The sequence below is a fragment of the Pezoporus occidentalis genome, unplaced genomic scaffold (assembly GCF_034315485.1).
Source record: "Pezoporus occidentalis ecotype Australia unplaced genomic scaffold, CSIRO_AGI_Poc_V1 ctg169, whole genome shotgun sequence".
NCBI lineage: Eukaryota > Metazoa > Chordata > Aves > Psittaciformes > Psittacidae > Pezoporus > Pezoporus occidentalis.
Window position 1 is genome coordinate 1493592 of NW_026913521.1, and position 574777 is coordinate 2068368.

At 45.1% G+C, this 574777-nt stretch overlaps 6 protein-coding genes and 3 long non-coding RNA genes across 21 annotated transcripts; 4 read left to right on the top strand and 5 right to left on the bottom strand.

Moving 5' to 3' along the window:
* Nucleotides 1-12217: 12217 nt before the first annotated feature.
* On the bottom strand, nucleotides 12218-30961 carry EIF3B (eukaryotic translation initiation factor 3 subunit B). Its single transcript, XM_062613586.1, has 19 exons — nucleotides 30374-30961; nucleotides 24971-25163; nucleotides 23635-23754; nucleotides 23487-23544; nucleotides 22997-23125; nucleotides 21868-22025; nucleotides 20842-20973; nucleotides 20676-20742; nucleotides 20042-20088; nucleotides 19041-19251; nucleotides 18416-18488; nucleotides 17844-17966; nucleotides 17267-17345; nucleotides 16316-16454; nucleotides 15558-15683; nucleotides 15010-15087; nucleotides 14456-14564; nucleotides 13855-13972; nucleotides 12218-12789 (listed from the first exon to the last, which is right to left on the bottom strand). The coding sequence occupies exons 1-18, from the start codon at nucleotides 30888-30890 to the stop codon at nucleotides 13869-13871; spliced, it is 2463 nt and encodes an 820-aa protein (XP_062469570.1). The 5' UTR covers nucleotides 30891-30961; the 3' UTR covers nucleotides 12218-12789; nucleotides 13855-13868.
* Nucleotides 30962-36011: 5050 nt separating this feature from the next.
* On the top strand, nucleotides 36012-60453 carry SNX8 (sorting nexin 8). Of its 3 annotated transcripts, XM_062613601.1 has the most exons (12): nucleotides 36116-36134; nucleotides 36933-37006; nucleotides 43666-43856; nucleotides 46887-47004; nucleotides 49747-49868; nucleotides 50235-50315; nucleotides 51267-51427; nucleotides 52067-52199; nucleotides 53269-53337; nucleotides 54109-54258; nucleotides 54988-55137; nucleotides 56013-60453. In XM_062613601.1, exons 2-12 carry the CDS (start codon nucleotides 36973-36975, stop codon nucleotides 56124-56126), a joined length of 1323 nt encoding a protein of 440 aa, XP_062469585.1. In that variant the 5' UTR covers nucleotides 36116-36134; nucleotides 36933-36972; the 3' UTR covers nucleotides 56127-60453. The 3 variants fall into 3 exon arrangements, with proteins under 3 accessions (XP_062469583.1, XP_062469585.1, XP_062469584.1); XM_062613599.1 differs by lacking the exon at nucleotides 36933-37006 and having other exon boundaries at nucleotides 36012-36134; XM_062613600.1 differs by lacking the exons at nucleotides 36116-36134; nucleotides 36933-37006 and adding an exon at nucleotides 36566-36617.
* On the bottom strand, nucleotides 59522-64982 carry NUDT1 (nudix hydrolase 1). Of its 5 annotated transcripts, none has more exons than XM_062613603.1 (4): nucleotides 64705-64946; nucleotides 63795-63923; nucleotides 61738-61883; nucleotides 59522-59734 (listed from the first exon to the last, which is right to left on the bottom strand). In XM_062613603.1, the coding sequence occupies exons 1-4, from the start codon at nucleotides 64854-64856 to the stop codon at nucleotides 59562-59564; spliced, it is 600 nt and encodes a 199-aa protein (XP_062469587.1). In that variant the 5' UTR covers nucleotides 64857-64946; the 3' UTR covers nucleotides 59522-59561. The 5 variants fall into 5 exon arrangements, with proteins under 5 accessions (XP_062469587.1, XP_062469588.1, XP_062469586.1 ...); XM_062613604.1 differs by lacking the exon at nucleotides 59522-59734 and adding an exon at nucleotides 60947-61475 and having other exon boundaries at nucleotides 61738-61902; nucleotides 63832-63923; nucleotides 64705-64982; XM_062613602.1 differs by lacking the exon at nucleotides 59522-59734 and adding an exon at nucleotides 60947-61475 and having other exon boundaries at nucleotides 64705-64982.
* Nucleotides 64983-65512: 530 nt separating this feature from the next.
* On the top strand, nucleotides 65513-67947 carry MRM2 (mitochondrial rRNA methyltransferase 2). Its single transcript, XM_062613583.1, has 3 exons — nucleotides 65513-65567; nucleotides 66259-66530; nucleotides 67215-67947. Exons 1-3 carry the CDS (start codon nucleotides 65518-65520, stop codon nucleotides 67637-67639), a joined length of 747 nt encoding a protein of 248 aa, XP_062469567.1. The 5' UTR covers nucleotides 65513-65517; the 3' UTR covers nucleotides 67640-67947.
* Nucleotides 67948-68619: 672 nt separating this feature from the next.
* On the top strand, nucleotides 68620-437576 carry MAD1L1 (mitotic arrest deficient 1 like 1). Of its 4 annotated transcripts, XR_009963812.1 has the most exons (19): nucleotides 68620-68759; nucleotides 70248-70395; nucleotides 71685-71825; nucleotides 73524-73703; nucleotides 75132-75256; nucleotides 75966-76047; nucleotides 76673-76803; nucleotides 78088-78202; nucleotides 79131-79192; nucleotides 104634-104720; nucleotides 182726-182870; nucleotides 224944-225084; nucleotides 250241-250297; nucleotides 270279-270367; nucleotides 278760-278850; nucleotides 314267-314474; nucleotides 346733-346923; nucleotides 354251-354441; nucleotides 436488-436616. XR_009963812.1 is itself a non-coding variant. In XM_062613593.1 (18 exons), exons 2-18 carry the CDS (start codon nucleotides 70252-70254, stop codon nucleotides 436644-436646), a joined length of 2148 nt encoding a protein of 715 aa, XP_062469577.1. In that variant the 5' UTR covers nucleotides 68620-68759; nucleotides 70248-70251; the 3' UTR covers nucleotides 436647-437576. The 4 variants fall into 4 exon arrangements, 3 of the variants coding, with proteins under 3 accessions (XP_062469577.1, XP_062469575.1, XP_062469576.1); XM_062613593.1 differs by lacking the exon at nucleotides 354251-354441 and having other exon boundaries at nucleotides 436488-437576; XM_062613591.1 differs by lacking the exons at nucleotides 354251-354441; nucleotides 436488-436616 and adding an exon at nucleotides 386265-386465.
* LOC134161071 (uncharacterized) lies at nucleotides 306620-315385 on the bottom strand. 2 transcript variants are annotated; one of them, XR_009963818.1, is made up of 3 exons: nucleotides 315288-315385; nucleotides 315041-315093; nucleotides 306620-306751 (listed from the first exon to the last, which is right to left on the bottom strand). It is a non-coding gene; the product is annotated as an uncharacterized LOC134161071 (long non-coding RNA). The 2 variants fall into 2 exon arrangements; XR_009963817.1 differs by lacking the exon at nucleotides 306620-306751 and adding an exon at nucleotides 314398-314536.
* Nucleotides 437577-455319: 17743 nt separating the features above from the next.
* ELFN1 (extracellular leucine rich repeat and fibronectin type III domain containing 1) lies at nucleotides 455320-561408 on the bottom strand. Of its 3 annotated transcripts, none has more exons than XM_062613589.1 (4): nucleotides 561273-561408; nucleotides 539180-539292; nucleotides 503638-503772; nucleotides 455320-458991 (listed from the first exon to the last, which is right to left on the bottom strand). In XM_062613589.1, the coding sequence occupies exon 4, from the start codon at nucleotides 458550-458552 to the stop codon at nucleotides 456162-456164; it is 2391 nt and encodes a 796-aa protein (XP_062469573.1). In that variant the 5' UTR covers nucleotides 458553-458991; nucleotides 503638-503772; nucleotides 539180-539292; nucleotides 561273-561408; the 3' UTR covers nucleotides 455320-456161. The 3 variants fall into 3 exon arrangements, with proteins under 3 accessions (XP_062469573.1, XP_062469572.1, XP_062469574.1); XM_062613588.1 differs by lacking the exon at nucleotides 561273-561408 and adding an exon at nucleotides 556003-556140; XM_062613590.1 differs by lacking the exon at nucleotides 561273-561408 and adding an exon at nucleotides 540650-540767.
* On the top strand, nucleotides 464749-469651 carry LOC134161017 (uncharacterized). Its single transcript, XR_009963796.1, has 4 exons — nucleotides 464749-465002; nucleotides 466568-466740; nucleotides 467796-467878; nucleotides 469241-469651. It is a non-coding gene; the product is annotated as an uncharacterized LOC134161017 (long non-coding RNA).
* Nucleotides 561409-571244: 9836 nt separating the features above from the next.
* On the bottom strand, nucleotides 571245-574068 carry LOC134161019 (uncharacterized). The gene is made up of 3 exons (XR_009963797.1): nucleotides 573445-574068; nucleotides 572898-573110; nucleotides 571245-571779 (listed from the first exon to the last, which is right to left on the bottom strand). It is a non-coding gene; the product is annotated as an uncharacterized LOC134161019 (long non-coding RNA).
* Between the last annotated feature and the right edge of the window lie 709 nt (nucleotides 574069-574777).

Here is a 574777-nt window from a genome sequence, read left to right on the forward strand (position 1 = left end):
TTAGGAGTCCAGCTGCAATGCAGGTGCCACACTGCTTTTGTGGTGCTAGCCCAAAACCACAACAGCTTCTCTGAGTTAATGCTGCTGCCCTCAACACCCACTGGGCAGAGATCAGACTTGCCACCATAAGGGCACCTTTACCTCCACACCTTCAGGGCCAGTCTTGCGCTGTTCTTCCAGCAGCAGGTTCATCTCTTCTCTTGCTACTCTAACTTCATAAGGTTCAGATGAACCTAGGATATCCATTTCCCTTGTCATCTTCCTCTGTGTTTTCATCTTCCTCCTCTTTGGCTGCCTTATCATGCTTGCATGCACCCTGAGCCTTCACCTGCTCCCAGCTGCCAGCTAAAAAAGAAAGGAACTCCTGGGACATGGTGACATAACTAATGATGCATGCATAGCCCTTCCATTGTATCTGTCCAACTTCTTCTTGTGTGACAGTGGCAGAACTGATTAGTCCAGGCTGCTCTGGAGCTGGACAAACCATACAGAAGAACGCAATTACCCTTCCTCTGTTTGGAAGTCAATAAAACAGGCCTTGTGTGTGACATTTCCATGGCTAGAACAATGCTTTTCCCCACCTTATCACAAGTTGTTGCCTATTCACATGTGCTTGTCGAATATCTTGATGTTCTGAAGACTGTTTTAACTACAAATGACCCAAATCCTAAGGGACTATAAAATTTACAGAGGCATTAGGTGGGTGATTAGTGATAATGAGAAGGAGCTGAAACCTGCTTCTAGTTTAACCAGAAGAAAGGGTAGTGGTGCATGCTGACATGAAGCCATGCATCTGGATGGAAACTACTTCATAAACACAGAGTGACTAGACCAGAGAAGGACCAACAATCCCAATCTGCTGCCATCCAGTTTTTCCATTAAATCCAACACAAATCCAGAATAAGGGCCAAATAGGACAAATCTACCATTTATACTTTTGATCTTGATGCTAGAGGTAGCTGGCTGCCTTGTGGAGCTACATCAGGCAATAGCAATAAAGCAATGTGTGCAGGCTACAGTCTCCTCCCAAGCACCAGGAGGGATTAGGGGTGTGTTTCTCAATAGCAGAAGTTACCTGTTGCAAATATAGCACCTTAATCTAAAGATCAGAGCAGCATGGACTTAATCTACCTTAAATCCCTGGGTGCCTTTTGCAGACCACCACCCTCCCAAGTTTTTCCTCGCCATAGAGGTAAATCTCAAACCTACTCTTGATCTCATTTAAGCTGGGTGGACCATGGGATGTCAGCATTTCTTACAGTGATTTTGGAGGTCCATGTAAAGTGTACTGAAAGCTCAGGGGATCCTCACTCTGTGACTGTTAGGAGGTATCAACAGGTATCAGCGTGCAGCAACATGGTGTTCACCAGCTCCATCAGGCTGTGCCTCATCGCCACTTGCTCTGTGAAAGCCCTGATGAGCTGCTCCTACAAGGTGCTCATTGCTTGGCCATGGTGAGCCTCACAGCCTTGCTGCCTCTCTGCTGCAGGAGAAGACATTTCTGACCTGACATTAGCCTACATAAACTTCTGCCAAGTCCCCACAAACCTACTCCTGGACCAAACCACTCAATCTGTGTGTTACAAGACATTAGTTTGTAGGACTGCTTCATTCTGCAGCCTCTTGAAGTTAATCCCATGCTTAGGAAATCTGATATATCTTTATGATTGTATTATTAGCAATAATAGGCTACTGCTTTTGTGAGTGTTAAGAGGATACCACATTGCAGGCCCATCTCTTCCACCTTTCCACCCACCAAAAAGGTACTAGTTTTCTGTGCTTGTTATAGAAACAACCTTGGGTATAGCAGAGGCCTGTTACGCCTCGTGTCTTGTCTCTGGGAGAACTTGCCTATGCTTATTTCATTCCTTGCCAGATTCACTGACAAAAGGAACAATCCCCGGGGCAGAACAATTGGTGTTTTAAAAGCTTCACCACGCTCCCTCCCTATTTATTGCCTTAATTAAGTGCAATGAACCATCCAGCAGAGCTCCTGGACCTGACACAGCCTCAGAGCCTGCAGTGATGCAGGCTACAAACTCAGTCGCCTCTCCGAGTCAGGACTGCTCACAGCAAATGCCACCACTCGATGTCAAAGCTCTTTTCAAGGGCAGGTTTGTGGGATTTTAACACCATTTTGATGTTGGGGAAGATGCTGACAAGGTTGAATGTGTTGTCCAGTCAAACAATACATCAGAGAGAGGGTCACACAGGAAAACAGCTTCAGCTCCCCTGTCTGCTTCCACTGCCCATCAGGCTCTGCACTGCTGAAATGGCTTCTCCAGCTACATCTGCATGGAGGCCCACCAAGCACCACCACAGCCTGGCCACACAGCTCCTTTCCCCACTCTCTTCCCTCCAGATTCTCCACAACAAATCCTACTCCTGACTCTACCTTGCAGATCCCGGAAGTTGGAGCTGAATTCACTCTTCTCCTGTTTTCCAACCCTCACTTTTAGATGCTTGATCTCCCTGTGGAGGCCTGTGACGGTGCTGGTGTACTGGTTGATGTTCAGCAGGTTACATTTTACCTGGTGAGCCAGAACACATGAGCATGTGTCCCATGGTCTGTTATTGGTACAATAGCTGCAAGAAGAGCTATGCCTTCATTTGGAGTGGTGCTGAATCCTATGACAGGGAAGAGTTTTCCCTCGTGAGTGGGGAAACTGTCAATTAGGGGTTTTCCCCTAATTACTGGAAATTTCCAAAAGGTAACAGAGAAAAGCCAGTGCTCCTGTGCCCACAGGGAAAGGAGAGATCCACAAAGAGTGAAAACCCAGTTGTAGGTCATTGTTCATCTTTGTTCACCCCACAAGTCTCTCTATCTTATTCCTCCTTTCTGCAGCCCCTTTGTCTCTCTTCCATGCCCAGCATCCCCACTGGGACATTCCCCTTACATTGTCTTCCCAATAGTCATCCTTATGTTCTGCACCCAGATCCATTTCAGGCACCTCGCCTTCTGCCTTTCCATTATTCAGCTCCCTTGTTTTAAACCTCACATTCCTCTTCTCATCCATGACCCATACAATTTGCTTTCCACAGTCCCCCACACTGAGCCCCTACATCCTGCACTGCCCCCTTCTGAAGTCTGCTCTCCCTTCATCCACTACTTCTGTTTCTGCTTTAAAAGCTTTGAATCTCTAACCCCTCCTCCTTGTGAGTTGTTTGCTCATTTACCTGTGTCTGGACGTTCTTTGTTCGACAGGCATAGATCAAGGTCATTCCAGATTCTTCAAAGGAGATACTGGCCAGGTTGATGTGTGCAATGGTAGCAGTCCTGCTGTTGCCCCCTAATGAGTCCTAGAGGGATGCGAGTTGATGTGGCAAGTACAGACACAACAGGGACTTGCTGCTCGGTGGCTGTGTATCCCTGTGATTCATCGAGATTCTGGTGGAGAATCCCAATTAGGAGTGAAGGAAGTGCTGGTAAAAGGCCATTCATTAGAGTCCTCTCTCCATCAACAGCACAATCAATAAGTAATTAACTGTCTACAAAAGAAGAAGTTTTGTAATTGCCACAAACGTGCTGGCAGCTTCTCAGCCCTGCTCACAACAGAAGCCGGCCTTGTTCTCCATCCCTTCTCCTCCTCTAGCAAACACATCCGTCATGCAGTGGTAGCTCAGCTTCGAGGCTTGAGGCAAGGTTCATAAGTGAGGTTGTAAACTATCCATACTAGAACCAGTGTTACAAAGAGCGTGTCTGCAGCCTAAGGAAGAGACAACTGATGACAGCACATAGTCATGCTCAGTCTTTCTTCCTCCTGCCCCAACAGCATCCAAATTTATTGCCCAATTTCAGCTAAATCTGATCGAAAGGATGAAACGTTCAGAGACAGTAAATTGATTCAAATAGGAAAATAATCACTGGTCACCTGTGAGCTTAGAGACTTACAACCCAAATCTATAGGATGTCCTTAACCCTTACCTATAGGATGTTCTACCTGGAGATCTGGTCTGAGATGCCTTGTATCCAGCCTCTATGGAGGAGGCATAATGGGAAATGGGGAGCCTGAGTCTGCCCACTAAAATGCAGGATCAACTCAACCCTCTGTAGATCAAAGGACCCAGTGCAATTCTCACACTAACCCCTCATTTCTTGCCCTACAGACCCTTATCAAAAGCCCCTCTCCAGGTTTCTTGTCAGCCCTTTTAGACACTGGGAGCTGCTCTAACATCTCCTTGGAGCCTTCTCTCTCCAGGCTGAAGAAGCCCAGCTCTCTCAGCCTGTCTCCATAGTCTGCCAGTCCTCTCACTTTCAGCACTGTCACCGTCCAAGTGGGTGATGTGTGGCCTCTGGGACGGGCAGTTCTAGTGACTTGCCAAAAGCATTCATCTAAGCAGGGGAAAGCAATTCTATTGCTAAGCCTTTTGGTTAAAAAAAGGGAAGGATGTTACCTGGGTTGTTCCATGATCAAAAACCGTGTTAAATACCAATGATTTTTTTCTCAGGATCTGTTAGTTTGCAAGGTGTCATCTGCATCTTCACTTGGATCCACCAGGACCACCCTCTGTTTTGAGATACAGTCAGAAGAAGAACTGTTACGTCTGGGTTTGGTTAACAGCCTGGCACTACCACCATCACATCTCTTGGCCAGAGGAACGTTGCGTTAGAGCTGTGTGTAGAACACACACATACACACACAATTCTGAGGCCAACAGGGTTATTTTGCAACCAATGTCACAACTTCTGTAATTTGGAGAACCAGTTGCTGCTGCAAAATGCTTTGAAGGTCTGTTGTGCAGCGAAACAGTCACTGGCATTGGGTAATAGCGGTGGTTGCAGAGATGTGACACCCAACCAACCCCTATACCAACAGTAGGGGACAGGACCTCTTACCTCAATTTCCAATCAATATTCAGACAGAGGAGGCATTCAAGAAAATATTTAAGTCCCTCAGGATCAAAAGTGTCTGAAGTCATCTTCCAAAGCCTTTCCTGCACAAGGACTGACAGAAATATCTGCATTGCTCATGGGCAGATTCCATTTCTGGCTTTTATTAAGGAAAAAACTAAGGTGGGAGAGGCATTGCAGCAGGTTACAGAACTGGTTCCGATTCTTTGCAGTCCCTTAGGATCTATTTTAGTACATAATTGTCACAGTATGTAATTACTGTGGAGAATGGTATTCTTTCTCTATTGAAATGGCTCAGAAGGAGATGCTCAAGCCTCAAGGGAAGGGACAGAGAACCCTGTACCTCCTACTCCCAGAGCAGATTTCACTCTCTCAGGTACACAGCTCATTAGATAAGCAATTAGAGCATGGCTCAACCACCACTTGACCTACAGAATAACTGCACTGGTGTGCCAGGGATGGCAGAGAGGCGAGTACCTAGGAACTAGGAACAGCCACGGGTGTTCAGGAAATGTTAAGACTTGGGTTTCTCTTTTGCCTTTCTTCCTAAACTCCAAGTCTCTTAAATGAGTATCTCCTTAAAACCTGAAGCAACACAAGAACAAACTCCAAAGGGAATTCTTGGCTTTATCTTCAGCAGAGGCATTTGCTTGCAAAAGATGGGCTGACATGTAATCATGTGCACATGCGAGTATGACAGCCAAGTGCAGGGCTTGGAGAATGAGGTCAGCATGTTTCCTTTAGAGATTTGCTCTAAAAGACTTTCAGGCTCCTTTGCCTGAGTTCTTATAATGTCCAAATTTAGCTTGCAGTGTATCCATGGATCCAAAAGAGCCCTTCTTTTCCAGTCTGGGGCTAATGCCTTGTCTAAGGCGCAGCGGTCTACAAGCACCCATCTGCTATTGCATGGAAGCATTAAAATGCAACAAGACACTAACAGAGTCAGTTTTGAGTTAGGATTAATAAGCAGATAGAAGCTGTTCGAAATGAGTTTGTCTGGGAGCAAAAATAGCAGGAAACATGGATATAAATCATAATATGCCAAGAAATCCAAGTACTTCAACTGCCCAGTCAATTAATCTGCTTTCGTAATTACACTTATTTGCATTATTAAGAGAAACACATTCTCATAGATAGAAGTTACTCAGACTAACGTAATGCATGTTCTCTTCCCAGCTTTCCATTAGAGAAAATAGATCCCAGGGCAGATGATGCAAGTCTGAGTAAGTGGCATAAAAATAAAGCTGATATCCTTGTGAGGTTAATGGCTGCCTCAAAACAAAGGAAAGGGGGGGGAGAAGGGGGGAGTGTTTCACCAGTAAGGTGCTGAACACAAATTGCATTTGTGAGATAATCCATAAAGAGAAGAGATTCATGCTCTCTTTGCTTCTGAGGGCTGCGATCATTTGACTGTTGTGTGGAGACAAGATGTATTACAGAATTAGCGTTCATTCAGATAGGGTTCAGGGGAAGAGCAGCTGAAGCATGATAGAAAATAATAGGATGGAAAAGAAGGTAAATAACAAAGGCACAATAAGAATGTGTAAATAGATGTAGCAACATGGGAAGCTGAGTAGGGACCTTCCTGCAATCCCTGCCTCTTAAAAAGAGGAGCAAGAGGTGAAAGATACAGAACTGAAGGAAAGAAGTACCATTTGCACAGGAAGCTGCATCCAGCTGCGTCCCAGTCAGCACAGGAGTTCTGCAGGGTCTGAAAGCAAGTGTTTGCATGTGAATGAGAAGAGCCAGAGTCTCATTGCCCTGGTTGGTACCAGGCAGAGTCCCCTGTCCCCATCGTGGGGATTCTCCAGCCCAGTGCTCAGCACAACCCACAGCTCACCTGGCAACAAGGGCAGCTCCCTCCTCGTCTTCTGCTTCGTTGATGGGATGGATGCAAAGGGCCACCCACGCACACAGCACATACACACACGTGGTTTATGTGTGCTGAGGCTGCCCAGATTTATCTGCAACAGGTCTCAGCACCAGCAATAGCTACAGCTTCTCACTGCATCTCTTCCACATCTTAAACTCATGGAATCAACTAGGCTGGAAAAGACCTTTAAGCTCATCAAATCCAACCATTACTCCAGGACTGCCAAGTCCACCACTAAACCATGTCACTAAGGGCCTCATCTACATGATTTATCAACACATCCAGGGACAGTGACTCCAGCACTGCCCTGGGCAGCCTGTTCCGATGCCTGAGCACCCTTTGGGTGAAGAAATGTTTCCCAAGATCCAGCCTAAACTGCCCCTGGTGCAGCTTGAAGCCATTAGTTACTTGGGAAAAGAGACCGACGCTCATCACACTACAACCTCCTGTCAGGCAGTTATAGAGACCTATAAGGTCCCCCCTGAGCCTTCTCTTCTCCAGACTAAACAACCCCAGCTCCCTCAGCTGTTCCTCATCAGGTTTGTGCTCCAGGCTTAGGGCTTAGAGAGTTCAAGGAAGTTTATGAAGTCCAAACCAGTTAATTCTCCCAGGATTTGCACTTTTATCTGGACAAATCTTTCCTCCCTCTTCCCATTTTCATCTCTAACGCAGCAAGACTCCAACTCATTGACAGAGAGCAGCAGAATGAACTCAACCGTATCATTGCTGCTGCCAGCAGGAACCTTCAGGGGTCTGGGACTGTGCTACCAACAGCCATAGAGCTGAGCATGCTTATAGATTCCCCCAGTGTTCCCAAAGCACTGATTAAAGTTACCCGTGACAAAGAAAGGGAATTGCATTTCACTAAGTACCCATTTTGTTTAAGCCCAGGTAGCGCTATTATGAGCCTGTTCAACCAGATCAGAGCAAGTTGGCCCTGATCTGTGCAGGTCCTGCGGGGTTCCTTGGAAACTGGAATTCATCTAAGGACCAGAGTGATTATAAAGCAGCAATTAAGTGCCAGTGCCTTGTGCCACAACTCAATCAGTCAGAAACACCGTGCCCTGCTTTGAAACACAGTCAATTTGACACGAAGAATTAAAACACTGTGTCTATTTGTCAGTATTACCAAGAACAGATGTATTTCTGTCCAGTCTACTTAGTCTATAAGTAAAACAACAGAGAAAATGCAGCATCAGGGATCAGCTATGGGGTTAATTGTGTCCCTGAAGCTGGGGTCTTGACTCACTTTGCAGCTGTGGATGAGCTGCATAATCCCGAAGCTGCGTGCCTGGTGAAGGGTCTGTTCAAAATCCCACCTAAAAGCTGTCCTTGGGGTCTAAGCTAATAACAGAGGTTGGAAAAATTCTATTTTCACCTTTCCATGGCTGTTTTTCCCCTTCATAAAATACAGCAGCATCCCCTTAGCAGCTCCTGACAGGAGAGTTGATGCTGATGGAACAGTGCATAATGCACAGAAATGATGCCCCATCAGGAGGGTGTGCAATTATTGAAAGAGACTTGTTCTACAGCCCCACCAGGCGCAAGCAACTGGTTTCTATAGAAACCAGATTTATTTTCACAATAACAAGCTCCGTGCCAATTTAACGAGGGTTTCACAAACAGCTCCCAGTCCCAAGCACTGCAAGCAGAGCTTTTGCAGCAGTTCCATCAACAGTGAAGGAACATTTCCTCACTGTGAACATCTCCGAGTACATGGAGAGCTCCTTGGCTTTGGGTAGCTTTTAATAGACCCAGGAATGTAACAAAGAGCTTCGCTTCATCATCTCCCTAAACACAGCTAAGTGACACTCTTATGAGCATCTCATTCCCATGGGCTGAACTCATCTCTTAGAAGCATTTAAAGACACTATCTTGCACAGCATAATCCCAAATCCTGCAGGAGCAGGGATAGTGCAAGTCTCCCTTAGACAGCCTTACCTTCCAGAATAAACCAGTTCATCACTGTATCGGGAACCCCAGCCACTGAGGGTATGAAAACAAACCCAAATAAGCAGCATGTGGAGACAGGTCACATCAGGTACTAAGGCTTTTCCTTGCATTAGAGAGGAATGCAAGGCATTCTAGGTATTATTGACCTTATTTTAAAGCAATTCCACTTCGAGCAGAGGTTTCTGAATCTGCTCCAGTCATGTTTCAGAACATTATGAGTTTAATGGAGAACCACAGGGTTGAAAGGTTGAAACTTGGGAAAGGATTACATTTTCAAAGCACTCCTCTGATCAACACAGAGATGCAGAGGTCCTGCAGCAATGGCAAGGACTAATCCCAGCTGCTTATGAGCACATCCCTCAGATCCCCCAGATGCACACACTGAAAATCACTGTCTGAAGAGAACTGATCACCCCAACTGCAGGGTTACCCTGTTTACCTGCACCACTATACATGTTTCCCCTCTGCAGGATACTTACACCCAGCTTCTGCTTTAAATCATGCAGTTTTGCACAGAGAAAGCAAATCTGGGCTTTTCCCCCCCACCTGACTGGGCTGCAGGAAGCAGCATGCTACCACTATGTGGTGAGAAAGGTCAGGATAAGCTAAATGACCCACTTGCAAGCCCAAATCCTTTACGTGCAAGTCCATCTTCATGCTACAGCCTTCACTCTGTGCCCTCTAGGATGCCAGATTCATAGACTCACAGACTGGTTTGGGTTGGAAGGGACCTTAAAGCTCATCCAGTTCCAACCCCTTCCATCCACGGGCAGAGACACCTTCCACTAGAGCAGGTTGCTCCAAGCCCTGTCCAACCTGGCTTTGAACACTGCCAGAGATGGGGCATCCACAGCTTCTCGGGGCACCCTGTGCCAGCACCTCAGCACCCTCACAGGGAAGGATTTCTTCCTCATCTCTCATCTCAATCTCCCCTCTGTCAGTTTAAAACCATTGCCCTTTGTCCTGTCCCTACAGGCCCTTGTTAAACGCCCCTCTCCAGGTATTTTTGTCTGCCCTTTCAGGTATTAGAAGACTGTTACCTGAAGCCTTCTCTTCTCTGGACTGAACAAGCCCAGCTCTCTCAGCCTGTCTCCATAGCACAGGTGCTTCAGCCCTTGGAGCATCTTTGTGGCTGTTCCACATCCCTTAGGATCAAACACACAACACAACCAGGTACAGGGGCCCACAGCTCCACCAAAAGCTGAGCAACAAGCACCCTGGCCCCTCCAGTCCTGCATAACAAGTGACAACCACCACTAAGAGCACAGGAAACAGTTTGCTCCCTCCCTGAGCCAAGTGTAAGCTTCCACTGTTTTGTCACCTTACACAGAGCGGCATTTCATGGCTCCTACATTCAGGAAGGCAATCGTTTGTCCTGTCAGTCCTATTTGTACTGTCAGACCTATTAAAACAAAACACAACAAGATCACTTTTTATCTTCATTATTTATTGACAGTAAACGAGTCAAAGCTCATAAAAGTGACAGTAAGGCTTTATTAAAAAACATTAGAATTTAAGGAGTTAAAACTTAGTATGGCAAGCGAACAGAACTTGCTCTGTGAAGTCTGCATGAAGGACTGGAGGTGGTTATAAAAGGTCATGAGAATGTTTATTACAAATTCAAATAGATTGTGAAAGTGAAGACTAGCCCAGGATTATAGGAACTGTTCCAGTTAATCTTGCTATTTAAGAATAATCATTTAAAATACTTCAGACAATACTTTAACACACACAGTGACATCCTATCCCACTTAATGCTTGTTTCCCTCCCTCCCCTTGCCCGAATTCTTGACCCTTAAAGGCATTCAATGGAAGTAAACTGCTGCTGGAAGCCTTTCCCCCCCTTATACATCTCTCTATAGAGTACCTACAAACCCACATCTGTTCTCACCATCCTTCAGAGCCCTTGTAGGGGCCACAAACTGAAATCCAGAGGCACTGAGTACTCAAAGCCACACACAGCAACACAGATTCAATCCAGTGAGACCCCTCCTCCTCCGCTCTACAAGTGCTGGTGTTATTCTGAGCTATACCAAATAAGACTGCTTTACCAAATATATACCCATAAAGCACTTTCAGTAGCACATGATTTCCAAAAAGCATTTGAAGTAGGGAACATTACAGAAAACACACAGTAATTGAAGGGAGCAGAGTCAGAAATACCAGCGTTACAGATGAGAAGAGACATTTACCCCTGGTCAGGACAACACCTGTCAACTTCCAAAGCTCCTGCAGCAGCTTCAGAGAAGCACCTTGGAACTCAATTCACTTAACATTGGCGTTACATTGCTTTACTTTCAAAATGGCCAGGAATAAATCACAGCAGCCCATTAAAACTTCATTGCATGGAGACAGGAGAAAAAACACAACAACTTTTAACTCAATTTGTAGCTTAGAAAATGGTGAGAAATCAGCTCTTTACAGCTAAAGGGTAATTAAAATGATTCCTGCTCTAGAAGTTCAAGCCCTTACTGGAGAACTTTGAAGTGCCCAGAGTTCTTCTGCACTGTTTTACAAGGAAGGACGTATTCTTCTCCAGTCCAGTTGAGAGATGAGCTTAATAAATACTGTACAAAAAGCTTTAATCATCTATATTATCTGTATATATGGATTATGAATGAACACATTTCAACAAATGAGAATGGAAGTTAATACAGACTTCTGGAAACAAAACCACCCACTGGTTTAAGAGTGAACCACTGAAATTAAGCCAATACCATCATTATGGAACAATCATTTTGAAGAGTCTTCCTGCTGAGGACAACATGGGAGTTAATTGAGGGGTTTGCGGATCTGCTGTCACAGCATGTTCACCTAAGGACAAAGAAGAGTGAGTACTCAATACATTACTGTCCCTTGGCTGCCTCCAGCTGAATAGGGGGGACCCTTTGCCCAAGGGGTGCTTTCTGCTTCCGATCTGTCAGACATTGCTGTGTCAGTGAGCTCAGGGTTTAAAACCAGACAGTACAGAGTGCTCACACTGGGCAATTTCACTGGCCAGCGCAGGAGAGGAGGCAGGAACATCCTCATCTCCTCTGCCCCTCAAAGGGCAAGCAGCACACCAACCTCTCAGTGCTCCGACAATATCCAGTAAAGAAATTCTACTCATAAACAGAGAAGTTGCTATAAGTACACTTTTCCCCTCTGAGCACAGAGGGCTTTAGAAATGAGACTAGGTACTGTAACATGAAGAATAAGGCATGTGCATACAGAGCACTTCTCATATTTTGCACTATCCATTAATAAGACAGACTAATCCAGTCATTCCTGAGGCTAGGATCATTTTGCAAATGGTTTAAGAAATCCACTCATTTCCTTGTCGCTCCACTAATGAATAGGCCAGCTTGTCAGATGAATGAGCTGTACCATCACTGTAAAAACCAAACCACAACAAATCCAGAGGAGCCATGAGGAATTAAGATTAAAAAGTTCCAAATGAACCATACTGACAAGATAAAAACCACTCTTGTTACTGCAGGCGTTTTTGACTGTCATCACTCAGGGAAAGATTCCCTACAAACAACACGTAGCCAGCCTGGTTTTAGTATAGGTCTGCTTTTATTTCCATATTCAGCTCTTTGAGGGGGACATCCTTTCACAATCTGAAAGGAGGAGGATATAGCCCACTGTAGTGCTGCTTCAGCACACTAAGACACATCATACGAAAACTGGTTCTGTTGACTTTTCCCCAAACGAAAGGAACACTTGTCCATGCACTCGGGACATAGAAAGAGTCCTGAAACAGAAACATCGTGCGTTTAAGAGGTGTGCTGGTGAATCTCACCTCACTGGCAATAGCCAAAATGCTACCAGTCGGCAAGTACTGCACAGGGAGTCAGGAAGTAAATACTGGTAGTAGTGGAGTTAAAAAAAGAAAAAAAAACAAAACAAAAATAACCCCCCTAAAAAAATAATAGAATTTAAAGCAGCGCCTTCCCAGTGTCTCACTGCAGCAGGCAGCAAGACTTAAAGGCACTACAATGTGTCAGAATGGAGAAGATCTGGTGCATCCACCCTTCCAGAGTGCAAGAATATGGATTACAAATTCCACAGTTGATGTAGGCTTTCTGAAAAATGAACAAACTTCTTCTCAGCACAAGATCTGGTGGTGCTGCAGGAAGGGAAAAGAGAGGCAAGTTAGTTACTGTGCTTCTATACAAACAGCTCAACCTCATCAGAGAGGCTACTTGGTGAAAGGCTGTGTGTGTTTCACTTGCTCTTAAACTGATATTTTCACTCTCTTCCTTCCATAAAAGGATCTCCCATGTATGAGACACAGATAAGCCTGATCAAAATATATTCACAGGTACCAAGGCTACATATTTGTCCATAAACCCAAGAGATAAACTGTTTATGTTTTACTTGAACTCCTTAGATATCTGGAGATTAAAGAGCTATATAGGCTGACTTGCAGCTGTATAAGGTATACTTCCAGTCTCCCCTTCCTTAAATGAAGTACTAAACATGACAGAGCAGGAACACTTTCCAGGTTTTAAGGCTTATGCGAGTGCCTTCACTATCAAATATCTTTTATCTTCTCAATCCAACAAACTCAAGCTCCCTAAGGGACATTTCCTGTAACAGGGGCTGAAAGTAGCCTCTATTTTCAACATAGAAATACATTAATATGAACTGACAAAAAGGCTCTGGGGAAAAACACTGGATTAAATAAGATTTCAGAAACATGCAGCTGCACACAATCTGCTACTTCCCAAGTTCTACCCACATTCCTATAAAACAACAGCAGAGTTCGTGTGGATGTTTAAATATCTCCAGATTCTATCAGCCCAGTCAACTTGTTGTACCCTCTTCAGTAGAGTACTTAAACTCTGTCCATTTTGGACTAACATGCAATTCATCCAAAAGGCACAATTTCTCTCTCATGATACTCATTCCCCCTACTGACAGAACCTGGAGTCTGCAACACACTGAGCCTCGAAGTTAACCCCGACTCCACTGTGGTTTGATCACTGGCAAGACAGGATATACACAGAATTCAGCTCAGCACAACTCATAAATCTGCCATTACTTCTTCAGACACTTCTGTCCTCTCTACAGAGAACACACAAATCAACTCAAAGAGCAACACATTCACTCATGCAACGGACAGACCTAACTTTCTGAAGCAAATGATTGCACCTATAGCAATAGCAGACAGAGGGGTTTGTCACCTTACCACAATTTAATTAATTACTCTGGTTCTGCAAGGGTAATAATTTCTTCATTGATAAAAAATTCAACAGTCTCCTCCTCCCAGTCATCGACATTGCTGTCCAGCTCATCTGTGTCTACCCCTGCAACGCAGAAAACAGGAACACTGAACACACCAGACAAGGCAGCAATCAAAGATTTGATGCTCGTGGCAGAAGCAGTCCTTAACACAGCAGTGAAAAGAGAGATTTGGGGCTTTAAATCGTACATGGTAAATTCATTAAATGACAACCAAGGTGCTACTGCCTGCCTGCCAGCACAGGGCTTCTGCAGGTTTTCTGGTTAACTGCAACACCAAAGTCTCTTTGCTTGCCTTGAAGCATGAAGATGTGAGGTAAACCACAGATACCATATCTGGCAGCCAACAGCATTTGAACTTTCTCCTGTGGAGGGGGGGTGTGTGTGGTGGAATAAATCCTGTTGTGACTTAGGATAAAAAGTATAAATAACCTTTAGAGAACAGGGGATTAGCTTTGGCAGGAAATGGAGAAGTGGATGAATCCCCAGGACAGGGTAGTTACTTGGTAAGAAGCAGCATGACTTCACAAGTACTATGTGTGGCTTACCTCCTCGAAGCTCTAAACGCTCATTCCTCTGCTCCATGTACAATTTCTGTGCCATCTTGCGGTACTTTCTGAACTCTTCCATCATTGTTCGTCTCCTTTCCACTAGCTCCTACAGAGGCAGGAAGAGGTCATTAAACCTCTCCAATAAATCAAATCCACATACAAGGCATTTGTTATCAAGTCAAGATTTCTCATGAACACACTTTCCACTAACTTAAAAGGAAAAAGATCTTTCACTTATGTAATCAAAGAGCATCTTTGGTTTTAAAGAGCTTTTCTTAAAGACTGCCAAATGCAGCAACTCACTAAGAACCCCCAGATTTTACCACCTTTGCTTAATGAGGCAACAGCAGTGCCTCACCAGATTCATTACTGTTTAACCTGACAGCTTAAGTGGCATCTTCCCTATTGGAACTAACTCTAACCATCTGGATTCAAATGAACACAAGTGTTTTGTTATAGAAGAAATTTAACTTGCATGTAACCATTACAAAATAACTAAGGACAGGTTACATGAGTTGCATCTACATCACTATATTCCAAAAGTGTCTTGCCTTTGAAGCTTTGGACTGGCTCAGGCGATCCTTCTGCTCAAATATCTTGGAGTATTTCTTCAGGTCCTTCTTTATTTGCTGTAAAACAGGGAATTTTATTTCAACCAGGATATCACGGCAGCAATCATACTCTGTAAGAGCTCCTTCAATAGGCCTAAGCTGGCGATGCGCTTTTTAAAAGCATCATCTTCTAGGCAATTTTCCTTCACTATCATTTTGTTTGTTCTGACTTAGAGATCTTGCAAATGCTTCTGTAGACATGCAGTCAGTGAAGTCTAAATTCAGTTTTGTTCTTTATGCCCTTTGACTGTACCCTAACTGTAAGAACAAGTTGTAGCCATTTCCATTCTGATCTTAAAGACCAGTTAATATTTACCATCATTCTTAGAAGTGAGGTCCCCTACAGCAATGGTTTTTCACAAATTCAAGGCAAAAAGACAGTTGCTTAACTTTGTAACAGCTCAAGCCCCATCCTCAACAAGAGACAGTACAACAGGTCTATTCATACACCAAATCAGTGTCAGCAGAAGTCACTGGAAGGACACTACCTTTATCTGATCCTCACTGAGCAAGGTAGCTGGTCGTGGTCTCCACAGCAGCTGACAGAACCTGTCTTTGTTGTTTTTCTGGAGCAGACGGCCTTGGAACGTCCATAACCAATATGCATTGTCCACCTGGAAGAACAGTGCACCATCTCAGGTAAGATAAGCTATAACTTCACAATGTAGTCCTCACTCCATGTCTTAAGGGTCTTTCTTATAAAATAAGCACCATTAGTGAAGAGAAACAGGGTGCTCTTTTTGTAAGTGCCTTCCTTGCACAAGTCAAATCCCTCTGCAAAATAGTTGTTCCATTAAAGCTTTGCAAGAAGCTCCTCTCAGGAGGATCCCAGCAGTTTGAAACTAAGCCAGCCCTTCTACCACATTCTTAAGTCTCAAAGTCTATACTTGTACAGGAGAGGATTACAGTGCAGTGCCTGAAACCATGCAAAAGTAATACAGGTGCAATAAATCCTGCTGCTCTGTGTGGACCACAAGGAGATCAAGGTTTAAACCACTAAAGACGTAATGAAAAAGGACATCAGTTTAGACTCATGAACTGCCCTTCCAGAACTTATTCTGGACAACTGGTGAAGCCAAAGGCCTAAATACTGATGTTTAGAAGTTCATGTATAAAACCGTGGTGCAGGCTTTAAGTCACAGGATGACTGAGAGTTGCCCATTTTCTTTTCCTAACCAATAGCCCTTTCCAATAACTCTGGAAGAGAAAGGAAACACAAATACACCCCACAGGAAAGCATTAGTACCTTATGGCTCCACCAAGACACAGAAGTCACAATGTATCTGCCTGTAGGATCCCATTCCACATCTGAAGCTGTGTAGTGTTCAGCTATATTCATCATGGTGCAGTCAGATGTATCAACAAATGCTAAGGCACCATTCATGCTGCAAAGGCAAAATAAGGCAGATGGTTTTACATACTAGTATAGCCTGGTTTTTAAAAGCATTTCACAAGCTGCTTCTTTACACCTCCTCACTACAAAGAGGAGTTCTCAGAGCAACCAAGAGACAGGCTCATACCAGTCTCTGTGGCTAGAAAGCATGTGATGAATAAAAACAAAACCCCAAGAATGACACTTTTGTGTCTGTGTTCAGTGACCCTGAACCCATTTTACTTCTGCTGCTAAAGCGACAGTGAAAACATACCATAGGCAAATTACAGCCAAAGTTTAACGATCATATACTTAGACATGCTTAAGTAGTGAAGACAAGATGACGAGCAGCACTTGTCTGAAAGCAAATATTACTCAAATGCTTAATAAAATTAATTTTCACTTGCTCTGATGTGAAACTTTCTTAATAGCTCTTTTACAAAACAGCTTTGTCATTAAGAGGTACTGCCCATGAGGAGCCACGAGGCTGTGACAACAAATGCATTGTAAGAACCACCTGCGTGGTGCAAACTGGATTAGTTGAGTCAGTATTTAACTTAAACAGCTGAGCAGTGTTTCTAAATATCCACTTTTTGTTGAAAAAAGCATTCTGCATTTGGTGTGGCAAAAATAGCATGTAAAAGATAAGAGACTAAACTACATCACGACATTGCATTTCTTCTTTTCCTCTGCTTCTGCAAAGCTCTATCAGGATTACACAGGAATGCAACATTCCTGGAGATACCAAACATTCCTAGATGAATTACTCTAGTCTTTTCCCTCATTTGAATGAATGTGGTGTTCAGTAACTTGTGCAGTACTCACCTTCTGAGGCCAGCCAACACTACAAATTGCCCTTGAGGACTCCAGAATATCGTGTTTGCCTGCTGTTTGTCAAACGTTTCTGGAAAGAAACAAATTCAGACATCTCAACCTGACACCATCACTTTGCTTACAAGCAGTCAGCTCCATCCAGTCCTCAAAAGACACTTCTGAACTCCGCAAGCAAGTCCTAACAACAGCCCTTAGCTCTACACTTCTAAAGGCAAAACCCAGTAACACCAAGATGCCCAAAGGCAGCAAGAGAGATCAGAAGATCCCAACATACAACCTGGGAATAAATTTTATCTAAAGTGAGCCAAGTCTGTGCTATCACCTCACATCCATTTCCCAAAGCCACAGAATTATTCTGCCTTGTAGGCCTTTTATTCCCAGACACTGGACTGATTCAGATCCAAAACAGTTTAGCTGTCACCAAGAAGTTAGATCTCTACAATACAATGCCAGGCAGAGCACATATCGCTATTCTATCCAAAACCAGGCACAGTTTTGACTTTACTGTATCTACTGTCATGCAAAATGCCTAGTAACTGTATTTTTCACTTGTTTTTCAGTCACTTACTTATGAGTTCTATTTTCCCATTGTTTTTAACATGGTAAAAGGAAACTGAAATTCGTGGAGTTTCTCCATGCAACACAGCAAACTTGCTTCCATTTGGTTCCCAAGCAAATGCTATGATGCTTTCTGTAACAAAAAAATCCACAACACAATCCAAAACTCTGTCAAAAGACTATGCAAAGCTTTGATTTCAAGCAGTTATCAAAGAAAATCAACAATGCTGAAAACAGGAAACCCATCAGTTAAAAGACAGTCTATATGGCAAAGCCTGTTAAAGCATAGGTTGATAAGGTAAAGTAGGGAGTTATGGGAAGTGTTTCAGATAAACAATAGCTCCCCAAAGTCTCCCATCTTCTAGAAAATACATCCATAGTATCAGCCCTTTAATAGATTTTCAGTTACAAGCATGAATAGCAACAAACATTTTGATTTCTCATCTCGACATGAGATGGAGATGCCCTCCAACATTAATACTACACTAAGAAAAGAGTTATCTTCTCAGTTCTGTCACGTGTTGACAGCTATTTCTAAGAAACAAACAAGTGTCTATAAAGTAAAGAAACACTTGGCATTACCTTTCATTTCCACCACATCCACTGGCACCTGCTTCTCTCTCATTCTGAATATTTCAAAGTTGGTCACTACTCCCTGTAAAGACCAAGATCAGCTCATTATCCAGCACAGAAGCAGTAGAGCAAATAGTTGTACTGGAAGGCACAGAAGGACAACTACACAATTAGCCTGTCAGGACACAGGATGAAAGACAAGATTTGTTTCTTTAATGGGAGCAGATAAATATAGTATGCCTCATTACCGAACACATTCTATCTTTCCCTCCCTGATAAAAAGTAACGGTACAAAAGCATTTGTTTCTTTCCAGACTGTTAGGAAATTTAGTTAAGACAGATAAACATATGGTGCACCGTGCAGCACAAACTAAGGGCTGTTCAGCATCTGCTTGACATTGAGTAGAACAAGAGGTGAAGCCTGCAACTCTCACCCAAGTCCACAAAGTCACTGAAGTCAAAGCAAGCCTTGGATGTAAACATGACAGACTTTGCTCTCCACACGCCTCAAATGCACGTGGAAAAATGAAAAATAACTTTGACATCATAGAATTTACACTGTCTATATTGAAAGACAGTAGGTGTCAGCATGAGAGAGAACTAAATGTCATTAATATAATCAGAATCCACGTACCTGGGTACCTTTGGGAGTCCTGTCTACCTTCACACACAGGTAATCCCCGTTCTTCTGCCAGTGTAGTTTACAATCTACGACATTGAAGAGATTTCGCACACGAATTTCTTGTCTAGAAGGCAGCTGCATCAAAGTCACTCTTGCTGGGATGTCTTTGTCCTCAGGCACCCAGAAAGCAATTATGTTACCACCTGGAGACCATGAGAAGTCTCTACAGGAAGAAAGTAAAAAATGCAGTGGATTAATTTTTAATTAGAGATGCTACAAGCAGAAACCATTTTCATCACTGTATCTGAACCGCAGGCAAATGTAAAATCTTAATAATAAAGACAGATACAGACAAGCAACTGAAGCCAATTTAACCACCTTACACACATCACACCAAAACAGATGTTTAAACTTGCTCTATAATGGGTGTTATCAAATCCAGTACATTTCAATTAGAGCAGGAGTTACACCCAGTGTTAACAGACAGATCTAAGAAACAGACTGATCAAACCAATGAGCAATAAGAAACCCTCCTATTAAATTACACAGGAGACAATCTCCTTGCACCTGGGTACACTCAGTTTTCTTGCCGCTTTACAGAGGTACCTCAAAAGCTCTCGAAGAAGTCCCTGTCCATCATGAAGACATGCACAAAGTCAAACCCACTCCTTGCCAACAGGTAGGATGCAGCACATTGTTTCAAGCCAGCATACAAATCTTGTTAAGGAGATATTCCCTAACAAACTGCATTCCAGTTTGGTTCTACAGACAAGGAACAGGACTTCCCAGATAGACCCTGGATTAAGCAAAACCACAAAGAAAATTTCAAAGCACACAAGCTGTCAACTACAGACAAGAATAAATGGAGCATTTTCCATTTCTTTTTGCTGGTTTGTCTGATTTGACCACTTTAGTGTATGAGACCAGAGTTCTACATTCCTCTCACTATAAAGCCCCAGACACAACTGCTCTCTTCAGTTAGAATTGTTATCTTTACAAAGGAATAGACCTACCTTATCCCATTGATTTTCAAGCTTTTTTTGTCCAACAAACCCATAGACTAAAAGAGAAAGGTGTGAATTCTGAAGTCAGTAATATTCTTCTAATTACAGATGCACTTTCTATCCATATTAGGGCACATAAACTAGGAAATTGTGTACAGCTTTCAGAGATCCTGTATCACTTTTATTATGATCATACGCATTCCACAATTACAAATCAATAAAATCTGCTGTACAGATTAATGACTGCAGAAGCCTGAATCGTAATGAAAACGTAAACCAGACTAGATTAGGCTGCAATTTACAGTGCATTTTTGGCACTCGCCTTCTACTTAGAGCTCTGAGGCATCACAAACTTGATCCTACCGACTCTTATAAATAGTATATTGATCTGTCTCGTCATTCTAGATGTGTGAAATTTACTGTCAGACTCAGCTCAAGTTTTCCACCCAGGAAAGAACACGAGCAAATGAATTTCTCCCCTTTTAAGCCCAGCTCTAGAGTATATTATTTTACAATGTAAAACCCCCATGGTAAGGGGGTTGGAACTAGATGATCTTAAGGCGCTTTCCAACCCTAATTATTCTATGATTATACGTGTCCATGAGAAAGACTGACACAGCAGAAAAAACAAGCAAGAACTTACAGGTGTTTCATAGATGCTGAGGATATCTGAAGTCATTCGAGCAAAGAATTTACCATCATGACTCCACCTAAGCAAATAAAAAGGGAAAAGAATATTAAATAGGAACTACTGCCTTTTTATGAGATGAAATCTGGGATTAGTCCTCTCATTCTGTTTCTCAACCTACTTAAAAATAGGCCAGTGAGCTGAGTTTTCACAGTGGAATCCTCGCTTCTTCTGCCCAGTCAGAATGTCCCAGATGATAATAGCCTGAGGGTCATCCTGTGTGTCCATCAAAGGGCTGAAGGTCACTAAATACCTACAAAAGAAATAATTTCACTGTCAAAACTTCATCTAAGATACCAATACAAGCAAGCTTTTATTCAAATAATACTTATATACAATGTACTTTCAAACAGCAGTTTCTCTAATGGGATTTTCTGCAGTAAGAACAGTGTGATAAAGGGGAATAATGCTTCCAAGATACAGTATTTCCCTGGCATTCCTCTGGCTGAGAAGACTCTAGATTTATGTGCAAATCTTCCTGTATTGATGTTACAAGAAGAGGAACTCACTAAATACTGTTACCTACTATATAGCTTTGCCACAAGAACATGATTGGTTTCAGAAAGAATGTAAATCCATTGACCTTATCCAACCTGAACTGTAAGTACGTTAAGACTTCTCCACTGAAAGATAAATACTCTCTGATGTATTAAGACATAAAACCTAACGGCTTCTAAATGCTGCTTGAAAACTAGCAAAACAAGACACATCTCAGTCCTGAAATTATTTCAGCCTTCTATACGCAGCTCTTTAACATTAAAGAAAACATATGGAATTCATGTCAGTACCAAAGATACAGAGGATACTACTCAACTGAATCTTCTCAGAGAACAAGAAATCGAACATTACAGACATCCCATCTAAAGAGGGAAAACATGGCCTTCTCCCTTGGGATAATGATATCTCTGAGGAAACCTGCCAGCTCAGTTTTATAGACCAATTATTCTAGATTAAGTATCTTTCCTGAAGTCAAAAGTCAGGCAGATCTTCATTCATTCCAAGAAGGACTTGTGTATGGAAAGCTGTACTTCCAAAGACAAAGGACAACAGAAAACCCCAACCACATGAGATTTGAAGGCACAGCAGAAACAACATGCATACTTCATGCTTTTGATCCTTTAGCCCAAACCAATGTCATACTCCATACCTTTCACAAGGTGAGAAGTCAATGAGCTGCACTCCCTGATGACTAAACCTTTGAATCTGCTTGAACTTCTCTCCGCCCCAAAGTGCGATGCCTCTCTGGTGGAAGGTAGCTAAGTAGGTGCCCTTCGGGGACCAACGTACGTAGGTTTCCGTCCACCTCTGGATTTAAAAACAAAGGGTACACAAAGGTTTAATTTCATGCTGCATTCCTAAAGGAGAAAGAATGAATGTGTGGCTTGTAGCTTCACACTTTGCTAATCTGTTTACTAAGTGAAGATCTCCTGATCAGTGACATCCCAGACTAGTTGTGGAGTTTCATTTCATGCACGTAATTCACAGTACTCAACTTTTCAGGTTGAAAAGTGTCAATTGAGACCTTTTCAACTTACTGATCACCAAAAACATTGTCCAGGTAGAGCGAAAACCTTTGTATAGTAACAATTAAAGCCACCTAAACAGGCTTGGGTTTGCTTGCTGTGTTTCAGCCCTGGTAAGAGCATACTCGGAAGTAAGGTCAGTATTTCCAATTTCTTAAGAATAGACTTGACCTCCAGCTAAGTTGAGAGGTTTCAGCTACATAGACCATGACCAGTGACCATGGTGATGAGTGAATTACTCATCATCCCAGAGTCAACATCTTTCTACTGTAACACATACTAGTTACTACAGAAAATGCTTCTGGGTCACTGTCTGCAGTAGACAGGCACACTGACTCTCTCTTTTATATGCTACTACCAAACCAGCTATTCCTCTTTAGCATCTCTGTGGTCAGCAAAAAAGGATCAGAAGCAGCATACGTAAGCACATGCTTGGCTCTAATGAATAATACTCCTCAGACTCTGACTTTGCATTTTCAGGTCTTTCTGAATCACCGACAACATAGAGATGAAGGAAACTAATAGGCATCATGGACCAGTTAAGAAAAAACAAACACCACCACAAACAAGTTAACTCTACATTTGTTTTACCTAAGCAGCTAATTCTAATTTTAAAGGATGTATTTTCACCATTCCTCACCGAAAGGAAGGAAAAAGGATTTCAGCAATAGGGGAAAGAAATATTTTGAAATGTCATGAAACGAATGAGACCGACAGAATATCTGCAATGTACAGCACTTCCAGGACACTCACTGCTCTGTCCTCAATTTGCACAGGTTCTTTGATATCATTCCAAAAAATGGAGGTCCGGTCTCCTGACTCAAAGATCACACTGTACTGATCCCTGCAATCAGGATCTTCCAACCAGTACCGGAGATTGCCCTAAGACAAACAGAAACAAGAAGATTATTAGTGGTAGTGGTAACAAACACAGAGGTCTGCCTCCAACATTTAGAAACATAAGATGCTTTCAAAACTCTATTTTTAAGCAACTTGTGCAAAAAATCGTTGTTTCCTCTTACGTTTTACCATATGTGGAACTTCTAAACAGAACCACTAAATTCTTCCTTGTCCCTTCATGACAGTGAGAAGAAAGGAACAGGAGCATATGACCACAGTATACTGTTACTTATAACAACACTACTGATGCATCATTTCTATTTTCATATGAATGCTCCAGTGATGAAGTCATTATTTCATATTGTGCTGAATATTCTTCCCACTTCCCCAAAGAAATCCTTACCAGGTCTTTAAATGGTTGTTTCTCAGGGATTTCCCACTCATCACTGATTGTCATGTACCTGAAAGAACAATTTCATTGGTTACCCTCCATGCAGGCACTTCTGGTTAGAATCCCCAAATCTACAGATACACATGACAGCTGCACTCACTTATCAAAGTCTGTGAACAGGTTGACTCTGAAAGTGTGTTGTTTATCCAGTTTGTAGGAATCTGCATTCTTCACAGCATCCACTGCATGAGAAGGAGACATGTACTCCAGGAAGATGTATCTGCAATGAAGGAAGACGATAGCAGAAAGTCATCACTGGCTGTGTAACAGGCTCTTATAAAAAAAAGACATTAAATAAAACACAGAACAAACAATGAGGATGAACCAAGAACTCAGTATGGAGCATCTATAAAATTATTTTGTCTTGTCCCTAACAAGTTAGGGCTCAAAAGCAATTGATCTCCACTCTGGCCAAAAGCACATGTACACTTCTAGGCCGTATACAGGGCTTGTCTGGAATCAAACTGATATTCTTTTGGTAATGAATGCAAGTTCAATGCAACACAGATCAACAATGTGAGCTAGTAACAGGCAGGTTTGGTGTACAGCTCTTTCCAGCTGAGTGACAAATCATGTTTAGGAAATGTAAATCTTGCTATCATAGACACCTCAAAGCACCACTCGTCTTTCAACTACACTGAATATAATTCAGCTTCCTTCTCACCATAATTTTCTCATGCTCCTCAAGCTGAATTTACAGAACCAACCAGACATCTGCTCCAGAAAACCCACTTTCTTATGCTTTCTAAAATTCCTCCCAAACTCAGGAATATACAGTACTCCAACCAGAGGAGCAAGACTCTGTAAAACCTCATATTGATCAGGTTGATTTTGGCCTGCTTTCTCTCTCTAAAACTTTCTTTCCCTTTTGGTTTGATTACTTCTTGTTAGCTTTCTTCTCAATTTCAGATGCTGCAATTAACCATAAACAGGGATCAGAAGTTGGCAAAGGGGAAAAGGATCTTCATAAGGGCTCACTGACCTTAAGGAAGTCAGAGTGACTAACATAAGCATAAGCACTGGCAACCGGAGACAGAATACTGACAGCCCATTTTGAAATTAACAGTACATCCACTGCTACTAAGTTTTTAGCCAGAATCTATTATTAGCCATAGCTAAAATTAACAGAAAAATACCATTTAGTATTGCACAGAAATGTGCCTTCCAAACCCAGCTAAACTGTTTCCATAATTAGTCTCCACACACACACACACACACTGTAGCTTAATGAGCTATTAAGCTTCTCAGCTCCTTCTGGAACTTCTGTTGCTTACTGAGACTAGATGTCAGGATTGTACAGGCTAAGGTAGAAGAAACTGATAAGCAGGACTATGAAGTCACCATAAAAACTGGCCATAAAGTATTGACACTAACAATCAAGGGTAAGTCACAGCAGTGTTTCAATCCCATTTCCAGTAGGAGTTATCTTGACTTACCCTTTTGTCTTCCCATCTGCTTCTGGATAAAATTCATTGATAATTTTACCAAACTTGGAAAATATTTTGTGGATGACATTCTTCAGTTTCTCAAGTCGGTCTGGTCCAACCTGGGGAACGTTATCCACGACAATTACAGAGTCAATCCCATCTGCTTCCTGTGGCTGATCTTTCAGTACATCACCAAGTAATTCTGCAAAGAAAAAGCATAAAAGAAACTAAGGCACCAGTCTTCATCATGAAGTAGGAAGACAGAAGGGTAAAAAGAATAGTGATAGTAAGAGAATAGGAAGACTTCAAATTTCAGGAAATTTCAAGAAACTTGGTAGTGAATGAATGTTCCATCAGAGAAACAACTGGAGCGAACACCCATCCAACTCCAACACTTCCCTGCTAAGAGGCATGATTACGCAGTTTCTAAAACTTCAAGCAGCTAACTCCTTACAGCAATACCTTACACAGAGGATGTCAACACCTGCATCACCAGCTTGTTTCTGGAGCTGTAACTGGCTCACAAAGTCCTCAAACCTGACAACAGAGCAGACACCTGTAAGATTTACTACCCAAGCTCTGACCAGTAGCCTTGCTCAGATTGTAACTGGATGACTGAAAGAAATGCAACATACACCACCCTCCCAAATGCCATGAGTTTTAGCATAATTCAGAACTATCTGCTATGCTGGAAGCTCGGCATGTCTTGGCATCACTGTAATTATGTTCAAGAACTCACACTCTGTCTAAACCTTTAATTAAACACAAAAATGAAGGTCCACGGCATGACACTTAAAACCACCCTTAAGCATGCAGCAAGTGAAGACAAGTGCATACTTCTTCACACTCTGGACAGTCTTCAAACGTACTAACTCACATTTCCTATAACATCTTACACATTTGGGAGTGGGATGGTTCAGTCCCTACACTGCCCCTTCACTACTAGGAAGAAATTGCTTAAAACATCATTGAAGTTTCACACACACAATAGGAAGAACATTCTGAAGGACTGTAACTGCAGTTATAACTTATGTGCCATACCACGATAAAAACACTTAAAAGGTCCAAAGTACACCTATATGTTGTACACAGAGTTAGAGGCTTCAACAACACCACTGCATAAGTTTTACCTAGTAGTTTCTAGACATACGTTCTGTAGAATTCTAGACAGACATATCTAGCTTTAATCTCTTCCTCAAGTCAATTCTATTCAATTATTCTGTATCCACTACCTAAACCCCATTGGTAATACGCAAATTTTAACACACTTCTCAAATTAACATTACCCAAACTACAAACTGACCTGTAGATCCAAGAAGACACAGAAAAATTATATCCATGATTCAATTCTCAATGGCTCGAACTAGAAGCACTGAAGACAAGGCTATCCAAACAAACCCTCACATAATGTTAGCCTAAGGTTATTTTTAAACCTTTCCAGGAATAAAATCCCACATTATCCCTAGATATCCTGTTCAAACATACACTTTAATACTTGTCTAGATAACCGATTGTTTCACAGTGTAATTGGTCATGTCCCTGCAACTTATTAACATGATTGCATGTCTGGATTCTAAAGAAACATCAGTTACAAGTGGCAGATTTTCTCTGGTTTATGGACATTTTTAGCATTGTTTACTTAAGGGACCAGAATAGACATCCTGCTAACAAATAAGCCAAATGTGCTGAAATGAATGGCAGTTTCACACATGCCATATGAACAGGACAAATATACATGCTTATCTGCAGTAAGCCTTTAACTTATGTGAAAACCACTATAAACTGCAAGACCAGACAGAAAATAAGTGTACACCATTACGCTTTGAATTAGGATACAAGGATAAAATTTGGTGTCAGGCTATGTCCAGCATTCACAAGCCAGAGAAAAAAAATCCATGCACATGTATGTATCCATACACACAGAGAAGCATTTAAAACATGAGAACAAATGAAAAAGAGTGCTGGATGTGTTGATATTTTGAAGACATTTTAATGGAATTTTGCTGGTTTAGAATTCTAGAAGTTATGCTTCCCAGAAAGACCGCTGCAAAGATCTCAAGCAGTGAATAAACATGTTTGCTTTGAATTTCAAATGACCAAAACTCTTGGCTTTCTATAAATTGAAGCTTCAACAGGTGGAGATTTCCATTGATTTGTGGCAATATGCTTCTTAAAAGCTTATGCAGAAACAGATGCCATCACCACTAAGATTACGTAGTACTCACGGAATATTGAGTTTGTAGTATTTATTACTCAAAAAAGATGCTCTCCATGTGCATATGGGAACTACAAATAAAAAGTTAAAAGATGCTAACTTGTATAATAAAAACAAAGACCTAGAAATAGTGAAAACCTACTATTACTGGTAGTAACTAAAAGTTGAAGGGGTTAGAGGAATGATCCTCCATATGATGTCATTTTACTTACTCCACACATTCAGATTATACCCATAAACTTCCCCAATTATAGCAACTATTGACTAATTTATAGCAACTATTACAAAATGGCTCAGATCATGTTCTTCAGAGCAAGTCAAATACTCAGTGAAGGTGTACAACACAGCAAAGAGCAGGAGGACTTGACAGAAGTTAATGTTTAAGAAGCAAGTCTGAAGAGATTCCTTAGTGAGGAGCAGCAGACTGAAAACTGGGACAAGAAGTCAAATGCAGGACAAGTGAATTAAACCCCCCAGAGTTAACAACAGGTATCCTAATGGCACAAAACCATATAGATCACCAAGGATAAGCAAAAACCTTGACATGAAGGTAGAGGCATCAGTCCCAGTAACAATCACAGGTGATGACAACTTTAAGAGCACTATTTCAAACAAATAGGTAGGCAAAGAAGTAGAAGAAAAATGGGACATATAGGAAAATCCCAACTTCTTTTAAAAGTACAGCAATGTGTATCAGGGATCACTCCAGGCAGGTTTTTCTACCACACAAAGAGGTTTAAGTTAAGGTATTTCGGACCAACTTTCCCTCCTCCTTTCACTTTTTACTTACTGCAACACGGAAAACTGACCCAAACTTACAGATCCAGAAAAGAATACCACTTCTTTTGTGGTAAGGGGTTAATTTATACTATTTATTTACATACTATTTATCTACATACTATTTATCTACAGATTTCACTCTGGATGTGTAGAAAACACAGAATGATGAAATCTAGTAAGATAAGATAAGGGCTGCAAGTTAATTTCCTAGAATATACTGGATCTCAAGATACTCTTTCAAGGAATAAGCCATCCTTCAGGTAGCTGATAACGCACTAAAGCTGTGGGTAAGGAACCGCTTCCCTAGGATTTAGGACACACGCAGCAAAGTGTCTTCTATGACTACAAACATTGGAAGGATTGAAAGGAGTAGTTTAAAAATCCTGTATTACAGTAAAATAACATGCAGATTTCTTATTTACCCTATCATCCCCTTAGATTTTCCTTGCATGTAAAATGAAAGCATGTACTTTCACACAAGTCTACAAGAAAAAAGATGGAAACAAGGAAACACAAAAGGGTGATTTTTTAGGCTCTATTAGTCATTTGTCATAACTACTTCCCATAAAAAGACTTTGTAGGCCTGCAGACAAACCAAGGAATGCATATTCAGATTCATGTGCAAGAATACAGTGTTTAATCAAAAGTGTAGCAGATTAAAGGCAAATGCCTACATTGTACCCTTCCTCGACCTTAAATCCAAAATTGTGAACAAAGGGATCTTCAAAAGGGAAGAAGCTGGTTTAGCCAGCTCTTATTCCACCCACAAGAGAAGCAGGGTGTGGTGGGTATACAGCTATCTTCAGCTGGCAGAATTGTAAGGACCACTATCATTATCTGAACTAAAGCTTCATTGCACCTAAGTGCATCTGACACATCCCTTCTCCTGCGTGAACTTGGATGAGCTGCTCCTCCACGCCACCATCATGCTGGTGGAAAGAAATCTGATGGTCCAATCCTAAAGCTGGTCCAGCTCAAAGATGGAATGTTATCATAAACACTGAAATAACCTTGGCTCAGTGACAGTGATGGACTCCTTTTCTCCTTCAAGAGTCATCAGGATACAGGGAAAGGAATAAGGAAGCTCAAGAAGTTGCGCACTGAAAGCCAGACCAACAAGAGTGACTAAACTTAAACACTGTAATTCAGTCACTAACACTGTATTATTCACACAGCTGAGAAATTAACCAAAGTAATCCTTCACAATAAAATACATGAAATGGAAAATACGTTCAGTTTCTGAAGACGATCAGAACTGACCATAATAATCCCAGGCACAGACCAAGTGTATCAAGCAAACATTTAACCAGGCAAAAGCAATCCAACTACATACTCGCAGACGATTTTGCCAACATCTCTTTAAGAAACACGTGCACAAGTTCAAAGAGCCATACAGACGACTAAATTGGGAACAGCAAACACTCTCCTAACCTAAGGTATTCTGCTGCAGTTTTGTTAAGGTAAGCACAGGGCTCAACACTAGAAGGCACATGGATCACCTGTGTTCCACGGCCAACTGAAGAACTGACTTACAATCACATGCTTTAAGACACTTTTCTCCAGTTTTCGTATATGTAACATAGGAGCCTACAACACATAAGATACACGTAAATCAGACCCTACAACAACGTATACCTAGACCAAGTACTTTTGCTATTCAAGAATGGAGATGATTTATCTAGAAAGATTTAACTGAAAGATATTAAAAGAGAGTTCTAACTCCTGTATGACAGAATCACATATTCCCTCGACTGTCTCTGCAGTTACACAATGGCTTTATGACATTTTATGACAGTCAACATTCAATACTTTTCACGAAGAGCCTCAGTTCGAATTTAACTGCCAGAAGTAATGTTTCCATCCTTTCCCGTCACAAAGTGCCTATGTCATGTCTTTCTGAGCACTAACTCTTCTCAAAGCCATACTATTATCTACACATTTCACTCTGGATGCGTAGAACACACAGAATGATGAAATCTAATTTGCATCAGGTCAAAACTGAAGACTGCTGGTTTTACAGCCGAGTTTAACCAACGGAGGCAAACGGCAAACACACGAGGTGGTGATCCCGCAGCCCGGTACTAGAAGTTTACCGGCACGTTTAGGACCAACAGTACGGTGCATAGATAAACCAGAAGGAGCTTCATTCAGGACGCACTGCTGCGACCAACACGCGTACCCAGCACCACGAGCAGCTGCCAGGCAGCCCAGGGGGGGTGAAGGGAGCAGAGCGATGGCACGGCCAGGCACCGCTCGTACACCGGGCTCCCGTCTCGCAGCCCCACGGGCCCGGGGGCCTTCGCCGCGGTCATGGCCGGGCCCCACGGCCGGAGCTTTCCCTCCTCCTCGCGGCCCCTCCCACCCATCCCGCTCCCGGCCGCCCTCCCGCCCGCGCCCGCCGCCGGCCCGGCTCGCACCTTCATCGCTGATGTCGTCCACGAAGTCCTCGGGGTCGCTGAAGGAAATCTCGTCCTCGGGCTCGGCCGGGACGCCAGGCTCGGCTTCTCCGTTCTCCTGCTCCTCGCCGGGGTCAGCCTCGGTCTTGGCTTCAGCCGGCGGCTCGGTCTTGGCCTCCACCGCCGGCTCGGCCTCAGGCTCGTCCCCGGCCGGCGGCTCGGCCTCGGGCTCAGCCTCCGCCTTCTCGGGGCTTTCGCGGCCGGACGGCGGCTGAGGCGGCGGCTGCTCGGGCTCGGCGGAGGGCTCCTCGGCGGCGGGAGGCGGCGGCTCAGGGGGCCCCGGCGGCGCCTCAGACTCGCCACCTTCTTCTTCCCGTCCCTCTCCTTCCTTCTCCTCCTCCTCCTCCTGCTGCGGCGGCGGCGGCGGCGGCGGCTCTGCCAGCGGCGGCGGGGGCCCGTCCGTGTGCTCGGTGTCGCCGCCGGGCCCCTGCGCGGCGGTGGGCGCGGCAGCCGCCGGGCTCTCCTCGGTGTCCTGCATGGGGCTGGCTGCGGGGCCCGGCCGGCCGCGCGCTCCCTGCTACGGCGCGACGGGGAAAGGAGCGGGGGAGGGGCGGGGCGGCTCCTACCGCCCGGCCATGTGCGCCAGGACCAGCGGGCCCCGCGCGGGGGCGCCTACCAACAGGCATGGAGCGGGAGGGGGGATGTCGGAATTAAGTCCTGGACCCGCCTCAGCGGCTGCTCACCGCTGTTGTATCCTCCCCGTTCTGCTCCGAGGCGGCCGGTGTCCTCTTCTCAGCCCGCTCCTCTCTCATCTAGAGGCGGCTTCTACTCCTACTCGACGTACAACAGTCGTGGCTCCCCCTATTTCGTGCGTCGCTGTGGTCGAGCCCAAGATGGCGCCTCTTCCCATCCTTCTGAGGTGGGGTTCGGCCGAACCATTTATCTGGAAGCAGAAAGCGGGAGGCGCTGTGGCATTTAACTGCGCTGAGGTGGACCGAAACCTTGCTGCGATTTCGGCACCTCAGCGTGTTTTCTTTTCCAGCTTTAGGCGGAAGGTGACAAGGCAGCATCCTGATCCAAAACCTGCACACTCTTTCCCCTCCAAACCTTCAGCCATGGGCTCGCCCGAAAGCTTGCCATGGACACATGGGAGCTACCAAATTCGTGTAGAGGGGGAAATACCGACACCAACGCGTTTGTTTTAAGGGGCCGCGCAGACGGAACCAGCGGTGCTCCCCTCCCCATGGTATGGCCCGGCGATAGGCGCCACATCAGGGCCGGAGCGGGCGCACGGCGGGGCAGAGCGGCTCGGGTAATGGATGGAGTTGTTAACAAGCGGCTGAGCCGCGGGTTGGATGTGCCGGCCGGGCTCTAAGCGCTGTGTTAGTCCCTGCAGGACCTTTGTAGGTTTTAGATACCTTTTTATGTGAGGTAAAAAAAATGGCACTCGCCATCCCGGAGCACCGGTTCGCGGGAGGAGCCCTCCACAGGGGCAGGGAACCCGCTGGTCTCCCGGTGCGGTGGTACAGAGGAGAAGGTGTATCCCTCTCTAGTGTCTTCCAGTGGCCTGAGGCGTTCCCTTGCACAATCCTACCTTAGTATGAGTTTTAAACTTGTAAAAGTTCTCTCGTGCTGACTGCTAATGGGAGCAACCTGAGCTCTCTTTATCAATTAAACTCTTGCCTCCTGTTTTGGGCTCCTCAGGTTGATACAAAAATATGTAAAGTATCCATTTTTTTCAGTATGCATGCTAATATAACGTATGCAAAGTGAAAACGTGAACTTGGAATTTGGCTTGGATGCCATCTTGAGGTGTTGGTGATGTTTTGGAGGAAAAAAGGTCAGTTCTTAAGGACCAGTTCATGAGGGTTTACTTCAGGATGAACGTTTTGTGAATCCAGTTAACATTATGTGTAGGTTTTTCTTTTAGCTCAGTGCTTTCAAACAAATCATCAAAACCATAAAATGCCAGCACAAAATGTCCATGAGAAGAGCAGAACAGGTATTGCACTCAGCATTTAGACCCTATTTTATATTGGAGTATTGTTCATGTTCTGATAATGCTTTCGGTTGTCCCAGTGTGTAGTTCCTTTGTGGTATCTGTAGAAGTTTGTGTTTTTCTCCCTAGAGTGCTACAGCAGGAGCTTTTGCTTAAGATAAGGATGCTGGGGAGGGACTCTTCATTAGGGACTGTAGTGACAGGACAAGGGGTAATGGGTTCAAACTTAAACGGGAAGTTTAGATTGGATATAAGGAAGAAGTTCTTTTACTGTGAGGGTGGTGAAGCACTGGAATGGGTTGGCCAAGGAAGTGGTGAATGCTCCATCCCTGGCGGTGTTCAAGGCCAGGTTGGACAGAGCCTTGGGTGAGATGGTTTAGTGTGAGGTGTCCCTGCCCGTGGCAGGGGGAGTGGAACTGAATGATCTTAAGGTGCTTTCCAACCCTAACTATTCCATGATTCTATAAATTGGAACACGGAAGTTGTAGAGTCACTATCACTTCAGGGATTTAAAAAGACATCTAGATGTGGTGTACGGGGACACGGTTTAAAGTGGACTCTGCAATGCTGGGTTAATGCTTGGACTTAACGATCCTAAAGGTCTTTTCCTCGGTAACTGATTCTATGCTTAAAAACTTAAACTAAGAAACCCCCGTTCTGTAATTTATCATCTGGTCAAGAGATGGCAGACTAACTCCACTCAAACTTACTGGGTAAGGGTGTCAATCCCCTGTGTTGGGCAGTGTTCATGAATGGAAACGATGACTGGAACTTTGTGCAGTTATTTTTTAGCCCTCGCTACATCATGGTAGTTGACCAGGCTTTGACTTCCTGGTTTGTAACAGAAGTGTATGAACAGTGAAGTGCTGTTCCCTCTCCCGTTGTCACAACAGTGTGTTTATCCAAACGTGAGGGAGGACACACTGCAGTTTGATCCATAGTCCCTCAAGCTGTGCCCTCAAGATTACATGGCTCTTTCCAGGAGCGTATAGGTGCTCTCTCTCTTCCCTATATTTCATCATTGTCTTGGTTGCCTATATTGGAATGTGGAATTTCTGCCTATTACCTTTGTTAGCAAGCTAACTACTACTTTTAAGGTAAACACTGAATCTAAATGTTGGATTCTCATTTCCTGTCTTTGCGTGGGCTGCCATTTCCACTTTCCTTGACTTCTCTTCCTTCCTTCCCCTTCCATTAAAATTTCCCTTCAGTCCCTGTGCTACTGTCTCATTGCTATTCTTCCAGTCCTTACTCAGCAATCTGAGGGTGAGTCGATTAGCTATTAAACCCAGAGATTTTGGCACTGGCAGCTGAAGCCTCTTCTTGTCAGTATTCCCCACGCAAACCTCCTAATCAATGGGAAATTTTGTGGAAGAAATCTCCCAGGAATGGCTTTTTGTAACACAACTGTCAAACTAGTAATGCCTCATGAATTTTACTGGGTGCAAGGGATTTGAGAATGATGGAGCTGACAGCCCTGCTTCCTAAACTGAGTTTGGAAAGAGTAAGTGAGCTCTTGTGGGCTGCATGAAATATCTCATGCTGATAGGACGTGCACTGAGTGACGCACTGAGAGGCGTACTTCTTCATGTACTTCTGCATTGCATTTGTTGCTTGGAACCTGCTGACATGTCCCTTCCTCTCCTTTTCCCCTTCCCTCCCTTTCCCAGTGATTGTAGTTTCTCTATGCTGTCGGTTTTGCAGAGGCTTTTGCTGTATTCACAGCAATAACTCATGTCAAGCACGATCTTTCCGGCCCTGTTCAGAAATACTTTCTGCAATTGAATTATTTTTCATAGTATTTTTCGTCAAGGCTCCTCCCATGGCTGGCAAAAACAATCTTCAACTGAGAATGTCTTATTTATACCAAATAAATAGTTAAGCTATTAGCTTAAGTACAGACCAATCAGAAATCTATAGCTAAATGAGAACATGTTGATTCTTCCATTCATTTGCTCCAAAAGTGCTATATCGGCGAAAAATCCTGGAGTGCTCAGTGTTTGGAAGTGCTGAGCATGCAGAACTCTCCACTTGCTGCTGTAGACACGAGCTGAAGGGCCTCTCAGCTTCAATAATGCCACACTTTCTTGAATTCTATACACAGCTTTAGTCTGCGATCTCGGCTCAAATAGCACCAGGCAGAAGGAAAAGGAGAATCACTCACATCAGTCCCATCTTTGTTGCTGCAGGGGAAGTTTCTAGAGGGAGCGTTAGGACTGTAATCACACCTGAAATGGTTCTCACTTTCTAATTTTCTGGCTTAGTTCCACTGAAGATAACTATTTATCTTCCCATGGTTAAGTATCAGGAGCATTAATTACTGAATGCATCTGATACTTTGGATGTTAAAACCAGAAAGTGTTATTATGGGCTGGTAAACATCTTAATGTGGTCCAGAGTCTTTATGGATTTTTGTTTCTTGCTTGTTTGATGGTGTTTTCAGGACAACCACTATACAGAACGTTTGCCTTATCTTTCACAGGGTCAACCATATCATTCCTGACGAGGAAGTGGAAAATTACTAATAAAATAAGAGGTGTTCATACCTGAAATTCTTGTTTTTTTTGTAGTTCTAGATGGTGTTTGTGCATCCAAATGCTTGTATTTCTGTACTTGCCTGGACAGATTGTTTGTTTCTACCATATTTGCCTTTGTCATGCATTCCTTGTGGTGTATGGCATAAAGTCATAGAATCCTGGAATGGTTTGGGTTGAAAAGGACCTTAAAGCTCATCCAATTCCAACTTCCTGCCATGGGCAGGGACACCTTCCACTAGACCAGGTTGCTCCAAGCCGCATCCAACCTGGCCCTGGACACTGCCAGGGATGGGGCAGCCACAGCTTCTCTGGGCACCCTGTGCCAGCGCCTCAGCACCATCACGGGGAAGAGCTTCTGTGTAAGAGCTCATCTCAATCTCCCTTCTGTCAGTTTAAAGCCATTCCCCCTTCTCCTGTCCCTACAGGCCCTTGTAAAAAATGCTGCAATGTTTTTTCCTTTGGAGAAACATTTAACATTTACTTCTAATTTATCATCAAGAATGTTTCATATATCCAAATGAAATCCAAAATGTCAAGCATCCTATGTATAGCAAACACCCTGATTGATTGATTGATGAGATAGCAGCAGAAATTCAAGGTGGGAAAAGTTTACTCAATGAAGGAAAATACACCAAAAATTGTCTTGGATTCTCTCATCTGGCTTGGCATACAAAGTATGCCCTCCCATCCATCACCAGGTACTGAAAGGACTGTCTTACCACCACTTCCAACGCTTTATCCACTTTTCGTAGTGCACAACGAAACACGCCTGCAGTTCACCTTCCCAACAACCGCCTTTCGCAGTTTTAGGGGGGGAAAAGTCAATTTGATTTCACTATGACTTCTGTCCTCAGCCCATGAGCGGATCACGCCTTTCCCCATGCTTTACAATGCTCGGAACGTTTATCATTAACCCCGAGTGTCTCAGTGGCGCTCCGAGCAGCCCGCTCCACCGCAGGGACGGCCCGTTGCCTCTCCTTGCGCCCGCACAGCCGCGGCGAGCTGCGGTGCCGCCGCCCGCCCCCCCCCCCCCCGGGGACGTTACCGTGAGGCGCTGTCACCGACCGAAGCCCACCGCGGCACCGTGACCACAGGAGCAGCCCCGTCCGCGCCGTTCCCCGCCCTCTCCGCCCGCGCTGACAGGCGGGCGCTGCGGAGGAAGGGGAGGGCGGCGGCGGCGGGCCGCGGCCTCACATGACTGCTGCCGCGATGGACGGCGAGCCACCGGCGGGCACGGAGGGCGCAGGTACGGGGCGGAGGCGGGCGGGGGTGGGGGTGTTGCAACCCGCTCACAGCTTCGGCACCGCCGCGGTGCCTCCGGCCGGGACGCGGGCAGGGTGAGGGGGCTCCCCGCCAAAACCTGAGGTAAAAAGGCGCCGCTTTGCCCCGCTCCCCACTGGGGCGGTGGGGGCCGGGCCCGGACTCGCAGCGAAATTACCCCGCAGCCAGGCCGTTGCGGTGGCCGGGTCGCGGTGGGTTCCCCTCCCCTTGTGAGGGTGAATAAGGGGGAGCCCTCCCCCCCCAGGGAGTGAGGACTTGCTGGCTTTGGGTCTGCTTCCCGGGAGCCTGACGGCTGGGACGGGGATGGGCGCGGAGCGGGACCGGACCGTCCCTCTGGAGGGGCATGCGGCTGAGGCGTCCGCGAGCGCTGACATGGCCTCGTAGAAGAAAGTTGGTGCCAGCGCTTGTGAAATGAGCAATGGAGGGAGGTCCTGGGTGAATGAAGAAGGTAACGCGCTCGGCTTGTAACAGTTAAACCGAGGAAAGCTTTTAGTGGGGAACGGGGTGTTAACAGCTCTCTAAAGTTCTTTTAACGTGGCTGAAGTTTCATACCGGCAATTCCTGCTCTGCGCACAGCAGTTTTTCCCCTCTATTTGGAAAGAAGAACCAGTAGAGGTTACAAGTGGTTAAGCTTTATGCAAGGAAGGATAGTTTGGTTGGGTTATACTCAGAGCCCAGTGTGTGTGTGTTTTTGATAGGCCTGTGATGCTCCTGATGCAGATAATGCTTTATAAATAAATTATTTTGGAATATTTCTGTCCAGGACTGATATAAGATATTGAGCAGCAGCCTTTGTGGAAAAAATGTCCTACTGTACCAAAGAGAGAGCTTGTTCAGGTATGTCTATTATGGATTTACTGTCTGCTTCAGGAGCCTGATAGAGATAAACCAGCTGACTCTGAGTATTCTTGATCTGATTAACTTCTGCACTGGTGATGGTGCTTCTGTCTGATCTACTCACCTTATCTAGAAAACTCAGCTTTCTTTGACCAAGATGCTATCGTGAACACTGAGAGAAGGTATCTGATGATCTTAGCGAAAGAAAAATAACTCTGTTAAAGCCAGAACCTTTTTATTTCTGTCATCATGGTGAGGGTTCAGCCGTGTTGGAAGTTTCACACCCGTAGGTAACTGGTTTTGCTCCCATTTGAGCCTGGTTTGCAGTGATTGCAGAGAGCTAATCCAGGTGTGTTGGCTGGGAAGAGAGGTTTCCCATTTTCTTCTAATGTTAACTCTTTAACTGTGTGTGCAGCATGTAGGAGGACTTGGTAGGGAGGGCTGTACCCATTACAGACAGTAGAAATCGCACATAACCACTCCAGGTTCCTTCGCAGTCTTCAAGTTTTAGTGCAGGTTGATGGAGAGAAATTTATTAGTTACGCATGTGGAGCTGGTACAGAAACAGAGAAGCTTTGATTGCTTTTCAACACTATTTGAGATGTGAATGATCTTGTTCTAACTATAAAATGTGTGAAAAGACTATTGGGAGACTGTCATGTGTGGGGTGGCACATAGTTATTTTAATGCTTAGATGCCAAGATCAAGTTTTCCCCCAGTGTAATTAAGAGGGTGAGAAACGTGCCTGGAAGATGAGAAGCAAACCAAGGAGATAAACAGTTTCTTCCGATGGGATTTTTCTTGACGAGTTTAAGGAAGGATGGTGGTGGAAACTTGGCGGTTTTGTAGTTAAGCCAAAATGCCCTTGTAAAAGTTTCCTGGAGTACAGTTCTGTGTGTCATTGCTTGTTGGGTTCCTGTTTTGGATGTGAATTTTTACACTTCCAGCCTTTTTGTTAGAGCTGGGTGGGAAAAATGATAGTTTAGGAATCTTCTTGTGTGAGCTGGGAAACTGCCCCAGCAAGCGGTTGATGTTTTGTCTCTGTAGCCTTTGGGAACATTCCTTGATGGATTTTTTTCCTCCCCTAATCCTGTTATTCTTCAATGTGTGCAGCTCCATCTCACTTTATTGTAAGTTTGGGACTGTGGCTCCATGCTGTCTTGTGAATGGTCTGTGTTCCATGTATTCCCACACTTGGGAAATCGATCACTTAAGGATGTAATGGCATAGTTAAAACAACAGGCTACTAGGCTTAAAGCTAGTTCTTGTTCTGTCACACAGATTTACTGTGTGGTGTTGGAAGGAGATAACTTCTTGTTGGAGGGTTTTTTTTTTCCTGCTGTAGTAGTGATTGTGGTACTTTGAGAACCAGTTAAAGGCCTACAGCTGTAGGGGAATGCAGAAATGCAAGTGCTTTTAAATCATTATTAAACAAAGCTTAGATAACCTCATCTACTTTTGAGTTGTGCTGTTACTTCTTTGCTTCATCATGAAATGCACCAAGTGCAAGTGCTCAACAGCAGTCTTAAACTGAGTTGGAAAAAAACCCAAACAACAAAACAAAATCAAAACCTCAAACAGGCACCAGAAAACCCCAGCACCTGAAAAACAAAGGGAAGAAAGCTCAACCAAAAGAAAAAAAACCCAACCCAAAACCTCCAGCGCAGCAAGCACAGGATGCATATTTGACATGCGCACTGAGAGAGCTGTGGTAGTGTTGGCTTCTTGTGTTGTTTTTGAAGGAGAAACCCCAAACGTTAGAGCCTGTTTTCCATCATCTAATTTTATGATAGTGTATGTATCTTAGGAACTTGTTTTGGCATTGGATAGCTTGTGTTTGCAAGTGAATTGTTGGGAAGGGAGAAGGGAGGGCACTATTGCACCATCTTATAGTTAGAATGCAGCTAAATACGATTGCTTGTACCTAGTGATAAACATGGACTTTTTTGCCACGTTGGACATAGATCTGTGTGTCAGTTAACTTTGTTAGATAAAATAGACTGATTCCTTTGCATTGCTTCTCTCAAAATAAGAGTTGCATGGGTTTAAGTTCCTTAAAACACCAAACAAATCACATACAGTTGTCTCAAAAGATATATAAAGCTCTTAAAGGGAAGAAAGTTTTGTTTGCCCTTTTTGGGGGGGGGGGGAACTTCTCTTTTTCTTTGCTTGTCTTTAGGGGATTTCAAATCATGTAAGAATTAAAAGGAAAAGAGTCTATTTGAAGTTGCTGAAATCCGCATCAGCCTTCAGAGAAGTTGGTGTGGACACTGAATTCTGGAATTATGGAAGAGTATGTTTGGCATGATAAGGGGGAAGGGCATTTCCATTATTCCCGAGGCTTTTCATGAGAAGACAGAAAGGAAGGGGAAATGCTGATGAATGATATATTTACATTGCTGCTTTAGTATTCCTGGCTTAGGAGTCTGTACTGGAGCCCTCATTTTTTGCTAGGGAGAAATCTGAGGTATCTGTGTACGAAGCCAGACAGTTCTCACATTGCCCTCTGTTTCCTGTGAGCTGGATCACCTCTGCTCCACATGGCCGTGGCCTGTGAGGATGGAGAATAAACCTTGGCTATTTTTCTTTAAGGCTTTGCTTCCGTTCAGACTCTTTTCTCCTTCTAGCATATCTGCTATTAATGTAATAAGTAATTCTATGGTACCCTCTACTTAAGTGTCTAATAAATTTAGCTGATTAGCACCCTGGTGTGATAAAGAGTTGTTAGTACCATCCATCTGTAAATGGAGATAAGGCTTCCAAGTTCAGTTGACAGAACTTAAATAGGGAAGGGAGGTCTGTGTTGTGATTTACCACCTATGCTTTTAGCCCTCACGTTGCCCTTCTCTGCTCTGTGCTTGCTCACATGTAAAACCTCTGTGCAGCTCACCAGGCACTTGAAATTCTACTTTGGGTTTCATAAATGCATGATCTTAGAAATGTTGATGGAGGAAACTGATCACTGTGGAGGGTGGTTTGGTGTCTGATCCTATGAATGGCAATCACAAACATTGAACACCAACTAAAGTGCGAAATGTGTGGTATAAAGTAGCAAAGCTTTGTTTTGCTGTAGTACCCTGTGTAAGTTTCTCAACGCCTTTCAGTCCAAAGGCTGCCTAACTTTTTCCCAGGGAAAAAAGCCTTAAAATAAGGAAGTACTATGCAGTAGCTTCATATTTGTTTTGTTTTACAACCAAACAGAACTAAGTCTGTGCTTTGAATTGCTTCTTTAAACTTTTATTTCTTACCTTCTTATCCTCTTGTTTGCATATGAATGCAGACATATATTCTTTTTAACTTTTATATCAAATTGTTTTCAGTTATCCCAGACCACTTTGTGGTGTTTTATTGACAACAGATTGAGAAACTGCTGTAGGGAAAGCCTAGCTTGCGCAAAACGAGCTGATTTTGATTTTGCCTGCTTCCCTGAGTTCCAGGGGGCCATTCCATACCTCATTTCTGTATTCACTTGCTACTCCATGTACATAAACTTTGCAGCAGATAATGATCTGCTGAAACCAAAGGGAATGCTTTCCAAACTCACTGTTCTCCAGCAGAGAGAGCGTGATGGGAAGCATTAAGTGTTTTGTTACAATGCATGTAAACCTTTTTACTGGTTGAAAATGGGCTTTCATACCAATGAGTTCCCACTATTATCCACCATTCCTGGCCAGGGCTCCTGAGGCTGTTCCTGAATTGACTCTTTAGTAAGTAGGATGAAAATGGGCTGAAGAATAGCTTCAGTATATATTGCTCTGCAGGGTTAGTGTTAATGCTGTGATTAAGTGTTTTCTAAAACAGGTTAACAGCTGTTCCAAAGTCATCTTCTTGTGTTCTCAGACCAGTGTTTGAGGCTCTAAATTCACTCCAAGTAGCTCTCTTGGTGATATGGAACATGCTGAGATTATTAATTAAACAGTAATTATTCACCCTTGTTTGTATGGTTGTCTGATTTATATGATTTCACACATTTAGACAAGGGTGAGATCTAAAGAAGCTACAGAATGTTTCAGGAAGAGCCCAGTGTGTGAACTGCTGATAAAAACAAAGGCATTTCCTGTAGGTGAGCTTTTAGAAAGCAAATTTAGAGAATAACTTGATGAAAACTGGCAAAGTATTACGAGTGAAAAGAGCCACGTGAGTGAATTGTCAAAGGAATGCCTGGGTCTCTCTATGGGGCTTCATTTCAGTTTCTTACAGGGTAATGTGGGTTCAGACCATTGTAAAGAATCAGAGAGGCCTCGCCATGGGTTTGGCTGATCATGCAGCAGGCTCCAGGACTTACAGATGAGATCCTGAAGGATTCATGGTTCATCCTATAAATCTTTTCTCCAATGATTACCTTTTGCCACTGGGAGTTTCAGTAGTTCACCAGACAGTGCTGAGCCACGCATTAGGGAACAGTTTGTGCCATGGAAACCTGGCTTTGTTGGTTGGCGGGCAGAAAGATAGAAACAGGGAGAGTGAATCAATAGGCAGGAGTGCTGTGTTAGTACAGGTTGGCCCTGCTCTCAGGGAAATAGGTGTGCTGCAGTTTTGGCTAGTCCCTCTCTGGGAGCTAGCTTGCACTGGCTGCGAGTGCTTTAGCATCCCATTGGACTGTGGAATTCTGTGTGAGTGTGCGTGCATTGGAGCAGCAGATCTCTCATGTCATGTTGCATTTTGCTGATGTGTCTTGAGCAATTAAACCCATGAATTACAAGGGTGTGCACCCAGAGAACCGCTGCTCTGGAAAACTGAGGCTGTCTCCTGCTTCCCATAGTTCTTTGTGGGTGTATTTTTGACACTTCCTTTTGACAGTGTGGTTCATCATACCTCGCTGCCCTGTGAAAGGTCAAATATTTTGCCTTGATATCTGTATTCTGTATGTGCTTTCCTCGTTTCCTTTGCAGTTCAGCACCTATCTGAAAAGCGGCTGTACAGATGTATTATGGCTTTAGCCAGCAGTATTCCATGTCAACACTGAATTAACTTGCATTATCTTGCTACAAATTTCTGGCAGGTAGCTTGAACTTTTCAGAAGCTGCTGTGTAACCCCTGTGTAGGTGCGGTTGGTAGGTGATAGGTGAGTCTATTAAAGCAGAGGTGTTAAGACTTGCTTCTCTGAGTCACGTTAACAGGAATCTGAAACCTGATGGGACACGTGGGATAAGGTCACTTGTCCTGGATTTGGTTTGGTTTCCTTAAGCTGTTTTATGGAACAAAGAATGAAGTGTCTGTTCTGAAGCTGTGTATCTAAGGAATTGGAGATTACTTGTTTTCCCCCATTTATCAGGACCTAGAGCACATGAAGAAACAGGTGGGAAAGCCTTATCAGGAGGAGGCCAGGGCTTTCAAGTTGTGGATATGTGTTCTTATCTTCCCTGAGTTAATCTCTTACAGTTGTCAACTTTTTGAACTATGTATCAAAGCTTAAAGAAATGGTTCTTGCTTCTGTTGTGTTCCTTTCTTTTTGTGTCTCAGAATTGTAGATATGTTTAAGAAGGGGCATATCTCTTGTACAATGGCAGGAGATTAATGCTGCCCAGCTTGTCTAGGTAACTATCATCAGTGGATTTAACTTGCTTTGTCAGAGAGCTTGCTCGCAGTGTCCCTCTTCAATAGACATATACAGAGAGGGAGCAACCCACATGTTCCAGGCTGGAGAACAGAACTTGGGTGTGGGTTGAGTAGATTCTTTTCACTCTCTTATGTATGAAGTGGGTAGGGGAAAAGGAGTGCTTTGGAAAACAATGTAAGCTTAGTATATGGTTGCATATGTGTAGTTATGAAGTCAAGTTGAGCTAATGGGCTGCAGTCAGTCATTCAATAAGGGAGGACTCTGCATCACCATCTTTGCTGCTGCTTTGATGTAGTTTGTCCTCCAGGGCCATATTCCTAAGAGCATCTTTGTCATTTTTGCATGTGTCTGGGGATCAGAATCTCTTTGTCTAAACCCATCCAGCAATGGTTGAATTCACTGTCAAATGCTGTTTGACTTTTAGCTGCGAGCAGTTGAATAAGTATGTTTGAAAGATTTTGGCAGAGATGGCTGTGGCAGAGGAGCTGTGGGTTGGTAGCTCTTAATTGGGAACCTTTTTCCCCTGCTCTTGAACTTCAGTGTATTGACATAGCAAATTATTGTAGTTCAAACCCACTGTAGCCTACTGTCACAGGGTTTAATAAGAACTCTGTCAAATGAAGTGTCTCCTTCCTTTGGAATGACATAAAATTAATGTATTACATTTCTGCAGCGCAGTAAAATCACACATTTTCTTTCCTTCCATCAGTTGTTCTAGGCAGGATCCAAAAGTGCTGAGCTAGGCTTTCATTCATTTTGCCAGATCCTGCTGTGGTGGGAGCTGGACAGACAGGAAATGCAGGCCTCTTAGCTGATTCACAGAACAAATTTGGCCTGTGCTGCTTCTTTTGCTTAGTAAAGATGTCTTTCTGGCTCTGTGTAATTCGTGGTGCTCCTGGGTGTTGTGAAGAGGGAGGTACCAGTGTCTTGAACGTGTGTGAAGTGGCATAGCCTCCTCTGGGAGTGGCTTGCCTGTTGCTCTGGTGGTGTTGCACCACTGTTGGGAGCAGCCAACAAGGGCACAGAATATTTTGAGGCTACTTCTTTTCACGTTATCTTATCAGGTCTACTGGATTGTTTTTTCCTTTTTGTCTTTTAGATTTGGCAAAGCCTCCAGTAAATGAACCGAGGGAACCGGAGCAGTTCCTAATGCAGGCGCCGCAGGGAAATCCACTGCTGCTTTCCCACACCCTACAAGAGCTATTGAGCAAGGATAGTGTTCAGGTGGAGCTTATACCTGAGAAGAAGGGCCTTTTTCTGAAACATGTGGAATACGAGGTTTCCAGCAAGGTAATGTGAACAAGCATTGGTCTTAGTGAGTGTGTTCTCTTAATGTCTCTGCAGTTGCTGTTGGCAAAGTCTTGATAGATGTGTTGGGTGATGATGCTTTTGAGTAGGCCAGTTGTATAAGCTTGCTTTTAATGCAGTAGTATTATGCTTTCTTGACCTGGGCTTCTGCAGTATGAAACCTCTTCTATCTGAGGTCTGGTGGATGCTGTTTGCTCACTCGAAACCTTGAGTTTGAAACCTCTGTGCAAAAGCAGATGTAGAACACTGAAAACTGGATGTTTTTGTAATGGATTGGTGTAGGCAACTAGGAAGGTCAAACTGTTTTCAGCTAGTGAAGAAATCATTTTGGCAGTGCTAAACTGAAATCCTTTATAGGCAGAAAAGGTACTGCAAATCCTGCAGAGGCCAGGCTGCTTCCAGTTTACTTGCCCCGACGCTGACCTGTGGGTTTCTCTCCTGGTGTAAGAGAAGATTGAAAATGATATATTTTTCCTATTTATAGAGCAGGCAGTGGAATAGCTCCTGTGTGTTTCTTCCAAGAAGGAAATCTGTCCTTTTCAAAGCAGACCATGGGCAATTCACATCTCCCAGGCCACCAAAATGTCAGTTGTTGAGTGGTGCTCAAACTGCTTTAGTCACTTGTACATATTTCAGTGGCACATTTGGGTCACTTGTCTGTAGTGATGTTGGGGCTGTTGGTGTTTTAGAGTGACATCTCTAAGTATGTCAGAGACTTGCGTGAGGGGAAGGGGGCAGATTCATTCACAGTGGCTGCTTCTGTGGCTTTCTGGGGCTCAGTGTCTGTTTTTGCCTTGATTTCAGGGCACAGGACTCAGTGATTCTGGTGGTCTCTCTACTATTAAAGTTTAGGAACCCATTATCAATTCTTTTCAGTTGCTGTCAGCTTTCCTGCAGTTGTCTCTGTAGAATGATACCTTCTCAGAAAGCAGCATAGCTTGGCCCTGAGCTTCAGCTGAGATCTGTAATGCAAATCAACATCAGATTCAAAAGCGGAGAGAGGCCCTGGAGCTGTGTCTGTTGGGCTCCAGTTATATGCCTCATTGCCTTATTTTTTGGTAATGCACAGTGCCACAGTGAGTGGTGGATGATGTGCAATGCAAATGGAGTGAGAATAAGTATGGTGTTGTGTAGTGTTTTTTATTAGCTGCTATAATAGTTGAATCTGTAGTAATAATGTGTGGGAGTTGTGGGGTTTTCATTGTTTTTACAAGGATTCCTGCCTCGTAAATGTCTTGTTCTAGCTGCTGCTTCACTGCTTTTGGAATGAAAACCCAGTTTCTTTGGCATCTTCTACCTATCGATGTAAGAAATGCAGAGTGAAGGACTAAGCTTTTAAAGGAACTTTCAATCTTGTTTATAGATCTGACATCAGTGAGAGGCCTCCTGTGAGGTTCATTTAAAACATCAGTCATTTGGGCTGATACTTAATGTGATCTAGGACTGTTCTGCCACCTTTGGATTTGAAACTGATTTAGAGACGGTTCCTAAGAGTTGGAACTCGAGGACTTGCAGTACTTCAAGAACTCTCTAGAGCACTTTAAAAATGTCAGCATTGTTTCTAAATGTTCTGTGTAATTTGGAAGACCAGGCAGTTTGAGGGAGCAATGGCATGGAATCACAGCAGATTTAGGGATATTTGTGATTTCTGGGTGAACTTCTTCCTCTCCGTTTCATGGTCTCTTTCATCTTGTGCGTGAATGAAATCTGAGTTGTGTTTTTTAACTGAAAATCTTACTCTCAAAAGGACTTCATGTGGGGGATCAGGCTGGACACCAGGTGCCCACCAAAGCTGCTGTACCTCTTCCCTCCTCAGCTAGACAGGGGAATGAAAACAGAATGAAAGGCTCATGGGTTGAGAGGAGGACAGGGAGAGATCACCCACCAGTTACTGTTACAGGCAAAACAGACTCGACTTAAGGAGATTAGTGTCATTTATTAGCAATCAAATGAGAGTAGGATAATGGGAAATAAAACTAAATCTGAAAACACCTTCCCTCCACCCTTTCCTTCTTCCCAGGCTTACCTTCACTCCAGATTTTTTCTGTCTACTCCCCCTGTGTTCATGACATTGTCTCTGCTGCTCCTTCCTCCCCAGGGGAGGGCTCCTCACACTCTTGCCCTGCTCCAGCGTGATCTCCCTCCATGGGAGACAGTTCTCCATAAACTCCTCCAACCTGAGTCCTTCCCATGGGCTGCAGTTCTCACTGCTCCAGAGTGGGCCCCTGTGGGGTCACAGCTCTTGCAGCAAACCTGGTCCAGCGTGGGCTTCTCTCTCCATGAAGCCGTGGGTCCTGCCAGGAGCCTGCTGTAGTGTGGGCTTCCCATGGAGTCATAGCCTCCTTTGGGTATCCCCCTGATCCACTGTGGGGTCCTCCATGGGCTGCAGGGGGATACCTGCTCCACTGTGGAGCTCCATGGGCTGCAGGGGCACAGCCTGCCTCTCCATGGTCTGCACCACAGGCTGCAGGGAATGAATCTCTGCTCCAGTTCCTGGAGCACCTCCTCCCCTCCTTCCTTACTGACCTTGGTGTCTGCAGAGCTGTTCCTCTGACATATTTTCACTCATCTTTCAATTGTTCAGCATCTTTTTTCCCCCCTTAAATGCGTTATCCCAGAAGCACTTCTGCTGTTGGCGATGGTCTCAGCCTTGGTAGGTCTGTTTTGGAACTGGCTGTGTTGGTGCTGTTGGACACAGGGGGAGCTTCTGGGGGCTTCTCACAGAAGCCACCCCTGTGACCCCTACTACCAAAATCTTGCCATGCAAACCCTATACACTGCAGTTAGAAGAATGCCATCTCTGTTCATAACTGAAAGGTGGCTGCTTTTGGAGTCTTCTCCCTCTTTCCCACCACAATGCCTCTAAAGAGAAGAAATGTGTCGTTGCTGGAGTGTCTGGGTGTGATTTCCTTCTTCCTTTTGTTTTCAGTGCAGCTGATAGCAAAAAAACCCGCATGGAAATGATTGTCCTGTCTGTTTATTGATTTATTCTCCCTGTTTTCTTACTTGCAGAGATTCAAATGCTCAGTCTACAGGCGATACAATGACTTTGTGGTGTTCCATGAGATGCTGCTGCAGAAGTTCCCGTATCGGATGGTGCCGGCACTTCCACCAAAGAGGATGCTGGGAGGTAAATCTAGGTCTCTCTTTTGACTGGAGGGGTCATGGTGCCAGTGTGAGCAAGGTGATACTGTAGAAAATATAGGTTTAAAAGTCTTTGCTTCTGCTTGGCTCAGAAAACAGCTCTGAGTTTGTAATACACAACTTTGAGGTGTGAATTATTGCTGTCCTAGAAATCCCCTAATTCTTTCTTGTGAAGGCGGTAAGACTCTGGCACAGGGTGCCCAGAGAAGCTGTGGCTGCCCCATCCGTGGCAGTGTTCAAGGCCAGGTTGGATGGGGCTTGGAGCAACCTGCTCTAGTGAAAGGTGTTTCTACCTGGTTGGAACTGGATGAGTTTTAAGGTCCCTTCCAACCCGAACCAGTCTGGGATTCTAAGAGCTGCTTAGGATAACCAGAGGCTAAAAGCTGAGACTGGAATCAGCTTGTCAGTTAACTCAAGTATATTTTAGCTGTTAGAATAGAAACCACCAAAGCATTCAAAGACTGAAAGTGTATCAAAGCTCCTTCAGGCCCTTTTTTCACTAATCTGGAATATTGGCACTGGTTTTAAACTTTATGATTTCAGATGTTGCATAACTATATAAAATCTATCTTTTTTTATACTTTGTCTGTGAAAGAACAAGCTTTTCACTGCCTTGTTTTCTGCCCATGCTGCTAAGCTTACTGTGTTTCACTCTATCATTTATTTCAGTCAAGGAGTCAGTGTATTGCTATAGGAAAGAGGAATTGATAAACAGTGAGCAGAGCAGGTGGATAGTGAACTGGAACAAAGCAAAATAATAGTGCTGGAAAGCTTCAGTGGTCATAGATTCTCATGATGGGATGTAAATTGTGAAGCCCTTTCTTTTGGGGTTGCAAAAACCCCTCTGTTGAATTTGACCTGATTCAGTGTTCTCAGGCAGAATTTCCACTTCATGCGGCACCTGTAAGTGAAGTGACCTTCTCTGATTAATCTCAGTATGCTTGAAAGAAACCTCCAATATATATCATTTGTCAGTCACTGTTATTTCCTTGTGTTCCTGGGGTGTTGATATCTCTGTGCACTCACCAGTGAATTGCCTCTCACAGATATATGTTCAAGAAAAAACTGATAGGATTAGTTCCCAATCTATGCTAGGAATAGAGTCCAAAACTGTGATGATTGCCTTTAGCCCAGTGCCTCTGCGCATATAGAAAAGCTGTGTAAGTGGTCTTAGCAGAAACTACAAACAGGAAAAAGGAAATGGAATGGGTCATGCCTGTTTCTGAGTAGGTTAATGGCCTGACAGATGGAATTGCAGGACACAGGATTTGATGGATTAGCATTGATGTGTGACTCCTGCAACCTCCTTCGTCCCAGGGTGTGTGGGCAAAGCTGTGTTCTTTTTATAGTTAGTCTGCTACTCTACCAAGTTATGCTCTTATTTTCATGAAGGTCTATTTTCATCCATGTGTCAGATGAATAAGATTGTTCCTCTGCTCATTTTGGAGGACTGCAGCAAACTGAGGCAGGTCATGTAGGAAGTGTGTCAATGACTCCAGAAATCTCCACGTAGGCTGAAACATGAACGAAGCAAAATCAAGATCTGCATCTCTAATGACAGAAAAAAAAACATTTGATGGGTGACACTGTACAAAGGATCATTCTAGAGAGTCCATGCAGCCAGCAAACCCTCAACTTAAAACCGAGGCAAGAGAGTAATACCCTTTAGTGTTACGAGTGTTGTTATGGATAAAAGCATTCCTTTAATTTCATTCTGTGCTGCTTTACCTTCCTTCAATTTTATTTTAGCTTAAATTTTCAGCTTCCTGAGAAACTCCAGGAGCTCTGATTTACTGCCTCACTGCAGTATTGCCAGAGTGAAATTCTTCCTGTTTCAGGAAGGCAAGTGGAACTTCTTTAGCTTGACAAGTAAGGACTTTGGGTGGATGTACTGCAGATTGCTGTGCAGGTCTTCCAGAGTAGTCTTTCACATCTTTAAGATCTTTACTGATATTGAACAGTCATCTCTGAATGAAAAGATGGGTACTGATCTTGAACAAGCAACTTCAACCAACCAACCAGCCCTTTCCTTTCTCCCCCAAACCTTTCTTCTCCCTCTAGCCCCCAAAATGCTTAACAGTGTGGAGGTGGGACAGGTGAGGGAACAGCACACTGAAGCTAGTTCTTCAGAACAGTGAGCAAACACCCCACAGTTATTTATGGGATGATCACTTTGCAAATGGCAGTGATCTTGGCAGTACTTTGTGCTGTGTTTCCCTGGAGCCCCAGACACACTGAGATCCCCTCTGGGGACTGCCTGTAGAACTGATTCAGAGGAAGAAGAATCTTTGTATGCCCAGGCTTCTGGCCTTAGACTTGATTGTTTATCCTGCTTACCTGTCCCTCCCAGGGGAAATAAGCACATGTAGATACATGCTGGGTTTCAGTGAGATGTAAAGAACCACTTGAAGGACTATTTGTTGTGATGGTGAATCCAAAAGATCTGTTGTAGGGAGCTGACAGGTAAGTAGCTAAGTAGGTCCAGAGCCTTGGGTGACATGGTCTAATCTGAGGTGTCCCTGCCCATGGCAGGGGATTGGAACCAGATGATCTTAAGGTCCTTTCCAGCCCTAAATATTCTATGATTCTAAGTGACCATTCTTTGGGTCTCTTGCAGTGCTATTTAGCAAGGGTTATAAGTACAAGGAAATTACTGGCCTGTTTTCCTTTTTTCCTGAGCAGCTGTACCCTGTGGTGCATTAATTGAAATGTAATGTTCTTCCTGTAGCTGATCGTGAGTTCATAGAGTCGAGGAGGAGAGCGCTGAAGCGGTTCATAAACCTGGTGGCTCGACATCCCCCTTTCTCAGAAGATGTGCTCTTGAAGCTCTTTCTGTCCTTCAGTGGCTCAGTGAGTACTTGTTAGCAGTGGTCTTGAGTTTGCATATCTTCCTGTAACTGCTTCGCTGGGCAGAGCTCAGAATTGCTTTTGACCTACACATTGTTGCTCCCTGTGATGAGAAGAATTTTCTCTCAATAGATATTTCTGCAGTTGCAAGTAGGAGGTAATTTCCCTCCTTCCCTTCCCAGGCATACAGCTTTCTGAAAATAACTGTTCTTAGGGGAACACATATTATGTGTGTCCTTAAACCTAACCTGGGTAAAGCTGTATCTGCTAAGTTGTGCTTTTTACTATTGCAGTATATCTGAGACTTGTGTGAACTTCCTGTGCATTACTTAGTTCTTTCATACTCATTATTTTCTGTACCTTCTGCAGGATGTACAGAATAAGCTAAGAGAGTTGGTCCAGGGAGTAGGAGATGAATTTATGACCTGCAGATTAGCTACCCAGGCCAAGGTATGTATAGGAATTTCTTGCAATGTATTATTCTGGCTTAAATGACTCTCTTCTCCAGGTGGATCAGATACGGTATTTATTGAGTGATGGAGACCTAAGGTGGGAGAGAGTTGTTTCCAAATTCTGAAGGACTTCTAAGCTTGTAATTTATCAAAAAGATCAAATAAATACTTGACTCTTAAGGACCTGATATTTGTAGCAAAGTGCTGGTTCATGAATATGATAAAGATTAAACAATGAGTCCTGCTCAGAACATGTTTCTCTGTAATTGTACTTGCATAACAAACTAATACACATACTGCACAATTTAAAAGCTAATGTGTAGTTTGACATCCTCTCCATGTATTCTTGCCCTCATTCTGTCTGTTACCCTCTCCCTTTGCATAATTTGGAGTGCTACAGAGAAGTTAGAGCTAAGTTTTCCTTATATCTGTTTAGTGCAGTGATTAGTGCTATAGCAAGTTTTAACTATACATTCCCTGTGTTGATTGAGCAATTTTAAAGCAAGTTGTTGTTCAGGTTCCTGCAATGCTAGCAGAAGGTTTTGCAACTGGAGCTTAATTCAGTGATACACAGGTCAAAAAGAGCTGAACTTTCAGCGTGCTGGACTTTGCCAGACTGGCATTACCAGCAGTGTCAGCACAGAACTTGTGAGCTTGAAATCTCACAAAACCCATTTTGTCTGTGTAGCAGAACTACAGGTTTTGGCCAACTCCATCTACACCCAGTATTTGAACCTCTTTGTGCCTCTGAAAATGGGGTTTTGGGTGACATCTGATTTGGACACCTAAATTGTGAAGCTAATCTCTTCGGGGCTATTACAGCACGCGGTACAAGAGCGCAAGCACAAGAGGGAAACCTGTCTCTGTCTGTTGTGTGGTATGCCCAGAATTAATGTATGTGAATGTGCCTCCCATTTGTCCTGCAGTAATCTCTCTTGCACTTTTCCAGGACTTCCTTCCCGCTGACATCCAGGCCCAGTTTGCTGCCAGCAGGGAGCTCATCAGAAATATTTATAATAGCTTCTATAAGCTGCGGGACCGGGCGGAGAGGATAGCTTCTCGAGCCATTGATAATGCCTCAGATCTTCTCATCTTTGGAAAGGAGCTAAGGTAGGCTGGGAGGAAGAGGATTTCCTTATGTGAACTTTTCTACTGTTGTTTCAGAGCTCAACTTTTCTAAGGCTTACCTGCAAATGGTCTGGTAAGAATGGGTATTTCAGTGCTGTCGGTATTATTAAATTTTTTCCTACTATAAAAGAGGAAAATAGATGCTTTTCACTAAGAATCAGCTAGGTGAGAAAAGACCTTTAAGATCATCAAGTCCAGCCATTACCCCAGGACTGCCAAAACCACCATTAAAGCATATCACCGAGGGCCTTTTCTGCATGGTGGTGGTGGTTCCATCACTGCCCTGGGCAGCCTGTTCCAATGCCTGAGAACCCTCTCTGTGAAGAAATTGTTCCTAATATCCAATCTAAACCTCTCCTGGCACACCTTGAGGCCGTTTGTCCTAAGGTTGCATTCCACAGAGCAAGAGGAAAGAAAATACAAATGCTTTGACATATAGGTACTGGTTTTATTGCCTCTTCCCCCAGTATATACACAGCTTTGCATTTGTGATTGTGCAGTAGTAGCTCAGCACTGCAAACTGTCTATAAACAGATTAGAACCTCTGAACTCTCTGCAAATATGTGTATCTGCTTAGTGGAATTTGTTTCCTAGAGTTGAACACTACTTATCTCCTCTTAGTGCTTTGGGCTCAGACACTACGCCGCTTCCTTCCTGGGCTGCTTTGAATAATAGCACATGGGGGACTCTGAAACAAGCCTTGAAGGGTCTGTCTGTTGAGTTTGCACTTCTGGCAGATAAGGCTGTGCAGCAGGTGAGTTCTTTACTTTTATCTTTCCTTTTCTATGAAGGAGGTGTGTTGGTGCCTGTAGTTTCAACTTGAATCATGAGTTCTGTGGACACAGGCACTTACAGAGTTAAGAGGGAGACTGTAGTCCAAACTCCATTTTCAGCCACCAGGCAGCTTGTTCAAGCTTGAATGAAAAAGCTGGACTGTGTTTAAATGGGAAAAAATACAATGGGCAAGAGAAGGGATGGAAAAGTGGCTTTCTTTTGTAATTTCAAATGCTTACTGGAGAATTGAAGTTGTACTATTACACTGAGCTGTCCAAAAGTCCTGCATTCTGTCATATTAATCCGATACAGAGAATCCAGGAGAATTTAGCTCTGAATCCCATTTTGACATTCAAGTACTTAAACATCACATGAGAGTCATTCAGACAAAAGCATCATATTGCTGTAAGTGTGCAGTGTGGTAATGACTGTCAGAATAACATGAGAACATGACAGTCTGGGAACGATAAGTGATAGTTTTATCTTCCCTTCTCTTCATTTCATTGTGTTAAGATACTCAGCATGCTTTTATAGAGCAGTTAGCCCAGGTGTTTTTCTCCAGAGAGCTCTATTGATACAGGAAGAAAAGACAGTGTTTGGTAAAGTAAAAAAAACAAGTAGTGAAATTTGGCTTGGTGTCTCATCTCTGCCTTCTGATGCATGGACTAGCATGGGGAGCATGCGGGTATTTATAGTTTTAATGGATCAGTTATCTTGTGGGAAGGGAAGATGAAAGATTGGAGGAATCTGCAAGAGCAAGAAATTCCAGGCAGAGAGCTGAAAGGAGTGACACAGGACTGTGAAACTAGCTCCTCCTGTTACAATGATCAGTCAATTGGAAAAGCTGTGCCTGCTCCAGTCAGATCTTTGTTCTGCATAGCAGAGACGAAACACTGAAGTGCCATCTGAAAGGGTTTTGATGTGGTTGTGTAAGCATTGATGTGCCCTCGAGAATGCAGTGGAGGGCCTGCGTGCTGTAAGGATGTGAAGAGCTGTGATGTTGCTCCTTACCAGGCTCACGTAAAATGTGCTTTTTCCTTGTTTTCTAGGGTAAACAGGAAGAGAATGATGTGGTGGAGAAGCTGAACCTTTTCCTGGACTTACTCCAGTCCTACAAAGTGAGCTCTGCTGTTCTTGTGCCAGTGAGAAAGTTGTTTAGAGCAAGCCTGTGCTCTTTAGAGGGTGTAACGCCAACTGGATGGAAAACTGTTTGGGAGGCCAGTTCAGAGGCAAACTGGGCATCTGGCAGAGGGAGTGGCTGTTGGCCGTAGCTGGCTCTGTAGCCTTACGGATCAGCTCATCTAGTGATGAGAACTTGCCAAACAGCAAACCCTGCAAGGAATTGAAAACTACAACTGCTTGAAACTATGCAGATCAGTGACCTTCTCTCCAGATTTGGCTGCTTTTGGGTCAGAGCAGTGAATTGAACTACTACTGGTTTGGTCATGGAGACATAGATTCAGTTACAGATAAGTTTTTGTTAATACTCATCTTTCAGTCAGACACTTTTTTCTTAGAAGCATCTCCTGACATGGGATGTGGCAGCCTCTCCTGACATTCCCAGGCCTGAACTGGAATAGAGGGACACTGGCAAGCTCTCACCAGTTAGTTGCCAGCACTTAATATTGAGAAGGGCATGAAAGATAAGAGGACTGATAAGAGGCAATCTGGAGTATTTTGGATCTTAAGCTCACTGCTCTGGCTCCGGGCAGTTTTGGTTTTTGGATTCTTAGCTGCCAACATCTTTTTGACCCTCTTGAAAAACAAAGAAACACAAATCTGCATAGGAATCACATAAAGCATCAGTGTGTGTTTGTGTTCCGCTTGGCTTGCCTGCTTGCTGTCTCTTAGCTTCCACTAAGTACCTGTTTTTTCTTTTTCTCATACAGGACCTGTGTGAAAGACATGAGAAGGGGGTATTGCACAAGCACCAGCGAGCACTGCATAAGTACAGCATGATGAAGAAGCAGATGATGAGTGCCACTGTGCAGAACAAAGAACCCGAATCGGTAGAGCAGTTGGAGTCTCGGATTGTGGAGGTAGGGCAGAAACCTGGGAGAGCAAAGGGTTGTACTGGGCTCCTGTAATGGCGCTGCTCTGTGCCCAGTCACATTTGCAGAAAGCCATTAGACTTGAAAGGGTAACCTGTACTTTGGGTAATTTGAGCTACCTGCTGTGCTACATGGAAACACCTTTGTTTTCCTCAATGCTTATGACTGGCTTTTGGTAACATGTTATTTGCAGGAGCTCTGGAAAGTCTGCATGATGGAAAATGCTGTTTGTATCCTGGAATCACAGAATGGTTTGGGCTGGAAAGGACCTTAAGATCAACTGCTTCCAACCCCCTGCCATAGGCAGGGGCACCTCGCACTAAACCATGTCACCCAGGGCTCTGTCCAACCTGGCCTTGAACACTGCCAGGGCTGGAGCATTTACCACTTCTTTGAACAGCTTGTGCCAGTGCCTCACCACCCTCACAGTAAAGAACTTCTTCCTTGTATCCAACCTGAACTTCCCCTGTTTAAGTTTAAACTCATCACCCCTTGTCCTATCATTACAATCCCTTCCAGCATCCCCGTAGGCCCCGTTCAGATATTGGAAGGCTGCTATGAGGTCTTATCAAATGGGTCCAGGAACTCCTTTTTTAGGTTTTTGGTATGTGTTTGAATTGCCAGTATGATGAGGAATGCTGTGCTCTCCTGCTGCATGTGAACTTCCTTGGCACCCTCTTGCTAGCAATTTGTTTCACTGAGTTCCTTTTCTTTCAGCAAGAAAATGCTATCCTAACCATGGAGCTGCGGAATTACTTCTCTCTGTATTGCTTGCATCAGGAGACACAGCTCATCCACATCTATCTGCCTCTCACATCTCACATTTTGGGGGCTTTTGTCAACTCCCAGATCCAGGGTCACAAAGAGGTGAGCTCTTCTGGACTGTGTTTGTCTTCCCAAAATATGAATGAGGATTGGAATGTGTTTGTTTTCACCTGTGGGCCTTCCTCCTCTCATCATCTGCCCAGCTGGGCTCTTTTGTAACTCCTTAAGAAGTCACCTAAGGTCTTTCCAGTTTAGGATGAGGGTCCAGGCTGGCCTCTAACCCCTCTAAAGACTTCATCTTCTTGCAGCAAGCCTCTGTGGGTTTCTTCCCTTCTTTCACTTGCACATGGCCTTACTCTACAGGTAGTTGAGGAAGACCTGACCAAGTGGCTATTCTGTAATGAATGATGTGTCTTTGCTAGATGAATCTTCTTTCTGTTGTGTTACAAAAGAAATTACATGACAAGGAGCAACTTCCTTGGTTTTGCTCTGAATCCAGGAGCTCCCTTTTGTTAACCCCTAAATGTGACCTTCAGCATTGCCCGCATAGAGACTTCCTTGCATTCATTATATTAAAGTCTCTTCCCCTTCAGCTTCCCCCCTTCCTTCAGTGAAGGAATTTGACCAAGGTATGGAAACTCCATTCCATGCATACTCAGAGAGCTGCATTATCACACTAGTCAAAAAGGGGCAGTCTGGGTCCACTGAACTTCCACAAAGTACTTCAGCAAGTTTGACTTGTGCTTTGGAGCACTCTGAAAGTGCAGCTGAAATAGAACACAGTGAGATGATGGTCATGGGTGTTTTCTCTCCTTGTGCTTTGGAGTACTCTGAAAGCGCAGCTGAAATAGAACACAGTGAGATGATGGTCATGGGTGTTTTCTCTCCTTGTGCTTTGGAGTACTCTGAAAGTGCAGCTGAAATAGAACTCAGTGAGATGATGGTCATGGGTGTTTTCTCTCCTTTTCCACTCCCAGATGAGTAAAGTTTGGAACGAACTGAAGCCGAAGTTGAGCTGCCTCTTCGTGGGATCCAGCAATATGCCAACTCCACCACTGTCACCTCCAGAGGGAAACTTCTTCTCCAATTAATGTGCTGAGCATCCCGCCTGGAGCAAGAAATGCGATCAGCGAAGGGGTGGGACCTCTACCTCCAGATGTTAGAATGAATCCTCCAAACAGCTATTTTTATTCTGTAATACTGCTGCTTTGAGCTGCTCTCTGATTAAGATGGACTGGATGTGGGGCAGAACATACAGATAGAGAGACAATCTCTTCATTTTGAAATGCTCTGGGGCAGAGCTGATGTTCGTTATCTTGCAGATGCTCTTCATGGGGTCAGGATGTGACCCAGTGCAGTGAGTGCTGCAGTGTCGTTGCTGATGCCTCTGCATCTTGTACTAACAGTCCTCCAGTAATGAGTATCTACACACGTGCTGACACATCTCTGAAGTGCTGAGATGAACAAGATATCTGAAGCACTTGCTTGTAGTAGAGATGGATTGCCTTTTAAGCTGGGGAGGGCCTGTGTTAGGGACATATGTGCATAAGGAAAGCTGAAAGCCATCCCCCATCCCATTGGAATTGATTTCTCACTGTTAGACCTTAGCACAAGATACATGAACAGAGTGGCTGGGGTGAGGGTCTGTGCTGCTGGGTGAGCAGGATTGTCCCTGTGAGGCTGGGCAGGCTGTTGTGTTCACCACTGCAGGGCAGCCTGGAGACTTGCTCATCTCTTTCAGTTTGGGGCCAAAGACAACTGGGTTCAAGAACTCAGAGGAGTTTGCCTGGTGTAAACGAGAAAGTAATAGAATAGAACACTCATTCATTGTAAACCACTCCTACTACCTGAGCAGCAGTGACCAAAGTAACTTGGTTATTATTGTCTTCTGGAGGTTCTGACATCCATCTCTTCAGTAGCTGTTTAGGACTACTGGAGAGCTGCTGAACTGAAGGCTGGTGTTCTCTTTGGTCTGATATCAGATGCAGTATCCTGTTGCACCAGCATGTTGGGATATGATGCTGATAAAGTTCATTAGCAAAAAAGATCAGTATTTATCAGGATGTTACTGTCACTCATTTCTGGCTGTGGGTAGCACTGGAGTGTGTTTGTGAAGGAGAGAAGACAATTAAGTGACAGTTCTCTCTCAGAATAGGACAGTCCTTAGTAATAGAATGATTTGTGATAGAGGGACCAAACATTCTCCATGTTTTGCTTTGTTTCTTGGGTGGTTTACCCTCATGAGGCCAAGGGTAGGGGCAAGAGACCTTGCGTGCCATAGAATCATCTGTTTCCTCAAGGGAAATGGTGCATATCCTCCAGAGAAACTGATAACTGAGGAAACTGCAAACGTGCGCAGCAAAACTTGATGTGAACAGGACTCCCCTGAATCTGGCTCCTGTGGGGTCAAAATAGCTGCCAAAGGGGAATTTGAGACTTGGCTTCTTAGTGTTTTCTTTGAGTGGGTAAAAAGGAAGCACATTACCAAGGGTGGGTGCTCGCTCTCAAACTGGAACCGTTGCAGTATTTCCCACTGGGGAGTGTCCCCATTAGCAGGAAGTAGATTTAAGTCCTCCAATCACAAAAGCTTTTTTCATTATTAATTTAGGAAACTCAATGCAACATGAAGTTCTTCCTAGCCCAGGCGGAAATTACGGGTTAGTTTCTTCAGCTAGAAGTGAGATAGTTACTTGCCCAGTTCCATGGGACAGGCATAACTATTACACACACCCCTCAAAATGTAAAGTGCACTTAAGTGGGTGAGTTTCTTAAGCGCTGGGCCTTAAGGAGTGTGTAGGGTGTCCTGTTTAACAACTGCTCGGAGTTAAGAGCTTTGTAGAGCAATTCAAATGTTAACTCTCCCCTGAGTATCTCCTCCCATATATTAGCCATGTCCAGCCAGACAGGGTTGATACTTGCTCCTGAAGATTTCCACAGTGGTGCAGCAGAGATTCTGCTCAGCAAGCCAGAACAAACTGGTTCGGAAGGGAAACATCTGTGCAGCACGGTAATAAAGAAGACAGTATCTCAAGAATGGCACAGAAGGTTTTTCTGCTTGACCTTATCAGGAAGGTAGTTTGAGGTTGGAGTGTGGAGAGCATGTTGCTGTAATTTTATATGCTCTTTGCTCCCAGCATCTTTAGAAGGTGCTGACTGGTTACAGCCTGTCGTTTGCTTAGTCTTTGAACCGTGTTCAGCCTCGTTTGCCTGATGTGCTGAACAGGCAGACTGAGAAAATACCATGTTTTGGGGCAAGATCTGCTATCTGTATGGTGCATCTTCTATGTAACGTGTCTGGCTGGGGTAGATGACTGGGCTGTGTCCTGCAGGAGCACTTGCTAAGTATTAGCGTGAATGGAACTTGGCATTTCTCACTTTTATCTGAAGTTACAAGTTTGGACTTTATTTACAAACAAAACAAAAAAAACCCAAACATCAAACCCACATTTGGGCTTTAGATTAACTCCTCTCTTCCTGTTCTCCTTCAAAGCAGGAATTCTGCAGTCCAAAAGCAGCGACTGTAATGGTGATAAATACAGACCACATGACCTGTAAAGAAACTGGAATTACATTGCTTGGAGAAAATCCCCTTTCCAGCCCTCGCCTCTCTGAGGGGGAGCAGTTTTGGGGGTGGATTTCCTTGGTTGGGTTTTACTCTGTTCACCTATTTTGAGAACAGAGGCCTGGTATTCTCAAAGCTGATACAACTAATGGCACTTTCAGAGTTCCTCTCATACTGGACTGTCAAGCTTCTGTCTCATTCCTAAATACCTGCCTACACTATTTCATACAACCCCTAGTTTGCTAATCTTATTTTTGGGAGACTGGTCAGTGTGCAAATAGCACTGTTACATTTACCTCAATATGTGAGGGGTTTCCTTACTGTATTTGTTCTGTTTAGTTTATGGATCTGCCAGGCTTGGGGAGCAGCACCAAGCTTCCTTCCTCTTGAGGGATACAGCAGGGAGTCAACCCAGTTGACTTCAATTGTTTTATCTCCCCTCATCAGTGTAGGAGAATCGGTTCTAGTTACCTCCGTGCTATTGCCTTCTGCAGCAAACAGCCCAGCTATACACAAGGGTAGGAACAAGATTTAATGGAGTTGGTTCCGTTGCTGGTAGCTGGGTAGATTGCGCTAAACACTAATCAAACCAGGAGACTAACTGATGCCTGTCCAAGAACTGATGCTCCTGTAAGATGTAGTGCCCAAGAGTTAATGTGCCTTCTTGAGTGGAAGCTTTCTGTGTGTTGCTGGAGGTCACAGGGCTTTTCATATGTTCAACAGTGATGGTAGAAAAGGCCTCCAATGTTCCTGTCAGTATCTGTCCAACCTGTTGCGGAGGTATCAGGGTAGTAAACAGCTGAGAACCTGAAACCGTGCCTGAATACTGTTTTATCAAAAGGGCTATATATGTGTTTGTCACTCTTGAGGTCTCCTCTGCTCCGAGCTGTGAAGTGGCAATATAGAGGCTTTTTGACCAGTGTCGTGTTGAAAGGCTTTCAAAACTGTATTTACAATAGAACCTTCATCTTTGATCCTGCTTTCCCCCTCCTGCCATCTTTGCAAGTTGTTGTTCCTCAATGTTCAGCAGTGCCTTGCTGCATTCCAGTGCTTTTACTCTTCTACTTTGATCGTGCAAGGGTGTAATTCCTGGAATTTCTACCAGGCTAATTTCCAATCTTAAGTTTGTGCTCTTTCCTAAAAGACAAGATCACCAGCTGGGGACACAACTTGTTTAAAACATGTCAGTCTCCACAGCTGGGTAGGAGTAATACTGTCACTGCTTTTTGACAGGAGCTAAAGAGGAGATAGCAAATAGAAGTGCAAGCATGAGCCACACTTGTTCTTTTCCTTCCTAAAGTGTTCCTGGAGTTACTTGCTGTTCCTGGAGGAATAGAAAGTAACTTGCTCTCTCTCAGCTTGCCATTTAGTTTCCACCAGGAAATAACCCAAACTAACATCACAGGTATCAGCTGCCAGTCACCCCCTTTCCTATGACACAGTCAGGTCTTGCACCCCGCTACAAACTACCTATCTCCTTGTGCGTATTTTCTCTTCTCTGCTTACCTCGAGCCCTTCTCTCCACCAGAACAGCCAGAACCTCTTAATGCTGTGTCAGGAACAGAGGGGAGTATCAAGAACTCTGTAAATAACCGTGCAGCACAAAAGCAAAAGCAAGATCCTAAGGTGTTAACTCTTATCTTCTGTCTGAGCTGTAACTTCCTGAGCACATGAAGAAGGGCATTTTTGACTGCTATAAATCATTCAGAACTGCTGGAGGGAGACAAGAACAAACAATCTTGTTCAGAGGGTGTGAATTTTGCCTGCCTGGAATATCCTGTATCTTTGCTTTGCTCAAATAGCCTTATGTATGAAGCACTTTATCCAAATGCAGGAATTAAAGAACTATTACTACAGCTGTTAGACTGGAAATGTTTACAGAGCCTGTATTACATTCCAAGAGTCTATCTGTGTTATATGTGTTTGTAAAAGTTTAAACCAAAAACCAAACAAAACTTGTGTAAGAAGTTACATATGTGATGTGTTATTTCTAGCATGGTTTCATTCAGCCTTTGCTGCCCAGTGTGCTGAGTTGGGCTGAGCAGGTCACTTGCAGCCAACACACGGCAAAGCTTGCAGCCATAGGTGATGGCACTTTGCAATGTGGTTTTGCTCAAAGTTGATTTTGTTCAACATATTTTACAAAGGGCTTTCACAGTGCTGGTCAAGCTTTGCCTTACCCCAGGAGTTAATGCTGAATAAGGAACTGGATAGATGCTGGCAGAGAGAAGATAATCAATTCTGCTGCATCACTGTCCACTTAATGCTTCTGTGAAAGGAAGCCAACTCCTGAAAGGCCCTTAACCCATAGAGAAGGCAGCCAACATTTAACAACAGAGCAACGCGTGCTTTTACTAAAAAATAGCTTTAATCTTAAAAAAAACCCAAACATTTCCAGCCATGAGGGGAAAGCCTAAAACATCATTCACCTGTGCAGGAAAGAGTTAACACTATGTTTTTAATAGCTGTGATCACATAACCCTGGCTGAAGTGTATGTAACACCGCCAGGGACTTCACAGCATGGACAACCTCGTTACTTTTATTTCTGCTCTAGGAAGCCCCCTTATTTTCCTGGTTACTTCCCAGTGACCTGACATATCAGCCTTCTTGCTGGAGAGCTGAGAAAGAAGACCCTTGGAAGTAGTACTCGTGGTGTTCTAGCCCAGTGTGGGCAGCAGCACGTGGGTTGACTGCTTCTGTTTTCTTAAACTTCCTCCACTTCTTTCAGGTTGTGCTCCAGGATTGTGTCTTGTCCCTGGAACTTAAAATAGCCCCGAAACAACTTCTTCTGAAGCACAAGGGGAAACCAGTAGATATCGTCTGCCCACATGCGACTGAACGGCACCTCATCCAGCTGAAACCACTGGGGACGCATTTCTGGTGGCAGAAAAAACAAAACAACTTGGTGTGAGACTTTCTCCTGGGGGTGTTTTCCTCATAGACTCTTAGAATAGTTAGAGTTGGAAAAGACCTTAAGATCATCTAGTTCCAACCCCCCCTTTGAGTATGTGTCAGTAAGTTCCACTCTACAGCTCAGCTCCATCCCTTCGCAAAGGGATTTTGGCATGAATAGTTCTGCATTTCCAAAGAGCAGTACTGTCTCAGAAGAGAATGCGCATCCTTCCTTCCCCTCACTTACCATCGCTTTCTGTTGGCTCTCCATGAAAATCATCTGCCCGGAAAACGTGAACCTCCATGAGTTCAGAGTTGCCCACAAATTCAAATGTGATCTGACCCATCTTCTGCAAGGTGTTCACAGTCAGTCCGCTCTCCTCCAGGAGCTCCCTGCACAAGAAATAGACTTCTTCACATGAAAGCAAGCAGTGGGAGAACCAAAAAGCAGTTGTTAGCTTTACTTGCACGTTCAAAACTCTTCTAGTAAACTAAAGATGAACGCCGCACCTGCAAAACGGAGCAGGGCACAGCCCCTACTGACTGACACCACGGAACAGCCAAGTCAGACTAGCTCCTGTGTTACTCTAAGCTCCTAAAGGCTGGTAGGAAAACAGTCTATGTTGGAAATGGAAGATTCAGGAAAAATTGTTTAGCATGATTTACATCCCTTACAACATGAAGATCTTTTCTGAGATGAGTTAGAAGTGGGCTAACGCTTGTATGACTGTAGCTGGATGTGGTTTAAGAACTCCAAGATATGCTTTGTTGGCTTTGCCAACTTCAAGCTGAAGCTTTTAGAAGTGTGGAGAAGCAGGTAAGGAATACTGAAGCAGCTGTACTGCAACAAACTCAGCTACTTCTGAGGTTAACTGAACCTAATTTAAAGAACACTACACGCTACTAACATCATTTGCATGCAGAGTTAGGAATACCATTTCCCATTCAAATGCCACATAAAAACACAAAGCAGTTGTGTAAACTTTCTATTTCTGCTGCTTGGAAGTACATTTAGCATAAGGAGAAGCTACAAGGGAAGACTTAAAGAGCACTTTGAAGGACTTGCCAGACAGCTCTTTCCCATTTGTCAGCATGCACAGCTACTCGAAGCACATTCAGTTACTTGCTCTCTTTGTGCTATGTGCTTAGGGCTTATTTTATTTTAGCCTACCCCTAACAGAGTCAGCATAACTTGAAGTTAGAAATGTTTTTTCTAATGGACAAAAGTAAGGAATGCTTGGAAACAATGCATCTTCAGTTAAGGTTAATAATTGATGTAGTTGAATATTTGGCAGCCACTTAATTTCAAAATGTAATGGAAATGCTCTTTAAGGCTCCAGCTTTCTTTGGCATCGATTTCATGGGTCCCATCCTTCAAAATCATGTTCCAACTAAATAGCTTAGCTAATTTTAGTTTCCTTGAGCAACTGTGTTTAAAACAGAGGCAGTTTTCCAGCAGCAAATCTAAAAGCCTCATTTGACAGGCTGTGATAATTGAATAACAAAGTACAACACTGCTATGGTTCTCCAAGCAATTTATCTGTTGGCTGTTTGGCTCCGTATATAGGAAGTAGAAACATTACAGGGAGCAAACTGAAAATAATGAACTAAGTATTCCCCTTACAAGATGTGCCAGGGAGGAGCCATGAGTGCCCAGGTGCTCATAGGAATGTGATGTACCCAATGGAAGATAGGGATCTTAACAGACAGAGGAAACTTGCTCATGTTTCAGCTTAATGTTTAACTATCAGTGCTGTGAGGACACTTCACACCTTACACCAGTGCAAAGCCAACTGAGACAGTGCAACACAGAACCATGGCCTAATACCCCAGCCCTGAATACAGAGCAGCCAAGGTAAGTTTGCTTTGGACTGTGTGATGCTTCTTGGAGGAGAGTTGCACCTAAAGTAGCTGTGTCTACCTGGCTCTGGGGACTGCTTCCTGCTCAGCTGGTATCAGTGGTGTCGCTGCAGTGAGCTCCTACCAGCTGCATGGAAAGGGATGAGGACTGGGCTGTTCTGCACTCCACAGCAGCAGGCACTGGCTGTTCCTGCGGCACACACTGCACTGGGATGGGTGACACCTTCCGCACTTGACAACTCATATAGACTAAAGCTCCAGTTTCTCACTCTAGGCAAACACACACCTAGGAAACCAAATGCTAAATTCAATCATTTCACACCACAGTGGCAGTGCAAGCCTAGCAAATGGAGGCCTGAATTAAGTAACAAAACAAGTCTCCCTCCTCTTAGAGATGACAAATTACATGAAAAGCCACAATGTAAGCATGAGGTACATTAACACCTGCAGAGAGGACTCCTGTATCCCTGGAAGAGCTCACCACAGAACACAGGCGGTTGTACTGGCACAGATGGTTCAGGGAAAAAGCTGTTGGGTAGCTGTTGAGCTACACCAACACTCATCTTCCTGCAGCTGCAAGGGCAAATTGGGGCATTTATCAGAAACGGAGGAAGTGGCAAAGTGTGGCTTTGTATCAGCAATGTTTGTATAAAGAATGAGGTACCTAAATTTTAGAGGAGTTTAGCAATTCAGCTGCCATCTGCTATTTCATTTTACTGACTAAACAGAAGAACTCTGAGGAATGAGTACTAAAAGCTTCAGAAATGCTATTGTACCTCTGTGCTGATGGAGTTCAATTCCCCAACTCAGCATTAAGGCTTCAAATGCCGCCATGAAGTCAAATCATAAATTTCACCAGCGCCTTTCATAAGGGACCCCTAAAAATCTCTGTTTTGCTACTATGTTTTCACTACTGGAAGGCAGCATCTGTTCAACATTAAACACTAAGCAGTTTGCTGGCATAAGCTGTAATTCTGCTATGCAGCCATGATTAAACTTTGCACCTTTCTGAACAGTGCAAGAACTTCTGCCCACTGCTAGCAGACAAAGGCTCAGTTTAGACCAGTCTTTGGGAGGGAGGATGCTCACTTCCAGTTACTCATAGACTGGACAACAGTTAAAGATTTGCAGGTGACAGCAATGGGGAGCCATCCCCTTTCCCTGTTCATATGGCTGATCCCTCATCGCCTGTGGAGCAGGCCATTTTCTGTTCAGAGATGGCTCAGGACAGCACTGGTGGGTAACACCCTGGTTCCAAGGGCGTTACTGATCGGCTGAGCTGCAGTAACCCCACCACAAACGATCCAACACCTCCTGTGCCCTGAACCCACCTCTCCCCATGGCACCAGCTCACCTCCGAGCAGCCTCTTTGATGCTCTCCCCTGGCTGCACCTTCCCACCGAAGCCATTCCACAGCCCCGCTCCGAACCCGCGTTTCTTCAGGCCCAGGAGGACGCGCTGCGGCTGCACCACCAGGACCAGGGTGAAGAGCTTGGTGGTGTACATGGCTCCTGGGCAGGAGATGAGGGCACGCTGCGCCAAGGGCTTCCGGCACCCCTCGGAGGGGAGGGCAAGCTGCTCCTCCAGCACACGGGGCGCAGGCAGCTCCTCTACCCCAAACACCCATCAAGCCATCCCCAAATGCCTGGTCCCTGCCATCCCCAGCCCAAACCCTCGGTTCCCAGTGCCTGCTTCTCTAGCATTCCTCACCAACCCTCCTGTTCTCCCAGCACCCTCTCCCTGAATCCGCCATAGAATCAACCAGATGGCAAAAGACCTTTACGATGGTAAAGCCCAACTGAACTGCCAAGTCCACTAAGGGCAAACTGACGTCCCCTCAGGACCTCCACTCACAGCCACCCCTCATTTCCCCCCACAACAGCGGCCCACACTATATAGCTGCTGCCCCTTCCCCTCATGGCCACCCCTCACGTTCCATGGCCACCCCTGCGCACCCCTCATGATCTTCCCTTATGGCTGCCCCTACTTTCTCGTCGTCACCCCCCCCTCCCGGCCCTGTCCCCCTCCCGCCCCGCTTTCCCGCCCACCGCTGAGCCACCACCTCAGAGCAGGCCCGGCCCGGTGCGGCCCTTCCCGCGCCGCCGCTCCAGCCCCGCCTGCGGCAGCCGTGAGGGAAGGGAAGGCGGGGCGGGCTGAGGCGGCCGCCATGGCGGGGAGGCGGGTCGGTGCTGCTGCCGCCGCTGCCGCCGGGGGTAGGTGCGTGGTGGGGCCGCTGAGGCAGCCGTCGGGTGGTGGGGTGTGCCGGGAAGGGTTGGTGTTACCCGCGGCGCCGTAAGCTTCCCTCAGAAACGGGTACCGTGCGTTTTGGGTTTGTCACTGCTGGGAACGCCGGAGAGGGGGTTAGTGACCTGGGAAGCTGTGGTGGCAGAGGTTGGTGGTGTGCTCTGCCCAGAGACATGGCGTAGCTGAGGCAACCCTCCTTCCTCCGAGGGGTGAGGTACCCCCAGCCGCCCCTCTGAGGCGGCCTGTGGTGTGCTGGGGTCGGGCTGCCATGGCGTGGCCCTGTGGGCCTTGGAACACAAACAGCGGAGCAGAAGGGAAGAGCTGTCTATGAGGGGGCCCCTGTCTCGCCTCAGGGTAACCTGTGAGGTTCACCCCAAACACAGCCGTTTGGTTGGGGCTGGACCGGGTAACGAAAGGCATCATGAATCTCAATTTTGAAGGCTTTTTTGTGAGCCTGGGAGGAGATGGAGGTGCAGCTAGAATTAATTAGCTATATAGAGACCTTTGAGACACATGGTGATGCTGCTTGGAGCAACCTGGTCCAGTGGAAGGTGCCCCTGCCCATAGCAGGGGGTTGGAACTGGATGAGCTTTAAGGCCCTTTCCAACCCTATCCCTTCTGTGATTATGTACTGATTGAATAACTTGCCTTCCTTACCGGGCAGCTGTTGGCATTTGGTGAGCAAATGTCTCCACACCACAGTGAGGTTTCTGAAGAAAACTGGCACTGAGCACTGGTGGCTGGAGCGGCACGTGAGGGATCCCTTTGTCAAGGCAGCGAAGCAGCAGCATTACCGTTGCCGAAGTGCCTTCAAGTTACTGGAAATGGATGACAAGCTTCATGTTCTTCGTCCCGGGCTTTCCGTTCTTGACTGTGGAGCGGCGCCCGGTGCTTGGAGTCAGGTTGCTGTAGAGAGAGTCAATGCCTTAGGTACTGGTAAGTGCGTGTTGTTGGCAGGCAAGATGGGGATGCTGCTCATCTTGAGGTGTGTGGGAAAACTTGGTTGTGATGGTGGTGGTGTAGCGAATGGATTATGGATACTGGTAAATACCAGGACTCACTGACAGAGGTGTGAAGATATGTGGCAGTGAGGAACAGGAACTCTTTCTTATAGTCTGGAGACATCATATTTGTGAAATTAAAACTTAACGTGGTGCTAATGTTCTGTTTAAATGATATGGGGAAGATCCCTTCATCCCGTTCTGCCATGGATGTGGCCTCAGGAGGTACCTTGGCTTTCCTGATATTTTATTTCCTTTCTTGAAAAATGATAGTACCCACTATATCCAGTTTGTGTGTTTTAAGCTATTAATATTTCCAAGATAAGGTGTTAACCGTCTCTACTAGCATCCAGCATTTCTGGACTGTCAGCCTTGAAAGAGCAGAAGAAAACCAAGAAAAATACCCCTTGCTTATCCAAAGTATTTGAGTTTTCACATCCTGAATGGATTAGTTTACAGCAAACCATCCATCCAGACACATGTAGCAAATTGTCTAAGGATAAGAAGACCAGATCTGGCAGGTGATGCGTTTTTTGTTTAATGACTAGCACAGAGCTCGTACTATGGAGTTTGTTTGCAACCATTATGAGTGTTCAGTGTGTCATTCGTTCTTATCTAGATCCTGCTGTCCCCACTGGCTTCGTCCTTGGTGTTGACCTCCTTCGGATTGCTCCTCTGGAAGGAGCAGTCTTCCTGTCAGAGGCTGACATTGCAGACCCAAACACGCTGAGGAGGATTCAGAGTCTGCTTCCTGCAGAGAAGGTGGATGTTATCTTGAGCGACATGGCACCTAATGCAACAGGCATCAAAGAACTGGATCACCAGAAGCTGATCAATCTATGTTTAGGGCTTCTGAAGGTATCCCAAAGTATTTTAAAGCCAAAAGGAGCGCTGCTCTGTAAATTCTGGGATGGGCATGAGTCCCGTCTTTTGCAGAACAGACTGAAGGAGCAGTTCCAAGATGTGAGAACTATAAAGCCTCACGCCAGCAGGAAGGACTCTGCTGAATCTTACTATTTGGCGAGACTGTATAAAGGGAAATGAAGGCTAAGAACTGCAGATTATCAAACAGGTGATCAGACACTCACTGGAAACCCAAATCTGCTGTGTGTTTAATGGAAAATCCCACCATTCAGACCCTGGGGAAATCTGCCATGACTGTTACAAAGTACATCACATACAAAAATAACCAGGGTGGTCCCCTGCTGCCTGTATCTGCTAATTATCCCAGCAGAAGCATCCAATCTAACTTCTCACCTGTGGAGAAAACAGTTGGGAATGGAGAGGAGTAATCTGAAAGGTGACCTGTGGGGCTTGGAGTAATGGAAATGGAAATAAAACAGTGATTTTACAAGGTTTTAATGCGTGCTTGAAAATCAGTGCACTGTTAATGTTGCCCCGTGTGAGGTTAACCATAAAAGGTGGCTGTCGGAATGAGAGGGAACAGCAAGGGCATTCTAAACCAATTTGGTGGCTTAGAATTCTTTAAAGCCGGTGCAATTTATCAGTGTGTGTAAAAATAGATAACGTTTTTGTGCCTGTCAGGGTCGGTATCATCACCCAGAAGGTAGCTTCCCTTCTGTTTTCAGTAATACTTTATATTTGACCAATGCTGTCTCTTAGGTGAAATGATGAAGTATTCCTTGGATCCCAGACAGGGAAGGTTACTGATTGAGTTGCTGGAATTCCTTTTGCACAAAGAAATTTAGCTACTGCTAAGATAAGATCAGTTTATTGGGAAGTGACACCTTTCACATTAAACAGCGCTTTTATCCGGCTGACTGTGGCAGAGTTGCAAGAGGAGCTCCTGACAGCGTCTGGTTGAAGGCTTCCAGATCTTTCTCATTGCAGACAGCTCATTTGGGATTGCTTACAGGGTTATCGAATTCCACCTGCTTTGAAAACTCCCGATTCCCTAAACTAAGAAGCGGGGTGTTGCTTTGTATGAGTTTGGTAAGGAAAGCCCCGCAGAAGCCCGTTACCCTCACCCTTAATGGCGCTGCCTCGGGTCATTACGGTACAGCGCGGAGGCCGGGGCGGAGTGCGCTCCTAGTACCGTCCTTACGGCGGCCCGCGGCGCTGTTCTCGCGAGAGCTGGGCGCGAGTTCTCGTGCGATTTCGGCGCCGGGGCGAGGAGGGAGATCCAAGCGGGGCGCGCGCGGCGGTGAGTGAGGGTGGGAGCGCCTGAGGGCGGGCGGGAGGCCGCTGGCTCCGCTCGGACCGGACCGGCCCGGCACAGCCCGGCTCGCCGCTCCCCTCCTGCCCTTCTCCCGCTGCTCGGCTGTCGCTCCCGGCCGAGTCCGCTGTCGTAGGAGCGGGAAAGGGAGGCTGTGCCCTGTCCCTGTTCCTCCTACCCCTGGGCGGCCGAGGTTGGGCAGGGCTGTGGGCACTGCTGAGGCCCCGCTCCCCCTGTGTGCCCTCGGGGGGTCCGTGAGGGAAACCCCCCCCTGCGGTGCCCGGGGCACCTTTGAGAGCGGGTTTTCTGCAGCGGGGACACGCTTGTCCTTTTAATTTTTAGCGTTGTTCGTGATTTCAAATCAGGCTTTCTGTGCAGGATTACCTGTTGGCAGTGGTGTCTCCTGAGTTGATTTACATGAGGTACTGAGGTACTTATTGCGAATAAACGTTTTCATTTGGGTTTTAGCTGATCCGTTGCCTATGTTAGTATTACATCTCCCCTTCGCAGTGGTATAAATCTAGAGTAACAGCTGTGTTGCTCTGAAAGTTAGACCCTAGTCTGTGCCTGGTACAGGGCTGTGTGGATGCGGTTGCCTTTCATGGTCCTGATGCTTTGTGTGGCTCATTAGACTTCTTGAAGTCTCCTGGGAATCTTTGCAGGTTTTTCTGGGATCCAGGCTTGTTTTGGCTTTGGCCTTTTAGTTAATATTCTTCTAGATTTGAAGGAAGAATTGTGAGAGCTTTTATGTGAATGAGGAGACAGTTTTACTTACAGAAGTGACCTTGGGAAGTTTTGTTGCTGGAAGTTCAGTTGCAAAGTGCTTTTTGGAAACCAGAGGCAAGTTGTGTAAAAGGTAGGATTGGCTGCTACTATGGAATTCTTCCTCCATCAGCCTCAGGTGTTTGGATGAAGAGTAGTAAGTTCTGTTTACTAGTGTTAGGTGCTGCAGATCTTCATGTCCTACAATGTTAACTTGTATCCCAGACTGTTACCTTGATTGTATAGGAAAGGAAAATTCAGTTTTGTATGATTTATGATAGCTTTTATTTACACACTTATGGGCTGAGATTTGGGAGAGAATCGTAGAATCATAGAATAGCTAGGGTTGGAAAGGACCTTAAGATCATCTAGTTCCAACCCCTCTGCCGTGGGCAGGGACACCTGCCACTAAACCATGTCACCCAAGGCTCTGTCCAAAATAAATAATTTCAGGTAGACAGCTCAAGGAAAAACAGGCTGTTTTGCATAGTTTTCTCGTTTAGGAGGCCTGCAACTTCAGCCTTGCTTGAATAGTGGTTTCTGATTCACGTTGATCTCAGCAGTGACCAGCAGATTGAGTTTTGTACCTTGTGAACTGGAAGACCTTCCATTTAGTGTTACGTTTAGGCAACAACGTGTCTCTTTTTAACAAAGCAGGCAGTATTTCGCAGCTTGCTCTGGATGTTTTGCTGATGACTTCCTGTGTACTTCCAGAGCCATGGATGACTTCGAAAATAACACCACCGTCTTCTCGGCCCTGAGATCTCTCAACAACTTCATTTCACTGGAGGGGGCGTCTGGGCCGGCGACGCCAGGCTCGTCTCGGAGCGCCTTGCAGATTCAGTACCAGCAGAGGGTGCAGGTGAGGTGTCCTCATCCCGGTGATGCTCGCAGGGTCGCTTTAGGGTGGTTGTACATTTCTTTCGATTCCAGGGACTGGGATTGATTTAATGAAGATCTCACCATTCTTTTTACGATTGATACTCATGCAAGCTCAATGAAAGCTTGCTTTTTCAACATTTGGGAGTCTTTAAATTGTTTTAAAGTGTCAGACATTTATTTCTGTCATGTACAAATTTCACGAAGGTCTTTTGACTATTTTCCCTGCTGGTTATAGGTGCATCTAGCTCAGGGAATTAAATTCTAAGTTGTTTTCATATTGCTGAACAAAGGAGCTTTTATCAATTAGTACTTTCTAGCAAGTCATTTTGTTACTTTTTTTACAATCTTCCTTAAAGTTCCTTTGTCTGGACACATGCAGAAGACTTGCCTTGTGTGTGGCTTTGATCTGCTGACCAATTGTGCTTCCTTGTTTACTGCTGTTCGTTTCCACATGTTTGTTCTGAGCTTTTTCCTGTAAGCTGCCTGATGCTCGTGAAGCATGAAGTTAACATTTTGGATCCTAAGGACTGTTTATTAGGCTGGAATGAAGTTTCTGTGTTGTGTGTCTTAATATAATTTCTATTTAGGTCTCTATAAAATAATCTTGATTTTTTTTTAATATAAATCTGCTTTGCATTTAGAATGAAAAAACCTATACATTTTCTGTCTGTGGTACATCTCGGATTGCAAAAGATGCAAAGATGCATTGCAAAGATGGTTAGAGGAGACTCTTCCTGGTTTATAGAGTCTTCTTTAGTCTTGAATGTACAGGGCTTAGACATGAGGTGTTCTAGTAATGTTGCCTGTGTTATGGGGTAATTGGAATGAAAAAATGAAGTGTAATGTGGCAGTTAGAAAACCATGTTATTTTGCCAGCAGTTAAACTTCCTGGGGAACATGATCTCTGTTTCTTGGGTAGCTGCTGTTACTTTTATGAGGCTTGGGAAGTTCATCATTAACGTTTTTTTTTCTAGATAAGGAAGTACATTTTGTTAGAGTATCTTTAGAGATTGAATGAGAAATTCTGAATGAAGAACTTGACATTTGCTTCTTTCCAGCTAACGATTTGATGTGGGTTTCTGAGTGTGTTGTTGAACTCTTGGTTTCCCCATCCGCAGTTGGTGCGAGAGTACCATAAATATGGCGATAGATTCCTTGTAACTTGTGAAGTGGCATTCAGGTGTGAGCTGAACAGCACAAGGTGGGAGCTAGCAATGTTATATGCTGTTAATGGTGTGTAATGTCTGTTTTCACACATGGTCTGGTGAGATGGAAGAACAAGCTGGCCAGATCCACTCCAAATCCCAGCTCCTGCAGGTGGAACGAGAGAAGATGCAAATGGAGCTTAGCCACAAACGAGCTCGCATTGAGCTGGAGAAGGCAGCTAATACCAACGCCAGGAACTATGAGGTAGGTACATCAATTGCAGATGGTTTGATGTCATAGACCTAAATCAGAACATACGTAGTACGTCTATGTTGGTGTTTTAGTTTGGATCAGGTGTATACTCTTGACTTCTCGTGCTGTGCTTTGGTTTGCAGTGAAATGTCTCAGAATGTGTATAGCCAGCTTTTTTTGGGATGAAACTAAACTGAAAGATGGAGGCCAGGAGCAAGCCTAGTGCTCTCCAACTGCTAACAGACACTGTCTTCAGAGCAAGACTTCAGCAAACCTGTAGTAAATGGTCCTGGAATACGTTTACTGTTTTTGCATTCACTCCAGATGTTGTGGTGGTGTGGGTGTCAAGTTCCCAGCACAAACTTTTGCCCTGCAGATCCCCTCACAGTGCATTGCACTAACTTGCTGATGTACATGAGAATGTGAAACCTCAGAGCCTGGTTTGGTTTATAAACCAATGATCTGATTACAAGATTCCATTAGTTTAGCACTGAAGTCATCATGGGTAGCAGTAACAAAAGGATTTAGTATTTGTTTCTCCCAGAAGTGTTTAAGTGTTTTTCTCCCAGATGAATTTAAACTTCTGCTGGCACAATTGCCAACATGTACTTTGTGTGACTGTAATTAATTGGAGTGGCAGCAGTGCCAACTGTGCTCTGTCACACAAGAGAGCTTGCACCGATAAAACAGTGAGCCTCACTCGGGGACGAAGAGCTTTTATTGCTTTCTGGTCTGATGCCCACATATATTTGCTTAGCTACGTTACTGGAATAAGTAGTAGATGTGTGGGTTTTGTAGCATAACAAAGATCTTATATGAGGCTGATTATTAAAAAAGAAACCTTTAAAAAACTCGTAAGCATGTTTTGTTGAATTTCACAAGGGTGCTGGGTGATAGATTTGGTGTGTGGTTCTGAAATAGCAAGTCAGTGTTCCTCTGAAGTCAAGTGTGGGATTAAGCTGAGTTCAAACTGGAATGTAGTTGAGTCAGTCACAGCAACTCTTGAAATACTGGTACAGAAAAAGGGAGCAGCACTCATCTCCAGCACTGTGGTAATTACCCTGCTCAGATTCTGTGTTTTTCCAAGTCATGTGGATAAAGGTTTTGGGAACCTCACATTGCTTTGCATAATCCTTGCTTACTATGTAAATCCATGTCTCGATTTGCTTTGATTAGCAAAGCAATTTACTACACATTTTTTCAATAATCAATTTGTGGTAGGAATAAACTGAAATGGTATATGAGAGGTTTTCAGAGGGCAAAAATATTTATTGTATTGATAATACTGTGTGTTTAAACCCTGTTTCTTTTATGTTAAATATCCTCATACAACTTCCAGAAGTTGCAGAGGGAAGTTTGTCTTATTAACCCAACTGTTGAGATCTGAGTTTCTGGAAGTCAATTTGCTATGCATGGGTCAGGTTCAAATTCGGCATCAAATGGTTTCATCTTTGAGTGTGCAATGGAGTCACGTCTGTGTTCTCATCTTCATGTCTTAGTCTTCCAGATCGCTTTGACTGCCTCTTAATTTTCTAGCTCCTTTGCCCTGTGTAGGTCCTTGACACTGAATTGCTGTTGGTAAGATTTTTGCCCCTGATAGTGCTCTGACCACTGCGATGAGGAATGGGGACGGGAGGAACCAAAACAGCTTCAGTTTTGTGCTACTTTCCTCTTATATCTCTTTGTGTTTTGTTTTTTTACTATTACAAGCGAGAGGCTGACCGTAACCGGGAGCTGCTCACGCGCATAAAGCAATATCAGGAAAGGGAAACAGAAGCTGAAAATAAACTGAAAGAACAAATGGAGATGAGCAAATGCTATAAGAAGAGCATGGAGACAATGAGTAAGAAGCTGCAAGAGAAGGAGAGCAAATTAGCTGAAGCCAATGAAGTAAGAACAGAGTAAATTTTTAATCCCTTTGTAGCTTCTGGTGACTGACTTTGAAGGTCTTGCGAATAGAAAATCCCCTTTTTGATTAAAAAAAAAAAGACAAACCCCAAACCAAACAAAACCAACAACCCAGACAAAACAATTGGAAGCACTGTATTTAGGAATAAACCCTGGTGGTATGTGTCTGTTTGCTGTCAAAGGTTAGAGCTTAACCAATCCAGAGACAAGCGAGCAGGTCAGAAGCTGTCACTGTGTTAATTAACAATGAGAAGGGATTTCTTAGATGGATACAGAAAAGGAGAAAAAAGTGGAAGGCAGTATAAATCACCTAGGTTTTTAAGTCTGGTTACATGACATTGGATAAAGAAAGGGGAAATAATGGAGGAGGTAAAATGGGAAGGTGTTGAGGGAAGTAGGGAAAATTGTAGACTGAAGGAGACCAAAGTTACGTACAAAGTAGTTCTTCCTGAAATGTCTTAGGTGCCTTTGTGTTCCACTGTAGAATGAATGCTTGGATAATTCTGATTTCAGCTCTCTGTGATGAGAAGACCATCCTTTCAGCCTCTTCAGATACCTTTCTAGTTAAGTTCAGCTAGTGCATTTGTAACTTTTCTGTTAACTGCATCAGCTGGGTACCTCTAGAGTCCTTAAGCCTTTCAGCTGCCTAGCTATCACTGGAAATATTTGTGTGATAAAGCAGGTAAACACATGTAATGTGCCACTTACTGGTGCTTAAAAACAGGGAGACAGTGATGGCATATGACAGAAACTAAACCCATGTATGAAATGTGTGCAACCTTTCTGTTTTTGTGTTCTTTTTATTATAGCCATCAGTATCAAGAGGGGCACCCTACATGACTCTCAGTTTAGAAAACACCTTACATATGGAATGTTTTGAGATTTTTCTGTTAAAGGGAGATGAATGTTGGCTATTGAAACAAACCTGTGAGGTTTTCTTTAGAATGAAGATATTTAGAACATTTTAAAATCCACTCGACCCCTACCTTTAAGGAAAGCAAAATGCAGCTGGTATTTAGTTGAGGCAAACGCAGATGCTTTCATTTTGGCTGTGTTTCAAGATTTAATTTGGAATGGTTGTGGGATAATGTTTTTACTTTAATATATATAGCTGTGTTTTATCATCATCTAGCTTTGAAGCTTGATAGTTTTCATGCCAGTTTGAGGTCACCCACTTAATAGGTAATGGAAATGACAATTTGGGTGACAGATGAAAGCAACTAAATTACTTTCTCTCGCCTTTGTTTTTGAGGTGAGTTTGCAGGTCTGAAGGTTTGCAAGAGTAGGATTGTTTCTAGATTCACTGTTTGTACTTTTAATTTGGATATGATTTCTGTCTATCACCATCCATAATATTTGGCTTGGAGAGTCATAGCCTTCTGTGTTTATTCTTTCTTTCCATTACTTCAGACAATCACTGTATTAAAAGGGAAAATCTCAGAACTGCAATGGAGTAAAATGAATCAAGAGATGCAGATGACAAGCCAAGACTCTCAGAAGCAGGAACTGATGGAACAGCTGGATGTTCAACATAAGTAAGCAGGGGATCAGTGACTAGGGAGAAAAAGGCAAACAAAACTTCAGTCTTCTGTAGCTGTTGTCACTCAGAAAACTTTCCACAGCGTTTGATTTCCGATCTTCAAAGGGGTTCTTTGATCTGGATGTGCAGGTTATAACCGTTGTTTGGAACTAGCTCTGAGGTGCGATTTAATTGTACCTTGAGGAAAAAAAAAACAACAAAAACCCAAACTTGAACTTAAAATCTCAGTGATGTCTCATGTTCATGGTAGAGAGTTAGCAGAAGGCATGTGGGTGGGAAAGGCTAATCTGAACTTTATAGGCTGAACAGAACAAAAATACCAAGCTTTAACTCCTAGTTGAGGGGTAGCTGAAAGGTATGAGTGTGTTGGTTTTTTTTTTAACTTGTTTACTAAGTTCAACTCCTCAGTTTCAAAGGTGCTCTTTATTTACTTTGGGTGTGTATTTGCTGGTTTCAAAGTTAAGGTGGCTTTAATTTTTGATTGTTTCTTAAGATGCATGTTTTTATTAAAATTAGTATTTTTCTGTCTAAATTAGAGGGAGACGGTATGCGTGTGAAACTCTGAGAGAGTCAATCTGCTGTAACAGTACCATATACCTCGTTAATAGCGTTTGAAAATGTTTGTCAAAGATACTTCTGCATGTAGATGGTTTCTGGTATGTGATTCCTGGGTGCTAAATGCCTCTTGTATGTACATCTAATAGAAAATGGCAAGAAGCTTGTCAGCAAATTCAGATGTTGCAAGCAAACCAATCCCATCTAGCAGAATATGAACAGAAGATTAAGGTAAGAAATTCTGTGGGCTATATAAAGCTTTAGTTTTTAATCTCTCCCATGGAAGAACAGAACAGTGTTTTTCTAAATATAAATACTATTGCAGAAATAAGACATTAGTTTGTCGTGTATGAATCTGATCAGGTGGCCAGCAAGAGCTGAATTTGGCTAAATTGACTTAGGTGGTCCAGACTACTTGTGATTAACTGTAACATGAAACACTTCATCTTTGTTGTATCAATTGATTGAGAAAAAGCATCTACCTATGCTTTCTCAATAGAAAGGTGATTTATATCCTTCTGCAGTGCTCGACAGGAACACTGTTTGATCTTGTGGCAGAGCACAAGATTGCCCTGCAAAATGTTCACTAGAAGTGGGTCCTTTTTAATGATTAGTGGAGATCTTGTTTTGTTAGGAACTTAAGGTACATAGGTGTAGGGAAGAGGCCAGCCCAGGTGTTACAGGTGGAACGAGAGTTATCCCTGCTTTGAGTGATGGATTGGGCCAGATGACCCACTGACTTCCCTTCCAATGTCATGCAAGTCATTGATTTGAGTTTAAAAATTGCAGTGGAGGAATAGCTCTTATGAGTTCCAAGTTAATCGTTGCTGTCCTCTTGCCATCCCATATTTTCTAGGATCTGGAACAGAAGCTCTCCCAGCAGGAACATGATGCTTTAATTGTCAAGAACATGAAGACAGAACTGGCTCGTCTGCCAAAAATGGAGCGGGAATTGCGCCAACTCAAGGAGGAAAATGCCTACTTCAGGTGAAAGAAGGGTTCAATTGTTGGGAGTGTTAGCCTGTGTGAGGTGTCCCTGCCCATGGCAGGGGGGTTGGAACTAGATGATCTTAAGGTCCTTTCCAACCCTAACTATTCTATGATTCTGTACCTGCTACATTTGCACTATGTGTACTTTCAAATCCCTCTGTCCCTTCCATATGGGAAACTTTAGAAGGAAGCTTAAATGTTACCTATAACTACTGGGTCTGAATTGAGCAGGTTGTGATGGCTACCAGAGGATTTGACAGGATGTGAGTGATCTCCCTAAACACAGTGAGAGCCTCACAGAATGTGTATTGATTGTTCTGAATGTTTGTTAGATATATTCTGTCATCTGTTTGTTAGAACAAAACTCAGTGTTTAAAGATAGCGATGAGCTCTGTACAGCTTTGGGAAAGGAATCCCTGTAGAGCATAGAGTGATCACTTTAATAACTCTTTTTGCTTAGTTATTGTTGCCACTGCTTTAGAGGCCTGGTGTTCCAGCATCATGTTTGGAAAGTTTTGTTTAAGTGTCTAAAGCATTCTGATACAGACCTGGGTCTCTGAAGTGGCAATTAGTTTGAAATATTAAATTCCTGTGAACTATGAAATAAGTTGCCTTAGAGATTTTTATTTTCTTTTGTTAAAGTAAACTTAATTCCCATCTTTTGGTGTATCTTAGATAAAAACCCTTGAGTTACATGCCTGACCTTACCAGCATTTTCTTATCCTAAAATTAAATCTCTTGGCTTTGTTTTTGTTCTTGTTTCATTATAATTTTAAATCGGTTATCTTGGAATCTTTTCTCATGCTTGGGTGTTTTGTGCGCAGAAATGTGCTATCAACAAATTAAAGGTCATTTTTTACAAACAGTTTTATCTTCTCAGCCTTGCACACCTTAAGCAGTGTCAAACATACTCAGCCATCACAGAGCACTCAGAAAGCCCCAGTGTCTGCCACTTGCTGTGTTACAGCTTGTGTTCAGCCTGCCTGAAGATTGGAGTAGGGAGTCTTTTGCTACCCTTCATGCTGTTTTGCCAATCAGTGAAGCAGATACGAAACTTCAGGTTCTTTGGACGTAATGAGGGTGGCACTTAAGAGTAGGAAAAAGCCCAGTTTAATAGCGCTGAATTTCTGTTGTAGCAGTGGCTTTGCAGTGAGGGTTATAGAAGCGAGTCAGTTGAATGCCATGAAGTCTGTTCAGTGTCATTCCAGGTGTATCCAGAAGTTCGTGTGGGTGAGTTGAGTTGCTTGGCTCTTTAATTATTGTTTCTCTTTTTCACCACAGGGAAATGAAAGAAAACAATGGGTTGCTCAAAGAGGAGGTAGAAGGTCTCCAGAGAAAACTGGAACGCTATGAGAAAGTCCAAGCGCAGCTCGCGACCGTTGAATTGGAAAATGAGGTGAGCAGCTGGGAATGTTTGGTGGGTGAGCAGGTAGAGGTTTCCTTTGTTGCCTGTCCTGTCTTTTAGGCTCTTCCTGTATTTTTTACTTGAGATGAGATACTTGTTTTAATTAATGTGTTCCAACCAGGCATTCCCAGACTTGAATGTCAGCATGAGAGGAGCTATGGCAATAAAGGTGACAAATGCAAAAGGTTAATCTGCTGTTCAGCTGGAGATTTCATGTAAAGAACTATCTCCTCAATAGTGTCTTTTTTGGCCTTGCTGTTTGTTTCTTGCCTCTCTTCCGCTAGAAATGTCATTTTTGGTGTTAAACTCTGCTCAGATACGGTGTTGCTGAAAAGACGTGTGGTAAGAACCTTGCTAGGCACTTAGATTACTGCCAGTGCCCGCGGGGCCAGAGTGTGGTCTCAGATGAATAAAATGACTTTGCTTCCATCCCACCCTGTATTAGTCAGACAGCAAGCTGTCAAGAGATTAACCTTGCTGTGAACCTATTGATCTGCGTAACTATACTGGTGTCTGATCAGGTTTAGATTATACAATTTGGCATAGACTAAAAGTAAAAAGCTAGAGGAGAAACTGGAGGAGGAGAAGTAGGCACTTCAGCTACTACAGGATTGGTGTTGAGAATACAGCTTGTTTACTTCTCCACTGCCAGGAGTCTACCAAAGTCTAGTACACTGATGGTAACTCACAGGGTTATTTGAAGTGTAACATAGATTCTGTGTGTCATAGAGCTGTGGTGACAGGGAAAATGTTTGTGAGGAATGGGGAATGACAACTAGAAATGCTAGATAAGAAGATAATGAAATCCACAGGAGGAAAAGACATTGACTTTGAATGGAGGATTATGGGAAAACTGTGGAAAATGAGCTGTTAGAACATTTTTCTGTGTCTCTAACTCTTCTTTTGATCTCTACTTCAGAAACTTCTGGGAAAATTAAAAAGCTGGGAGAGAGTGGACCAGAGCACCGGCTTGAACATCAGGTATGTGCTCACAGCTCTGCAGAGAAGTACAGTTTCAGGTGGTTTTCCTTTCCTCTGAATCATCTGATCCTTGCAGTGTGCTGGTCATGTTTCTTGCTAACTCTTCTTCATGTGGAGATTTTTCCAGTACTTTATTATATATAAGAAAAATCATAGGATACACACTGTTATAGAGTACCTTTGGGAGCTAGCAATTGTTTTTCACCAAGTCAGCCTGACAATGTCTCTAAGGCTCAGTTTTGAGTTCTCTGAACTCCTTGTGTATAAGCATTCATGTTTAGTTAGAGACTCTGCTAGTTTAGTAAGCAAACTCTTAAGAATATTAGGATGTGTTCAGAGAAAAGAATCTGTGTTGACAAGATCTTTGTGACAAATTGCTGTAAATATGATTTCTTTGAAATCTGGATGTCAAAATAAACTGCCAGATCATGTTGTGGTGACTTTTCTTCCCTAAAGCAGCTGAAGAACTGTTTTGACTAATGAGAAATGGAATAAACTCAGCTTCTTATAAAATGGGGAAAACTCTTCACCCCTCCAATGATGTTTTGTAACAGAAGCTTGTCAGTTTGGGTACTGTTACTTAACAGCTTTCTGACATGTGGAGCACTGAACCAGATTTTTTAAGATCTCTGGTATGTATGTGGTATAGGGAGGGGCTGGAAATGGTGCATTTTCTGATCATTTTCTTCCACTGCAGGAGGTTTTCTGTGTAACCATGCCTTCATGTGTCCTGCTTCAACACTGCTTTATCTTCTCTAAATGCTTACATTCTTGTTACACTAGGAGAACTGCTTCTTTGTAAATAACTGTGTTGATAGCAGCATTCTAGTACAGATCACTTTTCATACTGGATCAAGGCCTGAGCTGCAACATGAACCGCAGAACCTAACTTTACTAGTTGTTTCATTATTCCATTCGTTACATGTGTCCAAAACCAGAGTTATATTTGCAGACTGTTGGGATTGTTTGGAAGCAGGAGCATTTGAATATGCACCTATAGTTTGGGCACATTATTGCTTCATGTAGAAAATACTTGTGTTTAACTTGGGAAAGCTCCCTTAGTTTTCTCACTGTTTTCTGTTTAATGAAGACAATGAATCTTTCTGTGGCGCCATGCTATTATGACTGAGATCCTCTCCTGCCTCTACTGAGGATACATACATTTAGATGGAGTTAGAATTGTGCTGCCTCTCCTATGGCAAGGAAAGGCCAGAAATAGTATGAATCCTTTTCACAAAACGTGTGCTATCAGACAGCAGAGTAAAAGCTTTTTACTTACCTCAAGCTGTTAAAGGTTTAATGAGGTAATTTCACACTGGGAGAGAAATGGAACCAAGTGATTCTGCCTGTGGAAGTCTAATAACTCCTTCATTTAAAATCAGAATATTCACTGGAAAGTGCTAGGCTTTGATTGGGCCATATTGTTTAGTGCTATTAATGGCGTCTTCTCTTACAGAGGAGGGAATTGCTCCTGAGAAGAACCATCTTTTGCATGAAATTGTAGCAAGTGGAGCTGGATGATTTCCTTCTCCCTCTTTTTTTCCCCCCTCTTTCTTGTTGTTGCTTAGATTTCTTACATCATGAATTACATTGCTTCTGAGTCAGGATTGATGAAGATGATGAGAGATCATTGTCCTAGTCAAGTTCCTGGAGTATACTGTTGGCGAAGCATAGAATCAGCTAGGTTGGAAAAGACCCTTAAAATTATCAAGAGAAGAGTTAGTTGCCCATCTCATAGTAGAAGAAAACAGGAGCAAGTTGGATAGTTGTCCCAAAGACGCAGAGCAATATGCTGTTTGTTAATAACTCGATGAGCAAGGAAGAAGGGAAATGCATCTTAATCATACTCTTTATTGATACAGAGAATGTAAGTTAAGCATGTACAGCGTGTGGTGTTTTAGGAGAGGATGGTTTTTAATTTCCTCCAGCACTTCCACAGGGCTTGCTCTGTGTCTGCTCTCAGTGGTTTCTGTTCACTGATTGCCTGGTCCCAGCAGGCTTTTTGTCAGATTGGCTTATGATCAGACGTCGGAGCGTAAGTTTGTGTGATAATACTTGGAAAGGAGGTGCAGCTTTTAGGAGCGTAGTGGTAATCCTACTGGCTTTAGTACTGGTCTGTTTTTGATAACAATAAAAGAGCAAAGTGTTTATAATGCTTCCCTTTTCGTAGGCGGAAACAAGTTCATTAACAGTTTACTCAAAGGCTAATCTTAGGTTTTTCTGGTTCTGGATTCCACTTGTAAGCTCCTGGGTTTTCTTCTTGTGCTCATAAACCATAGCAGCAAAGACAGCTTTAGCTCTAGAGCATGTTGGTGTGTTGTGTTCTGTTGTGCAATCTTCTGTCCAGAATTTGCCTTTAGAATTATACCTGCCTTATACAATTGTTATAATATCCTCGTAAGCTCCACAATACTCAGATGATAAATTAATACACATTGTAGTTATGTTTGGTTTGTGTATGCACATTATGCATGTCCTAATCTTTTTTTGTGGTCAGTTATAAGTCCTTTTAGGATCTTGATCTTCTTACTGCCTACTTCCCTGCTATAGTTCGCTGTCTCTTATAGTGGATGGGATTTTTGTCTTGTAGGTCTTTTTTTGTGAGTTACTGTTACGCTGCCAGGGGTTTTCATACATTTGTCCTGTGTTGCTCTGACTTCATATTCCTGCTGTAGGATTTGGTTTCAACTGTAAAAGGAGAAAAAAAAAATGCTGAATTTTGAAATTCTTGCTTTGCAAGTAGAAAGTCTTCCTTGTTTTGGGGTTGACTCCCCTGGAGGAGGACATTCATGTATGGATATTGTAGGACTTTGTTATTAAGAAAGAGTTGCATTGGGAAAATAAGCTTATACTCTTGTTCCTCTGGAATGTGCTGATGTAGTTTGTATTTCTTCAAGGTCTAGTATTTGTGTAATAGAGTTGTTGACCATCTTCACTGAAGAACATGACAGGAGTGGTTGTTTTTTTTAGAGTTCTACTATTAGCTTGGAGGTATTTCCCAGGTAGTTTATTAAGTGTCATTAAACAACATGTATTTTAACCAAAAAATCCCTGGGGAAGGCTGTGTGTGAGAGGAGGCAGGTGCTTTATGTGGATGATGGCACGTAAAATCATCGATGAGGTGGTGTCCTTTCTCCTGCTGCTGGAGAAAACTGGATTTCCGCTCCAGTCTGGCAGGCTCAGCCTGATGTAAAATCATCAGCTGGGCTCTCAGGAAGGGTCAGTGAGTGTAAGGAATGTTGCTATCAATGCTGCATATATGCAATCGCTGTCTCCTTGTCCAGTACGTTGGGTAGTAACTTGGTGTGAAAAAGATTTGTGCACATTTCTCTAATGGCATACAGAGTAGAGTGTTTTTCAGACCAGCTCTGTAAACTTCATATTTACACCACACACTTAGCCTTGTTTAGTAAGAGTTCTTCAAAGCCTGGTTCTTCTCCACCCACCCCAAACCTTAAAATTGCATCCTCCAGAGCAGCACTGTTACTGTTTGACTTTCCCTTCTGCAGCATATAGAAGATACCCCAAAAAAGGAGGTTTCTTATTCTGTGAGCTTTACATCTAAATAAGATTTTTTTGCTGCTGCTTGTTGTTTTGACTGGTATTGCCTTTGTCCTCTAATAAATTAGACAGGTGACTTTGCTATCCATAAACAGGTACACATCATTTTGCATCATTCTGCACTCCAGGATGTATCTGCTATGTTTTAAAGATGAGATAGTAAGTTGGACACTGAAGATATTGATAGTCAGTGATAGTAGCTGACAAGGTTTAATGCTGAATTTGTCTTTGTATTCATGCGTAATTGGCAGAATATTTCAAGTCTTAAAAGACTGGAGTTTTGCTGAAAGGTTACACATATTTATGGAAGATAAAGCAAAAGATTTTGTTCATATCTTCAGAATCGTATTCCTGTTTTCCGTGCCCATCACAGGGAAGCATTAGACAGATCAGCTCTCTTTTTGTGAAGGGCCATGGAATACAGTATGGAAGTTAAATGCAAGCCTGACATATCAGAAAGAAAAGCAGTGTGCTTGAACAACGCTGTGTTGCTCAGGGGCTCCAGGGATGGTCTTGGACATTCTTGAGTCACGTCTAGTTGCAGTTATTTATATTGGAAGGGAGATCTTGGCGCCTTGGTGTAAGGCTGACCTGGAGGAACTCTTGGTTTAATGAAGCATGAGTTTGGAGAGTACCTATAGTCGTCCTTCAGTTTGCAAGGGTAGATTCAGTTGGCTTCACTGATGATAGTACATTAAGCTGCTCTAGCTGTTTGTGTATTTGCTGCCTGGGTCTGGAAAGAGAAGTGCATATTTAACAGGAATTCAGGCCAATGCTTAAGGACCATTTTCACTCAGTGGAGCCTGGGTGACCTGGGTTTCTTGTGGAAACATCTGTGGGCTGGCTGGCTGACAAATCTTGGGGCCTAACTTCCTGCAGTGTCTGAGACCAGATAAGAAGAGGAGATAGTGTGAATGTGCATGCATTTCCTCTCCAAGAAAGGGTTTAATTAAGTGGGAAGTATCTCTGTTTAGTACAGTGGATAGCATAGTTGTAATTTGTAATTACACAGGTGCTACACTCAGTACGGGAAGTCCTCCTATGCACATTCTGCTTTTGGAGCTGGGGGAAGGGAGGAGAGAGGGAGGGAAAAGGGAATCATTTCTTGATTCTGCATTTAGTGGTAGATTAGTGCTCTTTTTTCCCCAGTGAATAGGAGAGAAGGGAGAATATTGGAGTTCTCTACTTTGCTTTTTGAATCTTGATTAACTATGCTTAGCTACTCTGTGCTCTCTTCCATACCAGGCATTGAATGTCTTTGCAGTAGTGAATGAAGCTCATAATCTTCTCCTTTCTCACAAGGTGGTAATTTACCTTCCTCTGAATGTCCATTATGAATAAGTGGTTACTGGTTTAAAAAACCTCAAAAATCTGTTGACAGATACCCAAAGCAGTGCATGTTGAAATGATGTGAGTTGCTTCTATCTGTTTCTGGATACTTCATTAACTGTAACCAAGCAAGATAAGGTTTGGGGGTTACTGTTGCTAGTTCCAGTAGTGCCATAATTCTGGCATGATTGCTCCATAGTTGAGCAGGTATTGTTATTGGAGTAGCCTATTGTATCCCTCTGGTCTTTTGTCACCAAGCAAGAAATGGATCTAATGAAAAGTGCTTGCTGGCTGCTGTCGGTAACTGCACCACTGAGCTGAAGTGCTAATTTCCATGTCTGGGGGGGATAAGGGGAATGGATTTCTCTGGGTTGACTAATGGTGCCCCCTACTTTAGAGCTAAGTCTCTAATTGGGAAAGAAAATCATCAGTAGCATAATATGAGGATCTTGAAACTTCATTTTGTACATCTAAGTTTTAAGTAAATAATTGTGATTTATGATCTGTGAACACATTGAGAATTGCATGACTGCTGCTTAGGAGATCCCAGTGCAAAACAAGCTGTCTCCTCACAGTGGGAATTCCCAAGGCACCAAAACCGAAGATAAACACCATGTAACGGGAAACACTAATTAAAGCTCCCCACAAACAAACAGTGAAAACCAAAACAAAAGGAGAAGCTGTGCTGCTTAGGGGAAGCTTTTCTAGTTGTGAGGTCTCAGCTTACCTCATGGGACAGTGTCTTCTGATGTCCTGAATAGACACAGTACTGCATTTTACAGTTACTTTTAAGAGCTTAATTTTGTCATAAAAATTGCTTTCTGTTGAAGGTTTGATAAATGTTAAAGAATTCACTCTCCAAAGAGGTTAAATGTACTTTGACTTCTGACATGAGTATGTGTGCAGATGTTCTGTTCTTATGTGGTACTTTGTGGGTCTGTGAGCACTGCAGCTGGAAGAGGTCCTGCAGAGCAAGAAGTAATCTAGACTGGAAACCAGCTTTCAGGTGGATTGCTTCCCTCATCAGCTTACTGTGTGGGTGCAGGAATGCCTGTGTTGTTCCAGAGCAGGGCAGAGGGAAGTGGCAATGAGCAGCCAGGATGAAAACGGAGGATGAGGATCATTTATATATAAAGGTTATGTATTCAGTATACGTATAAAAGATTAAAGCATTGCTTTTGAAGCATTTAAAATCTTGAGGGAGATGTGCCTGAATTGTTCCAGAGGGGATCTTTGTCTTTAGAGAGTGAGGTGGAGGTTTCAAGAGAAAACAAATCACAATGTCTTACAATAATTTACATGGAGAAGTCTTGGAGGCAGCTGTCACCTATTGAATGTGACACACAGCATATGCTGGAGTATTGCTCTAAGCTCTTCTGTGCTTTGTTCTCTTGTTATGTTTAAAATATACATTATTCTTCAATTTCTGCAGTGCCTTAGGTTTCAGCTTTCTGTGACAATGCTTTTTGTGTGTGGTGGAGAGAAAATGTTCCTTTGTCATCTCAATATGTGAAGCTGCAGTTTGTTCAGAGGAGTCAGAATGCAGTTTTAGGAGACTTCAGGCCATGTCTGGGTTTTGTAAAGGAGTGAAGTATTTAAATGTGATGTTTGATGTCAAATCTGTGCTTCAGCCAGAGTTTAGGCTTCTTCCATTCTTATGCTGTTGATCCACTTAATGCTAATGTCGTGACAATCTGCATGTCTTTGTATAGATCTTCTATAATACTGTAGGTCTGTTCCTGTCAGTACTTCACTGAAGTGCTGGACAAAGCTTCCTGCCAGATTTTCCTATCTGATATTAATTTTCTCCCCAAAAGCTGTACTTATCTCTGATGTTCAAAAATATTACTGTTCTTTCTCTTTGCCATTAGTGCTTTTGTTTCCATTTGAATATATCAGAGTAATAAGCCTTTGAGACTAAAGGAAAGATAAGGAAAAGTTTAAAACATAATGGATGAACACCTTGATATCCAGGCAGACCAAGGCTGTAATGTATAATCAGAGACAGAAGTAAGCAAGCTCACATCAAAAAGATGTCTGTCCTTGCTTTGCATTTCAAAGCTCTGGGACTAGTTAAAGAAACTGTCTTTCCAGGATCACAGATCTGGTATTCTGGAGGCAGAGAAAACTATTGAACAAGAACTTAGCATGTTACCCATCTTTGTTGCATAATTTGAGGAACTTTGGTAGTTTGCCTACAGGAACTGTGTGGAGAATAATGATATCAAAGAAAAGATGGATGGTTCTTACCAGGGGAGTAAGAACTTTACTTTGGAAGGTGCCAGTAGACCCTTTGAACTGGAAAATATCACTTCTTTTTCCATCTCACTTCCATTTTCATTGTTTTTATCAGAATATAGAACGTTGTCCCAACTTGAATAGAGTCACTTCCCAAATCAATAAGTTTAAGGTGCTTTTTCCAGTAGGAGCAAAAGTGAGTTTAGAAATGTGTGCTGGTGGTATCTTCCGATTTGTTTGCTACAGGGGACCCACCAGTCAGATGCTTCTAAATCAGTGTTTGAATGCTGTTGAAAAACAATTGGCTGAAAGTAGCTTGCTTTCTTCCAGCATGTAGTGACCCATGTTATATGTAAATGGCTTGAACTTAGGTGCTCACTCTGCTGTGAAGGAGAAGCTTTCAGAAATACAGAGGCTTTTATAAAGAGCCACTTTTCCTGCATTAAGCAGTCCTGTTTGCCTTAAAGTGAAATTATCATTTAAATAGCAGAGACTAATGAGCAAGGGGATGGTTTGCTGCTGTCAGAGAACTCAAAAAGCTCATCCTTGATTCTTATTCAGCCTCTCATTTGGCCATTTGCACAAACCCAATATCACTGTAATCTCTAGTTCATTTTTAATTTCACCTTTGCATTTCCATTTCAGCATCTGTCAGTGTTTCAGTTCTAAATTTTCTTTTGACATGCTGTGTCTTCCCTCTCCCTTAGACGTGCAAGGAATCTACCTCCTTCGGTGGATCAAGGAGTACCGAGGTGGATTGTGCCAGACTAAGGTTTTTTTTGTCTGGAAACTTGATTAACTCTATCAAATAAAACACAATAGATCTTATTTATTTGAACTTCACTGAAATACTTGCTCAAGAGAGCCACTTGGGAAAGTCTAAACCATGCAGGAGAAGATGAAAATGAAAAGAATTATTCTAGGGTGTATACGGAATTATTTAGGCAGGGATAGATTTAATATTGTTGAAGGGTAAGTAGAATTCCTCAAAGATTAGCCTTAGGATCTACTTTATTATTTCCGTTAATGGTTTTGGTGCAAAAATTTGGTGTGTGCTGATAAAACTTGGCTAGTGATGCCAGGTTCAGAAGATTTGTAATTACCCAAAAGCTGGATGTGCAGATCTGAGTGCCCCCAAATTCAGTGAAACAAAGTATAAGGCTCCATGGAATTGGGAGCGGAATACAAACTTCTTTTTAAAATGCAGTATGTGCAGTGGAGAGGACTAGAAGAAGGGCTCTGTACTTGTTTACAACAGGATGCCTGTTAATTCACATGCATAGGATGCACCAGAAGAAAACTTCCAGGAAGGTGGAAGTCTTCAAGTGTCTCTGTAGATGGCCTGGGGGATGCTTCTTGGAGTTCTGGTCATACTGTGAAGGAAGATAGTGGGTGAGTGCAGAAAAGGGTTGCTGGTAGGAGCCCAAGAGCCTCCTGAGCCAGTGGTGAGTGGAAGGACTGGCCTCCTTTAGCAACGGCTGGCAGGAGATGGAGAAGAGTTTATTTCCAACGCTGATACGAATAGCTCAGGGATCCTGTTTTCAAATGGAGCTTTCTGTGGGGTTAGAATAGCTTGTGGAAGGTGGAGCCAGGCCTTTTCAGCAAGATAGAAGATAAAACGTGCCCAACTATTTCTTGTAGCCAAGGCAGTTAAGAGCTGGAGGTGTACAGAACCTTCTTTCCTTCCTTGCCGCTGATGCAAAATGCAGGGAGTGCCTTGGCAAGGCTTTTTCTTGTGTGGTGATTATTGTGTTTGTGTGTTTGGGCACTTAGTGTTTTTCTTTTCTCTCTAGTGGCTGCTGACGCACTAAGATGTGTTCTGCACCTATTTTGATCATTACCTGGCAGTGAAATGTTTGTTCTAATGAAGTCATGTCTGTTGCACAATGGCATTTTGTAAGAGGATGATACATTTTGGAATAGTGCGTTAGAAGCCTCTGCACACTGAAGCAGCTTTCAAGTTTTACTGCCTCTTGCTATGAACGGAAATGAGATCTGATAGAGAGCCTGACCTTTCAACAGCAATACTTTTGGCTTTTCTAGAAAGGTATTTACTTGATTTCAAGCATCTCTTCTTTCCCCTTTAGTACCACTTTGAGTCAGTCCTTAAAGATTCTCTATTCTCAACTCTTTTGTCAGTGAAGTTTAACAATTGCTATGCCTCTTTGTGGGAAGCAATTGGCAACTATTGCAAGTACTATGTTCTAACATGCATTGTTCTTGTTGGAATTGCTTTTGAGTTCTCATTACTTGTTTAAACTCTCTTCCAGAGATGCACTGATATGAACAGTGTAGTGAAAGGAAGGCAGTTTTTTGGGTAGGAAGAAGTAGGAAATTCTGGATTTTTCTGAGTTGCACCTTGATGACCAAGTTAACTTCTTTTCTGTTCTAATGACCCAAATCATCCCCTTTCTGTGGTACACATAATGCTGTTTAGCGAGGGCTTGAACTCATAGAATCACAGAATATTTAGGGTTGGGAAAGACCTTAAGATCATTCAGTTCCAACCCCCTGCTGTGTGGACAGGCATCTCACACTAGACCTTGAAACCCAAGGCTCTGTCCAGCCTGGCCTTGAACACTGCCAGGGATGGAGCATTCACCCTGTTCCAGGGCCTCACCACCCTCCTGTTGACTTTTCTAAGGAGGACAGAAATAGAATATCTGGCTTTAACTTGGAATGTGTTGAGTATCAGTACGCTCAGTTAGAGGAGTCAGCTCTTCATCAGTTTATTTAGACAATTTTCCTTGATAACCTCACAGCTCTGCTATTGATTTACTCCAGAAGATGATACTTTAACCTGGGTATGAATTTATCTTTTAGTCAGCTTTGTAAATACATTTACACATAAAATTTCTGCATCCTCTTTGTATTCCTAGGGCCAAAGCTTTGTGGCTTCAGGTGGGTTTCTGCAAATATAGCAGCCAAGGTTGGTGGCATCAGGCCTGTTTTGTGACAGGCCTTTCATTTAGGCCTGATGGTTTCCAGTGTGACTTTGGCAAAGACATCATCTGCCTTCTAGATAGCTGGCCACTTGTCAAGGTCACACAACACCTATTGGCTCACCTATCTCAAATAGCTGGCAAGGGAAATGCAATTGGCACTTCTTAATAACTGATCTATTTGGAAGGGTGGTAGAGAGGAAGAGTGAAAAGTGCTCTGAATTTTTCTTTCCAGTTGGGTGGGCAAAGATACTGGAAAATGCATGTGCTCCCATTTATGGCTTATGAGAACTGCTGAAATGTGCTGTTTCTCAGTGTCAGGTTTCTGACTGTAGTTACATATTGAGAACAGCTTCTTTCTAAAATGTTTTTGTGTTTCTTGAATCCTGTACACTTGTTTTCCATGATGGTGTGTCTAGATCAGTAGAGTTTCATGGAATGTCAGGTTGGAAAGGACCTCAAGGATCATCTGATCCAATCTTCCATGGCAAAAGCATGGTCTAGACAAGATGTCTCAGCATCCTGTCCAGCCAAATCTTTAAAGAGTACCATGCTGGGGAAGAGTCTGGAGGATACAAAGCAAATCCTGAACTTTGCTTTAGGGTCAGCCATTCTGCTTCGTGTTTCCATGATGACTGTTAAGTATTTGCCAGAAGTCACTTTCATGGACAATCTCTAGTACTGTATGATCTGGTACTGTACTACTGATCTCATAGTACACAGCGTTGAAAGAGCTGCAGTTTGTGTCTAAGATTTTAAGGGTTACAGAATAAATATTTGGCCCTTAAGCATTGAAACATCAGAAGGGCAGTTCCCAAGGTTTTAGCATTCATATCAGTCCATGGATTTGTGAGGGAGAACAAGATTCTTTGCTATTACTTTGGGATTCAGATGCCCAGAGAAGCTGTGGCTGTCCCATCCCTGGCAGTGTTGGACTGGGCTTGGAGCAACCTGCTCTAGTGGAAGGTGTCCCTGCCCATGGCAGGGGGTTGGAACTGGTTGAGCTTTAAGGTCCCTTCCGATCCAAACTGTTCTCTGATTCTATGATCTATGGTGGAGCTAAATCACTGCATGCAATTTGATGGAATTGTATCTGTTGGGAATCTTGCCAGCAGCCTCAAATTGCATGTGGGTTTTCATAGGTTTAAGGAGCTGTCTCTCACTAGGTTCGTTCTTGTCCTTTTCTGTGCTTCACTGGAATGATTCTGGTTGTGTGTAAGCTGTCCCCTGCATTTTCCACCCTTCCTGTGCTAGGGGACTTTAAAGGACTCAGCTGAAGTGAGAAGGAAGTAACTACCTTCTCCTCCACAAACTGCTGTGTCTGTCAGAGGCAGCTTGAGGGCTCAGGTTGTCTTGCTGTTTTGGAAGAGCTGCAGTTCCCTTCTGTGTGAACAATAAGCTTTGTATCTGTTTGTACAGTAATGAACTGCTTTTGTTTCTTTCAGAGCTATGCTCTGCTGTCTGGAGCCTTTCCATTGACAGACAGCCCTTGCCAAATTAATTTTATTTAATTATCTCCCAGGGCTAAGCTTGAATACATTTGGCATTAAATTCCCTGTTTCTCCCCTCTTCTGAACGAAATGGACTTAATATCCTTGTTAAAATCTGATTAAAACTAAAATTGAGTTTTTTGAAGTCTGATTATCCCATGAAATGGAATTTTTAAACCTAATAATGAATGGATTTGCATACATTTTGAGCATCATTGAAAAGAAAGTTGAAATAAATTTATTAATGAAATTTTCTTCTGCTGTCTCTTTGGGCCATGACGATTGCTGGCAAGTGAAGTAGGAGAAGGGAAAGAGAGAATAAAATCCCTCCCTCTTGAAATAAATCCTCTTCTCCTCCCAAATTAATTCCAGGGCTGTTTTGACCCTGTCTCATTTCTATTGCTCTCTGCCACACAGCCCAGTTTAGATAATTGATGGGTTTTCAGAGGGTAACTATACAGTTGAGCTGGTTTTGTGTATTTAAAGGCTTTGTGTTTTCTGAAGGGAGGATGTGGGGACAGCATTTGTTTCAACTATTATGTTCTTCCCCATCATTTCTGAGGTAGCCCTGATACAGAATCAATACGCAGGTCTCATTTCTCCTTTCTGAGAAGCTCTATGGTTGAGCTTTTATTCTAAGCCTGATAAAAAAATGGATAGTTTTACAGGCTGTGGTGAGTGTGCACATGGGATTTGTGATTGTTTATGTAGTTCCCTGGGTTTGAAGCAGAAAGTTTCTTTGTAGGATAGCTGTGAATCTTTCATTATTGTAATTGTGCCCATTCTCTCAGGGTTTTGAAAGTGAAAAAGGATGGATGTAGCTTGCCTGAGCTCAGTTTCAGAGGGCAGCCAGATGCCTGTGCAAGGAGGTATTGATTTCACATGCGAAACCTTTCTATATGTTTTTTGCACTGATTGAATAGTTCAGGAGATGTCCTGATATGAAAGGTAGCACTTAAAGATGTGACTGCTTGTATGTTTTGCTCAGTCATCCTCTTACTTGGAGGATCTCACAGAGGAGCTTACAAAAAGCACTTTGCACACATAAGCATTAGGTACAGGAATTTCAGAACATTTCTCTGTCATATGTATTTCTATGAAGACAGGCTGAGAAACCTGGGGCTGTTCAGCCTGGAGAAGAGAAGGCTGCGTGGAGACCTCATAGCAGCTTTCCAGTATCTGAAGGGGGCGTATAAGGATGCTGGGGAGGGACTCTTCTTTAGGGACTGTAGTGATAGGAAAAGGGATGATGGGTTAAAACTTAAACAGGGGAAGTTTAGATTGGATATAAGGAAGAAATTCTTTACTGTAAGGGTGGTGAGGCACTGGAATGGGTTGCCCAGGGAAGTTGGGAATGCTCCATCCCTGGCAGTGTTCAAGGCCAGGTTAGACAGAGCCTTGGGTAACACGGTTTAGCGTGAGGTGTCCCTGCCCATGGCAGGGGGTTGGAACTGGATGACCTCAAGGTCCTTTCCAACCCTATATCCTGTGGGCAGATTTTTGTTTTCCTTGCAAAGACATTACTGTAAGTGTGGTAGAAGAAAAATTTAACAGTTCAGAAATCCTGATCTTGGTGCATGACTGTGCAAAGAGTAAATGCTAAGCATGTGCCAAATGTTCTCTAAGCATCTGCATTTGCAAAGTTACTCTGAGCAGGGGGATTTGTTTTCCATATGCCTTTGTGATTTTGCTTTAATCCTGTATTTGCAGAGGTTAAGTATGGAACACAATGGATGGAGGTATTGAGTTCTACAAGAAGTGCATTATTGTGGCACTGTTTCTTTGAGATGCTTCTGAAGTGGAGGGTTTTATGAGGGAAGTGGCAGATCAGCAGAGGAAGGAGACTTGAGCTGAGTTTGGAGAAGGCTTTTAGCTGGCAAAGGCTCAGATTATTCAACAGAATGGTAGAAGTAAATAAAATATTTTCTTGGTAGCATAGCAGGAAAACTTGAGAATTCAGAATTAGGATGAAAGGAACTGAAGTAGCTCTGCACGAGTGACTTTGAATCATTTGTGATTTAATGGCTGTGGCTTTCATTTGTGCTTGCTCACGGAAACTGTTGTCCAAAGTAGATCTCTTTAGCATCAAAGTTATTGATACAATAAGTATTATATAGGACTGCCATTTACACTTAAGTTATAAGTGCTTGGCAGTATCTCCACAATCAAGCTCAAGTGGTATCTGAAGAGTTTGGAATGTCAGATGTATCTTTTTCTCAAGCGTGGAGCTGTTGTACTGCAGTCACAGCAGCAGTGAGCAGAATCAGGAAGCTTCAGGGAGATCTCCAGTGGGGTAGACATGGTGAAGAATTCTAGAAGGTTGTTTTTGATTCATTTATTGTTGTCTGGTTGATTTTGTACTGTCTGTTCAGCAAAGAAAAAGTAACTGGTGGCGGGTATGCCTGTATGCTGTATTGTGCAATGTGATGAAATAAGATCTTGAAAATGAATGTGCATGCAAGGAAGGATGCAAAAGTGGTGTGAAACAGGGATGTTTGTTTTAATGGAGAGAATCGAAGCTCCTTCTCTTCTGTGAATACATTTCAAACTTCCGGAACTTTGCTATCTCATTTCAGTAGTTCCTCCCCTGGCAGCTTCCAGCATTGAAAGTGACCCAAGCATGATGACAGCAGTAATCCAAGGTGGTGTCAAAGTGCTTGTGACACCAATCCAGTCCGTATCTTAATCCCAGTCACAGGAGCCTGTAGCAGTGACACAGGGAAGTCATAACTACTGTTGGCTGCTCTGACCCCTGTGGCTGATGCAGGCACCGAGCTTGTACCAGTTTTTGACAGCAGAAGGAGAACAGTAGTTGCTGAACTGCCACTGTTTGTATCTTTAATATGATCACGCTGTTGCAGTACCGCTTTCTATGAACAGGTCTCAAAGTTTGCTTCTGTTTCCTTCTGACATTGTTTGTGGATGATGTTGATTGGGGTTTGGCTTTCTCAGCAAGTTTATTAGATCTACTTACCTCTGACTGCTTTGGCATGCTCTAAGACTCAGTTATCTTCCCAGCCTTTGTTCTGAATGTTCATCGTTCTTGATGTCCAAACTTCTGGGCTATATAATCCAACTCTGGTTTTGGGAATGAGAGACTGAGGGGTTGGTTTCTTCTTTTTCTGTGTTCTGAAGGAAGAACTTATTATTTCAATCTGTGCTTATTGCCAAGGCTGAGGGCTACTGTTTTATTGTCACGGTATGTCAAGCGACTTGGGTATAGCAGCCTTCCAATATCTGAAAGAGGGCCTACAAGGATGCTGGAGGGGGACTCTTCATCAGGCAGTGTAGTGATAGGACAAGGGGTGATGGGTTTAAACCTAAACTGGGGAAGTTCAGGTTAACTGTAAGGAAGAAGCTCTCTACTGTGAGGATGGTGAGGCACTGGAACAGGTTGCCCAAAGAAGTGGTAAATGCTCCATCGCTGGTAGTGTTCAAGGCCAGGTTGGACAGAGCCTTGGGTGACATGGTTTAATGTGATGTGTCCCTGCCTATGGCAGGGGGTTTGGAACTGGGTGATTTTAAGGTGCTTTCCAACCCTAGCTATTCCATGATTCTGTGATGCGAGGTGCTTTATAAGTGCAGCTTGCGAGATTGGGATGTTAAGGGAAGAAAGCAGAACTTCAAAATGAAACGAGATTGATGCACTATGCCCTGGGGGGAGAGTGGTTCTGAGGGCTGGTGAGGTTGGGATTTTGAGCTGCCTGTCTGTGGTACTGAGGCACCAGCACCAACCACAGCAGCAATATGATGTTTTGGGCTCTTCTGTTCTGACTTGTGTCATCTGGTTTGTACTGGGACTGCAGTGTTGAAGTCATGCCACGTCTCATGTTTATTATTAGATGCCTGGAGCTGATGTGTTAATGGGCTTCCATAAAACTTTTAGTCTGAAATATTATTTGTCCTTCACTTTGAATAGTAAATTTTTAGAAACTTTAAAAAAGAAAGAAAAACTTTGAGAGAGAAGGACTGCATTTGTGCAAAGTTCCGAATGCTTTTTTCAACTAAACAGTTCAAAGAGCGCATCTCACTAATCAGAGGAATATTTCTGCGTCCCTGGGGTGGTCACAGTGTTTTAATTGGAACTCGGGCTTCTTTGAAGTCCTGTTTAAATCCTCCCTGAGCTGGGGGAGAGGAAGTTTGAAGGCAGCACTATAAATCTGAAATGTCTTTGGTTTATTCACATGTGTCTGGGGACGTGTGTAATTCGTTTTCCTGCAGCTAAGCTCGCTTGCCAGCTTGTGGACAGCTGAGTGAGAAATGTGCTTCATTAAGTGGGCAGGCCTGAGACAGGCAGTAGGGGTTAGAGATACTGAGCTCCTGTGCTGGTGGATTTGTTAAAACCAGTAACTGAGCAACAGGCTCTGAATGGGAAATGAACTCGGTGGGAAATGTTGTGATAGCCAAATGAGAGGCTAGACTAAGCAAAAACCTAGGATTTAAAGTCATGTTTTAGGATTAACTTATTAAGTATAGCACTCAAAAATAGTGTTGCATACTTACATTTGGGTTCTTTACAAGGTAAGAAGCAAAAGATTTAGGGCATAACTTGCATCTGATGGCTTCAGTCATCCTTTAAATCAATATAGCCTTAATTTTACTCACATGAGATTTGAATTAGATATTTTTGGGTGTTCCTGTTCAGATTGCTTAAACTCTGTACCTCAGATTCTAATCATAGAATCACAGAATGGTTTGGGTTGGAAAGGACCTTAAGATCATCCAGTTCCAACCCCTTGCCATGGGCATGGACACCTCACACTAGACCATGTGGCCCAAGGCTCTGTCCAGCTTGCCCTTGAACACTGCCAGGGATGGAGCATTCACAACTTCCTTGGCCAACCTGTTCCAGTGCCTCACCATCCTCATGGTAAAGAACTTCTTCCTTTATATCTAACCTGAACTTCCCCTGTTCAAGTCTTGCTTTGGTCTGGTTTCTGGTGAAACCTGGTCTTACCCTGAGTGTATTACATACATACTGCATCCACCACGAATGAAGCCTCAGTGGTAGCTGATGCCTGTGTGCCATTTTAATATAAATAACTTGGAGGAATATGCAGCTACTGACAAGACAAGTATGTCCCAGAGGCATTTTCTACTTTATTTGTTCCACTATAAATTTTCTTGATAAATACAATCATTTATCAGCCGTCTGTGTTCTGTACATCAGCAAGGTTTTTAACCTCCCCCATTTACTGAAACTAGGAGTTTTCTGCTCCTGTCAGAGGTGAGACGTGTGCTGTGAAAAGCTTTGAAATAATCTGTGCTTGAGTTTTATAGTTCTTAATTAAAGCAACAGGCTTAACTTCAATTTTCTGTCTGAAAGATATTGATATTCCAGCTGAACACAGAAGCAGTTCTTTCTAAAACTCTCATCATAAATTTACCTGTGACTGATGTTATTGGGTGATATTAAAAACCCAGTTAAAATAACTTCTACTGTAGATTACAGTTGCAGGTTAAAGTGGGCATTCCTGCCGTGGAATTGATGAGGTATGTGATTGTAATCAGAAGTAAATAAGAATAATATATGGGCTGTTAAATCTACCTTTATATAAAAGTACCTGACAATACGGTCTAGACTCTCAGAAGGACCTTTAGGCTGTCAGTAATAGTATTTCCTCTTGCTCAAGATTAGGGATTTTGTGTTACTGCTGGCTAATGCTTGCAGCTGATAAGAGCCTGGGAAAACAATGTGATCAATAAAGATGTTGAAACCAATACAGTAATTTAGGGACATTAATGTTCTGCAAGTTTATCTCAGGCAGGCTTCAAAAGAACAAGACTATCAATTTAATGAGATCTGTAAAACAGCCAAAAATACATATCCTGTCAGTATATCGTCTTGGTTACAGTGTTAGCTTCCTTTTTATCAGACAGAAGCCCTGCTTATCTATAAAAATGATGTCTCTGTGTTAGTGATTTCCATGTGAGTAGAAGTTATGCCAGAAGTTGTGGGTTGTGGGGGTTTTTTAAGAACAGGGCATGGTAGAGCGTGCTTTGGTTGTTTTGAATATGTCAAGCAGAAATAAGAGGTTTGGAGTCAGTACTTTTTGTATCTTATTCCTTATTTATGCTACAAATCATTGGCTTTTTTTTTTGCCAAAACCCCAGTGAGTAGCAGGTGAATGGAGAGCTGAGGATGTTTTGCTCTGTACCAAGTGGTCAGCTGTAATGTGAAACAGCAGAGCGATTACAGGCTGTTCCTGTGGGTTAGCAGCAGTACAAATTCAGCTTGTGTGGGGATGTATTTGTCATTAGTAAGAGCTCAAGATAGTTTACTCTGTTTTTCTAGTTAATTCTGTTTCCCTTGCTCCTTATGTACTTTCTCTGTGGCAGAACATCTTTTTTCTGTTTAAGGCATGGGTTTGTTTTGACTCTTGATGAACTCCAGTCTTGACAGTACTAAAACAAGTCTCTGAGAAATAGCAAACAATTACTCATCAACACCAAACCCCAAAATGCTGACATGCTGGTGGATCTCTTGCAATATAAGAAGCTTGACTTCTCACCAGCATTTGAGAGCCAGACTGACAGTTCATGCATGGATCTCACCCATGAGCCCGCTCATTGCCTTTTCCATATGCCTGATGTTACCTGTCTTGTTGAGTGTAGCACTGTGAGCTCAATGAGAGCTTGAGGATATGTTTTAATGAGAAGACAGCAGAGTCCCTTAACAGCCTCTTTTTGAAAGGGGAAAGCTGGTTCAGACCTTCAGTGACAGAAAATGAACTACTCAACCCCAGTGACTGCCACTTCAGTGGCCACATGCAATTAGATTTGCTCCCCTGCTCTCACTGAACTGCACCCAGAGACAAGAAGCCTAGAAGCCTACAATGATGACTTGGGTGAGCTGGATCCCTTTTGGTAAGGCTGTGTAACAAGCTCAGCCATGTGCTCTTAAAACTTTTCACATCAAACTATAGAAAATTACTTTTGCTTCATAATGAACTCTGAAAGCTCTAAATTGCATATCATGGGATTTGGTTTGCAGTGACCTGACTTCTAGGAGAAGATTAAAATAAGTAAATAAAGAAAGAAATCTGACTTTTTTTTAATCTTCCCTTCCAAATCAGCAGGTTTGACACTACTATGTATGCATTCCCTCTCCTTGGTCTATTAAAGCCTTTCACTTGTAAGGATACACTCAGCTACGCATTGTATGTGCTTATGGAGTTCCAGTGGTTTGTCCTATGCTTGCTGTTAGAGCAGCGGTAGGGGTGAGAAAGGAGTTTGACGGGTTGAAATGGCAGCCAAGTAATTAGTGTTTTTCAAAAGTAAGAATAATTTTCTCTTGCTGAGCTCTTAAATACATCTTTAAAGTAGAAATGAAACTTGAAAGATCAGTTCATATGATGCCATATTGTTAAATTTGGGAGGAAAATTACTTTCTTCTTTTCAAACCCCCAAAAGTCTATTGACTGGAGTCTGAGGTAGTTTTCTTCCTTTTTTTTTTCCTCCCCTCTTCAAATTCTGTCTTGATTGGATTAATTGCTAATTTTGCTTCAAGAGACATATCAATTGTCTTTAGAATTGTCAAGACACTTGTTTGTAAGAAAGCATTTTAAGTGTTTGTAAGTTGTTGTTCTCCTTCAAGTGCTTAATGGGGACTTTTGCTTTGGTAGAGAGCAATTGGATTTGTTGATTCTGTATACGCAAATATGAGGTTTCCCTCCTAAATGAATGGAACCTCAGAAGCTGAGATTGCTTATTGCTTTCAGTTTACTCTTCAGGTTTCCTCCCTTCACTGTACATAAAACACTAAGTGTGCCGTTATTGGAGAAGCAGTCTAAGGTATGCCTTAAGTTTGCTTTTCTGACAGCACTTAAAAACTTCCTTTGCATGAATAAAGGTAAGTGATTGCTCTTTAAAACCTTTTAAAGTGTTATGAAACACTAAATATGTCCTATTTGCATAGGAAATGTTGGCAATCTATTTTTGTGAACAACGCAGGTAGCAGGTTCCTTAGGATATGGTTTAGTTAATGTAGTCAGCAGTAGAAAAGGAAGATGTAGGCATGTAGGCATTAACAAATAGGTGTAAGTACCTGCACTGGAGGTTGGAGGGGCTTTTTCTTGCAAGAGAAGTCCTGTTGTGAGGCTTGATTCTCAGAACTTCCAAGGCTGGATTTTAGTGGCAATGTTTTCCTCTAGCCTGGCAAAGGGGAGCTAAGGTTTGCTCCCAGGGAGGTGATGCATATTTTGAGGGGAAAAGGATGTGCAGCAAGATGCATCTTCTGATACAAACTTTGAGTTAATATGACCAAATTAAACTGAAGAACTCCATGTTGCTGTATCTTGGGAAGTCTCTATGTGCTGTTGCGATGAGTGCTATTTGCTGTAGTTTCTTGAAGGGCACGTTGTCACTGGAACTGAGCTGCTTTTGGACTTGCTGGTGAAGTATGCGAAATAAGTGGGAGTCCTGTTAAACCAGAGATAGAGGAGTTAAAGCAGAGCTCAAATACACAAAAAGGGTGTTTGGGAGACTCACTTCAAAGGCACAGGAAGAGACTATTACAGACATCCCACAGCCTTTCTAATCACACAGAAATATTTAAAACAACTAAAATGCCTTTCCAGAAGTCTTCTGTTGTTGTCATGTTATCAGGCTGTGTTTGTTCTTCAGATGCTGTTGTTTTCCTGCCTAGGAAAAAATTTTCTGCTTTTAAAGAAGAACTTAATGTCCTTCTTGGAATGGAGAACTTAAAAATCTTCTTGTGTTTCTTGTACATAATACAAGTAAGGAACAAAATCTGGCTTTTGTACTTTTAGGAAACTGCCTTTGAAAACCAAATCAAACTAAAACACAACAAAACCCCCACCAAATGCAAAATAAGAGGTATTTTTCTTGGAGTGAAGAGAAAGATGTGCCCTCCCTTTCTCTGCCTGATTCTCTTAACAAACCCTTTACTAAAGATGTCTGTATGTGGTCTTTGTCAGTTAAATATACTTAAGTGTAAATGAGTTTCTGGATCCAGTTAAAATTCTGTGCCATGACTCGGAATGTTCAATTTCAATTTAATAGGACTTAGTTGAGACAACCAAATCTGTGTCATCGTGTATTCATACCGAGTTAAAACTATAGAGAGAAGTAGTAATCCAACAGGCTTCCAAAAACTTTGTACCATAAATGTGTTATTAGTTTGGCAGTTTCAAGCAAATTTAGCTTTTAAAAGAAGCACTGAAGAACTTAGTCCTCCAAAGTGTTGACCAAGTGCCTGGATTTCTGTGTAGTTTTGCTTTTATCTTGTACTTCCACGGTTTAATGTCAGATATGCAGCTACAATCAAACCTCTTGCTTTGCTGTGAATTTTGAAACACTTGATAGAAGCAGTAAGAAATTGCTTACTAATTCTAATAAATTATAAATTAAAAAATGTTCCAGTTTTTACTTTAACATCTTCATCTGCTTACTGAGTTTTGGCTTAATGGTACTTCAGCAGCTAATTCTCAGTGTGTAACTGTGCTAGTTTATATCGAAACGATAATGGAACCTGAACCAAGACAGTCCAACAGAACTTTCTGCAAATGCCTGTGAACTGTCAGCTGTGTGCATTAAAAAAATGAAGGCATAAAATACTGTGTAAACCATTTCCCCTCTTAAAAAAAGAGTACCAGGGCTGCCTGAAAGGCACTGAATGACTTGGATGGGCATCCCATTAAGTCAATTTTTCACTTCATTTTAACAATTTTAGGCTTCTATCATTCTCAAATCGCTTCTTTTCAAACTATCTGCACTTCAAAGGAAGGCAAAATGCTCTGGTTAACAGCAGTTTTGTCCCTCTCCTGCCTTGCTGTGCTGCTAAGCTATGCTGCCTAATTTGCTCCTTGAGGGAGCTTGCTTGTTTCCCTTGCTCCCTTGTTTCCCAATTAGGCTTAAATTTTCCTGGTTTGGTTGGTTTTAAGTGTTTCTTCAGTGTTATTGCAGAAGGAAGTGTGGTCTGTGAATGGGTTGGTGCACAGAGGAAGAGCATTTGGCTTTTGACTCCTTGTGCCTTACCCAGGAACTGAAGTCAGGGATTTAATCTCCACCTGCAGTTTAGAAGCCACTTTGTTCTGCATGTTATCTTTATAATGGCATAGCATGTAATTCAGTTTTAATAACGTGCTGCTCTTGAATCGTACTGGGAAGTGTTTCATTTACAGGATTTTGCATGGCTTATGCAAACTTAAGTGTGGGGTTTTTTTCATGGTTCATGATCTCCAGTGTTACATGGAATCATAGACTCATGCTGTAGTTTGGTTTGGAAGGGATGTTAAAGCTCATCTAATTCCATGAGCAGGGACACCTTCCACGAGATCAGGTTGCTCCAAGCCCTGTCCAGCCTGGCCTTGAGCACTGCCAGGGATGAGACATGGGGAAGGAAGACGTTTGCGGGTTTGCAGGGGAAGCATAGTACACAAAGCAGCAGCTTTTCAAACAGGTATGTTTAGGTAAGGATAGAGTTTCAAACTTCCTTTATGTAGCTGTGGCTATTCAAGTAGTACTGGTAAGATGTAATGTCATACAGATTCTCCTGAAGCAGACTGCTTCTCTTTTTCATGCTGGCTTTGATAGCAAGTCTTCCATGGGGAACGAACAGAGCTTTAGCAAAAATGGTATTCAGCTAGCCCATCAGACAGTGACTTTCAAGGCCAGAACATGTTACGTGTGCGTTGGGGTGCTGCCATTTCTCTCTTTATGCAGCATTGTTCTCAGAAACTTGAGAAACAGGAGTGTATTACAGTGATGAAGGGTGCTTGGTGCTTGCAGTGCTTTGGAGTTGATCAGTTCTCTTCAAACTGAAAGCTTGTCTGCTTTAATTTCATCATGCAAGCAGTGTCATTCCTTTACTTGAACTGTGTTAAACCGGCTTTTGCCGAATCGTCTGTGATCAGGATAGGATGTAGACCTCATAAATAGGCTTTGAAACCTCTCAGGTTTAACAGCAGGGTGCATGCAAGAGGTGTCTTTGATCATTTGGTATGATTTAGTTTTACAGAAAGTGAACTCTTCTGTAGAGGGGGTGAATAGCCTTTGACTTCATTTTCTGTTCTGTATCTGTGCTGCTCCACTTTTTTAAAGAGAATAGTTTCTAATGGCAATGACACATCCTCCAGAACTAAGTATAAACCTGAACCTGCCAATTGCTGGAACTGAGATTGGAAGCTGCTTATTGATTTGAATTGCTGAACAGATGAGCGCGAGTGGTTTTCATTGGAAATCTGTCAGTAGCTATCATTACTACAAATCTGTGGCTTTTAGAATCCTCTCTTTTTCCTATTGGGTTAATTTCAGTTCTCTATCTCATTCCTAGTACCTTATGGTAGGAATTTCTGAGAAAATGAGAAAAGAAAATCAAGGCAAATATACTTCTTTTCCCCGCCCCATTTAAAAAGTATCTGTGCAATTATTTCATTGACCAAACACTTCATTTTCATATTTCAGGGACCAAACACTGGGGTTGGGGACTGGCACTCCACATGGCCAGAGAGATGCCTGATACCAACTATCCTTGTGATAAATCTGCTGTATTTGGATGTATTATGAGAGGTTTGGAATGGCAGTTTTCAGAGCCTTATTGACTGGCATTAGATTTTACAGAGGTTGTCTCTACTGAAACTGGTGTGTCTGCTTACAGCTGCTTTTTGCCAAGCAGACTGAGCATACCCCATCCATTTCTGTCTAATGTTTTCTGGTTTTTAGCTTCTGATTACTCCAGTAAGTGAAGGAGGATAAAGAGGAAAGGTTAACATGGTGATTTTTTTGCCCCTCATCAAAACTAATACAAAGTTGCCTTTATCCTTGTGTTCTCCTTCCCTTATGTCTAGATATTTCTGGTTAGAAACTACTGTGAAAGAGAACATCTGTTTCTTTAATTTATGGAAAAAATCTTGAGTCAGAGGTCTTCTTCCTGCAGATAGAGCCAATGTTGAAATCCGATTTTAGCTTTATAGACTCCTCTTCTAGGTTTTTTGCTGTTCATTCCCCCCGCTGCAGACATCATAGAGCATGAGAAACCAACCATCTTCCATCATCTGGATTATTAAATTAGACCGGTGCTAGATTTGAGCTCTTCAGAGCTGAGATTCCAAGAATCCAGTGTTGTTTTTCCCTTGCTCTTGGGTTATATGGAGATGTGGCTTGCATCGGGCTGGGCTGAATTAGTTTTTCAGTGTTTGTTCTAATGCTCAGCCATGGAGTAACCCTCACTAAAAACATGGGGAACTGCTTACATTAAAAATCCCTTCAGGCTCAGCTTCAGGAGTTTGAAGTGTGTTATCTGGTACTGCAACATACTTGAAAACCCAGGTGTTGGTTTAAAATTGTCTTGTGTCTGTTACCAGAACGTGAAGTTTAGATGGTTTAGTCAAGCCATCTTCAGGTTGGTGTCTTGGTTTCTTCTCATGGTTTCCTTGGCCATCAAGTGTGATGTCTTTGAAGGGATAATGTTTCATGCTGTTCTGACAGGTCTCTGACTGCTGCAGTATGTGTCTCCATTGCCTGAGGGGAGACCACATCCATCTGTTTTATAATATATAAATGTTAAAACTTACATGTAACACAAATGGGTATTAGAGGCTTCACAATTTGCTGAGGAAGGCTATCAGTGTGCAGTTCTGAGAGCAAAACCAAGGAACCTTTGAACTTGGATTTCCAGAATTGAACCCTGACTGTCTGCATCAGGTCAGTGTTTAAGCGATTTTTCACCTGGCTGGAAGTGACAAAGAGGAAAAAGTGGTGGCTTTCTGTATGTGCATATTTGGCGGAAAAGTGGCATCATCACAGAAATACCATCTTTAGTCCTACGTTTACTCAGAGTCCTAATGGTCAAGCTGGAGGCACATCTATCTACGTGTTCAGTTTTTGGAGTGGCAGGAGCCTTGTTGCAGGGTTGCATTTGAATACTGTAAATCTGATCTGACTTAATTTCATCTGCCATCAACAGTGAAGCCTTGACTTGCATCTTGGGGGACATGACAGAATGAGTTTCTACAGATTTCACTCCTGCAAAACTTGCTTGATCCCACTCCACTAGCTTTCAGAATTTGTCACTGGATTTGATGGAAAAGCAAACTTATTCCTGACAACTGCAGAGCTGTTGCTAGCTGATCTGTAGCAATCTTTGATCTCTTTGACAGGAAAAGGTTATCAGAGTGGGATCTGAAATGTTACCAGCAGCTGATGGATTATTACTGATGTTTTCCCCCCATGGCTCTGGAGTCATGTCTTATATGAAGGCCGCTGAACTCAGCATGTTGGTAGTTGTGTGGGCACACTGCTTTGAGTCACCTGCGATATAGCTGAACCTCTGTGCTATCAGAGAGTGTTCAGCAGTAGCCAGAGTTGTTGAATTGTGCAGTCTATATATACATTTCCTCCTTTTCTTACCCTGTTGGTAATAATCCTGTGATCATGCTCCACTGAGACTCTGTAGTTGAACAGCAATTAGAGTAACTCTGGGTGTGCTCACCCCTGTGTGTTTGTGCTGAGCACTAGGATGGGGAGGAGGAGATGAACACCCCTTTGTATGTGTGTTAAAAACAAGTAGTATGTGTTCAAGCAATAAGCTGTCTGGTCATCTGCTATGAATGTTTGTGCAGGCTGCTTGCTTTGCAGATTTGGTCTTGCTGCCTCTGGCTTTAAGAGTTGGTTTATGGGTTGAAGTGCACAGTAGTGAGATGATGTGACTTGGATGGTGATTACAGCAATGGCTTTAAAATTTAAGCAGGCTTTTACTTAAGCAGGGTGCAACTCTGTTGCTTTGAGGGGCTGCAGCAACTTTGGGCTGATGAAATTGCCTTGTCTCCTTTTGGTGAAACTTTTTTGTGGTTATGTATGGAACACAGGTTTTTCAACCAATGATTTGTTAAAAGTTTCTGTTTTGTTTTAATTGCGTAGGACACCGGATGATCTCTCCAGGCAAATTGTGGCCCTGCAGCAAAGGGAACTTGTGCTGAAAGAGCAGAACTCTACCATCACGAGCAGGTGGGTGATACCAGTAATGGATGCTGCTAGCAAAACATTGCTATATTAAATAGGATAGAAAGAAAAGTAGGACTGCAAACTGAGAGAACTGCTCTTCAGATTTCCTTGCTGTTCTATGGAGCCCTCTATGCTATTCTTTCTCATGTTGATGAAGAGTTTATTGCTTACTTAAGTCCTTGCAGGAAGGAAAAGATGAAGGACTGTGGGTGGATGCAGTGAAGAGTTTATCCAGCTTGATTTTATGAGCTAAAGTGTTCACCATAAGGGGAAGTGAGCTTCTTTCCCAGACCACTTCATCCTGAAAGGGAATGTCAAAGCAAAATGTGCGAAGTAGCCATCTGTATGGATAGGGGAATAAGAGATCTGAGCACTGTGATTTGACTACCTAGAGGACTAGTTTGTGTAGATGGTAGTGGAAAAGCCTTGTTTGCAGTTTTGGTGGCAGAGTATACTAGGCTTTGGGAGGAGCAGTCTGTTTATAGGGGGAGATCTGTATTTGAAGCTAGAGGCTGTTTAAGCCTTTGCCCTGGTGGAGGAGTATTTGATAGGGGAAATGCCAGAGCTTAACTTTCCAGACTGCACTGGATGCTCGTAGCATTTCTTAACATAGTTCCGTAGAGTGCCAGAAAGTGCTTCTCATTCTTGGTGCACATACTCTTGCTTCCCTCACTGGTTTTATTTCCTTACATTAGGATCCCATTGTCCCTGTTAAAAACAATAACTCTTTTAAAAAGGCTCTTGGACTGTTTGCATTGCCAGGTTGTTCACTGAGTTGTCTGAGCAATAGAAGTGTGGATAATTTGGTGTAAATGTATTGAATGTAAATCAGTCAACTACTAAGTGAGCACTGGACAAGCACTCCTAGTTTGCCTTGGGCTGCATTTGCTAATGTCTCTTGAGGTATGTGGTAGATCTTGGTTCAAGAGGTGATCCTGGTATGGGCTCTGCCTTACTAGTGATGGGCAGGATTCAAGCTGGGTCTTAAAAAGCTTTGTGCGTGCTGCTGCTCTTAATGAAACTGTTCAGTTGCAAAATTGTTTGAGCCAAGTGTAAATTCCTGTGAGTGCAGCCAGCCAAATTGGTCTGTGGTTTCTGCTAAGAACTTTAAAAGGGTGAAAAATACCTCACCAGTATAAAAAAGACATTTCATATATTAAAAATAAACCAAGCAAACCCTCAAAGCCACAGTTGATGAAATGATCGAATGAAAGAATGATAGTTATGCTTGAGTTCCTGATTTATATTTGGTTTTAGGCTGCTTCTCACAGCCTGTCAGAGAAATGCTTTCTCTAAATGTATTAATGGCCAAAGGGAATCATCTGTTGCAGAAGCCGTGTTTTGGTAGTGCCTGTTTGTGCTTGCTGTAATTGTGCCAATTTAGTTGAAAAATAAAAACATGATTAAGATTACTTTTTGATTTGAAGTGAAACGGGCTGTAAAGTTGCTTCAATTAAAGTTCTCTTGATGCAGTGCTGTAATTTCTGAAACTGATAATTTTGGCTCTCTCCTGTCACATACCTTATTCTGTCTGAAAACGGAGGCAATAAGATACATTTTTAAAAGCCTTTCATTACAGATGATTTGAAAGTTCCCAAGAGAAGGTCTTTGGGAATAAAACCTTGTTAAGGAAACAAATCTAATTTTCTCTTTTCCCTGAATCTTTCCCAGATTTAGCTGATGGTCTTTTATTTGTTTCATAATTGTGGTCAGAATGGCCTGCATATTACAGTAACTTAATATGTGATCACAACTCCCTCTAGTGATGGAGCCCAGCTCTTATTCAGCTTTCTATTGTTATTTTCAGCCAGTTCTTTTGGCCTTAGTTGAAATGTGTCTTCAGTACTGACAGCACTATGTTTGATTTATGAAGTTGTTGGTTATGTGTGTATAGAGCAATGTACAGAACAAAGACAAAATACTTTTTGCCTACCCTAAGAAGCTTTGATTTCATTTTCTCCATTAAAATGAATGATTTGGTAGATGCTTAAGAAAACATCCTCAGAAGCTGTCATCTGAATTTAGTTTTATAGCAATGGAAAATCACACAGTCCTGGTTTACCTGTGCAAAATTCAGTGTAGCAGAAGAGGTTTGAGTGTTGTATTAAACATTCCCTAAATGGCTGGTATTGAGTCTTTGTACACTGCATGTGTGTCTGGTTGTCACTGAACTCTTAAACACAGGCAGAAGGGTACCTAGATAGGGTTTTTGTAAACTGATTGTTCTTTCAGTCCTTTCACTGTAGTTTTCTAGGTTTTTATTCCCACTGATGGTACCTTTCCCTCATTGCTTAGTGAGTGTGGTAGACACTTGCCAGCTCCTGTTTGTCTTGCAAGGTGACAAATAGTCACCAGTTTCTATTTGGTGAAAGGAGATGCTTGGTAGTGAAGCAGGAGCTAATTGCTATTGTAGCAGTCTATGAGCAGAACTTCAGAAAACAAACCAAGCATGGACAAAGTATCACAAGGGAGCAGTTTGCTTTGTAAGGTCTCTCCTGGAATAAAAACTGGAGACAAATCTAACCCAGCTGCTTTTCAGTGTCCTTTAGTTTACCGAGCATGGAAAGTTTTGCTGTTACGGTTTAACCCCAGTGGCAACTCAGACCCTCACAGTCACTTGCTCACTGCCTCCTCTGGATGGGGAGAGAATGGGAAGGATGAAAGTAAGAAAACACATGGGTTGAGATAAAGACAGTTCTGTAAGTAAAGCAAAAGCTGCACACACAAGCAAAGTAAAAAAGGAATTCATTCGCCACTTCCCATGGTCTGGCAAGTGTTCAGCCGTCTCCAGTACAGCAGGGATCCATCACAGGTAACAATCACCTGGGAGGACAAACACCATCACTCTGAATATTCTCCTTTCCTCCTCCTTCCCCCAGCTCTATATGCTGAGCATGATGCCGTATCGTATGGAATATCCCTTGACTTAGTTGGGGTCGGCTGTCCTGGCTGTGTCCCCTCCCAAATCCTTGTATATGCCCAGCCAACTCACCGATGGGGTGAGGAGAAGAAAAGTCCTTGTTTCTGTGTAAGCACTGCTCAGCAGTCACTAAACATCCCTGTTTCTAGCACAGATTTGAAACACAGCTCCATAGCAGCTACTGTGAAGAAAATTAACTCCACCCCAGCCTAAGCCAGCACATATGGTATACCAACACACTGGTAACAATGCTTTCCAAATGGCATATGGCTTAATTAAAGAGACTAAATTTATTTTGTCTCATTTTTCCATTCTTGAGCTGCTCTCCATTTTTTATTACTGTTTATATTTTAGAGCCAGTGTTTCTGTTATTAAAAAGGCAATAGTGTTCTTCATACCACAAAAAGGCTATACTGCTGCAAATGAGCCCCTGCATTGATATTCCATTCCTCCTGCCTCTGGCTTGGGGGATCTGAAGTGCAATCTGTGTTTTGTGTAACTCCTGCAATTGCTGGTGTCTCAAGGCTTCCTAGAGATCAAATGGTAATGCATATCATATTTGCTGTACAGCTCCGATGGGATGCTTTTAGACACAGAATGACAGGACTGAATTTCCTGAATGGGGGGTTTAAATCAGTTTCTTTTAGCAGTGATTGTTTACATGTTGGAGTTGTGTAGGCTCCCTTGGAGCTTGCTATTTTTGCTAGGAAGGAAAACCTTCCTGTGGTGCTAGAATGGGAAAGAGGAGAAGCTCACTCTTCTACTGAACACATAAGTAGCAACTCACTTCTCCGCTTTGCAACTTCAGGATTGCTGAATAAAGTAGCTGAAAGTGCCATTAATAGTGTGAGATGGAATCTTACTGCTGTTTTGGAGTGTGTTGCTACAAGTTGTGTAAATAGAGTAAATTATACTTGCAGCAATAACAGCAGGAAGTATCCTGGAGCTTTAACTGCAGAACAAAGATAAGAACCCCACGGTTTAAAAGCTCAAAAGAAGATTGCTTAGGGCCACCTTGATAACCTGCTGTACCTGCTCTGCTTTTCAGGACAAGGTAATGAAAAAAGAGTGTTTAATTGGTGGCTGAGTTGAACTAAGCAGCTGTCATTAGTGTTAAGCACATTTTTTTCCCCCAGCAAATGGGTGCTATAGAAGTGGTACTTGAAATCTACTTTTTCAGGAAGAGTTGATAGTCATAGCTTGTAATATGGAAAGTTGGCCAAGCAGTTTGTAAGCTTTTGTCTTATGGAAAAATGATGTAGTAGTTACATTATCTTTTAAGAAAGAAAAGAGACATTTATTTTTCCAGAATCCTGTCTGCATATTTGCAGTCTCTGCAGAGGTTTCCTACAACAATCCTGGCAAAGCATTCTAGAATTTGAAATGTAAGGGAAAAATTCCCCTCTGGTCAGTGTTGTTCTCTGAGATGGCTGAGCAGGAAGGAATGGTACTGCTTTTACAGTTTGATCTTTGCCTCAATTCTGAAAGGCTGGCTATGAAAATAGACTGTTTTGATTACTTGCAGTCTCTCCCAAAGTGATCATTTGTTTTCTACTTTTGCTTTTGTTATCTAAGGCTAATATTGACTTTGGACCATTGAGGTGTCTTCTAGGAAGTCAAATAAAAGGAAACAAGTAAAGTTAATACTGAGCAGGATGAAGCCACAAAGAAAAGAAAGACAAAAAGAAAAATGGAAGAGCAATAAATCTTTGGTTCTGGTGTTGGCATCCTGGAGCCGATGGTTTATTCCCGTCACCTAGTGTCAGAAACCCATCCACGTGTTCTGACATATAGTTTCATATGTGAAAAGTGATAGAATATGTTTGAGGAAATATTTTCCTTCTTCAAGTGCTCACAGAGCACTGTTAAGAGACATGGTTGTTTGCCACCTTTATTCATATAAATCATGTAAAACTGATTTACCCAGAGAACCTGCTGTGTGTGTTGTTGCTTAAAAATGAAATCAACTAAAGCATTGAAGGCTGGGGAATGTAGATTGCAAACTGAACACAAAATGCTTTTGAGTTGGGCAGCAGGGATTTGATTTAATAAAAACCCCAATGAATGAGTGATGATAAGCTCAGAACCATCCATCCCCATAAGTGCTGTTAGCTCAGAAGTGTTGTAAACCTATTGCCCATCTTCTCTTTTTCCTTGGACGTCCCAAGGAGTGCCAGTCATAAATTTAAATAGACCCTCTCAGACTTGCCTGTATCTTCTGGAAAGTTGGACAGAAGTTTAATTACAGTGAAGTGCCTTTTATCTGACAGAGAGAAGTGCTACCTTTTTAATAGGCTTTATGAGCTAGTTTGTGATCAAAAGCAGCACTTAATGTCTAATATAGGACAAGGTAGGGACTTTCTTTTTTCTTCTGTTCATCTTTGTGGCACATTGCGCCTTGATTTCTATTGGAGGTGTGCATGTACCTAATACCAGGCAAATGTTTATTCACAGTGCTTCAGGGCGATATTAACTGCTGACAGGTTCTGCATTCATTTATAGAGTAATATCGTGAAGCAATGACTAGGAGGTGCTGCTTTTTCTCTTCTCCAAAAGAAATCTTTCATGCATTTTTATACCAGGAGTAGCTGATAGTGACCAATCTACTACAAATAGACATATTCAAATAGTAAGCTTCCAGAGCAACATCTGGTTGTTTGTGACTCTAATTGGGTAGATACAAAGCTGTTCTAGTTCTTTTTTATATCGTGTACTTAGCCCTTAGCAGAAAATAGGAAGGCAAAAATAATTTAGTCAAGACATTGACTTATGCTTCCAATTCTAAAAACATGGGATTTTGCCCAGACCTTTACTTTTCGTGATTGTGCCATTTTTAGTGTGATTTCCTGAGGAAGTGAGGCTTATTACAGTGCTTTGTGTGTGTATGTAGATGAGATTTGCCTGTGCCTACCCCACACTGTTGAACTTGCTGGTTGTGTTCTGTCAAGTTTAGCAGATGGAAGAGGTCTCAGAAATAACACATTCCAGCGAGTTAAAGGAAAACAGGTCTCCATCTCCAGGAGAGACGTCCTGTTGCTGCAGAGGTCATGTCCTGTTAGGCACTAGAGCTCTGCAAGCAAAAAGCTCCTTTTAAATGTCACACTGACAGGGAATTGCAGATCATGCCTCCTTGGCCACTGCGCATTCAGCCTTGAGATTGGCAGTAAGGGAGCATTGCTCTGATTCCACAGAAGTTCTTGCTATACCGTGTTTCCTAAGGGCTTGTATTATTTGATAGTACTGTGGTAATGTTGGTATTGTTTTTGTGCTGTTGGTACAAGAAATGGAAGTCTACTTGAGTCAGTATTCATCTTCGGAGGGAGAAATTCATAGGTAATCAGGTTCTGGAGTTTATGAAACTGGTCTTTTTCTGTTAGAAAGAAAATATGTAGAGAAAGCCTAAAGAAAAGCCTACAGGGGACAGACATCGCTGTAATTGTACCATCTTTTCAGCCTGGAGCTCTGTACAAATTGTGTAGTGCAAAACCAGTAAAAATAATGATATTTGTTTTGTTACCTTGTATTTGACTGTGCTCCTTGAAAAACATTCAAGGCTAATCTGTGCAATGCCTCTGCTCGGTGCTGTAATCACTTCTAATGATGAACAAATTGTAGAAGCTATTTAACTCTGTTCTTAATACTATTTTTTCTTGCTCCATGATTGTGATTGACACTTGGTGTTCCTACTCCCATCCCTGATGTATGTGCATGTTGTTATAACCAGAATGAATGATAACTCTCATTTCTCAGCGTCCTCTGGGGACATTGATTCAGCATTCCCTTGGGTTATCCGGGTAGCAGTGTGTGTTATTGGCCAGAAAACTATGTAAAGATGATCAGTGAGTTTGCTAGGAAGCATAGGCTGTCCCTGCTGGTGTATTGTACAGCAGACATGGTGTTTCAGCACGGAGCTGCACTGTGACAGTTAGGGAAGGAGCAGTCTTCTTAACATTTCATCTGTGTGTGACTCACACCTGCACTATGAATCTTTCACTTGTGTGAGACTAGAATTCCTAAAAATCCAAGGTGAAACAGTTGTATGTTAATATCAGGCCAGAGTTCTTGGAAACTAGAATGAGCATTTAGAATGAAGTAATTTGAAGTCAAAACTCATCTGTTTTTATTATCCTTTTTAGCAGGAAGATGCTATGATCAAATTAATGACCTAAATGAGGCTGATCGGCCAGAGGAAATGTCCCACGTCCAGGGTATATTTGTGATGTGAATACAAATATACAAATTATAATCTTGGCTAAGCAGGAGGCAGCAGCACAAATAATATTCTACTTTGAAACCAGTAATATTTAAAACCATGAATTCAGCCTGTTGCCAAGCTTTGCATAGAGCTCCGGGAGTTGTAGAGCTTTTGGATTTCCAGTGCTTAGGCATTTCTCTTATTGCCTCTGCAGTGGAGCAGTAAGCCTTGAAATATTGTATATGAGCTGGAAAAAAGGAGGGCCCTTCAGTTTGGTGATACCTTTAGAATCAGTCTGGAAGTGATAAGGATGGTCCCATGGTTAAGGTAGAAGAATATGGCCTGAGAAGTCTGGAGTTAGCTTCTGGAGAGCTTTGTGTTTGTTTGGCTTCAGCTGTGTCACTGAATGCAGTGACCCAAGATTCTCATGTTCTCAGCCAGAAGACCACGTTAGTGAAAATGAACATTGCTACATATCCTGTCTACCCTGCACCTAATTTTTTAAAGCCAAATAAAAACCATTAATTCCTTTCTGTATGTACCTATTAAGATTGTTTCTTTTTTAGTTCCCTTCTCTCCCAAAAGCAATCATACACATTTCTTCACATATACTATCTTAAAATGATAGTACTGACTGTGGCTCTTGGACTGTCCCTTTGAAATGTTGTATTAGTTGTCAGCAGTCAAACAAGGTTGTGTATAACATTGTCTCTGAATTTGTAAAGCTGGCACTGCAGTACAGCTTTCCTGAGCAGGCACCAGGAGCCGGAGGTGGACTGGTGGCAGAATGCCACTCATTTACTTGAATACCTGCTGTAGGTGCCATAATAACAGGGGTCTCAAAGACTCTGGATTCTTTTTATGGTACTGTCTATATTGTTCATTTTAATCATATGGTTTCCCAGTGCTGAGAGGGGAGTGGGGACATCCGGCACACACTGAGACATTTTACCAAGGAAAGCACGTATTCTGTAGTGTCTTGTAACTGCTGTGAAGTGGTGTCAGTTCAAACACTGCACAGAATATGATCCTGTCTAAAAAGATAGATTGTCTTGGTGGGGATGTCTCCATCAGTTGATCATATCTACATGTAATCTGTGCTCAGCTCTCAAGCTAACTCCTTGTTTAACAGTTTCTCATCTGGATCACATCAACCTCAACTGTGTGGCCTCTTCAGCCTGCAGTTATTGGTATTTTCTTTGTGTGTTTTCATTTCAAGATTCTGTGTCTGTATGCACATATGAATGTATAGACCATGGTGCCATATCGTAAATGGAGGAAATACTGCACGTATATAGCTGTTGGTGGGAGGAGGGCATTTGTAGCTATAAATAGTTTCCTAATGTCAGTGTTTTATCATCTATACAAAAGACATATGGCTTGAAAAGTTGAATCAAAAAGTAAGCTGCCTTGTCTTTTTTAGCTGTGTAAAGCAGAAAAAAACTTGTCATAAATTATAGTCAACCCCCCCACTAAAAAGCAGCTTTCTTTTGCTGCTCTGAAAGTTAAATGACTAATGTGCATAATTTATTTGAGCATCTGTGCTAAAAACTTGCATACCAAGTTTTAGTTCAATGTGATCAACAATGGCGAAAATTAGGATTTATCATGGAAATGCTGACGGATATGAACATGTGTAGGCTAAACCGGTGCCTGACAAACCTTCTTATTGTGCAATGCTAATGGTGAACCACTTTTTTTTTCCTGCTGTAATTGCCTTTCCCCCCTCCTCGTCTGCTTAATTTTCTCCTTTTCAAACTCGGTGGGTTTAGCTGCACTTCATATTCGGATTCCTGCTTTTTCTGGAGTCTGCAGAAAACCTCCGAAGTTGTGCTCGTGATATTTCTAAGCACAAGATAACCCTGAGCTCTCTGGGTGAGTACTGGGAGGAGGAGGATCAGCATCCCGAGCTGTAGCTGGTCTCTGCAGTAGCGTGCTCCTGACAGAAGATGGTGCCGGCAGCATTGGCAGCTTCTCTGTCCTCCTTCCCCTCCTCCTCCACCTTCTCCGTCTCGCAGAGGCACGGTGCTGTTACCAGGATTATAAATTCTGGAGCCAATTAGCTAAAAACTCTTACAAGTGAAAGAAGCGAAAAGCTGCAGAACATCTTGACGTGAATATGCTTGTCTCAGAAACTCTTCTGTGGAGAGCTCAGATGTAGCCTTTTGCGATAGCTCTGGTGCAGCTTTGGGTGAAGCATCCGATACTTTTGAGGCATCTGGTTAAGGAAGGAGTAGTTGAAAGAGTCAAGCATGGGGAAACAAGGCAAGACCCTGAGGGTGTGTTTGTGCCTTGACAGTGTTTCCTCCTTTCTCCATCCTTGCCACAAGATTTCTTGTTGAAGGAAATGTATTGATTTTATTCTATTCTTTTCAGATTCCAAAGTCAAACTGCTCTTGGTTCTTGCATAGGCATCTGTCAAGACAGCAGTCATGTTTGTTAGCAGCAGTGGTGCAGCCGTGCTCTGTTGCTAAGAAGAAAACCTGACAATTTCTCAGTGCAGTCCTTTTGTAGGAATGTATGACTCCATAGGGAAGGAGATGGGGTAGACCTGGAGGTGGGTTAAGGAGGGGTTGTTGGCAACTGGTCCAGTTATTTTGTTGCTGGTGGCTTTTGTTTTTCTTTATCCATACAAGGAAAAGCTGCAGTAGGATCTGACATTCAGAGGGCCCTCTGGGGCTGGAAGCTTGGTCAGAAGGCTTAGGCATTGTACTCTGTTAGGGTTCAGAACAGTGTTCTAGCAACATGCAATTTCCTTTCTGTTATATTTCATATGGGCTGTTTTCACCTATTTTCAATATTTAAAGCAATGTTCACATATTTGTCAGTTTTAAAACACGTTCTTAGTGGTAAGAGATGGAAATTGGTAAAATAACCCACAAACACAGTCCCAATAAAAACCCACAACACAACCTCTCAGTTTTCCTCTTATTCAAGCAACAAAAATCAAATTATTATGAGTGGAATAACTCCTGAAGAGGCATTCTGCTCCTCAGCCAGAAATGGCTTTTGAAATATTCATGGAAATAAACTAAAATGTGTCCCTTTCTGGCTCTACAAATAAGGGATTATCAGACCCAGCCCATGGTAGTTGCAGCACATGGAATTCGAAGTATCTACAACTAATAAAAGAGGAGGGTGTGCTTTAAGAAAACACTGAGGTTCTTATACTGACAAACTAGCACATATCCATGGGTTATCCTAATGAAAACAGGCCTTCCTGCACCTTGCATTGGAGGTAACAGATGTCACCAAGGCAATGCATTAATTGACTCTTAGAAACCAAACGTGTCATTCACATTGATGCATCTACTTCAGCAGCAAGACTGAAGTAACTTCAGCTCTTTTTTTGGTAGCTTGGAGTGTGGAGCAGTGCTGCTCACATCCTCTTCAGCTGAAGCAGGCTCAATCCTGTGCCACCAAGGATGCAATTGCAGCACAGGTTGTCTGGCTGTGTCGCACTCCCAATTTTTAGAGTAAACTTGCTCCTCTGGGTCTTATGCCTTGGTTTTCATTCTACAAATCTTGCCCTGGTGTAAGGATTGGAGCTTGTTGAAGTCAGAGTGCATTTTGATGATTCACAGGAGAATCAGCAAAGCAAGGTTTGTAGGGAGAAGTAATACCTTTTATTAGACCAAATGATAGGATTAGCGGACAGACATGAGTTTGGGCACACAGCCAATGCTCAGATCTGATATAGAAGCAAAAGCCTTCAAGCTAAATGCAGGTTAAGAACAATTGGCCCGAGTTTAACTTCATTAATCAACTAGACAATTTGAGAGAGAAGATAGTGGGCACATTTGAAACGGGGGAGGTATCAGACCAAAGAGATGTAAGGGGTGTCAGCATCTATGAGAGAGACTTGACCTAAATCATTCTGATACGTAACCAGGGTTTTGATAAGACAACCAATTGGTAGCATGACCTTTCTCCATATCATAGAATCATAGAACAATTTGGGTTGGAAGGGACTTTAAAGACCATCTAGTTCCAAACCCCCTGCCATGAGCAGGGGCACCAGATAGACAGTGTACATCATGTTTTTGCTGGAACCATATACCAGTAACTGCTGTGTTTCCCTGACTCAGCACTGGTATGTCAGATTTACAATTAAGGGGCCAGAACTTCAATTTCATATTAACCAAAAATACTATTTTCTGTACTGTCAATGAAGTCACTTTATCATATTGTTTGACTTATCTCCTCTGGGCACTCAGCTGGAGCAGCAAGTACGAGCCTGCCGGTACAATGACTCCTGAATGAGTTTTGCTTCATTTGCCCAAACACGGTGTAGGATGATGCGTGTTTCCTGAGATGCAGTAATTCTGCCTCTTGCGCTGAGTGCTGTGAGCTGTGCTGATGCAGGGGAAGGCCCATGGGGTGGTGATGTTCATGGCAAAATCTTTTGTCAATTTTGAAGAGCCATTTGGACTTTATAAGGCAGCATAATGTGGTTTCTTTCTTTCTAATGCTTTTAAGCTGTATCCTCTTTAATAAAAGTGCACCTCTTTTGTTACCTGTATCATTATGTGCAGTGTAGCACAGAGCCATGAGGAATACGTCTCTAACTTGCCTGAGAGTAATATAATCTCTTTTTAACAGTGTATTTGTCAATGTTTTTCTTTCCTGATTACATCTAAAAGGAAAAAACCCCATACTGATAATAAGAACTGTGATTATAAAACCCAAGCAACAGTAAGATAACCTGGGGCAAAGTGCTGCCTAAAAATACTTGGTGTTTTTAAGCTAATTACATTTTATATTGCCAGTGACCTTTTGGAAACCTTTCATTTGCATGGATTGCGGATGCCTCCAAAGAAATGTCTTTATGCAAAGAGAAAATGCATTCCAGTCATCTCCTCAAACCCAGAGTGCAGGTCTGCTGTCTGTGGAATGTGCCCTTTGTCAGAAGAGCTTTATAATGTGCTTGTTCTCAACTGCAGGGAGAGCTTTGCCCGCTGGAGGACAAGCACACAGGCTGTGTCATCTTACAAGGCTGCTTCTTGAAGATGGGGGTTTGGGGTATCAACAGTGGCTCAGGGACACTTGAACTTACAGAGGAAATATTCATTAATACTTAGAGGAGCCTGGAAATTCATTCTGACTCCCTTGGGAGGTCTCTGGCTCAGTGGCAAACTTGTGAATGATGATAATAGAGACCTTGTTTCAGATGCACCTGAAGGCAGGAATTCTTCAGTTGTTGCAAGCTTTTAATTTGGATTCTTTAGGTTTTTTTCTTGAAGTAGTTACTTCACCTCTTCCCTGAATTAATGCTGAAGGTCTGGAACTGAATGAATATAGGAGTGAAGTTTCAAGCTGGGTGAAGTTTCAGTAGTTTCTCTTTTCCCATCCAGGCTGTTTCCTGAATGGGAGCTGAATGAGAGAGAGAAGGGTGGTTACAGCTCTCTGTCATTGAGGCTGACAGAAGTTACGGTGTCCTTCTCCCTGTAAGCCCAGCAGTCCCAGTCAGGCAGCCTCAGACTTCATTGGTTTTGATTTAAAACCAAAGTGAGTGGCATTTTGCGTTAATGTGTGCAGACTTCAGAGAAGCACCTCATGTCCTGAAAGAAGTGAATCAAGTCAAGGAGTCAGTGTAGTTGCTCCCGTGTTTGATCAGTCAGGTTAGTATTTAATTCATTTTTTTTCACAGCTCTTTAAAAGAGTAAGTTCTGTCTCTAGTTACCTTATTTCAGAGAAGTAGGAGACCATCGTTGCCTCTGCTGCAAGATATTAAGCCGTGTTCTAGAAACAAGCCCTGCTTAGAATAAATAGTGCTTTGGGACTCAGAGATCTGAATCCCAAAAGAAGATTAACTGTGTCTCCAAATACAAAACTTTATTGTAGCAGAGGTAATTACTAAAGTAAGGCTGGCTGTATCCAATGCCATTTCTTCTCTGCAGTTTACAAATAAATAACTCTTTTTAACTAACCATCTGAATCACCACCTTCCAGAACAAAGAAAAGGTGTTGCACTCTTGTGTTTCTGCTTAAAAGAGAGAAGAATTGGAGATGTCATAGAATCCATGACACTCAGTTGATTGTTACTGATACAGAAGCCATTTACATGTTCCCTTACTGGGATTTAATATGATCAACAGAAGTCCTGCAGCAGAGGACTTGTAAGAACAGGACTTACAAGAACATTCCTCTTAGAAGGAGGCTGGTGGTGGTATGAGTGATGTGTATCTGCTGTGTATTTACACCTGGCCTAGACTGGATCCTCTTTGCAGTACAGTCAATGTTATCTGTATTCTTTCTAAGTGTAGAAGGATATGTATTTCTGCTTCTGGTCTGTAACGTAGCTCTTCTGGAAAGCATTAAAGCTGCTTAAGGTCTACAGGATGGGGGAGAGGCTGGATGGATATTGAGACCTGTGCAGCACTGGACTGCAGAAATACTCAAAACTCAGCAGACCTTTGGAGGAAGTTTTGTTTCCAGCTCTCGTTCTGACCCAGGACTGGTGTGATGTTGAGCAAGTCAGTGATCTGTCCTCTGCCATGTGGGAGTGAGTAGTTAACAAGGCTATGGTAATATTTACTGAAGCATATCTTTGTCACTGCTTGTACAGGGCTTTCCCAAAGTGCAGTTCATGTATTTGCCATTCCTAAAGCTTTTGCTTGTGCCCCAAACACAGTTTTCAAATTCTGTGTAAAATCAGCATGTTAGAAAGCAGATAAAGCTTGTTTTGCTTCAAGCAGCTTTGTATCCCATTCATTAAAGAGCATTTAATGAATTAAATTCCTAGTAAGGAAACTGCGGGGATCCTAAGGAGAGGAAGCACCTGGCAGTATTTTGTGCTTCTGGAATATACTACTATGGAGAGTGACCCTACCTTAATCTGCTGTCCAGTTCATGTTTGTACTGTAGGAGGGACGGAGGGATAGGAGCAGTTGTGAGAGCAGCTTTGCTTTGGCACTACGACAGGTATTTGCTGTGACAAAGTTTTGCTTCAGTGTGAATTTGCTGCTTTGCCTTACATATTTTAATAGTATGCTTGAAGAAAATGAGAGAGTAGGTAAGGCAGGAAGAAATGGCAATCTAAGAATTCTCTATTCCTACTCCATCTTCTGCAGAAAAGGGGTGGAGTGTGAAATGGAGAAAGTATGTCATTCCTGCACAACCAGCTGCAGCTGAGCAAAACCACAGAGGAGAGATGTGTAAATCATCAGTATTTCACATCACCACTTCTAGAAACAAATATTAGGGAGCGAGAATGAAAACCTGAGGAAACAATGCAGAAGAGTGAGTCTGGGAGTGCCAATGTCCCTTGAGCCCCGTGCAGGCAGGAGAAAGGATTGTTGGAATTTCCAATTGATTTAAATTCCTTTTGATTTTTGCAGCCCATGCCTGGTCCGTGTATATTGTCCCTGGAAAGTGAGCTGAGGATGTTTGACTCCCTTGTTTTTATGCCTGGCTAATTTTATTGTCTGTATTTTCTAGCTGTAAATGTTGCAGACTTTATTACATTTTAACTGGTTTTAATATAGTAGATCATAAAAAATCTGTGAAACGAGAGGTGGTGGCCACTGCAGTGATGTGCAGGAAGGATGCTTGCAAGTCACTGAAAGGCTTAAACTGAAACTGTAGGATCATCTGCTTAGTGAAGGCAGTGCAGAACTAAAAAACCCTGTCACAGCTGAGAATGAATTTCATTGTTAAAAAATTCCTCCTTTTCCTTTCATCTGAGGAGTGGTTTATGCTTTGAGGCATCAATCCAAATGTGAGGAGAGGAGAGAGGCTCTGTTTCCTTCCTTTTCATAAAGAGGTTCAGCAAGTTATATAGCTATACAGTATCCATTTTACATCTATCTATATATATATGCACATAATTATTATGCAGTATAGCTGAGACCCTTCATAGCTGACTGCTCGTATTTAACTAAGAGCCATGAATGGACCCATCTTTGTAATAGATGAGCTATGAGCAACATATGCATATACTGGTGTTTTTCCTGCAAGCTCCAAGCCATCAGTAAGGATTTCTTGCTTTTGCAAACTATGCTGAATGATGAAAACCATTGGCTTATTGAAGACAGACCAAGCAAGCAAGCTCTGTAGCCCAGAGCTTCTCTCCCCAGCCCAGGGCTGGGTTACTAATGTAGAGATGAGGAACAACTCGTGTATCTTAAAGCATACAGTTTCATACATCTGCTTTCAGGAGGTCAGTTACGCTGCATTTTAAAGCTAAAGCAGCTTGGGATGACGGGCAGTTACTGGAGGATGAGTCCATGGGTATATTTGACATTTCTTAACTGTTAGGTATTTGGCTTGGAAACTTCCTTCAGAGAGTGGCAAAAACTTGGTTTGGGTGATCTCTGCGTGGGTCAGATCTTCAGTTAATACCTTTTGACAGGAAAACTGTTGGAGAGCTGGTGCCTGTGGTATTGTCTGTTAGTTCTGATTTCATCACAGCTTCACAGATAGTAATGTTCCTGTAAAACGCTTATGATGATGTCTGCAAGTGACAAGTTCCCACATCACAAACTTGTATCTTGTAGCAACCACTTTATACCAAGTTCCACATTCAGCATAAACTGGGAGCCACAGAGGAAACAGTCTCAGCCAGCTTCACTGGAGTCTTTACCTTCTTAGAACAGGGACTATTTGTTTTGCTGCTTCTGTTTAAAACAAAACAAAAATCAAGCCAAAAGCCCCTTAATCCATCAGAATTAATAAAACGGCGCCGGTTTGTCTAAAATCTCACAAATGGACAATGGCTTAAAACACAGTATCTATGTCTAGCTGAGGTACAGTTGGCCTCTTAGAATCCTTTGTCCACCAACCTGAAGCCTCAGTAGAAATATAATGACTTCACAAGCTGCTGGTAATGCCCATGATAAATAAGTCTGCATTTTGTTTGTAATGATTTAATGGTCATAGAATTGCATTAAACGAAATAATTGTTTTATTGCATCCATTTAATCATTCAAGGAGCCAATGTAGGTTTGTTCTGGAGTGTGCAAAACAGGTATCCCATCAATCGCTCAGCTTTGTCCCCATCTAAGCAGATAGCTGAATAGCTGATGTTTGTCTTCTTTTAAACCTGCATTATTTTCCCCACTTCTTCTTGATTTGTTACAGCAGAAAAAAATGAGATAAAAAAGAAAATTAGGAAGCCTTGACTGTGTGTGTTCCTATGTAAAATCTGCATCATGTTGCTGTTGAATTCTGGTACCTTTAACTGTAGTTTGGCAGAGGATGGGAAGGAAAAGGTGCCCAATTTGCTGCTCTTTAAAACCTCAATTTTTCTGTTCTAAAAGGTCATAACTTTCAGTTTCTTAAACACATTCAGATTGTACCTGCTATATTTATGAAAGATGCTGTTTGACTAGAAAAATCAATAGATTTATGATACAACCTAGAAATAGACAAAACCTCAACAATCTCGGGGGTTTTGCCTGGTTATATCTGTTCTCCAGTGTATGTTAGTGTGAATGGAGCTGGAAAGAAATCTGTCCTTATTACAGGGAGCCTTACATCTCTTCATGATTGACATTCTGCCCAACAGAACAGCTGAGGTTGCATCTCGGGACTGCAAAAATAATCACCCCCCACAGCATTTGAAGTCAAGACATCATCTGTCTATTTGCTTTGTTTTTGCCAGTGCTGCCATTTTATTAAGGTTCTTCTCCATAAGGACGAAGGTCAGGAACTCACTTTGAAGATTTGTTCTGAAGTGATGAAAATCCACATCTAGGAGCCGGTAGTTTAGAGAAGCCACCAAATATTAAGAGACTTGGGGTAACAGCGAACTCTGCGTGGCTTTTCTCCTTTAAACATGAATGATATGGATAGAAAAAACGTTTTTGCTAATATCTCAAGTGTTCTTACATGTGCGAGTGTCATTAAGGTTTCTAATCTTGAGGTACTTTTGTAACAGGATGGCTGGTTTATGTGGCTTTATAGATCTATCTCGAAATAGTTCTGTAACTTAGAACCTTTTGAAGAGTTTGTCCCCGCAAATGTGGAGACAAAGGAAAGCCAAGCCCTTCTTTTCCGGTACTGGTTGAGTTTTGAGTTTTAAGCTATGAGGTTTGGTGTGTTCCCACCTTGCACATTTGTGCCTGTGGCATGTCTGTGTGCAACAGTAGGCTCCGCTAAGCAGAAACTGGTGTGAATTGGAGAGGAGTCGCAATTCTCCTCATCTGTGAATCAATCCAGCACTCAGATTCTTGCCTCTACCTGGCATCCCAGCATTGTCCACTACAAAGGATAAATGAGGCTTGAGTTAAGGCCAGGTGTGTATAAAAGGTACCAAAACATCCTTTGCAGGATGTATTTGGCAGGAAAAGTTAAGGTGTTTCACTGGTCCGCAGTGGAAGTCACTTATTTCATTGAGACTCTTTTTGTTTGTCTTTAAATTGTGTTCACAATTTCATTTTCTTATTCCTTTCTTTTTGCCTTTTTGTTTTTTTTTAGCCCTTCATCAGTCCCATACAACTTAAAGGTCTGCAGTAGCTTATGCAGTCTCTTTGAAATAAACTGTCTTATGTAGAAATTGCCAGCAGGGAGACCACTGGATGCCATGGAACATTCATTTCTCTGCTGCACTGGGTAATGATTTCCTGGCTCCAGGAGCAAGAGATTAAAATTCTGGGGAGAGGATTTGCCCCTTTCCTCACTCAGCAAGGTCCCTGTGCCAGGGCTCAATCACTTCCTCTGCAGCAGCAGGAGCAGAGGTAATGTGATACTGTGGTCATTCAATCAGAGGCAGAAATGCTTTAATCTCTTTTATTCTGCCTGATAAATGCTTGCTTCTTTGTTCTGAATTCAGATCTCTAGTGTTCCTATTGTTGCAGGGATTGGAGGAGAAAAGAGATCATCCTGTCCAGTTAAGTGTTCAGTGATGATGCCTTCCTTTATCCCCAGAGGCACTTTGTGATTTGGTTTGGAAAATGCAGTTGTGGGAAGGGGAGAAAGAGGATAGGAAAGAAGGTGGGACTGGTAAATCCCACCACAGTCTGAAACTTCCCTAAAACAAAGACAGCTTCTATTGGGAGTGACTTAGGCACAGAAAGCGCAGTAGGGATCAGAGCAGCTTCTGCTTCAGCGTGTGGTCTTTGCTCTGAATACTTGGGGTGCTCCGTATTAATTTAGCAGGTGAACTTCTGACCTGTGCAGCCACTTCCTTTGTTGAGTGAGCCACAGGAAAGCAATGCTGTGTTCACATCTGGTACCAGGTAGAGCTGGGGCGTTGGGGTAGCTTGATTTTGACCTGTCTGTTCCTCTTCATTGCAGCGGTTGCACAAAAATGTGATGGATGGCTATCGACTTTGCTGCTTTATTTTGCTCCCTTTGCGGTATCGACATGAGTTAATAGGGCAGAAGCAGAAGACAGACTCGGTACAAAGTGGAAAGAGATTTTATGTCAATAGGGATTGTAAAATAAGAAATACAGCATTAAGGGTGAACACACAAGAGAGTTAATAGCCAGCCAAACCACTCGATATGCCTAGAGGAGAAAGGCAGTGACCAAGAGCCATAAACGTTTCTTTTGATGGAAATACGTTTTCTTGTTTTGTGTGATGTTGTTCTGTGACAGCGGTCATTGGGTTTTTCTCAGTGCTGTCAAATTGGTGAAAGATGGGTTGTTGTCTTTTCTAATGCTGTAATACTGTTTCATTGGCTATATGAGTTTTTGCTTGATTAGTTGATCACACTATTAAAGGAGAGTGCCTCCATTTTCAATGATTGTACTAGGTCCATGTTGGCCGTGTTAAAAGTGGACATGGGTGTGTTAAGTGAAATTTAAGCTTGAAGGTGATTGGAAGTGGAAGGCAGAACAAATTCAGATTTGAGTGATAATAGTTCACCAAGACGCAAAAAGATGTAGATCATTTAAGCTACTTAATAAGTAGAGTGTATATTCTAGAATTTTAAATGGGTTTTTAGTGAGTAAGGAGCCCACTGGAAAGATACTTTTGGCTCTATACCCAGATGAAGTAAAACCATTTTAGGTGTTCTTGTGTTCGGTGGTTCTAATAAAAATCATTCTCATCTGTGGCAGTAGTTTGAAAGGCTGAAGAGATACTCTCATTGGTATCAGGAAGTGATTTGAACATCTTAACATAAGTGATGTACTGCTGCTCTACAATGCATTGTTGGATCCTTAGAACGTTGCTGAATTACATAAAGGAGAATGCCAGGGGCAAGAAGCAGCCCTGGATAACAAATTGCAGCAGGTTTTTGGAAGCCAGCTAAGTATGTGTTCACTGGAAGATGAAAGGAGACTCTTAGTATCTTTTATAATTATGAAAGAGATGAGTTGTGCTTCTGGCAAAGTTATTTAGATTGTTTGACAATTGAAAAATGAGTCGTTTAGTTAAATATTGGAGAGGAATGAGAGTGCTTAGGCAGAGATTATGCATGGATGTCTGTGCTACAGGTATGGGGAGGAAAGTGATGGGTAAGGAAAGGCCTATTGGACAAGTTTTCATATAGCCTTTTGTTTGAGAGCTCTTTTCTAATGAGAAGGATGTTCTGTAGTTTTCAGCTGACCAGTGTTTGTGGCATTTTAATGTTTGTTGGAAACGGGTATCTGCGTTCCTTCTCCTCCTGTTTTTGCACTGGGCTTGGGTAGAACTCGAAGAAGGAAAAGCATAATTCAGTGTATTGCAGGCCAAAGCATTAAACCCATGCTACAGACTAATAATGACGTAAGCTGAAGATTTCCCTAGAGAGAAACTTTCCTTTGGGATCTTCTCAGAAGGGAAACAAAGGAAACTTCTTTCTCTTCTTGCTTCAAGTCTCTTTCTGTTTTTCCTTTGGGTTAAAATATTCACAACTTGCAATAAATGTATTGCTGCCTGCTTGTTCTGGAAATGTGAAATCTTTTAGTGGAGGACATAGTTACACAGGCGAGGATCTCGGTGAGGTTGCATCTGTCACTGAATTTCAAATGGGATCCAGGCAAGTTGAGCCAAAGGGATAGAGGATTTTTCCAGATGTTAAATGTTTTGACGAAAGCCCAGAAGTCCCCTTGGACAGTGCTGCTTTCATCTGTGACAGTTGCTTCTGTGCTCATTCATGTATCTGATTCTATTAGAAACAGCAATGATAAACAAATGTAAATGAAGACAATGGTGACTGCATTGTGCATTTGCTAATGAGGTTTTTGTCTAGAGCTCTGTGATCAGGATAACTGCAGATCAAAGCTTCAGTGCATCAGCCACAAGATGGCAAGCTGAATATCCCAGCTTTAAAACCCTATATGTGGGTGTTTTTCCCCTGTTGGTGTGTGAATTCTCTTTCATATTTTCTGGAGAAAGGTTAATAGGTTTTTGGTTTGTCTGACATATTTTGATATATCACTGTAGTTTGGGAAGCCTGTGAAGTCACAACCTATTCCTAAAATTCTGTTTGTCTTCAAATACTAATGGTACTTTTGTTTGCCTTGTTTTAACTCTTTGTCCAGATATTCATTATTGCTATCATAATATATAATCCTTTTCTAAATGCCTCTAAAATACATGTGATACTAATCATGGAAAGTTTCATATTGTATGTTCTTCCCAGTTCTTACATAGTTCGGCCATCTCAAATACAGGTCTTCATGTGTGTAATAATGAGAAATGAGCTTTTCTCATTATTATCCTTAGCTCTAAGTTGTGCCAAATAATAGAAACGTGATCAAGAATGCGTACTGCACTGTTAAAATCAAACCTAAGCTGCTTCAGTTACTCTGCTATTCAGCAAGGACCAAATGCCTTTTAGAATGCTGGATGGAAAAGGGTCACGGTAATTCAGTGATGGATTGCAGCAGGAAGCAATCTCACTGGTGTGTCTTCAATATGAGACTCAGATTTGGTGTAGTTTTTGCCTATTGCTTCGTTTTGCCTTCTGCTGCATTGGGTTGGAACACTGATGGGCTGCGCAGTGCTGGTGTATGGCTGGGGACCTCGAGGAGGTGCTGGCTTCCCTGTTGCAGTAGCAGTGTGCTGTGGCATGAGGTAGATGTTGCATGATTTTTGCTGTAGTGGTTTAAATTTATTTTTATGGTTTCTGGGAGTATTTCTGTTACTTTACGTGATGTGATTCACCATAATATGTCAGGACACTGAATATAGATCATATAAATGCAACTTACAGGACCATGTAAAATAAATGAAACAGACTGAAGTGGTTTATTGTAAAGCCTGGGTGTCCCCACAGACCGTCATCAGGTGATGCTCAGAAATATGGCATCTGTGTCTGTCTCTGTAAAACCTTCACATGTTGACAAGCTCAACCTCCTTAAATTTCTTTGAAAATACTGTATTTCTGGTTTTATCTATTTTTCCTTTTTTTTTTTTTTACTATTAGGCACTGCAAAAGAATGTCAGTCAATAGGCAGAATGTTTCCTTCCTATCCATTCTTGGCAAAAGTGTAAGTGCTGAATTTTCTTCTAAATGAAGAGGAGAATTCTTTAGAGTAGGCTTTTGTCATAGCCACAGTGTACTCCAACATTCTATCTGTTGTACTTGTAAGTTCCTTACAAGAGCAAGGCTTGCACTTGGGGTGGTATTTGTAAGATTAAGCACTGGTCTTGTTCCTCTTAGCCCAAGCCAACACTTGATTTCTTGGAGACACACTAGAGGTGTACAATACTCAGTCTGCTGAGGCTTCTTCATGGCAAACCTGGAACTAGATTGGATATAAGGAGGAAATTCTTTCCTGTTAGGGTGGTGAGGCACTGCAATAGGTTGCCCAGAGAGGTTGTGAATGCTCCATCGCTGGTGGTGTTCAAGGGCAGGTTGGACGAGGCCTAGGGTGATATGGTTTAGTGTGAGGTGTCCCTGCCCATGGCAGGGGGGTTGGAACTTGATGATCTTAAGGTCCTTTCCAACCCTAACTATTCTATGATTCTAATTCCAGGGGAAACATTGCCCTTTTCACACCACTTGCTTAGCTCAGTTAACATGATGCCAATCCTGCAATGCAGCCTCAGTGAGGTGTCAGCTCATACTGGGTTCGAACATCCAGAATTATCCCAACACCAGCGGCTACGTCTCAGAGCTGGATGTTACGGGAAGTGTGGGTAGCTGTGGCAGCTGCAATTTGGAGTGTCCATAGACAACTCAATAGCTTTTCAGACACGTTGAATGCGAGTGTTACGAGCATTGCCTTTGTTTCTAGTTTTGCGTCTTTACCAAATGTTATGTGACAAGGTACAGATTGGTTGATAATCACAGGGTCAGCAGAGCTGGAAGAAGCTGGCTCTCTTTTAAATAAATACAGAAATAGTGATTTCTATTGGAATCTCTGATCATGGCCAAACAGCTATTGTTCATTTCAAATGCCTTATCAAGGAAGAGTGTTGTGATCATATTTATGTTCAAGGCTGCTATCGGTTTTTGGGGTGTGAGTTCAGACGCTGCCTTGTGTGAGCTTCTCATAACTGCTAAATAATCATCTCTCAATGCATTGACGGGGACAACATAATCACTTGATTTGTAGGTCTCTTTGCCAAATAAATGCTGGAAGTGGCAGTCTGCTGTTAGGTACCCTGACAATGAATCTGTCAGTCATGATGGAGTTTGAATGGGGCATTTAACTGTGAAAAGCTTTTCTATCCTTTTTGTTAATTTACCTGGATTATTCATTTTATGAATACATGGTGCATGCTCATTCGCATGGACAGTCTCCATCTGCTTTTAAATGTCATGCTGAGATTAGCATCTTTGTTTCCAGATTTCATAGGACATCAGAGTTTTGTTACATCCCAGGCTTGGTTTGTAGATGACAGGGCTTTGAACCCTCCACTGTTTAAAATGGGGCACGGGGTTTTTTTCATGCCAGGCTCCAGTTTTAATGCCACTTCTGCAGACAGACACAGAGACACTGAGGTATTTGCACTGAATGAACTGCATTGTTGCAGGATTTTTTCTAGGCTGTCAGGCCAGCTTCTTTATTTAAAACCAGGAGGAAAAAAACCTGTTATTGTTATTATGAGTTTCATAAGGCCATGAAGTTTGTGGTATTTATTGGTCAGTGGCCCTCCCTTCTCAGCCTCTTGCCAAAGCTTAGGCAGACTGGAGAGAGATGCAGGTCTTTTAAAGCCAGGAAGGTATGTGCAAGCCAACAAAGGAGAGAGGAGGTCTATTGCTTTCACTCAGTCAAAATGCAAAGACAGTTGGCTTGCTCTATTTAGCTTGGCGAGGAGAAGGGTATGTATGTTCTTTAGCCCACACATTCATAACTAATAGAGAACTTGGAGAGAAAGTGTGGGGAGGTGAGGGAAGAGGAAGTGTGGGCAACGGAGGGCTGATGAGGGTGACGTGGGAGGATGTTTGATTTATTGCCTTATGGGAAGAATTAGTAGATGTACAACAAAAACCCAAAGGCAAGTGGGCTTTCCTAGTTAGGTGGTTTTGTGGACTACAGAAATACCTGGTATTGTGTGTGTGCATAAGATAATTTCACGTGGGTGGAGAAGGCTGCCTGAAAGGTGACTTGCTTAATAACAGCTGTTAAAAAGAGTTGTATTTTGCTCCTGACATGCATTTGTGACTGAGCAGGTTAAGACTGTAATTGATTTTCTTAAACCACCTTTTTCCTAATGACTGTGCAGCTAAAGAGAGGCATTTTGGTATGGAGAATTTCATTCTGTGTCTTCCAAAGTTGAATCCATTGATTTGTCTGAGGATTAACAGGCCTGGTGGTGTGCTAATTATAAAGAGCTTTATGGCAGAAAATTGCAGAAGAGAGACTATTGCAGTGGGTGGACTCACATGTACTCTGTATTTCTGAACTGAATTCCTTTGGCTTTAACTCATATCTTAAATGTGGAGTTCCTTTCCCTTTGGCTCGAAATTGCCAATTCAGCTGCGGATCAAAAAGTCTGTATAGCTTCCTTTACCACATCTAGATTGCGGGCTCAGTAGGAAGTTCAGACACTTGATTTCTGTTCCAAGCAAGAGCATTACAAATGTCAAGATGAGACTGATGCATGGGCAAAATGGAGAGGGGGAAAATTCAGGCACTGAAGGAAAAAACGTTTGATCCTTCAGCTGTGCCCATGATTGGGATCAGATGGGTTTCATTCCACATTAATAACTAAATTCTTGCATTGCTGCTTCCCTGAACCTAGCTGTTTGTAATTCTTGGTAAATATTCCCGCCCCTTTGGCATCCTTCCCTGCTCCTGTGTTGCATCCTTTGTGCTTGTGTCACTTCTCTGGGCAATTAAAGAGTTTCTGGTGGCCTCAGATCCTCTGCCATCAGGAGCCACCTGCTTCATGTGGTAGAAAGGGAAGTGACCAGAAATCAGAGCTAAGCTCAGTGCCAGCACCCAAAAATAACCTCCTGTGTTAACTGTTGACTTTTAAAGTCAGTCTCTCTCCTTAAAAATAAGTGCTGAATACTGCCAAGTCTCAGGGTAACACACATGGCTTTGTGAGATGTCAAATACAGTTCTGTTGTTTGAAGAAGAAAAAGGCAACAGAACTCTTGAAGTAACTCATAAATCCTGTGCTTACCTGTCAGAGATTGAAATGTTACTTCTGAAGAGAAGTTTTACTGTTTTACAGGGACACACACACATAGAGGAAGCCATGAAAATGCTGTTCTGTTGATTCTGATTAGTCTGTTGGAAAACTTCTGGAGGAAGATACATAGGATTGTGTCAATTAATCACTATCCACCCAGCATAGCAATTGATGGAATGTAATAAAATTAAATCATTCCTCAAAATAAGTTGTATTTCTTGAAATGCTGCCTAGGGCATCATCGGAGCCAGTAAGTAAAATGTCATCCTTGCACATGTCCTTCAGTTACCAGAAGATGCTGGGTCCATGCTCGCAGAGCTTCCTCACTTGGTTCTACCAAGAGAGGTTTTCCAATTAAATTGACTCATTTTGGAAGAGAAACTTAACGAAACCGTTTTTGATGTGCAAATGTTACACTGTTCAGTGACTGCAGTAGGTGTGCTGCAAGACTCCCACTAGTGAGTTGGATTTTCTTTGCCCTCATCTAAGCATTCACATCTAATTTGCTTCAGGAAAGTGGGAGTGGAATGAGTGTGTGTTTTGCTCAAGCTGTTTAATCAAAGTAGTTGAATACATATGTGTTCTCAAAGCTGCTGGTCTCTTGGTGTTGCAGTTGTACTTCGTGCCTCAGACTTGTGAAAGATGATGAAACTGAAACATTTTCCTTGATGCCACAAAATGAGGCAAGGCTCTGGATGCCTTGTAGCTGTCTGTCGGTTCTCTTCTGTACTCTACGTTTTGTCCTTAGTATCGTGTTGTACATTAAACTTCATCTCTGGCTAGCTGAGTTGCTCTTTGGCTCCTTATTGCCCTGAGTCCATCAGAGACAAGAGGGATCACATAGTTGCAGTTGCTTGACAAAAGCACAAAGTGGGCATTAGCTTAATTAGTTTGGAACGTAATTTAATTCAAGATGTAACAAGTAGGTATAAAACCAGGTGCTGGAGGAAAACAGGAAGGAATAAGTCTCGCTGAGTACACTATAATAAATACATCTAGATGGCTTTTAGTTATTAAACTGTTTGGAGTGTTGAAATCCCTTATCTGGCACAAGCTCTTTGGTAGATGAGGCAGCTGAGACAGAGTTCAAGTCGGGTTTAATAAGCTGGGCTCTGACCAAGCAGTGCTGGTTCGGTTTTCATTCTGCATCACAGAATGATACAGCTCTTAATAAAGCGCTCAGTAAACATGATGTATTTATTGCATTGGTATCCGTTTCCATCAGATTGAGAGGGTGATGGATAGAAGCAATGGCTGAATTCAGATACAGTCATTTCTCTCTGGAGAGTTATTGCTTTGTGACTTTTGCTTTGTAATAGACTTTTTCTTATGCTGGTGTTTTGAGCTGACTTTGGTTGCACCTCTTCTGAGCCTGAGGCTCAATTCTGAAGCGATTGTTGGATTTCACTAATCCTGTATAGTTAATTCAGGTTATTTCTATTTCTTTTAATCTCTCTTAAAGAATGGAAGTAGTACAGAACTGATTCCTTTCTAAAAGTGGTTTGTGATAAAAGGAACAATTTGGTATTTCACCGTTCTTTTCCCTTCAAAGGTTGTACCTTTCACTTGCTAGATATGAAGACCTTGTACAAAGTTAAACCTCTGTTTCCATTTTTGGGTAAATAACAATACAGGAGGTATGTACTTAACAGCTTTGTGTATTCCCTGGGTATTTGCAGTAGCTCAGCTGCATCAAAAGTTGGCATTTAGCAGACCAGTGTAGATTGAATCAATGCAGTGCAGGAGGGGATTGGTGTAAGGTTGGATATAAACATGGTTTTCTTTCCGTAACAATTAAAAGTGCATTCCCCCCCCCCCCCCCGAAGACCTGGACTGCAGCTATGCTTAAATCCTTTAGATTTGGTCTCCAGTTCATTGGGTGTCCAGTACTTGGAACAGATTGGTGCTGTTAATTTTTCTACAGTGATGAAGCAGTTTCAATCAAACCTTTCAGATGTAAGATGCACAAAATTGCTGTCTGTGTCCCTCATGCCTTTGAGTAATGTTTGTTGCTGTCAGGTGTTTTCTTGTTTGTGTGCATTGCCTGGCATATTATTGCTACACAAAGATGTCATTCATCCTCATTTTTTCTTTTCTTTTAATGGAGTGTGACTGCCACAATTGGCTGTTCAATCCTCTGCTGTTAATATCATGCACAGAGGAAAACTTCAGGAGTTGTCTGGTGTTGAGTTTCATTTATTTATTTATTCATTCCAGGGTTGTAAAGAGATTTGCTTCCTGTGTGGGAGTGAGACATTTGCTTGATTCCATACTTGCAGGGACACAGAACCAGGGGGATCTATCACTTCCCCACAGCCAGCTGATCCCAGTTTGTAGTACATTTAATTGCTCTTTAGCACACTTCACTTGACCCAATCTAACTATAGAAAGAATATCCTGAGGTTGCAACAGTATTTAAGATGTGTGTATTGTGGCAGATGTATTGATAGTTTTAACTCTTTCAAAGGTGCTAATGCTGTGCCAGGTCTCCATGTTGTCCATTTGTCCATCTGATATTCCTGTCTTTAGGTTCTAGATGGTTCCTTCACACTGGCCTTTCCAGCCTGAGCTTCACCATGTCTCCTGCTTTGACCTCTTCTGAAAAGGCTACTGTTTGTTCTCATTCTCTTGTTTTTCATAGGTTTTGGTGTGGTGTGTCTGTGTACACGTCTGCTACAGATTTGGCTATTTTTATCAAGTTAAATCTGGTAGACTCCCCTGTTTTCAGTCTCTGTTTTGTCCAGTGTTGTTGGTGATATTTGGGATTATCTCTTTCTTCCTGCCTTTATGGAGATTTAAGGTACCTCATATGGAAAGTCATTAGATCTAATTTGTGTAAGCACTTACTAAATTTACACTTTGATCTTAATTTTTCCAGAGCTAGGATTTGGCATAATGACTAGGAAAGACTGTAAATAAATGTGTTTGTGTACCTTGTGCACCACCTTGTAAAAGGTGTCGTGGTTTAAAACCAGTCAGACGGCTTGTTCACTCACTCCCCCCCTTCTTGCCCTCCCCCTACTCCCGGAGGGATGGAGAAGAGAATCAAAAAGAATGCAACTCCCACGGTTTGAGATAAGAACAGTTTAGTAACTAAGGTATAACACAGATCACTGCTGCTACCACCAATGATAACAATGGTAAAGGAAATAACAAGGGAAGAGAATACAGCACCTCACCACCAGCTGACTGATAACTTGCCCTCCCAACCCAACCAAGCACCGACCAATACCTCCTCGAACCCCGCAGTCCTACCCCTTCTGGGTAACTCCCAGTTACATCCTGGGCATGACGTGCTGTGGTATGGAATACCTCTTTGGTCAGTTTGGGTCAGGTGTCCTGTCTCTGCTTCTTCCTGGCTTCCCCTCCTCCCTGGCAGAGCATGAGGCTCACAAAGTCCTTGACCAAACCAAAATATCCTTGTTATCAGCTCTGTTCCCAGGCTGAAAGTCAAAACACAGCACTGCACCGGCTATCATGAAGGAGAAAAATGACTGCTACTGCTGAACCCAGGACAAAGGTGTGTGAATGGGGTCTAAAGAATGGTAACTTTTCTGGTATTGGACCACCAGCCCTCACCCCCCATTTACCCTGCAGTTAAAAAGAATGTTTCTGGTTTAGTGAAGAACTTCAGTGTAATAAATGATAGACTTTTTACAAAGGCCTGCAGTGACAAGACATGGGGAAATGGCTTTAAGCTTTAGATGGGAGATTGAGATGAGCTCTTAGGCAAAAGCTCTTCCCTGTGCGGGTGCTGAGGCGCTGGTACAGAGAAGTGCCCAGAGAAGCTGTGGCTGCCCCATCCCTGGCAGCCTTCAAGGCCAGGTTGGATGGGAGCAACCTTTCTAGAGGAAGGTGTCCCTGCCTGTGGCAGGGGGTTGGAACTGGAGGAGCTTTCAGGTTGCTTCCAACACAAACCATTCTGTGATTCTATGAAATGATATATAGTGGAAGGAGTACTGAATGTTTACCAAAAGCAAAGAACATTGCTTTGTGTGTCTGCTTTGTGGTAGGGAGAAATAATTAACACAATACCTGAAGTTTAAACTGTACGGTAATCTTTTGTAGTGACTCAACACAGTCACCTGGTAATTTAAAGTGTTATTAACAGATGACTGTTCAGAACTGCTGTAAAGCCGTGTTTAATTGCTTGTTCAGTGCCTTGTGGAGTCAGCTGAGTCGCTCTGCAGTCCCCTTCCTGTCTCACCTCTGACGTGGTGACATCCTAAACTATCCCTGTGGTGTCGGCAGTGACTTCATGACTATGGCCTCAGTTTCTCTCCTGTCATAACTTCACTCCTCACTTGTCCTCAAGCCCTTCATGGTAGCAAAGATCTGCTTCTAAAATATATTTAAATAATAATAATAAAAATATGATCCAAATTTACAATTTTTCCAGCAACTTTGACAAGTGCTTTTATCAGCTGTTTTTCCTTTTTTGCAGCATTCACCTGGCATTATTTTCCATTTTCAAGCCACCTTTAGCCACGTACAGAATGCACTGCTGTGAGTGATAGGCACCATGGGCTACCGCTCCTTTCTCCTACCCCCCAGGGGCGAAGTGAGCTACAGGTGTATTATCTTGTGCTTGATTGTATGCATCCTTTGTGCTGGTGCGAGTTGATGGGAAGAATAAAATAGTTTGTTAGATAAAATTCTAACTTCTTATCTGCCAAATGCAATCTGGCCTTGGGCATTATGGATAAAGTAGCTTGGAAAACAGGAAGATGTGTGCTTTTTTTCTCTCTCTCTCACTGAAAGGCCCTCCTGAAGTTGGTAGAAGGACATTCTAACAATAGTCCATTCTGTAGGAGGTGAATTTGTGTTATGCTATCTATATTTTAGTAGAGAAAGATAGGATTGAATAGTCATAAGACTAAAATGCATCTTAGAAAGATCCATTAGTTAGAAATAGCCCTTGAAGCATCTGCCATAGATGCGGTAATAGAAGCCAGTGAATAGCTGCAGCTTCTCACCCATTTATTTTCATGTGGAAAAGCAGTGATTTAGAAACATCTGATTCCTTTACCTGGAAAATGAACAGTCTCCACCAGCATCCTGACCCCCCTAGATGTGTTGTGCTCCCTTCCCGATGCTTCCCACGTGAGATAAAGTCCTCCAGGAGGAGAATTTTGTAGCGATAAATGAATTTGCTAATGAGCTTTCTTCCCAAAACAGCAAGGAGATGCCAAGTGACATGTTGGGAAATGCCAAGCAGGAGGGAAATGGCTCTTCTGTGCTGCCTCTCATAAACAGGATGCAGTTTGTTTGCAGCCCTTACTTGATCTCTATAGTCCCCCTGTCAGGGCTGCGCATGGATGAGACTCCACAATGGCCTGGAGAAACAGAGGTTTCTGAGCCAATATCAAATATTGTGTCAGAAGAGGAAGTGGCTTCGGGCGAAGGAGCAAACAAAATTAAGCAGTGTATCTTGGATTCTTCTGTGTTGTTCTGGGGTATTCATCATCCTGACTGCGCAGCTGTGTTGCAGTTGGCTGCAGAGCCGAGGGAGTTTAATAAACTGTGGGGATAACTGTTGGGTGACTAATTTTAAGAGGAGATGTGTTGAAAAGCCTTTGTAGTGGGATGGTTTTGGAAGAGTGACAGCAATTTATGAAGTACATTAGAAGCAAACAGTCTTGCCGGTTGGAGAAAGAATAGAACAGGTCAGTTGGAAGGGACCTGCAACAATCATTTAATCCCAACTGCCAAGAAAACAACTTTGGGTTTTTTTTTCCTATCACCCCCAAAAACCCAAATAAAATCCTTGGCATTGGTTGGATCAGCTGTTAGCACTATCCTGCGGGATTCTGCTGATCATCTCAAATCTCTGGTACTGTTGCTGCCCAAGTATGGTGTAGGGTTAGTGTTCTGGAGCGTTATCAGAGCTGTGGAAAGAAAAGCAAAGGACCTTTGGCTCTTGCCATTGGTACTCTTGACATTTATGACTGCTGAAGTCATGTGCCATAAAATACTCCATAAACAGTAACATGGTGATGATCTGTTGTTGTAAGTGAAACTTCCCCTGGGAGTACAGAGATAGAAAACGCCCGTGGTTCAGTGGCTGTCAGGATGGCACATCCTTCTGCTGTAGGCACTGTGAACGATCTCATTAGGCCAAGTTTTATTGTCTTAGGCTTTACTGCCAACAGAAATCCCTTGCTGGAAAAATCCAGCTGGGCTGTAGGCCACAGTAATGATTTGCATTAGAGCAGGTTGTGAACATAAGGTACATTTTTAAGTATCGAAGTAATTTAGAGACTGAATCATAGAATGATTTGGGTTGGAAGGGACCTTAAAGCTCATCCAGTTCCAGCCCCCTGCCCTGGGCAGGGACACCTTCCACTAGAGCAGGTTGCTCCCATCCAAGCTGGCCTTGAACACTGCCAGGGATGGGGCAGCCACAGCTTCTCTGGGCACCTGTGCCAGTGCCTTTAATTCAGTTGGTGTTGTAGGAGATGTGATGTGAGGCTATTTGTGTACTATTTCTCTTTTTGAAGTTAAAAACCATCCTGCTTCCAGAATAGGAATAAATCATTCATACAGAGTTTATCTAAACTTCCAGTGGCTGAGGAGGTGGTTTTAAGGCTTTGTGGAGGGATTTAGTGGTGTGGCCTGACTCGCTGTGCTCTGTCTGACTGAGGAAATGAGAGGTGATGACTATAAGCTACCATACATGAGCATGCTTTTTGTGGTTAACTCACTGCTCTTTATTGATGAAAAGAGGGTGAGTTGTCAGTGCTTATATAATTTGTAGAATTAAAAATCAAATGTCATTTACAAACCAAGGCTGCAATGCAGGGTTGATGAATATTTCAGGAAGCAAAGTCATGACTTAAATATTAACAGCCATTGAGGATTTCGAATATAAACTGAAAGGGTGACTGTGGCAAGGCAGCACTTCCTAATCTCAACAACAACAAATAGGTGTTGTATTTAATGTTTAAATCTGTAAGTCTGAAAGTATTTGTGTTTCCCACTTGCTATTGTGCTTTCCCTTCCTCATCTTGAGGGGAAAAAAAGGTGGTTTGGTAAAAGAAGAGTTACTACAAAATAAACCCCTGCGAAAGTGAAACCATCAGCCAGCATGAAGGAATCCTTTGCACAAACACCATTAAATAGAATTCACCTCTGACAGAAAATACGGGTTTGCAATCTGTGGAGAGAAATATGAATCCAGCTGTTTGTATTATGATTATCATTTCTTTTTGATTATAGGTTGCTCATGTCTAAGTTGAGCAGCCACGCTGAGGAGTGGGTGTGCATTGTGCTGGGAGATCCTGGTTGGTACTTTGTCGCAGGCAAAAGCATGGTGACAGAGATACTAATGGGAAAAACAGGAACAAAAAATACCCTGAAGGGAGCGAGGAATGTTTTCTAGCAGCATCCAGGATGCTGGAACTTGAATGGTGTGCTCTTGAAGTCTTCTTTTTCCTAGCACACTAAGCTTTTCAAAGGCTTCTCATTATTTAATGTTTAAGATGCTGTATTTATATCATGCAAATTATAAAAGACCCAACTGATCAGAGGGTGTTGGGAGCTCCAGAACTGTTGTGTCATCAAACTATTCTGTAAATAAGTTGCATTGACTTATTAATAAACCATATGTGGGAGAATGTGGGAGGTGTCTCTGTCTGAAATAAAGATGCTGTGTACTGCAGCTCCTTACAGCCTGGAATGGCAGCTCTCAAAACTGACATGCTGTGGTCCCATAAAGAAGCTGTGGCTGCACCATTCGTGAAAGTGTTCAAGGTCAGGTTGGTCTAGTGGAAGGTGTCCCTGCTTGTGGTAGTGGGTTGGAATTAGGTGACCTTAAGGTCCTTTCCAACGCAAATCATTCTGTATCTGTAGCCTGTACGTGGTCCTATTGGCATGTTGACATACCATGTCCAGTGTACTGCGTACACCAGGGATTTGACGTTTCTTAGAAGCATCAAAATTACCTACATGTGCTATACAACACATGCCTTGAGTCGTTTGCCCTTATCTCATGGGTCTCCAGGAGTGGATGCCATGGGTTGCAGCCTGATCCTGTCTGTGGCTTTGCCCTTTGGCTCAGGCCACGAGCTGGAGGAATTGTTGCGCATGTGGCATCTTGCTTTTCAGCCTTCCTTTTCTGGAGCTTGTGGTTTCTTCCCAATAGATGCTTTGATCCTGTTACACGAAGGTAGAGCAGCCAGTGTAGAAAATGGGCACTCTGGGAGCTGTCTGCTGCTGTCTGGAGGTGTCATTTAGCCTAAGCTCCATTGTGAGAGGTGTGGAATGATGTAGGATTTGTCTGGGCAGATTAACATCTCCCAAGGGGCTACTTACACAGGGATATATAAACTTGGCTTGTACCTCCCGAAATTACCCCAGTTGCTGCTCCTGTGGTCATCTGGTCTGCAAATGTGCATTTCAGACAAGTGTGCAAGTACATGATTTTATTTTCCATTAAATCAGTGGATCCTAGTGGATGCAGCTCTCCTCCACACTGTTTTGATCTTACCAATGGGATTTGTACCTTAAAGGATTAACCAGTGTCTTCCCTTAAATGACATTATTCTGGAGTCCTTAACATTGTAGCTCTGTCAGAGATGAAGCGTCATGACATTACACCCTGCAAGAACTGGACTTCTTGATCGCTAATGATAAATGAGCATTCTGGAAGTCCTCACAGAGGACACTGGAAAGGTTTTTGACACTGCTGAGGGCCTGAAAGCTTTCAATGAAGACCACAAGTGAAAAATAGCCTGCAGCAGTGCTTACTCCATCACCCACTTTAGACATAGGACTATGCTCAAGGTTGCTACAAGCGAGAAACATCTTTAACATGGACAGGGCAGAGAACGCTATGGTGGTAATCCGTGTGAGGAGAAGATGTAACCTGTAAACTGGCTCTCCCTGTACACCACAACCAGGACACCAAAAGTGCCTTTTGGAAATAGATGATTAAAGTAGTACAGAAGTGAGGCCATTCCTTTGTGGCACTCCAGCTGTTGAGTTACCTGGAAAAGGGCCAGGCAGAGAGTCAGTGTGGTGTAAAAGCTGGGCTAGATGTGTGCCGCGTTTCACATAATGAGTGTGTGTGTGCATTGAAGCTTGTCAAGTTTCCTGTTCCTACAGTATTTGCAGTTTGGATGTTTTTTGTTAATGCTCTGTTAGATTGTGGGTTTGCATGGGTTTACACTGATAGGTTGAGGGGTTTTTGTGTGTGTTGTATTTTCATTTTAGGGAAAATAAATACTAGTTTTGTGGAGCTGCCTTTGATACATTTTTCATGATGGCTTAATAACAGAGCTAGCCTGAAAGCTACCAGCAGTGTAGTGTGATTTCCATACAAGAGGAGGGGGGAAAACCCCAAACATTTTGATGCTTCATTAAAATTTAAAGGCATGCAATTCTCCCTGGCATTTCTAGAAAAGATTCCTTAATTCTTTTCTGGCATAGTGCACATGGCATTAGAAACCCCCAAAACCTCTATAAACCACCAGAGTGTTGCTGCTCCTTATGAAGACACCAGGAGGCATGGCTGACCAAGCACCCCAAGTGACCAAGACCACTGAATGCAGTTTTAATGTTGTTCTCCATAGAAAGTCTTTGCATCTCTGCTTTCCATTGCCTGCAATAATACTCTTCCTTTTTGCAGTTGGGGTTTTGCAGAGCACATGGTGTGCTTACATACAGGCACGTTTTGCTCAGCAGCTTGGTCATGGAAATGAAGGAATTGGCAAGACCCTCTTGGAATCTAGTGCAGGCCCCAGATTTATAGGGATCATGTCATATCCTTTTAATTGATTTACTGAGATTTTAAATGCTGCATTTCATCCTCTGATCTGTATTTGAGGGAATGACCAATATGGCTGTGTCATGATCCAATTTAATCTTTGCTATATCCCCAAATGCCTGTAAGTAGGTTTTCTCTGGAGTGGAACAGTTGGCCTGTTGTTGCTTCAATGTGATCACCTATAATGAAAAGTTATACATGCAGGTCTGTAGCCAAGGACTGACTTCCAGGGTAGCTTCTGCCAGATCCTTCCATTTTTATCCTAGGCTGTTTTATCATAAATTCTGTTTAGTCATAGAATTTTCTCTGAGTTTTGCTACTTCTGATTTACTTCACTGTCATCTTCTGCCAATCCCAGCTAAAAATAGCTGATGCCAAAATATTTTGCTTTATAATTTAATGATGTCTCCCCCCCCCCCCCCCTTTTATTTTTAATCCTCTCCTATTCTGTGATGCTGTATTTGAAATTGAGCTGAATTTTGGAGCTTTTAGGAAATAACTTGCTACAGCTCCTGTCCTCTGTAAGGGGCTGCAGTGGCATTACTTTTAATAGCAGTAGTTGAAAATTACCTAAACGTGGTTCTGTCTTTGCTTTCAGTACACCTGACTTTCCTCTCATCTTTCCTGTTGCCTATTCAATACCCAGCTGCACCTCCTGATGCTGCTGGGAGATTGATTGCTCACGTAGGTGGTATTCTAGTTTATCTCCCTCATATACAAGCAGAGCACTCTGTGCCTATATAAAACAGTGGTTTTTTTTCTCATCCTTGGTAAAATTACTGTTATATACACAACTGTTTCTTTTGTCCTGTCTCCTTATGCTGTGTGCTTTCAATGTTTCTGAAGATAACTGTTGATGTTATGTTTTCCTTCTCTGACTGCACTTACTAATGGTACCAGTCGTCTGCATTCTCATTTTCTTTGTGCAGCAAGCTTTTCTGTACTGTTCTTTACCTCCCTCCCTAGCATCATTGATATATCATGCTATTTTAGCAGGTTTGATTTGACAAGAAAGAAGACTGGTTTGTAGCTTCCCCAGCTGTATATTAAAAACTTTTCATGCACTTTCATTTACTTTATCATGAAGCTTAGACAAGTTGATGTTTAAGAGTTAGAGATTTAAAGAACAAGCTTAAAATCCGTGTTTTGAATTCCTTATTTGCGTGACTTTCCTGTGTACCTTCTGTGTATACCTGTGTCGTCTCTTCCTTACATCTTATTTATTGCAAGTTCATTAATTCTTCAGCAGCTAAACTGCTTTTGATGTTCATAGAAACCTGCTTATATTAAAATGGATGGTTCACTTGGCACTTGTGACCTGTACGTTGCAATTTAGGAACAGTTTAGCTGATGCTTTTTGCTTCTTGCTGAGCTTCAGGCAAGGGCAGGAGTGAGTTACAAGCCGTACGAATTATTTCAGTAGCCCACTCCCTGCAGCTTTTCTTCTGGGCTTCACAAAGGCTTGTGATTGTCAATGGGATGGACCCATATTGTCTGATCTGATGGATGTATGCGTGGGCTTCATATGTAATGGGGAATGCTGCGGAGCAGTGGCTACCTTATGGCTATGGCATGAGATGTATTCTCTGTAGGGATTTAGAGTTCTATCTGATAAGGTGTAGGTAGTTCCCATCTCCTCAGCAGAATTGACAGACATTTCCTACCCTCAGGCGCTTCGTAGCAGGTTACTGAGTCCTGTGCTCGCTGAGAGATTACGCAATGCAAAATAAGCACCATTTATAGAATCATCATAGCATGGTTTGGGTTAGAGGGGACCTTAAAGCTCATCTGGTTCCAACCCCCCTACTATGGGCAGGGACACCATCCACTAGACCACCATTGATGTTGATCAGGGAGCTACAAATGTAATCTGCTGGAAGAGGGGTATCCAGGGGCAAGGAATGTACAGTCTGATGTCCCAAGTAAGACAGCCCTTCACTAGTGTGTAATGAAGCATATGGGACTTTGCTGAGAAGACTTGATGTGGTTTAACAGGATAAATGCTAGACTCTGTCAAAAAGCAGACATAGAAGATACAAAAATATGCAGCTGGTGTTGAAGATAACTTAGTTTTATGGCATCTCTTATTAGAATGAAGACAGTGATGCAGGTTAAGGTCTTGCTTTTCTGAGGTTTGAGATTTGCAGTAATCATTGTAACAACATTATTTTGCTTGTGTTCTTATAGGTACAATTTTATTTCATCCCATATGCTGCTTTTGATTGTATATATGAAGGAAAAACAAATGTTTTTAGATCACCTGAATGACTTTGATTTGAAAATATTTAATTACAGAAAATAGCTTTTCCAAAAGCAGGTGGCTTTAGAGCTCTTTATATTCTAACTGCACTGTATGATCATAAATGCAATACTGAAGTAAAAACATAGATCAGATTTTGGACTTGTTTCCAAGCCCAGAGGGTCATATGTTGTTTATAAGCTTTGAATACTAAACATAATGGTATTGCTGGAGATAAGTTCTAGCTCCCGAATTACAGTAGCATGAAATAAACAGACTTTTATTACTGGCAATCAATGAATACATTTTATTTTGTATTAAATCTGACTTAGTTGAAGATAAACCTGAAATGAGGTTTTTCTTCATCAGCATCTGCTGCGTTTGTGCTTTTCCTGTGTATGTTAGCAGGGAGAGGAAGACAAGTGTAATACTGTTGCTGGTGTGGGTTTTAGTCCAGAGAAGAATTGGCCCACATATGTGTTTGGGTTTAAACTGGATAAGGTGACTGAGTATATGCTTAGGTGTCTCTGAACTCGGGGCCTGAGATTTCCCTCTTTTCTGGGAAAAGTACTTTGTAGTGTTAAACACGTCAAATACTGAAAAGACCTTTTAGCAGCTCTTATCAGAAAGACCAAACAAGCGGTTTCATGAGCAATGAAAAAGCTTACATATGGATTGCTTTGTCTTGGTTGGTTCAACTTCTTTAAACTGAACTGTGCTTAATTTTCCTGCTGATTCTTCATTAGCCTGGAAACCATGATCCTTTTCTCTCCATTGCTCTTTCCCTACAGAGCAGCATGTGAGCTGCTGTGTTGAACGCTAGTGATTCGATCAGGGACTAAAGACTTAGGGGTGAATTTGTGAATTCTGTATTGCCCCCCCCAGCTGCTTATTTTCTCATTGTAGGAAGAGAATTATCCCTGAGATGCCCACTGTCTGTTTTAGGCAGATGAAATTTGGAGGCAGGTATTACAGAGGACGAAAAAGATGCCCTGAATGATTGATGCCCTGTCTGACCTTGATTTTAAATAATAATGATTTAAAATGGATATGCACCTACAAATGCTTGTAGTGATGTTGTTTTTATGAGGATAATTTAGAGCTTACGTCCTTTGCATACAAAGTGATGCAGTAACATTCAATGTTCTCTTCCTTTCAGAAGACGGTAAAAGCAGCATTGTGTATGTATCTGCTAGGAGGAATGTGCATTGTGATTTCCAAATCCATGTCATTTTGATAAAGCATCATCAACTGCTTATTACTCTATCAAAAAGACACCAATATATTTTGTGAATAGTGGGTCTGTGCTTTTATTAAAGATTTGTTGTCACACTGACTTTGAGCAGAACCTTTTATGTGATCTTTTTAATCAGTTTGTGAATGAATTACTCAAGGTGCATTTGGATATTATACTCCAGTCATCTGTACTGAATGAAGAGCCACCATTGCCTTCTCAGTGATTTTATAGAGGTACTTCTGCTTGCTTTGATTGGATGCACCTTTTCATCTGTCATCATTACTGCACATTCTGAATAATAAATCCTAATTCCCTAATTACACATTTGCCTGCTACTCAAAATCGTCTCTTATTTACCTGTTGCCATGTAATTAGGAAATTACACAATTTATACAATGGACGTTGTATTTTTCATGCTTCCTAGTTGAGGAAATACAATAGGGAATGGCTTAATAGGTATATTTAAATTTCTGAAGTATTTTCTCTGCTAATCACTTAAAGCTTACCTCATTTTTAATAAAGGCATTTATGCTTATACATTGCCTTCCTCGCAGGAACCATGAAAGGGGGAGCACAGCACTACCAAAATGAATGTTAAAACTGAAACCCTGGGCAAATACTTGGGCCTTTTTCTCAATGCTCACTAATATTTGATAAAGAATCGTTATTAAAGGACCCTTTGCTGACATCTTTGTTTCTGTAGCTTTGTTGAACCTAAGTATTTATTAAAATAGCACCCTTTGTTCAGGAATCGTCAGTGTTAGAGAGGACCCATCCGACCACAGAATCCAAGAATGGTTGATGTGCTGACCATTAAAATACGACGGCAATTATTTGTGGCTTTCATTAATGCGGGCTTGTGCCTGTAACTGGGGAAAAGGAGGAAAAAAATGGTTTGCAAATGGCCATTTGGAAACCCCTCTTCTGTCTTCCCTTACTTACCTTGAATACAAGAAGCCCGTGCAATTAGTAAAACATTTGTTGCTTTTGTTGTTTGACATCTGAGAAGTGATGCAATTTTTCCCCCCTTTAAAAGAGAACCTAGAGCAAACCCACCCCTCGATTCCTTTGAAAGCCAGGCCTTTCCTGGTAATCAAGTGTTTACAGAAAGATGCTTTGTTCAAACCTTTTCTGGGGCTCTGTATGCTTAAACAAAGGCCTTTTTAGACTTAAACACAGCTGTTCATTTGAAAATGAAAAATCAAATTAAGCAGAACCAGCTTTTGGAAGTGAATGTTGTAAAGCAAGCGAGACAAAAGAAGAAAATACTGTGGTTTACGTTTCACTTAAAGAACTTTTTTTTTACCACCATAAAGTTTTCAAGGCAAAAGTGTGGTTTCAAAGCTGCTCATCTCTTGCTGGATCCCGCAATAGAACAGCTGCGTGCATTCTGACGCGGATGAATGACATGAATTAAACTAAACCCGTTGAAGTGCTCTTTTTAACATAATTACACCTTGTTCATTTTGGAGACACAATGCAGGGATGAAATGCCAATTAAGCCTGGTATGTTAATGAGATTGAGACTGAATAGGGGATTAGAGCGGACACAAATCCCAGTGGAATTGATTTGATATAATCCCTCAAGTTTGTTCTGTTTTGAAACGTACAATAACATTTCTATTAAAATCTCCAGGCATAGAATAAAAAACACACATACACACAAATCCCCAAACATGTAGAATTTGGGGGATGTGGGTAAAGAACCTGTACACTGGGTCTCAGTTTGGTAATCTTGGTTTTATTGTCTATGGTCATGTCAGATTGAAAGAAAGCATTGTAGGTGTTTGATGTGTGTGTCAGCTCAGATTTCTCTTCCGTGTTCATTCCGTGTGTGCCATGATGTTCCGCAATATAGAATCATAGAATGGTTGGGCTGGAAAGGACCTTAAGATCATCTAGTTCCAACCCCCCTGCCATGGGTAGGGACACCTCACCCTGCTTTACTACATATCCCTCAAGGCTTGTGAGATTAATCTGGGGGGAGTATCTGGAAATCATGGCGTAAATATATGTGTGTATATACATGTAAATATATTTCCATATCTAATAATATAGTTTATTTTTATAACCATTATTTCTAATGTTTTATAATATAGTGTGTGTGTGTAAAATCACAAAAACCTCAAGCAAACAAAACGCCCACCTCAAAATAAATGGATGCTTTCTCCTTATAAAGGTTGACTCTAACGTCTAATACCATCGTTTTTTAATGACATTATTTGGAATGATCATCCAGAGCAGTGCGTTGGCAGGAGGGTGAGTGATTGCAGGGCAGAGTGTTAACATTACAGCTAGTAATCAGGAAGAGGAGACAGGATGTAGATGCCAGTTGCATGTAGTAGCTAGGTTGGTAAGCTGTAACTATGAGTGAATAAATACAACTATACTTAGAGCTAGAAGATAGTAATCTTTTCATAACCAGAACAACAGAAATATTCCATCCCCCCCAACCCCAACCAAGCAAACAACCCCTGAAAAAAAAACCACAAACCCTCATGAAAGATGCATAATTGAGCCAACATTATTCATAGCTCTGAAGACATAATTCTGTTTCCTAGAAAACTCAGGAGTTTATCTACTTGAATACCTGAAGGCAAAAGGTTCAGCCTCTGATGGATCTTAGTGCAGATCAGGAGGGCTTTAGGAGCAAATCTAACCATCTCTTCAGGTTTGTATTTGATTTTACTATGAAATGGCGTACCAGTATCCATCACTGATTGCTGTGTTTCTGTTAAATGACTTCTGGTGCCAGACCAAGAACTCCTCTGCCATAGGTATGTGGAAGACAGCTGCCTTCTTAACCAGGTTGGGAACTGGAGAGTCTTTGTGTCAGAGCGCTTCGAATGGGCTTGGATCCTAAATAGGGAACTAGAGACGCTCCCTGTACAATGCTGCACAGAAGTCCCTGTTGCATGCTGAGGCTGGGTATGAGAAGGCATTGCCTGGTCTGTTCAGGTTGCCAGGGATGTATCCAGCTCAGTGTCAGATTTATTCCCTCTGTCACACAGTTATCAGTTTTTTGTCTGCATGACTGAGTATTTACCATACTGTCAGTCACCCAGGGTACTTTTGTAAAGGGAAGCTTCACAGACATGCTAGAAAAGAAAGGAAAAGATTCCTTTCTGTTCTTCTTGTACAGTTTAATTTGTTTTTCTATTACTCATAGGTGGAAGCCCTTGGGGCTTTTTTATTTGTTCTATATTATAAGGTGTATTAAACCCTGTGTTCTCTTCGTGGCAGGGAGTGCAGTTATTTAAACAAGTATAATTCTTGTCTTTTGAGGGTGTTTGTAGTTTTTTAAATTGCATTTTGGAAACATTAAATGCTATTACCCTGTCGTGACACCCCGTGGTTAGCTGACCTCTATAGATCAGAGAAGTTATGTGCAGAAAAGTAACTGCTTGAATTAATCGGAATGCTCTCTTGCGGTAGTGGATTGAATCTCTTAGAGAATGGGTTGTCTTCATGAACTGTGTTTTTCTACTTCTGTTAGCTTATGGCCATACTGTTTGTCTTCAGTCTGCCTCCATATTTGCCTCAAAGAAACTCTTGGGTTAACAGCTAGTATTAAAATGAATTATTATTATTGCTGGCTTTAGATTGAACTGGCATTAGATTGAACTATCTGGGAAGAGTGTGGAGCTATGGTACAGCCCCCTATGAGCATCAGGGCTGATTTATACCTACAGCAGTTTTCCTGGTCTGTTTTTTAAGCCAAAATTCTCCGTTTAAGTCTTGGTAAGGATTGTGTTTTGGCTGTACTGGGGCTAAGAGACCGTACTGTGCTCTCATTCATAGTTACCTCTGTAATCTCTTGACTGGACTAGAATATTCAGCAATTTACTGGAGCATGTTTCTGCCCTGGGGTTACAGAACACAGCAGTGTCAGGCTCGTCTGCATGGTACAGAGATCAGATCTACTGTTCAACTTTTGTACTTGCCTCCCAGGGAAACCTCGGGTCTCAGTGGTTTTGTTCACTACTCTAATTATCAGTGCATGGGATATATCTAAAAGACTTCTTGAAATGACATTTCGGCTGTTCATGTAGAACATAACTTTGCAAGGTTAAAGATCACTTTGAAGAGGTACGTTTTTTATTCAGTTGTTAAAGAAATTGAACTCATTATGGACCTAAACCCATCACCCAGCTCCTCCTTTCTAGCTGAAAATGTATTTTAATATTGCCCTCCATAATTAAAGTAACTTTATCAATTGTTTCAAATAGTCTATAAAACAGGTAATGAATTAAAACTGCATGCTGCTTAGCGGCTGGAAAGAAGGAAAGGAACCTATAGGATACATGGTGTATGTCAGAGGTGTAATGTTCCTACTGTGCTGGAACACGCTTGGTGCCATGGTGGTTGTGTCAGTGGGAGAACCCCTGTGGCAGATGTTCCAGAGGGAATAAATTGTATCTGTCACTCAGTGTTTTATGCACTGCTGCAAAATGCTGGCCACTGTGTCATGTTGCTGGCTCTAATTTAAAGCAGGATTAATCTTCTCACTTAAAAGATGCTTGTACTTTGACTAATTTCTTAACAGATTAGCCTAAATCTTTTTTTCTATTTGGGTTAGTAAAGCATCAAAGTGGTATAGCCTGTGGCTGGTGTCTGTGAGTGGGATAAGGGAGGAGTCCCAGTTCTGGGATATTAATTCCTGGTAATGCTGCAGAAACTGGGACCTTCCATCATACATATCACTTACGTTCAAAAAAACCAACCCAACAACCAAAACCAACCCCCCCCCCCCCAAGTCCCCAGCAAGATGCTGCTGGTTATTGTCAGGTTTTACTGATCATAAATAGGCAGCCAGGTTTGGATTAATCTGGTTTCTAAGATGTAGAACTTGTCTTTTATACTGATTGTATTGGGAATGCTGGAATTAGATGTATAAGAATAAAGCTCTGACATTTTTAAGTTGAGAACTTATCTAGGTCTGAAGTCATTTACTGAGACAGTTGGCTTAACGGAACTGCCTGATAATAAAATAAATAACTGGAGCTTTATTCCTGACATTCATTTAATTACTTTATATAAAGCTCTTTCAAGAGAGAAATTATGGCTGAAATGATTCTGAGCTCCAGGTCAGCTGCTTTGATTGTCCTGTCCTCCGGAATAACGTCTCTTAATAAGGACTATGTCTGAACGCCGTGCTTGTATTTGGCTGCTAACACCTTGCTCACATCTCTTCCTACTTTCTGCTCACTTTTTCCAGCAGTGCTTCCATGTAAATCTTGTTTGATAGATAAGGAAAATGAATGGTAATTTATTAACCCATAGAATCTTTCCAGGATTTGTCTTGTTGCTATTTTATATTGGAGGTACAGTTTCCACCCAGAGCTCGGATCTGTCATGGAGGAGCTGGGTTAGATCCTGTGCTGTTGAGTGCTCCCACACTGTTATCCTTTTTGCTGTTCTTCCCCCATTCACTTAAAATGGGGGGTAATCCATAGTTGTTCAATACAGCTTCCTTGTAATCAGACTTCAGTGACTGTAATAACAGGCAGTGCCTGTCATACAGCTGGGCAGTGAAACTCTGATCATTACTTATCTGAGCGGAGATGATTTGCCCCAGGCAGCTGGTTAGATAAATTCCTGTCTTTATCTTTCAGTTTTCTAGATGTTAGCAGCATGCTTCTTTCTCTGTGATACTTCTCTTGGAAGCTTTTGCTCTGAAGATTGTCTGTAGTGGTTCCTTAGTCTTGCGTAGTATCAGTCGAGGGATCTAAAAGACATGTACAATCTGAGTTTAGCTGGATAATGCTGCAGCTACTTTACAGTGTGTATGACTGAGATGTTGTCAGTGTTTTTGGTTTGCAAAGGCCAACAGGAGTGAGATTGAAATGAGCCATGCCCCTTGCCTCTTAGCATCTTTCCTGCTTGGGCACAGTGGAGTTTCTCACTGTCAGAGGCACTGCCTAGCAGCCCTTTTCTTTTACTAACAATTTGCCATCCTGACAGCTGCTTAAGGATCCTTTTGTATGTATTAACTCTACTAGAATGTGTAATTACAGCTGGTTTTACCCATGTAATGCCTCCCGTTTGTTCCATTCAGAGGATGGGTTAGCTGCCTTCAACTCAGCAGAGTAACTCGAGGAGGAGGTAAGGTGTGAAGCCATGTAAGTATGTAGGTTTGTAAGAACCAGATGCTGTGAAAGTACTTAGTAACTGCAGCAGGTCAACAAGTCCTCTGGGCTGGTGACTGGAATACTTGGTTGTGACTTCTACAAGAGGTTAGTTGGAGCAGTAGGTACTTGTGGCAGACACTCATCCACCAGTGGTACTGATCATGGTGTCTTCTGGCTGTGTAGCACCACAGCACTATGGCTGTAAATGTATAATTTAAGACTCTGAGATAGCTAACAAAAGCAATGCAGTTTTTAGCATCCCCTTGTATTATGTCATCAACATAAAAAGAATATGGAGCTGTTGGAACAAGTCCAGAGAAGGGCCACGAGGATGATCAGGGGCTGGAGCACCTCCCGTATGAAGATAGGCTGAGAAAATTGGGCTGTTCAGCCTGGAGAAGAGAAGGCTGCGTGGAGACCTCATAGCAGCCTTCCAGTATCTGAAGGGGGCCTATAGGGATGCTGGAGAGGGACTCTTCATTAGGGACTGTAGTGACAGGACAAGGGGTAACAGGTTAAAACTTAAACAGGGGAAGTTTATATTGGATATAAGGAGGAAGTTCTTTATTGTAAGGGTGGTGAGGCACTGGAATGGGTTGCCCAGGGAGGTTGTGAATGCTCCATCCCTGGCAGTGTTCAAGGCCAGGTTGGACAGAGCCTTGGGTGCCATGGTTTAGTGTGAGGTGTCTCTGCCCATGGCAGGGGGTTGGAAGTGAATGATCTTAAGGTCCTTTCCAACCCTAACTATTCTATGATCCTAAAACTATGTTTGGCAACATGAAAAGGTAAAGTTTCTATTTTGCTTGAAAAATAGTAAAGGCTTTCTCTAATAATTCCATTGATTGCCAGTAAGTTACAGAAATGGGGCTGTTGACTTGTTTGCTGTAGCCATGTTCTTTTGGTTTTGTTGTTAATAATGTATTCTGAACAGCAATTAAAAACCAAGCTGAAATGGAGACTTTCCTCAGAGCCAATTGAAAATGAAACTTTGTTTCAAAGGAATATTTTCCTAATTTAAGAGGAAAAAAAAGCCTGAAGATACAGAGTTGGTGTGTGAGAAATCTCGATAATTAGAAAATGATTCTACCAGCTCACAGCTGACAGGGAATGGTAAATCTGACACATATAAAAAGAAAGAAGAGAAAGGAGTGGAAAGCAAATGGGTAGCCCCCTGTTCTTTTACTGATGGGCAAAACAAGTAATCAGGTGATTTCTCTCATCTTCTGACATGTGTAAATGAGAGTCCATGAAAAACAGACCTGCAACAGAAATGCTAAAATGAAAACAACAACAAGAAAATCAACCTGTCAGGTATGGGCTGAGTGTGAAGGTAAATCTTTGGGCAATGTTGTAAGTTGAATACTCTTATTAGACAGTCCAGCTTGAGCGGTGAGGCCGTGTCAGTGCTGTCTTTCCAGAAACCAGTTCACCAAGATGTAGATGGCAGTGAAAAGCCTATCCTTTAGTGCAGATCTAGCTAATAGTTTCTGACTGGGGGATCACAGAATAGCTAGGGTTGGAAGGGACCTCTGGAGATCATCCAGTCTAACCCCCTGCCAAGGCAGGGCCACCTAGAGCAGGTTACATAGGAACGTGTCCAGGCAGGTTTTGAGTGTCGCCAGGGAGGGTGACTCCACAACTCCCTTGGGCAGCCTGTTCCAGTTGTTCTGCCACCCGCCGTGTACCAAGTTTTCCCTTGCATAGAGGTAAAACTTCTTGTGTTTTAGTTTATGGCCATTGCTCCTCCTGCTATTGCTGGACACCACTAAAAAGAGTCTGGCATAATCCTCCTGGCACCTGCCTTTGAGATATTTAGGTGCGTTAATGAGATCCCCTTTCAGTCTTCTCTAAACTAAACAGGCCCAGCTCCCGCAGTCTCATAAGAGAGATGCTCCAGACCCCTGATCATCCTTGTGACCCTCTACTGGACCCTTTCCGGCAGCTGTTTGTCTGTCTTGTACTGAGGGGGCCCCGAATTGGACACAGAACTCCAGATGTGGCCACACCAACATTGAGTAGAGGGGGAGGATCACCTCCCTCAACCAGCTGCCACACTTCTCTGATGTACCCCAGGATACTATTGGATGTGTGTATGTGGTTTTGAAGCAAAGGCAGTCCAAGGGATTGGCTGTTTGGTTCCTTGCTTTGTTATAGGAAGAAATCTTGCCATGGTGGGATTATTGCTGGCAGCAACTACAGATTGGGATTGGGACATCTGAAACCTGCCCCTGGCTGGGAAGAGTACTCCCAGACAGGCACTGGCAGGATGTGGGAGATGCCACTGAAGTCATCCTACTGAGATAGCCAGCTTCTCCTGGGTACGACACCTTCCTCCTTTTCTGGATAGTGGAGCTGAGCCCAAATTCTACTGCCTTTGGGTAGAAAAGGATGGACTGTGTCACTGCTGGACTTGGGAATGCTCAGAGCTGAAACCTCGTCCTCTTGGCTTTTCCCTATGGATTTGGCTTTTGTCAGTAGAAAGGATTCATGACTATGTGTCTTAAGCACTTGCTTCGTTTTCCTTAACAAGAAGGAAGACAAGCTGATGTATGATGACTGCCAACACCCCACTTCTCCATGGAAAATACTCTCCTTGGTACTTCTGCTTTGGTTTATGTCTGTCAGTGCTGGCAAGGGCCTGGAGATCGCTGCAGAGCTCCAGCTGCTCTGAACTCCGCGTGTGCTTTGTTTCTGTAGTGGGGTATCGTCAGCTCTAGGACTGGTGGGTTTTAATCAGGCCTTTCCTTTTCCTGTTCGCACTCTGCTCCATTTTCCTATTAAATGGTGATTGCACATTGTTGAAGAAGGCAGTCAAGTGTAAATTTCATTTTTTGCTTCAGCTAATGTTGCTGTTAGAGGTGGCTTTGCACATCTGTGAATATTCCCTGGAGGAGGAGGAGGAAAATCCATCGATGGAGCTAAAAAGTTCAAAAAATAAATAAAAAAATAAAAAGGCAGTGGAGGAGATTTTCAGGTAAAGAAAATGCTTCTGGTGCAGAAACTTTCTGGTTTTGTCTGCTCATACGGGCTTGCGGTCATTCTGCTCCGAGTTTCCGTAGGGTAGTCAGGGTCTATGCTTCTCCTTTGTGAATTCAGAGATGGAAGGCAGTAGAAGGCATTTTCTTTTGAATAATGGAATTAAGTTGGAATGAAATCTTCCTTTGTGTCTTTTGTTTGGGTTCTTACTAAGTAAATGAGGGCATTCTGCTTGAGGGGAAGGTTTCTTAAGCTGCTTCTTCTGGGATGTCATGTGGATTCACATTTTGTGCTGGCATTCAGTATAAGGTGTTAGCACATGCTGTCGATGCAAGATCAGTCCCATCGTATGGTCCTGTGTCTCCTCTCATAATGTTGCAGAAGCTTGTTCAGCTTGGACAGGGCTCAGGGGAGACCTTACAGCAGCTTTCAGTGCCTAAAGGGGCTGACAAGAAAGCTAGAGAGGGGATTTTACCAAGGGCCTATAGGGACAGGACAAGGGGAAATGGCTTTAAACAGATAGAGGGGAGATTTAGACAGTAGGCAGTTCTTCCCTGTGAGGGTGGTGAGGCCCTGGCACAGGGTGCCCAGAGAAGCTGTGGCTGCCCCATCCCTTGCAGTGTTCAAGGCCAGGTTGGACAGGGCTTGGAGTTATCTAGTGGAACCTGGTCTAGTGGAAGGTGTCCCTGCCTGTGGCAGGGGCATGGAACTGGATGCATTTATAGTCCTTTCCAACCCAAACCAATCCATGATTATATGAAGCTACGTACCCCTTCCTTCAGTATGCTGTTGCTTTGGGACAGTGTTTTCTATACAGGAAGAAGCACCAGGTATGCTTTGTCCTCTCTTTCTGGTCACCCTGAGAGCATGTCCCTCTAAACCTCATGAGTTCCGAGTGACTTTTTGTTATCCAGAAGGGTTATTTTGTTATCCAAAAGGACTTCTGTAACTTCTTGGCTGCAGCACTGCTTCTTGAGTGCACTCATATTCCAGTAGCAACTGGTGATTTATTGTTTTGCATGCATTTCACTGGTGGCTGGTTTTCTATTATCACCTTTTCATTTGCCCTGAAGACTTTGAGCTGCTTGTATGGCTGAGAGTCTTCTTCCCTTCCTGATCCTTTTGCACACAAACATTTTGTTCTTTTAATCCCTTTCACTTGCCACTGCTCTTCCTTGCCTAAAATCCAAGCACTGGTTAGGTTTCGGATGCGTTATAGCTGCAAACCCCAACCTGCCTTTTAAGCTGTAACCATGACTAAAGACAACAAGACAGTATTTATTTCCTTGTTCTTCCTTTGTGTTTATATTCATTTATTATCTTGTCTTTTAAATCAAAGGTGTTCTGTGCAGCTGCTGACTCTCCTCTGTCTCATAAAACTTCTCTGATACTTGGGGCTATAAAAAGCTGGTTGTAATCTGGTTTGGGATTTTCTTTAGAGATTTGTGATCTGTGTGCTACAGTAAAAAAATGTGTTGAAACAATTTAATTTGTAGGGAATTTTTGCTCATTTCTCTGCAGTAGTTCCTGCAGGCAGGTAGAATGTCTGCTGAGCAAGGAATGGTCTGTCTTCACAATGTGGATGTGTGCATCTTTGTCACCTCAGCTTCCTTTGCTTACTTCCTGGTTATTGTCATTTTGCTTTCAGGGTAACTCTCGATTTCATCTAATGTTGAGTATCTGCTCTACAGGAATTAGAGACCAGCAAGTAAAACCTGCAAGCTTAAAGCAACACAATCACGATGAGTTCAGGTTGGATATAAGGAAGAAGTTCTTTCCTGTGAGGGTGCTGAGGCACTGGAATGGGTTGCTCAAGGAAGTGGTAAATGCTCCATCCCTGGCAGTGTTCAAGGCCAGGTTGCACAGAACCTTGGGTGACATGGTCTGGGATGAGGCATCCCTGTCCATGGCAGGGGGTTGGACATAGATGATCTTCAGGTCCTTTCCAGCCCTAACCTTTCTATGATTCTATGAGTAGTCATTAGCTTTGGGATACCACGCTGTAGGATGTTGTGGAAGTTGAAAAAGGGAGTGATAACATTAAAGGAAGAAAAATACATCTGAGTTTATTATTACAAACCTACCACTTTTGATCCAGAACCAGTCTGAGTCCTTTATCCTGCTTTTGCTATTTTCCAAAGGCTGCTTTTGAAGGCAGTGCTGGGCTAGATTAAATTTGATCTGACCCATTGCGATGGCTGAGAGTCAGGTTTTGGGGGAATATGTGTGTACTCAGTGGAAACTGTGGCTGAATATAGATGTTAATAATAATGTAGGTGGGTGTTCAGGAAATCCATCTTCTGCATGACAAGACAGTTAAACAAGTTTCTGTACACCAGGAATATTCAAACCAATTGTAAATTATCAACGGAGCGAATTCCCTGTACTTCAGAACCTGCTGGGTTTAAATCGAAGTCACCTTTACCATTCACACCACGAACGTGGGTTTAATTCACTAACTATTTAAATGCAGCATTCTTCCTGCAGAAACCTTAGCACTCCCAAGCCTTTGCACATGTTAAATTTTCATGGAATAACTTTGATTTTAATGTAGCTTTTGGAGCTCACACTGTTTATATGCAAAAAATGCTTCTCGTCATAAACCTCCCAGGAGGGGAGCAGACAACTGCAATACAATTTCACACTGTTTAATGCTCGTCACCCTTGGGTATCTGGTAGATTTCCACTAACTAAAACGCGAATGTGAATTCCATTTGCTTTAGAAGCTGAATCTACTTTATCAGCCAGCTTGCTTGTGCTGCTGCCCATGGAGAGTGTGTTATGAGTATCTGCTTTGGAAATGCATTCGTATTTGTTCGCATTTCTCTCTTTAAAGAAGGGCATCTCAGTTAAGTAAAGTGGTTTATTTCCAGCGACATGCCTGAACATCTTCCGTTGGTTCATTTCATCAGTTCTTTGCCACCTTTCCTCCTTATCTCTGGGCAGAAGTTGCGTTGTGGAAGGTCTGTAAGGAAGCAGAAGTGCAGTTCTTTGCTTTGCATTCCCTCCTCATCCCTGGCAGGTTGCTAAATCACAGCCAGATATTGGGAAATCTAATAGATGGCTCAACCTCATAAGGTAAATCTGTTTTATTCAATAACACTGTGTGTTATTACCTGCTGTCTTTGACCGCAGGTTACTAAAAGTGGTAAGGTTATCGAAAGCTGCTGACTTCTATTTTTGGTTTTGTCACCATGATTCAAAATTCACCGCCTCCTCTGTGTCCTGAACTCCTTTGTCAGGACTGTGCCCATATTTCCCCTGGCAAAGAACTCAATGCATCAAGGCAGCTGGAAAACAAAAATGCTTCCCCTGGAGATGCTGACTGCTGACCGGCACCTCCTGCTTGCCACCTTGGCTTTCCCTTTGGAAACCACAGGCACTGTGTCTTGCCTCTAATATGGCTCCTTCTGCAATGTCAGGGAACGGCTGATTTCCCATCCTTAACACTGGAACGGAGCCAACTGGGTTTGTCTCCTCTCATTTCTCTTCTGTTACCTGAAATGAAGGTGATTTTTCTCGCTGAGCTGGTGTGCGCATCTCAGACGTCTCTCTCTTATTTCTTGTACTCTTGCACTGGGGCCTCTGATACTGAGAGAAAACTTTGCTGTGTCTTCTTTCTGACAGTTTTTATGACAATACCTGGCCTTTTGGGAGAGATGAGATTTTTACCCTCCTTTAGAGAGATATTTGTGCCCTGAAGGTTCTGTTGAGAAACATTTGGGGTTTGAGTCTTCAGTGTGGCTATAGATACCCGCATGGATCCCAGTGCCAGAATTTGTTGCATGTTTATCGTACAAACACTGTAGATAAGAAGCACCGTGACATTCTTATTAAATACAGTGTTGTACAGATGAGTAACAGAGGTGCAGGGGAGGTTAAATGAATTGCCTGAGGTTAAGCTGAAAGCCCGAGGCTCAGGGAGGCTTTGAACTTGGATCTGCTGAATCCTAGATAAGAGCCCTACCCTGTTAATTTTCCTTCTTAGACCTGTTGCTGCTGCAATTAATTTACAACTGTGTCCTGGGTTCAGCTGTAACAGTTATTTTTCTCCATCCTAATAGCTGGTGCAGTGCTGATTTTCAGCTTTAGTCTGAGAACAATGCTAATAACACACCAGTGTTTTAGCTGTTGCTAAGTAATGCTTACCCTGATCAAGGACTTTTCAGTCTCATGCGCTGCCAGTAAGGAGGAGCACGGGAAGCTGGGAGGAAGCAGAGACAGGACACCTGACCCAAACTACCAAAGGGGTATTCTGTACCACAGCACGTCATGCCCAGTATAGAAATTGGGGGGAGTTACCCGGAAGGGTGAACAAATGGCTGCATGGTTCTGAGTTACCGGCTGGGCTTAAACCATGCCAAACCATATGATCAAATGCAAACTATTTCAGTGGCTAAACACAAAAGAGTTCTTTTATCAATTTTAGATGGAATTTTCTCTTAAGAACTAGGCAACCACTAATAAATGTTTTCAAAGTATAATGGAAAGTGGAAAATAAATTGCTTTTAAGTCTAAAGTCTGTCTTCAGGCTAAAGATATCCCTGTTTGTAACTGTGTACATGCAGTTACCTGGGAGATCTTATATACTGTTTTGATTTCTTGAGACTGAAGTTAACCACTTTGCAGAGACCTCTCTCCTATGTTGACTGTTGTGAAAGCTTGTTGTATCCACCGAGTAACTGCTAGCACTGCTGTTTAGCACTTCAGTTTTGGAAGCTGATTTTTTCCTGCATGTTGTTTTGTTCCACTGTCTTTTTAAAATGAGTTTTGGTTTTTAGACAATAGATTTCTTTGCTTCCAAAGTGTAACTTTGGTATCAATTGCTTATCTCCTGATGCCCAGTGCCAACAGATAGTTAGAATCATAGAATCATGGAATAGTTAGGGTTGGAAAGGACCTTAAGATCATTCAGTTCCAACCCCCCTGCCATGGGCAGGGACACCTCACACTAAACCATGGCACCCAAGGCTCTGTCCAAGCTGGCCTTGAACACTGCCAGGGATGGAGCATTCACAACTTCCCTGGGCAGCCCATTCCAGTGCCTCACCACCCTTACAGTAAAGAACTTCTTCCTTATATCCAATCTAAACTTCCCCTGTTTAAGTTTTAACCCGTTACCCCTTGTCCTGTCACTACATTCCCTAATGAAGAGTCCCTCCCCAGCGTCCCTATAGGCCCCCTTCAGATACTGGCAGGCTGCTATGAGGTCTCCACGCAGCCTTCTCTTCTCCAGGCTGAACAGCCCCAACAACTTAGTTGGGTAAGTCTTGCCTCGAGAAGCCTATAGCTCAGTGTGTGGCTGTTAAGTGTCTTATCATGGGAAAAAAACCTGCAAGAAATGCATATAAATTTGCTCTCCAGTAACATTTTAAATTATTTGTCATGGTGTTTTCAGAGATTCACAGTGAGGGCACACATTGTCTTCTTCTCTGTTGCCCAGGGAAGCTGTGACTGCCCCATCCCTGGCAGTGTTCAAGGCCAGGTTGGACGGGGCTTGGAGCAACCTGGTCAAGTGGAAAGTGTCCCTGCCTGTGGCAGGGGGATTGGAACTGGATGTGCTTTAAGGTCTCTTCGAGCCAAACATTCTGTGATTCTATGACAGGAAGTTCTCACTGGTCTTGTGAAAACTAGCATCTGGGTAGAGGAGAGAGAGGACTTAGGGAATCTTTTGTCAGAGGGGAAGTAATGCAGTAAGAATGCAACCCTTGTACAGCTCCCGTGAAGGTACTGCAGGACCCTTTACAATGTGGAAACGCCCATGTCACTAATGGAGTTTCTGTTAGAGCTCACATTGTCTTGACAGCAAATTTGATCAAATTTTAAACACAAGTTTGTGGTAAACCCAGACTTGCCCAGCTCTGATGCTCACAGAGCTGTCCCACGCTGCAATCCCCTGCATGCCCCCTTCAAGCTCCTGGACTTTCAGCCTCTTGGAGGAGGAAGAGCAGCAACAGCTCTGAGACCTGTTTCATGTTTATTCAGTGCTGGAGAAGCCTTTCTAGAATGAAGTCACATCAAGGGGGATAACAACACATTGATTTTAGAAGAGTGAAATTACTGTAAAGTTGAGTATGTAGGAGAGGTTTGTGTGCAGTGTTAGTGTCTCTTACTAGAGCATTCCATAGTCTTGGTAAAACCAGACAAGGCCTCAGACGCTGTAAAAGGGCTGAGGAGTCTGAAAGTGTTTGTATGGAAGATGTAACAAGTTTTACTTTCTCTTCTGAGAAATGTTTCCTTTGTGGAAATGAAATCGCTTTGCAGGCGAGTTCGATAGCGTTATCCCGTTCTATAGCCAAGAATATTGAAAGGAAGGCTTGGGATCATAATAATGGATCTAGCACTGCATCTTGAGAATGGTGTTTCTTAGAACAAGTCACCTGTATGGAATTTGGGACATTTGGGTAAGAAATGGTGGATACGCTTCTTGTCTTTTTTAGGCAGATACACACAAGCTTTTGCCCATGCTCCAGGATGACCAGAACCCATCTCAGTGCTGTAGGGAGATTCCTTAACATACCTTGCTTCTCAGCAGGATTTAGTCTGTAACAGCCTCTACATAACTTTTTAGTTAGCTCAAAGTGTAGGTGCAATGCCTGTTTGTCTGCCTTCAAAACACTGTAGAAGTATTCACCATATTTTCTAGTGTTGGGAGTTTTGAGACCAAGTTTTCAATGTTCAGAATGAAATTATGGAACAGGGTGGTGCTGGAGGCTTAAAATACTTAATTGTTCCTATGCCTCAACAACTTCTTGTAAGTACCTCTCTGTGTCAAAAATACATCACTGGAAATACAATATCAAAGATACTTTTCCCCTAAGAATGTTATTTGCAGCTGTCATATATATAATATAAAAACTATGGAAGTAATTTAACTTGGTCCAGCATTTCAGTTCTCTCTATACCACTAGTCAGGCAATTTGGACGCATTTAAGGAAATTACAGTGGGATTATGTACTTTATTACTTATGTTTGGGGAGAGGATGAAATTCCTCAGCCTTTGTTCAGCCTGGGGAGCTTCAGAAGTATCACGGTCTGGAGCAAGAGATTTGCAGCTGAGTTTTGTTAGCAGTAACTGCTAGCTGGCCAGTCATTAGAATGACTCTGGATTTTAATGCCCTTGCACCTTGGCTCCCTGCATGGAAATAATGTGCTGTTTCACAAAGATGAAAGTGGAAGAAAATGGTTTTGTAATGTTTTTACAAGAGATTCTCCTTGAAAAATGAGACGAGCTGTTAGGCTTTCAGCATGGAATGGCTTTTTGTCTCATTTTAGTGGGGCTGCAGTGCCTGCTCACTTTGACCATGAGAAACATGAAGAGAATTCTGGAATCTCTATATTGTAAGGTTTTATTTCAAACCTGGTCCTATGTTCATTTGGCAAGTAACAGTACTGGGCTTGGACCTGTTTCTCACAGGTTAAATATGGCATGGCAGGAACTGACCAAAACTTTGGAGACTTTTTGCCTTCAGTATTAATCTCTTAATATTTTTTCCTGTACAGTAAAAAAAAAAAACAAAACCAAAACAATTTGAAGGAACAAGTTAAGGAACAAAGGGGATAAATGTTCCAAGTTCTGTGAATAAAGCAGCAGGACAGAGCTATTTGGGGGTCATGGATCTTGGTCTTACGGTCCTGGCACTTGTGTGCTACAACAGAAGTGTTTTCCCTGCAATTGGTGTGATAGCTGCATGGCTGGCTGACTGCTCATAGGAGAGCAGCAGTTTACACAGCACCTTTTTCTCCCCCAGAAACTCTCTCTTTAGTTCCCTGGATTGGTACAGAGATCCAGGGGATTAGCACTGTTCTTGCCAGCTCTGGTAAAGCCCTTAGTTGTGAACTGCAGAGCTTTGAAATGTGTCATGCTAAGAAGCACGCTTGGAATCATCTGATCCAAAGTCTGGTGGCTTTTCTGTTCAGGTAAGGCAGTGTCTGTTTTCAGAGAGAAGTTACCAAGCATGGAGGTGAAACACAGCCAAGATCAGAGAATCAACTAGGTTGGAAAAGACCTTTAAGATCATCAAGTCCAACCATTACCCCAGGACTGCCACGTCCATCACTGAACCATGTCACTACTGTGATGGTCTGAAGATATTCTGAATGTGTTGGTAAGAGCCTAAAGACTAGCCAGGCCAGAAAACCATGGTGGGCTGTAGATATAAGACATAGTACATTTTCCTTTTTCATGCTGATTTTTTCCATAGCCAAAGAACTGATCAGACTCAATGGGTCACCATCTAATTCTTTGAATTGCTGTGATTCAGAAGCAGTTTTGGAAACATCTTCCCTAGTTAGCATACTGTGATGCTATTCTTTGCTTTTCAGGCTTAATGTATCTTGAATGGAAGCAAAGCAAAGATGTTTATGTTGTTTTCTTTGGTGTTTGCACACAAATGTCAGAGGATGAATGCTGTCAGTGGGACTTTGTATGCAGAGTGGTGATGCTTAAGTGTTACTGGAGGCTTACAGATGATTTTAAACTCAAGTTTCCTCTTGCTTAAGCTGTGCTGTTACCTATAAATGTCAAACTTTATGTGTATGTGTACATAAATGACTATATGCACACACTTTGGATTAGAGAATAAAGAGCTTAAGTGCTGGTAAATTAAGAGTAATTAAGAGTAAGTAAATTAAGAGCAGGTCAGCTGCCCAACACAATTTGTAGTAGCTTGTCTCAAGCAGTTGGTTTTTCCACTGCCCATGGGTTAGGGAATGAAGTAATTTTGGGAATATTCACAACAGAGGGTGGAAGATGCCTGGTTCTAGTCTCAATTCCAGGCACAAACCAGTTTCAGGACAGCTGGATGTTTCCACTGAAATTATCCATTATGAAATTAATTTACATCCTTCTGGTTAATCATCACTACTATCCACAGCAAACACAGGGAATGAACAGGAAATTTTCACTCTTGTTTCTGAGCTGTATCTGCAGGCTGCGTAAGCCAGCACAGAGCACAGGGTTGTCAGGGGACCCTCTCAAGTATATGAGCTCTGAACTGAATGGATTTGAAATACTTTGAGATGTGACTGGATGAGAAATGTCAGCATCTCCTGCAAAACAGTTTGGGATGAACCTTTATGTGAACTGTTTGGGAGAAACCTACCCCAGAACATCTCCTGTGTACAACACAGAAAAGTGGAAGAAGCATACTTGAGATATAACCTTTACTTGAAGATTAGAATAGAAACTAAACTGCTCAGCTGTTCTTTAAGAGCAGACTAAGCTTTATATTAACACAGACACAGTTTTTGTGGCCCAGAGGAGAGTAAACAGGAGACTTAGAACCTACCTTTAAAAATAAATAAGGTGTTGCTAAAGGCAAGACATTTCCAGCTATTACAGCCTCATATTTATTTGTAGTCTCTCTTTCCTTGCGTTTATGTTTAGATCTACTACTACTCTATTCAGTGTAATTATTAGGTGTTTCTACCTTAGTTTTGGGAGGCATTGGATTTTCAGATTGATTTTTAAAGATACACAGCTCCCAGGCACAGCCTTGTAGTTGATTACACTCGATATTTCCTATTTTATTTTAAATCAATGCCCACTGAATCTTGTGCAAACCACCACTAATTTCTCCTAATGAAACTCTCAGTCTGGCACCTTGGCTCATCTCAGCAACCCACATTTTACCTCCTGAGCTCAGAACTCTGCTGCACGTGGTGTCGGTGACTTGTGCCATTAGGATTCCTGTCTCGCCCTTGTTCAGAACGATGGTGAGAATAACTACAATTAGTTACTGTCAAATTGATCTTGGTTTTCGGGATTCACTGGGGAGTCTCATGGAGGCAAGCGAAGACTGTTCAGGCGGCTGTATGGATTAGTTTATGTCTCTCTTCAGGGCTCTCTTCTGGTGAAAGACTTGTCATGGGATGTCAGTGAAAACAGGCATTGCAATTAGCTCTGTATAGATGGATTTGATGTTATTTAACACGATTGCTTATGACGTGTTTATAGAAGCTTGCAGAAGAAATGGAATAAATACTAGAAGTAGTTTGAATATTCAACACTGGTGCTCTGCCTTTTGGTGCTTTCATGGAGCAAACACCAGCGCGTTTGCTCTCATTGCTTCCTTGCTCTGGACCAGCACTTGGCAGAGCAGAAATGTGCAAAGTGCTAAAAGCATTATTTTCTTAACAACTTGTTTTAGAACCTAGTAGGAAGCTTCTTTCAGTTTTATTCAAACCAAATTGCAATCCTTTTCTTAGGGGATAAAAAAGCATTTTCAAAAAGACCCCTACCAGAAGCAAAAATAAAACCACAGAATCATGGAATGGTTTGGTTTGGAAAGGACCTTAATGCTCATCCAGTTCCAAACCCCTGCCATGGGCACAAACGCCTTCCACTAGGGCAGGTTGCTCCAAGCCCCATCCAACCTAGGCTTGAACACTGCCAGGGATGGGGCAGCCACAGCTTCTCTGGGCACCCTGTGCCAGCGCCTCAGCACCCTTACAGGGAAGAACTTCTTCCTAATGTCTTATCTCAATCTCCCCTCTGTCAGTTTAAAGCCATTCCCCCTTGTCCTGTCACTATCTGCCCTTCTTAAAAGCCCCTCTCCAGCTTTCTTGTCAACCCCTTTAGGCACTGGAAGCTGCTCTAAGGTCTCCCCTTAAGGAGCCTTCTCTTCTCCATGCTGGACAAGCCTAGCTCTCTCAGCCTGTCTCCAGAGTAGAGCTGCTCCACCCCTCAGAGCAGATTCGTGGCCTCCTCTGGACTTGCTCCAACAGGTCTTACCCAGTATTCTTTCCCAAGTTAACCACATGACACCCAGAAGGAAAACCTGGTACAGGTTTCTCATCTGCTTTGGAAATATCCATGTGTCCACGTAAGGTTTGCAAGAATTCACTGTGCTATAGTAAACGGTGGTTTGAACGTTCAGTGCAATGTAAATGTTGGGTTATACCTCAATTCTCTTTAATCCCAATGCAGTGATTTCATCCCATGTACTGTACCACAGGTGGGTGAAATGGACTATTTCACAAATCCAGTTTGAAAAAAAAATGGATGAACTTTTGGAAGCTGTGGTTTTCTTCTATAAACACTATTGGTAAACCACAAATAGTAAATCTAGCTGGGTTTCAGAAAGGAGCCTTTAATGACTTAGAATCGATAGAAATGTTTCCATACAATTTTATAAAGCCATGAAAACTGTTGTTTCATTAGAGTGTTCTGCCTTTAGAGAAACACTGATATTGGAACAGCAAGATCCTGAAAATGAGAACACAAACTGCCTTGGAATGAATTGATTATCATTGTCTAGATGGAGAGAAATATCAGAAAAGCACTAATGAAATCAGCTAGATTGGGCTTTTTAAATACTCCTGTATGAATTTTGTAACAAGTAATTACAGGCTTATGGATTTTTAAATCATTCTCAGGTTTTTAAATATGTATATATATATATAGATGCTATCAGTGAGTAATAGTTGGAGCTATGGAATCAATAGTCTCTAAATAGATTAATGAATTCAACTGAAATTGGGTGACTGTTAGACTGATGTAAGTGCTTGCAGGTAGACTACTCAATATAAGCTAATTTTGAGGTATTAAAAAGTCATAAAATTAGCCAGAGATGAGAAAATATTTACTCTTTTAGGCATATATACCAGGATAGCATGATATGGACAGTATAGTAGGTTTGGAAACGTTTATAGATCTGGGGCTTTGCTGTTTACTGCTTTTATTCCGTTTAAGAATAACTTTGAACAGCTCTAACATCAAAGAGAAGTCGCTTCCCAGGGTAACAGTGTGTCAGCTCAGGCAGTGTCCATGCACAGGATAACCTCCTTAAAATCCTTTGTCTTACGTGTGCCTTTAGCATTGCGTCCTGTTATTTGTGTTTTGTTTTCTTGCTTGCTTGCTTGCTTTTAATTATTTCATGTTTTTTAGTCTTCTAACAAGAATGATGGCCGTATACAGTCGTTCTGCGAGTTATCTTTCATATATAACCTCATCTTTATGTAGCGATTTAGAAAGGCTCTGAAGCACTTCCTAGCTGTTCCTACCTGACACTTGCACATAATGGAGTACTTCCAAACATTCTTTGGTTTGGAACATCACTTACAGCTGATACATCTGCTGTCTTAAAAGCATCACCAAGCAGTAGTCAATCCACAACTGGCAGTCAAGGGTGACATTGTTTATTGCTGTTCTTGGAATTAGATCTTCTGTGTATTCTTGCAAGCTTCTTCTGAATTTACAAAGGTGTATTGCAGTAAAATGACCAGATTCCTGCTTGAATTCCCTTAGAAACAGACCAGTTATTAATGTTTTCCCTCCCTCTGATGCTGAATTTGGGAAGAGGGTTTGCTGAAGGTTTCTGTGCAAAATTGACAGCGATCTCAGTCATGACAATTTAGTTTTGCATTACTTCCTATGAACAAGTCTACCCAGACTAATTCTGCACAGACGTTAGTGGAAGGATGTGCACAGTGGCACTGTTAACAAGCATCATCAGAGAGTCTGGTGCCTCCAGCCTTTGGGAATGGTGCACCTGTCAGTACTTCAATGGCACATCCCAAAGCAGCATTGCCTTAACGGAAGCTTTCCCCTTATTAACCATCCTACTTTGTCCGATTTATTGAGTGAGTTTGTTGTTGTGTTGTTTTTCTTCCTTTTTTCCTTTCTCTCAGATCCAACAGTGTGTTATTGCAGTATTTGAGTCCTGGTAAAGATGGATTCCCTATTTTCTGCAGAGGCCTTGCTTATCTTTGCATTATGCTGCTTTAAGAGAGCTTACACAACATACTGGTAAGGTTATTTATTATGCCTTGCCTAGGACTGTTGGCATTTCTTTATCCTTCAGTAAACTTTGTTTTCTGTATTGTTGTGTGAAATCTGGGGGAAAATCCTGCCCTTTATTCTGAGTCACAGGGTTCATTTCTGCTAAAATACCCGGAGTAACTAAAGTGGATGCGGCTTGTAAGTTCTCCTGGCCTTGACTGAATTGAGTGACAAAGAGCTGCCAAAATGTGGATTCTTGATCACATCTTTCTTCTTCTTCTCTTTCCGTATTCTTTCAGAAACATAAATAAGATAGAAAAATTCCCATTCTGACTTAAGATGCTCAGTGCTGAAGGTTACATCTGGGAGCATATATTGTAGGAGTGCTTCAGCAAGCAGTGATTGAACTCACGAGTCTCCCAATGTTATTCAGACCAGCCCCTTTTCCCCCTCCTTTCTTGTAATTCCAAAGATCTAATAGACTCTTGAATCAAGGGTGCAAAATTGTTTCTTCTTTTCCATTTAGATCTTCATCTTTCTTTAGATTTCTTTCTTCTAAGATATTTTCTCATCTATGTTCGTGTTATCATTTGCTCCCACAGGAGTGATTAGATTGTGCCAAAGCACAGAGAGCAGAGTTCTTGAAGCAATTGAATGAGGAAGACAACTTACAACAAGAAAAATGCCTTGGGACATGAATTGCTTTAATTAAAACCTTCAGGCAAAAGTTAGAAGTCTCAAAGTACATCTCATGTAAATAAGATGGTGGTTTCTTACTGCTTTTTGATGTTGTTTGATGTATATTACAGTCGAGCAAATCTGTTTTGCGGTAGTTATACACCTACCATATAAATCTGTATTTTTGTACTTTCCTACTGCCACGCAGATGTTAAGAAGCCTGTTTATGCACAAGAGTCAGATTCCCAAACGTGGTTTTCTGTGCATGAAAGCAACAATTGGAGGCTAAACACTGTTAAATTGACTGTTAAGAAGAAGTGATTGTACAGGAACTGGGAAAGCGGGAGGCTCTCTTGTGCACTGCAGGTGTAAACAGGTTTCTCTGAGACCTCTGGGGATTAGAAGTGTTGGAGAAGCCCCATCAGGGAGATCAGTTAGTATTTAAAAATATGCAAAAAGTTAATACTTGTTACTTTTCCAGCACTGTGCAGGATGAAACAGTACAGGTGTTCTGTTTTAATATCCATAAGTACTGTGTGTTTGTGTCTCTCTATACACACACACAGAAATCACAAAATGGTTTGGATTGGAAGGGACCTTAAGGTTGGAACCTCATCCAGTTCCAAACCCCTGCCACGGACAGGGACACCTTCCACTAGATCGTGTTGCTCCAAGCCCCGTCCATCCTGGCCTTGAACACTGCCAGGGATGGGGCAGCCACAGCTTCTCTGAGCAACCTGTGCCAGTGCCTCAGCACCCTCACAGGGAAGAGCTTCTTCCTTATGTGTAATCTAAATCTACACCCTTTCAGTTTAAAGCCATTCCCCCGTCTCCTGTCACTACCTGCCCTTATCAAAAGCCCCTCTCCAGATTCCTTGTCTGGAGATTCAGATTCAGACCCTTTAAGCGCTGGGAGCTGCTTTAAGGTGTCCCTGGAGCCTTCTCTTCTCCAGGTTGAACAAGCTGAGCCCTCTCTGCCTGTTTCCATAGCAGAGGTCCCTCTGAGTATCTTCATTGCCTCCTCTGGACACACTCTAGCAGTCCATAAATATACATATATTGCAGGTTTAGGAATTTTCTAAGTCTTCACTAGCAGTGAGATGCCAGGCTCTCTTGTGACAGTTTCCACTCAGTATCCCACTGATGCTGTGGTTCTTTGCTATGCCTCCAGTTGCATTGGAGAGCAGAATGCTGCTCTCCATCTCTTCTCTCCTCCCTGATTTTTCTCAAAGCACATTGCTGGATACTAAACATTAGGAATAATGGCAAAAATGCTTCATTATTAATAAGTTAACCTTGGCTGCATAGGGCTTGATTACTTGTGTCTGCCTTGTTGAGCTTGATGTGTGCTTTGCTTCCAGAGAAAAACAGAAAGGAAATTCTGCACAGAATAGCCGTGGGGTTCTCTTTATAAAATGTCTGCTTCTGCCTAAGTGGGCTGATAGTAGATTGGAAACATTTCATTGCTGCTGATGGCAAAGCTACTTCATACTTCACTGGAGATATCTGAACTCCATCAGGCCTTACTGCTAGGAGTCAGTATGGCTTGGTAGATGAATATCAAGACTAGAAATGAAATGAAATGAAATGAAATGAAATGAAATGAAATGAAATGAAATGAAAATAAAAGGCAAAATTTCAACCCTTCCTTTCAGGATTTTCTGCCCAGCAATGGAAGGCTTGTTCATCTTCTGCATTAACATCTTGCTTTTATCGAGAAGGCTACATCTGCCTTCCTTACAGAGTAAGAAACAGGTGACTACTTTTGCACTGTGTGGGATAAATGAAGTATAGTTTGGGTATCTTGCTGTAATGTGCGGGTTTAGGCCTTCCTGCCACCACGGTATTTTATATCTTCAACTGATATTCAACTGAGTGTCATTATTAGCACATAGACAAATTAAGCTTCTTTAGCTCCAGTGTAGTCTCATACCCATTAGCATCCCAGATATTTGCTTTGTGAATTTCCTTTGTCAAAACTCCTCGGTTGTCTTCTGCTGCCACAGAATCCTTCAATGGCTTTTCTTTGGCCATCTGGTGGTATTAATTGTGTGGTGGACCTCAGACAAGAATATCCTGCCCAGTTACATTACTGGCTACTAGTGTGGCAGCAAGTATTATTAGTAGGTATTGTTGTGTATTGGTTTGCATTTTCAAACTGCCTCTCATTGAAGACCATTAATGAGCCATGTAGTGATCAGCTTCTTTTTCAGCAGCTTCAGCAGAGATTGGTGAAAGCAAAGTCACAACAACCAGATAGATGTCCCAGAATAGGAGTCCAGGCCTGCTGGACTGGCGGTGTGATTTAAGGACAAGTTAGTGGCTGTGCTTGGTTTTGATTGTGCCTGTACTGCTTCTTTGTGGTGGAAGATCAGGTGTATTGAGGTTATGAACACTGGTGTGGTCTCTGTCTTGTGCATATTTAAGGTCATTGGTTTGTGGCTTTAACATAGTCTTTCCTTCTTGATGTAGACAAGCTAGGTTGCCAGGTTCTCCAGTCTTGTGAATCTTATGGCAGATGGAACATGGTGAGAAACACCCCTCTTCTTGCCTCTGGTGAGAAAGGGGTGTTTGCATAGAAGATTTGCTCAGTACCTAGCTGTGCTGTGTAAGCACAGAATCCTTCTATCAATTCATACAAGAACTAACCCTGCCTTTTTAAAGGTCATTTCTGTCTCAGTCAGCTCTTAAAGTTCAAGAGGAAATAAACTGCTTAGAGTTGGCATTTTTCAAGTCAAGTGTCAACTTTCCGAGCCCCCAAGCTAGTGAATGCGGAGGAAGGAGAGATTAATAAGTGAGCTGCTTGGTTGATACAGTGATAGTGCAGAAACGTTCCTTTTTTTCTTTCCTCTGTATGGGGCTTTGGAATGAAATGGAACATCATTGAAATATCTCACTTTCTCCTTTTCACTTTGCAATGCAAAAGTATCCAAAGCTCTTTAGAAGTGCTTCTTTTCTCATTAGTCCACTGACAGCAAGCAGAGAGTTTGTCAGCTCTGGTGAAGTAGGACACAAGGAACATTTTATGACAATGCCAATACCTAAAAGCTCCCTTAACCACAGAATCTTATTATCCAGTGAGAATAAAATGCACTTTCAGAAAGCAGCTGAAGGGTGAAGTCTCCGAGCAGGTGCTTGCTCTTAACTGCATTGATGCCTTTTCCCATGCAGGAGACAGTGGATCGATAAGGAAATAAACAGCAAGAATGGGCTTTATTAATCAGGTACAATGGAGGCAGCAGGGGAGATGATAATGGAAGAGAGGTGGCAATCAAAGGGCATGCTGAGCATAGAGCATCTATTGGCTGCCAAAGTGCCTGTATTGAATGTGGGAGATGTAGGCTCTGGAGGGACCGGCTCTGCTAATTGTGCTGTTGGGTGGCTCCACAGAGAGTGAGCTCTGCATCCCCTCCTGCGTTGTTTTTTTGGCAACTTTTTGCCTTGTGTGTTTGTTTTGTTGGTCCATATGAGCTCTCGTTGAAGGTTCTCAGCCTGAAACTTTCTTCTTTCCTTCATAAAGGAGTTTGTAAAACTAATCACAGCAGCAGCATTATCTTTCTTGCTTTGCTTTTCGCCCCAGCACAAACTATTCTTTAGTGATAAATCAGCCTCGCCAAGCATTTCTGCGTTTTCCAGCTGTATTTTCTTAACCTTCTTGTTTTGCTGGTACAGTTATGAATTCTTAATGTAGGAATGCTCTGCCTGCCCATCATACTGTGGGAAATGGTGGTGATAGTGTATTAAGGGCTGCATTTCCAAGTGGCTTTAAAATAGGAATAGTTTTCTGGTTTTCTCTATATGCAGGTGGCCACTTGCTGTGAAATCACACAGGGTGTTATTTTTTTTACGCCCCTTGGGTTTTTATGCAGTTCATGTTTGGTTTTTCTAGATACATAGTTAAAAGAAGAGCTCTTTGGAAAATTTGGGTCTTTGACAATTGTCCTTGGGAGCCCTTGTTATTGTCCCCTGGGATGCTGAAAATGAATATTGTGAGTCTGCTAACCAGAGAGAAGATCATAAGCAGATCTGTTCTTGCATGAGAAGTTGATTCACGGTCCTTTTAATTCCTATTCACATTCTGTCAGCAATACATGAAGAGAGGTGCTGTGAGGAGTCCTGGCTGCCAAGGTGAGGGTCAGCCCAATTGCTCTGGTCTGAAACATTGGCTGCTCCAGTCACCTCTTTTTATACCCATCAGACAGCACAGATTGTGCATTTCACCTTTCCCTTTACAGGCATTTGTGGGCCACCTGTGATCTGCAGCCACTTTTTATCTCCTTTTTGGGGCATGATCCTTTTTCATTGTCCTCTTCAAAGGCTGCACCTTTTGGATAGCAAAGTCAGGATCTAACTGGGGCTGTGTTGTGTGGTGGCTCTTGGCATGCAGCTCAGTGCTCAGGGCATGAAGCAGTTCTCTACAGAAATGACCTACCTGTTCCAAGCACCAAGAAAACCTCAGCTAAGGTATGTTCAAATACAATAGATGTGGGCTAAATCCTTACATATTAGGAGATTTCTGGCAGTTTTTGAATCCTTTTTTATTCATAGGAAGCTATGGTAGCAGAGACTGATCAGCTGGACCCTTCCTGCCTCAGGCAGCAGCTGACAAACTGCACCTGGGAGAACAGGATTTTCCTTTCCCAGTTACTAGTTTATGGTTTGGGAATTGAATATGACTCACAGATGGGAGAGAGAAAATAACAACACGGTCACCTAAAAAAATGCAACAAAAACGTGCACCTGAGTAAAGCTGAAGCTGGGTGAGATCTGTTGGTGTGCATTAAAAATAAGCAAAGCCTCTTCTTTAACTCTATTCTCCACATTTGCCATCAAATAAAAAATCAGCCTAAGCGAATGAATCCATTCCAGAGGCTTTGGGAAAGTCTCATAAAGGAGCAAATACACAGTGATACTTCTCACGCTTTCCTCAGTTTGAAGCTTAAGGATTTCTTGAGCTGAAGGTGATAGCTTTTGTATTTAATAGCCCATGATTAATTTTCCTCCGTTAATTTGCTTAGCTCCTCTATTGGAAGAGGCAGGGAACAATTGCTCCTTCACCTCCTGCCACTCATGATTTTGCAGAGTCACGATTGTTTTTGTTCCTCTCAGACTGCTGTGGCAGAACATATTGCAGTTAAACATGTGATTTTCTGCATCACATCAGTTATTCCTAGTTACTGAACACTGACCAGAGCAGCAGTTGACAGGGGCATGAGAGTTTGGGTGGTAAAGATTTATCAGGGCTGGTCTTCATTATTCTCCATGAAATGGAGAGGGGAGAAATGAGGCCAGCATGGTCAAGTGCCTACTAAAAGGCAGAATGGGAGGGAGAATGATTTCTGTATTAGAAATGCGTGCCAAAATCACCATGGGCTGGGAGCTGGGAAACAAGTAGATGAAGCAGAACTGATCCCCGTGTGCCTGGAGGGTCTGACAAATGCCATCCCTTCCTGGGAATGACACAACACTTGGTATTGCTTTGCACTGCTGGAAGCACTGTTTGCAAATAGTACTGACAGCACGCAAAGTAGTTCTCTAATTGAGCGTTTATTTTGTTATGGAGGGACTCCCACAAAGGTGAATTTTGGCTGTGCTGCTTCCACATCCCAGTAAAGAGAGAGGTGAAGAGTTGAATCAACCACTGTGTCCAGAATGGTCCCATAGCGATTGCGAAGGAATAGTTGTGGAGCAGTGCTTATACTATAAGTTAAGGACTTTTCAGCTTCTCATGCTGCCCTGCTGGAAGCGACAGAGCTGGGACAGCTGCCCTCAACTGGCCAAAGGGACATTCCAGTCCATATGGCTTCATGCTCAGCATATAAACTAGGGGCAAAGCTGGTGGGGACAGTGCTTGGGAACAGGCTGGGCTTTGGTCACCTGGTGGTGAGCAACTGGTTTTCATTTGCATCACTTATTTTTCTTGGGTTTTATTTCTCTCTCTTTTTGTCATTTTCATTACATTATTATTGATTATTACTATCATTATTTATTATTATTATTATAGTGGTTTTATCTCAACCTATGAGTTTTCTCACTTTTACCCTTCTAATTCCCTCCCCATCTCACTGGAGGAGTGTGAGCGAGTGGCTGTGTGGGACTTAGTTGCTGGCTGGGATTTAACTGCGACAGCGCTGACTTATGGTACTGCAGGAACTCTTCACACTGTACCTGTTGAATCCAGGCTGGACTGCTATCCCTTCCCTCCAACATTTCAGTGTTGGCAGATGGAGCTTTTTGATGTGTGATTTGTGATACCAACTGGCTGAAACCAAATTACATCGAACAAAGCTGTTCTTTTATGAGTAGTACAGAAACAAAATGACTTGGTTGCCATGTCTTTTAAATTCATTTCCCTAGCACAACTTCACCCTAAAATAAAGCAGCCGACCCTCTGCTCATTTTGTGATTTTGAAACCTGGAAGTGCTGCAGAGAGGCTGTTGACATGTCTACCCGACTGGTTTCTGTATAAAGTAATTACAAAAAGATTGCATAGCATGTAGTATTGTTTTATTAAACATTTAAAAACATTGGTGCAGGAAAATTGAGGTAACAGGGCTATAAACATGGTTGTTCTGGCAGTTCTCCTTCCACAGTGACAGCTTTATTCCTCCTGCCTTATATTGGTTTAAGGATTCTTTGAGCTAATTTGGGGGATAGAAATTAGAACAAAGTAGGTCTCTGTGCCCTGCAGGTAAGTCCTAACAGCGTCAACAGTCCAGTGGATTTCAGGGAGATAACAAGGAAAACAAACATCCACAGTATGTTTTAGGAATAAGGTTAGCAGGATTTCATTGGTAAGTCTGATCTGGGCATATCCTTTTCCTGGGGGGCAAATCACTGCTTGGAAACAGTCTGAGCAAGCAGTTTGCCTCTGCTCAGCTGCCCAGCTGTATCTGCTGAGCGGAGTGAGAGCAAACGGTTGTACAGTATCTCTTGGGCTTATGGAATGGGAGTGCAGAGCCGCTGCAAAAGGAATGACAGGTATTCATGGTGTGATGGTATAGCTTGGAAAGATCCAGTCTCTTTAGTCTCATTATCTTGACACCAGATGGCTGGAGATCAGCTTTTCTCTATGTGGATGTATGTGAGAATGAAAAGTAATTTAACTGGGATGAAGCTTACTCCACGCTGGCTGTTTTGGGGCAGTTTCAGCTAACTCTGTTCTTTTTGCTTATTCTTGTTCTTAGATATGTGTTCTTGGTTTTGTGTTTTTTTTTTCAGTTTTAAAATAATATTTGCCCCATATGGAAAATAGGTACTTGGAAGGCTACATCAGGTTTGCAAGGTGGAGTTCTCAGAGGGTAGGAAATGCCAGAATTCAAGGCAACTGACACATCCTTAGTCTGGTTTCCTACACCATGCAGGATTCCTGTTCCACTTGGCTGAGATAGTGCATTATGTTGACTTAATGAGCAGCTATTCATGTTTTTCTACAGAAAAAAAATAGCAATTCTCACGCTAGTCCTTTATACCAGATACAAGCCAAGGAGAAAGTGTAGCCTTACATTGGGAATGCTGTTCTGGAATATTTAGAAGTTGTTCTTTCAGAACACTTTGCATTACCCAAAGCTTCATATGTTCTGAGCAGCTGCTGTTGATTTCATTACCAAGCAGTAGTGTCAGTGCCCAGGACCTGAGCTCAGCTGAAGGACTGCCAAATGACTAAGCACCAAGGACTACCTTTGAAAAGTTCTTGCCATCAGCCAGGAGCTTTGGCATAGGCAAGAATTGGAACCAGGTTTCATTTGGGAGACTTTCAGTTGCCTTAATTTGAGACCATTCTCTTTAAGCAGTTTCTGTGCTTCATTGCTCTTCCAAATTATGCAGCAAATGAGGCAGAGATACTGCGGAAAACAGCGAATCCTGGTTTGTTATTAGGGCATGGGAGAAAAGATAACACATTGCCATGTTATATTGTTTATGCATAAAGGCACTGTGGCACTTGGTTACAGGTTATGTTATTTGGTCATGAGATTTTTAAGACCTTTGCAGTCTTAATACGCATCCATGTTTTGGATGTAATGACTAGCAGGTCTGTTACAATGCTGTGCTTAATATGGCTCGGATCATGGTAGACTGCTTTGGTGTAAGTGGAGTCAAAGCAGGTGGGAGGCAGATATGAAATTAAGTGAAACTGGTGTTTTTGAGAAAGAAAAGCCAAGAGCAGCAGTCTGGAGTGCTTGTCATCGATAGCTACGTGATTTTTCAGCTACTCCTTTACTTTTATCTGTGCCCATGTCCCATGGGTCAATGCAACAGGTATCCATTACAAATTCTCCTCCAAGTCTCCAGTGTGAACCTAGCCAGGTTTTCATCACATAACCTGGAAGGGTTTTCACACACAAAAGCCTGATGCAGAAATGCTGAACCATAGCTTTGAGTTTTAGTGAGAATTATGGGGTGTGTGTGTGTGTGGGTGTGTGTGTGTCCATCACTGAATTGTTCTGCAGGAAATACTTTAGACAGTTGTTCATTGAGGTAGTCTGGGATCCAGACATTAAAAAAAGGAATGTGACTGAACAGTTATAAACAACACTCATCTCAGTACTCATTTCACTGTGGAGTACAGTTAATGCACACTGGAAATGAACTCTTGTTGGAAAAGGTAATTTGAAGCAGCTCCACAGAACCTTCCCGAAGCTGTAATGTGTCAGGAGTCTGTGAGGGCTCACTTGCTGTATTGCAGTGGAGGGTTTAACGTTTTGTTTTCCTCATCTAAACACTTTGACCCTCTTTATTTGATTAAGATAAGCTATTCTCTCACTGTCAAAAGCCTGGGATTTCAGTGGATCTGTTTGCTGACAAGTTGGTTCAGCACAGCCATTCTCCTACTCAGTTCTTTCCCCACCTCAAGCAGATTTTCCCTTTTTCACTCCTCTTTATCAGCCCTTTATCCTTTACAGCTCCTCAGCTCTCACACTGCCTATTCCCAGATGACTCCTCTCTCATCAGAAGTGTTGGTTTGAATGTATAACTGAGATTGGAAATATTCTTAGTTTCCTGTGATGTTCCTCTCACCGGCTGCCTGTGCTGTATTGCTGTGCTTCCCTGCTGCAGAGTTGGCCTGTGACCTGACACCTTGCTGGGAGGGAGAATACCTACCAAATTTAGAGCATTTACAGGAAATTCTTTACGATGCATATAATAATGGTTTGGGTTAAGTGATGCCTTCACCTCGCTTCCCACTTCTGACTGTGCAACAAATTGAAGCCCTTGACGTGGAGTTGGGGGTGAGTGGGGAAGGATGGAGGTAGAGGCTTAATCTCTATAAAGTGAAGGAGAAGCAGAAAAACACCAGGACAAAAAGAGTGAGAAGTTTTGACTTTCTTCCTCATACTTAAGCACGTCCGTGCGTTCATCCAGCCCGCAAGTGTGATTATAGATTGGTAACTGATGGGACCAACTGCATTATTCATTATGGTTCAGATTGAAATGAAATCATCGAGGGCAATTTTCTGTCTCACACTTCAAGGTCAGATGAGAGTATTTATTCTTCCCTCTCTGTTTATGTGTGAATGCAAATTGAATTTAGTGATTCAAATTGATGAAATGTTAGAAATCTAAAACCCATCAGAGCTGACACGAAGAGAAATTACTGGGTAGAGCTGGCCAGTGACTTCACCATCCCATGTATAGGCCTCTGCTTTGATTAGTAATTATTTCAGGCTTTGAGTTTTCTCGTTCCCAGTTTTGTTTCAGTTGTCATTTTTGTTTTCAAAGAAGAAAAAAAGTGTAATAACACTTTGAAGCATTTAGAATTTGAATTAGATGCTGTAAATAAAGCCAGCTGCAGGGAGATGCTTGGATCCTGGCTGGAGGAAAGAAAGGTTTCCTTTCAAAATTCTTCCTTGGGGTTGTGTTTTGGGGGGGTATTGTTGGTTTTGGTTTGTTTTCCTCACCCAGTGACAGTTCCTTTCCCCAGTATTTTGCTTTCTCTCATTGCATTGAATGTCCCAAGCTGGTGAGGGGGTGATGGGGAAGGGAGCAGCCATTTGCTGTCTCTTGGTGCTGAAGCTCCATATGTTTCCTTACTGATGTGCCCTTCCTCACCAGCTCATGGTGTGAGGACATCACAGACTAGGAGCCTGGCTGTCTTGAGGAAATGATTGGACTGGAGATACTCTGTTCCTAACTCCTTGTAATCATTCTGAACATTAGTCAACATCTTGACTCAGTTTGGTGTACTCATCTCTGGTCAGGAGGCATTGCTGTAGGGTGCATCCTGTTCTCTGCAGTGCTGGAAAGACACTTTTAACTTGTACAAGGGGATTATTCTTATCTCAGAGTGGGTGTGGAAAATCCTTATCAGTGAATGCTCTTTAAAAATAGGCAGCCCTCCATAATTGCCAAATGCCACACACAAAATTATGATACAGAGATGGATGATGCATGCTGTGCAGGCTAGGGGCTCTGGTGATAGAGGACTCTTGGTTTTAACTCATGCTTTTTAATTACTTGCATTTATTAACAACATTTAGTATTTGTTTCACTACCAAGCACTGCAAAGGGAATCAGTTTGCTCAGGATGTAAGTGTGGCTGCCTTGCTTTTGATTCAGAACAAGAGCCATGAGCATTTGGACATACCAAAGGCCCTTAATAGATTTGCCTACATAAGCTGTTGTAAAACACTTTGTGCATTCGACTATCAGCTTGATTTCTCCTGTACCCAGGTTTACTGAAGAGAGCAGCATTGTCAAGGTGGTAACCATACAAGCAATGTGGCCTTAGTGGTTTTTAAATATCAGTGCAAGTATTCACCAAATAAATGCCTTTAATAGTAGCTTGAGGCTTATGAACAGATCAGGTTTGGAGTCTTTGATACAGGACATTTATAGAATCCCAGACTGGTTTGAGGTTGGAAGGGACCTTAAAGCTCATCCAGTTCCAATCCCCTGCCATGGGCAGGGACACATTCCATTAGAGCAAGTTGCTCCAAGCCCCTGTGTCCAACCTGGCCTTGAACACTGCCAGGGATGGGGCAGCCACAGCTTCTCTGGGCACCCTGTGCCAGCGCCTCAACATCCTTACAGGGAAGAACTTCTGCCTAATGTCTCATCTCAATCTCCCCTCTGGCAGGTTAAAGCCATTCCCCCTTGTCCTGTCCCTACAGGCCCTTGTAGAAACCCCTCTCCGGGTTTCTTGTAGCTCCTTTAGGCACTGGAGCTGCAATAAGGTCTCCCCTTATGGAGCCTTCTCTTCTCCATGCTGGACCAGCCCAGCTCTCTCAGCCTGGCTCCAGAGCAGAGCTGCTTCAGCCTCTGGAGCATCTTTGTGATCCTGCTCTGAACTCACTCCAATAGCTTCACGTCCCTCTTTTGTTGTTGCCCCAGAGCTGGATTCAGGACTGCAGGGGGGGGGTCTCATGAGAGCAGAGTAGAGGGGGAGAATCCCCTCCCTCGACCTGCTGCTGCTACGCCTGTGGTTATCTCTCCCTCAAAATATTTTGCATTCCAGCATTCAGTGATGGATGTGTTTGACAAACTTCATGTTTCACATTAAAACCAAACCAAACCACGGAAGATTCATTTAGTAAGGTGTTGCTTTCATCCTCATCTGGATGGTGGATGTGGAACGCATGTTTATTAGCATGACGCTAAATCTTGCATCGAGTGGCTGATTAAGTCTCTGTTCAGCTAGAGCCCCACTGGCCCTTGCATTTTGGCAGCATTCCTGTGGGGTGTTGTGGTCAGCAGAGCCGCCTGTGTTGCAGCAACCGAGTTGACCCCTGTAATGAACAGAAGCAGAGGGTGCCTGATGTGAATTTCTTTCAGTAAATCCTAACTCCTGCCAGTCAATTACTGCTTGTACCAGGGCTGGGACTTCACATTTGTGTTATTTCTCTTCTGTAACTGTTTGCTTTGAAGGAACTGCCTTTCTCAGCTTCATATTTATGCTGCTGGTTAGGGAGTAAAATTAAATACTGTCTGAACGATAAAACATATTGTCAGCGTACCAATAAAGCTCCAAACATCTGTCTGCTGCTTACCCATTTCATCTGTCCGCACTAGCAAAATAGTTCTCTTTATGTTGTTCCATCCTTATAAATTTGCTATGATTCGAGTCTTCCCTGTATGCAGAGCAGCAGTGTGATGTGTGAACTGCTTGCTTTTGAATGATTTGTGAGGTATGGAAGGCGGATGATGGTGAGTTCTATAAAAGGTCTTTGAGAAAATACAAACTGTGAAACAGGAGAAAGTTTGCAGATGTTTGCTAAAGACTTGGGAGAAATAAATAGCAAGGAGAAAGCTTGTTTTCCTACCAACTCCCTGTAGGCTGTTGTGTGTAGTATTTTCTGTAGCAGTATTTTATGTGGCTCTCTATGGGGCACAGTTAAAGCTTTAAATAAAAGATATCCCATGTGATAACTTCCACTAAATATGTTGATATTTTGTATCGTTGCTGCTTCTGAATGTAATAGGCAAATAGCAGATAACATGGCAACAGCTTCTGCAGTTCCCACTTGTGCCATTGCAGCAGCAGTGCAGTGCTTGAGAGCAGGGAAGGATGCTGCTGCTTCAGTGTATTCACGTTTCATAGAATAGAATCCCAGACTGGCTTGGGTTGGAAGGGACCTTAAAGCTCATCCAGTTCCAACCCCCTGCCATGGGCATGGACACCTTCCAGTAGAGCAGCTTGCTCCAAGCCCCGTCCAACCCGGCCTTGAACACTGCCAGGGATGGGGCAGCCACAGTTTCTCTGGGCGCTCTGTGCCAGCGCCTCAACACCCTCACAGGGAAGAACTTCTGCCTAAGAGCTCATCTCAATCTCCCCTCTGTCAGTTTAAAGCCATTCCCCCTTGTCCTGTCGCTACAGGCCCTTGTGAAAAACGCCCTCTTCAGATTTCTCCTATGCCCCTTTTAGGTATTGGATGGTTGCTCCAAGCCTGGAGCGTTCTCTGCTCTGTGTGAAGAAGGGAGGCAGAGTCAGATACCAAACAATCTTATTTAATAAAAGTTATCACCCAGACCTTTGGCTTTGGAGCTGACATACTCGTAGCACTAAAATAATCTCCTCCTTCCTGATGTTTGTTTTCCTAGTTTACCTGCCTCAAATGTGTGACTTCAGGCAGCTTTGTTCTGCAGCTCCCATCAGTCTTTCAGCAGCATTTTATAATGGATCCATTTTATTTTTGGTCCTTTTTAAGAAAAGATGGAAATTTTTGTGTTTTGCCAAGCTCCACCTTTTCTGTCCTGTGGCCTGTCCCTTTGTAAGTCAGATCAGTTTTGTCATCTTCTCCCTTCTGCTTTTCCTTTTTGATTCCCATCCCACACAGTGGTGGCTCCTGTCGAGGCCGGTTAGGCAGAGGCTGAAAGGAGAAGAAGTCTGTGCCAGGAACTGGAGGGTGGAAGGAGCCTTTGGAGAGGGCAGAGACAGGGATATTCTGCTGCTGCCCACTGGACCATATGAAGATGTGCCGGAGTTGCCCTGTTGCTACTTACACCTTCCTGTTGGCTTATAAATCCTGGAGGAGAAGAACCAGAATACAGAATAACATGTTTGTTCTCCAGTGTGGTTTGTGTCTTGGGTGTGTGCTGTCTGTAAATGTGAAGGTATGTTGAGAAGGCTGCAAGCTGTCAAGCCTCAGGAATGGGTTTGCTTTCTTCATCCCAATGTCTTGCTAGAAAACAATTTCCTTTGCTCCTTTTTGCCTCATTAGCTTGTGTGCTAACCTTTTTATTTTGGACTCTGTCATGAAGATGTTGATAGCTCCAGCACGTCTCTCTTTGCTGTTATGTCTGCGTGATAACACTGCGTTGTGTTTTCCCTCTTTACACCTTCAATGTTCTTCCTGTCCACGCTCCCTGGATTTCAGTGCTTTCTCTTTGATGCGATCCTTGTTTCTGACAGTTGCCCCTGGTATGTGCAAGTGTCTCATCTTCTCCTGGGTTGCAGCATGACCCAGACAGTCTTGTTCTTCTAATTGTCTCTGTGCTGCTGTGGGCCTCTCGTTTTCATCTCCGGTTGATACACAGACTGGTTCTGGCATCCTGTGTGCTTCCCCTGTTATTTTTCAGTCTCTCTGAGGTGGTAACTTGACTGTTGAAAGGATGGAATGATTAAGATAATGTTTTATGGATCACTGGGGGGAAAAAAACCCGAAACCCTATCAGCTGCTTTTGTAATTTCTGAAGGAGATTATTAAAATGTATCTCATGGCTTCAGTATTCTCTCTCTGCAGTCATTGTTCTCAGCCTTTCAAAGAACATTCTGGAAAATGAAGTTTTATCATTAAGATTACATTAAAGTGGATTACAGAAAGGAAGAGCAAAGTGTGAAGAGTCTCAGCGGCTCAGAACAGAAAGATGTTGGCATCTCATTCTCAGGGATGGGGAACGAGGAACATTAATAGGCTGATAAACAGAAATGACTTTTTCTCTTGAAGGTTTAAAAGGTTTACTTTGAACTTGCAGAGATTTAAAAAGTGCCACTTCTCTGAGCTTAGGGTGGATGGAGAACTTTGGGCCTACTCCCTTTTTATTTAACACTTGTTTGGAGGGAGCAGTTCCTTTGGAAAAGCCATAGATGTCATCACTGGGGAAGAAGAGGGCCCGCATCTCACCTGAACCTGTTTGCTGCTGGGCACCTGCTTTCCCATTCTGGTTTGTGTTAATAGGGAATGTAACTTTCTGTTTGGGTTTTTTCTTACATAGCCAGTGTATGTGGTGTTTGGTGCAGTTTCTGAACGAATTACCAATCTCTCCTAAGAGAGAAAGAAAGGATCTCAATATGTGGAGAGTCATAAGGAAGTTGAATTTCACGCTTCCCGTAGCAAGGGAGCCTATGCTAACAGAGTCAGTTCAGAGGGTCTGAGTGTTGTCTCTGCTTTCATAGACATCTCTGGCATTTAAACTTCATGTACATTAACATCACATTTGATGTGAGGCTGAAATATCTACAGATGGTGATGTTCTTTCCAAACACCATGCAATGGCTGAGGAAATTGCCCATTTGTCTGTCTTTGCTCAACTTTTCTCATGTTTTAAAATAGTCATTTCCCAAACTGGTTTCAGAGGTGTGTATCTGAGTATTTTTCATTATTTCAAGATGAAACCTAGCACCTATCTCATTTTTCTTTATGAATGTCAACTCAGTCATCATCCATCATCATTTACAGAAATAGGGCACAATATTGGGAGATTGGGGGAAAAAAGATTTCTCTATTGTCCTATCAAATCTTTTGCAATAATCAAATGTGAGAGTCTGCCTGTTTTGTAGTACTTAATCTTATGTTTGCGTTTCTTCTTCTTCTGTTCTGACTTTAATCAGGACTAAGTTTATTTGATAGAGCAAATAATGTTTGCAGTAGGGTTTCTGTAGCGGGATTTAATTTGTTATAACACAGTTGATGAGGTTTTTGTACTTGTATTTACCCTGTGCATAGAAAAGATTGAGCAAACCTTAATGACTGTTAAGACAGTAGCTGGGGTTACCTGCTCTCAGCCACCCGTTCTGCCCTGCATTGGAGGTTGACCTGCTGCAAACTTGATAGGCTGGCACTTAGCCATGAGCACTGTCTTAGTACAAGCTTAGCAAAGTCTGGTTTAATACAAACCCTGTGGAAAGGAGGGTAAGTGCTTTAAGCCTAGGATTTTGAGAGGCACGGTGCAGTGAATCTTCCCATTACATATTAAGGTGTTGCCCAAATTGTGTCCATCAACTGTAAGTTACTGTCAGCCTAAATTGCCCTTGGAGGGGTGTTTAAGGTGTAGGATGCTGTACTGTGAACTGAGGGACCAAGGTGTGAGCATGGGTTGGTTTGCTATACAGAAGGATGGGCTGCAGAGCAAGCAATTTAGCAGCTGCAACTTCTGAATGATGTGTGGTTTGTTCACTGCAAGTGATCACTTCCTGAGTGATGCATATGTGCTTGTAACATTTGACATCTTGGCTGTACCACCAAATTTTGTCCCGTATTTCAGAGATGCCAGGGCTCAGCCTGCTCGTGGTCATTTTTTGGGTGTTGGCTTCTAGGATAGCTTTTAATATGGATTTATTTAGTGGAATCTGATAAGAATTGATTCTCTGCTTTATCCTGTGGAATTCTTGCATTGCTCAATCAGAGAAAGACGAATGTTTCTAGCAAGTATCCATGAGACTAAGCTTGAGATACTTGCTGAGAGTAGGATGGGAAAGGAACGTCCAGTGCAGGTCTGGTGCCACTTCATGTTCCATTACCATAGATACGACTCTTGAGCACAGGTTCCCTTTTTAACTGATTAATTAAAACAGAGCCAAGGAAGTAATGGTGCCCTGGTAATGAAATTATCCATTTTCAAATGCAGATTTGAAGCCCTCTTGATGAACTTTCTCACCTGAATGCAACAACGAAGAGACTATTTCATAGTCCCTGATTATTAAATTGGTCTGTGAATGGTTCCAAATCAAACTGGAGCTTTAAACAGGCTCCTAATTCATCCAGTGTTTTAAAATGCATATTTTTCTTCAAGGGGGGTGGGATTTCGAGGTATGAATTCCTACATAAATTTCCCAAGAAGTATGATCTGGTGACCTGGCAGTGCAGGATGTACTTGATTTATGCTGAGAGTGTCTTTTAAAGCAGAGTTCCCTTTTGGATCTATCTCCACAGTACCTTACAATGGTGCTAGTTTATGTAAAAGCATTTGGACTTATTTTCTTTTAATTGTAATGAAAAGAATACCCCTCTGAAGCACTCAGCAATTTTCCAGTCTTGTTTTTAGCATCAGAGCAACAAAGATCTGTTACTGAGTAAGGTAAAGATGTTGCTTTTGATCTTTCTCACTTGCTTGAGGGTTTTTGACTCGTGTGCAATGCTTTTCTTCATGTCCTGCTCCCACTTTAAATACTTAAAGGTAGCGCAGGCTTGGTTGAACTTGTCCTGCTAAACTTATGATGAATCAATGCTTAACAATCCCTAGAATGATTTCACTCTTACTTTGGTATTGATCAAGTGCTTTGCTAGCATCTTTGATCTGTGAGGAGCTGCTTGGTGCATGCCTTGGAGCAGCTCCATGAGTGTTGCAGCAGCAGACCAAGTGTCTGAAGGGCACACATGAAGAACACCTCCAGGAATACATGGATAATTGTGCATCACCACATCATGCTGCACAGAGGGCTGGGAAGAGGAGGGACCAAGCTCTTCTGCCTTAGTTGAGTCATGCCCACATTGCAAAAGAAGTGCTAATCACTAGGCCTCAGAAGGCATTTCTCTTCCAATAGAGGTTGCTGGCAAGCGCAGTGTGCAGGTGGTGGCTATAGTTACTTGCTGAGTATTGTCTATCTGTCAAAGCAGATCATATTAAACCTCAGTTTTACTTCTACTTCGTTAGGAAAAGATTAAAAGATACAGTAGGACCCAAGACTGTGCCTTATTTGTTGGAAATGAGGCATCTTCTCAAAGGCAAACGGGCTGATTTTGAAAGAGATCTGGAATTACTTAAATGCTTTGTATATGTGAGGTTCCAGTAATTGTCTTGTGTTGAACAAGAAGGCTGTCACTGGGATGGTTTTTCTCTCCTATCTTTTTCTAAGAACAGCTGATAATGAGACTGCAGCTACTCAGTTTCCAGTGGCACAGCCATGAGATGAAATGGCACCAGCACCAGTGTCCTGGTATCATGGTGATGTTTCTCCTCTCATTTGTCTGACTAAGAGGCAGCGCTGAAGGTCTCACATGTCTGTATTATCTTTCTTAGTGCCCGAATACTAGAGAAGGCCCGGGTACAGCTACAGGAGGACATAATACGGATTCAGAGCCAGCTCTTGGAGGAGAAGAAGAAACGCGAGCAGCACGAAACACTGGTCAGGCGGCTGCAGAAACGTGTGCTGCTGCTCACCAAGGTGAGTTCCTGGCTAATGCTTGGAAAAGCCTTTCCTTCTTTCTTTACCCTAGGTGCAGTTCTCTCTCTTTCTTCTTTGCTCACCTCCATAACTGGTACTACAAAGTTGCCATGGGGTCTTTGCGTAGTGAGGAAGAGACATGAAACTTGCGTTTAGGACTGCGTTAGAATAAAAGTGCTAGTACATCCTAAGGCTCTGCTAGAGTTCCCCCGTCTGGGCTCATGCTGTGGTGGTGACACGGGACTTTGTCTGAGGCTTGGCATTTATGTGACGGCAGAGAATGGACTTAAATTGTCACTAGAGTGCTTTGAGCTGCTGAAGGGAATTTCTAATGGCTTTGGCTGCATCACCTCCTTTCCTAAAGAGAACAAAACGACGACACCTTGTCAACTCTTCCTGTGGAAAAACAATTTACCGAGTGTATGAGATTCGCCTTCCTCTTACACTGAAAGTCTGTTGGAATGTAATGGTGGTCACTAGACCAGTAAATTGAAAATGCGTTCTGAGGTTCTTTCTATAGGATATATCAAAGAAGTCTGCATTATCCTGTATCAGCTGTGCCGTCGTGATGAAATCCTGTGCAATAATTTTGAAGTCTGTAGAGCATTAAAAATTTTATATTCAATTCTGAGACTGCTCTTTCCCCAAAGGGAATAATAATTCTCTCTAGTTGGAATGATGGTTACTTCACTTCCCAAGAATACTCCTTCCAAAACTTCACTCTCCCTGATGTTACAAAGCTGCTCACCTCAATAAGCTTATGCATGTGCATAAGGTCAGACTCAAGCAGTTAGAGCACATGAGAGGGTATATCTGAGCAAGAGAGGAAGGAGCTGTTCTGTTGCTTGTACTTCAGGCTTTAAATTTCCAGTGTTAACTAAAGCATTTTGATCCATTTTAATTGGGCTGTACCTAATTCTGTGTAATTCCATGTCATTGCTGAGTCAAAGAAGCTGTGCTATATGATGTGGTAAGCAGGGCTTCTTGAAGCATGAAACAAATGCTTTACAAGAGGATATTCTATTAGATCTTCTGGCTGCAGAATTTGGTGCCATGGAGTGAGGAGAAAGAAATGACAGCGGTTCTTTCTGCTTCACACTGAGGTAGGCACTGCAGTAAGGGCTGAATGGACCAAACTCTCTCCATGCAAACAGAAAAGGCATCTCTTCTCCACAGTCTCTATAATACCCCCAGCAGCAGACAGCCCTCCGTGGTGTTCTAGTTTGGTACTGCCGTGGCTGGATATGACAGAGGTAGGTACAGAACCCAGTAAAAATCCTTCCTTTACAACCTTCTCAGCTCTCTGACATTGTGCTGGGCTGCTCAGCCCTGGAGGAAGTTTCTCAGATGGTTTCTAAAATATTCCCTTTGTTAACTTATTTCCAGCCCTCAGCATGTTTTGTCATAGAATATAAAATATCATTACTTTCCTTTAAGTACTGGACTGAAAGACAGCAGTACTTTGTCAGGTAACGGATTGTACCCTCATTTATTGAAAGACAGAGCTTTTGCTTTGTTTGCTGTCCTTCCCCTGAAGAGTTGGAAAGGTCCTTCATCAGACCATGGCAAATGAACTTGTGTTTTGACAGTGGAAGTTTTCACTGTGCTCAATGATTCCTCAACTGACCTGTTCTAAAACAAGAAAGACTTTGCTGTTCTCTGAACATTTATATTCCATCCAGGGAATGCGAGGGGTCCTTTGTGAACAAGTACACGCATTATGGCACTTGGGCAATCTCTCCCTGGCACTGTTTCTTCCACTGGTTGCTCTTCTCATGCAAAATCAGAAGAAGGAATTTGATTTAATTAAAAAAAGTCTGATATTGTGATTTCAAATGAGCTTGAGCAAATATATTGCCTGTCAAAAATAATTATTTCACATTGAAAGCATAGCACCTAGAATGGTATTTAATCATCTCATTAGTGGCATCAGTGGTACTGTGCGCTTCTATGTAATTTGAGAATGGAAGAGATGAACTCTCTCTGTTGAATCTTTGTCTTGTTAAATAGGACTGTGAAAATCTAATTTGGGGGAGACTATTATATATATGATTGAATTGATACTGCTTTTGATAGTGTGATTTTTGCATTTGTGTATTTTTGACCCTCTTCTAGGGCAGTGAATCTGTTTCTATATACTGAGTAAGTGAGGACTGAAAGGCATGAGATACGTTCAACAGTGTAAGTTTAACGCAGTGACAGCTATCCTCCTTTCTTTGGGCTCAGATTGTAACGTGGAAGTCTCAGGCCTTGAATATGTTTTAAAAGATCCATAGAAAATGATAAACTGTTCAGCATTTGGTAAAAGCAGTACCCAGTATTTCAGTAGTGAGCACACTCTTCAGGAGGTCCTTGCTTTACCAGCCTGATTCCTCCTCAGGCTTACTTGTATAGCTTTTATTTCTTTTTCCTCAAGATTCAAGCAATACTGTTTGGCTTTTACAGATTGCTTGTCTCACTTCATCGAATCATTGAATGGTTTGGGTTGGAAGGGACCTTAAAGCTCATCCAGTTCCAATCCCCCAGCCCAGTCCATTTTCTACTTGCCACAGTCTGGCTTGGTTGCTCTCACTTTTCCATTTCAGTGCACTTAGCTTCTCTGTCCATTGCTTGCTTCCTCACCTCGTTTGCTTCTTTTGGGCTTTCTTGACCTTACTTGGGCCTTTCCAGCTGGTTTACTGTTTGGAATGGGCACAATTGTCAATCTAGGATACTTCGGTGACTCACTACAAATCTCTCTTCTCTGGAAGACCTCAGCAGCATTCTCTAGTCTCTGATATACTAGTGCAGTGGTCCAGCCCAGTCATTTCCACCTCTGAGAGTGGGCTGGTATAGGAGCTGTATCCAGATTATTCCTGTTGACAAACTGCTGTTTAAACATATTAGTTGATTATCTCCCACATGTCCGTGTAAATCAGGACAGTACTTCAGTTTTCTGATCTATTTGTTTGCAGTGAAACGTGAGATTAGATTTGGACACCCTAAAGGTTTTCAGACGTTGATGGCTTCAAGGTATCTCCTGCAGTGTCACTCTATTCACTTAAGGTGATGAAAAAGAAATAGATGTTTCTAGGGATATATTCATTCCTTCCTTCAGAAATCCCCTTGGCTGGGTTCACTGTCTGTCGGGCTATCTTTTTCCTATGGCTTTGCTTAGAGTTTTAGGGAAATCCTTAATCTCTGCTTTATTACCCGAGGTAGTTCTGATACAGCAGTAGTAGGAGATATCTGAAATGCTGGGGAAGGAGCTAGTCCACCTCTGCCCCTTTTCCCTGTTTGATTTACTGTTGTATTGGCTTTGAATGCCATGTTTACCTACACAGCTTTGTATTTGACTTCTGTGTTGTCCTTAAGCTTGTGAGCATTTCTCTTTCTCTGAGAGCTTTGCACACAATTCCTGCTTTTTCTTTATGAAATAGACTTGTTAAGAATATGCAATTCTGCTGCTGAAAGACTAAAATTTGAATCTGTTAGGAAATCTTATATGAGATGTAGGTGTCCCATAAAAAACCCTTGGTGAAAATCCTTATGTGAGTGCAGGCAACTGATGGAGTCAGTATTTAATAGAAACAAAGCTCTGTTTGTTTCAGGAGAGCAGCTTTCAGAGGCATAAATGGACCTTATGCAGCAGAAGTGAGATTGGAGGAAAGCAATAGGGGCCCAGTGAAGGGTTCACAAAGCTGTCTGATGTCAGGGGCCTGAAGCTGGTTTGCATGGGTCCTTTTAGGGTTGTCACCTGCTCGATCAGTCCTTAGCTGTGTTCCTTACTTAGCTGCTGTTCGGGTTCAGACCTGCAGCCTCTTCTCCTGCAGTGACTCCTTAAAACACTTATTTGTCCTGTGCACGGAGCTACTGGATGTAAGTGCATGAAGCTGCAGAGTAGGAACAGCCCATAACACTTGCAGCAGATTGGACCAGACACAACACGCCCAACTTTTCTGCAGCCAGTGTGTGACCCTTCATGGGAAGCTCTTGCCCGTCTGAGTACCCCAAAACTCAAACTGTGAAGCTCAATTTCAGTTACTTCTTCCTTATTCCAAATAGAGCACAATTTGCTTCTCAAATTGTAGACTTAGTCAATGTACACTGTCCTAATTGCATCCCTTGCTCTCATATAAGGCATAAGGCAGCAAATGAATTAATCTGGTTGAGCTGGATGTTGTTGTTTTGCTGGTTTTATTTCCCTTCTGTGCGTGTGTCTGCCTTTGAGTACTCCACTGCCTGGAGAAGAGGCTGAAAAATTCCATCTTGTTTCCTGAGCTTTCCACCAGCTCGTGTGATCCGATAGGAAATCTGTTTCCATTGAGACATAATTTAGGCCATCACCATAAAAGTCGGAGATGAAACAAGTATTGATTAACCAACCCCAGCTGCCTGTTCATACCACATGTTCCTGGAGATATCTCTGCAAGAGTCAGTGCGAAGTGTGTAAGCGACTCCCGGAGCTGAGAATGGCAGAGAGGCATCAGAAATGAGACTAGGTAATTAAACTGTTCATTAAGCATGGCAGATGTAGAGTTCATGACTTGATTTGCCATCTGCTTTGTTGTGTAATCAGTAAAGATTTAAAATAATGCTGATGGTTTCTCCGTCACACTGGGTCCTGCATTATGGTTTTTCTTAGGAGGTAGATGATTTTAAAGCACAAAGAAGGATCTTAAGGTTTTGGAGGTTCAGTGAAGAAGGTGAAATAACCCTTTCCTTGGGATATATGAAAACATTAAATATTGCACTCTATTACACTCACTAGCAATAAAACCAGCCACTCTGGCAAAGAGATGCCTTGCAACAAACCACCTTTTGGGTGTTGTACCCCGTGCTCTGTGTCCAGGTAGCACACACAGTGTTGGGGCAAAACTCTATGTTATGAGGACTACCAGGTGCTTTTCGCTGGCTGTTATGATGCGATGCTTCTCCCTTCCTTCAGTCCACTTCATGACTGTATCATTTAAGCAGCACCATTACTCGTGCATCACCAGCTGTGCTGCCACTCCATGTGCTGCAACTGTTAAATGCTGTTAGCCTAACCCTTGCCAGTCCTTTACCTCTGCTCACCACGTCTTCTCTTCACAGGTTTCTATAAACCCATGAAGGTTGTCTTCCTTTTCATGCCTGCAAATAAATACATTTTAAAGCAATTCCACTGCTTTCTCTTCTGTGATTCAGCAAGGCAAGCTTTGTCAGGTGAGGTGGTACTTACTAGATCGTCCTGTGTGTTTCAAAAGAGAGGAGACAAGGCACTCTATGTCTGAAAGAGATGCAACAACCTTTTAGATTGAGTGCAGTTCCCCTTAATTTCAACTTGATTATATTAATCAGTTAAATAATTCCAGCAAAGAGGTGATTCATAGTTATGGACAGGGAGATGATAGCAAAGAGAAGAGAGAAGATCATTAACTGCTGTGTGACAGAGAAGAAAAGGGAATTGCTGCTTGTGGAGTACAGGGGGTTTGAACAGATCTCTGCTGAATTGTGATTTATAGTATCCATTTACATCATCAGTTTAATTCTTAGACCCCTTTTGTAGGGGACCTTTTAAACAGGTCAGAGATGAGGTATTTGCTTTTATGATAGATCTCTTTTCTTCCCGCTGTTAGTTGGTGCTGTGCTGATGCCAAGTGATTGTTGGGCTTTGTGCTCATGGTTTACCCAGGAGTGTCTGGGTTCCTGGGTAAAGCATCCAAAGTTTTGTGAGGAGAAAGTGGGATTTGGAGGTTTGCTGCTGTAGGCGTTTTCTGTTGGGGTTGAGGAAATACCACCTTTTGTGTTTGCTTTTGTTGGTCTCTGAGAGCCTTGTGTCTTGAGGTGCTTCAGGGAAAGAGTTCTGTGAGGGTTTTTTAACACAAGGGTGTTTCTTTTTTTTTCCCCTGTATAACCCAAATTTCTTAATCATGTTTTTGAGAACTTCTTCCAGTTATTTACTGTGCCATGTTTTAGTCTTCATCCACTGAACCCCTTCTGGAGCTTGGGCAGCAGCCTCCTAAACACAGCAGCATTGGAGGTAATCTGCTGTACCATGCTTTGCAGTGGATGCTCGACAAGAAGATTCTGCAAGTATTTATTCTGACAACACTTTTCCTCTCTGTTTTTTGATCTTTTTAAATGTCTGTCACTGCTCTACTTAACCTTTATGGATCACCTTGCTGTCTGCATTGCAAGGACCTTTACACCATGCTCTCACCTTCTGTATGGAACAGCTTTCTAGGACTGTCCTTGGAAGTGATCAAAAACCACGTAGATGAGGCCCTCAGTGACATGCTTTAGTGGTGGAGTTGGCAGTGCTGGGGGAAAGGTTGGACTTGATGGTCTTAAAGGTCTTTCCAGCCTCGGGTTCTATGAGTCTGTGTTGACGTAATTTCAAATCTCTCTAGATTTCAGAGTTCGAGAGTGATTTTCCTCCTTTGTCTGTACCCCCCAATTTGTCTGTTTCTGGCTTCTGTTTCTCTTGCAATGGAATGGTCTGACTCTTGCTTTCATGGGAGTTGCTTCAGAAAATACAAAAGAATAAGTATAAATTCCATTGGTCTCACCATAAGCTGAGTTACACAAGTCTCAGCTCTGCAGCTTCACCCTGCCCTTCTCCTGAGCCAGCCATAACGTGTAATTAAATGGTTTTGTCTGCAGTGCTTATGCTGCCTTTTCTGAACCCCCACAATACTCCAGTGGCAATTGTAGCAGAGATTCCTGCAATGACAACCTAACTTTGTGCTGATTTATCCTTACTGCTTCGTTATATTCATTACAAGATCTTATTTGCATGCTTGACATTTTAAAATATTGTGTTTGGAATGTGTTATTTATTTTGAGACCTTTATTAAGCAACCTCAGTCTAAGGGTTTAATTGTTACTGATAGCTAAGAGTATAATTACCTCAGTAAAATATCATGACTATATTAAGCAAATGGCAATTGTGTTCCAGAATAAAATGAGTACAAGCCATTTTCCTATGAAGCAGGCTGTTCCACGAGGCCTGTTAATGTCATTTGCTGATACAGATGCAGAGTCTCTCTATAGAGGATGAATAAGGAGAGCTGAAATCAATGTGTTTGGAGAAGAGGCTGGCTGTAGTAGTGTCAAAGCGGTGCACAAAGAGCATTTGGAAGAAGGAAGTATCTTGAAACCAGAAAATGTTACTGTTCCTCAAGAGACTTGCAGGTTTCTGAAAGACAGGAGGAGTGTGTGCTCTGTGGCATGGCCTCCTGGGACACGGGGATGCTTTTCGTTGTCAGACATTAGCTCCTTTCCTTTCCCTGATTTAGTCATAGGTTTACTACTCACTTGTTTTACTCCATGAAGAAGGCTGCAGAGTTGTTGAATTCTCACTTCCTCATCCTGCTCCAAAATGACTTTGCAAAGCGTAAAAGTTCCCTTAGTTTCTGACTTGTCTGCATCTGTTGGGGAGATTTCTGGATCTGAGATGAGACTGAGCTTGTTTGGTGGCTTTGGGCAGTGCAGATGTTTGGGAGCTTGGTCTGCCCTCCTCTTCCTTCCTCCCATTGGATCCTCTCTAGTGAGATCGTTTGTTCTTTATCTGATGGTGCCCTAATTCGTTATAGCTAGTGGATAAATTTGCCTTTTCCCTGACTTTGGATACTCTACTTCTTTGTGTTCCTGTATGGGTACCTAAAGGCATCTGTCCCACAGAGGCATGAAGGTGATGGGCTTTATTACAGTAGAGCTGAGTCACCCGAGGGCTTTTGACATGGAAATGGTGAAAGTTAGCTTCAAATGTCCAGCCTGGAGGCAGAACATGAATTGACTCCTGGGCCTTGCTTCCCTTTCCCTTTTCGAAGCACGAAAGAGCTCATAAAAATGATGTTAGTCAATTTTGGGGAATCAGTTCTGTGTCGTTCTTTCTTTTGCCTTTTTATGTATGTGGTAAAGTTTATAATGCTAAAAATACAGAGTTCATTACTACCATTACATCTGATGCTTTTGAGGTGGAGGCACAAGGACGGCCTCTGTATTCTTACTGATGTTAAATCTAACGATTTCTATTTAAGTGAGGTGTTTAGAGGGTTTTAAAGAATTTTATAACAATTCCAGATATGCATCAAATTTCAAAGCTATGTGTTACTTTAGGAAGTATTTTTGAAGGACTCTAAGAAACGTCATTATTTCCCAGAATACTGACTGGCTTCTGCTTTGTTCTCCCACCACCAGGTATTGATGCTCAGTGCTGAGAGGTTAGAATATGACAATTAGAAATATACCCATAAAAGAATTTATTTGACCTTCAGTTCCCATTTTTCTCTCAGAGAAAGGGCTGTAGGACTTACAAAAGTTAAATATTCAATAAAAATAAATCAGGTAAATCCAATGTTATGGCTTGGAATTTAAACTCACCTGGGTCAGGTAATTCAAAGTTATAGTTCCCTTGATGCCTGTGCTGTAACAATGGTTCCTGAGCTCCTCACCCCTGAATTATGAAGAACGGTTGAGTGGATAGGGCAGAGAAGCAAGGGGGAAGATGGATGGGTGGGATGAGGGAGTTACTGTTAAGGGAAGTCAGGCAGCGCAGACCTCACTTCTGCACCCCACAAGCAAGGGAAAGGGAAACAGCAAGAGGTGGGTGGCTCAGTGAGGAAGTTAGGCACGGGCTTGAGCAGCATCCAAGGACAGGGGAAGGGATTTAGGATTTCTGAACAGCAGGCTCTATAAAATACTAGCTAGGATAAGCTGCACAATGGGCTTTTTGCATTTCTTTGTTCCTCAGATACTTAGGGTTTGAAGGCATTAATATCTGTGCCTCTCAGAGCGGTGGTATTGCCACAAGAGCTGCAGCTTTGAATCTCTGACTTCTCTCTGTTTTAATTCTCAGCCACAAAACTGGATTAACTGGGTTTGCTTCAAGTTGAATCGCAGTGGATTTTTTAGAGGATAGGAGAGAGAGATAATTAAGTAATTGCACAGTAGCTTATTTCAACAGGAGATGGGAGCTTCTGATAAGAGCAGCTGCACTACTCAGACACCAGTCACTCAGAGCATCCTTTCAAATGAACACCCAAAAGCTTTATAAGATTGAAGGGCTGTTGGGAGAATTCAGGAGTTCAGGGTTGCTCCTGGCACAGTGTCAGCAGCGCCGGCTGTTTTATTCAGTGCACGTTCACAACATCTCGGGTCAAGCTTTGCTTAAATTGGTGAATATATTACAAGTCAAATGAGTTTTCTCAGAGCGTTGTAGAAATGGTCTTTGACCCATGATTTGTTTCATTGAGGAGAACGGAACCGTTCCCTGTTTTATGAACACATTTACTTAGGTAGTATTTCAGATGGAGACAAGTGTAATAGGAACTATAGCGTGTGGAAGCAATTTGGACAGTGGGGGAACTGAGACTTCATCTTCTGTCCGTATGAATCCAGAGCCACAGGATTTCCCCAGAAATATCACTACCTTTTCGTTTTATCAGGAATTTGGAAAGGGATTAATGTGTAAACAAAGTGTGAGTATGAGATGGGGAAAGAAAACAAGCGTTTTATGCCAAGGTGATGTTTAACTTCCTTCTTGTCCAGGCGAGGAGGAGAACTGTTTTTATGAGAGACTTACAATTTGTAGAGGTTGTAGGTAGGAAGTTCCTACAACCCTACAGAGCACCCAGGCTGCTTTTTAAGTGTAGGGAAGCACAGCCAAAGCAATGTTTAAATGTGTCTGTTACAGTTGTGTCTACATCTCCTTACTTTCCTTGGGTAATGAAGAAAAAGAATTGTCAAAGGATTCCAGCAAATGCATCCCTTTGGTGCCACTGTGCAATACTGCGGGGCGCAGAGACTAAACCCTACTTGGTCTTCTAGTCAGTACTGCTTTGGGTGCCACAAGACTGTGTGGAAGGAATTGAGACAAAGTGCTTGAGGTGAAAGTAATTGAAAGGGGGAGTGTTTTTAAACTGATTGCTTTTCTGCAAGGGTTTGAGGAGGTTTGTGCCTATCTCATGCCCAGGAGCTGCAGCCACCCTGAGGGCTGGTTTGTCATCCATGGCAAGTATTTATCACAGATAAAGTTTGTTTCTGCTGGTTTGCTGTGCCAGCCCGTGCTGTAACTGAAGGACCTATTCTTTTGCTGCAGCTGAATACTCTTCCCCCTAAGCCCTTTGCTCTACCCAAGGTGTGAGTGCAGCTTCCTCTTCAGTCTTCTCTGCCCTGTGGATGGCACTCTGAAGCTCACATTCACTTGTCCTGAGTGCCTGTAAGGAGCTGTAAAAACTAACTATAGACAGAATTGGATGACAGGACTTGGGGCTCACTGTCCTTGTGTGCATTTGAAGGAGAGATTCACACTACAACAAGCAGCAGGTCCTAGGTAGAACACATAGGTTTGGATTGAGGTAGATGGGGTATGCCCAAAGCCCCATCCACTCACCCTCCATAAGACAGTGCCAAGAACTGATTCCTGTTTCAGGGAAAGGAGATGGTCTTATTCCCTTCCTCCCTCAGAGCAGCAGCATCTTCCTTCCACTGGGAGCAGTAGTTGGAAGAGTCCCAGCTCCTGCGCCCTTTCTTCTCTGCCTCAGTGGGAGACACATGGCTTACAGGTAGGTCCAGGACCACCAGCTGGTTGTTATTTCTTACATGGATGGGAGAGTAGCTGGAAACACTAACTCTGTGCATGAAATACTGCTAACGCTGAAGATCAGCATGGATGCGAAGTAACATTCCTTTCAACATGGGCACGCAGCACAGAGCCGTGTTCTTTTACAGGCAGCGTGCAAAATGAGTTTGCACAATGAATGTGCAGCTCTCAGAAAGATCTAGTGTCCAGATGTGCAACTGAGGCAGTTTCACTCTTCTCCCCAGTTGCTGGTTTTTCAGATGTACATAAGCTGCAGGAATTCTGTTGTTTGTCCTTATAACAAGTTCTGTATGTAAACAGTATTTTCGGGTCTATAGATAGAAACACTGTATGGCTTTAAAACCATAGTTTTCTGTTGATAACATATTACCTTTGGAAACCAACTTTGGAGGTTGACATTTCTATGATATTAATTACAAAAGAAGAAAAGCTGTGCTTGTTTTGTCACTAGGAAGTGCCATTTGCAAGTTATTGGGAAGCCAATCGTGTCAGCAGTGTTATTGCATTATCCCTCTGTGAGGGCCACCACGACTAAATGGCAAGGAAAAAAAACTGCAGTAAGAAAAAAGCAATTTCAGGAAATAGAATTAAATCAAACCAAAATGCCTTTTATCCCTCTCCAATGTGGAGATGTTTATTAAGATAGCAAACGCAAGAGTTTGGTGCTGGGGGGGGGAATGCTTGTAAAGCACTCTAGGTTGTGTTTTTAAATAGAAACCACCGTGCAAGAGAATTTGTGACCTTTTACATGAAGCACACAGGACCAAGTGGCAATGCTCCAGTGACATCTCTCCCACTCCTCATTTTTACCTACTGTAACCCTGACCATCATCATTCTCCCCCTTCCCCATTCTACACTGGAGGCTGCGCCTACATGGACCAAAGCCCAGGGCTGGGGTAACCTCTGCCAGCGTGGTGCTGTGAGGGTCTCCCTGGAAGCAGTTTCTTTTCTACCTATGTTCACTCTGCCAGTCCTTTAAGTAAATCTCAGCTTCTCTGTTTGCTTCTAGCAAAATACCAAGCAACTCATCTCTTTGTTTTTCCCCTCTCCCTCCGAGTTTAAAGCCACAAAGGTGTTAGTTTTCTCAGGGCTGTTATGAGGAACAGCAGCAGCTCCACATTCCTTCTGCTCTGCCTCAGTGTCCAATCCACACACAGCTGTGCTGATCAGCCATGGTGATTGCCTCCTGAAAGAGAGCTGCCGGCTTTCATAGGCCTCTAAATAACCTTTTCTGCTCCTGAACAGATGAGTGCCACTTGGTACAGTGGCCATTTCTTCTTCGAACATATCAGCCACTCCAGGAGATGTAGAGCACCTGATTCTGCTCATCCCTGTGGTGTAACTGTGGCAGAGGTACCATTCACAGGTAGCTCAGTGACTTGCTTGTAATGGAGTGTGTTCATCACACTTTAAAGGCCTTAAAAGAAATCTTTTCTACCAAAGAAATAATTAAAACCCCCAAGAAATCCATTTAACCCACCCCCTCCTTTTATCTAGCTAATGTGCTCCTTATGTAATATCTATGCATATGAATTTGTCATGTGTGGTGGTGACCCGAGGCTGTGTTTGCATCCCTTGCTTTGCACTGTTGGCTTTTTCCTTGCATAAAAGAGAACAAAAAAGAAAACTGCCAAATCCCTTGAAAGTATCCTAACTAGGATGCTGAACAGCTGTAAATAATAGCCAGGTTTATGGTTTAACTCTCTAGAGGCTAGGCAAGCTGCAGGATGTGCAACATATGTTCTAAACCTGATGTTTTCCTTCAGATAACACAAATGGAAATGGAGAAGTAATTAAATGTGCAGAGCTTCCCTGCCTTTCTTTCCTCCCTGCCTGGGCATGGGTGAGTGAGTCCTAAGGTTCTGAGGTCCTCCTGCTGCAGCCATTGATGCATCCTCTGTGACTTGAGTTGTGATTTCCATTGGAGTTCTCTCCTTAACATTGTGAGTGATTTGATCCCTCTAATGGACCAGCTAAAGAGAACTCCTCTGAATTTGTCTCCTTGACTTTCTGAGGAGGTCTTTTAACATTTCACCTCACTAGGTTGAGTTTGGGCTTTTCTTTGACAGCGTTTATGCACTCATTACTTCTCCCTCTGCAGAAGTAATTTTTGTCTGATTAGCTTTCCTTCAAGGAGAGAGAACAGGGTATGGAATTGTTGCCCCTCATCAACCAGCAATTACACAGCCTTAGGTTTAACGTCAAACTGCTCCACTGAAGGAACTGGATGACTTAGCAGCAGCCAAACATGAAAGTACGCATTTTCAGCTGAATTAGCACTAACAGTGGATAAAGGACTTATTGCTGACCCTGGCCTGGTAGGTATGGGATCATAGTTTGCTTTGTGGAGAATTTGGGATGCTCAGAACATGCAAGCTGCTCCTCCATTGCTGGGGTTCTGCGTATGGATCGTTGTTATTCCTCCATGTGAATGAACGGATGCCCAACAATCTGCATGAAAAGTTTGGAGTTGTAATAAGCTTTTAATATGCTAAAGGGAAGGCTAGTAAAGTGAAGTGTACATTACAGAGTTCATACTGTTCCTACAAGTACAGCCTCAGAAAAATGGTGTGTTCCCATTTTGCTGCGTTGTCAAGATGTAACAAGCGTGATTACTGCTCTCCTCCTAAGGCCCAGGGAGAGCATTGGGGCTTACAAGGTTTATTCATCCAGACCAAGGAGTTGTTTTTCCTTGCAAGTTTTCCCCAAGAAGTAGTGATAAGAAGCTCTAAGGGGAGGAATCTTCTTGTTATGTTGGCAGTCCTTTCTCTCTTTTTTTAGTCTTGGGACTTGGTCTGGAGTTAAATGTGTTATAAATATCTGAGTATTGATGCTTGGTAGACTTACGAGAGCTGTTGACAGCTAATGAAGGTTAAATACTGTCTATTTTGGGAACCTGAATGACATCATCACTCATTTTAGAAGTACTCGATGTTTAGAGATGCATTTTGCCTTCTGTCATTCCTGTGAGATAGAGAAGCACCATTATCTCAGTTATGAAAGGATGGGAAACCAAGAAGCTGGGAGGAAAAGGCTAAAGACCTGACCCCAAATCAAACAGAAGTTCTGTGGAAGAGCTGATAAATCTTTATTGCATTTCCTGCTGACAGTCTTTGGGTCTTATGGAGTTCCACAATGCAGACTGCAGTTTTCTGTGCCTTACCTATGTGACAATGACCTTCCTTCAGATAGCACGTCCTTTGCTGTAGCATGTGTGTATGTATTCCCCAACACTGCCCTGCTGCATTAGCATCAGCATTTCAGTGATTTCCTGCCTCTGCCGACTCTTGTCATATCCTGGAAGCATCCAGTGAACCTGGATTAGCACAAGGATGTGATTTTCTCTTAGGGCCATGTTGCTGAAGTGGTTTTGTTTGTGGAGGTTGTGGCCTGGTTTGTAGACATGGGCTGGAGTCCCTTCACTCCTCTGCAGGCCATGTCTGCCTAATACCTAAGAGATTGTGGTTTAAAAGCTGCTTGCCTGCGCACTGCTTGAAATCTAGTGTTTTTTCCTTCCACTTTGCATTAACTTGCCTTTGTGTGTGCTCAGTGCTTATCGGCCTTTGCTCTTCCCTCATTTTTAAGTTTTTTAGGCGCTCCAGAAGGCCTCATCCTTGTCTCTAGACTCTGCTAACATGAATATTTGATGTTGTCAGCACACATCTTGCTATTTGCCCCTGTTTTTCTACACTAATCGGTATCCTGAATGCAACTTCTGGCTGTAATCCCTGGGGCAGCCTGCTACTAATTGCTTTCCATAGCGAGAGGAGCGGTGGGCTCCTCGGTTAGCTACAACCAGTATTTGACTCTCACATAATGATTAAAACTGAGGGATACTCAGTCATTTCTATAGATTTTCAAACCCTACATTCACTGGTTCCCTCTCCAAAGGATTGTTAAATTACTTTGACAAAAGCCTGTGCTTATCTATCTGTATTTCATCTTGTTACACTCAACTAAAAAAGATGCTTTGTAATTCTGAAACTTCTCAACTAATTTTCTTAGTGTTCAGGTGAAACTTCCTTGCCAATGACTCTGATTTCCCAGAACAACGTTATCTCCTCTTTCAAAACAGGGGGATGTCTGCTGTCTAGTATCTCCCATACAATAGCCATTTCAAATGATAATTTTATTCCTCTTGTCTCCTACCACCTTTGTTATTTTGGTCCTGGGTGAATATCTGGCTTTGGGATTATTATTATTATTATTATATCTTCTCCTTAGTGCTGTTTGATTTTTTCAGGCATGTAGTTGCCTCTGGTTAAAATACAGCAGAGGACCTGTGCTAATTCTGGTCAGAGCCTGCGTCAGTCAGCGTGCAGCTCCAGTCACTCCTGCTGCTTCTGACTTCTGGTAGACTCAAAGAATTGCCTGTGCACACAGCTATCCATCCCAGTTTGGTTTGGGGTTTTAAGCTTTCATTGTGTTGAAATTGTCTATCTCTGAAATACCATAGAATCATAGAATGGTTAGGATTGGAAAGGACCTTGAGGTCATCTAGTTCCAACCCCCCTGCCATGGGCAGGGACACCTCACACTAAACCATGGCACCCAAGGCTCTGTCTAACCTGGTCTTGAGCACCGCCAGGGATGGAGCATTCACAGCTTCTCTGGGAACCTGTTCCAGTGCCTCACCACCCTGACAGTAAAGAACTTCCTTACATCCAATCTAAACTTCCCATGTTTAAGTTTTAACCCATTACCTCTTGTCCTATCACTGTGGTCCCTAACAAATAATGGTGTGGTTTGTGTTTTTAACAAGAGTCAGAATAGCGGTCTAAATAACTATTCTGAGAAAGATTTAAGAGTGTTAAACATTCTCTGTCATTTAATTAGAATGGAAAAGTTCCCATGTTATCTACTCTGAAAACTACGCTGCTTTAACTGTCTTCCAGGCGGCTATTTTCAGCCATAATATACGTGATTATTATAGCTGTGGCTTTCACTGACCTGACATTCTCCATTGTGGTTTACATTTCCATGCCCTTGCCTCACCTTATGCAAGCATCACAACTTTCTGTTTTGATATTTGTCTTTATTTTCATCTTTGTGTCTGTTTTCTTTCAAACGTTGATAAAGGTGTGGGATGCTTTTGCAAGTTCATGTGTTGAAACCAGCAGTTTCCAAAATGCTCATTGAATACCCCGTGAGATTTAACCCTGTTGCAATGAGTAAACAAATCACTGTATTCCTAGATAAGCAAAGTATAACTGGATCAGAGTTGCTATCACTCCTGTTGATCTTGAATATGAACCAGTATGCTGAAACATGCACCTGTGGGCAGTATATGGAGATAGGGAGTTTTGTTCTCTATGACCAGGTTGAGTTTTCAAATCTGTTATACCTTATTTACTTTGAGGGATTACTTCATGGATTTTTTCCCTTTCTTTGCTTTATTGATTTGATTTGATTTGATTATAAATGGGTTGGTGGTTGCATACTTACTTAAAATGAGGCAACCAGATGGCAGAAATAAGCTAAGAGGCCATAATTCAGATACTACCAGTGGCGGGTATTGTTACCAGGTTGCCAAAGTGCAATCTTTAACTAATGGTGGATGTGGTTATGATGTTTTTATGAACTTACTCCAGTTTAATCTCTGCCTTTTCCTCATAGCCACTAAGTGTACTTTTAATGGTGTTTCTGTCTACTGGAACATTTAGATCACATTAGAACATGACTTCTCAAAGCTCTGAGAACTGGTGCATAGTTTAAAGAGGATTAGTGATGGGTATGTATAAGGACTATTCTGTGTAAGGTAAATCTTAGAAGAACACCTTCATCTTTAGTAATTTATGTGTCAGTGGAGATTTCCTTCTTGCTTCAGCTGGAATCTGTTGTGTTAAAGGTCATTTTATTGAAATTCATGCTTACATATTCATAAAAGCCTATGTTCTTCTGAGCATTACCAGTCACCAAGGTTTTGATGTTGCCACACTGGATATTTTCTGTATCTTCTAGCACTGGAATCCGGTGTGATGAAGAAAGTGAAATGTCTGCTCTTGATATGGGGGGGGGGTATTATGATGATGTTTTTTATACCTAGAACATAGACTGGTTTGGGTTGAAAAGGGACCTTAAAGCTCATCCAGTTCCAACCCCCCTGCTATGGCCAGGGACACCTTCCACTAGACCAGGTTGCTCCAAGCCCTGTCCAGCCTGGCCTTGAGCACTGCCAGGGATGGGGCAGCCACAGCTTCTCTGGGCAACCTGTGCCAGGGTCTCACCACCCTCACAGGGAAGAACTTCTTCCTAACGTTATGCTCTGTAAATACTGTGGAAATCCAGGCTGAAAAGGATGGGGGGAACCCAAGTATGGCAGATAGAAATTTATACTTTTAACCCTCTTGATAGATCTTTGGTCTCTGACCTGGACACAGCAGTCCTGGTCATTGTAAAAGGTGAAGATTTGCCTCAAAGAGGTATTCCTTCTGCCTTGTCTTCTTCTTTCAGCCTTACTTGCCTTTTATATCTCCATATCAGGTAGATATTCAGGGTTCTCATCTTTGCATCACTGCCTGTTTTTCTTGGATTGGGTTTGAATTCTTAACAAGGGAACAAGCTGCTAATGCCATTCCCTCCTACATGCCACTGCTCTCTAGGCTCTTCATACAGGTGCTTTGTCTGATAGCCAGGGTTTTCCCTGATCTTCCTGTTGGACACTCAGGAGTGCTGCTGTTACCTCCTTCAGCTTCAAAGAAGCCCAGGGGACTGAGAGCTGACTCCTTGCACTTCTGGCTGGTGTGTGCCCTTACGCTGCTCCCAGTCACCCTGCAGGAATCTCAGTCCAAGTTCAGCTCTTTAGGATTCTTACCAATCAGCTGTCTGAGCCGTAAGTGGCCTCAAAGTGGTCACTCCAAGCACGGCTGGAACCAATGACCTTTCTGTGTCTTTGTACCAGCTCCCATCAACCAGCAGGATACCACTTCCAGAGCTAAATCCAACGTGCTAGGCAGGAGTTATTTGGCAGTCTTGCATTGCCGAAGATTGTGATACTACATCTCCTTCCATTTATCCGCAGGTCTTTTTTTCCCCACCAAAATTGGTTTGATAGATTTCCTCAGTAGTGGATTATGAATAACACTTACCACATTTGGAAACTGTAAGTCATTGAGGAATGATTTCAGCTTGCTCCTTTATAGTCTGCCAGCCTTTTTGCCATTCAAGATTTGAAGGGCTGTGTAGAGCTGTTTCATCAAGTTTTCTAACAATGAAATTGCTTTGCTCTTCAACCTTGAGGATTTTGTTTACTACAGGCTGAGAAAATGCAGGCCACAGAGCACAGCCCTATGGTGGGTAGAGTACTGGAAGCTAGAGGAGGCTGCTGCCTGTGTGTACGTGTGTGTTTGTGAGCTCTGGCACGCCTGCCCCAGGCCTGGCTGTCAGATGGGTGTGAAGTGAGCTATCGTCTTGCTTATGGCATCTCTTTGTTTCCATTCCAGTGTGGGACTAATGACAGTTCTGATAATGCCAGATGGCAGTCACCAGTCATCACTTAATAGCAGAAAAATGTCTAAACATTGTCTCCAGAATTGGTTTGTTCATTCTTTCTCCTTGTTCTAGCCTGGCAGTGATCCGCAGGCAGCACTTAGGGACCTCCTAAGAAGATCCCGTGTAGAAAACTGTCAGAACAGATTGCTGTATGGATTTTCAGAGGATTAAAGTTAATTAAAGAGCTCTTTCTTGCTTTCATTTCCTTGTATCTGCCAGCTATTTACATGCTAATGTAGGGGCTTCCAGGGAGAATAGGACAAGTGTCAGCACTGGGCATGTTATCACACATGGAAACATTAGGAAATAATGAGATGAGCAATATTCAAGTGTGTGTCGCTTGACAACTGAAAGTCAGCAGCACTGCTTTTTGCATACTTTCAGTGGTGTGTGATCTTACTGAATTCATTCTATTGCAGCTCACACTGCATAATTTAATACTTCATTCACTACACTATCTTTACATAAGAAGTTTTATAAATAGATATAAGGGTGGTTTGTTTTTTTTTTGTCTGCCTTGTTCTAAAGTGGAAACTTCTGCAGGAGCAATGAGTAGTTTTACTAGCAGTACAAACCTGGGAGCAGAGATTGTTGTGGGGACTGGCATCTACGGTTGGAAAGATCTCTTGGAAAGATGAAGCAGAGTAGGTGTTCAGCATGTAAGCAAACTGAGAGTGGATGTAATAGTTTTCTGCTCCAGTTGCATTACTGTTAGCCCATTCCATTTTCACATTATTTCAGGGGATTATTCTCTCATGTAGCTTTTCAGTATCTTCCATTTTAACACTTTACTAAAACTGCTGCATAAGAGATGAAATAAAATTGATCTCTGCTTATGTTTCAAGAGGGAGTTTAAGGCTTTGGGAAAATGAGAAGCCTTGCTGTCTGTGTTTTTAAACAGAACAATCAAACCCATCTGTGTTGCTGAGCATAGGTAAAGAGGTTTTTCAGCTGCTGAAGGCAGTCCAGATCATTTGACAGTACTGAAAGTAATTAAACTTCTAAGGATCAAGGGCAGTCAAAGGCAGATTTGCTTCATGCAGCTTATTGTTCCCCAGTGTGCAGGTGAGGAAGTGACTGGCTTAGCAGAACAAGACACACTCTTACCATGGGCTGCCATCGAGGCCAGAGTCCCTGTGTTTCACAATGACCTCTGTGGTCTGGCATTAGTCTTTCTCTTTGCTCTTATCTTTTGTGGTTTTCCTAGTGGAAAACACGATGGTCTTACTGTAAGATGTCAGATGGCTGCTCTTTGGTCTGGAAAATCAATGTGATATTTTGTGAAAGAGTTAAAGGTGAGGGAAAGGGAAATACTTTTAGGAGGCTTAGCTGGGCCAGGCAGGGGGAGAAGGTCATCCACACTGAGAAGTCACGACTGACCTCCTGCCTGCTTCCATGCTTCCAACTTGGTAGCACAGCTTTCTAAACAGCAGCTGTGGTGTCGGGATGGGGGGGGGAGATGCCCTGGGATTTTGGTGTTTGAGCTTTTTCTTGTACTTGATATTCCAGACCTTCTCCTTGGTAAGCCTGCTGGGGCTGACCAGGATGCAGTGCAGCCATGCAATAAGCCTAAGGCTGAATTTCTCCCTGATATCATCCAAGCTACACTAGGGAAAATGTTGTCCCTGGTGGTCTAGATGTTGCTAAAGGCTTGTTGCCCAGCCCTGTGGCGGTCTGAATAATTCAGAGGGTAACATGTTGTACTTGGCTCCTCAGAGCAGATGAAACCAATATTGTTCCAGTATCTCTGCTGCCTAAATCCTGTTGCCGAGTGTGGCTGGGGGAATGTGATGTGGTTGCCAGCAGAAAAGGCACTGTGCTCTCAGAACTGAGATGGGAGATGTATGTGTGGTAGTTGAAAGGACCCACATGGGGAGCTGATAACTTGCATAGTCCCTGTCCATCCCAGGCAGGGCCAACAGAATGCTGCTTTCAGGAGCTCTGACAAATGGAAACCAATGCTTGAAAAATTAATTAGTATTTTACTTTTTAAAGCTCATCCATCTCTCTTGCACAAGTGATATATGTGTGTATAAAAATAAAGTATTAGCAAATGAAAGCACTAAAGAGGTCTGGTTCAGTAAGACTGTTTTCTTTGTGTTAGCTTTCTGAATGCCTCTGCTGGTACAACAGAGAGGTCAGAAGTTCTGTCCTTGCATCCATGAACATTTAAAGAAGGCTCAGATGCTCACAGCACCTCTCCCATTAATGTGTTTTCCTGTCTTCAAGACAAATGACCCCTAGATACGTGATAGCTGTTAATACATTTTGAAAGTCTCTCTCCCATAATTAACTTCTGATGCAATAAAACACAAGGCCATGGGGGTTATAGATTCGAAGAGACTGTTCAACAGGTTTTGAAAGCAGTATGTTGAAGTTTTACTGCCATTCATGTAATTAAGCTTAATCATTTTGTATTAATTAGAAAAGCTTGAGCACAGATGTGTTAACAAGCCTTATGTTATTCCTCAGCAATGGCACCTTTTTAAAGCCCTCTTCAGTCCTTTGCTTACTTGGCAGCATAGCCCATGCTAGCCTACAGGATGTTGCAGCCTCCACGTGTTTTTCATCAGAGCACCTCCCATCCCTATCATCAGAGACTGATGATGCCAAAGCCTCTTGCTTGGTCAACATGCTGCCTGTTAGCCTCAGATTAACCTTTCCAGCCCTGTCAAGTTTGAACGCATTGTGTCTGCTCTTCCCACCCTCTCCACTACCTCCAGTCTTCCCATGTCACCGAAGAAAAGTGCAGAATGTGTGATGACAATGGAATTCATCTGCTCCGTGCCCAAGAGGCACAGGTTTTGACTGTTAATTTATGATTCCGGTCCTGTGCAGCGACTAGTCTGACAAGTCAGTCTGTGCAGGAAACTCTTGGTGCACTTTGAAGCAAGCATGCAGAAGTATCCTATTTTCAGCTGTACATATTTTTTCCCCCAGAATTACTTCACCATGGCACTGCTCTAAATATGTCTTGTGAGATAAGCTTTAAATCCTACTTGGGCAAAGTTTATTAAAAATTAACATTTGCATGGGTAGTCATAAAAAGGAATAGGCCCTTCATTAGCTTAAAATCATCCAAAGTACAAAATAATATGGAATTGCTCTCCACTGGTCCAGGCCAGGAAGACTCTTAACCGCTGGCCAAATCTTGAAGCTCAGAAATAGTCAGCATCTGGAACATCCAATAACCCACGTTAAACTGCACTTCTAGCCCTAGAGGTCTGAGACAATGAGCTGCTGCCAAGTGGCTGAACAGCCTGAAATCACTGGCATGGGGTGTTTGTTATACAATCATAGACTCAGAATGGTTTGGGTTGGGCGGGACTTTAAAGCTCCTCCAGTTCCAATCCCCTGCCTCGGGCAGGGACACCTTCCACTAGACCTGCTCCAAGCCCCTGTGTCCAACCTGGCCTTGGTCTCAGTCGTCTCAAGTGGCTTTTTTCTTGGTCTTGCCCTAAATTGGGCTTATATTCCCACTCCCTTCTTGAATGTAGTGATACTTCGAACTGGAGCACACTGGCATTGCTGAAGGGTATTAAGCAAAGCCCAGGCTGTGCTTTGGCTTTACATGGATGTGTGTGCAGAGCAGGATGTGGAGGTGGCGTTCTGGCCACCCCTGGGGTCCTCCTGTACATTACAACACTGCTTTTCAGTGGAGAAAATTGTGTCGTATTCATTAGGCTTAAGGCCCCAGGCTAACTGCTCCGGTAGTTGATGATGTTTGGAAGTGAAATGTCAATGCAGATGATATAGTTTGGTATGGCTTTGTTTTATGGAAGTTCACACTTGGACCAAAGAAGCCCATGGGCCAGGTAATGCTGGTTTAGCCTGGCTGAAGATGTATCAGTGGCAGTGATTCTGGTCTCCAGCCTTTACTAAAGTTAGAGGAAAGTGGACTGACAGTAAAGATGCTGAAATATAAGTGGGATGAGAAAGATCCATTGTACAGCCTCTAGGGAGAACATCAATTTTCATACAAATCTAGGACAGATGAGGAACATCCTTTCCCATCTTCCTTTTTTGTTTGGGCTGCCTATTGCTTGCCTGTACCTTGCAGCATTTAATCTGTTGTGATTCCCTTCAATGTCTGTGTCTCCAGCATATTCACCTTCCCTTGGGCAGCAAGTCACCAGCATGTGTGTCTTTATGTTAATTTGTCCCAGTTCAGAGCTGTAGCATCATTAGTGAAGTAGTGCTGCTGCTGTAATTACTGTGGGATTTGTGTGCAGCGGCCTGCTGTTGCATCACGGTGTACCTACTCTTTAATCAACATGAGCCATCCGCTTTATTTCTTAACTAAAAGTTGTTTTGTTTCTGCTTCAGAAGAGTGAATCTGTTGCTTCTAATCTTCTCTATGTAGAAAAAACATTGCAGCTGGGATAAATCAAATCCCCGATTGATGGATCTTGCTCATTTTGGTAAGATTTCTTCCAAGTCATGACCTGTAGTTTTGCTGTGCATGAGTTTTTGCTCTCCTTTGTGGCTGCAGGGACATTCAGGTCAGAATTTGGTAGGACCACTCTATAATCTGGAGAACTATTGACCACTGTACGTTCGATAAGGTCAAACACAGTACAGAGTCCTGCTGATGGCTTTGTAGAGAAGATATCCCGGTACAACTGAAAGACATCACTGGATGGTTATCCCATGGCAACCCTGCAAGTAATAACCTTTTAAACCCCTATTCAAGTAAACAGTGTCCATTGTGTGACAAAGCACTTTGACTCCTGCCTAAGAGGTTTCTTGTATCTCTTACTACTGCTTGCTTAGTGAAAAAATAGTGAATTGTAGGACTGATCAGATCAAACACCTGAGTTTCTCCAGATCTTCTGTGAGGGTTCTCTTCTCCCCTTTTCCCTTTATCTTCTCAGGCCTTCTTTGGGATTAAATGGATCAGCTGTTTATTATAAGCTGGTTCCCTAAGCTTGGGAAGTCTTCTGGCATAGATATTGCTCAAGTGGGATGGAGCATTGACATTGCTGTTAAGAGAAAGCTTGCTTTTGTTTCCCAGAAAACCTCATCCATTAGATGATGATTTTGAGAGGTGTTTCTTCGGTGTGGTGAAACTGGATGATTTTGGATGCTTTAGAGGCATTAAGATCAGGTTGTAAAATAAGAGCAGTGTGTATCTGGCAGCATGTGTCACTTTTCTGGTCTTTTGAAAGAATTTCTAGCCTAGTTTTACTGTAAAGAGGGTTTTGTTGTCGTCTTATACTCCTTTTAAGAATGTTGCTGTTGTCAATAAATAAGGTGAGGGCTACAGTGATCCATGCCTCAAAGAGTATCAAGTGAGAAAAATACACTTCCTTAGGTCTGTTGACAATTTATTTTCCTTGCATTATTTATACATGAGCCTATCTCTCCTTACCACTGGAAGCTGTTGCATTCAATTCTGAGACAATGAAATAGCAGCATCAAATCAGGCAGTTCACATCTTGGTTTTGTTAAAAGAATCAAAACCCCTAACATTATTTCTCATAAGATGTTTTGGAGTAGAGCAATCATTTAGAAAATGAAAAGATCCTTTTGTCTAGGAGGCTCTTCTGTTTTGTTCTTTAATCTAAGCAGCTGTCTTTCTCCTTCCCTGTGGGAAGTTGTGGTGGGTAAATAACAGGGAAATTCATTTGATGATGAAGACATTAGAGGTTGGCATGGACAATTAATTTGTTATTAGACAGAATTAATTTTATTTGATCCTTACATGGGTCTGTTGCTGCATATAAATTCAGCAGCCTGAGTTAGCCTGCAAATGTAGCTCTGTTCTGTTTTGCTGAAGGATGGCTTTATTATAGCTGTGAGATGAAGAGGGGCTTCTTTCCTCACCTGCGTGTGAAGTCCAGGTTACAGGGAAGCCTTTGGCTTTGTGCTGCTGGGCATCATTGCTGGCTTTGTGACCTTTTCTGCTTGACCAGTGGCCTGTTTCACAGCACAGTCAAACCTGCCCAACATGCCGTGGTAAAGGGATGGTCCCTTTTCCCTTCTCCTCTTCCCAAACTAAATGCTCCTATCATTTTCTTTGCTCAGAACTGGTTTGAAAATGAAGTTTCTGCAGCTAAATCAGCAGAAATCTGACTCTAGAAGAAAGTGAGATTTCTGCTGGTGAATGGTTTCTTTGTATGAGTTCCTTTGCTCATATGAGGGACAGGACAAAGTATCACTGACTACAGGTAGAACTGTTGATTTCCATCTCCAGAGGGATGATCTCCTTGCAGTGTCAAAAGCAGCATCTTCATATTTCCTCTTTTATTCCTAGAATTGAATGACATGTTTTAATTGATTTTGGTAGGTACTGGTCATTTCTTCTGCAAAGAAAGGTAGAAAGGAGTTGGACCTTCCTCCATCTTTCATAACTTCAGCATGTCAGGAATTTGGAGCACATGGAACAGGAACGCTTTAGGAATGTTCATGCTTGTTAACATCACTACTTTCTTCTACTATTTCTGGTTTTGCCTGTCTGGTGTAACTTCAGGAAAGGCAACATCTCGAGTGGCTGCATAATAGTAATCCTTTCCTAAACAGAGCTCGTGCAGTTGATGGGCACATTTTTGGGGGTTTGGATAAGGATAACCTACTCAATGGGAAGATCCACAGAGACTTAAAGGAGGTCTGTGATTTAGCTCAGTTCTTCTAAGCTGCCGAATGACCATAACCACTTCAAGTTGTGGGGCATCAGTTCCCCCTTCTTTAAGATGGAGGTGGTGGTGCTGAACTTCCATAATAGGCTGCTTTTAAGACTGACTGCTAAAAAGTACAGCAAAACAACCCATAAGTATACACTTTTGCAGTGCTAAGTGGAAGAGTTCCATGAACAAGTTACTTATAACAGCGTCCTTACAAGACATCTGCTTTTGCATCTATTATACAGCATTATTCCTCCTGCTTCTCTCCTCTCCTCTCTTAATTGTCTCTGCTCCAGTTTTCCCCAGACTGGAGAGTCTCTTGCTTGTGCTGGATTGGCAAACTAAGGATAAAAGTTTTTGCAGATGAGACCAAGGACAAGAGCAGGGAGTTCATCTCGGAGTTGTAAAGGAATATGTGGATGTGTTCAGAAGGGTACCAAATTCAGTTATTTTTGTTAACCAGTGAGATCAGAAAGAGAAATCAATTATAACACGGAGATATCTTTCTTTGTGAGCTGCATGGTGAAAACTTCAATTGCATTTTACTTTTTAAAGTTGACGTGCCAGGAGAGAGCATTGTTTCAGGAGGTATGAACAAGGAAGACACTAATGTCATCTGTAAGTGGCAGGGAAATACCAAACCTTGCACCTCTTGACAGTTATCTTTTCCATTTAAAAAGCAAGTTGGAGAAATGCCGTTTAACTATTCCCATAGTAAGTGAAAAAGCAGGAGAAACTAAGGGATGAAATCACACCCCTAGGTGTGGTTGGAGATGATTTAGCAGTAATTAAATCAGTTCTACCATAGTGGGTAAGGCTGTAGATGAGAAGAATGGAAGCAAAGATTAAATTCCCAAATATCCATTAGCATGCCAGACCGCTCGCAAGCTGAGCAGGAGAGTGGCAGGAAAGTAAGCACAGTGATGGGTAGCTGTCCTCCCCTTCCAGCGAGCTCCAGGTCCACACTGAGCAAGTGCTTAATGATTGCTTTAACCACCCAGCACAGACAGGCTGTCACTTCTTGGTCAGCAGCCTGGCAGCTGTGTAAAACGTGCTGGTAACAAACACAGGAGAGACCACATGAATCCTCTTAACGTTGAAGGCATAATGAAGCACGACTCGTATTTGCTTCCCATCTCCCTGTGAGGATCTCACCTATTTGCACTTGGTGGCAATGCTGGTGCAGGCATGTGCTCATGTCCAGGGCTCCAGCAATGCTCACAAAGCTCACCCATGTGCCTGGTTTGTGCAGACCTGATGGAAAACCTCTCCTTGCTGTGGGATGCTGTGCCTCTCTGGCCGTGCTGCCATACAAACCACCACGATGCTTATAAATAACACCAAGTTATTTATAACACTCTCCTGTGGTGTTAGAAATAACAGCCATATCAATCACACCCCGTTCAAACAGGAGAATTAAAAACCCGTTCAGAGCCCCCTGTTCCTTCATGTAGCTAGTGACAAAGAAATTGCTGCTTGGAGCATTGGAGGAGTGGCTTTGCTTTGCTCATTGCTCTTTGTATCAGTGGGTTAAATTGTCCAGTAACTTCAGTTCTAAGCTTTTGAAGTATTTTGTTGTAAAAAGTATCCTTGAAGTATGACATAGACATGTTTGAAGTGCACGGATGCTGAATTTAGAGAATGATTGTGTTCAGCTCAATTCAGTGGCTGATATTAGAGAGGCAATTACATATGATTTGTGAAATGAAGAGAGCAACCTGTGCGGAGTGTGGTACCTGCGGGGCTTAACAGCACACGCTCTAATCCGAGCTAATAAGAACAGTACCTGGTGTTAGAGTTTGCCTTGTCAGGAAAGGCTTTAGTGTTGCTGGTGTGAGAACAGGGGGTGTGATGCAGAAAGGAAGCAGCTCTTTGCCTTTTGGTACCACAGGAGGAGGCAGCGAGAAGCTCTCTCTAAAAAGTTCATTTGCTATGCTGCTGTTTCTTTGGTTTTAGTATTAAACTGTTGATAAAGGATGTTTGAATAAGTACATTCTTTTAGGTGCACGCAGACGTCAGCTGGAGATTAATTCCTTTATTTGCAAGTGTTTCTCTGAAGCTTCGTTTACATTTTGTGTAAAGTTCTGTGTTTTGCTTTTGAGATGAAACCTTCAGAGCTCCCTAGTTTTCAAGCTATTTATTCTTTTCATATCGTCCTCCTTCATACGTGCTGAACTGACAGTCTTTTCTTCCTCTTTTTCCACACCTCCAGGATCTAAATACAATTACAGCTTCCATTTTGTTCCCCTGGAGAGCAACCTTTATACAGTCTATGCCACAGGCTTGATGAGGAGGGGTGTTCAATTAACATGTTTGTGTCTTACATTCAAAGCTTCTAAGGATCAGTGTTAAATTGAGGTATATGGAGCAACCTGTGGGAAGTGGGATATTAACAAAATCTGGGGCCTGAGCCAGTGTTAGACCACAGACATTTCCTCCCTGCTTGATTTTTAGTGTGGCTTTGCAGGTCTCCTGCCTTTTACTGTATGGTGGCTGGCCCTGAGTTTTCAATTACAAAGTGATTTCTTGTCCTTAATCCCCATCTCATTCATACCCAGCTCTCCTTTCAGTCAGGTCTGGATAACTCTTGTGTGATAGATACTGCAGTGGTTCCTCTCAGTTTCTGGAAGCGAATGGATATTTGTTAACTAGGGACAGGGTAAAAAGTAAGAGGAAATAGTGAAGAAGTACACTAGTGAATACTGAGGAGAGAAACGTAACTTCAAATATGTAAAAGACTGCTCTAGAGTCTTAGCATTACGCTTTGCTTAGTATTATGCTTACAGGGTTAGGAGATCATTTCTAGCAGGTATTTTCTGTTCTGTTCGCTCTCCTAAGGTGCTGCCCCAGCAGCTCAGAGTACAGACAGGACTGATGGACTTTGCTTTGCTCTCCCTCCATGACCATAGCTCCTTGGTGTCCTGCCACCTTGGACTGATGAGGAAATCCAAATGACAGAGCCTGTGAGCCAGCCTGGTCTCGGCATCCGAGGTGGATGGGATCAGGATTTCTCTGAATGCAGTTCTGCGTTGAAGTTTTATGTGTGGTCAGATGCACACCTTTGTGAGACTTCACGTGTTTAGGTCGTTAGAAGGTACCTCTGTATTTTGCAGGTACATCAACTACTTGTACCTTCTGCATCATGTTTCAGAACTGGCACTAGGGGATATTATGGGATGATCTAATACAGAGTGTGTTCAGAAGCTGAAGACTTCTGAAGATGCAGCAGTAGTATTTTCTTCACATATACACATTTCATTATGCATATCTGGAGCCAATTTGATTTGCTCATGTTCAACTAATAGCAATAGCTTTTCTCCCAATTTACTTCTTAAGTGAGTATTAATCATCAAGTGTTTCATTAGGAACTAATTTGATTCAGGGAAAGTGTTGCAAAGGTTTGACATTGCTGTAAAATTTGCACTATGTCTTCCACGGATCGAGGCAGGTGTTTTGCACAAGAAGTCTTTGGTATAGCCTTGATTGTTGATCTTGTTTGTGTATGTGTTCAGCATCCTTAATGTGCGCAGGGAGACAAAAACAGAAGCTTATCACTTGGTGCTTTTTGGGTGCTTCTGTTCTTACCCTTGATCAGCTGAAGAGTAATCATGGGCATCATCTTTGAGACTGCAGCGACAAAGACAACACGGTAGTCATGCTTTCTTTTAATGTGGTGGAGTTCATGTATGTTGTTACTGGAGTTGAAATAAGAGGGATGTGTCTGTAAAAGAATGCTTGAAAGCAAAATAGGACCAGCTTTTTGGAAGAAGCTCAGGAGAGAGATTTCGAAGTGGTCATAAATTCTAGCTGCATGATTTGTTGTTGTTACCTTTTGTCTTCCCTTCATCTCTAAACCAACTTTTTTTGTGCTTGTGGTATCAAGTGATTTTCTGTTGATTGTGGATGGCAAGGATGCTGTTAAAGTAATTTAAAATGACTCCTGAGAGAAGGGAACAAGGCAACTGCAGCAGGATCACAGCACTGGACTTCAGGAGAGTGGAATTTGACCTGATCATGAACCTGCTCGGAAGAATCCCATGGAATACGCTCCTGGAGAGAAGGGGGGATCCAGGAGAGCAGGGCAGGTTGGGTTGGCAATTTCCAGAGCAGCTTTCAAACCTCAACTGTTGTGCAAGTCTGAGTCTGTCTGCTGCTGATAATAGACTATATTGAAAATGGCATCATCTCATATGGTATTCATTGGCAAGATAAAGCCATATTTGAGAAAGATTGTGCTGAGTCAGCAGAGTGCTGGCCAGGTTTATTGAAAGGCACTGGGAGAGAAAGGCATTTTATTAAATAATGGTGTTTCACAAATGGAAGCAGCAGACTCAAACAAAGCAACAGATACGTGACTTCATTGTAAACTCTGTTTATTTAGAATAACAAAAATAGCTCTGATAGTATTTCCTGGTGCACCACAATGGACTTTTCTTTTTCCTGAGATGGGCCAGATTTAGTGATGAGTGTTGTATGCTTAAATATCGCTGCACAAAATGGGTCTGTGCTCACCCTTTTGCCTTCTGGAGGACTTGCCTGCAAACTGAAAGCTCTGTGAACTGCCTGGGGTGGAATGAGTGTCCTTTGGGTTGTCTCATAGGAACATAGAATCATAGAATCATAGCATAGTTAGGGTTGGAAAGGACCTTAAGATCATCTAGTTCCAACCCCCCTGCCGTGGGCAGGGACACCTCACACTAAATCATATCACCCAAGGCCTCATCCAACCTGGTCTTGAACACCACCAGGGATGGAGCATTCACAACCTCCCTGGGCAACCCATTCCAGTGCCTCACAACCCTCACAGGAAAGAGCTTCGTCCTTATATCCAATCTAAACTTCCCCTGTTTAAGTTTTAACCCGTTACCCCTTGTCCTGTCACTACAGTCCCTAATGAAGAGTCCCTCCCCAGCATCCTTGTCAGCCCCCTTCAGATACCGGAAGGCTGCTATGAGGTCTCCACGCAGCCTTCTCTTCTCCAGGCTGATCAGCCCCAACTTCCTCAGCCTGTCTTCATATGGGAGGTGCTCCAGTCCCCTGATCATCCTCGTGGCCTCCTCTGGACTTGTTCCAACAGTTCCATGTCCTTTTTATGTTGAGGACACCAGAACTGCACACAATGCTCCAAGTGAGGTCTCAGGAGAGCAGAGCAGAGGGGCAGGATCACCTCCTTCGACCTGCTGGTCACGCTCCTTTTGATGCAGCCCAGGGTACAGTTGGTTTTCTGGGCTGCAAGCGCACACTGAAGCCGGCTCATGTTCATTTTCTCATCGACCAACACCCCCAAGTCCTTCTCCGCAGGGCTGCTCTGAATCTCTTCTCTGCCCAACCTGTAGCTGGAAAGGCTACATTTCAAATGGAGAGCTCCAAGTTATCCAGAAAGTTCTGCCTGCTGGGTGCGTTGCAGGATGGAAGCAGGAGTTCACCACTGCCATTCACCAGCTCTTCCATGATGCTATATGTCAAGGAGAGACTTCTTCCCTGTGTTACTGCGCCTCTTCCTTTGACAGTCATTTCTGTGATTATACCATGTTCTGTTCACTTTGAAGCAGCTCCTGGAGCTGGCAGAGCTGATAGTCCTTGTTGTTCTCGCATACCTAGCACTTCATTAGCGTGAAAGCAAACCAATGGGTTTAGTTTGCAGCAAAGCAGAGTTTTTGATGCTGTGGTTCTGCTGTTTATGGCCACGGGGTTTGGCTGAAACCAAAATGTAAATAAACACATTTATTTACCGTTGTGCACGTTTGTGCGCGCTGTTTGCCGAGGCGAGTGCCTCCGGAGAGACCGCCTTCAGCAGGCTCCTTCCTGAGGGACCGGAGGCACGGAGCAGCCCCAGGGCCCTGTCAGGACCCAGCGGTGCCTGACCGCGGGCAGGAAGCCTGAGGTAAACTCAGCCCATGGTCAGAGAGAAGGGGCCAAAGGATGGCGGCCTTCCCCTTGGGTAAGTCAGGAAGAAGGTAAGATAAACCTCCACCTTAGACCTCCGGAAGGCTGACTTCGGACTGTTTAGGATGCTGGCTGCATCCATGGGTTGTGGCCAATGGGATGAGACCTGCGCTTGGGCCACAACAACCCCATGTAACGCTCCAGGCTTTGGGAAGAGTGGCTGGAAAGCTGCTCGTGGAGAAGGACCTGGGGGTGCTGATTGATGGGGCTGAACACGAGCAGCTTGTGCACAGACAAGAAGGTCAGTGGCATCCTGGCGTGTAACAGCACCACTGTGGCAGCAGGGCCAGGGCAGTGATTGCCACCCGGGCTGGGCACTGGTGAGGCTGCACCTTGAAGCCTGTGTTCAGTTCTGGGCCCTTCACTGCAGGAGAGACATTGAGGTGCTGGAGCGGGGCCAGAGAAGGGTGACAGAGCTGGTGCAGGGCCTGGAGCACAAGTGTGATGGGGAACAGCTGAGGGACCTGGTGGGGGTTTAGTATGGAGAAGAGAAGGCTCAGGGGGGACCTCATTGCTCTCCACAACTGCCTGATGGGAGGTTGTAGTGAGGTGGGGTTGGTCTCCTCCAGGTAACAAGTGATAGGACAAGAGGTAACAGCCTCAAACTGCACCACCAGGGGAGGTTTAGACTGGATATGAGGAGTAATTTCTTCACTGAGAGGGTGGTCAGGCATTGGAACAGGCTGCCCAGGGCAGTCTCCCTGGAAGTGTTCAAAACCCATGCCCTCAGTGACATGGCTTAGTGGTGGCCTTGGCAGTGCTGGGGTTGGACTTGATGATCCTAAAGGTCTTTTGAACCTAGGTGGTCTAAAAAAAATAAAGAAACTGTGGTCAAATATAATAAATATAATTAAAAGACCAGTGAAGGTTTCTGTCCTATACATTTAATCCTCGTTCTCTTTCAGATGCATATAATGAATATATCTCCTAAATAACCTTTTTCTTCTGGTAAACTTTTTTTCCACTTGTTTTTAATGAAGCATGACTTGAGTGCTTCACGTTTTTGTCTAATGGTTTGAACATAACATTCTTGATGTCAGTGCAGCTTTGAGGAAAGCTTTTGTTGACTTAATATTCCAGAGGCACTGAAAGGAGAACAAAGACAGGAACGTCATTTTGTCTGTGTGAATTAACCAGCACTCTGGTGGCACTGTAAAAGGAAGGTGTTCGCTGGGTGGCAGCTAATAGATTAATATTAGGTTTACCAACTTGCAGACTATTTTAAGGTAATGGTTTTATTTCTGAAATGTGTAAAATTTGAGGAAATCCGTGTATGTGGGTTGTTCTCCCAAGGACTGGAGGTTCTTAGGTGTACACGTGCATCCTCTTTATTCTCTGCTAAGTGTGGTTGAGGAGGTTTTTGTTTGTCGTGTTCCCAAACTGCAGATCACTGGGCTGGAAGGGACTCCTCTAGTTCCACCCACCTGCCATGGGCAGGGGCACCTTCCTCTAGACCAGGATGCTCAAAGCGGTGCAGTAGTGAAGATGCGACTGCAATGATGGTGAAGCACCAGATGTGGCCCTTGTACCTGGTTCTTAAGCATGCAGTTTTGTTCTTCACCATATTCAGGTCTCAAGAGGAAAGGTATCCCCAGCACAGTGGGGTTCATGGTTGTCTCTGCCAGCCTGAACTGATGTTTATACAGGATTCAAGTGCCAGCATATGACAAACCTCAGCTTGAGAAGCTGAAGTGAGAGCACTGAGGTGGCCCATTTTCTTCTTAAACACAGAAAACTTTCAGTAGTGCAGTTCACAAGGTTAAAGAGTAGCCAGGCTTCGTTGTGTTTACTTGCTGTCTGAGAGCAAACCCTAAGGATGGCTGCTGATTAAGCTAATGAGACATGTTCTGTGGGTGTTGCCTGAACTGTGCTCTGGCTTGAGAGAACAAACTGATTGTAAAAGGAGCCGAGGAAGTGTTGCTTGGTGCAGCTATTGTACTCCCATTTGTTAAAGTGGTTGTTCATATTTTCAAAGGGTACAAGTTAAACTATGTAACCCGCATCATGTAGGTTGTGAAATGTGAAAGAATGTGTTGTTTAATATAAAATCAATGTTTTGACCACATCCAAGTAAATGATAGCATTTTAGTTCCAAATACTGGTGTATTATTTATTGCTTTGCCCCAGATAAGTAATTTGATGTGATTAAATAAACTGTGTCTTAAACTAGGCTAGTTTACAGTTGGGAGCATGGCTTGGGTGAGAAATGACCCTTTATGGTTGTTACAGTTTCACGAAGAACACGTTTATGTGTTCTTTTGCCTAGTAGATGGCTTACATAGTGTGGAAGCTGCACATTGTGCCTCCTGTACTTAATAAAATGCTTTTTGGTCAACAGCTTGAGCATCAGGGTAGGTGCTGGATATGGTGGTGTATGTGTGGGCTGCTTTGTACCTCTGTGTTCTGCATCAGGGTGGATATATGAATGCTGTGGGCTTCTGGGCAGTTCCCTAGTAGTTATGGACTGTAAATTAAGGAAGTTTCCAACAGTAAAAGAGCAAGTTTCTAACAGTTGTTGTAGAAAAGTGAAAACATCTAACCCCAATGTATAGTGGGAAGAAAGGCATTTACTATAGATACATTCAACTGTATGGCTTTCAAATTTGGCCAGACCTGATGTGATGATTTGCAGCGTAGGTGCTGTGGGTATCCATAGGCTTCATGTGTGTTAAGGTGCACGTTACTTCACTCACCCAACTGAAAAGTCCTATAGCAGCAGACGCAGAGTTTTGTCTCTTCTGTGCCCTTCTTCCTCTTTCACCTTCCAAAGGGGGCATTGCTGGGCTGTGAGGGCAAGGACCTGTGTCCCCTCTACCCATGGCAGTCCTTCGAAGATAATGGAGATATGCCATGGGGGACCTAGGAGATAACTTAATGTATAATTTCTGAAACACTTATTGAAGTCTCTGATCTTTTACAGCCTGCAGGTAGTAGAGGAAATGTTTTATGGAATAAGTAAAATATGGGAAATTACTAATATTTTCTAATAAAGCGGTCAGGTGATGTATATTCGGAAGCATTAGCTAAAAGCCCTTTTTCAAAAAAGCCACAGGTAGATATTTCTCTAGAAATATCTAGAGTTGTTGACACATTGTAAAGGCACCAAGAAATTACTTTCGAAGTTCAGTGGAATGTGCTGTGTTGAGCTGATCTGATGAACTCAGGTCTCTGATTTTTCTGTCCTCTCCAGATGTGATGCGAGAGATTTGCCCTCCTGCTTCAGTTCTGGTTTAGCCTGAATCTCCTTGGAACAGAGCCTGGACGGCAGTGGGATGCCTCCTCCTTTTCTTTTGCAGATAACCACACCACATAGAGCACAGTTCAGCTTACTTTTCTCCCGAGTTAATGATATTTAAGTGGTCAAACCTGCAGGAAACTGGCTGTTAAGAGATTAAGAGGCCAATATCTGGGTTATTTAGGAGGCAGAAAGAGAAAGAAATTTGAGGGTAAGGAATGAACATAGGGCTGAATTTTTATGTGCTGTAGTACACTGGCAGAATAGAAGAATCTGATGTACAAAGAAACTTTCTTTTCAGGGCTGAATAAGGCTTTTTTTTTCTTTTCCTTTTTAAAATCAGATACATAAAATACTAGTTTTCTATCGCCAGGAAGTAAGGATGAACACATTTCCTTGTCAGTTGCATGATGCCTTCTCTCTGCTAGCGATGGTGATCTAGAGGCTGGGTCGAAGAAGGTATGGGATTAATTTATTTGGGTTTAATAGAAATGATCATTTGTCAACTGTGAGCTGTGCACACGGTGTCAGATACCAGTGCCAGAGTGGCCCTGTGCTGAGGCAGGTGAATAAAGCAGCTTCACGCTTGCGCGAGATTGCCACTGCTTGAGCAGCGGGGGTAAGAGGAGTGGTAGTAAAAAGGGAGGTTTTTTGAATTCAGAGATGAGAAATACAGTGAGGTAGAAAAGCAAGCTTGTGCTGGAGGTTAGCAGTGGTGAGCCTTCCGCTAGAAAGGAGTTAAATGAAGAAAAACCATAAAATTATTTCACGGCAGCAGGAGGTTAGGAAACATAACTAAACACGTTAAACTCACTGTGAAGCAAGAAGACCCCAAGGGTGTTTTAGTCAGATAATATTTAATTTGTTGCAATGTCAGTTGTATGATTGCTTGTCAGCTGCCATATGTATGTGCTATAAGCAAAATGAGGCTTTTAGAGACCATGCACAATTTTGCAGCAGATAGTAAGCAGGGGATTTATCAGAGGCAGATTAAAAGAGTTACAGTGCATTTATTTGCTTTGGTCCATTGCCAGGATATAAGGCAAGCTGAGCCCTCTGCAGAGAAGCACTGGAGGTGAGGGACAAGGGCTAGAAAGGAAGGACTATAAATCTGCAGAAAAACCTATGGAATAAAAGAACATGTAAGATACACAAGTATTTTTAGGTGTGCATTGAAAGCTGCCTGCTGAGTGTTTGCCAGAAGAGCAGTCAGATTGCAGAGGCTCTCCAAAATGTAAGAAATGAAGGTTAGGAAGCTAAGAGTGTCTCTGAATGCTTTGTTCTGGCACTTAGAAGAAGCCTTTGATTGTCTTTCTCAGGCTCTCTGCCTATTCTCACTGCAGTTTGCCAAGTGATTGCCTTCTCCAGACTTCCAGCCATGGGTAGAAAGTTGGTGTTCAACCTTAATAATATGCTACCTTCCCTAGCAAGAAAATGGCTCTGTTATGAGAGTAGCAGAAGTGATGAAAACCATCAGTTGTAGAGAGATGATGGGACAGATAGAGATGCTTAATTCCTGGTTTGCTGTGTGCTTGTAGTTACAGAGTACATCAGTCTGTCTGACCTCTCTCCCTATTCACGTTAGACACAGATAGAGGTACTTCAACTTATAGAGAATAAATATTTTGTCGGAGAAACCTTGATTGTAGGGCACAATACATCTGAAGGGCTTCTTTATAGGTTAAATCCATCTTTAGGCTCCTGCAATAGCCTTATATTGGCTTGAGGGGTGGAAATGGAAGCAGGGGTTTGATATATAGAAAGTCACATTTGAGAGGCATGGATATTTTGAAAAACCATTTCCTTATGTTCTTGTCAGTGTAAAGGTGGTGAAATCTGCTGCATGGTTTTGTTTTTATGGAGTTAACAGGCTTTTTTATAAATGCTGTTTTAATTGAGGTCTTGAGTAGAAAGTCAATGGTGTGTACATGCATATGTGTCTGCAGTCAGTTCTAATTTGTAAAGTAACATGAAAATAGGTCAGCCACAGAGAGAAATGTTGGGAAATGGCTGCAGCAGAGAAGGAAGCTGTTTGGAGGTTTGGGAATAGAAAACTTTGGTTTAAAGATGATCAGTACAAAAGTTAGGGTGGTAAGAGAAAGCGGAACTGTTTGCCCTCTGGTGAGAAGAGATGCTGCTGTAGACAAGGAGGATGTGGAAAGTTTCTGCTAATTTAATTTTTGCTGGGATTTTTGGCATATAACTCTTGGTTTGCTGTCTGTTCTGGAAGATGCGAGCAGCTCTTGTTAGCAGTACTCCAAGAGGGGCAGGAGTTGAGGGGATGTGGCTCCCTTAGATGCGTTCCCATAACAGCAAAGTCTGATTGAATGTGCCTTTAGCTACTGAAAGTTCTGCTTTCAGGCCTCTGCTTCTTGAGTCTTACTGTCACGTTGTGTTTACTTTCCCCCCGTTTTCCACGAAGCAATGGGATGTGAGTGTAGACTGTGAGGAGAGAAGCCTGATTACAAAGTAAGGCTTAATAGTGTATCAGTTCCTCCAGCCATTACACTGGGGCAGAACCCATTAATTGCCTGTAGTCCCATGTGCATTCCCTACCTAATGCTTCCCCATGGTATATAGTACAGCTCCCGTATCCCTGCGAGCATCAAGTGGGATGCATGTGTTTCCTGTAAGGAAGGTGCAAAGAGGAAGATACCAACTGATGCTGCAGCCCATGAACAGTAGCTGCTGTCTGTGTTGCTACATAACACGCAGGGCTCTGTGCTTTGCTTTCATGAATTTCATCACTTTGATACAAATTCATTGCTCTAAATTAGGGATGTTGTTGAATTGTAATCCTCCTCTTTGATAAACGCATCACTGAAGTTGAGACTTATCACATTTATTGTGTGCCTTTATTCAGTAGACAAGTTACCTGTCAGAGAAGGAAATTAGACTGGTTTCATATAATTCATATTAAGGCTCAGTTGATTGTTTCTTGTCCCTAATTCTTCTCTAGTGCCAGCAATTTGATTGTTAATGTTGTTTTTTTTGAGTATCTGACGGGATACCAAAATGTTGAAGTGATTTACAATTGCCAGAGTCTGTATCTTCTCATACATCCTTGTTTTAAAAGGTTGAATCTGTTCCTCTGTCCTTTTTTCAGGGCCTGTCCTGCCTTTTGTGAGTTCAAACATAGTTGCTCCTGGACCATGACTAATTTTCCAAGTATTCTAAGAATATATTTTGTCACTATGTCCTGACACAGTCTAGTATAGTTAATTTTTATTTCTGGCCATATTTTGGCTTATGTTGCCACACCTCACACTGCTAATTCTGTTTGTGTTAAACATCTGCTCAAGCCTCAGTTACCATCTCCCTTTTTCTATGTATGTATTTGTATTGCTTCAAGCCAGAAAGCAGAGAACTCTGTTACACAGTCACCCGTCTCTTTTATTTGTGTTCTTATGAAGAATATTTGACTAAATTGTACCTGATTGCAAATAGCATCTCTTTAATGCTGAAGCTCCATATCTTTCCTCAGTCTCAAAACTTTCTCTTGTTATGACTAATTTGGAGTTAGGAGTCTGGGGAGGAAGAGGAGGGAGAATCTTGCCACTGATTTCCTCTAATGAAGCAGTCTATTAACATTCTCCAGAAATTATCATTAATTAAACAAAAAGCTCACCTAGTGCTAGGGACAGGAATATTTCTGTGTTATCAAAAAAAGCACTGAGTGGGAAATAGCGTTATGATTCCACTTTACAAAGTCTGTCTCCTCTGCCAGGCGCTAACCCAAGCAGAAGCAAGAGAGCAAGTGAGCTGTGCATTTGGGTTGTGGATTAATAGTTGAAGTTCACTTGTGTGGAAATAAAGCAGATTATCTGTGACTAGAATCTGTCATTAAAAAGCCATTATTGGAACCGACCAGCACAATTTCTGCTCTGTCATGGCTAATGACAAAACAATATGTTCTTTAAAAAACAGCCCTATGTTTTCTTTCAGAGAAGGTGCAGGAGACTCACCAGAACAGAAGCGAGTGAAGAGAGGCAGTTGAAAGATTTATTGATCAATAAACCAGACAATTACAGCTTGTTTATGAAAAGAAAAAGAACAACCCACAAACCCCAAACCTCAGGCCAGCAAGCAACACCGAGACTCTAATAATGATAACTCTGGCATCCAGCTTGAAACCATAAAAGTCAATAGGAAGATATAGGATTTCAATAAAATTATGACACTAGATAAACTTTACCCCAGGAGCAAATGTTCCCTGGCTGTGTGACTGACTTCAGTTAGATTTGTAACTTTAATTTCTTTCTTATTGATTTTTCTTTGCTTCAACTAATTAGGAAGTCTGTGGTGAATGGTGTGGATGGATGTTTGAGGAGGGGTAAGGAGCACCAACAGGAATAGGCACTGTGTTTGTATGTATGCATAGAAGGTCAGATGGCTTTGTAAATTCTTTTGGCTATGTTTTTACTGTTCAGTTGCTTCGAGCGCACAGGTGAGAGTCCTCAGTGTGCTGATACTTGAAGCTGCAGCTGCCCTGGGAGGTGAGCAGTAGCCCTGCTTCAGTGACATGGAGGGTGTTGGTAGGATGTTGATGGTGCTGATGTGAACCGTTCTCAGGTCTTTCCCTAATATGAACCCCAAAATCCTGGAGGAGCCCAGCTGTTTCTAAACCCTCTGGTGGCCCTTTGGTTTGTGAGTGCTGGGAAAGACTTGCCTTTAGCCTCAAGCTGCTCGCTGACCAGGCTGAATTTTGGCTTTACATAGAGGGAATAGAGGAGCTGGTGGAAAGACCAGAGAGAAGATTTATTTTAGGGCTGTCATTTTGCAGAGGTGCCTTCCTATACTTTCTCATAGCAGATTTCCATGGGATTAACTCTAGTTTGTGGTTAAGAACATAAAACATGTTTTCTTTTTAGTTACTTGTGCAGTAGTAGGAGGCAGATTTGTTTGGTGAATGGGCTGTTGCTGACAGAAGGAAGGGAAACTTCAGCCTTTGAAGAAATCCCTCTCTTCCCTCTTTTTCAAAGTTAGATCTCCTCAAACACAGCTGCAGGCTGCAGCACCAGTGCTGCAGGGCATTAATTTCCTAGGGTTATAATGAACATCAAATCCAATTATTCTGGTTTTAGGGCATGTTTAGAGCAAGCTGCAACTCTCTTCTGGTGTTGATTTGAAACTGGTCAAGGTAGAGAGCACCTGGAAGTGTGCCAGTCTAAGGTCCATGGAGAGTTAGCAGAGATACCCAGTGCTGGGTAAATTTGGGGAAGAGAATTTCCCAGAGAAACTGCTTTTCACTAATTCTCATAACTGCTCTCCTGGAAAGCAGGAAAGCAGAGGTGTTGGGAAAAGGTTAGAAAGGACTTCTGAAAGTCCCTTGCAAAGTTTTTGATGGAGCTTGGGGAATGTTGCATTGGGGATGAGGAGATACTGCAGCAATTACTAAATTAGGATTGCATTTTAGAGAATCTTTTTAGGCAGAGGACTTCTCAACAAGAACTTCTGTTCCCTGCCAAACTGACAAGATCTTTAGGAGGGAGGGAAAAGCTTTCAGTCAGAGCTCTTGATAGGGAGACATTTAAAAAAGGGAGCTGGGGACCACTTGTTGAAAGCTGAGAATTGATTTCATTACAGTGTTAATATTTAGAAATAATTAAAGAGGAGAACTGAACTCCAGGATCGAGTGTTTAATTGTATCACCCTTTCTTTCAGCACCTTCCAATGCAGCTTGTGCTGTGCTTACCACACATGCTTTGTCTTGAGAAGTTTACTCTTTCTTTAAGAGAAAGGCTTTGAAGAACGAGATCTGTAGCTGATTTTAGGGCAAAGCCAGCCTGGAGGGATGTCCTGCTCCCATGCAATTTTCCCATCCTAACACGAAAGCTGAAGTTTGTCCTCCTTGCAGCTGAACAGCTCAGGCGACTGCTAGGACCTTGCTGGGAATGATTCGAATGACCTAATGTTCACCAGTTAATTGGAAGCCAAGTGTGATGGGAATTGCCAGGGGTCCTGTTTGCTTTTGAAAACATGCTAAGGATTTTGGGACTGCCCTGCTGTAATGGAGAGAACATTGCAGTGTTAAATGATCACACTGATGAAAGATGCTGAGTGGAAAATGAGGCTAGAGGAGCGCTCGGGGTACAGAGAAAGAGAGGATGCTGTAATTGCAGATCTAATTGCAAGGATATCAAGGCCAGGTTGAATGGGGCTTGGAGCAACCTGGGCTAGTGGAAGGTGTCCCTGCCTATGGCAGGGGGCTAGAACTTCAAGGGGACTATGAGCTTCAAGGTCCCTTCTAACTCAAACTAGTCTGTGATCAAACAAATACCTTAAGTAAAGGCTGTCATTACATTCTCATCTCATGTGTGATAAGATTCTGCAATAAAGGGGGAGTGAAAGTCATCTCCTTAGCAAAAGCAGCTTGCCTTATGGAAAGTGCACTGGGCAGATGGGGTGATGCGAAAGGGAGGGAGGATGGAGCAAGCCTATTCTTCTGACTTTCATTACAAGCCAGGTGTGGTGTGGCTGGGTTTGTGTTTAATTCTGCAGTTAACGTGGAATTATGTCTTTTCATATGTCTGTCAGGTGAATAATTTTTTCCAAACTATGTCAAAACTGTTCTTTCGTTGGAAAAATGTTTCTCCTCAGTCAGCCCCGAGCAAGGAGCTTGTTATAGCTTCCAGTACTATTTATGTTAAAACCTGGTTTTATTATTTTATTAACTTGGTTCCTGTAGCCTCAGGCTGTCCTTTGGTCTTGGTGTCCTTTTACCTGCTGACCTTTCAATCCATGACATGCTCTGAACACATGCTGTACCTCTGGCGGTGCCCTCAGTATTATTTTCACACCTTGAATTTGCCTGCTCCTTCCCTTCCCCACCTGTACACTTGCTATCCGTGTTCAGTCTTTGACCTTTAGATTTTGAAGGAGGAGATAATCTTTGTATACAGGCTTGCTTAGCTGAGCAGTGGGCATCACCTCTGCTGTCTGCAATACAGCCTTTTTCATTTGGGATTGGGGAAAAAGGATCTTTTTGTCTACCCTGGCAATTCCTGAAATCCCCCAGAGAGGAGGATCCCAGCAAAGCATTTCAATGCAATCTGCCTGGGTTTAGGAAGTGCTCCAGGTCCAGTGCAGTGGTGGTGCCTAGTCTGGATGTAAACTGCACAGCTATAAAGCTGGGTGATCGTCTAATTATGTTTTAGATGTTTGTGATGGCAGAATTCACACGTGAGACCTGGTTTGTCCAGAGCACTTGTGCATTCCTGCAGCAGGACAAGCTAGAAAGCATCATCAGCAGCAACTTTGACCCTATTCTGTAGCCTTACAAACATGAAGGTTCTTTGTGCGGTTAAAGCACCTCATCAGCTGGCTGATCCCTGTATGCATACTGCACTGTAAAGAGTAATCTCCTGTCGTGGTTTAAACCATAACATCTCCTTAAAACACACCTGACTACTGGCAGTTTTCAGCCTTTTGTCCCCATTCTTCTTCTCCATCAGTGCCTTAGAGGTGGGTGTTAGGTGCTGTCTGAAGTTGGGAATGCATTAGGAAATACCTCAAGCAAGAGTCCACACAAGAAGTTTTGCCTTTAGCTTTCAGCCCAAGCTTTATACCTGAAAGGGGAGCGGGTTCCTTCTCTTTGTCTTTCTCTGCACCTGCTTGGTTAGTGAACCAAACACATTGTTTGTGAGTTTATTAACCTCTGAAAAGGTATTTATTGCAAACACTGAGTGTTGCCATGTTTAATGAGTGATAACTCACATACCATGTAGAGGATATTTGCTCTCAGCCACTTTGTTCATTGTCAAATCTGTTTCATTTCTGTTGTGACAATTCCTTTAGTTCATTGCTGGAACTCTTTGGCAGGAAAAATATCAAGCACTACACTAAATATTTTGCTGAAGAAACCCATTCAGCCACACTGAATTAGAATAATGTCTCCAAAAAGCAGGCAGGCTCTGTTTTCAGTTGCCATCTGCTTGTTAGAATGTGTGCATGTTGCTTTCCTGCAAGGGGTATGTGGTTTTATATACACAGTCTAATTCTTCAGTGTTCAGAGCAGCAACATTTGTTCTGTTAGAACTGTGTATTCATCTGGGTCTTGATGCCGCTATGAAGATGGTGAGTGTCTCTCCATCAGGGTTTTGTCCTTAAAAGAATAATGGGCAAAGAAGTAGAATGGTGATTTGGGAACTCTCTCCTTGGAGTGGGTCAGGGGCTGTATCCCTAAAGGTGTTTGCTGTTCTTCCTGACAGGAGCGGGATGGGATGCGAGCAATTCTGGAGTCGTATGACAGCGAGCTGACCCCTTCAGAGCACTCACCCCAGCTGAACCGGCGCATGCGTGAGGCTGAGGAGATGGTGCAGAAGCTGCATGCTCATAACACTGAGCTGGAGGTAATAAAGAAGCATCATGCTCTAAACCCAGGGGTGAAGGAATTGAGACCTGTAAGACTGGATTGCCTGGTGAGGTGATCTGCTCTCGCGGAAGACAGATTTGCAAAATTCAGGTTTCAAAATCCCAGGATCAGTAAGAGCCACAAGTTACTATTCTGCACCTGAAGCTGGCCCAAGCCAAGAATAACCATCTTTGGTGTGATGAGTGTGCTTTGTGCTAAGCGTAGCTGTACTGCATGGCTAGAGTGCCAGCTAGTCCCTGTGAGTTAAAGGGTTGTATGTAAGGGGAAGGAGTAATGCAGTGTAGGAGGTGTGGTGTCTTTTCTGTGCTCTACTCTAAGTAATTCACTGTATCACACGTGTAGTGAGGTTCTTCTGTACACAGTGTGAGTGATTGCGTGTTTGCAAGAGCTTTAAGGGTTGAAGAAGGGAAGTGTGTGTGTCTGCTGTTAATTCTTCACTTCTTGGCATTGGGCCTGATACCACCAAAATACCACTAATTATTAAGTACTTTAAACTAGGTTTTGTTTAGGAAAAAACATTCTTTCCAAAGATAGAAGTTCTGCTTGAAGGTATTCTTCCATTATTTTTAGTTCTCTTTTGGAAATACGTGATCTGAAATGTGACTGTGGTGAGGTAAATGCTAACATGCATTTGCCAAATACTTCTCTGTTGTGCTTTGTCATAGTGGAATGGGCTTTATGGTCATGAGTTGAAATGTTTAGAATATGTCTGTAATCTTAAATCTTGGCAGCTTGATTACATAGGCTTTGCAATAATCCTAAGTATGTGAGTTTTCCTTCCTTCATGTCTAGCTCCATCATCATAAAAATTTATAGATGCCATAATTCAAATGGAGTAAAACTCACAGGAATTGATGCTCTTCAGGTTCATGTTCAAGCCATAAAGTGCGTTGTCCCACTGTGCACAAAACCCAGTTGCTTCTGGTATCCTTAAAAAGGCTCTTTTCTTGTATTGATAGGTGGGGATTTAAGTCAGGCAGTACTGGCTCTAATGACCTTCAAAGCCTTAGCAAGCAGAGCAGTGTGGTATTGTGTACATCAGTAGCATAGTGTAGATCCACTTCATCCCTGTTTCTCAGAAAAGGAATGCTGGAGAGTTTTGGACAAGTTAATAGAGATTAGCTGGTAACATCAGATAAAATGGGAATTTGCCTGAATTTGTCTGTCTCAGAATGTTTCTCTGTTGCCTTTTGATCACCACGCTGCTTACCAGCAGACAGAGCAGGATTAGGTGGTGCTGACATAAAGTGAAGGTGATTATTTCATCCTGTTTTCGTAGTTGTTTCCAACGTTGGCTCTGCATTGCTGGAGGGAGATCTCCTGATTTTTTTGCAGGTCAGATGTGCATGGTGTCTTTGGGCAATAGTGAATTACCTTTCCTTCTTCAGGTGAAATCTTGGAAGAGTGTGGGAACCAAGGGTACAAATTCCAAGGTTTTTTTTTTTTTCATGGATATTGATTACAGGCTACATGGAAAGTTTCAGAAAGGAGCTGTGTTCTCTGGAGGCTTGTTGTGCGTGATGTCAACCCTTCAGCCTTTCAAAGACTGCTAGAAGCGGGATTCAGAGATCTGATATTCTCCTTGCAAAGTAAAATGTTATGCTTCACTTGATTGTGTTTGGCTTTCTGACTGCAGTGTTGACTGCTGAATCCCAGCTATTTTGAAATCCTGGAAGAAAGTTTTTTGTTCTAGTAGAAAATCTGGATACTGGAAAGGGAAACAGAGGTGCAGGCAGGACTCCTGGTGCCTCATTGTCAGGAGCAGCAGCTGTAATCAGCTGCCTATAGATCAAAGAACTGGTCGATAGCAGCTATTAATAACTTCTCACATAATGCTCTGCACCCTCCCAGCTCTGCTGAGCCTCTGTACAGACTTCAGAAGTGTTGACACCTGCATGACTCACAAGCAGAAGAGACAACAAGAATGAGGCACCTTGGAGCCTCTGTTGTTTATGAGGTGTGGGAGGGGTGGTTTAGAGGAAAGGAACTTCAACATAAGTCAGTATGACAGAAAGGTTTTGAGAGCCCGTGGTGTGGATGAGTTTGCGGGGGCAGCACACAATCAGCTTGGAGGGTAGCATGGAATAATGAGAGGAGCGCATCTGGGAGCATCTGCATGTGGCAGCAAAGCAACAATATGCAGAGCTATTCACATAAGATCTAGGTGAGGTTTGGGGTGGCTGCAGAGAGACTGATGAATCTGAGCTGAGAAGGCCTGGCTGATGCTTTTTGCTAGGCTAAATTGGTTGAAGTGGAAAACAGTTAAAATCGCTAGTTTCCAGGGGATATACCACTGCAGGTACCCAGTTATGCCCACAGAGGGGTGCTGCTGGACTTACCACCACTGGGACATTGTGTATAGGAGCAGCACTTGCGCAGTCCCTGTGCGCTGCACCTCCACGGGGCAGGCTGCAGGTATTGCTATGGTGCAGAAGGATCTTGAGTTGAAAAAGCCCTTGAAACCCCTAAGGCAAATGCATTTTATTGCATTATATTTTGTAGCTTCTGCCTTCCAGTTTTGGTCATAAACCTTAAAATTCACACCGTGCACCTTGTCTCTCCTCCCTGAGTTATCACAGCTGGTTTTCTCTTTTTCTTTTTTTTCTACAGAGTACTTAATTTACCAAAATCTCCTTCTGTGCTCCCTACCAGAGAGCTCTTTGATACCTTTTGGTTTTTTCTGGCTGCCCTAATCTGTTAACCAGCAGCCTCACCTCTGAACAAACCATAGACGAGAATCAAGTGATGTTCTTAACAGGGATTTTTCCTTATTCTTAAAATGGAGATTGTTCCATCTATTCCAGCAGCACTGTGTGAGGCACGAAGCTCTCTGGTGAAGACAGAGTGACAGTGATAACACAGTAGGAGAGAGGAGGAAGCCATGTAGGATTAGGAAGGTCTTGGGCTGAGGCAACAGCTTTTAACTCACTAGGGAGATGAGGTCTCTGGTAAGTCTTTTGCTTGATGTATAAGTGGAGGTGGGAAGCTGTTTAGAAGAACACAAGGAATGAGAGAGGTGTGTGTAAACCCTGGAGGGCTGTGCGTGAGTATTAATGTGTGCTGGGAGGATGGATTTTTGGTGATACGCTGGGTCATGCCTTACTCCCTCCTTCCCCAGCCCTCACTGGGCAGGAGAGCTGCACAGGCACTGCCTGGATTACAGGTACCTTCCCAGAAACTGAAATACAGGAGAATGCTTTCATCCCAGGTCACTTTGGAGGTGCCATGGTGCTGCATGAGAACTGGTCCTGTCAGAGCCTGATAAGGCAGAGGACTGGAAGGCAAAGAAAGGCTGATGGGGAATTTTTAAAATCCCCTTCATTGATGACTGATGAGAAAAGCTGGATTTCTAATGCATGGACATACAAACAGCTAGTCTGATCGGGCACACAGAATGATTGCTTTATCCTCCCCAGAGCTGCCTGCCCCCAGGCCAGCCCCTGATCCATGGGCTGATCTGGCTGGAGATGTTCAAGAAAGCACCTCACATAGTGTTGAATGTAAAACAGGAGAGGTGCAAACTAAAATGCCACCTGACATGGTGGCTGGAAGAGCAAGCTGGCTGTATCAGCCTATTTCACGTGGTTAATGAAGTGTCACTCACCATCTTCTTGAAAGTGTCTTTTGGAACTGAAGAGGGAATGAGTTTGTCCCTGGCCAGCCTCCTATAAATACTCAGACAGAATTGTAGCTGCATTTATACCTTGCCATGGAATTTTCTGTTTTGATGCTGGTGATATGAACAGTTTTCTTGCCAATCTTGGTTAACTCTTACTATCTTAGCTCCCAGAACTTCTGATTTCAAGGTAAACATGACAAAGCAAGAAGCATCTCTGCAGGCAGCAGCTACTGCAGAAGAGTTCTGATGCAGAGTTTAGTGTTTGAAAAGTTAAATCCAGCTGCACAAAAGAACAATCATCATAAATATAACTCCATTAATAGCGATTTTATTACAACACACTTGCCTCCATATGAAACTTTAATGGAGAGAGATTTGCAAGGAAGATGCATGCTGACACCTTCAATGGTCTCCAGCATTTGTTACATTGAGAGATTTACACTGTCTGTGAGCACCATATGTACTCTAATCAGTTAATTATGAGTCTGACAGTTTCAGCACATGAAATGCCATATGCTCTGTGTTTTTGTTCCACTGTTGGGCATTACTGGTGACCTCAGAACTCATTGACCAAATATTGTCACTTTAGCTGCACCTGATAACTGCAGCGCATCTGCTGGTGATAAAAACTGGGCATTGTTGATTCTTGTGAAGGTAGCCACAAATCTGCTCTTTGTAAAGGGAGTTACTTACCAGTCACCCCTGTGTTTAAAGTGCTTAAATTTTATGTGCAGATGCAATAAAGTGTTTATCTGAGAGTTTACAGTTCCTCCTTGTCTCTCACCCAGTTTCCATCAGTGCCTTTCCACTTTTTTTTACATGTTTTTTTTATTCCTTTTTTCCTTTCTTTGATCCACACTTGATGTTTATCTTGCTTTATCCCTCCTCTGCTGTATTTCCTCTCCTCCTCAAAGGTAAATTGCCTCTGTACATAGCAAAAGAGGTTTTTGTGATGATGGGAACTTTACAGAGAAATTTCCTTCTATCTGTGCAAGGTACAGAGGAGTTTGTTTTAATTTCCACTTCTTTTCTTCCTGCTTTCTCTACCTCTCTGCTGCCATCCAACCTTTGGGCACTGTTTTTTCCCAGTGACAACTGTAAGAAGCAGTGCTAAGATTACTCTGCTCTCTCTGGTTTGTCCATAAGGTTCAAATCAAAGTCACTAGAGCTTTCCTGCCACTCCAGTATTGCATATGTTTCACTTGCCCAGGCTTCTGCTGTCATGGTAGCATCTTATCTGTGACTCATGGGGAAGAAAAGAGGCTCTCTCTGGAGATGACGCTAATGTGCTCCATGCATCAGCTACCACTGATTACTGAAGCAGTCACAGGGCTGGACATCATCTTCTGACAAAGCAAACACCTTGTCCAAATAGCATTTTGAACCTGAACACTTTGGCATCTCTAGTCAGACTCGAGCCTTCCTGGGAACCACTGCAGTCCTTTGTCTTCCTTTTCTAAAGGAGAGCAAGTCAGGCTCCATGTCCTCCAGCAGTCCTGGAAAATGGATTATCTTGGGTTCTCTCTTCTCTCACACATTTCATCTTCCTTCAGACCTAAGTGACCTTACCAAGTCAGGGAGCCATTAGTTTCCTTCCCTCCCTTTTCCACCTGCCAGTGGCTGTGTTTTGAGAAAGCACATTGCAAATAAGCACAATATAAATGAGGAAGTCAAGTCATGAAGGGGCTTAATGATTTGTTACAGGTGACAGTCCCTGCTCTGTGGAAGAAGGATGCCTCTCAGAACGAGTTGATGCTGCAGCAAAGCCTGTCTGTGTGTAACTGAGACTTTCTGTTAGGCCAGACTAGATTTTAAAACTCAGTTGCTATTAATTTTTTTGAGGAGATTTCCATTTTGAATCTGTCCTGAAAGTTAGTAACTGATCAAGAGAAGGGGTCCATGGCACTGCCTTAAGTATAAGTAGGACATATCCTGCACCAACCATCATGGTTTTCACTGCAGGTAGATTTACAGGTATTTTTAGTGTGTGGATGCTCTGGCAGTTTAAAGAAGGCTTCAGCTCAGCAGTTCCTAGGCACCACAACTAACTGGAAGCAAGCCTCCATCGTTCTCAAGAAGTGATAATGTCCTGGCACCAACTTGCATAGAATAAATAAAATCATTAAGTAAGACAGCATTTGTATCTCTAACCTATGATAAGCTGCTTTACAGACAAGCCCCCAGAACCAAGCAGCCTTAAGGACCCTTTTCACACTCTTAGCTTATGTTGAAGTGCATGGGTCAGAAAAGCATTTTGCAACTCTGCTGCTCTCTTGTGCTTCGAGTGCAGTACAAACAAGGGGAGACATTGTAATTGCTGTCACTTCTTGATGAAAGTCACTCTCCTGATGTAGATGCAGTCCCTGACACAGCCCCTAGTTCTTTATTGACTAGATTGTGTCTTTGGCTCTCTAAGCACAAAGATTTCTAGTAATGATAAATGTAAATTATCACCTGTGCTAGCAATGCAGGGAGTTTAGGATGGAATCCTGCTGTCTGAAGGGTTTCAGTCGGCAGGAAGCATACCTGTGACTGTGCTAATATCGTCATCCTGCTGTCTAGGTGTGATGCTTAGAGGACGTGGGAATGATCGTGTACTTGGCCTCTGAAGGATCTCTCTTCAGCCCCAGGCAGACTGATAGATGCCAGCAATGAAAAGATTTCTTCCTCCCCTCCCACTATGCCCCCTTAAAATGCTTTTGGTATGAACAAATCCTCCTGTAGCCTCTTCTGGTGATGTTACAAATAATCAAGCACAACCGAGGCTTGACCTAGGAAGTCTGGGTTAGCTTCAGATGTACCTGGCTATATGAGACAAGATAAACAGATGAACTGGGTCTCAAATTCCTACAGAGGATTTAAAATGTGGCTCTTTCTTAGTGATGTTTTGGAAAGGGAAGATAACTGATGTGCAGTTACGAGTCATGATGATACCCCAGTAGAACAGGGGAGAACATTTCACACAGTACTGAGAGCTTTAGAACTCTTTACAGCGGAAAGCCTGCATGCCTGTGCGTAGAGATACAGGCTCTGCAATTAGATGTCTTTAGGTGGAAGAGGAAGCAAGAATACATATGGACTGGAAGCAGAGGCCCCATCTGCAGCAAATGGCAGCAAAGATGTCACATGAAAGAGCTGCTCTTGTGCAATATGGTGCATATCACCTCCTGTGGCGAGCATGAAGCAGTGGGAGCAGGGGACTGAAATTGGGTTGCAAGTAACACGGTGGTAACATGTCTCTTCCCTCACAGGTGGAAAACAGAAGGAAAAAGGTCAGTTAAGCATCCTTGGGGAATGGGGTTAGGAACAGGTAGCTTCCAGCTTTTGAAAGGGAAGGCTTTGAAAATGCAGAAATACGTTCTTACATCTTGTGCTGGTCTCCATCACTCGCTGTTGAGCGCAGCAGTGTGAAGGGAAAGGCTGGGAGTCAGTAGGGAGTTTGCTGGGCAGGTTCCTCCATGCTTGCACCGTTTTCCAGTGTTATTTTCCACACTTACAGAATTGTTTGGGCTTTTGCAATGTTGGAAAGCATTCACCAAGTAGGACAAGCTTCATTTTGCATTTAATTCAGAGATTTAACCTCTTTGAATCTTTTCCAAGCTGGAAATCATGGTGCTTTTATGTAGCGCTGCTCTCATGTATGTGGACCGAGCCCATGTCACTGCTGTGCCCCATGTCTGGTAGCAGGGTTTGTCTTTGGGGGTACTGGAGTGATCCTTGGATGGGAATGACCAAAGCTTCCTAACACCAGGATACATCGTGTCTTTCTGGAGCAGGGTGGTGACATCCTGTTGAAGACAGTGCTCCATCCATCCTTCCCAGAGGTGCTCTCAGGCCAGTGCATCTTGCCTGTTTTGAACCATGTTGGTGATCCAGGTTTCAGTGCTACTACAGATGTAAGGTTGATGTTAAATACCCCCTAATTATTACAGCTACTACTTAGGAACGTTATTGCACTGATGAAAGCTTTAGTAGCTTGTGGAAACCAAGCAGATAAAGGGGAGGAAGGAAGGAAGTATCCTGTGAAAGAAGTAAAAGCTAAGACTGCACATTGGGATAATGTTTTACATGGAAAATGCCTCGGAAACTGTAGCTGTTCCCTAGCTCTGCGTTGTATTAATGACATTAAATAGTGCTTGTCTGGCAGCTTAAGAGGTGTTCTGAACTTGTTGAGATTTGTTGATTTTTATAATGATTGGATTTGAATTCTATGATTTGAAGTGCTTCATAGCAGAATAATTACCCAATCTCTGCATAATTTATGATTTCAAGTATGTATTTGTAAGTGTTTTTGTGTCATCTTTTAATTCACGATGATGGTCTCTTGTAAGAAAGAGGGATTAATATTTTTAATTATTACTTTCTATTTTAAAAACATACTGTAAAGATTCTAAAGATCTCCTGCAGGGAAAGAATGATAAAGTTTGTACGTATGTGTGCATCTATTGTACTTGGGATTCATTGTGTAAGGGAAAACAAGAAAAAGGAAGAAATGATGTAGACATAATTTATCTGCTCCATCCCTCTTCCACATAGTGAGAAGATGAGACAACTAATATTCCATCTGTGCATGCTTGATCTTGAAACAACACAGGAGCAACAACCCAAGGGTCAGATCTCATGCAGGATGTCACTCATTTCTGCCCACTGTGGTGCCATGGGCTCCAGCTACAGAGTTTTGTGAGATCCTGTTACCAAATAGTTACATAATATAATACATAAACATAAAAAGTGCTTTGAGAAAGCAACATCCATGCAGTCTTATTCCTATGCTCTTGTGGATTCTAACGCTCCTGCTCTTCACAGCTTGCCAAGGTTTGTAAGATACACTTTAATATACTTAATACTTTGGTTATTGTGGCAGTGAGAGTAACAGTAGTTGCTCTCTTGATTTGCTTTTTGAAGCCCATTGATTCTTCATTTTGGCCTTAATTACCAGTAGTAGAAGAGGTGTTTCTTCAGGGAACTAAGCAGTCTACAAAGCCTGGTTCAGTCAGCGCGTGAGCACAGTTACTTGAATGGTGCCTTAGTGCAAGAGCCAGCTGCAATTGTTTTAATTCAGAACATACATAATTATTCACCCTTAATACTTCTCCATAGTCATGAGTTGCATTTGCTCCCATACGCTCACCCTGTGGACTGGTTTGTCCATGGGCTGCAGCATCTCCATTTCCCCAGTTTGGTTTCATGTTAAGGTGGTGAATTAGAGAACGGCACCACTGCAAGTCACAGCAAACAGCATTTAAAGGAAGGTGGCTGGAATTCTCTCTTTTTTCTCTACTAATATTTGGAAGAGGCTGAGAAGAAAGGAAGTGACAAAGCCAGCTGATAGCAGCTTTCAGCTGTGAACCAGAAGTAAGCTGTTGATATAGATCTCCTCTCTTCAGGGGTGGTCCAGGTAAATTGCAGGGAACAAATCTGTTTTCTCAGAGGCTTTGCAATTTATCTATTTGCTTTAATCAGTGTTAATGTCAAATGTGCTTTGATTGTGCTAAAAGCTTTCCAGCAAAACAAACTGCAAGTCCTGAGTTTTGGAAAAAGTCGCAGTCTTCCTGCAATGCAAAGTTGTAATGTTTTTCTTCTGGATTTTATTTATGCTGTTTAATAAAACAGCTAGTACTAGTGCACAATACACGTGCCATGAATCCAGTTTTGGTGACAATAACACAGATATGAAATGCATGGCACATTGATTTGACATACTGAACTGATACATGTTTTCAATTTGTTTAAACAGCTCTAATAGTTGACAGATGTATACTCAGATTTCAGTTCTACCCAAGACCATGGTAAAAAGAGAACTGATTTCTGGTTTAAAGCATTGATTTTTATGTATTCTGTGCTCTCATGCCTGCATTCCACAATGCAGACTTGCAAACATGAGTCCTTGTCACATCAATTTCACTTCCTTTTGGAAAATGGTAGAAATAGCTCTTTTTTCCTTTGGAAAGCTGATTCTTGGAAGAGTTGCTAAACCTAAATGCTTTTAATTTTTAAAGGACGTCAACAAGCTTGACAGATTATATGTGACACTATTACTGCTGTATAAAACCCCAGTGATATATTGAGTAGCTGTGAATGTGAACAGAGTCATTATTTTGTAGAGGTTATTTAAAGTAGATTAACTTGTGTAATGGGAGAGCTTTTTGAGGCTTCTTTGTGTAAAGAAGCCAGCGTACATTATTTATGTACACAAAGAAAAGATGAATATCTGTATCAGTGTTAATTTATGGGAGTATCTCTTGAGAGACCACAAACTCTGAATTTTTCTTAAAGCCAAGGCTGTGCAGTGCAGTTGGGAACTGGCAGAGACCATAAAGTAACGCTCTTTGGGGTTTTATTATCTCTAAGCTAGTTATTACCAACCCTACCTTTGGCAATTACATTCTTGCTACTCTTTATTAGCAGTTCACATAGATGCAGTGTTCTTCACTTTCTAGTCATCTGTTTTATTCCCTTTTATAAGACATCGTTTCATTAGGGGAAAATGCAGCCTTAGGGTAGGTCAGTTCCCTGACCTGATTTCTCAGATATTCAGGTGTGCTGCTTTGACCTCTGTGCTTCTAGTTGCACCTAGCAACATGAGGGTGCTGGTTGCTGAGTATTCTGTGACCTTTTGGATGAAGAAAGTTGTTACAGGCAGCTATGAGTGATATCTGCACTGTGGTGGCAAACCCTATTTCTCTAGGTGGGAACATCCCAGCAGTGGTTAAACCACACTCACATATTTGCCTTCTGTAATGTGGGTGTGAAAGGGCAATAGCAGCCACTTGCAGAGTGCTTCAAGAAAACCCCCGTTCTTCAGACAACCTCAGCTCGAGGCATTTGGGCCACCATTCTTACTCGGTGGAGATTGCTCCGTCTGAGCCATTCACTCAAAGCTCATCTGACGTACTTAATTGTATCTCAGCTGCAGCATGGCAGCACACAGAGCTGTCAAGAAGAGAAAGCTGTTAGCATTATGTATGGTATTTATTTAAAGTAGAGTCGCTCATTGTGCTTGGCAGAGGCTGCCTGGGGGCTTGTGATGAGCGCAGAAATACCTATGCAGATGTATGTAGTTCCTGGGAATGTTTATAACAGTATAAATGTGTAATTAGTTTTCAGTTCTTTCAGCAGACATGGCAGCAAACATATCCAAGCTTGTTTGAAAACGGGTTATTATGACCTGAGAGGACAATGTCGGTACATGTGTCTACATACATATGTGTTCAGGAAAGCATCTCTAAAGAACTCCACGTGACTGACATTATGCTCTTAAAATAACAGTGTCCCAGGCTAATTCTACAGGCTTTTTATTGCTTTGCTGTTTACGTACATTTCTGAAGTCTGTAGGTGAGACTCACAGCTATATAGAGAAATGACATTTATCTTCACAGTGCAGCATGACCTTATCGTTCATAAGTGGCATTTCCTCTCAAGATAATGAACACCTTTTTATTTAGGCCAGGCAAGACCCAAATTCATTGTATCTGATTTCTACAGCCCATCAACACTTCACACATCGCTGTAATTATTGGGGATATTAGTTTCTGTTACATTCCATTTGCTCTTTGGATTCCACTTGTTTCTGAACAGCAAAGGGGAGGAAAAGGTCACGCTGGAGTCTCCATGAATACCTGAGAACTGCTGCATGGCACAAATACAGCCACAACAACAAATGCACGTTTTATGCACCCTTCCTGCATGGCCTCTTCCATAAAAAGCAAGACTTTTTTGGCAAGGGTCAGCCTAGGCTGGACAATTAAGGTGTTGTCACCCTGAGGCCAGCCACCTTTAGGCAAAGGGGAAGCTTTGTAGCTATTTATCTGCTTGGTTAAGAAGAAAGGAAGTTTAAGCGTGAATAAAAAGGTTAAAATAAGGAGTGTTAACAGTTCCTACTTGCAGATCTTTACAGAAGGGAACTGTCTCTCATCTCCATGTTGCCTTACCCTGGCTCTATTGCTTGATTTAACTTTGCCTGCAGCATCAGCTGTGTGTGTACTCACCATGTGTCTCCTAATGCCCATCCACCAGCAAGCCTTTACATGCCTCTGAAACAGCACTCCCAGCCTTGGAGCGTCCCATGCTATGCGATGGAGGAGCAATTCACTGCATCTTATACCTGTGTGGCAGGAGCTAATAACTGAGATGATCTTAGCATACGTTCTGACTTCTCTCCTTTCATTGCCAACTGGAGATCTTTTATGTTTTTGTAGCATGGCTTTGCTAGACAGGCATTCAGGTGCAGGGAAACTCAAAGGTTTCTAATGGGACCATCGAGCTGGTTCACCTTTTGCCTTGTCAGTCTGCATTTGCTAGAGCAAGAAGCGATTGGGAGTTGCTGGATTGCTTTCCTGAAATGAGATGCTGTTTGGTTCACTCAGGGAAGATAAACACTTGCATCTCAAAAATACCATCCTGTCTGGCATCTTCTTTGGCAGTCTCAGCAGAAGGGCCAAGGAACAAATGGACCATGTCTAAGATAAAATCGCAGTGCTTCCTCTGTAGTTAATCCTTTCAGCCCAAAACTGAGAAGCACTGATGGGGCAGTGTAAGGAAATACGCACTTCTGTTCCTCCTGCTCTATTTTATGGCTAAACAAAGGGCTTCGGCCCCAGATTGATTAATGCCACAATTTGCCCTCAGTAAATCTCCTGCAAGTTTTTACAATGTAAATTAAACTGGTGGTTGGCAAACAGAGAATAATATTGTGCCTGTCCTGTGCAAGGGTGGAATGTTTACTTGTTCTGTTCCTGTCACTGCAGCTGGGTTTTCACCCCTTGCATACCCTTTCCGAACCAAGTAAGGGAAGATACTAACCGATGGAGTTTAAAAGCTTGGGTTACAGACCATATTGACAGCCTTCTCCACCTCCCTGCAGGAGGAAATGATTTAATTTTGAGAATGCTGTAAATCTGTGCAGAGCTGGCATGGGATAAGCCTCCATCCCCACAGAGGAGAAGGCTCTGAGGAGGTCCTGGGTTGCTTGCTGGCAGACTCCATGTGCTCAACAAATCTGCCATGGAGCTGCAAGGAGGGACTTTTCAGGAGTAGTGAAGGATCTTAAAGCTAGTAGAAGTCCTTGGAAAGAGGAACTAGAAGGTTATCTGGTCCAGAGGAGGCCACAAAGATGCTGAAGGGGCTGGAGCACCTCTTGTCTGGAGACAGGCTGAGACAGCTGGGCTTGTACAGCCTGGAGAAGAGAAAGCGCAGGGAAGACCTTATAATAATCTTCCAGTACCTGAAGGGGGCCTACAGGCAATCTGGAGAGAGACTTTTTACAAGGGCTTGTAGTGACAGGACCAGGGGAAATGGCTTTAAACTGACAGAGGGGAGATTAGACATCAGGAAGAAATTCTTCCCTGTGAGGGTGGTGAGGCGCTGGCGCAGGTTGCCCAGAGAAGCTGTGGCTGCCCCATCCCTGGCAGTGTTCAAGGCCAGGTTGGACAGGGCTTGGAGCAGCCTCGTCTAGTGGAAGGTGTCCCTGCCCATGGCAGGGGTTGGAGCTGGATGAGCTTTAAAGTCCCTTCCAACTCAAACCATTCTGCTCCTTGGAGTCTATGAGAGCCTCCTTCAGTCTTGAATGAAGGAGCATAGGATTAAGAGAAGTAATTAAAAAGGATGATGAAGTTGGCTGCTTTGATGAACGCCGGGAAGCTGGAGGCTGGGATGCTGTGGGCAGTCAGACTGGCTGTGGGGAAGAGGAGGATGAGCAGGCAGGTTAGAACAGGAGCTGTGAAATACAAGTTCCGGTTATTTTGAGAAACAGTTATTCAGTGTTATCAAATGGAGTTTATTAGAAATTTTCCTGCAGGTGCTTTCCAGAAACTAAATCCTCTCTGGGAATGACTCAGATTCCCTCAGCTCTGTTGCTTATTGACATGAGTATTTTCACTTTTCTTATAATGTGATGACTGCTTACCTTGCAACAGTTTTGAGTCCACTCCTATTTTGGATGACTCTTACCACAAGACGCTTGAATGAACACTGCCAGTGCTTTACTTAATGACTTCACTTAATAGAATGTTGAATCTGGTATGTAGAAAAGACTAGAAATGAGTCCAAGATGGCCCAAAGGAGCTTGAGTTTTCAGATAAGACTCTACTGATAACGTAAAAAGCCTTCTTCAAGTAGTGAGTATGTGGGTTAGGGTTAGGGTTAGGGTTAGCATCCTCAGTCTTAAGTCACAAGCATCTTTTCCCTGTGTACTTATGGTTTAAATAGCAGCGTTAGTTCGGAACGTAGAGCCTGAGATCTGTTTCTGAGTAACTGCAGCAAAGTCAGCATCATGGCTGGGTGTCATGTTTTGTGTATGAGGGTGCTGCCTCTGCTACCTCTTTACCTCCCTGCTTACCTCACATGTGGCACAGTTACTAACTGATACTCTGATGTACCTCCCCCATCCTTCATCCTTCAGTCCTCCTGAAAACAAAAGGAAAAAACATATCTTACTTCATACCTTTGAATGTCTTCATGTCTTTTTATCCCTCCTTCCCACAGCCCATCCTTTACTGTTTCTTTATGTTTTCCCCACATTTCTTCCACCTTGTTAGCCACCTCCTTCCCAACAAGCCATTAAGCAGTAACAACAGAAAACAAAACTCTGCTTGTTCCTTCAAGTGCTTGCTTTGCATTTGATGCCTATTTATAGATGATTCACTTAAGCCATGGTGGCAGTCAATTAGAAATGTGGTGAATCCTCCTTTCAAGAGCGTGCCAAGAGAGGATCTCTTTAGTTTGCTTCCTTTTAGATGAGTTTTGCTGGAGTCTCTGCAGTGTGCTTAAATCCCACTGGGATTTGTTTATTTTGAATAAGTTCTCAAATAAAAGTGGAAGAGTTTTGTGCTTACAAAAGAAGTTACAGGAGCGTGACCGTGCTGCACAGGGATGCTTGCTTTTATTTGAGGGCGGTTGTTATCTTGGAGGATTTTTCACTTTTTCAGTGGAAGGACTGTTAATGCTTTTTCTTTTTCCCTTTCTTTTTTTTCCCTACAATGTCAGGCAAATTCTACCTCTAAAGCCTGTTTGTAGTACAAAACTGATGAGGTATAGCATTATAATCATAACTGGTGACTGCCTCCGTGGCCTTGCAAAGGTCATGCAATCTGTGTGCTTTGGTTTCTCCTTTTGTTGAGCAGGATTGGTGCTAACCATCTTCAGTCTTTCATGGGGCTTTGGAGAGGTGGAGGAAGTTTATATGAGCATATCCCAGCCAGCAAGGCAGGAGGTGTGGGTGAGGCACAAGTACATCACAGGTGAGATGTTGCATGAGACCTACATTAATAAACTCAGCTGGACTTCTGCTGGCTCCATGGGACATGCTGAGGTGTGGAGCATTGCCAGGGGTTTTGAAGTCAAGCTTGCCTGCAAGGAGGCTGGAAACCACTGCTTTATGCAATATCTGGCGCTGCAAGTGCTGGCATTCTCCTTCAAGGGTAGGAGCTCTTTGCTGTGGGTAGGGATGTGTTAGGAAATAATACTTTGCAGGGTTGTTTTTTGATGCTGCAGGTCACTGGTAAGGACTAAGGTTGGTTTTGCTTTTCCAAAACAGATTTTGAAAGCAAATACTGGTTTAGATTGTGTCTGTGCATTAGCCTAAGTCTCTGCAAAAGGGTTTTAGTAGCCAATAGCTGTACTAGTTTGGGGGATTTGTCCCCTTTTTCGTCTGCCCTTTATTGCTCTTCGTCTTTATGCCATGGTACCCTGGCAGAACAAGCTGATGCAGGCATAACATTCCAAGAGAAGTTCCTGATTGGCCTTAGGTGTGAATATACCTTCCTCAGTGGAGAGTCTCTCTGTTAAACTTGCTTTCTACAGAGAATACAACAAAAGGAAGGTACAAGATGAAGGAGGACAATTATCCTGTTTGGTTTTTCATCTCACTTCCAGTGATGGGACTTGATTCTTTACTCTGGACCTTCATGTTAGTCATGATTAGAGCAGCCATCGGTGGAGATCAGCTGTGCTAAGCACACTGTGACATTTGGAAATCCCTGTCTGGAAGGGGGATTGAGCAGTGAGCTTCTGCTAATTATAATAGCTATGTTTAAAATATAATGTTTGCTTTATTGGGCAAAATCCAGCCACACACCCAGACTAGGGACTGGAAATACTCTGGCAGCAGAGACAGGTCTTCAGCAAGCTTGTTCCCAGGGCAGAAGCAAAGGCAGTAAAGGCGTTGCTTTGTCAGAGCAAGTAATTGCAGTCTTGTCTGGGGGGGGGTCACAGTGTTGTTACTTAGCAACCTCCAGTAGGGTTTGAAATGTGTTGGAGACCCTCTGAGGCTTAGGCACTTCACCCACTGCTCTGCTGGATGCCAAAAATATGGTGGCTGAAATTTCTCAGTCCAAGGGTAGTGCTGGCTTAAACCCCTCCCTGACCTTTATTTGAGCCAGCACAACGTGTGCAGTAGCACAGAGAACCAGGGCAAGAAATCAAACTAGAGTAAAATGAATCCAGAAGAAAACAAGTTTGATTGCAACATGGATTTTCACTTCCTTAATGGCATTTGCCGGCTGGCTCACAACAGTTGCACTGGAAGTGTGCCAGCATGCCTGAGGGCTCCTGTTGGGAGTCTGTTTGTGAGGTACAGTTAGAGACAGGGCCACAGCACACACACATCATTAAAGACATCTTTTCTGAGCTATCACTGTGCATCACCAACTGCCAGAGAGCCTTGGGCAGCTTAGAGAAATGCTCTGCCATGGAGTGCTCACGTGTGCTAAGGTCAGATTGGGTTGATCAGTGGCCTTGGTTTAATAGTTAGAAAGGTTAATGAAAATGACTGTGAGATTAGGAGACTCGTATGAAAAGAAAACTACAGCTGTGCTGCTGTTTAGCTTCTGACATTCTTGTTTCATCTAGCTACAGATCTTCTGGCTGGGGTCTAATCCGTGCACAAAACCCTCTTTCTCACTATAGCTTCCTCTTGAGCCCGAGGTTTTCCATCCATACTGCTTTTGTCTGAATTTCTGTTTGGATTATACCTCCTCCGAAAATCTTCTGTTATCTCATAATGAAGTGTTTCTCTCCAAAGATACTGGCCATCCACTTGTGTCTTCAGAAGCATTGCCACCCGTAGGCTGTAGATACCCCTTCTTGTCCAGCAAGAATATTTTCCAGGTATTCAACTGGAAAATTCACCTGTCAGTCCACTGGAAAGAAAATATTCCTTTATGGTGGGTAGACTGGCAATTGCTCTTTATACCTTTAAATTAAAAGTGACACTCTCATATAAATCATTATAACAGTACTCTATGCAAGCACAGTGCCTGGAACCAGAGTCATTATGAGATGACAGTGAATTGGGGTGAATACCCTTAATCTTGACTTTGAGAAGTGCAGGGACAATGAATCATTCTTAGTGATGAGATGCAGCAGTGCTGACTCATTGGGCTGAAATTAGAAGGGTTTTTTTAGGTAAAGATGTAATTCCACCATTTTTTCTGATGAATGGATTAGAGTGAACATTTTTGTTGGCTAATTTACAGGCTTCATCAACTAAATGTCATTTCTTTCCCTCTTAACTATCAGACCTAGTTGGAGGCAACTGACAGAGGGAGAACTTAGATCCAGGGAGGTGGAACTGGTAGAAATGTGTAGGAAGGAGTAGCAGGAAAGTTCATAGTTTACTGGTAGAGATGCCGGGTGTAAAACTGCCACCACTTTTAGGTTTTGAGATGCCCTTTTTCTGGGTTTGGTGAATGCTTTCATCAATATGGGCGTTTGGAGCCTGAACTCCTTCTGCTGATAAACTAAAGGGAAAAAAAATATAATAATATGTTGGAGTTAAAACACACAAACATTTGCTCCCCTTTCCCCAGACAACTTTGTTATTGTATCTTATAGCAAGGGATTCCGCCTGTTAGCTGCTGTGTCTTCTGCGTGTATTCTCTAGCATTGCTTCCCGGTTCAAGAAGGGTTATAACACACAACCTGAAGAAAACATCATGCTCAGTGATCCCAGAATTGTTTATGGTATCTGTTTTCAGATCACTGACATAGTGATGAATAGCCAGATTCCCAGAGGTGCTACATTTGTCTCAGAATCTGGTGCTGGTATCCCTTAATTTCAGGTTTAGAGATTTGATCACAGCACAATAAAGTTAATTCTCTTTAGTGTCCTCCACATGGTTGGTATTCCTTACCAGTTTTGCTATTTCCCTATGGAATGGGCTGATACTCTAACGTAATAATCTGTTTTATTCTTGGCAAGAGATTTTTGGTCAGTCCTCACTGGACAGATTTCATTCCAGGTTATCTTTCTGCTGCAAGGGGAGCAGCAGAAGAGGAGGGACTCCCTGCTACAACAGCACACTCCACTGCTTTCCTCTGGTAGGAATATCCTGAGACCACAAAGAGAGAGGCAGAGGCTTTTATAATGGGTGCTCCAGAGACGGGAAACGACTCCTTTGGAGAGTCTATCAGCATCCAGCAGTCACTTGTGTGCGTCCATCCAGGAGCTGCTGTGCTGCATGATGCTCGAAGCAGTTGGCTTGGCAGAGTTTCATCAGTGAGGCTGCCCTGTGCTGTGGAGGAAGCAGCTGCAAACTCACAGTTTTTGTTTGGCTCTGTATCTCTCCACAGGGGCTGCAGCACCATTTGATTAGGATGGAGGGCAGAACCTATTGTGCAAGTGTGTTATTCCCGGCAGAGCTGTGCTAATCTTTTGGTCTCTGTGCTCCTGCTTCACAAGGTGTTGAATGAAAACATCAAGGGAGAAACTGGAGGAGAGAGGAGTTGCTCGCCTCTTCTCCCTCAGTCTCGCCTCTGCAGCTAAAACAACAAATGCTTGCTCTTGTTTTGTGATGTTTTTACACATCTGATGCTTTCTTTGCCATGTGAAAAATCTGGTAACACCTGAGCCCTTGTTTTCCTGCCTACCTGCACCTACCTGCTTGCTTTGTAAGTGTTTTAGTCTGGCACAGGGCAGTCTGATCTGCAGGAACTCATTCTTTCCTGAACACGATGCTCTGCGTTTTTCCATCTCCCAGTTTGCTTGGGTAATGTGTTCTTAACCTGACAGCACCTGCCCAGGAGACTGCAAACAGTGTTGATGGAACAGATTTTGGGGTGTTCAGAACTTTTCTCCAGTGGTAAGGGTCACCTTTGCTTTGAGGATCAGGAAGATGAGGTTCTTACCACCTCCAAACATGGAGATGCTCGAGTTCTGCACTTAACATGCTGCTTAATCCTTCTACAGACCGAGTGGTGTGGCCCATCAGGTGTGTTTTGTGTCGGTAGTCACACCTTGCGCTCAGGGATTACCTTTGGCCAGAGATTTTTGCATGGTTTTACACAGTGAGTATTACCTTTACAATAAAGGGAGAGAAAAAAAGGAGTTTCAGAGATTTTAATCCTTCACCCCAGGTCTCAGCAGTTAGGCAGAGTGGGAACAAAAGCCAGGTCTCTGCTGCAGACCTATGCAGCTTATTTTAAGTTAGGTCAAGTGACCGGCCAGCAATAAGGATGTGGGCAGTTTCTGCTTGAAATCCTATCTTGCTCAGATCAGTTGTTCCACAGTGCCTTTGTTTACACCCCTTTCTCATAGCCTAACCAGTGAGTTTGGGGTGATTTCATTATAATAAGTTTACTGTCAGATATTCCTGGACACTACTGAGTGTGTCTCTTAAAAGAGAGAGATTGGTCTGTCCTTGAGGCTTAGCATCAATAGAAAGGTTTGGTTATTATCTCTTTGTCCAGTAAATCTTGATAGTGTGTTGACAGGAGGCTGTATCTTGCAGCTGTTTTCCCTGTATCCTCAGTAATTATAACTGTGACTTCAGCAATTTTTCAATTTGCAGTATCATTTTTTTTGTTTAGCACCCAAAAGCTTTTCCTTTATTCATTCTTTTGGTAACCAGCTGCTTGTGTCTCTCACTTGGGGGCGGCATTTCCCTGCTGCACATCAAATCCAGTAGAAAGCTGGTACTGAAAGAAGTATCAGCTCTTGCTTTTGGGACTGAAAACCACCCTTGGCTACTCTGCACAAAGCAGTTCCCTTCAGCCCCTGGATGTTGTGGTTTGCTGTGATGCCCAGGAGCAGGAGTCCCTGGAGATGTGGGACATTTTGCTGACAGGTGTTCCAGTTTCCTCTGTTTCCTCTCCTTGCTTGGGGTAAAATGAAGAAAGGGTAAATTAGATGGAAAACCACATAAGCTGTGGCCTGAGACATATGCTTTGCATTGTTCTGTAATCTACATAATATGAATTATGTCAGTATCAGCCTGTTTTGCCTATTGCAGCTTTTCTGCAAGGCAGTGAGTGTCACTTCACCGTAGAATGAAGGTTGGAAAAGACCTTTAAGATCATCAATACGTACATTTCTGAAACACATTCAGAAGTTGTTGAGGAATTTTCCCCTTCACCTTTGCATCAGACCTGACCCCCACCCCCCCCCCAACTCCAGCCCAGCTCCTGGAAGATAACATGGTGGATTTGGTGCTTTAGAAACAGCACCAGAGTTTATTTGTAACTGTTATTTCTCACTTTATAAAGGCCGGGCAGTTGATTTTATAACCAGGGAAACACTCAAGAACAACGAAATTGAATCTGTAAAGCAGCAAGAAAATTATTTAGCAATGTCTGATACTCAGCTGTCTTCCTGATTGGGATCTCAGCTGATGCTGTCCTGTGAAAGATCAGTAATTCCATCTACAAAACATTGAAATATTTTAAATTAGAAATGACCATTTTGTAGTGCACTTCAGAGATGCTAAAACAATACTGTCCTGCTACCAATCTGGTGTGCTAAGGGGTTGAAGGTTGAAGGTTAGCATGGGATAAATGGATATATTCTTTTAAAGTATAAACAGGCAAATGCATGCATTAAGTGTTGGAAGCTGAATCCCATGGGTGAGATTTCACATTGAACACTAATGAAAATTTCATTTCAGTTCTCACAGTATTTTAATATGCAGGAGCACAGTATGCAAATAAACACAAGTCAAACTTCAAGTGGCTGATGAGTTACTTCTGTCTCAGGCTCTGCCACCCCCATAAGTAAGCTGTTCTGTGGCTTTTGTGAAATCAAGGTTTTCCTCCTGCTTTTCCTGCAAGCCAAAATGGTATAAAAATTTCTGTGTGTGAGATAATTACTGCGTGCAACCTTCTCTTCAGAGTGTTCTCATGGTACTCCTGTGTTGTTCATGTAACTCAGTGTGCTGCATACAGCTTATATGGGCTTAGGTTCGATTGACTTGTAAGCGTTCTAATCAGTGCTTTTTCCTTATCAGAACTGTCCTGGGACTGAAGCCATATTTTTGGGTTTCCTTCTATATTCCAGCTGCAGCTTTGATGCACAGTGTTTTCCTTGTGCCTCCTGAATCTGATAGAAAGAGGTGATGGGCTATTTTTCTTCTTCTTCCCCAGCTTGTGGCATCAGATAAGATAAGCTGACTTGGAGCCTGTTATAGGTCTCATCGTACTTTAGCCACACATGAAGGCCATCTAGCTTGAGCCAAGAAGCTTCATCTTATACCTTCTTTTTCAAGTGATCACATAAATGAGTTACTGTGAAATCAGCCAGCGAATGGGGCAGCCAGCACAAGGAAACTGAAATGACTTGGCATGTCAGAACATGCGATTCCGTATTTCTGTGATCAGTAGCTGATCCTTCCTTGTAAATTGAAATTGTGTGTTAACTTTCTCAAAGAGGAGAGGCAAGAGTTTATCTTAGAAATTAATTAATTTGAAATAGCTATTAATGAACATTATACCTACATTTGCCAATTGTCACACTTGACTTGAATTTGCATACAACTGTTGCATATCAAACAGTGCTCAGGGTGTCCTGGGGTCTGTGCTGTAGAAGTACCACATTCTGTGGCTGTGTCACAGCTCTGCCAGGCTGAACCTCCTGCTCTTCGCCTCCCAAGCAGTGGTGCTGCCCTTCCAACAAGTGCCCTTCCAACAAGTGCCCTTCCTTTTGGAGACCCACAGTTGCGATCTCTAGCTGGGAAAACACAACCCCAGGATGGGCAGCTATGCATAGTCTCAGGTATTTCACCCTGATGGGGAAGAATAAAAATGAGTCTTTTTAATCTGAGGGAGTGAATATGCTGCTTGTTTCTCTCCCTGGTAAAGCACCTACCTTGTATTAATGTGACTGGTAAGAGAATCATGTTTTTGATGAAAGCGTAAGACTGAAATGATGTTTCCAAATGAAGGTTGTTTTGATTTATCCCCTGTATGCAGCATGCATAATTTCACTTCCCTTACTCTTTGAAGCAAGCTTTAATTTTATGTCTTTGGCTGTTGCTACTACTCTGCTATGCCGTACCTATGAGCTGTTTAATGTGCAACGTCGAGGAGTAGATTAATGCAGGTCCACAAAGAGAGCGCGCTTCGATTTGCTAATTGCTTGTAGAGAGGAGGGTATTGTGCTGTATAGAAAGACTGTTCATTAGAGACTGAGTAGTTCATTTTTGCCTACAAGTGAATCTCACATTTGAGCTGCTTCCCTGTCGGGACAGTCGGCTAACGTTCAGCCCCCAGAGAAGAGCGTGGGGCTGGTGATGCACTTGGTGTTAACACCTGCGTTGTACACACCAGATTGCTTCAGCTTCATTCACTAAACCCTCCCTGACCAGCCTCCTCCAGCGTTGTCAGTGAAGGCTGACTTTTGGGAGGTATAAAAGATGAATTATTGATGCAGGGAAGAAAACAACAATTCAGAACTGTCTCCTTAGGAGCTGAATCGGTTCCTCTCCTTGGAAACCATTCCTGCTCCTCTTTCAGCCCTGAGCTGCAGTATCCCTGTGAGGCCGGAGCACAGGTTATCTTCCCCTTCCTGCCATGCTCTTCTTTTTAGGATGACAGTAGCATTGACAGTAGATTAGGCCGTGTTGTCATGTAAGATGAATGTTTTGAATTGACAAACTTTTGGTTTTGAGGCTGAAAGTAATTGACTGAAATACTTGAGAGGGTTTGAGTTCTTCCTGCTTCATTTTCTTTTACCTGGTTGTGTTCCCTTCAGAGGGCAAATTGGACTTTACATGTGTTTGTATATCTGATTCTTAATAACTGCTTGCTTATCAGATTTCTTAGTGCTTAAACTCAGTGATCCATGGGAATTTTAACAGGTGTATTAAGTAATGAGAATTTCCTTGGGGCTTTAAGTTAACTTTTATGCACAGTCTGAAAATTCAACATGCAAGTCTACCCTATGGAGAGATCCCAGAGAAACCAAGTTGAATGTGATCAATCAAAAAGCCTGTAAACCAGCTGAGCTACATATAGGTAGGACATTGCTTTTCCCAGTGCAATAAACCGTATGCTGGGCTGCATCAAAAGGAGTGTGTCCAAGAGGTTCTCTCCCTCTACCCAGCTTTCATGAGAGCCCCCGCCCCTGCAGTCCTGCTCTGGGGACAACAGCATAAGAAAGAGGGATCTGTTGAGAGAGTCCAGAGGAGCCCATGAAGATGCTCTGAGGGCTGGAGCACCTCTGCTCTGGAGACAGGTTGAGAGCTGGGCTTGTTCAGCCTGGAGAAGAGAAGGCTCCAGGCAGACCTTAGAGCAGCTCCCAGTGCCTAAAGGGGCTACAAGAAACCTGGAGAGGGACTTTTTACAGGGGCCTGTAGGGACAGGACAAGGGGGAATGGCTTTAACCTGACAGAGGGGAGATTTAGATTAGACATTAAGAAACAATTCTTTACTGTGAGAGTGGTGAGGCCCTAGTGCAGGTTGCCCAGAGAAGCTGTGGCTGCCCCATCCCTGGCAGTGTTCAAAGCCAGGTTGGACACAGGGGCTTGGAGCAACCTCTTCTAGTGGAAGGTGTCCCTGCCTGTGTCAGGGGATTGGAACTGGAGGAGCTTTAAGGTCCCTGCCAACCCAAACCAGTCTGGGATTCTAAGAAGCTCTGAAATGGGACTGGCAAACTGCTCTTGCGTTTGGTACAGATAACCCTTTTGTGCCTGCTGATGCAGGTGTCAAAGACCCTTGTACACCATGTCCTTCCTGACCACCCTGAATGGCTCGGGTTCATTGCTCATGCTTTTGTTGGCTGGAAGTGGCCAGAGATGATTAAATAGAGAAATCCAACAGTTCACTCCTGAAAAGGTAAATTGCAGGAAACAACATAACACTATTTCTTTCAGGTCTGTTCTGGTAAATGCCTGAAGCGGGGCTGCGTGCAGGGCCTCAGTACCACTCCAGGGCCCTCTGCAGCTCCTTCCTTCCATGGCTGTGGTGGTTGGCAGCTTCCCTGAAGCCCTCTGATGAAGTGAGACATGGGGATAAGTTCAGAGCCCAGTTTCTTCTTCATAATTAAAAATGTGTGCATCTGTCATGCTGCTGGTGATTAGGTTGTATTTTCTTGTGGCCTAGAAGGAATATGGCAGTGAATCACTTTGCAAGCAGCTGTCCTCTAACAGCTGAGCTAGGTTCAATATTTGATTTAAGCTAATAAAAAGTCTGGGGTAGGGCTAATGTTTACAAACTGGACGTGATAAAGCATTCAGATCATCTGTTTCCCAGCCAGGCGAGAGCAGGCACAGGGGACCCACTGAAAGTTGGGGCTTTGTCTCGTGATTCCATGCCTGCCTACATGGGCACGGGCAGGAAGGACCCCGCTCCGGCCCACGAGTGCATCGGACAGCATCTGCTGTCCTGGAAAAGCCTCCTGTTTTCCAGCTGTATTGTTGTAACAACTCTCAACACGTTAAATATGTCCCTTTTGCTCTTCTGTGGGAGTTGTAGGCAAACCATACATTTAAAACATCTTTTAATCTTCATAAATCATTTCTTCCAGCAATCTAGTCCGTTTAGTTGCTGGTCTCTGAATTCCCACTAGTTAGCTACTCTTTCCCTTTGAGATGAGCTGCCTGGAAATAAATGCAATGAAAGAAACCTACTCTGTGATTTAATTCTTACCTGAGTTCTTCTCCACATCGTATTGATCTGCTGTTATCATGCTGCTGGTTTGGACTTCCTGTCCAAGGTTTGCCTATAGGTGTCTGCTAGCATAGCAGCTTGAGAGGTTTGGGTTTGGTTATTTTCACTCAGCCATATTATACATCAGGTAAATTATGGAACATTTCCTCCTTGTATTTCTCATTTCTCCCATCCCTTTGTATTGGTTCTCTCCTGTCCAAAAGTTTTCACAGCCTCATCCTGAAGAAAAATGTGTCAAGTCTTTTCTATCCTTCACCAACTAGTGATGGACTCAGTCTTGGTGGATCTGTCTTAGAGCTGGCTGGCACTGGCTCTGTCAGACACAGGGGAACCATGTGGCAGCTTCTCACAGAAGCCAGCCCTGTGGCCCCCCAGTACCAGAACCTTGCCATGCAAACCCAGTGCACACAGGTTGCTCGGAGAGGTTTTGGAGTTCACCCCTTTGCTGATACTCAGAACTCAAGTGACAGGAGCTGAGCCAGCTCTGGGCAGGAATTGAGCTGGCTTCTTACAGTCGGAATTACTGTGATTCTATAGAAGTCTGTACCTGGGGGACGGGGCTGGGTGTGTGACAAAGAGTGCAGTTTTTGTACTGATAATATAATCTGGACTTAACTTCCTATTTTTCTTTGTGTTGAAGGCTCAGCTGTCTCAAGTTCTGGAAGAAGTGGGGAATCACAAGCAAAGAGCAGAGATGGTGAGTGTTCATCTTTTTGGGTTTTTTACAGTGTTTTACAGACCATTACCATGCAAAGTTCAGTTCACTGAAACAGTGGATCAGTTCCAAACATTCAGAAATGAATAACAAAGAAGCATTGTAAAAATTGGTATTGTTACTGCTACTCTTGGCACCATAGTCACCTGCAATAAGTGTTGGATGAGATCTAGTGGTCTGTCTCCCCTTTTTTTTGCCAATTTCCTTTCTCTTTGTTAGCAGTTCTAGAGTAGAAGCAAGCACTGAATTTCATACTGAATTAACTCCTTTCTCTGGGGGCTTTTGATTCAGTCTCAAGTGTGCAAAGGACAAGTAGAAGAGATACAACAGAATTGCCAAAAGTGCTATTTACAATATCTGTTAATTTTCTCCTGGGTTTGTCTATTTTATTGGCAGTTCCCTTAAGGGGCAGAAATAATAGAAGCCAGAAAACCAGGCTATAGAGAAGTTTATGTGCAGTTTCATGAGTATTGTATATGATTCTTCTTACTCAGGAATAAATGAGGTGTAAGCATTAAGTTGTTTGTGAACCAGTGTTTTTGCTAACAGGAGAGTTGTGGGATTCCTGCAGCTTTTTGTAGTCACAAGAAAAACCTGAGCAGTACCCAAGATACCCACTCATTCTATAGTTGTGTTTTATCACAGTATCACACAGTATGCTAGAGATTGGAAGGGACCTCGAAAGATCATCTAGTCCAATCCCCCTGCTGGAGCAGGAACACCTAGATAACGTTACACAGGAATGTGTCCAGGTGGGTTTTGAATGTCTCCAGGGAAGGAGACTCCACAACCTCCCTGGGCAGCCTGTTCCAGTGTTCCGTCACCCTCACTGAGAAGAAGTTTCTTCTCAAGTTTAAGTGGAACCTCTTGTGTTCCAGTTTGTACCCATTACCCCTTGTCCTATCATTGTTTGCCACTGAGTAGAGCCTGGCTCCATCCTCGTGACACTCCCCCTTTATATATTTATATACACTAATAAGGTCACCCCTCAGTCTCCTCCAAACTATAGAGACCCAGCTCCCTCAGTCTTTCCTCATAAGGGAGATGCTCCACTCCCTTAATCATCTTCGTTGCCCTTCGCTGGACTCTCTCCAGCAGGTCCCTGTCCTCTGTGAACTGAGGGGCCCAGAACTGGACACAATATTCCAGATGGGGTCTCACCAGGGCAGAGTAGAACATTATACCGGATTAACTTTATTACTAATGAAAAAACAGGCATGCATCACTGGTTAGTAAGTAGGTACTAAACAGACATCTGTTCTAACATCCAAATCATAAACTCTGGTGCTAACATGAGTCTTTTTAGACTTGTGCTTAACTCTACTAGGGTACTGAAGGGCAGAACTGACATGTCCCTGCTGTCCTGTTAAGAGGTTGCCATACGTATGGTAAGATCTTTGATGTAATTTGTGCTCCTTGTTGTTTCAACATCAGCTTTTTTATAATGAGAGTGTTAAATGATCCCAGTTCTGGGGTGCTCTTACGCTGAGGGCAAACATTTTGTCTGCCCAGCTGCTTTCTGTGTTGACACAGGTCAAAACTGCCATGTCCAAAGAAAACTGAATGAATCCTATTTCCCATCTGATCTCATTACGTGCTGCCTTGTTCCAGTTTGGAATTCTATATAATCAATTTTCCATTGTGCTCACTCTACTTACGAGAGGAAAATTCGCTGTTATGTTTCAAGTGTTGTAATGTGCGGCGTTTTTAAGCGTTTCAAAGTTTTTCTTATTAAGCCTGAATTTTGAGTTGTTTGTTTGCCTCTAAAAGTTTGTTGTATTGAACAGGCCAGCAGAGAGCTGGAGAAACTGGAACTTCCAGTGTTGAAGCATTAATTGGTGTTGTGCATCATCCATCAGCAGAGGATAAAGCAGTAGTCAGTGTACAGTGCCTACTCCCAAGGGTTACTCAGGGGAAGACTGCACACCTTGTGATCTTCCAGTAAAGCTTACCTCAACCTCACACAAATAGCCTGTGCTATGGGGTGCTGAGACAATTGTGAGGTGTAGGCTTTATTCAGTATTTTGAATTGCATTCAGTAAATATAGGAAAATTTCTTCATACAGGGGGAAAGAGATTGGTTTTGCCTCTTTCTCCCTTTTGAGGGGAAACCTGACAGTATTGCTGACAGTATCTCACTGGTGGTAGATGGTTCTTCTGCATCCCCCTTCTGAAAGGGCAAGATGTGTCACTTCTTGTCTTCTACAATGTTTGTGGCAGAGGTGTGCCCCCTTTGGATGGGGCTGTTCCATGAGCTGCCTGCCCCAGTGCTCAGCAGTTACACCATCAGCCCCACTCTCCTCCCTGCCAAACAACAAAATGTTCCTTATGTGGTTTTTTATTCCCTCCTCTCCAGATCAGAGTCTCACCTGCATGGCCTTATTTTCAGACTCCTTTAAAGCAATTGTTTGCCTGATTTGGATTCCTGGCATCTCGCCTTCCCTTTCATCTCTCTTCCCCTTTTTCACCTGCGATCCACTGCTTGTTAGTTTGATGTTAAGCCTCCACAGCTGGGGGAATGCAGAAGGGCTCGTCCTGCTCTGGGTGCTGATGAATGTGGATATTGCTTTTCATCAGCCATTCTGCAAACAGGCTTATGGCCCTAAGTGAAATGGAATAAACACCTGTCAGGTGCTGTCATACAGTTTGCTGAGTCTTTGGTCTGCTTCTGGGATAAACCTCTGTGGAGGTGATGTCTCTGCTGCCACCCTGAAGAGTGCTCATGGCTTTGCCACCTTCCCCAGACCACTGGAAATGAAGAATGTGCTGTGGGGGCAGTAAATTGGCTGATTGGATCTCACTGAGGAGTTTGATAGGCTTCCACGTATGCGTCTTAGATGCCCTGGTAAATAATTTGTTCTTTACATAGCAATAGTTAAAACACTTGTGAGATAAATCTGATGGCAACATGGCCTCAAGAAGACAGTGCCAGCATGCTCTGTGTCCTTGGGAGGAGGGGGCCTTACCTAGTTCAGGGAATTGTGTCCGTGGGGATGCTATGAGAGGAAGGGTGGTGTGTGCTACAGGGGACACCGTGCAGGGCAGGGCACAAGGTCTTGTTGGAGGAAAGTGAGATGGACTTGCACAGACTGCACCGAGGACTCGGTGTATGATTTCCTTGCTTGCCAGCTAACAGTGAGTTTACTACTGGAAGAAAAGAAAAAAAGGAAAGAAATTTAAACATCTTCAGCTAATTACAGTTGACAAGACAAAGGCAGTTCGACTTTCCAGTATTAATTAGCAAACCCAGAGTAATTAGCTTGTATAAGCACAATTCATGCATCTTTCCCTAAATGCAATTAATATTGCAGGGGAGGACGTCTCTGGGCTGGGCCTCTGTATCATTAACATCCTTTGCCCTAATTAGACACGGCCGGTAGTGGCTGGAGAAATGGGTTTGTGATTACAACCATAAAAAATCCTCTAATATTTTATATCCTTCAGGGAACTTGAACCTTGAATTTATTTTCTGATGTAAGAAAAATTACCCTTATCATTGTGCTGTGTAATTAACAGTGAAACTTTGATTTTTCTCTCCTTCTAACCCTTCATTTATTTATTTAGCTTTATTCACAGTTTGAGTGTGTTCCTGTTGTAAGGGAACAGTCTTCTGAGGAGTGGCACGTACCAGAGGCACTGGTCTGGTAGGGCTCAGATGATTTAGTTGTCCCACGCATCTGTGGGGTTTGTGTTTCTTTTATTTGCTGAAATAATGGGTTTTGTTCTGAATTGGTGTTGCTGCCCAGGCACACTTCTTTCCTGCAATTGCTGTGTATGCATGTATGCATCTTTCTTGACCATTTTAGCAGCACTGGAAGCTTTCTTCATCAGGGCTCCTGCTCCAACATCTTCATCTCCTGGATGTGCCAGGAGATTGCTCTCAGAGTTCACATGTGGCTCCCTGTTTTGTGGTCCAAGGATCTGTCTTCTTATGGTATGTTAGCTTAATGCTCTACTGGCAGAGAGCTGAGAGTTTGCTTCCCTCACAGCAAAATGTTGCTTGTGGGGAATGCTTTCTTGTTTGTTATATTCTTTTTCTTTCTCTCCCTGAGGGAGGGAAGCAGAAGATGTGTTAGTTTTTCTAATTTTCATTTGCCTTTTTCATATCCCGTTATAGACAGGAGGAAATTGTTTGGCTCAAGCTTGCCATCCAGCAACAGCTGTGGTCCCTGATCTTACACTCTGGGTCTGGAGCAGGGGGCATTCATGTCAAGAGATTTTTTTTCTCCATCATTAATCCCTGAGGGAAGTCAGCTTGGTATTAAAACCAGATCACCTGTATTTTCATTGCCCTGAAGTGCTCTGGGTATCTTTTGGCTTTCATCTTCAAAAGACAGCTTGGCCCATGTGGGCTCTGAAATCTGTAGACTGCTCATTGGAACAAATTAGATTTCACTCCTCAGCAGATTGAAAAGGATGGATATAAGAATCAGAAGAATTGCTTAGCAGGGTGGGAGGTAAAGAAGATTTGAAGTCCAAGAATGTAGCTGTCACAAAGTGAATCGCATAAATGGAGTGTCCATATAGAGGAAATAAAGATAACTTAAAATGAAATAATGAATGCCCCTTGCCTTGAGTCAAAGTGTGGGTTAGCATTCTGCAAAGAACAGGAGACCTTTACTTGATGGCAGCAGGTCAGGAATAGGTAAGGAGCCAAATCATGTGTTCAGTCTGATGAAACCATTGCGGTTTGGATTAATTTGAATGTCAGTACCTACACTGGTGGTTATCAAAAAAAGTTAGGAAGGTGGAAGGGAGAATACATGAAAGAAGGAAACTGAGAACACTGTGTGTGCTGTAGCTGGGAGCTGGCTATTAACTGGAAGCAATACGGTTAATTACAAAGAGTTTGGGAAGATCACAGCAGCAGGGATACATCAAGAAGAGATGCACACAGGCCATAAACCACTTGCATTGCTTTTGAAAGACACTGCTTTCTAGTGCTTGCACCAGACTTCCAGACTTGTAAGAACTGTAACTTTTGGTACTTCAGGTACTGGCAAGGATCAAAATTCTGTTACATTTTACTTTTCAGATTAGAACAATGATAATACAAAAGAAGTGAACTTCACTATTGAAAGACCTGCCCTGGGTCACTTACCAATGTAGTTTGTTTAATTCTTGGTTTAGAGTTATTAAGTACAAAGTAAGAAATATAATGGCCCAGGCATAAGACCAAAAGTGGTGGTCACTAGTGGAAATGTACATTCTTTATATTATAATTTCATATTAAATGTGGGATTAGATTACTGAACCATGGTACTCATAAGTAACAGTGAAGCTCTGCTGCAACACGTATAGAACCAACAGGTTGGGAGGGGAAAGGAGACGACGGATCAGTGGAGGAAGTCTCCATCGATCAAAAGTGTATTTCATCATTTCTGAATTGATTTAGCAAAGTGCCAGCAAATCTCCTTCCCATCTGACGGATTTTATCCTAACACCTTACGTAAGAGCAGCAAACCCAAGACAGATGAGTAGTGTGGCACTTGCCTGAGCAGCAGCATGAACACAGCAATAGTTCCACTAAGGCAATTTTAGGGAAATACCAAGTTCTCAAATCAGATTGAAAAACATGAATCTGGTTATAAAGAGGCAGCAAAAAAGCTGATTCAGAATGAAATGATATAGTAACAGAAGACTGGAAGAGGACTTTTAGATCATAAAGTTGAGTCCTTTGGTAACTAAGGCAGTTGCAGTATATACTTCGGTTCATAAATTTATCAAGTTTGTCTTGAAACTTCTTTGGTTATTTGTGCCATTCCTATCATTGAAAGACTGCTGAGAGCTGCAATCTTCCCAATTCCAACTGAAAATATATGTGCATCTAATAGCCATTTTTTTTCTTGTGCTAATGTTCTCCTTAAGCTACAGTGACTGTTCTTCCTCCCTCATATTTATGTTGTGACATATTTATCGAGAACAGTTGTTCTTCCCTAGCATTTCATTTGTCTAGGTTAAACAAATCAAGCTCTTGCAGTCTTCTCTTAAAGCAGGCTCTTTGGTCTCCTCGTGAATCCTGCTCCTTTCTTTAAATCTCTTTCCATTTCTCTCTGTCTTCTTAAAGGATGAGGAAGTAGAGTGGTCACGTCATTCCACGCGATGTTCCAGCAGTAGCTTGTACAGAAGTATCTTCTGTGGGAGCATCTTGCACCTCTCTGTCCTGGATAAAATTGTAAAATCAACTAGGTCATCAAGTCCAACCTTTACCCTAGCACTGCCAAGGCCACCACTAAACCATGTCACTAAGGGCCTCATCCACATGGTTTGTGAGCACTTCCAGGGACGGTGATGCCACCACTTCTCTGGGCAGCCTGTTCCAATACCTGACCACCCTTCTGGTGAAGAAATAGAGCTCAGCCCTTCCATTACAGCCTCACATTACCCATTTCCGCTGCCTCATGGCACTGGTGTTCATCCTGTGATCAGTTAATGTGCCCAAGACTTAGTCCTCCTCTCTGGTTTCTGACTCATGAAGACTCAGTTTGTAGGAGTCTTTTGTGGGACTTGCACTATTATATTTCAATTCTGCTGCTGTTCCTTCACTTTTCACCTGGCTGCTTCTTTCTGATCTCTTTATGCTCCTTTGTGATAAAGCCTCCGTGCTTTGTGCTATCAGCAGTAGTCTGTATTTTTTGACCCAAGATCTTCAGTGAATTTTGTTTGTTTTAAACACGTTTTCATGATCGATGTCTGAGGCAGCTTTTTCTCTATCAGGTTAGTTTTACTTCAGCAGAGCCTTTTGTTGCTTGTTTTCTCTATACACCCTTCACAGTGTTCATATTATTCTTTACTTTATCCTATTAATATAGAAATGGGATTGTTGGAAGGAGGTGTTGAAATGCAGGAGCTGTTGATGCCCTATTTCAACTTTTCTCTCTATGTTTTTGCTGTAGAGCTTTGGTTCTCCAGGTGGATTAAACCCTAGAACAGGGGGATGGGAGTGCTCAGAGTTACTCTCTGTTTCCTTTTCCAGTCTCAGAGCTCTCTCACAGTGGCTGTTGTAAACAAGTACATTAAAATTAATCCTTGCTGTTCCCCATGCTGTAGGAATATAGTGAGCTCTGAGGAACAGAGGGATTATTTCTTTTCCTCCTCTTTCAGCACAGGGAATGATGAACAGCCTCAGTTGGTTGTGTTGCACCTGCTGCACATTCCCTCTTGGAAAATTCCCACTCAACACACAGAACTGCGTCAACACGAGAAGCATCTATTGTGTGTGACTGGGGGCAAAGCAGAAGGGGTGGTGGAAGCTTTGGGATCATGGTAGATGAGCGCTGACAAACTGCCTGTAGAGCAAAGAGGCGATCAGTCGCTGGCACTGCTGCACGTTAATATCTCAGTGCTATTTTAATTAGGCTGGAAGAGGAGACTCAGTGAGTCAATTCCTGTGGTTTATCTCTGTTTTAAAAATCAAGCCAGGCACATGGGATCAAACAGTACATTCCCTTCAAATTAAAAAGAAATAAACGGTCTGTTTAAAAGTCCCATTACACAAATGAACCTGCTGGTGGATCCATTAACATGAAAGTTTTATGGAACTCAGCAGCACCGTTTGGTTTCAACAGGACTGGTTTCATTTTCTCGTCGGGGGTGAGAAGAGCTGACATGGGGTTAGGACTCCGAGAGGGAAGGAATGGAGCATCCTGAAGTGGAGAGCTGCCTGACTGCTGCTCCTGCCTTTGGGATCCCTGTGGGAGACCACCCTGACCCAAACACAAACAGCTATTCCAGCTCAGGTGGGATGCACGGACAAGGACCTGACTCTGAGCCCATCATTTGGAGCACCCTCTATGCTATAGGCGCAGCCATAAAACCCAAACTGTACTGACAAACACAGTGGCTTCCTTCTTGGCTATTCAACTTGGAAACAGACTGCAAGTTGGTAATATGCTCTCACCTTTCCATTGCAGGATTATAACTGGAGCAAGGACTGGGGAGGGAGAAGGGGTAGGGCTTTTGTCTCTTGAGTTGTGAAGAGGAGGAGAAAGGTGAATCATTTTCCTGTGCAAAGGATGCTGCTGTGCTGCACTAAGAGAGGTCCTGTTGTCAGTGCTGCTGTTGTCACTAACATCTGAGTTACTTGGTTAAATAAAATGAATGGGATGGGAAAATTATCAGAGGCCGTATTATAGTAGGCACGGCCTTGAGATACAAAGGCATAACTAATACGCATGCAAGTATTGTGCTTTTCTAGACTCATTTGTGTTTACAGAGCCTGTGTGAAGTTTATGGGCTTATAACTCTTGTGGTTTTGTTTTAATTGAGTTAAAATTTCCTGGAGGGTACAGAGGCTCTCTGTTATGTTCAGCACTTTGAAAGATAGGGAAAAATCAAATGAGCGGTCCAGGATACCCCTAGGATTCCTTAACTTCTGTTCCTTTTTTCTGCCTTGCCTAAGGAGAAGCTGTAGAAGGAGCATGTGCTTCCAGTGCATGTCCAGAGAGGGAAAAGAAGACTTGGTCTGTTGAACTGTCATGTTAGGATGGGACAAAGCAATCATTAATTTCCAGTTTGCTTGTGACAAGGATGGAGACCAGTTTCCTCCCGCTTTCACAGACCTGAGGAGTTGTAGCTGCATCAGAAGGGGAGCATCCTGAGAGATCTGACCTGAGAAACACAATTCTGTAGGCGCAGCTTTTTCTGGGCAAGAGGAAGCATGTGAAGATCTCTACATCTAGGGGGCATTGAGGGCATGTTCAGTGGATGTGCTGGTGGATCAAAGATTGCTGGATACTTTGCTTCTTGCCCAGGACTGGCTTTGTGAGTACAGAAAGGGAGAAAAAGGCTTTAAAAACCATGAGATTTTAAGACTTAGTCCTTGCACTGAGAGCCTAATCAGCTTTCTGCTTTCAATCTTTTTGTGCCTCAGTGCCCTTAGAAGAGCTTGTTCCCAGTGGGTTTTGTGTTCGGCTGATCGATGCTGGGTGCACGTAGTAGTGGTGGTGGTAGGTTGGGGTCTCTCTGAGCTGCTCTGTCAGGGCAGCAGAGTCCTGCAGCAGGAGCTATAAAACCTAATTTATCCACAGAGAGAGGAGGATCATAGAGCAGAATTCTTCCTGTGACCTCTTAGTAAATCATGAATGGCCGTGCCCTACCTCTTTGGAATCGCTTAATTGAGGCTGACAACTCTTTGTTGTACTACAGGATCTGGCTTGTCAGGAGAATTTTGACTTATTTATGAATATTTCATTAACCTCTAAAGACTGGCTGTATAAAACCGAGCTCCTGCCAGGCCCTGTCCTGTTGAGGCTGTGTTCTGTGCTAATGTCACCCACCACACATCTATTACACCTTTCCTCCCCTCTGAGCTGCACCTCGGAGTTTATTATTGGTGGCAGCAAGAACATGTTCACCAAAGGTTAGAATGCCACATTCCTGCTTTAGCACCAGAGCTGTACACACAGTATTTGAGAGGAAATTGCTTTTTGTGCTATGATTGTTTGCTGGCAACTTGAAGGGAACCGCAGGGAATAATCCTCAGAGGCTAAAATGGGCAGAGCAGTCTTGGCAGGGCCCTGTAACCTTTGCTTTTTGGCACAAGCAAAGAGATTTCCCACTTCTTATGCATTAAAAGCCTACTGCTTCTTGTTGCAGGAGGGCCTCAGAATGGGTCATTTAGGTAGAAAATATTCAATCTGCTCCTTAGTTTGTCCTTTGGGTGAGGGTTTGGGGAACAAGACTCCTTCAAGCATCAGCTGCTTCCTTGAAGGCAGCTGGAGGCTCTGTTGAGAGAGCTGCTGTTTCCCCATAGCTGCATCCCTTGCCTCATCCTTGTATTTCCCATCTCTGGGGGTTCAGAAACCACTCTTGAGTGTAAGCTCTGGTGGCCCCTGCTCACCCTCTCTCTCTCTCTGTCCAGAAAACAGTGCTCCAGCTGTAGTGAAATGTAAAATTGGGTGGAGATGCAGTGGGAGTGAGAGCAGCGCTTAAAAGCATGTTGAAGTACAGGCTGTGGGTTGTTCCGCGTGAGTTGAAGCAAGAGGATTAAGTTCAATTTTCAAGTCTCCTTTGCTGTCTTTACAGTATTAAGCAAAGATTGATTCCACTGTATTTATGTTAGGAGACAAAGGAACAAAAATGGATGTTAGGTTCCTCTTTCCTTTCACCTTTTATCTTCCTAGGTGGTCGGTAAATGCATAGGTTCTCTGGCTGTTTAGTATGTGATGATTTTTCAGCAAGAAAACTGATGGGGGGGGGCAAGAGGTGGGATTTCAAGCTACCAATTGCTGACTGAACACTCTAGAAACTCCTCCAGAGTATATTTTCAGGCAACAAACTGTATTCAAACTTTGTACAGAGGAAATACAGCATCTTTGCGGATTTATTTGTTGCAGTGCCTGTGAATTCCAGCTGCCAGAAGACATGCTTCTAGTTGACATTCCTGCTGCTGCATGAAGGAATTGACCTGTGTGATGTTCTTGAGAGCAGGTACTTCCATTGCACCAGTGCCATGGCCACACTGGACACGGTTGCAGCACATTCAGTCCAACACCATGACAGGTTCCCTAAGGAGACTGTTACTGTGTTTTGCTGTTCTAACCAGGAATAATGGGTAGGAGGTGTCTGCTGTGTAAGGCTTAATTACTCCAGAGTTTCTTCTCTCCATGGACAGCAGCTGTTTTGCTCTCCCTGGTGGGAGGAGCTTTTGGCAGTAATTAAAGGAAACAGTCATCTACATGCTGGTGAAGGTGGTGGAGCGAGGCTGATAACAGCACAGAGGCTCTGAGCTGAATGAACATGGAAATGAGGTGATCCTTCTTCAGAATGAGCTGTTAGAGCAGAGAGAAGGGGTTTGTGCATGGAAGTGTCAAGTTTTGCTGGCACACAGTGGTGGCGAGGTCTCATAGTGGCACCTGAAAGCACGGACAGGACAGGCTGAGAGGAAAAGATTCCTTGTCTGCGCCTTCCCCTGGGAGTAAGAGTTGAAATATGTAATTATATTTGAATAAACTCAGGGTTTAAATTAACATCTCCAGTTTTCCTCTCTTGGTGGGTCTTACTGCTCTTCTTCCCTGTGAACTTTCCAGTTTTGCTCATCTTGAGCTGTGAGCCAGCTTCCATCCTGCTGAATTGTCCAGTAGTGCTTATTTCCAAACTGTCACGTCTTGCACCCATCCCAGAATACTGGAAAGAAATAAATGCAGCATAAACTGGGGAACAAAGCTCAGGAAGACAAAACTGTCAGAGCTATCCTACTTTGGTACCCATGTGATGTCTGACTGGTGTTGCATGTTACTTGCTGTTGACATGGGGTCTGTGCTGGTGACCGTGGCAGTTGCCTTCAGACCTGCTGTAGCATCAGCAGAGCATCTGAACTTCAAACAGAAGGTCAGGATTATTCCAGAGCTAGTATATGATGTTGTATCTACCACTTGTGAAAAAGGTCCCCAAGTGTTTCCCTGAAGGGTTACAGGAGCATTCAGGCTGGGCAAGGCTGCAGGGGTTTGCACACCCTTTGCACCTCCAGTTTGGATACGAGGTCTTGGTTCTTAGGGCATTGCTGCGAGGTAACAGTAGAGAAAAGAAATATTTTCCTGATTTTCTCTTTTTCTCTGAAGTATTCCAGACAGGAGTTATTTGAAATGGGTCATCTGAGTACAGGTTAGTTACCTCCAGTTAGACATTATTGCTCATCAACAATAACCTGCTCTTGCACGGAGCACCTATGGGTGCAGAGGTCCGCAGTTCTGCTGGACTGGGATGTGGAGATGACCAAAGGGAGGTGGATGAGTGGGGACCGTCAGGATCTGGCATCTTTGGGATGTAAGAAGAGACTTAAGCAGGGGCAGAGTCCTGGGGCAGAGGTGTGTTGTAGGTGTTTGGGGGAGAGCTTGTTGGAAGGGTTGTTCATGAGGAGGCTGGGGTTTGGAGGGTGTGACATGGTGCATCCTTCTTCACGTGCTGGCATTTGGGCATGCAGCTCAGGCTTGAGAGAGCTGAGCTGGTTCAGCCTGAAGAAGAGAAAGCTCAGGGAAGACCATATAACAATCTTCCAGTATCTAAAGGGGGCCTAAAAGAAACCTGGAGAGGGGCTTTTTACAAGGGTTTGTAGTGATAGGACAAGGGGGAATGGCTTTAAACTGACAGAGGGGAGATATAGATCAGCCATTAGGAAGAAAATCTTCACTATGGGGGTGGTAAGAGACTGGCACAGGGTGCCCAGAGAAGCTGTGGCTGCCCCATCCCTGGCAGTGTTCAAGGCCAGGTTAGATGGGGCTTGGAGCAACCTGGTCTAGTGGAAGGTGTCCCTGCCCAGGGCAGGGGGTTGGAACTGGATGAGCTTTAAGGTCCCTTCCAACCCAAACCAGTCTGGGATTCTATGATATGGGAGCATGATAATTTTGGGACCCCCTTCTCATTGGCCCTCCTTTGCAGGACAGAGCCTGTTCCCTGCAATACCCTATACCATTGTGGTTTACATAAGGAAACCTTAGATAACCAGTTTAAATAGGGTGTCTGTGTGTTCAGTTCTTCAGCTGCTAACAGCAGAGCTGTGCTTCTTTGCAGCAGGGCTGGATTTGGCTCACTGAGCTTGTCTGGAGTTTCACTTGTGCAGCACAATGTAGAGGGGAGGTGGTTGACGGAAAGCTGTGGGCTGCCTGCAGATTGGGAAGCAGAGGGGAGAGAGGTGAAAGCTCGTCAGGGCTCCCTGGGGGAGATGAATTAGTTAATGACTATGCTGTGCTTTGAAAATGCAAATGCTGTGTCAGAGCGAAGTCTGATTATAATAATCAATCTTCCTTTTGAGAGGGTGCTGGAGATGGGGAGAGGGATGAAACTGGCACTGAATTTTGAGATCCGAGCTTGTCTGCTGTTATTAAGGAAACCTTAATGACAGCCACCACCCAAGAGGGCAGCAGAGCCAGGGAGAGGCAAAAGGGGAATTTGGGAGGAATCATCCTTGCGAGTGCCGATGGCTCCTTGACAGGCTGAAGTGAGTTTTGTAATTCTATTCCTTATGATTGTCCTGCTTGGAAAGGGAGGGGCTGATGCCTGCTCCTGTGTGTGAGCTACCTCTGCTAATAGGAAAGATAGAAACTGCCTCCTAAGCAGGATCCTCCGGGAGCAGGAGGGAGAGAAGGGTGGCTGCTGCAGCTGTCCAGCGGTGACAGCTCCTTCTCCCTTGGCACTCGATGCGTTTGTAGCGAGCGTTCCTGGTAATTACGCCTCTTCATTTAGGAGAGTGAGGGGGAAAAAGGAATATGAATTTGTATATTAACTTTAGAGATTGGAAGCAGTGCAAGGCGAACCTTCTCTCTGCGAGGTTGTATTTGGAAATGAAATAGAATGACATGCAGTATAAACTTGAAAAATTGCTCTCTTTTGACTGCAACAGGAGGAGGAAAGCCACAGGCCAGACTGTATTGAGAGAAGCAGAAGTCAGCATATGTCCGTATCCCAGTTTGTCTGTATCTACAAGAATATATATATATATGCATGAGTACATTTTTAGGAAGCTGTTTGCTGGAAGGTTGTTTCTAGCCTTGTCTTCTCAGTGATAAAAGCACACCAAGTTTGTTAGATTGGCAACTGATCCAGCTCGGCCTTGTCTTTAAAGGTAACCAAGTGGGAAATAGATAGTTCTAAACTTCTTTTTTATTTAATATCTGATTTTCTTTGGCTTTATTGCTTTTGTTTCACAACGGCATCAAGGATTCATTTTCTCAAGGAAATGTACCAACTAATCCTGGTCTGCTTAGCCTGTTTCTGAATGTAAGTAGTATTTGATTTTGCAAGTATTATCGTATTTCTTTGAAGAAGAGTGAAGTTCACTACGAAACCTGGTGAGGTTTTGATCTCTCCCTGTGTGCTTCTCTGCAGATGTTTTAGGGGAACAGCCCTTCAGAATCTCATGGGGCTAGGTGTCGTGGTTTAAGTCCAGTCAGTAAGTCAGAGCCACGTAGTCGCTCGCTCACTCCCCCCTTCCTCCTCACCCCACCCGTAGGGATGGGGAGGAGAATTGAAACTCCCACGGGTTGAGATAAGAACAGTCCAGTAACTAAGGTATAACACAAACCACTGCTGCTACCACCAATAGTAATAATGAGAAGGGAAATAACAAGGGAAGAGAATACAACCTCTCACCACCTGCCAACCAATACCCAGCCTGACCCCCGCAGTGATCCCACCCTTCCAGGTAACTGCCCCCAGTTTATATAGTGGGCATGACGTGCTGTGGTATGGAATACCTCTTTGGTCAGTTTGGGTCAGGTGTCCTGTCTCTGCTTCCTCCTGGCTTCCCCTCCTCCCTGGCAGAGCATGAGACTCACAAAGTCCTTGGTCAGAGTAAACATTACTGAGCAGCAACTAAAAACATCGGTGTTATCAGCACTGTTCCCAGGCTGAAAGTCAAAACCACAGCACTGCACCAGCTACTAAGAAGGAGAAAAATGACTGCTACTGCTGAACCCAGGACACTGGGCATCCTGAGCAGGAGATACTGCTTGTGCTGAGCAGAATGATCTGTGGCGTCTTACACCCTTGTATTGCTGGACACCCAGATTAAACTCACTGGTGTTCATGTATGTTTGATTTCTGTCCTGACACCAGACTTATAAGCTTATAGATAACAGGAGGTCACCAGGCTTACCATGCTGCCCTGTGGAAGAGAGGCCAATAAGATCCTTAGTCACTGCCACATCCTTTGGAGAGAAGCATGAGTAGCATCACTGGTATAGCTGGTGTATCCAAGCACCTGGGGAACTGTAGTTTGCCAGTTTTCAAACCTCAGCATATGGGTCATACTCAGGGTCCTGTTTCTCTGTTCTTGTCTATTTTAGTGCACACTCTTCCTTTCCAAGTCTGCTTGGTTTTCACCATTTAAATATTTATGTATTTAAATAGCTTCTGGAATTGTGTTGAGACTTGTAGTCAAACACAACCTCTCAATTCACCTTTCCATGCGGGCTTCGTGCAATTCAGTTCCTATTTATCTCTGCCTTTTAAAATCAGCTCTTTTGCTGAGGAAGGCCTTTCAAAGGATGTTGCATCAGCCCATTGTTAACTAAACCTTTAGACATTTATAATGGATTCAGCATTTCCTGCTTTTCACAGTTCCAAGAATGCTGAATGACGTGCAGACACACTTCATCAGGGTAAGATTGCTGTATCAGCCCCTCACTAAAATGCACTCATTATTCAAATAATAACTCTATGTCTCCAGCATGTGTTCTGTGAAATGTGTGTACATGATGTGGGCGAGTAAACCAGCCCCTTTCTTTTCAACATGCAAATCCTATGAAATGCTTGCGATTTTGAGTCCTTTCCTACCCAAAATGAGGCACCTGAACAAGGATGTGGTCATGATTTTGGGCAGGATGTGATAATGTTCGGAAGTTCATAAATGTAGTTTTCAAGTGGGACTGAGTTGAGGTAGAAGTTCAAGACCTGTGGTAAGCTTCATTCTGAAGATGGGCTGTGGGCAGTAGGATGCTTTGGAAAGGTTTGTCTTCCTCAGGGCTGAAGCCTGCTGGAATCAAGCATGAGGAACACCAAGTCTGTGGCATTGCAGAGGCTTGTTTTGGAGGGGACATATATGGGTCATAAATGACAAATGCTAGAAATAGACCAAGAAAATCAGCTCCCTAAAGTAAAGTTCTGTTTCTTCGAGCTGTCAGGAGACGAATCCGTAATTTTATGTTTCTCCTGTCATCTCATATATCTTTAAATAATTCCTCCAGAAGAGAGAACCAGCAAGGAACATATTTCTTCCACTGCTGTGGGTGTTTGCTATGTCATTAACACTTGGAGGAGAACCACCATCTCGCAATCCTGTCCAGGCAGGTTTAAAAATAAGGCTGAAAGAAGAAGGATATTTCATTTAATAAAACCCTAGATGAAAATCCATCCATGTTCTTCCTTCCTCGCTTTCTTGGCTGGTAAATAACGATGACAGTACTTCTTTTGGAAAAAGCATTTGCATTTCATCTTTTGAGGCACTTGCATATTTGTGGAAATGGACATTCTAAAATTGTTCTATATACTGGATGTGTCCTGATCACTGCTATGGAGAGCAATGAAGCTGGACTGAAGTTCATGTTTATGAGCTGAAAGAGAGTAGAAAAGGATTGAGATGAACAGGATCATTTTAGGTTGAGAGCAAGAGGCTCCATTATATTCTGAAAACATCACATAGTCATGCTAAGTACCTGCTCATGTGTTTTATTCCCAAGTCATGGGCTCCGACATTACTCATTATTCTCCCTTTTCTATTGTCAGAAAAGCCTTGGATAACTTAAAAACAGTATTAAAAATAGTGGCTTGGTTTCTTCTCAAGTTGCTAAAATGTTCTGTGCATTGGGGTTATTGCTGGGGGTCTGATCCTGTGTGCTATTAAGCCTGAAGCTCCTGCTGCTTAGGTCTGAAAACTTGTGCAGTTTTCAGGATAAGAAATGCAATCATTTTGGGACAATGTTCCCTTTCTGCCCTCAGTATTAGTTAAAAAAGTTAAAAACATTAAAAAGAGCAAAAGGAGCCCAGTTTGACCTTGGTGGTTTGGTACTGAATGGGGGAATACACCAGTGAGCTGTAATTCGAGCAGCCCTTTTCCCCACTCTGGATTCTGGTTTAAGGTATTCAAAGTGATGAAAGCTTAAGTCAACCAGTTGTATCAAATTCTTGATAGAAATTGGAAGAATTTAGGCAGCAATACTGAGTTAGTCTGAAAAGCAGAAGGAGCCTGGTGAAAGTGGCATCTGGTGAACCAGAGAGACTAGGACTGGGAATTAATTGAGGAAAAGAGATGTGGTGGGAATTAAGCAGAGAAAACAGCAAAAGGAGGTTGGTTTTCCCTCTCCTTATCCCTTCCTGTGGGCAAGTGGACAGGAAGGGGCAAACTTTGCGACTTCAGTGGGTTGTTTCGTATTTATCACCTGGTCCCCAGGGCTGCCCAAGAGGCTGTGTCAAAGAGAATGTTTTGGGTAACCCCCTCACCTCTTATGCTTCCATATAGTGCTGAAAGTGATGTAGAAAGAGCATGGGTTTGTTTTTCTCCTCTTCCTGCCTTCCTGTTGCTTATTTTCCTCGTTCAGTTCTGCTGCTTCTTCTTCTTTTCGCTGCTTTCTGCCTTGACCCCATACACAGAACTGAGTGGAGGAGCACCTGGAGGAGCCAGCAGTGGCAGTGTCTCATGCAGCATTATGCTGGTATGAGTGTGCCAGGTCTGACCAAAGGCTGGTGAGATCCTGTTCTGGAGGTGAAACTGGAAAGAAGAGGAAGGTTTTATCAATGGGCTCCTTATTTCTTGCTCTTTTTTGCTCTTCTCTTAGTTCTTGTTTCATGAAAGACTTATTTGCCTGCACTGTGCCTGCACTTTGGGAAAGCATAACTGGATCCCAACAACATGCAGCTCCATCATATATTAACTAACTTTCTTTTTTGCCCTGGAAGAGACATAAAAAAGATTTTTAGTACCTTCTCTGAGATTGTCAATGAGGGATGTTTCACTCACTGAAACTCTTTAACAGTTAAAGGAAACAGCATATTAATGAAATACTTAATACCTTAACAGTTTTACTTGCTATTTTATTTTCTATAAGCACTGAGGTTTTAATGGCAATAATTTGCTCTGGCCCGAAGTGGTGCCTTGGTCTGAACTTTAGACTCTCCAAAAGCTTTAATCCAGTAGTTTTAATCCTTGTTCTGGGAAGCACGTCCATGTCAGCATGTAACTGCTCGAGCCAGTTTCATCTGTAAAGATCTCGCTGTGCTCTCCTCTCCCTTCTCACCTCAGGCACATCAAATTTCAGTCCAGGTAGTTTTGCTGCTTGAAAACTGGGAAGACATGGAAGTGACATAAAATACCCTTCCAGTCCCTGTGCCCTTCCCTCCTCATTCTCCTTCAACAGCTCATTCGTAGAAACCCAGCAGAATCTCATCACAGCAGCACTGAGCATACCTGGCACTGATTTGTCACCACTGGATATCAGGCAAGACCTGTGCTGATGTTTGTCACAGCAGCATTCACCGGAGCAGGCATTCATTCCCTCTCCTATCTCCTTTTCCCGTTAACACAGTCCATTTTTTCCTCTCTATGCAGCCATCACCAGAGACCCCAGATCACACCACCAGATTACTCACCCATCCCCTCTGTACCCCCTTTTCCCTTGCGAAGGCGGCTGTGATTTATCTCCTTGTGCCGGTGAGCAGGTGGCACTTGGGCTCAAGGCTGAGCCCGCTTAGCCAGTGATAAATAACACACTTACCAGCCCTTCCATCTTCAAATGCTGTCCACATGCAGTTCAGAAAAGCAGCACAAAACTCTTAATAGCAAACACATCCAGACTTCAGCGGGCACAGGAAATAGGAGATAGAATGAGTGTTTTCCTGCTAGAAGTAGGTTGGAATTGAAGCCTGCTCCTGGTCCCGGTACCTTTTGTTTACATTCCCGGAATTATCTAGCCTGCTTGCTTTATCCCCAGCCATCTGTGATGGGCTGAGCTGGGAGAGATAAGCTCGGTAATCAGAAAATTGAGGGAAGCATTTCTGGCTGTGATAATCTTATCAGGCAGCTAATATACATTAACATTTGTACAGCCTGATGGTGCAGGTGGGGACTTTGCTTATTTTCGCTTCCTAGGTGCCTTTTGACAGAGAATGCAGGGCTTCGGGGTACCAGGGGGAAATTTGGCTAAAGCCTCTTTTCTGTCCTCCCCTGCTCTGTCCCTGAAGGATCATAAAGGGAAGGGAGATTAATCCAACCATTCCTTTCCTGCCTTTTCCTGCTAGCAGTGCTGCCATGCTCTGCCTGGCTGTTCTGGTAAGCATGGAAGGGCAAAGAGGCAGTATGTCAAAACCTCAGTTCTGGCTGAGCAGTATGACTGCACGTGTCAGTATGCTCCTTTTCCATGGAAAACTGGGCAGTTTCTGCCAGCTTTCTGTCTCTGCAAGAAATTTCCCATTGCAATGTGATTTTGCTCTCCAGCTCTAATCCGTGCTGTGGAAGGGAATGGTGCATTAATGGATTATTTCCCTGATGCTGAGCACTGAGCTCTCTGTGGTCACAAGTTTTGCATCTGTAATTGCCTGTTGCTTTCCTCCTGAGTGAAAAATATTGTTTCTGTCAATGGATTTATTAGGGGAATTAGTTGCCAGGTGCTAGAAGACAGATGACAGAAGGAAATCCAGAATCTCAAGGATGAGTGAGAGGGAGGTCTAAGCTGGGAGAAGGTGCTGGAACAGAAGTTTGGGTATCCTCTGGGTGGTTCATCTCTGCTTACACTTCATAATAAATCGTTTTCTGAGGGGCTTAGAAACAAATAACATATGTAGTTTATCAATCCATGCGTTGTCTTGATAGCTGGGTTAAGGATAGAGATTCCCATAAGTCAGGGAGCCTGGGAATGGTAGAGTCTGGGTAAGAAGTTTTTGTGTCTGCACAGTTTTGAAGTACTTTCTTATGAGTTCCTTCCCAAACAAGGCCAGAGGCAGAAAGTATTCTTAATTGTTTGTTTGTTCCACAAGAGCTGCCTGAGCAACTGGAGCTAAAAGTGTATATTGGAAAGTGCTGGAAATATTCCCCAGCCTTTTGGATTCAGTGTACATGTCTCAAACTTGTCTTGGACAAGACAGCGTAATCCTGTGGTTCATTTTTCTGGGGAGGAACTGAAACTAAATGAGGTTGAACTGTCAATACTGAATCTCAGGTAGCAGCAAGCTCCTAATACCATACAGATAATGCTCTGCATCCCATTATCCATGGGGGACAGGTGAGGGAAATATCTGGAAGAGAAGCAGGAGCTTTGCTTCTGTACCTAATCTACATTGGAGAAGATGTTGGGAAAGGCAAAAGGGCAAGGAAGCAAGGTTAAGTGAGGTCTTGACATTCAACACATGGAGGACTGTGCTTCACATCTGTATCCTGGGAAAGGCCTGATCTGTGTGGAACATCTCCCCCTCCGCTTGCTGTTTGTGTGTGCCCCTTATTACTCCTGGAGGAACTAATGCCTTTTCTCTTCTGCAGCTGGAGGTGGAGATGAAAATCCTGAAGTCTCAAGAGTGCACAGCAGAGCAAAGTACCATCGTTACCAAGGAGGAGATTGACACATTAAGGTAGGCAAAGCACAGGGAAGACTCAGAAGATTCTGTGGTTTTCAGTGGAGCTAATGAGAAAGGAAATACCCCCAGGCATGTTTTCACTGCTTGCTTTGGTTATTGCCATGTCATGATAGAGCACTAGGTGCTACATGTCACAGTCAGAACATACTGTCCTTGCATCTCTCAAGTAAGATATGTTTTCCCCAAGCACACTTTTTACTTTCCCGACAGTTTTTATGGACATGAGAAATCCATGAAGCATTAACAGAAAGCCTCAGCCCCTGATCTCTCCTGCATTTAGATACTTTATAAGCTTTTCTATCTTCTGGGAGGCTGCAGGCTCCTTTCTTTCAGTGTTTGGGGTCTCTTGCTCTCAGTTAATTCATAAGGCTGGCTCCTGCATCACTATTCCCACTGTTGACTTTCTTTTGTGTGGAAACAGCATTGCTGTTTGTTTCTTATTTTGACCAAATCTTGACTGTAAATACAGGATCTGTTGGCATGTGTGTGAAGAGACTTAGAATCCAGCTTTTGTAATACTGATGTGCGTGTAGCACTGGAGATAAAAGAGGGATGTTTCCCCTTGTGCATTGCTGTAGCTGGCAGAGGGATACCTGTTGTGATTCAGTGAAAGAGAAGTTACAAAACAGCATTTCAGCAGAGGATACATGAGCATTTACAAAAGCTACAGTGAAGCTAGACAACCTTCCCATGTATTTATTAAAGCATTTGCAGCTTCCGTTCCAAAGCAGGTGACACAATAAATACTGAGCACAGAAAAGTTCATCTGATTCTGAATGTTTAATAAAGTTCCTTTTATTTAAGTTGAGCAAATCAGATCTTGACAGGCTGAGGTTTTTATTCTGAGTTGATGTAAGACTTCGGCTGGAGTTTCACTTCCTAATTCTGTTGTATTTTCAGTTCCATCCCTATAAAGCTTTACTGCCTCATACGACTGAAAGCAGGAGTTTGCAGCAAGCAGAATCTTACAGAAGGCAGAAATTACTGGCCTGTACATTATGACTTTGCTCCTGTGCTTTGCCTCTGGAGCTTCTTTTATGGCTTGGAAAGCCCAGTTCCATAGCAGAGGGGAGGTGTTTGGTAATAACACATGTTCAGCTAAGCTATTCCAATACCTTTTAGGGTTGTACACCTCATCTTCAGGACTCCTGTAGTTTTCTTCAAGGTGGTTGAATAGTTCTGGAGACCCAAGGCATACATCTCCCTTTTTTATTCCATCCTCTGTTTGATTTCTGGTAAAGGATAGTATGCTATGGCTTCCCTTTTTCAGGGAGATAAACCTGTCTCCATCTGCTTCTGGGCATGTTTGTTTGACCTGAGCTCATTCAGGTCTTTCATTTGCTAAGGCGCATTAGACCCTCTGAAACCTGATGTTTATACTGCTGCAGAAGCATTCAGCACCTCCTCAGCAACATTAAACCCGTCACTTCTGATTAATGCTGTGTCTCCATATCAGTAAAGCAAGCATCCTGTTTGCTGTCTTCTGGGAGCTGAAGGTTTTCAGAGTGTTTCTCCTGTACCTCGTCAGTCTCTCCCTCCCTCCCTGGGTTGGTCTGAGCTGCAGCACCCTTTCATGTAGGAGGTGTTTAGTCCCTTTTATTTTCACCTCCAAGACTCATTATTTGGTGTTTATCTCCACTGAGCAGCACTTGCCATCTATTAACTGAGCGGCTCCAGGGACAGCGTGTGGAGGGGGAAACAGCTGGATTGCCACATAGTCCAGGACCACTCTGCATTGTGGAAGTCTCTTGACAGTGGGGATAGAGATGTCTGGCTTTGCCCTGAATGAAAATGTGTTTCCTGGGCCCGGGGAAGCAGAGCTCCTTGTTATGGGATTGTGGTGTTTGGTTCTGCTCAAAGGTAGCCCTGAACTCCCTCAGATAATGTTTTTCTCTCTTCGTTTTCAAAGAATTTCTTTGATTACTAATCTCCTCCTTTCATGAAATCGTGTCAAACCTTTCACACAAAAAGCCATTGATGGTGCAGAGCTGCATTCCAGTGATGAGCTGCGCACTGAAAGCTCTTTCAGCAAAGAGGCTAAGCTGCTGCAGTTGTTTCGTGGTGATATTTTGTCTTTTCTTCTCTCCCTCATTTCAGTACCATGCTCTTGAGGATGGTGCTGAATGTGGATGCACAGGGGCCACAGTCCCAGGATCTAATTCCAGGCTGGTTTTTTCTGTCACTTTTTACTGAACCACTTTCTTTTGTTACGGCTGATTTAACTATTTGTCCAGGCCCTGGTGCTAGTCATTTAGCTACAAAGCTGTTGCAAAAGCATGGATTTCTTTGGTTTTAAGCACCCTTTTCATTGCTGAGCTCTAACAGTAAATGACTTGGTGCAAAGTGTTCTTTCTGCTGGAGAAATGGTAAACCAGTCCCTGCTCCTTTTGCTTTACTGTTTGCTACTATTACTGCTTCAGGTGTCATTTTAGACTCTCAGGAATTCAATTCAGCTTTGCAGAATCAACTGTGTAAAGACTTTTTTCCTTATGCTTCTGGTCATAAGCAGTCAGAGGGTATGGTTGGGTCTTATTGTGTGTTTTCTGGCATTTTCTGTGTGTTGGACAAAAAAACAGGGCCAAGTTCTTTCTTTACAGAAGAGGCTCTTTCTCAAAGGAGCACAAGATAAATCACTATCGTCCCCAAGGCTTTTGGGCTTCAGGAATAATGTGCTGTGGTCCACACCAGAAGACTCCTTAGGGCTCAGCTGGATGTGTCCTGTCTGTATAGCAGAGGTGAATTGGAAAGCTGTGGTGAAAGAACAGAAGGGGTTTGGAGGAGAATAAAGATTAGTATGGGAAGGGATTAGGTCTGCTGTGCTTGTCCTGCTGTGTCTTTGTGGGCCTCAATGGGACTGGTTTACTCAATTGTACATAGCTGCTAAGGAGGAATGGGCAACACAAGCTCTGCTATTACTTCTTCCTTCTAGAGACCACTGCCAGCAATTAATTCCGTCAGAAGGCAGGGAAGAATGCAACTTTCAAATTGGAAAGTGGGAAAAGAAATGCCACAGCTTATGAGGGAGTTATTTCCATTTCTGTAGCTTATTGTGGTCTTCAAAATCCCATTAACTTACGGTATGATGTTTCTGCTGTTCTGGACTGAGCCCAGCCTCTCCAGTTGGCTGCTGTCATGAAGGAATGTGAAAAAGAGAGGAAAACCAGCAGAAGTCAGTGAGGGGATTCAGCAGAGCAGGAATGGTCTGGGAGCCTCCAGGCATTTCCTCATATACCCCTTGGGTTAGAAGCTTACTTCTGAAAACAAAAGCAGGAGAGACATAAAGGTGGAAAAAAATCCATATTAATCCTTTGAATCTGTATTCACCTCCTGTGAGTGAATGAGAGCTTTTAAAAACACATCTTTTGTCTCATTTTTCTTTAGTATGGAAAGTAAATTTTCAGCAAGAGACTTGAAAGACTTTATCAGTTTTTCCTCCTTCTCTTGAGAACAAAGTGCTCTTTCGTCAGCCCTTTTATAGCTTTAAATGTGAAACTCTCTCCCCAGCATCATCGTTTCTGAAGAGACAATAAAAGCTGGTGCTAATGCTGTCATTTCTCACACTTCTTGCTGCTCCCTCCGAAATCAGATTTGTTTATATTCTGCAGATCTTACGAAGAGAAAAAGTGGTTGAACTGTTGAGTTCATGCACTGTGGGGTATAGCAAAGCAGAGAGCATTTAGGCATTAGCACCTTTTAGGGGGAAGGTGATAACTGTGCAGTAACTCCTATTTCAGAACCTATAAATAAAAGGAATGTATTTAAAAAGAGCTTCATTCAAGACTTAAGTGGCACGAGCTGAAGGACCTTTTCAGCTGGAACAAATCTGAACTTCTTCTTTCTGCTGTCAAACTACAACCCCAGTAAATCCTAAATGTTTTCTGGGGATTTAGTGACTGGGGAGGGTTACAGTAATTCAGAAGAAATTCATGTCCTTGCCAATGCCCATTAGTTACACTTGCTGGAATTCTGTCTGCTCTGCTCCTAACACCATCTCAATGCCATCTGGATCCCTTAATAGCGTCTTCCCAACACATACATTTTCTGCTCCATTCACTAGTTTCCTGTTCACCAATAGCTTTTTCCACATGGCCATGTCCTCTTTGCAGATGGGGCCTCTGTGAGGCATGTCCTCATGGGCGATATCCACACTGCTCTACAGGAGACCACAGAGCACACATCTGAGAACATTAAAAACCAATAAAAGATAATAAAAGGAAGTCATGGCAGGGAATTGTCATTGGTTAACTGCACTGAATAGCTCTGGACTGAGAGAGATTTTGGGATAGTGCCTAGATGCCGTTGAAACCCTTCTTCCTTTCTAAAGTAGGAGCAGCTTTTCTGTCTGGCAGCCCCTGCTCACCATCTAAATGCTTTTTAGATAGACTAAACACGCACAGTGTGATGTCTCCTGATTCTCACAAGTGTCATTTCAGGAGACCTGAGGCTGTAGGGTTGTTTTCTTTTGTTCCTTCTTCTGATGTGGGACAGTGACACATCCAGTGGAGGCAATATAAAGCTCAGTTTTTAAAGCAGGAAGATCCACAAGTTTGGGCAAACAGCAGTGAATCTGTGTTCTTGCACTAGATTTGGTCTCCCGCAAGGCCATGGGGGTGGCTTGAATTTGTGTTGTGCCTGTGGAGCCTTCAACTCTGGATTAAGCTTCTGTATCTGATGTAGGAAGAGTCTTCCAGAAATGCAGAGATCTTTGCTGGAGTTTAAATATTTTCATGTTTTCCAGCACCTGTATGGAGAAGGTGGTAAATTTTCCAGGAATTAATCCAAATTATATTTCCCTGTATCATAAACCTTAAGAATGGTGTCAGTATTTCAGAAAGTTTCTTCTTGCCTTGTGCTGCAAGGCTGTTTTTAAAATGGGCACCAGCATCCATTCTGGGCCAGATGTTAAGCTGTTAGATCATAGAATCATTGATTGTGTTGGGTTGGAAGGGACCTGAAAGCTCATCCAGTTCCAGCCCCTGCCACAGGCAGGGACACCTTCCGCTAGAGCAGCTTGCTCCAAGCCCCATCCAACCTGGCTTTGAACACTGCCAGGGATGGGGCAGCCACAGCTTCTCTGGGCACCCTGTGCCAGCGCCTCAGCACCCTCATAGTAAAGAATTTCTTCCTTATATCTGTAAGCAGATGTTTCTGTAGTTTGTGGTTTGTGTAGTTCCTGTAGCTCTTTGTGGTTCTCACATGCATTTATCTGGGATTGTTCTCCCTACCTAAAAGCAACTCCCAAGTGTCACAAGTTGAGGCATGCAAATTGGTGATAAAATAGCATCACACACCTTGTGTGGATGTCCCTGGACAGAGAGAGCATGAGGTGTGTGCAGACTGCAGCTGCCTTTGTGGATGCTGTTGCATCCAAAGCAGCGCACAGTTGGCTTTGTACCTGAATTTATGTAAATGAAGAGATTCAAGTGCCAAGCAAGTAAATATTTTTCAATATTTGACTACTGTATCTTAACCACCAGCTGCAAATGCTTTGCTGTGTTTATATATAGATAGGATTTCCCTTGCTTCCCTCTCTTTGCCATTGGGAAGAGCTCCCCAGGGCTGGAAAGCAAAGCTGGAATAGCACAAACTGTTTGCTAATGGTTCTTAATGCTTTCCCACTGGAGATCCAGGACACTTAACAGTTTTAAAAATAGAAGAGGGAGAAGTAGTGAAGGCACTAGTCAGTCCCAAGAACCTCTCTGGTACTAAGAGGCTACAGCACTGGTCCTGGTCCTCAGCATGAAGCAAGCAGCAAGTTGTGTCTCTGAAGGTGAGCAGAGCCAAGGCAGTGTGGAAAGGCACTCGCTGTGCCTCAGTGGGCTGCCTTTCCCTGGCACACAACCTCTGGAAAGGAGGATACCAGTTATTACATCTTAAAATAGGAGGCAAAACAGCACAACAGTATAATGACTTAAACCCACCCTTGCTACAGCTCACTCACATCTTTGTGAAGTGTCTTCTGGAGACTGTTACGAATGACTTTCGAAAGGCATCTTAAGAGGTTTGAGCTTAAACCTCCACATGGAGAGGAGTTCTGCAGGCAAATAGCGGCAACGTCACGTCTTACCTGGGAGGTTGGATGGGGAGGAATTTGTTCTACATTAAAATTCAGCATGTCAAGTATGAAGAAAGTCCTGATGAGAGTCCTGTGTCTGGCTCTGACCTTTCGGTAGCTGCTGCACTATTGTTTCTCAGAGAAAAATGTTGTTCTTCTTGTGTCCTGTTCTGCAATGCATTTAGAAACATGCTGTTAAAAACATTCATTCCGTTCTGAATTTCCATTTCTTCCGACCTTTTCAGTCTCTGGCTTCTCCAGCATCCTCCATCCCCACTAGTTTTGTGTGTCTCTTCTGGAAATAATTGATGGTCTTTTTTAATGTCTTGGACAATGACAAAAGCTGCTCCTTGGCATTTTAGAAGCTTCCAAGAGTAAAAAAAAGCTGATACTTTCTAATATATGAAAATTACCAGTAGGGGTCGGGCTTACGAATCATTTAAGCAATTGAAGCTGCTTGTTTCTAAAGGAGACATTTCCGTGCTGAACATGTTGTGGATCAACCAGCTCCTATGGAAAAGTTTAGAACTTTTGCCCATTGAAGGGGAGAGACAACCTCTTTGTTGGACCTGAAATTTCTGTTGCGGAATGCTGGGATACTGGCAGATGGGTGCTGGGATTTTCAGCTTAATTTAGGTCATTTACAAGTCAGTATTATCAAACAAGATGATAAATTCTTAATCTAAGAAAGTTCAGTGCAAAGATCAGTGTTAATCTCCATCAGTTGCACAGTTTACATGTGAAAGGTGAGGTTCTCGGAGCAGCATTAAGTACCCTGTACTTAAACACAAAGAGAAATGTTACACTGAATGTTCTATAATAATATCTCCAACCAAACACGTTTGATAGAGTTCTCTGAAGGAATCAACAATCCTTTGGCTAAGGCTGGTATGGTTGATAGGATATATTTGACCTTTCAAAAAGCATTGAGCCAAAGATCAGAAAGGAACTTTATGGAATATGAATGAAGGTTCTTTGTTGGATTAATAGGAGTATAGCAACCACTGAGGGCTGGTTGTCCGGTGTACTCTCTGCAGGGATGGCTGGTGGGGGCTGACCATGTGAATGAAGCCAAACTGCTTTGCCAAAAGGCTCTCCTAGCTTCTAGTGCCTTGTCTCCAGGATTTCCTGAGCCAGAGATGATATGATGTCTTTTTATTCTATGAAGCTTCATGCATTTTTCTTCCGTTAATTTGCTTATGTGGTATGAACTTAAAAGATAGAAAATCAAAGAGTAGATGTTGTTGCCCCAATACGGAGGGGGTCCCACTGTTGCTAGGATGGTTTTTATTGGGAACTTGTCCAACACAAATTGGAATTTGTGAGTAGTGAGCTGACAGAATTTGAGATAATATGGAATTATTCAGCTTATCAAACTGCTCAGGGCTTCAGAAGAACTTTATGATTCGACTCGAGATGGGAAATGAAGTTGTACGTCAATAATTGCAAAACCCATGCAAATAGGAGAAAATATCTTTACTTTTCCTCTCTCAGTACTGGGCTCCAAATGAGCTGTTATTACTCAAGAAGGAGATCTTACTTTATTGTGAACAGTTTTCTAAAAATACCAGGTAAGTGCTCTGTAGTTAAAAAGACAAATAGAATACCCAGGCATTATTAGAAAAGGAGACAAGGACAAAACAGAAAGCTTCATTATACCACTGAATGCATCTGAGTGCTGTTTGGAGCTCTAGCTTTTCTCATAGCAAAAAGTCTGGGTAAAACCTGAAGAAGAACAAGGAAGGGCAGTAAAGATGAGGAAAAATACAGAAAATCCTTGATGTGAGGAAAGACTAAATTGAGATTCTTCAGGAAATAACAGAGGGGGTCAGTAAAATGGTATGGAGAGGGGAGCTCGGTACCTTTCGTAGCAGAACTAAGAGGCACTCAGTGAAATAATCACATGTGAAGTATAAACCAAAATGAACTAAATTTTCATACAGCACATAATTTAATTGTGGAACTTACTGCCAGGGAGTGTTGTGAAGGCCAAGAGTATAAATCAGATCAAAAAGAGAATTGATGCACTCATGGAGATTTTAGCTGTTGGTAGTTATTAAACGTGATGGTCTAGACTCAGTCTGTGGTTCAGGAATTATCCAAGTTGGATTTGCTTTATATTCAAGTTGTATATTTTTAATATACTTTTACAAATTATATTTTCATCATGCAGACTTGTATCTTTTAGTCATATGTTTTAACTGCCTCGGTCGTGTAGCATTGTGGTACTAGATAATAGTCTGATATTGCTTGTGATTTCATGCTTTGCTTGATGATTTATGGTGGGATTGTGCAGGGACACAGTGTCATTAACTTTCCCTTCTTCTCCAGGCAGAAAATTGAGGAGCTGGAAGCTGAACGCAGCAAGCTGGAAGAGCAGAACAGATCTCTGGAAATGAAACTGGAGAAGCTAACTGTGCAGGTAGGAAATGTGGAGGTCCAGAGCAGCTGGAGAGCCTGACATGGTCCATTCACTGTAGCTGTTCTAACAAATACACCAGAATGCTCGTAGCACATGACTGCACTTCCCTCAGTCTGGGCAAGGCACCAGAAGCCTATACAAACTGCACCAACACACCTCTACCTCTGACCATGGTTTTGGAGTATTTTGATGTCAGTCACATAAGTGCAGTTATCTTTTTTAATGCCCCTGCCTAGAACCTTTTCTTTCTGTTCTTAGGGCCTTAAAAACTTCCATTTTAAGTAACTCCACTACTGTAAGTTGTCTGTGTGCAAATTCATTTGTGCCAAAGCAGGAGTGTAGACTGGGCTTAAAAGCATGGAGCTGATATGGAAATTCAAGCTCCATTCATACTGAAGACTCCAATGCTGCTATCAGTGATAAAGACAGTGACCATCAGTCTGTGGCCTCATTATTTAGCAGTTTTCCAAGCCAGGAAGCATCAGCGCTGTTGAGAGGATAATGTGGCACATCTCCAGACCACAGACACGAAGAGCAGAAGGTGTGGAGTCAGAAGGACAAAAGGGTGTGTTTCCTTTGCTGTGCCACTATGGGTGTTTTAGCTGTTCCAGAGGTAGTGCTGTCTTATATGGCTGAAGGTCTTCAGCTTTTCACTCTGCATAGATCTGTGAAATCTCACTGTCCTTGAAGGGGGCAAGTTGAGAGTGGACTGTCTGTTCAGCTTGCTCACATTCAGGGAACAGCTCCCCTATGCAGAGCAGGGACATGAGAGTTGTTTCAAGCTTTTATAGTGTTTCTTGTTTGAAAGGTACTAGAGCAAATAAAAACCTGAGCATTTTTGTTTAATCAAAGCCCATCCTGCTATGAGCAGTGTTATCTCTCCTTTCTGTTCTCTCTGATATGCTGAACAATTTGGCATTGTAGCATTTCAGTCTCTTAATTTTTCTTTCTTTCTCCCTTTATTTCTTTCCCCCATTTTTGTGTAAATTGCTTCATGGTGGAAAACCTGCAGGTTTGAAACTCCCCACATTGCAGACAGAGCATTGATTTTATCTTGACACCTATTAGAGGCGAATCAAATCTTTTTTCCCTTTTTTTTTTTATTACCAATTCCTCGAGCCAGGGGAAGTGACAGCTTTGATAAAGCAGAGAGCTAAGAGCTGCTGAGCATCTCTGCTGAGCCACGCTTAGTGTGAAACCTGTCACCGGGCTCCTTTAATTGGGTTTCAGTCATCGGACAAGCAGGAAAGATTTGGGCTGGTGTTTGGATGCTTATGTCTCCAATAAACATAACAGCAGCTTTGGCTTCAGAGCACATTACGATTCACTAAGGTCACGTTTCATTTGCCTGTGTTGTCTTACCACGGCTGCTGGCTTTCCAAGAAGGCCTGACCAGAGGAATTCTCTATTTTATTTGTGCTGTCTCGAGATGCAATGCTTTGTTCATGCTGCTTCTGAGATGCCAAAACACCCAAGCTTTTCAAATTGCACATTCAAAGAGGAAAGGTCTGAAGTCTTCAGAGTAGTCTTGCAAATTGTCTGCCTTCTGGTAGAGGAGGCCATCATCAGCTGCTGTCTGAATAGCTGAGCTTTCACAGTATAGAACAGTAATGTGGTGATAGGAGCAAGATGGGACCTTCGTTCTGTATTAAAGCTACAGTACAGTAACAGTTGTACTGGTCACCAAAGAGGCTTGGAAGGCTTCTCACAGGATCCCCATGACCTGTCTCATTAACGGTGCTCACTGGTTAAATGTGGTACTGTGCAGGTCAGGGCTTTGTGGACAAGTATCTGCAGATAGAGCAGAGAGAAAATTATATGGGAAGGAGGAGATAACATGTAGGTGTGGAAAAAGAGAAGAAAAGTGGTCATCTGGTTTAGCAGGTCTAGGAAAGGGAAATCTGCCAGTCCCCTAAAAGGCGGGTTAGGGACCTGAATTAAGGTAACCATGCCCTTACATCTACTTTGCCAAGGCTGAGGACGTGGCTTTCATTCTTTATTTAACAGGAGGTAGCTCCCCCTTTCCTTAGCTTCTCACTTCACTTGTGTCTTGCAAGACTGGATGCCACAAACAGCTTCTCCAAAAGAGGAGGGGTAGAAAGGAAAGTGTAAATAAAGGAATACGTAAGCTCACCACTAAAATGTAAGTATTGATCAGTGTGTACCCGCTGGAATGGTCAAGATTTCAGAGCTCCTCAGAGACAAAAACATCAGCCATTTTTTATTCACCTTGAGAGTCAAATATCATGACAAGCCAAGCTTAGAATGACTTTTCTAAACACTTTGGAAGAAGGTTCCTTACAGTGGGAACACACTAAATTAAGGACAAGCATAGAAACCCACGTCTTCTATCAGTGCAGAGCAAATACACTGAAAATATTATTGTACACTCAGATAAGGTCACTGAAATGTTGCTAGTTTGACATGTTACTCGTTCCCATCTCTGAAAGAAATCACTGGGAAGTGTTGGGTTAAAATAATCTCACTTTATCACCAAGGGAAGAAAAAACAAGACAAAGCTTACATACAGAAAGCAAGAAAATTCTTCTGAACAGAAAGGTGATTGGAATTACAAACCTGGGGAAAGCATGGCATCACATCAAATACAGATGTAAGAAAAAGTAAGGCAGGATGAGGGTGATTTCTGACAAATCTATATCTGCACTTCCTTCTATTTGAAAATAAAACCTCTGGCTTTCTGGAATTGTGTCTACTACCTGAAAGATACATAGAAGGGATGCATTAAAGTGAATTTGGAAGAGGAAGAGGCAGGTTGTAGAAGTAAAGCTTCGACTGCTTTACACTGGACTGAAGCCTGTGGAGTTCACAAAGCTGTGTGTGGTGAAGGAAATTGAAGGAAATGCAGCCAGTATTTGGTGATTAAACGTCAGTGTTTGACTGTGTTGATGTGTGGAAAGGAGTCAAGTTTCAAATTTGCCTCTTCTCTCATCCTTTTGTATCTGGGTATTGGCACACGTGTGTTGCTTGTTTCTGCTGCTACTGCTAGTGACTATGTGAACTACAGGACCCTGATGGACTGGCCGCAGTGCAAGCGAGCAGGTGGGAAGGTACTTTGGTGTTATGTGTGTAATTCACACTTCTTGAGCTGAGTATTAGCAGATAAATAAACCAAGATCCTGATAGCTATCCACAGCAGTGTGTATGACATCTGACATCTCTTTGTATCCTTTGCTTGTGTAGGGACAGCTTGAGTTATGGCTTAAGGCTCTTTCCACATCCACACACCCCTTCTTCCATAAACCTCTTGGCTCTTGACACCTAGCTGCAGGCTGCATTGATTTTCCTTCACTGGTATAAAGATCTTAGCATGGATATTACTCACCGGTCAGGTCTTTACGGCTAGTAAAAACTTCAGATTATAAAAACACAAGAAATGTTGAAACTGTGGAGAAGTGACACCCTGCTGAGGGTGCCTTCCCCATTGCCCAGGATTTGAACTGTGGCTCAGGAGGGGGATTCAAATAATTTGTAAAAAGAGTGGTTTTAACCAGACAATTTTATCTTCTCTCCTCTCCTTTCTTTCCACGAAGCAAAAAACACTGTTAGTGCTTGGCCTAGGGTGGGCAGACTTGCTGAGACTTCAGTGGAAGGTTGGGTTTGGTTAGTTATCTGAAATGATGTGTCCCATCTTCCAGAGCTGCTGGTGGAAAAGTGCAGCTCGGTGGCAGGAACAAGAGACTGATCAAATCAGTGCTTTTTAGATAAAGTGGGAGGAAAGACTCATGAGGAGTGTTCAATTAGCATTTCTTACTGCTAGAAGCCCTGTGTTTGCAGGCAAGGAAGCGGATGTGAAGTGTTCCTTATGCAAATACTACTCTCCTGCTTTTCCTGCTCTCCTCTACTCTTTGAGCTGAAGGAGGAAAGATTCTTCAAGTTTGGCTGCTTCAAGGAAGATTGATTAAAATCAGCTGCAGTTTGACTTAATTGGCTCCATATGCTTGGAAAGGGAGCAGGACTAGTTAGAAGTCCTTGTGATTAGTTCCCAGCTGGTTGGTGATAAAAATGAAACTCCAGTTAGAGTTCAGACAAGTGGATTTGTGCAGATAAAAGGCAGGGAGATGTGGTTGGGCTTGAAAATCACCTCTAGTCCCATAGCCGAGCTAGCAGCCTGATCCCTTTGAGTGTGTGCATGGGTATTTATGAGGCTAAATGGAAGGAGTCCTTATTTTTCTTGCTTGAGAAGAATGACCTGTGGATGCTGGCAGTCAAGGAAACCTGAACAGGGACTCAGAAAGCCGGGAGGGGATCTCAGGGACTAGTGAAACCCTACTAGGGTACTTTGGCAGTGTGAAAGCATGGCACAGACTCTGAACTGAACAACTGCGATGCTCCTGCAGTAGTAACTAGTTGTGTTTAGCCTTTGTGATGGTCAGGAATAACACAGCAGAACTCGGAAAAAGGCAATATTATTCATAGAAATTGAAATAACCTCAAAGAGGTTGGAAGGAGCTGGCTACCTACAGAGTATGGGGACAGTCATCAGAAAACTCCCCAGCCAGAAGCTGGTATTGATGCTAAATTTCACTGTCAGAGTAGGAGGGACTGAATTCCCTGTTAGTGGCCATGAGGGAGCTGGCTAAGAAAAACACACTCCACAAAGTGTTTAGGGGTATTTTTTCATGCTGGCACGACTTTACTAATGTGTTTTGAGGTATTCATTAACGCATGTGTAGTAGTTCCTTTCTAAATGTCTAATTTCACTATTGTTATCGACCGTTTTACATCTTAAGATATTAATCTGGTTAATTAAACCTTTGTTTCTTCCAGGGCTTAAATTGATTATTTTTGCACAAATTAAAGCATAAACCACTTGTCCACTTCAGTGGTAGTTGTGTTGAGCTGTAATGATTTGAAGATAAGAAATAAGCGTTTTCTACAAGCAGAAATTGCTTTATTTCTTGGTAAGAGGAGGTGACATAATTGGTGAAGTTAGATACAAATAGAGTGGCTGACTGAAAATTTGCCCTGTTTGTCTGCTTCAGGTTGTTTTAATTGGCCTGCCTAAGCTAGCATGGACATGTGCTTGGTCCCACCAAAGCAGGAGGCTCTGCAAGGGGAGTCAGTGGCAGCTGTCTCCTGAATTAAGTTCTCCAGTCAGATGTCCATGGATGAAGAAGGTGCTGGGACATCCAGAGTGCTCTCATGTTTCTTTTCTCCCTTATCTTTGCAACCTGTACGTCTGGGTTAGTCTCCCTTGTATGCTAGTGCCGTTTTGAGGGACTAACAAAACATCTGGGAGCTGTACCCCATTGCAGATTCCTCTCTGTGGCAGACAGGGAATGTTTCTCCTCTTTAAGCATTAATGACTCATTTAATAGTTAGGACTTCAGTGGCTAGGCAGTAACTAGCTTGGAGTTAAGAGCCCAAGGCTAAGTTGAGGTCATTTAGGAGTCTAGCTGTTCATTATGTGACCAGTGGAGAATGATGAATGAATCATTTACGCTGTTATAAAACTTAGAAGGGACATTGTCAACCTCTCAAGGTTCCTTAATTGACCTCTCAGATGTTCAAGAGTCTTCTCCATGCTTTCCCTTTCTCAAACTTCCTGTCCTTTATCCTTTATCTGTCAGTGCTGTGGTCCTCATTTGCCCCTGTGGCCCAACTGCTTCTCACTAAGAGTCTCAGGTGGTCATGTTCAGCCCTATTTAAAAAAAAACAAAAAGAAGCTTCTTTAAATGGGTTAGTGCAAACCACTTGGCATTTCTTGAGTCAGGTATAGCTTCTGGCAAGGGGTAGGAACAAATCCATGTGTGCTCTAGAGGGGTTTAATTATGAGATAGAAGAGCTGAGAGCATAACAAGAGGAGACCCTGTAAAAAAGATGAGCTAAGCAGAGAAGTGCAGGTCCCTTCTAACCCAGACCATTCTATTTTCAGTGCTGCCAGCCAGCTGCGAAGGATATATGCTAAAGCACTACCAAAATGAGCGTGTGGGAGAAGAACTTCCCCTATAACGTGCCTGTAAATTGTGCTTAAAGGTTCTGTTTATCTGGGAGGAAGCATTGTGTATCTTGTGCCATGTGAATGAAGTACTGAAGAAACCATGTGAAGAACCTGCTGTGCTCCAACCCTTGAGGGCTGTGTGACACTGAATCACCTGGGGCTGTGCAAATATTTGTACATATTAATTCTGAATTAATTGCAGTTATTAGAGTTCACAGGACATAGAAGCATCCCATGGGAGCAGAGAGGGGAAACATAAACATGTCATCAAGTTGTAGATTTGTCATTAGGTGCTTCAAGGAGAAGCTGTTTCATGGCCTCAGTGGCCCTGATAAATGTCATGCTCAGAGTGGATGTCGAATAAAACAAGGACATGCAGGATACAGACTTACTAATGTTTGATGACACCAGGGACCAGGAGTGCACAGATTCACATTTGTGCAGGGAAGTTTTACCAACATGCCCTTTAAAAAAATGTTTTTAAAGGAATTTTCACATTGAATATTAAAGACCTGCAGCTCTCTAAATTCCAGTGCCAGAGCTAACGCCGTATTGTTTATTTCATGCAGCACCTTTCCTGAAGTTCTGCAGAAACTGATTAACATTTGCATAATACATTTAACACAGAAACCTGTAATAAATGCATGAATGTACTTCTGACACTGTCCCTGAAAATGCCAGCAGTTCTGTGGCATTGCAAAGCTCATTAGATGAGCAGAGGGGGAGGAAAGATGAAGCGCTGTGTTTCCTCAACAGCTCTGAAACAGGGAAAGGTCAGTGACTGAGTGTCAGTACCTGAGCAGCAGCACAAAGAGTGCAGAGTAAGCAGGGACAAAGCTGGGGCAGGGGAAATGTCCTGCTGGAAAAAGTCACTGTACCAGGACACGTGAAGCACCGACTTTAAGAGGTGGCATCAATGCTATAGAGTAGAAAAGCTGGTGATGAGCACTAACTGCAGATGAGGATGCTGCTCCCTAAGGAGGACGTTGCTCCTAAAGCGTGTGTATTCTGTAAGGGGAAAATGCTAAGAAATTGCTCAAGTCCTGCTGTGGTACAAGAAAGCTGGCTTGAAACAAGCCTGGATTTTCTGAACAGGCATTGCAGAATGAACAGTGAGGTTTTAAAAGTCATGCAAAACTTGGTTGCATGGCAGGGGGCCACTAAACCACTAAATCTGCAGGTGTTCTATGTGTGTGCACTGCTTTCATCAATGGAAAGTGTGCTGTGGCAGTGACATCACTGTTAGGGTTCTTGTATGGTAAAAAGAGCAAGAAAATCAGTAATTTCAGCTACAATTACGCATTCAGATGCACAGTTGTGTTTATAACTTCCAGTGCCAGCTGATGAAGTAGTAGTAAGTAGGAACTACAGGAAGTTCCTGGGCAAGAAGAATGTTCCATTGCTTCCCCAGAATCATCGCACCACTGAAAACCAAGGCCGAGGACACACAAGAGGCTTCACTTTTAAGCTCCTCTAATCTCATTTATCACACAACAAAGACAAAGCGAAGTTTCAGGACATACTAACAGTGACTGTCCCTTTACAGGGTCTGGTTTTTCTCTGTAGTCACTTGATGGCACAAATTAGTTTTCACTTGTTCTTTCTTCATTTTCTGTTATTCCGCTGCTGCTTTGAATTCTGCTGCAATGCCACAGAAACAAAACCAAAATGTCATTTAGACCCATATAGGGAAAATGACACCTCCCAAGGTTTGTTTACTGAAGCTTTGTGCTTTCCCTTAGAGTTCTATGAATGCCATGTCCATAAACGGCAGCTCTTTCCATGGTACACTTCTAGCTTTCCGTTGCTCATGATCATTTCAGCTTGTGTTTGATGACCCAATTATTTTCACATTTTTGATTAAAGCCAAGCAATAGGCCCAGTTTCATGCTGTCCTTGTCTTTGCCACTTCTTCTACTGTGGTCTGGCTTTTTGCTGCTGGTCTTTGTAAAGTCACTAATAGTATTGAACAACTTTACTTTTCTGATAAGGAGACTCTGGTTCTGGTGTAGGATTTTTCCTCTACTCCTTGGTAAGTGGAAAACTCTACACCATTTCTAAGAGGCAGAAGACCAGAATGTGTTACCCAGATTATGGAAAAGAAGTGAAGTCAGAGTTCAGCCAATCTCTGTGTGTGTGTGTGTGTGTGTGTGGTGAGGAGAAGAGGAAAATCTGCCTGTTTGGTGTCACAGTGAGGAGTGGGCAGTAGTCATAATGATGCTAAAATATAGGTGAGGAAATGGGGAGATGCTCTGAGCTGAGCCCACTGCTGGAAATGGCAGCGTGCTTCAGAGAAACAGGTTTTCCTTTTGTGACCTCTGTCAGGGGGATTCAAGCGTGTGAGATGTTGACGTGTTATCTTCCATATCCCAGAACCCTTCCTTTTGAGCAGAATGACCTACCACCTATCTCATGCCGGCAGGCAGAGATCTGCATAAAGAAAATGTGTTTCCCCTAAAGAATTTTATCAAATACTAGAGGGGAAGCTTGATGTTCCTCTGTCACTCAAACGTGTGGCATTGAGCAATTCCATCTGCAGTCCGGCTTTGCTAGGGATGGGAGCTTGGGGTGTTCCTGGAGACCCAGGGATGTGAGTGGGGAAAAGTAACACCCCAAAGCCAGAGCATTTCTGCCACCCCCCCAAACGCAGTCAGATCATGATACAGTCTCTTCCTATGCTAAGTTTCCAAATTTGCCTCAGTTTCCACTTGCTGTTGTTTGATAAGACTAGAGAGACATAGATCCGGGCAAGTCAGAAAAATGCAATTGTTTTTGACAGCTTTCCTGCCTAGGTTTGAAAGACAGGTAACAGCAGCATGGAAAGTGATGCGTAATTTAGCTAGAAAGGCTGTTCTATTTAAATAAATAAGAAGAGACAGTCGGGATGGCAGGATAAGTGAAACCCTGTGGGAAGAGCATCTTCTTTGTGTCTCTTAAGACATCTGGGGTGTCACAAGAGGCAGTTGTGTGCGTACAAAGGAGCAGCGGTGTCTGTAAAGCCCATTTGTGTTTAATACAGATGGAAGGGTTCCCAAGTGGTCTGTTGCATCTGTGTTTACATGTGCATGGGGTTCGGCTCCATCAGGAACGCTGCTGCTTCCCCTGATCAACATTTAAACCCCACGTATCTTAAATAATACAGAAGCTGTGCCTGTTCTTTGCATTTTTGGCAGGACATCTAAAATGAAAACCATTGTGTATGTTGGACACAACGTAAGATGCTCAGTTGAGATTGTGACCTTTCAGAACAAAGACATTGCTTTTGAAAGAGGGTTCATGGTGCTTCTGGCTCCAGTGAGATGAAAAACTTGAAAAACCACTAACATGAAGGCTCTGCAGCAAGGATGAGCTCCACAGAGATTCTCTCGTGTGTTTTTGGTTGTCTTCCAGTGGATGCATCCTTTCTCTCTGTGCAATGCTACCACAGTTGCCATCAGTAGTAATGAAATGTTCTCATTTTTATGACTAGGGGGATGTGAAAAGCTGTTGGCAGGGCAGGCCCTGCATGGGACCTGGGCTGTGGAACTGCTTTCCCTTTCGATCCATCACAGCTAGAGGTGCAGACCTTAAGGTTATTTCCATAGGAGTCAGGGCTTGCTCACAGGTTCATCTGTTCAGTGCACAAGGAGAAGCCTGATTAGATGTGTGTGAGGTCTTGTTAATATTGTCTTTTGGCATTAATATGATCATAATTAATATGGTTAATATTATCCCGGTAGACAGCCTGAACTTTTAGACACAACATCAGGGAACTTACTTATATATAATTAAATCTTATAGCTTGTATATAATATATAATACATGTTTTGCTATATATAATGCAATATAACATTATATATAATGTAATGTGATATAATATAAATTGTAGAATATATAATATGCTATGTGTAATGTATTATATATTATATATAATATGCTACACAGTACAGAGTGTTTAATATACATTATATTTTATGTATATAATTTTATGTTATACATAATAAATTATACATAATATATCCTACATTGCAAATTATATATTAATTATATATATTTATATATAATATATAAATTATATTTATATATATTTATATATTAGTGTGTGTTTGCAGACAATTGTTAGAATGTATGCAGTTTTATTTATATGTAGACCTGAATTGAGGCATATGGGTGTAAAATAGGGAACATCACGCAGGTTGTTTCAACAGAATTCGACTGAAATGTGGTCAGGTGGATGGTAAAGGTGGCCAAACAGAGGGAAATAACTGTTTGGATGGGAAATAACTGCTTGAGAGGGAGAGCAGGCAGAGGGTCTGGGCTCGGGGCTCTTCCCTGGACACTGCAGCTGTGGCAGTTGTCAGACTGTTCCTTTAAGGTTTACAGTTGAAATGTAGGAGGTGTCAATATGACAGATATTCATTAGGGTCCTCTTCAGGTGGGTGGTGGGAAGGAGTACTGATTGTATAGCATATGAAATGCTTTCTCTCGTGCTGCCTAGTAGCTCTGCTGTGGTGGCACAGAGACACTTAACTTGTATGTCCAAGTAATTTGGGGATTGAATGTACAATGTCTTTTGGCCTTTCTGCTTTCCCAGGGTCTCTGATATCCTCTGAGTCTGATGCTGCTGTTGACACTAACCGCTTAGAAGATAGATCTGCGTCAGCACCTGAAGATTTATGTGTGGTCCATTCTCTCAAGCATCCTAGAGAAAAAAATACTGGACATACTGCAAAGCAAACCTAGTGGTCAATTCATCAGCATATTCTTCCTGAGCCTACCCTTTCACCCCTGCTGTATCAGCTCTTTGGCTGCTCTGTTCAACTTCATGCACTTTACTCATGTTGCATGCTTCCAGGGGATCAAAAAGATAGAGTCTGAGTCCTTTAGATATGTGTGAGAGTTACAGATGATGACCTTCTTCCAATTTGCTCAATGATAGCTTGAAAACTTGTTACTGGGCAAAGATGCTCCTGAAGTGTTTCTTTCTTTGTGCACTCAGATCAAGATAATGTTGAATTTGCTGCTTTGAGCAGTTAACTCAAAGCCCTTCAGTTCCAGTAGGTTAGCCCATAGCCATTCCTCTTATTGTTTCAGTTTATCCACAAATCTCTCTTATTCTTATAAATTCTAAGTAAAGTGACGACTCTCCCCATCTGAAAAGATTTCAGTGCTGCTTGAAGCCTCCTTGTACTGGCAGAAGAAAAACAACTGAGCTTTGAACTGAAAGATAAAATCACCAGGAGATTTCCACAGCAAATGCAGAAAATATTCTTCACTAATGGATTCTCAGTGTTCTCTGGCAAGCAGTTGAGTTCCTTGGGTAGGAAAGAGGAGGGGACTGGGTAGCTTTTTCTTCCTTTTTAATTTTGTGAGGGTAGGAAGTGAAAGGTGGTTTCTCTGCATGACCCAGGATGTCTGTCAGACATAGGGGAAGCTAATTAAAACATCGCTATTATGTACATGAGGGTGATGAGGCAGAAAGGACTGATCACTTCCTTGATTCAAGGGACTTGTCTGTGTCTTTGCTTCTATCTACGCACTGTGAGATCTGCAAGTAATTCATGCTCTGGGGGTAGGAAAGAGGCCAGCGGGTAAATCTGCGCTCTTTTTCTCTCTGGAGTAAAGCAGAAAATAAATGAAATCCATTCTTGCTCTACTGCAATTACTGAGGCAGTCTCACTCCAGCTGGGCAGTAGCAGGGAAACTTGTTTCCTGCTGTCCTGTTGTGGTCAGCACTGCTACACTCAGTGTCACTGGACCAAGTGCTGGAAGAGGGTGGCACTGGGTCATCTGGGAGGTTTCCACAGCCTATCTGTGTCAGTGCAGAGCACGTGAGGGGACAGAAGCAAAGCAGCATCCTCCTCTTTCGCATCCTTTTGTTTGAAAGTATGTCCTGGTAAGCCAAGGGAATGATGGAGAGAGATAATAACACATCCTTTGGAATAATCTTTGGAAACACTCCGGTGGCAAGGAGGTGTTCCAACCCATACAGCCTGCATCATTGAAAACCACTGAACAACAGCAAAAAGGGGAAAAAAAGGGATGATCATCAGGAAAATTGCTATAATGGTAAGATAATTAGAACACAGAATGATTAATATTAGTGTGCTGCATTGGCAAGGACTGTGCAAGTTGACATAATAGGCCTCTTCCATATCAAATGTGGGGTTTCAGCATTTGGTTTAACCCTTTCATGTGACTTTAATAGAGTTCATAACTGAAACAGGCATTTGGTTCTCGTGTAATGTTGCACAGTGCTTTTCGTCTCCTATGGCTACTACAAGGAGCTTCTTGTATTTCCTTTTGTAACTACTGATTACTGAAGTATGAAAACCACCCTCAGCGTGGAGCCCTTCTACACTGTCTTGAATGCTCAGCCAGACACGAATTCCCAAGTGTGCTCTTCATGTTGTGCTGATGAAAATGGACTTTCCTAAAAGGAAACATCTCTGAAGTTCTTCAGAAAATGGTTGTCTTCTTCTCAAGGAATAAATATCAGGACTCAAGAGATCCAATACTGACATTACTTTTGAAAGACTCCTATAAATGTCTAATGTATCACAAGCCCCTGCCCGTTTGTTATCTTTACCCTGTCACTTGGACAGTCCCCCAGCCAGCCCTCCTGTGTGGGCTCCTACTAAGCCCCTGTTATATGCCAAGACTAAACTGGTGCAAGAAACTAGATTTAGCACCAGATTTAATCACTGGTTTTGTAGCCTGGTTGGGTTTGGAGCAAAACTTTGATTGCAGAATTACCTCAGTGAAACACACATGGTCCCCATCTCTACCGGATGTCACAGACGAATGAGGAGTTGTTCTCCTTCACTCCTGGCAACCCCATGTCCTCATGAGCCAGGTCCTTTGACATTTTGTCTCCCTCCATTTTCACCAGTTGCTTCTGAGTAAGCTGGGGCCGTTTTACAAGGATCTGCAGTGGCTTAGACATTGTGTGTTGTCTGCTCCCTGTGTTGGGGCACTCATGATAGCACAAGCTTGGCCTTCCCCCTGCACTGCAGAGATCAGGTGCATCCTTCATTACAGCCAGACTTAACATCGGTGCTTTGTGGCAGAAAATCCCTTGACTTCAATAGTGCTTTTTTCCCCTCTCACCCCTTGCCTATGTAAGTAAAACCCATTTTTTCCTTCAGGAGTGGGAGAGTGCACTGCCCAAATTCCCCCCTCTGCTCCAGCGCGCAGCGTGCGGGGCCTCTGGCTGCTGTTACAAAGGGATATCAGAAGGGAATTGCAGTCACGCAGCTGTGCAGTGAATATGTAAAGAGTGTTTGGTGTGGTGTGTATTTTGTGGATTATTTTCTCTCTCCTTCTGACCCTCCCTGAGATGAAATCCCTGCACTTTATCCATCCCTCTGGGTTGGGCAATCAAGGTCTGTAAGGAGGCAGTGGTCGGGCATACCAAGCAGTTGCATTAGGACTAATGGGAAACAAAGCTGGGAACAGAAGACAGAGAAATATGGCAGAATAAGATTCATTAGGGATCAGATTCAATAACTGTAAAATGATGAGAAGTTTATGATCAAAGGCTTACTTCAAGCATTTTAATGACACAGTCATTTAATCCATTTAAAGCAGATAGATAAGGAGTTAAGTGGAATCTACAGCAGTCGTCTTTCTGAGCTGTTTATGAACCTGTTGCAGGCTACAGATCACTGTGAAAGGCACAGGATGGATGCCTGCTATAGTAATTGAATAGTATATAATGGGCTACCAGTCTTTACAGCCTGATTTACATGTTTGGTCAGTAAAACTTAATGCAAAAGCTTGTGGTTTGTCTTAGAAGCATGCGTGGTTCCTGAGCTATTTCTCCTGTGTCTGTTCCTAGCAAAAGCACTAAATAAAAGAGAGGGCAGAATTACTTCAAAACCTTTCTGTGCCAGGATATTTCATTCCCAGTGGGTGTATCTCCTCTGGAAGTAGCATCAGTTTAGGCTGTTGTAGTGACAGGATTCAGATGGGCTCTGACATTTGAACCACCATAAGAACTGCGTATCTTAAAGAAAACTGGTAGGGTCAAGGGGACACAGAAGGTTGTTTTCATCTTTTCCTTCTGCTGTTGGACTTGTGCCAGCTCTCTTGGTGACTCTCCTTGGTTAGTCAGCTTCCTTCCCAGCTTTTCTTGCCAGACTCTGGACACTAGGACAGCACTTGGCTGTGCTCACGGAATGCGGTGCTCCCTCAGTCCCACATTCTCTCTAGCTTTGAGTCACCTGGCCACTATGAAGCCAGTTATAGCTGGGGGACTCTGTGTGTCTACAGGCTGCACCACCTTCTATTTCTCAGGTAGCTGTTCTCTTCAATACTCCTCTCTCAGTGTGCACACTCCTGGGTTTATAACATAGCTAACAGCTCCTGTGTCCCACATACTCCTTCAGTCAAGGAGTACTCTCCTTTTGTTAAACACTTAGTCTCTCTACACACACTTTGCACAGCTTAAGAAGCAAGCAGAGGGGGCTCTTTCTCTACTCACAGCTCGAGGCTTGTTGAGCTGTAGGAAGCAAAGTAGTCGCCGCTGCAGCGTTGTTTAAGGCTGTGTTACAGCACTGGCTGTGCATGCTGCAGACACAGCAGCAGAGTTGGTATCCAGCTGGTAGGGAACAGGGAGAATTTCCAAGGGCTCCAGGCCATCTTGTTTTCTACTTACACAGAAAGTTCCTGTCCTGCAGTGGTATTGATTAGTGTTAAAATAGGAAGATGATAAATGGAGATCTCAGGTGGTTCTGGGAGATGTGACTGCAATGGTTGGAGGTGTTTAAATAAAGCCTGGAATATCTTCCCTTACCTCATGCTGGTTTTCTTCTTGATCCCAGGAGGGATCTGCTGATGTCTAGCATCAGTGTGGTCCTATGGAGGGGCCTTTGTGCTTTACATGGCAGCTACCTCCATCCTCACTCCAGCTTCTCTCCCCCATGCTCACTACCCTTCCAATGCAATCCTGTTAAATACTCAAAGGGGGCATGTAAGACAGATGGGGACAAACTTCTTAGTAGGACTTGTTGCAATACAAGAAGGGGTAGTGGTCTTAAACTAAAAAGGGTGAGATTTAGACTAGATAGAAGGAAGAAATTTTTCACAATGATGGTGCTAAAAAAATGGCACAGGTTGCCTGGGGAGGTGGTGGGTGCCTTACCCCTGGAAACATTCAAAGTTGGGTTGGATGGAGCTCTGAGTAACCTGACCTATTGAAGATATCCCTGTTCATTGAAGGGCGATAGAACTAGATGACCTTTAAAGGTCCCTTCCAGCACAAACCATTCTGTGATTCTGTGGTTGTCAGCTTCTGGTGCAGTTAAAGTTTGCCTGGACCTGAGCAGCTTTGATCCTTCTTGGATACAGCAGATCGGTCTTTGCAGAAGTCAAACCCTTTGTCCATGTGCTCCTCCCAAGGAGGCTCCATGGACTGCTGGACCTGGTAACCCAGTATTTGCTGCCCATCTCACGTGGCAGAGCAGTACTCCTGGTTTCGCTTAGTAGTGCTTCATTTTAAATAGGAGACTATCTCATTTAGCAGATTCTGAGAGAGGCAAACACATTTGTGTGTGGTTTAACTCAATATACGGGCTGCAGAGCTGAAGGGAAGGTGCTGATCAGTTCCTACAGTTGAGATAGCATTCAGAAAACAAATTAGAGTTTGCAACTGGGAAGGATCCAGGCAGAACTTAGAAAATTGAATGGTATTCTCAAGTTCAACATGGCTAAGCTGGTTGCTGATCCAGAGAAAGCAGGCATGTGTTGAGGAATTAGGGATGCTTGGGATTTTTTCTGTTCAGGATAGAGAGGCAGCCATGTTACAGTCTCGGGTAGGGCTTTTTTAATATGGATTAGAATTCCTAGCCCTGGCAAGGAGGTAGCTGTGGGGAACTGATCTTGAGGTTAGTGAGCTGGGTTTATCCATTCCAAAAGGCCAGTTAATAGCTGAAGCTTTTTAGCATGTCAGCTCATGATGTTCCAGGAGTTTCCTGAGGGCAGAACCAAAATTATTTATCCATCTGAACCCTGCTTGATGAGCATGAAGCACCATGTTACTGTGACATGCGTGTCCTAGGAAGGGAATAATCTGGGATTACAGGGGTAGATAGTGCTCGTTCAAGTTGTTGGCTTCCTTGCTTCACCTCTACTCTGCAATCCTTCAGGTACCTTGTTGACTGCAAAGGTGCTCAAAACTAGGTGGCAGATGATGCCATCAGAGGGCGGTTTGGAAGATGGATGGGTGATTGGCAGCAGGGTGTTAGATGGGAACATGGGAAATAGTTTGTTAAAGCTCTGGCTTTAATGAGGGAGAATGGTTGTTTAACAGAGAACGCGTACACTGTGCACATGTGGTCGAGAGTGATGTATGTAGAGATGTGTTCGTGTTTTGTGACTTCTTTCTTGAGCTTTCACATCTCAATCCATCTTTCTTTCCTCACCATCACCCAGAAGAGAACTCTTTTAAGTTAACTTTACTCCCTTTAAATCAGGATGGAGACTCCCTGATTTAAAGCCTGGTGACCAAGAAGGATGGCAGGTAACAAACCTGTTTCCAGTCTCTGTTGTTTTGCACTCTAATCACCAAATAAGCCTTGTACTTTTCCAGTGAGCTGGATTACATCCGTATGGATCAATATGCACGTGTTCAAGTTGTCATTACAACTGTGAAAAAGACATTTCCTTTAGGGGAGAAAAGCACAATCCCAGTGCCTGGATCTTAAGTGTCATTCTGTTTTTCCATCACCTGAGGATTTGAGCAGCTCAACCACTCTGACATATTAAAATGAACATAGATTTGGAAGTATTTTTATATTTAGAAGCATTGATTCTAATATAATTTCTGTACAAATTAGAATTCTCCTTGAAAAAGATTAAACTGCCAGTGATAACATCTCGGTTCTTGTTATGTCTGAGAGGAATAAATGCTGAAGTTACAGAATTGTCTGGAGGCTTAGAAAGTAAGAGGGGGAATTAATGATATGAGAGAGAATGGATGAAAGTATTGGATAACGCTTCTTCTGAATTGGAGGAAGTGGGATGAGTTGAATTAAGAGGTTTATGGCCAAAAAGAATATCCTTTTAGTCTGAGCTGCTGAATAACACACAACATACAGGTTTAAGAGAAATCTCTACCCAGTGACTTGTGGTTGCTTCACAGACTCTTTTTAATAAGATATCAAATTTTGATTTAGAGATAGTAAGTAATAGACAATGTATTGGTTTCCCTGCTTAGTCATCCCTATTAAAATATATGTATATATTATTCCCAGTTGGCTGCCTTCCCCGTGAGCTATTGGGTTCTCGCTATGCTTTTGTTGCTGGATTAAAGAACCGTTTAGTGTCAGATTTCCACCAAAGAGCCTGATCAAATTGCTTCAGCCTTCTCTGTAGTAAATGCAATAGTTTGATTTCCATTCATTTCTTTTTGTGAGATGTGTTCTTCAGACCATGAATCATTCATGGGAATCTTCTCACACCTTTCCTTAATTTTCAGCAGCCCTCTGACACATGCCCAGCTCACCTGGATGCAGCAGCACCGTAGTGGTCTCATCAGTGTTGCATTCAGAGGCAGTGTTATTCCTCTAGCCCTACTCATAGGAATGGGAAGATTCTCACTGACTGTTCCTTCTCTTTTCTCCCCACAGCATTAAATTGGAGGTTACCCTGAGTTATTAACCATGGTCAAAAGCCTTCCTCACGGACATTGTCTACCAGAAAGTATTGCATACCTGAGACTCCATTCTGGGCTTTGGGATGTTTTAGGACGCATCTGAATTCCAGTGGAATGGTTGTGCCTGGCACAATCAGATTTCTAAGCTATCTTTGTGGGCTTTATTGTTTGCTACAATTCTGCCTTTGTGTTATCTGCATATTTTACCAAGGATTTCTTATTTTCTTGTGTATCTCAGAGATTGAACGCTGCATAGGAGTGGTGAGAGAAGCAGTTCTTATTGGAGGTAACTGGGAAATGGCGCTATTAGTTCATCAGCTTTCAGGCCATTTAAAAACTGCTCTAGTCTGATTTTTGCATCATGCTGGCTTTAACAGAAAATGTGATTTTGATACCGAGGCAAATATTTCACAGAATTCCCATTCTGTTGTGTCAACACAGTTATCTTAATTAGGTAGACTTGAAATCTCCTCAAGTCTATTTGACAAGACCTGTTTTCCATGAAATTGTGTTACTTGCTTCTTTCTGCTCTCTTCTTCTAATGGAGTTATGTATCAGTTCTGTCTTGTGAGTTAAGGGGATTCAGTTTGCTGCCTTCTGGAAGCTTCATGACAAGCAAACGAGGCAGCAGATAACTTGATCTGTATGAGGCGAGCTGCTTAATCTCATTTCTCGGTCTTCACAGTCTATTCACCAGCCTATGCTATCTCACTCCCACTGCAGTAAATGCAAACTGTGCAGATCAATAGTGCCAATGGGTGATTAGTAATTTGCAAACTTCAGGAAGTGAATTCATCCAATTCGGGGTTTTAAGTTGGAGACGAAAGTAGAGGAGTGATTGAGTGGGCTGAAATGATGGGTTCATGTATTTCCTCTCAAGTGAAATGTAAGCATCGTTGAGCTCTGTTAAGCAGGACCACAGCAGAGGTTCTCCTTTTGCAGTGATTACAGAAAATGATGTTTTCTCTGAAATCACTAACATCGAATGTGCTTTTCCTTTATCACCTCTCCTGATCTTTTTCTTCACTGTTGACCTGCTGGAGGATAAAAATGGATAAATTTATGCAAGGAAGATTTTTATCATTATTCTGGAGGTCACTTTTTGCTGGTTCAGGCAGATGGAGTCAGAGGTGCTTGTCTCCTCCTCAGTATCAGCTTCAGGCAGAAACTCCCTGCTTTCTGTCAGTACATCCCAAAGGCATCAAAGACTGTTTGGGGGTTCTGCTTGTGAAAGCAACTCGGAAAAATGCCTTTAGTTCCCTCAGAGAACTTGTGTACCGCTGAAGGTTGCAGCAAATAGCAGTAGTTTTAAAGGTTTAAGGTATTTAAAACCAAAATAGTAACTGAAATATGAAAAATGACCAGGTAATTGCTACAATGGTCTAAGGAAGGCAAAATGCATTCCCCTATAGCAAGTGGGATCTGGCCCCTGAAAGTCAGCGTGATTGTGTGCTGAAAGCTGCTGTCTGAAAACCAGGAAGGTTGTCTTTGGGATTTGCTCAAATAAAGCTGCAAAGAAGCCTTCTCAACCACAGCTCCTCTGTGTTCCTGAGTTATGCATGTGTTACCTAATTAAAACTTAATGGGAAAGAAGTAACTACCGCAGAGCAAGAGCGTGTTGTGGTAGCTGTTGTGTAAGGCTGAGCTGTCCTCTCCTTGGTGCTTTGTTACACCGGGGCTGGAGAGCTGGTTTCCTGCTGCGAAACACCAGAAAACTGGAATTTCTCCTCATTCTCAATGTTCTTTCATAAAAACGCTGTGATTCATGTTGACAATGAGGAAAGGGATGATAAAAATCAAACCCTGAATTTTATACAGCAGGATATACTGTGTTTTGACTGAGCTGTTGTAGGGTCTTAACAGTTTATAGGTTGGCCTGGCAGTCGTAAGTCTGGGGAAACTTGGCAGTAAAGTTGGAAATCATTGCCCCTTCACATCTCTGAGCAAAATGTGCTTGTTGCTCTCCAGCCCATTAGTATAGTGAAGTAAAACTGGTGAAATAAAATCAGACAGGAGATAGGACAGTTGTATTTCAGACCATTAAGTCGTGCAGTTTTGTGTCTACCACATATATTTAAAGATAAATTAAAATTGGTTTTGGCTCAACTTCGTAGCAGTCTGAGGTTGAGTAAAGAAGATGCATTGTTGGAGATGAATAGATACAGGGCAGGTCTAGCATGTTGACAGAGTGATTTTGCTAATGGGCTGGTGATCCCACCGTGTGTGACATTCATAAGCATTTTCCCATATCTTTGGTTCAAATTGCCTGTAAGAAAAATAGTTCAATAGTAGTTAAAGCTTTGCAGGCAGCCCAGAAAGTATTCTCCCCCCAGTGGAAGCCAAGAAAGTGTATTTAAGCAGATGGTTGTGCTGATACAAGTCCCCTCCATGGGCAGGCTCCCTCAGCACATGGGGTGTGAAGTGATGGGGAGGATGTAGCTTATGTCACCTACCGAGGTGCAGCAAAAATCAAAACCCTGCCCTTGTGCCAGAAGTGTTTTTGTCATGGGAGTAGAATGGTTTAAACTGAAACTCTTCTCTGCAGACAAGGCTCAGGTGGATCCCTTGTGATCCTGCCCCTCTTCTCCCCTCTGCTCCGTTACCACTTGAAATTCCCCTTCTTAGCCCAAGCATTTTTTCCCACATGGAGACTTTCTAGGTCTCAGCAATACAATGGTGTCGTGGTTTAAACCCAGTAAATCAAAGCCAAGTTACCAGCTCCTACTTTCTCAGGCCGTATGTAACTAGCGAGAGGTATTGATTTAGTTTTGATGCGATGTACTTTATAAATATGCATGAGGATTTAGGGTTATTTAACTGTGTTTTTTAATTCTCCTTGCATTGCTGACTCTTCCAGTCGAGAGTTTCTTTGTATGCACAGCAAGGTGCTCTGTGACAGCCCTGTTCTCACTGCCTGGGACCTCTCTAATGTTTGTTAATCTCAAGTCAGTAGAAACTTTTAATGATCAAGGAATAAAAGGACACAGAGCAACACCCTTCTGCATGGGGACCAAGGGAGCAGAGTCCAGCTCCCTCAGGAGTTAGGTAAGGAAACCTGGGACCAGAAAGTGATCATCAACAGGTAGGGATTATGAAGGAGATGGAGGAGAGCTTCTCCGTGCTCCTGGATAAAGGGGAATATGCTCTTTTCATAAGGGCTCCTACAACTTGCTTAAATAAATGAAATAAACCCATTAAATGGTGAAAAGGGAGGGAAAATCAAATGTTTGCCTATTTGCCCTGAGGAGCTGGAAGGAAATGTAGCCACTGAATTGATATTGGGGTGTTTTAGATACTCAGGTCTCTTACTTGAGAAAGAGCAGAGCAAGATAGGGTTCTGCACATTCAAGATAACTAAGTGAAACTGCACTTTGGGGTGAATAACGTAGGTAGCTACATGGATAATTAACAAAGGTATGTGTGTGTATATATATATATATATGTTCTCTGAGATATTGGAAACTCCCTATTTGCTCTCTCACTTCTCCCTCTACCAAATGATCCATTACTAGAGAAAGAGCAATTTCCTCCTGGTACCTGGTTGGATGTTGAGGTGGGGAAAATGAGCTCTCCCCAGGAGCAAAGCTGTGTCAAGACAAACACCACGTCGCTGAGAAGTGGCTGTGACAAAAAGAATAGAACTTGGCAATTCTTCCCTAGCTCCTCTTCCCCTCAGTGTGTTGCAAGGACATGTTTTGTTTCCTCATTATTATCTTCTGCTTGGCCAGCACAGGAGTAGTGTGGGAGGCAATAACCTCTCTCAGTGAGAGGCTGCAGTGGAGCTTGTTTAACCTGGAGCATGTTTGCTATAAAACCCACTCAGACACTGCCCTGCTGCTCGAGGAGACTGTCAGAAATGAGTCCTCCAAACCATTTGTGTCTGTCACAGTTTCTATATGATGTGAAAGGCAACTTGACTTGCTCTTTAAGTGGAACTGCTTCCAGCTTGAGGCAGGGAGTCTGTTAACAACAACAACGGGTTAGCTCTGTGCTGTGGCCAAGGCTGAGGCTGCATGTTCATTCACTGAAAGCATGGGGAGCTTTGTACCCTGCCAGGTCAGAGTTATACATGCAAGGATATGTAATAGCACTGTCATACACATGAAATTACAGGATCAAAACATGAAGCCTTTAGGAAGTCTCAGCATTGCTGTTAATGCTGTTGTGGTTAACCTCAGCAATCAGCCTGTGCAGTGTTGGCTGTACAAATACACATGATAGACAGCAATTTTTGTCACTTATGTTTTAGGCTGTTGTATGCTCAGCTGAGCTTAGATGGGTCCTACCATCAGATGTGGAAGGCTGTGGCTTTTGCATAATTTGTAATTATTCATCTTTATTTTTATATAAGATACTATCTAAAAAAATACCCATAGAGGTTTTGGGTTTGTTCTAATGAGATATTATTAACTGGAAAATCTTATTACATTGCAGTTCTCCTTCCCTTTATGAAGTCTAGAAAGAGGGACCTCTGTTGTACTTCACTTTGAACACTGAGGGTACCAGCTTGGCACAGCCAATTTGTGCTGCTTTTCTACTCTGGGATCTCCCCTTGAAAGCCCACCTGAATTCATTCCAAAGTAGAGCTTTACCAGGAAATGCAGAATTAAGGAGGTGTTTTATAGAGCATCACTGGGAGGGAAAGCTTTGAATGGTTGAGTATCTGGATTGGGGTAAATACTACAAACTCCCTTCACTTCAAGTATCTTCTTTCTTGTCTGTTGTACAGTATCTGCATGTGCATGTTGCTTGCAGAATAAAGAAAGCAGAACAACAAAGCAGTAGTTTAATTTCTTGCATTTGGAACTGTGTGCACTTCTCCTCACCAGCTCGGTCTGCTCTGACACTTCTCGACAGTATTCTTGGCCAAAGTGACTTCATTTGTATGGGGAAGTTGATAAAATGTTTTTTGAAATTCAGATCTGTGAGAACCAGAGTTTCTCACCATGAAGTTAAGTCTTATCTCTGAAAAAGAATTCCTGTAACTCAAACTAAAAGCTCTTTGGGGCTGTTTTCAGAACTGACAAGATGCTTTTTACTTTCATTGTCTGTCAGGGGGTTTTGAACCATCGCAGGTCTTCTCTGCACACTACCAGGATGTAAATAATAGCAACTTTTTGTGGACGTTGTTCTCTGGACTTGAAACAGCTGGCGTAGAAACCCTGGAATTCAAAGCTCCAGGTGGTAACAAACCATCCCAGAGCAGACTGTGATTTTCCTCCATTTCAGTAAAAGGAAGAGCAGCAGTTGAAAAGGACAGTGAACGTTTGAATGCATTTTGTCTCTCAGATTATCCCAACTCCACACCATTCCATGTCTTACTGTTCTGACTCTTAACCTTCCGATCACGTTTGTTTGCATCCCTGACCTCATCTGAATGCCTCACTCAATGCAAATTATAGTCTTGCATCCTCCAGGGGATAATGCATTTCAAAGTGGGTATAGAGGAAAGATTTCCTATTTAAAACTGTACCTGAAGGGCTTCAGCACCACTGCTGAGACATTTTCTTTTATTACTTGTATTGCAGCAGTGCCCAGAATGTGTTATATGTTGTACCCAAAGATGTGGTCTGGTGTTAGAGCAGTGTGATTAGGTGATTAGAGCTTTTCTGTCCATGATACAGCCTAAGTCCAACTCTGACTCATTGCTAATTTGCTGTAGATGCTGTGGTAAAAGAGAGCCATAGGCAGGAATATCAATGAGTATGTGTAGTTGTGGCAGGTCAGCTCAGGAAGGGAAAGAAAAAGCCCTGTGGAAGTCCTTGCGGGAGAAGCAGCTGATCCAGGTATCGAAGGTGGCATTTGCTGATGGAATGGAGAAGTTAATATGGGATTACTGGTGTCATTGCTTGTGAGGGTAAGGACCCCGAAATCTGTTCAGCTGGTAGGAACAGTAGAGGAGTTACTGAGGATGAAGGGGCACAACTCAGATTGTCTTTACCTTTGCTGTTCTGGAAACGACTAACATGGGTGTTCAGGAGAAGGGTTCCCAGAATCAAGGTGTGTGGACAAGAGGTCACATCGCTGAGGCAGGGAGAAAGATCTTGCTGGTTTGGAAAAGAAACAACAGGAATTTGCCAAGAACCGGCTAAGAGAAGGATGTAAAGGTTGCCCAAGTGAATTTCTGCTGCCAGGTTTCAGGGTTGTGCATGCTGCAGATGTACACGCAAAGTTAGACGATGGAGAGAGAAAAAGAGTGGGAAAGAGGGAAGGGAATCGCCATGAGACCTGGTGGCAACAAGTGAGCCTCTGCCCAACACCCAGCACCTTCTGGGTTGTTTTTTACCTCCAACTGTTCCTGATTTCAAGCGTGCACACTGGCAAAGCTGCGAGGAGCAGGTGGTGGTTGTTGCTTATTTGTTAGCTCGCTTTGTCTCATCTTTGCAATCCATTTTTGTTAATACGGCTCCTGTTCTGAGGGCTTTAAAGATCCCTCGCTGTAGTTATCTTCTGTGACAGAGGGAGCTGGGGCTGCTGAGCGTGCTGCGCTTTGTGCACCGGCTACAGAGGGAATTCTTTGGGATGCAGTTTACTGTGGGTTTTACTCTAATCACTTTAACAAGCCTGAGCAAAGAAACAAAAGGAACAAAACCAAGAAACAGAATTTCCATTAAAATGGCTATTTCCTGAGGTAGGATTAAGCTTTCCAGGCTGCCTGCTACTAGATGCAGAAGTGCCTCCTATAGCCTTTTGTAGGAGAGAGCTGAGTAACCAATTTCGGGTTTGGTTTTAAAAAGCTATTAAAAATAAAGTCAAGGTAGATGAGGAGAAGCTGCTCACCTGCATAGTGAGCCCTAGTGAATAAGCTGCTGCAACAAGGGCTATGTTTGTTGGGGACCTTGCCTGTGCCTTTCTGGTAAATTCCAGTTTTGCATTCACACTGGGTTTTTGGTCTCCATCTTGGAGTAAAATTTACAGTGGGTATTGGTGGAAGACTACCAGTGGACAATTCTTGACATGAATGCTATAGCACTAAGTGTAAGCTGACGATAAATACATTCAAAGATGACTTGTAATGATTTGTGACTTTAAGATGATTTGTGACTTCTCCGGTTTCATAATTCAGTAAAAGCAACATGGTATTCATTAGCTGTGTGCAGAGCCCTGTGCCTTGGTGCCTGTGTTTCCTCACAAATACCACATGGTTATGGAGGAGCAAACCTGTTAATTCCATAAACCTGAAGCCTTAGCAAAGTCATGCGTTTCTGTTACAGCTTGAAACGTGTATAGGTTCTGTGGTCAGGAGGAAGCACTGAATTCCAGCATCTTTCCTGCAGCCCTCAGCCCTCCAGAATTGTCACCTTCTTTGAAAGCTCTCTTCTTTCGGGGGCCAGTTCTCTTTTTTTGGGAACCCCTCTTTTCAGCACCACCTTTCTTTCTGGAACCCCAAGCCCCTGGTTTTCCCTGTCTGAATAGTCTAACTCATTGATCAGCTTGTGATCAGTTCCCTAAGCAGTGATACTGTCTCATGTCTCTGTGTTTGGAGGATTCAAGATGTGCCCCTTTTGGTTTAGTCCAGGTCTTACCAAAATTTAGACATGCTGTGCTTGCAATAAGCAAGTAGCATCTTCTGCTTGGGAGTTCAAAAGTTCACTTTCAGACATCCACCACATGCGTATACCCAATTATCTGCTGTGTGTTAAGTTCACAATTTAAGCTACTTTTTGCCTCCAGAAGGTAGCAAATGGATGCAAGAGCATTCCCTGGCTAGTTGGATGCCTTTCAAACACTCCCCTTGCACCACCCTTCCAATTGATGCTTTATGCTTTGTATCTGTATTTAAGAAACTTTCCCATCTGTCTCCTACAGATAGATGCAGTCTCTATTTCAGATGTCCTTCCAAGGTAACTACTGACCCATCATTTCTTTAAAGCTGATGCAGTCTTTTAAGCTCCTAAGATTGTTTCTAAGTTCCCAAGTATTGAATAATGTGTCCCAGTCTGGAAATCTCAGAGGTTTTCCTCTTAAGAAGTCAGCATGGAAACGTTCCTTAGCTCAGAAAGCATCGGTGTGTATTGCTTATGTTTGGGTGGTGCTCACTGTATGTGAGAGTCACACAAAGAAGAAACGGTCCTTCCCTTGAAGAGCTTCCAATTGTCAGCCTCTTCTCAGCAGGGGCAAGCACAATCTGTTGCACTGCAAGCGAGGAGCAATTAAACCCAGCTGTCCATATGCTCTGCCAGAATTGATTGTGCTGCTCAGAAATCACAATCTTTTAAGGTTGATAGACATGAAGACTGAAAAAAACCAGGCACTTAAGTGTACGCCAGCCTCATCTATGGGTTTTGGCAGCTTTGTTTTCAAATGCATTAAACAGGAGGAGCCTACGAGGATGTGAAAGCAGTTGAAATTCCTTAACAGTGCTTGCTGGCATTGTATCCTGACAGTCACTGCCTCCTTGGGACGTGTGAACTTCTTTAACTTCATTACTGATGTTACATAAACATATTCACAACAGCTGAAACTATTCCCTTTGCTACCAGTTCTACCTTCTGATTAGAAATACCTGCAGTAGATGAATAGATCTTAAATGGAGTCGTTAAGCACTGAACGTTTCATCAAATGTAAAGTAATCCACGTCGTTTTAAGTACTTTATTCTTACCTGTGGGCTTGTGAAAGTGAGTTGAGTGGAAAGGAAAGCTTTTATAGCTCCTGGAGAAAGACATCCCTGAATTGGGACTGTGCAGTATTCAAACAACCAGGAGGAGAGACGCCAGAATAAGTTCAGGCCTTTTCAAGGTGCTGTCACCCACAGCTTTCATTGTTCTTCTAAACAACTCCTCTTCTAAAGGAAAAGTTTCTGGTTTTCAGAGATTAAAGCAATCCTGTCTTCATTCATTGCTTCGTCACTTGACTGATTCTTCCCTAATGGGGAAAGTACTTAGGAAGTTTGTGAGCTGTAATTTCAACACGTAGCCCAACATACTGACTGTTTGCCGATAAGGTAGTTTGAAAAATGACACAATCCATCAGAGCAGTTATCTCCTCAGGGTGGTTTTTGCAAGCTGGGTGATACAACAGGGAAGGGAGGAAAGCAGCAGCATCTGACTTGAGCTTGTTCTTCTGTTCTGGATGGCAAATGTGTCAAACTCTCTTTTCCATAGTCCTTTGTCAGAAAGTTTTTTGATCATCGGAGTGTCCCACGTCCCAGAGTGTGTTTAGAACATATTGCACTGGGACAACATTTGTGTCTTGCATCTGTGGTGGCTGTCTCATGTAATGCCTCTGCAGTGGGGACACAAGTGCTGGGGTGACTCTTCTCAGTGGTATGCAAGAGAGTTTTCCTCATGCAGACCCTGGGGCACATGTCTGGAAGGCTGAGGATAATGCATCAAAACAACATTATTTCACAAACCAGAACATATTAACATGGTGAGTCAACAAATCATCTCTCTAAAATGTCCGATGCCCTTCTGAGAGCACGGAAACAGTTTTGCTGCCTTAAGCACCAAATCAGTTAGTTAGCATCTTGCTTTCCAGAAATGAATAATTCACTCTTCTACTAAGTGTCAGCCTGACTTGGTTGCAATCAATCAAGGTATTTATTGCTTCCTCCTAAATTGAAGCTCTTTGTACATTTTTCTGACAAATCTGCTTTACCAGCTCAGTGTTATTCCTTGAAAGAAGAATCAGTGAGCACCAGCAGTTCTATGTAGTGCAAGTTATTTACTTTTCAGCATCTCTACAATTTCCATGTTTTAAAGTATTGGGAAAAATAGGGGTACAGATGGGGTGATGCTGAGAAGCTAGCAGTAGCGTGCCATCTGCACTGTTTGAGACACTGGCCATGATGTGCTGTGAGCAGAACGATCTACTGAATGAACCAGGGACAGGGTGGCTTTCCAATAAAGGGGCTGTCTATAGGTCATATATTGACTGCATCTCCCAAATGTCTCATAGTTCTGTATAAAGACACGATGAGCTTAAACTGATTTAGTCAATTCTTACATTCAGGCCACGTTTCCAAGCCTGAAGCACACATTCCATACTTCTTGGAGAAGCCAGGGATACACTCCCATTTGTTGCAAGATGCTTTTTAACTCTGCTAAGCAATACCTCCTTCCATGTGTTGGTTCAACACAGAAGCAGCATCTGGATCTGCTCCTGGACGGTTGCACCAGCTCCTGTTCAAAGAGCGTGGCCACCTCTTCTATACCCCTCCTTTCAAATGCCTCTGTTTGGTGGCATTTGGTCTTCCTCATCAGTAGCCCCAGATTAGAAATGATTTTCTAAATGGGCAAATCTGGTTTAGAACTTCTCACCCAGCGTCCAAAACACCATTTTCCAGGCTTCTGTTGCAGAGCTGAAAGGACAGAATTCTGATAAGACTTAATTTATTGTGGAGGGAAGAGCAGCTGACAGAGAAAAGCAGCTATTTGTGTTTTCCAGAGCTAAAGGGATTGCAGGAGAACATTGTTTGCTTTCTCCAGTCCCTGGTTTCTTACCAGCATTAGGGTTTCCTTTCCTTCAAATGCTAGTGAGATTTGAATGCTGCTTTCCAGCCATGACTCTTCCTAGAGCCAACCAAAGTCACTCCCAACCTTCAGAAACTTGGAAGGACACTCCAAATAATTGAAGTTGTGATTCTGTTTTGGACGTCTGGTATCCCATACACCTGCAACTGTTCCCTTCCATCAGAAACTGGCTCTGGTCTGCACCGTTTCCATGGAAAGCTTCCTGCATCTATTTGGAAATCCGTAGGATGGCAATAAATTTCCCAGAGCCTTGAACTGGAGACTGCATCTTTCCGTACCTCTGCTCCCCTCACATAGAATCATAGAATGGTTTGGGTTGGAAAGGACCTTAAGATCATCCAGTTCCAACCTCCCTGCCATGGGCAGAGACACCTCACACTAAACCATGGCACCCAAGGCTCTGCCCAGCCTGGCCTTGAACACTGCCAGGGATGGAGCATTCACAGCTTCCTTTGGCAACCCATTCCAGTGCCTCACCACTGTCACAGTAAAGAACTTCTTCCTTATATCCAACCTGAACTTTCTCTGTTTAAGTTTAAACCCATCATCCCTTGTCCTGTCACTACAGTCCCTAATGATGAGTCCCTCCCCAGCATCCTTATAGGCCCCCTTCAGATACTGGCAGGCTGCTATGAGGTCTCCACGCAGCCTTCTCTTCTCCAGGCTGAACAGCCCCAACTTTCTCAGCCTGCCTTCATACAGGAGGTGCTCCAGTCCCTGATCATCCTCATACCATCAGCCTTTATTGTCTCTTTTTGGGCTTTTAGATGGTAGTTTGTTGTGGAGTTGTTTGTACAGGATCTCTCATGCCAGGATCCCTGTCTCACTTGGTTTCTTTTACATGTTTCTATACTATAAACCAGCAGCACTAATATTTTAGCTGTAGGGAGAAATGTACTGGTTTGATGTGTGCTGTGTAGAATAAAGAGAGAGCTACTGCCCCTAGCCCAAATATGTGAGTGGCATAGAAAGTATGTTAGTGATCTCCCAGAAATGTTAAATGAGATGGATTCTGCAACAGCCTTCGTCTTACAGTGAGCTTTTAAGAGAATCTCCTGTCTCAGTTTAGCTACAGACTGACGTGCTCAGGAGCATTGGTGAGTCCTGAAAATAAGACTGAGTCTTAGTGGTGAGGTTTAGAGCCTGATTTTTCAAGGAGGTGTGTTATATAAAAGGAGAGGATAAATGGACTGAAAGAGCTATAATAGCCAGAGCAATGCAGCTTCATGGCAGGGCTTTATAGAAAGGCCAGAGAGGTGTTTTAAAGGAGTAAATAACCTGCAAAATAAACAGCCTAGTGCAGTGCGGGTTAAAGCAGCCCTGGCAAGAAGGCAGCAGCAGGCTCCAGGTTTGCATGGCTTTCCTCCACACTCAGATCCTTCTGCTGCCTCATGCCTTGCGTGAGCGCCTGCTGTGATGGTGCAGGATGGAGCTGCACCAAGTAAAAGTGATCCCTGCCTGACCTTGGTGCTGCAGCCAGTGAGGGAGATGGGGCCAGAGCTTCATGGCTTGTCAGAAATACCGTGGTACATGGTTGTGCAGCTCTGATTTTCAGGGCATCATTTGCCAGCCAGTGTAAAACCCATCAAAAACTTCGGGGTTGAATATCTTCCCTTGAAAGGCAAACACAAGAGTGAGGAGTGCCCTGACCTGTCTGGGAGACTCCTGAAATGCAAGTAGCACAAGAATTTAGATAGCTGGGTGCAGAAACAGGCTTGTAAATGCCACTGTGTTGCTGGGGAGAATATATCTAATAAGCTGGTGTTACAGCTGTCTTCATGCTCCCTCTGTTCAACATCAGTCCCAGTCCTTCAGTTCTCTCCTAAATTTCTCTTGGCCAAGGCTGTCAGTGGGATTATTTCTTTTCTTGGTCCTAATGCCCTGTCTGTCAGGTCCAGGTTGCTTGTCTCAACCTTCCTGTGGAAATGAGGTCACAAAAGCCCATTGCTATGGGATTGCAAAATAGCACTGGCCCCCAAGGTGTTCCTTAAGGTCTCCTGAGCACCACAAGGCATGGGCAGTACGAGAATGTGCATTACCTGCTTGGTATATGGCTCAGGGCTGGAAGACCATGTACTGTGACTGTGGGGAATGCAGACAGCTAGGCAGGGTATCCAACGTTTCCATGCCTGACTTTCCCAAGTTCCCTGGAGTGAGCTACCTGGACCAAGGCAGCCCACTGGGGGTCCCTGTGTCTTCCTGTGGTAAGGGGTGCCTCCAACCCCCTCTTGGCCTGGGACATACACAGATATGCACTCCCTTTGTTTTTAACTTGTGCTTACACCATGAAGTAGTGACTGCCTCTTCCACCACCATGGACCTGAGTGGTTAAGCTGATTTCTCCCAGTTTCTCACAACATAGTGATTTCTCAGTGTAGTTAGGGGGAATAACTGTACCCCCACTCCCACCCCCTTTTTTTTTGCCTTTGGGAAACACAACAGCGAGAGCATCTGCTGGTTTCTAGGCACATTCCATAGCAGTTCTTACTGAACACAACCAGATGTATCATGCCAAATTGGTTCTAATCAGAAATTAAAGCTGGCCACCCCCAGCCCCTCTGATCTCTGAGGACTGGCTGCATCACAAGGAGGGGGGTTGATTTTGTGCCGAATGTCTCTACTTTTAACACAACAGCCTGCATCTCTGCGGGTGAGGACACCTCTTCCTGCTGCTTGCTGCCTGGCTAACTGGAAAGGGAGGTTTTAAAGGAGAATTTCAGTATGGTTCCAGAAGGAGAGCACTGGAACACTTGTGAGATGTAGCAAACATTGCATGTGAACATCCAAAGGCACCCAGCTGTCCTTACCCAATGTCCATGCAGCCCGTAAGGGCATCTCTGGCCACAGTGATGGAAGATCTCTTTTGGGAGACTCCACACATTCCACAGCCCTCTCCCAGCAGCCAGAGATGCTGGAGAATGAACCCCCACCCTCCCTTGGCAGGGTTCAGTTGTGGAGCTGTTGTCTGTGAACCTTGCCAAACCCATGTTTGAACCAGTGCTGTGTCTGCTGTCAGGCAGTTCCCTCCCACTGTAGGCAGAGGTGCTTTACACAATGCGGACAGAGCGTTTTCCCTAAAAGATGTTGGGAATGGGATCTTCCTGGGGTCTCTTCCCAGCAACGACCAACAAGTCCGGATGCGGTTGCTCAGGCTCTGCTTTGGTTTGCATGACAAAACAACCCACATAAAGTTCTAGCACATCTTTAATGAAAATGAAATGATAAAATTGGGATAATACCCACCTCCTGCTGCTCTTGATAGTTAATTAATGTTTACAAATCACTTTAGGTCCTGAGATTTAATTGAAGGCAAAGTATTACCATATAAAATACCTTTTTCCGCAGGCGGTGCTGCTGGGTTTCACTGGGCACGGTGCCGTGGAAGCCAACATTAGCACAAGCTTTACTGCTTCTGTGGTCGTGAGGCTTCCTGTGGTTTATATGGAAATTGTCTCTCTGAAATCATAAATGTAACATCAGTGTTTTCCTCTCACTTTGAACGAATATTAATTTGCTAGCATAGGACTTGACTGACTATTTAAACTGCTATAAATACAACTCACCTCTGAGAAAAGAGCATCAAATTCACATTCACTATGTGCTCACTTGCTTGGGATGAGCTGATGCAACTTGCTAATGACTCTACCATTGGATGTTGCTGGCTTGTAATAAATTAGGCTAGTACTGGGTGTCCTGCTGTAGTTGAAGGGTGTATCTGTGTGCTCGTTATCATCTCCTGCTATCAAGAGGTGTAAAATGCAGCTATAAAATTTCATTTCTGGAGGTAAATTTAACTGTGGAGGTGGCAGCAAGGGAGCAAGCTCTGCTGAGTGGGGGTTTTGGTGGTGGTTTTTGGCCGGTTTCTTTTTTAGAAAGAGTAGCAAGAGCATGAGAAGCAATACTGGGTTTGGCTGGCTTCAACTCCTGGAATAAAACATTGTCACTGCATGAATGTCCCGTTTTCTGCTGTAACACTTTCTGTCTTCATACAAAGAGTGGCACAGGTTAGAATCGTATAGAATAGTTAGGGTTGGAAAGGATCTTAAGATCATCCAGTTCCAACCCCCCTGCCATGGGCAGGAACACCTCACAGTAAACCATGGCACCCAAGGCTCTGTCCAACCTGGTCTTGAACACTGCCAGGGATGGAGCATTCACAACTTCCCTGGGCAACCCATTCCAGTGCCTCACCACCCTGACAGTAAAAAACTTCCTTAGATCCAATCTAAACTTCCCCTGTTTAAGTCTGAACCCATTACCCAATGTCCTATCACTACAGTCCCTAATGAAGAGTCCCTCCCCAGCATCCTTGTCAGCCCCCTTCAGATACTGCAAGGCTGCTATGAGGTCTCCACGCAGCCTTCTCTGCTCCAGGCTGAACAGCCCCAACTTGCTCATCCTATCTTCATACGGGAGGTGCTCCAGTCCCTGATCATCCTCGTGGCCTCCTCTGCACTTGTTCCAACAGTTCCATGTCCTTTTTATGTTGAGGACACCAGAACTGCACACAATGCTCCAGGTGAGGTCTCACAAGAGCAGAGTAGAGGGGCAGGATCACCTCCTTCGACCTGCTGGTCACGATCCTTTTGATGCAGCCCAGGATACGGTTGGTTTCTGGGCTGCAAGCGCACACTGAAGCCGGCTCATGTTCATTTTCTCATCGACCACCACCCCTAAGTCCTTCTCCACAGGGCTGCTCTGAATCTGTAGCTGTGCCTGGGATTGTTCTGACTCAGGTGTAGGACCTTGTACTTGGCATGGTTAAACTTCATGAGGTTGGCATCAGCCCATCAGCCCACCTCACAAGTGTGTCAAGGTCCCTCTGGATGGCATTCCTTCCCTCCAGGGTATCAACTGAACCACACAGCTTGGTGTCATCAGCAAACTTGCTGAGGGCGCACTCAATCCCACTGTCCATGTCAGCAACAAAGATGTTGAACAAGACCTGTCCCAACACCCATCCCTGAGGGACACCACTCGCTACTGGTCTCCAGCCGGACACTGAGCCATTGACCACAACTCTTTGTGTGCAGCCATCCAGCCAGTTCTTTATCCACCGAGTGGTCCATCCATCAAATTGATGTCTCTCCAATTTAGAGACAAGGATGTTGTGTGGGACAGTGTCGAATGCTTTACACAAGTCCAGGTAGATGACATCAACTGCTCTACCCCTGTCCATCAGTTCTGTAGCCCCATCATAGAAGGCCACCAAATTGGTCAGGCAGGATTTCCCCTTAGTGAAGCCATGCTGGCTGTCACCAAGCACCTTGTTGTTTTTCATGTGCCTTAGCATGCCTTCCAGGAGAACCTGCTCTAAGATTTTGCCAGGCACAGAGGTGAGAGTGACTGGTCTGTAATTCCCTGGGTCATCCATTTTCCCCTTCTTGAAAATGGGGGTTATATTTCCCTTTTTCCAGTCATCAGGAACTTCACCTGACTGCCATGATTTCTCAAATACGATTGCCAGCGGCTTAGCAACTTCATTTGCCAGCTCCTTCAGGACCCATGCATGGATTTCATCAGGTCCCGTGGACTTGTGCATGTTCAGGTTCTTAAGATGGTCTCGAACCAGATCCTTTCCTACAGTGGGCCCAAGATCTTCATTCTCACAGTCCCTGTGTCTGCCTTCCAGGACTTGGGTGGTGTGGTCAGAGCCTTTGCCAGTGAAGACTGAGGCAAAGAAGTCATTCAGAACCTCAGCCTTCTCCAAATCCAGTGTAGCCAGTTCTCCTGAGAGCTTCCTGAGGGGGCCCACATTGTCCCTAGTCTGTCTTTTATTCACTGCGTACCTACAGAATCCCTTCCTGTTATCTTTCACAACCCTAGCCAAATTTAATTCTAACTGGGCCTTAGCTCCCTAGCTTCCTGGACAACATCCCTGTATTCTTCCCAGGCCTCCTGTCCTTGCTTCTACCTTTTATAACTCTCTTTTTCCCTTCGAAGTTTCCTGAGGAGCTCCTTATCCATCCAGGGAGGTCTCCTGGCCCTCCTGCTGCACTTCCTTCTGGTTGGGATGCAACACTCCTGAGCTTGTAGCAGGTGATCCTTGAATATCAACCAACAGTCTTGGGCCCCTCTGCCCTCTAGGACTGTATCCCATGGAACCTTCCTAAGCAGGTTCCTGAAGAGGCCAAAGTCTGCTCTCTTGAAGTTCAGGGCAGTGAGCTTGCTGCACGCTCTTCTCACTGTCCTGAGGATCTCAAGTTTGACCATCTCGTGATCGCTGCATCCAAGGCTGCCCTGGAGAGTCACATTTCCAACAAGCCCTTCCCTGTTGGTGAGCACAAGGTCAAGCACGGCACCTCTCCTTATTGGCTCCTCTGTTACTTGCAGAAAGAAGTTGTCTTCCACACAGTCGAGGAACCTCCTGGATTGCTTGTGCCGGGCCGTACCGTCCTTCCAACAGATGTCAGGGTGGTTGAAGTCCCCCATGAGAACAAGGGCCTGTGAGCATGAGGCTGTTCCTATCTGTCTGTAGAGTGCTTCATCCGCAGGGTCTCCTTGATCAGGCAGTCTGTAACAGATCCCCACAGTAATGTCTCCCATAGCTATTTTCCCTTTAACCCTGACCCACAAACTCTGTGGACTGCTCACCTGTCCCCAGACAGTTCCATACTCTCCAGCCTATCCCTATAACATAAAGGGCAACTCTCCCTCCCCGCCTGCAGGGACTGTCTCTTCTAAAGAGCCTGTAACCTTCCATTCCAACACTCCAGTCATAGGAGCCGTCACACCATGTTTCTGTGATGCCTGTTATACCCCCGTAGATGTGCACACATCTCTAATTCCTCTTGGTTGTTCCCCATGCTACGGGCGTTTGTATAGAGGCATCTGAGCCGAGCTCCAGCTGAAGCCGGCTCATTGGCTGGAGCGGCTGGGATATCTCTACAGTGCTCCGAGCATTTCTTATAGGTGCTGACAACCGACTGGGAGTGTTGGGATGGAATGATGCCCCCCTCCCCCAACACATCTAGTTTAAAGCCTCCTTGACCAGTCTGGCAAGCCTCCTACCAAAACCGCTCTTCCCCTTAGACCAGCTCCATCAGCCCTCAGTAGACCTGGCCTACTAACTTGGGTCCTGTGTTCAAGACACCCAAACCGCTGACTATGGCACCACCCTTCTAACCATTTATTAACCTGGGCAATCCTCCTAGCCTTTTTGGGCTCCTCCCCTGTGTCCTGGAGAATTGACGAAAAGACAGTCTGAGCTCCAGAGCCCCTAACCAGCTCTCCCAGGGCTCTGCAGTCCTTCTTTATGTTCACCAGGCTACTGCTGTCTATATATTTACTGCTGTCTAGTTGGACCAGTTACTGAATCTGCTTCTGTTGTTTCTTCCACACAGGGTGACTATGACCCCAGCAAAACCAAAATTCTTCATTTCAGCATGAATCCAGCGAGCTTGGCCATGCAGCAGCGCAAGGAGGAGCACCAGCAGCTCCAGGAGGCATATGAAAGGCTGAAGGAGACAGTGAGGGTGCTTGAAGGAGGTGGTTCCATCCCTGAGAATCTGGAAGGACTTGGGAGTTTACAGTCATCACAAGAAATTGCAGGTAGGCTGCTGGCTTCTGGTTGTGAAGATGCACTTATTCATGCGTACTGCCAAAGGAGCTGTCTGCAAAAGCAGATGGAGACATTGCAGACAGTGTGCTTGATGGAACAGTTATAAGGGAAATGAAAAAATACTGGGTTGATGCAGGAGAGAGTAAATGTGGTGGCAATCCTGTGGCAGTTTGCGACAGAGGATAGGTGGTAAGGATAAATAATGATAATTCATATCATTTGCTCATGATAAATGAAATGCCAATGCAACAGCCTTCATAGCCTGGTGCTGCTGATGGAGTAAAGGGAAATATTGCCTTCCTTTCAGGGCTGGTTTAGCCTTTGAGGTAGTACAGACAGCAGGAAATAACTTTCATAGCTGCAGGGAAGCAAGTGGTTGAACTCTTTTCAGACCTGGCTTAAAACAAATTAATATTGTTTATCAGTGTATATGTGCCCCATTAATCACAGCTACATTCAATACTCCATGAAAGTAGAGTACATCTTTCACTGAGCTAAATACATGGCACAGAATTTGTGGCTCTCCTCCAGTATATTCTGTCTTCCCTTCACATACCTGAATGAGACTTTTTACCCCAAAGTCAGCACCTCCAGACATGCTCCCAGACTCTGTAAATCAAGGTAAGGATATCAAGAAAGCGTGACCTATCACCCCTCTGTGCGGGCACCAGGCAGACTTGAGTCATGCTGCAGAGCCCAAGAGATCTTGCTGCTGTGACTCTTCCACATGTACCTTGCCCTCAAAACAGTTTTGTTAGAAAAGATTAAAAATAAGGAGAGCCAAATGTCTGTGTGGAGCCAACCTGTGGTGTTTCTGCAGCATGTACACAGTCAGTGGCCAGAGGTCAGGATCCTCCTCTGATGGGGCCAGGAGGGCAGAGCTCCACTCAAAGGAGATTTGGGATCCACAAAATGGCTGGTTTAAGGAATATACCCAGAAGAAGGTATCTTTCACTGTTATGGCATCAAAATTCTCTGAAAGTAGCTTGCTTTTCCCATTGATCAAACAAGGGTACTTTATTACTGCTAAGGATGGGTTTGTTCCCGCATCTCACAGTGGATTATGGTGCTATATAGCCTTAAAAATACTATGGTGAGAAGTGTAGATGGGGTGGTTTATAAAGTGAAGAGCTGTTTGGATGTTAGAGGTGCGATGACAGTTTGTCACTGTTGTTAGTGGATGCTCTAACAAGTGCATAAGCATTAAACACTACACATATATGTAAGGAAGACTGTCCATAGGAGCTTCCAGTCTGAGACCCCACAGAGACTGGAGCAGTTCTTGGGGGTGGTTCTTGCATTGCAATTTGAATTTGACACGCACTGCTTTTTAAATTACAGCAGATGCTGCTGCCTAATGCCCTTGTCTGTTGTTATGCCCCCGAGTACCTGGCATATCTAATGAATGCTGCAGATCCAGAGGGCTGACAGTGCCCCTCGAGCCCAGGGAGGAGAGCGCTGGTCAGGGAGGATGCAGAGGTGAAGTCAGCTCTGTGTCTCTGCTGCTGAGGAATGAACCTCTGGGGTATCATCCACAGTAATTAGAGCATTTCATCTGGGGGAATGCACTTCTCACATGTGCCTCCTGTGATTTGTTATTCAGAATTATTATTCTGCTGCCTTTCACGCAGTTGCTTTTAGTTGTTTGTGAGGTGCTGCTGTGCTGGGATGTTACCAGGTTTGTCATTAGCTCATAAGGGATGCATTTTTAAAGCTGTTTTCTCTTCTGCCTTTGATTCTGACAGGAAAACAAACAGCTCACCGAGTTCCAGGGTGTTCTAGCCTCTCATATATGTGACGCTGTTTGTTTCATTTTGCCCCAGTCCCATGCTACATCATTCTGACCTCTGGTCACCAACTCGAATGGGAGAGATCGGCTGCAGAGCCTAGTGGAGTGGGAAATATTTCAGTGTCATTTATCAAAGTCACAGGAGGGCCCTTTACGTTCTTGGAGTGCCTGTGAGTGCATATGGAAGTGATTCATGTAAACAAAACGGGAAAAAGAGCTGGGAGTGAAGCGTGGATGAGCCCTATGAGCCCTTTAAGACCAGGGCATATGTATAGTAAAGATCAGGGCATATGTATAGTAAGCCAGGCTATATGGAAAGATCTTGAGTTTTTTTCTTATATTTTATGTACTTTTGTACATCACTGTCATGCACAGGGAACATTGCCATAAACAGTCTTAAACCCTCCTTTCTGCTGGGGGAGTATATATCAGTATGGTTGGAGGATGAAGACCATGTATACCAGGATGTTCAGGAGATGCTGAGGACGTTACGGCACTGACTGCAAGGTTAACGGCATTGAATTAGCCAGATGAAAGCCAGATGTACTGGGCAGGGCAGAGCTCCTGGTGTGTTAGGGGACAGCTCATCAAGTGCACCATGCAAGCTGCATCTGTTTTTGCATTGACTCTAGCCTGCTTAACTCATGCAGCATCTGCAGTGTGGATGCCACAGCTGTTCCTGTGGTTTAAGACCATGGATTTGCATGGCCAGGAAATTTCCACTGTCTTCTCCCTCTGGATAAGAAATGGAAGATCCAGCTTTCACTGTTTTCTTAGGATCTCAACAGCTCTGCCCACAGGAATGGCTGCCATATGCTTTCCATTTTAGTCTATTTCCAAGGTGTGAAGTGGGGAGCATGTGGCAGAAACTCCATCTACTCTGTTTGTCACTGTGCAATTGACTGCCTTGGGGAGGCAGGTTTATTGTGTATAATGAGGGAGCAGGTTCCAGTGAGGTTTGTGAAGCTGTTTCTATGCAAAAATAACAAGAATTGGAATTTTTCTTGCACCCCTTTCTGTCAGCTGCAATACCCATATGTCTGTTTATCCATTTCATTTGTATGACACACGCAAGAGGCAAATTCAGTTCTCTGAGCTTCTGAGGTGGGAGGTCTCTTCTGTCAGAGTTGAATAGGATGAAGGGGGGCTGAGGGCACAGTAGGAAGAGTATGGATAAAAGCTGGGAAGACAACAAAGGTCATATGTAAGTTTGCATTTTGCCTTTTGACTATAAAGGTAAATGTAAGCTTTTACTGTCCTATTTTGCCATATAGCCTAAAGGGCTTTTTGGCAGAGGTGAGGGATTTGGGTGGCCTCTAGCCAGGCAGGTTTGCTGTGTTCAACAAGCTTATGTGATCTGCAGCAATGATGCTTAAGGTTCAGAGAATTAGACCAACCAAAGAAAAGCATTAAGGACAATGATGTTGATGGTTTTGATACTAATGTGTTGGCCAGTGTTAAATTCATTGGACTGGAATGCAGCACGTTTTTTCTGATCATGGTTCAGACTCCTGGATAGGTAATAAGGAAATGATTACTGTGGATGTTAAAGCTCATTAAATGTGACTCTATTAAAAATCAAGGTTATGCTGGACTTTAAATCTCTTTGAGCATAACCGCTGGCGGCTGCAGCACATCCTGGCAACTTGCCATATAATTCAGTGGTCCTTTCCTCTCATTTATGCTGTAATAGTCTCTGTTAAAGCAGGTAGCAGGGTTATTGCAGAGCAGAGGTTTGAATGATGTGAGCTGTAACAGCATGCCCTCTTTTTGCCAAGTAGAAACTTGCACGTGGGGTTGTGTGCTGTTGACGGGGCAGATTTGTGGCAGCCTCAGTACAGGAATGGGCTGTGACTTCATGAGGGCTTTGTGTCTCTCCCTGTGGCTGCCCAGGTGTGGGCTGTGTACGAGCAGGGTGCTCCAAAGTCAGGCTGCCGTCTGTGGAGAGGCTCCGAGTGTCTGGAACAGGGATGCAGATTGTAACAGCTTTGGAAAGGTATCACTGCCCAGACTGGGAATCTGCTCCAGTTCTGCATTTCTCTTCCCTGTACTCTTCACATACACAAACCACCACTCTCCCTCCTCTGTATTCAGGCTGCATCTTCTGCTTTTTTCTTCCAGCTCCATAGCTTTTCCAGGTTTTCTCTATTTCTCTCCAGGCCATTTCTGTTTACGTCTCCCTTTTTTTGTCTTGTATGGTCCTAGTAGACCTCTAGATTTTTCTTTTCTGGCACTGCTAGAGATGGAGTTCAGGCTTAGTTGCAAGCAAATAGGTAGGTGGCAGCTCATAGGGAGCTGACAGAAGTAATGATGTGTGTATTGTGGCTAAGCGTAGGTAGAAATGAGAATGCTTCAGGTAATGATTATTTCCATTTGTCTTCTCATCTTAAATATGGTGTATTTGAAGAGAGGAACGCATGACCCATGGAAGCTGGTTCCTGACTAAAGAACTCTAATGCAAATTCCATGAGCTCTCATGATTTATTGCTATCCCATAGGCACAGTGGAGCATTCCCTTCTTTCATGCAGCCTCTCCCCGTGAGCAAGAGGAAAAGTGCTTTTAATATTCTTTCTGTTGGGAGACAGGCTGGCACCCCTACCAGGAAGGAAGATGGGGAGATCAACGCCGATTTCAACCATCTGTAGAGAAATTTTGGAAGTGAACTATTTCCCTGAACATAGTCCCACCAAAAAGGAAAACTATTGATCCATCTCAGTGTGTTCTTTTTCCCTTGTTAGGGCCAAGTAGGAAAAGGGGGTCCTTGATGAAGGTCTAGGGAATCTGGTTGCAGGGCAGGTGTTCGACCCCAGCAGGGATGCTACATCTGCTGTTCAGCAGAGGCTGTCTCCAGCATCGCTGCCATGTCAGGGCCTTGTAAAAATGTAATTAATTGGACTTAAATGGGGTAATGAATTAATATTAAAATAATATAATCTTGTTGAAATGACAAGCCAGAGATGGTAAAATTTGTCACTGTCCTGGTATGCTTGTGCTTCTGGTGAATGTGTTTCTGAGTACAGAAGGCGACAAAAAAGGAGCAGATGGAGTTTAGAAGTTGCTGTTCTCCATCCACAGTTGGCTGAGCTGTTGGTGCTTGGAAGCCTTGGTGCTTCCTACCATCTGTGTATAGGAAATCCACACATGATGAGGGCTGCACCTGCAAATGGAACCTGAGTCCACCTGATGGAGGATTTTTGTGTGACCTTAGTTGTTGGTAGATGCACACATGGAAGCACAGCATCCATCTCTCACCTTGTGCCTGTGGCTCTCAGCATCTTGCTGGTCAAACAAGGTTGGGCCAGGTGAACGCATAGAGGGCAGCTGTTCTTCAGTCATGTAAAACCTCTTCCTAAAGCATGGGAAGGATTCATTAGGTGACATTTCTTTCCATGATGTTTGACATGCCAAGTCCCCTCCAGTTTGTCTAAAGGAATTGCCTTCTTTCTGAAGAGGCACAGAGTGAAGCTCCAGGGCATTTGCTGTCTTCAAATGTTAAGGGACGTTTGGTAAGAACAGGATGTTGGCCTTTGTTCCCTGCCTGATTTCAGTAAAGTAATTGCTTTCTGCATATCCCAATTTCCTCTGAAGTTTACAAAGAACTTGTCTTTGCCTCTGGTGTTTTGCTGTGTACTGATGAAGTTCTGTCCTCTCTCACTCCAGAGACGGCCACATGTTCTTGATGGGGGAAGAAATCATTCCTTACTGCTAGCTGGATCAGAAATGTTGAATCGGTTTAATTTGCAAAGCACAAAGGCCATGGAAAGTAGCACACAGGATGAGGGTTATTTAGCACCAGTCCTCAGGAGCTGCTTTGCCTGAGCTGCTTGGAGCCTGCCTGCCTTCCTTTGCTGACTGTGCAGCTGAAGAGCAGAGCCTCCCTGGGGCAATGCCTCACCTCCCTGCTAGTTATCATTATTGGCTTTATGCTGCTGGTTTCTCTACTGCAAGACATTTAGACCAGTCTGGGACCCAGTATATTAAGACTGGGAATAAGCTGGTAGTTTAAATAGAGCTTACTCTCATTTCCTTCCTTATCATCCATATCCCTTTGGCCCAGCCCAGCACTGCAGGTGAGGCTACTAAATATACCAGTTTTCCTGAAAGGCTATAACCAAGTTGGGACCTCCTGTGCTTCAGTATTGGCAGTGTTCCAGTAGTTGGTGGGCAAAGTCTGTAAAACCCTTTTTACTTTACAATGGTGTCAATAGATTTGGACAGTCTAGACACAAGGGGGAAATGCCTTGAAGCCTTCGTATGTTCTGATTCAGCATCGGTGTGGCCTTTGATGGTAAATGCTTTGCACTACTGAAGTCAGCACAGCCACCTATAAAGAACCAGGTTTCCTGTCTTGAATAAAAGTGTAGTACCTCAAGAAGGCTGAAAGAAGTGCTTAGAAGTTAAAAAAGATTGCTTTTATCATATGTAACGTTTGTCATCCAGATAGATTCCCAAGTTTTTTTGGAGATAGCGCAGCTATGAAGTCATGCAGCACTGAATACATTGAAAACAGCATGCCCTGCCTGTGGCAGCATGCCATGAATCCATTAAACACCCAGAGACTTGCCCCCGAGCAAACTTAATCTGTGTGCTGCGAGCGGGCAGGACAGGAGCGGGCAGACAGCAGTCACTGACCGAACAAACCCCTGAGGAGGCAGCTTCTTGTGAAGCAGGGATGTGAGGTGTCAGTGAGGCACTGCCAGCGCTTCCAGCCTCTGTCTGCTGTCCAGGGAGCCAGGGGTTTGTAATAAATCCTGTAACGTAGTTCTGTTGTAGCTACCGAATGTGTAAAACTTGGTGTCAGTCAAAGGTTACAGTCCAGACTGTATTTAGCCTTCACAAAGAGCAGAAGAGCTGCAGAATTTCTTCCTGGTCCCAATTTTCCACTCAATTCACGTGTGGAGTTACTAGAGGCCTGCGTATTTCTGCTTTTGTAAGAGGCAGCCTGTGAACCTGCATAATACTTCCATAGCTCCAGTGATTCCTACGAGGGCTTTTATTTAAAGCATCTCCTACCCTCTTTCTAGGCACTGTGTAGAAGTTGATCACAAAATATGTAGTAGCAGCAGAAACCGTGCTCCAGAAAAAATAAAGCCACTTTACCAAGAAAGAAATAGTAAAGTTGTGAGGAAGAAGGACATGGGAAAGGAAATAAAAAAGATATATGTGATGAGGGGGACCATTTAAACGCTGGACTATGAGAACATCTACAGTGGTTTCTGTTGCACTATGAGGAAGGAGGCTTCTAAGGGAAGGGTCTCTGGGCTTAGAGATCCTGCCTTGAATCTGGCTGTAATGGAAATGAGTAGTACTGCAAGAGGATACTGCTGAGAAGAAGGCTGCCTGTTTCCAAGGCGGGTGCATCTTCCTTATTCGGTACTGATGCGGTACAGTCATGATGTTAGTGAGAAGGAAGAGGTGACCTTTGCTGAGGTAGATGGGATGGTTTGAGGTAACTTCTAGGACCTTTCTGGGAGAAACCTGGGCTGACAGGGGATATTCCCTCTCCTCCTGGCTTACTCTGTGTGTGGCTTTGGAGGAGAACTAGTGATAGAAACAATATTTTTAAGCCTGCTGACTTTGGTTTCTAGTTCACAGCCCATCAATAGGTGAGTGAAACACAAAGCAACCAGGAGAAAGAATTGTTCTCTCTACCAGAAGTAACCCCCCAGAAGTAGCTGTGCTCCTTCATTACTAACCAGGGGAAGTTCAGAGCCTTTGCAAGGAGAGAAGTCAATGGGCATTGGAAGGACCCATACCTTTTCTCTCCTGTGTTTTAACCTCTTCCCACCCCCCAAATCCCTATAAAACACCATCAGATTTCTACCAAATGGAAACTGCCATATTGCAGATAGCAGCCTTTACACCCGTAGTTCTTCTACATCCCTCAGGTTCTTCTCTATCCCTCTGCGCTAATGGTTTCTTTATCAAGCAGAGACAAGCCAATGGCTATTGAGTTTTATGGGTCTTGATAGAGTTTGAGTTGTGTTCTCCTGCTTGGGTATTTGAGTCAAGCTCTTGTTATTTGGTTATTGCCTTCTTGGTGGCTATGTAGCAGTCAGAATGCTCTTGCTAGATCTCTCCAGTCCAGCATTTCCCATGAAGGGAAGGAAATGCAGCTGCCCTTTGGATCCTGCAGGGTTGTGATATGAGCTGCCTTTTACAGTAGTTTGCATCACAGAGCAGCTTTTGATTAGGATCCACGTGCCACAAGGCCTCTGGATGTACACAATTGAAAATGCTCTTTCATTCATCAGCAGGATTGAGAAGAAAGGCTTGTGCTGATGTCTCAAATTCAGGCTGACACGGTTTCCCTGACATTAGAGAAACCAGGCTGCCAGCGTGGTAGAGCACTCCAGCAGGGGAGAGCCTCAGATCTCTGCTCTGCATCTCGTCAATGTATTGTTTCTCCTGGAAATTAAAGCTTGGTGCCTTGGTGAACAGTAGAGAGTAGTGGAAATCTACTCAAGGAACTTTGCAAGGGGTGTCAAGGTTACCAGAGATGTCTTGAAAAGCTTTGTGCTGGCAAGGTGGATGTTCCCTGGTTGGGGTTGTTTATTAGATTCAGGAAAAATAACAGTAATGGGAAAATACTGGACTTACTGGCACTTTCCCTTTCAATACTATCCAAGGTGGCAGTATTCTTGTTCTGGTGGGTTCATAATGGGACAAAAATCACTGAGTTTGCTGTTTTTCTCTGGAGTCCTCATTTCAGTTTCCAGGTAAGTATACGTGGCTGGGAGCTGAAATGGGACTGCCTTCCCAGAGTAAATAGAGACTCCTTAACACTGAATGCCAAATCAGGTGGCATGAATATGTAGAGGCTGAGAAATAGAGTATGTCTACTGAGAAATAAAGTACGTCTGCTCATCCCACATTTTAAAGGGGCAACATCCAAATAAAATTCAGAAGCCAAAGGATAACCTTTTGCATGGGCTGTTTCTCATTTACTGCTCTGTCTCTGGGAGAAGCTGTTTTTTCCTGGGAAATACTGTTTTCCAGCTAGGTTCCCATTTGTTTTCCTTTTCCCTTGCTCTGATTATTTAGGGGCTGTAAATGAGGCAAAATAAGGCTGTTTCAATATTCTAGAGCAGCGGCTGTATTTAAGAAGTTTATATTTGATGAGTAAGTTGATGACACCGCATTATGTGAATTTGATGTGCAAAGTTGTCACTAAAGTGTAAACATCGTGACAGCAGGACCAGCAATTCCCAGCCTAATCAAGTAAGCCGAGTAACACATTCTTTGAGCTATAGAGTAATAGAGACTAATTTACATATTAAAATGAGAGAAGCTACACGGATCCAACAATTAAGTTGATATTTTAATTGCATAAAAGTCAGGAGATTCAAAGTTATGTTTCCTGCATCAGTTCATTTGTCACCCACATGTATTTGTATGTTTTCAATGACTTTATTTGGTATGAAACTAACGTGGATTAAAATACAGGAAGTGTTAGTAATGGAAGGGAGGAGAGCTTTGGGTTTGCTGGGTTAGAAAGCAGACTAAAAGAACTGAGAATTTCTTAGTCTGTTTAAAACTAGTACAAACGAATTCCAGGTAATTTCTTCCTCAATATTCTAGTAGACGTGCTGGGAGGGAGGGAGATGGAGCAATATTCAAATGCAGTGGAAAAAAAATCCCATTGATCTCAATAGACTGTGAATTATATCCTTAACTTCTTGTCTTCTTTTTAAGGAATAGGCTTTATTTAATTGCAAATTCACACAAATGCACGAGTCCCACCAAGAAGTACATCAATATATGGATTGCGTCCTTGGTGTTTGTGCTGGTTTCACAGTCCTGATCTTGCATTCAGATAAGCACGTATACAGCTACCCTTATCTCCCCATGCTGATGTTCTGATATCTGAATGCTTGTTCCCTGTGCTCACAAAAACCTATTCACACGCCAAGCCTGACAAGTTTTTTATACTCCTCCTTTGAATTAGACTACAAAAAGAATGTTTCTGAAAAGGTTAACTAATGGATACACTTCTCTTCCTGATGAGGAAAAGAAAACTGGTGAAGTGCTGAAAAATGGTCAAGCAGGCTTTTGTCATCACATACATTCTAGGCAAGAAGGAGAAATGTTAATCCATAGTGGATTTATTTGGAATGGAGAACATTTATTTGGAAAGCAATCAGCGTATAAAAGCAGACGCTTGCCATCTTAATCATGGCACTGACATCAGTACCGTGATGTGATAATGTTGTGATAGCCTTTAGAATGTGGTGCTGACATACAAATGTCAATAGGGAGAGAGAGAAGCCTCTCTTAGCATCTTCACGCCTATTGACTTGGTTTGCTAATGTCCATGCAGTTCAGGCAGCTTGTCCAGTGGTTACTGATCACATGGTATCCTAAATAAAAAGGTGAAAGACCCTCTCAGCTTGTCTGGGGAAAAAGCCATCACCTTGCAATCCCCTTGGGAATCCAGCAGTGGACATTACAGCAGCTGAAGCATGATGCGCTCCCAGCATGGCGCAGGTCAGTAAGGAGATGGCAGCGTGCTTCATGGTGCTGGCTTTGGTGCAGTTATCTCATGCTTTTGGTGTGATTTTGTGCCAAGGAGGTGAAAGCAATGGGGTTAAATCGTAGCAAAACTTAAAACGCAGGGGAATATCATGCCTGTCCATCAGGGATTTCTTAGTATCCAGGAGCAATACATTATTTAAACTAAACTAAAGCTGCCTGGTGTGGTTTATGTAGTCACAGCAGCTGAGGGAGTCTTCACTCTCTGTTTCAGTGTTTCCACATTTTCTCCATTTCAGTGCCAGGTTATCTGGCATAATCTCCAGTTAGAGAGCAGCACGTCAATCCAGCCTCCATTGTAATTATATAATCCTTACATACAGCCAGCTCCAGCTCAATGGATGAAAAATGGATGAAAACCAGACAGATGAAAAGGTGGTTGAAATCAGATTCACGAATTGCCGTTTCTGTGGCTGGCTTAAGTGTGTTTCTGCCTGTACTGCATAGAAGGTCTGTTGGAGTACTGCAGCATGGTGGGTTGTTGGGGAGGAATGCAACTTTGTAAAGTTACCTTCTGCGATGATCAGACACCATCACAGGCAGCAGCAGAAGTATTTAAGTTAAATGGATCAGAGACTTCCATAAGGAAGGGCTGGAGGCAGCAGCAGCAGCACCTACCTTCGCTACAGACTGGATGTGTCATCAAAAACCTCACCACTAGTGGCATCAAAGGCAATCTGAAAGATTCAGCAAAGGGTTTCTGAATAGGCTGATAATGACGACGGCATGTGATTCCCTTTTTAGCCTGCCATATTGCGATGACTTCCCTGAAACGAGGCAGAATTTAGGCGAGGGGAAGCTTCTGTTATACAAAAGCGATAAAAATCAATCCCAAGATAGAAGTGGGGCTGTTGGATGTGCCTCGCAGATGTGGGCTAAAGGCGTTTTCATCATCAGCCACCATTTGCAGTAAGTCCTGGTCAGGTTGTTTCCACGCTCATGTCCCTTCCTCTGTAGATGTGCTGATGCGTTTGCAAGCTCCCTGCAGAATGCATTTGGGCTCCTGTAGTGCTGTAAGGAGTAGTGGAGATTACTCTTCACTTCCATTTCAAACCAGTTCTTTCTACTGTAGGATCCTTCACATTTTAGAACCTGAAAACCCCACAGAAAGAGGAGGGGAGCATTACCCTGAGCTTGTATTCTGGAGTCATAGGAAGATTTTGGTGAAATGAAAAGTTTGAAGCAGAATAGGGACATTCTGCAGGTATGCAAATGTCTTCATTCTGCAAGGTGATATGCTAAGCCAAATGGAGAGGCTGCTTGCAGCACTTGGGAACAGATTTAAAGCTAATGGCATCTTAGTTACGCCTCAGGTAACTCTGAGTCCTAGGTTGCTAACCCCAGCAGTTAGAAATAAATAAGGATAAAAATTAGAACTAGGCATATCATATCCCACTTAGTGCAGCCTGTTAGACACTGCTGCTCTCCTCTGTCAAAGGTGGAGTGAGCCAGGCTGTTCCATAAAACCAGGGCAAATGAGCAATTAGCAGGAGGTACAGAAGTAGTGTTTAAGAAGTTATAAAGTTGCTCGGAGAGCAATAAAATGTCTCTCCTTGTTTTGCTCATGGTTTAGAGTGGGAATATTTGACACTTAACAAAAGCTGACTAAATCTTTGTTGTTTCCCTTTAATGATTAGAATTCAGGGGAGGGCTGGCTGTGACAGGCAGGAGAAAGCGTTGCCATGAAAGTGAAGCTCTTTTTAATTAGAAAGTCCCTTGGATGATTTACCTTCTAGTGATTTGAGTGCTGGTTTGAATGTGTCAGCAATACTGACCGGCAGGATGCAGGCTTGTCAGCACAGGTTCTCTTTGGCTCTTTAGACATCAAGAGGTGAAGCCTGCTCCAGCAAGGAGAGGCTGTGATGAGGGAAATTATAACTGCAGCCAGCCGTGCTAGCGACTTCACCATCTGCTGTGAAGTCTCTGCCCTGAATGCCAGCACTTGTGGTAGCAGGCATAATGATGATAATGTTTTCCACTTCTGTAGCACCCTCTGTCCAAAGGTCTCTGGGCATGCTAGAGATACTAATTAAGACTCACAGCACCCATGGGAGGTGGGCGTGAGTCTCCACACTGGCTTTTCTTGCTTGCAGAGTCTAAAGAGGCTATGGTACTCATCTTTGGGAAGCAGTTCCTGCCGTCAGGCAGCTCGGGAAGAACTAAAATCCTCTCATGCTGTTGTTAGTTTAAATCAGTTCTGGATGGAGAGGCAGTCTGCCTCGTGTTAACCTGCTGGAGTGGAAGGCAGGGACTGGTGCTCCTAAGTGGGCTTGTTGGGGGAGCTGCAGAAGCTGTGTCTGCCATAGCTGTTTCATGGTTTCTTACAGTGGAAGTTTTGGGGTCTTATAACTCAAGTCCAGGGCCTACTGTGTGATGTTCTGGGGAAATATCAGACTGCAAACACTCAGTGCAGTGCTCGACATGTGAGAAATCATAGAATAATAGAATAGTTTGGGTTGGAAGGGACCTTTAAAGGTCATCTAGTCCAACCCCCTGCCATGGGCAGGAACATTTTCAGCTCAAAGTCCTGTCCAACCTGGCCTTGAATGTTTCCAGGGATGCGGCATCTGCCACCTCCCTGGGCAACCTGTTCTAATGCCCCACCCCCCTCATCATAAAAATTAGATTAGATTTAAATCAGTTTTTTTCTTGCATTTCCATAGTCTGCAGGAAATGCAGGGATAACGTTGTATGGACCATTGGGAAGGAATTCCAACATGGGACATGAGAAAGGGAGCAATTTGACCACAAACCGTTAATGCATGATCCCAACACTCACACTCCTGGATTCAAAAATGCATTTCCATGAAGATCCATTTAATGTGCTCTTCAGTTGGGTAGAGGTGTGGCAGTGAAGAAATCAAAGATACACCCTACTATCCACCATCTCTAAGAGGAAAAATACTGTTGTGGAGTATCATTATATGATGTGTAAGTGTATTTGAGGCTATTAAAGACAGTCATCCTCAGCGATTTCTATGTAACAGGTTAAAATGAGGGAGGGTGGGGAACAAACCCTTGCTGTGTTTAATTATTGCTGGGTGCTGCATGCACTTTTCTTCATTATTTACTTAATCTTAAATGCCAGATGCTAAAGGGCACCATCATCAATTAACTGCTTAATTAGACTTGCAAAGAAATCATGTAACTTAGTTACAGGCAAATAAGAAAGGGAAAAAAACCTCACAGAGCAGAAGCTCAAGGCTCTCTTTGCAATCACTTTTAAAGCTCCCTGCATACATTGTTTGCTTTCATCACTCATTGGAAACTCTTTGGAGCACTCTCTCTGCCGCTGGCCCTGTAGGGAGGCGAGTGGCTCACTGCACCATCACTGCTTCATTGCCATTCTGAGTGGATTTAGTTACAGCTTGCTTATTGCTCTCCAAATTCTTTTAATAGAGGTTTGGATCAGAAGCCCTCTGTGAGGACTGGTGTGCTGCCACATCCTGATCCACAGGAGGATGTGGCCTTCACCCTCCCTTCGTGATCTGCATCTCTTCGGTGCTTGTTCTCGGTGCCACACCACGCACTGTCCCCTGTTTCTGGTAGGAGGACTTTTGTGGGGAGCACATCTCTCTATTTTGCCATGTATTTCAGTATTTTAGCATGCAGCCAACAAAGCTCCCTATCATTAGCAGAAATCCCTGTTTCCCTCACTGCAGAATAATAGGGAGCAAGATGCTTTTATTCCATTAGTTCCCACTCTAATGAATAAGAGTGTTCACAGGAGCAGAGCACATCCTCAAGGCTTACAACTGTCCAAATCTTTATCTTGCAAATTGCCTTAACAGAGTAATAATCAATGCCTTGTGCTTGTGTATATGCAAAGTTTTTCCTCTGTAGAGGTACTGCTGCCTTTCTGACTATGTTACCTCTAGTCCCACTTTGACAGTGACAACATTGTCATTTAAGTGCCTTTGCAGCATCCCATGTTTTACAACTTGGATTTCTTTCTTAGTACCCTGATGCTGGAAGCTGCTGACATACTTTTTCCTTTCTGAAAACAAGGTGGTGTTTGGTCTCTCAGAGCTTTGCTCTCTCTCTGTGCCTTTGCTGTCTCAACACTGCTCTTTTGCTTTCTGGAAACACGACCTAGCCCTTCCAGAGTTCTTTATTTCTTCAAAGCACTGTATAAACATTATCTAATTAAGTATATATAACATGCCCTAAAGTATGTTAAGGGAAAGCTGCAGCACAGCATTGAAGTTTCCAGTCACTTGATCCAGTATAAAATGTGATTGAATCACTAATTATTTCTTTAAGTGCTGTGCCTAATGACATGTAGCAAGACAGGGAGATCAGAGCTGCAGCCAGAAGCATTGGGAGCAGGGACAGGGCCCATCAAGGTAAGTTCTGTGTTAGTTCTGGAGTTGGTTTGGATATGCACATGAAGGTAATAAAACAAGGCGAAAAATGAGGAGCTGCAGCATTTGGATCTTTCCTGTTTTGATATATATAATCAGCTCTACATTTCCTGTTGGAATATTCATTAAAATTGCAGCCCCTGTGATTATGCAGCTGCCTAATTCAAATCAATGGGGCTCCTGAAACAATTTCGGATATTTTTAAATACTTCTGTAGAACTTCCTTGTTTACAATGTTATGATTAAGTGACTTTTTATTCTAAGTCATCTAAAGCATTAATAAAAATCTTTGCAGCTTTTCTTTAATGTTCTTTTACTCAGAGCATCTGCAAATAATGCAAACCCTGCTTTATGGCTTTATCTTTTTCTTAATGCAGCATGTCTACTTGTATTGATAACTAAATCAGAATCCCAATTACACGAGGTTTTTATAATTCCCAGTAAGCCATAAATGACTTGTTCTGAAATCCTAACACAAATAAGTAGAATTAATAGGGCAGCAGGATAAATAGCACTGGGAATACAACAGCTCACTAACTTCTGGAAGCAACTGTTGATAATGTCTATATGTTGATGTTGTAATAGACGTGTGGGTGTCCAGAAGGAAGATTATTATGTCCAAAGGGTCAAGATACTTCACTAGTTCGTGTGCCGAAAGGGAGGCCATTTTAGTTTATGGGAAAGATGCTTTTAAGGTAATTTCAGCTCTTCTGCTTTGGAATGATTCAGAGTGATGCCAGGGTTCTTGTAAGTTTGTTTTAATGACTTTGTGTTTATTAACTTTTCGCTTTTCTAATAACTGCAATCCCTGTTACTGTTCCAGGAGCCTTGGCACAATTCGGATGTGTTTAAGTTGCAAACATTACAGGAAAATACCTAAATCAAAACATTGTGGGAGAGAGCCTGCAGAACGAGCAGATGTTTACTGTCTGACTTCTGCAGTTGAGAAAAAGCAAACACGTTTCTATAAAAACTCCAGTGTGGGCAAAGCAAAAGCATTTTAGTTGCCTGGTTTTGTGCTTCACCTGCCTGTGAAGGTATTTCTTTAGTCTTCTATTGCTTCTGTTACCTCACCCCAGCTGAACTTACTGACTCCTCTGTTTAACTCCCCTTTGTTACGGTCCCACCGGAGTGCCAGGCAGAGGGAAGAGGCAGATCTGGCACAGCTCAGAGCTTGGTCCCTTGATCCCTCACTGAGCACATGTGCTTGAGCTGGTGCTGCTGGGTCAAGCATTGGGGTGGCCAGATGTGAACTGCTGCAGATGTTTTAGCAGTCTGGTTGAGCCCAGATGTTCTGCTACCAACCTGCCAGTGCTGCTGTCACCGTTAGAGCAACATCCTTGTTCACAAAAGGAGGAGTGAAATATGGAACCTGTGCAGGTCCAGATTGGTCAGTGCTGAGTGACTGGTGATTGCCAACTGTATCATACTGGGTTTAGAAGCAGATGATTTTAAATGAACTCTTGTTCTTTGGTGCTAAAGAAGTAGAATGCAGCCTATATGACAGGGCATTGAGTCTTATTATTTGTATATCATCCTGCATTTCCTCTTGGCATTCAGGACTTGGGCACCTATTGAAAGTTGGGTAGAGGATGGGAATGAGATGGAAGAGGACAGGAAAGACTGAAGCTTTTCCTTATTTTAACAGGGAATAGATTGAATGTGATTTGGCCACTGCACCTTAATGGGTAATCCCCACTCTGAGCTGTAGATGAAAAGGAAAAATCTATAAGGCTAGGGATAATGCAAGAGGATTTTTGCAGAGTTTTCTCAGATGTAAAGTGAGCTGCTGAATAGCACGGCCTTTAATGATAGCTTTTTCTTCAAGCATAGAGCTAATTCATTGATTTAACCTGGTTGAGTAAATCTATTTTTCATTGCTTGCACATGTCATGCACACAGACATTTGGTGTGTGCCATATTTTCCTTTCCACACTTGTCCCTCAACACGCTGTTCCTAATCCTCTGGCTGACCTGTCCCAGCAGTGCCCTTCATGCCAGCAGCACAGTCTCCATAGCCTTTGGTGTCACTGACCCCAGTGAGAAGTGTTCCCAGCAGCAGAGAGTGAAATCTCTAAACCTAAACCTGAAATGAGTCCTTCTCACAGGAGGCTGCAATGCAAGAGAGCAGATTTCTCTGTGCATTTGCTCCCTTGGGGGTGTGGATCGTTGGAGACCAAGAGTCAAGGTTACCTATCTGCTATGCTCGTTTTCTATACCGAAATGTTCTCTTTGGTGACTAAGCACTATGGATCTTGGTTTCTTGCCTGATCTTATTTCAAACAGGGTAGGTCCTGCACTAAGGCAGCGTTTGGTTCAGAGCTCTCAGGAATTAAAGAGATAGAAAAGTTCAAGCAACACCAAGAAGCAAGGGGATCTTCAAACGAACAGGGCAGGAAGGAGGGAGCTGGAGGCTGTGTAAGGAGAATGCAGACTGCAGTTGGAAAATCTAAATAGTGATATTCTGGAGTAGGCTGTTCTTTGAGCCTGCTACAGCAGTTGGTGTCAGCAGGGCTTTGCTGCAATAAGGATGTCAGCCTCTCGGGATTCCTAAAGTGCTTTGTAAACTTCACAGCAATAGGAGATATGCAGAGGGGTTGCATCCATCACTAAAATGCATCCACAGCTAGCGTGAAACATAGGAACTGCTTAGTGCCACGCAGAAACAGTCCTTATGGCAGCAAGAGAGAAGTGTCTTTCTAAATTGGAGGCAGAATGCAGTAGCACAAATGGTGTTTGTGCAGGACATAAGGGCTGATACCACAGTCCTGGTTCGTGCCCTTGTTCCCAAATAAAAGTGATTTGCCAGGAAAATGCTTTGCCTCTGTAACAGTCCAGCTCTAAGTTTCTTAGCTTCTGAGGAAAATGGTATATCCACAACCCAGCATGCTCCCTGCCATAACCTTTTGTTCATTACTGATGCAGAGAGTGAGTGCCAGCTATTGAATCAGTGTTGGGACCAAGCGAAAGGTCAGGATTGTGTCTACAAACATAAAAGCAAGCGTGACCTCTTCTTCTTTCTGAAAGCACTAATATGTGGAGGTGTAAAAGTTCCTATCTGTCAATTCTGCAGCCTTCACGTCAGGGTTGTGAAGCAAAACAGACAGGTAGGAAAAGGCCGTTTTCCAGTTGAGGAAAATCCCATCAAGGGACAGTGGGCACAGGCATACAGCCATTGTTATTCTCCAGAGTGGGGAAAAATGTGTTTCTGCCAGCAACGGCAGACAATACCTGGGAGCAGTTTGAAAAGCCAGGCTAATTCCCAGAGCTTGCTGGCCTCCGAGATAACGCTGTTACCTGTGGCCTGTATCCCACTGCAAAGATTTCCTGCTGCTGTTTTTTCCAGCTCACAGTCACTTTTCACCGTCTCTGTGCCTCCAGCAGCTTTTGAGCTAACTTTGCACTTCTTTAAACTCTTTTCTGCCTTTTGTAGTTTGACTTGTGTGATGGGGAACTGAATGCCTTGCATCTGTAGGGAAAGAGACATGCATGGACTTGCATACCTTTGCTGCATGTTAAATGGAAGGATTTGGCCTCTGTTACTTGGGATTTCTCAATTGTTAAAACACTTCAGTGCCTGTCATTAGCAAAGGGGCATTAGGTTGACAGGATGTGCTTCTCAGCCTCCTGTATTTACTCAGTTCTGCTGAGCTTAATTGTAGTTGTAATCCACTGGGTCACCTGTGCTCCATCAGACACTTTTCTCTAAGGTTTTGTTTCATTAGAACTTTATTATAGAGCTAATTTCATTTTTTAAAGCCGTCAAATTCAAGGCTGAGCTATGAATTTTCTTGTTAAACACAAAGGTATCCCAGGTCTGTGCTGTGATTCAGCAGATTCTGTGCTCTCAGCCCAGGCTGTCACCATATCAGTGCTGTCAAATTAAGTAGCATCTTTGACTTTCTTTTCCTTAGCTCTTCTATCTGTAAAATGGAGACAGTGCTAATCTCTCATTTGTGTAACTCCATAATGTTTGTCCAGCACTTCAAAGATGCCAACTACAATAAAACTGCCAAGCACTAATAGGATTGATGATTTACACCCAAATTGCTCATTTTTGTGCTAAAACAAGATCACCTGAAAGATACTGCGGTTGGAACCAAACCAAGGAGGGGGGGAGGAGGAAACCATCTGTTACACAACAGCAGAAATATCTCAGGGCATTCGCCTGGGAAGCTCTGGGTGACGAGTTTGGAATATGAAGGCTTATTTATATGGATGGAGCTAATTTTCTCCAAGTTATTCATTTGTCACTTAGGGAATTAGCTAATCTTACAAGAGACTCTAGGAGGAAAGATTCATTTATTCTCGGTCTTGTTCAGCTCTAAGGCGAGCCTGAAGATGCTCTGCCTCTTCCAGTTCTGCTTTATTAACTGCTTCCATTAATGGAGCTTAAAGTTTGTCTTCTTCTGGATAAAAAGGGTTAATCTTGCTCGTTCCCTCTCACCCTTTCTCCTCCTCTTTTTCTAGAGAGTTCTTTTTTTGGCTGTTTCTGTCATCTTCCCCCCCTAATCTGCCACTATCTGAGGAATTCATTACATTTCAAATCAGAGGCCTTGCTGCATACATTAGCAGGTTTTAATAGACTTGCCACGACTCAAAAAGGAGGAAAAAAAGAGAGAAGATTTAAAACTCTTGTCTTGCCGAAAGCAGACAGATTGACTCAAAAATGACTCAGTCAATAAAAGATGAGTTTTGAAAAGGCTTCCCTCTGCTCAAAGGGAGCTCGTATTCCAGCGAATTAGGTTTTTCTAAGCCCACTGTCAGAAATTAATAATACATACAGCATGTAAAATGGATTTAGCCCTCTACAGCCTTATACAAACATATCTTTGACTTGCTAAATGTGACACAACTACCAGGATTTTCCAGCCTTTATCCCAGGAGTTTGTCATCGCTCCAGAATGATGACTTCAGTGGAATTTTTAAGCACATTAAGGGAAAATTGCTAAATAAGATTTTCATTGAGACTGTTTCTACTTCCCTCACCTTTTTTCTCCACCCAAACCTCCTCTATCAGAGCATTTTATCATTATCATTATTTGCAGTTAGATTATGCCAAAAGCTCTAGTTTAAACTCTAAGGCTCTCAAGTCCCTCTACTACACTCTTCCCGTGGCCTTCCTTTGAAAGAAGAGACACTGAACCTTCTGCCTTGTAGCAGCAATCTGTCATTTGGATATTGGGTTTTTTACTGCTGCTGCAAAAAGGCTTATAGGGCAGGAAAATATCTCTTTCTTAGAAAAAAAGAAAGGGTTTCTGTCGTATTAGATCTGTCCTCAAGTATTCTTTTGTGATTTGAGGTCTTCCCCCGTGGTTCTGCTTGCCTCGCTTAAGGTAATTTGAACATGCAGGTGTGGAATCACTCACCACTCCTGCTTGTTCCTCCACCAAAGTCCTTCAGCTGATAAGAGTTACAAGTGGTACTGATTTAACCTCGTGGGTGATTTGCCTTGATCCTTTATTCAAACTGCTCTTGTTCTACACTAAGAACTGACAGACGGAGTTGTCTTTAGCAGGTAGGTGTATACAGTGTTCTATGTTGGCTGCATTTGTCTGTCTCTCTTTCTTCCAAATCCCACTATTTTATTACTTTTTCTTTTATAGGTTTCTGAGTGCTTGGCTCAGTCCTGAAATCTTTTCTGCATTCTCTCTGTCTTATTCCTAGTCCTTTTTCTTCATTACTTATTACAGATTGCCCTTAAGTTAACGTTATAAAAGTCACTGCATGCCCTCACCTCCTCATGGATCTGTTCTGGCCCCTGGCTGCATTATTCTACCTATTGGCTTTTTATTCCTATGCTTGCATGATGTATTGTGTGAATGTATGGCGGCAGCATGATGGCTGACTCTGGACTACATCTCTTAGGTGATGTAGAGAAGCTTCTTGTAATGCTGGTGAAGAAACAAACACACTAAAGTGCTCCATTTTGGACCGCTGTGTTCTGTATGGATGTTTCTTGGACTTGAAACAGACAGAGCTCCTGATTTTTTTAATATGTTTATAAGTTGTATGGAAAGGCTGAGCTTGAAGCTGTTGCAATATGCACCCAAAAATGCAGCTATAGTTTGTTCTTTCCCATCATCACAAACAGGAAACTTGCCCAGATCTCCTTGTGCTTCTCTGGCTCCAGAGAGGAGATCTCTAACCATGGGTGTAGGTGTTTAGAAATGCTTCCATCAAAGTAATGAAAATCATTTTTTCACAGAGGTGAAGGTAATGGGCTGCTTCAGCAAAACTACTTCACTTCATAAGTAATTTCCGTTTTATCTCCAGGGACAGACTGTTAGGTTGGGATTTTGGGGTTTTCTTAAAAACAGTTTTGATATGTAACTAGAAATGACCTGTCCTCAAAGGTAATAGTAGTAGACCATCGCTTTATTCAACAGCATTTTCTTTATTGCTGAAGAAGTTTGGGTGCCTGGATCCCTTCGTCCTTCTCACACAGGCATGGACCCTACTTACTCATTTCTGTCCAAGAGCTGTGAGTAATTGCTTGCTTGAAATGAGATGAGGCTTCTGCTCATCTTCACTCATGAACATCAGCCAAGGAAATGTTGGTTCTTGGCTTGTGTTGTAAGATACAACCAGGAATTACACAGCAATCCCAGGAAGAGGGAACATTTGTCTGTCATGCAGGTGTGTGGTTCTCAGTGCTTAAAAAGTGTTGGAAGAACCAAACACACAAGGCCTAGAAATCAGGTGGATTTTTGCAACTGGGAAGAGGTTCTTGAGTCATTCCTCCTTAGGGTCTTTTATTTATAACACACAAGCTCCTTCCCAGGATAAGATCCCAAAGTTAATATCCTGTCATCTTGTGTCATAATCAGGACCTTTTAGTTCTCTTTGAAGACGTGCTCCTTATGTTGTTACGGAGATGAATGAAATTGAAGGGAAGAAGCTTGACTCTTCCTCTAGTTTTGTGTTTGTTTCCCATTTAGTTCATTTTTTTAATCTGTTCCATGTTCTCTTGACTTGGAAAAGGAATTTTCCTAGCGAATATTATTTCATTTTAGCTTCCAGCTGCCATGCTGGGACACAGGCACCCAATAATCTCCTCAGGAATAATTGCTGGTGTCTTTTCAGCTCATTTTTGTGAGAGGTGACAAACCGCTTGCCACAGTGAGATGTTAATAACATAGAGATGCCCTTTGTTTGAAAGCTGGGGCAGAAATCACCCCATGCAGTTGTTGGAAAGTCAAAGTTGTAATGATAAGAAGTGAGGAGCACATCCATTCATTTGCATATAATTCCAGGGCTTATGTGTTGTCTTTTGTGTAAACCATACAATTTCTGGCATGCTTGGGAACGTGGCCTCATAATAGAGAGGGACAGGAACATGGGCTTGCTCTCTGCGTGGATCAGGGTTAAAGAGATGTCATCTACTAAAGAGGAGGGGTAGAAAAGAAGCAAGCATGGTCTGCAGGAACTATATGGAGGAAACAAGCATGGATGTTTAATGAATGAAGTTGTCAGTCCTGCTCAGGAGAAACTATATCCTGATGACTTCTCTGAGTAGGCATCAAGGGGGAAATCTGTCTCCTTCTAGGTGTGTGTTGAGCTGAACTTTCACTGCATCTGCCCTGAACCACAGCTGAGACCTATTCCACATTTTCCTTGTAGCTCTTGGAGTCAGAGGCTGCTCAGCTGTCCTTTTCCCAGCCAGATACACTACAGGTATCCAAGGTGGACATCTTTCTCTATGACACTGCAATTAAACTCTTTAAACTGCAGCTGAGGGCTTTCTAGCATATTCCCAGAGTAGGTTTCTCAGCTTTTTCATTAAAAGATGGTTCCTTTTTAAACAAAGGGCACAGGTATCTGTGTTTCTTGTGATTTACAGTCAGGGAGGTCCATAAACACTTGGTTTGCCCTTTTTCTTCTTCCCTCTCCCTGTCTTGGAAGCTAGAAATTCTCTGTGAGTAGCCAGTCAGTCCCTATGATGAACTTAACAATTAGAGCCTTAGTGCCCATCTTCCCAAATTTCTAATAAAATTGCATGAATATTTAACACCCAATTATTAAATATTTAAAAATTTAAAATGGATCTGGCTTGGAAGTTAGCATGTGATGAATAATTCAGGATCAGGAGGGGAGAGTTGGCACTTGGGCTGAGACAGATGTTACCTTTCTCATCTCTCTGCCCAGAGATGGTTTGGGTGTGCCTCCAGGCTTGGGAAGGTTTGTGGGCATTGCCTGGAGACTTCAAGCCTTTACCTCTTGCTCCAGAACATTAGCACAAGGTTAAGGGAAATAACCCTCCTGATCTGTAATAACGCTTCAGACTTCTGTGATGGAAACATGAGCTCCAGAGGCTGGAATAATGTGATTGAAAGCCTGATTATCCAGGAGATGGCTCTGTTTCCAAACATCTTTCATGCTTCAGGGAAAAAAGATTGCTTGTCCTTACTTCTGTGTCACATTCCTGCAGTTTTGTTATTTGAAAGCTCTTCCTCCCCTCTTGCTGTTCTGCTGTTCTCCATGCTGAACCGGTGTTTCATTCAGCTCCAGCACAATCACCTTTAAAGGATTGTTTTCATAAAGTGGACACCAGAAAATGAAGTAGAACATGAAAAATATGCCAATAAAACAAGGGCAGAGCTGCTGTCCTGTGAGAGGAGGTCCAAGGCACTGAGAGGAATGCACAGAGGAAACGTGTGGTGTGAATTTTGAGCACAGTAAGTACCTTTGGTGCCTGCTGTAGGAGTACAAAGAGCAAAGAGGAGGGTTTGGGGAAGGTTTGACTAGTTGGCATCCAGAGTGCTTTCAGGCCAGGAGCAATACGATTGCAGTGCCAACACTTGAAAACTCTATTAAAGTGATAAACGGGGGTTAAAAAACGGTTGAATAGGAGGAGTGGAGGCTTTTTAGAGCTTAATTTCCTTCGGCACAAAAGCCCTAAAACAAACTCCACAATCTTCTCCCATTAAAAACACAAATCAGGTGGCGTGCTGCAGAGACCTGCCTTCATCTGTTGCAATTGTACTTCCATCCCGCTGTGCTGGCTAAACTGGTGTGTGTTTTCCCGTGCCCCTCCAGCCTGCCTCACACGCTGCGCACAGCAGAATCACTTCCATTAGCACAGGCCATGGGAACAAATGAAATGCCAGGCTGGCCTTTCAGCAGAGCTGCTCTTTACCTAGAGGATGGAGGCACTGGGCTTTGGCTGCAGAAAGTGAGTTCTGGAGATGGCAATAGCGTTATAATGTCAAGAAGAGAGGCAGTTTATGGGTAGAAGGGATTTAGTTCCATGCAGCAGCATGGGCTTATTTCTAACCACGCTCCAAATAGTCAGGGGGTCTGCAGGGTTTTGAGTTCGGCCTCTGCATCCCAAATAAGAACTTAAGGATGCCTGCGTGGTGCCCTATCCCATCTCAGACTCTGTCTTACACCACATATTTAGTTGATAAGCTGCTTTAGAAATGGGAGGAATCTCTTCAGGTTTTAGTTCTATATTTAGATCCATCTGTCTGCAAAGCTACAATATCTTTATGCAGGGAAGAGAGGGAGACTAGATACTCAACCTAATCTTGGACACTATCACGAGTCAAAGTAGCATTTCCATGAGTCTCAGCTTCAGGATTCGAGCATAAAGAATTCCTGGAGTAAGAGCAAAACAGCTTTGCTCCTGGGAAAGCTTGAAATCATCTCTTGCCAACGGTGAAAAGCTCCTGTTTGTAGCCTCGGTGAACATCATTACCTAATAAACTGCAAAGCACTCTCTAATGCATGATTGCATATTGTCCACCCTGCATTGTGAATGGCTGTAACTCCTGCAAGAAAGCTTCACTTTGAGAGGGAACAAACAAATCTTTCTGGAGCAGTTTTCTGTGTGTTTGTTTTAATAGCAGATGTTGGCTGCTGTTTCAGAGGTTTAAATAGCATCCGGTGAGTTGGGGTAGGAGTAATAGTGGTGATGTGCCAGTGGAAACAAAATAATGGGCAGAGCACAGGGGGAGGTGAGCAGACAGGGAGGAAATTAGATGCTTCTCAGACCACCCCACATAATGAACAGTGCGTATTACATCTGTTAATTATATAGTCCCTGGGATTAATGCTTACATTAGACACTTGAGCAGTTTCAAGACCACAGAAGTGATTCCCCTTCCTCTGACAAGCAATACAAATGTGCCCGTGTTCTCGCTACCAGCCTTGCACTGCGGCCCATAAAAATCCCAGTGACTTTCTTTATACCTGGAAAACAGGTAGGCTGGAAGACTTGTGCCTGATACTTGCTGGCTTGTTCTAGAAGCTGAGGATAACTACTTTCCCGTGAACTCAAGTGACACGGTGTATTTGTATTTTTAAGGTGAGGCTATTTTTTGCATCTGAAGTTAATGACTAGCTCCAGCTTCTGACTGACATCACTTTGTTCTGGGGAGTGCTCTTGGGTCTGTAATTGCCATGTGGAAGGGAAATGTGGATAGATGTTAATCATCATTCGAGGGATGGAGGGAGATGGCTTCCTGGTCAGCTCACGATTTATGAGCAGTGTGACAGTTCTAACCTCCAAATGGTTTGTGCCGCATCATGCTAATTGGTGGATTCCACCTTGGGCAATAAAATAGCTCTCCTGAGGTTAATTTATCCTGTGTCTGGGGTGAGTGTTGCCATCCCCACTGAGTTGTGTATTGCTGCAAGCAGGCTGCTCACATCAGTTAAACCAGTAATTTTAAAGCTACCGAGGGTCTTTTTACACAACACTTCACTGCCTTCAGTGAGAGCAACACGAGCTGAGCTAAGCTTCCTAAAGCCCACTTGTTTCCTGCTTTCCCCCACTCAAACAGCTTTGCCAACAAGGAGAAGAAGGGCACAGAAGGCTGGGATCCCCAAAAGGAGCCTTTTGCTTGGTGTTGGTTCATCTGCCAGGGCTGAATCCTGTACACAGGCCAACTTCAAGTGTGATTGTGAGTTTTGAAACCTTGCATGGTAATCTTACTGTCATCAGAAGAAGAAAAGAACCATTTACTTAATCCTATTTGATATTATATGTGTGTGTAGGTGCTACAAGAGAAAGTTCATCCTCTTCCATAGTGTTTCATGGGAACTTTCTGGTCCTCAATGTCCTGTTTCTTTCACCTCTAGCCTTCTGGTGTCCTTTGCTACTTTGTTAGCTAAGGATAAAGGTTAATTGTGGACTTCTTTCCAGGAAATTACAGCCTTGGAAAGATAACGTGGGTTGTCTGAAATGGGGGCTTCGGACAACCAGGTTCACTGAAGAGAAACACAGGAAACGTTCTTGGTGGAGGGTTCTTGGGCAGTGCAAGGGCTGTAGCTGGCCATGGTGCTGGAGACCTTTACTTGTCGTGTGCTGCCTTTGAAAACTCTTCCCTGAGCCGCTGGAAGGGCAAGTGGTGGCTGGAGGAGGGGACTGGGAGGTGCACTGAGCCATATGGTACATGCAGGGTTTAAAAATAAACCACTGTTGACTGATCAAATAAATACCACTTAGGTTGAAAATTGAACAGCCAGTGCAGTCTGTTGAATATAAAGCTGTTTTTACCTTCAAGAAAACTTATAATTCATGGTCGTAACGTCGCCAATTGCAAGTTCTGCAGGGAGCAGTGTGAGCCTGCCAGACTGTAAGGTCGAGTAAGGGTGGCGTGGGGCTGCCGCACCAGCCGGGCTGCCCGGTCCCGCTCCCCCAGGGCATAAAACACACCTATAAAATCTAGCAAAGCGAATTTTATTTCTCAAAAGCAATGGTCATAAACTTGCCTACATCAGAAAATGCTCAGCTCTTCTTCTATTAGGCTTTATTTAATACAATACAATTTACTTTTATATTGTGTCCTTCACAGAATAGCACAGAATGCCTTCTCTTTTTCTTTTTTTCCAGACAGTCTTCCTCGTAAACTAAAGCTGGAAGAGAAAATTTCAGCTGGGTTGGAGCAGGGCAATGGCTGAAAGGAGTTCAGGTGCAGAAGGATGGTGGTACAGTTACAGAGAGTGGGATGGGAAGGCCAGACCTGGAATAGGAGAGCATAATTAAATAACAGGTTGGAGGTACAAGTGGGGGTGATTGATGAGTGGCATTGCATGGCAGGCACAGCATTGTGGAAATGGAGAGAAGCAGCTTGTGTAGGTGGGAGAGAATAAAGGTAATTGTAGCCTTGCTTTTTGGAATTGAGAACATAGCATTTCCTCTTCCCATTACGGACCTTGGGTGGGCAAGATGGACTGGCATTCCTTTTGTGTGCTGGAAACAAGGGCACGTAGCGATAGGACCAAGGGGAATGGTTTTAAAATGGAAGAGGGGAGATTGAGATGAGATGTTACAAAGAAGTTCTTCACTGTGAGGATGTTGAGGCGCTGGCACAGGGTGCCCAGAGAAGCTGTGGCTGCCCCATCCCTGGCAGTGTTCAAGGCCAGGTTGGACACAGGGGCTTGGAGCAACCTGCTCTAGTGGAAGGTGTCCCTGCCTGTGGCAGAGGGTTGGAAGTGGATGAGCTTTAAGGATCCTTCCAGCCCAAACCAGTCTAGGATTCTATGAAACAAAATCTGCAGTTTGTTGTTTAGATAGAGCAGGGTTGGTAAAAGTACAGCATCCTTCATAGCAGTGTTGGGTGGCATCTGTCTGAGGCGTTCTGGCAGGGTGAGCGGGGATGGGAATTCATGTGTAAATACTTCACGTGTAAATATGTGTGTTGGACTGAGTGACCCCCAAATATGTTACTAAGGGAAAATAACCTTTAATGGAGAGTTAGAAAGGACTTCAGGCCTTTGTGAGAGAGAGACAGATACTAGCTGTGATCACAACTGAATTAGTGCAGCTACATGGCTTGTGGCATCTTTGAGGATGGGCAGAACAAATTTGTGTTTTCCTGGAAAAGAGTAGTGATACATTTAATTTCATGCTACTTTCGGCATGTTGAGAGCCACATTGTTTCCTCCTCTTTCCCTGCGGTTAAGCGTGGATTTGGTGTCCTTTGGTGTACAGACTGCTATTGCTATTGATTGACCTCGCTGAACTCGGAGCAAGAGCCAAAGCTGTGGTATTTCCAGGCAGCTGTGAGCGTTTTCAGATGTAAGGAGTGTAAAGGCAATGGAATAAAAAGCAGTGACATTTTCGATAAGAGACCAAAGAAAGCCCAACTCATATTTTATTTATTTACCCAAAATAGTTTGAATTATTCATTAAAGTCGATATAAGTGTGTGAAAATACAAGGTGTTTCAAGAAGCAGCATCATTAGGGGAAGCTTAATCATTTGGCACTATTAATTTTGTAACAGGTTAATGACTTTTTTCAGGGAGGGCTTTTTTTCCTCCATCAAACTTTTCAGGACCAGCAACTTTTTGTACAGTTTCTTGACCTGAATACAAAGGAGATGGGGCAGTATGTTTTCCATTTATATTCCTGTTCTCTCTGCTCCCATTTATGTTTCTTCTACACAAGGTAAACAGCCAGTCGTTATCCCTGACCAAGGCATAGCCTGCCAGATCTCGTGCTTATTTTCCCAGTTCTTACTTGTTTCATCCACGCTTCAGTGAGGGATGCTTCGGTATCACTTCTCTGGGATGAAGGATGTTTGTGGTGTGACTTACCCCGTCCATGGCTTCTGCAAGGCTACAGCTTCTCTCCCCTGTTTTATGCAAATGTAACAGAGTCGAGCACAGGAACTCAAATGGGTACTTTAAATACAGGGATTTTAGTTTTTAAACACTGTCTTTTAAAGATTTAATGAAATCTAATTCTCCAGAAGTTGTGACAGATCTTAAAGGATCAAAACGTTCAGTGTTCCGCAGCTGGAATTGGTAATGCTGCTCTGTTAATGCAACTCAAAACCATCTCCCTCTGTTCAGTGGTCTCTGTGGCTGTGCCTTAAACGCTCTGTGGCTGTGCCTTAAATGCACACTGAGTTGCATTCTGTGCAGACGATGACTTTTAAATCAATTTTTTCTGACAATGCTGGAAATTTGGTGGGAATCGGTCATATTTAGGTGAGGCTTAAGAACTGGCACCATCACATCTCTGAATTCAGATTCAGAGCAAACAATGAGCTGCCTCTTAGCTTAACATCTGCACTCGGTGGGGGAAAAATTAGAAAGATTAATTGCTGAACCCAAGGCAGTGCATATGCTGCTCGTGCTGTTCTCTGGGTGCAGGGAATCTGCAGTGCCAGGGCCATACATGGACACATCCATGGTGCAGAGAGGCTACACAGGTACCCAGTACCTAAAATGAACATACTCTGCCAATTTAGACACCCCAGAGTGCCTGAGACGTTAGTGTGGGGCTGGCTGGTATGACACAGAACCTCCAGAAGTGAGGTAAGGAAGCCCTGAAAAATATCCCAGGGCATCTCATACAGCTTTGTTTCAGCAGTGGGATCCTATCCTACCTTTCTCAAATCTCAGGTTACCTTCCTATCAAGTTCCTCTTCTGTGAATCCTCCTCACAATGTGGCTTCTTGGTTGAGTTGGCAGAGCCCTCAGTGGAAAGCAGGGGAGTAAACGAAGTCCTAAGTGTTGTCCTGAGTTAACCTGGGAATAGCCCCTGGTTGAATTTTTTCCATGGGATAAATACTGGAGAAGGTGGGGGCAGCAGTGGCTGTAACTGAACTACTGAGGACTGCAGTTGAATTGGGTCCAAAGGAAGAGTGATCTCTGCTTTACAGTCAGGGTCCAGTGGACCTTTCACTGGGGGCAGCTGCAAACTCAGGTATTCCTCTCGTGTCCCTGTGCCTGCTTGTTTTCTTCTGCCCCAACCGCAAGCTAAAGAAACACTGTTAGGGAATTGCTGATGGAGCCATGAAGGGGATGACAAGGCTTTATCCCATCCCTGGCAGGTGCTGGCACATTTGGCTGCATCTACATTAGCAGTTACCGAGTTCAGCACATTGTGCCAGTGGCTGACACAAGGCATCTCTAACAGGGGGATGAGGTTTTTTCATGCAGATGAATTCCTTCAGCCAGGATGGCTGACACAGTAATACACCAGAACTGCTGCAGGCAATGGAAAGAGGGCCAGGAGGAACAACAGGGAAGAGGTGAGGGCATGCTCTTGAGAGTGAAGGCTTGCAGTTAAATTGAAAAGCTTGGGATTTCTTGCATAAAACACTTGATTCAAGTTTCCATCTGCACCCTGAGAGTAGTGAAGGGAATCAGTTGCCATCAGTTAGTTGCTATTCTAGATTCATATGGTTGTGGTCTGGCTAGTCCAGTTCTAACCTAGTTGAGTGTCTGCTTGTTGGGTGAGTGATAAGGCTGCAACCCAACCTGTGTGAGAATGCTCACGATGGCTTTTAGCAGTACTAGGTCTGGGAGATAAAACAGTGGACAAGGCGCTAACTCTTCATGAATAATGAAAGCTGTTCAAGGAGTTCATGAATTAGGGTGCCATCCACCTCCAAGGTTATAAAAGTCAGGAAATGCGGCCTCTGAGATGCAGTAGGAAAAGGCAGATTTACTTTTCCAAGGCTAGACTGCATTTATTAGGGAAAAAAATACTGCCCTTGGACATGTGCTATATATTAAAGGCAGTGCTCTCTGACAGTGACAAAAGGTTATTTACCACTGCAGTGTGGTCACTGAATTTTTACTTTCATATATAGGATTTTGTCCTTAACAGTTGCGTGGCCGAATGAAGGCTGTGAGGATATTGAGGTCAGAGCTGCCAATTAACCTCCTGATTTCAGAGGCTGATTACTTGCTTAATCAAAGACCAGACCCAGATGAGATAATGGGAAGAAGGTTCTAACAATCCCAGGAAGGGCTGAGTTAATCACATGGTGGTGAGCTTGGTATGAATGGGAATGTTTGTGGTCAGGAAATGCACAGCCTTTTCAAGCTTATGAGAAGGGGCAGGATGTAAGTCTTTGGGCCTGTAAGCAGGGTTTGGGTACTCTGTATCCCTTATATCCTTGAGCAATTGGTGGTTCCCTATATTAAGAGTGTTTTACTGAACAAACTGCTGATGTTCCCTAGGACTGGCTTGGTCCTCTTGATAAAGCAAGGTACAGCTGCAGGGATACCAGGACTAAAGGGCATGTTTTGCTTGTGCATCATCTCCACAAGCCACTCAGGAAGGTGGTGCTGAATTAACCACAGGTAAAGAGTCGGCCAGCATTAACTCTCCTTGTGTGGATGCTTTCACTCAGAAGTGAAGGGACATGTAGTTCTCTTTAACCATTAAAGAGATCTCATCCTTGCCCAGGGATTAAGCTGAATTGGATTAAGGCCAAAGTACTCCTGAGCAGGGCCACCCTCAGTGGCATTTAGGGCACTTTAACTTAACACATTGAATTATCCTTTTGTCCCACACAGAGCACCTCACTAAAGCAGTGCCAAAGATAAGAGGAGTCTCCCTTTCTCCTGGTGGGCTTGCAACTGCTCAGAGGTGAATCATAGGCAAGTCCATGGCTTTGAAGTTGCCATCCTCCATTGGAGCCAGTGGAAATACTTCTCAGTTAAAGACTCAAGCAAAAACCTTTCCAGCTTGCTTGGGAAATAACAGTGCTTTAGCATGGGCTATATAAGCCCAGCCCCAAATCTTCCTTCGTACTCAGGCAGTCAACTTGCTCTGAAGTTTCTGCTGTCATACTGTTGGACCCTGATCTAGCTAAAATAAAGACCTGTGGCCCACACGTGCTGTAATTGTATCTCTAATCACAGCACAGACAAAGCCTTAATCCTCAGAATGACAAAGAGGTATCTGAGGGAGGAAGTCTATTTGTTTGCTGTTAGAAAGAATCAGGTTTTGTTCCTAACCCTGGTCTGCACTGTTGATAAAACAGCCTGACTTGGGAGACATCTCTAGTGTATATTAAAATAAAGCCTATCTCTGTAATTAATGGGGGGATAAATCGAGGTCTAATTACTTGGAAGGCACCTTGGGCGAAAGATTCATGGTAATTGTGTATCCTCTTGAAGGAGTCACAGTTACTGGCAGCTCCCTTTGTAGCAATAAAATACAGGGTGAGTGGCAGGCAGTCTCCCAGGACCGCTCTTCTAGGGACTAGTCCGGTTAAGGTAGCAAATGCAAAGAGGCAGTGGTGCTCTTCAGGCTTTTTATCACACTGAAAACTCCTTCCTGAATGTGGAGGGATTCCTAAGCAGCACGTCAATGTGAGATCAAAGCACTTTCAGTCCAATCAAGAGTACGTTGCAGATTTCCCTCTTGAAGCAACCAGGGCCGGGGAGCAGCTTCTTCTTGATGCAGCCTTACAGAGGCATATTTCTTACCATTTTTCCACTTTCCTGCTTCAGTAGAGTAACACCCTTCTCTTGGGTCCCATGTAGAAAATGGATGCGTGTTCAAATGGATGCTGTGGTGTTGAATTTTGTAGTATGGTGTTGAAAAGCTAGCTGAGCAAAAGAAGAATCCATCCCACCAAGACATGTCTGTGTTCCTTATTTCCCAGTTTATTATCCTTTGGCCTGCTGGGGCCCTGAGGAGAGGAATCTGGTTTACCTGTTTCTTTACTCTGCCTGCTTAATTCACTTCTTAAAAATGTAATTAACCTTTTCCATTCACTTGGTGTGGGTAGCACTGTAAATACAGCACAAGGGCTCTGTGCTGACGACATCTAAGAATGTACCCGTTCCCTCCCCTTACACAGAGCTGAAGAAGCAAGTGGAAAGTGCAGAACTGAAGAACCAGCGTCTGAAAGAAGTTTTCCAGACCAAGATACAGGAGTTTCGCAAGGTGTGCTACACGCTAACAGGCTACCAGATCGACATCACGACTGAGAACCAGTACCGCCTCACCTCCATTTATGCCGAGCACCAAGGGGACTGTCTGCTTTTTAAGGTAGGTCTGCACATGCTTCTGTGGGTTCATGGTTTTCAGCATGCTGGAATGTATTTGCTCTTTCCCAGTGATCAGAGTGGAAAATAACTCCCACCCCTGCTATGTGACAGGGTGTTCCTTAGGAGCAAAGTAAAGATCCTTTCTTCTTTTAAAAAATGACTCTAGAAGGTTTGACATCTGATCTCCTACTTACATATCAAAGTAAGGAATAAAGAGAAGAGACTATGTGTGCATAATACCTAAGGCATCTGGCCTTGCACTTCACCTCTTTGTAGTACCAGTTATATACGCTGCGGCAATAAAACCTTATGTAACATCAAGGTTTTATCCTTACTTCACCACGAGATATATGTCCTTACTGCCTTTGCTATCCTCTAGCTTGTCTGCGTGTCATCATCTTCTCTTTATGTAAATTGGAATCCCTTTTGAGCAGCAACTCATCCTTGTGTGTGTGAAGTGCCATTTACGTGAACAGCACAGATGAGTAGCAATAACAGTCTGTCTTCTGTCAGTCTGATGCTTTTATTGGTCTAGCTAGGTGGTCTGAGGTTGGCTTGTGGCTTGATAGATGCTGTTTTTCTTCTGTTACCTTCCAGCTAGCACAGTTGAGCTGATGCAGTAGAGAGCAGAGGTGTGACATGAGAGTCACCAAGCTGTTAAGTTCTTTCATTGCCTTGGTTCAAGTGTCAACAGCCCCAGTTTACAGGTCAGCAGGAGAACTCTCTCCTTCTCATTGGCAAACACAATTAGCACCTAAAAATAGTACCTGTCCCCACTGATCCCCCTGCGGCGAGTCTCATTATGAGAAAGATGAGGGCTTGGGAGGTGTTCAGTATAAGAGAACTTTACAAGCAGGAGCTGGAGAAGTTCTGTTTCTGGAGACCTACAGCTGTGTGCCACGTATCGATCGCTGCAGTATTGTTTCTTCACATGACAGGACAAACGTTTTCCTGTTCTGCAACTTTAGAGCCTCAGAAAAAAACCCACAACAAACCAATAAAAAACCAAGTGAGGGTAAGTAGAAGACAGCACCTTGGATCCTTAGTAAAAGTAGGAAAATATCCCCAAACCATTTGTATTACTTGGCCTTATGAGGGTTCTAGACTGAGACAAATGGCAGCAAGAAAAGAAAGCTCAATGTCCAGGGAGGAGAAAGTCTGTTGGTTTTAAGGTACTATCCTTGAATCCTGAAAACAGTTCTCTGTTGAGATGGTGCAGTGCTGTTGGCTCTATCACCTCCATCTGTAGTGTTGAATGCTTAGTGAGTGAAACTTCAGCAGACTCCTGGAGACGTCTGTCAGGTGCTGTGGCCAGACAGAACAACTAACAGTTCTTTCTGTGTCATAGGAAGGATGGTGTGCTTGGACAAGGTAAGAGAACAAGAGAAAACTGCATACTGGCCACATGAACAGTAACTGGTATCTTGGTAGTTTGTCTCCAGTAGGATCAAATTCTCCTTCGTGTCATGGCAACAGAAATAATTTACATGCAGGAGAGTGAATAATTAAAGTACAGGTTCCTCTCCAAACACTCTGTTTTCTTCTCAAAGCCAAGGGTGGGTTGCTTACTGATTCGAGGAATTCCTCAGCTTCTCTTACTTCACATACACCTCTTCAGACAGCAGAAGCAGATTTGCTACTTAGAGTCTGAACAACAAAATCTCGGACTCCTTCTCCCTCTTCAGTCCATTGCAAACAATTCCCACTGTCTGCAGCTTAGGACAGCAGCAGAAAATAAACAACAAATTATTTCCTTGCTGAGTCCAAGCAGCCGGTCCTCATGTATGTACCAAGGCTTGAAACCCGGCTACAGCTTCCAGCCAGGTTGTGTGTTTATGCTGTGGAATTTCTGAGCCGGAGCAGACTGTGGGTGTTTGTGCGCATTTCGTTAACCCAGAGAGGTCACAAAGCAGGGAATGCTATTTGTATTTATTCCATTCAAGCAGTTTATGGAACAGGGTCTATATAATTAAACCGGAGAAATCCCCTGGCACTTTACAAGCTTCTGTGGTTTGCCTGCAAACTTTAGAGCATATTTCAGTAGCGCTGCTGGTGACATTTATTTTCAGGGGGGCTTCAGTAGCAGAGATGCAGTAGGAGCTACTGTAATGTAACCCCTTCAAAGCTAAATGAAGATGAAAGATGAGCTTGATTTTTCCTGACCAAGGTACGGGAGTAGAGCTTATTATGCACCTGCTGTATGTGTCCAGCCAGCTCATGTTAACTGGCATTACAGCTTCAGTGAAAGGGTTAATCGCAGTGCCATGCTGTGAATATAGATGCATCTATAAATGAGCACTGAATTCCAATGAAACCATAGCAGTATTTATTGGCGATCCATATCGATGCAACAGATGAGCTCATCAACTTGAAGGATGTTCCAGTGATTTCCAGACCCTCGGTGTGTGAGTGTGTAGGCAGCGAGGTGCAGCTCAGATTTCACAGCTCTCGCTTGCTTGCTCTTTTATATTCTTTTAATTAAACACTGCGGAAAGCAGTGTTACAGATTCCTCACCACAGTTTAGTTTCTGATGGGTTTATTTTTTTTGTGCTATGCAATGCATTATAGTTATTGGGGCACTTAACAGACTGGCATTCTCTTCTGGTTGCTGGTACATTAGACGTGTTAGGCCATGACAGACTTTGTGTTCTGCATAATGCTTGACTGGTGTGTCAAGGTCAGCCCACCCATGAGGCAGCCAAGAGCTGCCTTGATTCCTTTGTAACAATCCATTAAAGATACCTTTTAAAACAAACACACATCACTGTGGAGCCTCAATACCATTGTAGCCAACTTGGAATTAAGCAGTGGTGAATCAGGATGTCATTGCTTGGCCGTGTGTACATCGTGCTGTTTACCCTTGTCTCTGGCTAGATCCTGAATGAGAGTAAGGAAATGAGGTCTTTAGAAAGGCAATGACAATTGTTTCAGACAAAGAAAGTCTTCTGGTAAACAGAGAGACTGGTCAAATTTGAAGAGGAGATGATTTGGAGACACTTGTACAAATGAACAAACAGTGTAGAAAAATTGAATCATGGGCTCTTTCTTTCTGTGTGCCTAAAGACACAGCCCCAGCCAAAGCATCGGAAACCAGTGAATTTAAAATGAAAAGAGTGGAAATCCTTACATTTAATAGACCCTGTGGCTTCAAGGTACTGCTGAGAGCAGGAATTCTGAAATGGTAAGATACTTTGTGGACAAATAATAATAATTAGTTTTACATTAAATGCTCACATTTACCATAAGCAAGGACATGCACTGCTCTCTGCATTGAGGTGTAAAGGCAGATTCTTGCTATAAAGGAAGAAAATTCCCATGCATGCTGCTTGTTTTGGGGGTTGTGTCTCTGTATGGCTTTGCTGCTGCTGTACCTGGCAACACTGAACTATGTCCTCTGGAAATACTTGGGAATAAAGGGTTAAGTGAAGAGATTATTCACTGTGCTTCAGGTTAAGTGTGATGTTTCCACTCTTGTGGCATGAATGTGGACTTTCTTGTTAGGATGCTGAACTGAAATGGTCGTTGACCTGACCCTATGTAACAGCTACATCAAATCTGACAGTGTTTGGAATCTTTGTGGTTTCAGATTCCTCTAGTTTCCCAGAAAGCATTGCTCAGATTTCTTAGTAATTCATGTATAAATTATTTGGGTCTAAGCTGCTTCACAAAGAAGGTGAGGCTGACAAAACCCTTCCTGTATCACGGCGGTGTTACTTGAGCTCATAAGTAGGCCTGGCCAAAAGGCTGCCTGTAGACAGATATTCTGTATCCTCAGAGCCCAGCCTTGCAGAGTACAGAATCCTCTCTGCTTCCAAATCTCACCCGTGGTGTTAATTCCTGTCAAAGTTATCAAATAGAAACGCAAACACCAGCAGTAATTCATTGAAGAGCATCCCCAAGTTGGGAGGCTTTATGCCTTGAAAGGGAATACCCAAGATACGAGACAGCAAGGAAAACCAGAAGCATCTTGAGAAGGTTGCCAGCTACAAAGCTGGCACTTCTTGCTGCAAAATAAAACCTTTACTGGTGTCCTGTTGGACTGGTAATATGGTCATAAAATCAACAGCTTTTCTGCAGACTGTTAAATTAACAGCCAGTGGCACACACTGTCTCTGATGTACTCTTTAAGGACTTACATAGAGTTGGTTTGCAGATCTGTAAGGGGAACCGTCACTATCAAAGTTCAAGTCAATCTGAAGCGGTTCTGATGGGGTTCACCATGGGTGCAGAGGCAGAACATAGTGGGGGTGAAAAGGAAAAAGGTTTTGTATGGAAGTAGGGTATGGTGGAAGTACAGGCACCACCTTTAACTTCCCAGGCTTCCTTTGCTTGCCCATCACTTGTGTCCCCTGCTGTCCTGTTGCGTTTATATTGATGAGGTGTGTAAAATGCAACACAGCAGCTATGTGCACAAGAAGTAACAGCTTAATCCTCTTTTATTGAGGAGGGGAATAAAGCTGGATTGAATAATAAAGAACTTGGGGGCTACTTTTCAAACAAGGTGATGCTGACAGACTGGGAGCAAGGGGAGAGGGAGGATAAAAGAAGGCCAGGTTGACCAGAGCATAGAGCAACCTGGTCTAATGGAAGGTGTCCCTGCCTGTGGCAGGGGGTTGGAGCCAAATGATCTTTAAGGTCCCTTCCAGCACAGTCCATTCTGTGATTCTTTGGAAACTCATGTGGTTACATGTGTATAGAGAGACAATCTGCAGATATTCCAGTGCAGCTTTAGCATCAGTTTGGCCAAGGTGCGCCAGTGAACCATGTACATCTTAAAATAAGCAGGATGGTTAATACAGAGACTTTTGTTTGCTTGAGTGCTCTTGTTTTGTCTTGAAGCTGACAGCACTGTTGGGAGCTCTGAATCTGAGTCCCCATGCGTGGCATACCTGCAGCTTCAGTTATTTCCTCCTTGAACCCAGCAGAGTATCTCTGAGAAGCATGTTCTAGCTGTTTGTTTCTTTCTGCATCTCTGTCTTCTCCCCTCTCCTGCTCCTCCTCACCCTTGATGAGTCTCGAGGAGAGAAAGAAATTACAGTTTTGGAGTGCTCTTCCTCCAGCAGCCCTCTTGCACACACAATCACAACCAACAATGGGGCTCACTGGTGGAGCAGGCCAGGCAGCAAGAGATTGATGAGAGATTGTAGGCCTCTGTTAACTCCTCATTCTTGTTAATTGCAAGTTATATTTAGCTTTCAATTTGCCTGTGTGGTTGTTGGAAGCTTGATTTCTGCTTAGCTCTGGGAGCACCGGCTGCGCCGTGTGAGCACAACGCCTTCCTGACGGATCATTGCGCTGGGATTCCTGGAAGGGTCAGCAAGGACCCATCTTGGGTTGCACTAATCAGCTCCTAAACATGAGCTGTTCAGCGATCTGTGGTGTTACAGCAGCAAATCCTGCATTTAAACTTCCTACGCATCATTTAATTCCAGCTATTGTGGCAGCCTGTTTCATGGTAGGACCTAACTTTCATTGTTGATGCCGTCTGTTACACTGGAATAAGTTACCCAGAGAAGCTGTGGCTGCCCCATCCCTGGCAGTGTTCAAGGCCAGGCTGGACACAGGAGCTTGGAGCAAGCTGCTCTAGTGGAAGGTGTCCCTGCCTGTGGCAGGGGGTTGGAACTGGATGAGCTTTAAGGTCCCTTCCAACCCAAACCAGTCTGGGATTCTTCATCTTATTCTGCTCTTTCTCATGCATTGTCGGAAGACACAATTCCTCTCTTGCTGCATGTGCTTCCCTTAACAATTGCCTATACCCCAGTGCAGGGTAGGGTTTTCCCCTTCTTTCATACCAGTCACCTCAAGGATAGCAGAGATTTAACAGAGAAGTTTCTTTTTCTGCTGTGTTTCTGAGCAAAACATTGCTGCTCCAAGACAGGGCAGGGCTGAAGCCTCGTTCCAACTGAGCAAAGTCAGTGCTCCTTTCCCACCCTTAGGAGGTGGATGATGCTCCTGCCAATGTCATTAGGCTGTTGTGAGGATAAATAGACTGTGCTGATGTGGAACATAGAGGAGCTTTGGGCTGGGGAATACACTCCCCTGTTACCTGTCTGTCTGGCACAATACCCGTTTTCGGTGTGTTGGCACCGCTTGTTTCCATTCCCTGCCATGCCTGTGAGTTTGCCAGGGAAGACCCAGCCATGCAGGTAATTAATGCTGCTGATGGTGGAGAATTATCCCAGTGGCTGAGTCTTTCCTGACTAGCAGGAGGATGGTATGTGTAGGGCCCTCTGAAAGGTCAGAGAGTTGTCTTGCTGATGGGTGCATCCTCTCTCTTGGAGTCAGTGATGTGTTACTGTGAGGCAGCTGCATAACCCACTGCTTCACAAAAGCAGGCCTGTTTTGGGCAGGAAATGTGAGGTTGGTTCCCAGATGCCGTCTGAGGTTCAGGTTGTCCCCCCTGCAATCTCCTGTTTGCCCTGAGTTACCATTCACAGACTTCCACAGCAGTTTGAAGTCAAAATGTTCTGCGGTGGGGAAGCTGTGTGTGAGCGGATTGAAGACGTGTGGTGCTGAGGGCCTGCAGCAGCAAGTCTGCTCCTTTCCTTTTCTGGGAGTACCCACCACCTTCACCTGGTATTAAATCTCTTCAGTTTGTTCAATTTATGCATTTATTTTAGTGTCTGATACTTTCAAAATGTGTTCTACTTAGAGCCTGTGTGATCAGTGCTCTTGAAGGAAAAGGTGATGCCTTTGAGTCTGGGCAATGGGGGAATACCGAGGCCTCAGCACCCATGGAATGGGTGTTTTGCGAAGCAGCTTTTGATGCACACTTGTTGCTTCCCTGGCTGCTCTGTGGTGACTTTGCAGAGCACGCAGAGCCAAGTCAGCAAACCACAATTCTGCTGGTTGCTTGTGTATGGTTGTGTTCAAAGCTGCACATAAAAAGGAATGGAAATTGCTGGAGGATTTTATCCCTTTGCAGGGGAAAAGTGTTGAGTTTCTGGGTGCTCCACATCTCTGCCATCTTCCCAGGCAGTTAGTTCCACAGTCTGTCTTTGGACATGAGGACGAGGGTACAGGCTATCTCTCTTGCCTTAGGTCAGTTCTGAGCCTCTGTGCTGGTGCTGGTCAGCATTCTCAGCCACAGCGAGACTGTCATGACATCCTCTTTGTGCCATCCCTGTGTGACAAATGGTGTTACAGACTTCAGCAACCCTTGTGGCCCTCTCCTCCACTTGTGATCCCGCACAGACATCCCTGAAGCCTCTTATTAGCTGCCTGTGAGGACTGGTTGGTGGTGCAGGGAGCACACAGTTGAAGCATTGCCAGGGTACTTCAAGATGGCTTTTGTATCACTCCTTCACTTTTTCCCTCTGTGCTCCAGAAACAGGTTTGTGAGAAGACCTCTGGGAAAAGCAGTTAGCTCCAGGAAACAGCTCTGAGCTGAGGTGCAGCTGGCAACATCCAGCAAAGCACCCACCAGCTGTGAGTGCCCCAGGTCATAGCAGCACAGCTCAGCCTGCACAAAGCCATCAGTGAGAGCGAGTGGCAGCTGCTCCCTCTCTTCTTTCTCAAGTAAGCAGCACGTTGTTTAAACACAAACATAATTAGGACTTATCTCTTGCCCTGGGATTTGTAGCTACTACCCGTGCTTGACTGGGGCAAAAGATTTTCTAAGCTCCAGGGAAGAGGGTGTGTGTTTGTGCGTATTAAAAACCTGTTCACAAATAAGGAGACACAGCAGAAGATTCTGGCATGGTTTTGGGACATCTGTTGCCTCCATCTGAAGAGTGGATCTGGGTTTATATCAAGGTCTTCTCTTATTTGTTGTGAATGTAAATGCCTGTGGTGCCCTCATCTAGGATTTCAGAGTTGAAAGTTGTCAGCATAAATTTAGTCTGGTTAACTCCCCCTTTCCCACAAGGCTTGGCAGGGGAGTGGGGAGGGATGCAGTGGGGGAATAGTGAGGAGCAGAGAATGGGTTCTCATGGTCACAGGTTGCCTTTGGTAGCCACCATCAGAGTGAGACAGATGGGATCTCACGGCTATGTGTTCCTGTGTCATCTTTGTATTGCTTTCATGTTTCAAAGCCTAACTGCTCAGTTACTACATGGCTCTTAACTTAACATGGCTTGCCAGTTTGAGATAACAGCCCATATTTCAAAGCTTGTTAGGCAGCTCTTCTTTGTGGGACCCCAGTCTCTGCTGTGTTTGGGTGTTCCCTGAGACCTTTACCTAAACAGGTCTCTTAACGTTTTCTTTTTTGAGAGGAAAGCAAAACTAACAACTACTGTGAGCATACCTTTTGCTTTGCTCCAAGGCATCCCTTCTCTGTTTGGAGGCAGTTATTGCTGGAGAGGGTTGGGAGCACATCAAGCATTCAGTCATGGCGTTTCTTGAAGGTATGAAGCACTTCACAGCATCGGGGAGTCTTAAGCACGAGGTGCCACACAGGCTCTCCAGCTCATAACATGTCCCGGCAGTGATGCAATATCAGTCTGTTAATGCTGGTGTCCTTGTCGTGGTGCTGAATCTGTGGAGCAATGACAGAATGCAGCAGTACACTGAAAATCCTTCTGGAGAGCTTGGTTATGGCTGCTGTGATTCTGGTGGGTCCTGTTCTGTGCTACAGAACAACAGTTTTTGCAGCTCAGCTCTTCACGTTATGCTTAACAAGGATACAGATTAATGTTATGATTTAATATTGGATGAACTGTCTTTATTCATCTGCATGGTGAAAAACCCTTCCCTCTTCTCACATTTGCTTCAGACAAACGAGCGCACGAATGATCCTAACTCCACACACAAAAAACATTCATTCTACCCCTTGTGTCAGGAAGTAACTTAGGACTGTTTCAGGACTTTGGATTTAATGTATTTTCCTTTTGCCAATTGCATGAGAACAGCCTTTGAGGAAGCAGTGCAGAAAGGTATTTTATGTCAGTTCTGTTTTATAAGGATTCATAACTAAATCATGTTCCTGCTTTCTCCTCCATGGGGGAGCAGGTAGTTGGAGGGCGGAGGATGACCTCCAGCTTTAGTCAATCCAAGATTGTCTTTTGATGGCATCTCTAGCTTCCAGAAGAAGACCTGCCTGTCTGCCTGTATCTGGGAGAGAATATATCAAACTGAGACTTAAAAACTTTAATTTCCCCCTAATCTGTATTCAGGTTGAGCTGAAGTAGGTAGCTGATAACAGTGGATCTATCTCAACCATGTTCTGGAGAGCTGACATAGATTTCAACCTTAAAGCAAAGTGGTTGTCTTAGTGGAAGGCTCTGGAGAGTGTTTCATGTGTTGGCCGTCACTTTGCATTTCTGGGATGTATCTGACACTGGATTGGGGACTGTCTGCAGATGATTTTTGTATAAATGAGATGGTGGAAGAGGTACATGCAGAGCGAGGTGGGGGTTTGTAATCACGGCGGTGCATTCAGTGACTAGCTCTCCTGCCACATGCAATGTAGCTGTGATGAATCTGCAGCAAGGGTTACCAGTCAGCTGTTGTTTTGTTGGTGCCTGCCAAAGCTCTTGTGTTCCTGGGTGTTGAAAAGGCTCAGGTGGCAGTTGCACGATGGCCCAGAGGTTTTGGACATGTGTGTAAACATCTGTCCCTCGCTGTACTTCCCAGGAGGTTGTCAGACATCTGTGCATGTCTCAGGCACGAATCTCACTGTGTCATCCTAGGAAAGCACAGGAGATGTCCTTGGCTTTTTGGCATCATCACTACAGCCCCAAGTTGTTTTTCTTCATATAATTCCATTAGAGTGATGGCAGTTTCAAGTCAGAAGAGAAAAAGACCTGATGAAAGGACCATTCTGTAAGTAGGGAAGATGGACGGAGTGGAAGCAGTAACTAGCAAGGTAATAGATGGTGATGGATCTATAATCTCTGAGGCTGCTGTAAGCAGTAAATTCCTAAATAGTGTCCTTTCAGCGTTAACCTATTTATTTGCAAAGTGCTAAATTTAATTTTCCTTAGTCTGCAGGAAAGCAGCATCACAGGAATAAACCTTTAGCCCAGCCAAGAAGCTGTGCCAAAATGCTTGTCCCAGCATTTCCATTTCCTCTTTGCTCTGCACAGAGCATTAGGGCTGTGTGCCCCAGCACGTTATCTCTCAGGTGTGTTGGTGTCACGAGCCTGGAGTCAATGCTGCTGCAAGGTGGGATGTGTCCTCCTCTGGAGCCTTTTCAGAAGGGGAGATTTAATAGCCACAGGTTCAGTAAAACCACCTTGACTCTTTCATGGCACATGAAAGCATGTGAGGGAGCTAAGACTGCACGTACTGATGACGCTGTTTGCCCTGTAGACCCAGGACTGCAGTGTTAAGGGCTCTCAGCTCAGAATAACTTCCAAGAGTTGAACAGCACATAAAAGTCCATCTATTCTGAAACCTCCACAAAGCCACATCTTGATGAAGAAAAGCAGTGAGTTTTCCTGTGAGCAGCCAGTGTTCTGCACCTTCACCTCTTAAAGTTTCAGTAAATGTGGTAAAAAGTAGGTTCTCTGTGTTGCTGCTTGTTCCTGGTGGTACTGTGCTGGTGACATACACAGCGTGCGTTCTTTGGGAGCCAGCAAAGACATTTTCCCCCAAAATTCACTATTTATGAGAGTTTTTGGAAACTTTGATAAAATATCTCAGGAGCAAATGTAGCATCTGAATGCAGGCTTTGAGTGAGCAGTGTTCCTGTAGTTGTCATGACCCCAGTGAGGTGCCATGTGGGCTGTCACTAATCCTTCAGAGCTTTGCTGTTTTCCTGCCTGTAGAGAATTCTGGCACAGTTTCTCACATTCCTCTTTGTCCCTTTCTTATCCCCACCACGGATGCACAAGCATCTCTGCGTTGGTTGGGAATATCCTGCCTGTGCTGCCCGGGGTTCCCACCATGTTCTCAGCCTCTTGCTGATAGGTGAGTGGAAAGATGCTAATTCCAAGGATGGAGGAGTTTGCTATCTTTATTCTTGGTTCAGGGTTTAGCTGGGTTTTACTCAGTAAAGTGTCATGGAAAAGGCAGGCTTATTTTATGTGTTTATTGTATTTTGCCAATTTTTAGCACATTAGGAATGAAATCTCTATCTCTTAAGTTTAAATCCAGCCACTGCTCCTCATTCTGTAACCTAAATCTGGAGGGTTCTGACCTCCTCAGCTCCATGTGCTGCTCAGAGCTCTGATTTCCCTCCTCTCACATTTGCTTTACAATAAGTAACAACAGTGCCAGGAATGGAGAATTACAAAGGCTTTCTTCCTGCTTTGTCCTTTGGTGTGGAGCTGATAGGCAGGGTAGCTTCACTGCAGCCCCAGAAAAGACCTTCTGGAACTGATACTGAATTTGCAGTCGAGGGGGTCTCTGTTTTACTGGGATGGGGTGAATGCTGTTGAGGAGTTGGTGGTGTGTGACCTGGCAGCCTTTCCTCACCAGATCACAAGTTCCTTGTGTCTTGCTCTTTCCACACGGGTGCAGATGAGAAGATGGGTGTTTCATTGTGAGTTAAGGTGTCTTTGTCCAAGAGCCTTTCTCTGCTATTCTTTCATTTCAAGCACGGTGTCATAGCAAACTTCATTAGCCACACCACAAGTTTGCCAGCCAACAGTCAGCTTTCCAGTGAGTGATAGATATACAGTGGTGATTAATACTGACTTTTATTGGAGATTTTCCCTTAGCCAATGGATCATGTAGAAAGCGCTGAGCCTTGGGAGAACCTGAGGTTTGCTCTCTACACTAAACCGAGCACTGGTAAAGCATTAAACTCAAACGCTTTACCCACGGAAGCAGAACTTGATCAACTTAAAACCACATTTCCCTACCAGATTTTCCCCCTTGAGCTAAGTCTGTTGGGAGGCTTCTCATGCAGGGGCTAAGCAGGCAGCATACCAAAGGCCTTCAAGCTGCAGAGGGGCATCTCCAGCTTGCCTGAGCTGCTTCCATCACTCAGGGACTGAAATTTTAAGCATTGAATTAATTTTTTAGAAACCAAAGTGCAAAACTGTACCCCTGTGGTATTAATAATGAATGCAGGGGAGAGAGTCCTTAAAGCAGAAAGAAGGGCTAGGAAATTTGGGGTTGGGGAGTGAACTTCTGGGGAGAAGTACTACTTTGAAGAGATAACGTATGGGTTTTGTTTCCTTGTCCTTGGGCCTTTCTGCCTGGCTTGCCCATGCTTTGTCCCATAGAATCCTCTTTGTTCCTGTCCGAGGCATCTTTCAAACACTTTTTCCTCCCTGCTTATCTTCTCCTGGAGTTTCTTTTCCAGCCGGGTCTGTACACACAACGATCACACTCTTTGCCTCCAGAGCAGCCCCCTGAAGCGTGCAGGGGCTTTGGGTTGTATCGTGCAGAGCAAAGCAGCAGGCTGCAGGGTTCACCTGCTCTGCCAGATGTAAAGGAGAGGAGGCCTGAACTGCAGCCAAGAAGCCAGAGCTTTCTGCCTCGCTTTTGGCTCCTTCCTCCCTCTCTCCAAGAGCATGCAGACTTAGGGTTTTTTCCTAATTAAAAGTATTATATACCAGAAGATTAATTAGAAATGAAAGTCATTTTTTCTCCCCTCCTTTTGTGTCAGTGGAAAAGGCCTGTGCCAGGCGACTGCCAGAGGGAGCTGGGATTTCTCCCTTTAATGGGTTCCAGGCAATTTGCCTCTGGCCAGCTCTCTTCTAAATAATGAATGTTTGCACAGATTTTCCCAATTCTCAGGCAGCGCAGGTGGTCGTTTCAACCATCCCAAACAACAAATCTGGAAGCAGCAGGGTGTTCCCATCCTTGGTCACCACATGAAAGGGGCAGTTGCTCACATCTCCCTCCCTTCCTCGTTGCATGCAGCATGAAGACCACCTATGGGTATGGATTTGTATCGTTATTGATTTGAAATCCCATCAAGCAAACACAGCTGTGCTCTGCCATTCCTCCTCTGTGTCATACAGTGCTACCTGCAAAGCCAGCACGGGCATGCTTCATCAGGGACTGGAGTGATAGGACAAGGAGTATTGGTTTTAAACTTAAACAGGGGAAGTTCAGGTTGGATATAAGGAAGAAGTTCTTTACTGTGGGGGTGGTGAGGCACTGGAACAGGTTGCCCACAGAAGCTGTGGTTGCCCCATCCCTGGCAGTGTTCAGGGCCAGGCTGGACAGAGCCTTGGGTGACATGATCTGGTGTGAGGCATCCTTGCCCATGGGCGGGGATTGGAACTGGATGATCTTAAGGTCCTTTCCAACCCAAACCATTCTGTGATTCTGTGTGCAGTGAACGGGCACGTTTGTATAAGCAGGAGGTCTCCTCCTGGTCAGATGGGCTGACGTTCTCAAAAGCACGTAGGATTATTGCCAGCAGACAAGACTTAAGCCTAAGTGCACATGTGATGTGCAGGACTTTGCCAAGGGCCTTTGTGCTCCCCTCCAAGGCTCACAGTAAGAGGATGATTCTTTGAATTGTTATATTAATCTTCAGAAATGAGGCTGTGGTTCAATGGGTGCTCCACAGAGACCAGCCTAAAGGAGAAATCCTCTCCCCGAAGGAAAACCATTCTTGAGTTAAAAGCACCCGAGAGTGATTTATGCAGCACATGGACTTTAAAGTTGCCCTGATGCAGGGATGAATTTCAGCCTGGAGGAGGATGACACAGCCTGAGGGGTTCTCTTCATATCATGCCACTTGCCCCGTTTATTTCCTTTCCGTTAGGATTGAAGTGGTGCCTGCAGGAAGATGAAGGTGAAGGTCCCCCAGCTGCAGAGAGCTCCTGTGGTCATCAGCCACCTGGTTCAGCGAGAGCCTGGGGATTGCTCCAAGAACCTTTTCTGTGGCTCTAAATACAGCAGCTAATGACACCTTCCACTCAGCAGGAAGAAAACAGAATTACTAAACTTGCAATTTGGCACAGTGGGAGTGTGAGTTTGTCCTGCCAGGTTCTTGTTGCTATATATTTCCAAGACTTTTCTTTTTTCTTTTTTTTTTTTCCTTTTTCTTTTCTTTTTTTCTTCCAAGCAGGTGGAATCAGGGGGTTCATTTTAAGGACTCATTATGTGATGGAAGGCACAGCCCCAAAAGGAAGAGTCTCTGCTTGTCACTCATCTAGCATAAAAAGGAGAATGTGCAAGTTGTCTGGGAAATGCCACGTCTCGGCCTTATGAGTAATGTGTAGTGATGTCTTATTAGGAACCACATTCCCAGCATGGTGTTACAGGAGATGTATATATTTCCATATCATTTTGACTTATGATTTAACTTTGTGCTAGGCAGGCTGCACAGAGGTTCCAGGAGAATACAGGTTTAGATGGCTTTGGGGGCAAAAGAAAGAAGATGACTGAAGGCAAGGTTAGAAATAGCTGAACATTTCCAGTTGAGCAAGTTTTACAGTCATGTGCTGTGATAATTGAAGGTTTGCTGTTAAATGCTACAAATCTGTACTGGGGAAGAAAATGTGTCCCCATGTTAGAGATTGCGGCAGTCTTTGGTCTGAGGAGGGGCAGTGCTTTTAGGGCAAGAGGTGCTGTTTGAAAGGAAATGTGAGGAGCAATAATGACAGCTTAGGAAGGCTTTTTGGGGCAGGGTGTGTTTTGTGGAGGGGGCATTCATCTCTGGGGATTGTGAAGGCTCATCCTGGAGATGTGTGAAAAATTCAGACGAGTCTTTCCAGCAATGCCTGGAATGGACAGTGCTGATCTGAGCTTGCCCTAGTGCTGATAACACAACTGAATGCTGTAGAATTGAATCTATCTGCCTTTCTAGTTACCCTTCTACACCTCCCTATGCTGTTGCCCCAGTTCTAGCAGTGGGAAAGGAAAGAGGGAATTATCACTGACTCAGACTAGTGAGATGTGCTCAAAAGCTAATTTCTGCAACCAGCACCAGAGTGCTTAGAGCAAGTGAACATGTGGTTTCTGGAGCAGTGATTTACTTTAATGTTCTTATCAACTGTTTTGCAGTCTTTGTTAAAAGAGGTCAAGGCTCATCCCTCTGGGTGGGGACTTCTTGAGCACAGTACTTATTATTAGGGCAGTCCCATATCTTGTAATTAGGGATGTAACTCCCATCTCTGTAGAGAGCCAGGCTATAGCCTGGGTACCATTTAAGAGTTTCATGAGGTGAATTAAGCAAGGATGGATTGAGCAACAGAATGAATTTCAACAGATATCCCTTGCCTGAAGCCCTGCAGGTGTTTCAGAGGAGACATTAAAGGTAAATACCTTCCCTCATCTTCCCTCCCTTTCTTTTCCATAGTAGAGGTAAGGAGAACCACATTGTTCTGAGTACCACATAGTAGTGATGCTCTGATGACTTGCGGCCTGGTTGTTTGAAAGGTTACCTCATCTCCTTATCCCTGCTATAGCAGCTGGGAGAAGAATCTTATTTCTCTTCCTGTCTGACACTAAAGATTTTTGCCTGAAAAGGACCTGTGTGTTAGGAAATTGCTGTTGCAGTACATCTGAAGAGTCAGATTTTGGCAAGCTTCAAAGTATGATGTAAGAGATTCTTACTTAATTTAGCACTTCGTTAACTTCACTTTTTTTCCCTCCTTACCTACATGGGTGGTAGCAGTACTTATGGTATTCTGCAGGGAGTTCTATAGTTTATATGCGTTGTATAAAATCATTTACTTAAGAATTAATCAAACTTGGGAGAAAAAAGAGGAAGCAATCAACTCTGGGCTTGAAACAAGGAATTAAGTGACAGAATGGAAGAAAAGGACAAGGAAGATGAATTGTGAAGATAGATAAAACTGCTGTCAAAAAAAGGAAGGACAAAAAGAGGGAAAGAATAGTGGGAAGACAGAAAAAGCAAGGGAAGGCCAGACATACAAGTTAATGCAACATATTTTCCTCTGCAATTATATTCATTTGATGTCGATTTGTGCCAGGCACTTTACAGCAGTGTTAATGAGAAGAAGGAAGCAAGAGTTGATAGCCATAGTGGTTTAAAAGAGGGAACTCAAATCAAATTGCTGCTGCTCTCGGTGGGCATGGATATATTTAGCATCACAGCATCCTGTGTATAGTATGCTGTTAGTCTTACACAAGGTCTTTTGAATGAAGATCTCAAAGCACATTACATTGGTTCTAACACAGTATTTCCCCAGTTCCTATAGTCTCGAGTGTTGAGAGCTACAGTTGCCAGTTGTTGCTGTATGCATGTATTTTTACAGCACATGTCACCACTGAAGCTGGGTCAGCTGCCCACTGAGGTGACTGCCACCATGTACTGCTTCTCCTGCAGCCTTCTTTGGGAAGGGTTTTACCACCACCACGTTACCTTCAGGTGGGAGGCTCTTCACAGTCTGTCTTGGAGGAAGGAAACTAATTCACCCCACAAATGGAGTGTGTTTCCTCCAGTAATTTGCATTTGCCTTCCTTAATTCCACATGTCATCCTCAGGACCGATGATAGCCTCATTGCCTTCAGACCCCTCTGTAGTCCTGTTAATAGCCTTGTTCTAATGATGCACAAGATGCTGAGGAATCATGTACTGCACTCATGCTTCCTCAGCAGTGCAGCTTGCACCCCTTCTTCCTGAAAAACCACAGTATAGGTTTTACTGGGAAACGGTGAAAGGGAAAGGATTTAAGGTGTTAGAGAAACCCTCCTGTACGGCTGGAAGATGTGGAGAGCTCATATGCACATAGGCTGCTGTATTACTGACAGGTAGGAAAAATGCTCTGGAATTATTCACACTGGTTCCTGGCAGGGGCTCAGAGTCTCTCGTGGATTATCCACTGAGGCAGAGAGGAGGTGAACAATAGGGGTTTAATTTAAGGAATGTTTTCCTTGCCTTCAGCACATCTCTCCAGCTCCCATCTCCGTTCCCTGCTTGCAGTGTAATCCCAGTCATTACCCCGTGGCCATAACCTCCTCTTCCCCTTTCAGCAGTGGAGAGCCAGCAGGCGGTTTGTGTCCAGAATGAAGGCTGCGACCCGCTCCTCTTACCTCTGCTGAAGGAGGTACGCAAAGACTCCTACTAATGGTTACAAAAGAGGAAGTTCAGACCCTGAATTGTTTGCTGAGATATTCTGGAGTTTATTTTCCTCTGTGCAGCAACAGTTTTCATAGGAGCAGAGGACTGATAGCTCCTGGAGTTTATTGGAAGTGCCTGGTTTTAAAGGAGTCTGAAATAGTATGGGTGTCAGAGAGGAGACAGCCGGTCACTCTCCTGATGAGGAGATCTCATCCTCAGTGCATTTCTCTTGCCTTTTGGGGAATGACAGCCGGACCTAGGAGCTGTGGATGACATTGCGTTTGCTCTCGCTAGTTGAACTGCTAATGCTTCAGGTGAATTGCTTGCTAGGGAAGGCAAAAGAGTAGATTTCTTTTTGGAAAGAAGGATGAGCTGATTCTCCCAGCTGAATAAAACTGCACGTTTGGGGCACAGCTGACCCATTTGTACTCACAAATGTACAACAGCTTTGTAGGTGGTAATGACTTCTGTCAAATTCTTTCATTTTAGTTGTCACTTTGAACTATCAGCTTATTGAGGAACCACAAAGACTCTGTGTTGGTAGAAAGATGGCTTTAAGTTGCTGAATCATTACAAGCATCTTAATGCAGAAGCAACTAATCTTTTTATCCAGGGCTAGCTTTGGGCTCTGCTTTCCCTCAGGACCTGGATGTTGTAGAGGAACAAGAAAATTAGTGCTAAAAAGATTACTTTGCTCTATGTGGAGCATTCCTCTGTGCTCCCCATATTTCTGAAGGCTGTTGCTTGCAGCGCTGAAACGTTGCAGTATGGAAAATATAGGTAAGATTTGGAGGAACAGCCAAGATGTCCACAAGGACACAGAGGTCACTTCCTATTGTTTTATATTTACACGAATATATTGTATGTAGTGTTGAAAACTGGGGGTAATTATGTTTTGCAATGAAATCTATGAACATCTGTTCCTCCTCCTTTCTCTGCCAAGTCCCAACCTCGGGAGTCCATGTTGACTCCACAACAGTCAGATAGCACATTTGCCCCCTAAAATAAGTAGAGGTTGCAAGGCAGGAGAAGGACTCTCTCAAGAAAAGGGGGTTTCTTTTAAAAGCTGCCAGCAGCATCTATGCAGGTAAGAGAAAAGGGATGCAGAGGTGGTGGGAAGAGCAAAGAAAGCGTGATCCGCTGTGATGCCCATATTGAGCAATGTCCAGTTCTGCCATGCCCCATTGAGCTGGGAGCAAATCGTTTGCCATGCTCTTCCCACAGCCCCTGGATGAATGATATTCATGGATTAACAACTCTGTTGGAGTTGGGTGTATGTTAGCTGTGGGGTTCGTAACTGCTGTCTCAGTCCAAAAAAGACACGGTTTTAATGCCTCCTGTTTTAGCAGAAGTTTGAAAGTCTGGTGGAATCCTCTGCTATAAATATTTATCTTTTTGCTCCCTTTTTTTTTCACCCCCTCCATTGGGAAAGCTCTTGGGTGATGGCAGAGATCCCATAGCAACTGCAGCTTTTCTTCTTGTAGCAATCACAGCAAAACAGTAATGATGGCTAGTGTGTAGCAGGGAAGAAGAATGTACTCCATCTAGGCTAGACTTGCAAAGAGTGAATTGGAGTGAAAATAGATTAAATCTTTCCATAGTTCAATGGCAAAAGAAAATCACCCATCATTTGCCTTCTATCTCCCAGATGCATTAAAATACGGGAAATGCTCAATCTCCAAACCCCTTCATTTCTTGACAGGCTTCATTCACTCTTTTCTCTGCTGTTTTTATTAATTTATTCTTTAGAGCAGTTCCTGCTGAGCCAGCTCCTTTTACTGCATGGTGTAGGGAGGCGTTCATAGCTCTCGCACAAGGAATGCAGGATCTTCAACTCGGAGCTTGGTGGAAGCTCTCCGACTCTTCCGTGTTTCTTTTCTTGCCTTTTACTTGAGGCTTTTGCAACGTCCTTTGAAAGGGAACAGTGGAAACAAAAAAATCAAGGGTTCCACGAGTTGCTGATCTTTTCTGTGCCTTTTGTCACACTCTATAGAAGTCCCAACTAATGCAGATAAAAAGGAAGAAAGGTAATGTCTCTGAACCTGACTGTATTGTGAAAGACTTGGAGTGCTGATGATTCGTGATACAACAGGATGTTCAGAACCGGGGGAGGTCCCAACCTTTTTGAGGATGCTCCCAGCTTGGACCTTAGGGTTAAGCAGTTTTAAAGACACCTTCTTTGAAGGCTATGACCTTATCCTTCTCCTTCAGTTTCAGGCCTGAGGTTTAGTGCTCTCCCAAGGAACTCAGAACAGTTGATTAACTCGTAACTCACAAGTTCTTGACACATTAAGCAGCAAATATGGCTCTAATTAACAGCTTTTATTAACCTGGGTTCCCCCTTCCCTCCTCCTGTTTCACTCTAGAGACTCCTGAAGCCATTACAGGTTTTAAAGTCAAATTCACTTCTAATTTATTTTTATCTTGCAATGGTAAGTGAGTGTGTGCAGACCTTGGACTGTGTAGCTCAGTGGGGGGACCTGTGTGTGTCAGGAGAGCATTTGGAAAGCAAATATGGTCACCTGGAAGGAAGCGAGGGGTTGGGTTGTGAAGAGAGCTGGTGGCTGGCCACAGGGTTGGCTTGACACAGAAGAGGAGAGCATGAAGGGCAGGCTTTCTTCAGCTGTCCATATACTGCTTTGAACAGTTGCTTCCTAGCTGAGGGTCGATAGGCTCAACCTCAAAGATCCAGCCTGGCGTAAAAAGTGAGAAGGGCATTGCTGGAGCTCTTGGCCAAGCTGGATGACAGCTCTTCTGCTCCTCCTGAGCCTGCCAGCCCTCTGCTGCTTCTAAATACCTGTATGGAAATTGCAGTCTGTGGGGAATCAAGGAACTGATAGAATTGGTTTTGGAAAGTTCTCCTATACGTAGCATTTGTAGCTCTCCTATAGATACCCAAAGGGCTGTGTGCTTCCAGCCAACGCTGTTAAAGTGTACATCTCCACGGGGAGCCCTCCAGTGCAGTCCAAAGCCACTCAGACTTGGGCTGTGGATGGGATGGGTGAAGGACTGAGAAGAGCTGAGGATGCTCCTCTTCACCGCTGAGGTTTACTCTGCTGCTGTGCTTGTTGCTTGCTGGTCAGCAGGTAGCAGTAGCTTGTTGGCAAGCACGCAGCCAAAAAATCCAGGAATCCCCTGACTGTAATCCAGCTATGCCAGAGTGTTTCTCTCTGTCTCATTCCCCATCTGTGCAATGGGAGCAGTAATGACTCTGCTCGTTTGTCAAGGTGTTGCAGTTCTGGTGTGTGAGTTGCTATTGAAGTGTTAATTCGTATTGCATGCAAGTTGGAGGATTTTCAGGCTTGTTCAAACATAGAGAGATGGTTTCTTTTCAGTTTTCAAAGCACACTGTGGTGTAACCCGCTCTACGAAGCTACTGTGGTATCTTTGTAAAAGATGGTTTTCATAAGCTTTGTTAAATGTGCTTCACCACCAGCTTGCTAGGAATGTATCTGATCCCGGTTTGACTTTGCTGAACTCGCTCCGAGAGACAGCCCGTGAGAGCGAGATCCAGAGGTCAGTTCAGGGCTCGAGAAAAGAGGTTTTTTACAGCTATTTAAAATTGCCATTCAGTTCCTGTGGGTATCGTTTCCCTCCCATCTTGGAAGGGAAGAGTAAATATCTTCATTATTCTGCGCTTTCTCTTCAGCTCCTCCTGAACTGCTAAACAGCTGTGGTTTTATATTTTCTGTAACTAAAGCAAGTGAGCCTCTCCCAGGATAACTCACAGTGAAGATGAAGCATTTTAGCGCTCCAAAGAGGCAAGCAAGCCAAGGTCAGCTCAATACCCCCCAAACCAGTAATGGCATGGGCAGCCTCACTGCAGCACAGCTCACTCTGCTATGCAAATAGCTGAAGAATATGTTAGACAAAGCCAGTCCTCGGGGAACACCACTGTCACCTTTTGCTATGACGAATATTGATCATGTGTTATAACCCCCTTTTTACTTCCATTCAGGTAATTTCTGGATTTGTAATAGCCCTTCATCCTTGCTCAGACAGTTTTTTCTGATAGCCTGGCTTTGAAAATCCAAGTAATTAAAGCTAATCCTCGGGGATTACTTTTTTTCCTTAAGAATTATAGGGAATCCTCCTAGATAGCAGAGAAAATGGCTTTATTTATTAGTATTACTCTTCACCTGGGGGTTTATAGTTTCTTGTATAGTTTTGCTTGGTACAGAAATAACTTTTACAGGCCTCGTATTCTCTGGCTCACTCCTGAAAACCTCTTGGAGTCAGGCTGCAGTATTTCTCTTTTCCTGCTTGCTGGAATACACAACCAATTTTAGGGCCGGTTTATTTTTTAACAACTTCAGTACTTTTAGGCCCTCAAGTACAATCCTGCCTTGGTGATTCGTGATCCTCCGAGGATAAGAGATGTGCTGTGGGAGCTTGCAGATGATTTGGTGAAGTGGGTGAAGTTGCCAGGTTACATGGGGAGCTGTATGGTGACGTGACATCCAGGATGGCTTTGACAGCAAGGGGGTAAACGTGCCTCATCACTGGGGACCACTGGAATCTATCTCGTCTCTGTGGGGAAGGCTGAACTCCTTTAGCATGTCCTTTGCTGGCTTCACAAAGGAGGATGAAACTAGGTTTCATTTTCATGTTTCTATATTATGTTGGCAAGATTTAGTTTGAGTAGGGTTAGAACAGAAGTCTTTTTATTAGGGCCGTGTAGAAAACTAATCAGGTGTGATGCTTGTGTGGCGGCTGAGTGATGTTCATGAAGAGCAGTGATGGAGAGTTGTCTTTGTCACTTCTCTGCCAACAAGAATGAGAAAAATATGGCTTCCCTTTTGCAATCTGCACAACTCCAAGTCTATGTTTTTAGCAGGAGGTGAGACTAGGAAGCAGGTTACCTTGAGGGATTCCCTGCAGATCTGAGATACCCGATAGGAGGAAACGCATTAGAGATACTTTAGTGAGTGGGTGTAGTGAGTCCACATCTTCCAGGGTGTGTATTCAAAGGGTCTGTCTGAGGTTAATGCTGCCCTAGATCTCCTCTTTTGTGCTATATTAGGCAAATATTTGAACAGCCCTCTCATTAATTTCTTTGTTAATTCCAGTGTTTGTCATCTCTCTACCAGTAATGTGTCTAAATCTCTGTGTGTGTTTTACTCCTGGAGTTCCTCTGGTGAAGGGGCTGGAAGTGGCTCTCTACCATCCCATGTGTCAGTGTGACCTCCGTGCATGTTGTTGAATACTAAAGATGTTCAAGGCTGGGTTGGACGGGGCTTTGAGCAACCTGGTCTAGTGGAAGGTGTCCCTGCCCATGGCAGGGGATTAGAACTAGATGATCTTTAAGGTCCCTTCCAACATAAACTATTCTGATTATGACCGTAAGCATGAAGGGCTAGAGATGTCAAACAGAACTACCAACCTTCTGTTCCCCATTCTCTTATCCTCAGTTCCTTTTTCAAGCCACTTGTGGTGAGATTACCTTCTCCGGTTGAAAGTTTGGGTGATCCTGCTTTGGTTGCACTGCTCTCTGGTTTTCTAGACTGTCTCATTTTGTTGTCTCATCTGTACATCTCGTCTCTTCAGGGCCTTTTTGCTTTGCTGTCTCTTCTTGAGGCCACAGCTCCACACAGGTTAGAACCAGCTGCATCTGAAGAGTATTTAAATGAAACTGTGCTTAACAGTGATGCTGGCAGCACTCGTTCCAATCCTTACATCCAGGGACATTTTGTTATTTTTATGGTGTTCTCATCGTGACTTAAGTTTCAAACAAGCATTTGTATGGCAGTAGTGGCTGCCTTGCTCCACTGTTCTGCTTGAGGTAGAAGTGACAGTGTGCAGGACTAAACTGCTTTATTCTCTTAAGGTACTGTGTTAGCTTCCGAAGTCAGGTAATTTCTAAGTGCTTGTAATATTTTTTTATGAACAGCTTTAAATAGAAGTCATTAGACATTGTTGTTCCAACTTAATTAACTGTTCTCCTTACTGAATTACAGCGCAGCAAAGAGTGACGGCACTGTGGGAAGGAGAAACATCTTACTAGGTTTAAAAAACCCCCAAACAACTAGATTTGACACTTAATTAAAACACAGGACCTGTGGCAGCCCAGGTATCAGGTTGCCTTCTGGGAGAGATGGGGCTTTGGGGAGTGATGTCTCACTTCCCTGATTACTGCAGTTAAACCATGTGTCTTCTGGGCATGGTTGGAGTACATGCCCTGGCTTCATTCACCGAGGGGCACTGCTGCTTACAGATGTGTCCCCCCAGCAAAGGCAAAATGTGATTGCAACGTGCATTTATTTACATGCTTAATTTAGCAGTATTGAACAAGAAACAGCAGTCAGTTTCAGCATGTGCTGACAACCACAGTGTGTGCTGCAGTCACTGGAGAGCCTATGGTTGCCAGTACATGTTACTGTCATCCTGTCCCATCACCACAGTGTCACAGGATCCTGTGCTCAGCATCAGGAGATGTATGATGGATGGTGCTGAGCAGAGAACCACAGTCGTGTCTGCACAAGGAGGTGGTATAAAACCATGTGTGTTAACAGGAAAGGCAGGAAATATTGATGTCCTTCTAGGATGTAGTTATTCTGGGGGGAAACAGAGTTATAACAACATAATAATGGGCATGCCTTGGAGAAATGAACATAGTCAGAAAATGGATTTGCAGGGTGTTGATGTACCCAGTTACCCAGAAATGGTTTTCAGGCAAAACGAATTTACCCAGAAGCCTTTACAGGATTAAACCAGGCATATACTGTATTTGACATTGATATTTAGAACAGAAGTTCTGGAAACATCTAACCTTCCTATCACATTTGATAGGCTGGTGGTGTTTTGCCACTCACTGCTTTGTTGTGCTGTGTGAGGCCTCACCTGAATGTGGAGGAGCAACTTGGGGACACCATATGAACATGTTCCATTGGGAAAATGCTTCCTTTTAAAAGAGCTTCCAGAAATGTCTGCTGTGTATCCATCCTGCTGGGAGCAGTGGGAGCACACTGGGAAGCTGAGGGAAGCAGAGCAGGCTGAACAGCTCTGCAGCAAACAGGATTCATTGAGTTGTATTAAAGTAACTCTGACTCTGTGTAGTGCCAGCACACACTCAGTTTTGCCACATGCTGGATCCATCTCTCCTTTATCTTGCACTTTTGTCTGACCATCACAAAACAATTTGGTTTCTTTAACTTGGCTTTGGAGCAAGAGCAAGACCTTACTACAGCTCTTTGGAGTCATTTTTACCTCCATTCCTGCTGGTAATGCTAGGAGTGAGCAAGAGCCTCAGCTCTGAGGGAGCTGGAACATAATTACACTAGATGAAGGGTACTCTCTGCAGCTCCTCCAAGAGTGCTGAGATTAGACTGTAATCATTGTTTGTAAGCAGACAGGAATGAGAGGTAATCAGCCAGGCAGCCCTGACACGTTATTCCAGGAATTAATATTAGCTTCCTGAAGTAGCTCATCAATTCACACTTACATGACAGTGCACAAATCAACAAGTCCCATCTTCCCACTGTGGGAGCCACCAAACAGGCTGGAGGGAACTGCCCGTGGGCATGAACTTGGGGTCCTCTGGGTCAAGCTCCTGCGTGCAGAGTGGCCAATGTGGACGTGCGAGAGGGAATTGGTCTTCCAAAGCCTTCCTCTGAGCTCTGTGGGGAGACAGGCTGCTGCAGTCCCTGGTTGTCTACAAAGAGACTGGTTAATGCAACACCAGGAGAGAGCTCTGAAGCTTGCAGCCTGGGCTGGCTGCTGCCCTGGCGAGCAAGCTGGGTTCACTGTGCTGGGGAGGAGAAGGGATCGCTTTATTCTTTAGCCATCATCCTCAGCCTGCAGAGCTGCGCTGGGAGGGAGCGGGGAAGTCTCCTTTTGGTTTTAAAGAAAGTCTTTGCCAAGTGTGCTTGGTGCTGCTTGAATCCCATCCCTAATTACAAAGCCTGTGAGTCCCAGTGAGCGTGGCGAGAACACCATGTAGAGACACAAAGATAACACCAGGCAGGGAAAGTCTTGATGTTCTTCTGATGTGAAATGAGAAGAGAAGGAATCAAAGAGCTTGCAAATCCAGGCAGAAAGCATTAGGAGGCAGACCACGGGTGTCATTTGGTTTTCCAAACACCTGTGTATTGCTTTCACCACGGTTGCAAACCTGATGGTAGGACCATTATGATACGAGGTGTTAGCCTGCCTTGCTACCCTGCTTTTCAGCAGTTCTCACTGCCGAGCCCTTTGCTTCTATCAGTTTTGGAATAAATCACCAACCAACCTAATGACTCTGTGTTTTACATACATTAGTTATGTGCTTGTGCTTTTTAACGATGCTCCTGCTCTGACAACTCGGGAAATACAACGCAGCTTTATGGGTGGCATCGCTAATACTTCAGCAGTCAGAGGTTGGCTGCTATTATTAACCACTGGCTCCTGTATGAAAGATAAGTGGAGATAGAGGTTTTCTCTCAAAGCAAAACCAAAAGGAGTATCAAAGGAAGGAACAGCACGTGAGCAAACGGCTAAGGTTGGTGGCTGGCCCAGTGTCATGGGCTTAGTCTTGTGGTTGTTGGTTCATTTGGTGTGTTAACTGGCAGTAGAGGTAGGTTGAAGAGCACAGCAGGAACCTGGCAGCCAGCAAGAGGAAGAGGGACAGAGCTGTCACCTGTCTGTCTTGAGCGACTGCCAGAGTTTTGTAGCTCTCTGCAGGAGGGAGTCTGGAAAGACAGAAAAGAAGGATGTGTTAATGTCTGCGCGGATGGCTCCTAAAAGTCCCTTCCAGGATGGGAGGGTAGCATGGGGAGGGCTCAAGGGTGAAACTGTCCTGTGGGCAGAGCAGGGCGTGAGTATGGCTGCTGAGGAGTGCCTGCGTTAAGGAAGGACCACATAGCAAAAGCCTTGATGGTAAAGAGAAATGAGTGAGATTTTTGACACCTGGAGAGGTGGATGAGGAGGGAAAGGAGCAGCTGGAAGAGGGTTTTGAAGTTAGTCTCTAAAATGAGTTATGCTGAGGGATGCGCAGCCATGAATTCACAACATGGATGTAATTACCATAGTCAAGATCAGAGAGGAGGAGCTGTCTAAACTCATTTCTTTTTGCTGCCTTTCTCATTTAGATATATTTTTTTATCTAACGGATCTTTGTGCAGTCAAGCTTGGGAATGAGAATAGTCCTGTTTGCTGTGGCAGGAGCAGTGAATAGGGCAAAGAAGTGGGGTTTGCTGATGAGTATCAGCTTCTAGAAAGGAATTGTTTTTCTTGCTCCTGCTGCTGCTTTGCAGAGGGACAGGGATGTGTATCTGATCTGAGAAATCTCACTCTGTGACTGTCATGTTTCTTGGAAAGGACAGTAGGGAGAATAAATCCATGGGATGAATGGAGATTGTGTCTGTGGGTGACACTGTCTCATCTGGCTATGCATTTGTCCTGTGCTCATCACCATCCACATCACACACAGGTGTTCTGCCTTGACTGCCTAGAGATTGGTGTCAGTGTCTCTTCTGATGGACTATTAATACTTCCCAAAGCCCTAGTAGCCTATCTAATAAAAGTCAGTGTGTCTTGCTGTATGACTGGAAGATTTATTGCTGCAAGCAGCAGAAAAGCCACTGGGGAAGTAGAGGGGCTGCTTAAAGAAATCTTAACAGCGCAGGTCCCAACATTCCAGCTCCTCTTTATCATTGGAGTTATCGAATTAGAAGATCTGGTGGGATCAGAGAGATGATGTTATCAATGCTGTTATTGTGAAGGCTGTGGCAGCCTATTTAATAAAAACCTTCTGTTTTCAAACCACTATAAATAGTTGGTTAAATGCCCATAAATAGATCCTACCTGGGGGTAAATACTTGACTTTGAAGTGAGCAGACAGTTGCTTCTCACTTTTAACCTACATAATACAAGGGACAGCAGTATTGCCAAATATGAGCATTGAAAACTGTAAATGCAATGTAAAAATAACAATATGCTTTGAGATAATTTTGTTTGCCATCTGGTTTGGAGCTGTCGGTTATACTTGCATCATGTTTTCTCTGCAACTGTGAAGTCTCTTTATTTCGAAACAAAAACAAAGATTGCCATCTCGTACCTTGACTTCAGGATATGGAAACAGGAGAAAAGGTTTTAATCAAATCAAGTGTGGCAAAGCTTGTCAGAAAGGAGAGAATGCTGGGGCAGTTTGGAGGAGTTTATGAACCTGTTTTAGTTTTATGTAAAAGCAGATTAACCAAACTGACTTAATGAATGCATAAGGCATCTCCATGCATTCACAATGAACATTTGCAGGTAGGCACTTTGAAATGAGAAAGTGTTAAGTTAAAGCACATATTTTCCCTCTTCGCTTGTACCCTAAAGAATTAGCCACAAAGAGCCTAAATAATCTGCAGGTTTGTGATTTTTTTAATCAGAAAACACAAAAGCTGCTTTAATATGTTTTTTCTTGGGTTTTTAATATTTAATATTCTTGGCCCAGTCTTGGTTTTATGGAAAAAAAGATTAAAACAGAGAGCAAAGAGAAGCTAACATGTACAAGGCTTCAGCCATAGCGAATTGCTTTTTGTTTCAGCTTGTGGGCAGGCAGCTGGAGTGGAAGTTGGTTTGTGCACTTTTCACAGGGCTTGTAATGAGCTGTATGAGCCATTTTAAGGTGGGACAAAATGGGTGAAGTGCTGGTCATATTCCCAGCTTAACTGGATGAAGCAGGGTCCCGTCAACAGGACAAGAGGTGTTTAGAGCCATGCCTCTTCGAAACTGTTTCCCAACTGAGAAAGGAGTTTTCTTGAATGACTGCAAGGCATCAGTGTGCAGGCTGAAAGGAGATGGAAGAAAATTGTCATTTTTCATTGGATTGAATTGCCCTACTCCTCTGGTTTACATTTAAAATGCACTTGGTCAAGAGGTTTGTCAGGGGGGGTTGGTAGCATTTACCTTGGGCTGGCACAGAGGCAGCATTTGCCTTCCCAGAGTTTCATGGTGCAGATCCCAGCTCACTTGGCACTGGCAAGCAGGGCTTTAGGAGGGACTTGCAGACCATGGGGACTCAATTCTGTTGTGCAAGAAGGCTGCAGACCTTGGCTGTGACCAAGGCATGGGATGAGCATCTTCCCTTGCACCCCAGCCGAGGCCACCCCCCTCTGCCCAGCTTTGCCAGGCAGCTGATCTGCACTTGGAGCTGATGCCCACGCAGTGCCTGCTTTGGGTTATTCATCTACAGTAACAGGCTCTGCTGCCTCCTCCCACCCCAAGCTAATCACTTTGCAAAGCTTCCAAGGTACACCAACTTCGTGTGGCAGCTAACAAGCTTAGCTGATGAGTTTTGCCATCATCCTTCCCCAGAGCTAATCAGCTTACCCTTGCTCCAGAGCTAATGGGCATGTGGGTCACAGCAGCACCGTGAACTGCTTGCACACGAGTGGTTACCACATCCATCTCTAATTGCATGGCCAGTGCTCTAAAAGAGTTTCATCCTGCATATGCTTCGCTTATTTTTCCATTGGTTATCACTTGTTATTTTGCAGCCAATTCCTTTTTTCCCTCAGACACACAGTTCATTAAAGACTATTTCATGCTAAGGTTGAGATTTGAAATATCAGCTGCTTCCCAGTCATCCCACCCAGACTGGGTGGTGGCCAAAATTTATTTACAAAGGGAAAATCACACTTGGGATAGCACATCTCTTGAGCACTGTGTGCTTTTACCAGTGCATCCCTGAAATATCAGTTCCAGCAGAGAGAAGGATTGAGTGGTGGCAGCTCTCAAAAGTCAGGATTGCACGAAGTTGAGGGTGGAGGAATGTTGCAGGGCTGAAAGCTGCTGCGGTAGAGGTACTACAGCCCAAGAGTGACACTGCCAGCTTGTAACCCAAGTCATCTTCAGTGCAGCAGCTGAAGCTGCACCTGCATCCCTCCCCTTGTTTGAAGTGGCTTTACAATCATTTTGCTAGGAAAAGTATTTCATCCTTTTCACTTGCTACATGAAAGCAGGTGGAGAAAAATGACTGACAAAGAAATGCTGATGGAACGTGTCAAAAATGCTGACTCTGCACTTGGTGAGCAACCCAACCACAAATAGAATCTTTTCCCCTTGTATTTTTCAGCTTTTGTAATGGCAGAGGGTGGGAGCCGATAGCAAGTCTGCCTGAAACTTTGTGTTAAGTTGTGAGGTGTCTCTGGCTTGGCAGCGTCCCAGTCTTTAGGTGCAGTGTGATGGGAAGGGTTTTATGAAGTTAACAGATAAATGCATTTAAACATTTCCCCACTGTGCTCCATCCCCACCTACAGCAACACTTTGGCAGCAGGGAAAGCAGGGACAGAACCACCATCCTGGTCCTGCCCTGCCCTTAAGACAGAGCGGGCAAGACCTTGCCAAGGAATAGTAACACAGTGAGCAAGAAGTTATTCTTGACTTAGAAAAACACGGTAAAATGCTGATCAGTTACTGCATTGTTAATAGGGTGATTAAAAGGTTTCTTTTGACCATGTCCCATTCGCCAAAGCAAAATGGAAATGGCAGAAAAGCCATTTAGAAAATGGGATGTTGTTATCTGTTCCAATCTTCATTAAATCCTGCTCCCCTACAGCAGTGGTTGCACAGGTTAATAAACACATATGTTGCCTGAAAATTAAAGTCCTTAAATTTTATTTCTTTTCAGCTGAGTTCTCTCCTGTTCTCCCTTCCAGAACAAATAGCAGTGCTCTTCCTTCCTTTATTATAATCTCAGTATTTCATAGACCTCTTCTATGAGCCTCTTGTTTTTGTCCCTTCAGAGTTCTCTTAGAATTTCTGGGGGGGTTTATGAGAGCCTCTTTCTTCTCTCTAATGTTTTTCAGTACTCTCCTGGGCCTATGTTAAATGAAGTGCTCAATAGTTCAGGTAAGTATAAGCCACCAGTTAGAACAATTGCATTATTGTCAGGTTGGACAGGGCTTTGAGCAACCTGGTCTAGTGGAAGGTGTCCTTGCGCCTGGCAGGGGGTTGGAACTGGATGATCTTAAGGTCCTTTCCAACCCAAACCGTTCTGTGATTGTATATTCCAGACTGTTCCTTATTTTCTGTTCACTGCTGTCCAGTCCTGTATCCAATGGTTTTGTTAATGCTTGGAAAGAGCAGTACCAACTCAGGGGAACGGCTATCATCTGCTCTAAGCCACATTGAATTATTTCTCTTACCATATTACACTGCCACAGAGGATTTGCACATGTATGCAGTGATTTTTCCTTGCTCGTTTTGCTGGCACAGGGTCATGGCTTGCCAGTCCAAATTGATGAGCTCCTGTTCAAGCCTTAATTTAAAAAAGAGCTTTGCCAAAAAGCAGTATTTTGCCTTGCCCAGGAATCCTTTGATTTGAAGGCAAATTCCACATGTGTAGGAAGGAGTTCTTCATGATATCTGGCAAAATTAAATGGGGAAACAAAGCACTTTGGGACATTCTTAGCCAATTCAGATGGAGTTGCTATGAAGCCTCAGTGGGTATGTTTGAGGAGGGGAGAGGCAAGACCATGCTGCCTTTAGGCCAGTGACCCCGGCCCTGAGAACCCAGGATTTGATTATTCCCTTCTGCTCTTAAAGATTTGGCCTGGTTTCTGCCTCCCAGTAGGAACGTGCCAGAACTGGGGTGTCCCATCTGTAGGGGACAGCCTTTTCTTACTGTTTATGCTGTGGTCTGGAAGCCCAGATGTTCTTCAGAGAGGAGACCAATGTCCAAAACACTCAGATGGGGGTCCTGGCCACCCTCTTGAAGTGAAACAAGCAAAAGTTAAGCAGCTCTTAGAGCAGTTTAGTTCCAAAGCAGGAACTAAACAACTAACAACATCCATGGTGGAGTCTGTATATTCTGCACGGAGATACTGAGGAGACAGGTTGGCTCTTGGCCACATCAACAGATTGCTCCTATTTTGCAGGCTGAAGTCATTGTCTGAAATGAGCACAAGCACTCACTGCTGCACATCCTACATGGAGCAGTGAAGGAGCTGACCGGAGACAAACTTTTCTGGCTAGAAACTTTGATACTGTCTTGTAGAGACGGATTTAAAGCTCTGAGGCAAATTATTCTCCTTCCATTAGAACCACTCTTAGTGGCTTCAGCCTTTCATGTGTCTGTAGCTTCAGTGTGATTACACAGCTGTCACCAAGTGAGCGTGTTTTAATGAATCCAGTCCTTTAGTTGGGATACTTCTGGACTTAGAATAGGCCCATTTACTCATTTTGAGTCTGGCCTTACCTTAACATCTGTATCAGATATCCACAGGTTGTGAGAAAGAGAACTAAAAGCGCAGTTTCTATCCTGACTTTATATTTCTCTCTCTGCTTCAGCTCTGTTTGCTTGGAGTTCGCCATTTCCTCCATCACAGGTCCTTGTTTCACAGACCTGGTAGGCACTGATTGCGGGCAGGGAGCATGCATGGAGATGTTTGCTGGGCTCAATGAGGGTCCCTGGTGCTCATGTTCCTTTATCTATAAAACCAGCAGTGAAAAGCTGAGGGAGGCTTGCATAGTGTGCAAGTGTAATTACAAAGATCAACTACGCTGGTTTTCTGACTCCCCTCTGCTCTTGTTAGGAACAATAGCGCTAAATGACGATTGTAATTCATTACAAATGCTCCCTAATTAAATTACCCATCAGTGGCTGCGAGATTAATGACACCAACCCAGGTTAGAACATGATTAAAGTTAGGCTTGTCGCATTTCTCAGTTATTATATGGACGTTCACGGGGGGGAAGGGATGGGGCAGAACATGAGATGTGGTGAAATGAACACAGTTGAGGCAGCCAAAGGCTGCTGCTGTTGGTGCTCCTTCATACTTTGCTGGTGGAGAACCCTCTTGAGGTTCTTCTCGTAGCTGTGCTCTGGTTAGGAAGGGTTGTTAGTCTTTGTAAGATGGGCAGGACAGTCATGAAGGGGGTCCAGCACAGCAAGGAGCTGAGCCTGCATCTCCCAAACTTAAGCTTAGCTCTGCATTTAGCTTGCCAAGTTGTGTTGCCTTTCTTCTTTTTATCTTTATATTCGTCCATGCAGAACAGCATCCAGTCTTTCTTAAAAGTACCTATAAAAATAGCGGGGAAAGACCATGAAGGACTTAAGAAACAGTATCAAATAAGCAGAGCATCAGCATCTCTTCCCTTCCTTAGAGAAGCTTTACATTGTAAATGGTTTTCAACAGCAAATATTTACAAGGGGAAGACAACTCAACAACATATCCTTGCCTCCAGTGGGAGAAGTGTGAAATCCAGGACATTTTCTAATGAGACAAAACCAAAGGTACTGATTTACCTGATGGTGCAGCACTGGGAATTTTGCTGCCTCTGCGCTGCTGGAGAAGGAGTCTTTGGATCTGCTCCTGGGGCCTGGGTAAGGACCGATGGGTGGGATGTGTTTAGGCAGATGAGAAGGGAAAAAAGGCTGCCTCGGCATAAGGACTGTCTGTCTGAACAGCCCAGGACAGATTGGCTGCGCTTGGCATCAACTCTTCTGTCATTATCTGGCAAATAAGCAAGGAGGAATTTTTTCACAGCAGTTTCATTTTCCAGTGTAGTACGTCCTGTCCTTAAATGCCTTCACTGATTGCATTGCCAGGGCCAGCCCAGAAATGGACACTGTTTAGCATTTGGGGCTGGACTCTTAATAGATCTTCTCAAACTCTTTGAGAAACAGATCTTGAATGCTCCAAGTAGAAATAAATTGAGCAGTGTGGTCGATGTGCCCTTTGTATCAGTGGAATGAAACTCATTAAAACATTGTACACAGAAGCTTAGGGCTGGAACAGCAAAACAAATGGAGTTCCTGGAAATGAGAATAAACCAGGGCTCAAATGAGATGTGGCAGAAAGGAGGCATGTGTGTCTTCACAGTTGTGCCCAGGTGAGTTGTTCCTTTTGCTGGATGCCCGGTCAGGCTGGGGCTTGTGAAACAGGAGGATGCAGGAGTGGGTGCTGCTATAGGAGGTGAGTGAGCCAGCCCATCCTCTCCTGTTCTGTGGCATCTCCAGCAGTGTTGTGGCAGGCAGATGGCACTTATTAGCTGTGCAGGCTTAATTAGTTCACATCAAAGTGGAAGACATTTCTCTGGGGAATGAGTGGTTACCAAGAGATTCAAACCCTGTGCGCAGAAGGGGAGATACAAATATTGAAGGTAGTCATCTCGGGTTTGGATGACCTTGCTTCTGTTGATAAAATGATGCATTTTCCAGGTTTTTGCATGTTCTCTTCAGCAATGCTGCTGCTTATAATAGTGAAATGATTTCCCTTGAGGAGGACAAACAACCTCAAAGAGTTTTCCTCCATAGAACCGTGTGCCAAAGCTGTCTCTCACTGTGCTGGGGTTGTAGCACGCATGGTTTAGAGGCAGAGGTAAATCAGCCAGCAGCAAGCACTTGTACCACAGGCATCAGTGGATCCAAGGGAGAGCACAATATGGATTGCTGGCCTCCAGATTTCCAGATTCTACTCACATTAGCACAGGAATCTTCTCCATGCCGGCAGCCCGATGCTGCTGTCACATCAGTGGGTGCCTCTTGCACAGACCCGGCACTGTTGATTCCAGGAGAGTAGAGGCATCACCTCTGGTGCTTGTCTTTCTGTTGTTCCTGTTGTTTCACATCTTGTCTTTCTGTTGGAGAGTTTAGAGCTGCTTCCCACAGCCCATCAACATGTAAATACCTGAATGAAGGAGAGCAACCAGCCAGCTCCCCCATCAGAGGGGCCTCACCCACAAGGTCTGGATAATTCAGGCATGTTTAGCAGCTAATATCAGGTTTGTGCCCTAGTTCTTTCTCTCTGGAGGGTTTTCTGACCTGGCTGTGTAGCCTTGAAGCTGCATATCGCTCTGCTTGTTATTGCCTTGCAAAGCGAAATGTGGTTTTCCTCTGTGTTTAGACATGTTTTTATTTAGGGCACAACCCTTTTTTGTCTTTTTGGTTTTCTCTTTCCCACCCAGCTCCTGCAGACAAGGTGGTTGGGATCCAGGGAAATAACTCGACTCACGTGGGCAGGTGCCGAGATTTTCCTGTATAATTGAGAGGGGAATTTTGCTTGAGGCATTGCAGAGAAATAGCTCTGCTGGTTCTGACACAGTCACTAGGGTGGTGTCAGCGCGAAGGAGACGTCCTTTAACTGAGGAGATGGGGTGAAACTAGGGAGTTTCAATGGTGCTATAGCTGAGAGGTTTGGATCCAGCTTGTGCTGATGGAGATGAGAACTCATTACATGCCCTCTTGGTCAGTGACCCATGTGAAATGAGTTTGGGTTTAGTCCAGTTCTCTGCGGATAAGCTGTTTGCAGAAGGCAGTGAACTGGCATGGGCAGGCACTCTAAGCAGCCATCTCAGCACTGGGCAAGGATGCAAAGGTGTCATAGAGACCAAGATATGGTTACCTTAAGTCTGGGTCAGGGCTTTTGCTGTAATCTGCTACCCTGGTGCATCTTGCACCTTCTCCAGTGTGGATCTTCATCTTGCCAGCTTCCAAGCTTCTGGCTGGTGTTTTGATGCACCTGCAAATTGGAGGGGACAAAAGCAGGAGGGTTTTGAGCCCATGGTGTCATGCTGAAATTGCCTTTGGGGCAAAATGAAGTGCGTGTTAACGGGGATTGTGTCTCTTGAGGTCATGTTCCCATACCTCTCTGAGGCTGCCTCCTTTCATGCAAGAGGCACCAAGCCAGAAGGGCTTTGGGGCCAGCTCCTCTTGGCCACCTTTCTCAGGAGCAGAAGAAGCTGAGGCAGAGTGAAGCCATCTCCATCATCTGGAGCTCTCATTGACCGCTGCTCAGCCAAGGGCTCTACACCCCCACAATGAGGTTGCTGCTTCTTTCCAACACTGCAGCCACGAGCAGATGTCCAGTGGCCCCCCAGAGCTGAGAAGCACCTTGTGGGATTGGGTGTCTCCAATGTAGAGATGTTTCTTTCAGAATGAATAAATACCTCTCTGATTCAAATGATGCCTGTTCCAGGCTGATCAGTAATCTGGGGAAGCAGCAGCACATTGCCTCACTGTTTTGAGAGCCTGATCTCTCCAGCACAAAGCTAAAGCTGTTTCTTTCAGAGCAGTGCTGGAGGAACCAAAGAGCAGTGAGTGTGTAGATGATGCTCCTTCCGTGCCGAACTTGACTGTAGTCCTGCCACCTTTAAGGTTAAGTTTCTTGGTTACTAAGCCTGTGATCAGAGTGGTCAGCAGATGGGCCACAAGTTCAGCCTGATTACTGCTGTTCAATCAGCAAGGCTAAGGCAAAGTTGTTTCGTGCTTCATCCCATATGGTGGCTCCTGCTGTCACTGTTCTTATACGAAGAGCTCTGAGCAGCCTCCTGGTCTTGAGTCCAACCTCTGTGTTCTCCTCACCAAGTAAAAGAAAGCTCTGGATACACCATGCCCAATGCATGGTTGCACCCAAGGAGTGACATTGGACACGCAGTACTGATAGGTGGGAGCTGGCACTGCTTGGTCCCAGTGGATGTTCCCTTGTTCCTTGGCAAGGACAGGCTCCCAGTGGGAGTGAATTGCTCCAATGGCCTGCAGATGCCCGGGGGCCAGGCCCTGCCTTGGATCTGTGGGCAGAAAGGCGGAATAGATTAGTGCAAATTAATTCGGAGCAGATGCCTGAGCTGGTTCAGTGATTGAGGAAGGAACAGAGAGACTAAACTGAGGCCATTTGGGTAACTGCAACGTGTTCTTCATGTTTTCTGTTGGAAACTGTCATTTGGGATTAATCCTCTCTGTGTACCGTAGATTCTTACACTGGTCTCAACCACAGCAACAGGCTGAGGAACTTACGTGATAAAATTGCATGGTGTAGGTTGACAGCTCTCAGGCAACATCAGAAGAGGGCCTGGAGGCAGTGTATCTCTCCCTATGGGTATATGACAAGAGGGGATGTGGAATTGGAGGGCTCTAGATTCAGGACTTTTGTAATGACGGGTTGTGATCCACGTGGGTAATGCACACAAACCTGCTGGATATCATCCCTGTAACACCTTTTATCCTCAGAACATCATAAACTCCTCTCTGCTATGGCCAGATAGTGCTGTCTTCATCATTGCTGGGTTGTTCTTTCCAGCTCCCCACACTTGGTATCTCCTCATGTCCTCTTATCATGATTTGGCACGTCACTATGAAGAAGTTCTTCTCATGATGCTCAAATGCTCCCATTAATCACCTATAGCAGTTTGTGCTTCTTGCTAGTCTGGAAATGCAGAAAACCATGCTATCTGTTGAGGTGGAGCATGTCTGGGTCTGCTGAAGAGGAAATGGCTCAACCATAGCTGGTTTTGTTTGTCTTCACAGTTGTTAACCATCCGCTCTTCGCGATCACATAAAATGAGATCCGAGTAGATCCAATTTATGTTTTTCCCCTCCTGTATGATTCTGGGCTTATTAGCCCTGACAGTTATTTGTCCTTAGCTGTAGACTGAGGCAGCTTTATGGAGAATGTGGGAAGCATGTCTTTTCTAATTAGACCACAGTCTGTTGTCTGGCTGCCTTATGGGCAGGACACAGCCTGCTGTTTTGCTGTGTTTCTAATAGCAGGAAGCCCTGGATGCAGGAGTTCACACTGGACTTGTTTCTGAGATGTTTTACAGCAGCAACTCACCACTTCAGTGTTCTTGAGACTGCGCAGGAAACAAAACCTATGGACTTTATTCTCCTCTTATTTCCCACAGTGAACTATCTGAATTATACTGAGGTATGATGAGGTACAACAGGAACTAAGAGCAACCCGCCATGCCCAGGCAGACCACAAGCTGGTTTTGCAGAAGCTTATTCCAGCTTATTTCCTGTGTTTCCTAGCAAGGAGCCAGCACACGTGTGGCACCCCAGCTCTGGCAGGAGTTGTTCTCAGAAGTGTTGCAGCAGCTAATGAGGAAGGAACATTGGCTTCATGGAAGCTCATGCCTTCTCTTTTCCCATCATGATCCTCTATGGAGTATGTGCTATGTCACAGTTATATGACCAGTTAGTTTTATATAGCATCACGGCTTGTGTAAAAAGCAAAAGCTGCTGTGTCTTGCTCTTTGAATTCAGTGTCCCGTGGCAGAGGGTTGGAACCAAATGATCTTTAAGGTCCCTTCCAACCCAAACCAGTCTATGATTCTACAAATAATCTTCTTGCATCTTCCCTGACAGCAGCAGGCAGGAAGAGTAACTTGTGCAGAGCAGCTCCTGGTTTGTTGCTGGCAGTGAAGGAGTGAGATTTGTTCTCATGCCACCAGGGAGACTGAGATGGAGAGGCAGTTGTCAGAAGCATATCACCAGTCTTCCTCCTCCGAGTTTGACTGAGAACAGTCTGCCAAACACTCATCCATGCCTTTTTCATTTGCCCCTGCTTTTAGCAAAGGGGACTGGAACAAGTCATGTTCATTACTGAACCTTGCAATTCAAAATAACTTTAAATAGCAACTTGCCTCATTCTTCAGTTGCTGGCTCAGTGCCCAGGGAAAATAGTGGGTTGAGAATATGAAGCAACAACTTTTCTTTTTCCTGTAATAGTGCTTTCAAACTGTATGTCTGTTTAGAAACATTAATCATTGTAACTACGGGGTAAAAATCTGCCTGTCTTTAATCTTACCCGTGCAATGAGATGGCAGAGTGAGCTGTTGCTTTCTATGGGTGATTAAGAAGGGCTAAGCTTCAAATAGCTGACTCTTTTTCTCCATTTGCTTTTCTCTCACTTAAAATTAAAGATGGTCTTAGCTGTTCTGTTGCAAACTCTCCTTATCCTGTGACCTTTCCTGCTGTTGAAAGCTATGCAGGGCTAGGCTAGGTTAGCCCTGCTTTGGAAAAGCTCAAGTAAAGGTTTGTCAGAAGGTCTTGCATTAAATAAGCACCCTTGTTTGAGGCACCCATGGGCATGATGAGCTGTCAAGAGATATATTGCCTGAGGGTCTGCCCTGCAAAAGAGACCCAGAACTACTTGTAGGTTTTGATTTCTTGTGGCATTTTTATGGAGAATAAAGGTAATTCTTGACAAATATTCCTGTAATTACATTGTGCCCATTGAAAGTGCCCCACTTCCACAAGCCTAACGAAACATGGTTGGTATTTCTATCTCCTTTCCAGCCTCTGCTGGCATTGGTAGGTCATGTCAAACAGGTTGCATGATTAGTAGCTTAAGTGATACTTCAAAGTGTTTTCCAGACAATAACTAATCCAGTTTGATGCTTATGAGGGAAAAGAGATCCCATGGTATTATTTGTAACATTTTAAGTTTGTAAATCCCTCCAAAATCTCTGAGAGGCAAAAGAACTACCCCCCCATGATAATTATGTTATACAATGGTACAAGATGCCAGCCAACCTTCCTACATGTCTTGGATGCTTATTGCATGTGTTGCTACCACAGCTGCCTCCTGCATGCCAGATGTTCTTGTTAAAGGCAATAGAGAAGTGTGGGCATGCAGGGGTGGAGGCTTCTTGCCTTGTGCAAAGAGCGTATGAGGCGGCTCGTGGGCTGTTCCTGTGCCCAGGCGGTGGAAGGCCACTGAACACAGTGGATTACCTGAGGCATTGTGGAGCACCTGGTCTTGCCTTCAGAAAGAGGGTTACATGGATGACTGGGCTAACACAAACGGTTCTGACTGGTGCGATAACTTGCTCCTGGATGAGCTTCATGTAAGCTATATACACAGGAGATGAAGTGCTTGGCCATGTCTTGTACTTGCGTGGTTCTTCGGTGCAGCTGGGGACATGCTCTCTTTCATCTGCCCAAGTTCCTAGTGAAGAGACAATACAGCTCAGCAGGATGTGTCATCTTCATTAAACTTTGACTGCTCCTTATGTCCATTTCTTCAGTACCTGCTTCCATGTCCAGTCCCTTAGAAACCCCTATTACTACAGGGGAAAGTTTCTGAGGAGCAGGAATAAACACAGAGTGCAGATATCAACCATTTCTATTGAACTTCTTGAGGCCAGGTCTCATTTCACAGAACAGCCATCTGGAACAACCTGTGAGCACTCTTCTGCTGTCTGCCATTTGTATTGTTGGTCCCCCCTGCCCTGACTGTGTCTCCTTTCCCCCTTGTCACTTCAGCTCGTGGCTGCTCTGTATCTCACCATCTTCTGATAGCCCAGGAGCGCTTCGGCTTTTCTTTCTTGCTTTGTTGTTAGCAAAGGAATTAAACATTGTTGTCCTGCATTGCTAGCTCTATTTAAACAACCTGCGAGCGCTGTGGAAGAGCACAAGCGTTACTGCCCCGTTCCCCATCTCCTCCTCCAAGTGTTTTTAGCTGTCAGTAAGCTTTGGATAAAACCACAGTGGTGAGTGACAACCACCAAACCGATGCAGAAAGCCAGTGGTTGGAAAGGTAACACACTGAATAAAGAAAATGGTTTTCAGAGAAGCAGAGGGGAGGGCAGAATGAGCACGTAGAGGAGGAAGAGAACATAAAGCCGGTGGCAGAAGCTAGGCAAAACAACCAGGGTGGATCAACAGGCAGACGGCGCGTTTCCGGAGCGTGTCTGATTTGTTCCTCTCTTCCAAATGGTTTAGCTGAGGCCCGCAATTTGAAAATAAACTTTCCTTTTGTTTTTTAAACAGTTCAGTGCCCAGGAGAGCATCACGCAGCTTCAGTTTCAAATCGAAATGAGATTGCAGTGGTTGTGTTGTCATCGTACCTGTTCCGCTGCTGTGGTCTTTGGGAGGAGGCGGTGTCTTTGGGGAGCGGGTCCAGCTAGGCTGGTTGCTATGGCAAAGTCTCTGCTGATGCCTGCTCTCTGCCTGTAATTGCTATTCAGCAGCTGTTTCCAGTGGTCGTCTGGAGGAACTTGCACAAGTTATGGATGTGAAAATCCCTCTCTGTGTGTTGGCCTTCACTGGAACTGAGCTTTGACAAGAGAGATGCATTAGCTTCTCAGCTCACCAGTAATTACACTGGTTTCAGTGTTGTTTGCTGAAAGTTAAGGCTTTGGGGCTGGAAAAAGGAGGGTGGAGGGGGAAGTGGCAACTTTAAAATCAATATTGCAAATGCAATGCAAAAGACTGTAATTAGCATGTTTTGCAGGGCCTATTAATTCCTCTGAAATGCTGTTTATTAGGCAGAAGAACTTGGGAGCCCATCAGTGGATTAAACAGGTTCTGTAATGAAATGTAAATGGTGTAATTGGGCTTGTTCTGAAAGTATTTATTCTTCACCTGTGACCCGCTTGATTGCGGTTTGACAACACGAAGGAGTGTGCATCTCTTCGTTAATGACATCTAATTCCCTAGAGCTAATGGAGTGGGACGCCCGGGCGCATGGCGCTGGGAATGGCAGGTCGTGCCTGGAGCTCTGCAGTGATTGGCACCAATCCGAGCACAATGTAACTTTAATTACAGTAATTCCAAACCTAAAGCAAGCATTTAGCTGCTGGAGAGAGGCTCTTAATTTTGCAAATAGATGCCGTAGAATGGGCTGACCTTTTATTAGGCAAATATTGGGATGGGTGGGAATGCTGTCCTCTGAGATGCAGGTAACGTTATTGGTTCCCATTAGCTCAGTGAAAATCACAGAGGCACGTTCTCCCTGCCAGGTTGACCATATGGATTTCTTTCAATGAGCACCGTAGCGGAGCCAGAAAGGAAATAGGGTGCTGTATGTTATTTAAATGCAGGCTTTGCATCAAGGCATGAAATTCATCTGCTGCTCCTCTGCCTTATGCGTGTGCTTTTGTCAGTGTGGACCACTGGGATTTGTTGTTGTTGTTTTCCTTTTCTGCAAACCCTCTTTATCCAGAACTGTCCAGTGCTAAATATCTCCAGGCACGCAGGAAAGGTCACATTGCTGACTTGGAGCAAGAGAGCTGAGCACTCAGTTTTGTTTGGCATTGTGGTATCTTGCATGAAGTACCTCCACTGGTGCTTATTGCACTCTGTTCCATGGGGTTAAGATATGCATGCACAGCCACAGCCTCCCTTCACTTGTACTGGAGACCTTCCAGTGCAGAGGCTGGCTGTTGTCTGGGAGCAGAGGGTGGTGTGCTGGGAGGCAGGACTGCAGAGCACACACCAGCAGGGACTAGCAGTGCCCCAGCTCTTCCCTAATTCTTTAAGCCCTGTAGCCTCTGGCCTTCCCTTCTGTCAGCTCAGTCTCTCTTAAGCAGGGGTCTTGTTAGCATTGAAATGAACCCAGGCAGGGAAGCTTTTATCCAGGAAATGTCCAGGTCTGTGTGTGTGGATTTGGAACAGGTCCCCAGGGGAGTGCTGTGGGCTGTCGTCTTTAATGTTTGGAGCAAAAGCAATACAATTTCTGCAAGCAATGCCTTTCTTTTCTGTTTCAGTATTCTTCCTCCTCCGCCTCTTTCCATTTACAAGCTGAGAGGCAGAGAGGCAGGAGTGACAGCGTGGTCACAGGTCTCTTTACATCGCTGATCTCAGGCTTGTCCCCTGGGTCAGGACGTGATGGTCATGGTGACCGTGGAGAGGGCAGGGTGAGAGTTAGCTGTAGGCAGGGTGGAAGACAGCACAATCCATAGATATTTGGCCACCTGAACAAAAGAATGAGAATCCTTGGGCTGGGAATACATAAAGGATGTTACAGAGAGCTGGAAATGATGGGGCTTTGATGCTGCTGTGGAGTGGTAGCCAATGCAAGGCAGTTGTCTGAAACCAGTCCAGCAGAGAGATGAGAACAGCGGCAAACAGGAGGGAGCATCCTTGCAAGGCAACGCACATTGCTGCTTCCCGGCAAATGTCTTTCCATGCACATTGCCTAATCCCAGCAGAAGGAGCAATTCTGGATGAGCTCATGTTCCTGTTGAAGTGCATCAGCCTCTTTTTGTGCTGGATTTGTGCTTTGTGGAGAGTTAGTCCACTGACACACACCCTGAGCAGAGGCAGAGGAGCCAGAAGCTGCAGCATGGCTATGCTGAGCAGGTTCTTCTGTTGTCAAATGCATCCTGTTCCCCAGGTTCTCATCTGGAAGATGCAGCTCTGATGGGAATGTTGCTGGGAAGTGATACATGCTGGAGCAGGGACCATGTTAACACTGCAAAGAGGAGATTCCCTTGGCAAAAGAAGTGCAATAATTCTGGTCATTGGTATTAGGAAAGTCGGAAACCTTCTGGTTTACATGCCTCCTTTTCCTAGCCTTTGCTAATGTGCCAGTCCACATCCTAACGATGTTCCCACTTCAGGTTTAGGAATCTTCAAGGCTGGGTGGCCTCTCTCAGCCCTTTCTGCTGGGTCTGCTCACAGCTGGCAGTCAGCAAAGCCTTCAGTGCACAAAGTATATGCTGAAATAGTTTTTAACAGACAGCCCTAGACCACAGGGCATGATTGCATGTGGCCTGTGATGCTGACAGTAAACCCAAAGCAGAAATATTGTCCATCTCTGCTATAGAAGCCCAAGTTTTGGAGTTATTATTGTTGTGGCTTCCAGATGCATGCTTCTGGCTGCTGGTAAAGTCCAATATAGCTCTCTAAATTGAGATCCCTTTCTTTCCAGCATGTACAGAGAATGTATTTACCTGAACTCTCTATATAAATGTTGGGAGTGCTCAGATGACTTGTTTAGATGACAGAGTTGCCTAAGAGATAGTCGTAAGTGTTGGTTTTCTTAGTGACAGCATAACTTTCCCACTACTGCTGAGGCATCACCTCCCTTCCTTTTGTGGCCTTTCTCTGAACCTGGAAATCTCGTGCTGTAACCTCTGGAAGCTGTTTTCGGTTCATAGATATCTAAATGTTTGCTGGTGGAGATAGGAACATGTCTAGTGGGTGTAAAACTAGTAACCAGCTTGTTTTTCCTAGCTTACTTTACCTTACATCTTTGTACAGTGCCTGTTGAGCTACAGCTCGAAGACCGGCACCCTGTGTAAAATAAAGATACCATGGAGTTTCTTTTGAAGCAGTTTTCAGCAGTTTCAAAGCTTCAAACTAAGTCCTTGTTTTCGTGAAGTCCAAAAGGCTGGATTGCTCTCTGGGGAAGGCTGTGCCAGTTCAGTTGTTCCCTTGCTGGATTTCTCTGCTCTTTTATCTTTGAGACATGGGAAAGAGGGGAGATAACATGGCTCTGCAGCTGTTGGATGAGAGCAGGCAGATTCTGATAGCAGCCAGTCCAGTGTGAAGTACAGCAGGCAGGATAGGCAGGTTCTGGCTTTGCATGAGGAGCCTTGGATCAAAGGAGAATTTGACATTGTTAACATGGCCAGGTGCCTCTGAGAGAGCTTGGAAGAGGCTTCAGTCTTCTTATCCTTCCAATCTCTCCATCTATTTGTTCTCTTTGGAGTCCATACAGCCAATGCCACTGTTTTTCCCTTCAGTCTCCCATTTTACCTCCAAATAAAGGAACCATCTCATTGCATGTGTTGCATGCACATAGTAAACTGTATAAAACAGCTTTACGCGCGTGAGTTGAGAGCAGCAGCTGAGTGCTTTATCACTGCAGGCCCATCCTCTTTGTCCATTCAGCCCCATTCATCTCCTTTTAAGTCTTTTCTTCCTATTATCAGCCCAAAGGTCTTTCCAGAGAAGGGGACTCTGTCTCTGTCATGTCTCCACAAATACCTGTTGCATTTTGGACACTAAATAAATAATAAATAATGACTGTACCAGGAAGCTGTCAAGCAGATCAATGCTGCTGCTATAAACAAAGCAGGCTTTTGGCTGGGGAAAGGCAGCAGGTTTCCTGGGCGGTCTGCACTCCAGGTGAGTGGCAGCTCCCAGTCATTAACATGGGACTTTGATCTCTGAAGGAAGAGATTATTCCCCCGTGGCCCTTTGGTGTGAGGAACCGGTGATAGAGTGACTGCAGTAAAACCCGGCCGTTTGAGAGGTTGCTCCAGCATTTTACTGCGATTAGATCTCCGAGAGGGGCTGTTAGAAAGGAAGAAATGATGGAACTGAGGGTTATGTGACCGCTGTGACTCATTAATAGAACAGAATTTATGTCCAGACTACTCTCACAACTGGTCCAAAGCAACTCTCAGGAGCTGATTTCTTTCTTCTGGTGCTGCTGTTGCCTAAAGGCCTCTGTGGGAGATGCGCCGGCTCTTTTAACAACCTCCTGCAATTACTCTGACTCTCTGGGCTCAGTTCACAGAGGCTTGGCTGTGCCACCAGCAAGGACTTGGGTTCATTCTGTACCTGGGATGGCCTCCCTTGTGAGCGGTGGCTTCATGGCACAAAAGCAGGTTACAGAATGTGGTTGCACTGACATCTGTATGTGACAGCCTCACCGGGGCTGGGCTTTGGGATTTTTCCCAGGTTGTCTGTGGGAAATCATCAGAGCATCAAGACAGTTGCTGGGGGGTGATGATGGAGAAGCTTGTTTTATTGAATTTCTACCCCTGCACCAATAAATCATATCCCCGACTGATGGGGAAAGTTGTGTTGCTGGTTGGCACTGCCAGAATGCAAGTCAATAGAGACCTGACTTCTTCACCCAGAGGTCCCCAGGCTGAGTCTGGGTTCTGGGCAACAGTGACAGAAAATCATTGACACTGAGCAGTTTTTCTCTCTGGGAAGGGTTTTTGCCCTTTATCTATATCCTATTAAACAGCAGATACATGAATGAAACCATCCAAGCCTTGTGTACTGCTGTCATAGCCCAGGATCCATCATGCTAATATTTGCTCTCTGAAGAGGAGGGAACTTCATCCTGCCCTATCCATGGGACAACTGGGGCACATCACCCTTCATGGCATGGCTGAGCCTGGCTCTTCTCACTTCTGAGGATATCTCATTTCATTCTTGCTGTTTGCCATTAGTTCTTCCCATCAGCACTAAATTGACTTTCTATTTTCTAAATTAATCCTCTGATGTCTGCTGGCAATTCCATCCCCCCCCCTTTTCCTCCCTCCACTTTTCTTACACCAAGGTGACCCCAGCCTTTTCTCCCAGGTTTGCCTCATTCCCAGAAATCAGACTGGGATAACAGGGAAACAGGATGATCTTCCCAGCCCCATCAGCTGTTTTCTCCTTTGGTGCAGCAAGGTGGATCCTCCTCCTCTCCACCTAAAACTCATTCATCAGGGACATGATGCTGTTAAACAACCTCTTGGTTTGTAGTTCCAGTTTTACATTGGCTGTAAATGCAAAGCAGTGGATTTCTCTCACTGCTTCCCCCCAAGATCTGGCGGGATGCTCACTGTTCTCCCACCGGATCTCTGCCATGGCATCATGCATGTGCACAGCTGTCAGGCCACTGTTAAGCACCAACACAAGCATTGCAAAACCACCTTTACCACTCCGTTTAAAGGGAATCAGAATGCATCTGCAGCAGCACTCCAGTTCATACAGAGGAGATGATCAATGATGAATGAAGTCAACCAGTGGTTAGCACAAGAATGAGCTCCTTCTTGAGAATAAACATTTCTGTGACTGTGAATCAGTGTGGATATGAAGGAATCGGCCTCGGGGTGCCAGCACAGCTGTTCCCACCTTCTTTTCCCAGCAAAGTGACTCACAGAAAGATGATAACTGCTTAGAAATCCCACTGGTAGCAAAGCAGTTTTGCCCTGGAGTTGTGCTGCTTCATGTTGGTGCTTACAGTGATGCTTGGAGAACAGATCCGTTCACATCTAAACCAGCAGGAAGCATGGCCAGGCTGAGCAGTTGTGTTGCAAAGGGCTGGAAAGGAGATTGGGACATGCTGGGTCTGGGTTTGGAGTGTTTCACACAGGAGGTGTGTTCATGTAACCTCCCAGCGCTGAGAACCATAAAAGCTTCATTGACAGAGCAGGATTTGAGAAGAGGTATCTTATGGCATGCAGAGGAGAGAACCAGTCCTGAAAGTCCTCCCACAGAGAAGATGTGAAGTGAAAAGAGGAAGGCAGGGGAGAAAGCACTGTTTAAGGCGATTTGGCAAAGAAGAGAGTGAAGAGAAGGCACGTGTGTGAGAGAAGTGGGAGGGGACGGGAGAAGTGATCCAAGATCTCCCATCAGGACTGGGGAAGAGGTGGCTGTGTAGGTAATTTGCCACACAGGCAGGAGAGAGCAAAGCAGCCTTGGGGAGGAGGGAACAGCTGGCAAAGGGCCTTCGGAGAAGACAGCAGATGCCAGCTTGCAAAGCAGCTTAGCAGCTTCTTGATAAAGAGCTGTATGCCTCTTTCTGGGTCTTCCAGCAGAATCTCCCAGCATGCCAGTCTTTGCCTCTCTGCTTTTCTGTCTCGTTGAGGTCAGTGATGTGTGTGAAGATCTGCAAATTCAGCTTCCAGCATCGCCTCCTTCATCACCCTCTACCAGGACAAGAGAAGGCAGGAGGGGTAACGTAAAGATGTGATGGACAGCGTGAAGCACATAAGCCTCTATTTTATCACATCATTACTTTAACCTGTTTTTCTCTGAAAAGAGGGGAAATTCTTGCCGGGCAGTCTCTATTTCTCCTGCCTCACCTCAAGATCTAAAACCAGTGAGAGGCTGGAGAATTTCCTTCTAATTAGCTTAACAAAGAGTAGGTTAATAAGTAGCTTGATCACAGTCTGAGTTCCTATAAGGGAAGGAGATTTTGGCTAGTATAAAATCCCTTTAATCTATTGGACAAAAGCCTAACCAGATCAAATACTGGAAGTAGAAACCACGAAAGATTAGAACTAAGGAAATGCTTTTGTTACAACAGGGGTAATTAGCCATTGGAACTATTTATCTCAGTACGGGGGGATTCAACATCACTTTGAAGTGTCTAAATGAAGATGGGATATTCTTGTACAAGAAATGTTCTAAGTCAGCTAGCAATTATGAGCCTGATGCAGGAACTGCTTTGCTTAATTCACCAGCTTGTGCTTTTCATCAGTTTAGATTGGCTGATTCTTACGGTTCTTTTGAGCTCCGCAATTTGTGAACCTATGAGAAATCAGGGGTACTGCTGATGAGCAGAGCACCTGATAGTGCAAATACTGGTACCAGGAAGCAGTCGAAGAGTGCAAAGGGTTCTTTTGAAGTAGAAAAAAGAAATCTGTAGCAGCATTTACTGACAACTTGGTAATTCAGCTGAAAAGAAAACGGCTTTGCGTGCTTCAATAGGGATCGGGCTGCAAACCCACCATCAGAGGTGGCTGGAGGTGTTGTCACCTCCTCAGACTTGTCATACCGTGTGTATACTGTCACAGGACTGAAAATGCAATGGCTTTGTTTGTCCCAGCTTGTAGCATTCGTCTCTCAAGCAATTCCCACACATAATTAATCCGCTCCCTGGCATACCTTACTGGCTTCTTGTTATCACCACTCGTTTTATGGGGAAGGACAGTTGGGGGAGGCATGGAGATTTTATTCAAGCAATTAAGGAAAGAAGTTGTCAGAGCTGGGATTCATACCCAGGGCTTCACAGCACCATCTCATTTTAAAGCTACTAATGGAGAGCTAGGAAATGTATGTTTGCTGTTGGTCTGAATTTGATCTTCCTTTCCTAAATAAGAATAATGAAAGAGGGAAGGGGCTGGAGGAATCAGAAGTACCAAGAGGACTCCTCTGTTGAAGCCCCATGGGGAGTACCAGAGGCTTCAATGTTTGTGTCTCTGACAGCCTGACCCTGTGGGTGAGGTTAATCGGGTTGAAAATTAAATCAAATTTCAAATGTTAAAGCAGCCAATTAAAGAAGCGATCACATCAGAACATGCATTTTTAAGAAGTTTTTTGTTTACTCTGCCATAATTAATTTATTTAGCAAGAAAACTTTTGTTTGTACAAAATACTTGTTAAATTGATCATGAGTGGTTGAGGAAGCAAAGATGCAGCAACAGGGAGGCGCAGCGAAGCAGCCGTTAGCCAGAATACATCACCTAAAGTTCACTAAAGATCTGAACAAGTCTTATAGGGAAGGTCTTTTCCTAGCACAAACCAAACAAAATGCATCTTTTCTCACACTGCGTGGCTGGAGGCATGATTGCTGTTTGTGGCCTGCCCATTAACCTTAAAAGTGTCTCTGATCAAATAACTTACCATCTCCCTGCTTTGATTTCCCTTGATGCCTCCCTTAGAAGACTGAATAGCTGGTGAGTTGGGTAATTGGCTCTTTGGAAGTTATCCCTTACCTGCATGCTCTTAGCATCAGTTGATAGCATGTGAATGATTTTCTCTGGCTTCCTGCAGCTCAGCATCCCTGCATTTCAGGATCTTTCCTGCATGTTTAGGCAGGTTGGTATTTATTTTGTCTGTTGCGTAGGCTGGCATATCTCTCTTGAGGTTCCTCTTGGAATGTCCTTGAACCTTTGTGAGCACCTTTCAGTAATGAAAAAAGATGGTTCAGAGGTATGTCTTTCCTTTCAGCTTTTGCCATATGAGATGAGGGTTATAAGCTGCAGTGTATCAGGAAGTGCCTGAAAGCTTTTTCCGTTCTGCTGTTACCACCAGTTGTTTGGACATTGGTTATTCTGCCAGTCTTGAGACTCCACTTGAGGAATGACAAGTGCAAATCTCTAATAAAGCAATGAGGAGGGAGGAGGTGCTGAAGAAGCCTCACAAAGATATGAATCTTACAGTATGGCAGGACCTGGAGAGGAGCATTAGCATTAGCAATGGCTAATAGAGCAGAGCTGGGGTCCTCAATCCAAGCTCAAAGTGGATGATCTGCTGCTTTGATTGGGGTTTACAGATCTGAATAGCAGGAGCCAGGGGACACTGATGTGTTTCTCCTCCATGGGGCTGGAGATGACACAGTGATGCTGACCTGGAGAACAGCTTGTTCACAAGATGTGATTCACAGGGTAGCTGGATCCCGTCTGAGGAATTGGTTGTTAAAGTGCTGAGGTAGTTTGTTTTCCATCATCCAGCAGTGGTTAGTTTGCGAAGAAGGGAGGAAATACGATGCTTGGAAGCTTGAATACTTGAATTCCTGATGCTTTTTCCCTCTCCCAGCCTCCTTTTGTTCAGGAATAGACACGGACTGGAAGCAGGCACCACAAGTTTGCAGTTGCCTGAACTTTTTGTTATTAATTAATCCCATCTTTATTCACACAGCACTCCCTTTGCCTCAGACTGTGGGTAATAAACACCGATCAAGCAGGCAGAGATGATAAATTATCTCTTTAATAATTAACAAATTAGTCCTAACAGATGGAACCCAAACAAAATGGTCTGTATGTGCACACAGCACACGGCTTGCCTTCCCGTTTGTCGCACTGAGATATTGCCAGAGATTTTGACATATCCCCACTGATCTCAGGTTAGTCACCCTCACATGCCACGTGGGCTGTCTCTGGGTCTGCTGTGGGCTCTTCACAGAGCTGATGTTCTCCATAAGCCAGCAAGGGAAATGAATGAGGCAAAACAAGATGATGTCATGGAGGAAAAGTGTGATGGAGAAGAGAGGGGGATCCCAGCTTTTTAGCATTAGTGAGGATGCAGGAGCATCCCCACAGAAGGATCAGCTGTACCTTGTGATCTGTTATGTTGATTTAATAGAGATTATAGTCCATGTAATTTTTTGTGCTATTATCTAGCAAAGAATAAAAAGTCAATGCACTGCCGAGTTAAATAAACATGAGACACTACAGTCATATGAGCATAGTATCCTGTGAGCTAACTGAGCATATATTATTCATCTCCAGTTATTATTCATGACCTTTCCCTCACACTGTCATGGCTCCATCACTTGTGAATTTATAAGCTCATTAATAATGAGTGAAAATTAATAATGCATTTTCATTATATCCATTGGGTATATTTACAGCATTCATAATGCATTCAAATAACTGATTTGAGGTGTAAAAATAAAGCCATAGCTCTTCCATGGGCCCTCACCTTTTCGATTTTGAAGAGTTACTATTTTTGTTAATAATCCTTCCTGCTTCCATTGCCGTGCAGCCATGCTGTGTAATAGCCTGCCATCTGCCACCATCATGCTTAAAAAGGCTTGACTCAAAGCAGGAAATATTACTGTGTGAGATTAGAAGAATGAAGGCTGGGTTGGATGGGGCTTGGAGCAACGTGGTCTAGGGGAAGGTGTCCCTGCCCATAGCAGGGCCTGGAACTAGATGAGCTTTAAGGTCCATTCCAACCCAAACCATTCTGTGATTCTATAATGATCCACAAATTACTCATTATTGAAACAACACCAAATTCTGAGAGGGTGGGTAAAGTCTGAGGTTCAGCTGTTTCCTTCCCTTCGCCCCCATCAGTTGTATTTGGCTGGTACTGAGGAGCACAGTCAGGTGGAAAGAGGCATATCTGATCCATCAGTGCTCCAGGAAGCACTGTGATACTCTTAGGAGCACAGACATTCACTTGGGGTGTTGCTCTGATGTGTTCCTAGGACAAGTATGCCCTAGCAGGTCACACTGTTATGCTTTATTTTAATTGGAAGACGCCTACCTCCTTTCCTTTCTCATCTGGAGGAGTTTAATCCTTTGGGTTTTTTAAACCTGGAAGTTTTTGTGAGCTCTTCTTTCCTGTTTTCATTTTGTTCTAACGAAGAACTCTCCAAACCCTTCTTTTTTCTTCTCAGAAGACATCTTTGCCCTGGCTCTGTGTAGGGAAACGCTGGCACTGGTGTGCGGATCATTAGGTGGCTTTAAACACCGGAGGCTAGAAGTTTGGAGACACAGTGACAGATAAGCAGTTAACGTAACTAATCCTATTCCATTTCCACTTCTTGCCTTTTCAGGTATTCTGATTATTCCTGTTCTATTTTGTCATCAGTACTTTCATTTCTCTGGTTTTATTTCAGTGCTCATAGCACCGTGGTAAAACACAACTGTAAATAAAATACACCTTTTATCTGTTACCCATTATTAGCATCAGCTGCCTGCTTTTAAACAGCTGCAGGAGCATTGAGTGTAATGAAGGTACTGCCTTCAAAGCACAGAGCTGATATTCAGACAGGACAGGAAGGGCTGCCTCTAGTCCCATGGAATTGGAAACACTTAATGTAAGAGTCAGTTGGACATCAGTGAGAATGTATATTATTTTCTCTTCCAGCTAATAGGATTTTTTAAGTAAAGCTAAAGCTGATATGTCTGGCTGAGTCCCTGCCCTTTGTGAGAGTCACAGCTTCACCAAGTGACAAAGGATTGAACAACGTGAATTCTGGGTATCCTATGTGCTTGCTAGAAATGCTGCAAAGTAAAGAGGGAGGCAGAAGAAAAAAGCCACGAGGAAGGGACAGTAAGTGAGCTTTTTATATTGGCTTTAATCAAAACATAATGACAAGAGTTAAAGCATCAAGCAAAGGAGGGATTTTGCTTGTGTCAGCCTGGAGGAGGGAGCCATTAATTTCACTCCATCATTTTGAATTGCTTTCTAGAGCTTTTACTCATCCATCTTCTCCAGCCAAACACTTCACTCTGCCTATCATAATTCTTTCCTTTAGATTTAAATGATGAGTCTGTATTAAATTAAGTCTCTCTCTTTGCTCATTTTTGTATTTGCTTATTGAACCCAGTTTGGACCCTCAGAACAGTTTCATGCTCTGCTGAAGTGGCCTAAGTTAGCTGGGAGCCTGTGCAGATACTTTTTCCTTCGGACAACATTGTCAGAACAAGCCAGCCAGTGACTGATGTGATCTGGAGTCAGCGAGTGTGTACAGTGGATAAATGTGCCTGACGCTTTGTGATAGAGCTGGTAATTACATTTCACAGTGAGTGGTATTAATAGTGAAAGGAGGCCCTGGCGTGCTGCATGAGAATTGGTAATAGGAGAGGCTGTAGGGAGAAAAGGGAGTCATTTATTAACCTGACGAATTATGGAAAAATGGACTTTTCCTTTGAATGCAGAGAAGCTCTCCTAGACATGATGCCTTTTGAGATACCTCAGGACTTTTGGTGAGCAATGATGATACTGAAAACTCCTCTCTTTCTTTTTACCCTGTTATGCTACTCCTGACTTTTATGACTTCCATCTCTCTGCCTTTGCTTAAATACTGTGTCACCTGGTTTTATGCTGTGTAGGAATGATGCTTGGTTAGGGATTCACACATCTTGAGATCTGAAGATCAAAAGTTTGACCCTATAGAAGCAAAGGTGGTGAATCTCTGAAGAGGATCAGCTGGTGGTTATCAGTCACGTGGGACAAATGTCCTGCAAAACAGGATTCTCTGACAACGTGGTCCTGGGGACAGATCTGTGCCTATGAAGGAGGCATCCCCATGCTGGGAGACTTGCCAACAAGCAGCAGAAACTTTTGTACTTCAGTCTTGCTTAGGCGAAAATACCCTCTCCCAAGCTTTCCTTTCTATGAAAGATCTTTTCCTATGGATCATTTTCCTCCTCCCTACTCACATCTCTACATTCCAGCCACAATCTTGATTTTTCTTAAGGTTTGTCAGCATTCACTGCATACCCAACACTGCATCTCACCTCGGAGCTATTTCCTTCCAGCCCAGCAGCAGTGCTGAAGGGATGGTGCTGGTCCAGCCAGTCCATTAGTGCTCAGAAGGGATCTAAGGTGCCTTCAAGCAAAGGCGTAGCTGTTGACACAGCTGATGCACAAAGCCCCCAGGCTGCTGCACACACTGCCAGGTTGTGCAGCTCTCTCCTGAGGTTCTTAAAAGGCAAAACCTGCCAGCTCTGGGAAGCAGGACAGCACAACGATGGAAACGAGCCTGAGCTGGAGAGATTTGCCAGCACTTGAAGGTATTAGAAGTGCTCCAGAGCCAGAGTGATTTAATGGTGTGATTACTTCTTCATGCAACACACACAAGGTTTGTTATTAGATTCTCCCTCCTGCCTTCTTTTGTTCTAAATGCTGTAGAAACAGGCTAGCTTGAAATAAACACCTGGGGCTGTTATGCTATATCATTCATTTTAATTAACTTTTAAATCATATAATGTCACCTGGATACCTTTCTAAATTCTACAAGCCTAAGACACAGCATTAGATGTAGCTCTAGTCAGTTACTGCCTTTGATAAAATCACCTTCTGGAAGCTCCAGGGTTCTCTTCCACCTTTTCCTCCCTGCCAGATGTGCTGTCCTTCAAAGAGAATAGGCTGTTACCAAGTGACTAGTGGCTGAAGGGCTTGAAAGTATGGTCTTGTTGAGTCAATGTCAAGTGGTATCGTTGTGGGTCAATAAAGCAGCTCTGGCATTCAGCATAACTTTATACTGATGGTTTCATAGGCTCTATATCCATATGGCAATTTTATGCTCTTGGCCATGAGATGTTCTTGTCCAGAGGGGACAGTGCATTAGGAATGGAGGAAATGTGTCCCATGGCTGTTAAAGCTTCTTGGCAGGGAAGTCTCTAATATTAATTTGTGCTCTTCTCTGATACAAGTTGCCTGTGTGCTAGTATTTCTCCTTCCCTAAGAAAGCACCAGCTGTGCATTTTCCCTGTGTGGGGGCTTTCAGAGCCAGTAAATGCAGATTGTAGCATCCATCCATATGGCATTTTGTAGGTGTTTAGAGCAGAGTAACAGGGGAAAGAGCTAAAACATGAGATTGTCTTGTCCCTTCATCAGCCGCGAGGAGGGAGCAATCCAAGGGCTCTGTGTCTCACAGCTAAGCTGTTTGCACTGAGCCAAGTCCACCCTGTGCACAGAAAGCTGAATCTCAGAGGAGTCACACATTGAACTGTTAGGGAGAATCCTTTAGGATATTCATTATTAAAAAAGAAAGAGTGAAGGTGTTAGTACTGATGGAGAAGAGGAGCACAGAAGGATTAGGAGGCAAAAGAGATGAAGGTGTTGGGGTTTGTTGAGCACTTCCAAGCTCAGAGTGCCCCAAAAGCACCAAGTAGAGTCCAGATTTAAGGAAATGGTTGAGAGATGCCTTTGAGATGTCTAAGCAGAGAGCCAAGAGAAGAAAACAGAGGAGGTAGGAGGTAAATGTGGAAGTTATTGGCATAGAAATGATGGCTGAGTGTGGGAGGGGGAAAATTCACAGAAAGGGGCAGTGTTGCAGATGGATGTGATGAGGAGAGTTCATGGAACAAGAAACAGAGAACTCAGCATTGGGTTAAGGGAGTGCAGGGACATAACAAATGGGAGAAGTGGGAAACTTTAAGGGTTAATAGGCCTGATGTGACTATGACAAGACCTGCTGGTGAGAAATGGAGGGGTTGGGAAAGGCCACGGGCGAGGTCTCACTGCTAATAACCTCTGAGGTGGAGATTGAATTGATCAGCCATGCCATAATGTCACTGCGTCCTCTTGATCTTTATTTAAAGTTCTTCCTTTTGTGTGTGAGCTCCTTCCACAGCCGCAGCAGCGTGAGTGAGCAGGGCTGCGGTCAGCTCTGTTCTGCTGTGCTGCTGGTCCCTCCTTTGATGGTACATTTCACACTGTCCAGGATGTTACCCTTTGACTTTTCTCCCTGTGCTCTGCTCTGAATGCATTAGAAGCTGGAAACCTACATAAATGCAAGTCAAACAGCAAGATTGCTGAGACCATTAGTGTGTAGTGCCAACGTCATCCTTGCAAGAGTATGTGGGATGGTTGTTACAAGGCCCTTGGCAACTCAAGTGATGATGAATTTGCAGGATATCATTAAGCTCCCAGGATTTCTTTCTGCCAGTCAATATGCAAGTTAAAAAGCTCCACCATTTCCATAAAATAGGGAAGGAAGTGGGTTGGGGCATAGCAAATCCTTGGAGCGAGACACGCTTCAGTGATGAAAGGGCACACGGTCCATTCTGATAGGATGCTTTGTTTTGATCTCTTCCCTTAGCAGCTTTTCCAACCAAGTTTTCCACCCTTTTCCCTCTGTCTGTGCAATGGGAGTGAGCTGAAGTGGCCCTTTCACACTGCTGCGTGCTGAGAGTCGCCTGACATTGGTGCTTTGTTTCATCCCTGGGAAGGTCAAACGTGGTGCTGGGGGAGCAGCCAGCGGGAGCTCCCTGGAAATAATCAATAGGGGGAATAGCAGGACTGAGATAACATCAAGTCCATGCTTAATAAGAAGGGCAGAGAGAAGCACAGGGCTTGGAAGAAGGGGGGGGGGGGGAAGGTGGTAGGACAGCCAAGACCTAGCAAGAAGCTGCATGATAATGAGGCATAGGTGATAGCAAAATGGTTAAGTCAGCAGAGCTGGATGAGGTGCTAATGTCCAGCTTTTCAATTCCAGGCAGGTACTGCTGCGTTTGCAGCTGTGCTGTGGCTCCTCAGGAACAGGGAGGCATGTGGCTGTGAATGTGAAACCCAGAGCGAGGGGACAGGGAGGTGGAGGGGAGGAGGGAGATGGGGACACCCCGATGCTTGGAGCACAGGAGGTGCATGGAGGGAGCTGGACACCCGGAGCTGGAGGGTGCTTTGGCTCTGTCAGGTTCATGGACCTGCTGGAGTTGTGCTGTTGCCCCCCTGGACGGTGTTGTGCCCTGTTGTGGTGGTGCAAAGTGAACTCGGAGAACCTGGTGCCAGTAGCCTTTGTTTCCAAGTACGCTGCTTGGCGGTGTTACAAGTGCTCTACAGGGTGGTTATGAATGGGCCTGTAATAGACCCGTGTACACAGAGCCAGATATTAATAGCTTCCTGAGAAAGAGCTGAGTTGGATAAGTGCACCTACTGTAAGGCCACTGGAGCAAGAGAGAGGGGGAGAAATCTGTGTGGTTTTATTTCAAGTTCCAGCCCCTGATAAAGGCCTAGTTAAGCTCATGGCTTCCTATGAACACGAATGGCACAAATACTATTTCCCGGGGGCTGTCTGCCCTGAATACAGGCTCTTAAGGAATCTAATGATGGGTTCTGACTCTCCTGGGTTTCCAGCAGCCTTGTAGCCCATCTGTGCTGACCCTGGGACCCTTTCTCCGCATTCCCGTCCCACGTCGACATGGCTAGAGTGGGGTCCCATGAGCTCAGACCCCTTTGGAGACCCTCCCTGAGCTATTCAGCAGCTGCTGTTACTCAGTGGGACTGTGGGCACAGGCACACCAGCAGGCTTGGCTTCAGCCCTGTGCTCCCCTGGAGCCCATCCTGGCCACCTCTCCAGTTTTTGCAGACTCTGCTTTGGTGTCCCTACCTCTCCAGTATTTATTGTGCTTACACTGCTGTATCCCACTCCATTCTCCCTGGCCAGCCCTCATTAAAAGGTAATATCCAAGAGTTGGCCTTCTGCACCCTCTCCAGGGAGGCTGTTCTCATGTGTTGGCAGGTTTTGATGGTTCATTCCTACCAACCGAGGTATGCATAGGTATCAAGAAGAATTAACCCCACTGGTGCCAGTAAGTAATCATTGAAAAGGAAGGAATCAAGCCATCTCTGTGGTCGGTAGTTGTATCAGTTCTGCACCATGCAGTAGGAACTATGTGTGCGTGGTTGTGTTTACCCACGTGCTACAGTCATGCTGATCTGCGGGTAAATACATAGATGTAATACCTGGTTTTGCCAGAGATAGCTAGGACATGCCTAAACATCCATGGGGTTGTAGGAACGAGTGTTGTGTCTGTTGAGTGATACTTTGACTCTCCCTGATAATTCCCCCAAGGGACTCATGCTGATGCTGTGACTGCTCCAGCCATGGCACGCAGATGCTGCTTTAAAAGGTTCCTCTGCTTAATGTATTTTGCTTCATCTGTCCCTCCAGTCTCCCTCCCCTTAAAATGATTCTGACTGCCCAGGTCTCAGAATAGACAAGCTTGCTGTTTCGGACTGATGTAAAAATCTTCCCTTCAGTGTCACGCAGCCAGGGGATAGACATTCGTCCTATTGGGAAAGGGAGATGCATTGCTTTCCAGTGTCCCCACAACTTGTATCTGTAGCCTGGGAAGTCCTAAACTTAATGCACTGTGGTTAAATGACATGTTTATCTACAGAAACTTTACTTGCTTTTGGTTTTAAAGGTCTCTGGGCTTAAGCTAGCAAAGGAAACTTGGTATGAGAAGTGTCGATACTACACACACACATATATATATATGTATTTATTTACTTGCTTTTTTATTTATATGAGTGGAATAAAAACTGTCCACTCTTAAAAGCATTTGTAAGCTCAGCTTTGGAATATCCAGTCTCTTATGCCTCTCATTTCCCTATTTAACTTGAGGCCATGTTTCACACTCAGGACCAGAGAGAGCCCAGCTTTAGGTGGACCCACTGTGCAAGCAGGTTGCACCATAAAGCAGTGCTGCTGTGGGTCATCAAGCACTTTGCATCCCTGCCTGGTAAATCCCCTCCATACAGAGCTGAGGTGCTGCAGGACGAGGGGACGGGGATTGCTGGCATGACCCCCACACAGATATGTGGATTCCTGATTGTATTCTGTGATTCAGGAAAAAAGCAAAATGTTCCAGTTTTTAGTCCAAGGTTTTCTGTGTGTCTCTTGATGCTGGAAGGCAGAATCCCTTGAATTGTCCTTTTTTTCCTTCAGACCAAGCTGTTTAATATTAATGCTGATTTCCCAATTGCTCATTTCAAGGAGAGTGATAGCAACTTTCAGAGCTTTGGGGACTTAATTTTCTTCTGGATTTATGGGCAGCCACCCAGCTCTCTCCAGCATGGTTTCTTTACTCCATCATCTGTATTTTTCCAGAGAACACTTTAAAGATGTTTGGCTATAAGTTATTTCACATTGATCCTTGGGTTTTCCCATCTTTTCTCTCTCCTTATGAAATAGAACAGTGTGTTTATGATCTTTCTTAACATTTTTACAGAAGGTCAAGCCAGTCAGGAAGCAGTTACTAATACACTGGAAAGGCAGATCTGTTTGACATACTTGTCTGTGAACTGTCAGCATCTAGGGGGTGATAGTGGATAAGGTAAGGAAAGAGTTGCCTGAAGAACATTTAGGGAGAGAAAATGAGAGAAAGCTCTGTTTTTCCAAGGCATTACCTGAGCAGGATCTACTGGAAATCAACCAACAGATTGTATTTTACCAGCTCTGAACTATAAATGAGTTTTATTTGAATCTGCACGTGGAGGTGACAGTGCTAAAGTCCCTCTACCATTTAGTGCAGCTGTTCCCCTGGTACTGGGAGCTCTGTGCAAGAACCGAGTCCACAGTTTGAGTGTCGTGGTGTCTCATTAAAACATTAACTCTTGGGGAAATGATGAACCCTGGTGGGTTTTCGACAAGCATTCCCCTGGGAAGAGGGAGAAGTGTCACAAAGCACTATGTCAACAAGGGCCACGTAGCTTGTGCCTCTCATGCTGTACATCATTTCTTATCAGTTCATACCCTCTCTGCTCCTTAGAGGATGAGAAACACATGAATCAATCACACTGCCTGCTCCGTGTCCCATAAATTAGAGAAAGATGCAGCTGATTTGCCTTTTGTTTCTTTGTGGTCTTTAATTGCCTTTCCATTATATCATCTAGTGTCCCTTTCTCCAGCCTCTTTCCTATCCATCTTTGAGAATGATGAGCAGTCGAGTGTGATATGCCCCGAAGGTGACTGTCAAAACACACTGAATTATGGAGTAGTCCAGTATTCTCTTTCTTCTCTCTCTTTCTCCTTTAGAGTATTGCTGGGAGAATAGTTGCAGCGTTCGACTGGGAGGTCAGGATTACCTGTTAAATTAGGTGGGACACTTTGGATTTTCCATGATTTGAAATGTAAGCCTTGGCTAGTCTTCCTATGCATTGAGGCTTTATATACTGTTGATACAGTCCTGGGGCTCTGTGCTTCACTTCACTCATCCCACTGTGAGCTCTGGCTTGTTCCCTGCATTGTGTTCCCAGGTTTTTTGTTTGGATTCAAATGACTGACTGAATTAACCTTTTGACAGCCACGTATCTTTGTATAATGACACTTTCCCAGGGATTAATCTGATTGTTTCTTGCTTTAATTAAGATCCCTGGCACTAGCGTTGTGCTGTCCTCTGCAGTTCCTGTCTCTCCTTGTCTATCACTACCATAAAACTGTGGTTAAAGAAACCTTCTCTCCCTTAAGGCAAAACATGAAGGGATGCATGTAGGCTGTGCTGACATTATCGATGATAGCTGTGCTGGAGTTTAATGGCAGCTCACAGAGCCAAGTGGCTTCATCCAGCTGCCTCCATCCTCAGCAGAGCCAGAGCCAATGCTCCCTTATGTCTGAGCACCCCTGCATGAGGAGCCCCTTGGCGTGCTGCGGGCTCAAAGCAGGGTGCGAGCCACCTCGCTGGTGACACAAAGCTGGAAGAGCAGATGGACCACAAGCCAACAGTGTCCTCTGCCTGGCCTCAGGCAGGGAACTGAACCACGGCTGCATCCATCCAACCAGCCTCTCACAGCAGGGTTTTGCGCTGCTCGGGTTGAGGGCTGTTCATCCAGGGGTGTGCCTTTGCCAGGTCCTGCACTTGGGCCACAACAACCCCATGCAATGCTCCAGGCTTGAGGAAGAGTGGCTGGAAAGCTGCTTGGTGGAAAAGGACCTGGGGGGCTGATCGACAGAGCTGAACATGAGCAGCTTGTGCTCAGGCAGCCAAGAAGGCCAACAGCATCCTGGCCTGTACGAGAAATAGCGTGGTCAGCAGGGCCAGGGCAGTGGTTGTCCCCCTGCACCGGGCACTGGTGAGGCTGCCCCTCAAATCCTGTGTTCAGTTCTGGGCCCCTCACTGCAGGAGCGATACTGAGGTGCTGGAGCGGGTCCAGAGAAGGGCAATGAAGCTAATGAAGGGTCTGGAGCAGCTGAGGGCCTCGGGAGGTTTAGTCTGGAGAAGAGAAGGCTCGGGGGGACCTTATTGCTCTCTACCTGACAGGGGGTTGTAGTGGTTATTCTTGTAAATAACAAGCGATAGGACAAGAGGTAACGGCCTCAAGCTGCACCAGGGGGGAGGTTTAGGCTGGATATGAGGAACAGTTTCTTCACAGGGAGGATGCTCAGGCATTGGAACAGGCTGCCCAGGGCAGTGGTGGAGTCGTTGTCCCTGGAAATGTTCAAAAACCTTGTAGATGAGCCCCTCAGTGCCATGGTTTAGTGGTGGACTTGGGTAAAGGTTGAACTTGATGATCTTAAAGGTCTTTCCCAGCCTAGTTGTTTCTATGATGCTAAAGCATGTTGCATTCAACAAAATTTGACACATTGCAGTCTTAAACCTGAAGTAGAGCCTGGAGAAGAAAGAATTCCTTTTAGGCTTCTTTAAAGTAACCCAGGGTTTTAAATAATAGTAGTAGTAATAATAGCAATAATTATTATTATTATAATAACAGCAATAATACTACATATTACTTATCTGGGACCCACACAAAATCATTGATGTTTGCCTTTGCCATCCGCCTAATGTGCATTTTGCTGATGCACAGCTTCTGGTTGATACTGTTGCATAAATAAAATAAACCCTCTTAATTTCTAACTCCTTGAGAAACATGTACATGCAAAAATGTAAAGCTTTCTCCTGGAAAAAGGGCAAAATCAGCAGGAAAAGAGAGAGATTATTTTCAACAGTGTCCTTTAATTAGAGCAATAATTAATTCTTTTCCCTGACATGCACATACAGATTACTCTTTTAAAATATTCCTGCTTGAAATAAAGTGACTTAAAGCTACATAGCAGCAGAGCATAAATCTAAAGGAGATAATTTGGGAATGCATGTATTTTGAGCACTCGTTTTGAATTCAGAATGGTCACTGGAAAGCATGGGAAGGATCATAGCCATAACATCTAACTGCAAGGTGAACAACATACATCTCAAGACCTAGGTGCTGAGAACAAGCAGAGGCTCCATGCAAGCACAGGGGGCTGGTGAAGTGGAAACTGGAGTTAATAATTGTCTTTCCAGGGGACAAAATACTTCTTATTGTTGGTCTAGTTGCACTGTCTTTGCAGAAGTTTTCCTGGCATTATGGGCTTTGAAGGTTGCTCAGGGAGGGATGTTCTTTGGAAAATGGATGGGGAAGCAAGAGATCACTTTAGAAAGGATGGGAGAAGGCCAGAAGGAGGCTCAGGCCAGAGCAGGAGGTGGCAGAAAGGCCTGTGACAGTGCAGGCACCAGAGTTGGGGTGGCCCAACACAAACCAGCTCTCCTCAGCTTGGGGGTGGGTAGCAGCAAGACCCTGGTGAGCCCAGTTGTTGGGGGCTGGCTGTGGAACACAGATGGGGGGAAATGAGCTTCAGGTGAGGATCTGAGCTTCAGTTGTGCTGATGGAGAAATGACAGAGGAGGGTTGAGAAGAAAGAAGGCAAAGACATCAAGGGCTGGTGCAGAGGTGAAGAGAGGGCAGAGAAGAGATGTGCTCCTGGAGGAACCCAGGCATCCTTTGCTTTTACCATTCTCTATTACCGTTCTTTTTATAACTCCCTGAGCCATGCTAAAGGAACCCCCTGGGTATCGCTGCACTCCAAACCCCAGCGTGCAGCCGTTTGCTCCCAGCTAACATCCCCACAAGCCCTCACCAGCTCCTGGAGCTCAGTCTCTCGACACCGTGGAAAGCCAGTGAAATTGCCTTGGGCACAGCAGGGAAGCATCTCACTGCTTCCCTGTAATTACACTTGTGAAAATGCCTCCGTGGAGAAGCCAAGGTGGGAGATTTCTCCTGAGGGCTGATCCTGCACCCAGGTATTGTTAGCCCTGCTTAGAGAACTGTGTCATTGAGCTGTGCTGCCCAGCCAGGGTTTGGTTCCTTATGGTGGTGATTAAGACTGCTCATTTAGGGACATAAAAGGAGTTGGCTCTCCAACTGCACGTACAGATGTTTCCAGACATAAAGCAAAATGATGCAAGGAGGCTACAGCAACCAGCTTGTTCGTTTGGTCAGTGCCAAAATGAGGAATTAAAAGGACAGAAGGAAAAATAAACCATAAAGAGCTTTTCTTCACTTGTAAAGGAGGTAATACTGGAACGGTCATGAAAGGAGAGGTGGAGAGAAAATGTGGATGTGGGAGGATGGAGTTCATATTGTCCATGCTAGGTTGTTCTGCTGCACCCAGGGCAGGCTCTGGGCCACAGAGCCATGGTCAGCAATGCAGCCATGAAGACCTCCCCAGCCCAGTCTCCAGTGGTGCTAATTAAAAGTTTCCTCTTCATCCTTTGTGATGAAAGAACTTCCACGCATCTCTTCATTCAGTTACTTTTCTCCAGAGATTCGCAAGCCAGGGAAGCACTGTTTCCTTCTCCATTATTAATTAAAAGAAGTCTGAAGCACCTTGGTGATCCTCAGGTGCCTCTCAATTTGCAGAGGCTTTGCAGCACCAAGACCAGCTGCAGGGCTGGAAACACATTTCAGTGTGAGCCCCAGAGGTCCACAAAGCCCTTGATGAGAGGGGAGAAGTCTGTTTCATCCAAGCTCTGTCTAGAGCTGCTAAGGAGACATAATTGTGTGCTACTACCTCTTAGAGTGGTCTTAAAATGACTTTTTTATACCTTTAAAGGACCATGAGGCTTGTGGTGTTTGGTTGACGGCAAAGAGCACACAGTGTAGTAGGGATGCTTCCCAAGAGTACCACACCACCTGTTCCTTCGACTTCTGCCTCAGCTGTATGCTGCATGCTGCCCTTCTGCCTCTCTTGGTCTTAGGGAAGCCCCATATGGCTGGAGAACCAGTTGAAGGCCTTTGCAATCCTCCTCGCTGCAAGTTGGACATAAGATCTGTGTGAGAGTGGTGTGGGCACAAGGGGTTGGGTTGTTGGGATTTGCCCTTCACAACTCTGCAGGCATGTATATCCCATCCTCATTCAGTGTCACAAATCAGCCATAAGTTCCAGTGCTTCTCCAGGTAGCAGAAGCAGCTGTTTTCTGCAGTGGGACCCACCTCTCCATAAGTACCTTTCTTCTTTTACTGAACAGCTTCCAGTCTCATTTCTTGCTTTCCCTTGTTCACCACTTGGCACTGAATCTGGTCTAGATGTTGAATAAATAAAGGCAGTCACAGTGCCTATTGTGTTGGGGAGATAAGTGGTTAAATGGCTCAGCTTCAGCTCAAAGCCCTGATATTTTTTGGGTCTTTTTGTTTGCTTGTTTCGGTGCACGTCCAAGTTTGAGCACAGCTAAAGGTGATACAGAGATGGCACCTTAATTGAAAGGGATCAGAATGTTGCCTGTTTCTCTTGTATTAATATTCTGTGCATTTTCCTTTTTAAACCCAAAGGCGCTGTCCACTGTTCCTTGCTGGCCTTCAGAAAGTGAACTCCTGGTAAAGAGCTTAAAAGGCAATATTAAAAGGGGAGAGAAAGAACTGAAAAGGGGATTACAAATTGAATAAAAATTGCTCTCAAGAGTAGACAGTATCTGCTGGACAGGAAATATATTTGAGTTTATGACTGGCTGCAAAATACCTCAGCCACAGGGTAAGCCTTTTGCTCAGTTAATCATCAAAGACAAGCAGAGGACACTCAACTTGCACAGGGATCAAGTCCAAAGCCGCCTCATGCATATTGCAGCATCTCCATCCTTATGGGTGCTCAGGTGCTGATGGAGCAGCAGCCGCCGGGGAGGAGAAATTTGCTGATGCCTCTTAGCATGTGCTGCTTGTGGTTGTGGTTATGGAAATTAATAGCTTGTTTCTGGAAGGTGACAGCCAGCCTGCTTTGCATTTAGCTCACCTGATGCTTGGGGTGCATGGTGGTCACACGGAGATCTCTGGTGATCTGGGGTTTGAAGAGCTCTGGGAATTGGAGGTTCTGCTCTTCTGGCCACTGCCTGGGTGGTAGCATTGGTCTCGGCTTTCCTCTGGAGTGGGTTCGAGTTTGGGGCATCAACAGCAGGTGCTGCTTTTAACATTCGTGTGGTTTGTTAATTCCCTATTGCATTCATCCCATGCACATTATCACACAGATAATTCCAGGTTTTTCATCAGTATTTACCTACTCTGGATCTGACTACAGAGGGGAACATGCTCTTAGTCCCATCAGCAGAGAGCGGAGGAGGCAGCAGCTCCAACATTGCGCTTCATTCCCTGAATGCTTTGTGTTAGAGGCTGGAAATCTTTCGTTTGGGCCCTTTCTTTTTGTGGATGCTCTTTATGCCTTTGTCTTTCATCTGAGTGAGCGGGGGTGGGAAAGGCAGGATGCTTTCCCCCCCTTCTCTGTGCACCGCGTATGAAGTGCCTTGTGTCGACTTTGTTGGAGTCTTTCTAAGTGCATCTGCCTCCAGTTGGGGTAATTAGTACTCTCAAGCTGTAGTAGTGAGTATCTCGTTGATGGAATATGAAAGTGAGCAAAATGTCAGTTCAGCACTGCGTGGAGGCCTCACTGACACACAGCCTGCTTCTGAAATTGCTGCTGTTTTTTTCACTTAATTGCCTTTTTAATCATAGTGAAATTGCTCCTATTTGCATGAATATTCCAACAGCAGGATCGGTTTGCTCTTGTCACAGATACTCACTACATATCATACTCAGTTTTCTTAATATACTTCATATTTAGAGGATCAAACTTTTTTTTTTTCCCTCTTGGTTCCTTCTGCCTGCCACAGGATGGGCAAATAATCATTTAGTTCAGGAAATATTGTCCCCTGCCCCTTACCTGCTGCCCACCTGCCTGCAGGCACCTCTGCAATTAGAAAACAAAGTTGTCTTGAAGAAAAAAAGATGTCTTAATAATAAAGAAGGAAGCAAACTCTTTGCTTTTATACACCTGCAAAGGTTTGTGGTCAGCAAACTGTGTGTGGGAAAAGTGTGTCACTGAGCACAGAGAGTGTCACACACATGCCCTGTGTTGGCAAGGAGAGATGGGAGTGATTCCTGGTCATGGTACTGCTGTTTGCTCCACCAGCATCAGTGTGATCTGCTCCTGATGTAGCGCCTACAAGAAACCTGGAGAGGGACATTTTACAGGGTCCTGTAGTGACAGGACAAGGGGGAATGGCTTTAACCTGACAGAGGGGAGATTGAGGTGAGCTCTTAGGCAGTAGTTCTTCCCTGTGAGGGTGCTGAGGCGCCAGCACAGGGTGCCTAAAGAAGCTGTGGCTGCCCCATCCCTGGCAGTGTTCAAGGCCAGATTGGATGGGGCTTGGAGCAACCTGGTCTAGTGGAAGGTGTCCCTGCCCATGGTAGGGGGTTGGAACTGGATGAGCTTTAAGGTCTCTTCGAGCCCAAACCCGTCTGTGATTTTATGATCACTTGCACCTGAATAGTCATTATTACCAGCAGTATCTCACAATATTGCTGTAATTGTTAGGTATTGGACGCTGGCACAGATCAGAAGGTGGCTTTGTACAAACCACAGATCATCATGACAGGCTCTTTCCAGGGCAAGAGGCAGCAGATGGAGATGGACAGCTAAGGGACAGCGAGGAGCAATGATGCATTGATTTGGGCAGCCTGGCTGGGGTTGTAACCCCTGGTGCAGAGCTTGCTTGAATGGCCAGGGATGCCAGTGCCCAAGTTGTTCCCCTGAGCAATCCCTACCAGGGCAGAGAGGGGAGCAACACTGACCTGCACTGGCGACCTGGCTCCATCACTGAGCTATCCTTGGCTCATTAGCAGAAGGAAGATCTGCATCCCCGAGGATATGCTGGAATCAGCAGCCTGTGATGTTGGAGACGTGTTGTGCTGCTGCAGGTGTCCCGACTGCCTAGGATGGATGGGCCCAAGTGTTGGTAAGGCGCGATGAAAACATAGCTCAGAGCCAGTAGCATGCCAAGACAGACCCATCCACTTCCGAGGCAGTAAAGCAATCGGAAACAGGGTACACAATGAGTCATCTCAAACTGTCAAGTTTAAAGCAGAAAACATTGATTTTAATGGTAATTTCTGCATAAAAATTAATGGCACAATAAAATCTTAATTTGGAGTTTCAGAACAAATAATGTACTAGTAAAAGGCAGCATCCTGGAGTAATTTGAAAATGAATTAGGCCAGTGGAATCAAACTCTCTCCACTGAGATGCCTTTAATTGATCATCCCTGTAACAGCTAGTTTACAAACATACAGAGCACTTGCTGCCTTGCACCTTCCAGGCAACACGCCCAGGAGTGGTATGGAAACCAGTACATCCCTCCACATCCCTTCTGGGTCCAAGTGAGGAGATGATGGGGAGGAAATAAATCAAGCGCAGTCCTGTGGTCGATACAACATGACTCTTTGAGGTTTGAACAGGGGAAAAGCATTATCCCACAAGAGGCCAAAACCACGAGGCTAAAATTAGCCAAGCTTTTGAGATTGGCAATAGGGGAAGTGGTGAATCCCTGTGGATCCTCTGTGCTGACAGCACTATTAATACATCAGCCAAGGGCTTGGGTGAGGGTGGGGAGAGTTGTGTGTGCGTCGGGAGTAATGTGTTTTCAACATCTGGTCTCGTTCGTTGGAGTGATTCCGGGGGCTGAGCTGTGATACGGGGCAGGGATGCTAGAGATTTGTTCTGAAAGGTAAAAAAAACCCTGCTGCTTCTTACTTAATTACAGTCATGCCAGTTGCTATGTTGAAATGCTGCTTTAAAAGCCTTTGTGAGTAATTAGTGTCAAAAATATAAGATCTACAAAGCTATAAACTCACAGCTTGGTAATATTACCAAGTACTAATTAAAAAAAGAAAAAAGAGAAGTCTCTCTTTCATGATAAGATTTCCAGCATAGAGAAAGATAAAAACGATGCAATTTGCAGATGACAGGAGGGGAAAAAGAAGGAAACCAGAGAGAAGGACTGAGGAAAGAAGAAAGTCAATATCAACAAGGCTGTAGATCGCTGGGTGATTTGGTAATGCTGAGGGTAAGGGCAGTGAAATATTGGAGTCTAAAGACAGAATACAGTCAAGAATATATTGTGGGAACATCCTTACTATGAAACAGAGATAAGCTTGAAAACAAGGCATTATGGAGGAGAAGGATAAAAATACTGCTGTGTTTGGGACTAAATAACCTGGCACAGCTCTCAGGAGCAGTAAAATATTTCAGGAATGGCCTAACTGGCACCAATACAGACACTGCTTGCAAACTGTACTGTGGCATCTTGTGAGGGATATGGGAGATCCCATTGCAATCCTCCTGACCAATCTGGACCAACCGCTTCCTAGAGTGGTGATATAGAAACAGGCCCAGTCCAGCAGAAGGAAACCAGGAACACATAGAGTAGCTGAGATAATTTGATTATACCGAGATGAGGTGTTTTTCCTTTGGAAAAAAATATTAAGAGACCTCATTAAGGTATAAAGAAAACCCTGGTGGGAATAAACGATCAAGGCTGTTTGGGTTATTGTCAAACGCATGTGTCAAGGGACATGAAGGTAGTCTGAAGAAGGACCTGAATTCTATGAAATGTAAGCTGAATTTTCTTTTGTAACAGCACTTAATAATGCCATTATAGTAACAACTTCTCATGCCTTCCAATTTAAGATCTGAAAGCACTTCACGAACATGAATTAAGCCTTCCAGGACTGTTGCAAGGTGCAGTGAGTATTCCTCTCTTTTACAAATGGAAAAGCTGAGGAGCAGCATGTGGACAAGGCAGCACAGCATGTGGAGGAGTATCTCTTTATTTTAATCAAGCTAGGCATCGCACATGGGCTTTTCCTGCTCACCCGGTACAGATCTGTGGCTGGTACAGAAGCTGTCTCCTGATTGAATCTGTAATTCTTTATATCACACTTTCCTTCCTTCTGATACCTTGACCTCTATGGAAAAGGTGGGTCATTTATGAATAGGAAAAAGAGAGTGGTAGATGGTGGCCACATGGCCGTGTGCTGCCCTGTTGACAGCTCAGTGCTGCTCCAAGATCCTGAGTGTCCCTTGGCACCAGTGAGTTGAGTATTACTATCCTCAGCCTCACTGGTGTTCCAGTGTGTGCCAGCAGCATCACAGGAACCTGGGGCAACAGGGAATTCCAGGCTGTTTATATCCAATGTGGCTTGCAAATGACTGTCTTTAGATTGCCACAGTGCTGTCGAGGGAAGTCCTTCCCCTGCCTCGCTGCACTGTGCCAGATACACAGCTGAAGAGCAGGGGAACCATAGGCTCGGCTTTTGAAGTGTTTCTCAAAGGTTTCTGTTCTCATTTCAACTTGACAGAAGCATCTGCAGGCAGGTGGCCATTTGGGACTGGGGGTTGTGCTGTTACAACTGTACCAGCCACAAGAGGGAAGCTGCAGATGGTTTCATTGGACATCACAGGCTGGAAGTGCGTGCCGCTCTTTTCACCTTGACAGCGCCCATGTGGAGGGACCATTAGTATGAGTGCCAAGTCAGTGGGAAGTAAAATTGTCCTGCCCTTAACAAGCTGGCCCCACCTGACCTTGAAAACCTCATTTTGGTTCCTGGATGTTTTAAATTAAGTGGCATTTCGACTAAGGTGGTTACATGTAAATTGGTTGGGATAATGCTTGAGCTGGATGTGCCCAGGCGATGCCCCTTAACTCCCTGGTGCTGCATCCTGTTCCTGCCTCTTCCCTTTGTTGACCAACACAGGTTTCCTCTAGGCAGTGCCTTTTCTCACTGTTTTTCTTCACTCTGCCTCCCTCTGTAGCATGAGAACACAAGCAAACTTGCTTCAACGGGCATGCCATGGATAAAGATTGGGGTTATGGGTTTAGTCTGTTTTGGTGGTGTGTGGGTAAGCAGGACCTCAGGCAAGAGTCTACAGGAAGGAGTTATACTTCAGAGGAGATGTTTGCACAAGTCCTCCATGGCACATGTTGCCTACTGTATTTGTTTCTGTACTTTGAGATCATCCTCTAACACTGAGGCAACATACAGGAACATTTCTGCAGGTCACAGAAGGAACTAATTTGTGGTTTCTTCTTCATCATCCAGAGGTCCAAATACCCCTGGGATGCTACTGGTATTTCAGTAAAGGTGGCTTTACAGGAAAGCATTCCTAGGAAAATTAGCTACCTCGTTGTTATTCATGCCAAAATGTTGGGGCAATCTTGCTTTTCTTCCACCGTGCAGCTCATCGCTGCATGGGGCTGTGTTTGAGCTTCGGCAGCTCACCACTGTTTGTTAGAGATTAAGAAATAAGAATTGGTGGTGTTGTTAAATCCTTGCTGCTAGTGAAACCGAAGCCTCAAACATAATCAGAATTCTCCATGTCTCACAGAGGAAAAAGCCACAAGAGCAACAGAATAGCCGTGTTCCTGTTGCTGCTCTGATCCCACTGGTGATGTTGGTGGCAGAAATCAGATTGCTGCATTCCTCTAGTGTGAGATGCCGAACACATCAATAAACAATATAAAACAGGGAGGGCATGTGTTCAGAAGCACTAAAGACTTTGGATTAAGTATTTGTAGAGAGTTTGCTAGGAACAAAAATCTACCTGAAATCAATGGCAGTGTATCTGCTATTTAATGGCAAGCCAATACAGCATGGCATGGAAGTAGAGCGTGTTCTCACCTGCCTCTGTGCTAAGTGGACAAGCTGCTGTGAGCTGATCCAGCTGAGAAGTGTGCATGTGAATTATACCCTCTGGAAAAGAGGCTGAGATCCCAATAGCTAAGCCAGTGTGGGAGTGAAAAGGCTCCAACCTCCTGGCTGGTCTGAAGAGGTGTTTGCAGCCACTGCTGGTGCGGATCGGCAGCAGTGGCATGTGCAGAAGGAAACAAGGGCCGTTCATCTCCTGGATAGATAGCACTTCAGTGGAAGATGGGGTCGAATTTTCTGGCAGATCCTCTTGCTGCCAGCAGCACCTCTGCAGTTTCCAGGCTGAGCTGGAGCCATCTGTTTTTCATCCAAGCACTTACCTTACCCAGGAGCTCATCCGTTTGAGTGATAGCTGTGCTCTTCTTTAATGTAGATGTAGGGCTGGGTGTCAGCGTACTGTTGAGAGTGAGTTGTGGGCATCTCCCAGGCTCCTTTGGTCTGACATTATTGCTGTATTAGGAGAGGAAAAGAGGATAAAAATCTGCAGCAGCCCTGGCAGCTTTGGGAGAAGGAGCAATTGTTCACCACAACCTATTTGTTATCAGTGTGAGCGTGGAGTGAGCTTAACGCTTCTTTGGATCTCTGCTGCCAGGTATGTGGGCCAGCCAAGGATGGAGGCCACAGGGACAGGCTGAGCTAGATGGAGTTAGTGGCTGACCCAACACTATTTCTGTGTGATACCCTGGCTTAGAGGGGAGATGGAGTATGACAGCAGAGGTGAGGTGCTGCTGTAATGCTCTAGGGGGATACTCACTCCTTTGTAAAGAAAGATTAGAAACAAGCTGGTGGAAAGACTATGTGCAATGAGATGGAACTGCTTTTGCACCAGCAAGTCTGTTTTCTGGTTGAGGGTCAGTATTCAGCACATGGAGAAGGTTCAGATATTGGAGTCAGCATCCAAGTTAGCTTCAGGTGCAGCCAGTGCTTTCAGGACATCTGTTTGCACAGCTAAGCCAGATTCTAAGATGGACATCATATTTACCACTCAGCAGCCCCTGCTTTGAGCTTGAGAAATTGTGATGGGCTTGGGTTTTTCCTTCTGTAACGCATGCTGGCAAGCTGAGGCAGGACAAGGTGCTTACATACAGGCGGAACTGAACTCTGAAGGACTCCATGAGTTGATTTGCGTTCCTGTCTCATCCCAGCCTTTGAGATTTTGCTGATCTGATAGTCAAATGAAGGGTCACTGCAGCGATGGTGAAGGATAAGCCAGGACACCGTGCTCCCATGGTTAGTATTCAACTGGAGTCGTGCAAGATCAGAACAATAATCCCTTGTTCGCACAATTCAACCATTGTAGGTTATCAGCGAATCAAGGTGACCTCTAAAGCAAGGAGGCCACTTGTGACTCTGCAGCTCTAAAGACAGAGACCAGTTGCATTGCGTAGTGGAGCTGGTTGTCAGCGTATTTGTCCTGTGCCTGGGGATCAGCAAGTTTGAGAGGTCCAGTAATACATGAGTCTTCAGAAAGGAGAAAGGGGGAGGCTCTGATTTTCACTTCTTTGAAATAGGAGTAAAAATCCTGCTATCATCTGTGCTCTGCTGGCTGCTTTCCCCACTGAGCTGTCCTACCTGGACTCTGATGCAGCTGCTACTCCTTCCTTACAGCTAGCAGCTTCTTTTTGGCAGCTCCTCTTGCAGCCTGGCTGTCATGGCTCTCGGATTTCTCATCCTGAAATGCCCTTACAATGGTCCTGGATTTCCCTGCGAGTAATTTCCCATATTTCTACCCACACTCAACAGCATCAACATGATTTCTTACAGCTCTGAGTCTGCCTTCCACCGAGAACCTGCCTGCACCAAAGTCCCTGGCACAGTTTGAGCTGCAGTTCTGTCTGATCCTTTTAAGAGCTGGGAATGGCTGTTTTGATGTCTGATATCTATGAACATGAAAGGCTCTTTTCCCTCTAACTGTGCATTGGGCAGGGCAATGCCTGTCTCTCCTAATCAAAAATGTAATCAAAGATCTCACTTCTCGTTAAAAATGTATTAAGAAGACGAAACGATGCAGGGCGTTTCGATTGGCTTCGCCCCTGGTTTGCTCTGGTTTCTACTTCTGCAGCGCTCCCTCCTGCCTTTCACAAAAGAACCCCCACCTCAGGTTTCTCCATGTCTTGAGTTGTTTAATTGCAAAATGTTGAGCTTTGAAAACAACAACCAAAAAAAAATCATTGTATTTGATTCGAGCAAAAATACCAATTGTCCTTGAGTCCCCACACCACGGATATTGGCGGCGTTTTGTCAGTGCAAAGAGTGAGTAGAAAGATCACAGCAAGGAAATAAATACTCCAGCTGGAAGGGAAAGGAGCTGAGACAGGAAAATAGCTGTGCCCTATCGCTCCCTCTCCCACAGCTGCTTCTTAATAAATGGTCTGTTGACCTGATGTTAACGTTTCCAGTTTACAGTAAGCACCATTTCCCTTAAACAAGATCCTGATAAAGTGAAGCGAGGGAATAGAGGGGGTGGAGAGCAGATTTGCAAAACATGCTGGAGTGAGAAAGTCGGAACATACCGTGTGTGTCTCGGGAGTGGGAACATGCCTCTGTGTGCGAATAAATATATAATGTATAGACATATGCTCTCTCTTCTCAGGAACTCTCTGAGTAGTCCCAGATTGTGCTGCTTCCAGCAGCACGGCACAGTAAAAGGCAGGGCGCTTGCGCAGAGAACATCGGCGTTGGTGATTGTGGGGCTGGTGGTTTGATGGAGCATCCTCGCTCCCCAAAAAGGTGCCTGATCGTGGAGATGGGTCTCAGGCGTCGCTCAGGCCAGCACGTGATGATCGAGTGGTCTGTCTGGAGAGACACAATGTGCTCAGGTTTGCTCATTTCCATCTCACAGATGAGGGCTAGTATTTCGCGAATGGAGATCAGATTTTCACACAAGAGCAAAGGAAGAGGAATCAGATGAGTGTTAGCACAGTTATTTGCTAAATGGATTTTGTTACTGTTTTCCAAGAAGCCTGTTGTCCTCTTTAATTTGCTCCTCTTCTGGCATTTGTTCCCTTTCTCATTGCCTCCACAGTTCTCTCATTAAGGTTGAAAAAGCTACCTCCGAAAGACCAGTGTAACGTTAGCAGAAATTACTAGCAGCAGTGATTTCAATATTCAAATGGACAATATATTTAGTAATAGACTAGGAGCTGTATAAATAGAGTATGAATGCCTGGTAATGAATCATATCAATAATTTTCACATACAGACTGTGCCTTCCATTTCTCAAAGGCCTTTACAAATATCAATTGATTCTCACAGCATGCCTGCTCGGTGGAGGAGTTGTTATTAGTTCTAGTGGAGGGTGAGGATATCGAGATGCAGAGAAATTATGCTGCTTGTGTAGTTCATGCTGAGACCCAAAGTGAGGAATGAAGTCAGAAGCTCCTGACTCCCAGGTCTGGATTGTAGGACTACCCAGCTCTGTGTGGTTTCTTTGGCATGGCTGGAAGTGGTGGTCTTCATAGACAGTGGCATGAGGAAGGTGGTCTTTGTCAGACCCCAGAGCCTGGGGTTGACGGGATGCAGGTAAAGCAGGAGTAATTAATGCACAGTGAATGGCAGAACTGGTCTTTCTGGTGCTGTGCTTTAAGCTTATAGTCAGGAGTACCACTCATGTCCTGTGCAGGTGGGGGCTTGAAGGTTTTGTGACCTATGGAAACATGGTCTTCCATGCAGGCAAACAAGAAAAAGAGGCGTCTTCAGTCCAGCTGTGCTTTGTAACTCTCACCCACCTCAGTCAAGGAGGTTAATGCTGAAGAGTACCTGAAATACTGAGAGTCTCTTCTCTAGCATAGCATCCTGCTCCACATTCACCACATTGCCCGTCTCTATTTTGCTGTTTGCCCTTCTTAATTCTGCAGTAAATTGTTCCAGCCTTTAATGTCTCTCCTGCTGACCCAGGGATGCAGTCAGTGATGGAGATCATCTTCAGAGGAAAGAGGCAGGTTATGTAGCACATGCCTCAGACAAGGGAAACCTCATCTATCTTTTGCCCTTGTGTCATACTGGATTCACCAAGGCTGACTCACTGCCTGGAGAAGAGGGCATGTATCTGAACTTGCATAAAAACATGACATGGTACTTCTAGCCTTTCTTTCTTAGAAAACACATTTTGACGTCTTACTTGGTATTTTGAGTGACACTGTACACTGAGTTGTCTTTAAGCTGGCTACAGTGGCACTTGGATATTTATTCTCAGAGGTTACATCATTTCCGAGCCCATCAGGGTGTTAAGAGTCCTTTATACTGGCACTGAGTCCTTTAAATTGCTGTTGGAACTACATAGACTTCACTGCACTTGGCTGTATTAAATTTCTTCTGCCATAGCAATGCCCAGTGACCCAAATTTCACAGGTCCTCCTGGTCCCTCACAGTTCTCCCCACTAGTGAGACCCACCTAAGTTATTTTGCCATCTTGTAGGTTTTTCTGTCTTCTAAGTCATCAACCGTTGGGCTGAAACTATTGATTCTTGTCATCATGTTGGCAAGGGACTAAGGATGGAAGAGTTGTCCAAGTTCCTCTGGAGGGGGGAGGCAAAGGAGGAATGGGCAACCCAAAACAACATCTTTCCAGAGCTTAATTGCTTAGCCCTAACCCCAGGTCAGCAAACTCTCACCACTCTTCATAAAAGGATGAGAGGCAGAAGGTGGCCATATAGGACTCACAACCCAGAATCATTTTGCACCATGGCCATGTGGCCTTTGGAAAGAGCATGTGCATTCCTCAGGGCCATCCCAGAGAGCCAAATTTTAGCTGTCAGGCTTTAAGGACTGTTTTGACAAGCTTATTGAGCAAGTTCATTGAATGTTTTGTATTCCAGATTAGACTTGGCCACATTTATTCCTTTTAACCTCTTTTTCCCCCCTACCTCCTTACCAACTTACAGTTCAGCATGGGGTTTTACCTTTCACTTAAGATACATTAATACTCTTTTTAAATGATTGTTACCTGAAACATTTTGATAGTCTATCTAAATAGTATTAGTAGTTATGTTAGCTCTTTCAGAGAATAATGTACACCCTGGTGTCAAGAGGACTTTCTTCTACACATAAACTCTCTTCCAGACGGATTACATTATATTCCTCTAGGCTCTGCCTCGGATTATTTTGTTCCATGAACTGAGTCTAGCACATTTAGGGAATAGATTGGTTCCCCCCCCCCCTTTTAAGAAAAAGAAAGAGAAAGGAAAACATAGCAACGACAGCATGGCAACAGCAGCTGCTGCACAATAGCAAAATAGGCAAACAGACTTCCGAAACATGTATTCACTGTTCAGCTATTTTTACTGGTTAGTGAGTATGTGGGAGTATTACAACAAAACAAGTGAGAAAATAGCTAACAAATAATTCATAAGAAACTTTAGATGAGAACACATCTTAATGACTGCAGCCTCCCAGCTAGCCCTCACACTGTATGACTCTCCACATGCACAAACTGAAAGGTCACCTCTGATCTCTGCTATTTATATATTGCAAATTCGTCCACAGATACATATATAAAATACCATACCAAAAATAATGCCAGTGGAGCATTAAGGTTAAGTAACTGGGCACTAAAAAGTAAAGAATTGTGCATCCCTGCATAGTGACTTGAGAATAAATCCATCTCATTACTCCCCTGCCTTTGCCCCTCCGTGTCAGAGGTTTCCTAGCGCATGGATGTCAAGGAGCCCCACAGCCTGGCTGTTTCTGGAGGAGTTGTAGGAGCTGTACATGGCTGCTGGCTCTACTGCTGACCTGCTGTGACCCTGAGCACTGTGTATCACTTCTTTTGGGACCTGTTTCCCCATTCACCTTTTGTCTGTTTGGAGCAAGCAGGTAAGAACCTCCAGCACAGAAACACGTTTTTAGGCAGAGCTCAGCCACATGTGGGGCCATGTGTGTGCTGAAAAGTGACAAAATAATAAGAGATAGATAGCACCTGCCTTGATGAGCCTGAGAAATGTTATGTTTCACCATCCCCTCGCCAGGCTGCCCCCCTTGCACTGCGGGCTAGTAAAGTTCAGGAAGTCTTTAAATTCAAAGTAATCCGTGGAGAACTTGAAAGAAACAGCCTCAGAAGTGTTGAACTTCTTACAGTTGCAGCCCAATCTGTTGTGCTGTGTGAGCCCTCTTTTGTGTTCAGTTACGATCCATGGGAGACTGAAGGCAAACAGAGTCTCTTAAGTCTCCTCCGCAATCCCAGTGCTTTTATTGGCACTGAGCAAAACACAGCTCAGCCCTCTGCAGCCAAAGTGAGATTCATTTGTCTTTAGAAACAACACAAATCTGTTTTCCTGGTTAAATAAAGTCATTTGCAGGGTTCTGTTGTGGGAAGGATGTGTCAGCTTGTCCTGAATGGAGCAGTCATTAGGATGAATAGGTTGGTTGTTGGGCTGAATCAGCCCTCTGCACACTGAAGTGTCCTTCCAGAGACAGGCTGAGCCCTCACTGAGGGACTGCAGGTGCCTGTGCATCACTGCAGGCTTTATTGTGGGCATCCCCTTCCCACACCCTCATGTGGAGTTTATGATTGTTCTATTGCAAAATGTTATGAATCCCACATCTTGCACATTCCCCTCCAGCCCTGTGGTTTGAGCTCGGGTTTCTATGGCAGAGGAGGCAAATGGGACTTTAACGATGAGTCCTTTGCATGGTCTGTGTTGCCTTGCTAATGTAAGAAGTCCATTTCTTCTTGTCTGTCAATCTCAGTAATGCTGGTGCTTCCCTACCCTTGAGAGGCAGGATGAGCAATGACTAAGTAATGTGTTGAACAATTCTCCTTGTTGCTGTAGACTTGTTCTGGGAAGTTTGGTGTGTAACTGATACGGAGGGAGGTTGCTGAAGTTCTCCAGAGGACATCAGGAATGAGGAAGCAGCAGTTAAAGTGGTTTGGTTCCCTCCGAGGCTTATTTTTTCCCCTTCAAATTTAGTTGAAAACAAGCAAGTGAAATGCAGCATTTAGAAGCACTTTGTAAGATCCTCTCTGGTTTTAAATTACTTCGTTTTCACGTCTTTGTCTATGAAACCTCCGAGGAAACTCATCCGCTTGTTTTCTCATCTGCATCTTCTGCTTTCTGTGGTTTTTACCCAAGAAAGAATGCAAGTGTCTCATTTGTGTTTAAATACCCAAACCAGTGCAGCTTGTATTGTAAAATACAGGCTGGTTGCGCAGGACAGGGATCGGTGCTCTAAAATGAGCCTGGCACCTTAGGGCGTGCACTGTCTTACATCGCACAGTGTTTGCTGAGGTCTTTTCCTGTGGCCTTCTGTAACATCTGAATATATATTAACACTGTTTCCACAGCGGATTTAGAGCACAAATAGCCCAGATTTGAGGCATCTGAAGAAGTACTTCTTGATCCTGTTGCTGGCTTGTTTGTATTTTTTGCTTGTGAAAACAATTCTCAAGAGCGTTGTTAGGTGTATCATAGCAGGAACACCTCTGGGCACGCTGGGGAATGTGTGAAAGCAGGTTTCGAGAGCTTTTATTTTCACACCATGTTTCAGTTCTGTAGTGATAAATGTTTTCTGGAGAACAAACCTGGAGTCCGTCCCCTTGCAGGTCTCACTTCTTGAAATGTAAAAAGAGTTTTTAAGTTTCAGGGGTTTGCTTGAGTCAGGTTGTGTCTTTCTGGGCTGGTAACGGGGGCTGATCAGCTGTGTGCAAGCAGCACGAAGCGGAAACTGCTGCTTATGTTAGAAGCTTATGGCATTAGACAGGACCTGTGGCAGACGAGAGGTAATGGCATAGCATGGGAATAAAATGAGGGAGGAACAGATCATTTAGGCAGTTCTGCATTGGCAATTGACGTACCACTCAAGACAAGCCTTGTATACCCAGCGTCCCTTCTAGGCTGTGTCCTGGGGAATTCCCATGTCCTTCAGCAGGTGGGATGGATGCTGCTGAGCGCAGACAGCTGGGACAGAAGCATTTGGAATCCCCTGAAAATCATCTTAGTTCAGGGCAGTACTTTAAGCATGTGAGTGGGGAGGGAGAAAAATATGATCTCTTTCATTGCATGCAGAACCCTGGATGGTAGAACCAGACTGTGCACACACACACGTAGCATTAAAAGCCCCATTGCATTATATGCCCAACTAGTATGTGATCCTTTCAGCCGGAGAAAGAACATCCTGCAGGGTGAGTGAATGTTAGGTGGCAGCTTTATTGCTGCAGTGTTGTGACCACAAACAGCCCAATTATTTCAAATGGATCTCAGCCAATATGTTCAGATTTGATTAAGAACTTTTTGGAAGATAAGCTTTTAGAGTTAAGGGCTGGCTCTAGCCTTAGTTATTTACATTGGGATGGGGAGGGGTAAAATCTTTTATTAGCGACACTGTTTAAATATTTTGGCTCTTTATTCCAATATTGTGGCAAGAAGGAACCATATGTGTTCCTACAAAGAGAGCCTACTACAGCCGTTAATCAGGAGGGGATCTATTAATGTATTAACATTCAGAATAATGAGCAAAAACAGCATGCACTGGAGAGACTAACGCACATCTTTCGTCTGTGGTTTTCAAATGTTTGGAAAATGTGATATTCCTCCATCTTTCAAAAGCTGATTTTCTGCCAAAAGAAGTTCTCTTCTGCTGTTAATTTTAGAAAGGTTAGATCTATTTACAAATAGCAAACATAAGCACGGGGTGATGAAAACCAGAAGGATGTGGGGAGGATACAGGGTGCATCCCAGGATGCAGAGTTCACAGCAGGAGCTGATCTGGCAGGGAAACTTGGAGGCAATCCTTTCCTTTTCTTAACGTTAGTGTGCAGAGTGGGGCATGTGTTTGGAGAAGACACAAAGCCCAGGCTCCATTCTAACTTGCCACCACCACCTTTCTCTGGAAGACACTGGACGACATATGCATGTGTCTGCAGATCTCTATTGGGCTTTAGGGATTATTGCTGAAAGACTTGGCACAGGAAAAGGGTAGATTTTCAAGGGCTCAAGAACGAGAGAGATTGCCAGTTAGCAGCTTGGTTGCCTCGAGGTCATTACTAATTAGCAGCATCTTGCCTAAAGAAGTGGACATTACATTTTAATGCTGTTATGAAAACCAATCACATCGTCTCCCCTTTGCATCCCATGCTACTTGCCTGCTTTGCTGTGGCATCTGGAGCAAGCTGCATAGGGGAAGGGAAGAAAGCCCTTTGAAAGGGTGTGGAAGGATGCTGAAGTGGTAGTGGAGCTCAGATGAGAGAGGCTGGAGCATGACAGCTGTTACTGGATCATGCAAAAAGCCTGCCAGGAAAAATGCATCAGTTTGTGTGATATCCGGGCGTCTTGTCTTCTGTTTTCATAATTGCATACATGGTGTCTGCATAAATCTTCCCCCCCTCTGCACCTCCAGCGAAAGGAGCTGACTGGCGGATGGCAGCACGTCAGTGGGAGAACACCAGCAGGAAGAGACAACCAGTCAGATGTGTATCAGATGGGGAGGGCCGGGGCCCGAGGCACATTCCTCAGAGGTTGGTTGAACATGGTGCATTCACTAAATAGAAATCCTCTCCTTTTCCCTAAGGGAAGAGGAGCATGTTCATCCAGACATGAGAACCAGCAGTGCTGTCTTGCCATGTTCCTTCAGGAGGTTAGCGCCAAATGACAGCGCAGGCGGCAACAGCAGAAGCTTTCAGCAAGTGCCTCATAGCCCGGAGGTCTGAGTGTCCCCTCAAGGGACACGGTGGGATTTCTTTTCCTTTTTCAGTGAATATGGAAATCCTCCTATTTATTCACTCCTTAGCTGCAGCCTCTGCCTTTTCAGCTGTGGGCTTCCATCTTATGGTGAGTTCAGATCTGCTCAAGGAGAGGAGTCCTGTGACTGTTTCACACTGGGTTTACCATTAAAAGCTCATTTCATTGAAACCTCCACAGGCCATTTGGTTGTTTTCCTTACTATCTTGGTCTTCAGGTATTCCTGGCCATGGATACCAGTTTGGGTGAGTAACCCCCCAAATACAGTTACTGGTAAACACCAGCTCCATGCACTCTATAAAGTCTTGAAGTTGAAAAAGAAGTGCTGAATTTTGTTAAATAATCATAGAATAGTTTGGGTTGGAAGGGACCTTCAAAGGTCATGTAGTCCAACCCCCTGCAATGAGCAGGGATATCTTCCACTGGACCAGGTTAATGGCATCTTCTCCCCCAGTATAAGTCTTGACTGTATGTACAGAAGCAGTCTAAGAAATGTCCTTCCCCACAGGGGCTTGTTTACTTTTAAACCTTATTCTTGAAGACACAAGAAAAAAACGTTTTACATGTTCAAAATCAACTTTTCCCTCGTTGACTTTCTGGGTCATGACAGCTCCTGCTCACTTCAGACCTGTTGAGAGCCGTGCTGATGACAGCAATTTCAAATGAAGAAAATGTGAGCCAGCAAAAAAGGAAGAGCAATAAAAGTGCCTCCCTCAACTGGCACTAAGATTGTGAACTGTGCTTATTGATGTTACAACAGCAGCTAATGTTATTTCCAAAGCCAGCACTTAAATTCCAATTTGGTACATCGTAACTATAAGTCAGTCACACAGTCCCATAGGAAGAGGTAATTATTGACCAGCTCTTGCTCATAGATGAGCAGTGGTTTTGCTTTTGGTAGCACTGGCTGTGTGCAGAAGTGACTAATATGTGTCACCAGTTTCCTTGATGTAAAGCTTACACCTGCATTTTAGCCTGGGGTGCCAGACTATGACAAACAAGAGCTAGAAGAGGGTAATGAATAAACATGGTGAGAATTTCAGCTGTAATCTGCCATCGGGTCCATCTGTTACTCCTTCCCCCACAAGCCTTGCAAACTCAATGAGCCAGGAACAGGCATGCTCCATATACTGTCCCATTCTTCAGCCACATATCTAAGGTCTAATTGTCTGCTTGTCATTAAGTTTATCACTTATGGTCTCTTGAGCCATTATTGGTCACAGGATTTTCTTGTTCAGTTCTTTAGCCTTCCGTCCACCACCCTACTTATGACAAGGCTTTCAGAAGGATACTGAAAAGATGAGGATAAATGTATTAATCACATGCTGGTGCCTGCTGTATCGCAGACTAGCAGTTGCTCCAGGGAGATGTGCCTCACAGGCCTGTGTCCTCTGCTCATTTAACCCTTCCCAGCCTCTTGCGCTCACCCTCCATCTCTTGCAAAACTAGATGCCCAGCTCCCAGATGAGGGGCTTCTTTTCCAGTTGGCAGCTGGTGAATCCTGAAGTCTGTGTGACCTAATTGCACTGTGCGATGGGCAGGCCCTTCAGATGGGGTTTCCTCCTTACTTGCTGTGATTGGAGAAGGAAAAGCAGAGGTCTCCAGCAGGAGCATGATGCAGAAGCAGCTAAGCAGAGGAATGGCGCATGCCTGGTGTGACTCAGTGAGTGGGGAAGGCTCCAGCAAGTTCTGCCTGTTGGGGAGCAGTGGTTTGCTTTGGGGAGCGGATGCCCATCTCCCAGGCAACGCGGCGGCTTGCAGAAAGCTGCCATCAGAATTCACTGTGGTTCCAGCCACCCCTCATCGGTGCAGGGTTTTGCAAACTTAGCTGCTCCTGTTCTCTTACAGACCTCATGCTCACAGCTGCAGTTCACAAGTGGAGAATCTCCCCGCTTTGGGAACCAAGCCATCTTAATGAAAAGCCCACACAGATGATACGGTTTTGCATTTCTTCCCATTCCTTCTCATGTTCCAGAAAATCCCATGCTCTTGGTTCTCTGCTCCTCTGTTGCCTCCAGCTCTTCTCCCAGCAAGGGAGATGGAGAGGAAAGTGATAAACAACTTGGCTAGTTAATGAGTTTCCCTGTCTAAATGAGGGATTCTTGTGTGCTGGGTTCATTTGCCATGCCCTTGGTATCTCCCTCAAGTTGTCTCTCTGCTTCTGACTCTCCTGGGAGAGAGGTTTGGGATCTGGTTGGAGTTGCACCTACTTTTCCCTTTGTGCCAAGCCATCATGTTCAGTGGGGCTAGGTTACAGACCACAAAGTGCCTCTGGATGGCAGGGCTGGAGAGCTACATGAGGCTGGAAAAAGGGAACCGAAATAACACCCATTCCCTAGCATTGCAAGCTACAACTGCAGACTCATTTCGGAGAAAGTAACAGGAGATTTTTCTCTCCCTAATTTATGTCTCTCCTGCATATGGCTTCTATGGAGTCACTAATGTTACAGACAGATGGGTTGGCATTTTACTAGGCAGAACACATGGGCTAGATGTTGTTAATGCTTGTTAGCTACTCGCTCTGCAGCTTGACCAGTCCAATACGGTCACCTCGCAGATGGTTGGAAAGCTGCAGCCTGGGTGCTGGAGCAGTCCAGCTCTGCAGCACATGGCTGTGACAGCAGTTGGGATAACGTGTTGGGCTGCTCTGTCTGAAGGGCCTCATTGTAGGTCAGAGATACCTGTGACTGGAGGATCAGTGTGGCCTTCCCGTTATGTCTGATTTGTAAAGATCCTGTGCCTTTTATTGAGATATACAGGCTTTAAAAGCTCAATTCCACAGTTTGGATTTTTCTAAGATGAGGTTGGAAGAATTCTGTGAGCCCTGTGCCTTGCTCTCATTTACTTTGTGGTTGATGTTTATAAGCATATTTGGCTGGTGAACACTATTTGGCCTGTTAAAAGGTATAATTTACAATCTCAAGCTCTGACTTACAGCCTACTGCCAGTATTAGTTTTGAGTGGACATCCCATGCAATTTTCCTTCCTGTGATGCGAGTAGTTTGCTGTGATTTACTCTCGCCCGGAATTGTATTCAGCTGAACCATTTCTAAGTATCACCTCAACAGATCTCCACAGGCTCAATCTCCTTGGTAGCTGGTTTGGAGACCCGCATCAGAATCTGTGGATGCAAAAGCAGATGCTACAAGTGAATCATTTGTGTTACCATCTTCCCTCTTTAGCAGAACTGATGTTTGGTTTACAGCGTAATGGTGAGAGGCTGAGCGGATCCTACAAATGAGACAGGGAATTTTAGTTTCAGGACTTGTCCTTTAAAACTCCCAAAGCACTTTTGGAAAATGCATGGATATTAACCCACCCTGAGCAGCAGTTCTTGAAACCAGTGATTTAAATTAGATATATTTGTCTCTGTCTGTCCTAAACTGCTGAGTAACATTAATGCACCCTGATAATAGCTGTCACATTTTACCCTGGGGATTGTTCCTCAGTGATAGGTGAAATCACAGCAGTTCAAAGACCTGTCTTCCAGGATAAAAAGCTCTGTAGGAATATTCAGATATCAAATAGTAATAGTATGAATCAAAAAATATGCTTCCCTTATTTTAAAGCCTTTGATCTTATTTTTATGGCATCACATTTGACAGTCTAAAGGGCACTAACCTGTAGGAGAAACCTTTTGAGAGAAGATGCTGACTTCCCTTCCACTGTGCAGAGCACCGTCCCCCAGCATTAACACCAACCACTTTTCCCCATGGAGCGGGGTGCAGGTGCTTCAGTGCACAGCTCTGCTCTTTTCACATGTTCCATTTCTTACATCAGGTGCAGAAGAGCTCACAGAGATCAAAACATGTAGCTGCAGGGAGAAGCTCTGCTGTGCAGCGCTCTCTGCTCTGTGTTTCTTTGCTGCTGAACGGGTGCAGCATCCAGGACCCCATCATGTGCGTAGTGCCTGGGTCGTGTTTCTGATGAAGATGGAAGCGTGTGAGCTGACCTCTTGCACAAAAGCCACTGCGGGGTTGTGGTTCATCTCAGTGTTGAATAATAAGAAAGAGAAAGGAAATGTTTGCTATAAATCTCAGTGCACGCAGGACTGTTGCTCTACTTACCCCACCCCAGCTTTCAATTTTCTTCTTGGCATTGCCAGGCGCTTGCTTTTCTTTGCTCAGCAGCTAAAAGCAGCTTTTTCATTACATTTCCTGGAAGGCCCTTTACAGGCTTCCATCCCTCTCTACCTCATAAATTCACTTTATATAGCAAGCTGGTGACACAGAGGTCAGAGGTCTTGGCAAGAAACTGTTATTATAAAGAAGCACTTTTCCTTTTTTTGGGGTTACAGAGAGGATATTAAAGGGGCAAAATCTTCTGTGCAGACAAGGAGCTGTCATCTATGAGAGGTAGGTGACTTGATGAAGAGCTGACAGAGCTACCTTGGGCAGGCATCCTGGCATTACCATGGAAAAAGAAGGAAACCAGTAAGCACTTTGCTAAATAACCTCATAAATATTTCCAGCCATGAGCAAGTCTATGTGGTACAATTTGTTGTTTTTTTTTTTTTGGCCTTTTTTTTTAATATTTCTCTAATTTTAAATGAATAGCCTCTAATTAAAGTGATTTAGTGGCCACCTGGGGACCTGGTATTTGAGCAGTGCATGATGCTTAGGAGAGATTGATTGGTGAGGCGTAACTCAATTGGGGGATTCTGGTAATGATATCATCGCCCAAGAGAGCCAAGTTAGAGCAATTAAATCTCAAAACCTCGTGTTTTGGTTGTTAGAACTTCAGCAGGTGGTTTCCACATGGGCAAACACACACACACACACACACACACACGTGCTTTCCTTGAGTATTTTCTGGACATTCCAGATTTCTGGCTCTGTGCTTGTTGGTCTGCCCCATGTGTGTATGAGCCTGTCCAGAGTGACCTGTAATGGTGATGTATGGGCTTTGCAGGCCCAGGGAGAGGGTGCCAGCCCTCTTGGCACCAGTGCTTCCCCCCTCAGCATCTGCACATGGACAAGGCGGCCTTTGACATTTAGAAAATCTCAGCATCCAAAGCAAGAGGCAGAGACAAAAGAATTTTCTCATTTAAAGGTCAGAGCCAGCAGCTTCTTGAAAGATGCTTTCAAATAGGTTTGTTGGGCTGTGACAGGGTTTATGTGTTTTAATGGGTGCCGAGGAAGCGTCAAGAGGGCAGCAAGGACATCCATTGGGGCCACCAGTGTGCCCACGGTGCTTGATGGCAGAGGCTCTGTGGCATACACGGTGACAGTGCGATGGCACAGCCAACTCTGAGGATGGAGGAAGGTGTTGGGAAGAGGGAATGACTGTCCCACGTGAAGAAGAGGTCTGAGGGATTCAAATGATAATGGCAAATTGCCAAAGGGGTGGATGTAGTAGGGAGATGTGCATATCCCACATTGGAGCAGGTGGCACAGCAGGCTTCAAGGTGGCGTGAGAACCACAAGACAAGGGCAATGAGAGTAAGGACTGGGGCAGAGAGAGGAGAACGTGACCACAACATGGCTCGTGATGCCAGAGGAGGCTGTGGACCTGAACAGAGCAGGGAGAAGGTCTGTGTGAAGCAGTCTGTGTGAAGCCTTGGATGTGAAGCCATGGTGCCCCTTCCCTCGGCATGCATGGGGCTGTTTGTGGTGTGTATTCAAGAGTAGCTGTGCACAGGGATGCAGCACAGACAGTGATTTATGGAAGGAGCATTCCAGATTGAGATGGTGCCTCTGTGCTACATTCGCTGAGTAAATGTCACTGGGCAATGATTCACGTGCTCATTTTGACCCCTAATACATCTTAGCCTTGAAAAGTACCATTTCCCCCAGAGAGTATGGCTGAGCAGCATCTGCAAAGCAAACTGTGCCAAGGGGAGGAAAGCCCTGCCAGAGTCCTAGACTTCTTCCTTCCTCTCGCTGGGGAGGTGTTTGAACTGGAGTTCCCAAGCTGAGACACAACTCTTTTGCCTGCTGTGCCTGGCACAGAGTTCCACCATCACTGTTGTCAGCTCACCAAAACCCATGCAAGACGATCTACCTCCAGCAATTGGAGGTGTCTGTTTGAAGAGACAGGAGCACATGTCCTGCATGGATTGTATCCCCAAAGGCAGTTGTGTTTTCTCTTTGGAAATCAGAGGTAGAATATCCTCAGTTTATGCTGAAATCTCAAGTTGCATTGAATGCTGAAGACGTCTTCTCGCTTTTTCTTCATTTCTACCCCATGTTTTCTCATGATGCCACATCCCATGTCAGCCTTCTCCTTGGGGCTTGCAGCCACCCTCTTTTCCGTCTTATTCTGGAGTCCTAAGGTGTACAGGGTGTTGAGTCACCAGTATTTTTCAAGAAGCATCCTTTGTGTGGTTTAAGTCGCGCTGCATGCCGCTTCATAGCTGATGGCACTTTTGGAGCCACAGCTGGGACATCTGTTGTTCTTATGTCCGAGAGGAAAAGGGCATACAGAAAACTAAAGTATTGGTGTGCCTAGTTCAGAGTTCTGAACCCCATGTTGTAAAGGAGACACTGTCACACCTCTCAGCTGGTGGAGCAGTAAATACTGGCATTTGGCTTTCAGGGAGGGTTTCTGTGCAACAGTAGCGAGGGGGGAAGGAGCCATCTTAGCAGAATCAGTGCAGTCAGAAGCCCTGTGTGTGTTAAGTTGAAGCAACAACAGTTGGGAGAACCTCCTTTATGGTTCATATGTTGTGGCATTACCAGCCTGGTCCAGCCAGCTGCAGGTCCTTTCCCCAAGAGGGTCCTTTGGGAATGCCTATTGCTCCTCTGCATGTCTACTCCTCGCTGAGATGGTCCCTGTTGGAGAGGAGAGCTCACTTTTGTAGCACACTGGTGGTTATTTGAGAGACTTTTATATGTCTATCTAAACTATAAACCTTGAATAATTTACCAATTTCCAGGGCTAAGAAGAAGATTTACGATGCTTCCTTCTGGCGAGCAGCAGCTGATCTTGATTCTCCTGGAAAACAATTGTACTAATGGCTGCAGATCCAGTAGCAGCTATGGCAAGTTTATGTCACCATGTGGTAAATAGACCTGTCTCCTTGTGTTTTACAGTACAGTAAAATCTGCCCACTGATCTGATTGCTCTATGGGCTGGCACAACCTAGGAGGAGAAAATCAAGGGGTCACTCTTCAACCCTATGACAGGAATCGCACCCCCCTGCCAGCAGAATGGAGCATGCAGTGACACAGGGCAAAGATTGATTTCCATTGCTCTTCTAGGAAAGGTCCCCATAGGCCTTAAATCAGCCTGAACTGGCAACAGGGCTTAGTGAAAGCTGAAATCTTTCCTTTTGCAAGTATTTGAGATCTGAATAAAACATAACATAGACCTGAATCTATGTAATTTAGTGAGCCAGGCAGATTTTTTTTTTCCATAAATTAGAAGAAACCAATATAGGTCTATGTAAAGAGCACCTGAGAAATGGTATTCTCATAGTACTTAGCTTCAGCATGCTGAGCTGCTCTGGGCTCAGGAAAACTGCGAGTGCAGGGGGAATAGTTGTGTGTCTGGTGAAGTGCTGCACTTGGCTGGCTTATTGAGCACAGCAGGGAAGGGGGGATTGAAGCATGATCATAGTCCGCAAAGTGTCCTCTTGCATTGACTCCTCTGTGCATTGACTACGGGGTGAATAGAGGTACTCACAGGCTCAGCTTGTCCTTTGATCCCATGTTTGACTCTAAATCTTGATGGTTTTTCTTTCACACTTCTCTCTAAAAGGAACACAGTGTAGTGAGTAGCTCTGAGTAAGCAGTGTCAGTGGTGTTGGGTGCAGAGCAGTTAGGGCTGGGTTTGTGTGTGCTCTAATCTCTCTTGCCCCGTTCCCACTCATGGACTGTCCCTGTGGATCAGTGACACTTATCCAGGTTCCTCAGCTTTATATTTTCTTGATAGATGAGCTTTGTTGGCTTTTGGCTCCATCTAAGCTTAGAATTCCTGGGCATACATCACCGGAGTAAATGGTGATTGCATTACATAGCATATGTCTTGTGAATAGTGGGTATGTGCTGTCACTTGCAACTTCTTGTTAGCAGGGATTGTGTCCAGGAGTTTTTCTTTGAGGGTTGAGATGTTTTAATTGTAAAGATTGATTAAAAATGAGTGGAGGGTTTCCTGGTTGGGAACTGTGCAGAGGAGGACTCAGGCATCCTTATAGATTTGAACTGCTGAAGATTTCACCTTTGTATTTCTCATAAATCCCCCTTTTAGAGCTGGGGTTGCGAGTCTGCTCTGCACCGATCCAAACCAGGGTAGAACAACCAGACCCTGTAGGATTCATTCAGCAGAGCATCCCCTCCAGTGTCCTTGTCATCATCCCCTTCTTGCTCCCACGCCACCCACAGCAGCGCTTCCTGCACTCACTGGGTGCACCAGGCAGGGAACAGACTGACATTTGAAAAGAAACCTTGTGAATTAAGGGGAACATATTGCTATTATTTCCTATAATCACTTTATTTGTAAAGCACATGCTGCAAAGGTTCTCCTGCTGTTGAACCCAAAGCAACAAAGCTATCTATATATCCCCATCTCTACTGCGTTATGAACAGATGGGTGAAGGAAAACAATAAAAACAAAGAAGAAAGGTAACAATGATAGCAATTTTAAAACACTCTCAGGGAAAAAAATATCCCAACTTTTTTTAAAAGCAGCATGAGATTGAATAAACTGAACTGCAAGCGCATCCATCCTCACCGTTAGCATGTAAGCATCTCCCAGCAGAGGAAGAATTGCCTTTTTTCCAAGTGCCTGCCCTCTCGCCTTGCTCCTGTTACAGAAGAGAGCATAAGAAGCCTGGGTGAGATGTGTGGGGTTTGGAAACTTCTTTTGGAGTTCCTGGGGAGGTGTGAGGCCACAGTGGGAAGGACAGTGCTTCCCTTGACCACGCAACAACCAAGAGAAACCACAGTCCCATTGAACTCAATAGGAAGTAACATCTCCAAAGCACGTATTCATTCACGTAACTTTCTATGAGCGTTATTCTCCTGCCTCTGCTGAAGGAGGAAACTTTGGTTATGAAGAGTAGTAGAGAGAAATTACCGTTAATCTCATGAAAAAGAATGATTCAAATGTAGCCTTCACCCGCGATGCCGGTGAGCTCAAAGCAGAGGGGGGATTGAAAACGTTTCTGTTACTCTGATTCCAAGATCATGAAACACAAGGAAATGTTCTGGCACTGGATGCTATATTTCTTAAGGAACTGGCTTCAATTAATTAAACTGGTAAACCAATTAATGGATTTACTTGTAAATTCTTAGAAAATGGATTCTGTGCCCAACGAGTGGTTTAAATCTGCGGAGGAGGCAGTGCGTATTTCATACGGAGCTTGAATTCCCGTTTCAGATGAATCCAGTTCTGCACTGACTTCAGAGACACAAGTGATGCATTAATAATACTCGGACTTTCCTCCAAACCGGCACTTCCCATCAGCCAAATCCAGGGGGGATTTGCAGAACAAAACCCGTGTGGCTTTCACAGCACCCAGCCTGTCTTCCATCTGCTTGGATTGTGGATATACATCCCTCCCTGTGCTTCCAGCTGGCTTCTTCGTCTGCCTTCTCTCCCCTCTCTCTGCATAGACTCTTTAATCTGACCCAGTGGTACCTCAGATGTGCAGAAAACAAGTCAGGTAGCTCCAGAAAGCAGCGGATTAAGGCACTGTACATGCTTTGGAGTCACTGAAAAACAACCAAGCCCAAGTGGAGGAGATTTAAACAAAAGCTAATTTACTTTTCCACACAGAAACCTTGTTTAGATTCCCTGCCTGGCTCAGGGGTGACAGGGGCATCCTTGGTACCTTGTGCTCTTTGCAATCCAAAGTGACACATACATGAAAAGTTCATAATCAAATGTGCCCAGGCTCCAGAGAACATGAAATCAGAAACAAGCAGGCTTCCCAGGGCTCTCGGTGGTCATCACTTCCCTTCTCTCCTGGCAGGTAAAGCCATGTTTTTCCCCTCACATGGCAATCCTCTGCTCTGTCTCTTGGGGTAGGGGTCTGCCCCGCTCCTGCACCTACTGGGATGATGCCGGCTTTGCCTGTTGCTGCTCCAAGGGGAAGCAGAGCTGCAGAGCCATTAGGAATGGGAGCATTTTGAAGAGGAAAATGGCAAGGGGAAAAATTAGCATTTGCGCTGTGATGTTTTTGCTGTTTATTAATAAACAAGCTGCTTTCATGCCTCCAGGGGCAGGAGAGGCTTCAAGCATTCCTTATTTCTCTTGCATGTAGCTTTTTTTCCGCTTGTTTTATATCTTACAGGAGATTTGTAATCTTCTTCCCACATGTTGAGTTCCCTTATTTTCATGAGAGCATCTCTGGAATAATTCCTCTGGAGCTCTTGGCTATGTGCTGCTGGGCTGATTTAAACATCCTGAAACACTTGAGGGATGCGGGGTGGATCAGCAGCTTGTTGGGAAGGAGTTGTGCTAATTAGGAACAGGTCTGCTTCCTCCTACAGAAGCAGAATGACTCCAGGGCTAAGTGTTTTCATGGTGAGAAAGCCCTTGCACATAGCTCCTACGTCCAGAGATCTGAGTGGTGATGGGGATGGTGACCCTGATGTGAGCACCCCAGTTTTGGGCTGGCAGCACAGCCTGGCCCCTGTGCAACCTCTTTCCAGGATGGTCAAACCTCGTCTCTCCACTGCCCCATTTGTCACTGGGGGAAGCTCCCATGGATAGGACAAGGGGTGATGGGTTTAAACTTAAACAGGGGAAATTCAGGTTGGATATAAGGAAGAAGTTCTTTACTGTGAGGGTTGTGAGGCACTGGAACAGGTTGCCTGAAGAAGTGGTAAATGCCCCATCCCTGGCAGTGTTCAAGGCCAGGTTGGACAGAGCCTTGGGTGGCATGGTTTAGTGTGAGGTGTCCCTGCCCATGGCCAGGGGTTGGAACTGGATGCTCTTAAGGTCCTTTCCAACCCAAACTATTCTATGGTTCTATGCCCAACTCAGTAACAGCCCAGTTACCTGTGTGCTGAACACCCATGCTGCAGCAAGTAACATGTCCTTGATTACAGGTGGATCCATTCAAAGGAGGCTTCAGGGTGATGCCACCAGCACTGCCCTGTGTCTTTGGAGGCGAATTAAAACCCTGCTGTATTAATGGGTTTGTTCTTCTTTGCTCTCAGGCCTCCAGCTCCTCCGGTCGAAAGATGCAGCTTCTGGAAAACGAGTTCTCCCGAACCATCCGGGAGCTCATCGAGCTCCACCTGCTTCGCCAGGACAGCATCCCAGCATTCCTCAGTGCACTCACCCTCGACCTCTTCAGCCGCCAGACCATTGCTTAGCATCCCACTGCCAGCACCAGCCGCGTGTAGACCACTCCTGGGCAGGTCTCTTGAGGTAGCAAGGAAGAATTCTCCCCCCCACCTCCTTTATTTGTGGTATTGGGTTGTCTCTGGTTTGCAGGGATCTCCTTCTCCCCCTTTCATCCTGAAATCCCACTCTGATTCCTATCAAAAGCATCATTTCCCTCCTGTGGGAGGGCAAGTCTAGCTCCATCCCAGGGCTCTACTGTGCCAAGACCCACTCCCTGCCTTTGAACTGGGAAATGTGTTCATCACTGCCTAGCCTGTGTCGGCATCTCTCTGGGAATATGGTGGGAAATGGTGGTTTGAGGAGCCATAGCATCACCGTTTGCAGCTTTTCACAAAAGGGTCCCCCAAATCTGAGCTCTGGCAGAGAGATGAACCTTGCAAGAGGCTGGTGCTTCCTGCCCTCATAGTTGTCTTCTCCTCTGGGAGCCAAGGGCTTGGTCCTTGAAGCCAGGGACGTGCAGAAGGATCCGTCATGAGTAGCAGGTTCTTTGTGGATACCTCCAGCTCTTGCAAGCAGCTCATCTCTCAACAGGGCTGAAATTATCTTCCAAGATATCCCATTACCCGAGCCTGCCACCACTCAGCAGACAAGCACAAGCATAAATGGCCATTTGAAGGCCTGTACCTGTGTTGACACCACAGTGTTGTGTGATGTGCTCACATGTCACTGGTGTGCTTTTTGTTCCACACCAACACTCTTGGGTTCTCTATCATCTCAGGACTTGCAGGAGGAGCAATTTGGGTTGTGCTCACTGCTGCTGGGTTTAGCTTGCCAGGCTGTGGGTACCTGCTCAGCTTGACAGGGGTCTCCCTCCTCAGAGGGCACCCCCTCAAGTATGACATGTTGTGTTACAGTGGGTATAGTTCTTCTGTTGGAAGAATAAAGTGTCACTTCCTCAACTAGGTGTATGACTCCTTTATTTGGGATACACACTCTACTCTCCCACATGTAAATCATGACAATGAATCGCCCATCAATGGTCTGAGGCTGGTGCTGCTTTGAGAAGGAGGACACCATTATCTCAGTTTTTCCAGACAAGTCTCATTCATGACGTAAACCAGATTAATTTGTTATAACTTGTGTGTATATTGATTTCCCCTTGATATCAGCAGGAGCCTGCTTCCTAAGCTTAGAGAGAAGGTAGCAGGCTAGAAAGTTAACTTAGATGCTCCCAGCGGCATGCATGCTGGCATCACCCTGGGAGCTATCCATGTGTCTACAGGCATGGAGAATAGCCGTTATAGACCCAACTGGTGAGAGATGGAGGGTCAAGCATGTGCTCTGGGGGTTGCTGCAGCCCCCATCTCCTCAGCCCTCCTCTCCAAAGGGTTTGCAGGGAAGTGCAATAGAAAAGTTGGGAGTTTTCTCTTCTGCCTGAGGTCCTGGTGGAAGATGAATTGCCTGGCCTGCTGTGCCAGGGGAACGCTGCCTGATTCATATGCACAGCATGGCACTGAGAGTCGCCTTCCTCAGTCATGGGGAAAATGAATCCTGACGTCAGGCGCATTCAGCTCCTCCGCCAGCACAATAGCGGATCCTGGCTGCCTCTGGAAATTCTTCTCTTGGCTCCTTGCAGGAGAAATGAAGTAATTAATAAGTTTACAATAAACCCTCTATCTTAGCAAAACACGGGTGAGGCGAGAAGCGATGCTGCAGAGTGACAAGGGAAAACACATTCTGCCTGTTGCAAAATTGCCTCCCAAGAGTGAAAGGATAATAAGTTGGGGTAGAAAACACAGTACTCTTCTGAGATGCCTTTGGTGGGGAGGAGAGGCAGATGAATTACTGCTCTGCCCCCTGTTCTCCCAGCAAGACTGATTTGTTCAACTGAGTTTAATAGGCAGCATGGTTGGGAAAGGTGTGTTGTGAGGATGGGTGCTTGGCTCCAATGTGGAGCAGTGCCTGGTCCTCCTCCCAGCTTGGGAACTGCTGGGGTAACTATCCTGCTTTGGCCCTGCTCATGGTGTTGCGCTGTTTCACATCAAGCAGGCTTAGCCACTACATGAAACTGGGACTTCTGGGAACCTCGTTGCTCTAAGGCTCACCAATGGAGGTCTTGCAGCATCCATGTGGATGGGTGACCATTGCAAAGCCGCCTGTGGGACACAGGCTTGTGGCTGGGCACAGGGAAGAGGAGCTGAGGCTCCCCAGTTTCTAGCTCCAGCACTGAATTCAGGAGGAAGCCCCAAACATATGGCTATATCCTGCCACCACGGCAGCTCCCGTGTCTGCTGCTGTCATTACACTGCTTGTCTCAGCCATGACAGAGCTGTGAGGAGTAACACAACGCTGAATTTCACAGTGATTGCTCCTTCCATGCTGAGCTACGTGGGGCTCAACAGCCCATCACAGGATCCTTCCACCGTGTTCACTGCCCTCTCTGTGGGTGAAGCTTCCTGGGGCAGTGCAGAGACCCTGGTGGCCACCAATGGCCCGTTTCGACCACCCCGTGGTGGCACAAATCCTGGTGGCTTTGGCTCATTCCTTGCAGAGCTCCAGCCTCATTCGTGGAAAATCCTTTTAGAAAATCTTGAGAGATTGGTAATAAATTTGCAGTTGGTTGGAGGGGAGAGGGGGGAGCGTTAACAAGTGTGCATATGCTCGCTGGGACTGCGTGCATGCTCGCTGGGTTTATGGGCTATAAGCTGTAAAGGATGATTTACTAATGCACAGCTGAAGGACTATGTGTATGTATGTCAGAGCACTGTCTTGTTTGCAGTGTTGCCTGAAGCTTCCCTTCACTCAAACTGCTTGTGAGCCCCTGCTCCTCTACTGATCAACCCTTTTCTTTTGCGTGCATGTATAAATGCAGAGAGCTGTCAAGTACTGCCACATGATCCTTGAAAGCAGCAGAGCTCTTGGCTAAGGCAGGTGTTGCAAAGTTCATGCCTCTCCTAAGGTCGCATCTCTAATCCTGGAGCCTTTTGCTCCTGCTTCATGTCTCCTGGCTCTTGGCATCTTTGCCTGTTGCTTGCATGAGCCTCAGAGCTGTCCTGGAAGTGTGCAGTCCTGAGAAGGAGCTAGGGAAACCCTTTATGGATGAGCCATGAGGAGTCTGGGATTCAGAGATGTTGGTTACAGATCTTTGTTGTGCAACACTACAGGAGGAAGCGAAGAAGAGGGAAGAGCATGAAGCTGTGATGGAGGCAGGTACCCAAGGAGCAAAGGGCAGGAGCAGAGATGGGAACAGATGGAGAGGAAGAACCAGGATGCTGAACAGAAAGGGAAGCCGCAGCTTCTGAACTAAAGAAAGAAAAGCCATCTTCTCCCACTGTGTGGCAACTTGGGCCCAGGCTCTCCCCACCTCAGGCTCTGGAAAGATCCTGTGATTCCCTAATGGCAGAGAGGCATTTCCCTGCTGCAGCTCCTTGCCAAGTGCCTTTTCCTCACAGATGGGGTTGGTTACTGGGGGTGGCTGATGCAGCCACTGTCTGAATAGCCCATGGCTCCAGGTGGGCAGGAGCCACAATGGAGAGGGATGAGCGTCCCCACATACCTCTTCCCACTACTGCTGGACTGGGAGAAGAGCTGCACTGGATCGTGGGAGTGCAGAGAGGATTGGGGATGGAGGGTGATGGGGCAGGAGCAATCCCACTCCTGGCTTTTGGATTTTCTGCCTGTCCTAGGGCAAGCCCGTGAGGCCGTTCTGCACTGTGGGCTCTATAAAATGGGAATATCACTTCCCGGTCATGGCCTCCCAACACCAGCCAGCACTGAAGGTTGTTTGACCCCAAATGGAGGGAGCCTAGATGGGTGGCAGCATCCCACTGGGGGTTATGATTGGTGGAAGTGGGACACAGCACCCCACAGCTGCAGCACTGGCATTGCCTTTGCTTCTCCATCACTCCCCTCTGCGTGCTTCAGTCCACCAAGGAAACACGGAGCAGCACCCACCCGTTCCATTTCCCAACCTCAGCAGTGGGCTGAGAGGCAGCTGGGAATGGTGTGAGTTGGACTGATGGGTGGTTGTGTCAAAGAAAGTGTCTGGGGAGAGAGGTAAAAGCCTTCCTAGGACATCACCAAGGTAATGCTGGACCCCAGGAGCCTGTGCTGCTCTGTGTGGGAGATGCTGCAGCCAAGGCAGGCTTGGTTCTATTGCAGCTTTTTGCTGTTGGAAGACAGTGGGAAGGTGATGACAGTGTTAGATGCCAAGTGACCATAGCTAATGATGGTGTCTCCTTGGCAAGGCAAGTGTAGTAGCTGGGGAGGACAGAACAGGCTCTCCTCGCTGGTGTAAATCACATTCGCGCTGTGACAGCAGATTGGGATTTAACAGCAGCGATGCTAAAAGTTGCATGATATTTAAAAGCTACAAAACGCGCCCACTCTGATCAGGGGAGGGATATTAAATAAATAAATAAATGGGGAAATCAGCAAGGCTTCTTCAGGAAGTCGTTGTGAAATATTCAAACCCCATCCTTCCCAACAGGAAAGCTTTTTTCAGGCTAAGAGGAGCGGCTGAACGGCATCTGATGATATCGCATTGACACAAGTGTCTAGAAAAATAGGGGAGGAATGTATGATCTGTTCTCAAAAAGGAACCCTAGCTAATAGGAAATATGCTGATGCTACTTTTAATTTCATGACTCAGGTTTGCTGCAAAATTGATGGGGATCTGTGTTGGAGGCTGGAATAGTGAAGCAGTTCTCTGCTGTGTGGGGGTTTTCCACTTCTTGTTTCTCCTTGGGGGTTATTGTAAAAATCTTGGTACTCAGGGGGCTTGTAGATGTTATTGAAAGGACAGGGAGCGGTCTGGATCCAGAGGAAACAGGAGATATTTGCTTCGGAAGCATTCTACATAGAAATCACTGGCCAAAGCCTTTGCAGAGGGACTGGGCAGCCGTCCCGGCGGCTGCTCCTGCTCCTTCCACCCCTGGTGGCTGGGTCTCCTTGTGTGTGTGCTTTCCCTCAAAGCAAATACAAGGGACAAGACAGAAGGAAAGCACACCTTAAAGATGCTGCTGCTGTGTAAGTTAGGGAGCACAAAGGCAAAAGGCAGCTTATGTTTTTGGTCTCCATCCAAACCACGTTCCTCCACCAATGCATGTTCCATCAAGTTGTGTCCCTTCTCTCTCCTGCTTCCCCAAAGTGGGATTAAGCATCTCCCAACCCCTTCGTCTCCTCTGTGCTGTTTCCTGGTCTGGGCTCCGGTGCTGATGAGTTTATTAGTGTTGCTAATTTTACCTGATGCTGCTCCCTTCTCTTTGTGACAGGTTGTGTTGTTTTGAGCTCTCCAGCTGACTGATTGAGCTCTCTTTAATATTCCCTCATTTACTTTGAATTTTCTTTGTTGGCTGTTGCTTGCCGTGGGGTTTGTTGTTTTTCTTTAATCCTCCCACTGCCTCTTCTTCCTCCTGGGTCCCTCTGATGCCTCTTCAACCTGGAGCAAAGCCAGAGACCATCAGGAGGTCACTGAAACACAGACGGTTGTTGGATTTAAATAAGGACTAGATAATTTTATGACCATTAAGAAGACTCACTGCTATGCAAGCTAAAATAATAAGGGCAATCATATCTCATGCTTCGGGGAGCAGCTGATTGCCTGGAGGGACTGAGAAGGTAATTCTGCACCCTTGACTCCCCCCAGATATGATACAGAAGCACCAGACAGGTCGAAGGGCAGGAGGATGTGCAAGGCACAAAGCTTGGCTAGAGGATAAGAGCATTTCCCTGGTCATCTCCAGCATCACACTCCTTTTATCTGGTGATTGGAAACTTGTGGTATTGTAGAATCATAGAATAGTCTGGGTTGGAAGGGACCTTCAAAGGTCATCTAGTCCAACCCCCTGCAATGAGCAGGGACATCTTCAACTAGATCAGGTTGCCCAGAACCACATCCATGATGGAATATGTCTCCCAGGCAAATGAACAGCTCTGAAGTTTGACAGATGAGCTTTTCCTCTATCGACAAGCATCTACTGGGTAATGTTTTGTGCTCTACAATTACAGGCACTTTGCTTTGCTGGTGATGGTTCCTCTGCCAGGCTGTCCCCATCGCCACTACCAGGGAGCAGTCTCCCTAAAGAGAAATGAAAGCATGAACCTCACTTAGATCCTTTGGTTTGGAAGTGCCCTCCAGTCCCCACTGGAGTGCATGAGGGAGACCAGCCTTACCCATAACGGGGTGGTGGCAAACTGCACTCTCCCTCTTTCACCCCTTCTCCCCACTGTGGCTTTCCCAGCTCCCTTGCTGCATGTGTGTTTCCACAGCTTGTTTGGGGAGCCACACTCCAGCCCCAGGGGATGGACGTGATCAGCTCCCACTCAGATCCTGTTGTTCCAAGGCAGGGCTGCCCTTGAGTGGCATGCTCTGAAGTGACAGCTCCTCTGCTCTGAGTCCTGGGAGGGGAAGGAGCAACCCCGGCGAGGAGGCGATGGTGGGGAATGAACCAAAGCCACAGGGAACCAATTTGAAGCGCTGAGATAAGGAGGAGCACAAAAAGCCCCCCAGATAGCACCAGTCTTGGGTGGATCCATTCTGCTGCTGATGGATGCCTTTGGGTAAGCCTGTAGGTAACACTAACTACTTCATTTCAATGCTGGAGTCTCCTGCCTGCTACACCAGTATCCTGGACACCAAGCCCTGGCCTCATGTGGGCAGAGCATCACCTCTGTGCTTCCACCCAGATCATGGGACTCTTCGCCCTGTATGGAGATGGCACAAGCCCACCACACTGTGCTGCTGATCCTGAGATGCCAGCCCTGAGGTGAGGATGATAGCTCTGACAGGTCAGGCGTTAGGTTTGCTAACTCTTTAGAAAACACGAAGTGCAGAATAGATCCTAAGCATGCTAAGGACTGATTTTAAGGGATCACTGCGGTGGTAAACTATAATTAACAGTCTGTAGCAGCACTTCTTATTTAATTACACGGAGGCAGAGCTGGGAGGCACAGGAAGCTTGATGGGCAAGTTGGGAGCCACCAGCACCGACTGCCCAGCTCCAGTGGGGGACTCTGAGGGAGGTTTGGGTGGTGCAGGCTGTTAGGTTGGTTGGCACCTCCGAACGATGCTCAGATCATATGAGCTATAGGGGCTCACATCCTGCCCCTGCCAAATGAATGTGGAGCAGTGTGCAGAGTCTTGTCATGGCTCTTCCGCATGGCTTTGCTTCTGCAAAGGGAGTTGTCAGCTCTCGGGAGGTCCCTGCTCTTTGCTGGTGAGGATGGGGTCACAGCTCCTGTGGGACGTGCTGCCCATGTCTGCGGGTCCTGTCTCTTCCCATGTGCTTCCAGTTCAGCCCCTCTGCACCCCACATTTTTAATACAGAGAAAGTGCTCAGGGAGGATGGAAATCCCACCTGTGTGGGACGCTCAGCCCCAGTCCCACTGGCAGATAGGGCGGTTCTACAGGTTCCCCTGACACCCCAACCCCAAGCTCATTCCTGCCCTGTGCAGAGAACCCACAACACCCATCCAACCTGGTGGCACCTCTTCCTCACTTCTCTCCTGGGGCTGAAGCAGAGATGTTCCCAAGGTGAGGAAGGCAACAAGCCCCTCAAAAGCTGCAGCATCCCCACACACACCCCATTTCCATCACTGCTGCTTCCTGGCTTCACAGTTACCTCTGGCCTCCTACAATCCCCAGGTCCTTTAACTGGTGTTAACTGTAATGAATGATCTTGTCCTCCTTGTTTGTCTCCTCTTTAGTGTAACACTGTAATTAGCTTAATTACCAACAGATTCCTATTTTTTTTTTAGGTAACTGAAAATGGAAATTAAATTTTGCACCAGGTTTTACAGGCTGTTAACGGGAACCGAATAATCAAGCCTGACTCCAAGTCCTTGAAAATGAGTATTAAAAAAGGTCTGAATTTGCATATTCATGTTTTTAATAGGGTTCAGAAGGTATATTTGCAACTGATGAAAAGGATTAATTAAGCCTAATTTGCATAGGAAGAACTGTTTAACCCCTTGCATCCTAGCAAGGCAGAGACTGACAGTTTGACTGCCACAGCTTGATACTGGAGAGGCACATGGGCAATGCAGCACAGGGCTGGGAGCAGCACCCTGTGGAGCATCCTTCCACTCCAGGAGGACAGGACATGGGGGAATCCATGATCCTGCCATCACCCTGGCAAAGCCAGCTTGGTTCCTGAGCTGTTAACAGCAGGGCTGCCTGTGGCCAGTACGGGGAAGGAGCACCCATGGCTGGTAGAGGCACCAGAACCTTCGTCTCCTGATCCCATCTTCAAGGATCAGTAAGACTGGTGCTAGTCAGGGGTTAAAGGCTCTCTGGGAATGTCACACCAGGGTGAGACTTGGTGCGTCCTGTCTTGCTCCCAGCTATCAGTCTGAGGCTCTGCTCTGCAGGTGACAGCATCCCAAAGACTGGGATTCCTGCAACTTCAAGGGAAGGGACATAGAGCTGCCTGCACCCTAAATCCCAGCTGGCACCACTGGCATGGAGAAATCAACAGGGTCTTATACAGCTCTATCCAGTCATCTAAGAAAAGCAAATAAACCCCCCCAGATCCATCACACCCCTAGCCTGGAAAGCGGGAACGTGACACTTCCCAGGGCCCTACAAAGCTGAGAACAGAGCACAGCTTTGAGTCAGCGCCTGAATGTTGCTAAAAAGTAGGAAGAAATAAATAAATCAGGCATTCATTTTGCTTCAGCAGGTGGTGAGCTGCATCCCCCTTGTAATGCTTTGGTGGCATGTGTTGCTAATTATTTTTCGGGTGGAATTTGCTGTGCGCAGCGCACGGGGTTCATTAGACAGAGATGGCTTTGAAGCGGCGTTCGGAATTAATGCTGGCATATGTAAATATTTCTCGTGCCATGGAAAAGCTGGCTATAAATGATGCATGAGGTCCAGTGAGAGCGATGCTCACTTTGTTTATACACACCCGTTGGGCTTTGTTACGCCAAAACCAGGCAGAGGAAAAGCAGCCGTATCTTGCACAGGCCATATATCTGCTACCCAGCTGTACGTGAGTGTTTAGCAGAAGCTAGCATGGGATGCTTAGGATGCTGCATCCCAAATTTGCCCTGCTCAGAAACATGTGTTATTAACCCAGCAAGGCTGCTGCTCTCTCTTCACTCAGCATCTTCCCCAGGTCCCCCAGGCGATGAGGATCCTGCGCTGCAAATCATCGCGGTCCTGACCCATGCACCTCACCCAAGCCAAACCTGCCTCAGGGAAGAGTTGCTTAGTGGTAACAGCAGTGTAAGGAGTCCCTGCCACCTCCTCCTGCTCACCCGACTCATCTTCTCAACACAGGGTCCATGGGGCTGTGCTGGCAGCAGAGGTGGGGAACATTTCACTTACGAAGTAAACCTGAAGAAAGAGAAAGAAAACACAAAGCCTGCAGCTGGGAGAGCAGGAGGCAGTGCATAGGGCAAAAAAAGCCAAAGGGAACGTAAGATCCTTCAACCCCTGTCTGCACCAAAGGCTTTTGATGATGGCACTGCTGCTGCTGAACATGTCCCAGAAAAGCTGGGGTCAGCCCTGGGCTCTGGTCTGCTCTGGGGTGGGTGTAATTTAGCCCAGCAAATGCTTTCAGAGATGAGTACTTGTGCATCTCTTCTATAAAGCAGAAAGATCCCTCTTGGATCACCCAACAGTGAGGTGAAGAAATAGCTCCTCGGCATCTTCTAGGAGCAGCAAAGCAGGGTCTGGAGCATCACTGCACCAAAAACAGGGCACCTCTCTGGTGGCAGCTGAGCATCTGGGCACCTTCTTACCTTTCAAGTGTTGAGGCCAGTGTTTCAGTGGGTATCTAAGCTGATAAGGCCCAAACCCATCATGAAGTGGGTGAGAAACAGTGGCAGGTTGGGATACATGCAGAGAGTGCACTGACAGCTGCTCTGCAAAACTCTACAAGCCCATGCTGGTTGTTTCAGGTTAGACATAAATGTTCTCTGTATTGGTCCCCACTCATAGGATGGCTCCATCCTGATCAAGGTTTCCTCTTCCCGGCTGTTGCCCTGACCAGGAGCAGCCCCCAGAGCCTCGTCTACCCCTAGGTAACTGGGGAGGATGTGTGGGGCAGCCTCTCTGGTGCTTATCTGCTCCTCCCCTGCCAAGAAAACAGGCTGGAAATCACCACGGTGCCACTGTGTCACGTTTGCTCTGCAGTGTTTATGGAATTGCTTGCTCATCAAACACAAAGGGAATTGTTTACTGTTTAAGTAAAGCAAACATAACGTACCTGCGTCCTCATTGCCGCTCAGAAGGCTGCTCTGCTCCCTCCAGCCTCCGTGCTTGCCAAGGCAATAGGGCTGCACAGTCAGGGTCTCTCTGAGCCTGAATCACACACATCCATACACAGGGAAGAGCCCACATTCCTGACCTGTGGATGTCCCATCACTGCTCATGTAGACACTGGCACAGGGGCAATTCCTGGGCAGGATACACCAAGTTTTGGGACTGTTGGAGAGCTGGACCCATCCATGTCATGCTCCCCAGCCAGACCTCCAGACAAGCTCCATGTCATGGGTCTGATGCAGACAAGCTCAAGGAAGGAGCTGAGCGTGAAGCTGTGACCCAGTGCTGAGATGTTGTTGTATTTTCCTACTTCCAACTGTTTATTTACCAGCCTGTTGGAGAGCAGCGATCTATTCCTCAAGCCTTATTGAGAAGCTCAGCTGTGAAATAACTAAATGAACCATCCCTTTTTATTAGCCTTTGGACTTAGGAGAGGAGCAATCAGTTAATGGCTGACCAGTTTTTGAAGATGCTAAGCACATTACAAGTGCTAAGTATTATTATTTTCCCTGTAATGCTTTATTTTTTCCCTCTGAATACTTAGTTTAAATAACCCTTTCAATTACATTATCCGTTTCCATGCATTCTGCTCAGATTAAATGCAGTGCTGCTTACAATTCACTCACCTCTGTGGCTTCCAGGTCTCTACAAGCCTCATCCTAACCTTTGCCTCTCAATCCTGGGCTGAAACATCCTTCTTTCTGGGTTCAGCATCTGCCCCAGCTCTGCTTTGGCTTCTTAAAATCAAAAGCATCCACATTCTTTCCCCACAGGTACATCAACCGCTGGCATCTTCCTCTTGCATATCTGTTTTTCTTTCTTGATAGGGGAACATCTTGCAACCTTTCCTTCCAGCTAAATTAGCTCCCTGGATAAGCAGTCTCCTCCCACTTGCTGGCATCTTCCTACGATGCCTTGTGCTGTTGTTTTCTTCATGTTTAGGAAAGGATGACGGATCAGCTGTCCAAAGAAAGGCTTTGTACCTTGCTGTCAGCCAGACTACCTTGTCTCAGCTGGAAATCCATGCATTGCAGCCATGCACATCAGCCATGTGCATCTATGGCTTTGCAGAAGAGTGGCACTGGCTCAGACTCCACATTCAGTGGGTGAATCCACAGCCCCTCCTGACAGCTCCGGAGCAGCAATCGGAGGCTGAGTCCTTCACAGCTACAGATGGGCTCTTCTGGGTATGGTGTTCTCCAGTGCCAGCCTAAGGGAAGGGGCTTCTCATCCGCCCAGCCAAAGGAGCCTCCTGACTCTGCCAGAAAGGGTTTGACCATCTCTGGTGGTGAGGGGCAGCTCCCAGCTCTGCTCCATCTCTGCTTCCCCACTCTCCTGACAGCCTTGTCTCCGGGATGGAACTGCAGGATGGGTGGATGCTGCAAGATGGCTCAGATACCAGCCCACGTCTCAGCTCACCCCCTTTCCCTGCTGTGAGCTCCGACATGGAAATAGGTTTGGGGTATCCACGCTCCCCCCAGCCTCTGCTGCCTGTCTCCTGGCACATGTCTTACCCTGAGCCCTGGTGTCTGCATTTGATTGTCTTTTAGGAGCCATGATCTCCCTGCGGGGCTGGAGGAGGCTGTGGAGCAGCTCAGGGGGTTCAGCTGTCAGCGTCTGAAGGGTTTCTCATGCTTGGGGCTGTCACGTTTCTGCCTGGGATCTCTCAGGCAGAGATGTGTGTGTGAACTCTGCAGTGGGTGGTAGTGTTGTTACAGCCAGAATGATCTAAGGATGTAACTGAGATAAGGTTTGTATGGAGAGGTAATATCTCTTATTGCAACACCTGAGGTGGCTGGGGAACAAGAACCAAGACACAAGAGCTTTTGTGCACGCAGGCTCTTTGTCAACTGAGCCAAATGGACCAGGGATGCTTGCATGGACAGTGGTGGATGGTTTGTGCCCATGTACTTGGTGGCCACTTGGCTCTGCCAGCCACCTGGAATGATTCTCAACAACTGCCCTGCTCCTTGGATCTTCTTGCAAGGCAAATCCCAGGTGGGGCAGGAGGGCATGTTTGGGAGAAGCAGGCTTTAAGCTGCAGGGAATGGGAACCTTTGTGCCTTGGCTACAAATGTAGTGGAATTAGAGTAATTAATTTAGCTGCATCACATGAAGAGTGCCAGTATTTACTTAGGAGACCACAGATGAGCTTTAGCTGTACCCAGAGAGGCCTCCTGCTGCTCGAATGGGCTGGGTAGCTCTTGATTGCAGGGCAAGAGATGCCCAAGGAGAGCTGTGCTGTGTAAAAGCAATGCTGAGAGAGAGGAAGAGATTTAAGAGCCCCCCCAGCAGAGACAAGCTGCAGGCACCCCACATAAACTTTGAGGCATCACATCACACCCCCGCAGATCAGGGCAAGCCAGGGGCTCATGTAAGCATGGAGGAGGCTGCCAAGGCTGGATGCTGTGGTGGGGTGCACCCGATCAAAGAGCTGGGGAGCTGCAAGTAGGGTGGGAGGAGAGCATGGATTTTACATGTGGGGCTGATCACCTCCTTTCACAACTGGAAGCACTAAAGGATGTGATAGACCCAGAAGAGAGCCTAGGAGATGAGCAAGACCACATGGGGGACAGCACCTGCATAGCTTAATGGGGAAGATGGACCAGGAGAGAAGAGCTCATTAGAAAAGGGCATTGCACAGAGGAGAGGATATAAACCACAAGAAAGCTGATAAAAGGCAGAAATGGAAATCTTTTAGTCCCGAAGAAAGCAAGGATGGAGTACATTAATGAGCTTTTTAATGGCAAGGCAAGTAAAGGTGAGCAGCAAATGGCTATTGCCATACAGCTGTGCTGAGTGTGGAAAAACAGATGTTGGTGGGATGTGAGAAGCAATCAGCGCGTACAGGAACACCCTTTAGCATCCATTAAGTTGTGGAAAAGGGACACACGTGCAGGCTCAGAGACCTGACAGGCTGTTCTGATCATTCTGCAGGGACAGAGGGAGGGAAACAGGCATGTTCACATCCCCTTTTGACCAAAGAAAGGGCAGCAAAACTAGAGTGAAAACTTGAGTCCTGCTCGCCCGCTTTCCACGTGGTGAAAATCCACATCCCTGATACTTCTGTGTCCTCTCATCCCTTGCGCAGAGGAAACCGAGTCTGGAAAACTGGCTCCATTCTAGATCAGATGGTTTCCCTTCATGAAGTATCGGGTGGAGCAGGGAAGATGGGAATGAGCAAACTCTCATGGTGCCATTTGGGTAACCTGTACCACCCTTCTGGTGGTGCTGGTGAGCTGGCTGAGAGGTAAAACACAGGACATGGCACGCAGGAAACACGAAAAGGTGCAGTGTAAGTAAATCAGGTGAAGCCAAAGTCACTGCTATGAGCCAAGGAGTAGCTGTTGGGTTGGCTTCTCCAGCACCACCAACCGTGCCGCCAGCAGCTTCACTGCCTGCAGCACCTGGGGCATCAGCTGGCAGCAGGGGGCTGGAGATGAAGGGATGGAAATGTGCTATAATTTCTCTCTAAAGAACAGTTTCATCTCAACACCTGCCAAGGAAAACCAACTTAGGGCCCTCCAGTGGAAAGTCTGTGGTGAGTAAATGAGAGGGGGGAGCTGGAGGAGAGGGCTGGGGCACCACTGATGTCCATACTTGCCTGGTACCGTTCCATGGAGCCAGGCAGTGTTGGAGCCCCAGTGCTACAGGACAAGACCTGTTCACACCCGCTGCACATTTAAGGCAGGATCAGGGATTTTCCCAAGTAACCCCTTCATCCCTTAAAGCCCATCCCCTCTCCTGCGCTCTATCCCCATCCTGTGCACAGCTCCAAGCCTTAGGGTGGTGTTACTGTGGAGGAGAGGGACGTGGGACACAGCAAAGAGGAGCTGCAGCCAAGGTGAGCTGCTCCCAGAACAGGCAGGGGGGTGCTGCTGTGCATGGGCAGGGGGCTGGTGGAGCACTCTCAGATGCAAACACATTCTGACTTGGGCTCCCACATTCCTGCTCTGCCGGCTGCACTAAATATAGCCCAACGCAGTGCGTGCTGGCTTCAGCCACCTCATTGATCCCTGCTTTTGGGTCTGGTCCACAAGCTCCGCAGCCTGTGCCCTCCTCCAGACCCTCCTCACCCAAAGGGTTTGGATGATCAGGTGTCCCCCCCATCCTTGCTCACCTGCCTCTCCTGAAGGAGGTGATATATTGCTCAAGAGCCAGGCTGCAGCAAGAGTGTGACACAGGGGGGCTTGTGCTGCAGCACCTGACTTCTGCAGGGCCACATCCCCAATGGCAATGAGTTTAGGGGTATTGGGCAATGGAGCTCTTGGTTCACCAAGCCCCAACCCCACTTCAGCAAAGGACTGGTGTAGAAGAGGGGCAGAGGGGAGCATTGGGAGGGGGATTAGCTCTGGTTGCTGGAAGCAAAGGAGTGTGCAGGTGTAGAAGCTGGGCTGATGGAGCTTGTGCTCAGGACCCTGCTCTGCCATGGGCTCCCCACTGGCCCTGGGCATCAACTGGGTATGGATTTATGGGCTGACCCATGAGCATCAGTGGGGCTGTAAGAGAGATCAGCCCCATGCATAGGCTGACCCACAAGCACCGATAGAGGCTGTAAGCCTTGAAGCTTGAAGTGGTGGTTGAAGTACTTGAAGCCTCAGGAAAGGTCCCACCTTCCAGCAAGCACCACAGGTGACTGGCTTGATTTCAGCAGATCCAGTACAGTGTGGCTGTTGTCATGGTCTGGGTGCTGAACAGGCAGAATGTTCTTGCCTTCGGGACCCCATTCATCCTTGCAGATGTTCTCCCATGGGATCTGTGCCTGCTTTCAGACTCAGCTGAAGCGAATAAGAGGTTTGAGTATCAAACCGGGGGCAGGTGGAACAACTCCAACATGCATCAGCTGTGAAGAAGGAGGCAGTCACCAGCTCCGGGGCTGCCACATCCCTTCTCAAGTGGGCAGGGAGTGCCTGCACCACTGTCAGCCTTTCTTGCCCTGCGTTTCTACCTGTGGACATTGCACTTCCCACGTGTCACGTTCTGAAACGCATAGACACAACTGGTGCGTGCGCTTGGGCAGGTGGGTGCCCTCAGGAACCCTGGGCTTCAATGGCATGTGTCTGTATGGAGAGATGCTACCACAGCAGCTCTCACCACCTCTGCCTTCCCCTGCACCACACACCTCTCCTTGCCTTTCAGCCCTCCCCTGCCTCTATTTTCCTTTCCCTTTGTTGATGCTCTCCAGCGGCAGAGCCCAGGCTGCTGCAGGAAGGGGACATGGGAACCTCCAGGTCCTTGGCATTGGTGGTGGTTTTCTGTGCTGGCTCCCAGTTCTCCGTCCCCCATTGCTCCTTGCTTGAGATGGGGCAAAATGAAGGAGAAACCTTACCCCTGGCTTCCCTTCCTTTTCACTCAGACATGTTTCTCCTGTGGTCTGTCCTTTCTGCTTGGCACGGAGCCCTCTTGCTAATGGAGGGGCTTGGGGCAGTAGGAACATCCCGGCTGGACAAGGCATCATTTGTCTTTGCAGAAGCAGTTTAAGAGCTTTGGTGGTTGAACAGGAGAGAAAATAAAGAGGAAAAGCACCCAACAGGTTGCAGGTGGTGAAATTCTCCCTCTGCCCTCGGGGGGTCTGTAAAGCAGATGCCTTATTGGGATGGAGGATGCTGCACAGCATCCCTGTGCAGGGGCACTCAAGAGGTCCATGCATGGGGCAGTGGCTTTGGGGACAGTGGAACTTCTTCCCTTTTCTTACCTGGCTTTTTCTCAGCTAATCTGGCATCTCATGCCAAGGGACATGGACCATGCTGCCAGGATTGCACCCTATCACAGAGGGAGGGCAGGGAGGCTGGAAGGTCATCGTCAGCACAACCACTGCTCCATCACCCAAGGAGCCATCTGGAACTCTCCGAGACCCATGATGAGGCCCCACCATCTATAGGCTACAGGGTGCTGCATGTGCAGGTAGCTCCCTTGGAGATACCTTGGAGATGGAAGGACCTAGACCTATTCCAACCCTCTTTTTTTGTCCAGTTGCAGAGGGTTTGCATCTAGGAAGTGTTTCATTTAGGAAGACCAGCACTGCTGTATCACATTTCCTGTGTCAAGTCTCTGTTGGTTTATGACCAATGAAATCCTGGTGTGAAAACAGAATCAGGCTTTGATTTCATCTGCCCCTGCTGTTTTATGCCATTGACAGCTTTGCATTTCTATAGCGGCTTTTATTCTAGGAGCTAAACGGGCTTCACAGACAGGCAATTAATTAATGGAGCCTCCCCATCCTACGCCCTCAGCACCACGAGGAAGCATTTTGCAGGGGAGGAAAGAGAAGCAGAGAGGAGCAAAATGACTCGCCCCAGGTAAAGAGATGAACTCGCTGCTGACGTGCTGCTGCCTGCACAGCGAGGCGTTACACGCTGCTGGTGGTGCCATTGCTCCTGGAGATGGTCCTGATTCATCTCCAAACTGCTGTGGGAACTGAATTCAATGGAGGCAGTGACAGAGGAAGGTGTTTGGGGATCTATCAGTGGTTGCCATTGCGTCTGAGCCTGAATTAACTCGTGAGTTCATCATCTTCGACCATCCTCTCACTGAGAAACCTCCTTATGCCATGAAGCAGTGCCAGGACACCCCACTACCACTATCCAGCCTTGCTGACCAGCTCCTGTTTGTCCAAGAGTCACTCATGCTTTGTGAGGGAAGGTGGTTTCAGTTAAAGGGTTTGCTTTGGTCCAGATGCTAGAGCTGAGATCTGGGGGGGGGACGACGGACGGGGGACAGGACCTGCCTAAGAAGTGGTGAATGCCCCATCCCTGGCAGTGTTCAAGGCCAGGTTGGGTGGAATCTTGGGCAACACGGTCTAGTGTGAGGTGTCCCTGCCCCTGGCACGGGGTTGGAACTGGATGATCTCCAGGTCCTTTCCAACTCAAACCATTCTATGATGACACGAAACAAGAGAGGGGTGATCTTCAGCTCCCCTTTCCAGGTCCTGCTCACCGACCTCTGAGCAAGACACAGCCCTGGGAGCTGCGTGCTGCAGGCAGGACCTGGGGCACCTGGAGGAGGTGGAGGAGTGTGCCTGTGCTGCTGCAGGGTGAATATGTTCCTGGGGAAATTGCCTGTTTCTCATTACGAAATCCCGCTAATGGTTTGTTGTCTCCACAAATAACCATGGGGAATAACCCGTGTGCTTCCCAGCCTGCTCCGTGTCTTCCTGGCTCAGCTCCTTTCTGAACAAACATAACCTTTTGCAAGAATACCTGTCAAAATCACTTTGAAATGTTGAAATAACAGGATGGGATATGGTTTGCTCCTGGGCCCTAGTGCTCATCCGTCAGGGTTTGGGATGCCCATCCAAAGAGACTTGTGAGCAGGATGCAAAGGAAAAACACTGGCAAGCAGGAGGGCCCCACAGGGCTGCATGTGGGGAGCTTCTCACCTCGCTGTGCTGTCTCCCACATGCTCACCAGGGGAGCAGAGCAGCTCCCTCACCCTCGTGTTGCTGCTGCTTTGTGTCACACATGGGGTGAGACATGGGGGCTTGAGCCTCAGATGGTGTCCTTCAGCCACCAGCATGGCCTGGGGTTGCCTTCATGGCCTCAGCACCTCCCTCTCTCTGTTCATCCTATGAGCAGGGCATTGTCTGTATTTCAGAGATGGGGCAAAAAGCTATTGAGTCTTGGACGGGCATTGGAGAGCAATGGTTGTGAACACATGAACACAGGGCCATTCCCTTTCCATTCCAGCCTCGGAGTCCCAGGGGCTGTTCAGGGGCTCCCCAGGGTGTCCATCTCCAAAGCCACTCATGAAATGGGAGTCAGACTGGCCTGTGGGCAGCACTATGGCTGCAGGCAGGAGGGGCTGCACTCCCTGAGGCTGGGGCTGCATTTGGGGTTAGCATAGGGATGCTGCTGGCTGTGCGGTGGTGGGAGTTCCTGAGCCAGGGCCTGTGCCTACTGTGATAGCTCTCAATATGTAACTGGTTAGTGTCTTCTTCTTCAGCAAAACTCATCCCTTAGTGCTGTCCCCTTGAGAGCAGCAAGAGGCTTTCTGCTCTAACTCATCATTCTTGCCCCATCTTGAAGAGTAAGGGGATAACGCACCCCACAGCATCTAACACCAAGGGCCATGCTTTCCAGATACATTTGTTTAGGGGTGAAAGCCCAATCAATACCTTTTAATTTTCAGGAGACATCCCATTGCGTGGAAAGCATCCCATGGTGATACCAGCTCAACCAAAAGCCCTTTGCTTCTCATCCCCTTCCCTGTTCTTGGTGGTGATGTGTCCCACCTGGAAGAAGGTGGGGGATTCTCCTTTCTGGGTACATGCCTTTTTTGTCAATGTACTTGGACGTGATGAGAACTCGAACACAAACAGTTGTAGGAGAAATTAAAACCCAGCACTTGGAAACCCAACCATTCCCCACCCCTCCACAAAATATCCCATTGCCCAGCCAAGCACCAACCAACAAAGTAGTCCTTCAAACCAATCGCCATCTCTTTCTCTAAAATCCATGATTAAAACCTGGTACAAACAGGTGAATATAGATATATATATATATATATTTAGTAGATGTAGTATTGTTTTGTTTTTTCTCCTCTCTCTCTCTCATTATACAGCAAACATTGCAAATATAGAAATCTTCTCTGTACAATTAACGACTTCGGTTTACAATGCAATGTGTGGTAAAACCTCTCAGGGAGTGAAAATGGGAACGGGCCTTCAAAGCGGGTGAAAGTCTAAACTGGAAGACTCCGTTTGCAAAAACAGCCCAAAGGATGGATTCTCCTTCTGGTCTCTTTTAGGCTTTGGCTGCTGTTTTTGTTGCTGTTGATTTCGGAAGGGAAGGAAGGAAGGAAGAACACAAACTGTTCACAAAGAATCCACGAAATCACGGAATAGGGGCTCATGCAATGCGGTATTGGGGAACGCCAGACCTCAGCTCTCTGCCCGCTCCTTCTCTTGATTTTTATATTCAATTTTTTTCTTTTTTTTTTCTTTCTGTTTTTTTTTTTAAAAAATTGAAATGAAACAAAACTTTGTTTTTGTTTTTGTTTTTTTTTCCTCTCCACAGTTTGTTTCTTTTGTAAAGTTTGTGTTCCGATTTGGTGCGCGTCTCACCAACGTGAGGCCGTTTTAACATCTCGCTTTATATATTATATAGAATATTTATAGATTTTTTTTTTCCATAATTTGTTCTCTCTTTTATTTTTATTGATTTTTATTATTTTTTTTTCAATTTTATTTTGTTTCCAAAGACAGTCTCAATAAAAATAGCTGCTGCGGATTTCTTTTGGTCCAGTTAGTGTGTTAAGTCACGAGTTGTGTGAGGACTCAAGACTTTTGCTGGGCAGAGACGCCCTTCCAGTAGTCTAAGATGTCGTGAAGATCCTCGTCTTTGGCAAACTGGACCTTTTTGCGTAGGGCATGGCCGGCTGCCATATACTCCTCCTCGTCTTTGTGCCGCTTGCGGTTGAGTTTGAAGCGCTCCCAGATGCTGTGCGATGGTTTGCAGGTGTACTCTGGGCTGGAGGTGTAGCTCAGGTTGTGATACTGAGGAGAGAGCTGGGAATAGGCCAGGTCTCTGGGGCGAGGACGGGTCAGAGGCTCCAGGATGGAGGGCTTTCGCCCCACCATGCTGTCGTGCTGCTCCCCTTGGTGCGAGCTGGGGTACGAGTGCCGGTGTTCGCTGTACTGACGGATCTTCTCCGCTTCTGCCCGCAGGATGGCCGCGGCCGGTGTCACAGTGAGGATGGTGTCAGTGGTGGGGGACGTCTTCTCGATGTATTTGGCTTCTGATTTGTGGCCCGATCCCTCGGAGCGGTAGGACCTGGGGCTCCGTATGGAGCCACTGGAAGAGGTGCTGGAGCGCTTGGGGGCCGCCTCCATGCTGTGGTGTCTCTGGAGAGGGTGGTTGTAGCTTTCCTTGTAGACAGGGGAAAGGAATCCATGCTTGCTGGGGATCTGCTCTGATAAGAGCACCAGCTGAGGCTCCACCGTGGAGACTGCCCCCGATTTCACCCCTTGGAAGGAGGTGGACTCGGATTTCAAGGCATCGATGCAGTTGTTGATGATCTGGTTCACCTTGTCCACCTCCTTGGCTATGGTGGAGATCTCAGCCACAGAGCTCTGGGTGTCCGGTGGCAGGGACAGCTCGCAGTCTCTCCTCTCAGGCTGCTCACCCGTCCTCACCTCCATGTAGTTGCCCTTGGTGGCCTTGGGGGTCTCACTGCTGTCAATCAGCTTGTACTGCTCCACCTCACCAGCAGAAGGCAGGTAGGGGATGCGGGTCACCGTCTCCCCTCCCAGCATCTGTCCCTGGGACAGCTGGGTGATGCTGGTGGTCTCCATTTCTGGCCCATATTTCAGCTCAATGATGGTCTTCTTCATGCTGCCGGCAGCCTTTTTGTGCTTCTCCTCTTGCTGGCGCCTCTTCCGCAGACAGTAATACACAACGCCCAGAACAATGACCATGCCAAAGAGACAGCCCAGGATTGTCATGATGTAATGAGTGGCAGTGGAAGGGGTGGGCACTGGCTCCTTGCGGTTGGGTCTGGTGGGTGTGATGGTGACGCAGGTGTGGTTGTACTTGGAGTATTGGTGGACGGAGACTACACAGTAGGTGTAATCCCTTTGTGCTACTAGGTTGCTCACGGTGATGTTCTCCTCCTTCTTCCTGAGCTTGGTGATCATGGAGGAGAAGCCGTTTTCAAACTGGGAGAGGATGTACATCTTGCTGAACGGGTAGGGGATCTGCACGGTGAGCACGGCCGAGTTGTGGTTGAGGTGCTTCACCTGGATGTTGGGGCGCACCTCCGTCTCGCCGATGGGTGTGAAGAGGGAGAACTGCGGCGTTGTGCCATCGCCGGAGGAGCACTCCTCCTCGGAGCAAGGGATTTCAGAGGGCACCGTGGTCACCTGGTACCTGGGAGGGATAAAACGAGGGATCACAGTGTAGGAGCCACCAGTGCAAAGGGAAGAGAGCATGCTCAGAGCATTGCGGTAGCTGGTCCGGCCTTGGCCTAACAAGTAGTAGCCCGTGTAGTCGGGTGGGGAGTCGCACTGCATCCGGTCATAAGTGCGTGTCATGTTGGTGAATGCTTCCAGCCATTGCAGGAAGCCGAGGAGCTCGCAGGAGCAGTAGAAGGGGTTGCTGTAGAGTTCACAGACAGAGAGCTTGTTTAGGCCCCGAAAAGTGTTGCTGTCGAGTCTCTGGATCCTGTTCATGGACAGGTCAATGTTCATTATGTTGGGGCACTCCCAGAAGGCATTGGGGGTGATGGACTCGATGAGGTTGGCCTGGAGATAGAGGTACTCCAGCTTCCCCAGGCCCCGGAGGATGCCCTCGGTGAGGTTCCTCAGTCGGTTGTAACCCAGCTGCAGCACCTGGAGGTTGAACTGTCCTGAAAAGGCACCATCCTCGATGTAGGAGATCTCGTTCTTTGTCAGGTTGAGGTATGTCAGGTTGCCGAAGCGGCTGAGCGAAGCGTACTGCACGCTCTTGATCTTGTTGTCGTTGAGCCGCAAGTCCACGATGGTGCTGTTGATCTGCTGGGGGATGGACTCATAGGGGGGCTGGTTTTGGCTGCAGATAGCCAACCACACGAAGCCCTTGTCCCCCTCGATGAGCCAGCAGTCTGCCCGCACCCCGCCGGTGTGCAGGAGGGACACGGCTGCCACGCACACGCAGAGGGCTGACGTCGCAGCCCACCGGCGACCTGCCATCTGGAAGGACAGCGCAGAGAAGGGGTTCCTGGTCTGCTGGAAGCGGGGAGTGGGACAAGGGCTGGGAAGACGTGGGCTAGTGCTTTGTCTGCAGCTCCGCTCGCCTCTCCCTTCTCCTCATGGCATGGAGACGGGGGGAAAGTGTCTGTGGACAAAGTGGATCTTGGTGCCCACCGCACTTGGCAGCCACCAGCCAGGGGCTGCTACCAAAGCCTGGATGGCTGAGGCTGGTCCCGCATCACCAGGTCTCTGGTATCTCGGAGAGGGAGTCATGAAGTTAGGTGCCCGTGTGCAGGAGTCCCTCTGGCTCAGAGACAAGCCTTCCTCTCACTTCTTATACTACATCTCCTTGTTTTCCTTTTGCTGCTCATCGCGATGCTGGTCCCCATCTCCATGTGCTCCATGGGTCTGGCTGTCCCCGCTCAGTCCCTCAGCTCACCTGCTCAAAACAAAACACAAGCACAAACTGAACACAAAGGAAAGACAGAGTTTAGAGGTGTTGAAAACTACCCTCTGAATGCTAGGCATTTGCCTTCCAACTCTGCCTGCCACCTTTCAAGGAGCCTTTGGTTTATTTGGGTGCTGCCACCAGCACAAGGGAAGGTGGTCGCTGACCGCAGAGGTCATCCTCTCACGTTATCTAGCATCACGTTATAGGCAGTTGAGAGACCAACACACATCCAGGGCGCTGTTCATCCGACCTATTTAGGTGTCTACCTTAGGAGGAGAGGAGTGATGCCCCAGAAGTGTCTGTTCCTCTTGGCTGAGAGAGGATGAAGTCTAGACAACTCGCTCTGATGTAGATTTGATGCTGCAGTGTTTTGCTGAGGGGAATCCTGACTGTCTCGCGTTCTGGTGTGCACAACAGCAGTGCCCACAGAGGGGGATGCTGGCCGAGGATACCACGTGTCTCTGACTGCATTGCTGTGTGGCATCTGGGATGAAGCCCAGATTCAAGTGCTTGTCCTGTTTCTGGGGACCTGGGCAGTAGTTTCAGGGCACTGACTGCAAAACACGTTAATGAGGTGTTGTGGCAGAGATGGAGCTGCCCACAAATGGGGAGAAAACCATCATGGCCTATCTAGAGAAATCCTTCCTGGGACTTCTGTTGGGAGCAGGAGCTCTGGTTGCCTCCCTTGTCCCAAGGCAGACTGTAGGAGGCAGGGAAGACACCACCAGCACTCCTTGAAAACACAGTTGGTAGGAACTGGAGGTTTCTTGTGCATCCATGAAGGAGACAGGGGCACATCCTGTATCTAAACTGATCTTTCATTGGATCTGAAAAATAGCATAAAACCAGAAACTGGTTTCCAAACTAATTCCCAGGACCCAGGCAGTGAAGGGACTGTGCTGGGTGCTGCACACCTGAAAACCCCATCAAGCTGATTGTCAAAGGAGCATTTAGATGCAGATGGTGTACCCTCTCCTTTGTCCCCAAGAAACCAGGTTCTTTCCCACCAGCGATGCACACACGGAATCAGAGCATGTTCCACTGCAGAGATCCCTGTTAACCATTCAGTTTACTTCGGCAAACAGGCCAGTAATAATCAGCAGTAGAACAGTTTATTTGTTCTTTCTGGACTGTGAACAATGACTCTATTCCCTGGTTGCACAGCCGGGTTTCCATTGCATGAATAACAAAACCTGCTCTCGCGTCAGCTCTCTGCCCATGACGCTCTCCAGCCACCTTGTCCTCTACAGCAGACAGAGGTGAGGCTGCGGGGAAAACAACAGCCTGACACTCAGAGTCCCATGGAGGGCAGGCTGTGTGGTACATACACCCTTCTTGCACCCTGTACCGTCTATGGCAGTTGTGCAGTCATGTGGGGGTGAGATGTACTTGCCCTAAGGTGATGTTTCTGTGGGGTCCTGCCTGGGTACTTGCCGGTCTCTCTCTGCCTCTCCAATGGCTGGTGCTGTCCTGTCCCACCTAGGTTTAGCAGAAACCTCAACAAAATCAGGCTTTCAAAGTTAACTAGAAATGGGTGACATGGTTTAGTGTGAGGTGTCCCTGCCCATGGCCGGGGGATTGGAACTGGATGATCTTAGGGTCCTTTCCAAACCTAACTATTCTATGAGTCTATGAAATGGGGCTTGGGTAGAAAGATGCTGAGGGTGAGGCAGCTGAATGTCACATCTCCTTCTTCCTGAGGGTAGAAACCTGGACCTTAGCATGTTTTACATTCCTATTCCAGCTGAGGCCCTTATATCACCACAGTGATGCTGGTATATTTTGGGGAACAGTACAGGCTACACACACATTGCAAGGATGTGGCTGTCCCTGCCCTGGGATGCTTTGCCAGGATGTGTCAGCCCATTTTGGCACAGCTGAGTCCTTGGAGGCGGTGAGGAAGGGAAAAGGGACTGTGCTCCCTGGGGCATTGTGTGTGAGCGTCCCTCCCTTGTCCCCTCCCCAGCTGATGGAGAGGCAAGCTGCAGTGCCAGGCTGAAAGACGTCTGCTGCTAAATCCCTCCTGGCACTGGCCAACTCAATTAACCTCTCTGTGCTCCCGTCTCTTCTACGGAACCATGAGATAATGATAGCACTTCATAGGGCTGTGGGAGACTGAAGGACAGTGCCCCGGCCTCCTCCTGATGGGGTGAAAGTCCCAGCACATGCATTGCTCTCCCTCCACCTACAAGCTGGGCTCTAGATGTGCCCGCTGTCCTCTGCCACAGAGACCCATCTCCAGCTCCTCAGATTGCCTCCTGTAGCGGTGCCCATTGCCCTAAGGGTGTGGGAGAAGGGTAGTTCTGGCCTCCAGAGCCATAAGCAATGGCTTGCCTGAGTTGTTCCTTTGGGATGGCACAGAGGGTCTTTCCTTGCCTGCTGCCCTGCAGTGCTTGCCCTTGGTGGGAGCATATCTGTGTCCTCCCCATGGGGTTCTGCATTACAGAGACCTCCTGCAGCCAGAGGAAGCCCTGCCAAATTGAGACAGCGCAAGCAGCAGGGAGTGATGCATCTTAGTGTATGCTCTTTAGCAAGCACTTATTCTGTCTGCTCTAAGTCCCATTTTGACCCAATCATCCTCTCTGGGCAAGCTCGTGTTTGGAATTGCTCTGCAGAGACAAACCCAGCCTTTTTCTTGCAGAGGAAGGTTCTTGTCGTTCCTCCCTGGGGAGGCTGTGGGCTGCAGCCTGTGTCAGAGGGCATTAGCTAGTGGAGTGGGACCATCCCATGAGTAAACAGAAACAGACCCTCCACGGACCTTTTCAGGCTGATCCCTCATAGCCATCCCATCACCCATGTGCCTCCCTCATCTAACTGGAGATGTCGGGGATGAAGGAGAGCAATGGTAAATGACTCAAACATGTTAAGTAAGGCTCCTGCTGTGTGTTTTCTCTTCTTCCCTGCACATTGCCTATCAGACGAGTCCTTCCCAACAACAGAAAGGAGAAAAGGCATTTTATCAGCAGCCTGAGTTTAATTTCAGCTCATTAAAGCAGGCAATTTGCTGGTTTATTTGCTTTGCAAAGTGTGAATAGAATGACAGCATTAAGGAGATGTAAGAGAGGAAAGAGGGGCTAATCTCCCTTTTTATTAGATTGCCGGGACATGACTGGGGAGTGGAGAAGTGGGTCTTGTTGCTTTCTGAAGGCATAATTGCTCGTCTTGTTGGCTTTTGGAAGCTTCCTTCCAAGCATCATGCCAGCGTTGATGCATGGGGGTGTGTGCCTGTGTGTGTGTGCTGCAACATCAGCCAAGCTCCAAGCATCCCACGTGGCAGGACAGGAGCAGGGGTACTTGCATTCATTCCCAGCTCATCTCCCTCTAACAGCAGATAACAGACATCCAGGAGGTTTCTCCTTCTTCCTTTTTCTACCTTTTGCCTTGCCTCTAATCTCGTTTTTCTGTTCTTTTCTGCTTCTGAAATCACGGGCTTGATTCTTGCAGGTTAAAAGTTGGGCTTGTTCAGCCTGGAGAAGAGAAGGCTCTGTGGAGATCAGTCTTCCAATACCTAAATGGAGCCTACGAGAAATCTGGAGAGGGACTTTTACAAGCGCCTGTAGGGACAGGACAAAGGGGAATGGCTTTAAACTGACAGAGGGGAGACTGAGATGAGCTCTTAGGCAGAAGCTCTTCCCTGTGATGGTGCTGAGGTGCTGGCACAGGTTGCCCAGAGAAGCTGTGGCTGCCCCATCCCTGGCAGTGTTCAAGGCCAGGTTGGATGGGGCTTGGAGGAACCTGCTCTAGTGGAAGGTGTCCCTGCCCATGGCAGGGGGTTGGAACTGGATGAGCTTTAAAGGTCCCTTCCCACCCAAGCTTTTCTATGATTCTGTGAAACAGAGCAGCTGGTTGGCCAAGGAGCCTTTGCTGTCCCTGACCTCCTGTAGCCGAGACGTGGCTTTGGAGAGCAGGGAAGAGACTGCTCTGCCTCTTCCCCACAGACTGGATAAAAATCAGTAAGAACAGCTTGTGTTTTAACCCTCTTGCCTGACTGGTTTGTCTTTGCCCAGTTGTCCTTATATTATCCTCCTGGTAACCCAGCTCCAAACCACTTTTTTCCCAGTCCTCTGACACCACAGATCTGCCTGTAGGGAACAAACCACCTATAACTCTAATGTGCAGAACAATGATGAAAGTGAAGATGTGGGGTTCCTTTTCACTGATTGAGAAGGAAACAAATGAGAGGAATGAAGACAGCATGGAATAACAATAGCAATGATTTGAAATGATGGATTTAATCTCAATCAGAGATATCTTCAACCGATACTGCAGTTTCTGTGTTTTGCCCTACTAATCCTCACCCCTTATTGGTTATGTCCTCCCCTCCTACCCATCCCTGCTTCTCCAGCTCTTGTCCCCATCACAACCCAGCAGCAAAGACGATGTCCACAAGGCTGCAGCCTGCACTGGGTGAGCAGCAGCAACCTCATGCTGGTTGGATGCAGAGGCTCCACAAACCAGTGTGGACCGGCTGGGAAGTTTTTGCTTCCCTCTCCTGACTAATGGCATCTGAGTAAATGAAACCAGAGCAGCAGCTGCAGGGAAGCAAACAAAGCAGCCATGGGGGCTGGGGAAGCAGGGGGAGAGTGTGCTAGCACTCAATTCCTGACTCTGTTATTCTACTGAATGGGTTATTTCAAACTGTGGGTTACATTTACCGAGTGAAGGCAAGGAGCTGGATTAACACGCGTGCACGTGCATATGCGTGCATCCACATGACAGTGCTCCAACGTAACTTCATTGCCCCTAGCTGCTCCATCTCCAGTTCACCGTGTTTCTGTTTCTTAGACCCTCTTTCACAGCCATTTAGTCACTGAACAAAGGAGCCCCACTACAAAGAGTGCCATAGCAAAACGGGAACAATACATTACAACCGACAAGTGTTTAGTCACCCAAAGTGGTGGGGATGGAAAAATGCATCTAAAGGCACCCAGTTTTGAAATGAACCCTGGCTCTTCATTATTCATAAAATAAACCAAGGAGGCAGCTCCAAGATGGCAGAGAAAACATTTGCTAGTGATGAAGCCTCTCCTAAATGACTTGACATCCATCCTGTGCATGTCAGGTGAGGAAAGGAGGCTTTCAGGCAAGTTTTTCTGCTCATTCGTATTCCTGGTGTTCACTACATGCATCCTGCCGGGTGATGTTGGTCAGAATCACAACCACGCAGAATAATAAAGATACTGGGGCCTGTAAAACTTGTGTTCATTTTATATCCAGAGGTCCTGGTACTAATACTGCCTCTGCAGACACGGTTTAGGCAGCATTTTGGGCACCCCAACCTTATTCCCACATTAGATAATAGAGTTCTCCGGCAAATTCTACTCTCTCCTGCTATTATTTATTCTTTAAGAAAAATAGGCAAGGGAGAAGAGATGTATTTTTCACTGAGGTTTTGAGAGAGACGAAGAAGGAGTGAAGCAGAGAGGTAAAAGGGGGTCTGAGAGAGAAGTGCACAGCACTGCATTTCCTGAGACCTTGGGAGGATACAGAATAGGTGATAAGTAGCCAGGTGGGACGGATGGGAAAGAGATCACTTTTCTGGGATGGGCTGGGAGAAACAAGCAGAAGTTAGGTACTTGGTCTCTATTACTCTTACTATTACTGGTGTACCAACACTCCTGGGCTCTATATGGTGCTAGGGCCAATGCTTCTCTCCTGGTTTGTTCCTACCAAGGGGAACACAGGTCAACAGAGATCAAGACACTGATGGCTTTTCGGTGTTCAGACTCTGGCTGCTGGATCATTTTGCAGTCTCTTTGCAGGAGGCATGGGACAGTATGACCAATGGCCAAATGAACACCAGAAACGTATCTGGTTGTCAGGCCCTGAAGCCACTAATGACCCTGATCAGCCTCACCTGGGGCCTCCAGCCACAGGCCCAGGAGCTCCATCTAAGCTCGGTTCTGGTGCTCTGTTCCTTTCCTGAGCTCTGCTGATGGTGTGCCTGTCCCCAGCCCTGCTTGTGGTCCTGCCTCCAGGATAGACCTCAGGCTTGTGTGGTAGGTGGCTAATCTCTTGGACTGACTCCATGCAATGCAACTTGTGTCCAGTGCTCCCCCATCTCCTTTAGCTCCTGAGTGGTCTCCTTGGGTGGACCCTGGATGTGGTTCATCCCTTGTCTTGCCTGAACTGCCAATGGATCCTGTTAGCACCTTGCCTGCTGTGTTCACATGCCGGGAGACATCACCCTGGGTGGGGAGGGAGCTGGGGTCACCCCTGCTCCTGCCTTGCCTTCCCTTCAAACAGCCAGCCCTTGCTGCTGCTTGACATGGATTCCCATAGGAGACAGCTCACTGTGCACCTGGTTGCATGGGGGAGTTTCCAGTAAAATGGTTTTCCGGTGCAAAATGCACTTTCTGCAAAATCAAACCTTTGTCTGAAAAACAACAATCTCTCTTGGAAGTTGAGATTTGGGCCAGTTTAGCTGCGAACTTGTGGGTGCTTGATGGGAGCCCTGGTTCAAAGCCACTGGTGTCTCCACCAGCCAGGCTGAGGCCAGCGCTGCAACCTGGGATTAGCCAAAACAAACCTGTTTGCACAAGAGGTTTTTAAGAACCTGTTTGCTCTGTGGCTAATCAAGCTCTGTGTTAAAATGGCCATGTTTCCAAGACAGGTTAGCTCTTGGGATTTCAGGAAATACAGGCATTCTGCTTTTCACCCAGCTGCAGTCCGAAGTCATTTACCTCCATCTCATGCTGCTTAGCTCCCAGGGTCCACTGAGATGACAACCCTATCACACACTGCTGTGGACCACTGAGCAAAATTCTCTGCTGAGTTTGAGGAAATGCATAAATGAGCTTCCTGGTGAATGCCTTAAGCCCAGCTGGGTTACCTGTGCGTTAAACCAGGCTCCTGAAATATCAGCATGGGCAGATATGAAATGTCAGCTCCAGCCTGTGACAGAGCAGTCGAGCCCTTATAGAGCCAAGGAGCACAATTAAAGGGGCAGAGTTAGAGGGAGGTGAAGAGGAAAAAGGTTTTAGGGGATGTGGAGAGCCGAGAGCTCTGATTAGGTACAACAGGAGTAATAAGAAAAGTGTGTTTCCAGGGGAGAAAGCCTCTCTAGTATTTACTTGATGGGGTTCTTCCTTAGAAATAATCAGCCTGAATCACAGCTCCATTATGGGATGGTTACGCTGATGTTTGGCTGGGGGAAAGCAGAGGTCTGGTGTGCGAGCAGGACTCCTGTTTTACCCCTGCAAAGAGTGCTGAAGATCAAAGCATGGCTTTCCAGCACGGATACAAAGGAGGGAGCCAGCCCCACGCTGGGCAGCAAAGCCACCGGTGTTCCTCAGCACTGACAGTCTGAACCGTGCCTTGTCTCTGCTGTGTTGTCATCCCAGCTCAGATCTTTGCTGCTGTTTGGAAGAGGGTTTTACTGCTTTCATCCATTAATTTCTGTTTGCAGGAGGCCCACATAACCCTTTGCATCCCAGACAGGAAACGTCACTTTTATACAGGGTGAAATCTGCTCATGGATTCACAAAATGCTTCTCACGGTCGTTCCTAACAGAGCTAACCAAGTGTTTTGTTCCCTCTGATTCTTTAATGGTTGTATTCTCAGGACTTTTCCCTCTGTCCCACTCTTCTCCTGTGAAGGGATCTCAAACCAGAAAGACTCTGGCCAGTGCCTACCTCAGTCACAGTGGGTGGATCGTACTGCTGAGTGTTTAGGAGATGGACAGAGATATGCAGCACATGTAAGGTTTCATGGCAATGGTTGGCTGTGATCTCTGGGTAGGCAAAAAGGGATTCATCTCTTCATCAGCAAGTGTCCTGCACACAGGGATCGCCATGGCTGTGCTATAAGCAAACACCTTTCTGACTTGCTTGTCTTTGAAGTTGGCCCTGCTCTCTGGTTGGAGAAGACTTCCAGATGTCTCTTCCAACCTAAATTATTCTGATTTTAATGTCCTCTGGGGCTGAGGAGCCCGGCTTAAGGCTGAACCCATTGGCTGCACACTTTCTGAAGGGGGCTTCTGCCCAGACATTGTGATATCTGGCAAGCCCCAGTGCCCTCCAGGCCTAATTTTAGCTCAGTGCTGCGGGCTGGTTTCTTGTCATGGGCCAGGAGAAGGTTAATGATCATCTGGGCAGCTCTCCAAAACCTATCTAATGTTTATTCAGGATAACAGCATTGCAGAGGAAAGCAGGCATGACCACCTTCCATGCACAGCTTAGCCAGCACTGCCCTGCTCCTGCACACAGCTCTGCTGCAGGAGCTCGGGTTTGTCGGCTCTTGGAGGAGAGACCTTCTCCTTCCTTAGGTCAAGACAGGTCCTGTGCAACACTGACAACCCTGCTTATGCCCTGACATCCAAAACATATGCTTTGTTTCTGCAGGAAAATACTTTTCAGAGGCTGTTTGTTTCAGCAGCAGAAATACGTACTCGCCCTTCCTGTTAAAATGTGTTAAAACCCATGCTACAAACAAATACCTATGCCATAAGCACCTTAGCTTGTTGGTCCCCATGAAGGAACGGTGTTCAGCCCCACTGCACCCTCCAGATCCCTGCAGTGCTAGGGGGAGCTGAGGGATGTGGGACCGTGGTCCCAGCCTGGTGGTGGTGGCTTGGTGGACCTGGATGTCACAGGTCTGTGCTCAAGATGAGTCTGGGATGAGGTTGAGAGGATGAAGGGTGGATGCAGACTAGCACGTGTGGTTGTGCAGGGATCAGAGGTAGCAGTGACTGTACCCTCTGGCAGAGCCCATAGGGTGGTTATGGGTGTTTATTCACCTCAGCTGCATTTAAGAGCTTGATTTCAGCCATAAACTCACAGCCTCCCACCAGCGTGGCCTCTGCACTTGTTCTGCCATGCCTTTGACATAACACGCGTGGACATGATGGACTCATCCCAAGGATACCCTGTGCCTGTAAGGAGGTGGGTGCATTGCTTTCTTGGGGCTCCCCTTGGGGGTCTCAGGGCTCCATGAAGAGTTTGGTTATGGCACATAAAGCCTGAAGTCCTGAGATGTGCTGTGGTGAGAGAATGGCTTCTCCAGCAACGACTACTCACAGACAGACATGGCCAGGAATAGAGCCCTTGCTGCTTCCCTTGGGGTGTGGAAAAACACTGTGCTGATAGAAAAAAGTGTTTTCTGAGATGCCAGTTTCACCATCAACAGACCCAAAATAGCTGGTACTTGCTGGCTTCCCAGGGATGCTCTGAGAGGCATCGTGAGAACATCGATTTAGTAGGCTCTCTGGAGAGGGCTGAGGATGCGCTTCCTCCTACCTGAAACGGTTAGGAGATGGCTGAGCAGCCAGATGGCTGTATTTGTGTGGAGCTGGTGTTACTGTCTTATTTGATTGTGTTTGCAGCATGGTTAATGTGGCTTCTAGATTCCTGAGCAGGTATCTTTATTATGTTAAACCTAAACAGAGCAAAGATACGGCTTCACTGTGGGCTTGGCTGGTTAAACTGTGTGCCAGGCTGTTTCTCTCATGGATAGCTGATTTCCCACTGATATATGCTGGGAATAAGCAGGGCTCATCTTTGTCCATAGAGGATGCTCAGCCACTGGTATGAGGGACTGTTGGGTCTTCTCTATGGTGCAGCAAGCCTAAAGCCCAACCAAACTGCCTTCTGTCCAAAAAATGCGTGGGTAGAAGCAGAGAAGCTTGGAAAAATGGGTCCTGTACATGTCAGGTTCTATCCATGAGAAACTGGTTTTGTATTGATATGTGGCTAATGCCAAACTGCTGGTGGAAAAGCAGCAGCAGGAGCTATTGATGTGTTAGTGTGGGCTTGCAGCATGGAAAAGCTCTTCCTATGGTCACCTTCCTAGGTCTGTGGTCACTCTTAGGGCTGCTGCGTTTCCCTGCTTGCCCAGACACCTCCAGAAGAGGTGGAGAAAAACTGTGGACCCCAAGACAGTAGAAGCAGGAGCTATGCCAGGATTTGGACCGCCTGTCCTTTTCATAAGCATTTCCTATGGAGGTTACCCAAGTCGAAAAAGCAAGCGAGCCCAGAAGACCCACCCTCTCTGGGGGAATGGAGTTTATCGTTAATAATCTTCTGCTGAAAGGGTAACATCTGTTTTGGACAAACTGTAATGAGATTTAAACCCCAGGTGGAGGCAGGACTTCACGGTAATAAACGACTTGCTGTATGTCTAAATAGTTTTAATTTTTTTCCTGGCAGAAATAGCTGCTTTTCACCTCGGGCTCTTTTTTCTTTTTTTTTTTTCTTTTTGCCAGCCCTTTTTTGTTTAATGATTGCTATTAATTTCCAGGGTGGCAGATGGATTCCGGGCTGAAATGAGGAAAAACAGATCATGAAGGTGCGAGCGCGCTGTGAACGTGTGCACAGGTCACACGTGTGCTGGTGGGATGCCATATGGGGGTGTTTGCTTCCCAGGGGAGCTATTGCTGTTTGGTAGGTGCTTCCCAACCCTGGGATGCTTGAGCGTCCTTCCCTCAGATAGGAAGGAGAATTAACTTTCCTGGTCACTGTCACTCTGCCTATTCAGACCTTGATTCAACAAAGCTGCTGATTTCAGCAAGGCTTTGGGAGGAATTCAAACCAGCGCTTAACTGCTTTGCTGAACCTGAGCTCAAGAGGGCTGGAGAGCAGCACGTGGTCTGCAGGTAATGTAAAGGAGCTCCCTGCCCAAGTCTGGGTGATGCTTTTGGCTGGGTAGTGCCAGATGATGGGAATTCCTCCTTGGCCATGAAACACAGACACTTTTCAGTGCTTTTCCTGTGTTACTGTGATTACTTTTTTCTAACATAATGTGGGATGCTCTAAACGGGCAATCTTTCTCCATCCTCTGGCTATGGAGACAAGCAGCTGCCGCTGAACCCAGCACACTCTGCCACAAGCCCCAGTGCCCAAAGGAAGACTTCCTTTATCCTCTCTGCCACCACCTCCTTCTCAAGGAGAAGCCTATTGAACAGCTAATGCCAATTAGTGCTGCAGTGTGCTGGGATGCCCTTCTTTCTCTCTCCCCTCCTGCTGAGCATGCCTGGCCTTGGTTTAGGAGGTAGGTGTGCAGGATACATTGGTGGCCAGGTGAGAAGCTGGGTCCAGGGAATGAAACTGATGATGGGCCACCACATGGCAGTGCCCAGGTTGGTGCCCCAAGACTAAAGTGTGGTGGAGGACAAGGGAAGGAGGTTCTGTTGCCTGGATCTGGGTGAGCCCTGGGGGTGGAGAGAAGGGGTTAGAGATAGAAAGTGCAGCATCTCAGGTGATGCAGATAATCTCCTTTAATCTCCTGCTCAAAATAACCCAAAGTCAAGTAAAGGAGGGATTATATGGCCTAAGCCACTGTTATCACCAGGGTGTAACAGACTTAGGCTGCATCTGAAGGGCTGCTGAGGAGGAAGAGGAGCTGCAGCAAACATTGGCCTTCTGGAAATGCCTCCCCACTGATGGGGGCTGGTGACCTGCCTGGGGAGCCCAAGGACAGTGGGGGCTGCAGGGTGCACAGATGCCCAGAGCAGACTCAGGAGCCTGTGCAGGGACCTGGTCCCAAGGGAGAGACTGTCTTGGATGCCCACTTGTCACGTTGGCACTGCTGATGGGTTTATTCTTAGTTCAGGATCCAAAGTGCTTTATAGCCATTAATTATCCTAACGGGGGAGTGGTGACCATCAAATCCATTTTACAGATGAGAAACAGAGCCTGTGAGGAGGTAAACGACACATCAGGTGTTGGGGGAGAGCTGGAGTGAGGTGGTCAGTCCCTCTTTCCAATTTTAAGGTGCCTTTTCTTGCGTCCTCACAGCTATGAGGCACTGGTAGGTTGAAGGCATCTCCTGCTCTTTGCCAAAAAGCCACACCAAGGCTCGTGTGCTGCTGCCAGTGGAAACTGAATTGCAGAGCTCTATTCATCAGCTCCTGATGATGCCCACAAGATAGCGGCAGCACCGAGACAGCATGAAGTGGGATTGCAACAGGGAGGGAGCAGAGCATGTTCATTTTAATGAGCTTGTCCCTGCCTAAAGGAGAGAGAAAGCAAGAGGCCAACCTGGTTTAATAAACTCTAGCATGTGGATTTAATCAGATGGATCATTGTTCCCTGGCACAGGGATGAATATATTAAAAAAAAAAAGAATGATTCAAACTTTTCCCCTATTGTTTTTCATTTGTATTATGTGCCATGGTGTGATAAAGTATCCTGGGGCCAACTTGCAAGGCAATAAAAGAGACAGTGAAGGAGAGCAAGATGTTGATACATGCGAGTGAGCGCAAGCACAGTGGGGAGGGAGGCTGCTGATGGGCAGGGCTTGAAGTGAGGAGTTGCAGCATCCTCAGCCCCACAGCAAAACCCCAGGAACGATGTGGTTATGGGGTTTGACCTGCCATCAGCTCCTTTTCAGGTCGCCATCACCAAACCTAGACAGTTCATTAAGGTTGTGATCTGATGACTAATAAGAGTTTAAGTTTGATGCTAAAAGCTCTCCCTAATCAAGCTTGAGACCTTCATCTCGCTACAGGAATGCCTGTGCACAAGCATAACCCCATGCTCCTGTGTCAGGAAGGAAAGAGGTACTCACGCAGGCACCTAGTTTCTGCAGGGACACCAGTTAGGGCAATGTGCTGGGGGTGTTTTGGGGTTAGATGGCGCTTGCCTTCAAGGGAATAGGTGCAAGAGGACAGAGTTTCCTCTGGGCTCTCCCTTCCTCCTTACCAGGGCTCCCTTCATCATTGCCTCTCCATTGTACCATGTGCCAAGAGCGCTACTGCGTGCACAGCAGCAAGGAGAGGTCTGCATTATAGGAGGGAACTGGGCCACTGCTCCCTGCCTGAATGCCACATCCCTGTACCTCTGCCTGGCCCTGGGGACAGGCAGTGCAAGGAGGCATGGGAAGGTGTAGATCCAGCACAGCAAATAGCAAAACGGGGCTGCAGGCAGCACAGGTAGGATTGCATTGCTGTTTGCCTCCGGAGAGCACAGCTCTGGGCTTGAAAGTCTCTTGCTATGTGGGTGTGAATAAAGCCAGCTTAGGCAAAATAGTCTTTTGTACTAAATCCTGGGTAGACCACCTGGAGCTGTGGTCAAGGACAAACCTTAGAGGCCTCCAAGCTGCCTCCATGGAATTCACCTCCTTTGCCCTGCCCAAGCTCACTGTCCTTGACTCAGGCTTCATAACCTCCAGTGCTTGCTTTGCTTACCTTTATCTGCATGCCACCCTGAGACATGAGCAATCTGCTCTGCAAGGCTGGGTCAGGGAACCCAGCTGGGTTTTAATCACTCTCCTTATTATTAAAGCCAGAGCTGTCCAGTTGCATTGGTGTATGGTGAGACAGCCTTCAGGAGGACGGACAGCCGCCCTGGAAGTGTGTGGATGGCTAAAGGCAGCCAAAGGAGCATTTGGCAGGGGACTACAGGTTCCCTTGCTATGGAACAAGGCTGTATCTGATGGAACCTAGGGCAGAGGTTGGGTTTGTGGTGAGAACCCAGGAATTGCTCTTGGCTTGGCCCCTACCTTGCTTCAGGACGCATCGCCTCCAGAAGTGACAGCAGGCTGACGGTAATGGTTGGAGGAGGGGGAAATGGTGTTTTCTTCCTTTGGAAAGATTTATCTAAATTGTATCATTGACCCATTCATGGAAAAGTCACTTACGGCCACTTGGTGTTAAACATCACACACTTCAGCTTCTAACGCACCCCCATGCTCCAGTTCCATTACTTTATCCATTACTGTTCATAAACACTAATAAATTATCCTATTTTCATTCCAACCATTGTTTAAGTGGTCATTAATTGTGGTTTATATGCTGTCTTTGTGTATTTGCGTACGATGGCTTCTTCAGGATTCCTTGATTAACTGTGATTGATTGTGTATTTTAAAATCAATTAAAAGTTTCAACACTAGAAGATAGAGTCTTTAGCAGTAATGCTTGGAGACATCACCGTTTATAATGGAGCTGTTAGAGTGCTGTGATCCATTAGTGTGGCATGCTGTGATCTTTATTTTGCAGACCTATGCAAGTACCTACGTACACGTTAGTGTAGACATGTTTGTGTCTCTTTTGTGTGAGGTTATATAGGTGAAAGAGAGTGTATGGTATGGGAAAGGGAGTCAGCTGCTCGCAGGGTTGCTGGAGCACATAGCATGGGCTGGCTTTTGTGGACAGCCAGGTATCACTCACTCCCTTCCTTAAGACACAAACACAAGGGCTGAGTCCCAGGACCCCATAATTTCTTTGCTGACATGATAGTGCTATGTATTAGTTCTCTATTTATAAAGAGGAGCTGGCTGCTAATGCCCTCAGCTGAATGGGGCCACGAAGAGGGATGTGTGTCTGCATTGCTGTTATAGGGAATGTACCTGTGCCTTGAAGACAGGGGATATGTGGGAGGATAGAGGTGGTGGTGAAGGCATACATTTGTGGCTGTGCTGATACTGTGTTGATAGGAGGGAGGAAGAAGAGGAGGGATAGCCACCACCTGGGCACCAGGGCATGTGCTGGAGCACAAATCTATAACATCAAGCCTGTATTAGATCAGTCCTCAGCTCCTCATATTGATATTGAGGAGGAAATGGGGTGAACACTGCTGTCTTCATGCTTCCTGCCTTGCCTTGTAAATCTGAATCCTTCATGCCTATGCCTCTGTGCACACCAGAGCATCTTTGCCCGAGCAATTTCTTCTGGCCCATGAGGACACCACAGAAGGAGACTTTGTGCTGGTGCTCTGAGAGAGAGCAAAACCCCCAAGGAACCAGTGGGAAATCAGCCCCTTGTGACTGATCCCCTACTTTCCACAGCATCCTTCTGGATGTCTGCCCGCTGATGCAACAAGCAGGGCCCTCCCAGCCATCTGCCAGCTTGGGCAGAGGATTCCTGCGTGCTGATCTGCTCAGAGACATTTGTCACCCACCCCTCGCTCAGCTGCATGCTGTCAAAAATGCCTCAGTGCCCCCAGGACAGCTGCTGGGATCCCCCGATAGGGAAAATCACCAGTCTTGTTAAATGATGGGGGGACCATTCTGGGTAAGCCCTGCAATGGGATCACTGTTGTATTAACTCACTCGCACTGATGTTAATGAAATAAAGAAATATAATGGTTCCAGGCTTCTAAACTTCTGATGGCTCGATTTGCATAATGGCCACTGCTACCCTGAACAGGAACTGATCTGTCTAAAGATGTTGTTCCAGTCCTCTATCATTCAGCTCAGTGGAAGTCACAGATTTGCCCACAGGGGCTGTTTTTGCTGATGGAGTAGAGTTTGTGTAGTGCTGAACATAAAAGGCTACCTATTAGGATGCAGTCCAATATGGTAAAAAATTAATGGGTTAAAAGTTATAGATCAATAACTGTTAATGTGACTTTAGTTTTCGGACAGATCGTGTTGATTGCTGCTGATGTGAAGGCAGCAGCCATCCCGCTGGCTGAAGCAACTCCACGGCTGCTCCTCAGAGGAGCCTGCAGCTCCCAGTCAAGGCTCATCTGCCCTCAACAACCCTGTGAGCTTAGTAGCCTGCATGGAGTCTCTTGTGGAGTTTGTTCCTCTCTACCCTGGACTATGAAGGTTGGTCAGAGCTGCACCCAGCGCCCAGGGCAGGGTGCCAGTCCCATATTTCCCTTTCGTGCATGACCCTCGGCATCACACTGTGATCCCAGAGTGATGCTCTGGGAGCATCCCTGTGAGACAGATCATGTCTCATGTTCTACAGCACCACTTGTTGATGCCCTAGAACAACTCTACTTGATACCCTCGATCGTACCTCCTTGATTACCTACATCTCTGCTCCTCCATCCCTAGATCTCTTCTCCTTGATTATCCAGATCTCTCCTCCTTGGTGCCCTAGATTGCTGTGCATCAGTGCCCTAGATCTCCGACTGCTGCAAAGACCACGCTCCTTCTGCAATGCTTCCAGCTCTTTGAGAGCAACTGGATGCTTCAACTGTGGGGAGCCGGGCCTTGGACTTGGCATATGTCTCTCCCATCTGTGAAGTGAGGTAAGAGTCCTTCCCCTCTAGGGTATTTAAACTCTCCTCGTGTATATTTAAACCATGCGTGCCCACACAGCAGGGACTGCCTCTCTCCATCAGTGTGTTTAGGGTGTGCAGACCTAAAAGCTCAGCTACAATGATGGGGACAGGGGTGTGTGTGGGAGCAGGGAGCCAGCTGGGTATCACAAACCAATGTGACAATGGTCCTTCTGCCCCTTTTGGTGACCTTGGTCTTGCCTCTGATAGCTCATTACAGCCTGCCTTTGATCACTTGCTTCTCCCCCATCTGTACTTGGAAATGCTGGAGAGCTTTCCTGACCAATATCATCAAAAAGGACACTTTTATTTCCAAAATATACAGTGTAATTAGAGCTGTGGAGGGAGAGAGCAGCCAGTCCTTAAAAACACCCGTGCTGCGACAGTCTCTGTCCTGACCCTGTGGAAGCTGGGGTTGAAAGACTCCTGTTTTTCAATGGGAACAGGGTGGTTTCCCCAGTACTGGAAATACCCCTCAGGTCCTAGCCAGAAAGGGGTTCTTCCACTGCATGGGTGTGGAAATACCCTCACGTGCAAACATGCTTTTGCTTTATCAGGACCCGTTGCAAGCATGGAGTGAATAGCTGCAACCAGCAACACAGGGACCCTCATCTAAACCATCATCCTGTAAAGGCACCTTTTGATTGAATGGTAAAACACCCCACTGTTGCCCACAGTCTTGCTAACATACTCACTGAACTGGGACCATTTCCAGCTTCCCAGGCCCCTCTCCCTGCAGGCAGCAAGGCTGGCCCATAACATGGAATGGGATGAGAAGGTTTGTATCCAGCTGCTGGCTATGGACAGAGGCTGCCTAACAAACCAAGGTCCAGGCATTTCCATCCCTGCAGCTGCCCCGTGAAAACAGCTGACACCTTAAAAATTGATGGGGTTCATTTCCTGCCTCCGTGCTCTCATTTGGAGCACCAGCTCTGCCATTACCAGCAATGTCCACATTAATTACTATCATAACCCCAGTACCTTTGCGTGCACTTCCTTTGCCTGGAGTGCGCAGTGACCTGCATTTCTCTCCCCTCGAGACCTTTCCTGTAACTGGGATTTTCAGCACTGCTGTCTGCAGGAGAATAAAGCTGATGCTGGGATAGCCCCAGGGCAGGAGGACAGGCAATCAGGTAGGTCTGATGGCAGGTTGTCTCTGCCCCAGGGGTTTCCTTCCCTTCCTCTCCTTGTCTCACTAAGCAGCAGCATTGCTTCTGACCCATCTCTGGGGCTTGGGCTTTTCCACATTGAGTAAATGATTTAGATGTTCATTGGGAGCAACAGACTGACTCCATGGCTGGGTGGTGGAAATGCTTCCACTGGGACTGTCTGGAGCCTTAGCATTGAGTTTATGTAGGTCTGAGTCCGGAGGACCAGCCTTCGGCTTTGTACTAGTGAGTCCTTCTGAACAGAAACCTCCAGTTTCTAAGGAAAAACAATCTAGCCATGCAAAACACCCAGCTCCCTCTAATCAGGCCATGCTGGTCTGTTCTTCAGTGCTCTGTGAACTGCATAAAATTACAAATCTCATCTTTTTTGCATAAAATGCTGATTATCCAGTGTTAAGCACAAGCATGTCTTGGAGACCATGAAAGGACACACATGAAAGAGAGAAAACAATAGAAATGATGAGGCAGTGGGAGCCAGCAGCTTAAAGGATCATCAACAAAGCCTCTTCAGCACGGACTGAATAGCATCCAACCCAGGTATCACACAGCCTGCTCAACAGCCTGAACAAAAGTGTATTTTCAACACATGGACATACCAAAATCAGGACCTGGAGAAGACCAACAAATACAGGAGAACTTGTACCTTCACTCAGGATACTTCATTCCTGCCATTTACTGTTCACCTCAAAACCTCATGGGAAACACCAAGCCTCCAAACAACCAGCAGCAAATCCCTAGAAAACAGTCTATGAATTACAGTGGGTCATGAGCTGAACACAAGGTATCTGTGTTGAATCAAGAGGCAGACAGTGCCCTGGGATATACGAGCTGCAATGTGGCCTTCAAGACCCACAGAGTAATCTTCCTTGTCCTTTCAGGGCTGGTGAGGTCTATGCTGGACCAGATTCTGATATTGGCTCGTATCAAAAAGGAGGTGGCACTGCTGCAGGCAGCACAGAGGTAACAGAATGATCAGAGGTCTACAAGACATGACCTACAAAGAAAGACTGAAAGAACTGGGTTATTTAGCCTAAAAGAGATGATGGGAGAAGAGATGTGATAACAGTCTTCAAGTGCTTAAAAGGCTGCTGCCAAGGGGAAGAGAATAATCTGTTCTTTATGTCCCTGGTGCACGGGACAAGAAATAATCGGCTTAAATTACAGCAAGAGGAATCAGGTTAGACACCAGGACAAAAGCAGCTCGTGGAGCATGGCAGTGGGTTACCTGGGAGGTGGAGGGGCTCTGTCACTACAAACACTGTTTTGGGACAGGTTGGCAAACATCCCAAGGGAAAAGCGGTGTGCTAGGGCAGAACTGCACCCTCTCCATGTCCCTGGGGTGCCTTCAACATGATGTCTGGTGCTCCTGGATTGTCCAAAGTGTGACTGGCCTGCAGCAATTGCTGTGCTGGCTGGACAAATCCCAGAGACTTCAGCTTGTGAGAGCTTCCATGGTAGCAAAATTTGATTTTATGGCAGATTGGGGGCACAAGTCAACACTTTGGGTTATTTTTCTTGCAGTAAAGAAATACTTCAAAATAGATTTCTTTTTTCCCTTTTTCTCTTTCAGCCACTGTACTGCAGCACAAAGTGGAGCATCCCAGCCACACTGCAAGCCGAAATGACACCATCCAAATGAAACCTGTTTGATAATGTCCTTGCTGAAAACAACAATGAAATCAATCTCTGCCCTCCAAACAATTAGGTGGAGTTGAATCACCAATTTCTGAGTGAATAGACTTGCCTTGAGATGTTTTTCAACCAGCTCAGAGCATTGCTGCTACCAGAAAGGCAAAAAGAAAACAAAAAAGACTCCTTCCAACCCAGGTTAGGCAGCAGCCGGTGTGCCAGAAACCAGTATAGGGGATCCACCAAGGTGTCTGAGAGCAGCCCAATGCACTTCCACTCGGAAGCGCTTCCTCTACACTGCTGAGCATGCACCTTTGGGGTAAGGATGAAGAGATTCTGCGCTCTCACAAGAAATTATGATTATTCCTGGCTTCCAAGAGCAATCCTTTATTTTAAAACTGCCTCCTAATTCATTTTATATTTACCCATAAAATCTTGGCTTCTGAGAGTTGCAGTCTTTCAGAAAGGCCAAGATTTAAATGGAGCTGACTCAGCGGAAGCTAGCTTGATGGAAGAGGTGCCTGTTTGAGTTTGTACCACTCCTGGGTTGAAAACAGCGCAGCAGGAACTGGAGTCTCCCCCAGCTTTGGTTTCTCCACAGGCTCTCGGCTGTGTGCAGCAAACCTAGTTGCTGACCAGCTTGGCTGGGGCTGGTGAAGTGGAGGAGAGCAGAAGGGAGCCGCAGATTCCCTGCTGTGTGTCCTGTACTTTGTTGACTTAAAGTTTAATAGAGCTGAGATTGGAACCAAAAAGAAAAAGAAAAAGGAAGAAATAATGAAAAAAAAAGTGTAAATCCTGTAAGTGGTTGATTTTCAGCCTCACTGTCCAGCATCATCTCAAGAAAGGGACTGGGGACGCAACTAATACTTAGCTTATTAAAATACCGCTCTGGTTCACCCCAGGATGCTCTGGGACAAGCAAGCCCTGCCCAGGGAAAGATGGTCCCAGCTCTGGGGCTTGGACTCATTTTAACACAGCTCATGCTGCCAAGCCTGCTTCTGCTTTTCCCACTTTGCACTCATCTTAGTTGTGCTGTGGTGCAGCCTGGCTTCTGGACACGATGGCAGCAGGTCGTGCTTATTCATGCCCGTGGCATCATGCTGTCCCAGGCAGCTCTCTCTTGGGAGGTGTCTCCTCCACAGCACTATAGCCTGGCCTTCGTGCTCAGACTCTCCTCCACCCAAGAGATGAAGCTGGAAGGAGAAGATGGATCACAGAGGACCAAGTTGCTATGCCGGTGTGGGTTGCAGTGGGATCCTGTCCCAGGTGGACCAAGATTCCTTCAAGGAAAAGCTCATTTTAAGCTCAAGGGAAAAACAGAAGAGTGCTGTAAGTTGACCATCTTCTCATAACTTAGAGAGTGCCTGCTTCTGATGTTCTTGCTGTTATGAAGCATTTGAGTGACAGCAACGCTATGAAATACAGCCAAGGCTTTTTGAATTGACAGCTCATTCCAAGGCTGTGGACTGTCTTTCAACAAAGCCAGAGCTGCTTAGCAATAGCAGGCTAATAGCTAACCACAGTGGAAGCCTAATGAGAACACCAGTATCTCCTAACTCCGGCTTCATTCAGAAATAAGTCCATTTGTGTCCAATGGCCATAATGAATATGCCAGTGGAGATGCCCAGAAGGAACAATACCATAAATTGGCAAGGTGGCAGATGCATTCATCAGCTCAAACAAGAGCTGGTCATCCATAATCCAGCAGTATCAAAGACCAGTACTTCAGCCCCTGTGTTATTTCCACCTTTAAAGTACGGATGGGAACGCTTGAAATTTGCCGGCAGCCCAAACAGATGTGTCACTGCTTCTGAGAGCCAATGCTGGATGGTGATCCAAGGGTATAAAATGCTATTAAATTATTATAGCAAATGCTGAGATTCATCATGGGATTCAAACCTCCTCAACCCCCAAGCCCTCTGGAGAAGGCAGTGAGGTGTGCCTGGGACATGTACCAGTAATGATGGTCAATGACCTGTTGAAGTTGGCCAGCCCCAAGCTTGTGTTTTGAGTATCCTACACCTAGGCTGGAGGTGGGGAGCAGCCTGCAGTGGGCAGCAGTCTGGGGCCACCTCCAGCACAAGCCTGGATGTGGTGTCTGTTAGGTTTGTGCTGCAGGGACAGCACACAGTACCCTGCTGTCTTCTCATCTGTGCATGGAGTTTGCCTTCAGCCTGCCGGCATGAGAATGGAACCACAAGGCAACCTTCCCTTGGGAGCCGGAGAGGAGGGTAGAAAACATACTGCAAGTCCCCAGTAACTCATGCCCACTCCTGCTTGCTTGTACAAGCACCCCATCACCTGTGCCTGTCATTGCCAATGAGGCTCACCACCACCATGCCAGCCTCCATGAGACAGCACAGCGGCGTCTTCACCCTGCTCCTCGCACTGCTGCTGATGTATTTAACAGGGGGTAATTTGTGTAGGCAAATAAGTTTCCTTCAGGGTCGCATCCTGCCTTCCCCTGTGCAAAGTGATGGGATTCCTGGCTCTCTCAAGGCTTGGTTATACTTTTCAGGGGGAGGCACTGGGTACAGGGGTGTTTTGCTTGCCCTAGGGTGGCCAATGATGCAGTGATTGCAGGTAGAGGAGCAGCTGGGTCCTTCTGTTTCTTCCTCCCCCTTCCTTTGCAGAGGAAAAAGGGTGATTTGAACCCTGTGGGCCTCCAAGAGTTGCGCAGCGTTACTCATGTAGCAGCTAATGGAGCTCACTCAATCCGTAAAGATTTTAAGTCAGGGGGTTGATATTAATTATGGACCAAAACATTTAATAGCCCGTTACACTTCCACAAGGCATTTTTTTAATTAAAAAATGATATATTGCACAAATGGGGAAAAAACAGAGAGGAATAATTGAAGATTTTTTTTATTCCAGAGCGACCCGAGGCAGGGAAGGCAGCGAGGAGCCGGCATGTCAGGGAACGTGATGGCAATGCCACAAGCCAGGAGCTGCTGGAGCAGGAAGCTGAGGAGGGAGCAGCCTCATCCCACTGGCAGAAAGTGCCCAGGGAAGCAGGCAGGTGAACATCCAGGTCACGCTTTTGGCTTATCCTTACCTGTTGAATCATTTACTTCTGCTGCAGAAGACTTTGCTTCAAATCCCTCTTTCTGAATCTCTATAAGCTGTCTTTCAGGGAAAACAGCTAAACCCCCAGGGTGGAAATTAGTCTGGAATAGGTCAGGGATGAAGAAAATCTGACATGTCTCGCTCTGATGCTACTCCGTTTTTCATTCAATATTTAAAGGCTCGTTTGAGCAGGAACTGGCCTGAGATGCATTCAAATAGTCTGTGCAAATTGAAAGGTCTTCAGGCAGACCAAAGCAACACTTCCCCTGCCTTGGGCAGTGCCCATCAGCCAGTAGTCCATGGAAGGCAGCAAGAGAGAGCCCACAAGGGAGCAGCTCTGGTTGGGAGCTAACTCAAGACAGGAGGAAGAGAAGTGGGATGGAAACATGGGCCAGGGCTGCCCAGGAAAAGTGAGGTTGACTGCTTAAAATTGGAAGTAGCAGGAGTGTGACCCCCAAGTCATGGCCATGGGCGGACTTATACAAGTCCTCATGTGTAAGTCCCCAGCTTATCCATCCAGCATGGCCGAACTTATACAAGTCCTCATGTATAAGTCCCCAGCTCTGCACTTTGCTGTCATTCACTTCCCCCAACTCTACAACGGGAATAATACTATTCCCTCCTCGCAGGGTTTCGAGATTCTCAGTTACTATGGTGATGGGGCCATAAAAGTACCAAAGATAGCAAGAACAATAATAATATCAGACATGGTAGGAGCCAAATAATTGCATTTAGGGCACTCACACAACACAGAAGTGAGAACCACCTCCATGCACCGCAGCTCTCAAACCCAGAGGACAAAACTTTTGTTATACCAACGGGCTCACAGCCTGCTTAAAGGGCTAATTTCCAATTCCTGAAACATCCACCCAAATGCAGAGTGGCCGCCAACAGCCACAGCTCCAGGCATGGTCCTACCTCTCCCAATGCCAGCCTGGAAGCGGGGAGCAGAGGGACCGAAGGCCCCTTGCCAATGCAGAAATGAGCTGTTCCTCGCACCAGCGCTGTTAACACAAAGTCCCTGCAGATGTTCGGCCACCGCATTGTTTAACCAGCTGAGCGTTTTGCCACCCAGCACAATGCTGCTGGCGGCTTGTTCCTTTGTCTCTGCTGAGCATAGCACTTGCCTCATTCTATGTTTTTAATTTATGGGGTTTTAATTGAAAAAAAAGAAGAGCGATGTATAACATCTGTGGCTGCTTAATAGCACCTGCGCGCAGCAAGGCTGCTTTTCAGCGGCGATTGTCACTGTGTTCTTGTCTGGGCGATGCTGAGCCAGTCCTACGTGGCCTCCTCTGAATTGCTTAGGCAGGAATGGTCCTTGGAGGGCACGTAATTAACAGGCAATGCAAAGCAAGATGCCGTGAAAAGAAATCTATGAGAGACATCCCTTTTAACGAGGGGAAATGGAGATGAGCTGGTGATGAGTTTGTAATGCTTCTTCTGAGACTACTGGGCTGCCAATGCAAATCTGGTGTTATGGTCAGAGGAGGTGCAGAGGGGATTTGGCCTTTACATCAGCATTGTGGGCAGTATTTGCACCCCTGATCCCCTTCCTTACACCAGCCTTTTCCAGCAGCATGTGCACCAGCAGTGACTTACTACTCTGGTGTTTGCTGAGCCCAGGAGGGCTGTTGGCAACGTGAATGCAAACCGCCCTTCTGCCCTTTACACTGCAGCTCTGTGGTAGCTGCGGGGACCCATCATGTGCATCCGTGCTCTAACAAACATTTGCAGCATCCCAGATGCAGGCTGGGGGATGTCACCACCCATGCTGCTGCATGAAGCATGGGGAGATGCTGCTGCACTCGCACTGCAAGCCTGCCAGCTGTGGACCTTGCCATAGCAAATGCAGCGGACACCTGATGGCATCTGGCCAAAAGCCCAGAATCCTTCTCCTTCACCATGAGGTTCGGAGCTGCAGTACACCCCCAAGTAGTTTTTACCATGAGTAAGAGGATCCTGAAGTTCATTTCTAGTGTTGCCACACAAATCCTCATGGTTTTGACAGCCTTGAGTGCTGAGGCAGCTCTTACCAATAGCTGCCTCCTCACAGCATCTCCTGGGGCTTGCTGCACAGGTGCTGGTTCTAACACTTAGGCTGCCCAGAAAGCAGCCTGTGAGGCTTACAGGTGCCTCTTACATTTACACATGCTTGTAACAAAGCTGCTGGTAGCACAAGTAAGTGAGGAGCAGGGGGGACGCAGCTCCAGCCACGCTCAGGCTGAGGTTTCCTACTTGCAGGAGCCTCCCTGCACAAAGCTGGAGGAGGTTTTATCTACTCCTCACAGCTCTGAGAAGCTCAGGCTGCCCTGAAATCCCTCTTTCCACTGTGACATGGTAAGTAAATAAAATCCTGTTCCCTGCTGAGCTCAGTAGTGGAAACAGGGCTGCAGGGCTGCAAGCAACCAGGCTTTCCTGGCCTTTGCTAGGGCTTGCAGGTAGAAAGCAGGGACTGGAGGAGTGGTTTGGCCAGGGAATTAAAGAGTGGCAGTGCAAACATTTCCATGTCCAGCCCTTTGTCACTGCAGCTTGGTAACATCTCTGTGTAACGTGGGGTATTTGGGCAGATGCCCTCTTTGCACGCTCTCAATGCAGCCCCCATTGCTCTTCCCTTCAGCACAGCGAGCTTCAGCATCCTGCCCTGTCCCTTGTTAATGCATTCAGGCTATGAATTCCCATCATCTCTCAGCGTACATTAAAAAATCAATGTAATTACACAGCAAATGTTAATTATGATCAAAAAACGCAATGGAGAGGGATTGATCTGGAGGAGGGCTGCAGCCAGCCACCAAAAACCAAGTCAGTGGGGCTGAGGCCGTGGGGGTGTGGGGCTGGTCCAAACAGCAAAGCATCCCTGGAGACACCTGGCCTGAACATTTTAGTCTCTGGTTTAATTTATTGGCTTTTGCAGCTTGTGGTGTAAGTCAGAGTGGATGAATTTAATGTGTGTGTAGATATATCTAGGTGTCCCTGGTCATGATAAATGATCCTAAAGGTTTCATGATCAGGCACTGCACTCACATCAGAGGGATGAGTAGGGCAGACCCTTCACAGATGGTACTATAAGATCCAGGATCAACCCAACCAGGTAATTGGCTCACTGCAAAATCATCTCTATCTTCTTCCCCAGATGGGCTCTTTAGGTGCCTCCATGATGGACAGAAATGGAACTGTAGTCTGACAGCAGCAGAAACCTGGAGCAAAAGTGTGGCTGGGAGCATTTTGCCCAGGTATATGAAGAACACAGCTGGCAGGACCCTGGGTGAGTGGGATGAATGGGGCACAGTGGGGACATAACCCCTGCAGGCACTCCGAGGTTGGCCATCACCTGGTTTGGCTGGTAAGAGGACATGAGACAAGAAGAAGAGAATCTCTTGTCTCAGGCCTATAACCCCAAAGACATGGCTAATCCTGCTTGGGGAGCAGTGGGAGACAGAGTGTGAGTTGCATGGAGCTACCTCCATGCAGATGTTTCTTCAGGTGGGTGTTGAAGGCCTCCAGAAGACACGCACCCTTTACAGCCTGCACTGGCTCCCAGCCAACCTTGCTCTTAGGAAGCTTTTCCTGAGCAGCTAACCCCAGGGCTCTTGGCTGCAGTTTAAGCCTTGTCCAACCCTTCATTTTTATAACTGCCTTTTCCATGCTGGATGAACGTTACACATTCCCCTGCCTTCAGTTGTTTCTGTCTGGGAGCACAAGCCCAGCTCCTTCACTCCATCTTCCCAGGGCATATTTTCCAAACTCACTCAGTTTGTCTGAATCTCTCTTGAAGTTGTGATGCCCAAACCTGGAGATATATGTCTCCAGCTGATGCCTCGCTGGCGCTAAATAGAGCCAAATAAATTACCTTCCTGTCTTCCATCTGAAGCTACTAATACATCTACAGGCAAGATGGGCCTTTTCTTTCCCTTCCTAAAGCATCAGGTTATTGTCTGCTGCTCAGTTTGAAGACTACTACAGTGCTTTAGCCTCCGATGCTCTCCTGCTGGCTTACCACTTCTCCCCCATCTTGTACCTGCGATTTTGATATCGCCTTCCTGAGTGAAACACTTTGCACTTGACTTTATTGAATTTCAGCGTATTGATTTCAGGCCATTTCTCCAATTTATCAAGATCATTTTGCTCTGAGGAATCTTGCAGCAGGTTGTCTTGTATTTGCTCTGTTGACAAAAGGTCTTAAGTCCTCAGGGCTATCAAGCCAGGACTTTGTGCAGGGCCTTAAAATAGTCAGAAAGAACCACATAGGAGGCATGGGGACAGTGGAGGATGGAGGTGTCAGGAGGGCTCATACAGGTCCCATGCTGCCATCTCAGCCAGACAAGGTGCAGAAGCAACAGGAGGCGATGGAGTGAGCATGATGGAGATGCTAATGGGTCCCCAAGGATGAAAACCAGGATACCTGCTGAGAGATGCTGTGACCCTGCTGCAGCCCTGGGGACAGCCTGGAGCTGGGAGGATGGAGAGGAGATGAGGACTGGGATTTAATGCTCCATGTTTCTTTACAGGTCAGCATGTGATGAGCTGCCCTGTTGCACCTGGGGGTTTGGCAGCAGACCAGGAGAAGCCCTGTAGCATCAGGCATTAATGAGACTCTTAGGGGACAGCTAAAACTGGACTAGGATGGAGACAGAGGTCCATCCTGGTGCGCACAAAGCAGGTTGGATGGTTTTATTGTTGTTGTTGTTGTTGCTGTTATTATTACACAAAGGATCATAGAATAGTTAAGGTTGGAAAGGACCTTAAGATCATCCAGTTTCAACCCCCTTGCCATGGGCAGAAACACCTCACACTAAACCACCAGGGATGGAGCATTCACAACTTCCCTGGGCAACCCATTCCAGTGCCTCACCACCCTAACAGGAAAGAATTTCCTCCTTATATCCAATCTAAACTTCCCCTATTTAAGTTTTAACCCGTTACCCCTTGTCCTATCACTACAGTCCCTAATAAAGAGTCCCTCCCCAGCATCCCTATAGGCCCCCTTCAGATACTGGAAGGCTGCTATGAGGTCTCCACGCAGCCTTCTCTTCTCCAGGCTGAACAGCCCCAAAGGTTGGAGTGCTCCCTTGTTTAAGGCAGAGAAAGGCTTGGGAAGCTGATGCTTGTCCCAGAGAGGAAGGAGCAGATCCTAACCCCTCTGCTTGGGCACACTGGAGAAGCACAAGTCTTTGAGGGAGAATGGTGGCCCCACACCATCACCTCCTTTCCTCCCTCTGCTTCTCCCACCAGCTTGCCAACAGCCTCCACCTCCTGACCCCTTGGGAGGGCTGAAGTTCAGTCAGCAATTACCCAGGTTTTGGGAGGAATTCCCTAGAAACCTTTGCTTCCTGATAAGTCCCCATTCTCCCGCAGGGGGCAGGGAAAACAGCCCAGCTTCAACTGCAAGCACAGCGGGAGGGGTGGGGAAAGCATCAGAAGAGAGATGCAAAGAAGCCTGGGGAGGGGGCAAAGCAGAGGTGTAATGGAGGGACTGGAACAGCTTGGGAGACATTGAAAAGAGTTTCCTTGGGAAATAAGCCTCAACTGGAAAAGGGATAGCAAGGGAGAAATGAGAGAGCTCTTCTCGATACAGAGACCATGGGGAGAGAAGATGAGCAAGGTGGTGGGTGAAGCCCTAGCAGACAGAGAAGCCTGCATAGAGCCTGGCCCTTGACATGGTAATGATGCAGACACAGACGTGTGATAAGCCCTACTCTACACGCACTTTAAAATCTAAGTAGCTTATGAATAAGTAATAATCCCTTATTCCCAGTGCCATAATCTATATTTAATTAAGAAAATAACTAAGCGATGGCAGTAAAAGGGGCTGTGTAGGGAAATGGAGACAGAAACACTATCAGATAAGCTGCATTAAGAAGGGGAACAGACACAGCATGGGAGAGGCAGCAGAGCTGTGCCCTCCAGCTTGGCTGTGAACTCAAGGCTTGCAGAAGACCTGTCTATAACAAAGACTGCCACAGGCAGCTTCTTGGGTCAACAAGTGAGCTGAAGGTTGGCCAACAGGGACAGGATCATCCACTTGCAAGTGTGAATTTTCCCTCCTTTGCAGACCTGGTGTTGATGCTGGACTGTGTGTTGAAAGCAATGCACCAACGTGCCAAAGCAGCTCATGCCCTATATAAGAGCATCCAATGGCACCCAGAGCAGTGCCTTCAACACTACTGCAACAAGCTGTTTTGGTGCCTCCATCTCACAATGTTTCTGTGCTGAAGCATCCTTGGCCAGGATGCTCCACATATCTTGCCTTGGCAAATCAAAGACAGCCCTGCAGCTGACTAGCGCTCAGGGCTGGCATGCCAGAGGTAAACCATGCTGTTAGAGTGGAAGGGGCCATTCCAGGCCAACACTGGCCCAGTGCCTAAAGCATGTAGAGATGTTCATATTGTGTATGCAAGAGCTTCTCAGCCCAGGCCAGACTCTATGGCAGTGTTCTGCTGCATCTCATAGTGCACCCCTAAGACCCCCATCCTTCTCACCATCACCTCAGCACCTATGGCATTAGCTACAAGAGGTCCTTGCCAACATGGAGCCAGTGCCAGGCCAAAGACTGGAGTTTGGCTTTTCTCCTGTCTCCATGCTGAGAGCACTGTGGATGGTGCTGATGTCAGCTTGATCAGCCTCTGCTTTGGACAAGAGAGAAGTGTGTGGTGTGGCCTTAGATAGCCCAAGTACTCTGCACTTTTGTCCAGAGCCCTTCCAACACCACTGAAAGTACTTTTTGCTACAGCCCCAGACATTTTCTACCTGGCATCTTACATAGAATTCTAGAACCATAGAATGGTTTGGGCTGAAGGGACCTTAGAGCTCATCCAGTTCAAACACCCTATCATAGGACACCTTCCACTATATCAGGTTGCTCCAAGCCCCATCCAACTTGGCCTTAAACAATTCCAGGGATGGGGCAGCCACAGCCTCTCTGAGCATCCTGTGCCAGTGCCTCACCAGATACCCGAAGCATCACTGCAGCCTTGCTCCATTAACTTTGTCTTGCTTATCAATTCACTCATGGGGTCTGCAAGTGCCAGATACCCCTCTGCTTCCTTGGGCTGTCAGTAGTGGAACTTGGAGCATGTTTTAAAAGCAGGGTTAAACAAAACAAAATCTCAGTCCACACACTATAGATTATAAATAGACCCTCTGGTTTTTAAATTGAAAACCAACAATAATCACGGCTAAGAGCCTCCTGAACAAAAGCAGCCCTATTACCACTGGGAAAGATTCATTTTTATCAAGAGAACACAAATAATTTTCAAGCTGCTCTTGAGCTCCTGAAGTTGCTAACGTCCTGCTGCTTCCCCTCATCTCTGTCCCAGGGAGCCGTGGGAGGCACAGAGCCACAGAAGGGACCAGGAGTGTTGTGTGGGCAGTGCAAAGTGGGGACAATCCCTTTGGATGTGGGCAAGAGAGGGAGGTGCTTTGGGGGAGGATCAGCTAAGCCAGGCTGCAAAGAGAGAGAGATGCCAGGGTTTAGATGCACTCTAATTGCTGTTTTACGACAGGGTTACAAGAGGTCTGGAGAAACCTGAGGGGAGAAACTTGGCTTAGCCTGGCTGAGCTGAGGAGTTGGGATGTGACAGACTGTGTTGCAAGGGGCACAGCCATTCAGGTAAGCTTGTCGTTCAGTTCCTAGCAAGCAATGGAGAAGAGCACAACTTCCAGAGAGGACCAGGTGTGCACAAAGCTCACGAGTACACAGTGGGTACCTGCTCCTGTGAAGGTAGCGTGCTCAGAGGTACGGTCCATAGCAGCTTGGTGTGCAGTGTATGAGCTGCAGGGACTTCTCGGGTTATCAAGGGGGATAATCGAGGTAACCCTACCTCACTGGCTCATCAGAGATGTCACAGTGCCAACAGCAAGGTCCAGAGATGGGCAATGAATGTGCTGGAGGGTCTGCAAAGCCTAGAAGCAGAGGGATGGGATCCCCAGAACTGCCTACCCTCTACTCTTTGACCAGAACAAGAGACCAGAGCAGGGAGATGGGTCTGCAGAAACTGCCACAGGGAGCAGGGATTAAAAAACATTGCCACCAGGCATTAGGGCTGGGAGCAGCACAGCAGCCAAGCACAGGAAGGGGATAACAACCATCCCTGGAGGGTGCCGTGTGCTGAGATTTATGCCCCACAGGAACATCATCCTGGGCACCCCAAGGAGCCCAAGGGCTGTCCAGTGGGTGCAGAGCAGACTGAATCCTTATACAGCACAGATATGGAAGAGGAAAATGAAAGCAGCCCCATGCCAAGGTCCTGAGATATTTCTTTCCTCTCTTCCCAGGCCATAGTATCATGAGCTCACTGGGAGCCAAGTGCTGGCTGCTACACCTTATCTGCCCCATGCTCTGGGAACAGCATGGCACTATGGAAGTCAGCAACGTGCTGCAAGGGTGGCTGCCAATCCAGAGCATGACTTGGGTAGGTGGGAGACTGGAGATGGTGGAGCTAACACTATTCTATCTGGGTTTCCGTCCCTGGATCACAGGGCTGGACAGCACCAGCCATTACTGATCTGGAGCCAGCATCTGAATGACTGCAGAAGAAACTCACCCACACTGGATCCCTGCCTGGGCTCTGTTTCAGGCACAGCTGCCAGCAGGCTCATGCAGTTGGCCTGTCCTGTGTTATGATCAGAATAAGTAACGTGGGACCAACAGCATCCCACAGCCCTGGCCACACCAGCAGTTACCATGAGCACATACCCTTGGAGATGGGGATAAGAGGGTCTTCTCTCTGCCAGAGTCTGATTGTGGCTGCTGGGGAGGAAGCATAGACTTTTAAGATTGAGCTCCCAAGTGATGCTGACTGCGCTGTGTTGGAAGTTGCCTTTCTGAGGGCAGCATGCAGGTTCAGATGTTAGAGAGGTAAGAAAGGTGCAGCCTTGGACACGAAAGAGAAAGGGAAGTGTCAAAACCAATTTAATAACTTATCTATTACTTAGACATGCCATGCCTCTTGCCTGCTGGCATGGACTAATATCCATAAATCAAAGAAGAAGGGGCTGGTTTTGGTGCTGGAGCTAGAGTCTGGTCCTCAGAAAATTGCTAAGGGGGCATTAATGAGGAGAGACATCTGGGAATGGCTCCAGGTGCATTGGCTGCCTGCATGGGAAATTCTGCAGACCCACTGTCATCTAAAATGTATCCCTGTGCTGTGGGTGCCTGTGGTCCATGAGGACAAAAGTGTGGGGACCGTGGGTCCCTGTGTTGAGGTGTTGGTCAAGCTCAAGAGGAAGGTGGACGGTCCCTTGGTTCTCTGCTCCACAAGGCAGCTCCTTGCCTCCTTTTCTCCAGGCCTGGTCTTGCAGACCAGCAAAGCTGTCCCCATCTTTTGACTTTGTTCAGCAAGAAAATCCCCACTAGGTGACAGGACAGTCTCACCTGTGAAAGCCAGGAGCCAAAACTAAGGTAGGCCATGCTATTACATCCATCCTGCCGCTGCTGGCCATGGAGTCACCAGAGACAGGACTCAGGGACGGTGTTATCCCACAGCCACCACAACCGCCATGGTCCAGAGGATGGGGAGCAGCACCTCTTCCTGATGTTTGAATAAGCATTGGATCAGCCAGAGATAAAGACAGCCCCTTGGTACCAGAAGGAGCCCTCCAAATGTGAAAGAAGGAACTTTGGTGTTATAAGTAAGGGACAGAGGGCAGAGACTCAAAGCATGGAGCCTCTCTATGAGGCCTGAGGATGCCTGGTGGGTATCTGGGCAAGAAGCAATTGCTCTGTTGAACAGGGGTCTGCCCTCTTTGGGATGTTTCCCTTTCAGCAGCACAAGGGCCCTGCCAGCATTTCAGAGGGACATGAAACTCAGTGGAGACGGCACAGCACATACTTTCACAGGGGGGTTGGAGCTGGATGATCTTAAGGTCCTTTCCAACCCTAACTATTCCATGATTCTATGATCCTCAGGAGGGCTCTGCATGGCAGGGGCTGCTGTGGGGAGGGTCACTTCTGCTGTGTATTTTTACCTAAGAAGCAGTATTGGGTTCCAAGAACATTGCCCTCACCTTCTCCCACCCACCCTGTAACCTGGCATTGGTGGCCTCTTGTGCCTGCTCTCTGCCCTTCCCAGGACCACCTCCTTGCACTCGCACTGATGACCCACTTGAGCTGTCAGATTTACAGCCAGCAGGGAAAGATGCTGGATGCACAGGGTAGACAGGAGCCAGCCGGGCATGAGTGAGCAGAAACAGCCTCTGCAGGAGAGAGACACCCACACCAACACACATGGGAGAGGTGAGAAACCTGCCAGGGAGATGACTGGGATCAAAAGGCGCTAAGAAAACGTATGTTCACAGCAGGAATGGATTAGAGGGGAGAAGGGGAAAGAAAATGAGGCAGGAAGGTAGCAAGGGAGAGAAGGGCATGACAGAGAGGGGCACAGGGCAGTGGGAGGGAAGGCCAACAGTCAGCCAAGGAAACAAACCCCACCATGGCACAGCTGCTGTGCTTCAGGTTGCACAGCAAGGACAATGTGTGATGTGGGAGAAAGCTTGGTCCTAGCAAGGGGGGAATCTGCTACAAGGAGGGTGACAGGGGATGTGGGTAGGGTAGGATAGACAGCAGGGAAGTTGCTGGCTTGGAGGAGGGAAGGGGGAGACCTCGAGGATTTCGAGGGCTGTAGGGACTGAGCTGTGCAGAGGGAATGGGATGGGGAAGGGATGGGATGGGATGGGATGGGATGGGATGGGATGGGATGGGATGGGATGGAGAAGGAATGGGATGGGATGGAGAAGGGATGGGATGGGATGGAGAAGGGATGGGATGGGATGGGATGAGATGAGGATGCTGAGCATTTGGAGACAACTTGGCATTTCAGGGTTTATTTGAAGGGAACAGACAGCTCCTACAAGGAGCTCTCCTCTGGTGCAGCAGCCCCAGCTCCTGACAGCACAAGCAGCAGCCATCCCCGGGTCCCGGTGAAGCAATGGAAACCCCAAGCATGAGATCTGAAGGGCTGTTACAAGCAAACCCATGTGGCAACATGAGAAAGCCATGCTGGGACCAAGTTTACAGGCAGATAGACTTAGCCCTTGGAGAGAGGGGAATCACTGTCTGTCTGTGTCTGCCTCTGTTTTCCCTGCTTTTATTGTGTTTTGTTTAATTGAATCACACACACACATGCACACAAAGCCCCAGCTCGGGGTGTAAAGTCTGTAAGGAAATGAGCAGCAAATTAGTGTTCCAGGAGGAGCGATGCTGAGCAAACGCATGACATGGCACGAGCCACAAGCAGGAGGGAGTGAAGCAGCAGGAGGAAAGGGGGAAAGAGGAGAAACCGGCAATGAATAAAGAGGGACTTGCAATGGGATTTGCATTTCTAAAGGAAAATGGAGCTAAAAAAGAAGCAGAACAAGGGAAGGAGGAAAACCCAAGAGGACAGGGCAATGCAGATGATACTGGTGTTACCTATAAGGTCACTGTGCCCAAACTCTTCCTGATCCCTGTGTGAAGCAGTTCAGAGCATGGAAGAGGAAGCTCCCACAGCTGAAAGAACACAGCTCAAAGCCCCATAGGTCCTTTGCTGCTCCAGGGCTCTCCTGCTCAAACATGAGCAGAACACCCCTTTGGACACAGTACCCTGCTCCACCTAGGTCTCCATCATGACCTTCTCAGTCTCTCTCAGTATGGCAGTCATACCCTTCTCTCAGCCCTTGGCTCAGCTAGGACCTCCACTCCTCTTCCTCTTGTGATGTCTGGTGTACCTGCAACTCCATCCTCAGGAAAACATCAGATACTGAGGAACGACGGACATGTGGGGTGAGATCACGATGTGCTGAGGGATGTGCTCCCCAGGCTCCTCATCCCCAAGCAGCATCACCCCAGTGGCACCATCCAAACCCCGGATGACTGGTGCAGCCCCCAGCCCACCCATCTCCTCCACTGTGACCACAGTGCAGAGGGCAGGGACACCAGGCAGAAGGAGCACCTCCAGAGCAGAGGGTTGACCGTGCAGAATGACAGCTCTCTGGCCTCTCCTCACCCCTGCTCACAAGGCGCTGGGAGGTAGCACAACGCTGATCAGCCACTCCACGAGATGAAACGCTCTTCAGCGCTGGAGAAGTGCAAGGTTAAAGGACGTGAGTCTCCTGCCCAGGCTTGCTGTGACAGGCCTCACATTGTGTTTATTCACATCCCGCTAGGAAGCCGCTCTGGAAACCCAGACATTTATTCAAAGGAGCAGTGGCGTTGCACACATATCTGCCTGTGTGAAGGAGAACTTCAAAAGGGCTGACAGTCACAGAGCCCAGCCGTAACCTTTGGCTAATTAGCTGTCTTGATTTCCTTGCAGTTTATTTTTACACTTCTTGGGCTCTGAAATGCATTTACTGTAATGTCAGCAAGGTCATGGTAAATACAAAGCTTCCTAGCAATAACTATATCCACCCCACTGGGCTTTTGGGACTAATAGCTACAGCTTGGCTTGGGACAGGCAGGCTGACAATGCTTTTCTGATGTTTTTGTGTTGCACAGGACTTATTGAGACCATGGTGGTGGTAATGATAAAGGCCCATGAGGGAAAGCAGGGATCTGCATAGAGCATAATGAGCATGGAGCAGAGGGCGTGTGTAAAAGTGCTTTCCTGGGGTCAAAGCATAGATAAGCAGGAAAGGTGGAGGGATGTGGAAGCCTACAGGATGCAGAGCCATTAGCCAGCTCAGGAAGGAGAGATGAGTTGGAGGAAAGCAGGCAAGTATAAAGGTGGGAGCAATGCTGAATCTGCAGAGAGGAGCAGGTGGGACCCTATCCTAAGCATTAATGAAATCATCAGCTGGAGCTGCTGACCAGAAAGCCTTCCTGCTCCTGGGCAGAGGAGAAGGGAGATGGAAAGATGCTGTTGTTAGGTCTCAATCAAGAAGGGATTTGAAACCCCCAAGCCCTGTTGGGAAGACGGAAGATGATTGTGCCTATCAAAGCAGGTCACTCTGCTTCCCATCCCACCTGTGCTCGGAACAAGAATGTGCTTCATGCATCACTGCACAGTGCCGCAGCCTCCTTGGTGGAGAGTGGGGACTGTCCTAGCTCTGACCCTAGCAAAGCCCACCCCTCTACTGCTGAGGAGCTCACAGCCCTGGTGATACCTCATCCATCCCACCAGCTTCCTGCACTCCACACACCAGAGCAGGTCTGCATGTCAGCACTGACAACTTCCATTTGGCCAAGGTGTTGGGGTTAAGCTGAGGGTGTCCAGAGCCTGAGCTATTCCTGTTTCTCTCCATAGGGGCACACAGCCTTACACTGTCGGCAGCTTGCAGAGCATCTGCCTCCCACTGCCTCCTGCGGGCTCCAGACCTGGCACCAGGCAGAAGTGTGAGACCAGGCTGAGCTGCACTGTTAGGAAACACAAAGGATAAGAAAACAGCTTCATTATCTGTGTGCTGTGATCTCCAGCACAAGCCACTCAATATGTGGCTCCCCCTGGACTGTGCAGAGAGATCAGTGGAAGGAAAACAGAGAACAGACCGTTGCATTAATGATCAGAAATGAAGCAACGCTCCTCTGCCTCCAAATCAGTGCAATGGTGATGAGAAGACCTCTGAGTACCTGCAGATGGGTGGCAGGCACCCAGCACTTCAAACAGCCTTCCTCCTTGGCTGCTGTTCTGCCTGCCTGGCTGGGTGTCAGTCTTCAGGACTGCCCCGGGTACCAGTTGGGAGAACACGGTGCCAATTAAAATCCAGGCTGTAGCATCCTTTGAACTGCAGAGAAACAAAGCCCACGAATTCAACCTTTGCCTGTTTGTTTGGGTTTTTTCCTCTAAATAATGTCAGGAGTTGAAGAGACATAACAACACTGAGTGCAATTGCTGTTGAAAGCTGCTGGCTGTTTCAGCGTGCTGCAGAGGCTGCGCTGGAGTCAGCTTAGCTCCAGATCTTTCATTTTAAGGGTCAAATCATTATAAGCTCTCTCAGGGAAGTTAATAGGAAGTTTACCTTGCCTCAGCTAAGTAAAACCAATAAGAAATTCCCAATGCCCACAGTGACACACTGTCCCATCTCCAATCCCAAGCACCCCTTCCTATGAGTCAAACTCATGTTGTATTCTCATTTATAAACACACTCTTACAATTAAAGCTTCCGCTGCCTGATCAGAACCAAACTGTCTCAGATGACTGGCAATAAGACAAAGGGCTTGATTTCAGGGCTGACATCAGCCAGCACTCAAATCTGAGTCTCCCTGCTTCTTCTGCTGAGGTTCAGGTATTTCGGGGCTGAGCTCTCTGCTGGGATGATGCACCTGCATCTCTGCAGCACAAGGCACAGCACGGCTCTGTTCAGCCCCTCGGTGTGCAGCTGGTTGGGCCCTGACTGCACCAGCAAATCTCTTTGGCTAACACCCAAGCACCTTAAAAGCCCTTTTCAGCTTTGTACCAACAACCTGCACCTGGGTGGTTTTAAAGGATGAATACCGTGGGCTTCAAAGCATCTTACTGACCATAAGGCTTGTGAGGAGAGCAAGGCACTTTGGTATCTACAGTCTTAAAACTGCACACAGAAATGATGGTGAGCAGTAACAGTGAAGGCTTCAGCGACAGGGAAGGAGTTATTACACTGCTCTAAGCAGGCAAGGAGGGACATGCAGTACCAAGTCCTCACCACTATCAGCCCTTTTATTGCCCATCCCTGTAATCCTCAGACAGATGTGGAGGAGGTCTGTGTATTCTGAGCCTTCTGGCATGGTCAGAGCCATGGTTGGGCATGAAGCAGGGATCCTTCCCCCCAGGAAGGGAAGGTCCTGAGCTGGTAGGGCATGCGTATATGGATGCATATACATTATTTATACCCTCCACATGACAGCTGCTGGGCGCATCTACAGACTCTCCACTGACGCCTGCCTCTGAGTCACGGCTGCATAAAGCTCCCCGACAGACCTGGAGGATGAGAGATGTGGTGAAATCCCAAACATGAGTATTGCATCAAAGGTACAGCGGTTATCAGAGTGCAGATAAGTAATGACTTCCTCAATTTCAGGGGCTGGAGGGAGAGCCAGGGCTGTCTAACCAGCCTCCTGGAGCTTTCGTCGCAGGGAGAGTGGCAAAAGCACAAGGTCCAGACCTGGGGACACACTGTGTTTGTGCTGGTGGCTCTGGGGCCAGTCCCAGATCCATTGGGGTACATTGAGGGTGTGTGTCCATGCTGCTGGCAGAGGAGCTGGGGAGCTCAGTGAGGAGTTGCTGGGTGGACTTGAGTGGGATTGCTCCTGCATGGAGAGCTCTGACGGTCCTGCACGCATGTGGGAATCACTCTTCGTTTGGCTGACACTCAGGAGAAAGCCTCTTGCAAGACTTGTTAGAGGATATTGCACACAGATGGTGGGAGATTGCCCCGTGTATCCTCATGGATAAGCTGTGGTGAGGCAGAGCCTGTGGTGCTACGCAGTGCAAAATGAAGAGGGGTGGCTGGGACAGTACCAGCAACGTGTCCTGCCACTGCATATCCCCTCTTCTGATGATTTCCCTTCTCTCATTACTGTCTTCCTTATTTTTCCCAGGACTTTTGCCTGCTCCAAAACTCCTGTGTCAGTTGCCCAAGATGCAGGAAGGATATGTAAGCCTACTGACAGACATAATAGCCACTTCCAACAGCAGGTACCTGACACTGCAAAGGGCATTCACATTTACAGCCACTATTTCAACCAGCCTCTGAGGCTGGACAGGAGGTTTTCCACCCATATGATGCTCAGGGGGATAGCCACTGCCCTGGCAAATCAGTGCTCATGTACCATGCTGCCCAGCACCACCAGGCTCTGAGGCCTGGGAACCAGCACAGACTGTCCCATCCTATCCCACTGGGAAGAGGGACAAGGAGCAAGACATTGGGAAGGATCATTACTTTCGTAGGAGGTTTGCTAGCAGGGAAATCTGCTCCTTTCAGCTCCACCTCTCTGCAGAGTCAGTGGCTCCCACTACCATGCATTACATTTTATTCTATAAGTACAGAGCCATTTCCACTGAGGGTAGGGACACTGAAGCACAGAGAAAGAGGAGAATAATATCTTATCTTTCTTTAATCCCCACCATCCCAAAGGATCCTGGTGTCATTTGCTTTACTTTGGATATGTATGCACAGCTAATTAGCATTACCACAGAACTGCAGGTATTCTCAGACTTAGTAGAGGGAATATCTTGTAATAGGAGGGTAAGCAAATTGTTTCTGCTGTTTCTATTACAGCCAGCTTTGATTATCCAGGGTAATGGGATAACAGGGACAAAGCAAAGAACATGGATAACATGAAACCTATGCAAATTAAGCTAGGAAAAAAGTGATGCTGAGAGTAATGGAGAAAAGAAAGGTCAGTGATACTGATTAAGGAGCATGGAGATCCCTGTGGTAGCACTGCCCTCAGCTCATAAATCCATACACAATGGTACCTGGGCACAGCAGGGTTGGAGCAGATCTATAGGGTCTGTCACTATGCAGGGGAGGCAGAGACAAACCCTGCACAGCAAAGCCAAGCTGCAGCAGAGGGAGGCAAATTGCATTAAAGCCGAGCATTTCCAAGCCTCCATGTGAGGGATTTGTCATTAAAATGAATAAGATTTGGGCACTCAACCTACCTCCTCCCTACATGAACAGGAAGAAGCTCAATTTAAAGGTCAGTGTCTTAATGACTTTCGCTGTGTATGTATCAGGGTAATTCCTCTTCAAACAGAAATCCAGCACCTCCTCAGTGAGCCGCAGCCAGTGTTTGAAGGAGCATGACAGGTATAGCTTCTCTGTTAAAACAGGAGGGGAAAGGCTAAGAGAAGAGCAGACTTCAATGGCATCTCCTTGCAGTATGTCCCAAGCTGAGGGAAAGAGACAGCGGTTTTGCTCCTCTGTGGTCTCCTGTCTCAGCAAAGACCAGATTCACTCTGCTCTGGCAAAGGGGATTCTCAGATCCTCAGCACCACTGTCTTGGAGGCAGCTCTGAAAAATCACTGCTAGTGGGTGGATAGAAAGGGCAGCAGTGGAGATGAGACAGAAAGAAGAGAGGGAGGAATCTTAGAGGAAGATGAACCTTCTTAATGGGTTTATTGATTTAACCCAAAGAGAGAACAGTGGGGGGAAATTTATGCCATTTAAATGCAAACCAGCAATAAAAATAATCATTAGAGTCATAATCTCAATCTGTTAGCATTTTAGGTAGAAATAAGCTTAATGGGAAATATTTTCCATGTAAACTATTTGCATTTACTTAGTACGAATGAGCCTCTTAAATATAACTCAATCATTATCACACACTTTTTACCTAAGGGGTTGTTTTCAGTCCTCAGTTCTTTGAGGTGCCTGGTGATTCCACAGGCCCTGTTGAGCCTGACTTGGAAAAGCTGCTGACCCACCCTGCTGTGATCCAGTGTCCATATTCCTGTGGATATTCCCATTTCCGTACTGAAAATACATGTGGCTTTTGACAGCGGTCAGAAACGATCACTTTTCACACGAATTAGGCTTCGATTCTGTGACCAGCCAAAGAGGCTGCATCGTTCACTTAGATCTTGGGACTTTTAACTGAGGAAAAGTAACTTCAGAAGATGTTTCCAAGCCCCTTCATCTTCTAGAAGTGAGAACCATCTGACAATCTGCCTCAGCTTTCCCTCTTGTAAAAGAGGAGGAAAACATGGGGGTTTTCCCTTTGTGGAGGAGCTGCAAGGCTGATGCCAAGCCCGCATCCCTGGTGCAGGAGCGCAAATTGGATGCGTCCTCCTGTATCTCAGAAGGAGCTTTTCTGGCCTTGTCTCCAGGATCAGCTACTGTGGGGACACAGCACTGCCCACGTGCAGATGCTCAGGGGAGGTCATGGTCCGTGTGACTCCCACACCACACGCATCTCACGTCACAAAGAAAGCAATAAATACTTCTGCCTGGGGACACCTTTTAATCTTCTTGCTAGATTTCCATACACTAGTCCAGAGTCTCAGCTGGGCCAGGCATGATCTGACTTAGCTTTCCATCCACAGGGCTCTGCTAAACCCAGGCTGCTATTTCATGCCATGTGATGGTAGGGCCTGGGGCTGCTCCCATTCATGGCTCTTGAGGGGGTTCGACCATCCTGCAGCAGCCCATACACTGCACAAGGGAGTAAAACATCCCATGGAGGTGGCCAAATGGACCAGCATCCTCAGTGCTGGGAAGCTCACAAACCCCTTGCAGACCCGCTGGTGGCAGGATGCTTTCAGACAGCAGATGCCAGAGCAGTGGCTCTCCAGAGCCAGGCATCTGCCGCTGGCAGAAGCCACCACAGCTCCTCAAGCAGGTCTGTCCTCATGTCTTCAGCCTGAAGAGCAGATCCAGCTCCTGACGCACACTGCTCATGGCCAGGTCTCCAAACACACACCGGACCTCATGCTGCGCAGGTAATTTAGGCTCACAAGGAGGTTATTAAAATCCATTCAAAGCTAATGTCAGCCATTCCAGTGTTAATGTCAGTGGCTGAGAGGCACAGCAGGAGAGGAGGGAGAAGGACTTTGATTTCCCCACTTTAATTTCCAAGCGGGACAGGCTCGGCAGGCAGCAGTGGGAGACAAGGAGCAGCAGCAGGTGGGAGCATGTGGTACCACATCTCATGCTGCAGACAGGTGGGATTCACAGTTTAATCCTATCAGCCAAACATTTCACTCCGCGTTTTACTTGACAGTATCCATGCCTTGCCGGCCATTTCAGAGGCACGTTAGCTGCCAGGATCCCAGCAGGTGAATCTGAGCGCTCAGCTCCAGCATGGCACCTGGAAAGGGGCTGATGGTGATGCTCTGCATCAGCCCCATCACGACTGGCAGGTGGGATCAGGCATCACACCCAGGCACACTTCCCACTGGGTGCATTTGAGGGTTCAAACTTCTTCCCCCACATTCAGCCTTGAGTCTGCACTGACACAGCCCCTCAAACCCACTGGGGGTGAAACCAGGGCTGGAATTTGCTTACATTGGTCGGGTGAGTCTAAACCAGCCCCTAGATGTTGGAAAAAGCTGGGTAATTTCAGGAAGTGGTTACCATCACGCTGGCCAGGATAACAGTAATCAGAGCTTCAGGCTATAAGCCGATTCCTTGTGAGTCTCAGGAAGGAATTAGCCCCATCTCCTCCCCGCTGTGCCGCCCAGCAGCATTTGCACATATGGGCACACACCTGGCAGCAGGCTGAGCCGTGGGGACACACATGTCCCATCAGAGACAGGGTGACAAGGACCCAGTGCAGGCAGTGCAGAAGTCCCATGGACAGAAGAAAAGGCATGGAGAACAGAGTAAATCTGCTCTGACCGTGGACAGCAGGGCAGGTATTGCTGTACCTCCTTGCAGAGGCTGGGACCCGAGGAGTCCTTCCCATGAAATCCCTGCCCTGTTCCTCCCCCTGTTTCAGCATCTGTTTGCAGCAGGGATTCCTCCACGTTGGCTGAGAAATGTGTTGCAGTCTCTTAATAGCACATCCTGGCTGGAAGCTTTTACTTGTATGTAAATACTATGTGTGTGAGAATATAAGAATGGCCTTGTTTCATACTATGGAAGTGCATCAGATGCAGCTAAACATACTGAAGAGAGCTTAAAAGATCTGAATTTAACATTTGGTTATGTAGTTTGAATATTTCATTGGGGTTTTAGGTTGGAAGGCACTGTAACTGTAGTCTGACCTCCTGGAAAGTGAATTTTACCCAGGGATTAAGAGGAAATCTGACCATTAAGCTCCATCCTTCTGACAGACAAAAATTAGCCTGGTTCATAAACAAGCAAGCAAAAATCAACGGTATTAGAGAAAACCAAAATTTTAGTGGGTGCCAGTGGTCACCAGGTGGGTCAGTCTCATGGTTTAGGATGACAGGACCGCCAAGGAGATGTGTGGCACCAACAGATCAAGGTCCCATCCCATGTCGCTGCCCTCCTGCTGGGGAAGAGGGGCCAGGGAGGTGCAAAGGAGCCGCGTCTCCCTGCAGCCAGCATCCCGTGCCACATGGCAGGTCACCAAGCATCTGAGAGTGGGCAATGATTTCTTTTGCCAGTTTTCTAATTTATCTAATGAGCAAGAAAATAAATCAAGCTGACAGTCGCCCAGGTGGTTTTGAGCCTCGGCTCCTCACAGTCCCCTTGTTCTTCCAGCCCATTCTATAACAGGGTTCTAACCCGAGGACACGGCAATAACTCCTGCTATAATCTTTTCTTTACTAACGTCACTTAGCAGATGGAGTCATTTAGAGGTGCTCATGTTTAAATGAGTGGCTTGCCCTGAAAGGGACAGAGCTGGGGCTGCTGGCAAGGTTTTTGAGATCGTTAGCCTAGAAAATGCTTAGCAGGGGAAGCAGTTGGCAGGCAGATTTCACGGACATGGCACCATTGTCCTCTGCCAGCAAAATTACAAGGCTGAAATCCTGGAGCTGGATGGGGCCAAACTGTTCACAGCAAACAATTTAATTGATGAATGAACTGAATTGCCCAGGAGATGATTTTCAGTTATCTGCTCATTGCATGAAGCCGCTTGGAGAAGGGTCTGCGCAGTCGGGTGTCTCCGGCTACCTGCCCACATCAGGGATGGGCTGGCCAAGGCTCCCCATCATGTGGATCCTCACCAGAGTCTGAGAACCTCCTCCCCAGATGATCAATCCAGTGCTGCGAGCCTCCAGGCTTTCCAATCAAAGATGTTATGCTTCCCTACAAATGTTACTGGCTAGACCAGTGATGGGACCATGCAGACCTCAGCAGTAGCTGTTTGAAAGAGAGCCTACACAATATAAAGAAGAATGGCACAAAACTAAACAACAACACCTACTTTTCATCTTCTGCAAGAAGTGAAAGTGGCAATGTCAGAGGGCTCTCCTCTATTGCTCCCAAATCTCCTGCATAGGCTGTCTTCATAAGCTCCTTTCATTTGGTCTAATAAAGTAAATTATCTCTTCAGCTCTTCCAAGAAAAATAGCCACGGAAATGTACAGTGAGATGAATGCTTGCAACCCTTGAAAATACCTCTTGCTTGTGAAAAGGCTTCTGAGAAATGAATAGAAGGGATAATAATTACCAAAGAAGGGTGAAATATTGTTCATGCTGTCTAGCAGCATTTGACCCAGAGGCTGCGGAGAAGAGGGAGGAAGGATCCAGGGAGCTGAGGCATCAATGGCAGTAATTGTTCTGTGGGGAGCAATATCTCAGTGTCCACAGAGACCAATCCCAAATTATTCAGCCTAATAGTTCTCAAAACAAACTCTTATTCTGCTCCTTTGTGGCAGGCATGAAGCTTTCTCTGCAAGTCCAGTTTTACATCTTTGGTAACTCAGGGCTGGATGGTATAACACTCAATTGTGAAACCCTGCAGGAGCCTTTGATGCAAGCATCTTCAAGACGCAGAGCTTATCAGCTCAAATAACACAACTGTCTTTTATCCTTCATGTCCCATGCCTGCTCTTTTGGCATTTATGTTTGTAATTCATTGCTTGGCTCTGGGTCTGGATCCATCAGGACAGACAACCCTGTCTATCTGTCTGCATTGCTGAGATATTTTTGTCTGCCCGGAGGGACCTGAGCACCTAAACTCTGCTTATCTTCAGTGGTGCTTAGATTCCTAATTGGTTAAAAGTCACTTTGGAAAGGGTGGCTTAAGAGCTCTAGATCTGTAGATGCTTTCAAAAGGACCACCCCCAGGCCAGGCTCTCAATCTTTCCCTCCCTCCCATCAGGGACTGTATCCTCACAGTCCCATCTGGCCTTCAGAGATGCCTGTGCACCTCCAGCGCCACTGTGCCTCCCTTTCAAACCAGTTCCAACCAGTGGACCGCACACCTTTGACCAGCGCTGCATTTTCTTCAAGAAAGGACAAATGAGGTGAAAGAAGCAAAGGTGAAAACATGATAATAGCTGTGAGAAACCTGACAATGCTGGAAATGGAGGCTCGGAGAAAAGTTTTTCTCCAAAAATTACTCTTTTCAATCTCAACAGCGCACTGAAGGGAAGTTGAAGCACACTTTTTAACACCTTTTGTACTCAAATGCCAAATGCACCTGTCTACAGAAGCAATAACAGAAATAATCTTTTTTTATCCAGCTACACATTTTGCTTCAGAAATTTGTTTCCATTAAACTATCCCCTTTTGTCCTCTTAGAAAGCATATTTTAAATAATAACAGGGTGAAAAAAAAATTATATGCTACCCAAAAAAAACCTCAACCCTGTTGACTGTGCACCTTTGTACAAAAGTTATCTTTTTCTTCCGACGGATGGATGAAAACCCTTTTCATAATGTCAATGTGAAGATGAGAAAGAGAGAGGAAATTTCAGCATGTCCAGCACGGCTAGCCATTTCAACAGGAAACACAGGGCAAACTCTCCTCCTAGAAAACTAAGTTACAACAACATGAACCTGATGTTCTCTTTCTGCTTTGTAAAATGCAATTTTGTAGAAGTTGAGATGGAGGCGCACACTGTATTTCTAATCTGAGGAGGAAAAAAACCCACTTTTTCCACGTTCCTTAATTCTTAACAGGGGATATTCCTTAAATTCTAGCAGAAGAATGTGAATTCAACCTTAAATGATTAAAACTCAAAATTATAACCATGATAACTTTCACTGCTACCACACTTTTAGGAGTGCAACTGCCACAGCTCAACCATTCAGGGGCTCCCCAGGAAGGTCCATGCTTGACCAAGAGACAAGAGGCTCTCCATAAACAACTGCAAGAACAGAGATGTGAGAAACACAACTCCGGATCACTGCACCAGCCTCTTTCCTCTTGGAAATGAATGCCATGAGTCTCCCCTTCATGACCCAGTCCTCCATGCACACAATCCCCCTTGGATCTCTCCCATGGCCATCAGTCTCACACCAGCTACTTTTCTCATTCCAGAGATGCAATCGACAAGGCCACCCCTTACCTTTGTGCCTGAGTGTCGCTGCTGTTTCCTGCCACAGTCATGAATGTCTCCTAGTTGTTGTCTGCAGGGGCTGGGAGGCACGCTGGACACAGCATTTGGGATCCCACAGGATGGTCACCAAGCCCGGTGTTCAAACTGCAAGGAAAAAATCAGAAAACATAAGAGGGAGTTTCATCAAGGGGTACAAAGGGTCGATTGATGGCTTGATTAACATGAAGCCATCCCAGGGACACCACAGCTACTCAAGTTGTGAATCAGACACAGAGAGACACAGGAACCAGATGTGAAAAGGAAGAGAACCCAGGGGACGTCCAGATGAGACCGGCTGCTCGACAGAGTATCTAAAAGGGAAAAGAAATCCATGTGCCAGTGAAAGAAGGACTGTAAGAAATAGTGGAAGGGACCTGAAGTAAGAAGAATGGGACAGAGGCCAGACAGAGACTGAGAGAGATGCAGGGAAGATGAGCATGCACAGGGCAGATGGTACAAGACAGACATCAACACAGAGCTTCTGGAGGGGTGAGGAGCCACTGCCACCACCAGCACCAACCACCCGGCACAGACAGATTTTAATAAGCTGCTTAATCATCCTTACACCTGGGGATTGGTCTCATATATGTGCTTTCAAATCTCAAGTGTGATTTTATTGTCCTCACTGGTCACTTCCAACCCCCTCTGATTTTCTTTTACTTTTGGATGCTTGGCTGGCCAGGGCTCTCTATGCTTTACCACTGCTGTCAAGATCCTGTCCACTGTGATGCAAGACAACCAATACAGCAAGAAGAAGCAACACTGATCGTAACAGGAATCTTTGGGATAGTCAATGTCTTGCTTTATTATCATCAACATAATAACAATAATAGCAATATTAGTGACAACCATTTTATTATTCCTCCCGTTAGTAATATTCAGACATGACCTAAGAGGTATTTCAGAAAGACAGCACAAATCCAGTGTAAGATGCAGGAGAACAGGCAGTTAATTAAATGTCAGAGTGATGGACAGAGCTGGGACAAGCCTGGAACAACATCAGAGAGCTGGACAACCTCTGACAAGCTCAGGGAGATGGATGGATTTGGGACACGTCCCAGACCTCTCCCCCAGTAGAGGCAGAACCTTCCTACCTACACATCCCTTTAAACACAAGATTGTTCCCTGCCCTGTCGCTGTTTCATTGACTTATGCAGTTGAGATTTTCTGTAGAAGGCTGCCTTCCAAGCTGTGTCACTGATCGCAGTCTGATCTGGTGCCACTTTATTACCTCCAAATGGTGCAAAGAAAAGAAAGAGCCCCATTGAAAACGACAGCGTCTTGAATGTGTTTTTTAACCGGTGTATGTGTGAACTCACAGCAGGCAGGGTTCTTTACACAGAAGTTTTCTTCTCTTTCTTCCAAATTATCCATTCACAAGAGAGGCAGGTGGAGGACAGTGGACAGGGAGAAAGAATGGCGTTGCAAAACACCAAGGATAAATATTACAGAACAAAAGCGAGCCTCTGACAGATACCAGGCAATCTGTAAGTCATCAGGAGAGTGGAGAGCATAACAGACCAATCAATCAGGTAGACAAGGGTGAGAAGTGTCACAGGGAGGCAGTAGGTAGTTGGAGGTCAGTTACAAAATATAATCTCCAAATTGGAAAAAGGACAGTAGAGCAAGAGCAAGGGCAGGTATTTGAATGCGGGTAGGCGAATGTTTGGTTGGTGATTTCCAGGAGTGTATGCCGGATGGGAATATAATGGGGGTATGAAAAAATGAGCTGGTATCTTAGAGATGGACACGTACTCTGCAAAGTGAAAGGCTGAACTAGCGAGACTTTAAAGTGCAGTTCCACTTCAGAAGATGCTGCTGGAAGACAGATGGTGGGGCTCCCCGTTGCTTGTTCCTCTGGGTTTCCAGACACATTTTGCCAGGTTACAAGCGAAAAAAGTGATGCTTTTCCTAAGTGCAGTGTCCTGCAAATACCACCTGGGATCTAAGAGCCATACCGGATCCTTTCTCAACAGTGATCACTGCATGCATGATCTCTAATCTAGTCAGTTAAGATGCAGGAGAGTTGCAGGCTGCGATGCATGAGAAGATGGGGACTCCATAGGTAAATTTAATTATTCCTTCTACAGAGAAAGTGGGAGTCAATAAGGCACAACTCACTCTCTATTAGCTATCCAGCTGCATAGTGACAAGAAGTAGCCAGGCAGCATCATTTATTTCCCTTGCTAAGCTAAGCAGATATAGAAGCGTTACACCCAAACAAAAGCTTGACTTAACATGAAGTCATTCCTACCATCACTTTTCTGACCTTAACTACGTACTACAAAGGCATCACACAGTCCTCCTAACAACAGCTAGATCCAAGCAATTAGAGCTGAATGAACAATTTGTAATGAATAATCGCTCTGGCAAAGTTTGCCTTATTTTATGCTTATGAAATGCTCTCATGCAAAGTTCTCACATTTCTGTGTTCATGGCAATAACTTGCCATTTTTTTCCCCCTGAGCAAAAAAACACCTAACAGTTCATTGAAAACAATCTATATTCAAAAGATAGCGGCACTGATGGGGTACAGCAGCCGCATGGTGCTGTTTCAGCTCCTCCATTGGGTGAGGGACAGGAGCAGCTCCAACAACTGCAAATCAGGACTGTTACATCTTCCATTTGAAATTCCCTTTTGCCAAACCTATCAGCTATAGATCGCTTTCACTGGATACGGATAATGTGAGAATGGAGTCAGCTGTGGTCCCTCTGATGGAGAGGGACAGGTATCTTCAGAGGCCACTGGAAAAGTGGACATCAAGGACACATTGGAGAAGCTGGAGAGCTTAAGATGAAGACCCTGACTCCTTTAAACCGTGTGCTTAACTCTCCATGCCCAGCACTGGCCAGGGTGGGCTGCATCCTGCAGAGAAAAGGGCACTGGTTTGCAGCGCAGGACGTGGCAGGCTGCTTGTGTGAGGCTGGACTAAGGACCAGCAGCCGACCTGCCTGGTTGCTAATGAAGCCGAGAACAACGTGTGCTCTAACAGGGCTCTAACAGACTGAGACACGCAGGGAGATAAGAGAGCATGGGGCAATAAATCAGGCTTTCAAAGCAGCGCATATTAGGAGATCAATGGGACAGATATTAGACCGAAGGAGCAAGCACCGGAGAAACAGGAGCAATTTAGTTCCTCCTCCTGCCCACCCGTTGCTAAGGGCTTTTTTTTTTTTCCTATTTAATAACTTCCTCATTGTTTTTAAATGAGCAGAAAAGCCAGTGGGTTCCACGTGGCATTAGCAATGTGTTTGTGAGAAGGAAAGCAACTGCCTCCTAGCAGGATTTGATAAAAGCTTCTCCAAGCTCTGAGTGATTTACAGCTCGGGAAAACAAACACAGACTGATACAAACGCAAGGAAAGGCAGAGATGGCACCAGCATCCAGGTACACTCAATTACCAATTCATCAGCCCAAGTGAATTTGAAGGGCTTTTCAAACTCTACACAGCTCTAAATTAAAGGAAGTCTTAAGACAGATAGCATTCTGCAATAGGGGCAGAAGAAGACTAATTTGCTGATCCTTTGTGGGCAAAGGGCCATGGGCAAGGGGGGCAGGCAGCAGATCCCACTCTTCACATAAGTCCAGGGAAAGGAGCAAACATCAGGATACCTTTCACACCCTGCTGCAAAGCTGTTGGCACACACCTCTCTCTCCCTCTTCACCGTGTCATGCCCCAGTCCCCAAATAGCCTTTTTTCCTATCTCTACTAGAAACTCTGTTTTCGCCTGCCCTGGAGGTTTTCATGGCAAAGCTGTGAAAATAACCGATTTTTTGGATCATTGGCTGAGCTAAAAAAAAAGGAGGAAAAAAAAACCACTACATAGTGACCCCAAACTGGAATTGCCCAGGCTCTCCACAGGAAAATATAGATAGGCAAAAAAAAAAATATAAGTCTGGTCAACCAATTGTTTAATTCAATTTGAAACCAACTCATGGGGAATGTCATTTTTCCCTCCATCCCCTGCCTAGAAACCCATTTGTTTTTGCAAGAAGAGATGATTTACAGCTTCCCAGCTCCACGCTCCAGCAGCACTGACACCGACGTGGCGTTTGATATCATTCCCTGTTAGATGAAGCTGCTCGGCAGTGGGGGACAGGGCCCATCCGTGTTATTGTGATATAAACTCGGAGGCAGCTGGGGGTAGCAGCAGCATGGCAGGAACAGAGGGAGTCCGGCTGCCGAGAGACTGCGGGAAACTCTTTGTTAATTGTTCATGCAGAAACTGTTTTCATTTCAGTGTCTAATTGATATCTTGGGGAAACAGCATCCTTGGAAAAGGCAGCGCATCCTCTGCAGACTCCACCTCTGTGAGCTCAGGCGAGGTGCCCAGTGCTGCCTGATGGAGTGACTTGCTGTCCCCAAAGCTGCGGTGCTGCCCCTGTCCTCCTGCCCCACATCCTCATCCCATGGGTTTGGAGCCCCCGAGTGGGCTCTGAGCTCAGCCACCTCTCAAACCTTTGGCAGAGAGAAGACTTTGGGGAGGTTTGCACCAAAATGCCCATTCATCACTAAGGAGAGCAGTGCCGGTCTGCACTCAGGGGTAGGTACTGCCCAAATTCCTATAGCATCTACCAGCACCAGCCCTTCTCCTGCCAAAAAGGAGCACAGAGCCCTTAATTTCCCACTGGATATCAGCCCTCCTCTTTCCTTCGGCCTCCTCCAACGACAGCAGCCATCGCTCATGCACGCAGCTCCAAGGCTGGCTCTGAACTATTTAAAAGCACAGCAGGTATTTTAATTATTCACGTCAAGCGCGCCTTGCTTGCTAATGACTCTCTGAAGCTGTCACAACCAGCACGGAATGGATGAGAGCCCTGCCAGGCAGCTTCCCATGGCCCAGCCGCAGGGAGAAGCTTAGGTCTGCAAAACAGCCATCATCAGGTTTTGTCACCGAGGGCAGAGGTGGCACGGGGACACCTGGGTGAGGAGCACCCTAGGCTCATACACATTCATTTGCCCACTCCACCTATCACCCAACAGCCTACCCAGCCCATCTTGTAGCCAGCGTTTCATGGCACCTCTCATGCTCCCAGCCTGGAGCATCTGCCAAATCCTTTGCTGTTGCTGGGAGCTGCTGTCCCCCATGCTGATAGATTACTTCTCGTTATATTTTAAGGGCACTGGAATTACCAAGATGTAAAGAAATAGAGGGGTACATATACAGCACAGCTGGACAGCTTCAGATGAAGACAATAGCAGGGATGGCATCTTTCCTCGCTGCCTTGGGCTACTCCCAGGGTTGTATGCAAAGAGCTGCTTTGGAAATCAAGCCCTTGCCACTCTGCAGCAATGTCTCTGCTTGCTGCAATAGCATCTGCTCTTCTGACCCACATCCTTCCACTGGGAGTGCAAGGAAAGCAAGCTCATCTTTTGCAAGGGGAAATAGGAGCAGAAAGAAGGATGGTGTCCCACATTCATGGCTGGACGAAAGGCAGCTTGAGTTAAAGGGAGCCAGGCTTTTAACAGGATATTCCTGGGCGTGGAGCAGAGATGGGGAATCCCACCTGCAGAAGGATTGGGGCTCCTTCATTTTGACCCCCAGTGAGTTCCAATTAAATGTGAGCTTTCTTTTCTGGACCTTGGGATTCCTATCTGAGGTTGTTCCTTTCCCCTGGAGATTGCTCTTGGTTATTTCTCTTATTTCTGATAACTACTTCTTCCCTGCCTTTGCTCACCATTGCCTCGCTGTGAATTTGGAGGATCTCCAAGAATACTCAGGATCTGCTTTCCCCCGCCTCTATGCGAGCAAGAGACTGATCATGGGTAACCCTGAGCTTCAAGGCTCAATAACGCTTCATGAGGCTTTGCCTACGAGCAGAGAGCACCTCACAAAAGCACATACCCTGATTGCAAAGCTGGGATCTTCAAGCCTCCTGGGCCATCAGATCCCGCCCTTCTCTTTATAACCTACGTGGTTTTTAATGCTAATTTCCACCACATGCCCAATTCGAAGCTCTAATAATGAACAACTGCCTTCTTCCTTTCCTTTCCTTCTGATTTCATATTCATGAGTCAGGGTTTCCTGGCACTAAATGTAAATGCTAAACGGAAATCGCTGCACAGTGACATGTCTGTGTAGCTTCACTGTCCATTTATTTGCCTTTTCAAAGAGCTGCTGTGTTAAGCAAACATCTCTGCCTGGATCCTCTCTGGAGGAGTTTGTCTGGTACGGCATGGTGCCTGCTGGGGTGGGGGAAGCGACTCTGTGTGATGATGTCTCATAGCTCTGTTTTAGCTTCAGGGTATTTCTTGTACAATAGTTTGAGCTCGGTGAATACCTCAACCTTTTCTTGAGTATTTGCTTGAGCCTTGGCAGGCTGCATTCAGAGCTGACACGGTGTGGGCTGAAGCTGGGAACTCCTGGAGAGAAACACATCCATCGCTTCGGCTCGGACTCTACTGAGGGCTGCTGCAGGCAGCAGTGGGCAGATGTCTTGGCAGGGGAGGCAAAGAGGCACCTGTAACATCACTGGGCAAATTATGCTTTCTGGCAACTGGAAAATGCACATAAGCACACAAAAAACCCAACATTTCAAGGTTCATCCAAACTTACTGCCTAAAGCAAGGGACAAAAGGCATCTTTGAGAAAGGGAATGTTTTCTGTTAACCAAAACGACCAAATGTTTTGGTATTTTCCTTGAAGACTACGCTTCCATATTGAATGGCAAGGGCAAAAAGGTATCTAAAAGCAAAATAGTCAAAGTAATTATTTGTGTATTTCAAGGCACTGTTCTCTGCAGAGCCCCCAGAGGTGAGGAGTCTCTTCCTTTTAACTTGCCCGGGATGAAAGCTTTAGACACACACGCCATCAGCCTAAAGTCCCCCTCCAACAGTCCACCCTGCCCTTGGAGCAATGTATCTGCCAGCCCCTGCTGGTGAACCATGTTGTCCCATTGGTGACATCATCATCCTCACCTATCTACTCTGCAGTCAAACAGGAAAAGGTATCACCACCCTGGGAGCCAAGACAGCCACCTGGAGCTGAAGTTGGGCTGTGCTTGAGCTGTTCACTGCCTGGTCTCTTCATGGAAACATCAGCTGAAGGTGGCTTTGCTCTAAGACATGAGCTAGAAAAGGGAGCAGCTGGTGTTCAAACGCCCTGGGCTACTCTACCAGTTTTGCTCTTGCAAGGGTCATCTCCATGGGGCAAGGTGGGCAGTGAGGAACTGCAATGGTGCATATGGCAGCTCTTTGCTTGCCCAATGTGAGAGGCTTTACTTCCTCTCAGCTGCCTCTACTGCAGCCTCCTTCTCCAGGGTCCCATGGATGCACTGCAACTCCTTATGGTCTGGTTACTCTACTGCATTCTCCCTTTCCTTCTACAGTCATCCAGTGCCCTTTCCTGTCTGCCTTTCCCCAAAGGCTGTAACAAATGAGCTCATAGGAAGGCTAGAGTGAGGATGAGAGATGAATTTCAGACCATGAGAAATGAACTCACAAATGTGTTTGCAACTACCAGATGAAGAGCTGTGCTCCTGCTCATGGAAGACATCATGTGTGGCATGTATTCAATCAAAGTAACCAATGGGGACCACATTTTGAATATTATCTACATGCCACAGGCTTCTTGTGAGGAAATTATGCAGCAATATTTAATGGTGCAATGATTCAGCAAGTAACAGGAAGAAACAGTCCTCAAACCATCATCAACTTCTCATGGACAAGTCCCAGATGGGACTGAGGGTAAAAACCCTTTCATTAAAAAGCTATTCAGTTGTGGTAAAACTGCTCCGTGTGTCTCACTGAGACAGAAGAAGGCTGATTGTCAAAAGTGACTTGAGCTTGAAAGCTGCAGGGAAATCAGAAAGCTACCTCCCATTTGAACAGGGGTTTTGAAATCTGTCTTTTGGGACCTGAAAGCATAGCTAGATCTCACACAGCTGAAGGTATCTTACAGCTGGGTGTCTAGGTTAAGGTAATTGTCTAGACTTCTTTTATCATCAGTGAACAGAGAGATGCACACCAGCCCCCAGAGAGTGATTCATTCTTCCTGTCTTAGACATCTTTTTTTGGATGGGATGAATTACATTCTGGAGGTGTTGAACTTTCTCCACCAACTATGGAGGAGTCTAGAGCATGAACTTAGTCTAGACAACCTTTGCATTGCCAAAACAAGCAGGACTTGACTGGTGAGAGCAACCCAAGCTGTAACAATACAGTATCATAGCTGTGTCAGTCTGGGAGCATTTGGCCAACAGCTACAGCAAACAGACACAAAAGAAGCAGTTCTCTCTGCAGGCAGGAGATGGATGAAGAAAAATCCTCTCTCCTCACCATAAGCACACACTGTGGTGATCTTAATATTTAAGTAAGACCTGAGGACACTCTGGTACCTCATCTCATCTAATTCATTTATGTCGTGCAAAGGGTACAGATTACATCCAATCCCTTTCAAAGCATGGCCTGAAAGGTGCACTTTTGCAGTCCCGGGAGAAAAGCAGGGACTGGTCTCTCAAGTGAGTGTAGCCTTCCAAAAAGATCAATCGTTTTACCAAGCTTGGGTTTTGCTGAGATTAGCAATCCCAAACTTGCAAAAATCAACAATTTATCTCTGAGAAAAACAGCTGTATTCTTGTACCCATCCTCCCAGTTTTGAGCAGCCATGTAATTTTAAGGGTTTGGTTACAAGCTTTAGAACTATTTTGTATACAAAAGGCTCCATGTCTCTGGTTTGCTATAGTCCAGGATCAATGCTAATACCCTACACTGTAAAAATAATCCTACTCTCTTCTAGGGGCTTCTTGCTGTGAGTCTTCCAGAAACCAATGAGATTATTACTGCTGTGACTTCTGTGGGAGCCAATTTCAATCCTCTTAGAAAGGTAAGATCTAGACACCTTTTAGAGCCATCATGCCCAAACCTCTCCATCTTCCACTCCTGCAATATAGCGTTGGCCATGTTATCTATTCAAAACCCAGGACTGGAGATCCAGAAACTGTAGAGGAAAACCAGACATTGCAACTTCAAAGATCAACATGAGACAATCAAATATAAATAGGTAAATAAATGGAAGGAGACATGACCAGAAGAAGGCCAGACTGGCATCCAGAAATAGTCTTCTAAAGGAAATGTCTGCAACTGGTTCTGAGTGGGGCAGCTAAATCACGAAAAGCATGTCAGGACCCTTCTCCAAAGCCAACAAACATGCACAAAGAGTGGGAATAAAATTCAGAAAGCCAAAGACAAAGATGAAGCATTTTTAACTACTCAGAGTTGTAAGCTTTAATTCACAAGGAGAGAGATTTGTGCTCTTTCCTGGGGTGTACTACTGCCAGAAGCAGAATGCAGCTGACGACAAAAAGCTGATGGCTGGAAGCCAAAGGGTTCCTTAGGGGCCAGGGAAATGCCTGGGTGACTTCAGTTCTCTATACCAATTGGCTTCCCTTGTCAGAAAAAGAAAGAAGTGTTTTTTCCTGACTCATCTGGAAAATTAAGATGGATCATACTTATTTAAGGGCATGTTCATAGTGCTCATGGGAACGTGTTCGAGACAAGGTTTGGTTCACAGTGAAATACCAAAAGTAACACCAAAGATGTGAAGTATGCATCTATCTGTCTATCTAGGAACATTCACACATGCACAACACACAGGCTTCTTAGAGCCTAGTGATATAAATTAGACTCGTGTGAATTGAACAGATTATTTAATGGTATGATGGCCCAGTGGGACAGACGCAGCACTGATAGCTTGGTTTCTCCTTTTTAGCTTGGTTTCTCCTTTTCTGCCTGCTTCAGACATTGAGTTACCTGGGACAAGTTTCTACAGCTGTGCCTCCATTTCCCTATATTTCAAAACAGCGTAATGTGACTGCAGACTGGTGGAGATGTCTTAAGGAAAGACACCTCATAAGAGATTTTTCTATTTTAAATCCTCAAAAGTCCTAGCCAAATGCTAGTTCTTAAATACAGCTGGCGAAGAATTATAAGAAGAATTGATTTCTGCAGACGACTACATCATTGCATTGGAAAGTCAATAATCATCTTCCATACCAGCTTTTAAATATGTGATCGAAAATATTCAGTTAATGGTGTATTTTGGGTTCAGATTGTTCTCTGGAAAGCAGGGAACACACAGAATTAGGCTTGGTATTAAATACTATGTTGACAGAGAACACAAATGTCACTACGACCATCTCAGAAAAGATATTTTAGAATATGTAAAATGACTCAGGATTACTCATAATGATATCTTACAAGAAGCAGTGAAAGCTTTTGCTTCAGGAGAATTCTTGGAATTGCTAACAATGTAAAGAAAATACTGTTATAAAAAACCTGCCTCCCTCGATAAATAAATACAAAGACTTCAGGCTCCAAAGATGAACACTGCAAACCAAAACCAAGGCAGAATACTAAAAACTCTAACAGAAATCTCAATACATAATCAAGGGAAAAGGCGAAATCACAAATACAAATGGCCAAAGGAGACTTTCATGAAAGGGGCAGGAAGATGAAAGAGTTTGGTTTGCTTTCTTAGAAGGGAGTTTTTATATATGTACAAAAATATGGAAATGTTTCAGAACAAATGCAAAATTATTTTAATAAGATGTAGCTCAGTCAAGAAAAAGACAAAACCAAAAAAGCCCAACACCACAGTATCATACCAATGGTCAAAAGGCTAAAAAACCCATAGCAAAGGCTGTGACCACTTAGCTCTGGTCAGGCAGGCCCAGTCAGACATTAGATCACTTTCCCACCAAAGCTGCATTTTGGCAAAAGTGAAATTTCTCCTGACATGAATTGCTTCTGATAAAACCATATTTTAAAAGAATTAGAAATGTTTTGATAAATCAAACATTTCATTTTCAAGAATGAAGTTCAGGAGAACTTTTCATTTCTGTTTTTATTATATAATGAAATCTTCAATCGTTCGTATCTACGTGACATTGAAATTAACCTGAAATATATTTTAATATTAATTTAATATTCCGTTCAGAATTCAAATAGATGTCAAAATCTTGTCATTTCCTGCAAGATATCAATTTTTCTATCATCTCATTGCTAAACCTTCAGACTTAACAGGTATCTACTCCAAAACTTCTACTCTGGAAAACCCTGAGGTATGGGAAATCTATAAACAAACCTATCTGCAGCCCACAGAATCAGACCAAAACATGAGCAGGAGGACTATAAACACCCTCAGTACACAGTGAACTTGTATTCACCCTGCCTAGGTAAAGAAATGGGAATTTAAACATACTTTTGGGTACAGAGAAAGCATCTGACTGTGTAAAGTGGCTATTCCTTGTGAACCTTCCTGTCTCAGTTTGGTTTATATTTATACATGCTATAAATATCTTCTATTTAATCAAATGAAATAATGTTTTGATAGATGATTCACTCATTTAATCTCCCCAAAAGAAAGGCTGCAGATAAGACTGTTTTCACTGCATCTGTTCATCTGGCAGAAAAAAAACATTTCAATGGAAACATTGCAAAACCCAACCCTTTCCACCCAGATGCTGCATTTCCATATTTCTGATGCCACCCTGCCTACAAGGATTTCTTTAGATGTACATGAATTAACTAGCACAGGACGGATACCAGACTACAAAGTAAGCATTCAAAAAAGTAATGGTTGCTTTTTTTAATGACTTTGGAAACTCAGAACAAAAGATGCAATCTCTTGTCCACATCCAAACCCAAACTTTATGGGATGGGTTTAATACGCCTGAAAGTTTCATCCCATAAGGTGTTTTTATGTAAGTTTCAGAATGAAACTGTAATCTAGAACAAAGGTTCCAACTAGGGAGATAATGAAGCGTTTGTATGAATTTATTTCTTCCTAATTTCTACTCATTTTGTAGGTTACTTCTGCAACTATCCAAGATCTCTTTGGCACTTACAACAAAGTGCAACCATAACTTTACAGGCCTTTTTTAAAATAATAAAACCTATTGAGTCAAGTATAGTTCTTCACAATGGTTTTTAGAGCAAACTAGAATTCAGTCTGAAGCGGAAGTACTGACCAGAAGAATAACAGATACGTGGGATGGAAGTTAGGGATAATTTGTGTTGAATCCAGACTGGAGACTCTTTCAAGCTCTGTAGGGCTTTTCATGACTAAGTTTAAGGAATCAACAGTCATGAAAAACCTGTAGTATGAGATAACACCATAGGATAATGCTCTATTCTGTGCTCAGCTGCACCAAGTTGAGTTAATTGTACAAAGGATTTGTATGGTAATAATGATTATACAGTGTAGCCAAGGAATAGGATTTTGCCAGGTTCTAACTGTGTAGAAGTTTGATGGTAAATTTACAGTCTTCTGGAGCATGGTGGCAGGAGAACAAAACAAGAAGTATTTGTCACTGTTTTTAGTATGACTGCTTTACAGCATCAAGTCCTAACAGCTGTCAGGATCGTTACAGCCTTCACTTCAAGGACCAGATAATGAAAGACAATAATCAGAAAAGCGATTAAAATGAGTTACAGTGAGAGGGTCCCTTCTGCTTATACCCCTTATCATGCAACTATACCCCAACAAAATCACACTGCGCCAGAACAGATGAACAGGAGAATTCTGCTGTCATCAGACCAAAACTGCATGTAAAATCCTTGCGAGGTCTGAATTAAAAAATAAGCCATCAAGATAAAAGCAATTGCTTTTCAAATGGCCAAGTGAAATGGATTGATAGAACATGATCAAGTAGCTATTGCATGTAATTTGATGGCGAGCCTGTATAAAACTTAATATAGCATCTATTTTACCTCTTCCAGATTATGCTCTTAATGCTACTGGCTCGTGAGTAGTGCTGGAGAAACTGCAGTGGGGAAAGGAGCTTCCAACATATAATTTGGTTGTGTCCTAAAATACAGACATATTGTGAGGAAATAGTAACTGTTACCAAAAATACTGCTGGAATGAAAAATACTGTGTTCTTTCCACTGGAAATAATCTTAGGAGAAGAAGATACCAAAATAGCTAACACTAAAACACAGAGTCCCTGTAAGGAGAACATGCCCTGATTCAGCAAAACAGGTAAATAATGTGTTTACGTTAAGGGAGTTCTGCCCAGTTGAAATCACACATGGGTTACAATTTTAAGCATGTTTATGCCACCTTGAAGTCAGTTGGATGCACAGTGCTCTGCTAAATCGGATGGTGGTAAGGATCCCTTCAGCTTCTCATAGTGTTGAAGCTATGGCATGAAGGGAGAAGAGAGACCTGAGAAGGTGAAATTCATCTGAAAGAAAGCTGAAGAGCTGCAAAACACCTTTTTGCTGCGAAACTCATAGCAAAAGAGGAGTGAAGGAATGGATCACCTAAGGTGGGATCAGAGACTTGTGGTCTGCTAGTTTGCAGAGTTGATAACCCGTTCCAACCTTTGGTCTTTGCCTTGTTCTGGTGCCAGCAGAGGAGACCAGTGCCTCTCTGAGCCCTCCTAGACACGGACAATTTGTAGGGGAAGGACTTAAGGAATCAATTCCACTCTGATCCATGATCATGTGTAGCCTTCACACAGATCTAAGGTCCCACACTTTGTGTCGTTCAGATCTAAACTTCTACCAGTGGCCTCCACGAGAAGATCATGATGAAGGCCAGTGTGAGGCACATAAGCAACATTCTCATGCCTCAAGGCAGCAGCTTATGACCCTTCCTCACACAAAAGGAGATCTGCTCCACTGTGAGTCTTAGATCCAAGGACACATTGTTAAATATTTCGTTCAGAATCTGGATTTTCATTTTTGGCTGTTTGATCTTTTCTCTTTTTTTTTTTCCCCTCTTTACTCATTCTTGAGTATTTAGTCCCATCCCACAGCTCCTGAGTAGATGTGTTAAAAATAAAATAACAACCAGGGGTGGGATTTTCCAAAGCACTCAGCATTGACTGACTCTGTTCTCTTTGAAGTCAGCAGGAGTTTTATTATCAGCTTCAATAGGAGCGGTTAAGCCAATGCTACACATTGTGAACGCGCATATTCATGAAGCAAGCAGCATTTGCTAATGGTACATGGATTCAAAGAGCTGATAAGATTTTAGTGAAAAAGCTACTTGAAAAAAAAACAGTTCCATGAGCAGCAGAACTATGAAATCCTGCTTTCCTTGATTGACTTGGGAGCCCAAGAAGGTGTGTGGGCTGATTGAAGTCCTTCTTGTAGGTGGGGTGCTCTCTCCCAAATGGATTCGCTGGCATCAAACAAAAGCTCAGCACAACATGGCAGCTTTTTCCTCACTAGAAGTAGGGCATCTCTCTTCTACCTCTGCCTGTTTGCTCAAACCTTGAGGGAACTTGCTATTTTTGAGTCTGCTACCCTCTATCCAATTCGGCTGGAGCTGGATAATGCACTTAAAAGTTGCTAGGCATACACACAGGTATGCACACGCTCCATGTGAGCATGAAATACTTGGTTTTGCAGGAAATAATGTAAAGATCTATCAGAATCAAGTTCTGAGGGAGTGAAAAAGATGGATTCAGAGCAGCTGGTCAGCGAATAGCCTTGGATGGATGAACCATGCTGCTCTGAGAATCTCAGCTATGGAGAAGGTGCTAAGAGTAGGGCAATCCTTGGGGAAAGAAGGTGAAGACAAGAATATGGTCCTTTAAGAGGGTTTAGGAAAATGGCTGCCAAGATAAAACTACATTCCATATATAAATATGTAAATCTGTTCAAAGTACCCAAAATGTCTAAAAAAAAATTACAGCCTTTTATACGGCACAAAGGTTTTAAGAAACAGAGGCACTGTACTTCTAGAAAGCCAGACCATTTCCATCTAGAAAGCCAAAGCATCTTTGGCTGCACAAAGAAAACAAAGTGAAGCGGCAACCGTGACTGGTCCCTTTGGCATCTGGGCTAGAGCAACCCAAGAGGAAGACAGAAAGAGTTGGACACGGACCCCAAACTCCTTTCATGTGGGAATCCAGACTCCCAGAAACAAAGCCTGGCAATGGACCTTCCCTGCCAAGAGCAGCCTGCTGCCAGCCCAGGTGCTCACATGCACTGTCACTGCCTTTGGCACCGTGGATGTCCACCCCACAATTTCCACACCGCTGACAACTCGGAAAACAATTCAGGAGGGAATTCAAAGGATCTGTTGAAATTTCAACGAGGAAATCTGAGTGAGTGAGCATATGTAAATAGAAAGAATGAGTAGCACATAATTACATCAAATTGTTACTTAGCAAGGGAAGTAAATAACCCAAAATATGCAGAGCAAAAAATGGCGATGAATTAGAACTAATTACTTAAGGCTAATTAAAATAAGAATGGCATGAATTGAAATATGTTAATGGCATTGAACCTGCCACCTACAAAGGAATTTAAATCAAAATGATAATGTCGCTTCAACCTTCACCTGGTAAGGGTGGGAAGTTGGGAAGCTCAAGGCTGCTTTGGGGGGTATTGACCACAAGCAATGTATTATTTATAATCACGCTTGGAAATGAGCTGGAATTTTCTGGTGGGTGCAGGTTTCCTGGTCACAGGAAGAAAGAGGTTTTCTTGGATAATGGATGAGAAAATACCCTGCCAGGAAAACCTAAATCCCTTGAAGACTAATAGATACAGAGGTACCTTCTGATGCCAGGAAGCACTACAGTTGAAGAGAGTAAAAGAGAAAGGCACAGAGATAATGAGATCATGAAGAAGGAAAGAGAAAGAGGGAATAAGAGAGACTGAGGGAGCAAGCAGGAATGAAATAGATAGGGAGAGCCCAGAGCCGTGACAAATCATCACCAGCTTCAATTACACGAGCCTTCCGGGCTATGAAATCTGCCAAAGGTCATTGGATTCCTGTCTTTGCAATTAAGAAACAAGTGGCTTTGCTGATTCTACCCCACGGCCTGACTGCCTGGCGCAAGTGTCCATGGACCAGCGGCATCACTTGTGGCTGTAGGTACCTGCACCGAGAGCAGAGCACTAACAAGCCACTCCAGAGAGCATGCACAGCCTCATTTAGGAGATAGATGTGTCTAAGCCATGCACCAACTCCTAGTGTTTAGCTAGCACGCCAAAGTGCTCCTGTGCTAGCAACTCATGCCCTGCCAGAGAGCAGAGGTGAAACCTCAAGCAGCAGGAGAGCCTGGTTTAGCATCTTTGTGCCACAGCCGTGCCACAGGCTTGTGCTTCACCACCACCCTCTGTAGGCTTACACCCAAATTATCCTCAGCTGCAAGCACTGATCCTGGTTCACTTGGATCCATGCTGGGCACGGTTCAGTGGAAGCATCTGTATGCGGAGAAGTCCTGCCACAAGCAGTGAGTGCCCTGGCTGTGCATCATGCTCTGGGGCTCACCTCGCAGTGCTGAGCTGGGTGTGAAGCAATCCCTGCTCCTCTGGGAGCAGAGCTGTTTGTTGTGTTTATTGCCTCTTTCCAGTTCTCCTGGTTCGCTCTGCAGGTGAAAACCTCTTATCCCTCTCCCACCCTGGGATTCACATGCAAGCCATGAGTTCCACATCCTGGCATGCTGCACTGACAGGCACCGTGAAGGGGATGGAGGGTGGGATACACAAATGGTGCAGCCTTTCCATTTTCACACCAACTCCTGGGCTGGCTTTTGAGCCAACTGAATAGAAGGCTGGTGCCAGGCTTGCTGCCAGCTGACGAATCCAACTGGATTCATCTCAGAGCTGGGCATCTGAGAAAGCCCAAGCATGGCTGTATTCTCCTCAGTGGGTATGAGATGCTGTGAAACATCAGCAGAGGTGCTGCAGTTGCAGAGGCTTTGCCCTGTCCCTAACAGTGTTCCCAACATGGACCAGCTGCTGAGACTGAACTGCAAAAGCCACTCAGCAGCATCTAGAATACAGGCTGATTCCTGAAATCCTACAAGGACGATGGTAATAAGCCTTGGATCCATTGCCAGGCTGTGATCTACCAATGCCCATCTCCTCAGAGCTCAATTTATACCAAATGCCAGCCAGGATGGGCAACAGCGGGACGTACCCTTGGAAAACATTACTGTATGGAGTACCAGGGCTCTGCTCTGCTCATGCCAGTGAGGTAGATCCATACCAGGATGGCTGCAATGTGATTTCTATTTCTCCAGCCTCCTGCAGGGAAAAATATTACCTCCTAGAAAACCAGTTTAGACTCACCACTCCCCCTCTGTGTATGGAGGAGCTGTAGCAGACCAGGAAGAGGTCCCCATGAGCCCAATGCCAAGGTCCTAACATCACCACCGCTGCCCTTCCTGACCCCCCTGCTTTCCAAGGAGGAAAGCCCCAGCAGCAGGGGTGATGGCACCTCAGCAGACACAAGCAGTCGGCTGCAAGATATTTCCTCTTTGTTTCTCTGCTCGGTGTAATGAATCCTGCCTCCCACTCAGCTCTGCTAAGTAAGAGGAGTTACTGTGAGTAATCCCCACTTCGGCATCTTCTGCTGTAATCGCAGAGAAATCACATTAGGGTTTTTTTTTTCTAGGACAAGGAGGAATTCATCAAATTGCAATCCAGGGAGAACACACGGAGGAGAGAAAAAGCCAACAACAACACACACGTACCCTGCAAAAACCCCAAAGTTGACATTTACATTTCAAACACTTATAACAGCCAAACAAATAACAGCAATTATACCATTTGCATACTTGGTTAAATAATTGTTTGTTAGGTGAAGGGAGCCTCTGTGTGTGTGTGCAAGGAGAGGGTGCTCGAAGCCTGGGGAGGCAGAACGTCTGCTTCTTCACTTCCCATGTGCCCTGTTTGCTTCATAAAATGGTGAGAAGTGACCCAAAGCACTGGGGCTGGGTGTGCTGATATATGGGACATGGAGGTATGGGGGCAGGAGGCCCTTGGCTCTGGAGGATGAGGATCGTGAGATGTAATCATGCTGCCCAGCAGCCACATCACCTCCCTGAGCACATAAGCAAGCTTATTGCTCCAGACACAAGCACCAGCACTTGCCAAGGGGAAGCTCCCGTTCTCTGAGCATGAATTTAGGACTGCAGCAGTGGGCTGTTCCCAAGAAGGAGAGCCTCAAACAAATCAGAAGCCTTTCTGGCCCGCTCTCTAAGGGAAGGTCCCCCCTTTGCAGCGCTACATGCTGAACACCCCTCTGACAACACCGCCTTACTCAGAGCCCACAGACTGTCTCGTGGCTGGCAATTTCCCTTTGCTCTTGCAAAAGCATCTCAGCTTTTATCCCTTCCTGCTCAGCTCCTCTGGCAGACAGCTAATTGAAGGGTTTTTCTTTCATTTCTAGTACAGAAAGCCCAGTAAATGCCTTTTAATCTGCCCAGCTTTCCCCATGATTGGCTCTGTCTATCCTCTCACCACTCCTATCTCTGTTTTTTTAATCTTTAAGGAGCCTTGAATGATGCAAGCTGGTGGGGAGAGGAGAAGCCTTCTGCCTCTCCTCACATGGTCAGCAAAGGTGGAGCAGAGCCAGAGCCACTGCATCCTTTCACACCTGGCTGGAAACAGGTCAGGCAGCTAATGCGTTTGTCAGGCTCGGCGGCTGCTTGTTGGAGACACACACAAACGCTGCTCAGCTGTTTGAGTGCTGGAGGCTGGGAGAAGAGATTCCAGCAAGAGACATATGTGTCGGAAGGCAGAGAGGGATGCGGCGCCAGGAAAAGGGAAAGCAATGCAATGGAAAGAGATGTAGATTTAATAAAGGCTCGATGACTTTGAAACTGCCCCCCATAGCCTCAGTTAAGACAGGAGATTTCATCAACCACGAGCAAGTGCTCTTGCCCTGCCAATGGTGAACTTCCAGCTCTGGAGGTTGAAAGTGTCCATGTGGGTCCATTAGCCCGTGGGTAAAACCATGCTAAATTTGCATCCCCTATCCATAGATTTTGTTTCCCCAAGCAACAGCAGGAAAGTCGCAGTCCCAAGGAGGAACCCAAACCTTGGCTGGCTGGGATCTCTACAGCTCACATTTTTAAGTGTACAACTAAGGGCATCCCACGGGGATGGGAAAGAGACATGCTCCAAACCAAGTGTTCTCCCCTCAGGTCATTTTCACTGGAAACATTTGTATTTACCCTTCAGCCAAAACTTTTTCCTGGTTGAAAGAACATTTCCAGTTCAACTCTTGTTCTTTCAAGAAGAAAGTAGAAATGTTTGGTTTCCTTTAAAGACTTCTTTTTCCTTTCCCTCCCACTACCCTGCTTTTTTACTTAAAGCCAAAAACAAAGGGGAATGAGGGAAGGAAAACTAACAAAAAATCAGAGAACTTTTTTTTCCATTAGTTTCAAATAACTTGAAACAACTTTTTGTTTCTTTTCCTATTTTTTAAAAAAGTCTGATGAGTAATATTGAAGCATGCAAAAGCTTGATGCAAACCTTTCTATGTAGGTCAAAAAACCTTTTTCCCAGGGTAAAAAAAAAAATCCCCAAACAAAAACCCTTAATGTTTGTGAAACAGTGTAGACCAGCTCTAAAAATAACCTTCCATAGCAATAAAAGCTTTGCCCCAACTGACTGCGTCTTGGTGTCATCTTCTGCCTCGAGCATCATCCTTCCCCTCCTGCCTTTGCAGCCTGCACTAGGCACCCTGTGTGTGCTACACAACCAGGGCTACACTAAGGTCCACAATGGTTTACACTCACTTTGCACAAGTGCAAACTCCTTGTTTCCGTGAATACATCCTCCATCATGCAATGCCGGTGCCCTGCATCTCTTAACAAAGGCAGGACTTTAGCATCAGGTGTCCTATGCACAGGCTGATCCATCACCTCTCCCTTGCAGAAAATAATGATCCTTCATGCTAGATGCTGGTCCAATTTAGCCAGTCAAATGAGAGACACTCATTAAAAAACCCTAATGACAACTAAGGCACTATTTGTTAAGCTTTTTTGATTAGGCAGTGTTGCTGCAGAACACCGCACTCAGCATGAGATAACATCCCCATGAAGGCAGCAGCATTTAGGGAGGAGATGGGCTTCCAGAGAGAGGGAGTCAGGGCTGAGAGCTCCTGAGGATGCCTGAGCACTTTGCTGTCCAAAGGGGAGTGGGGTGCAGCCATGGTTTGATGGCATGACCATGTTGGCTTGAGTCGGAGCTCTGAGATGCTGCCATCCCGGTTTGATGCAGCAAACACACACACAGCAGCTCCTAGAGCCGAAAGTAGACGTGCATTCAGGTCCCGATGCTGCAGAGAGTGGTGTCAGCCTCAAGCAGGGCTCATAGGGTTGACCCTTATGCTCAGCTTCAGCACCGTCACCTCGAGGGAGAGTTGACAGTGTGAGCAGGGTCAAGGCAGGAGTCAATGCTGTCCCCACAGCACACAGCACAGTGGGAGAGGATGGCATGTGTCAGCCAGGCGGGAGCTGGGAGCCTTGGAAAGCGTGCTTGGTTGAGGACAAAAAGGCACAAAATGGGAGAGAAAAGCAGTGTGATTCCTGCCTCCCTTTAAATAAAATCTAAAAATCGCATGGAAATTGATGAATTTTCTTCAAAATACATTTAACACTTCATTTTGCTTCATCCCTTTTGAATATTTCTTATAAAATACAAAGGCTTTAAACAAAGGTCATTAAGAGAGAAAAAATTAAAGCCCTTCTTCAGAGAACGTAAAGAGAAAGCATCTTGACATTTTTAACAGGGCTCTTTTTTTCCTCTTTTCCAAGGGAAAATTAATCAACACTGATTTGATTTCACACACAAAAGCCCATTTCGTGGAAGTGGCATTTGCTGACAGAGAGCTGTTTCGACAAGAAAATTCCAGCCAGAGGAGCACACATATGCTGCACACCATTAGGGTACATGAGCTGCAAGGACACCAGTCTCTCAGGGTTTGTAATAAATCCCATCGTTTTTCTGGGTCAAGAAACTCATAGCTGTCTGGAGGTTATGCTAACACGCCAGGGTTTGGGGACTGATGTCAAGATCTGAGGAATTCCTGTTGCCTGGAATAGAAACAATGGAATAGTTCCAAGGCACCATTTATTCCCATGTGCCTGTGAGCTGTCATTTCTGGGGAAGATGAACAATCTGGGATGATCTAATACCTTCAGAAATAATTCAAGAAGACAATTCATTCAGCTCCCCCTGGTCAATAATGAATGGGGCTTCTCTAAGTCAGAGGAGGACAAAGGGGATCTGACCACCAGCTATCCCAAACCAGGTGAGCTTGTGCAGCCATGCAACAGGCAAACAGAGAGGTTTTGAGCCGGTTTGCCTGGAGACCATACGTGGTCCACAGGGGCTGGGTGGGAGCAGTGAGGACCCACAGATGCAGTCAGCATGGGGCTGGCAGGTATATGCCAACAGTGGGATGCTGCTGTGCTAGCATATCAAGGACCAACCTCATCTCCTTGCCTTGAGCCTTGTGCTGCTCCAGCATCCCACTTCCTCCCAGCAAATGCCTGCTTTACCTTGCCTCCTTTCACCTGTCAGTCAGTTCCAGTCTAGGGACTTAATAAGGACTAGTGCAAACTGCTCCAGCTGGGAATGAAAGAGCGATGCTATGAACAGTGAGGTGCCGAGCAAGGCTCTTTAGATATCTGGAAAACAGCTATGAGTCATCTTGAATGTGCCACATTCAGGATCACATCCTTCACCTGTGGTGAAGGGTCAGAGGTGCGACAGGCCAGGGAGAGCACACAAAGAAACTTTGCCTTCCCAGTATGACACAATGACACATGAAACCTGGGTACCAGAACCAGTCCTGCTTCCCTGCAGCACTGTCCTGGCTCTGCGCAGCATCCTGTCCTGGCTTGCATTCACTTCCCTGCATACACCACTTTGAAGTGCCTTGGGTTCCTGTACCTATGTCATGAAGCAGACAAAACAGTGAGGAAAAAACAAAGTGAATGGGGAGAGTGTAACAAAACCAGCAGAAAAGCCTTCCCACGCCACTCTGTGCTTTCAAGTAAATGAGGCTAATTAACTAATTGCCTAAATTATTAGGGCTATTTTTACCCTTGTATGAAGGCTTGGCATTATTGCCCAGTTCTTAAGACCCAGCACTGAACTTTCAACTTACCACAAGGTTAATGATGCTCCTGGAGCAGGGAGTCAGAGGGTAGAGAGCTGCTACTGGGCCAGGACTGCGGCTGAGGGCTCTGGTGGGTACCACTGCTGTGGGGAAGCAGCATCTGCACCTCAGCAATCCCCACTGCGTGATGCTTTTTCACACAGAAGTTGGGTGTTATTTGCTGAAACCTCACCTGAATCTGCCTCACAGGGAAGGATTTCTTCTATAACAAAGCATCCCCTCTCCTCCACTGGTTTCCCATTGCAGCCAAGATGATAGAAGCTGATTTGGAAGAAGGGTTTCACCCCCAGGTGAGAGAAGGGGAAGAGTGATGGCTAAGGGTAAGTCAAAGATGCCAGTCCTGGCAGTGACTGCGGCTGTCACAGGCAGACCCAGAGCAACCTTGAACCACCGCACAGGAAGCAAAGATAGCTCACAACTCAGTATCAGCCTGGTTTCCCCACCCTTGCCTTGGGAAGCAAGTTCAATCCTGCATGTGCTGCTTCCAGAACTAATTGGGGTTTGCTGTGCTAGTGATGCCTGGTGTCTCCATGCTTATGGAATGGGCTGCAGCCAACTAACCAAGTGTGGTGGGGAGTTAAAAGCAGTGTTGTTTCTGATAGAACAGCAAGTGGGACTCTCCAGGCATATTTATTGGGATCACCCATTGCTCTTTCTCTGGGGACACCAGCACATCAGCTTTGCACATCCCTGAGAATCTCTGGAATGAGATAGATATTTGTGTATAGGGAACTGATGTTACATCGCCCATAGACACACAGTCACCTCTCCATCACACACACACAGGTATCTCCTTCCCAAATTATCCAGACCACCCTCCACAAAAGGAAAGAGCTAATCCATCTGCTGTAACCTGACCAACCACACACACGGTCCCAGGCACACAGCCTCCGTTCCAGCAGGAATCCAGTGTCACAGGAGCTTCCCCCTTCCACTTTGAGTAAATGCTGTTTTCTTGGGGTTTGAGGGATTTCCTCTCAAAACTAGATGTTTTCTCCCCTTCAGCTAAATGCCAGTGTCTCATCTCCCCAGTGGAAATTTCAGTTAACTCCATTAAAATACCCCCCTGTTATTCCTGCTGAAGAGCTAGTCCCCGCAGGAGCAAGAAGACTGATAGACCTCCGTTTCTGTAATGAACCTCACTTATCAGCTGTAATGAGGTGACATTCACTCTGCTTTCTCCGGCTTTTCCCTCAACACACAAGTAAACAACAGTTTGGGGTAGCTGCTTCTTCCAGACATGTCACTGAGCAGAAGGGAAGGTGGAAGCCCCTGTCCTTTGGATGAGGCATGAGCTGCCCTCTGAGTTATCTCCAAGACCACCTGGGCCAGCCATGGCTTAGTGCATCTGAGTCCTGGAGACCTCCAAGGATAGAGATCTTGGCCTCTCTGTACACTTGTTCTGCTGCTGTGTCACACTGTTAGTGCTCATCTCTTTCCAAATGCCCAGCCTGGACCTGCCTTCTGTGCCCATTGCTCCCCTTTAGGCTGCCTGCCACTATTGAGAAGGGTTTGGCTCTTTGCAAGCTCTGTCCAAGCAGTTGTAGTTACTTGATGCTGCCTTTCAAACCTGGATCCTGCTGAGGATGCAAAGTCTCTGGATGAGCTGAAACACTGGTTTGACACTGCTGGTGAAGGGAAAATCAGCACCACATTAAGCTATAAAGCAAGTCACAAACTTCCTTGTGAGCGAGTTTCTGCCCAGGCACTTGTCCCTCCAACAGGGTTTGACCCTTCACAACTGTTTCGGTAAGGATCAGGTTGAAAGAGGTGATCCTGCCCTTCTACTCTGCTCTTGTGAGACTTCAGTTGGAGCATTGTGTGCAGTTCTGGTTTCCACAACATAAAAAGGACATGGAACTGTTGGAACAAGTCCAGAGGAGGCCACGAGGATGATCAGGGGACTGGAGCACCTCCTGTATGAAGACAGGCTGAGAAAGTTGGGGCTGTTCAGCCTGGAGAAGAGAAGGCTGTGTGGAGACCTTATAGCAGCCTTCCAGTATCTGAAGGGGGCCTATAGGGATGCTGGGGAGGGACTCTTCATTAGGGACTGTAGTGATAGGACAAGGGGTAACGGGTTAAAACTGAAACAGGGGAAGTTTAGATTGGCTATAAGGAGGAAGTTCTTTACTGTGAGGGTGGTGAGGCACTGGAATGGGTTGCCCAGGGAAGCTGTGAATGCTCCATCCCTGGTGGTGTTCAAGGCCAGGTTGGACAGAGCCTTGGGTGCCATGGTTTAGTGTGAGGTGTCCCTGCCCAGGGCAGGGGGTTGGAACCGGATGATCTTAAGGTCCTTTCCAACCCAAACTATTCTATGATTCTATGATGAAGGTGGACCAGATGGCAACCACTGCTGTACTCAACAATGCATGAAAGACACCTCACAACTCAGCCAGCAAGGTAATATACCTCACCACAATCCTTTGTTATCTTTCCTTCCGTCTGCAGACTCTCTCCCCACAGTCTGGCTATGTTGTTTGCTGAAGACGCTGTCTCACGTGGAGCTGGGCAGCTTCTGCTCTTGAAAAATACCATTTTTTGAGGTTTACCTACTCCAGAGTAGAATCTTTGTTAAATCGGGCTCTTTACTCTTAGAGAAGAAGAAGGATTTCTACTATTTTGCCAGTGGAGCACAGGGAGCAATAGTCCCAAAGTTCTGTAAACATACAATGGAGATGGTGGTCCTTGGCGTGATTTGGCAGGGAACTTCACCACTTTTCAAGGGCCTTCCTGAGCATGAAATGGAAAGAGCAATGCTGCCCTGCAGCTGCCTGTTTGCAATGTACTTAGAAATTCTGGAATACCTGGCACTAGATGTGCCACATTATCTCCTACCTCATCTCCTGCCTCTAAAGCTGGCAGCCTGGCAAGGGAAAGTATTCCAGATTTGGGCTGTCCAGAAAACAGCCTGGCAGAAAGGTTTGCAAGTCACGTCTCCCCACTCAGTGCCATCTCCTGCCTCATGGCTCAGTAACCCACTAGAGATGGTGAAACTTGGGGTATCCATGCTGGGATTAGCTGGCAACCAGGAACCAGGAACTGGCAGTCAGTTGCTTGCTGCCTGCTGTCAGCTCCAAGGGCTGCTCACTGCCTGTTGCCATCACACTCAATGTGCCCCCCAAGACACCACTACCTCAGCTGTTAATGCAGAGAAACCACACGCCACAACCAATGCTACCTATTCTACCCATGTCTAGGGACCAACAGGGAGACTGGGTGATGGGGGAGCCTGAGAGAGATCAGTCCTTCTGCAGTATCTGCAGTACAGGACAATATCCTGGTTTCTTCATCCCTCCAATTCCCAGACCCATATGGCACTGGAGATGGAGAGGACTTTAGGACACTGCTATTTCCCTGCTGGTCACGGCAGGTCCTGTTGGAGGTGTTGGAGCAGAAGGAGGAAAAGATTCAGTTTCCCAGGTGTCTCAAGTGCCTCTCAGTACAGTTGCAGGTCAGATTCAAATTCTCTTCCGGATATTTTATCCACTAACAGGTTTGCAAAGATTCAAATACAACACAAAGCTGCAGACACCATCAAAAGAGGTAAGGGCAGGAGAAGCTTGTCCTTTTTCTTCAGGCTTATAGAAGATTCCACTCTGAGAACTCAGAGAAAGGACCCTGCCAGGGAGAAGTTGTGCCAGACCCTCCTCTGAGCAAGCACTACTTAGGGAGACAGACAGGAGGCATGGGAAGCTTCAGCTAGGTCCAGCTATTTGAGGTGCTCCGAGCAAGGACGATGCTGGTGATGCTGGGGAGGAGGATCCTGAACCCATGCCATTACCGCCTGAGAGAACAGGACGCCAGCTCCAAACTTGCTACAGTGCATCTCTTCATAGAGAGCAAATACCCCCTGGATAAAGCAAAGGTTCCATGGTTTCCCCATGGTGAAAGAGGCCATTCCCCTGAAGGTCGCTGCACAACAGGTACAGGGATGTAGCCCAAACCTTTAAACACAAGCTCCACAAAGAGAAGCACCGTGTTATATGATTAAATCCCCCATGTACCAGCAGGAAGAGGGACTATATTCTGCTCACCAGAGCTGTGAAACGTATTCACCTGTTGCAGGAATTAATCCTTTTTTTACTAACAGTGGCAGAGCTGTGCACATGGAAATCCTCTCTGAAATGAATCCCTGATAAAGAGGAAGCCAAGTTAAAAGGTGAGTTTTACTGCCTGCCAAGGCTTTAGATTTTTAAAGGATATCTTGTACAATTACTGTATTAGCAAGCTATTATGGATATAGATATCAAACTGCTATGCACAGCAAGAAAAAGCATGGAAGTTTTGAGATGGGAAAGAAACACATAGGAAAAATGAGGCAGAAAAGGGCAGGAGGGGGAGAGAGAAGCAACAGTGATGTGCAGAGGGGAGGGAGGCTAATAAATGATGGAGGAGATAGTGGAAGGGGAGTGAAGAAGTGAGCAATGAGCAGTAGGGTAAGGAGAAAAGAGAAAGATAAAAAGAGGAGGAGAAAGGGAAAGAAGAGATAAATGAGGGCAAAGACCAACTCATCATTTTGCAATTCCATCCCAGTAGAGAGGAAAATTGATGTTGGGAGCTTTTTTATGGCCAACCTTCTGGGCATGGCACAAAAGACAAGTTATTACCCAAACCTAGGTCAGGTCTGTAGCCTGCCAACTGCCTAGAGACATTCCGAGAGCCCATAACAGCCGTAAATCAAGGGGGGCAAAGAGATCACAGCAAAGCTGGAATCAGGCACAGAGCAGAGATGAGCTCACAAACACAATATAATGACAGGACAGGAGCAAGCCCAGGAGCAGCACAGGCTAACAATGAGTGCCCAGCCCAAAAGGGCTTGGCTTATCTTTCCTTCATGCCATTCCTAAGGCCAGTGCTCCCTCAGAGATGCGAGTTCCCCTGCATTTCCTCCTGATTTCTCTTCCTATTGATTTTCAGGCTCTGAATACCATTTATTTTTGCTTGCTTGATTCACTCATTCATTGAATAAAGGCATCATCACTATTATTATTATTATCCCCGTCATCGGGCTCCTCATCACACATTATATTATTTGCATTGCAGAGTTGGAAGATTTCAGGTTGAGGCAGGAAATTTGAGTGAGTTGTTATTACTGCAATCAGATGAAGTGAGAATTGGATCAGCGAAGGCTGCCAGAGCTCAGCTTTCCCAGCAGGACACAGAGGCTCTGCCCAATCCAGGGAAGATGCTGTTACACTGCGCAGGTCCCACCAGCAATTTTGGGCTTGCCTTTGGTGTCCCAGTTCTCCCTCCCAATCCCACCACCCAGCTCCACCGGCTGCCAACAGAGGAGAGGGAAACGCAGCCGTACAGGAGGGCAAGGAATGAGAAAAGACTTGGCGAGATTGCACATTTTCTGCCTTGCTGATGGTATTTATTAGACAACAGAAAATAGCTATTTTACCATCTGCCTTGTAAAAAAAAAAAAAAAAAAGAAAAAATTAAAGAAAAAAAAGACAAAATCCTCATTAAATTAATGGAATGTGCAGCTGCTGAACAGAGTGTTCCTCTCCCTGCCGCCTCCCAACCAGCCCAGTGCTTGCTGGAGCAGGGAATTGGGCTGCCAAAAGAAGCTGAGGCTAACTTGGGCTTGTGAGGTGGGAGGGGATGGAGGTGGACAGACAGCCCTCTGCTCCTCCCAACCCCAGGGCTCTTGCCAGGGGAGGTATGGACACCCTGTTGCCGCACATAGGGTGCAAGAGCTGCCTTGCTTGCTGTGTTGTGGTGCAGAGGGTTCATCCCCTTCCCACATGCACCCCTGCAGGGTCTCAGCTTGTGAAGGTAGCAGGATGAGTCTGCTCAGCAGGCTGCAAATGCCACCTTTTGCCTAAGCAGAGCATGATCCAGACTTAAGGCTGAGGAAGTCAGATGCCCATTGACCTATGTTGAGCATGGTGGGATATGGGGGCAAGTAAAGGCCTCATTTCCATGCCTCCAGGACCTCAGTAAATGCGAGCTAGTCAATCCATGCCTCTCATCCCCCTCTACAGGTCAAAGTTTGATCTCAGTTGGTGCTTGCCCTGTTCAGCTGAGATCACAAAACCAAAAAAGCCCCAATTCTTTCTCAATCCCAGCAAGACAGGAGCACCATAAACCAAAGGTCCTGGATGATTTTAATGATGTTAATGGAACTATAACAGCAACCAGTTTAACACCAGTGTTACCTATTCATTTCTACATGGCACGAACAGCACTGAAAGGTTTTAAGTGAACCTTTTCTTCTGATATGTGGTGGAGCATGAGGAGTGTTTGATGGAGGGCTGGTTGCCAGAAGTCCATATCACATGTAGCTTTGAAAAGCAGGTCCACCAGTTTGCATCACCATATGCCATAACACACTGCTTTAGCTGATATACTCATTGCCTCATCACAAGTAACACCTGAAGAGTGATGCTCAGGAGTACTTTTGGTCCAGCAGTTCATCTCCTAAGGAAATTAAGCCCTTTGTTAGATGTCTCAGCACTGATGATGTTTCAGCATCACTGCAGTATAATCCACATTTAATCTTCACTTGCATTTTCTGCTACTAACCCCTCTGCTGATGCCAGGGAGTTTTCAGTGCCTGTTCTGCTCCTCTGAAGGTGCATTTTCTCCTTTATGGTCCTCTTCTCTTTCTAGGAGGCTTTTCTATATAGTTTTTTTTTCACTTAGATGAGTTTTTACCTGTTTTATGCAGGAATTTTGCTCCCTTAAATTTGCTCCTTTAGCAGTTACAAAACAGCTGAGGAAAGCTGACCTTGGGAGATGGGTCCAGCTGCAGAGGGGTTGTTTCCATTGTGCCTGCGGATCTTGGATCATTGTGCCTCCTGGATTTCAGCACGCAAAGGAAAGTTACAGGACTACAGCATGTCGAATCACTTCATGCCCAAATAAATCCTGACATAATAAGCCCTAATACACCAAAGAAACTATTACAGTCGGTCACAAAAATAATCCACATTGAAAATCAGTGAAAATACCTCTCCCCAGTGGAATAACATGGCTCCAGAGGATCAGTTCCAGTCAAAGAAGATAATTTCATGTTTACCCAACAGATGAGAGCAGCTCCAAAAGGCAAATGTTTGTGCCAAAAAACGTCTGGTTAAGCAACATTTTGTCGCCTCCCATCAAAGACTTGCCTTTAAAATCAATGAGCAAGAACAAAAGGGAAGACTGTGAAAGGAAGAGGTCAAACAGAAGTCCAGAAGGATGTCATGGCTGTCTCTTCCACCATCGCCTTCAGTCCTATCAGTCCGTAATTAGCAGCAGTAAGGGCAGAACCCCAACCTGATTGCTTCACATGCACACGTTTTCTGATTTTCAGAGTTTAACAGCAGCCTTTGCCTGCATTGCCTCTGTGTCAGGGTAGGCAGAACCGTGTCTGCAAACCACCAACCTTACCTGCAGCACCACTTGGTTATCCATGAGGGGCTGTAGATGTCTTTGCACGTGTGGATCCTGGCTGTGCGGTGCATGCACGTTGCCTTGGCCAGTCTTGGCAGTGCTGCTCTCTCAGAGGATGATGCGAGACAAGGCTACTGAGCTTCATGGAGCGGCTCACAGGGTTGTCTTAGAAATCGTGTTAGCCAAAAAGATGGAATAGAGTGGTGAAAACACAGGGGCAGGCTTTTTTTTTCTTTGACAAACCATTTGCTTTCTTAGAAGAAAGTATCTAGCATCCACTGGGTGGGGGGAGGAACAAAAAAACCCTCCAACAACTCCCTTTAATTAAAACTTGAAGCCCATCCCAAGGAATTTTGATAAATACATTGACATTCTGCAAAGCTGCCCCTGGACAAATCATAAGCATTGAAAACTCTGAGACACGGACACTGTGGAAGCACCACTGTGAATGCCAGAGCATTTGGGAAGGACATTGATCCTCCTGCAGTCAGGTGTTTTGGTAGCTCTCTGATGGCTCTCATGTGTTTGTCCTTCCCATATCCACATGGCAAACCTTGAGAGAAGGCCAAGAGGAGGTCATGTGGTGGCACACAGGGGAAAACACAGCATGCACATCACGGTGCTGTGGGTGCATGGCATTGCCGGTACGCAGGGCTACGGATGTTGTTCAGACATGAGCAGCATTATGCCTGTGTGTCTCCTGGTGCTTGCACATAGAGCTGCATCACTTCAGATGCACTTTTACAGCTGAGGTCAGGGCTGCTGGCTGGGACAGCGAGAGGTGAAGCACAGCTCTGAGATTTCAGGTTCATTCCGAGGGGATTTGTGAAGCTGCAGGTTGATGCAGCATCCGCAGTTCTCTCAGACACCTCCAGCACTCAGACAGATGCTTCCACCTTGTGAGACAGAAATGCTGATGCTGAGGCTTCCTCCTGCTTGTGAACAATTTCATACGTCACCTCTTGAGGCCTCACCTGTAGACAGCAGCTCTTCCATGGGCCCTGCTCATGCAGGCACAGACCCATGGCCACCTCCAATCATCCATGAAGAAAAATGAGAAGAGACAGACCAGGTGTGTCCAGGTCTGCTCCGGGGCTGATGCACAGGAGAGGAGCTATTGCTTTTTAATACAGTGGGTCCCGGCATCATAACCCATCACTCCATCCCCCTGCTTCTTACATGTGAGCATCCCTGGATGATTAAAGGAAGCACTGCCTTTTAAATCACTATGATTGGGGTTGATGGCTGTGTGGAGTTGGACACTTGGCTCTAACGATGTGTGAAAGTCTCCCTGCTGTGACCAGTTCCTCCTGGAGGCAGAGGGGAGGGAAGAAAGAAGAAATCCCTCCTCCAGTGGGAGTCCCAGATCACACTGTGGTTTGTCACTCAGGCCAGTAGCTCCAGGACTCTGCTTACTGCCTACACATAGCTGCGAAAGCCAGTCCTGCTTCGCAGGACTAATGGGGATGCACATGTATGCGGCACCAGTGGCTTTCTGCTCCATGGTAGCAGATGAATCAGGGTACCCCTCTGGTGTGAGTCAGTATGACCCAAGCAGCCAAGCCCCATTGGAAGCTTGCTCCCAGGCAGGGAATGCCTGTAGGATTCACAGTGGGCTCTGGCTGATCCCACCAATGTTCCTGTGCTGGTGTCAGAGGGGGTATTACCCAAGACCAGAGCATTGCACGTGTGCACAGGCTGCCACGGCACAGGCATGCTGCTGGAGCATCACTCAAGGCTGTGAATCCTCTGAATGAAACACACAGTGAGCTGGATAGGGGACCCAGCCCCCGGGGGAGGCAGAGCACAGCCAGGACCTGCAGCCTGGAAGTACAGACAGCAGCTGCACAAAGATGATGTGAACCTCGCCAATATGTTCTTCTTTCCCCACCACCTTCCTCTGTTGTTAACTTCCTAATGACAGCCGAATCCAAAGCAAATCTCAGCATGCACAGTCCAATTCTTCCCCTCCAGACAAGTTTCCTTTTCAGAGGCTCTCCTTGCTGAGATTCAATGTTCTGTAGCAGAGAGGAATGGCTGGGTGGGCTCCAAAACAAAGGATGCCTTTCCTCGCACTCAGATGAGGCCAAACAGAAGCACAGCAGGAGGCCAGACACGGGCCAGAGGTGTCCTGCAGCGAGTGACCCTCAATGTGACATTGATGGCTCTTAATTCCTAAGCCTGCTTTGGAAGGATTTCAGTAGATCCTATTTAATCACTGCAGCCTCTTCACCTCCCCTGTCTTGGCTCAGGGTACCGTTACACATTCTCTGCCAGGTCTCTCCAAGAACTGGCCATCCTCTTCCTCCCCAGGTCCCTGCTGCAGGAAATGCCACCAAGCCCTTTGCCTGCTGCAGCCACCCTGGGCTTGTTTACTAAAGCACAGCTCAAACAGCGTTTGCCTAATTCCCCCCCATCCACAGGAGAACTCCATCTCTCCCTAACGAAGGGCACTGCTTCCTAGGGGTGCACGACTGGGCTGTGCTGTGCACAGCATTAAATATTTAGGTGCTTGTCAAAATGTTGTAACAATTTCTCTGCCTTGTTCCATTAGCTCCGTTTCCAAAGGCCACCACTGGAACTACTGAACATTTATTTCTATTGAAACCAGCTTAGAAGTTATGATCTGAGAAACCGGGAGACAGGACAGTATGTTCTGCGGCGCCTGCTTTTCCCCACCACCGCTCAGCTGAGATACGCCGGCCTTTGAAATATCATTTTTATCATCCCTACCTTAGAAACTAAAGAGATTGATTCTTCCACCTGCTTGATTTGCTTCTGCTGGCAAAATAAGGTACATAAATATCAATCAGGTGGCTTCCTTGTTTAAGTTTTGGGTCCGTGGGTTTAAACGCCTTGCACACACAGGTTGTGGTACCAGCCCGTGTGAGCTGGATTTCCTCCCCAGGTGCAAAGTAAAGTGTCTTTATTACATGACTCTCCTGTTGCTACAGAGGTATGCACATGGATCTCTCTCCCCCGCTGTCTGTGCATGAACAGCAGCTTATTATGCTATTACTATATTAGACAAAAGCACTTAAGAAAGCCAATGGAGACAGCAGCTCAGACTGGGGGAAAAGCTGAAAGGAGGGCTTATGGGTCCCAGGTTTGCTTTAGCTTCATGGTATCACCAAGAAGTGCAAAGACAGAGGGAGTTGCATGGGGTGGGGGACACCCGCAGCCCCCCAGGGATGTTGGGGAGATGCCCAATGCACCAGCCCTTGGCAGTGGGATCCCTCACACAGGCCACTGCAGGGCTCAAGTCTCCCCAGGCAAACCCCAAGTTTGGGCTTGGTGCAGGCCAGGGGATGGACCAGGGGGTCATGGAGAGTCCCTCTCTGGAGACATTCAAAACCCACCCGGACATGTTCTCATGTAACCTGCCCTAGGTGGCCTTGCTTTGGGGTAGGTGATCTCCAGAGGTCCCTTCCAACCCTAGCGATCCAGTGATTCTCTGAGGGCTGGTGGCAGCCCCATCACCAGCCTTTCCTCCTTCTGGTAAAAACTGGTAAAAACACAAGAATGCTTTAGGTTTCCATAAGGACTTCCCCACGTTTTAATTCCTCTTTATTTAAAGCCACGGAAGAGCCCTGCTGCCTGCCCCTGGATGCTCTGCAAAGTTGTAATCCCTGCTAGTGACATCACGGCCCGTTGCCATGGCAATATCACAAACTCATCGCCGTGGGGATGTCACAAACTCTGTGTTGTGACTTCACCACAGCAGGGATGGGCAGCAAGGGAGGCAGTGCTTCCCAACCACCAGCGTCCCCAGTCATTAGCAAACTGGCACAGGAAATGAGGATGAAACACACATAAAACTGTTTTGTAAGTATGATCTATTGGAAAGTATTCCCTCGTGAGAAAGTACCTCCTTAATGGACCTTAAGTAAACCACAAAAGGCAGAGAATAAAACAGAAATTACAGTGATTTGTTTCATTGGGCACTTCATTGAGTAATTAAGAGGATAATTAGGAGAAGAAATATTAAAAGGCGTCACTCAGCCCTTGTCTTGCTCTAGAGGAGTGAGTTATTGAATGTGCAGCATCCTGTGATGCTTTCCTGCTCTCACACAGGGTTCCCTGTGCAAGGGAGGCATGCAGGGATGTGCCATAACGTGAGGGATCACATATAGGATGGGAAGGAGTGAAAAGCCATCTCCCCTGTGACCTGGCAGGATGTCAGAGCTCTCCCAGGAAACACAAGGTGGGAACGGCAGGTCGCAGGGAGCAAACATCACCTTCTCAACACCTCTTGGCACGTGGTGTCAGGCTTTGACACTTGTGCATCGCTTGTTTCAGTGCAGGAGAGGCTAAAGGAAAAACACAAACCAGCTGTGACTGCAGAAGAGCTCTGGGGAGAGCTCGCCATGGTGCAACCTGTGCTGGTGAAGCACCACGGGTGAGGTAGACATGGCAGAAAGATGGAAAACCAGCTGAAAGCTCACCACAATGATTATCCAGTGCCAGGAGAGCAGTTCTGTCACCCACCTTCCTTCAAACACCTATCCCCCTTTTTGCCTCTTCATCTTTGTCTTTGAAGAATATGTATAAAAGTACCTGTGTAGCTAACCCAGATCCAGATAGGACCCTACACCACTCCAAGAGCCCTCAGTGGTTACAACTTGATCTAAACTGCTTCCCTAAGATATCCAGCACTTCCCACAGACAAGGAAACGGTGGTGCTGGCCAACACAACCATGAAACGAAGACCTACTCCAGCAATGAAACCTGCATCTCCTTCCAAACTCCCAGCACATCTTATTGCCCCCATTTACCCACCAGCACGGACACACTCCAACACAGACGTCAGGACACCAGCTCCCACCATAGTGTCTGCAGCCCACATTACACACTGGGGACCCCAATGCTCACACACTGCCATGTCCTAGAAGGCCTCAAGGCTAAAGCCAGCCCCAGTCAAGAGCACTCTGTCCCCTGCAAGTCCCAAGTGGTCACAGCAGGGAGCAAACGCAAGCGCGGTGATGGGGAAATGTAAAATGGATTGACAAACTCCATGGGAAAAAAAGGGTGTTACTGAAAACAGTGAGTCCCATTGAACATGCATTTATAAACACTGTGATGATAGATAGGCTAATTCATGTTATTGCCTCAAACCACTTGCTCAGGAGACAGAGCAAGCAACACACCAACCCAGATAAATGAGAAACCCCAACCTGCAACACTGCAGTGGTGACCAATTGCCAAGAATTAAGCAGTTCTCAGGTCCTTGCTTGCTCCAGGACTCAGGAAAGGATGCAAAAGTCTGGTTTGTTTTAAACTGTCCTCTGTGGCTGGAAATCCCTTTTTATTCCCTTGGGGAGATGGATGCGATGGCTATGATCCAGTTGCCGCCTTGGTCCAACATCTCAGGGACAGTGACTTGTCAGGGTTGAGCCCAAAGTGTCAGATAACTGTCAGAAAATCCATATTCAGAAAGTCACCAGCCCTCCTTTTCCCTTCCTTGGGAACCACTGCTCCCCTCTGTCCTCCTCTGCACTGGGGAAACAATCCCCATCCTCTTCAAAGCAAAGTAAAACTGGCTTTCTTTTTGGCTTGTTTCTGGCCCTTACAGGCATGAAAGCAGCTTGTTGGGAGACTCAAGTGCTCAGCACAGCCCTAAAAAAAAGGCTCCTGTTTGAAGTGCATGGATTGAGGCTGGATTAAGAAAACCCAGGAGGAGTGTCTAGCTCTGCTCCTGCACTAAAAAGGCTGAGCAGCAGCAGCAGCAGCAGCCGAGGCAGCTTCATCCTGCTCAGTCCTTCATGCAATGCCTGGGAAGGCACTCCACACTGGGGAAGTGGTCATTTCACATGTGATGTTCACCCTCACCCAGGGAGGGGGTAATTACAGAGCGTGTGCTCTGCCTTCCGATGCTGCTGCAGGAGGAGAGCACTTGGCTCCTCACCCCTGCTGCAGGAGCACCCAGCACTGCTCTAACCCTGTTACCATTGAGAAGAGCTGGACAATTAACTTCCACAGGGGCAGATGAAGACCAAACAGCAAATGCAGGACAAACCACCACCATTAACCACCTCTGCCAGATCAGGCAGAGCAGATAGAGCTTGGGTGCAGAGCATATCCCAGGCACACAGCTTATCTATGGCTGGAGACAGTTTAGAGACTCACTTCTGAAGTTTCCCCCTTTCAAATAACTTATTTCCCCCCTTCTAGTCAATGCAAGAAGCAGGTTTAGAGCAACACAAACAGGGAACAGAGGATAAAACAGTATGAGAGCCCATACCTGAAGGTGCATCCTTCCTTTCTCACCACGCAGCGGGGAGGATGTTGCTGTCTCTCGGTAATTTTCCAACATCCTGTGTTGCAGGTAGATTTAAGCACTGATCATAGTTGGAGCTGTTAATAAAAAAGTGCAAAGAAAAGGGGTTTTATTGTGAAATGTAGGGCTGCTTCTCTTCCAGCTTTGTATTCATTATCAGGACTTTCTCTTTTTAATTCTTTTTTTTCGTATGATTGACCATGTTTAGGGTTCAAAGCTTTAAAAATAAATCACAGATCTTCTTTCATCTACTAGGCATGAGAGAGTCAGAATCATTACATGGCTTAAATGGGTATTCTGAGAGGGCCCCCGGGCCAAGCAGTTCCAACTTTAACTGGGAGCCAGAGAGGTGAAGCTAATTTGCAAATAGTGTTACTTGCTGGTTTTACTTGAACTCAAGGGAAAAGGGTGCAGTGGCTGCTTGTCATTCTCTGCAAGAAGCTGAACAAAGTGGAAATTGAGTTCACTAGTAAAAAAGTATATATATATACACACACATATATATATACATACATATATGCACACACACTACAATAAAATCTGCAGCAGACCAATTTCTCCCACACCAGGGGAACACCCCCTGCAGAACTGCAATGAAGCCGTGCATCAGTACATCGTGCATCTACCACTGCCTATGCACCAGGGGCAAACAGACCAACTGTCCTTTTCCCTAGAGCAGGTATTTAACTCTGAGACCTCAAGCATTTCTCCAGCTTGACTTTGAGCCACTTCTTGCTTACACAGTTTGAAGGACAACTTTCCCCTTTACCATCACAAATGTCTTCCCTCGGGTGAGGGAAGCTCCAATATCTGCAGCGCTGCTTCTTTACAGAGAATTGCCTATCGATGACTTTGTGGCTAATACACACAATGAGAAGCAGAGGAGCTAATATAATGTAATTTTCCATGTTTACTGCATTATTACAGTGGTTGAATCTCCTGATTAATTCCTATTTTTCTTGCCATGTCTTTCTGAGCATCCCTTTTATTTTTGCCCTGCTTATCTGCATACAGTCATTTATCCGTGCGGCTGGTATAACAGCAAGCAGGGCCAAAGCTATCATTTCTCCTCCCTTTCAAATTTAATCTTGCAGACCTCAATCTTTGTGATACTGCTATTATTTTGTCCATATCTGATCTAACAGGAACCAGCCATTATTTATGCCTTAAAAAAAAAAAAGAAAAATGGAAAAAACTAATCTGAGCAGAAGATAATGATGGCTGTGGCACTAATGATCCCTGGCATATCTCCTTGCAATGAATCCAGTGCTAAAACAGAGTCCGTTTGTTTCCCTTCTCTCTACATAACTGTAAGAACAAGCCCTCATGCACAGGCAGCTCCCCACTGATAAACAACATTGCCCCCATCTCCCAGGAGATGCATTTCATTGCCAACCCTCTCAGCAGTCCTTCTTATTGTCTTAAGTTATTTACCCAAGTAGTGGAAAAACAACTCAAGTGGAGCCGGACGCACTCCAACAATAGGACTGCAACTGGTTTCTTCAATGTTGTTCCTGTACAAGCTAGGAAAGTCTCTTCCCCTGATGGTTATTAATTGAAAAGGGAGTGGGGAAAATTCCTACAATGTGAACAAAATCAGAAAGTGCTCTTCATTATTGTTCCTTGAAGATCAAGACATTTTGCCACCAGCTTCTTTAATGCTCCCCACCTCCTGTCTCCTGAGCAGACTATCACACTAGCTGGAGATCATCCACTGAACCGTCCAGCCAAGCTGCTCTGCATGTGCCAACCACATCAGCCAGCGGGGACTGAACTGGGAGTGGCGAGGTGACAAACTGAGGAATTGCTCTCCTCCCTTCCCCTGCATCCCAAATAGCCACAGGCTTTTCAAACAGCAAATGCGTCCGTACTCATTGTTTGTCCATAATCTGCACCATCACTCTATGCCATCCTCTTCATCTCTGCCTGCAGCCCAGAGACCTTCACACACCCTCCCCTTCCCCCTAGGAATATTACAAATAAATCACGGGGCCACGTTCGACTCTTGGTCTGTGATGGAGCTGCTTCAAATGTACACGGGACTGACGGGGCACGGATCCTGCTTGTCCCCTGCACCTCAGGATTCACACAGGCGAAACTCATGGAAATCAAACTGAGCCCTTCCCCACATCCTCTGCCAAACGGGCCTGATTTGGGGAAACTCCTGCTCATGTCAACATGGAGCTCCCAGGAGCTCCTGGGAACCCTGCAATCATCTTGCATTTCTTGGTCTAGATACAACACAGCATGTGTTATATTTATTATTAATGAAAGCATAAACATTCTAAAGAGCATTATTAATTTTAAAGCTACTAATAACCATCAGCTGTCCCTTACTTCACTCTGCAAGCCTGAGAGCAACAATGAAAGAGCAAACTCTAGCTCAAAGCATCTTTAACAGAGGCTGCTGCGATCCAGAGCTCAGCTCCACAGCTCAGGGCTATGGGCATCCCCTGAGCAGATCACACTCATATTGCCTCCCAGAAGTGTCATCTGCTCCCATCTGAGGTGCTCCATCAGCACCAAGGGGAAGCAGGAAAGGGCCATTTCTGACCTGAATTCTCCAGCATCTCAGCAGGACAAGCAGATAGGGCAGATGTGTCAGAAGAGCACATGTGCAAGTACAAAGCATCCTTTGCACACCAGCAGCAACGTTTTCCTGCCAGCTTGGCACATCAGTATTGTTGGTGGATAACATTTCCTTTGTATTTCACTTGCAGGAACCGGGAGAAAGATGTATTTTACAGAGAAAAGTCACAGAGAGCCCCTCCTTGGAAAATAGGCTATTTTTGGTACTGTAATCCCTTTCCTGTGGAAAAGAGAGGGAGGCCCAAGATACTGAGAGAGCTGCTGAAACCCAGCAAGGAATTTGGCAGCAGAGCCTGGAGCATAATTCAAACACCAAGGAACAACAAGCAGGTCCAAGCCCCACGTTTCAAGACTGTACCAGCCTCAGGACTGAGATCTATTCTTCAGCACCTGCCTGCCCACCAACGCTGCTGTGAGCCACTCCAACACGAGATGCTGCAGAGCAAGGAAGGTGACAGCGAACACTGTTTGCTTACCCAGATCTTTCCTAAGCATCCAAAGACCTGGCTCCTCATCCGAGTGCTAATTCTCACCCTCTTTGAGCCCAGTTTTTTGCAGCTTTTCTACAAATGCAGAATGCATTTGAGCGATCAGCACAATGTTTAGTGAGAGAATCGTATGCTACATTTCCGCTTGGCATGATTTTGAAATGGTGAAGCTGTTAAGCTCTGAAAGGGAGGTTTTAGGAATACAGTGAAAAAAAAAAAGCCAAAACCAAAAATAAACATAAAGGAATCATTTGGATGGATCCCCTTTTCCCAGAGAAACAGTGCATGCTGGCTGCTACCTTCCAATGTCAGGATCTCTGCAGTTGTGTAGCACTTGGACTCTCATTACAACAGCAGGGAAAATAAATTCAAAGTCAACACTAGCACACAAGAGAAGGAGAAACTTTTCCTAAGCTGTGAGCAAACCTCTTACAACCTTCTCTAAGCCACAGTCTTATTGCCCCTCAGGGCCTCCCATCTCACTCTTCCCCAGCATGTGTGATGCTATTGGAGTAAGAAGATGTTGCTTTTATTAGCACATGCAAGTGCTAGTATAAGGAATGACAATGGTCCAAGGTGGAGAGAAGCCATGGCAGACACCCTGGATATGCTCGGTATCTGCATTTTCCAGATAAACCCTTCCAAAGGGAGGCAAATTCTGCCTCGCTTTGTGGCCCACCTTCATGCAACACATCCCCAGTGGTGCTGGTTCCTCTAAGGACCTAGGGCATTCAGGGGGTCAAAGAGGCCCTTCACCCCAACCAACTTGCTTTGCACAATGCAGTGAAAGCTCTGCAGCCCCTATGTCCCCTGTGTCACTCAGAGATCCCTCCTGAATTATGCATGACTTTGCTGCTGTGCAGGCTGACTTGGTGACTTACTTATGCAGCCAGTTATTGGGCTGAAGGACACTGCTCCAATCACAGCCATTTTACACTGATTTTTGTCATAAAATGTGATGCAACTATGGATCAAAAGACACACCACCCCCCCCCCCCCAATCCATATATATGTGACAATGTCCCACTACACCTCTGACACAAAGTAGTAAGGTGATGACACTGCCAACAACACTCATACCTGCTTCTTTTAGGTCCACCCAACCAAGTAGAGCTGACAGAAACAAGGGCTCTTTCTCTCCCACCCCAGCCTCCCCTGGGTCACTGTGAAGCATTTGCCATTCAAAGAGCTCTTGCAAGGGAGCCCTCCGGGGAGGGTTTGGATCAGACATCAGATTAGGTTACCTACAATGGTAATCATGAGAAAAACCTCATTCCCCAGCATGTTCACATCTGTGCACATCTCTGCGGATGTCAAGCATGCTCCTGATAAAGGCATCTCCAGGACAGTTCTGTACATTAACCCACCTTCAGTTGGGCACGATAAAGAAGAGGAATAAAAAGCCTTTGCCCCCATCCCCTAAAACATCTCCATCTCTGCTCCTCCCTTGCCTTTCTGAAGGGCCACATGATCTTGCTTTGGGTCCATGTAGTCACAGGACAAAGCCAATGACCTGTACCCCCAAATACCTCTGGTATTTTAAGACTTGCCTTGACAAAGTCAACACCAACCTGATACACCATTGACAAAACCCTTTTTTCAAGGGAGAAACCAGGCTGCAGACCCCTAGAAGCCCCTTGTGCAAGCATTTCTGAGTCCTGACTTGTGATTTTTCCCTCCTGGACTCACCTTCTTCCACAGCCTTGAAACTGCAATTGCTCTGAAAAGCTCTCTGTCACTCTAAGTGCAGAAACTCATATCTGAGGCATTGACAAAGCCCTGGGATTTAACTTTTATTGCAGAACCAAAGCCCCCTCCACACATGGCCCTTCCCTAATGACAGCATCACTGTAGCTGCCAACTACTCCTGAATCACAGCACGGTTACAAACAGCTTGCGAGACCGGGTAGAGCACACAGTGACCTGCAGAGGACTTGGGCTGAGAAAACAACACGATAAATAATTACTTTATGGCAAGTTGAGGGGCAGCTTTTCCACAAGGGGGAGAATTTTACTCTGTGCTGGTGTTTATGTTGCAAATTGCTTCTGCGGTGCTGTCTCAATTGAGCATCTCTCCTCATTGTTCCAGGAGGAAGGGGTTCAGGCATCCCCAGCCTCTCCACTGAGCAGCCAGGCTGGCAGGATACAGCCTGGTAGCCTCATCCCAAGGCATTGTTTTTACTTCAGGTAGGGGAATAATTCCTTTGGGTAAGGTGGGTAACAGCACAGTGATGCTCATGGTCAGGGGGATGCACGCAGCCTCCACTGACCATTAGTGTGTGTATGGCCTCCGGGATCCCTTTTGCTTTTTCAACATCCCTCCATCCGATTTCCAAGTGGACTAGTGGGATTCATGGAAGGCTGCAGCTGGATCTTTAGATGTCATACAGCTTGCAGAATATTACCTAAACAAGCACACCCCTCTTTCCTCCCTCACCCAAAGCGTGGCTATCAAGTGCTGAGTATCTTTAAAGACATCACTGTGCAAGCGTCCCTACTACAGCACAGCAAAATACACTAACACAGGGTGAAAATAAATCAGTATCTATGGAGGAGGTCTCCTGCCCATAGGCACTTCAGGGACAGTATGGGTATTTCTTCCTATTGGCATGCTGCTGGCTCTCAGTGCAATACTTAACTTCATGACAAAAGACACAGAAAAGGTGCTGGAGGAGGAAGGGAAAAGATTTTTCCCTTCCTTTTGATTTACACGTGCTTCTGCTGGCACTGGCTCCTGGACATGTATTTCTCCATGCCCAGCTACTGCTGAGCATGATAATACAGAAGCACAGACCCAAGCATTCACTGTCTGTGGGCTCCACTGTAGATCAGCAGCGTGATAAGAAAAAGGCTTATTTGCATTGCCAATATTTGCAGCAGGGTGCCGAGAGCACAGTAAAAAGCATCCAATTTAACCTTCACACCACGCACCTTCCTGAATGCCTTACCCATCAAATCGCCCCTACCAGCCCTCTGTGCCATGCTGTGATGGAAAGGCAATCAAAAGCACCTCTCAAGTGCCCAGAGCATGCAGCCATGGCAAGGTCACAGCACCCAGCATGGTGCCCAAGGTGGGGAAGGCTCCTGTGACACTGCTCAAGCCCCCACAGCCCAAAGCAGCCCTCTGGCTCCTCTCAATCACATCATGCTTTCAGGCCCATCATGCTTTCAGTCCTCAACTATGGAGCTGGGAAACACCAGGGCAGCCCGGAAGACAAGGGGTTGTGTTATCACGCATTCATCATCAGGAATGAGAGCGCGTAACTCAACACAAGTGTCCTCCATTGGCTTCAAGGGCACCAACACATTGAAATTCCCAGCTGATTCAGGGCTCTCATTTGCACTTTTATCACAGCCATGGCCAGGAGCTCTGGGAAGGCTTTCCTAGCAATTCCAAGAGTTCCTCTAGGACTGGTAACATTGGTTTCCATCTATGCAGGGTTTCGTGGATGCTCCTGAAGCAGAGCACGGGAGAGCGATAGAGGGATTTTAGCTATTTATGAATTAGAAGAGTTGTTTACTTATTTTAAACTGGAAAATAAAGATTTTGCTCAGAAAAAAAGAGGGTTTTTCCTTGATTTTTTTTCTCAATGGCTTTTCTAATCATTAATGCTTCTTGCCACAAAGAACAACCAGGCAATTCCATCATATTACCTTGGATATCCCATGGCAGGCAGTTAATGTTATTGGTCATAAATCATGTCCCTTTCAATCTCCATTATATAGGAAGAGCAAATTTGTTATGATGCATGTGTCGTTACACGCCAATGCCTTTTCATTATCATATAACTGGATATCCCCAAGGTTCATAATTTGCAGCATAATAATAATTTTTAAAGAACCATTGGTAATCAATAGCACTCAGCATCCCTGTCAGGATCATTTGCAAAACAAATAACAACGCTGATCTCAAACAACTTTACAGGAGGGATATTTAATCCCCATGAACTGCATTATATGATGGATGAACAAGGAATCCTAGACTACATATCATGTGTTTTCCTTGGATTAAATGTCACTTCAATCAATGTTGCTACCAGCTGCACAATGCTACTTATATTTTCACTAGATAATGATGAAGTATTGCCTTACAAACAGACATTAGCTACGTGCCGGGCACTAAAACCACATGGCAGCTCTATGGGGTGTGAGGAAGAGGGCAAGGTGGAGGGCAGAGCAGTGAGTTAGCTGATGTGATGCTGGATAGGGAGCACATGGGTGGGGTTTCTCCACAGAGCTCACCAAGGCATGGACCTGCCCTTGTTACCAGAACAGCCAGCATAGCTTCCACACCAAAATCAAGGCACTGGCACAACAAGGTGCTGTTTGCAGCCCTCTGTCAATGCAGAGCTTGGGTTTAAGTTATAGGTAGTAACTCTAGAAGTGCCTAGCACTATTATTAAATAAGAGGTTCAGCAGTCTGCCTCATTAGTTAACAGACAGACCTTGAGGACAACAAACAGAGGCTTGATGCATTTACTGCTTTTCATTTTCCTTCAGCGTGTATCACCAGAGGCTGTAATTGGAAGGTAACTTTGTCCTGACTGCCCTGGCTGTGGTCGGTCTGTCTCAAGTCCATCTGCACCCCAGGCTGTGACAACATTTAATGGAGCTTTTACATATAAAATTGAGACAGAAGCAGTTGACCCAGCAGGCAATGAGTGCACGGAGAGGCACTCCCAGGGATGGCACTGACTACAGGGTCTGACACATCCCCACACATCCCTGACTGCCCTCGATAACACAGCCAGCAGCCAGCCCAAGGCTCCTTAATGAACATCTCTGAAGTCAGATTAAAGTCAGCCACAACATCTGTGGTTCAGCAACCTCACTGCTGGGGAGCCTGAGTTACCTGTTGCATGGCCAAGAGCCAGCCAGCTCCCGCATCTTTCCTTAGAGATGGTTTTCCAAGGCATGAAATCCATGTTTTAATTTCCCAGGCAGGTTTCTGCCTCTCCGGAGCTCTCCGGCAGAGCCATATCTCACTACTTACAGCTCGAGACACCTTTAGCAAAATCTTCAGTTCCTACTGATGTGGAAAATTCATGCATTTCTCTCCCCGTGTAGGCACGGGTTTGGTATCCGTGGCATTTCCCAGTGATAAGCCCCAAATCACTCATCACTGGAAAGCCTGCACTTCAGTAAGGATGGACAGAGTGGGGGGGGGGAACCCAAACAAAGAAACACACCAACACAACACCCTTGGACCCAAAAAGCACTTTAGCTGCTGGAGATTACACAGTCCTATTTAGCAATATCAGAGAGGATTTTCCACAGAGGAAACGTCTCCAACCTGGCTACAGGAAGGCAGGAAAATTAAATACATTGAGAAGAAGAAACCCCGTGGGGTTTTGCTTGTTTGGGTTCATTTTTAGAGACAAATGTGTTCCAGAAATGGGATTAAATGGGGCATCCTGGCACCACTTCCAGCTCAGCAGCACCTCAACTGGGCTGCACACTTCTGTTGGAACTAGGTGATCTTAAGGTCCTTTCAAACCCTAACTATTCCATGATTCTCTGGCTGCCCCAAGGAAAATGTCATTAAAGAAAACACAGCTACTTTTAAAGCTGAAAGGACAAATTCTCCTCCCATTTACAGCAGTGACCTCATGACTCTCCACAAGGTTGGGCAGGCACAGGCCTGAGTTGGGGCTATTTTGAGCATCCTCCAGTCACCAGGCACCCATCAGGCAGAAAGTGCAGAGGAGCAGGAAGAGGCTCTCACCTCAGACAGTCAAACCCAACCTGTTAAGACACTGATAGGGTAAATGAGGGTAAAATGAATCCCCTGCTCAAGTAGAACACTTTAATCCAAACCCTCCAGCCAGCCTGAAGGGCTGGGGCACAACCCCATACAAACATGGGCAGGAGCAGCGCTGGTGCATCTGCTGCCATCCCTGCTGAAGCATTACACATGCACATGTAGTACAAACTCATTCAGGGCTCTTCCACAGATGAAATATTTAAATGGGTTATGCATTGCTATCTCTTTTCATTTAAATAAGATGGAATAACTATAAACTGACTTGGGATGACTTGCTGTCCCCAGCACTTTCTTTTTCCCCCCTTCAATTTCCCACCTGCAGTTTCCTCAGGCTCTCATTCAGCACAATCTCAGAGCTTCGTAAGCACAATTCATGATGGTAAATGGATGGAGACCTCTAGGAAACCTCAGATGCTGCACGGTGATGAGGAAGCACCATTCACTGTTAAGCAAGCATGTAGGCAACAGCGTGGCTGAAAGGATATCGCGCATCAAAAGGGATGCAGAGCCTGGCCTTTCCCATCTACATTTGGGATGAGCACCATCTGCCTTGCCACCCAACCCAAGTAGTTTGCATCACCCTTTTGGGGAGCTGCTGCTCTCATCCCCAAGGCAGCAGCTGCATTTTTTAGCTGCTGATGACACCACTAAAAGCAAGGTGTGTGGCAAGCTCTGGAAGGCAAGACACAACCAACATGTAATTCTCTGCTGGTGTGCTCAGGCACAACCTAAAACCTTCAAGAGCATCAGGCTGGGAGGTATTTCCCAGCTCATGTGGTCCAGGGGAGATGCTACCCCAACACTCAGGATTTCACCCCACAGCCATGCCCAGCTCTCAAGCCCAGAAGACTGCATGCACACACACAGCTTCATTAGCAAAGTCAATGGGCAATGAATGATCAAAGCAACCAGGAATTCTACCCAAATTCTCACTCTTGAAGCAAAGGGACCAAACGTTGCTGTCTGTGGTGCAAGGGGAGAGAGAACACATCTATGGGCAGGGAGGGAAGATCTCTCCCTTGGACTGCAGAAGCCTAAAGATGGAAAACCCTTACAGCTGTGTGCACATCCGTATGTGTAGCAGAACAGGCCCTGATCCAGCACACACATCCATCTGTCATCACCGACATTCAGGAGACTATTTAAAATTAAGCAAAAATTTCTTTGTGCTGCATAACTAAGGACAAAGAAAGAAAACAAGTCTCATGGCTCAAGCAGAAGAAGGTGTTGAAGACCTTGATCCCAGCACCAATGCCCCAGGTAACTCTGGGCATGTCACTTCACCTTCAGGTTTACCCACCAAATGCAGCTGCCAGCTCTCCAGGTCCAGGAATCTCCAAGATTCCCCTTACACCTATAAGGGGCTCTCAAAGGGTCACAGAAAACCTTACCAGCTTTGAAGGCCATTTCTTTTAAAGCTCATCCAGTTCCAACCCCATGCCATGCACAGGGACACCTTCCACTAGATCAGGCTGCTCCAAGCCCCATCCAGCCTGGCCTTGAACACTGCCAGGGATGGGGCAGCCACAGCTTCTCTGGGCACCCTGTGCCAGTTTCCTGCTGAAAATAAAACCAGCAGCATTTCAAACCAGAAGAGGAGAAAAGCAAGATCAAACACACTTGTTTCCAAACCCAGCCTAATTAAAATGAAGTGTATTCACTGTTCACCAGCACAAGTAAGAGCTCCAGTGCGAAAGAGAATGCATCATCCCAAGGGCGATGCAACATGACCCTGGTTTATGGCTGTTTTGTTAGGAAGATAAAGGCTGGGGGGAAAAAAGCAATATATATGTGTGTGTGTATATATATATGTCAGAAGAGGAACTAGTAATTCTTCATTAAGAGAGGGGAGAAAAGCCATGCGGAAAGAAGGGGGCTTTTCCTTAAAGCTAATGTGGAATTAGAGAACCTACAATTGAGCTCACAACTGGAAAGGATTTTAATACAGAAGAGGACTTTTCTGCAAAACTGTTAGTGAAGCTCAAGATTAACAAACTGACCCACACAGTAAGAACCACAACAGACTTCTCTGAACTTTGATGTGGTGGTGATGTTCACTTTGCTTGTAAGCATTACAGCTGGACTCAATCTTAAAGGTCTTTTCCAACCTAAGCGATTCTCTGATTCCTGGTGGAACTTTAAGACTCACATCCCACAGATTTAGTGCCCCTTCTTCCTTTAACAATGAAGCAGAACAAAACCCCACAGCCTAATTTCTGCCCCACTGTGAATTGGAACAGCTGTTGAAACATGTTGACTTATTTAAGAGTCCTCAAGTTTTCCCTTTACTCCTCTGATGCTGATGTTCTCCAAAAGCAGCTGTGTTATTCCTGTGCTTGTGCTTCAGTATTTCCCTAGACAAGGTAAACAGGAGCCAGGCCAAGTGGGCCTGGATGGGTTCAGATGGGTGTCCATCCCTACCCTGCAGTCTCAGTCCTACCTGCCTGCACAGCAAAGCTGGGCAGATGCACAGCTCAATCCCAGCATCCTGCTCAGTTCACCAAGCACAGCCCTTCCTAGCATGGGCCAGGTCCCCACAGACACTAGGGACAGAGGCTCAAACACAGACAGCATTAAAGTTCAATGGTGCCATAAAACACAAGAGATAGGTTAGAACTCCTGGATTTTAGATAGAAACTCTCCATCCCTTTGGGCCAGAAGTTGCGATTCACTGCTCAGCACCACCTTCCCAGGAGAAGGCGGCTGGAAGTGACATTACTGCAGTGCCTCTCTCCATCCCCAGGCATGAATCAGCTCAGTGACACCAGCAGTCACAGCCCTCGTCCTGATGGATGCCCTGTCTATCATGCTCACTATGTCTGCCCACATTTGTACCTGCTGTGCCTTGAGTAGGGGCAGAACCAGCATAAGGGTTATGGGCTCTGTCTCCAAGCTACATCTTGGGGCAGGAGTAAAGCAGGAGCAAGTATTTTTATACCCCCAAACCAGTGTGCAATGTTGGGTTTTTTAAATAACTCCTTTTTTTGTGCTGCTTGAACAACTTCTCTCTTTTTGCTATGAGAGCTCAGAAGGGAGGGGGGGAAATGCCCCTTTAGGGCCAGGCACAGACTTCTTTGCACGATGATGAACTCCTCAACTGTCCCAGGCTTTTTTTGCTTGTGATCAGACTGAATCAGCTGCCCAGTCTGGAGAAGGAAGAGTTAACTTCTAATGTCACAAGATGAGCACTTGGGCCATGCAATTACCATCTCTGTTAGAATACCTTGGTGAACACCAACACTAATGGAACCAGCACTGAGCCGCAGTCAAAGACGCTCATCCTTTGACAGTGCTCTATTGCAACAACTTTATTTTGACGATACTGGATGATTAATGCTTACAGCCACTGTCATTTCCTCTGATAGATTTTGGGGCTGTGCAATGGCATTTGCTCAATGCACCGTTCTTGAAAAGCTGCACTTATCGTAGCGTGGAGGAGAGAGATGCTCCGAGCATCAGCCATCGGCGGGCAGGCGCTGTGCAAGCTGCAGGTGGCCAGGAGAGTTGCTTTGAGGAATATGGGGATGTTTATGGAAAGCCTTGCCTAGGAAAGGCTGCGAGGTGAGAGGAAGGTATGTTAAACAGCTGGTGTTGTAAGGAATGCCGAGAGTTTGTCTTATCCAGTGAAAAGAGACTTCTGTATCACAGCCAAGAGCTGTAGTAGACCTAGCTGTTTTGCCACTAACATACTGGAAGATCACACCCTGAGCTGAGACTCTCCAGGTCAGACTTGCAGCCGCATCAAGCTCTCAGAACTGCTCTTGAAGCCAGAAAGGATCCAAAAAAATCAGCCTGATCAATCAATAAAACAAGACAGACACAAATGTCTTAACAACAGCATTCACTAATGCCAAAAAGCACCCTAACAACCTTGGATACCTCAGTCTTCACCTCTATGCTTCCAAGTGCCCCCCACCTGTAACACGAGGACAAGAAGCATATACCTCACCCGGCTGCTGCAGCATTCTCCTGATCAGCTCATTAATTCATGCAAAGCATTAGCTAGACAGCAGATGGATGGCTTTACACAATAGTCCTTGCTACAGTGAAATATTGCCACTGAATTCTCCACCGGTACACTCCCACCTAACCAGCACGGAGCGGTCCAGGCTCACACAGGGACACCCACAACGCCCAGAGCAGTTGGGTCTGGGGATTCCCTGGCTGCAGACACCCTTTCCACAAGGCTTCTCTCAGCTTTGGTTTTCCTCTCGTCATATTTAAAAGCTGTCTCGGGAGCGTAATGACTTTAAACTCACTCACGGCCGCAGTGAATCAATGGAGCGGCTGCTCGTGCCTCGCTCGCAGGCGGTGATGAATGGGGCTCTCGAGCTGCATCGCTCGCCTCCGAGCGAGAGGAGAGTGTGGGCAGAGGGTGGGGAAGAGAAGCGAAGCCAGAAACAGGAATTAAAGGAAGAACAGGATGGCGGGTAGGAAAACCCAACCTGCTCACTGCGAACCTGGGACAAGCGCTCTGGAAGGCACGGCTTGAAGGGAGCAGTCCTTGCTTGCGTTAGCCTCTCTGATCCGTTATCATCACGTACCTTAAATAAAGCAGCTAATACAGTTATTGCAGATAGGTGCGAACCCCAAACCTGGCTTGTAAAGAGAACCAGCACTCTGGCCACCAGCCTGCTCCCTGCACACACGCCCCTGACCCAGCTTTCCTTCCCAGGAGGAGCTGAAGAGCTAACACCAGAAAGCAGCTCTCAAGAGCATGTCTACCCTCAGGACAAGTCGATAAAGGGCACAGTGTTGAAGGTGTTATCCCTCGACTCTTCCCGTGCAGCAGCCGACAGACACAAGCCCCACTGGGTGACACATAGCAGCACCCTGGCTCTCCATCCCTGGGCAGCAGAGAGGAGCAGCACTGGGTGCTTGAAGCCATGCCAGAGACTGGAGGGACAGGGAGCATCCATGTGAGTTTCCAAGGAAGAAAAAACACGAACACATGCATATGACCCGTGCCTGGGGGAGCCCAAAGGGCCTAATCCTGCTCCAGCACGATGCCAAGCACCCTGCTCTACAGAGAAAAGGACGCTGCTCAGCATTTGAAAGGACCTGCTTCACGTCTGGGCTCTTTTTCTCCCTCTTTCTCCAGTTACAGAGTCAGGTCAGTGCTGCGCAGCCTGTGAGCATAATATGGGAAACAGGTATTATCAAAGAAGCTGCAGCTGATGGTGTGAGCATCATAGCTGGCTGTTATGAGCCTCACAAAGCAGAGAGGGGAAAAGAGTCAAAAAGAATGAAACCCACCACACCAGCAAAGTAAAAACAAGAGGCAGTAAAAGTAAATTAATGATGTTCCAATTTGAGCAATCACCAGTTAAGAATGTGTAGAAACCCCAGCAAATCCTGACCTGGGATATAAATACATCCTAGGGTTCCTTTGACATCGCATATCTCATGCCTCACTACCCATAATTTGTTTTAAAGCCACCAGAACCTCCAGATTTATCCAGGTACCTGTCACTCACCATTGTTTCACATTTACCCCACATATTTATACCCTCTCCCCTCAACTCTGCACACCAAGCACTCCATATGGGGCAGCAATAACCATTTGATATGCCATAGTTGGGTGATAAATTAGCTCAGCTCATCAACCACCTCCCCTCCCTATGCCAAACAGCCACAAGTCTGGGTCCAATTTATTTAGAGCCTGGAAAAACATCAAATACCTCATCAGAAAACGAACCCATCTTCTACAAATAATGTTTTTCTACAGCTTCAAGTGTCAGTTTGCTGCACGTTACACTGGAAAAGGCCCTGCACAAGCAGGATCTAATCCCAGCATAGGTCGAGAAAGTGATACCATCACACCTTGGAAATGGAGGAAAACAGCAGCTCAGGAAAAAGGGAACGAAAGATCCCTCAAAGGTTTCACAGCTGATGTTTGTACCTATGAAAGGTTCCGAGATAATGCATTTGCAGCTGGGATAGTTTTGCTTTGGGTATTTAACAAGAGGCTTTACATGCATTATTCTTCCCTCCTTCCAAGCCCTTCGCAGTGATGCTCACGGCTCTTACTACACCTGCGTTTCTAGGAAGAGATACAAATACACCAAAAGAAAAGAGAGAAATCCAGCAGAATTGTTTCAAGCTGCTAAAGACACTTGTAAGGAAAGCAGCATGAGGGAATACACAGGTGAATCCAAGTTCACACACATATATATATAGCTCTAGGAAAGGGGAAAAAAAGAAACCAACATTAAAGTACCTTGCACTTAGATATGAGCATATACTGTAGCAAAATATACATGTGGTTGATAAGATATATTGGAAGATGTTTCCCCAAAAGATGCCATCGAAAGTATGGAATTTATTACCTCTGCCTGTCCATTTTCCAAAGATATACACAAACAAGTTGCCAAAGCTGCCTGCAGTTTAACTCCATTAAATCCAATGAATGAGTTTGGCCCACAAAAAACTCTGCACTTACTGTAATAAAGCTAAAAGCTGATAGCAGCTGATACAGTGAAATGCATACATTTCCATACACTTCTTCGTGCTGATTTAGAAATACAAGTGAGCTACAGAGACTGCCCTTGTCCAGCTCCTAGAGAAATGCTGAAATGGAGGAGGCAAAAACCCAAACCTTGGAGTTTTCCCCTCCAGTCTCCCCTAAGCACAAAGGGGAGAGGGATAGGGGAAGCCAGTGGGGCTGTGTTCACTTTGGCTTTTCCCACAGACAGCCCTGACCACATACAATGGGTGTGTTTGAACAAAAAGCCTGATGGTTTGGTCCCCAAATTGGGCAGAACCCCAAAGAACAAGGGTAACACATCTGGACCCCATCCTGGGACACCCAATTCTCCCCTGCTGGTACCCAGAGGGGAGAAAATGCTCAGGCTCCAGGACAGATGTAGGATGCTCTGCTCCACAAGGCATTTGGCCACAATTACGTTTGCAGAGAGCTCTCCTCATGACCAGTGGCTCTCCAGCCACTAGGTCATGTTGAATTTTACCTTGAACCTTACACTGCATGGGGGATGATGCCAGGCAGTACAGAGGCTGGACCCAAATGACACCACATAAGCCTCCCCTGATTCATAAGGAGGGTTTTTTTTCTGTTGAGCTTTGGGTTTCCTAAATGCATACAGCTTCCATGCTGCTGCCATAACCACACCAACTCCATCCCCACCTCCCTGGCCCCCCGTTGTGTCCCTCCTGCTCCCTTATACAAGCTGATCCACACCCTGCATCCTCAATGCCACCTCCTCCAGACCCTCCTGCCCCAGCTCCTCATGGTGCTTGAGGGCTCCAGGTCCCCCTCACCTAGAGTTCACTCACACAGCTCCTGTCTTAGACATTTATTAGCATTCATTTCTATTATAGGGGTGTCTCAGACAACCCTTGTGCTAGGTCCCGCACCTACATTCACCACTCCAGCAGCCAAACTACACCTCACGTATCACTTCATGCTCTTCCTCCCCTTTCTGCACTCCAAACCCCTGCCACCCTGGCTGCCACTGCTCTCTTCATGGTGTAGCACATATGGGACCAGGGCTCAGGGGCTCCAGCCCCTTCCCCTCAACATCCCCATAGCCCTGCCACTTTCACAGCTCTGTCTCCTACCTCACCCACACTTTGGGGCCATGCATGGTTCCATAGCCATCCCACTGAGCACACCCAGGTCCTCTCCTTCCCCACCAGCCCCCTCTGGGCCCAGTTTGCCAGTGACCATCACACTTCCATCTCACCACACTCAGCCCCATCTATCCCCCACTATAGGGCTCACCTTGATTCTCCCCAGTCCCTGCGTTCACAACACCAAATCGATCCAACAACTACAATGGATCATGAAAAAGACTGCTCAAGGCTGTGCTCCCAGCATGTATCACCCCCATAGCAGCTTCCCCTCCTCTTCCACCCTTCACCTAAAACCCTTGCTGATGCTTCCCCCAGCTTCCCCATCACAAACAGCTCCAAAAGGCACAACCTACCTGCATCAAGCCCCCAGCCCCACAACCTCATCTTCTGAAGCATCTCATTATCCTACAGCAACTCCTCCTTAAATCCCTCTACTCCACTGGGCTTTTCAGTGCTCTTTGCTCAGAAACCACCTAATCCCAGGCTTTTCCTACACCTGGAGTTAACATCAATTCACAGCCAAGCGCCAGCAGCTGGGATGCTGCGAGTGTTGCTGTGCTGCTGTTGTAGCTTTTCTTGGTGTGAAATCCCAGCCCTGGAGCAACCAGCAGAGAAACTCCATGCGGACCAGCACAGCTAGGATGGGGCTGCTGCTTCCTTTGTCCCTTTGGGATACTGGGCTTCACTGGCACAACCTTATCACTGGTACCCAGCACATGCACAGGGAAAATAAGCATCATTAAAACATGCCTGAGGATGGGGTTGAGAGTACAAACAGGCAGGACAGCACTGGGCTCTCTGGGGCATGGACCACGTCCTGTCCCCATCACAGCTTTTCCAACCGCAGCACTACATCCAGAGCTCGACTCGGAAACATCGGAAGCACCGGACACATCCTTCTGTTTGCATGCACTGTGCATAGGATGGGAGAGCTGTAATAAATAATCCATAGCTCATAATAATAAACCTTGCACCTCGAACAAACCAAAAGCCTGACCTTTCATAGTTAAGGTGTCCTGGTGAGAGGTTATATCTTGTGGTTTGTGATCATCAAACAGGAAAGCATCAGCCAGACAGGGAGAACAAGCTCTTATCTAGACCTGATTTCTCTCCCCTCCAGGGGATCCTGTAGGATATTTCAGTTCTCTCTCACTCTCTGTATGACTCTTCCCTCCCTCAGTTGCTTGAAATCAGCCAAATTCACAATCTAATCTGGCCCGGAGTCAAAGGGGAGAAAAATCAAGTCCTAATGCAGTGACTACTTTGAATGGGGAATTGAAGCCAATCAGAAAGGCATTATTGATCCCCGCTCAGAGCACCTCGGTCAGGGAGGGGAACGCTGCGGGCAGCCGCAGAGCTGCCCACCGCCTGCCAGGCCTGCAGCTTCCCCAGCACTCCCCCGGGCTGGGAGCCAGCCCCATCCCACACGAGTTCCCTGCCTGAGAGAGCACCCAGCACCCCTGCGCCAGCACTGGCGGGCACCCACAGCGTGCGGTACCCCCACGTGTGTGTGTTGAGAGCGTGACCCACCGCGGGTGTTTGTGCACAAGCCCTTCTAGTGTGCATCTCCTCGGAGTGGACCCATCTGAGAGAGCAAGGCTGCTACAGCAAACGGGGGGTGTGTGCATGGGCATGGGCAGCATTAGTGCAAGGCAAAGCGCGGGCTGCAGGGCTGGGAAGGGAGTGTCTGTGTGTACGTATGTGTGTGTGTGTGTGTACGCCTGTGTATGCATATGTGTATGTGTGCATGTGTGTGTATGCATGTGTATACCTGTCCCCACCAGCTGCCTGCTTGCGTGACCCACAAGCACAGTCCCTGCAGTGGGCAGAGGGAAGGAGGTAGCGGGCAAGGGGAAGGGGGTAGCGAGGTGGCTCACCCCACGCAGTGGGGCAGGTGAGGCAGAGGATGGAGAGCAGTTGAACGGTGCCGGGCTCTGCTCTGGGCATCCTTGGGTGAGCTCCCGGTGCTTCAGCCGGTGCTAGCGCTACACACTCCTCTGCCTTATGTAACGTCAGCGGTGATGGAGACCGGGGGAGAGGAGCTCCCCACTGACCCCATCCCGAAGCAGCACCTGGACGCCCCCCAGTAGGGTGAATCTAGAAGCCAGGCAGAGGAGGTTCCATTGCCGGCGGGTGCGCTGGGCCCACCTCGGGGCTGCCCCGCTGCGGGACAGGTCCGGCCGCCGGTGCCGGTCACCTCCGAGAAGCTGCCACCCCGGCTCGGCAGGGCCAGGGCACGGCTTCCGCTGCGGAGGGGGTGTCCCGGGGAAGGGGCTCAGCCCGGAGCCCCCCCCCCCCCCCGGGAGCCATCGGGGAAGCGGGGCGGCAGTACCGGGAGATGGGGAAGGGGGGGGGGGGGGAGTCCTGGGGAAGTTCGGGGACTCCCACATCTGGCAGGAGGGAAACAGCCCCCCTAAAATAAATAAATAAAATGAATAAAGAAATGAAATAAATTAAACCCCAAACACGCGGGGTACCGGTAGCTCCTGCCCCCCCTCCTCGGGCTGTGCCCCCCAACCTGCCATTGCGCGGATGTGCGACCACCGGCACCTCCTTACCTGCCGGCGCCACATCTGCTGCTGCTGCCTGCCCTGCTCCGGCTCTTCCTTCTTCTTCCTTCTTCCTCCTTCTGCTTCTTCCTCCTCTTTCCTCCTCCTCCTCTCTCCCTCTCCCTGCTGCTTGGGGCTCTTTATGGAGATTCATTCATTCATGCCTTCCCATCGGTCCCTCAGCGTTTCCCTGCCTCCCGGAGGCAGACCGTGTGACGCCTCGCCCCTTTCCAGCCACTTTCTGCTGTCACAGAGCGGCGCTGCCCCAGCCCGCAGCGGCTGCCGGGACTGGGACACGCAGCTCCGGGCCCTGGGACCGACCCCAGCTCGGGGGCTGGGGAGTGGGCACGGCACTGACCCGCCCCGGGGGGCTTTACAGGCGGTCTCAAGCGCCCGTCAACGAGGCGTCGGGTCTCCCTTCTCCCGCCCCATCCCACTCCCCGCCGCCACCGAGCAGCGGCTGCTGACGAGAGGGAGCAGATGGGCCCGTACCCCCGGGGTATCCCTCGGCCCCTCTTCCCCTCTCTGCTCTCCCGCAGACCGTTCTTGCTCCCCCTCTCCTGCTGCCTCCGCGGCAGGACCGCATCCCGCTCCGCGCAGCGCTGCCCCATCCACGCCGCTTACAAAAGCGCTGACTCAAGCTCGGAGCGGCTGAGCCCGGCGTGGGGAGCCCGGGCCCCCCTGACAGTCAGGCACCGAACCCTGGCCCGAGTGACCCCCATATCCTGGGGTCCTCCAGGTCACCGGGCCAAGTTCACTCCTGCCCCAGCCCTCCCCAAGACGGGGGTGCCCCAGCTAACCAGCGCTACCTACACCCTCGCTGCACTTTGAGGATGCTGGAGGCATCCTCCGGCCGCCACCGAAAGCACCCTGCTGCCCATTTTCTCCCACTGCATCTATAACCTCCAGGCCGGGGCAAAACAGAGGGTCTGGACTGGTCTAAGCCCCGCAAGGTGCCAGGCTGGAGGTGCTGGAGGGGGTTATTTTAGGTGCTAAACTTCGAAGGGGGGGGGGGGAGGCGGGGATGCCTCCTCTCTGCACAGACACCGGGTTGTTCTTTCCAGCCAGGCAGGGCGGAAAAATCCGCTTTTTCCCTTAAAGACATCGTTGGAAACGTAAAGAGCAGCGTCTGGGTTTGGGCGCTGCCGGAGCCTTGAAGCGACAAGCCGTTAATTTGGGGTGAAACCCCTTAAAAATACTCTCCGAAGGGCCCCGCCCGCTCCCCGGTGAGCCGTGCCGTTTGTACAGGCGGTGCCACCCCCTTTGCCAACGTTGCCATCAGTTTCTATTAACGATCCCTTTATTCACCGCTGCAAACTTCTTAATATTTCATTACCTTGCAAAACCGGCACAGAAACGCCCGGAGCTTATGGAAGAAGGCGAGTCCCCGGGCGGGGAAGGTGTGAGCGGCCGCGACCGGCTGAGCCCGGCTGCCCCAGCCCCGGGTGAGCCTGTTGATACAGGGCCCCCCTTCCACCTCCCCTCCCCTCCGTGGGGCTTTTCCCCGGGCTGCAAATCACAGCCTGGATGTGGGCAGCATCGCGGTTCTCACGGGCTGCCCGTCCGGGGGAAGGCAGGGATGAGCGGAGATGCCGAGGTTTCTGGACGGGAAGAGCGGGAGAAAGGAGAGGAGGGTGCGAGGACCCCGACGGCCAGCACGTCTCCAGCACCGGGACGCTGCTGCCGCCCGGGGCCAGCCGCGCACGGGTGAAGCAGCCCCTCTCCACGTCGAGCGGGATGGGGCTGAGGACCACACGGTTGTTTGGGGTGGTTGGAGGGGTCCTTCCCCGGGGGGAGCTGCCTCCCACTCGCCCTGGCATCCCCGGGTACTGACTCTCCCATAATGTGCGGCAGGACCCGGGCAGGTGGGGTCCTGCACAGGGATCCCCCTCGAAGAAGGAGGGGGGCATCCCAGCCCCATGCCTGGGTGCTGACGGGGCACCCCTAGCGGCCCCCCCCAGCTTCATTAAAGCTTCATTAAAATCAATCAAGCAAATTCTCTGGCAACTCCGGCCGCGGTTCAACGCCCGCCCCGGTCCCGCGGGCTCAGCCTGAATTTGGGAACTGAGACGGAACTTTACAGCAACGTCTGTCATTAGAATTAAAACTGCAACACACCCACGGGGGGAGGAACACGCTCCCGCCTGTCCCCCACTCCCGGCTTTAAAAACAAGCAAGCGAGAGCGGCTCAAACTCACAGAACAGCCCCTGCTCCCCGCTTCCCCCGGGGCCGTCCACCCGCAGCCGCACCGGGACAGGATGCTGCCCCCGGCCGGATGCTGTGCCTGTCCCCCCGCCCCACCGGAGCAGGGACCCCCACGCCCGTCCCCCTCCACTGGTTTTCTTTAATTAAAGCTCTATGTGCAGCACGTTTCGCGAGGACCGAAATAGCCGCTGGAGGAGCGCATGTGGGGAGGCAGGTCCGAGCTGCCGGCGTGGGAATGCAGAGGGATTGGGGGGAGGGCAAAGGGGGAGAGAGCCTGGGGAGGCGCTACCACAGCCCCCAGGTGTGGGGCCGCCGGGGTTATCAGGGTGCTGGGTGAGACACATACACACATAGAGCCCCATTCCCGGAGCAGAAGACCCCCATCCCCAGCAGGACACTGCTCTAACCCCGGAGCACCGGGGCTTCCCGCGGGCAACAGTTGCAGCGGCTGCAGGGATGCACCCCACAGGCACAGGGATGCACCCCGCAAGCCCTGGGGGGGGGGGACGGGGGGGACACGACACCCCAAGGTTGGGATCTCCCATGGACAGGGGATGCTCCCCCGGCTTCGCGCCCTCGACCCGGCAGGGGGGAGCTCCGGGCCCGCCCGCCCCGTCGCACAGGGGTAGCCGGATCCGAGAGACCCCCGCCCCGCGGTCCCCGCTCGCTGAGCCCCATCCTGCGCTGCCGCCGCCAAAAGTTTGGCGACAGGGAGCGGCCACCGGAGGCTGCGTGGGGCTCGCCGGGCACTCGGGGTCCCCGGGCACCGCGGTGGGGAGACACCGGGGGGCTCAGCCGGGGGTCGGTGGCGAGAGGAAGGGAGGGGGATGAACGTGCGGGCTGCGGCGGGGGCTGCGGGAGCACTTACCTGCTTCGGCGGCGGCTCCCGGCGCTCGGCGGCGCGCCCAGCCCCGAGGCGCGGTGATGGGCGGCGGGAGCACTCGGCGGCTGCGGCTCCCCGCGCCCTTCCAGGCGGGCGGACCGGGGGCAGGAGGCGGGCAGGGAAACGCAGCCTGAGCCGAGCAAATCCCAGTGCTGGAGCCGGCCTCCGAGAAGAGAAGGGCTGCAGCTCCTCACTGCGTCAGGCGGAGAGCCCTGCCCGTGCAGGCGGCGCCGGGCAGCGCTGCCAGGCCCGGGGGGCTCCCATCGGCACGGCTCGGCTCGGATGGGGTGGGCACGGCTCGGCTCGGCGGTGCGGCTCGGCTCGGCTCGGCCTAGCACGGTCCTGTTCGGCTCGGTACGGCTCTGCTCGGCACAGCTCGGCTCGGCACGGCCCAGCTCGGTTGAGCCTGGCTCACCCTGGCTCGGTGCGACCCGAGCGCGCTGTCACGACATGGAGCGATCAGCGGCTTGTCCGGTAGAGCCGGGCTGGGAGCGGGGCAGGGGAGTGGGGATGCCTGTATTTGTGTGTGTGACACTGTGTGCATGTGTGCCACTGCGTGTGTGACACTTGATGTGTGTGACACTGCGTGTGCAACACGGACACTGCGTGTGTGACACCTCGCGGGGGGTGTGAGTAGCGCTGGGGAGGGGTTTGTGAAGGTGTGAGTGTGTCTGTCGGGGACATCTGCCTCTGTGTGTGTGACACTGATTGTGTGTGCGTGTGGTGACACACTGCGGGGGGCGCGGGGATGGCTGTGCGGGGTGGGCGCCTGTATGTCGGGGGGTATCTGTGTGTGTGTGACAGGCCGTGGGGGAGAGTGTCTGTGTTAGTGCACATGTGTGTCTGTCTGTGAGCCCATGTGAACATCTCTATGTGTGTCCCCACGTGGGCATGGTGTGTGAGCGACATCATGGGGACACCCCTCCCACCAAACCTGAACATCCATGGGTCAATCTCGGCCCAGCTGGGCAGCACCCGGTGACACTGGGACCACAGGGAGAGCCAGGACACTGATGGGGCTGGACTGGGACCCCCATCCACAGCCTCCAGGGTCCCCAGCACCCTGTGCTCAGCCCTTTCCCATCTCCCTGCCTCAGACTACCTCTTACCTGACCCAGATCCTGCCATCCCACCTTCCTGCTTGGGGGTTTTATGCTGGTTTTAGCACCACAATACACGAATTCAGGGTGATTGGCACTGAGACAGCCCTCAGGATAAAAGTGCTCTTCTCTCTCCTCAGGCACTGTCATTGGAGGTAAAGACTGGCCAGTGTGTTTCTTGCGATGGCCCAAGGTGTCTCAAGCCATCTCCAAACGTGTCCCCATGCCTGTGAGTGCTTTTTGCAGCCCTGCACGGAGGTGGCAGGGGAGACAGAAAGTGGGGTCCAGGAGAGACATTTCATTCCTTTCAGTTTAATAGCAACACCACCACCACAGCCGAAAAGCCTCAAGTGTGGAGTAATAGAGCTGGGAGACAGCCTGGGAACAGGCGAGCCATGGCCCCTCTCCAGACAGCAGCTGGCAACCTGGCACAGTGCTCACTGCATTAGACACAGCCCTGGGAAAGCGCCCATGGAAAGGCAGGGGCCACCCCTGTGTGGTGGAGAGGACAGGGCAGGGAGAGGAGCTGCAGCATCCTCTGCTCCACAGCCCTCATCTGCCCCCCTGTGGGGCTTGGTCTCTCTGTGAGCTGGTTGTTCTGGGGTTCTTCTATTCCCCTTCCCCTTTCGTTTCCCCTTCCCCTTGCATTTTTCCCTTATCCTTCCCGCTTTCCCCTTCCCTTTCCCCTTTCCATTTCCCTTCGCTTTCCCAACCACCACTTGGACCCACACCCTTGAAGCACCGGAAACCCCTCCCTCCCTGGAGCAGGGATATCCCACTTCTCCCACATCCATGGGATGCCCCAAAGTCAAGGAGCTCTCACTTAAATTCCTTTGGACAAATAAATGCAGTGACATGAAATAGGCAGGGGCCCACCATGAAGGTACCATGGGGCCAAGTGTCTTCCATCCTTCCTGTGCCTTTGCTGGGGAAGGCTCTCCAGCCTATGGCTTGCATGAGCAAGCTGTCACGTCTCCCTGGGCAGTGAAGGATGCTGCCAGGTCCCTCCTGGTGCCAGGAATGGGGTGTTCCAGGGTGCAGCCCCCTCCTTTGTGCCTCACAGCCCATGTGGCAGCCAGAAGCACTGTGGGTTAAGGCCAGCCCTGGAGCTGGGTCTGTCCCAAGGCACCTGTAAGGAATCACCTGGAACAGACAGGGCTGCCATCAGCACTATGTTCCATTGCAGGTTTTACCCACAGAGGCCAGCAGCAAGGACAGGGAGGGTTTGCAAAAGGCTCTTCGCACGCAGCTCCCCAGAACTACCTGGGGAGAGGCAGACCCCCAAGCCTCACCCATGGATCAAGGACAGGCTTTAAAGGAGCATCATTCCAACCAGGCCAATGGAGGGGGTGGTGAAAAGACATAGTGCAATCTAACAACTTTGCAACTCAAGATAAATTAATAAAAGAAGTAAGTACTTCTGAGTGAGCTGTTCCAGTTCTTCTGAGAGGAACTGACGCCAGCCCAGCCTCTGGCCCTATATTTAGTAAAAATCTAAACCAGACATTGATAATATTATTAAAGACAGGAAGGAATAAAAGAAGACGTCGCCTTGCTGGGATGACTGATCTACTTACGCACGACGGCGGGAGGAGGGCTGTGAGAAAGGTGTCTCGGGTCAGGAGAGCCTCTGCTGGGCTCTCAACCAGCGGAAGAAGACTTCTGACACAGCAGGTTCAAGCAGTCCTAACCCAGTTTACCAAGTGGTATGGGAGGGAGAGGTGGTGAATAAAACATTGGCTGCTTCTCCCAGTGATGTGACGGTGGTAACGGGAACAAGAGCTCTTCTGTTGCCTATTGTAGCATCACCTGGAAGAGAAATGCTGGGCAAGGGACAAAGCATCGGCTGGGCAGGGCTCTGTTCATCCATGCACAACAGGAAGGTGTTAAGTTAGATAAGGACAGCAATGGCTCTGAAACACAACGTGAAGTAGGGTGAGTGAGGTGCCTCCTGGCCTTGCTCAGGGCAGAGACTGAGCTGTCCCCACACAGTGCCCACAGCAGCAGGGCTCAATCCTGCATCCTCTTTGTGTCATGGAGATTGTGACAACCTGGTGTCCTCCAAGAGAAGAAAGCACTCCCCATTATAGGGGAGACCAGAAAGGTGGCAACATGACAGCCTTGTGGCTGCCTCAGTGCGGAGCCTGGGGAAAGAGTACAATGTGCTCCATGGGACCCCATGTGGGGCAAGGGATGGAGGTCTGGGGTCTTTTGCTAAGTTAGACTGTTCCTCCCTGCCAAAAGGCAATGGCTTCAAGTGTCTTAAAAGTCACAAGAGACTGAACCCCCTCAGTGAAACCCATAACAACAACAACCCACCATGCACAGAGGGTGAACCAGCCTTGCTCCATCCAGAGCTCCAAGCGCTGGGCCTGAAGCTCCTGCTGCAGGCACAAGCAAAATGTGCCACAACAGGGAGGAAAAGAGAGAACCATCCTTGTGGGAAGGGCATGATCTTCCCTCCTCACCTCCCTATGAGGCTGGTTGGTGTCCCCCACTGGAGGGTGAGGAGATGCATCCCACCACCAAGTCACCATCCAGCAACACAAGGGGATGCTGCCATACGGTTCCCAGCTCTGTGCCGGTGTGGCTGTGGGTGACTTGCTGTCCAAGGGATAATTTCCTGCAGCCTGAGCTGCTGCTTTGCTGTTGTTGTCAAATCCTATCTAAAAAGCATCAGACTAATTAGAAAATGAAAAATGACATTTTATGGGCTGTTAGTGCTGTAAGTGGACTAAGGCCTTATGGTATTTAAGGAATGCTTGGAAAACAGCTCTGATATTTACATTTGGGAAAGAGTTACCAGGCTCAGGCAGAAGCTGTATTTCAGAACAGTTTTGTTGAACACACTCAGCCTTGGTGATGACAAATATTACTGCACATCATTACCCCAATTTTTCAGGGTGCTAAAACCTCATCCGTTGCGAAACGTCTCTGCTGTAGACTTGGGAGCTTGGATGTGTTTTTATAGCTTCCCATTTGTTATGATTTTATTTTACTTTGAAACTCTGAAGAAGTCAACTTTATGCCAGTGAAAGGGATCAGCAGTGGGGCTAGGGGACCTCTGCCAGCCCACAGCCCAGATGCAGAGTGGTTATACATAGTAAATTGCTCTGTTTAGGGCCTTCCACCCAAAGCTGGTGGAGACATCCAGGACTGGCTTGGTCTCTAGCCCTACTTTTACTTGCTGAGCCTGGCAGCTAAGGTGATTCAGTGAGGATGATGGAGTTGCCATCCAGACACTCAAGCACTCAACCACATCTCAGAAAAAGACACTTTCCTACACCATGTGCTGCTTGTATTGACCATCAAAGTCTGATAATGGGCTTGATTTGGTCCTGTTCCTCCTCACTGATGCTGATCGCTATCTCCCTACTGCGTTTGCATCCCTGTGGAGCATAAGAATCCTATGGCTATGACTTTGGCTTCAGTGCAGAAAAGGTTGGGTGTCCACAAAGGCTCCAGGGGACTCATCCTACAGTTGATGGTCTCTTTTGTCCCCTCCGGATACCCTGACATGCTACTGTAGTGCAGATTATGTAGTTCTTTCCACTTGAGGACCTCCAAGTGAGTAAACAGAGTGAATAATTCACAGTGTGTAATTTCTTTAAAGATCTCTTTTTTTACTTCCCTCTCATACACACATTGTCCGTGAAGAGAATAAGAAATTCTCCAGTGCATTTTTTCACTGTTATTCACAAGTCTCTCTGATGAACAACTCTCAGCTTGCAGGTGCTTTCAAGCTAAGGAGTCTGACATCAAGTCTTCAAGTTGCAGTTTGGGTAACGGCCAAATCAAAACACACACTCCAAGTTACATATCCCAGGGCAATGCCCAGATCCGATGTCCAAAATCCACCCTGTACTCTTAGCTACCTCCAAACATCAGTGGATGGAGAGAAAAGGCTTGATTCTGCCCTTCTTAGCACTGCACAGGCCCAAGCATAGACATTATGACCCCCATTTTCACAAGTGGCCACTGATTTGAGGGCATCATTTAAGACATTAAAGGCATGCTACTCGTATCCAGTGTCTAGTCTGTTTTGGGGTGGTGATAGAGGCAAGTCAGACTGGATCCGAAGGTCTTCAGAGCAAAGCCTTTCCTTTCTTGCTTTGCCTTCAGCTCTCCTACACTCCTTGTGTGCATGTGAGGTCATTTCCACTGACCCTTTGCTCAAGGAATCTCACCTTGCCATGTATGAGAGACCTCATCTGTCCTTCAAAAGGCAGAGCCAAACCAAGCGATGCTATTCCAGTCACTGAGATGAAACTACTGAGCTTCGCCAAAGCCATCCCTGAAGTTGGCCCCCAGCAAGAAAGGTTGACAGGGAGCACACTCCTGCCTTGGAGACATGTAGAAGCAGCCTGACTTTCTTTGTATTTACAGAGCATCAGATTGCACATTCCCTAAGAGCTCTGATTCATCCCTCCCAAACCCTAGAACAAATACTCCAAAATCAGTCTACAGCATGGGGACAGGCTTTGTTCAGCGCTTTGAAAGAGAGCAGGTAAAGTCATTACCCTCACTTTGCATCGCAGGAGTGATATGCATAAAGCTGCACAGAACAACCCTGCAAAGCTCAAAGGAAACAAATGGGCGACTTGCACCATGAATTTCAATGGGACTTTGTGCCGCCAGGATAATAGCCAGCGAGACAGTGAAATATTGCACAGAGAGACACTGGGCAGTAAAAACAAGTTCCACTTGCTAATGCAGCGGGCTATCCTGCAATATCACATGGGGGGAGGTTGCAGAGCAATTGGGCAGGGGCACATGGAGCAGCCTGAGAGATTAGGGAGCACGCTGGGGCACAGGGCTGGAATTATTCAGGATGGGGTGTGAGGGTCTTTGAAGCACAGGGAATTACGCTGTAGCTTCTCACTGGAGCTGTCCCCTCAGCTTGAAGAGGTATTTATCCAGCTTGGCTTGGAGGCTGAATAGGTCTGGGGGTCTCCAGCCAATTTTTCACATGGGTTAGCTACAGTCCTTGGAGCACTCGACCTGCTGGGGGTCAGCAGTGGCTGCACGATGGAGATCTGTAGCCAAGTTTCTTGTTATTATTCCCAACAACTGCCTTCACACCGATCCCTGGCTGCTGAACGCAGCCTTGCCTCAGGTTGTCTCTGTGCTGTGGTCACAAGCAGGGCAGACAAGGGAGAGTTTGCAGGAGAAGGGGCTACAGGGAGCCCTGGCCAGGGATACAGCATCCACGACAACATCTCAGCTCCATGGGGATGGTGCTCCAAAGCATCTCTGCTTCCTGTGAGCTCCCTGCTCTTCCCGTCATCCTCCGTGGGATACCCTGCAGGTCCTGGGCTCAGCAAAGTCTCTAAATGTTGACTGGGAAAAATCAGCTCCCGTTAGACACACGGAGTATAGGAGGCTTCCATGTAGCTTGATAACTCACCTGAGGCTGGAGTGGAGTGAATTAGCATCCTTTAAATTAAAGAGCTTTAAACAGCATCTTCTACCCAAATTGCTACTATATCCATTTCAGGAGTTACAGCAAACACTTTGCAAGTAGACCCAGAGGAAGAGGAAGGAGAAGGGAGAAAGCCAAGTCTGATGTGGTGGGGAAGGGGCCAGGAGATGCCTGTTTGCACCAGAGGCAGCTGTGTTGTTACTGAGGCAAAGATGTTAAAGCATGCAATTCCCTAAGGCACCCTAAACCTTTATAGATTGCTGATGGTGAAAGCAGTAAATGAAAGGACACCTTTGAGTGAGCACTCGTGTGTTAAACACTCTTGAAGGTTGTCCCCATGCAAAACAGAGTGTGTCTTTCAAGGCTGTGTAACTCCACAGCAGATACAACAGATGATGGGTGCTAAATCCAGACAGGAAAACCTCACCAGGACCTTCAAGATGCCCACAACAAGGGGAAATGGCAGGGCAATAATCTGACTGCCACCATGGACACTGGCTACTGGTTCCTGTGCATGACCACCTAGATATTTAAGGGTTAAATGATTTTGGGGCCAAAGGGAGATGGGGAGAAATGAGAGAATAGCCAAGATGTGTTGGTGAAGGTACAAGACAGGGTTGATTGGGTCTCAGCCACGGCCGCTTGAACTCTTTGGCTCTGAAAAGCAGAAAAAAACTAAGATGGATGAAAGCAGTGGACAAACTGAAATTCAGATGGGAATCCACCTCTCCAGTACACCAGATCTGGGATTAATAACACCATCTCATCATCCTCTCTTATTTTAGGGCTGACCAGAGATCCATGAACGTATTCAGGAAGAGATTTGGAAAAGGGTGCAGAATGAGTCACACCATGCCTCTCCTCTCCCCCAGCATCCCAGGAGCGCAGACCTCCTGGTCCTTCATCTTCTTCATCAAAATCCGGGCAGGCTGAGCACAACCTTGAAATAAGAGTGTGAGGAGCAACTCTCCTCCATCCACACCAACCCGCAGCGACAGGACCCTGGTAATTTCCCCTTTAGTGACCCAACGTTCAAAATAGCACAGCACGAGGGGCCACTGACTCAGAGGTACCCAGGTAAGGAAGGAGCCGCCGGGGAGCCTGCAAAGCTGCGATGAGACTGCAGTGACTACAGCCATCCAAAATAGCATTTGTCTCCACCGAGACTCACAAGCCCCTTGGGAGGGGAAGGACCTGTTATTCAGCAGTGCCGTCAGATCCCAGGGGAATGGTTTGCTTGGAGAATGGGAGTTCAGAGGATTTTTGCAGCTTCCCCTCGCAGGCTCCATTTACCTCACTGAATTCAAAGCAGTGTGGGCTGGAAACAACGTTAAAAGGGAAAAGGAAGCAAAAACCAAATCACACTGAGTGTATTGTTCTGGATAAATAAGACATAGGCATGTTGTGGAAGGGAGCTAAACCCATCCCACAAATGGTCTTCTCCTGCCAGGAAGATATGACAAAAATAATTACCTGGGCTATACATAATTATTATGCTGCTTTGAGGCAGCCACTTGCCCTTGGCACAGTTAAGGCAGCCTTCGCCTGATATTGATTAATGACATTAACCATTAGCCCATTAACGTCCTGACCCACTAAATGGGCTGGGATGTCGCAAGTGATGTAGCCAGGCAGCAGCCTCCGTGTCTGCCCACCCTAAGGGGGAGGCACCATACGCCTGGTGCAGGAGAAACTCACCCAGTTGCCATTCCCAGCTGCACCAGTGCTTGGAGATGCATGGACTCCAGTGCGATCAAGCATCAAGATCTCTACACAGGAGATGCTGGTTGCCATTGGCAGGGACAGGTGGTTTGTGGGACTCACAGGAGGTGGGACCAGTGGTGGAAAACACAGAATTGATTTGATGAGGAAAAAGAAAGCATAAGGGTAATGAAATCACTGTTTTTTTCTCCCCCAGATGGAGAAAGCTCCAAATTCCTCCAGTTTGGGTTCAGCTGCCAGAAAAGGACCTGTTCCACGGGTCACTTGGGGAAACCTCGGTGGGATAAATTAAATGTTCTTCATTTAATTCTCTCAAAGGGGGAAATAAGAGTTTTACAACCAGCTGTCAAACGCTCTGCAGCTAAAACATCAACAAAATATGACAGATGCAAGATGGAAAAAGCCTCTGAGATTTCCTTTTATTGACTGGAAAGTCTCTTTCTTATCTTATTATCTTCTAAGCTAAACCGATAGGAGCTAACAATCAGGAAATTGAATAGCATCATTGGCAATGACCATCCTCTCCTCAAATAGCTGACAGTGATGAATACCTGAGGAGACCCATCACTTCTGTACAGTGCGATCTAACAAAACAGAATGTTTCATCTCATTCCATACAAACCATTTGGCTGACAATGATGGAGATCCAAACATCCTGCATCTCCTATAGGTTTATCTGGCAATAATCTAACGTTTGGGTCATGCGGAGCTCAGTTGCACATTGATAATCACATACTTGAAGATCACAGGCTATGAAACTTATTGCTGTGCTGGCTGGAATAAATTATGCAAAGCAATGCGTTATCTGGAAGCCTGCAACGCGCACGCACATGCACGCACACTCCGGTGATCTATCGCTCTCCATGCAGATGTTCTGCTGCAAAGGCATTTTAATTAATACATTGAAAATACGTTTCCTGCCTTGTCTGAGCCGGAGATGAGCAGCGAAATGACGCCAAGTGGGGGAAAAGCCCCCACTGCAATAGAAAAGATGAAGGGAAAATGCAGTGACTTAAACCCAGCCAGAACTAAGATGTTGTCTGAACTGGGGCCCGGTTGTGCGTTGCGCTGATGTTGGTGGGAGAGTGAGTGGCAGGGATTGAAGATGCTCTCATGAAGATACTGTGGGGCTGTAGCACAGCTCCTTACTTACTACTCCTATTCCTCCTGCTGAGGACATCCCTACACCCAATCTCCATCTTTGTCTCCCCATCAGGAAGGACCCAGTTTAAGGAATCCACTGTTCAAATGAGAAACCAAAGCTAATGCATGAAAACATGGCTATTTCAGAAAGGCATCAAAACAAAAAAGCCCAGTCAAGACACCATCCACACCAGCAACACCTGGATATAAATAAATACCTCCTTCCCAGCCAAGAGAAATAATTTCCATCCCTCAATGCAAACTGAAAAGGTGGGATATTTGCTTTAATTAGGAAAATGATTTTGGCCTTTCATGCCTTTTTTCTACCTTATTTTTACTGACTCCTGCCTCATCCATGAGACTCTCCCATACGGACCAGCCAAGGACTATAGTGGCAGCAGTAAGTAAAACCAGGCAATGACTGCCCTGCTGTCCTCAGTGCCTGCCCCAAGATGGGTGGCTCATGGGAGCACATGGCTGCACTGTGGCACTGCAGGCATTGGAGTTGGCCTCATCCATCACATGGCAGGGAGGTGGTTGAAGAGGATGGGAGAGGAGATGGGGAGGCACAGACCAAAGAGCGGTGATGATTTAGGTTTGCATCCTGATGGCTTGCAACAAAATCCCACTGGGAAGGGAGGGTAGAGGGAAGTGTGGAGTTGGGGCAGGAGGAAGGGTGAGCCAGACAGCAACCAGCCCCCCAGAGGTGACACATTTGCAGGGGCACCATTCAGCAAGCATGATTTGGCCATAGTGGGGTTGTTGCAACCAACATGTCCTTTTGTAAAGTGACCCTTGGCCATGGCACAGGATTAATCCTGGGTGGGAGAGTGAGAACATGGAGCTGTTTTCCCATGGGAATGGGGATGTGCTTGCAAAGAGAGCTCATGCCAAGAGCTGAGCAGGGTCTGGTGAAAGGAGACAAGCTACCACCCCAGGGTCTGTCCTCACCCAGGGGACAGGACACACAGGCAGCTCTGTGCAGCTGGGCACCTCTATCACGCTCCATCAGGACTCAGAGACAGCAATAACCAAACCCTCTTGGCTGAATCTAATCAGGAGGGAAGGCTCCAGCCTCAAGCAGGGAGAAACCCTGATATATACCCTGGAGAAAAAGAGATGTGAAATTATCCTCCCCAGGCTAGGGAGTGCTTTTAAATTGCAGCAGAAGCCTTTGAGAGATAGCTCTGCTCTCCACAGGAACTTCTCCCCATCCTTGGAATAAAAGCCTGTTAACAGTGGAGTATGATGATATTATCTGTTTGTATTGCACTTTTATCATAAGCCATTCCCAAAGTGATTTGGTATCATGTCCTCTGAGAGCTGCTGAAACACAGGCCCTGATGGGAAGCAGCAGCACAGCAGCCACGACGCTCCTTACAGGCAGGGGAAAGGGGGGATGTGGAGAAGAAAACCACATCCTTGGTTTCTCAGACCCTCACAAACCAGCAAGGATGTGAGGTTTATGGTCCTACTCCAACCCACCCCTCACTGCTCCACACCAGACCCACACTCCCCTCAGAGAACACAGCCCACAGCCTGACCCACCAGTGTTAGAGCAGAGAAGGTGTTAGAGGGAAGAGGAGTTGCAAGGGAGCAGGAGGAGAGAAGGAATAAGACTAGGAGAGGAAAAGGAAAGGAAAGGTTTTCCCTAAGTGAACAATGGCCAGGATGGCTGGGAAAGGGAGAGACTCGTTGCAGCCATGCAGTCCCTGCTGCTGTGTAGGCCCAGAGGATATATGCGCTATCTCTCCCTGAGAATTTATCTCCCTGCAGAAGTTGCAGACAAGATCCCAGCAGCTGATAGCAGAGGCAGCAGGAGAAAATGAAGAGAAAGCCCTTTGCCAGGCGGGAAAATGCCTGCATTTCTCACCCTCCTATTGAGCTCCAAGAGGCTCAGGTGTTAGCATCTATTCTCCAGCTCCCAGCTCAGACAAGGGAGGATCAATAGGGTTACAGATCTCTGATGGAAAGCAGAAGCTCACTACCGTGTTTAGACACAAAACTGAACAGCTTTCTCTTAAAGTGACTGGTGGAGGAGTCCAAACCATGCAGCGTCCAGGCCAAAACAATCCACCACACTGTGGTCCATAGACCTGGACTCCATAGGATTAACCTGCACATCCAGGCTGGAGGACTGCAGTCCAATTGCCTGTGAGCATCACCTGGTGATGCACGTGATTAGGACAAGTATTTGTGTGTTTTCCTTTGATGGACAGGTACTTCGGAGAATCGTTTCCTTCCCTTAGAGCCAAGTGCAGATGTTGTGCCCAATTCTCCTTCCTACAGCCACGTTTTAAGCAGACATACACGGCACGGACACACAGACCTCAAGAAGCATCACGGAGAGGAGAAAGCCTGCAGCTCCGTGTTGGGAATATCAGTGGAGACACAAAGCGATTTCACTCACAGCTAAATTGTTGCCTGATTGACACCCTGTAATAAAGAGATTCGCCACGTAATTATTGTGCATTTGGGATGCAGCACCAGTATTTCTTTTTTAACCCAGTGACAATTTTAAACAGTGGTTGAAGTGTGTGTTTATATTAATGCCGTTAGTTATTTTTGTGTCTTTCAGAGAAAAGGTTTTCCTTGAAACAGCAATACAGCAAACAAGAGCTCAGGTGTCTTCTGGAGACACCTCTGCTTTCAGATGAACTACTGAAGAGAATGGAAGAGGAAGGATCTGAGCTGGGATTAAATAAGCAGCATCTTGACTTGATGACAACAAGGGGTGCAGGATCAGGCACTGCTGTGGGGAGTTTCTTACCTCTTATAGGGTAAATACAGGAGCCTGAAGAAATCTCTTCCACTCTTTGGCTCCTGCTGTGGCAGCAAGGACTGGCCATGCCTTCACATGTGACAGGCTGTCAGCGGCTGAGACCTGACCTCTGTCAGGACACCTACACCTGGGCACAGCCAGGATGGGGACACAAGGGCTGTTGTGTTCAGGGATCTATCTAAGCCTTGCCAGAAAAGATGCTAAACTAGGCTTATAACAAATGAGAGAAGGAGCTTGGCATTTACTGTTAGAGAGAAACAATAATAAATGATGTTTTTTATGAAGAAATATTATCTAGAAATGTTATTTCTACTCCTAGGGCCTCCAACAGCCAGCAATGTAATAAAGAGGAAAAAGAAGACGTGAAGGGAAAAATTAGAATAATGAAGATGATCAAATAAAACCACACGCATATATACGCCTTAAGTCAATAACACCTCAACGTCACAGTTGGGTTTGTGTTCTTATGCGATGGAAGAAAGGCCACATTTCATAAACTGATACAAATTACCCTGGAATCAAAATGAAAATGGGTACAAAAGAGGTGGTGAAATATTATCAGTCAGGGATGGGAACATGGGTCCTTCCATCACTGTCACCAGGAAGGTGGATGTGCAGAGCTCAGCCTCGGGGCTTGCAGCTCCACCACAAGGGTTTGGGCTGGTACCAGGAGCCTCAGGAGATGCTGTGGTCTCCCTCCAGCTTCCAAACCTGCCTGGGTACCATCTGTGGCTGGGCAGAGCAGTGTGGGGCAGAGGCAGGCTCCAGATGTGGGGGCAAATCCCTGTCCTTCACAATGATACGTTTTAAAGATTCATTTGGGAGTTAGGGGAAATCTGGCTATCAGCTTTCACAAGGCGACTTGGCCCGGCTCCTCAACCTCCCACCATCACCTGCAAGGCTTTGTAAATCAGGAACACCGTTTCTTTTCTTCCAGAAGCATGATCCTGCCTCAGAGCTCCTCCTCCCACAGATGCACAGCATGGATGCAGCTAGAGCCATCAGAGGTGCTTTGTACCGATTCTTGTCTCTCCACAGGGCAATGCCAAAGAACCAGATCAGTCCCTGCCCATGGCAGGCAGTTGGAAATAGATGATCTTAAAGTCCTTTCCAACCCAAACTATTCTATGATTCTATAAAGCCCTTCAAAGTAACATCTTCTTTGCGTATTTCCAGCAGCTGCCCCATTACACCATACTGTAGAAGGTACCAATGTGGTGGCTTCAGCCCTCTTCACAAGCCTGGTACAGCTCTTGGTGCTGCCCCTACATGCCATAGGGGTAACACACCACTTGGGAATGTTCCTCTGCTTCCTACTTTG

Coding starts and splice junctions, on each gene's coding strand:
- EIF3B (XM_062613586.1), bottom strand. CDS start 30,890: ATGCAGGACACCGAGGAGAGCCCGGCGGCTGCCGCGCCCACCGCCGCG. Junction 17,346..17,843: donor TGGGAAAATAGAACTCATAA/GTAAGTGACTGA, acceptor GTTTCTTTCCAG/AAACGTTTGACAAACAGCAG. Junction 16,455..17,266: donor GTGTTGGCTGGCCTCAGAAG/GTGAGTACTGCA, acceptor TTGCCTTTGCAG/CATGAATGGTGCCTTAGCAT.
- SNX8 (XM_062613599.1), top strand. CDS start 36,083: ATGACTGCTGCCGCGATGGACGGCGAGCCACCGGCGGGCACGGAGGGC. Junction 52,200..53,268: donor CAGATAAGGCTGTGCAGCAG/GTGAGTTCTTTA, acceptor CTTGTTTTCTAG/GGTAAACAGGAAGAGAATGA. Junction 53,338..54,108: donor ACTTACTCCAGTCCTACAAA/GTGAGCTCTGCT, acceptor TTTCTCATACAG/GACCTGTGTGAAAGACATGA.
- NUDT1 (XM_062613603.1), bottom strand. CDS start 64,856: ATGTACACCACCAAGCTCTTCACCCTGGTCCTGGTGGTGCAGCCGCAG. Junction 61,884..63,794: donor TACAGGAGTCCTCTCTGCAG/GTGTTAATGTAC, acceptor TTTCTTGTGCAG/GGAGCTCCTGGAGGAGAGCG. Junction 59,735..61,737: donor AGAGCCAACAGAAAGCGATG/GTAAGTGAGGGG, acceptor CTTGTCTTTTAG/GAAAGAGCACAAACTTAAGA.
- MRM2 (XM_062613583.1), top strand. CDS start 65,518: ATGGCGGGGAGGCGGGTCGGTGCTGCTGCCGCCGCTGCCGCCGGGGGT. Junction 65,568..66,258: donor GCCGCTGCCGCCGGGGGTAG/GTGCGTGGTGGG, acceptor CTTACCGGGCAG/CTGTTGGCATTTGGTGAGCA. Junction 66,531..67,214: donor AGTCAATGCCTTAGGTACTG/GTAAGTGCGTGT, acceptor GTTCTTATCTAG/ATCCTGCTGTCCCCACTGGC.
- MAD1L1 (XM_062613591.1), top strand. CDS start 70,252: ATGGATGACTTCGAAAATAACACCACCGTCTTCTCGGCCCTGAGATCT. Junction 182,871..224,943: donor GTGTGCTGCTGCTCACCAAG/GTGAGTTCCTGG, acceptor TCTTCCTGACAG/GAGCGGGATGGGATGCGAGC. Junction 346,924..386,264: donor GGGACTGTCTGCTTTTTAAG/GTAGGTCTGCAC, acceptor TTTTTTAAACAG/TTCAGTGCCCAGGAGAGCAT.
- ELFN1 (XM_062613589.1), bottom strand. CDS start 458,552: ATGGCAGGTCGCCGGTGGGCTGCGACGTCAGCCCTCTGCGTGTGCGTG.